The sequence below is a fragment of the Sorex fumeus genome, unplaced genomic scaffold (assembly GCF_029834395.1).
Source record: "Sorex fumeus unplaced genomic scaffold, SorFum_2.1 ptg000063l, whole genome shotgun sequence".
NCBI lineage: Eukaryota > Metazoa > Chordata > Mammalia > Eulipotyphla > Soricidae > Sorex > Sorex fumeus.
The window spans coordinates 57,015,461-57,592,176 of record NW_026606120.1 but is presented as its reverse complement, the minus strand read 5'-3'; the positions used below and the strand labels follow the sequence as shown (position 1 = coordinate 57,592,176).

Here is a 576,716-nt window from a genome sequence, read left to right as displayed (position 1 = left end):
CAGGGGTTACTCCTGGCTCATGCACCCAGGAATTATTCCTGGCGGTGCTCAGGGGACCACAAGGGATGCTGGGAGTCGAACCCAGGTCGGCAGTGTGCGAGGCAAACACCCTATCCACTGTGCTATTGCTCCAGCCCCCTCTGCTTTATTTTCTACCCCCTTCTTTCATCCCGTTCTTCTTCATTCTTCCTCCTCTTTCACCTCCTTCATTGGCTTCTCTCTAATTCTAGGACATGAGTGTGGGGGTGGGGCTGGTAGTGGTAGAGGAGGGCTTCCCTGTGGCCTAGCCCCCCCACCCCCATGCACCCAGGATCTCGGAAGGATCAGGAGTTCACCTGCAGGGCAGCTGTCAGCAGCTTGGGGGATGGATGAGAACTGAGGGGGTGGGGAGCGGGGAGGGGTTGGGATGGGAGCAGCTTCAAACGAAAAAGAAAGAGAGGGCAGACAGGGTACCTCTGCCCAGGCCTCCTCCAACCACTGCCTCCTCCCCCATCCCCGTCCTGTGTCCCATCCCTGAAGGACTCCTCAGCACACAGTCCCACTTGAGTCTGCTCTTCTTTGGACAAGCTAAAAAAGCAGGAGACAGTCTCTGCCCCCCACCCACCCTGCTGCCCACCAACACCTCACCACCAACTCAACTCCCCAGATCCCTGCTCCAGGCTCTTACTGGGACCCAGGCAACCTGCTCTGGGGTGATATCTGGGCAGATTAGCGCCCCAAAGCTGGCAGGCCTATTAGGAGGCCTTTGTAGGGGAGGGGACTGAGAGAGAGGAGGGGATTTTCCATTCTCCCTGCAACTGGATTACACGGGCAGGGGATCAGGGGACAACTGGCTGCCTAAGCCGCCTCTGCCCAGCCTCTGCTGGGCTCTTGGCCTCCCGCTCGGTCCTGCTTTGCTTGCCTTGGAGGTGTCTTTTCATAGGATCTGTCTCATCTCTCTCTGCCTCCCCGAGCTGACACCAAAGAGAGGATCAGAAGGATCAGCTGGCCACCCGTTCCATGAACCCTTCCATCTGTGAAGACCTCAGGGCCGCAGGGACAGGGACTCACGCCAGGACACACACAGAGAGCCAGGCCTCTGTCTGCCCAGCAGGAGGGCCTCACACTGCTGTTTTTGGGTGAGGTTTGGTCCCGCTTTTGGGGACCCCGACATGAGCTTTCAGGGCAGGAGCCCTGATCCCAATCTGACACTCAGGCTATAGAGAATCAAAGCCCATGGTGGAAGAAAACCAAAGTGGAAAGAAAATTCAGTTTAAAGAATGCAAAATTGAGGCTAGAGAGGTGTTATAAGGGGTAAAACAATTGCTTTCCATGAATCTGACCTGGGTTTTGTCCCTGGCACTACACAGGGCCCCCCCAGCACCACGAGGATTGATCCCTGAACTCAGAGGCAAGAGTAAGCCCAGGGAACCACCATATGTGGACCCCAAACTAAAAATTCTCCGCCCCTCTCGGAGAGCCCGGCAAGCTACCGAGAGTATTGGATATGCCAGACACAGTAACAACAAAGTCTCCAATGGAGACGTTACTGGGTCCGCTCGAGCAAAAATAATAGCACAGCGGGTAGGGCGTTCGCCTTACAAGCGGCCAACATGGCCGACCCGAGTTCGATTCCTCCGCCCCTCTCGGAGAGCCTGGCAAGCTACCGAGAGTATTTGATATGCCAGACACAGTAACAACAAAGTCTCCAATGGAGACGTTACTGGGCCCGCTCGAGCAAATCGACGATCAACGGGAGGGCCTTTACCTTTTACCTTTTAACTTAATCACTTAATCACTTAACTTCCCGTTAGTCGTCGATTTACTTGAGCGGGCGCCAGTAATGTCTCCATTTGTCCCTGTCGTGTGCTAGTGTAGCCCAATGGTATCTGTTCGCTCTGGGATCATGAAGAGCCTCAAACCGATCGTTCATGATCTTGACGAAGAAGTCTGACCATCTGGTAGGTGGGCAGCCACGTGGTCTTTTGACATCCCGTGGAATCCAGTCAGTAACAGCTCTAGTCCAGCGGTCATCTTTAAATCTCATTACGTGACCAGCCCATCTGATTTTTGACACCTTGGCAAATGAGACAGCGTCCCTGATTCTTGATCGTCGACGGATGTTGGAACTCCGGATTTTTTCTCTCATTTGAGTGAAACGTGATATTCCAAGCATAGCTCTTTCTATTCTTCTTTGGGAGACCCGAATAGTGTTCTCATCCTGTTTGTGTAGGGCCCAGGTCTCTGAGGCATATGTTAATGCAGGAAGAACAGTGGAATCAAAGAGATGTGCCCGGAGTTGGAGGTTCTTCGTCCTCTTAGCTATTTCTTCGATGTTCTTGAAGGCTTTCCAAGCCGCTCTCTTCCTCCTGCGCAGCTTGGGTGCCAGGTCATTTGTCATGTTGACTTCTCGACCTAGGTACACATAGCTGTTGCATTTGGAGATGGTCGTTCTGTTGAGAGCGAATGGGGCATCAGGAACGAGGCTGTTTCTCATAAACGTTGTCTTCATAAGATTCAGCTGTAGTCCTACCTTTCCACACTCACGGTCAAAGTCGGCCAGCATTTGTGCCGCTTGACTGATGTTTGGTGTTATTAAAACAATGTCATCAGCAAAGCGGAGGTGGTGTAATTGCCGACCATCTATCTTCACTCCCATTCCTTCCCATTCCAGTCGTCGCATGATGTTCTCGAGGGTGGCACTGAAGAGTTTCGGTGAAATGGTATCACCCTGCCGAACCCCTCTCCTGACATCAACGATCACTTCTTTGTAGAATGGTGAGATCCTGGTAGTGAATCCGCAATACAGCTCACGGAGGAGCTTGATGTATTGGGCTTGAATGCCCTGATTGGCTAGGGCTTCAGTGACCGCTTCTGTCTCAACAGAATCAAAGGCCTTCTTTAAATCAATGAACGTTAAACAGAGCGGCATCTTGAACTCCCGATTATTATTATTATCATTAATTTTAAGAAATAAAGGACGCAAAATCTAAGCCTAGGATGTGGCTCAAGTGGTAGAGTTTGTGTCTTACATGTTTGAGGCCCTGGGTTTGACCTTCCACGAAGGAAGAAAAGAAAAAAGGAAGGAAGGAAGGAAGGGAGGGAGGGAGGGAGGGAGGGAGGAAGGAAGGGAGGGAGGGAGGGAGGGAGGAAGGAAGAAAGGAAGGGAGGGAGGAAGGAAGGAAGGAAGGAAGGAAGGAAGGAAGGAAGGAAGGAAGGGAGGAAGGATGTATTTGAGACCAGAGAGATAGTACAGTGGGTAAGGAACGTGTTTTGCATGCTGGTCATCCAGGCTTGATCCCTGTCACCCCATCATCACCTATGAGACCCGCCAAGAGTGGCCCCTGAGCACAGAGCCAAATATAAGCCCTGAACACAGCTAAACCTGGTCCCCAAAACAATAAATCAATATGTCTTAAGGTGTTCCCCAACATTATCACTAACTTGCAGTGTCACCTTAGCACTCCCCTCTCTGAGCCCCGGTAATAATATCTGCAAAACAGAGATGAGAACATCTCTCAGAGGCCAGAGAGAGTACACGGGTCAAGGCACTTGCCTGGCATGCTGCAATGAACCTGCATTGTGCTAGTTTAATCCTGGTGCTGCTTATCATCCTCTAAGCACCACCAGGAGTGATCCCTAGACACAGTCAGGGTGGCTCAAAAACCGGAGCAAGAGCTAGAGAGCGAGAGTGAGAGAAAGCGAGAGAGGACAAGAGTGAGAGTGAGAGTGAGAGAGAGAGTGAGAGAGCGAGCGAGTGAGAGAGAGAGAGCACACACAAGAGATAGCAAGAGAGTGAGTGAGAGAGTGAAGAGAAATCTCTCAGAATTGTTTTGGGGGCTGGAGAGATAGCTCATGGGTCAGGGGCACATACAAAGCATGCTTGGGCACCCAAGTTCAATTCCTGGCACCATATTCCCCCTCAAGCACTACTGGGTATAACCCTGAAGGCCCCGAAAGCCCCTGGGCCCAAGGCTTTAACCATCCAGTCTAGTTGATGGAGTGTCATCGAAAGCAGGCCCGGGGTCCCCAAAGTATTACTTAGGAGACCTCCCTCTCCCCCCCTTCCACTAGAAGACAGAAACTGAAAATGAAAGAGTTTTCAGGCTGAGAGACAGTCCTGGGGTAACAGAGCTTAGCTTGCCTTGCACACAGCTGAACCTGGTTTGATCCCCAGCACTGGATATGGTCCCTCAAGCACTTTCAGGTAAGACCCCTGAGCACAGAGCCATGAGTAAGACCTCAGCACCACTGGGTATGGCCCCCAAACAGAATAACTGATTTAAACTAATCTGAATGATTTAAAATAAACAGAACAAAATTAAATTATTTAACTTACTTATTTTAAAAAAGAAATGTTTTGAATGTACTGGAAGCTATTATAAGAGTTTCACATAGAGCCCCTGATATACACAATAAATAAAGGTACAAGCAGATTCTGAGATGAGTTGATTTCCTCGGCCCAGAGCAGTGCCCATACCCTGGGCAGGGGGCTCTGCTTCACAGCCAGGTCCCCAATTCTTCCCACCCGGAGAGCAAATCCATCATCTGCAGCAACTCAGCCTCCCCCACCAGGTGTAAGGTTATTGGGGGGTCATGGCCCCACACTCTGTGTCCACTCTCTAGAAAGAGACCTAAAGTCCCCTTCTAGCCCCCTGCCTTGGCCCCACGTGGCCCCTAAAGGCCTTTTGCTGACAAAGCGGCCATCTCTGACCTTTCTTGATGGCCTATGTTCCTTCCAGCCTGAAAATTCTATGATCTTGTGACCCCTAAAAGCCCTGTCTTGCTAATGGTTTTATGATCTTCCCTACGGAATCCTCTGCTGTGCCCTCGCTCACCCCCAATCCCCTTTCAGTAGGTCCTAGTCAAAATAAACAACATTTATGACCAGAGCAGGATTCAAGGTCCGCATTGCAAACAAATGCAGAGCCCTTTGAAGGCGCCTGGGGAATCCATCACATCATGGGGTGTGATGCTCTCCAGGCCCAGGGGAGGTGTGCTGGGGAAGGGGCACAGGCGTGGGAAGCTGAGCCCCTGGGCAGTGTCCACGCTTCTCTGGGCAGGACCAAGCTTATGCTCCCTTCAAGGGAGAGCAGGTAAGGAGAAAATGATGGTGTCCTGGCTGAGGACTCTAGTCAGTAACCTTTGCTGCCCTATGTGACCTGCTTGGGCATGTCTACAGGGGAGAAGGGAACAAAATAAATGAATGAGAATGGGGTGGGATGGGGGCAGCAGTGGCGGAAGAATAATATGAAAATGGAGTGAAGGTCTTTAAACAAGTGAATGAGGTTAGAGTGCAAACCACAGAGGTCTCAGGTCCTAAGGCTGACCCGGAAGTAGTAATTGTAGTGTTCACCAGGAAGGAGATACAACAGGAACCTGGTCCAAGCACTTTAAGGAGAAAAATCAACCCAACCCTCTCTTCCCCCTCTCAGGTAGGTGAGCAGAAAAGAGAAGGAAGAAAGATAAGCCGGGTCTCTTCTGAATTTCTCAGGGAGCCCTGAAACACGGCATGCAGTGAGTGATGACCCTGAGAGAGATGTTTAAGTCCTCCATTCGAAATGAAGGACTCTGTCTCTATCCCACCACTGCAGGAGGCAGAGGCCCTGTGTCTACAGCCTCCCGGGGAGGGAATGTCCGTAGCCCACGCTGACTCTGTGTGGCCTTTTGCTTGCCACATGGATGAGGTGATTGGGCTCAGCTTCCTTCACAGATTTGTTTTCCGGGGTGATTGGGGTGGGGGGTAGGGGCTGGCTTTGTCTGGGGCCCTGTTGGTGGAGACTATTAAGGCAGGATTCCCAAAGGTCCAAATGAGTGCCTATTTCTAGGACAGGCAGCTCACGGCTTCCTTGAGCCACCTGCAGCAGCCTCTAGAACTGGAGCACAGGCCTGGGGGCTGCCGTTCTCTGACAGGGGCTGGAGGATGGGAAGACTTTCCCGAGAGGCCTGTGCTTTATATCATTTACTAAAAATACTATGTTAATTGACAGGTGGCAGGAGGAGTCGGACAGGAAATATATGCAGGGAGCAAAGGTATCTATCACTTTCATCAGGTCCCCATTTCACAGTCTTTGCATATGAGGCATATAATTAATGTTGGCCAAGCGAGAGCCAGAGAGATGGAAGGTTGGAACAAAGGTAGAAAGGAACAAAGAGTGAGAAAGCAAACGGGAAACATGGGCATGAGTTTTTCCAGGATATATATGGGTTGAAAAATTATGCTCTTTCTAAATTGAAAGGGATTTTAATGATTTTTAATGATCTCGAGCAAGGGAATTCAGAGCTTTGAGAGGCAAACATACCATTGCTACGCAGGACTGTGTGTTATAGATTGAAGGTGCTCCATAACGTGGACTTGCAGGACTGCAAGGTCCATTATTAGAAAGCTTCTAGGTCAGTGGATCTCAATTGATTGAATATAGATCCATCTAGGGTATTATTTTTTTTTGCAGGGGTGGGGTAGGGGGGCACCTAGATGTGCCAAGGGCTACTCCCAGCTTGTGCTTTGCTCATGATGGAGCTTCAGTCTCTGGTATGTGAAGCACGGGCTCCTCCTTAGAAATCTCTCCAGCCCCCTGGGGCGCCTTTGAAAAATAAGGCTCTGGGCATTTGTTTCCAGAGATTTGATCTCAATGATCTAAGGTGGAGTCCAGTTATCTGCATCTTTTTTCCCCACCCCACCCCCACAAAGCTCTCAGGTGATTCTTCTATGCAGCCAAAGATGAGAAACACAGCTCTAGGCCTACACTTCACTTCCACAAATGTGGATACTGAGGCAGACATCAGCTTCCCTAAGCTCACGCAGCAGATCCAAGTACAGAGAAGCCACTGAGGTATCCAGACTCATGGCTCAAATGAGCAAATGAAATATTTATCTCTTTTGGAGCCATCTGTGTGTGCAGAAATGGGCTAACCCAACCCCTTCCACCCCTCCCCACATTTTTATATTATTCATATCAGAGAACAGGCTGGCTGCATCCTGGGTCTGTTCCTCCTGGTTTCCCATCCTGAAGTCCTCAGGGCTCATTGAAGTCAAATTCCCAATTCATAGACCACCTACCAGTTCTGGAGTTTCCAAGAACAGGATAACAGTGGTACCTGTCCATGCATATTGTCAGTGTGTAAATGTGTAAATGTGCAAACGAGAGCACATTTACACATGCCCACTTCTGTAGGAACTGTGCAAAGGATCATCTACATGTGGGCACTTGCAGAGAGAGCATTTACCTGTGTCCTTATAAATCCCTAACTGTGGGGACAGGGATGTGGCTCAGTGCTAGAAGCACTAGACTTGTATGCTTGAAGTCTGGGTACAACTCCCCACACCACGCACCAGAAGTGTGAGTCAGGGTAGGGGGATAGCTCAAAGGGCTGGTGCACATACCTTCAGGTGGATGTTCCAGGCTTGATTCTCTCTCCCCTCGAGTGGTTCCCTGAGCACTTCTGGGGAAAGAATCCAAACACTGAGAAGGAAGTGGCCTCTGAGCCCTGCTGGGTGTGAGCCCCAAAACAAGCAAACAAAAAATCTTCATATGGTGTCCGTGTGACCGCTTATCATATTCAAAGTGAGCAATAGAAAATAAATTATCTAGCATCTACCCTTGACAGGCAGGCTTAAATGGTGGTGGGAAAATTCGAGCAAACTATAATGCCCCAAAGCAGAGAGTGTACTGGGGAGACTGTCTGCCATAAAGGCAGAGTGAGGACTGGGATGGGTGCGGGGGAGGGATAATTGGAGTACTGGAGATATTGGTGGTGAAAAATGTACACTGGTTGAGGGATGGTGTTCAATCATTGTATGACTGATACTCAAACATGGAAGCTTTGTAACTGTATCTCACGTTGATTCAATTAAAAAAAAAAGTCTTAATGTGGGTGATAAAAAGGTTCCTATCAGCATCAGTATATTCGGCAGGGTAAATGTGTGAATGGAGAAAAAATTCTGAGATGTTGTGAGACACACCCATAATTACGTACACGTATGTAAAACCGAACCCACATTTATAGACTCCATATTTACACTGGTCAGTGGAGGGATGCAGATGTCCATAGGTATGTGGCTGACTGACTGTCTACAGGTGCAGGGTGCAAGTTTCTGTGCAGAGAGGAAAGGTCTTTTGCTATTTCATATTGCCTTTCTCCAAAATGCTCACGGGGAAATATGTGTCTAGAAAAACAGTGTCTTTCATGCTTAAATATATCTCAGCATATATAAATGAAACATGATATTGTGCCGACTGAGATGCTACCCATTAACACTGTTTATCACTGATAGAATTAAATAACCCATGCAAGGCCTGGTAGCATTTCTTACAATTTTATTTAACACTGTTTTGCCCAAGCAACATTTGGCAAATGCCACGTAGACACTGCAGATGACGGCAATGAATACATGATTGATGGTACATAACACAGCACAGGAGAGGAGGTACTGAGGAGCAGCTTCCAAAAATTCCAACTGCCCCCATCTTTCTTTGTGCTCAACTTATTTTCCCTCCCTCCCCACACCTGATTAAAACCCATCCCTTCACACTTCCCTAGGAGGTCTCTGCATTTGTAGTAGAGACAGATAAAATGGAACAGGGGGGATTTGAAGAGATAACAACACTCCACATTCTGGTTCTGGAATGTCTCTGCTCCTCCCCGGTCTGTGGGAGGCAGGCCCAAGCCACAGGAGGGAAACTGAAGGAAGTATTCCTGTAGGTTCTTGCAGACCCTCTTCTAGTGGCTGAACAGAGTTACTCATTCAGTATGCGTAAAGAACACTCAAGGACTGGAGAGATGAGGCCCATGTTTGATTCTCATGGTCCCCAAAGCACTACTGAGAATGACCCCTGAGCCCAGAGCAGCATATATCTGGCAAAAAAAAAAAAATAGGAAAAAAAGAAGAAGGCAGGAAGGAAGTGAAGAAAGAAAGAAAGATAGATAGAGAGAGAGAGAGAAGAAAGAAAGAAAGAAAGAAAGAAAGAAAGAAAGAAAGAAAGAAAGAAAGAAAGAAAGGAGGACTGGAGCAATAGCACAGTGGACAGTGCATTTGCCTTGCACGAGGCCATCCTGGGTTCGATTCCCAGCATCCCATATGGTCCCCTGAGCACCGCTAGGAGCAATTCCTGAGTGCAGAGCCAGGAGTAACCCCTGTGCATTGCTGGGTGTGACGAAAGAAAGAAAGAAAGAAAGAAAGAAAGAAAGAAAGAAAGATAGATAGATAGATAGATAAAGACAGATAAAAAAGAGATAAATAAAGAAAAGAAGAAAAGGGCCAGAAAGATGGTATATTGGGTAAGGCATGCATCAATCCCTGGCATCTTATATGGTCCCCTGAACCTACCAGGAGTGTGATTCCTGAGTGCAGAGTCAGGAGTTACCATTGAGCACTTCCGGTGTGGCAAAAAATAAATAAAACAGAAAAAGAGAAAGGGGGAAGAAAGGAGGGGAAAAAGAGAAAAAGAGAGAGAGAAGAGCACTGAACTCATCAACTAGTAAGAAGAGCACTGAATTGATCAAGTCAGTAGCAAATCCTTCATAAAAGATTAATAGAGGGTCCTAAGAGATAGTACAACAGGTAACGTGCTTGCCTTGTGCACAGCCCAGCTGGGTTCAATCCAAATACACCAAATTATGCTCAAGCACAGCCAGAAATAATCTCTGAGAACAGAGCAGAGTAAGCCCTAAGCCCAAACATGCCTAGTCCAAGTCACCCCCTCTCCCCACTAAACAAAATTCATAGAAATAGTTATCTGCTTTTTAAAAAAATATATTATTAAAGAGGAAGCTATCCCCTCCCTAGAACCCAATGAGAACAGCTTTGCACACAGGGGCAGGCTGCCAGCTTTCCTTCCCAGTACGTGTGCTGCCACCAGCCTTGAGGGCGAAGTTATGAACAGCCTGAGAGCCAGGCAAGCTGGGATCTTCATCTCCAAGTCCAGACTGAAGTTTCAAAACAGGGCTGAACTTCAAAAGAGAGTTATACCACCCAAAGATGTTCCCCAACCACAATCTGGTAGGGGAATGAGACCCCACAAATTCTGGATAAGTGGCACTTGTTTTGTGTGTGTGTGTGTGTGTGTGTGTGTGTGTGTGTGTGTGTTCAGGGCTTATTCCTGGCTCTGTGCTTCAGGATCATTCCTGGTGGTGTTCAGGGGACCATAAGGGATTCCAGGGATGGAATCCAGGTCAGCCACATGCAAGGCAAGCACCTTACCTGTTGTACTATCTCTCTGGACCAGCTGGCTCTTGTTAATTTTCCTTCATCTCCCAGGAGCCAGAGCAGATAACACAAATGGAACGTTGAACCCAGATCTGTTTCTCCCAGTCTGAATTTCATTTTGGCCTGGCCTACTCCTGTCTTCTTACAGCCCAATTTTCTCTCACTGATTCCTTTCTATAGACCCGCATCTCTACTTGAAACTCTAAGGCCCACTAGAGCATGGAAGGTGTCATCTGAGCTGTGGCAGATGCCCCCTCTGCCATCAGGGAGAGCAGCCACCTGACTTGAGGAACCACTGGAGGTCAATAATACCCCAAAGGCACAAATCGTCTTCACATGGTCCGAAACTTATTTCTCCAGAGCTGGGTGTCTTGGTGTTCCTGAGTGAATACAGAAAAAAAATTAAATTTCCTTCTATTTGGATGAGAAATCAGAAGAGTAAAAAGCACCCGTCCATGAATGGGACACACACACACACACACACACACACACACACACACACACACACACTACACTCCTGTCCACGCAGACAAATCATGAATCATCTCCGTGGCTGAACACTTTAGCGTTCGGTAATATTCTCAGAGGCCCAAGGTTTTCAGGCAAATCCCAGGTCTGCGCACAAGGACACCACATAAATCCCTCCCCTTATGAAAGGCCGGTCTGAGCAGATGGGACCACTCTAAAGTAAACTGTGGAGCCCCCTGGTTCATCTCTGGAGGAGCAGCGGGGACTGGACCCACCCCACCCGAAGAGCACGCAGAGCAGCGGACAGCAGCTCCTTTGCCGCTGAGGTGCACAGTCCCTGTGATCGCTCTCGGAGGAGGGTGTCCACTTGGCCACAACCCTCCATACCCTCCTGGCCAGATATTTCAGATCCTGAAGGCAGACCAAAGGAAACCAAGTGGCGGCCACAGCCAGAAAGCAAATCGGGGCATTGAACAGAGGAGCTCGGAGGAGAGGAGAGACCGAAAGGCCTTTTACATCCAGGTTTTTTCCAGGCTAAGGATGGCATGCAACTCCACTTTCTCATAACCTGCCTCATTCACGTTTATTAAATGCAAGATGTTTGTTGGGAGAAGGAAGAGTCAGAGAGTTCAGTGCTCAGCAGCGCTGACTTCCTCCGCCCTGATGACTCTCTCACCCACCCACGTCTGCCTCAGCCTGTGTGCCGCCCCACAGTCCCTACTCCTCCCCAGGTATGTCAGGGAAATGTCAGGCAGGTGGATGGAGAGGGAGACAGACCCAGGCACCCCTGGTGAGCCCCGGGAAATGCATGGACTGTGAAATTACACCAGAGCTAGGCAACTTACCACCACACAGGAACCCTTGGGGTACTGAAATAATTAACTTGCTAATCAGCTACACCTTGCTCTTTCCTTTCTTCCTGAAAAAAAAAAAAAAACGGTTGCAAATCGTCTTCACATCAGGCTCCTATGTCAGTCACTTGGAGACAAATGATGCTTTGGAAAGAATATACTCTCTGCCTCCTTGTGGACTGAAATGGGTCAGACCAAGTTGGGCTTCCTCTTCTTCACCTTTTAGAATCAGGCTAGGGTGGGGGTGAGGGGTGGGAGGGGATGGACATGGTCACACAGAGAATGTTTCTGGCAATACAGGATTTTTTACCCCCCCCCCCCCCCCGTCCACAGCACAGGGCTTTTCCATCTCCGCTAAGCTTTCCTGCTTCTGGTCCTCTTTAGACTGCTTGCTGGCGCTAAACGGCCAAGATCCATGTGGAGAAAAGAGGATTGATTAGAATCGTAATAATAATCCCTGGCATTCGTCCGGCTTTAGCGTTTACAAAGTGTTTTCACACATTATCTCATTCGGTCAGAGGAGGTCGGAGCTGGAAAAAAAATCCGAGCAGTCATTCAGCCCAATCCCCTCACATTGGAAATGTGGAAACTGAGGCTCAGGAAGATTAAACATCCTCCCTACAGGCCACTGCTAAGGACGGTATACCCAGGTCTCCATATTCATCGTCTAGAGATCCTGTTCCACCTCAGTCCTCTGATAAAGCTTATGATCTTTGTTTCACTGAGAGTAAAAACCAAGAAACTAACAGATGCAAGAGTAGGCCAGAAGAATGAATTAAAGCAGCTCTGTAAGAAAAGGTTTGCTGGGGGAGGCAATGAGACCAAGTTCATTAACACACTTGCCTCACTGTCTCTTTGTCCCTATCATCTCCCGCTTCTCATGAGGTTTAAAGACAGGAACATTATGCAGTTTGGGATCTAAGGCTTAGTCGGCTGCAGATCTAGTCTGGGGAAGGGGGGCTTTGCTCAGACTCATCTGGTACCTACATTCCCAGGATTCACAGCTTGCCAGGCTTGCCTGTGCATCTGGGTGTCCACTCAAGACATTGGGTTTAGCAGTGAGAAGCAGACATCTTGATCCCTTCACAGATCAGATGATTTGCAAATTAATAGCTCTTTCCCCCAAGGCTCTGAGCAGGTGAAAAAAAAAAAGAGATTTCTGGTCTGGTGGGGGGTGGGGAGAGGATTGGAAAAATACAAAACAAGAAGCAGCAAACCTGACATTGGATTCTGTCGGAAAATGCCTTCCTGAAACTGGCGTGCATGCATGCGTGTGTGTGTGTGTGAGAGTGTGTGTGTGTGTGTGTGTGTGTATGCATGCGTGTATTGGACCACAGGTCCACACCAAACTCTCTGGCCGCTGGTTGCCCTGGCCTATTGGAAGCTAAGTGGTTCCTTTGTGTGTTCGTTTATTACTAAGCCCAACTCTTTTTCCCTCTAAAACTCCTTCTTCTCCCTGTTGAGCTGACCATGCCTCTGGATTTATGAAGAGAGATGTTTTAGCAGAAATCCCCCAGAGTGTCCCATCAGCCCTAAATCCCAGGCCCGCTCACCCCCCTAAGACCCCATGACACAAAGCATGCCAACACGGCTTCCTCTTGCCTATGCATTAGCCATCCATTGTGGCAACCTGACATCTCTCACACATAAAACCGTAAGAGAGAAATAAAATATCTGTCTCTGGGCGAAAATAAAGCTTTGCCTCCCTCCTGATGTATAGGATATAAAATAAAGCCGCGGCTCCAATAGTGGCTTTTCCTTATGCCAGAGTTGCCTTTGCACACCCAGAGACAATGAAGACGGATGGTTTGGGACAAGGCCCAGCCTCCTGAGGCCGCCTTCACCCTTTTTTATTATACGCTCTCCACTCCCACCCCTTCCCCATCTTTTCCTTTCTTCCTCACTTTCTCTCCTTTCTGGTTTAAATCTGCCTTTTATATGCCCTTCTCTTTCTTTCCTCTGGAACTTTGTTGCTTACTTTCTTTCTTAAACGTGACAGAGACGCTGAGAGACAGCCAAGTTATTCACCTCCTCGGACACACCCACCAGCTCTCCTTGCCCCAGCTCCCCCCACCCCACCCCCCAGACTATTCCGACCCCTGTGACTAATTTTGCTGTTACTGCTTAGGGATTTGCTTTGGTCAAAAGTACAAATATCCCCAAGGGACAATTAGAAATGTGTTTAGTGGGGGAGAGGGGAATGGATATTTTTTCTGGGGAGCAGTCCTCTCCCCCATACACATACACACATACTCCTTGCCCTCCCTAGGGTGGGTGTTTTGGGGGTCTCAGGCATTATTTAGCCTCTGAGGAAACCCACAGAGTAAAGCTGCCACCTGGAACGAGTGAGTCTTGTCCTTCACTTCTCTAGCACAAGCCTCCAAGCTTCGGGGCAGCTCAGCTACCCAGGGGTTGGACCAAGTGTCACACTCTCCCTGGCCTCCTTCCTGGTCCTGAGAACATAGAGTGCTGTGTGGGGGTGGGGGCATAAGAACCCCCTCCCCATGCTCACATAGATAGAGCTGTCCTCTCACTCCCAGGGGGCTTGCTTCCGGAGCCCAGAGGTTGACTCTGTGGGCACCCTGGGGACAGTGATTTTTCCAGTGCTTGGGGGGTGGGGGTGGGAATGGGGTGGGTGTCTCCAGAAGGTTCTTCCCCTGCTGACCCTGACTTCTTCCCTCCCATGTATATCGTTCCATCTCCCCAAGGCCAACCCATTCAAAGCTTCACCTAAGCCTGGGAGAGCCAGCTTGCAAGAGCAAACTCAGGGGACTTTGCAGGCAGGCGGTTTGGTTGGATCCAGGCACCAAATGGTCCCTTGAGAGCCAAAACCAAAACCTCACTGGCACCCCAGGACTGCAGAACACACCCTGGGTCCTAATAAAAGTGAGCGGTGATGAGAAACAGGGAGAAGAACAAGAAGTCGTCGGGGGGCCAGGGGGCTATGGGTGTTGCGGGGGGGATGGGGGAACCGGGTTTGGAAGGAGCAGTGGGTGGCTTCAGTCTCTAAGACTGAAAAAGGGCCTCAACGTCTGTGGGGGGGGGCTTTGATCACCCCTCATCTGTGATCTTCATTAATGCTGTGCAAACATGGAGGGACTGATAAGGCGGCAACTTCTATTGAATTCTACCCCCTTCCAACACACACACACACACACACACACACACACACACACACACACACAGAGGGATGGGGGTCGGCTCAGAAAAAACTGTATTGCCGTCCCAAAGGTGGAGCGTCTGGGGTCCTCCCTGCGCAATGACCACTGCCGATAGGTGGGGGTGGGGGAGAGTCAATTAGCGCAAGGATTAATTACTCCCAGGCCCGAGTCCCGTTTGTCTTCCTTACCCGGTGCGCGTGCGTTCAGACAGAGGAACACCGGCAGGCACCCAAATACACATTGTTGTCACGCCGTCTTAGACGTTTTATTTATTTGCTGGATTCCTGCCCGGAGCTCCGACTCCCTTTTCCACAGGCGCTGAGTCTCCCACCCTACCCGCTGCCTCTTTCCCTCCCGCCCCCGACCGCGCCTGTCACACGCCCATGCCCCCCGCAGCCCCCTGCAGCCCCGGCGCCGCGGATGCCCCGCGCGGTCCCACTGTTCTGCGTCTCTTCCCGCCGCTTTTTCCCCCCTTATTTATTTATTTATTTATTTATTTAACCTCCGGGTGTTTGCTCTGCGCCTCTTTTCCATTTGTTTTCCTCTGTAAAGTCTCTACCTTGGGTCCTCCAGTTTACTTTTTCTCATTCTTCCTGTTTTTTTTTTTCTTTTTAATTTCTTGTGCTTGGCGTTTCTGCCCTCTCTACCGCATCCCTCTCACCCCTGGAAACCTCCCTCTTCCTTCCCAGACCCTGCAGGCCCCTTCTGAGCTGGCCTCTGAGATCATCACGCTCGACCTCACTCCTAGCCATCATCCAGGCCGAGCCCCTCTGGTCCTCGTGGGAAGCCGCCACTGTTTACCCAGCCCGAGCGCACACCGTGAAGCCTCCACCCAGACGACTCAGCCCTTTCCTGCATGAAACCTTGGAAAAATGGACAAAGTACACAATGGAGCAAGGAGATGCCCCTCCACACCCCCCCCCACCACACACACATACTTCCCCTCATTAATTGTGCGCTGACCCAGGGATTTCTTCACATACACCCCCAAAAGGAGATAATAATACCCTTGCTCCCTCCACCCTTTATTATGCGGCTCAGGGAGATTGAGATCTAAACTGTAAAGTGCAGTGCATAAACTGGTCATTTCCAGGGGAGAGTGAGGGAGTGAGAGGAAGGTAAACGGAGGCAGGTGGAAGGACAAAGAAAAAGGAGAGATGAGGAGAGAGGTCCGGGATGGAGCTGAGAGGCACTGGTCAGTTTGAGGGTCCTTGCGCAGTCTCTGTCTGTTTGTGTGGGCTCAGACTGAGTGATCCCTGTTCGCTTCCTCTTCCAGGAACCATGAGGCTGATTGCACCCTCTTCCTGCACCCCTGGATTTTCACTCTGCCCTAAGCACTGTGTCCTTTCATGGCCTCAAGGTCCCTTTCCCTGGGTCGTTGGGCTGCACCGAAGGGTAATAAGCAAATGTGGCTGTGTCCAGGGGTAGATGCAAGTGTGGTTCCGTGGCAGGCAACTATGGCAGGCAGGGGAACACAGGCCTGTCCACCATTCCGGAAACCGAGGGACCTGAAGTGAGGCTAGGAACCCAGAAGGATGCTGGAGGAATGGGTGCAGGTGAGGGTACCATTAAACACCACACACACACACACACACACACACACACGCATGCATACACACTCTGTCCCACTACAGGTAAACTGGGAAGGCTGGCAGAGAAAAAAAAACTTTCCTCACCCCTATGTGCTCTGAAAGAGACTTCCTGGCACTTCCGTAAAAGTGCCTAGGCATGAGGTGTGGAGGATTCTGTGGTCACTGAGCAATGGATCCGCTCTGACACTGACACACCCTATCCCGAATTCACATCCCTTGGAGCCACGGGTATGGCTGTGGTGGATCTGGGATGGGGAGTGGAAATAGGCACGTCAGGATGCAGGAGGCCGAGAGCGCAGCAGGGAGGATGGCGGCTGGCAGCAGGAGGACAGAGGCAGGCAGCCTGCTCGGAGCACAGTCTGCTTTTAATGCTTTCAATGCGGAGTTGAGCCAGAGTCTTTGGAGACAGCAGATTTAGAGAGCTGGGTCCGTTTGCTCCTCAAATCTCTACGGCCAATGGTGTCTTCAAAGTTCAATGAACTGAGAATAAGTCTAAGATGCTGCTGCGGTGGAGGCATTGAATCTGAACTTAAAACCGGGAATAAGCCAAGAGGCTTGTCCGGGCTTGCGTGTGGGACATTCATCCAAGTTGTTAGCCCAATGCTGGCATCAGTTTCTGCGGATCTATTTACAAAGTCATCTGGACACTGGGACAACGGAGCTAGGGATCAGTCCAGTGCGTCCTTCAACTTTGCTGCATCGGTGGCCTATCGTCTTTAGGAAGGGACCTTAGTCCCACACGATGAACTGTTGAGGTTACTGCCCTCCCAGAGGGACAGAGCCACCTCCTTGTGCCCACCAAAAAGCACCGCTTCGGGTCTTGAGTTTAGGAAGGACTGGCAGAGGGGTCCAGCTGTCACCCCCTTGGTCCCCGATGACTGTCCCCCCACCCCCTCTGCTTTGCATGAGAAGAAGCCCAGCTGGGGTTGGGGGCGGGGTAAGCCGCTCGGGACATGGTTGACTATAGATTCCAGAAAGGGGCGGTTGGGTCAAGGGGCTAGTGCCAGGAACTGAGACAGCTGGAGGTTGAGGGGCGGTAGAGTGTGGGAACACTCTACCGGCAGCCCTCACCCACTGCCGAGAGATAGAGGAGTCTCGTCTGGAGTGGGGAGAGACGAGGACCTCAAGTCATGAGGCTCTCTTAGTGCCTCCCCAGTCTTGGAGCATCCAGTAAATATTCCTTGCCCCTGGAGGTTTTAGAACTCAGAAGCATAAAGTCAAGTAGGGGCTGAGGGGCTGGGGTCTGGGTGAAGGGTGGCATCTGCTTAATGAGCCACTGCCCTGGCTCCCATCAGAGTTCTGGAGTCCAAGTGTCCTGGAGCTGGGGAGGTGGTGAAGACCTTCAGGGGTCTTATATACTGAGGTCTGGGAAGAGCACCAAAGACCTGTCCCTCGAGCCTCGGCTTTGCTTTGGTTTCTGCTGAAAGGGGGACTCCATGGCCAGGCGCCTGCTACGTACGACCTCAGTGTTTCAAGCAGAGCACTGGAAGGCTTGGAGGCAGGAAAAAGCGGCGGGAGTCCTAAAACCCCAGTCTCAATCTCCGGGGAAGAGAAAACCAAATTCACTTTAGCGTCTGGCCGGTTCGTGGGAAGAGGGTATTCCTTCTGCAAATTGCTGGATTCCCTACCCACTCAGGTTCGCTGAAAATACATTTTGGGGTGCAACGGGGGCCCTATACGGAATGTTTGTGCTTCACACCGCAGAGTGGTGTTAAAAAAAAAATCCCTAAATATCAGTTAAACCCGGCTTCATGGCTACTCCACCCCCCTCCCCAAACAAAACAAAACAAAACAAAACAAAAATGAGGAGCCAAAGCATCTGCTTAGACTCACAATGGGGCTCTGCTGAGGGAGCCACCCCCCCTCCCGCTTCCCACGGAGATGGTGTGGCCCAAACGGAATCTGGAATTGGACGCGCGGGGCCAGAGAAGCGGAGTCGCTCTTCAAGGCTAAGCATCTCAAGACCCTGCCCCCGACCCCCAGGTCTGAGTTAACTTGCCCTAGTGAGCAGCTCTCCGGACTTTAGACTCGAGAAGGAGGGAGTTCTGGGCTTCCCTGGTCTGGGGAAACGGGTGCCAGCCCGCCGCTTGGAAAGTGTGGGGGTGAGCGGGATGGGAAGGGAAACCAGGGCCACTCCGCCCGTGGGCTGTACCTCCGAACCCACTGCAGTTCTCAGAGCAACCCCCGGACGTCCCCACTTCGCACCGCCACGACAAACACCCCCGACCGCTGGGAGGGCCCCAGGTTTCCCACCTCGGTCTTTGTTTTGTATGTAAAACATGCCTCGGGATCACAGTTTTCTCATAACTTCTCGCCCGGGTTGCAACTCCTCACCCAAAGCGTTTCCCGCCTTTTTTTTTTAACTTACCCACCCGACTCGCCCCCCAGCTCCCGAGCGGGCTCCGCGTCTCTGTTCTCCCCCGCCCCCACCAGGAAGCCGCCGGAATCAACTTTCCGAGACCGCGCAGCGGGCAACAGACACCCAGATCTACGGGCGACCCGGACCCAGTGGACTTTGAATGGACTAGAGGAGGGAGCGCAGAAGGAGGGACCCGAGGAGGGAGATTCGGCTGCCGCGCGCCCATCCGCCACTGTCTCCCCCCTCTCACCCCACCCCCACTCCCCAACACACACACACACACACACACACACACACACACACACACACAGAGCCGCGCGCAATGTGCCCGAGACAAACTTTCAGGACAAGAAAACGAGAGGAGAGGGAAAAGAAAAGCCAAATAACCGCTGAGTTGCAGCGCCAAACTGTGCACCAGTAACCGGCGGCTCCCGGCCCTGGGGTGCCCCAGGCTTCCATAAAGCTTCATCTTTTGAATGACTCCCACCACCACGCACAACTGTGCTCTCAACCAGTGCCTAGTCTCGTGTCCCTCCGAAACCCACGCCTTACCGGAGCCAGAGAGGACGCGGCACCTCGCTGCCCGCCGGCCCGCGCGGCGCCGCCGACCGAGGATGCGGCCGCCGCTGATCCTCTAAACGCGGTCTCCCCGCACTCTCCCTGGCCGGGGGATGCAGAATGGTTTACAGAGGGACCGCGAGCCGCTGATTGGTCGCAGGCCGCCGTGACGTCGGCGGGCGCTGCATTAAGGCGAAGGGGGCTTCCAGACCTCAGCCAACAGCCAGGAGCAGTGACCGAGCCGCCGGAGCTGGGGTGAGACACGCCGGGGCCGGCGAACTGGGCCAGGAGACCAGGAACCAAGGGACGCTTGTCCAGGGAGAAACAGCAACGAACCGCAGCCCGGGCGGCGGCCCGTGCCGACCTGTTCCAGCGCGCAGAACTGTAGCCGCTGCGCCAGGACGTGTTTTTCCTAAAGCTCTCCAAGCGACTCCTCCTCCCCCACCCCCCCGCCCGACTCCTCCCGCTGCAAAAGAAAAAAAAAAGAAGAAGAAGAAGAAGAAGGAAGGAAAGAGGCTAGAAAGATTTGCCACCACAACGGGAGGGGGAAAAAAAGAGGGGGGAAAAGAAAAAGAAAAGAAAAAGTCGAGCGATTGTGGGGTTGAACGCAAGCAGCCGGAGCGGGGGCCAGCGATGCGGGGCTGCGCGCCCGAACGGCCGGAGTTGTTGACCAGAGCCACGATGCACGGCCAGGCGCGGTGAGGAGCCAGCGCGCGTTCCCTCCTCGAAAGAGCCCAGGCGTCGGGAGGGCAGTCTTGAGGACACACAAGCCGCCGGGCAGGCCACGGGGCTGAGGTGATTGGGCCGGGGTGGCGGGCAGGAAGCGCGCGCACTTGGCTGAGTCCGCCGGGAGTTGTCTCTCTCTGTTCCCGACTGACACAAACACTTCTCCAAAGCGGGGGAGACCTAAGCTACTGGAGCAATCTACAAGGGCTTCCTCCGGTCCTGCCCGCGCACCCGTGAGCCCCGGCCTGCCCTCGCCCCCGCCCCCAGGCTCAGCGCGGCCGCCCCGTGCGCCCCTACCCACCCGCGCCGCGCGATGCCGACAGTTTAGGATCCAAAGCTTCTCTACTCGCTTCGTGCGCTTCCTTTCTTTATAAAAATAATAATAAATAAAGACGAAAGAGGAGGAGAAATCCCGGTGGCGGGCAGCCAGGCACGCGCTCACCCGCCCTTAGACCCCGACAAAAGCAGATGCACTTTGACTTCTGACAGCTCTACCTCAAGCCGGAGGGAACCCAGTGGCGCTTTCTCTGCAACCCGAGCTCGCCGCGGCGTCCGCGTCCTTCTCCGACTTCGTTCTTATTTATTTCCGTCCCTGTCCGCCACCTTTCTCGGTGACCTTCACTCCTCCGTGAGCTCCGAGCAGAAGAGTCTCTTTCTCGCCCGCCTGCGACTCATCCCGTTGCTCCCGGAGCTGCGGCGGCGCTGGTGTGCCCCGGAGCCCTGGGATTTCCCGGGCTGCACACTCCACGGAGGGCGCCCCCAGCCCTTCCCCCATCAGCCTCGCCTCCACCGCTCCCAGCTTCTCCCCTTTTGATTTCGTAGTGCTGGGTTTTGGCTTGCACCACGGAGTGTGTCTCCTTTTTTGAAGGGACCGGGGAGCTTGTCGTCAGTAGGCTGCAAGAGTCTTACCGTCAGCTCTACCTGCGCTTCTCTCTCCCGGCCTCACCCAACCAAACCAAAGACCATGGTGCACTGTGCCGGCTGCAAAAGGCCCATCCTGGACCGCTTCCTCTTGAATGTGCTGGACAGGGCCTGGCATGTCAAGTGCGTCCAGTGCTGTGAATGTAAATGCAACCTGACCGAGAAGTGCTTTTCCCGGGAAGGCAAACTCTACTGCAAGAACGACTTTTTCCGGTGAGTACTTCCTTTGAGCACCTCGAAGCCTCCCTAACCGCAGATCTTAACCGGCCAGCTTCGGATCAGAGGTCAGCGGAGGAGGAGGAGGTGGCGTTGTGTGCTGCCTTTGGAGAGTGCAGCCAAGTCCCACAGGCTCCCTCCTTGCAGCCAGCTGGTGAGCTTGGAGCCCTGGTCGTGGTCCTGCTTATATCCTGAAATGGTGGGTCCGGGCTGAGCTGCACGTGCCTGGGAAGAAAGCAAAATTCTATGTAAACCCACCTTGACCCAGAAGCCCCTCCAAGCTTAGCGGACACTGAGCCTTGGGCCTTGTACGCAGAGTTTTCATCTTTCCCCAGCATCAAGGGTTCTATCGATTGTACTCTTGGAGTCTGCCAGGGTTTTTGTTTTGTTTTGTTTTGCTTTGCTTTTGTTTGTTTATTTTATTTTATTTTTGAGACTAGAAGCTAAGGCTAGCTCTCTGCTTTCTCTGCCTTGGAGAGTTCTTGGCGGGAACTGTCCGGTCAGCCTGTCATGGCAGAATCAAGAATCAGCTTGGCCCTGAAGTGTAACCTGCCCGCGCCAGGGTCTTTCCTAGATCCGGATGGCCTTCAAGTTCTGAAGGCAAAATACTGCTCTGTAGTGTGTCACATGCCCCATGCTGGCAGTGTCCCTTAAAGGCCTCTTCCCTTGCTTCCCCGGTTTTCCAGGTTGGCTGAAGGTTTGGCCTCTACATCAGTGGGCAACCTGGGCTCTGAGGTGCCGGCCCACTAGAGATTCCCCCAGGCACTGCCCCCACACCCTCACCTCCGAGGTGAAATTCCGAAGAATGCCATGACCCCACTGGTGGAGGCTGGAGACTTGCCCCTGTGCCCTTCTGATGTTTAGCATTTTAATCTTAGTCTCTCTTACATTCACTATCTTGCCACCAAATCTACCCAAACATCAAAGTCAACCAAGAAGAACAAGTGCAAAAACAAATTGTAATTCCACTGTGAGGCTTTGAAATCAGCGGGTTTCCTTCCCTGGCCTTGATTTTCTTTGAGTTTGTGCCTGTGACCCACCAAACTGGGGAAAAGGGTTTGAAGTCACTTGGTCTCTGTTCAGAGGCCCGGGGCCAGTTCTGTGTCCAGACACTCCTGGATTCAAGGCTCTAATTTTGGGGATCCCCGCAGCAGAGCATTGCTGTGCAGGCAGAGTCCAGGAGCTTTCTCGGCCTTGGAGTTTTCCCGGTTCTGGCTGAAGCTGAGCTGGGGAACGGCCTAGAGCGGGATGCCAGTGGGCCCCTGGAGGCTGGGCGACTGCCACCTCTAACCCCACTGCGCCTTGCGCTGATGCCCGTCTGCCTGCCTTGGGGCTTGGACGTGGGGGCAACTCAGCTAGCTGCATCTCCAGGGGGCCTGGGGTTTGTTTGTTTACCCCAGCTTTAACCCAGAGCCTTCTGGGGAGTGTGGAGAGGCTTTCTGCGGTTCATGAGAGGAGGTTTAGGAGAGAAACATGGTGCTCCGCACTCGTTCCTGTGGAGTTCTGATCAAATTGGACTGTTTTCCGAATATATTGTGTATAACCAGCCTCCCTCTCCCTCGTGCTTTACAACGCTGCATTTTACCCCTTTAGGACCACGCTGGCCATTCCGGGAGAAGTGGGGAGCAGCTTGGGCCCCTGCCTCTCTCATTCTAACCGTGGATATCTCCTCCCTGACTTTTCAGCTGTGTCCTGTGCTCTCTTCACCTTCTTGCTATTCCTGCACAATCTCCCGTTTTATTTTTATTTTATTCATTTACTTTTTTATTTTTGTGGCTGTCTCAAACCTCCTCCCTTCTCTACTTCCTCCACATTCTCCTATCTCCCTCCATCTCGATAGCATTCTTCCTCCAGGATCTTTCTTCTGGCTTTAGCACCCCCCTGACCTCTGGTCATGCTGTCCCCCCCCTGCAGGTGTTTTGGTACCAAATGCGCCGGCTGTGCACAGGGCATCTCCCCTAGCGATCTGGTCCGGAGAGCCCGAAGCAAAGTGTTTCACCTAAACTGCTTCACCTGCATGATGTGCAACAAGCAGCTCTCCACAGGCGAGGAGCTCTACATCATCGATGAGAACAAGTTCGTCTGCAAAGAGGATTACCTAAGCAACAGCAGCGTCGCCAAAGAGAACAGCCTCCACTCGGGTAAGGGCCCGCGTCTGGGACCGTGGGGGGGAGGGGTGCAACGACCAGCGGAGGCCTTTGCTCACCTGTCCTTTGCCTGTCTCTCCCCCTCTCCCCGAAGCCACCACCGGCAGTGACCCCAGTTTGTCTCCGGACTCCCAAGACCCGTCGCAGGACGACGCCAAGGATTCGGAAAGCGCCAACGTGTCGGACAAGGAAGGGGGCAGCAACGAGAACGACGACCAGAACCTGGGAGCCAAGCGGCGGGGTCCGCGCACCACTATCAAAGCCAAACAGCTGGAGACGCTGAAGGCCGCCTTCGCCGCGACGCCCAAGCCCACGCGCCACATCCGCGAACAGCTGGCCCAGGAAACCGGCCTCAACATGCGCGTCATCCAGGTCAGGACCCGGGCGCGCCACTCTCTGCTGGCCATCTCTAGACTCACAGGGGTCCTTCCCGCAAGCGCTAAGGCTGAGCTCGGGCGCGGCTGGAGTGCGGGAGGTCAGGGACTCTGTGGAGCTGTTGCAGGGGTCTGGGGAAGTCTGGACGCATCCCTACGCGGCACCACCTTCGAGGTGCCCTCTGTTGCGATCAGAGCGCCTAGAAATCCCGACGCCTCCTCCTCTTTAAGGAGCTACGCTGGAGTTAGCGGAGGGCCGGGGTAGTAGGGGCGGGGAGTGGCGGGTTGCTCAGCGGAAGGCTGTAGCTGGGGACGCTGTCGACCTCGCAGCAAGGGTTGGCACCCTTTTTTCCTGAGCGGTCCTGTGCGGAAAGTGGAACGGTCACGGGGCCGATTGTTCCCGCTGCCTTCCGCACTCGAGACGGTCATCCTCTATATCCCCAGTCACAATTTTGTGCGTCTCTCGGTCCGGTTAAACAAGCCCCTGAGCAGAGATTGTTTTTGTCCCACGGACCCCGCCAGAGGTGGGACGTCTAGGACTGAAGGGCAGGTGGTCCCTGAGAAGGCAGCTCTGCCTCCGGCGATGCCCTGGGAATAAGGAGGGGCGGCGCCCCCAGGGGCAGCGGTGTGTGTGCGTGGGGAGGACGTGAGACCTGGTGATCAGTGCTGCACGTCTCTGATCCAAAGTCCGGGTCCGGTTCGCAGCAGGTTAGAGCGCCCCGCACTAGCTTGCAGGTGGCGCTCGGCAAAAGGACAAGCGCTCACGGACAAGGGAGATGGCAAGTCCTTGTCACTATTCGGGAGGGTGTGTAGTTAAGTCTGTTTGGCACCCGGAGGCCTCTTGTGGGTGTGCATTCGAGACTGTGGGAGTCACTCTCCTCGGAGAACCAAGTATTGTGGGAGGCAGTGCGTTCTCAGCAGCCTGGGCTGCTCAGGACCGTGAAAGGAAACGCTTGTGTCTGACGCTGGTGAGGGGAAGTTGAGCGTCTTAGTGTGGACAGCCCCGGTAAGTTCTAACTGTGACGCAGGACTCCAGCAAACGGCAGAGTAAACTCCAATGGCTTTGGGAATCGGGCCTGGCGTCTTTGGCTCATGATCCAACCTTTGGGATGCACTTGGAAGCATCTCTCTCTCTCTCTCTCTCTCTCTCTCTCTCTCTCTCTCTCTCTCTCTCTGTCTCACACACACACGTGTGTGCGGCGATTCCTGGAGGCTATGCAAAAGCTGGTGGGGTTTGCACGGCCTCACCCCTTTTCCCTCGCTGGTCTTGTGCGTTGCAGGTCTGGTTCCAGAATCGCCGGTCCAAGGAGCGCAGGATGAAGCAGCTGAGCGCGCTCGGCGCGCGGCGTCATGCCTTCTTCCGCAGCCCGCGCCGGATGCGGCCGCTGGTGGACCGCCTGGAGCCGGGCGAGCTCATTCCCAACGGACCCTTCTCCTTCTACGGAGGTGGGTGCAGCGCCCCGCGGCCGAGCGCGTCGGGTCAGGGAGGGATTCGTTGGAAGCGGGTGGCCGAGCCGGAGGCCCTCCTTGGCCTTTGCTGCCGGGCGGCGGCGGGTAGGGAGCAGTGGGTGGTGGCGCGGCACGGAGGTGGCGCGGGAGTGAGCGCCAATGCCGAATTCCCCACCGGGGATGGGTTGGGTAAGCGGCGGGGATCCTTGAGCCTCTTTCCAGCCCGCAGATCCGCAAGGGAGCCCCACCAAGGGCGAGCTTCCCACTTAACTCGCCCCAAGCCTGCCCTCCCACCCCATCCCACCCAGCGCTTCGCTCTGACCCCTCCGTGTCCCCATCGCCCTCCTCGCAGATTATCAGAGCGAATACTACGGCCCCGGGGGCAACTACGACTTCTTCCCGCAAGGACCCCCGTCCTCCCAGGCCCAGACGCCAGTGGACCTGCCCTTCGTTCCGTCGTCCGGGCCATCGGGGACCCCGCTGGGTGGCCTGGAGCACCCTCTGCCCGGCCACCACCCGTCGAGCGAAGCGCAGCGGTTCACCGACATCCTTGCTCATCCCCCCGGGGACTCGCCCAGCCCCGAGCCCAGCCTGCCCGGCCCGCTACACTCCATGTCGGCCGAGGTCTTCGGGCCCAGCCCGCCCTTCTCTTCGCTGTCAGTCAACGGCGGGGCAAGCTACGGGAACCACCTGTCCCACCCGCCTGAAATGAACGAGGCGGCCGTCTGGTAGCGGGGTCTCACCCTGTCCGCCGAGTGCGCTCTTGTACAGAAATGAACCTTTTATTTAAGAAAAAAAATATAGAAAAAAAAGAGAAAAAAACCCACTTAAAAAAGCAAGTCATCCCCCCACCCTCTACACTACCACCACCACCACCACCACCACCTCCACCACCTCCAGCCTTCCGGGACCATTTTCCATGGGGGGAGACCAGATGAGAAAAGGGGGACATGAAACAGGATCCAAATCTGCCTGGAGGTGGGACTGGGGTCCGCGCGCTGGCTGGCAAGGTGCAGAACTGGGGCTCGCAAAAGGAAACGCGGACTTCTCCTGGACCTCTTCCCACCAGGACCCGGATCCGCGGACACTTGCTGCGGGCGTGAGCGCCCCGTGGGCAAGGCGCGACAGACACCCACCCTGGCGGGTAGCTGGAGCACGGGGCCGCCCGCCACGGCGGGAGCTTCGGGGAGGGAGGCTGAGTGGCTCAGCCGAGCGCGCCCCGGGTGAAGAGCCGCGGGCTCTCCCGGGCCTGCCCGCAGTGTTTTGGCTCTGGGAAATCTCATTAATGTGGGCTCAGAGTTCAGCCGACGCAGCAACAAACTCTCATAGCTTCAGAAACGCCGACCTGCTGTGCATCAGGTGGGACTATATATATATATATTTTTGTTGTTGTCTATCTGATTTTGGTTTTGGTTTTGGTTTTGCCAAAATTGCAAAATTCTAAATGTCAAGCCCTCAATATCAACTCTTCTACCTTCACAAAGCTCGATCAACATACAGATAACACACACAGACATGCGTTGTAGGACGGTCTCCAGCCAGACCGCTCAGTAAAATGACTTGAACATCAGCTGGTAAAAGGAAAGTATTCTACCTTCACACACAAAAAAATTTAAAAAAAAAGACTATTGAACTAAAAACAGTCAACTGTTTACGTATAATGTTAAATTCAGGAGTTCAGTGTTTTACTAATATATCCTGTTTTGAAACCTCTTGTTCAAAAAACAAAATGTTTTGAGCAATCAACCAAAATTGTTCATTTTCTTTTTCTGTAGATGTTCTGACAGATTTGCAGGGCTCACAGCTCACTGTGCTAGTATGTGAAAAAGTGTTGTTTACACAAGGCAAAGAGAAAACATGATATTCAGACACTTGCCAAATAGAATAATTATAGCACAAATACTGTAAAGGTGCCTGGCACCACAACTTGAGAAAGTGTTAAAAAATAAAATTTAAAAAGTGTTACAAGGTTAAAAAAAACATCTTTGCTAATTTTTAGTCCTGTTGAACAGTCATGGAATTGTTAATATGACTTATATAGATCCACACAGGTTTTATTTTTATGTCTTTAAAATAAAAGTCCAAAATATTTAAATTTTATGGTCAAATATGCAGTCAACAGCTGCTACTTTTTTCTTTATATATTAAATTTCTCATATGTCTTTTATTGTTCTGATAAACCTAAGCTTGTGTGACCTCCAGTGCATATTAGACCATTCACTGTATGAAAGAAAACATGTTGAATCAATTTGTGCGTTTTTAATAAAAATAGAAAATCTGATGTTTAGATAACTGGTTTGTTATTTGATGTTTTAACACTAAAGTTTACCCCCTTTTGAAACCAGGAGGAAAAGAGGTAGGGCTATGCTATCTCTCTACCTGGACTTTAGCTGAACCCAGCTTGCTAAAGCCTACCAACTTCCCACCTCCCCCCACACGCCCCCACCCCTTTTTATGAACTACATGTAGATTTGCAGTATGTGGATTTAAGCGATACACCTGAAGAGATGTTTGCCACTAAATTAATAAGACTGAAATAGAAATCAAATCCATGGCTAAGAACGAGTGGCTCCCGTCTACGATTATGCATGAAATTTCATGTATTCTCTCCCTTTCTCTGCACATGCAAAACTGGACTTGTGAATGTCAGTTACCTCTAACTATATAGTTAGATATGGTGTCTTGTTCCTTTCAATTCAGTTCTCACAGATAATCCCAATTTCTAATTTGGTGGTATGAAAGATAATGTAAAATGAAGGCACAGTACAGCAAGAAATGTATTACTTTTATCCCTTTCACAGAACTGATATGAAATGGTTGTTTTGTATGGTTACATTTGCAGCCAGAAGGAAAGCCTATTTTTGCCGGCACAGGAGACATAACATGTTTCTCTTTTAAAAGATGAGTAAAAATAACCAACATAGAAGTCAAATGTTGATCAATCAATCAGATGCCAACAGGTTCTGAAAAGTACAATCCCTTCCTAGCTTTTCTTAATCGTGGAAGGAATTTAAATATTTTATCTATTAAGAAATGTGTGTGCATGTGTGTGTGTTTAATATCAGGCGGTATTAGAGTTCCAGAATTTTTTTTGTGTGTCACATAGATTTTAATCTGGATTATTTATTTCCCCATTTGTAAAATCAAGGGCTTTACATTAATGGTAAGTGATTTCCATGATGTTTTTATCTCTTGTAAAGACACAACCAACTGTATCTTTTCTGCTGAGGTGTTAAAAATAAGCAATATTCCATTGCATCCATGTCACTATGGTTTTTCCAAAGGGAATCAGAGTGGAATCGGATGGTATTCTTTCAGAAATCTAAGTATATGAAATACAGAGACTTTCCGAACTTCAGGCCTCTGCATGCACCACATTTATTTGTCTGCTTTGTATGCAATTACTGGACTGACTTGCTTTCACTCTTTTGGCGCTTTTATCTATTAAATCAGAGTCAACTTATTCGTGATAGCCACCCACCCCTGCCCCCCTTTAAAGAGATTCATTTAACTGAACGTGTGCTCATTGGGAAGCTGCATTTTCCTATCAAGGCTGCTGAATAATTTAACAGCTTTATTGTGGAACTGGGTCCTTAATAAGCGCCTTAGAGTTGGGTGCTGGGTGTGGACTCAATTCTTTTCTCACTTGAGCTGGCAGCAAAGTCCTTCCCCCTCGGTGCTGTATCCTAAACCCTAACAAATATCTGAACAGGTGGCAAAGCTTAGTCATATTGGAGGGGATGAAAAAGAGGGTCCCAGCTGAGCTCCATGGGGAGGATGCTCACCTTCAGTGTTGAGGTGTGGGAAGTGCTGATACATCCCACAGCCCTGCATGGACCTAGGAGAGTGTCCAGCGGGGGTCCTCTCCAGGGTAATTTTCTCTCTGTCTGCCCTTGGCTGCTTGGTCTCGGAGCCGGTCTTGAAATCGGCACTGCTATAGCTCTGTCCACCGGCCTCTCAGTGTCACAGCGATAGATATTGGCAGGGCCCTGGGATCTGGGACTTGATGAGATCTGGGATCTAAAAAGAGTGTCAGGTAGAAACGTGGTTTTTAGAAACTCTAGCTTCTGCTAACAGTGGGTTGATTGAGACAAAGAGGTTAGGGGTTTGTCAAGTCCTTCCTGACCACTTCAAGCAAATCCCAACTCAGCCCACTACTTTGCAACTGTGAGGCGATGTGCAGAGTATGAGCAGAGCTGTCCTTAAAGGGAGCTGCTGCTCATCTCCTCTCAGCCCCAAAGCAGTCAGATTTACATTTCCTTGAGGGAGGTAGAGTTTTTGAAATCCCTCTTCCCTTAGTCCACCCTCCATCATCAACGGATCCCAGGAAGGACTCCCTCCAGAAATTCAAAAGCAAGCTGCCAAGCTCTTTGGTGCCTTCCAGGTGGTTTCCTTGCCTCATACCTCAACACCTCATCATTGCATTTGAAATTCTAGAATTCCTTTCTTCCTCTACTCAGGGAACTCCCGCCTCAGTCAGGTCAGAAAGCAAGCAGAGAAAGGATTTGGGGGTCTTGAGAGATGTTTGATGGTCATAATTCCCGCCTTGCAAGCTCCGGGGAGCAGACAGAAAACGAGCACTGGTAAAAAGGTATCAGCATTCTCTGCTCAGCATTCATACAGCAGCAACTCTTGGCCTGGTTACTGAGAGCTGTGTTCTGACTAGCTTTACCTGCCTCTCCTTCTCTTCCTTTCCTGTACCAGAAGGAAGGTCTGCCTTCTAAGCATTATTAGTGTCTGGGAAAAGGACGAAAAAAGAACTGAGAGAGGCATTTGTTTTACATGTGGGGTAAAAGAAACATTTTCGTCATCTGAAGCCCAGCTAGAGTCGCCCTTTATTGCAGCTTTTTGCTCTAGAGGCCCCAGACCTGACTGCAATCAGAGAGTACATATCGTGTATTTGTTTCTTTTTTATTTGGTCAGTTTTGATTTTGACTTTGATTTTGGGGCCACACCCAGATGTGCTCAGAGCTTATTCCTGGCTCTGTACTCAGGGGTCACTCCTGACAGTGCTCAGGGGAACCATATATAAAGGGTGCTGGGAATCAAAACCTGGTCTGCGTATGCAAGGCAAGTGACTAACTCACTGTATTTTATCTCTTGTTCCCCTACCTTTTTCTTATTTTGGGGTCCACATCTGGTGGTGCTCAGGGCTTACTCTGTGTTCAGGGATCACTATGGTGGTACTTGGGAGGACCAAATGGGGTGGTCAACCCAAGATTAAACCAGATTAAACTTGACTGTGTGCAAGGCAAGCATCCTGTCCACTGTACTATCTCTCCAACTACACAGCCCCCCTTCACCAATTTTTTTAAAAAGCTGTTTCTTAGCCTGAATTCTCTAATGGGTGACAAGAAGCAGTTTTATTTTCATTGTCTAGATTTTGGAGGAGGGGTATTTCTTGGCTTTTCTTCCCTTTCATGGCTGAGAGGATCAAGCCATCTTTTTTTCTGCAGCCCTCCAGGAAGGGGACATGGGACAAACCACACTCAAGTTGTGGTCTTTCATTGTTCCTCAGATGAAGGAAACTAGTGAAAGTCAGGGACCCTTCACTTATCTCAGGTTCCACAGGAGATGCTATGTAGCTGAGGATTCATCAGACTGTTCAGCTGTTTGCCTGGGCTATATCCAAGCACCTCTTGTCTAGACTTTTTTTTTTGGTGGGGTTAAACCCAGCGATGCACAGGGGTTATTCCTGGCTCTGCATTCAGGAATTACCCTGGCGGTGCTCAGAGGACCATATGGGATGCTGGGAACCGAATCCGGGTTGGCCACATGCAAGGCAAACACCCTACCCGCTGTGCTATTGCTTCAGCCCCTTGTCTGGACCTTTTGAGGTAGTTTCTGTTAAAGGAGTTCTAGATCTCTGCAGATGACCTCAAATAGACATTGGAAGAATAGACCATCTCCATTATCTCTCACTGCAATTTCTGTTTACATCGGTGCCTGCCCATGCACTCACAGCCCTCCATCCCAAATCACCATCAGCAGAGAAAATCTAACTTACTCATTTTTGTATGTTTTATCTAGCACAGAGTGGGTGGGCAGAGAATGATTGGAGAGAGAAAGAGAATGAAAAGGTTTTGTATCTATCTTTCCATGTGACCATTGCAATTAAATGGACCCCATTAAGTTCTTATATTTTGAGTCGGCCCTTGTTCCTTGTGGACCTGAGTTAGTTCTTCTGCATTTGTGCACCAATTTCAAGTGTCTGAGTATGCCTCATCTTTGAAAAGCAAGGAAATCAATACTGAGGGGTGTGCAGTAATCTTCACTGCACTCCCTTTCAGACAAGGCTACTTGGAGACGCTGCCACAGAATCAACCTTTATGCACAGATACAGCTATTTCTAATTATTCCTATTAATAAAGACTCCATCAGTCCGCAGAACACTTACACATCCACCTCTCTAGTATAGAGATTTACCAATCCTGGATGCTTCCGGTTTAGAGGCTTCTGCCCCAGATAGTTAAATGCCAAACCTGCTTTTTGATCCCCAGCTGTGTCTGGCCTAAAATACACCTGCGGCTTCAGATGCTTTGCCCCCTCCTTCCTAAATCAACCATCAAGAGTCGTGGCTACAACCACACTTATTTCTCAGCAAATCTGGTACGAATCTTGAGGAGCCGCGCGCGTCATAGCACCAGCTCGGCGCCCACGGCGGGCAAGTGCCCGAGCGCGCCCCCGCGCCGCCCTACACGCCGCTCCGAGACACGCGCACGCGCACACGCGTCCCGACTGCGCCGTGCCCGAGGCCTCCTGCGCGCTTCCGCCCGCGTCCTAGCAACGCCCGCAGTGACGCGCAGGCCACGCCCCCTCCCGCGCTCCTCCCGGAAGTTGCCCGCCGGGAGCAGGACGCCCGGCTCCGCGCGGTCCCTGCTGCTGCAGCCGCTGCTGCTGCCTCGGCCGCTGCCGCTGGGCCACCGTCTCGCGGCGAGAGAGCATCTCGGCCGCGCCCGGCGCCGCACATCGCCGAGCGAGAGACCCAGTGAAGATGGCTGGGCCACAGCCCCTGGCGCTGCAGCTGGAGCAGTTGCTGAACCCGCGACCGCGCGAGGCCGATCCTGAGGCCGACCCGGAGGAGGGTGAGGCTGGAGCGGGGCGGGCACGGCCACGTGCGGAGCGCTGGGTCCGGCCTGGGCCAGACCGGCTGGGCGGCACGGGTGGGTGGGCTGGGCAGTGGGGCCTCTGGCCAACATTCCGCCGGCTCGGGGGAGATCTGGCTCCCGGGGTGAGAGCGGGGGAGGCGGGAGGCGGTGCGATGCCCCGTCCGCGCTCTTGACCACCCGGTGCTCGGGTGCGCGCGGTCCAGGGGACCCGAGCTTAGAAAGCAGGTTGGGAGTTAGTTTCCAGGGTCGCGTTAGTTTTCGGGGTGTCGCGTTAGCCACGAGAAGAGAGGAAAGTCTCACCCGCTTGTTTATTTGTTTATTTTTATAAAAAAAAAAACAAAAAAACTCGGCCTGCCCCGTAGAACTTACGTGGAGAATGAAGGAAGGAGGTTTCGTGGGGCGGTGGTGCGGGCGACTTAATGCCACGAGGCTTCCGAGCACTTGCTCAGGGGCTGATGCTTGAGACTTGCATTTCTGTAGGCTAATGTGCAAGGTCAGGGGGTGGGGGCGGGGGACGGCCAAGGAAGGACAACTGTGAAGGCTGGAACCCGTTCCTGGTGGAGGAATTTATCCAGGAAAAAAGGATCAGGAAGTGCCCAGAGGGATGGGGCAGAGTGAGGCCAGAACCGGCCGATTTGCCATGTGTGAGTGAGTTGTCACACATGGACGGGGACTCGGGCTCGTTGTATATGTTCCAAAGCATTGAGATCTTTCCAGCTCATAGATCCAGAGAGCTTTCTGCACTGGAGCATCAGGATGATGACAGCCGGCCTGGAGGGTGGGTGTGGGGAGGGGAACGGGGGCGGGGGACTTGGAACAGTGAGTTTCCTCTTCGTGGAAGTTGGGGATTTGGGAAAAAACACTCAGCTCTGTGTTGGCTGGGGTTAGCATGAAAGTTCCTTCCAACCTGGAGACTCTGATTGCTCTGCCCTGTCCCCCACAGCCACTGCTGCCAGAGTGATTGACAGATTTGATGAAGGGGAAGATGGAGCCGATGTCCCAGCAGTGGGCAGCATTAGAAAGCTGGCCTCGGCCTCCCTGTTTGACTCAGACAAAAGGTATTCTGGCAAGACCACCTCCAGGCAAGCTTGGAAGGAAGACCATTGGGACCAGACCCTGCCTGGTTCTTCTGGTAAGTAGAATTTTTTGCAGGGTACTCTCTCTAACCTACTCTTTTTTGGGTTAAAATGCACTCCCCATGACCTCTGCTGGATCTCTGCCTGTGTATCCTCACCTATTATCTTATCTTAGGCAAGATCATTGATTTGACATTAGAAAGGGCTTTAGAGGTACTTAATTTCACTTCCTAAGGAATCTAAAGCCCTTAGAGACTAAGTGGCCATACTCCCTAGGTTTAGATTAATGAGTCACCATAAAATAGAGTGAAAGAAAAGGTAGTGCATTTTGGGTATTGGAGGAGGCTATGTGTTGGAGAATGCATGGCACCTGAAAAGCATGATGGTACTGGATTTTGGATTTTTGACTCTTTTCCTTCAGTTTTCCAAATCTTTGCATTGGGCCACTCTATGATACTAGGCTGTGAAACCTATTTTGATCATAAAAATAACAGTCCTTCCCACTTCCTGGTAAAAGTTAGTGAGTTGCAGTTTTATTTTTATTTATTTATTTTTTCTTTTTGGGTCACACCCAGCGATGCTCAGGGGTTACTCCTGGCTCATGCACTCAGGAATTGCTCCTGGCGGTGCTCAGGGGACCATATGGGGTGCTGGGAATTGAACCTGTGTCGGCCATGTTGGCTGCGTGCAAGGCAAACGCCCTACCCGCTGTGCTATCGCTCCAGCCCCATGAGTTGCAGTTTTAAAGCTGCTATAGAAGGGAATGAATTTGGTGTTTACTGTGTGGTGCCATGAGTTTTGTCACCGAGAGGTCAGAGGTACCATATTGTGAATACACAGGTGATATAAATAAGTATCATTCAGGTTATGATACCTGAGATTTAGTACTGATGAAGCTGTAGGGTTTCCTGATAAACTCATTTATATGTCCTACCTAGAGACTCTTTACCAAAAAGGCCAGTCAAGACATAAATGTAATATTTATTGAGCTCTCACATGTGTCAGGCCTTGCAATAAGGTTTTTGAGTTCTAAAATACTGAGACTTACAGGTACTCAAAACTGTTGTCACCATTATCACTGTACGTGTCATCTTATTTAATCTCCCAGCAGCACTTGAAGTTATAACTATTTATACCCATTTTACAAATGAGAAAATAGAGAGACAAACTAAGTTACTTGCTCAAGATCGTGTACGAAAGAGCAGAACTCAAATCAGGCAGACTGACTTCACCATCATAATCTTAACTACTGCTTTTTAAATGAATGTTTCTTTCCTTTTTTCCCTTTTTGAAAAATCTCTTTCTTTTCCCCCCTCCCTTTTCCCTCCCTCCCTCCCTCTCTCCTTCCTTCCTTCCTTCCTTCCTTCCTCCCTCCCTCCCTCCCTCCCTCCCTCCCTTCATTTTAGGGATCAAACCCAGGGCCTCATACCTGTAAAGCAGATACTCTACCCTTGAGCTACACCCATGACTCATGGATGTTCTTAATCTGAAAGCAGTATGCATACAAGAAAAACTTCACGAGAATATTTTTGTTTGCCTCCCTCCACTCCTGTTTTTGTTTTTAGGTCACATCCTCCTGTACTTAGGATTTAGTCTTGGCTCTGGCTAAGTGATCACTGTTCTGGGACTCAGGGCACCGTCCATGGTACCAGGGATCAAACCCAGGTTGGCTGCCTGCAAGCTAGCTTTCTTTCCACTGTACTATCTCTCCAGCCTTGTGTTTAATCCCTTTTGCATTTTAATTTTTGTATGTTTATTTTTGTCAGACTTCTTTATGTTTTGACTTTATACAGTTTTTTTTAAAAAAAATTACTGAAGACCTATCACATTTTCAAAAAATCTATTGGAAAATGTTGTTGATGACTGATTTCTATTGATCTAATAATTATGCTTTTTTTCTTTATTTGATTTTGGGCCACACCTGGTGGTCCTACCAACTTACTCCTGACTCTGTGTTTTGGAATCATGCCTGACATTGCTCATGTGGTGCTGGAGATTGATCTTGTCAGCCTTGTGGACAGCAAGCCAAGTGCCCTACCCACTGTAATATCTTCTTAGCCCTAACTGTGCTTTTTTTTTTTTGGTCCATGAAACCTTTAAGTACTGTGGATAATCAGTAAAATTGTATAGGTATCTTACAATAAATACAGTCTTAACGTTCTGCTTACAGTAGGATAAAGTTCAAATTCCTTCCCTTGGAAAATAAGGCCCCTCCTGAATTGATCTCTGAATAACTCTCTAGACCCAGTCACTTATAGTTCATTGCACTCTTGTTCATTTTTGTGATGCTGGGCATTGGATCCGTTTTTTACTCTTTTCCTTCCTCCTTCTCTGATGAGTAGTTACTTATGCTTAAAGAGTAGAACAATGGGGCTTGAGTGAGAGCTCACAGGCTCAATGCATGCTTTGCACTGGGTGGCCCTGGAGTTCCAACTCCAGCACTGCATAGTCTTCCAGGCCCAGAGCTGGGAATAGCTCCTGAGCACTGTCGGGTGTGGCTCCAAAATAAAACCCCCAAAATTGAAATATAGTGTTTCCTCCTCATCAGGCCATTTTTTACTTTTCCAAGTTTGATGGTACCTTTTGTCTACACGGTATACTAGTGACATTATTGTATGCATATCTACCTTTTTACCACAGGTATTAACATTTCTTAAATGGCATTCCTTAGCATTTATCTATGCTTGGCTCATAAGTGCTTAATAAATATCTAATAAGTGAGATAAACAAATGTGATAGAGATTGTGCATGTACAGTAGGTGGATCTGAAACTATTTTTATCAGATGCTTGCTTGGAGACACTGTAATTCCCTCACTAGATGAAAACTTACTATTCTTCTAAGGCCTTGCTAAAATTCTGTTGTTCCACAGTTAACTTTTTAAAACTTTGGTTTTCTGGGGTCATAACGGGGGGTGCTCAGGGCTTTCTTCTGACTCAGTACTCAGGGATCACTCCAGGTGAGTTTCAGAGGACCACGTAGGGTGATGGGATCAAACCCAGGTCAGCCTTGTGCAGAGCAAGCGCCCTGCCTGTTGTACTGTTTCTCTAGCCCCATATTTTTTTTTTTATTATTAGTGAAACACCATGAGGTACAGTTGTAGATTTATAATTTTTTGTGCTTGGGTTTCGATTATACAATGATCAAATACCCATCCCTCCACCAGTGCCCATTTTCCACCACCATGGATAATATTCCCCCAACCCCCATCCCCCCCATCCCACCCTGCCTCTGTGGCAGGGCAATCCCTTGTGTTCTCTCTCTTCTTTTGGGTGTTGTGGTCTGCAAAAGAGGCCTTGAGTGGCAAACATGTTCAGTCCATAGTCTACTTTCGACATGCATCTCCCCTCCTGGGAGGATCCTCCAAACACCCTTTATTTGGTGCTCCCTTCTCTATCTGAGCTGCCCTTTCCCCTAGAATGCCCGGCTGGCCTCTAAGCTATGGAGTAATCCTCCTGGTGCTGATCTCAGCTATTCTTGGGTATTAATCTCATACTTTGTTACTTTATATCCCCCAGATGAATGCAATCTTTCTATGTCTATCCCTCTCTTTCTGACTCATTTCACTTAGCATGATACTTTCCATGTTGTACCACTTGTATGTAAATTTCATGACTTCATCTTTTCTAAGAGCTACATAGATTGTGTAGATGTACCATTGTGTAGATGTACCAAAGTTTCTTTAACCAGTCATCTGTTCTTGGGCACTCAGGTTTCTTCCAGTTTCTGGCTATTGTAAAGAGTGCTGCAATGAACAAACAAGTGCAGATGTCACTTCGACTATACATTTTTGCCTCTCTGGGATATATTCCCAGGAGTGGTATTGCTGGGTCAAATGTGTGCTCAATTTCTAATTTTTTGAGAATCGTCCATACTGTTTTCCAGAAGTAGCCCCATAATTTTTTTGTCTTTTTTTTTCCTTCATTTTTTGTTTCTGATTTTGTTTTTGTGCCATACTCAGCTGTGCTCATGGATCACTCCAGGTGGGTTTCAGGACCATGCGGGGTGCTGGGGATCAAACCCAGATTAGATCCAAAATAAGCACCCTACCCATTGTATTGTATCTCTAGCCCCATAAAATATTTTTGTCTTTTTTGTTTTTGTTTTTGTGTCATACTCAGCTGTGCCAGGGATCGCTCTTTGCTGGACTTGGGCAACCACATGGGGTGCTGGGAATAGAGCCCAGGCCTGCCATTTGCAAGGCAAGAGCCTTACCTGCTGTAAAATCTTTCTGGCCCCTCAACAGTTAACATTTAACTCTTCTCTGAGCTATCAAAACTTTGTGACAACATTTGAATACTTCTTTGTGTTATGGTTGCTTTTTGCTTTTTTGTTTTGTTTGGGGGCCATTCCTAGAGGTAGCCAGGGGACCTTGTAGTGCCAGGGATTGATGACTCTGGGGCTCCCACATTAAAAACATGTGCTCCTACCATTTCCTGGCCCCTGTATTGTGAGTTGGTGATCTTTCTGTTTCTTTGATTTTGGGTGACACCCAGTGGTGTTCAGGAGTTAGCATTGACTCACTCCTGGCTGGGCTTATGGGGTTATCGGATGTTGGGCATTGAACCTGGGTTGGCCAAGTGCAAGGCAAGTGCCCTATTCATTTTTCTATTTGCTTGGGCTCAATTTTGTGTGTGTGTGTGTGTGTGTGTGTGCGTGCGTGCGTGTGCGCGTGTGTTTGCGTGCGCGTGCTGCTCAGGGGGTACGCTTGGTTTAGTGCTCAGTGGTTGCTCCTAGTAGTGTTTATGGGGCCAAATGGTGCTGGGGGTTCAACTTGGGCCTCTGACCAGCAAAACATGTCTACTGGCCCTTTGATCTATCTCGCCAGTCGTGTCCCCTCATCTCCCTCCACTCTACTATGGTTTTACCTCTTTCCCACGAGAATCTTTGGGTAAAACCCCATGTTTTTGTTTATCATTGCTTTGCCTTAGTATTTTTTTTCTTTCTTTCCTTCTTCTTTTGTTTTTGGTTTTTGGGCTATACCTCGCCATGCTCAGAGGTTGCTCCTGGATCTGCACTCAGGAATTACTCCTAGCAGTGCTTAAAGGACCAAACGGGATACTGGGAATCAAACCTGGGTCGGTCGCATTCAGGGCAAAAACCCTATCCAGTGTACTAACTCTCCGACTCCCTACCCTTAGTATTTTAGAGATATTAGATACATAATAAATATCTGTTAAATTGAGAACAATGCTTAAAAAAAATTAGATACTAGACCAGAGATATAGGAGGTAAGGCACTTGCCTTATCTGTGGCCAACGTGGTTTGAATACTCTACACCACATAGGGTCTTCCCTGAGGACACTGGGAGTAAAACCTGAGCACATATCCTTCTCTTCTGTGCACCCTCCCCCCCCCCCCCCCCCCCCCGCCAGCATCTCCCTAATTAGCTGGTTCTTTCATTACAATGAAAGATATGACCTGATACATGTCTCAGGTAACATTCACTTTTCCCATCTTCCCTTACTGTCTAGACCAGGAAATATCTGATGCAGAAGGGTCTGGAGCTGAAGATTCCGAGGAGCTGGGGCTGGAGGAATCTGATGAGGATGCCAGGAGTGCCACAGAGGAGGAGGAGGAGGAAGAGGAAGAGAAAGAGGACAGCGAACTCGCCCCCAGGAAGAAGAGTGGAAAGCTTGTCGGGACAGGATCCAGCTTCAGGGCCCCACATATCAGTGACTTTGAGAAATTTACTGAGGGAATGGATGATCTTGGTAGCGATGAGGATGAGGAAGAGGAAGAGGAAGATGAAGAGGAGGAGAGCGGCATGGAAGAAGGGAATGACGATGAAGAGGTTGAGAGTGAGGAAGGCGAAGCTGATGCCAGGAACAGTGAAGATGACGGTGTGGTGATGACCTTCTCCAGCGCTCATGTGTCTGAGGAGGTGGAGAAGGGAAGAGCCGTCAGGAACCAGATAGGTTTGTATAGGATTTGCTGTTTGCTAAGTTTTTCCCCAAGTGTCTGCACAGGATCTCCTTTCGGTCCGTTTGGTTTTGGCTGTTTGCTTTCTCTGGTGTCCTTCCAATTAGCTTGTGACGAGCCCCACTTGCCTGGAAGCCTAAAGCCTCGCTTCTAGCCACTGAGCCAGCTGTTCTGCACCAAGCTCTTAGCTGCTTCTGCTCTAGTGCTTTGAGCAATTGGAAGGTTGAAGAGTATTTTTTCCTCTCTAGGCTCCAACATTCTCTCTCTCTCTCTCTCTCTCTCTCTCTCTTTCTCATCTCTCTCTTATATAGCAATTATTTGCTTGCAAGATGCTGAATTTATTTCCTGTGTGTTTCCATGACACGCAACTGATAAGACCCCATGCCACTTAGGGACTGGCATGATTTCTTTTACCTTCCCTCTGTCTCTGGCCCAGATTTCTTACAGAGGAATGAAAGTCTCTTTTCTTTCTTTCTTTCTCAGCACTGTGGGACCAGCTTTTGGAAGGAAGGATCAAGCTACAGAAAGCTCTGTTAACTACCAATCAGCTTCCTCAACCAGATGTTTTCCCTGTTTTCAAGGACAAAGGTGGCCCAGAATTTGCCAGCGCCCTAAAAAATAGTAAGAATATTTAAGCTCTATTGGGATACTTCGAATCACTGGGGTTCGTTGGTCTATGCAGGGTCTATACAGCCCTATAGAATTAAAGAAGAAATTTTATTTTAGTGATAATAGGGTGTAAAAAAGTTTTTCTAAAAGTCCCTATCAGATGAAAAGAACTGGTTGAAATGGATTTGGGGTGGGGGGTGGGGTGTCACTGGAGCCATACCTCGGGGTATTCAAAGGCCACGCCTATCTTTGTGCTCATGGCCACGCCCATGAGTGATTGGGAGACCAATAGTGGTGCCAGGAGGCTGTATTTGGTGCCCAGGAGTTGAACCAGTTTCATGGCCACAGCCATATGCGAGGCAAAGCACCTTAACCTCTGTACTGTCTCTGGCCCAGAATTGGGCTTTTGAATAATGATTATTAACTTTTTTTCACCCGTCCTCTCTACCCTTCCCTGCCCCCTTCTTTGTGAATTACTTCTTTAATGTATAGAGAATACTGTTTGAATACTGGAATAGAACAAAAGGGCAGGGGGTGGGAGAATGATGACTATACCCAGACTATAGCCATTCAGTTGTTTGTGTCATGTGCTTGAGATGGTCCCTGAAGCATCACTGGATACAGCTCTGAAGGCCCCCAAACACGCACCACCAGGCTAGCTCTTCCAGGAGGGGAGGGCCCCTGAATACCACTAGGTATGGTTCAAAATCTCCTCCCAGTGATAATTATATATAATTTTAATTTATTATTATTTGATTTTTGGGTCACTCCCAGGAATGCTCATGCATTACTCCTGGCTCTGCACTCAGAAATTACTCTTGGTGGTGCTCAGGGGACTATATAGGATGCCAGGACTTGAACCCAGGTCAATTGAACCCAGGTCAACTATCGCTCCCAGTGATATATTAAAAAAATATTTCTGCACATGTGAGAGATTCCTTTCCAACTTTATGACAATAGACCATAATGCATTGTATATGTCCCTATCTTGGTAAACAGCTTAGGAAGTTTCTTTGTTACCTTGTTCTGGCTGAATAATTTTTACTGTGCTGTGCATACTGAATCTGTACTGATCAGAACAAGTACTGGGGCTTAAATTGTCTTTAATGAAATAAGTCACTTTGTAATTTGGTCTTCTAGCAGTCAGACCATCTGGGTTTATTTTATTTTTTCTTCCCCTCTCTTTTCTTTGTCCCTCTGTTTGTTGATACTAGATGACATGAACGGTGCCACACACAAAATGGGCTGTGGTGCTTGCTCTGTTCTAGTGGGTGCTCATGGGCAGTGGGAAGGTGGGATGAGGTCTTCACATTTGACTACAGTGCTCCTTGGGGTTCGCACTCGTTGGGTTGCAGTTGTTTGTGCACTTGTCACCAGGGTGAGCACTTTTAGTCGAGGCACACAGGCTATAGCTGTGGAGCTCACTAGGGGTTGCTGCAGTTCAGTGCTCACACAAGTGCTTGCTAGAGGTCGCACTTCCTGGCCAGGGTCTCATGCATCTGTTTTGTTTTGGTGCTTGCCAGGGGTTGCACCTCTTTTGGTGGTACTCATACATACCTGACTGCGATGCAGGTGGGAAATCACTTTTATGGCCAGGATTATAGGGCACAAAGCCACCCAGGCTGCCTGGGTTTAGATTTCACTGAAGCTGTGGATGAGTTGTACGAATTAGTTGATGAGTTGAGTGAATTAATTCAACTTCACAGAAAAATCGAGATCACGTGATTATGAGAATTAATAAACAGAATCACCGTAAAGCTTTAGTGCAGTGTCTGTTGCACAGTTTATACAGCCAGGGTCAGTACTTTTTGCTAAAAGAGGCATTTGACAATGTTCAGCCTTGTGAATGATGTTCATCAGTGTAACTAATCATCATCCACACTATATTCAATGCTTACTGACTTTATCTTTTTTTTTTTTTTTTTTTGTGGCCATACCCAGCAGTTCTCAGGGTTAACTCCTGACTCTGGGCTCAGGGATCACTCCTTGTTGGACTCAGGGGACCATATGGGATGGCGGGGATCAAACCGGGGTCAGCCCCACGCAAGGCAAATGTTCATGCCCCGCTTTTTAACTTTTTATTAGTATTCTAATTTCCTATGCAATTTAACACTTCCTAGGGAAAGTGGTGGGTTGTGTTACATTCCACTGTAGCACTGTCGGCACTATCCTCCTGTTGTTCATTGATTTGCTGGAGCAGGCCTAGTAACATTGTAACACTTAAAATTTAACTTCTACCTCAGTGACTATGGAAAGATTACCAGAGATTTTCTCTTCACCCCAGCCACTTCCTTGAAGCGTCCAGCCCTCCCTTGAAGTATTTCCCCGCTGGCTTTGATGATGCTGTATGTGTGCCCTGGGTTCTCCTGCCTTGATTTCTTTTCATCTGTGTCAGTTTCATTGCATTTAGCATCCTATTCTCATACTGTGTTTAACATTCTTTTCTCCCTTGGCATTGTTTTTTGTTTATTATTTGGGGAGACCCTCTGTAGCAGTGCTGGGGCTGCCTGACTCCCCTTGGTGGTGTTTAGTTGGCTGTACAGGTGCAAGAACCTGATCTGGGTGTTGGGCGTTGGGCATGCCTCCTAAGTCCTAACTAAATGGTATACTTCCAGCTATTTTTTTGCTACAGTAAACTTCTGAGCAGCATGCTTTGTATGTCAGCACACTTACCCTCTTTTTTTTTTTTTTTTCCCTTTTTGGGTCACACCTGGCGATGATGCTCAGGGTTTACTCCTGGCTTTGCACTCAGGAATTACTCCTGGCGATGCTCAGGGAACCATATGGGGTGCTGGGAATCGAACCTGGGTTGGCCATGTGCAAGGCAAACGCCCTACCCACTGTGCTATCACTCCAGCCCCTTACACTCTGTTTTTCAGGAAATAAAATTTGGTTGTTTTTGATCTCTTTTTCACTTTGTTATCTCTGACTTTTCTTTCTTTCTTTTTTTTTTAAACAGAGCTAAGGATTAATCTTAGGACCTTACACGTATGCAAGCAGTGTGCCTTGCCATTAAGTCCCAACTCCAGTACCTGCTTTGGCGTTCTTTTCTATAGCATTAGGAAGTAGGCCTCTTATGTTAGTGATAATAATATATGAGGGAGAAAGCAAGTTACTTACAGAAATCTCAACATAGATTATTTAAAACATTTCCTTATAGACTATATTGAAACTATATAAATGTAAAGAGGACAGCATTGAACCCTATATGCCACTGTCATAAACTAGGTGATGAAACAGTGACCAGTTCAAAGTTAATCTTATTTCATCTATATTTATATTAACTCTCCCCCTATTTCTAAATTATTTTGAACAAATATTTGACAGCCTATCATTATATCTCTAACTCTTTCAGCAGATATCTCTGAAAGAAAATATTTTTTAAAAAAATTATAATACCACTGTCCCACATAAAAACATTAGCAACATTTTCTTAATGAGCATAACTGGTTTGAATGGATAAGGGAATTGAGAGAGACAGCATTTTTGTAATAATAATAATAAAAAGTAAAAACTTTTACTTTTTTTTTAGTTCTGTAGCTTTAAATGAAATGCTTTAAATGAAATGATTAAAGGAAAGCTAAACTTCAGACATAATAAGTTGACCTTTTAGTGAAATGCTTGTTATTAATGTATTTAATGGGATGCATTACAAACTGCAGTGAGCACTGTGTTTCATTACAGGTCTCAAATGCAATATCATTAAAGACCTTTAATAGAAACAATGGTTGACATTTTGATATTTCCCCAAAAAAACAAAACAAAAACCAAACTACACCCCCAAAAAACCCAAATAAGAACACAGTAAAATGTAACATAAATATTGAAATTACTTGCTTAAGAGTATATAAAACAAAGTTTTGTATTAATAATTTATAGTGTGGGGTCAGCATGATAGTACAGCATGTAGTACGTTTGCCTTGCATATTGCTGACCTGGGTTTAGTCCTCAGAACTGCATATGGACCTCTGAGTCCTACCAGGAGTGATCCCTGAGCACTGAGCTAGGAGTAAGCCCTGAGCACCTCCAGGTGTGGCCCCAAACCAAAACCAAACAAAAAATTTACAGTTCTCTCTCATCTTCCCACTTGAGTTACAGTCAACTTCCCATTTCCATGGCCTTTCCTAAGCCCCTATTTTGACTGAGTATGACAAACTTATTTTCTCTTGGCACTGTCCCCAGCAGTGTTGAGGGGTCTCAGGGCTACTCCTGGGGGCACAGATCTGACGGTTTGGCGTTCAGGGACCATAGCGTCACTTTTGGTGATGCAGATGACCAAACTCAAGGCCTTATGAGCCACACCCCCAGCCGAAGTAGAATGAAAAACACATCCTGCCTTTGGGGTGGGGGATAGGAGTGGTCACTCACTGTGGTGTTCAGGCGACCATGTGATCCTGGGGGTCGAACTCTGGGTTTGTAAAGCATGTGCTCCAGACCTTTGAACCATCTTCATTGCTTCTAGACTGAAAAAAAATTTTTTCCTTTTGTTTTGGAGGTGGGAGGAGGACAGCAGAGCACTCCTGATGGAGGTAGTAGGACTTACTAGGATTCCTTGCCCTGCACTTGTGTCATATGGGGTTACTGGGGATCGAACCCAGGTCAGCCAAGTACTGTATCTATTCTATATTTCTAGATTCAACAAAATCGAAATTAAAAAAGAAATTGGGGTTTTGAGCCACTCCCAGGGATGCTCAGGGTTTACTTCTGGCTCTGTGCTCAGGAATTACTTCTGACCATTCCGGTTGGACCATACGAGATGCTAGAGATTGAATTTGGGTTCAGTGCCCTACTCGCTGTACTGTTGCTCCCTCCCACTCCCCCCCAAGATGACATTTTTAATGCTAGTTTTACCTTAGCACTAATTGACACCTTTAAGAGTGACTTCTCAAATCTTGTATCAAGTCAAAAGCAGTTAGTCTTGATAGTGTTGATTTTTGAAATTTTATTTATTTTTAAACGAGCTGTACATTTATGTAACCCAAAATTCAAAAAGTACTGACTATACGTGGAAAAATCCCCCTTTCCATCCTCAGTCCCATATCCCATAGGCAACCAATATTATCAGCAAAATTACCTTTAATTACTTATTTGCCTTAGGTGACAAATCCATGAACATCTATTTCATTGTTCTCTCAATTAACACTTTATGAGTTCGTGGCAGAGTTCTTGCAAGTGATCTGCAGAACTCTGAAAATATTCTTAATTACTTGAGATAGGTTAAAGTACTGCTTGGGATAAAGGTACTTAGAAGTGGCTGTAAGGCTAGTAGGTTTGAGGATCTAGATCACATGAATGAGATTGGTTTGCTGATGGCTATTCATTATTAAAAATTATTTTGATTTTTATGGTACTAATTATGAAATTGTCTCCCGTTTTAAAAATAGAAGCATTAATATTTTGTTCTCGGCCATAGCCAGCAAGTGGTACTTAGGGGCTGCCCTGGGTTTGCTTCTGGGGGAACCATGCGGAGCCAGGGCCTGACCCAGGCCTTCTGTATACAGGGCGTGCTTTCAGCCCTCAGAGCAATCCCTCTGGCCCTGTCATGTCTTTTTTTTTTTTTTTTCAGGTTTATTTATTTAATTTTCCTTTTGGGTCACACCTGGTGATGCACAGGGGTTCCTCCTGGCCCTGCACTCAAGAATCATTCCTGGTGGGTGCTGGGGGTACCATATGGGATGCCGGGGATCAAGTCCTGGTCAGCCGCGTGCAAGGCAAACGCCCTCCTCGCTGTGCTATCGCTCCAGCCCCTGTCATGCTTATTTTTTAAAAATTCAGGAAATACATAAAAGCATTAAGAAGAAAATAAGGATTATTTGTAATTCTCTGCTGCAAGGAGTAACCACAGTTGTCACTTTGATGAATATCCTTTCAGACCTTTTTTTGTGCCTTAACACAAATACACACCTACCTGTTTTTAAAACAAATGTGGAATCTTACAAATGTGGACTATTTTGCAAGCTTATTTTTTCTACTTAATATATCTTTTTATGTCAGTATATTTAGATGTACATCAGCATTTTTAGTGACTACAGAATATTCCATTTTGTAGATTTACTGCAATTTATTTAACCAATCTGTGTTGATGGATGCTTGGTTTTATTCTACTTTTTTCACTTTATAAAGCATGCTTTGAGAAACATCCCTGTTCACATATACATATTTATGCAATTTGTTTAAAAGTTGCACTGTCCAATAACAATATAATGCAAGCCTTATATGTAATCTAAAAAAATTTTTAGTAACCACATTAAAACTAAAAAAAAACAACGAAATAAAAATTGGGGAGTATGAAATTTTAATGCACAAAATACAATTTTAACATGTAATCCATATTTAAAATGATATTTTTGAATTTTTATGCAAAGTTTTTGAAATTTAGAGTGTAATAGACTTGCTGCTCATCTCTTTTCCCTTTGTTTTGGCTTTTTTTGGCTTTCTGGGTCACACCCAGCGATGCTCAGGGGTTATTCTGGATCTGCACTCAGGAATCACTCCTGGTGGTGCTTGGGGGACCATATGGGATGCTGGGGATCAAATCAGTATCACATCTCAGTTCATGCAAGGCAAAAGCCCAACCCACTGCTCTAGCCACCTTTCCCCCTTTTGGATCACACCAAGAGGTGCTCTGTGGGGACTCATTTATGAGCCATGCTTGTGGGATCCTGTGCCGCAGGGGTTGAACCTGGGACCCCAGCCATCACCTTGACGGAGCTTATCTCAATTTTTAACTGTCACAGTCAGTGCTCGGTAGCCACCTATAGCTAGTGGATTTTGCACCAGACAAGAAGTCTACATTCTCTGCAAAAGTAATTGCTAGGATAGCACTGTAGTTTTCCCCCCAGACTTTTGGAATGTGCAGAGCTTGGGGAATGATATGGAATGCCAAGGATTGAACTGGGGTAAGCTGCATGTAAGACCTCTATCTGCTATACTATTTAATGCTACAGCCCAAATTCTCATCTTTAACAGTTATTTTCCTCTATTTTTGCCTCTACAGAGTGTTACTGGTCTCTTGCTTTTCCTAAACTGGGGTTTAGAAATTAAGACCATCATTTTTTGATAAATTTGAAAAATGCGTGATAACTGTTGACTTAACTTTGAAACTTATGCTATGTTTTTATCTTTTTATTAGAGAGTTCTAGTTAGGAAGATTTTTGATTCCTTTTGAGCTTGTCCAACCTGGTTAGTTAGGCAATTGTATTAAAAAACTGGATTACAGAGCAAGTACTTTTCCAAAGGAATCAAGTGGTGGAATTAGGAGGAGAGTGTCAAATTCTGATTTTGTTTTTAATTAAACAATAGTTTTGTGTTCTGATAGCTGAAGATAGTCTAAGAGCAAAGTGTTTGCTGGTTGGTTCTTTCTGAAGGTTTCAAGGGAAGCATCTTACCACATCTCTGGCTCCCCCCCCCCCCCCCCCCCCCCGACCACCACCACCACCCTTGCATGCGCCTCCGCCTGGTGTTTTTATGGGTTTCTGTATTATCTGTGATCACTGTCACTGTCCTCCCATTGTTCATCAATTTGCTCGAGCGGGCCCAGTAGCATTGTGAGACTTGTTACTGTGTTTGGCATAGTGAATACCTTATGGGTAGCTTGCCAGGCTTTGCCGTGGGGGCGAGATACTCTTGGTAGCTTGTGGGGCTCTCTGGGGTGGAGGAATCGAACCTGGGTTGGCCATGTCGGTGGTGTGAGAGGCAGACGCCCTACATGCTGTGCTATCGCTCCAGCCCTGTGATCATATTTTCTTTTTCTTTTTCTTTTTTTTTGGGTAATTGATGCAACATTGGCTTACAGGTGTGTTGACATTTATAAGTTTTAGGTTATGATGTTACTACACCACCACCAAAGTGCTAGTTACCCATATCCTTCCACCACTGAAGTGTCAGATTCTGGGGCCGGAGCCATAGTTATAGCAGATAGGGTGTTTGTCTTGTGTGTGGCCAACCTGAGTTGGATCTCTGGTATCTCATTCGGTCCCCCAAGCACCACCAGGAGTGATTCCCGAGTGCGGAGCCAGCATTAATCCCTGAGCACCTGCTGGGTGTGACCCACCCCCACCCCCCCTAAAAAAAGTCAGATTCTTTTTTTTTCTTGTTTGCTTTTGTTTTGGAGCCACACCTGGCAATGTCTGGGGGCTCTGCCCTGCTTGATTCTCAGGGGTTGCTTTTGGTAATGCTCCTAGACCATTCTGTGCTGGGGATCAGATACACAGGATTCCCGCATGCAAGCACCCTGGCCCCTTGAGTTGCCTTTCCTGAACTGGAGAGTGGGATTCTGAGGGAGTGATCCACTCAGCCTGCAAAGATGGGTCCTAGATGGGTCCCGAAGCTGTGGAAGTTTGCACATGACTGAAACCAATCTAGTCTGAAAATTTGTTTCACAATTTTGGTAATTGGTATTAGTATTATCTTCAGATCCAGAATCAATCTTTAAAAGTGATGAGTTAGGGGCTGGAGTGATAGCACAGCAGATAGGGCGTTTGCCTTGCAAGCGGCCAATCCGGGTTTGATTCCCAGCATCCCATATGGTCCCCCGAGCACCACCAGGAGTAATTCCTGAGTGCATGAGCCAGGAGTAACCCCTGTGTATCGCCAGGAGTGACCCAAAAAGAAAAAAAATAATGAGTCAGAGAAGGGAGCAACCCTAACTTGCAGTAGGCTACCAGTAGTAGCCCCATAACAGACTCACTCTCTTCACAATACTTACAGGAAATTTGTACACTTCTTTGTATCATGTAACATCTTTTTAATTAACTCACCTTTATAGGTGCCAGGCTAAAAGAAATGAAGAAGCAACTTAAATAGTGCCAGTAATTCTGCCAGCCCTTTGCTCAGTGAGTGCCTTACCCACTGTACTATCTCATCACCCCTCACAGGGTATGCTTTGCATGCCACAGCCTTAGGTATGATTCCTGATTCTTTGTACCATGTGGGTCTCCAGGCACCATCAGATATGGTACCAAAAAACAAAAAAGCTAAAAGGAGCCTCATCAAATAACTAGTATAAGTATTTGGCTTATTGAGGTATTATTAACATACAGTAAACTACTTTAAGTTCTCAGGGACTGGAGAAACAGTACAGCAGATACTTTAAAAAGGAGAAACCCTGGGGGCCAATAATACAAGGAGCAGGGGGTCTGCCTTGCACGTGGCCAACCTGGATTTGATCCCTGTCACCCCATATGGTAGCCCAAGCCTGTCAGGAGTGATCCCTGAGTATAGAACCAGGAGTAAGTCCTGAGCACTGCTGGCTTCCTCCCATACCTCCCGAAAAAATAAAAAAAAAAAACATGAAGGGAAAAAACTAAACTGACTGCTTGAAGATCTCATTTCTCTGCCTCTGTTTAAAGCAACATATCTAGAATGGTATGCAATCTCAGATCATCTCTCCCATTGTCTCATGAACCCTGTCCAGTCAAGCCAAGATCTCTCCCCAACCCTGGCCTTCTGTCACAGAGATGACAGCCCTAAAAAGGTAAAAGGTAAAGGCCCTCCTGTTGATTGTCGATTTGCTCGAGCGGGCCCAGTAACGTCTCCATTGGAGACTTTGTTGTTACTGTGTCTGACATATCGAATACTCTTGGTAGCTTGCCGGGCTCTCCGAGAGGGGCGGAGGAATCGAACTCGGGTCGGCCATGTTGGCCGCGTGTAAGGCGAACGCCCTACCCGCTGTGCTATCGCTCCAGCCCGGAGATGACAGCAAGGGACAAAATTAAATCATCCATTTTCAGTGCTCATTTTACTTAACCTGTTAGCAGTGTTTGTAAAATTTGACCTCTGTATGCACCATGAAAGCATTATCACAATTAGGAGAAGGAAGTTTTATTAGCTTCTTTGTAGTATCTTCACTGCCCTCCCCCCCCCGCCCCCGCCATCCCTAAATGCCTCTCATTGCTATGTACCGGTAGGTTAGTTTGTGTTTTCTAGAGTCTCATATAAATGGAATCATGCCTTTCATACTGTTGTGTTCCCTGACTTTTAGTGAGCATGCTGTATTAAGATTCATTGATTTTTGTTGCTGTTGTTGTTTGTTTGATTTTGTTTTTATGCAACATCTGGCGATGCTCAGGGTTTACTCCTGGTTCTGTGTTCAGGGATCACTCCTAGCCATGCTCAGGGAATCATATGGGATGCTGGGGATTGAACCCAAGTGAGCAGCATTCAGGGCAAACATCTTATTCTTTGTATTAATTGGCCTCCAGGATTTCTCCTTTTTAAAGTTACTTTGGGGGGGCTGGATCAATAGTACAGCGGGTAGGGCATTTCCCTTGCACGCGGCTGACCCAGGTTCAATCCTTGGTATCCTATACGGCCCCCCAAACACCTCCAGAAATAATTCTAAGTGCAGAGCCAGGAGCAACCCCAGAGCATTGCTGGGTGTGACACAAAAAGCCAATAAATAAATAAATAAACTTTGGAGCTCTAGGAGATAGTTGAGGACTTAGGACACATGCATTTTATGCTTTTAAGTCAGACTTGATCCCCTGCACCTCATGACTCACTGAGCCTTTCTGGATGTGGTCCTGGAGGGTCTCTGGTCCCTCCCTGTATGGCCCTGGGGGTTCTAGTACTATAGGGTTGAGCAGCACCCTAGCATTTGCCCTGGCCTGCTTGGCTGAGTATCACTGACAGTGGCTTCTGGGCCTTCTGAACACAGCCTGGGACCCCACATCCCCTCAAAGATAAAAGTTACTTTAATAAGAGAAATAGAACAGAGTTCAGAAATAGATTCATATATATATATGGGTAATTGACTTTTACAAAGGTGCAAAGTCAATTCAGTGGGAAAACAATAGCCTTTTCAACAAAATAATGCCAGAAGGTAACATAATTTATTTGTGTGTGTGTGTGTGTATATATATATATATATATATATATATATATATATATATATAAAGAACATGAACTTCTAACTCCACTTTACAAAAAAACCTCACAAAATGATTAAATATAAAACATAAAACTGGGGCTGGAGCAATAGCACAGCAGGTAGGGCGTTTGCCTTGCACATGGCCAACCTGGGTTCGATTCCCAGCATCCCATATGGTCCCCTGAGCACCACCAGGGGTAATTCCTGAGTGCAGAGCCAGGAGTAACCCCTGTGCATCACCACGTGTGACCCAAAAAGCCAAATAAATAAATAAATAAAATAAAAAACAAAACATAAAACTGAAAGTTTTAAAGAAGGCATAAAGAAAAATATTCATGAACTTGGATTCAACCAACATTTTTAGATGCGTGAAAAATATTATTTATACAATAATAAAAGAATTAATGATAGACTAAGTCAGAATTAAAATTTTTTGCACTGAAGGACCTATTGATATAATTAAAAGACCAGGTAGAGACCCTAAGAGAAAAATACTTCTCTTGTATACATCCAACAAAGAACTTGTTGGTGATGTTATTTTGGGACCACACCCGAGACTGTGCCCAGGGCTGACTCCTGGCAGCCCTGAGCACGGAGATCACTCCTAGCAGGGTTTGGGAGACCCTATGTGGTATTGAGGATCAAACCCCAGTTGGCCACCTACAAGGTAAGTGCTGCCTCCCACCCTCTCTGAACAAAGAACTTGTGTCCAGAATAATTAAAGAACACTCAGCACCCAATAAAATATTTATTTCTAAAAAGGTGGGCGCATGGACCTGGGGCAGGGCTTAGGGGACCAGAGCACATGCTTTGCATGCAGAATCCCAAGGTTTGATTACCTGCCCTGCATCGTCCTTTGAACACTGTCGGGAGCCTGGAGTAGTTAATTCCTGGACGCCACCCGGAGTGGCTCATAAAACAAAAAACAAGTGGAAGGGGAGGACAACCTGAGCACTGGCAGGGGTTATCCTGGTGACCCCTGAGCATTGCCACTGGGGTCCACAATGAACAGTGACAACAAAACGTGGCAGGGGCAGAAAGATTTGTAGAGAAACTTCTCCGACTTAGGATAACAAACACACAAAGTCGTTTTGAATGATGACAACAAGGATGCAGGGCAGTTGATACTCTCAGGCATTGCTGCCAGGGATGCGTAAGAGTATGAACACTTTGAGAAACAGGTTAGCAGCTTTCTAAACAAAACCAAATGTCTTTATCAGATAATGCAGCATTGCTACACCGGAGGAATATTTCCACTTCATAAAGACTTGTCCACGCGGGCTTATAGAAGCCATACTCACAACCACTAGAAAGTTGAAATGGCTCAGATGTCTTTTGGTAGGCAAATGGATAAGCCATAAAGCAGTGAAAAGGAACAAGCCATTGATACATGCAAAAACGTGGATAAGTCTCAAAGGGATTGTGGTAAAAGAAGCTGATCTCAAGAGATTTTTATCTTTTGATTATCCCTTGTAATTTATATCTTTTTATATTTATAAATTATCCCTTATAACTTACAATTTTTTTTGCTTCCTAAGCAGTTGCTCCCAGGGCTCCAGAGCTCCTCCTGACAGTGCTCAGGACCCCCTTGTGCAGGGATCAGACCTGGTGTTTCAGACATACCAGGCATATGCAGTGGCCTGTTGAGCTGTTTCCCTGGCCTTTAGATCATAGACTTCAAAATTCCTCTTTTTTTTTTTTTTTTTTGCTCCTTTTGGGTCACACCCAGCGATGCTCAGGAGTTATTCCTGGCTCTGCACTCAGGAATTACTCCTGGCGTTACATGAGGAACCATATGGGATGCCGGGGATCAAACTCAGGCAGGCCGCTGTGCTATCACTCTGGCCCCTAAAATTCCATTTTTAAATAAATGGCTTTCTGGAAAAGGTAAAACTAGAAGGATGGGAGAATAGGCCTGTGGCTGGTAGAGGTTAGTGGTGTGGGAAGCTTTTGATTACCAAGGGGCACTCCCGTTTTCCTCTTTGCTTCTTGTAAGTTTACATTTTCCTCTTCAGTAGCCTCATTTCCTGGCTATGTTGCCTAACTGTTTCTCCGCAGAGGCTCGCCGTAGAACCCTTCAGTTTGACTTGATTGCAAACATTTTGCTTGGGTCGAGGGAGGGGGGACAAGGAATAAATAGTTGTGTGCTCAGTCCCAGATAACTCCAGGAATATTCTTTATGGTAACACATCCATGATACAGTACTTCAGGGAGGGAGGAGTGGGCTGCATCCTCCTATCGTGTCATTTTTGCTTGAAAAATATATCTTTGGCACTAAAACCTTACCCAGAAGAGAAAAATAGATTACACAATGCTTCTAGATTTTTGATGTGGGTTAGCACTGAAAAATGAGATGTCTTTAGACTCTTTTCCCTTCTCTCTCTGATAAGTGATATAATGTGGTTTGGACACTCCAAGATTCCTGAGATTCCAGGTTCTGGTTGATGATTTACTGCAAAATTGCTTATAAATTGAAGTAGAAAATGTTTTGCAGACCTGGCAGCTTTCTGGCTCCACACCCATTTGTCACCCAGCATTTCCCTTTGTGTATAGAACAAGAATTAATTAGGCTGCACTGCAGGAAAAGTTTATGGCTATAATTTATATAGGATGAATTTCTTTTTAAAGAGACAGCATTGTTTTCTTACACCTATATACATATAAGTGTGTGTATATAGAGAGTATTTTTTTTTTCTCACTCAAGACAGTGCCTGTGATCTTTTGGCATAAACACCATTTTTCTGCTTAATGCAGGGTGTTGAGGCATAGATGCTTTTATATTGATTGCTTTCTGATTAAATTGATGCTCTCCCCCCCCTTCTTTTATTTTGCGTTTGCTTTAATTCATTGTATACCAGCGAGTAGCACTCATTTCTAGCAGGCAGCTCTTAGTTTTTGGTTTGCATTTTAGGCATCGATCAGCCTCTCTGGTTTCCAGGGCTTTGTGTTCTTTTAGTCTCTTCAAAGACTTGGGATGGTCGTTTTCTTTCCTTTTTTTTTTTTTTAAACTCCCCTCTCTTAAAGGGTCTTGTTCATTCAATTAATGTTTTCATAATCAATGCAAGTCAGAACTTGCAATTTGTTCCTGATTTGCACATTAAAGAGCTCCATTAATTAAGAATCCTGGTGTTTGGCATGTTCCAGCAGGATCTGTGCATTATTTACATGGTAAAAGTGCAAGATGCAAGTTTCTTTTTTGCAGTGGCAATTGCAGGTTTCTTTCTTTTTCTTTCTCCCTTCTCCCTTTTCTCTTGTGAATAACAGTTCACAACTCATTGAGCCCCTTAAGGATACTCTGTACCGAATTAGAACAAGGTAGCCTACTGAAAGGGAGCCACAGTGGAAGGAGAGATAGCAAATTCCTCTCTTCCTTGTAGGAAATTCCCGCCAAGGCACAGTTTATGAATTGGTATATATAGACAGATAGACCTCTGTGCTTACGCCACTTAAGTTGTTTTACAAAATACATAATACTGTTTTCAGTTGCTTTTTTCATGAAACCATTTTCCCTCAGGGTTTGGATTTTATTACCATTTCCTTTGGAGTTCTTGAAGGCAGCCAGAGATATTCTCTATCATGATAAGAAAGAGGGTGTAGAAAACAGAAGAAGCATGAACTCAGACTACTTGTTCCGTGGATCCCTCTTGGTTCCGCCCATGGCTGATGCTCACATACTCATCGTGATTTTCCTAGCAGTAGCTAATCTGTGGAAATACAGACCGCCAGGATTTTATTTTATTTTTGTTATTTTTAAATTTTTTAAAAAAATGTATAAAGTAGTTCAATATTTCATTACACTTAATAGTCAAACACCAATACCACCGCCATTACACCTTCCCACTACCATATTTTGGATGTTTCCATCCTGAACCCCAATCCGTGCCCCAAAGCAGAACCAAAATAATATATTTTGTCTTGTTTGTTATAAAAGACTGCTTACAATGTTGTTAGACGTTGATGAGCCTTGTGTGCATATATATATATATATATCTGTAAAAAAATTTTTTCCCTCTAATATTGGTTGCCTCCTATTTTGAACTCCATCAAATGTGGTGCAGTAATCTTGTAGTATTAGGTAGGGTGTGTGGTATGAAGTGTCCCGCGGCTGTGAATGCGGCCATGTGGTCCAGGAATAGGTTCACTTGTGGGTGAGGCTCAACCTGAGTATGTGGAGAGTTGAGCATGGCGGCAGTTGAGTTCTAGAGGCTTTCAGCAGCCAGGGCTGGGTCCTTTGGGGTGGGGAGGGCTCTCACCCACCCCCTTCTGGGGCGCCCTGAGTGAAACAGTCTGGTGTGGAGTCCGGTGGCATGGTTATGGTGAGTGTCATGTTATGCTCCCTTTGGGGAGAGAATAGACTGCTAGGATTTTAGAAACACAGAAGCTGCTAGGCATTTTCCAAGAGTAGAAGCGTCATCTTGTATTTATGAAACTCGCTAGGAATTTTATGGAACTTATTTTTTAAAACATACATTTCTATTACTATGTATAGGTTTTAAAAAACCCTTCACATATCTTTATATAAAACGTATTTATGGGGCTGGAGTGATAGTACAGCGGGTAGGGCGTTTGCCTTGCACGTGGTGACCCGGGTTCGATTCCCAGCATCCCATATGGTCCCCTGCGCACCGCCAGGAGTGATTGCTGAGTGAAGAGCCAGGAGTAACCCCTGTGTATCGCCGGGTGTGACCCAAAAAGAAAAAATAAGGTATTTATGAGATCTTCATGAAACAGACTACAGAGGTAGTATGGGAATTAAGGTGTTGCCTTTGCATGCAGCTGACCTAAGTTTGGTTCCTGGCACCACTTACAATCCCCTGAACATCACCAGGAGTGATTCCTGAGCACAAAGCCAGGAGTAGACCCTGAGCACTGTAGAGTGTGGTCCAACCCCTCCCCCCTCCATCTTCACATCTTCACAAAAAAACTAAAAAATGTTTGCATAAACAGTATAGATGTGTATAAAGTAAAGAAGAAAAGTTCTTTCACTTTTCCAGACTCCTGTATTTAATTTTTAGAGGAAATGATGTGGGATTTATTTTTCCAACATGTATCTATTTTCTTGCCTGATATTAATTTTTCCATTAAGGCTTTTTGGTTCTGTTGGTGCTTGGAGCTTATTCCTGACTCATTAGGGGCTCTGCAGTGTTGGGCTGACTCTATACCTCCCACATACAAAGTTTGTGCTCAGCCAGTTGAGCAATCTCTGACCCTCTGAGCAGAGTTTTAATGGGAGTACCAGAGGGAGAGGAGGTGATGGGGGCAGCATGAAGGGAAAAAACTAATTATAATGATATCTCTGAATTATTTTAAAGACAGTTGTATATCCCCCCTCAGAATTTTGTTTTGGATCCACACCTGACAGCACTCAGGCTTACTCCTGGCTCTGCACTTGGGTTTCATTCCTGGTGGACCAGGGACCAGATGTTGTGCTGGGGATTGAATCTGGGTCAGCTGCATGAAAGGCAAGCTCCCTGCCTGTTGCACTGTCTCTCTGGTTTCTCCTTTCCAATGATCATTAATGTATATTTTCTTTTATTTATAATACGTTTACAACCTATCTTAGGTAATTTTGCAGTGACCTGCTTTTAAATTATATTTGAAATAAATTTGTTATATTTGATGAATTTTACTTGAAATATGACCTGCTTTGAAAGTTTATTATACTGGGGCTGGAGCAATAGCACAGCGGGTAGGGCATTTGCCTTGCACGTGGCCGACCCGGGTTCGATTTCCAGCATCCCGTATGTTCCCCTGAGCACTGCCAGGGGTAATTCCTGAGTGCAGAGCCAGGAGTAACCCCTGAGCATCGCCGGGTGTGACCCAAAAAGCCAAAAAAAAAAAAAGTTTATTATACTTGAGCTACACTTTGTTCAATTGTGTGTGTGTGTGTGTGTGTTGGAGGGTTTGGGGGAGAAGTAAAGCACATCTGCAGTGCTCAGGGGACCCTGCAGTGCTGGCTGGGGATTAAATCTGATAGGGGTATATGCACGGCATGTGTCTTACCCCTATGCTATCTCTCTGGCCCCAAGTTATTTTTTGCTTTTTGGGTCACACTTGGAGATGCACAGGGATGCACAGAGATGCACTCCTGGCTCTGCACTCAGGGATCACTCCTGGCGATGCTCAGGGAACCATATGGGATGCTGGGAATCGAACCCGGGTCAGCTGCGTGCAAGGCAAACGCCCTACCCACTGTGCTATCTCTCCAGCCCCTGGCCCCAAGTTTGATAGTTATAAAAAGACTCCTTTTATTTCTTGGAGTGGGGGCAGTGAGCACACCTTGTTATGTTCACAGTTTACTTCTGGCTCTGGGCTCTGGGCCACTCATGGCTGTGCTCAGGGACCAGATGAAGTGCTGGGGATCGAGCTTGTGATATCAGGCCACATATACAAGGCAACTTGCCTTAACCCCTGTAGTGTCTGTCACCTCCCTCTCCCCCCCCCCCCCCACACACACCCAAATCACCGTTTTTAAGTGTTTGGAGCTATGGAGGATTGGCTAGATCTTCCCGCTGAATTTGATGACTTCTTCCCCCCACGACTCATCCCAGGTCCCTGGTATGGCCATAAAGCCTTTTATATAATATTAATTGTTTAGCTTGATATGAGTCTCATCACTGTCCTCCTGTTGTTCATCAATTTGCTTGAGTGGGCCCAGTAACGTCTCCATTGGAGACTTTGTTGTTACTGTGTTTGGCATATTGAATATATCACGGGTAGCTTGCCAGGCTTGCCAGGCTCTGCCGTGCGGGCGAGATACTCTCGGTAGCTTGCCGGGCTCTCCGAGAGGGGTGGGGGAATCGAACTCGGGTCAGCCATGTTGGCTGCGTGCAAGGCAAATGCCCTACCGCTGTTTTTCTATTTTTTGGGGGGGATAGTTTAGTAAATTTGGATAAATTGGATGGATCTAAAATGCTTGTGTTTTGACAAGTGTTCTCACTAGCTATTTATACTATTACTTTGGAAGGAAAATATTTATAGGAAGAGAAGTGGTTTGGACTGTCTTCAAGGTCCTGACATCCTGAATCTGGTACATGATGTATGCTAAATAATTATTAGCAGTGGTGAGGGTTGGGAGGAAGGCTAGGGGAATACCTAGCTTAATAATTAGAACGCACATCTGATGTTCTCAAGATTCATCAGATAAAAGAACATGATTGAAAAGAAATGGAATTTGACATTTCAAGAATTGGTGTCATTTTACTTCTATTTTGGTTTTGTTTGTTTGGGGGCCACACATAGCAATGCTCAGGGGTAAGTTACTTCTGGGTTTGCACTCAGGAATTACTCCTGGCAGTGTTTGGGATGTTGTGGATCAAATCTGAGTTGGCGGCTTGCAAGACAAATGCCCTACCTACTATACTATCTCCGGCCCTATTTTAGTATTTTCGTTATGCAAGTAAAATGCTCAAAGCCAGTATGTCCTAAAAACTATAAAAATAATTTCTTAATTGTTTCCCACTCTTGTGCTCTGAACATGCTCTGTTTCTTTACAAAAATCTCACTTAGTTCTTGCAGCAGTCTGTGAAATATGTGCTTATAACTGTGTTGTGCATATGAGAAAATCAAGTCCCCAAGAGGTTAAAGTAATGTCAAACAGGTAGTTTGAGGCAACGCTTATTTTTTTTTTTTTCTTTTTTGCCTTTTGGGTCACACCCGGCGATGCACAGGGGTTACTCCTGGCTTTGCACTCAGGAATTACTCCTGGCAGTGCTCAGGGGACCATATGGGAGGCTGGGAATTGAACCCGGGTCAGCCGCATGCAAGGACAAATGCCCTACCTGCTGTGCTATCACTCCAGCCTCTGAGGCAAAGCTTATTTGGAAGTTGATGTCTTTTATGCTTCACATCCTCTCAGCCATGCCTCTTAATCACTGTACATAGTGATACATAACTTTTACCTATTTTTTTTTAAAGAAAGTATGAAGGAATCAAGAAATGGAATAAATGTGAGAGATTAGAGGTATGAAGGCAGGAGTGATACAAATATGAAATTCTTATAAAGCAGAAGACTTAGGGTTTGAGACTTAGGGTTCCTTAGGGGTTATTTTTTTTGGGGGGGGGGTCACACCTGGCAGTGCGCAGGGGTTACTCCTGGCTCATGCACTCAGGAATTACTCCTGGTGGTGCTCGGGGGACTGTATGGGATGCTGGGAATCAAACCCGGGTCGGCCCACATGCAAGGCAAATGCCCTACTTGCTATGCTATTATTGCTCCAGCCCCTACCTTTAGTTTTCCTTAAGATTTTTTTCCCTGTATATTGGGTTTTCAGTAAGAGTTAAAAGGATCCCAGCAGATCTGGTTCCTTTCCTATAGGCAGATTCTTTTTAGGGAACTAGAGAAAGGTTTTTTTTTGTCCTATGCTAATGTAGTACATATTCATTATATAAAATTCAGAAAAATGACCAAATGAAAGCAAGGAAATAATCTTCCCTAATCCCAGCAGCTGGAGTTAAATACTTTGAATATTTTGGCATGTGGCATGTCTCTCTTCTAATCCTCCCACCCCCTGTAGTGTGTAGTTAAAACAAAAATGGAACCAAATTTTGCATTCAGTTTTGCAATCTGATTTTTTTCTACTTAACAGAGATCATGAATATTTTTCCATGTCATTAAATATTGTTCTACAGCATCATTTTTAATGACAGCATAGACTTTCTATCATATTAATAGTTTAACCAGTTCTTCATTGTTGGACATTTGAATTGCTTCTGGTTTTCCATTTTTATAAATAATGCAGTAAACAGCATTGTTATTAAATCTTTACTTATATCCATGGTTATTTTGTTACATAAAACAGATTTTTAGGGGCTAGAGTGATAGTACAGCTGGTAGGGTGTTTGCCTTGCACGTGGCTGACCCAGGTTCGATTTCCAGCATCCCATATGGTTCCCTGAGCACTGCCAGGGTAATTCCTGAGTACAGAGCCAGGAGTAACCCCTGTGTGCATCGCCGGATGGGACCCAAAAAGCCAAAAGAAACAAACAAACAGATTTTTAGACGAATAATTAATATTTTCTAAGGATATACAAAAGTTAAAGACTTTTGATCTATATTGCTAAATTGCTCTCCAGAGAAGTTATGTCAATTTATAGTCTCATTTTTAATATAAATGTTAGCTTTCCTTACTAAGCCAGTATTATAATTTTGTTTTATCTTTATCACTTGATAGTAAATATTTTCTGCTTATTATAATTTACATTTCTCAGTGTTCAATGAGGGTAAGCCTTTCACTCCTTGCTTTTTATTGGTGCTTGATATCTCTTGCGTGAATTCTATAGGAACAATTTTAAGCCAGTTCTTGGGATGGATAATCTTGTAAACCATTGTTATGACCATTTCTAATTTTTTCTGCCTTTATTTTAATACGTTTCTCCTGATGGTGTTTCATCAACAAGGAGAATTTACATCTGTCTTCAAAGATTTCTTTGTACTCTTGAATATACCTTGATTACCTCTAAAAAAGACATAAAAATAATGTTTTACAAACAAAAAGATATAATAAAAATGGGCTGAAGCAATAGCACAGCGTGTAGGGCGCTTGTCTTGCACGCTTGTCTTGCACCTGGGCTGACCCAGGTTCGATTCCTCCACCCCTCTTGGAGAGCCCGGCAAGCTACCAAGAGTATCACGCCTGCACGGCAAAGCCTGGCAAGCTATCCGTGACATGTTCGATATGCCAAAAACAGTAACAAGTCTCACAATGGAGATATTAATGGTGCCCGCTTGAGCAAATTGATGAACAATGGGAGGACAGTGCTACAGTTACAGTAATAAAAATATTTTCTTAATGCTCACCCCCCTACCTCCAAACAGTATTGAACATGGGTAAGAGCTTTCTCTTTCCCCCACTCTTATTACTTCTCATCAGAGTACCATTTTTTTTAATTGTTGTTTGTTTGTTTGTTTGTTTGTTTTTGGGCACACTCAGCAGTGCTCAGGGCTTACTCCTGACTCTTTACTCAGGAATCATTTTTGGTGGGCTAGGGAGACAATATGGGGTACCCTACTCCCTGTACTATTATTGCTCTGGTCCCAAGAGTACCATTTTGAATGATTTGATTTTTATCATTTCAGATACTTTCTGTCAAACTTAATGTTTTTTAAGTTTTGTTTCAAAAAAGCCAAGCTTTTTTTTGCAATGCTGGGGATAAAACTTAGGTATTATACAATACAAGAAATAAGCCTCATCACTGACCCTCCCAAGTTCAAACTAATTAAATTAATTAATTAATTGAGTCACTATGAGAAATACAGTTACAGAGTTGCTGATGATTGGGTTTCAGTCATATGATGTTCTAATACCTATCCCTTCACCAGTGTACATTTCCCACCACCATTGTCCCCAGTGATACATATTTTAGATTATGAGGTCATGCTTTGCTTCTTTCCATGTCTGGGCTGGTGAGATCACAGGAGATAAGGTGCTTTCCTTACATCTTTCCATGTTAGTGAAATTTTTTTTTTTTTTTTGCATTTTGGGTCAAGCCCGGCGATGCTCAGGGGTTACTCCTGGCTCTGTGCTCAGGAATTAACTCCTGGCGGTGCTCAGGGGACCATATGGGATGCTGGGAATCGAACCCAGGTCGGGTTTGCAAGGCAAGTGCCCTACCCGCTGTGCTATCGCTCCAGCCCCAGCCATGTTAGTGAATTTTTCATTCATTTCTATGTTAATTTTTTTCTTTAAAAAAAAATTTGGCGGGGGCTGCTGGAGAGATAGTACAGTGGGTAGGGTGCTTGCCTTGCACGTGGTCAACCCAGGTTCATTCCCCAACACCCTTGTGGTTTCCTGAGTACCACTAGGAATGATCCCAGAGCACAGAGCCAGGAGTAAGCCTTGAGCACTGTACCTGTGGCCTGTAAAAATGAAAAACAGTTTTTAAAAACCTGTGGGGGCTACAAAGTATAGTGGGCAGGACGCTTGCTTTGCATGCGACTGGCCTGGTTTTGATCTACAGCACCACACAATGACCGCAAGTGTCATAAGGAGTGATCCTTGGGCATAGAGACAGAAGTAAGCCCCGAGCACCGCCAGGTATGACCCCAAACCAAAACAACAAACACGCAATTTTGCACTCTTTTTAAATTTTTCCCTGAAATAGAAAGTAAGTTATAATCATTTTGCCATTTTGCCTCTGAAAATTATTGCAAATGAATCTAAAAAGTGGATGTTTCTTATGTTACACAGTCATCCGCCTTAATCAGAATATATGTCTTAATAGTCATCTAATATGTCCAGTCCAAATTCAGATTTCTTAAATTATCCCAGAGTACTTTCTGAATAGTTTATTTTAAACAGCTTCCATTTGGGTTTAACTTTCACAGCAACTGCTCAGAGAGTTATCTGGTTAAACTAAATGTAATTTAACCAATCCTCTATAAATGAGCACTTAAGGTGTTTGCAGGTTTTGCTTATTTATTAGAAGCAGTGATAAAAATAATGTTTTTGTACTTACATCTTTACCTTCTTATCTGATTTTTTGGTCAGGATTAAATTTTTTCCCCTCAGGATTTATTTGTAGCCCTTGCTCTTTAGAGTTGGAAAGTGTGTAAAACTTTGATACATTTTGCCAGATTGCTTTCTGGATACATTGTGTAATTAACTCTTATCAGTTGTTTGTGGAGAGTGTCCTTACCTCACTTTGGTGGCAACATCAAACATTTCCAGAAAACCATCACATTGTCCTTCCTTCCTTCCCTCCCTTCCTTCCTCTCTGCCTTCCTTCTTTCTTCCCGTCCCTCCCTTCCTTCTTCTGCAGTACTCAGGCTTCTCCCCGTTCTGTGCTCAGGGACCACTCCATGGCTGCTCTTGGGGGACCATATGTGGTGTAGGGATCGAATAAGGGTCAAGCACATGCAAGACAAGAACCTTGACCTCTGTATTTTCTCTCTGGCCTCAATTTTTTTTCTTCAAAGAGGTTAATTATTTCTTCTGATTTATTTGGTTACTTGAATTCTGGAGACGATTAATGTATTTCTTAACACTTATTTTTTATATTAAGCAAATAATTCTTTCTCTTGTCTTTATATTTCATCAATATGGCTTGGGCTTCCTTTGGTTTCTCTACTTGATGTTTTCTAGCGTGAGAACTAAATTTGGGCATAACTGGTGATAATCACTTAGTCTTCATGAAAATGCATTGAAATATAAGTTCTTAAATCTAGTAAATGGTTTTAAACTTGATTCGGTTCCTTCCTTAGCAGCGTGTGGTCCCTTGAGCACTGATGGGAGTGTTGGACAGAAAGAGAACTCGGCTCACAGGTAGCTTTCATCCCAGTGAGTTCAGACTCACTGTATAATATTACCACTTTCTTATTTGATTTAGTAGCAGTGATTCAGATTCTATAGAAAGAGGAATTAAAATTCTGCCAGGGAATCCTCATTTTCAGAGGAGTTTTTCCAGGTTCCTACCATATGGACTTTGAGGTTTGGACAGTTCTGCCACTTAAGTTTTATTTAAAGGCTTTTTTACTGGGGCTGGAGCTGTGGTACAGTTTGTAGGGTGCTTGCTTTGCATGCAGCTAACCCAGGTTTGATCTCTGGCATCTTACATCGTCCCTCCAGGCCTGCCAGGAATGAGCCCTCACAGCAGAGACAGGGGTAAATAAGCCCTGAGCACCTTCAGGTGTGGCTCCAAAACAGACAAAAAATTATGAAAGGATCATAATTTTATGTGAAACTGGGTTACTTGGATTGTGGTTTAAATTTTATTTTCAATGTTTTCTTATTTCAAAGTTGCATTATTATTACTATTGTTAGTTTTGGGGTCATACCCAGTCTTCTCAGGGCTTACTTCTGACTTCTGGCCCTGTGCCGAGAGAGCACTTCTGGCAGTGCTTAAGAGACCACATTGGGTACCAGGGATCAAACCCAGGTCAGCTGCATTCAGGGCAAGCACTCTACCTGCTGTACTCTCTGGCCTCTTCAAAGCTTAAGGCTTAACAATGATTTAAATTATGAAAGTAATAAGTGTTTATAAAATATTCAGATAGCTCAAAAGTATCAGATGAAAAGGAAAGTTTTCCCTTTCTCCAGGTAACTTCTAAATGACAATTTAGACTATTATTTATAAATATACTTGGTTTTTAAGTACCTTATATTCTGAGCACTTACTCCTTTCTATGAGAGGGAAAATTTTCCTTTTTAGGGAAAATGCTCTAGAGGAATGGAGGTGTCTAGGAACTGTGAAGTGGTAGGTAACTGAAGTGGATTTCAGGAAGTCCATTGATCAGTTAGATTGCTGTGTCCTATAGGGCTTTTTAAGGATTTATTGACACACTTCATCAAGGTATTTGAGAGCGTATTCAGGGAAACCTAAGAAATTCTGCAGTTCTTTTCCCTTCCTTATAAATTCATGCCTGGTCAGAAATTACAGCTTGAGTGGGATGTCCCTCCACAGAACTCAAATGCACACTATCTATCATGTTACTTAGTGTGGCAGTAATGGAAAATGTTAAGGAATTTTTTCTTTTTGTTTCTTTCTGTAAGGGGCTCACCCAACATATTTTACCGTGTGTTTCATCGCTCTCTTATTTCAACTTACACTTACTCCCCCAATTCCCACATCATTCTCTTAAGAGAAAAAAATAAGTTTCGTCCACGGAGTCCTCTTTCTTATTTGATTTAGTACATCTTGGGCTGAATGTTTCTCACAAAAAAACACTTTGCATTCAGAATTAGCCTATCAAACCCTTTCCTCCACAGCCCCTCCATAGACTGCAGGCCTTCAACTGTGGCACCCTCTGAGGTATGAAAACCCAAGTCTGCTTTTGGCTTAGACATCATGATTTTAGAATATAAGTCCCAATGCTCTGCATAAAAGCAGCTGTATCCGGTGTACTATTAAACAGAATTCTACTTTTGGTCCACAGGACCAGCCAACACTCTGGGAAAGAGCTCTGTATACTCTTCTAGTTAAAAACAACAGTCCTTATAATAGTACATGTGTTTTTCTTAATCTGGAAACACACACACACACACACCCCACATCTGTATATGTGTATACATCCACAAACATATAAACATTCTAATTGGAACCACATTGGAAATGATAGCAACTCATCCATACCGTTGGTGTTAAGGAATTTGTGACCTGTATTCCTGTTTCTTACTGGTAATGCCATTCTGCTTGGGGAATATAGAACAAGCCCAAACAGTAATACTGACAGAATTCGGAATTATGATACAGTAGAGGCTTCACGTAATTCTTTGTTGAAGAAGTTAGGGCCTAAATGTTAAGGCTTATTGTTATTCTGAGTTGATAATCTCTGCCTTGCTTTAATAATTTTTCCTCATGCCTGGGTAGCCCGCGAGTTGCACAATAATCACTCACACAGCTTTGTAATCAATGCCCAAAGTAATAGGATTCCTCTGGCCACCGGCAATTAATAAATTTGTGTCTTTTTTAAAACACTAGCAAGTCGGGCCTGAAATACGACTGACTGGCTCTCCTCATTTGCATATTTATTGCAGTGGAAAAATTCTTACCAGATGATTGATGCTGAGCCTGCCTCTTGAATTCCAAGCAGCACATTATTATGAAATGAAAAATGCCGGCCATACAGTTGATTAAAGTTGAAAACAGTGGAATCGGTGTTTTTTAAGATTGTGGGAGAATTAAAGGCATATTTTAATAGATGTTGACAAGAAGTGAACTAACAAAAGCAAAGCAAAGGATTTGCTTGAAAAGATTTAATCAAACGTCTTTCTTGGGGGATTAATTGCCGGGGATGACTAGTGCAAGTGGCAGGCTTGTGTGGATTTGAATGGAAAGTATTGTTCTCGGGCCAATATATTGTGTGTCATTTTGACCTATAGTTGAGCTCTAGTTCTAGAGTTACTTTTGAAGGAGGGGGGAAAATGCTCTTGTAATCTGTGCATTTTAGTTCAGCGTATTTATCTGAGGTAAAAGGTACACAGGAGTTTACGTATACTTCAACATCAATAATTGTGTTTTCATATTTTTTTCTTAAAGAAGAACCTGGGTATTTAAAAACTGGTAAAATATAAGCTTTCTTTTATATTGCACATTTGTTGTTCTGCTTCCCCTTCCATCTATCCCCTTGCCTGAAGTTTTGCTTGTTAGTTTATAATCTAATTAATGAACTGTGTGCTCATGTCCAAACTTATTTTCTGCCTAAGGTTTTGTTTATGTCGAACAGCCTAGATGAATCGGAGCGGGGGGTGGATAAAGCTGTTAGGTGAAAATGGCTTTTAGATTGGTGACATTTTATATAGAGAATGCTTGCATATGGGAAGCATGCGAATGAATACTTAACGTAGGATTCTGTGGATTCTAGTTCAGTCCTGGTGGCAGGATCAGTACCAGCAGTGAGCTTCAGATTTTTCTCCAAGTGAAAGATGATGTCTTTGATAATAATGTTTCTACAGAATTTTAAAAAATGTGAAAAAATATTTTGAGAGATCAAAACATATATTTTTCACCTTATTTCTGTGAGATAAGCATGCAAAAGATTATTTACATTTCATGGGTGGAGAAAATCGAGTCTCACAGAAATTAAATTGGTCCACTTGGTATAGTATGACTAGTTAGTGACAACATCAATTAGAGAAGCATTATCCAACCTGCTTACACCTGTAGATAGGCACCTGTCCTGCATACCTGGCCAAGGATGGCATTTATAGCCAAGACAGCATACCAGTGATCTTCAGCCTTTCTACACCTGTGGGCCAGTACTGGTCTGTGGACCAGTGGCTGAAGGCCACTGAATTAGAGTGGGACTCCTGACTCTACTAAAGTACTCTTCCCAGGGGATGGAGTGATAGAACAGTGGATAGGGTGCTTGCCTTGCACACAACTAACCCGTATTTAATCCCCAGCACCCCACATCCCCATCCCTCCCTTACACACACACACACACCACCACCACCACCACCAGGAAAATCTCTGAGCACAGATTCAGGAGTAAGCCCTGAGCATGGCAGAGTGTGGCTCCAAACCAAAACAAACAAACAAAAAAACCCAAGGGACTCTTTCCAGTGCCCAGATACATAGGTTAAATCTTGGTAAAATGATGAGGCATATGTCCTTCTTGATCTCCCCTGAAGGGAAAGGCTGCTGGAAATGGACCATGTAGTACAAAATAAACATATATATCCTTGACAGTCTCCATTTGTTTTGTGGCCACGTGCCAAGAGGGAGACCGAAGAAAGTATACGGGCATCTCAGCAGCTTTTCTTCACTTGTGACTCTTGACAGTAATTGGGAGGAAAATGAGAGGTGGATTAGATACTGTTGATTCCATTTCCTTTATTATTTATAGAGTCGAACAAATCGAAATCAGCTCTATGTAAATGATAGAGGGCTTTTTGGTTCTGTTTTTGCCACTGTTGGGTTTCAGCCTCCAGGGAAGAGTTCTTTCTTGTCAGCTGCTGCTGTGAGGAAATCGACTACAGGCGGCAGAGGACTGTCCGTTGTCTCTTCCAGTTTTACAGAAAATCTCATTAGAAGGAAATGTGGTCCTAAGGTTGCAAAGAAATGAAAACTGGGTCCTGTCTTCTCAGTCTTTCACCGGAAGTTGTTTGTGTGCTGGCCACTGGTTTGACTAGTTTGATAAACTTTTTTTTTTTTTTTTTTTTTTTTTTTGGTGGTGGTGGTGGTGGTTAGGAGCACAGAATTGCAGATTTCATCTCTGGTGGGTCTCTTGACACTTTGATGCATGATGGTGCTATCCCTGAATGGAGCTTAAATACTTCAGGGCTACTTTCTGACTGGGTAAAGGGGTGTATAAAATGAGAACATATGAGAGAGTATTAACAGAAAGGCACACTTTGATTTACTGATATTGGCGCTCTGCTTTCTTGTTGGATTGATATGCTGTCTAATATATCTGCAATGGATTTTTTTTAAACTGACTTGAACAAAATAGAAAGGCTTGTATAGTGGCCCTTAAAAGTAGTGGTCTCTCGTTGGATGCTTTCACATTCTTGGTTATGTTACATGTTCCAGTCAAATTATGACATTCTTGGCGGGGGGTAGAGGGGGTTAGGTGTAAGTCGCTGTAAACATTACACAGTGCTTGGCAGCTTCCTTTCTTGCATGGCTCTTGACTTCTTAGTTTCAAATCTGGACACATGATACATGATCTCTGGAAGAAGTAAGGAGGTATGGACACTTTCTTTTTATTTTGCTCTCTTAAAAAATTGTGGTAAAAAAGCCCTATAATAAAAAATGTACCATCCTAAGTGTGTATAGTTCAGTAATGCTAAATATGTTCTCATAGTTTGTGTAGCCAGTTTCCAGAACTGTTTTATCTTGCAAAGCTAGACCTCAATACTATATTAAGCAAGTCTTCTGTTTCTTCTTTTTTACCCACTGGCAGCCATATTCGGGCTCTGTGTGTGTGTGTGTGTGTGTGTGTGTGTGTGTGTGTTATGTCGTAGCTTTTGTCAACATGTCTATCCTTTTAAAGACTGAGTCAGGCTCGAGCAATAGTATAGCAGGTGGGGCGTTTGCCTTGCACGTGGTCGACCTGGATTCAATCCCACCATCCCATATGGTCCCCTCTGCACCACAAGGAATAATTCCTGAGGGCATAGCCAGGAGTAGCCCCTGAGCATCGCTGGGTGTGACTCAAAAAGCCCCCCCCCCAAAAAAAAGAGAGAAAAAAGAAAAAGATAAAGGCTGAGTCATAATTTTTTTTTATGTTTTTGTTTTTTTGTGGGTGAGCTCAAGATTGAAGGACTATAGTTTTTTTTTTTTTTTCTGTGTAATGATGGACTGAGTTAGTGAGAAGTGCTTTTTGGTAAAATGATAACAAAATGGCAACCAAATATAACATTCTAGCCATTTTTAAGTGAATAGTTCAGTATCGTTAAGTGCATTATGTAACCATCACACCTGTTTCTCTCCAGAATTTGTATTTAGTCTAACTGGAACTCCATATCCAATAAAACCTTATTTCTTCTTTTTCCCTGACTATGGTAGCCACTATTCTATTTTCTACATCGATGAATTTGACTATTTTAGGTGCCCCTATAAGTATAATCATATAATTTTTATCCTTTTGTAGCTGTCTCATTTCACTTAGCCTAATATTTTCCAAGATTTGGCCTTGCAAAATTTGAAAACTGCTTTACAAATGTGGGATTGATTTACAGTTTCATTTAGGAAAAGATGGTCTCTGTCTCTTATTTTCCAGCAGTATCTAGATTTAGCTATTTCTAGAAAAGGAGGTAAAAGCTGTAGTTTTTCTGTACTTATATGGAATTTAGATGAAACAAGATGACTCCATTGTCATGGGCTTTCTTCCAAATATTAGTGCCTTTTTATATTCTTAAGTTTCTCTATACAACAGAAACTCAGAACTTAGGATATCTGTAATTCTCAGTTCTCTTCACAGATGATCTTTTGTGGTAACCTGATATTTATAGTTAGCATTTTTGTACTTTGCTCTCCTCATTTTCCATGTGTTCACATAATTTTGCATTACCTGACTTATACATTGGGTACATTTAAACTAGGTTATTCTTCTAGCACCACCTGAGCACTTCCAGGAGTGTTCCTCTGAACACAGAGTCTGGGGTAAGCACTGAAAACTTTCGGTGTGGCACCAAACAAACAAACAAGCCAAAAAACAAAATAATTTTATCTTTGATTTTTGTTTTATTTTTGCCTTCTTTCATCTTCTTTATACTTAATCCATTTCACAAATCTGCCAGAAGACTAAGACTGCATTGTTTACTCTTCTTGAAAATAAATAACTTTTTAGCTCCTTTTTTAAAAAAAAAAAAAAAGCCTGTCTTTGCAAACTCTTGAGCTTATTCACCAACATGGCTTGGTGCATGCCTTGGGCAACCGCAAGTGAATGTCCGAGCTTGCAAAGCAGTGCAGAGAAGCGATCAAGGAAGACCTCAAAGAGAGAAGAGCAGCAGTGCTGGTAGATGCGGCTGAAGCTGGGAATAGTATTCGTAACGCCCACTTGTCCTTCACCAACTACAAGACCAAGATGACTGCCCTCCGACGTCCTGATGGATCTATCACATCTTCCAGAAGGGCAACGGAGAAGTTTATTCATGACTTCTACTCAGATCTCTTTAATAGCCACGCCCACTTGCCCACATACCAAATTCCGCAGGATGGATATGTCGTTCCCAATGTTCTCCCTTCTGAAATCCTACATGCCATCTCATAGGTAAAGAAACAAAGAGCACCTGGCTCAGACAAGGTCAGACATGAACACCTGAAGAACCTACCATCAGTACACTGGCTCGGCTCTTCACACGGTACCTGTCTGAAAGCTAGCAGGACTGTACTACTGTACAAGAAGGGAAACATCCACGACATTGGCAACTATCGCCCAATCTGCCTATTGTGTGTCATTTACAAGCTGTTCACTCGAGTCATCCTGAATAGGATTGGTAGAACACTAGATGAAGGACAAACATGTGAGCAAGCCGGGTTCCGAAAAGGATTCAGCACCATCGACCATATCCACACGATAACCAAGCTCATTGAGGTTTCTCGGGAGTTCAAGATGCCGCTCTGTCCAACGTTCATTGATTTAAAGAAGGCCTTTGATTCTGTTGAGACGGAAGTGGTCATTGAAGCCCAAACCAATCAGGGCGTTCAAACTCAATACATCAGTACCCTCCATGAGCTGTATTACGGATTCACTACCAGGATATCACCATTCTACAAAGAAGTGATCATCGATGTCAAGAGAGGAGTTCGGCAGGATGATACTATTTCACCGAAACTTTTCAGAGCCACTCTCGAGAACATCATGCGACGACTGGAATGGGAAGGAATGCGAGTGAAGATAGATGGTAGGCAACTACACCACCTCTGCTTTGCTGATGACATCATTCTTAATAACACCAAACATCAGCCAAGTGGCACAAATGCTGACCGACTTTGACCGTGAGTGTGGAAAGGTTGGATTACAGCTGAATCTCACAAAGACAATGTTCATGAGAAACAGTCTCGTTCCTGACGTTCCATTCACTCTCAACAAAACGACCATCTCCGAATGCAACAGTTATGTGTACCTAGGTCGAGAAGTCAACATGACGAATGACCTGGCACCTGAGTTGCGCAGGAGGAAGAGAGTGGCTTGGAACACATTCAAGAGCATCGAAGAAATAACTAAGAGGATGAAGAACCTCCAGCTCCAAGCACATCTCTTTGATTCCACTGTTCTTCCTGCATTAACATATGCCTCAGAGACCTGGGCCCTACGAAAACAGGATGAGAACGCTATTCGGGTCTCTCAAAAAGGAATTGAAAGAGCTATGCCTGGAGTATCATGCTTCGCTCAAATGAGAGAAGGAATCCGGAGTTCCGACCTCCGTCAACACTCAAGAATCAGGGACGCTGTCTCGTTTGCCAAGGTATCGAAAATCAGATGGGCTGGACACGTAATGAGATTCAGAGATGACCACTGGACTAGAGCCATTACCGACTGGATTCCACGGGAGGTCAAAAGATCGCGTGGCCACCTACCTACGAGATGGTCAGACTTGTTTGTCAAGACCCTGAACTATCAGTTTGAGGCTCTTTATATTCCTAGAACGAACAGATGCCATTGGACTACGCTAGCATGCAACAGGGATGAATGGAGACGTTACTGGTGCCCGCTCGAGCAAATTGATGAGTAACGGGATATCAAGTGATTTTTTAAAAAAATTTTTTTTCTGGGAATGATCTTGGGCCACAACCAGCTGTGTTCAGGGCTTACTTCTGGCAGAGATGGGACCTAGATGCATTTGCCAGGGATTGAACCCTGGTTGGTTGCTTGCAAAACAGTACCAGTTATACTATCTCTCTAACATCCTTAGAACCATATTTAACAGAAATTTATTATTTTTGTCCCTGCAGGGCCTCATACGTACAGTACAGATACTCTGCCAGTAAGCCACCTCCCATGTTTGATTTTATTTTATTTATTTTTTTTGGCTTTTTGGGTCACACCTGGCAATACTCAGGGGTTACTCCTGGCTCTGCACTCAGGAATGACTCCTGGCAGTGCATGGGGACCATATGGTTGCTGGGGATTGAACGTCGGCTGCATGCAAGGCAAACACCCTATCTGCTGTGCTACCACTCTGATCCCCAGATTCTTTTTTTTTTTTCATGAGTCTTGGCAGTAGTCTGAGGCATCTTTTTGATTTTCAGTTTACATTTCTGTATGGCAGGTTACAAACATGTAAAAAATTTCTTAGAAAAGATGGGGTGAAAGCTCTTCTCTTACTTGCAGAGGGGGTTGCTTATGTAGTCTTCCATGAAGGTTATTTGCAGGAATGCCAAGTAGTCACAGAGACATTGAGATTCTTTTGACCAAGATTGCTCTCAAGTGGGCTAACTCTTAGCACATGTTAAAAAATAGAATATTACAGTATGATCTTCATGGAGAATCTCTATAAACTCATGTGTCGGTCTCCAATTGAGGAAGCAGGTAGGGATATGAAATATTGAGGAGACAACTCAGCCAAAAAACAAATCGCTAAAACTGATGTTTGTGTGGGCTGGAGTGAGTGTGGAAATGAAAGACGATTGATGGTAGGGATTGCTGAATGCAAGGAGAAACGCGTATGAGAAGATGACAGGAGAGCCAGGGGAAACGGGCTGAGGAAAGCGTAGCCAGGGATGGACATAGCACAACTTGAACATACAGGACTGAGCAGTCAAAGCTACACAGGAAGGACACCCAAGTGTCGGTGATCTCAGGAAAACGCGTGAAGCAGGAGAGAAGAGAACATAAGACAAGGGAGAAATATTTGGTCCAGAGAAAAAGTCCTGCTTCTGACAGGGCATGCTGATAAGGGTGAAGGTCTCCACGTGCGGTCCCCACGTGCAGATCCCCTTGAAAGTGCCGAGAATGAGAACTGGAATGTTTGTTTACCGGAGACAAGTCTGAGTGCTATCAACACTTCACAAGTGATTATTGGTGTCTAATTAGCTCCTTTAGGAAGATTATGCTGGAAAAGAAATATGAGCCTCGATTCTCGGAGGACCCGTTTTTTATTGGAAAAGACCATATACTTAACCCTGGGTAGCTGCATAACGAATGCGTCCTATTGGCTGTGAGTAGAGACAGCTGAGAACATACTCCTTGTGTGTAAATTTTTAATTGACAATTCAGTGCATCTAACATTAAGCCCTTAACTTGGGTCTTGCACAGGAACTCCCCTCAGGGAGTTTTGAGAGATGAGATGGATCAGGTAGCAGCTGAAACTGAGGCCAAGGCAGGTTTGTAAAGGGGTGGGGTCCTTTGGAGTGGGGGTGCAGGAGATGTTTAAGGCTAAATTAGGAGCACCTTAGGAGAAGGTGGAGAATTAGGGAATTGATTGGTGGAGGGATAATCCAGGTCAGTGGGTAACTTGAGGAAAAGTACCCAAGAAATGAAAACAACAGCTGGCTATGATGATAGACAGGGAAGGAGTTTGTCAAACTCACTAAATTTAAGATTTCACAATTTATCATAGGTGGTTTGCTAAGCCTCTTAAACATTGTCTTGTTGCTCAGAACAGCCCTATGAAATAGGACTGTTAATATTTCAGGAACTCTATTTCAGAGAGTTTTGATTTCGTGCCTGCCCCCCACTGCAACCCACCAGCACTGCTTGGGGATAGTGAGTTACAGACATCACTTACTTTGGAGACTTAACAGATAATTGTTATTTTTCTGCTTCATTGCCAGGTCACAAGGCATTAAAAGCATTGTTGAGATCATTGGTTGATCTTCAGGAAGAGTTGCTGTTCCAGTACCCTGACACTAGGTATCTAGTAGATGGAACAAAGCCCAAAGCAGAAAGGTAAGGAGGGAGTAGATATGGTGGAGTTACTTTTCTCCCTTTGCATTTGAATTGTTCCCAGAATTTATGTGTGTCTGTTTAGGGATTAGGTTGGGAGATCTCTGGCTGCTGTTGGAGATGGAAGTGGAAGCCAGGGTGATGTCTTACAGAGCGTCTCTCTAGCTCTGTGAGATGTCTGCTCAGCTCAGGGGAGAGGGCTTGGTTTTGTGTGTTTCGCTTTGTTTTGAACTCCGACTCCAGCTACTACCATCTCTGCTGGCTGGTGGTGATGGTGGTGGTGGTGGTGGTGGAGCGGTGTCACTATGTGGTTGAGGGGACCAGGTAGTGTCAGGAATCTAATGCAGGTCTCGTGAATGCAAAGCCTGTTCTTATATCCCAGCTTGTTCTTATATCCCACATTTTTAATGTTATTGTTTAAAATTTATGAGGTACTTGTGCCCATACCATGGAATCTCTGACTCAAAAGCAGTAATTTTGAAGCACGGACTTTTTTCTTTTTTTTAGAAAACAGCAGAATGAATCTTATTCTTTTGGAAATCATTTCATTTGGTGAAGGTTCTTTCTCTTGTTTGCGCCTGTTGCACATTGCTCTCCCTTGGGAATAGTCTTTGTTCCATTCATTTCTAATGAGTCCACTAGAAGGACAAAAGGAACCCACAGGGCTGGTGCAGTAGTATAGTGGGTAGGGCATTGGCCTTGCCCTGAGTCTATCTGTGGTGATTCCTGCATCCCATATGGTCCCCCAAGCACTGCCAGCAGTGATTTCTGAGTGCAGAGCCAGATGTAAGTCCTGAGCGCCACCAGGTGTCTATCTTCTCCCTCGACCCCCCGCCCCCCAAAAAGAAAGAGGAACTCACATTTATTGAACACCTACTATGTACTGGACCCAGTAGTCCCATGCATGCAGATGAGTGTATTGTTGGAAGGGATCTCCTTTGTTTGTTGTGGTTTAGTGCTTCTGTTATCTTCTCCTTTGAGTTTTTTTACATCCAGATTCTCTTCATTTGGTTTTAATACTACTCAGTTTTTCTGAACAATTGGTTGTGAGGAGACTTATTCCTCTTACTGATTCAGAGACTAAGGTCATACAAATACGGTTATGTCTTTAATTTTTAAAGACCTTTTATAACAGTATAGGCCAGGTTCTAAATGCATTCGTAATAAAATGTTTTTACAATCTTGTTTGTTTTTATAGTTTTCTTACCTTTCAAAAAATATTTCAAAACTATGATTTGTATATTTATTTTAAAAGTTACATGAGCTTTTGTTTAACCTTATTTTTTTTTCATTTTTTATAATTTTATTTATTGAATCACCGTGAGAGCAGTTACAAAGCTTTCGGGTTTAAGTCTTGGTCATACAATGAAACACCTGTACCTTCACAAGTACCCATTCTCCACCCCCCAAAACTCCAGTATTCCCCAATCCCACACCCTCCCCCTACATATGGGGCAGATGATTTCCACATTCCTCTCCCTCTGCTTTGATTACATTCAATATTTTGACTCCAGACCCACCATTATTATTTGGGATTTTACCCCAACTCTCAGATCTGCTGAAAAGGCAACAGTAGACAATTTGTTTTCTATTGCTGGTTATGAATAACCAGCAATGATGTTGTGTGGCTGCAGTAGTGGCTATGCGATTTTGAAATTCCAAAATCTTAACAACTAAGTCTGGAGGGATTTCTGCCAAAACCTTCTGGGTTCTGAGATTTGTTCCTGAGTCTCTTGGATCATAGCCATTAAGCAGCTTGATCAGGAGCCAGAAAGGCCGTTTTTGGGTGGTGACTCGGGGTCTTGTTGGGATGGGGAGGAAAGGGCCGGCTCCACCCCCATCCTGTGTGTCTCGTCACTGTGGGCCCAAACCTGACTGTCCACTGGCGGATGGCAGCCACCAAGCCGCCAAGGGGGATCAGGCGGAGGGACTGCATCCTTTCCCCCTTGGGGTGGCCTGGCAACAGTAACCTACTGCGTGATCCAGATGCATTTCTGCCAAAAGCCGCTGAGTTTCAAGATTTGTTTCTGAGTCTCTGGGATCATGGCCATTAAGCAGCTTGATCAGGAGCCGGAGAGGCCGTTCGTGGGCGGTGACTCGAGGTCTTGTTGGGACGGGGAGGAAAAGGCTGGCTCCACCACCATCCCATGAGGCTCCAAATGTCTTGTCACTGTAGGCACAAACCTGACTGTCCAGTGGCCTCTAGAGGATGGCGGCCAGCAGGCCGCCAGGGGGAACAGGCCAAGGCATGAAACCTGTTCCCACCTGGGGTGGTCCAGCGCCAGTAACCTACTGCAGGGACTGGACGCATTTCTGCCCAAAGCCGTTGGGTTTTGAGATTTGTTTCTGAATCTCAGGGATCATGGCCGTTAAGCAGTTTGATCAGGAACCAGAGAGGCCATGCCTCCAAGTATATAACTGAGCTGGAGGTGGTTTGTGGGTGTGTCTCCCACATACCTAACTTTTGGCCATTTACTTTCTTGGTAAACTTTGCCCCAAGTTTTTGGGGTCTGGCCAAAGGCACAGCAGCAATTTTGGGGTATCTGGAAGTCGGAAGGCGCCATCAGGCTGCTGATGCACTCGCCTCATAGGTACAGATTGACCAGCTGGCAGCACCATGCCCCCTTTGTTTAACCTTATGAGCATGCTTTTTAAGCAGTTGCAGTACACACACACGCAAACACATGCGCGAATGCGCACGCGCACACACACATACACACACACAACTGTTCTCACATCTACGATGTTACATAAAATGTAGCCAGAATAGATTTCATAAGAGCTTGACTTTTTATTTAAGGAGTTTTTATTTTCTCTGGACTTAATGTTCATATTGGTTTTCTAGTGAGGAGGAGATTTCCAGTGAAGATGAACAAGTAGAAGAGAAGAAGAAGCAGAGAAGGTTCCCAGCAAAGAGGAAGCTGGAGATGGAAGATTATCCCAGCTTTATGGCAAAGCGTTTTGCTGACTTTGCAGTCTATAGAAACCGTACACTTCAGAAGTGGCACGACAAAACTAAGCTGGCTTCTGGAAAATTGGGGAAGGCAAGTGTGTGCATGGACATACTTATGTAAGACTGGTTGTGGCAACCAGAAGCAATTTTATAGCATCTAGTAGCAGAATTATAGCTCATTTGCATGGATGATGTCATGCTATATGCTCACCAGAAAAATTGGCAGAAAAATTTACTGAACTACCACTGTGGTTTATACCAACTTAATTTTTAAAATTTATTATTATTATTATCATTGTTATTATTATTATTATTTTGCTTTTTGGGTCACACCCGGCGATGCTCAGGGGTTACTCCTGGTTCTGCACTCAGGAATTACTCCTGGCGTGCTTGGGGACCATCTGGGATGCTGGGAATCAAACCCGGGTCGACCATGTGCAAGGCAAATGCCCTACCTGCTGTGCTATCCAAGTTTATATCAACTTTAACTTGATTACACAATTGTAGAAATTTTGGCCTTGTGTTTTAATATTAGAAATTCTTTGAAAAAATGGATTATAAAGCAGTTTTTAATATAAGGAGCAGAAATTACTTTATGGGTTTAGGAAAGTGATGTAACCTGCTTAAAACTCTTTTTTATTTATTTATTCTCCCAGAGAACAGCTATAGCCACTCACAAACCCAGTCTTTTAACAAAAAGTCTCTCTTGGAAGGAGCATTGTTTATCTGCTGACACAGATAGAAAAATCCTTGTAGCTGCCTTTAGTACAGACTTTCTATATTATCTGACGTTGGTTAATATTGTTGCAGGGTTTTGGTGCTTTTGAACGCTCAATCTTGACTCAGATTGATCATATTTTGATGGACAAAGAAAGATTACTGCGAAGGACACAGACCAAGCGCTCTATCTACCGAGTTCTTGGCAAACCTGATCCAGTAGCACCGCCTGTGCCAGAGAATGTGCCAGGACAGCCGGTAAGAACTCAGTGATGTGGTTATGGAAAGCATTTTCCTGAAGCTCGTTGACTTAAAAATTTGATTCCCATGGCCAGAGAGATAATGCAGGGGTGGGGTTAGGTGCTTGCCTTTTATTCCTCTGACCCCATTTGAATTCCAAGCACCATATATGGTCTCCTGAGTATCCCTTGGGGATCATTCCTGAGCACAGAGCCAGGAATAGCCCCTGAGCACTTCCCCCTCCAAGGAAAGTCCTCCCCCGCTCCAAAAAATATATGATTACCTGCTTGTAGATACTCCGTTTGGTATAAGAAGTTAGTGAAAGATCTGGGGGTGTGGCTTAGTGGTAGAGTGGCCTGCCTTGCAGATGTGAGACCCCAGGTTTAATCCATGGTGCCATTAGAGAAAACGGCAAAGCATTAAGTGAAAGAAAACAGTACATTAGGGCCTGAGAGATAGCTCAGAGGGCTTGAGCACATGCTTTGCTTATGGGAGCCTTGAGTTTGAACCCAGCACTGCTATTTCCCCTAAGCACCGAGTGGGGAGTAGCCCCTAGCACTGGGTATGCCCCCATTTCCCACCAAAAAATGCACCATGTTACTAGATTGTTAAGAAGCTTAGAGTATGTGGGAGGAAAAGGTTCTTTAAAAGTGGTGGGCTGGAGAGATAGTACAGGGATTAGGATATTTGCCTTGCAGTCTGGGTTTAGTTCCAGCGCTGCACTCTGAGATTGCACCACAACCAAAATAGATAAACAAAGGGAACTATTTTCTTTATTGAAAGAGTATAGACAGGGGTCAGAGAGCTTTACTTGAGAGAGGCCCAGGTGGAACTGGGCACTGCCTGGCACTGCCCAGTCCCAAGCACTTCTGGGAGTAGCCAGTGCCAGATGTGGGGCCCCTTCCATGCCCCCCACCCCCAAGAAAGAAACAGGAAAAATTAACCTAATATTTTATTTAAGTGCAAAAGACTTATTTTTTTTTCTTTTTGGATCTCACCCGGCGATGCACAGGGGTTATTCCTGGCTCTGCACTCAGGAATTACTCCTGGCAGTGCTCAGGGGACCATATGGGATGCTGGGAATCGAACCCAGGTCAGCTGCGTGCAAGGAAAATGCCCTACCCACTGTACTATTGCTCCAGCCCCCAAAGACTTTTTTTTTTCTCTTTAAAAGCCAGACGCACATGCTAGGGGAAAGGCAGCTCAGATAGAGGAGGGAGCGCCAAACAAAGGGTGTTGGGAGGATCCTCCCAGGATGGGAGATGCATGCTCAAAGTAGACTATAGACCGAACATGATTGCCACTCAATGCCTCTTTTGCAAACCACAGCACCCAAAAGGAGAGAGAGAACAAAAGGGAATGCTCTGCCACAGAGGCAGGGTGGGATGGGGGGGTTGGGAGGGATGGAGGGTGGGAGGGATACTGGGCTCAGTGGTGGTGGAAAATGGGCACTGGTGGAGGGATGGGATCATTGTATAATTGAAACCCAAGCACAAAAATTTCTAAGTCTACAACTGTACCTCAAGGTGTTTCACTAATAAAAATTTTTTAAAAAAAGTTAAAAAAAAAGAAAAGTAAAATTCTCCCAGTCTGCAAATTCTAGGACCTAAATTTCCCTAAATCTAATGAGTGTTCACAGTCATAACTATCTCTCAGTTATTTTTCTGTTCCCTTGACAATCTCTAGTGGCATGGGGCTAGAGGGCTAGCACAGGGGTAAGGCAAGCACCTTGGTTCGAGCCCACCACCCCATATGGTCCTCCGAGCCTTCTGGTTATGGTCCCTGGGTACAGAGCAAGGTGTAAGCGCGGAGCACTGGCAGGTGTGGTCCAAAAACAAGACAAAAAACAATATAGCATATAACACATCCACAGAAATAAAATATTTAATGAGATGGACATAGGTAATATATAAAATATTTGACTATACATAAAATCAAACTTAACCATGTCAGCTATCTTAGCTACTTTGCTCTATTGTATAGAGACCTACCCACATTTTTCCTGAGGACAAAAGGATTCTGTTGTATGGGGGTACATGCTACCTCTGGTGTATTCAGGCTCTGGATATTTATGTTGCCTCCCATTTTCAAAACAATGGCAGGAACATTACTAAGAACTTACCTTTGTGTTCTTATGTATGGAATAGATTTCTGAAGTGGAAACGCTAAAGAAGATACAGGTTAAATCATAATAGATGCTGCCAAATAGCCTCCAAAACTGGCTGCATAATTACTAATCTCACCATTTGTGTTTTCTAGTACTGAGTATGGCCCATTTTAGAGGTGGGGGGGGGGGAGGTGACAGTTTTCATTGAAATCTATTTAATTAGAATGAGGTTAAACAGGGGCTAGAGCGATAGCACAGCGAGTAGGGCATTTGCCTTGCACACGGCTCACCCGGGTTCGATTCCCAGCATCCCATATGGTCCCCTGAGCACTGCAGGGTTGATTCCTGAGTGCAGAGCCAGGAATAACCCCTGTGTGTCGCCAGGTGTGATTCTAAAAGAAAGAAAAAAAAAGAATGAGGTTAAACATATTTTCACATAATTATTGACTGTGGTTCTTTCCTATTATGCACCTGTTACGTCTGGCTCTGCGTTCAGGGATCACACTTGGTGGGCTCGGGGCACCATATGGGATGCCTCGGATCATAGACGGGTTGGACGCATGCGAGGCCAGTGGCCTACCTGCTGTACTCTTGCTCCTATTCAAGAGCTCTTCACATCTTAAGGAGAACAGTCCTTTGTCAAGGAAGCACTTGCATTACCTTGATGACTTCCCTGGGACCCCTTCTTTCTTCTCCTTGATACAGGAGGTCCTTCCTGAAGCTCCAGCCAATGCTCACCTGAAAGACCTGGATGAAGAAATCTTCGATGATGATGACTTTTATCACCAGGTATGATATTTACACTCTCGATAGAGTCAGACTTGAGCATTTCCAAACTGCTGCTGGCAGAATTCTCTGACCCGTGGATCCCTGGTGTTTAAAGGATAGAGTCAGACTGGGGGTTAGAATTCCTGTTAGTGCTTTAGTTGTGCCTCTGTTGCTTTTCTTTGGCTTGCGTTTTCTGTTTGGAAATGAAAACCAGTACAGCCAGGGCTATTCCTGTCTCTGCTCAGGAGTGACCCCCGGCAGGGCTCGGGGAACCATATCTGGTGCTGGGGATTGAACTGAGGTGAGTTGTCTGCAAGGCAAGTGCCTTCCCTCCTGTACTAGAGAGAGAGTGAATTATCTGTGAAACAGTTTCACCTTCTTTGAGTCAGGTGTTTTTTTTTCTTTCTCATTGGTTTTTGATAACTCTAATAGAAGATCTTCGTATTAATTAGTTGTTTGGTTTCTTACCCCGTTCTTATTAGGTCAGGATATGGAACTAAAAATCTGCTATCCCAGCGTTCCTGAGTTGCACTTCTGGTTCTCTTACCTGTTAAGTTTTTCCAAGTCTTTCTGTGCCTGTTCAAGTTGGTTAAGTGTGTACTGAGATTGTCTGCTTCTAGGATTATAAGCATAGTTAGTGCTTTTAAGATAAAAACAATTGGTAGAGGTTGGAATACGGTTCGGTTCTTAGAATCTCTTCACAGTTGTCCTTCATGTGTTTCCCTAATATTGTTGTCTGATAGCTTGCTGCCTTTTTTAAATGATGCTGACTACTGTTAAGGTAGACTGAACATTTGAGCAATTCTAAAGAACTAAAATAATTTTCCATAATTCCGGGTCTCTTGATAAAATCATTCTTTTTAATGAAATGTGCTTTAGGCAGTACCCTTTCTAGCTCTGGAAAGTCAGGCGCTGGAAACATGCCAATTTTTGTTGAGCTGTTCATCAGGATAAATTTTTTTCCTTTCCTTTTTTTTGGTTTTTGTTTTGGGGCCACACCTGACAGTGCACAGGACTTACTGCTGGCGGGGCTCGATTCCAGGTCAGCTGTGCATGCAAGGAGATCATCATCCCTGACCTGAAAATTTTTTTGTTGGCCACACCCGATTGTACCCAGGGCTTCCCTGCATTCAGGGATCACTCCTGGTGAGCTTGGGGGACCATATGGGTTTCCGGGGGTTGAACCTGGTTCGGCAGCAGGCAAGGCAGGTACCCTAACTGCTGTACCATCACCCTGGCCCTGGCTTCCTCCATTTTTTCATGTCACCTCTTGCAACTGCTTGTTGAAGGTTTAGCTATAACAGCTATACTGTGCGTATGAAGCATGAAGGAAGAAACTGTGAAACCAGTTTCTATGTATGTTCTGTATTGTTTTGTCAGGTTTTGCAGTTAAAAAAAGAAAGACGGGAGATGGTCCCCTGAGCTCACCTGAGTGCAGAGCCTGGTATAACTCCTGAGCAACGCTGGATGTGTGTGTGGTGGTAGTGGGGGTGGAGAGAGAGACACACAGACAGACAGACAAAGAAAGAGGGTAGGAGAGAGAGAGTAGAGAGATGGGTTGGGGAGATAGTTCAGAATGTCAGTGCATGCTTTGTATACAGGAAACCCCGTTTCTTCCTGCCACCCCATCCCCACCCCTGGGTGATGCCCAGCATTTCACAGTCCTCTAGGTATCGCTGTGGGAGTATCTCTTGCACTGCTGGGTGTGATCCAAAACCCAAAACCAAACAAAGACGTTCTGTTAATTTCTGTGTTCAATCTAGTGTCCAATACAGTGATCGCCATAAAATAATGATGAGAGGGTCTAGGAAAGAGGATTGGTGTGGCCTCAGGTGTTCCTAGTCGGAGGTCCTGATTTATTTTATTCTTTTCTTCTCTTATTATATCCATTTGTCAGGAGAGTAGGGAACTCTATTTTGTTCTAGAATGTCTAAGAATGTACCTGATATGGGATATTAATGCTGTATAATCGTGTGAGATCATGGGAGACAATAAAAAATGTTCCAGTCCTCATTAATTGAAGTGTACGTTGTTTGATGGAAAGTGCATCATAAATTAAATAGGCTTAATAAACTGAAATTACTGGAGAGAAGTTGCTTCCACGAGCAATCCTTAGTCTGAAAGAAAAAAAATTTTTTTTTTCACCTGGAGGTCTGTTTAAAAAGAAATAGCATTTACTTGATTGGCCCTTCATCCCAATTAATAATTTTAACTTCGATAAATTCTGATTTCAGAGTTATGACTAGTCACATCTTAGCTTTTCCCCTTGCTGGTTAATTGGGGTGCTGGGGTTAATCTAAATTAAAACTTAAACTAATAGAGGTCAGCAAGGCAGCTGAAACACCTGAGTGAAACAAATGGGCCTGCCAGGCACAACTTTATCTTGGCTGTTTCCCAAGAGGGAAGTGGCAGCAAATTGGAGTTGTTTCAGCCTTCTGTAAAGGTGAATGATGGGTGACACTTGTTAATGCACAGCATCTCCGGAAGCATTCCAGATTGCTTTGCTGCTGTACCAACTGCTGCCGTCCACGCACAGTCAGTAGCAACTGGACCAGTTGCCAACATCTGGCAGCACAGCGAGGAATGGGTGCAAGTGGGGCTTAGAACTGTGCAGGCTTTAATCACTTACCACTCTTTGGCAGCAGGCTACGACAGCTTATCCTAGCCTCGTACATCACAGCCCGACATCTGCCGAGCCGCGAGGCAGCTGCACATTCATTTTCTTTTCTCTTTGCCTCCGATTCCTCTTCTTCCCACTGCCCCCACCCCCCAACCCTCCGCCTCCCTTCGTTCTGCCCCCCTTCCCCCCAACTCCAATATGCTTCTTGGGAGAGATGATCTGTAAAGATTACTGCTTCATTGTGTGCGAGTAATTGTGGTGATGCCAGGCCCTTGACAGACACAACGTAGCACCTGTTCTGCTGACCTGGTTAATTTCTTCTGTTGAGTGGGATTTGCCACAGATTGGAGCTGAAGCCAATTCAATGATAAGGCTAAAGAAAATGGCTGTATGTTTTCTGTCACCTCCCAATTAAATTGGCTTCATAAAGTGCTTTCCTTTATTTGTCAGGGTAGTAAGCCTGAGCTAAGTGTTGCATTCAGAAAATACAATGTATTACAATGGTCCTGGGAGGGGTGTGTGTGTGTGTGTGTGTGTGTGTGTGTGTGTGTGTGTGTGTGTGTGTGTTTCTTTTTTAATGTGGTCATATGGAAGAGCTGTGTGCTGAATATAATACATTTTACCTTTTTAAATTTTTAAGCCATACTTGAAGCCAGATTATTTGGAACAGTGTTTTTTGTAAGGGAGAGATTATAGCCACATTAAGTTTTAATGTTTTATTGTAAGGGTTTAAAAGGCTTACTTGGTTAATTCGGGTGTCAGGAAACTTAGTAAACGCCTCCTATTTAGAAAGATGTTTAGGCTTGCTCTTTCTCTCTCTCCTTCCTGCCACCCCTCTCTCCAGAACACCCCATCTCTCAAACACAGTCTCACACTTCTTTGTTTCTTAATAGACTTTAAGGTAATAAAACATCAATGTATTGTTATTATGTGACACACACATGAGCAAGAAGTACTGAACAGGATCTGAAATAAAAAATGACCATATAATTTTTGAGCTGAAAAGAAGCTTAAAAGAAACTGAGTGCCTCTAGAGAGACACTACAATGGGCAGGGCACATTCCTTCCATGCAGCGCAGCCAACCTGGGTTCAATCCCTGGAACTTTTGTTTCTTAAATATTTTATTCTTGTGCCATGAAAATACTTCTCTATCGTGTTAGTTTTCAGTTTGTAAATAATAAAGTTCATTTTCTTAGAGTTGGAAGAAATACCATGTGGATTAGAAGGTAATTTTTTTTAGAAGACAAGTCGTTTATTGAACTCTTAACAATTCTAATGAAAAATTTGCTTTATATTACTGGTATTTTTTTTTAACCAGTTTAAAAAAATTACTGTATTACTGGTTTACCTGGAAGTTGGAATTGCTGAAAATTTGATGTATATGGGATAGTGAAGATTTTTACAAGAAAACTGTTTGCCTGCTGAGAGCATTGCAGTTTTATTCCCAACTGGAATTAATCTGCTTTTTGCTTACTTCTTGTCAAAACTCATCCCTAAAGACAATTTCAAAAAATATGAAACTTGTAAATGACTATAAAGGATGAGCTGATCAGAATGTTTTCAGTGTCTGTTTTTTGTTTGCATGATCATATATGCTACTTTTTAAAAAATGTGTATTTTGGGAGGCTGGAGAGATTATACAGTGGGTAGGGCACTGCTTTGCATAAAGCTGACTAGTTTCAATCCCATATGAGTACCCCGATCACTGCCAGGAGTGCTGAACCAGAGTAATTTCTGAGTGCAGAGCTATGAGTAACCCTTGAGCGTTGCTAGTTGTGGCCCAAAAACAAAAAGAGTAAAAATATGTGTATTTTTAATTTTATTATCGTTTAGGCAACATGGTTACAGTAATGTTAACTTGCAATTTTTCAAGGTTCTAATCTTTTAAGATATGTAGACATTGTCACCATTTATTTTGTTCATTTTAATTTTTTAATTGAATATCTGTGAGATAGACTATTACAAAGCTGTTTATAATTGGGTTTTAGTTCATGCAATGATCCAGCACCCATCCCTCCACCAGTGTACATTTCCCACTACCAATGTCCCCTGTTTCCTACCACCATCCCCCAACATCCCCATCTCCCACCCCCTGCCTCCCTCTACAGGAGGCACTTTTCTTCTTTCTCTCCTCTCCTTTTCCTTTTGTGCATTATGATTTGCAATATGGTGCTAAGAGGTCATGGTGTTTGTTCGGGGCATTCAGTATTTTTGTCGGGACAGTAGGCTGGAGTAGCTTTTGAGTTGGGTGGCCGCTTTTGGGTATGGATGTGACTTACTGAGGCTTCCAAAAGTACTGGGAGGTGGGGGGAGTAGCCTATCCCGACCCTGAGAAAGTCTGGAGATTTCAGTCACAAAATCTGCATACCTGAATTTTTAGCAGATTATATCTTGGTGAGGTCCGTCCTGAAACGGTGGAATTAGACCAGGGGTATGGTGGCAATTTTGGATTGTGGAAGCAAGCGGCTGCTGGGGGCTCTGCTTGGGTGAACCCTGGCCAGCCCACCCACCTCCGATTTACCTTGGTCTGTTTAGCCATGTGCGAGTCTGGGATTAACTGCAGCTTTTGATCTCTTTTGAGATTCATTTATGGATCTCTGAAGTAAGGCTGGTAGTAGTGTCCAGGGTGGTGCTGAGAGTTGGTTTGTGGGGGTGACTGCAGTGCTTCCAGGAGTATTGGGAAATGGGGGGAAGTAGCCCTTCTCAACTCTGAGAAAGCCTGGAGATTTCAGCCACAAAACTCAAATACCCACATTTTCAGCAGATTATATCTTGGTGAGGTCCATCCTGAGACAGTGGAGTTAGGAGGGGGGTATGGTGGCAATTTTGGATTATGGAAGCAAGCAGCTGCCAGGGGCTCTGCTTGGGCGGGCACCAGCCTAACCCACCCCCCTCTGAGTTACCCCTGTATGTTCAGCCATGTGTGGGCCCAAGATTAAGTGTGACTTTTGATCTCTTAAGAAAGACTTCTGGGTCTCTGAAATAAGGTCAATAAATGAGCTTGTATAGCTGAGCCAGAGGTGGTTTGTGGGTGTAGATACCACATACATAACTTTTGGCCATTTAAATTCTTGACCCCAATTTCTTGGGGTCTAGTCAAAGGCACAGTGGTGATTTTGGGGTATCAGGAAGCCTGAAGGCACCATTAAGATGCTGATGCACTCACCCTGCAGGTACCTGCTGGCGGCACCATACCCTTAGACGTTGTTACTGTTTAAAATTGTAATTTTGGGGACCGGAGCAATAGCACAGCGGGTAGGGCGTTTGCCTTGCACACAGCCAACCCAGGTTCGATTCCCAGCATCCCATATGGTCCCCTGAGCACCGCCAGGGTTAATTCTTGAGCGCAGAGCCAGGAGTAACCCTTGTGCATTGCCGGGTGTGACCCAAAAAGCCAAATAAATAAATAAATAAAATTTTAATTTTGTTTTGATTTTTTTTAAAAAAAGTAAGTAAGTAAAGGCCCTCCCGTTGATCATCGATTTGCTCGAGCGGGCCCAGTAACGTCTCCATTGGAGACTTTGTTGTTACTGTGTCTGACATATCGAATACATCACGGGGAGCTTGCCAGGCTCTGCCGTGCGGGCGAGATACTCTCGGTAGCTTGCCGAGCTCTCTGAGAGGGGCAGAGGAATCGAACTTGAATCGGCCATGCTGGCTGCCTGCAAGGCAAACGCCCTACCACTGTGCTATCGCTCCAGCCCTAAACATTACATTTTTTTTGAAAATAACCAAAAATTTATCTCTAATATTTTTGATATTTGAAATTGTTCTTTAAGTTCTTAAAAAACTGAGTAAGCGGAACTGGAGAGATAGTATAGTAGGAAGGGTGCTGGCCTTGCTCGTGGCTAACCCTGGTTCAGTTCCTGGCACCCCATATGGCCCACTAAGCCCTGCCAGGAATGATCCCTGAGCACAGAGCCAGAGGTAAGCCCTGAATACTGCCAAGTGTGACCCCAAAACAAAAAGCTAAGGAAAAAATTAACATTTTTTCTTTTTGGTGGTGATGTGGACTTGGGAGAAGCCACACTTGGCATGGCTCAGAGCTTACTGTTGTGAGGGGATCACATGTGATGCCAGAAATTGAACCTAGGTCAGCCACACAAGGCAAGTGCTTTACAAGTACCATTGCTCTATTCTTAAGGAAGTACTGACATTTCGTGAATACCAGTTATGTGTCAGTTCCTGAAATAAGAAGATAGGTTTTTTAGTTTTTGTTTTTCACTGGAGAGATTTCTTTGTGGGGTTTTTTTTGTTTTTTGTTTTTTTTTTTTTTTTTTTTTTGCTTTTTGGGTCACACACACCTGGTGATGCTCAGGGGTTATTCCTGGCTCTGCACTTAGGAATTACTCCTGGCTATACATATGAGATGCCGGGGATGGAACCCAGGTTGGCCACGTGCAAGGCAAATACCTTACCTGCTGAACTGTTACTCCAGCCCCTGGATTCTTGACATAGATCTATAATCCTCAGCATAGCCGCATAGTGAGATATGGATGGCATTTTTTCAGTAAACTTTATGAAGTGATTGGTTTTAATTCTTTTTATATCCCAGACCTCAGACTAGTTTCTTGTCACCTCATAAGGTATTTTGTTCAGAAAGGACTAATTGAGCTCAGGTATTGACAGATCAATACCTGGATTTCTAAGGGTTCATTAAGATTTCCTCTATTGCTTCTAGTTCTGTTTAGTTTTGATCTGCTTTATTCTGTCACTTTGAATTTAACCAGGAATGTCTAGAGGAAGACATAATAGGTTTTGCTCTTTTGATGACCACATTGATGTGTTAAATTTCTCCTTTATTTGCCACCAGGACATGTCTATAACTGACCTTGCCACACGGTGGCCTTTTGTATCCAAGACATTTGATAATGCTATAAACAAGTGTAATTACTAATCCAGTGAACTATTAAAAGTCAATAATGTTAAGAAATAGAGGAGAGGCAGGCTTTCTGACAAGATGGTTTACCTTAATTAAATCGGTGGGTGATTAATATGGACAGATCCTGGTGGGTGGCTTTCCTTGTTTGCATTTAGATCTTAGACATCTCAGACCAGCCTACTGTTAATGACAGTGCACTATTGCTGTGGTTATATTTATCTTCCCAGTGGTTCAGTTGATAACCTAATTTAAAGTTTGACTTGAAAGGCAGGAGCAAATAATACAGAAGCTAAGACACTTGCCTGGCATGCATCAGACCAGGTTCAATCCCAGGCACCCCAAATGGTGCCAGAATTGATCCCTGAGCGAAGAGCCAGGAGGAAGTCCTGAGCACAGCCAGATCTGACTCGAAAACCCAAAATAAAATAAAAATCTATAAAAACTGATGTGAACCTGCTGCCTTTACTTGGAGAACAGCTACTTGCTGTTCACAGTGGGTATTTCATTTTATTTTAAATTGCTGTATGAGATGTGGATAGTATTTTCTTAAATGTTTGATAAACTTATAAGATAAAAGTTAAAGAATGTATTATTAGTCAGTGCTAATAAAATTTTCAAGAAAAAAACAAGTCTGGTGAACTTGTTGACACACAGACCTTTATGATCATCTTTAAGAGGACATGTGTTTGGAATGTATAAATTTTAAGAGGACATGTATTTGAAATATATAAGTTTTAAGAATAAAATAGTTGAGAGAATAAAATAGCACAGAGTTGGTTGGTTAGATTTATTGAGGCATAGTAAAGATGTTTAAAAATAAACAATTTTTTAAAAAGCTACTCCAAACCAAATCCCAGTGTTGAGTTAAACCAGTTTTAATCATTATAAGATTGATTATTTTGTGAATCATGTGTAAGACCTTTATTTGAGATACAGTCTAATTTCTTTTGATTGGGGGTGGAGGGTGCATACCCAGCAGTGCTCAGGGCTTACTCCTGGCTGCACTGTGCTCAGGGATCACTCCTGGTGGGGTTCAGGGACCATATGTGGTACCAGGGATTAACTCAGGGTCAGCTGCATGCAAGGCCTTACCCATTGTGTTATCTCTTCGGTGCTAAAACAGTATTTTTGTATGAAACCAGCTAGGGCAGATATAAGAATGGGTATTAAATAATTGAAGAAACATTTTAAACACAAGCAGTACTTTGGGAATTACTATGCAGATACATGGCCAAAATTGTCTATTCTCTGTGTATTAGCCCACTGTTATTTAGCTGAGTTTTAAATATTGGATGCTAGCAGTATTTTAGCAGCGACAAATGAGATGGACTTTCTTAAAGAAGTGACGAAAACTGGGCTAGAGCAATAGCCTAGTAGTTTATAATGCCTGCCTTACAAGCATATAATCTTGAGTTCGAATGCCTGATGCCACCACATGCACAGAGCACAATCTTGGCATCTCTGGTGTCTGATCCCTGCTGCTTCAGGCCATTTCCAGTCCTATTGCAACTAGGTGTGTGTAAGAACCACAGACCCAAAAAGAAAAAAAAGAGGGAGGGGCTGGAGCGATAGCACAGCGGGTAGGGCGTTTGCCTTGCACGCGGCCAACCCGGGTTCGATTCCCAGCATCCCATGTGGTCCCTGAGCATCGCCGGGAGTAGTTACTGGGTGCGGAGCCAGGAATAACCTCTGTGCATTGCCAGGTATGGCCCAAAAAGCAAAAAACAAAACAAAACCCAAAAAAAAAAAACCCTAGAGAATTCTGGTTTTTTTAACCCATAGTGAGCAACACTGTGAAAAAAGACAGGCAAACATAGCCAGGAAGAGCAGCTCCCTCTGAGCTGAGGGAGAATGAGCGTGATCCTTGGGGGGCACCGTAGTTCAGTGTGCTGGCACTGACACCTGATGTTCAACCCTGGTGAGCATCACAGCCCCAGGTCCACATGACAGCAGCATCAAAAACAGTAAATGGAAAGAGGCAAGGAGAAGAAATGAAAAAAAATGTTTTTAATTGGGCTGGACCAGGAGTAACTCCTGAGCATTGCTGGGTATGACTGCACTCCCTACCCCCCCCCCCAAAAAAAATCATGCTGGAGAGCTAGTTCAAGGATAATGCACTTTCCTTACATGTGGCTGACCTAGGTTCGGTCCCCAGCACTGCATGTAATCCCCAAAGCCCCACTAGACATGATTCTTAAGCTCAGAGCCAGAAGTGAGCCCTGAACCCTGTGAGATGTGACCCCAGAATAGAAAAATAAAGCAAAACAAAATAAATAGGAAAATCAGGGGCTTGGGAGGTAACTCAGTGGGCTGAAGTACATGTTTTGCATGTGGATGGATTCAACCCTTGTATCACATGTCCCTCTGAGCAGGGTCAGGATAGCCTCTGAGTTCTGCTGGGTGTGGTGTAATGCCACCCCCCACCCCCACCCCCACACACAATGAAAGGGGAAATCTACCTGTTCACTAAAGTGGCATGATTGCTTGTCTTTAAATCATATTTAATGTAAAGTTTCTCTAAAGAAAATTACAGGGACAGTGATTTACTATAGAAAGGGAGATTTAAGAACCATCTTTAAACATTGTTTTCTTTGGGGTCAGAGAGATAAGTCATTTCCCTTGAGTGCAGATAACCTGGATTCAATCTCTAACACTTGTTATGGTCCCTGAACCCTCCAGAAATGAAAGACCAATAAAATGGGAGAAAATATTTGCAAGTTATATTTGGCGTGGTTAGAACATATAAAGATTTCATGGGGTTTCAAAGTAATAGTACGGTGGATAGGGCTTAACCTTGCACATGGCCAACCTGGGTTCTATCCCTGGCAACCTATATGAGCACCACCAGGAGTAATTCCTGAGTGCAGAGCCAAAAGTAGCTCCTGAGCACTGCCATGTGTGACCCCCCCCCAAAAAAAAAGAAATAAAGAACTCTTAAGATTCAGTAACAACAAATAACCTGATTTAAAATGGCACAGGATCTGAGTAAGAGATTCTCTAGAGAGAATATTTAAATGAACAGTAAGCACAGGAAAAGATCATTAGACTTTAAGGAAATGCAAAGCCAGAAACCACAATGAATACCATTTTATATCACCAGGATGCCTATAATTAGAAAAACAGATAAGTGCTGGTAAGCATATGGAAAACTTGAAACCTTATGTTTTTCTGGTAGAAATAGAAATTGGTGCAACTGCTGTGAAAATGGTTCCTCAACACATTAAGCATAGAGTTACCAAATGATCTTCGGTTTCACTGTAAGATTATGTGTCCAGGAGAAATGAAGGCATATGCTCACACCAAAACTCGTACAAAAACATGAAGAGCATTGTTCAAAAAGTAACAACCCAGATATCCCTCCATCCATTAAGGGATGGTATATATATCTATCCAATAAAATATTTAACCATAGAAGAAAATTAAGTACTGTATTTTCTAGAGGATGTTGAATCTTGAAAACATTTTGCTAAGCAAAAAAAATGTTACTCACAAGACTATATATGATTCCATTTATATAAAACATTTTGATCAGGCACATTTAGAGAGACAAAAACTAGATCAGAGGTTGTCTGCAGTTTGGGGTGTTACTGACATTCATGAAAATATTCGAAAATTGACTGTGAGGAGAGTTGGGTAACTGAATATACAAAGTCATTGAATCATGCAATAAAAAAATTGATGAATTGCACAACATACAAATTAGGTCTGAAGAAAGTTTTAAAGAAGGGAGTGACTTTGTCAGATGCTCTACTCAGACCAAGCATTGATTTTTTTTTTTAGCAATTACTGGTTACCTGGACAGAAATTCTTTTGGTCGAGTGATGGTGTGGGTTCAAGAGAGAATGGAAGGAGAGAAGTGAAAATTATGGGTGTAGATCATTCTAGAGGAAATGTGCTGTAAAAGGAACAGAGAAATGTGACGCAGCTGGAAGGGAAGATGGAGCCCTGGAAGAGGTCTTTGTTTCTTTTGAAGGTTTACTTTGTATGCTGTTTGCAGCCCAGAAACAGTCCAGCAGTGAGGCGAAAATGGATGTTGCATGCACACAGGGAGGGTTTGGTCTAGTGGAATGTTTATCCATCACAATATGTAGGCACAGTTGCCTGGAGATATTCTCATCTGAGGGCTTCTATTCTGAATTAGGAAGCCAAGAGAGGATCAGGAAGACGGCTTAAAGGGCTGGAATATGTGCTCTGTATGCACAAGTCCCAGGTTGGAACCGCAGTGGCTCCCAAATACTGTGCCGGAAGTAGCCCCTGAACTTGTCAAGTGTGTTCCCCAAAACAAAAACAAAGACAGAACAAATGAAAAGAAGTCAAGAGAGAAGCTGTAGCAGGAGTTGGAGACTGGTAAGAGGAGAAGAGATAGCAGTGTTAAGAGATAAGAGATGCTGAAGAGTGACTGGACAGGGAACTAGCAGAAATCTTAGGTAGCACTGAAGATCTGAATAAGCTTGGTTATGATTTAGAGAGAGGCTGTTTACATTGTCTTGTAACCGTGTCAGCCTCATGGAGGTACGTGCTGAAATAGCTTGGGGTTTTGCCAAAGATATGTAGGGATATAGTTGTGAAGTCTTGAAATTAAGGAGTTGAGAAAACTCATAGTTTATGGTTGGTTTGTTTTGGTGAGTTTGGCAGACTACTGTAGTGGTAACACAACACCTGATGTGAATGTTTATGAGTTAATCATAGGTGATTTTTTTATTAATTAATTATTAACTAATCATAGGTGAATTTGCCTCAGTGGGAATAGTTATCTGTTTCATTGTAAAAATATTAATGTCTTCAGGGGTTGCTGCCCCCAGATTGTCTTGGGACAATTTATACACATATACATACACACACACACACACACACACACACACACACACATATATATAAAATTACCTTCTTAAGGTCCTTGGAGTTTTGGATTTCAAGGTATCAGTTCTTTATTTATTTATTTGGGGTGGATTTTCAGTCCACATATAGCTACTTCTGACTCTGTGCTCAGTGGTCACTCCCAGTGATGCTCCAAGGACCATATGTATTTCTGGGAATTGAACCGGGATTGCCTACAGGCAGTACAAATGCTGTCAACCACTTTACTAAAAATCTCTCCAGCCAAGGATTCCCAAGGGCTTGTGACTGTGCATGACAAGATGCAAGGGAGTGAAGGATGTATACCGGGAAGGATAATCTGGTGGGCTTTTGGATTGCGTGTACTGAGTAAGGAAGGAAGTGAACATGGGAAGAATGGAGGGGTTCTGGAAAGGTGGCAGGATCAATAGGGTATTGATCTCATGGCGCTGAAAAGTTATTTGGAGTCTAAACACTAGAGGAAAAAGAAGTGCTAGATAGAGGGAGAGCTTTGTTCCGGCCAGAATTCACTCTTTATAGGACGTAACTCTAGAGTATATGTTAGTGCTACCTTCTTAGTTTCTTACTAGGGAGTCCTTGCTGGTAAAATTTGTAGTTCTGAGTGACTTCATACACACACTCTCAGTAAAAATGATATATCGCCTGGTGTCATTAAAAGAAACACTGCCAAAGAATGCCTAGAGAAAGCCAGTAATTGAGCTGGTGTCCCAAAGGATGTATAACCACTCTTCCCACCATTTTTGTAGATAGATGGGGAAGAAAAAGAAGATAGACATCAGGACGTCTGTCTGGTGACTAAGGGGCAGAATAGTGGAAATAGGATGGATTAGAAGGAATGACTTAAGTCACTTCTTGTGAAGTTGTTCCCTCCCCCCCCCCCCCACACCGCCCCATTTGAAGGGAACAGAAAGGAAAAGCACCCTGAGCACCGCCAGGTGTAGTTCCTGAGTGCATGAGCCAAGAGTAACCCCTGTGCATTGCCGGGTGTGACCCAAAAAGTGGAAAAAAAAAAAACCAAAAAAGAAGTTTCCTTGGTTTTTGAATTGCTCAGTTCTTACTGTGTTTCACATGTCAGGACCTAATACTAATAACGATTCACTTACACTTCTAGCTAATAATTAGATGTTGCAAGACATTGTTTATCATGTCTAAAGGAATATGTAGAGTCTGATGAGAACATTTTCTGTTTTGACCAATACATTTTAACTCAAATGGCCAACTCCAGTGAAATATTATGGCCTTTGAAATATTTTAGAACTTGGGCTGAGGAAACAGTGTTACTTTATTCAGCAAATGAATTTATCATCTCTGCCAGATCACCAGCTCTAACTCTGGAGAGGCGGCCTGATGAAATGCTGAGTCAGAAAGTGGAAAAACTAATCAAATCCTTAAAATCCAAGGGCAGTGAGGCAGTTAGGCTGATTTTTTTCCCACTGGTAGCCTCTAGCCAGACATTTTCTTATTTTAGTAACTAAAGATGGAATATTAGTGTTTTTTTGGGGGGGGAGGATGGGGAGTTATCTGTTTGATTGGTTCATTTTTAGACCATACCTGGCAATGCTTATGGTTTACTCCTGGCTCTGGACTCAGAAATCACACTGTTGGTGCTCAGGGGGCCAAATGGGATGCTGTGAGTTGAATCTGAGTTGACTACGTGCAAAGCAAGGCCCCCTACCTGCTGTCCTAGCTCTCTGGCCCCAATTATTAATGTTAATTTTAAGATACCTCATGTTCACATGTCTCGATCTCCCTTTATCCTTATAAATGCCATATTTGTTGTTTCAGAAGTTGGATGCTTCTCATCCTTGATTGTAAGATCTAGTTCCCAAACTCATTTGGCCTTTTGCCCCCTTTTCAGAAAGGCATTTCACTCATGCCCCTCTGAAATCCACCTTTGAGTGAATGAACATAATGTGCCTCACCCCTGTCTGCAATCAGGAGACGGTTGTTCAGTCCCTGACACTGTATGTTTCCCCATGCATGGGGTGACCCCAACCCCAGGCTCTGCTAGGCCCCAAAGAAAAGCATTGGGGGTGGGGGCATGTCATAGAATATTTGGCAGCAGTAAAAGTTTTCTGAATGTATAGCAACCAAAAATTAATTGAGAATCAACCATTTTATGAATCCGGTGTTTCTTTTTGACCGCGCCTGCTCTTCTTGCCTCATGGCAGAAGGCATTAGTACAAGGCAGAGTGCAGGGTTCTGTAGAAGTTGAGCCTAGGAGGTGAGGCTTTGAGTCAGATCATGTCCTGTCCTCAAGACACATACTGCCAGGGAAAGGAGATGGCATCAACATGAGCAATTTCAGGTTGGCATGCTTGGGTGAGGGGGTGCTAAGAAAATCTGAGGAGGGAGGAATTCCCCAGATGCACAACACTGCAGGGAGTGGAGCTGGCCTTTGACCCTGGTCTTCAGGCTGTAGGAATTTAGATAAAATGACATGGAAGGGTTCTGGACTGGAGAGGCGACCGAGGTTATGTGATCAGAGAATGTAAAGGGAATTGCTGTCAGTCATTCAGATAGAACAAATGAGAAGGGAGAAGATCACTCGCTTCCTTTTTATCCTGAGTTCATTTGGGAAAAAGTCCTACAACAAACAGGATACGTTTCAGAAATGGACTTCCATGTTTTTGTGAGTTGTCTGTGCTTTTCACATGTTCCTCTTTTCATCTTTTCGCCTCAGTTTATATCTTGTCTACTGTTAAAAATCTGTAGAAAAGAAAATTGAATTGTACCTGTTCATTGTGGGTAGCTTTGATGTTTTAGATATGGAAGGTGCTGAATTTTTTTTTTATACTGCACGTGGATTGGGGGTTACTAGATCTGATTTGTCAGCATTTCTGTTTATCAATTATGGTTTGCTCAAGTGCTTTACCTTTATTTTTGTTTTACTTTCTCTTCTCTCGTGGGCCATATCCAGTGGCATTTGGGGGCTGTTCCTCAGGTGGTGCTAGCAGGGGCCTGGGGGGGGGCAGCATGGACTTCGGGGAATTAGCTTGGCACTCCCACATTGGGCTATCTCCGAGCCCCTAAATCCCTAAATGCCTTACTTTGGGGGTTCCCAGGTCAACTTTATGAGATACAGTGATTACCACTTTAGGAATGAGGGAACTGAGTCTCAGATAAGTAACCCGTCCCCAGCTGTGCAGCTAGTAAGATGATAGTTGGGATTTTAAGCCCATGCATGTCGCACTGTATAGCTGTGGTGTTAGTTTGGAAGCTACTTGCATTCACATTGAGCTGTGTAGCACATACATCCACATAATTTAAATCCAGAAGCATCAGATCTTAGAAACTAGGACATGGAAACCTTAGACTGGAGTTTGACAAAATGATTCCATAGACAAACTATATTGAAATTAATTCAGATCCTTGCTACAAAGATGTCAAGCCAGTGAAAGGATCAACTCAGAGCATCGGCAGAAAGGGTCAGGGTCTGGTGGCTGTTTGGAAAAATCACCTCTAAGTCAGACCTTTATCTCTTCCCTTTCTTTTCCTATGAAAACTTGACATTTTTCCTTCTTGAAGTGAAAGCCAGAGGGAGGATTGGTTGGCATTATTAAAAGCAAAAGAATGAGAAGGCTTTTAAAATGTTAAAATTCATTTGGATTAAACTTTTTTTTTTTTGAACTTAAATTAGTCAGTTCTTAAGGGGCCCTAGATAGGACTCATGAGAAGGAGAATACTGTTTAGGGAAGAGATATTGCTGGTAATTATAGTGACAAAAGCAAATAGGTTGCTTAAATAATTGGTGGTGCTCTGGATTAGCATCAGTGTATTTTAATATTCTTTAAATTTAAAAGCAATGGAAAGGGGTTTATATTAAAACGTTTATATTTTTCTCTGAGAAATTTTTCTCCTCTGAATGTTCATTGAACTCCTTCAAGGGGCCAGTGTAAGTGATAGAACAGCGCCCTGTTAAGTATACTCTTTCCTCTCTCTGAAGTATGCGGGTGGCGAGCAGAGGAATAGGCCTATGAAAAATACATAATGTAAGTTTAATACAGCAAAGAGGTGTTGTTAAGGAAGGGGTGCAGGCTCGCTCTTCAAGCCCGTGTTCTCCCTTGAACACGTACCTCGCTTGCTTGTCTCTGCGTGTCCTTGCTGGCTCATTTCCACTCTGGAGAAGCCTGTGCTCTCTCTTGAACACGTTTCCCCTTCTCTCTCCTCTCACATCTTCCTAAGCAAGTTTTGTTCAATAAAATCCACCTTGTTCCCAAACAGGGGGAGGGGTGCAATATGAAAGATTTCCCTGAAGAAGTAATGATTATGGTGAGATTTAACCAGTGAATAGGGGGTGTAAGCAGGCTGCAGTTGGAGAGAAGCTCATTCCAGGCCATGCGTGTGCAAAAAGGGCTCTTGGTCGGAATGTGTCAGTGCATGGTGGGTCTGGAGCACAAAGGTGGAAGGGTGGGCTGGAGAGGTAGCTGAGGGGTCAGATGGGGGCAGTGCTTTCCTCTGTGATATTTGTATGGTAAAAATATTACTCTGACTATATTGAGAGGAAAATGCAAGAGGGGAAAAAATAAATATAGAAAATCATTTGACAAACCCAAGTGTGATCATGTCTGTTTTGTTCTTCAGGGCTTTCTCAGGGTACTCGGAGGTCTCCACATTTTGTTAGCCGACTACCCACTTTTCAGGACAAAAATGACTCAGTCCCCCTTGGAAACCTGCCCTCTTGAAATGAACAAAGAGAAAGTGCCTCCTCATTGCACCCGAGGCTAGTACTGTACCCACTCTATTGTTCAGTTCCCCCAGGGGTTGGTATTGCCCACTTGGGGAAAATGTGCCATCAGTGAATATTTATGGAATGGATAAGGTGACAGTGACCAATACTAGGGGATATGAAGTAAAGATGGGAGAAATGGATAGGTCATGAATTAGTGAATCACATATAAGACTTGGAGAGAGGGGCTGGAGTGATAGTACAGTGCGTACCAGCCTTGCATGGGGCTGACCCCGGTTTGGTCCCCAGCAGCACATATGGTCCCCCGAGCCCTGCCAGGAGTGTTCCCTGAGTACCATCGGGAGTGGCCTCCCTGGGCGCACCTCCTCTATCCCCTCCCCAACCCCCCCAAAAAAAAGACTTGGAAAGAGATTAAATATTGAGGGTAAGGGGAAAAAAAATCACAGCTATTTTTAAACCATTGAAGCCTTGCAGTCTTTCTGATTATTTAGAGCCTTGGGAGAACTAACCAAACACCACAGTCAAAACAGTTTTAGTACATGGACTTCACTCAAGGTCCAAAATAGTGTTGAATACTGGTATATAGTCCATGATCTGTGCTTGTTGACACACAAATCTGTCTGTGATAGCAGTATCTGAATAACTATATCACTGTTGTACATGAATAAATGCCTCTTGAAAAGCAGACACTTAATTTTATCAAATTAAGAAGTTCATTGGGGCTGGAGGGCTAGTAAGGCACTTGCCTTGTATGCACCCTATTTCAACTTGAATCCCCAGCACCAAGCACTGCTGGAAGTCACTCAGGAGCACAGAGCTAGGAATAATTGAATAGTTCCTGAGCACTGCAAGGAGTGGCATAAGCCCCCTATACCCCCGCCCCAATTTTGTTTCTGGTTTAGCATCATCATATGAGTTTGTCCTATTGTTAAATTCTGCCTTTGCTTGCAAATTGTAAACCTTAGTACTGGTCATCTATGAAGCTTCTTTGAGACATGTCTAAAGAGATGCTACTGCACCATCGCTTTGAAAAGATACCCAGAGCCTGTGACCTTGACCACATAGCAGCTGTGCACATGACCCCCAGGAAGGTCCTTTCTGCCATTAAGGCACCCGAGGCCATTGAGTCTGGCATTATCTGATGGTTGATCAATGACACTTACAGAGAAAGATCCAGATCAGAAGTGAGAAGTGTGAACATTAAAATTCAGAGCCCTATTTAAATGAGATGGGAAAAAGTGTGCCCGTGCATGCATAAGTCAGTGAACTACAAACCATGTGCCTCACCGTTTTTCTTCTTTGCGGTACTGGGAGATGGTGTTCCAGAGAGTAACATGGTGCAGTGAAGATAGTAACTGGTTCCAGAGAGCCCAGAGGTGCAGGGAAGTGCACATGGCTCTTGTCCATACACCATACGGAAATCCTCTCTCTGCTGTTTATATGTCAAGGAACGTTGGTGCTGCAGAAGTACTGTGACCAGGGAGGGCAGATCTGTAACCTGAGTGAATATGTTTCTTTTGGGAACAATCTTTCATTCCTCTTTGCATTATTGAAAGCATCCTAAGTTACCCAGCCACTGAGGAGCCGGATGAGGAGTGCCCTATCCCCAGGGGAATTTTTATCCCATGCTGAATTTGAACGCTGACCACAGGACTGGCAGGTTGGATACCCAGAAGTAGCACAAACCAGATTAATCCTGGTGAAAAGAGCATCCACATTCCTCCTAGCTGAGTGGTCTGTGAGCCCATTGATAAGCACTAGGAGGTTTGGGCAGTAGTAACTGGCTGACGCCATTCATCTGATGGGCTCTCTACAACCTCCATCCGTACAGATGTTCTCTGGTTCCATTTATGTGAGTCAGGTGCCTTCATTCCTAAACACCCATTCAGTACTTTCCCCTCAGCATTAGGGGGTGCAGCTCTTACTTCAGGGGCAGCCCTGTAAGCCACTCTCATGAGCCCGTGTATATTTGTACATCCGACATATCTTTCTTTCTCACTGAGTAGCCAGATGAGCCCTCTGGTGCTGTTCTCAAGCCCTGAGCGTTAGGTTGCTCTCACACGGTGCTCCATGCAGTGTCTGGCTATCGCTTGTGCCAGCACACCACACAGATTCATATGGGAATCTCCCTTTTCTTCACTCTTAGCTGGTTACTATTTACTTTTTTGTGAGGTCAGAGGGTGGACTGAGGAAGAAAAAATGTGGGAAAGCTCAAAAACAAAGTGGAGCAAAGTGGATCATTTTGAGGAGGCTCCTGGTTGTCAAAGTTGGAGGTATGTAGGGAATGGAGAGTCAGTCTAAATCATTTTTTTCTCCTCTTTTTTTTTTTTTTTTTTTGCTTTTTGGGTCACACCAGGAGTAACTCAGGAATTACTCCTGGCGGTGCTCAAGGGACCATATAGGATGCTGGGAATCGAACCTAGGTCAGCTGTGTGCAAGGCAAATGTCCTACCCGCTGTGCTATTGCTCCAGCCCCTCTCCTTTTTTTTTTTTTTTAATATATTTTTTATCTGTTGAATCACTGTGAGAACAGTAACAGAGCCTTTAGTTCAAGTCTCGGTCAGTCATACAATGATCAAACACCTGTCCCTTCACCAGTGCACATTTTCCACCACCAAGAACCCCAGTATACACCCCCCCCACCCACCCCCCGTCTGTGTGACAGATTTCCACTTTACTCTCTCTCTCTCTCTCTCTCTCTCTCTCTCTCCCTCCCTCTCCCTGTTGATCACATTCAATATTACAACAAAAGACCCACCACTGTTATTTGGAATTTTCCTCAACATTCAGATCTGCCACAAAGACTTCATTAGAAAATTTGTTTTCTAATGTTGATTATGAAGAGCATATAATGTTGTATGGCCACAATAGTGGCCACGTGAATTTGGATTTCTAATATTTTATTTATTTATTTACTTTTTGCTTTTTGGGTCACACCTGGCGATGCACAGGGGTTACTCCTGGCTCTGTACTTAGGAATCACCCCTGGCAGGGCTCAGGGACCATATGGGATGCTGGAAATCGAACCCGGGTTGGCCGCGTGCAAGGCAAATGCCCTACCTGCTGTGCTATTGCTCCAGCCCCAGATTTCTAATATTTCAGTAATAAACCTAGAGGGATTACTGCCAGAAGCCCCTGGGTTCTGAGATTGGTATGTGTGCCTCTGGGTTCATGGTCCGTCAGAAGCCGGAGGAGGCGTTTGAGGGTGGCAACCCGGAGCATTTTTTATTCCTCTTGGTGTGGAGTCATGGTGGGGAGCAGGGCCAATTCCACCCCCCATCTCATGAAGCCCCACGTGCCTCGTCAATGCAGTCACATACCTGGCTGTTCATTAGGCTCTAAAAAATGCAGGACACCATGTCGCCATAGCAGAGTGGGACAGGTGGAGGGACTGACACCCTTCCCCTCCCAGGGTAGCATAGCACCATAGTTAAATACACAGTCCAGATGTATTTCGGTTGGGCATTATCTTTTGCTCAGATTTTCCCACCACCATTCAAGCCTGATATTCAGGAAGAAATGCTGGATGATTTACTTTCCATTGCTCACTTTGCATAAGCGGCCACACAGTTCGGAAAAATTGTCCTGGTACCCACATGCCAGAGCCATGCTTGTAGAAGCTCATGGTTACCGGGATTCCATCTGGAGAAGGCGGGGAGACAGCACCTACCCCATCTGGGACCTCCCGGTGATATTGGCTCTGTTTGGGAGCTGTGGGGCCCTCCAGCTGGTTTTCTTTTTTGCTGATTTTCTTTTTTTCTCCTTACGGGAAAAAAAAAAAATTGGCACCACATCTGGTAAAATTGGATGGGGACAGATTAGTATGGCCTCTGAGCAAGGGTGACTATCAGATTCCTGAAGCATTCTGTATTTAAAAAAACAGAAAAGAAAATAAAAATCTTAATCTGAGTGGTTTCTGTAGAGTAATGGAGGTAGGCATCGTAGGTGGTATAGGGTTGGTTGAGGAGTAGTTTGGATATTGTGGAAAGGAAGCAGGAAAAATAGTTACCTACCAGGAGTGGATCATTTTATGACAATTTTATACTACAAGCATGTACAGTCATTCCTTCCCAACTATTTGAAATTATAGTACAGTGAATTTATTTTTGTATACTTCAAACATAACATATAAAAATTGCAAGTGACTCCTTTTGGGGATAATTTGAAAGACTGGAGAGATGAGAAGAAAAGAGGCTGAAGTAAAAAGCAGAACAGAGAAATATATCATTTAACTAAGAATCCTTGTGGAAGCTAGAGAGGAGGTGGAAGGCAGAGTAAGCCCCAAACCTTCCGACTCTGCCTTTGCAGCACAGTGAGAGGGCAGAGACATGTGAGGGAGCTGGCTGGCCTTGTTCCCCTGCACTGCGTGTTCTGGGTAGGGAATTGAGAGACCCAACTTGGGTGAGTTCAGTAAGTTAGATGAAGAATTGTTGCGAGTTTCTTTTCTCAACTTAAGTGACTGTGACTATGAACCTTGGAAACCTGAGAGGTGAGAATCTGTTTGTGGGTTACAAATTTGGACGCAGCAGGGGTAATGTGTAGTCTGGAAACCAAACTCTTGGGACTGGAGCCCTGCTACAGTGGGTAGGGCGCTTGCCTTGCATGTGGCTGTCCTGGGTTTAGTCTGCGGCACCCCATCTGGTCTCCCAGGCCCTACCAGGAGTGATCCCTGAAGGCAAAGCCAGGAATAAGCTCTGAGCATCACTGGTGTTTGACTCCTTTCCCTCCCTCCCACTCTCCCCGCCAAAAAAAAAAAAAATTACTTTTTTTGTGGATTTTAGTGGAGGGGAAACACTCTTTTCTTGTGCAATTGGTGATTTACATGTGACATAATAAAGTTGAACAAAAAAAAACAAACAAAAGTCTATGATCTATTTTTGTGTACAGTATGAGGTAGTGGTTCAACTTTATGTGATTTTCATGACTATGGGTTAGGTATTGGTTTTTTTAGGTACAGCAGAGGGACAATCTGATTAAAAAATGGGCAACTGGCAAGCCCAGGGTCCAATTCTGGCACTGCATTAGCACTGTGGGAGCAGCTTGACTCTGGGAGTATCTCCTTAGGACCCAAGTACTATATCATTAGGTGGGATCCAGAACAAATAGCCGCAACAAAATGACTAGACAAAGGATGCTAATGCCAGCAAAGTAGTAACAAGTACCAACAAGATTGTAGAAAAATTGGATTCTTCCAACACTGCTAGTGGGAATGTAAAGAGGTTAAGCCATTTTGGGAAACTATACTTATTAGTTAGTCGATTTGCTTGAGCAGGCCCAGTATGTCTCCATTGGAGACTTTGTTGTTACTGTGTCTGGCATATCGAATACATCACGGGGAGCTTGCCAGGCTCTGCCGTGCAGGCGAGATACTCTCGGTAGCTTGCCGGGCTCTCCGAGAGGGGCGGAGGAATCGAACTCGGGTCGGCCATGTTGGCTGCATGCAAGGCAAACGCCCTACCGCTGTGCTATCGCTCCAGCCCAGTTTGCGTGCAAGGCAAACGCCCTACCGCTGTGCTATCGCTGTGCTATCTGGATCCCACCTTATGATATAGTACTTGGGTCCTAAGGAGATACTCCCAGAGTATCGCTATCGCTAGCACAGTGGTAGGGCGTTTGCCTTGCACGCAGCCAACATGGCCAACCCGAGTTCGATTCCTCCACCCCTCTCGGAGAGCCCGGCAAGCTACCGAGAGTATCTCGCCTGCACGGCAGAGCCTGGCAAGCTCCCCATGACGTATTCGATATGCCAAACACAGTAACAACAAAGTCTCCAATGGAGACGTTACTGGGCCCGCTCGAGCAAATCAATGATCAATGGGAGGGCCTTTACTTTACTTTTATCTTATTAGTTCATTAAAATATAAACAGAGGGAGAGACTGCAGTGGTTAGGGTGCATGCCTAACTTTGTACCTAATCCAGGACTGATCTCCAGTACCACAGGAGGTCCTGATTATCACTGGGTAGCCCTGGAGCTGTCCCCACCTCCCCCGACCCTCCCGGCACTGCTGGGTATGGGCCTAGTGGCCCCTGAGTCCGGCCAGGGTCCTGGGGATCCCTCACATTGAGGACTCAAGCAGCACCCAGCCGTGGGCCTTAGCAATAAATCTCCTACTGAGGGTCAAATGTCCCTAGGCATGGTCTTTGAGTACCACTTGGGAGGCTTCATCTCCCCCCCAAACTGTAAAACTGGGGGGCCAGAGAGATAGTACAAGGGTTAAGGACTTGCTTTACATGCCCTAGGTTTGACCCCTGGTGCTGCATATGGTTCCCTGAGCATAGAACTGGGAGTAAGCCCTGAGCACCGCTGTGTGTGACACTGATCAGTTCCCCAGAGTTCCAAAAAAAGTTAAGCAGAGGGGCTTCAGAGATGGAATACCAGCCAGGGCACTTGCCTTGCATACAGCCAATCTGGTCCAATCCCTAGCATCATATGTGGTCCCCCTGAGCACTGCCAGATGTGTCCCCAAAACAACATCAAAAAACAAGAATAAGTGAAGCAGAGAAACCAATGCCCAGCAGTGCTTCTAGGTATGTATTCAAGAAAAATGAAAGCAAATATCCTGGCAAAAACGTGTGGTGACTGTACACAGGAGCCTTACTCATGTTGGCCACAAAGTTGAAATAAGCTGAATGTCCCTCATCTGATGAGTGGCTGAAATAAGCTGTATCCATATGATGAAATATTATTCAGCTGTAAAGGGAAAGGCTCACAGCTGCTATAGAATGAACGAACCCTTTTTTGGCAGGAGGGGCACTCCCAAGCAGTGCTCAGGGTGGCGGAGGCCAGCCCTGTTGGTCCTGTGCCGGTGGGCAGACAGTTCAATGCCAGGGCCCATTGTTGCATTGCTGCCTTTGGGAACAGGAGACTATCTATTGAACGGTCCTATTTGTAGAAAATATCCACGGTGGGCCTGTGTGTAGAACAGAATGATTAGTGGTTGCTTAGGGCTGTCGGGCTGCAGGACTAGGGATAAAAGATGATAGGTTTGGAATTTCCTTTATGCTGGATGAAAATGTCCTAAGATTAAGCATGGCAATGATTGTACAACTCTGAGGAGTTAAAATATATTGACTTTTATATATTTTGAGTAAGTGACTTGTACAGCAAGTCACTTTCTCAGTAAAAGGTAAAAAGGTAAAGGCCCTCCCGTTGTTCGTCGATTTGCTCGAGCGGGCCCAGTAATGTCTCCATTGGAGACTTTGTTGTTACTGTGTTTGGCATATCGAATACATCACAGGGAGCTTGCCAGGCTCTGCCATGTGGGCGAGATACTCTCGGTAGCTTGCCGGGCTCTCCAAGAGGGGCGAAGGAATCGAACTCGGGTTGGCCATGTTGGCTGCATGCAAGGCAAATGCCCTACCGCTGTGCTATCGCTCTAGCCCCACTTTCTCAGTAAAGTCACTAAAAATTACTTGCTATCTATAGCAAATAAAAATAATTGTTGAGAGGCTGGTGAGAGAGTACAGTGGGCAAGGCATTTGCCTTGCATGTGGCCAACCCGGTTTCAATCCCTGGCACCCGATATGGTCCCCTGGGCCCTCAGGAGTGACCCCTGAACAGAGAGCCCGGAGTAAACTCTAATCACTGTCGGGTGTGGCCCCCAAAACAAACTTATTGGGACCAGAACAGTAGTACATTGATTGGGTAAGGGCTAGCCTTGCGTGTTTCTGATCTGGGTTCAATCTCCAGCACGACATCTGGTCTCCCAAGTACCTGCAGGAGCTCAACTGGAAGTGACTCCAAAACCAAACAAAAATTTCTAGCATGTTGCCATATTTTATTTTGGGGAACAGAAATAAAGGACTTTATTCAACATATCCAGAGCCTTTTGTGTTTCTTTTTCTCTGTTAGAACCATAAGGTTTTCAGTGCGAGTTTGCAAGCTGGGAAGATTCTTTGAAAAGCGTTTCTGCTTTGTTCTCTGAACATTGCTAAATAAATGATAAACACTGGCAGATTCATCTCCTTGGGCACTACAGCCCTGTTCCTTCATCAGTTTCTATCATTTGTCAAGTCAACTTTTGACTTTTCAGCACTGACTGTGGCAAAGGATCCTGGCTTTCATGTGCCTACCCCCTGCTTTTTTCTCGTCATTCTTGTGTCCTTGGGCCGTTTTTGTGAAAACAAGTCAGTGTTTCTAGTATAAATAAATAAAGGCCCTCCCGTTGATCATCGATTTGCTCGAGTGGGCCCAGTAACGTCTCCATTGGAGACTTTGTTGTTACTGTGTCTGGCATATCGAATACTCTCGGTAGCTTGCTGGGGTCTCCGAGAGGGGCGGAGGAATCGAACTCGGGTCGGCCATGTTGGCTGCGTGCAAGGCAAACGCCCTACCGCTGTGCTATTTATGTCATGAACTATGGTTCCGTTTTCTTACACAGTTGTTTTATTTTTCTAGAACTGATAGTACCTGGAACTTGACTTCACTTCTTTCCCTAGTTAGACCTGTTTTCTGCCATCACATGTTTTCCTGGTGCTGTTTTGTTGAAGCCCATCTTATTGCGAAAAACGTCTGGAGAGCAAGCGGTCCTCATCTTTGCGGACGTGAATGTCACTACAGACTTCTCACACCTGGGGACTGCTTTGTGTCTGGAATTTGAGGTTGAAAGCAATGTTCCTCAGAATTTTGGAGGTATTTTTCAGCCATCTGTCCATGTGGAGGTGTCTAATCTCATTTAGATTTCCATTTCTTAATATGTAAGATGACTAATTTATCTTCAAAAGTGAGACACTCCCCGACCCCAGGTGTAAGCCTGCAAGAACACTAAGAGGGAAGGTAGAAACCAGCCTCTCTGGATGAACTGCGCTGTGAGGTCATTTTTTTTTTCTTTAAATATTTAGAATCTGAGCGATAGCACAGCGGGTAGGGCGTTCGCCTTACAAGCGGCCAACATGGCCGACCCGAGTTCGATTCCTCCGCCCCTCTCGGAGAGCCCGGCAAGCTACCGAGAGTATTCGATATGCCAGACACAGTAACAACAAAGTCTCCAATGGAGACGTTACTGGGCCCGCTCGAGCAAATCGATGATCAACGGGAGGGCCTCCAGTCCATTTAGAATCTGCTCTTTACTTCCAGTGCGTATATTTCACAATGACCGTCTGGGGAAGGAAGGGTCCTTTCTTTAGTCATCGTTCTAGTTCTTTCTAGACTCATTACTTTCTTTTGATGATTTTTTTTTTTTGTACAGCTAGTGGTGCTGGGTATTGAACTCAGCCTCTCAGTTGTCTGTTTCCCACACCCAAGTCTTTTGTTTCTATCCGAATATGTCCCGGCATTCTCATTTTTCTGTTGAAATTTTTAAGTATTTCTGTTTTGTATTCAACCAATCTTCTTCCTGCCTTCCTGCTTTTTGGGTTGCACCAGTGATGTTCAGTGGGTGAACATCTGAACATACTCCTGGCTCTCCACTCAAGAATCACACCTGAGGGTGCTTGGGGGACCATATGGGATGCCTGAGCTCAAACCTGGATCAACCGTGTGTAAGGCAAATGCTGTCCCCGCTGTCCTCTCTCTTTGGCCCTGTGGTGTTTTTGTTGTTGTTGTTGTTGTTGTTGTTGTTGTTGTTCGGCTTTTTGGGTCACATTGGCGATGCTCAGGGTCACTTCTGGTTCTGCAATCAGGAATTAACTCCTGGCAGTGCTTGGGGGACCTTATGGGATGCTGAGGATCAAACCCAGGTTGACGTGTGCAAGGCAAACACCCTACTCGCTGTACTATAGTTCCAACCCTTTGTTTAATTTCTTGTTTTTCTCTTTGCTCATCACATCTTATGAAAGTGTATATTCCTAGTTTCTCTGAGGGTGTCCACCTTCTGCCCTTCCTAAGGTTTTCTTTGTCCCTACATTGCTTTATTGACTCCCTGTTTGCTGGGGTATCATTGTCTCGGGTTTCCCTCAGATGCTGGCGACCCCAGATCGACTCCTCATGTTTAAAAGGTGCCCAAGGTACATTCTCTTGCACATCACAGCTTGCAATGTATATACTCTCTCTCTCTCTCCTCCTCTCCCTCTCTCTCCCTCTCTCTCTCTGTCTCTGTCTCTCTCTGTCTCTGTCTGTGTCTCTGTCTGTCTGTCTGTCTCTCTCTCCCCATTTCCTCCCTACCTCCTTTCACTTACATTTTTCTAAATAAAATTGCTTTGAAAAAGTGGGTGTGCTGGAGTGAGAGTACAGTGGGTAGGGTGCTTGTCGTGCACGCAGCTGGCTGCCTTGGTTTGCTTCCTGAGCACCTCTAGGAGTGACCAGTGAGCTCAGAGCCAAGACTAAGTCCTGAGCACTGCTGGGTGTGACGCCAGAACACCAATGACAGCAACAAAACCTCCTGTAAACCAACCTACTGGCTAGTCTACTCTTAAATGCCAGAACTTGGGAATCTTTCTTTGGGCAAAAGTGGGTTTCGTTTTCTCCAGAAAACACTCCAGAAACTTCTCCTGCCCAGGATGTCTTTTCTCTGGATGCTGTCATTCTGTCCCCAGGGCAGGGGGAGGAGCTGGAAGACTCCAGCGACCAGCCTTCCCCACATGCCTTCTGCCGTCTGTCCCACAATCTATGTAGTCTGGAGCTTCAGTGACTTTTTTTTTTTCCTGAAAATGAAAATTTCTTTTCTCATGGTGAGGAGAGGTGGGAGAGGTTATCACTTAACTGTATGGAATAGTGAAGAGGGACCATTCCTTTTGCCCTGGCCAGGCCCTTCTCCCCTTTTCCTGGTAACCTGTCTTGGCTGGGATTTTGTGTGTCTAATTAGCCCCGCCCTCACCTTTAATTCCCTCAGGGCGCTTGGGTAATAACTTCCTTTTCCTCCATCTCCTGGCTGTCTTTGAAAAATTTATGAAAATCTGCTCTCATTAGCTCTTCCTTTTTCTTCATTCTTGTGAGTTAATACATATATTTTATTCCCCTACTGTCTTTCAGAGGGGTGAGAAGGGAGAAGCGATATAAACTAATGTGTTCAATCTGCCATTTTTAACTGTGGCTGGCATGCATTTTTCTGGGCAGAGTATTATAAATGCTGATTAGATGCTGAGTAGTTCCGTCGGTGCTATTCCTCATGCATGTTGTTATGGGTTAAGTAGGTTTCTGTGGGTTGACCTGGAAAACTCTCACTGCATCCATGATAGTTCTCTCCTAGAAGTAGAGAAGCAATGTGAAGCTTTTCTGAATTGACACTCTAGAGGAATTATAACTGACTGGAAAAATAATTGAGGCATCTCTCTGTTTTCTGGGTCACAGATAATTAAAAATACTGTATCATCATTGTCTGTATGAAAACTTAGCAACTAGCACATTAATCTGAATTTTAATGGAAATGTTTGCTCATGAAGTTAAACTGTAAAAATTGAAAGGAGGACCAGGGAGGTAGCTTAAAGGACTAGTGTGCATGCTTTGCAGGCTGGAGGCCCTGAGCTAGTCCCCCAGTACTAAACCAGGAGTAGTGCTGCTGGGTATAGCCCCTCCCCCACTCCCTAAAAAAAATTGAAATGAGAAGTAAAATTTAAATCTTTGGTAACATTCCTAAGATTCATTTTCTGGAAATTGTTTTTACCCCTTTTTTGAGGTAGGGGACACACTTGTGGTGCTCACCAGCTATTCCCGCCTGGCAATGCTCAGGGGACCATGTGGTACCAGTGAGCCAACCCAGAGCTCCTGCATGCGAAACATGTGATCTAGCAACTTTTTGAAAGTGACTTCCTTAATTAAATTTAAACCCAGCAAAAGGAATTAATGAGGAAGCCACAACAGTTATGAGACTACTTTGGTTCTATTTTCTTGATACTTTCTCATTCCTAGCTAGTATATCGCTCCAGCTGCTGGAGTGATAGCACAGCGGTAGGGCGTTTGCCTTGCATGCAGCCAAACATGGCCGACCCGAGTTCGATTCCTCCGCCCCTCTCGGAGAGCCTGGCAAGCTACCGAGAGTATCTACCCCGCACGGTAGAGCCTGGCAAGCTACCCGTGATGTATTCGATATGCCAAAACACAGTAACAACAAAGTCTCCAATGGAGACGTTACTGGGCCCGCTTGAACAAATCGATGAACAACAGGAGGACAGTGACAGTGACACAGCTAGTATATATAACAGGATTTTCTGAAAAGTTGGACTGAAAAAATGTGATTTATCTAAATAGACCTTTAAGACCAATTTTGAATGACTAAAAATAGCTGTGCAAGGTGGCTGGGTCATAAAAATGCAAACCCAAACCCCCAGTACATAAGGAACACCTTTGTTCTTTGAGCACCTTTATTACTTTGAAAGTAAGTCATCTTAGCACCAACTTGGTGCCAGAATTGCAGAGGCCACTGCAGGTAGGATAAATGCCGGTGGTGGTACAGCTCTCATTCCCAGCCTTTCGGGAGCACCATTGGGGTTGTGGCCTTTCAGAGAATCACCCCTGATGTGTTGGGGGCCATCTCCCATGAGCGAGAGTACGTTTGAGCGGTTTCCAGTGGCTCTGAGGGCCCAAGGAATCAGTTGATTAGGAAAACCAGGAATAATTGTTGTGATTTCGTATGTACTTTAAAAAAAAAAAAAGTAAAGGCAATGAAATAAGATCTGTGCTTTTCTTTAAATTTTTTTCTTTTTCTTCTTCCTCTTTATTAAAAAAAAAGTTTCATTCTTAAATTTTCCCTCATCTACCCTCTCACCCTTGCTTTTGACAGAATATTGACTAGAAACCAGAAGCCCATTTGCGCTTAGCCTTAAGGGCAGCTGTTTACAGAGCAGCAGTGTTACATAGGTTTACTGTGTCGTATGTCTGTGTAACACTGGATTTGGATCTTGTATTTAGCTGCCAGAAGTGACTGTGATGAAGTAGGAGAGATAAACTGATAGATTGGCTGCCAGAAAGATGTTGGGAATCAATCAGATAAACAGGGTAGAGAAATAGCTTGCTGTTTTCTAGTGATAATAAACCAGTGGCCTCTGGTCCCCACATTTTTAAGCGTAATTGCTGTAACAATAATGCCCAAAATAAACAAATGAAAAAAAAAAGCATAGGAGGCTTTTTAAATTGTGATGGAGAAAGATCTTTTTTCCCCCTTTTCCGTAAAGATTCATCTTATATGGAAATGATTTTTTCTTTAATCCCCAATTCTGGGTTGTTACACATGCGAGGCATGTTCTCGACCACTGAGCTGTGTCCCCAGCCATGGAAGTGCGTTTTTTTGTTTTGTTTTGTTTTGTTTTATAAATTTGTTTTACTTCTTCCAGTGCCTACTTATACAACCGAATGAAAATCTACTTTCATAGGTATTCATTCCCTCCTTCTCTGTCTTCCCTCAGACAGTCAGCTATTAAAACTTGGTAAAATATCTCTGTTGTTAACCATGCCTTGATTACAAAAAATTACGTGTGTGTGTGTGTGTGTGTGTGTGTGTGTGTTTGTGTGTAGAAACTAGTTTGGGTGTTTGCCACGGGGGTGGGGTGGGGTGGTGTTTAGGGGCTTTTTCCAGTACTGTGCTCGAGGGTCATTTCCAGCAGTGCCTTTGGGGGGCCATGGGGTGCTGGAGATGGAACCTAAGCCTTTTTCACACAAGACTGGCTCACTGACCCTTAGCCCAGGGATGTTAACAAGTTTGAAGGTCAGGCCCTGATTATTGACAGATGATCAGTAGGAACTCATTTATGTGAGTATCTTCCCTTCGACTTCCCTCAAAAGATTTGGAGGATTTTTATCTCAGCCACCTTTTCTCTGCACATGGCACTTGCACAGGAGAAATGTGTAGGCTTATTGGAATGTAAAATTTTCCCTCCTTTTCAATCCGTTGCTTCTCTTTGGAGTCTTAAATCTGTGCAAAAGATACAGAGTTAGGGGGCTGGAGAGATAGCACAGAGGGTAGGGCATTTGCCTTGCACGTGGCCAACCCGGGTTTGATTCCCAGCATCCCATATGGTCCCCTGAGCACTGCCAGGAGTGCAGAGCCAGGAGTAATCCCTGTGCATTGCCGAGTGTGGCCCAAAAAGAAAAAAAAAGATACAGAGTTAGACTTGCATGCAAGTTACTCAGGATTAAGAGGAGAGTGGTAGTGTAACTGGAGTTTCTGTGGCATTATGTGAAGAGATACTGGTTCTCGGTTGCATTTTTCACCTACTTTCTTCAGGTTCTTAAAATTGTTATACTTGAAATTACATATAATAAAGGCTTATGCCTAAGGAAGACTGTTCCGACTGCTGGAGGCTGTGGGTCAGAAGGTAACTGGGTCCAATTTTCCCATTGGTAAGGAGCTGATGCATTTTCCCTTTCATCACACAGCCCTTCCCGCCTGACCTTTTAAAGATTCTCCATTGCTATCGATGAGATGGACAAAACTAATCATAAAAACAGTGAAGGGAATCTTGCACACTCATTGATCCATTTGAAATGAACTGCAGTACAATAAGTCTTCCAAATGGACTTCTGTTCTCAGCTATTGCTAAGCTACCTTTTTAAAGATATATAAATATGAAAGGGTTTGTGGGAATTTGGTCATGTTCTTGCCACTGGGTTATCCATTATTGATTGTAGTTTTAGAGCTGTCACTGCGCCTTTCAGAGTTCCTGCTGAGCCCTGTTTAAGTCAGTTGGTGCTGGGGAGACACTAAATAAATCAGTTGCTTTCCATTTCCCTCCTAGCTCCTTCGAGAACTCATAGAACGGAAGACCAGTTCCTTGGATCCCAACGATCAGGTCGCCATGGGAAGGTAACGTAGAGTTGGCTTTCCATTCCCGCAAGCAGCCTATGCAAGTTTCTCCCGTTGAGTTTCCTTGATTCTGCTTCCAATTATTAAAGTTCAGCAAGATAAGAAGAGCTGGAAAGACAAAGAAAGGCTAATCTGAATGGCAGTTGCATTTGCCTTACCGTAGTGCAGCTTAAAGAGAGTTTGTAAAACATCTAAACCTGTCCTTTGAAAAATGTGTTTGTTCAAACTATTCTTTGTTCTCTGGCTCCTCTTGAGACTGCATGGGTCTCTGAGCATTGGGGGGAAGCAGCTGCCCAAACGTGTGCTCCCAGCTGTCAGAACGAACCAACGCCGTTCTGCGCACAACAGGTTCCTTGCTCATAGTCAGATCTGCTGGGTGGCAATCTGCTGATTTAGACATCCACCCTTCAGTAACAGCTTCTGCACAATTAGAAACGGAACACAGCAGCATTACCCACACGTCAGGGTAGAATGTAAAGTAGTGAAGGAAGCCTCTTGTGTGTATGCTCCAGCCTGTGGTTGGAAAATAAAAAGGGCATTTAGAGTGCTACCTAATGAATAGTGTACATTTAAATAGCCACGAGCCATCAGTTGCAAAAGCACGAAAGGAAACAAAAGCGAGAAGGGCCAGAATGGGATTCTGGGCCGAGCAGCATTTTGAGAAAGCAATGAAAAATTGTCAATAAAATAATTTCATTTGAGCAAAACAGTCTTCGAGTTTTAGGGTAGAATGTTGTTGATATTTTGACTATCTCTGGAACGCTGTGGAGTGCCGTTCACTATAAATTTAATGTGATAGAGCAAATTGCATTTAAGTGGTGATTATATTGTACGTTTATCTGACTTTACAATAAAATAGATTATGGTAATTAAGATTATATTAAGATTACAGTAATTGGATTTCCCCAGATTTTTTTTTCTTCTGATGTTGAATTTCCCTTGTATAAGTCAGGTAAGATGACTAGCTGCTGCTGTTTCTCCTTCTGCACCCCTACAGTTTTCACCAGAAGATTTTGTAGAATGGTATTCTTATTTGAAAATTAACTGCTTCCAGTTTAAAAATGACTGCTGAATATGTGAATTTTGTTTGAATCCTGGTTCAAATAAAGCACCTGTAATCTGGGAACAGACTGGTGGTTACCAGAGGGGAGGAGAGCGGTGGTGAACAGATGAAATGGGTAAAGGGTGTATCAATTCTGTAGTGGTAGATGGGAACTAGACTTTTCTGATTATTATGAAATGTAAACAGAAGTCAGCCTATAATGCTGTATTCCTAAAACTTACATAATGTTATAAAACAGTGTGCCTCCAGTAATTTTTTTAAAAAAATTTAAGACAATCTGGGAAATCTTAAAGCCAATTGAATATTTGATAGTGAAGAATTGCTCTGAATCTTCTTTTTTATGCATGACAGGCATTCAGGGCATTTAGAGTTTATTGGGGAGAAGAACCCTTTTAGCAACACAGTCTAAAATATTCCAGATGAAATGAAGAACTAAGTAAAATGGCTTTGAAACTATTTCCAGTAGTAAATAATTATAAAAATTTGGCAGAATTGGGAAGAACAAGCACTTGAGTATGTACTAATATAGAGAAAATTGAACACAAAGAATTCACGCGGTCAACTTAAACAGCCACCACAGAACATGCTGCCTGACTGAAAGATGAAAAGCAAACTCAGGCAGCTCTGCTCAGTGGGGTGGATGGCCCCGCAGACCTCTAGTTTTAGTACCTGTCACAACAACTCCATAAACTGAGGAGCATTGTTAACCAATTTTGCTTTAGAATTTTTTACTGCCATTTGGTGTTTCGCCATTGCCCAAATGCTCTTCAACTTACTGGTCACTTTAGTCCCAGACTGCCTTGAGGAACATTATACATTATGTGAGTTGATCATTTCTTTCTGGAGGGGTTGTGAAAAAATTGTCAATGTCTTGTTGATACATGTAATTATTTCTGTAAGTGATGATGTGCTTATGAATAACATTGCTTATGAATTTTCCTAGGCAGTGGCTTGCAATCCAGAAGTTACGAAGCAAAATTCATAAGAAAGTCGATAGAAAAGCCAGCAAAGGAAGGAAACTTCGGTGAGTACGCTTTTAAGAATCAAAAGAGTAATTAACATTTAAGGGCCAGAGATACAGTATAGTACAGTAGGTAAAGCTCTTGCCTTGCTTATGGCCAATCCCAGTTTGATCCCCCATATCACATATGGTCCCTCAGGCACTGTTAGAGGTCATTCATAGCTGCTGAGCACAGGGCCAGGAATAGTTCCTACACACTGCCAAGTCTGACTTCAACACACACACACACACACACACACACACATACACACACACACACACACACCCCCAGCAAATAAATTTTAAATCAATAATAAAATAATATTTGTGGTTGTTTTGTTTCGTTTGCTTTTTGGGTCACACCCAGCAATGCTCAGGGGCTACTCCTGTCTCTGCACTCAGGAATTACTCCTGGCAGAGCTTGGGGGACCGTATGGGATGCCAGGGATTGAATCCGGGTTGACCACGTGCCCGACCCACTATACTATTGCTCTGGCCCAAATTTCTTGAGACTCAATTTTTCTTATTCTAAAGTGGAAATCATAGCTTTACTTTTCTACTATTGTGAATGAATAGGTCAAATAATATCTCCTTATTACTAAAAGAGGAATAATTACAAAACCAGCCAAAATAGATGAAACCGTTGTAGGTTTTTAGATTTCTGTCGAACAATTTAGAAATTGTATTGGTTTAATTTTATGATACCATAATGTAGTATCCAAAATATTGTGTTTAAATGAGGTGAAAAAATAAGGTTTTTTGAGGGAACGAATTTCTTATTGTAGGAATATCCTCACCTGTGTGATCTCTTTAATGGAGTCATAACATAAACAGACAAAAGAAGGAGTAAAAATAAGAATTAGAATCACTAAACTTTTTAATTCAGTTTCTTTATAACTCTCATTCACAGAAAGCCTCTGTGTTAAAGAACTACTTGCAATTCAGTGCATATTGCAAAAAATATCTTAATTTCATTCTATTAGGACAGTTTTAGGCAGATAGTTAATTCCATATCCTTCTTAGAACCTTCCTAAGACAAATATGGATCTACTTCATTTTCAAATATCTTCAAAGAAGCCGTTTTCATAACCACTTTAACCTGTTTTAGTATTTATTCAACAAAATTTCCAGGAGCTACCTTTTCTTTAACTTTGCAGTAGTGCAAAATAGCTTTTCATTCATTTTTTGATTTGGAGGTTCTTTGCTTTAAATATAGTTAAATTGTCATAGCACTGTAGCACTGCACTGTCCTCCCGTTGTTCATCGATTTGCTTGAGCGGGCCCAGTAACATCTCCATTGTAAGAGTTTTTGTTACTGTGTTTGGCATATCAAATACCTCACGGGGAGCCTGCCAGGCTCTGCCGTGTGGGTAAGATACTCTCAGTAGCTTGCCGGGCTCTCCGAGAGGGGCGGAGGAATCGAACTCAGGTTTGCAGGGTCGGCCGTGTGCAAGGCAAACGCCCTATCCACTGTGCTATCGCTCCAGCCCAAGTATATACATCAGTATATATTACATAGAATTTTATGTATTTAAGTGCATAAGTGATGTAATAGATAATTTTATATCCTACATCATAGAATTTTTTCAAATAAATCATTCTTGTTTTTCAAAAACTTTTGACATAGTTCACTTTTTTTCATGTTTTGAAATTTCCAAATCTTCATATGTACCCAGATTGGTTTTCATTGTAATGGTTAAGTGTGTTTTTATTGTAATGGTTGAGGACCAGATGCCTGAGTTTGAATTCCAGTCTAGACACTGAGTTAGGCAAAACCCATGCAGTCATGGTGCTAGGTTCTCCATTCCTGAAATGGAGGTGATCATCATGTGGGATTGTAGGGTCACTGTGGGGATTGAACAGGAGGCATATTGTGAGTGAGTGTTGTCATAACTGCTGTCTTGAGCACATCCCAACAGGTTCAGTCCCCGAATCCAGGCTCATTTATCTGTTTACATGCTTCATTTGGACCTGTTTATTAACTATCCCAAACCCCTACTCTGTTAACATTGGTCTATCCAGGGCCAGAGAGATGGCCCAGGGAGGGCATAAGGCACTTTGCCTCACGTATCCCCAGCACCTAGTGATGGGTGCTCAGGGTACTCCCCTGAGCATGGGCAGGAGTAAGCCTCAGGCACTGCTAGTTGTGACCCCAAAACAAAAGTAAAATTGGCCAGGCTGAAGGAGAACGTTATTCTTTAGTTCTGAGATTAGCTTTTATCTAATATTGTGCTTTTCAGATTGGAGTCTCTTGAGGGCTATAAATGTTCTCTTGAGGAGATGAGGATTTCAAATCAAGAGTCTTGGGTGCAAACTCTGGCTCAGTTTGGCTTTGTAATTTTGGTTATTATTTATTCTCCAAGTCTTACTTTCCTCATTAACTAAGCAGAGGTACTGATCCCTACTTCATCGATTTGACTTGAGGATTAAAATAACATGTAAACATTGACACATAGTACGTTTTCAAGAATCAGTTTCTTTGGTTTCTCTTGTTTTTATTGGCATTGTTCTTCAAAAGAATTAAGAGGAAAATATATTTTTCATTATCATACTGGTAAGACTTTGAACAGTATGGGACAAGTAGTTTGTGGATCTTCTTAGGACACTAATCAAGCTCGTTTGTCCTTTAAGATAACCCCTGTTTTGGTATCTAGTATAGTACTCTGTAGTTAATTCATCAGAAGACATTTTGGGATGATTATGAGGACAGTAAAATTAGCTTGCTTATCAGGTAATGAGAGATGACTGAAACTTTGAACATAACATAGATCAGGAAATCTGAGAGTTAGAGAAATAAACACTTCTTTAGTGTTGCAAATAACTTGGAGAACATAGATCTGTAGTTTATAAATCTAAATAAATTTATCAGAGTTATTATCAGGTTAAAAGGGATAAAGCCCAGAATTTTGTTTTAATAGCAACTCTTTTCTTAATTTATTAAATTAACCTTTTAAGATGTTAATTATGTGTTTGCATTAGAGATCACTGTAAATGCATAGATCTGTTTTCATAGCATTTTGATAGTGATTGAAATTCCCACACAAACCCAAATTCAGAGGCATTTTAAACTTATTCTGACAAGTGGTAAATGAGAGAGAAATTTTATTTAAACTGGGCTAAACAGTAAAATATAAGAACTGGTTTATTAAAATATATGGTATGGCCTGGAGAGATGGTACAGCAGGTGGGGCACTTGCCTTGCACATGGCAACACCCCAAATGGACCCTTGAGCACTGCCAGGAGTGATTCCTGAGTGCAGAGCACAAATTGCCCCCTGAGCATTGCCAGTTTGTAGCCCCAAAACCAATAAATAAAATTTATGGGTATAAAGTTTGGTTTGAGGCCACATCCTGAGGTGTCCCAGGGCTACTCTGGCCCTATGCTGGGGTTCATTCTTGGGGGGCCATGAGGTGCCAGTGATTGGGCCTCCCATATGCAAAGCATGCACCTAGCCTGTTAAGCTATCTCTGTCCAGAGATAAATAATTCTATTTCTTTTTTTTTTTTTTGAGGGGGTGGGGCACAACCCACTGTACTAGATGTTTTTTAAGTCGAGGGATGTGGAAAGGTAGCACAGTGACTTCCAACATTCGCCTTGCACGCTGCTGAGCCACACAGTGAGATGCTTTAGAGAGTGACATACTGGGGCTGGGGACCTAGTAGCCCAAAGGGTTGGAGGGCAGGCTTTGGTGCTAGAGCCCCAGGTTTGATACCTAGCACCCATAGTCTCCCCTCTCATCACTTCTCCTCCAAGAGAATCCCCCCCGAATAACAGACTGGTATTTACCATCATCAAAAGTTTCAAGGTAATGAGCAAGGAGGCCTGGGAAATTGCCACAAATTGAAGACTACTAAGGAGGCATAGTTAGGGGGCAACCTGGGCTCCTAGGGTAGCACCCGAGAAAGAAAAAAATCAGGAGAAAACTAGTGAGATTTGAATAAGTTTTGTTAACTGCTTAGTTATAGCATTGTACCTGTGCCTATGTCGATACTCATAATTATACTAGTTGTTAAGGAAAGTTCAGTGAAGGTACATAAATCCTCTGTACTGTTTTTGCGACTACTTAATAAGTAAAAATATCGCATAACGAAGTTTGGTTTTTGTTTTGTTTTTGCTTTTTGGGTCACACCCGGCGATGCACAGGGATCACTCCTGGCTCTGTACTCAGGAATTACTCCTAGCGTGCTTAGGGAACCATATAGGATGCTGGGAATCGAACCCGGGTTGACCGCGGCCACATGCAAGGCAAATGCCCTACCTGCTGTGCTATTGCTCCAGCCTCAAGGGTTTTTTGTTTGTTTGTTTGTTTGTTTGTTTTTTAGGTAGGGCTGGAAAGATAGTTACAAGGTTAAGGTGCTTGCCTTGCTTGCAGGTGGGACTTCAACAGTGATTCAAACCTCAGCACCGCATATGGTCCCCCTTACCACTGCCAGGTGTGGCCCTTGAGCACCCCTGGGTGTGGTCCCCCCTCCAGAAGTAATTAATTGGTTAATGTGTTTTGAATGTGTTTTGAATGTTCAGTTTTGTCATCCAGATTCATCTGATTTTCCGTGTAACCATCCATTTAGTAAATGTGGTCAGAATCAGAGAGTAATTTTATTTTTGTGTTTTGGGCTTCCCAAGCTATGTGCAGTGACCCAGGGCTCCGTCCTCTTGCTCCTGACCCACTTGTCTGATGGTTCAAAGGTCATACCCAGCAGTATCTGGTGGGTCCTATAAGGCTATGCCTGAGTGGTGAAGATTGACACCTTCGGCCCTCAAGCATGCATGGCCTGGGCTCTAGTTCTTTGAGCTATTGCTGTGCTATTTTGGTTTGGGGGCCACACTCGACGCTCAGCCGCTCCTGGCTCTGTACTCAGGAATCAATTTGGTTGTGCTCGGGGGACCATGTAGGATGCCGGGTCAGCTGCGTGAAAGGCAAGTGCCTTACCTGTTGTGCTATCTCTCCGGCCCCCATGGGCTATTTATTACTAGCAAGAGTGATGACTGACAGTTAAAAACTTCCACTGCCCGGCACTGCTAAGCAATCCAGCCCTACAGTAGTAGAGAAAGAAACTTCGTTGCTAAGCCCTCTAAATTTGAAACATATCTCTTCCACAGCTGGTTTTTGAGACCTTGAGCAAGTTATTTTATCCCTGTAATTCAATATTCTGCTCTGTGAGGAATGGAAATAAAAGTCACATCCACTAGAGTCGTTATGTAGACTAAATTAGCTTAAGCACGCACTGCTTAGGGAAGTGCCATAACTCATCCAGCCTTACAAAAGCAGCAAGACCTCAGCTGGGATTTGAGCTACTCGGTCTGATTCCAGTCCCCATGCTTCTAACTTGACGCTGTTGAGGTTGTCCGGCCAGGACCAACTGGCTAATACAGGCACCAAAATGCCATCTTCACTATATTAGCATTCTGCCCCGAAGGATTAAAGCACTGAGTTTAGGCTAGATGAGAATATTATAAATAACTTTCTAAACTTAGGCCAGGAAATGCTGGTGAGATGTGTGAAACATAGTTACCCTGCCCTTGCTGATTCTAGCTGACAAGTTTTGTCCTTTGTTTTCAGTAGGGTTGAGAAGATAACATTTCCAGAAATGTCATAGCAAAGATAAACATTACTTGTAGATACAGATGCAAATATTAGCAGATCAGGGGGCACCAGACAGGGGGTAAGGCAACTTGCTTGTTGAATGCTAGGAAACAGTTTACTAAAAAAATGTTATTCTAGCTTTTGGAATTATAATTATTAATCTTCTTTATTGTAGTTAGCTTATGTAAGGGGATTTATCATGCCTGAGAATTTAGAGTGTAAATGGATTAAACGTTGGGGCCTTTAATAATATGTCCTATGGTATTTGTCTATTTGCAACAAAAGTACACTTCCCTTTTCTTAGTATGAGGTGTTTGGTTCTAAAACATGTGTCCATCCTCAGCAGCCCCGAGATGAAAAAAAAAATTGCATTAGGACACATTACAAAATCATCTGTAATCAGTTACTTCTAAAACCCATCTTCCATCATTCATTTAATAGTTATTACATATATTATATTGAAATGTATAAGTATCTGATTGAACAGAGCCAGCTGGTTATATAGCCAGTGAAGTCAACTCTATACCCATTGACCTAAACACACCACAGAAACAGGCCCTAGTGCTGACCTGTAAGGCCCGCATAACAGGTCAGGTTTCCGGGAGTGACCCTGGGACCCTGCCTCTGAGCATTCTGGGGGAAGGTGGGCCACACCTGGTGTTGTTTGGGGATTTGTTCCGGTGGTTCTTAGGGGACCATGCACCACCCACAGTGCCAGGTATTGAACCAGGATTAGCCACATGCAAGGCAAGTGCCTTAACCCCTGTACTATCTCTTGTGCCTGTATAGTGATTGTTCTAATGGCTACATTAAAAATGCAAATGGCAACCAGAGCTAAGGCACTTGTCTTGTATGTGGTGAACCTGGGTTTGATCTCCAACACCTCATAGGGTTTACTCCTTGTTCTGCACTCAGGGATTACTTCTGGTGGTCTGGGACCATATGGGATGGCAAGAAGCGAATCCAGGTCAGCCAGTGCAAGGCAAGCACCTTACCGGCTGTACTGTCATTCAGGCCCCAGTCTGTCTGTCTGTCTGTCTGTCCTTCCTTCCTTCCTTCCTTCCTTCCTTCCTTCCTTTTCTTTTCTTTCTTATTTTTCTAAGCCTGGAGTATGTCTTGAAATTACAACCCATCTTATTTCAAACTGGGCTGGAGCAATAGCACAGCGGGTAGGGCGTTTGCCTTGCACGTGGCTAGCCCAGCCGAGCCAGGTTTGATTCTTCCACCCCTCTGGGAGAGCCTGGCAATCTACCAAGAGTATCTTGCCCGCATGGCAAAGCCTGACAAGCTACCCGTGATGTGTTCGATATGCCAAACACAGTAACAACTCTCAAAATGGAGACGTTACTGGGTCTGCTCGAGCAAATCCATGAACAACGGGAGAACAGTGCTATGTGCTTATTTCAAACTATCCACATTTTAAGCAATCAGTAGCTACATGTAAACAATAGCTGTTGTATTGGCTAGCACAACTGTGGAGTATGTGAGTATATATAGTTTATAGTCTTTGTCCAGGAAGTTAATTAAATCCTTGCTTAAACATAGTCAAGATAGTATTCACATTTTCAGATGAACAACAAAGTGTTTCAGTTTAAGGACATTACAATTCACTTATTGACAGTACTTGTCCATTACAGTGGTCCCTTCTTGCAACCAAGCTTCCGTGGCTGCCCAAAACTACAGATAATGCTGAGCACTAACTATACATGGTCATTTTTGTGGTGAAGTTTGCTTTTATAAGTTTAATACAGGGGCTGGGGTCATAGTATGGCTTTCAGGGTGCTTGCTTTGCACATGACCAACCTGGATTCCATCCCCGACACCCCATACAGCTCCCTGAGCATTGCCAGGAATAATTTCTGAGTATCAGTGATGTGGCCTAAAAACCTAAATAAATATAGGTAAAGGTAAAGGTAAAATCATTGTTCATCGATTTGCTCGAGCGGGCCCAGTAACGTCTCCATTGGAGACCTTGTTGTTACTGTGTTTGGCATATCGAATACGTCACGGGGGGCTTGCCAGGCTCTGCCGTGCGGGCAAGATACTCTCGGTAGCTTGCCGGGCTCTCCGAGAGGGGCGGAGGAATTGAACTCGGGTCAGCCATGTTGGCTGCGTGCAAAGCAAATACCCTACCGCTGTGCTAGTGGGCCAGGGAGATAGATGCAGAAGGCCCTGATTTGACCTCTCACGCTGCCTGGTCTCCTCAGTTTTGCTTGGAGTGACCCCATGAGCTCTGGTGACTAATTCCCAAAAAAGGGAAAAACAGTGAAATTTGGGAACTTGGCTGTCAGAGTTAAAGAATTAAATGATTTGGAACCCAGCGACTTTTTGGCAGAAATCCCTCCAGACTCAATTAGTAAAGTATCAGAAATTCAAAATCACACGGCCACTATTGCAGCCGAGTGACATCATATGGTCTTCATAACCAGCAATAGAAAACAAATTATTTCATGATACCTTTTCAGCAGGTTTGATTGTTGGGGAAAAACTCCAAATAATAATGGTGCACCTTTTGTTGAAATAATGAATGTAATCAAAGTAGAGAGAGAGTTAAGTGGAAATCATCTGCCTCACAGGCACGGGGAGGGGTGGGATGGGAGGTATATTGGGGTTCTTGGAGGTGGAAAATATGCTCTGGTGAAGGGATGGGTGTTTGATCATTGTATGACCGAGACTTAAACCTGAAAGCTTTGTAACTGTTCTCACAGTGATTCAATAAATAAATTTTTTTTTAAAAATTTTTGTTAGTGAGACACCATGAGGTACAGTTGTAGACTTACAAATTTTTGTGCTTGGGTTTCAATTACACAATGATCAAATACCCATCCCTCCACCAGTGCCCATTTCCCACCACCACGGATCCCAGTGTCCCTCCCACCCCCCATTTCCCCCTTGCCACCCTGCCTCTGTGGCAGGGCATTCCCCTCTGTTCTCTCTCTCCTTTTGGGTGTTGTGGTTTGCAAAAGAGGCAGTGGGTGGCAGTCATGTTTGGTCTACAGTCTACTTTCAGCATGCTTCTCCCATCCTGGGAGGATCCTCCCAACACCCTTTATTTGGTGCTCCCTTCTCTATCTGAGCTCCCTTTCCCCCTAGCATGTGTGGCTGGCCTCCAAGCCATGGGGTAAAATTCCTGGTACTAATCTCGGCCATTCTTGGGTGTTAGTCTCCTATTTTGTTACTTTATGTTCCCCAGATGAATGCAATCTTTCTATATCTATCCCTTTCTTTCTGAGTCAAATAAATAAATTATTTATTTATTTATTTATTTTTGTAGGGTAGGAGGGAAAGGAATAGAACCATACCTTCTACCCAATTATCCCTCTCAGACCTTGTTTTAATGTACCAAAGTTTAATTACCAGAACAGAAATAAATAAATTTTTTAAAAATGAATTAAACGATTTATATATGTGAAACTATAGCTATAAAACGTTATGCCTGCGAAGTATTAGTTTTATTTTTGTTTGCATGGTATTGCACCCAAGTTGAAAGAATTTGTTTGGGGCTACACTCAACAGTGCTTAGGGCTAACTCCTGAATTTTTTTTTGTGTGTGTGTGTGTGTATATGTGTCACACCTGGCGATGCACAGGGGTTACTCCTGGCTCTGCACTCAGGAATTACCCCTGGCAGTGCTTAGGGAACCATATAGGATGCTGGGAATTGAACCCAGGTCGGCCGCGTGCAAGGCAAATGCCCTACCTGCTGTGCTATTGCTCCAGCCCCTAACTCCTGATTTTTGCTCAGGGATCACGCTTGTTGATTCTCAGGGAACGGTATGGGGTGCCCGAGATTGAACCCAGGTCAGCTGAGTGCAAGGCATTCAACTGTACTATTTCTCCAGGCCCTTCCAAGTTGAAATTTTTTTATTACAATTTAAAATGTGCATATTATCATGCCAGCTCCGGAAGAAAGGGATACCTTCCTTGAATTCTGTTTTTTTGATTTGGTCTGTGAAATGTTGTGTATGCATTAAGTCTCTTTCATTAAAGATTTTAAAACTTCAAACAGAAATATCCTTTTTTTTCTATTGGTGAGTGGAGATGATGCAACATATTTCTGAAGCACCCAATCAAAGATCTGGGATCAAGCGTATATGCTCCTTTATTTAAAGATGGGTGAGGAGAGACCATAGGGAATTCTAGAAGCTGTTTCTGATTCAGAGCCAGTGCCAGGGAATGCTGGTAGTTGTGAGGCTGTGCCTTTTGTATTGGCCCTTTATCAGTGGCAGCTTAACAACAAGAAAACTGATTAAGATATATGTAGAGGAGGCCAACAGTGGTCCAGCCCTCACCGTCCTTTGCTTGGACTAATGTTTAAGGGTTATTATCTTGCTCAAGGCTGTGAGCATATCTACTCTTTGGGGGGCTGTTATATAAATAAATGGGCCTCTGGAACTACTGTCATTTACAATGTGCTGTTATCAGATCTTCTGTAGTATTAAAGAAAATGTGGAAATACAGTGGTGAGTGATGTATGCCTCTAAAGTGGCCCCTGTTCCACTGGAGCTGACTGTTCCGGTGATCAGTTCTGGAGTTTGTGAGCTCTTAGAATGTGTTCGTGTTTCCGATTAATAGTTGCTAATGTTGCTGCCTGTTTGTTTCCTGCTTTATTTAGGTTCCATGTCCTTAGCAAGCTTCTGAGCTTCATGGCACCTATTGACCATACTACAATGAATGATGACGCCAGGTGAGTAATAGATTAATTCTGTGTCTCAAATGGCCTCATGACAGCCTGATATTGACCTGCTCTACAGCCTGTCGCCCTCTCGGTTTCTTCTTATCAGTTACCCATTTGTCATTGGCATCATAGCAAGAGTCCTTGTCACGTCTCTCCCCTACCATAATTAGTGAAAAACCAAAACAGAATTTCCATGTCTCTCAGTGGTGCTTCTGGTGGGTTTTAGAGTTCGTGCTATTTTGTTTTGACTGTATGGTGAGCTACCTGCCCAGTGCGTCTGAGCTGGCCTCTGCGACAGAAAGGCCCAGATGGCGCTGCCCTTGCCCTCTGCACGGGTCAGTCTTGTGCATGTGCTGTCCTTTTGCAAAGGACTCTTTCAGAGGTCACTCTGGAGATGAGTATGTAGTTGTTTATTTGTTGTGTTTATTTGTTCAGGCAGACGTGGATTTCTTGTTGGGTTTTTTCCTTCTTTAGTATTTTAACAAAAGAAATACGTGCTCATTCTATAAAGCTGGGGGGAAAAAAAGGTGAAAATCTGTAAGAATAAAAGTATCTGTTCACCATATTACACGCACAGAGGCTATTCCTAGCTGGACGCTGAGGGTCTTTGAGGTGTAGGGATTGAGCCTGGGGCTCCCACATGTAAACACGCACTCCAGCCCTCTGAGCCAGCTCCAGAAATAACTGTTTTATTTGGGGGCTACACCCTGTGATTTCAGAGGGCTACACTTGGCTCCATGCTTGGGGATTGCGCTCTTCAGCGCTCAGGGAACCATGTGGTGCTGGAGATTGAACCTGGGCCTCCCGCATGTAAAGTAAAGCACATGCACAGGGTGCCCTATCCAGATAACCATTGTTTAACATGATCATTTCTTTGTGTTGTTACTTAGTGTTGTACCACTGTGAAGAGCTTTCCCTTCATTCACTTTATGTTCTCTTATATTGGAACGACTTCCCTATTTCACCCATTGAATTATATTTTTATTTAAGCTTGTTTCAGAAGCTTTTTCAGGCTGACTTGTGAGCTTTTGAGGTGTCGCCAGTTGTTCTCTGACTGCTTCCTTACTTCCTGACACAGGCATTCTAGAGTCATCTCATACACTCCAATGCTGGAATTTAGTCTTTCTCCAAGGAGAATTGTTTCCTTTTAGCCCATCATGTCCTTTCGAAACCAGGATCTGGATGCTGGGGTTGCTGGTTGCTCCTGAGTATCACCGTGTCTAGCCCTCTGTGCACTGGGGTGGAAAGTGTCTGCACACAAGCACGCCCACAGGCCATGACCACTCTTAACTTCTTGAAATAGTTCCTTTCGGTATTTCCTGCACGTTCTTGTTTTCCTTCTTTATATATTTAAGATTTTACTCTGTTGAGGTTTTTTTTTCGGTTGTTGTTGTTGGTTTTTTTGTTTTGTATTGTTTTTTACTTTGATTAGATTGTTTCGACAAAAGATGCACCATTATTATTTAGAGTTTACACCCCCAAATCAGACATGCTGAAAAGGCATTGCAAAATAATTTGTTTTCTACAGCTGGTTATAAGAATCAAATGATGTCGCGCGGCCGCAAAAGCCGCGGATTTTGGATTTCTGGTATTTTACTTATTAAGCCTGGAAATATTTCTGCTGAGAGTCAGATAATTATGAGATTGGTTTCTGTGGCTCTGGAGCCATGGCCGTGCCGGAGAGCCGCTCAGTAGGGCGTGAAGGATGAGCCGGGTACGCCCCCCTTCCCATGAGGTTTCAGTCGCCCTGTCACGACCGGCTCATACCTGGCTTTCCATAAAGCTACGAAGCGGCTGCCATCTTTCTTTCCAGAGTGTTGTTGTTGTTTTAACTGTCTTATATGCTATGAGCATTTTCATGTCATTGGGATTTTTCAGGGGGACCAGAGAGATCGTCCAGGTGGAGGCCTGAGTTCTCTTCCCAGCACTTATGGCTCCCCCTTGCCCGCCCCCCTCCACATCCTCCCGCTCCCCCGGGGCACTGCCAGCCCACCCGTAGCTGGGAGTGGCTCCTCAGAAAAGATAATACCGAGTTTCTTGCTAAGCTAAGTAAACTGTACTTTAAAATTCCTGGTTTTTGCTTGGGGGCAGCATCTCACAGTACGCAGGGGCAGTTCCTGGTACCACTCTGGGAGTTGCTCCAGTGCTTGGGGGACCACGTGGTGCTGGGGATCGAACCAGATATTTGCCAGGGGACGCATTTAGTCACAATATTGTGGCTCATGTAGATTTTGCTATGTTTATTCCTCAACCACATTTAGTCTTTTTATTTGATAGTATGTATTGTTTGCTACTAACTATATCAGATTTGCTCCCCTTGTCTGGAAAATATTAGATCTGCAAGTTTAGGTGAATGTGATTATTATTATTTCTGTTATTAGTATTATTTTTGCTGTGTTCAGTTCTTTGACTATAATAGAACTCATGATGGGTTTGATTGCTCTTATACTCAGCCTTTGTGACCTCATATACTCTCAACAAATGCCTGTGTATGGCTGCCTTTTCCATTGATTTATGGGTCTGCTCTGTTTTTTAAAAATTAGAGTAGAATGAAAAAAAAATTAGAGTAGAATGAGTGCATTGTATATTCTGTGTTGGAATGACATGAAAAAATTACACCAACAAGAAAGGAAAATTAGGTGCTTAAAAACTTAAGTTGAATCCATTAAGGTAACATTATTATCCCAGGCATAAAATAAAGCCTCTTTTAAATAATAGTGGCATCTTTTGAATACAGTATTAGTAGGTCATTTAGAAACAAATTTTTATAAACTCTTAGTTAAGACTTTTTTCAAATCACTTAACACTCTTGGGGCCCTCATCTTTCTAATGTTTTATTTATTCACTCATAATTCTTATTTGAGGGTTTTTACCATACCCAGTGGTGCTTCACGGCTACTCCTGGCTCTGTGCTAGGGGGTGACTCCTGACTATTTAGGGACCATCCACGACACTGGGGATCAAACTGGGACTGCTGCATGCAAGCCAAGTGCCTTAGTCCCTGCACCGTCTCTCTAGCTTCACTTATAGTTCTTGAGGGTATTTTAGACCTAAAGATGACTTTAAAGGTAAAGGCCCTCCCGTTGATCGTCGATTTGCTCGAGCGGGCCCAGTAACGTCTCCATTGGAGACTTTGTTGTTACTGTTTAAAATGATTATTATTTCGGGCTGTGTTGCCGTTGGTCTGCAGGAAAAATAAGTCCTGATAACAGGGGCACATGCAAGCAGAGACACAGCAGGCAGTCATTGGCAGTGATGATGGGGCCCAGCATCTCTTGGCCTTTCTCACTTGGTCTACTCAGCATCAGCTAGTGAGTGTGCATTCAAGGTAGAAAGAAGAGAAAAGGAGAGGTGCTAGCCATACCGGTTTCCTTTTATCATAAAAGTCAAATCTTCCCCGGAATTCCCATCAGCAAAGTTACTGTAGCTCATTGGCTGAACAGTGTCACACTGACACTTTATTGGAGTGGGTCGGGAAAGGCAGAAGTGTTGGGAATGTGTTGATTAGGTAACAACCCTTATGGTGTTCTCTGTTTAGGGGACAAAGACCAGCCCTTATGGTGTCAGCACTTTCTTCAGCTGAGCCAGCCACCTAAGGAATCTGGTGGAAGTCATACAGTACAAAAGCTGAGCGCTCATTTCTACCCACATGTACTGGTTACTTCCTGTTCCCTCAGGACCAGAAGCATGCACGAGGTCACTGAAGAATGAGGAACTTTCATGATTGTAGACTATCTGTATCAACACACACTACTTCTCACAAGCCAAATAGCTTTGGTTTTGCTCAGCTATCAATGTCATTTTTGGTGCGCACATATGAATAGATAATGTCTTTCGATGATTTTAAGTAGAGAAGGAGCAAGTATGACACCAAGGGCAGAAACCCTCAGGGAAGTTATTAGTAGATCTGACTACGTAAATGTCATGCTGCAAACAAAGTTCTGAGTGAAAAATTAGACATCAAAGACAAAGTTCTCTGCAAAAGTTCAGTGTAATGAGGGAGTAGGTGGACAGGATATGGCAGGGGCATGGGCATGGGATGGAGGGATTATGAGCACTTGAGTGTTGCCAAGGTGAAGTAACTGTGCACCAAGACCATAAATATCCACACCATTGTAAACACATTGACTGTAATTAAAAAAATTTTGAACCCTAAAAAGTAAAGACATAATCTAAAGTGTGTCATTTGGCAAGAGTTTGAAGAATAGGGCTACAGAAAAGGAAATAAATATGCAAAGAGAGCAAAAATGAAAAGTTTCAGTGTAGTACATTTTTCTTTATTACTATGTAGTAGGGCTGGAGCGATAGCACAGCGGCAGGGCATTTGCCTTGCACACAGCCAATAGGCCGACCCGAGTTCGATTCCTCCGCCCCTCTCAGAGCCCGACAAGCTACCGAGAGTATCTCGCCTGCACGGCAGAGCCTGGCAAGCTCCCCGTGACGTATTCGATATGCCAAACACAGTAACAACAAAGTCTCCAATGGAGACGTTACTGGGCCCACTCGAGCAAATCGATGATCAACGGGAGGGCCTTTACCTTTACCTTACCTTTACTTTGTAGTAATTCTATATAAAGAATTATTTTGACCACAGAGATGGTAAGACACTTGCCTTGCATGCAGCTGACCTGGGTTTTGATCCCTGGCACCCTATATAGTTCCCAAGCACCGCCGAAACTAATTCCTGAGTGCAGAGCCAGGAGTAAGCCCTGAGCTTCTCCGGATATTACCCTACCACCAACAACCCCCTCCTTCCCTCCTACCCCCCCCCCCCCCCACACACACACACACTACTGTTTTGGAAAGATCTCCAGGTTATTGTGTGAACTGGAAGAACAAACAGTGCTTGTAATATCATCCGTTTATGTTTTTTAAATAAACTTATGTGTATATATACACATTCATACATACATGTACACATATATGTATTTTTGTGTTAACAATGTTTATAAAAATTTCTCTAAAGTAATTTTTGTTTTTTTCAGGTTATGTTTGTTCTCTGTTTTTTTTTTTTTTTTTTTTGAGCCGTACCTGGCAGTGTTCATAGGCTGTCACACGTGGTTCAGTGCTTCAGGTTCCTCCCAAAAGTACACAAGGGGCCAGGTAGTGCAGGGGATCAAGGCCTGTGTATCGAATCTGTGCTAGCTCTTACCATAAGGTTTACCTGTTGGGTAAGGGAATGGATGAGAAGGGGCAAAGGGAGATTTTCTATTTCAGCCTTCTATTTCAGCTTTTAGTTTGTCCTATCTTTTGCCATGAGAATATGTTCATATTATTTGTCGTTAAAAATGAAGGAACTTCCCAGGGACTGAGGCGGTCGATCAGGGGGCATATGCCACACCTGTGCAAGGACCTGCATTCTCTGTCCAGCACCCTGGGTGTAGCCCGACCTGAGTACCACAGGCCAGCTGAGCCCCCTGAACACTTCTTGGAAGGTTCTTAAAGTTAAGAAGGAACTAAAACTGCACCAAACTCTTCATATAATTATGTTAGGGTAGAGTGGAATAAAAGACACATCTTACCTTATAGTCAATTTATCTGGACAGTGTTTGAGTTTTTCCTTTCATAATAGGTTCATATTACTTTTTGTATCAGCAGGGGCTTGCTCAGGGCTTTCTCCTGCCTCTGAGCTCAGAGGTCACTCCTTGGCAGGCTCTGGGGACTAGAGAGGATGCTGGGGATTGAACGTGTGTAAGGCAAGTGCCCTACCCGCAGTGCTGTTGCTGTATTTAAAGGAAAGCTCTAGAGCCGGGGAGATAGCTCAAAGAATGCCGGGGCTCCAGGGTCAGCCCCCGGCACTGCATGGTCTCCCAAGCACTCAGGGGACTGCCACCCGGCATTGAGAGTGGTCTGTGAGCACACTGTTGTGGCCTAAATCCAGAAGAGAAAAGAAAGAAAAATGATAGAAATAAATAAGTAAAATGAAAGAGCTTCTCTTTCTTTTACTGCTTCTGCCTTGCGGGCCATATGGGTAAAACTGACTGTTTAATACCATTTGATTCTTTTCCGCCTCAGCTTCGCCCATTAATAATGGTAAAATATACATAACATTAAATTTCCAGCTCTTTTCATTTCTTCCCGGAGGTAACTGCTCCTCTGGCTCCAGCTTTCCCTGGGTCTGGAGAGAGGCCCTTCTCTGCTCTTTATTGCATTTCACCTGGGTTCTTGGGGCCATCCCTGGCAATGCTCAGGGGCCTCTGTTCATGACACATTGTTCCGGGTTCGCTGATGGCAGTGCTGGGGGACCATGTGGTGCTAAGGGCCGAATCCCTTCTGCATGCGAAGCATGCGCGCTACCCCTTTGAACTCTCCTGGCTTCTCCTTCCTTTAATTGTGACTGGGTTCCAATTTCTCATTCCTCACATAGGTCTTAATTGGATTAATAGCCAGTTGTTGTTTTTGTGAGAGAGGGATTGAGTGTGTTACTCACCCTTGCATCTCCCATATCCTTTTGTCTTAACTAAAAAATGTCTGTACTTCAGGGCCAGCGAAAAAGTATAGCAGGTAGTGTACTTATCTTGCATGTGGCTGACCTGGGTTTGATCCGTGACACCAAATATGTCCCTCTGAGCTCTGCCAGAAGTGATCCCTGAGCACAGAGCCACGAGTAAGTCCTGAGTACTGCCTGGTGTGCCCCAAACCACCCCCCACCAAAAAAATAAAAATAAAAAATCTGTACTCAGTTAAATAGTATGGAAACTTTAACCTAACTCATTAAAGAACAGAGACGAGATTTAAAAAAAAAAATAGCCTATTTAAGTATCTATTTTTAAATGAATAATGAATTACTATATTTAAAAGTTCCTTTTAGAAACCAAAGCGATAGTACAGTGGATACTATCCTTGCCTTCCACATGGCTGACCCAGGTTCAACCCCAGGTGCCACATATGACTAGTCCCCCAAGCCCACCAAGAGTGATCCCTGAGTGCAGAGGAGTAAGCCCTGAGCACTACTGGAGATAGCCCCCAATAATCCCCTACCAAAAAAAGATAAAGGTAAACATATATCACATACAGATAGATACAAAGATAGATATAAACACACATAGATACATATATATATATATTTAAGGTAGTGGTTCACCTTCTGTGTGTTTTGTATAGTATTGTCTATTTAATATCTACTGATAAATATTATTTGGGGGTAGAGTGCAGGATTTTGTGATAAGGGGTCTCTCCTAGAGTTACTCAGGGGGACCATATGTAGTGCCAGGGATCAAAAGGGTTGGCCATATGCAAGGCAAACTCCAGAAAGTACCACTGTAGTTTCTCTGTGGTCCTGACTGATATATATACATATATATATATTTTTTTCCATTGTAGAAAATTTTCTCTCCTAGCCATCTATTTAAAAAGAAAGCACACACCTTGTTAAATGTACAGTAGCTTGGTTTAAGTTCATCGTTACCAGATTTTCCTTTGGGAACATTTCTTTCTGGATAAACGTTTTTGTTTGGTGGGTTGGTTTTTGGGCTACACCTGGCTATGCTTCGGGATCATTCCTGGTGGGCTCAGTGAGGGTGCCGGGGATTTAATCCATGCCATGCGTATGCCAGGTGCATTGGGAAGAGATGGGGAAGAGCCTTACCCTTCTGTGCTATCTCTCCAGTCCCAAACATTGGACCTTTCTGTGCCTTCAGATTGCCTTTGTTTGTGAAAATCTCTATATTGCCTCTCTAACAGATCTTTACATTGGAGTAGGAAAGTAATTTCTGTCGCAGACCTGATATTAAGAGACAAGGCAGTCTCTCTTTGCACATATATGGTGTGGTTTTATGCAAGGAAGAAGAACGCCAGAAGCCTAACAAGTGGCCACTAGTTCTGCTCAGTCCTGATGCTCTCAGCACAGATGCTCTCAGAGTCACTCTTCTTACTAAGCTGGCAAAGTACTTTGTGATACTGCAGGAAGGTTATTAGTGAGCTAAGGAGAGAGAGTTCGATGACTCATTAGTAGAGAATCCTATAAGCATATTGTGACCATTAAGAACAGGCCATTATGTCACATGGTTTACAGAATTGCTGTTAACTTTCCCAACTATTGAAGTTCCTCTCATCTAATTTCGGACAGAACTTCCTTTCCATGGCATAAATTCCCTGGAGTGCCATAAACCAAAGGGAACATGAAGTGAAAATTCAGTTGATCTCTTATGACTCTAATAAAATGAAGAATGTGAGAGTCTAGAAATAGTTGTCGGCTTTTTGCCTGTGCTATTGAAAGAGCCTCTGAAACCGCTCTTTTTATTTGTTTGGGGGCCACACTAGAGGTTCTCAGGGCTTACTCCTGGTTCTGTGTTCAGGGATCATACCTTGTGGGACTTGGGGGACCATTTGGGATGCCGGGGGTTGGACCCAGGTCAAGGGCATGCAAGGCAGGCATCCTACTTGCTATACTAACCCTTTAGCTGCTCTAGTACAGATGTAAAGATGTTAGTTCTTGGGGCTGGGGTGATAGCTTAAAGGAATAGAATGCATGCCTTGCATGCATGATGCCCCAAGTTCAATTCCCCACCACCACACTGTTCCCTGAAAACCTCTGAGTGTAGCCTTAACGATCCTCAGACACTTCCAGGTGGCCCCTTTAAAATAGCTATATAGAAAAAATAAATAAATAAAATAACTATATAGGGCTGAAGCAGTAGTAAAGCAGGTAGGGTGTTTGCTTTGCATGTGGCTGACCCAGGTTTGATCCCTAGTATCCCATATGGTCCCCTGAGCCCAGCCAGAAGTAATTGCTGAGTGCAGAGCCAGGCCCTGAGCACCACCAGGTGTGGCCCCAAAACCACAAAATAAATAAAGCAGTTAGTGGACAGGGATATGGCTTTGTGGTAGAGCACTTGCCATGCGTGTGTGAAACTCTGGGTTTGATCCTCATCACTGTCCAAAAGAAAAGGTGGGGTTGGAGGAAGAGGTTAATTCTTTCTCCATTTGTTGCTTGGTCGTAGGTCAGATGGTAAAATGCCAGTGTGACTAAAAGGAGAGCAAGTTCCAGGTAGACCTCTGATGGGGAAGGCAGAGTGTGTTTCTCAGTGCTGCCCACTGCCTCTGACTTGGGAGAAGCCTGGACATGGCTGTCAGTCTGGAGAAGGTTGAGAAATAGGCTGATTTATGCTAAAGACAGTTTGTGCTTGTCTTGCTTTTCTGCGTCAGGGGAAGTCCCAACTCTGATGCTTTCCTTTACTTCCGAGTATAGGTGATTGTATTTGCCAAAGAAGCTTTTTCTTAACACAGAATGATAGGAATATTAGCACCTTATGTAGCTCATTCCCTTGCAAAGGCCCTAAAATGTGAGGTACGGCAAGAATATCCATTTTAGCCACCCCGCGCCCCCTCTAGCCCCCCCCCCCAAAAAAAAATAACCAACCCCAAACACTTTCTCCATTCCTTTGGTAAAGCTGCTAGCATTAAAACGGACAAGGAGAGGATCTTTTAATGATAAGTACTAAGCAACAAATACATTCTTGTTTTACATCTGGAGTTTTAGAAAAGAAATGTACACATGTAATCCAGCCTTGTAAAGTGCTTTGTCAACATCACTGCCATGTTGTTCTTGAGGGGCCTGGGTATAATAGAATCTGTACAGGCAATTTATCTTCGGCGGCTTGCCATTTTTGTGTGTGGGTCTGCGCCCTAAATGTGGGCACATTCTGCTGTTCTACAGATGATATTTCTTTCCCCCTAATTGGTTACCTAGAGGTTACTCAGAGCATTTTTTTCATTTCCCTTTGCCCAGTTTATTCCTTTATTTAATAGGAGTATGCACTGAATCACAGTGTCATTTACTCCGCATTTCAGAGAATATCAGCTAACAACCCTCGAAATACCCCCCAGAGACTATTTTTCATGGGTTAAAAACTAGCAAGTGAACATGGTTAAGATACAGATTCCCCCCCCCCCCCCTTTGGCTTCTTATCTTCTGAAAAGACACAGGTTATTTTGACAGGTGAAACAAGTTCAGGTAAATATGCAACACAGATCTAATCAGCAGGAGGGAGAGCAATATTTTCACTGGTGCTGCCTCTTAAACCAGCATCATTAAAGGCTCCCATTACTCTTTTATTAGAGCCTCCCTCTCTTCCTTATCAGATTCCTGAATGAACATAACTCATGGCAGTGATTTGATCTCTTGTTAAAGAGGATTACAGCTTTGCATTAACTTGGATTGACACACTTTATAATTCGCTTATTGATACTCAGGCAGTGGCTTCATATGTTTGACCCCCTCCCCAGGCAGTGCAGAGGGGAAAGGACTCCCATATGTCATCATTAAAGATGGTGCTCGGTCCGGAGATAGGAGACACGGGGGCTCACTCCTGCGGTAAGATCAGGAAGGGCAAAGAGGGTGTTCTCAAGTTCAAACCTGAGGTTTGAGGCAGAGCGTTAAAACTAGGTTGAAAAGAAAGCATCGCTATTGCTTCTTCTATTCTTCCTGATTTGATGTTGGCCAGTCTTATACAGTTCCAGAGAATTTGCGATTCCAGATTGAAGCCTGATTTTAGACTGAATCTGATTAATTCCAGATTTCAGGAGTAAAAGATTTTAAAAAAAATGTCTTCTAGAAAGAAATTGTAGGTTTTGAATAGGTAAGTCTTCACTTAAAATAGAGCCTCTCTCTGGCTTGGAAGCTGGCAGCAAATGCTATGGGGGACAAGGAGCTCAGATAGAGAAGGGAACACCAAGTAAAGAATGTTTGGAGGACTCGCTCGGGATGCGAGATGCGTGCTGAAAGTAGTCTGTAGACCGAACACGATGGCCACTCGGTACCTCTATTGCAGACTACAATAGCCTAAAGGAAAGAGTGAGCAAAAGGGAATGCCCTGCCACGGGGGTGGGGTGGAGGGAGGGCTACTGGGATCATTGGTGGTATGGAATGGGCACTGGTGGAGGGATGGGTGTTTGATCATTGTATAACTGAAACCCAAGCAAGAAAGTTTTGTAAGTCTACAACTGTACCTCATGGTGTTTCACTTTTTAAAAAAAGGCAATAAATAAATAATAAAGACATTTAGCAGATAAACAAATAGTGCCCCCCCCTCTCTCTCTTTCTTTCTCTCTCTGTCTCTCTCTCTCTCCCTCTCTTCCCTCCTTTCCCTCCCTCCCTCTCTCCCGCCCTCCCTCCTTCCCTCCCAGGGATTAAACCTTGTCCTCATGCATATGAAGCATACACTTAGTCACTGAACCACTGGCCCTGTAGTTCTCAATTTTGCAGTCAAATTTCTGTCATTTATCTTTGTTTTGTGGGGGGACTACCCAGCAGTGCTCAGGAGCTGCTCCTGACATGGTGGTCAGAGTTCACTTGCAAGGTGCAGAGAATCAAGCCTTGCATGCACTCAGCCCCTTAAACTGTCTCTCTGGCACCCCGTCACCTCCGCCTTCTCTTCCTTCTCTTCTGGTTTCAGTGACCAGGTGTAACAGATACACTTGGTTGTGTTTGCCAGGGGTCACACACTTTAGTTGTGCTACTCACACTTGCTCCCCAGGGGTGACACTCCTTTCCCTGTGATGATTGTGAACATTCTGGATGCAGTGCTTACCGGGGCCTGTACTCCCGATCATGGTGTTCACACTTATTTTTGTTTTGTTTTGGAGCCTCACCCAGCAGTGCTCAGGGAATATTCCCAACTCTGTACTCAGGGGACCAGGAGGGGATCCTGATTGACCTCAGGCCTCCTTCAAAGCTTGTGCCCTGCCCATTGAGCTCTCTCATCTTTCCATCGTGGTTCTCCCTGGGGCTCCAACCTCCCAACTTTGCACTGGGGAGCATGCCCTGTGGTGGTGCTGGGGCTCACAGAGAGCAGAGCCGCGGGGTCTGTGCTCAGTGACCGTGGGTGCCACTGGGAGTGCAACACAAGGCTTCACATTTGCACAGCAGGTGTTTCTTGCCCTAAGCCTCCCATCATTTCTTCAAAGCTTTGTGAATCCTTCCCCTGCTTCCTTCAAAAGGGGTTTTCTCACTTTCTTTAGAATGTAAGTGTTGCTCTTGATGACTTTTTTTTAAGTTCTTGTTTTTTGCTATTATGATTTTTAGAACAGATACTACCCTTGATCTTAGGCATTTGCCTTGCGTGTGGCTGACCCAGGTTCGATTCCTCCACTCCTCTCAGAGAGCCCGGCAAGCTACCAAGTATCTCGCCTGCATGGTAGAACCCTGCAAGCTCTCCGTTGCGTGTTTGATATGCCAAAAACAGTAACAAGAAGTCTCACAATGGAGACGTTACTGGTGCCCTTTCGAGCAAATCGATGAGCAACAGGAGGACAGTGCTACAGTGCTATTTTTAGAAACGTAGTATCTTAGACCCCTTGCCCCTACCTCCCCCCCCACCCCATCTCAACTATGCTGAGTACTAAGCATGATTTGCATGCAGGAGATCTAGGCATAGTCCCCTTCTGCATGGTCCTCTGATCACTGCCGGGTATGGGCTCCAGATCTCAGTTAATTAAAGCACAATATCTTATTGATATTGTACTGATCACAACTAAATAACTCTCAAGTGGCATGCAGTAGCTAAGTGATTTTTTTGTTTGGTTTTGTTTTTTCAGTCACACCTGGCTGTGCTCAGGGCTTACTCCTAGCTCTGCTCACGATCACTCCTGGCAGGGTTCCAGGGACTATATGGAGTTCCAGGGATGGAACCTGAGTTGGCTGCATGTAAGGCTAGCACCCTACTCACTAGGTACTATCTCTCTGGCCCCTCTGGTTTAAATTTGTCATCCACACATGCAACAGGGATATTTCCCACAGTAGCACTGCTGTTTCTCAGGGCATTCATCCTTTCCTCTGGTTCCCACCCTCTTTCTGAGAGGCCGTAAAATGACATAGAATAATGACATCATATTCCATTTATTGAACATTGACTGTATCTTTGACACTGCCCTCCATGTACATTTTGATTCGGCCTTTATAAGAAACCACTGAAGTAGCTGACGCTATCTGCATTTTGGATAAGCACCGAGGTACGGAGCAGTGAAGTTAGCAGTCAGGTTAAATAACATGTGCAGCATAGAATGGCATTATGCAGCTTGGATCATGGTTTCCAACCCCTGCTTCTGCTTCCAAGAAATCAGGAAGCTTGTAGAAATATGTGGGGAAGATGTGCCAGAGGGAATCCTCTCCCTCCCAACTCCCCTTCATGCTCATATATTGAGCCTTTCTCTCAATTAAGAAAGAACTCAGGAAGTGAGGCAGGGAGGCTGTGGCAGATATGATGGGTTAAGATCATTTTTTGTTTTAGTGGTCATTCTTTTACAACAGATGCTTCCTGTATAGGAAGATTTTTTTCCCCTTCGAGCCATTCACATTTTAGTGTGAATTACTGAATTTCCAGCCTGCCTTTAATGGTTGCCTCAGTCTTTGAGCCACCTAATTAGCTTTGAAACCTGATCAATGTAGGAGTCAAGTTTGCTCTCACTGATCTATCTCTGCTCTACTAAGACAGCTGCTGTCTACTCTCCTTAGAGCCAGAGTCTTATTGTGTTTATGTATAATAAAAATAATAAATGCTTATGGCATGAAATATGGAAAGAAAATTGGCAGGAGAGCTAGTACTAGGGTTAAAGCACTTGCCTAGCATGCAGCTGACAGGGTTTGATCCCCAGTTCAATGCCCAGCTCTATATTTGCTCCCTGGAGCACTGCCAGGAGTAGTTTCTGAGCACTGCTGGCTGTGATCAGAAACCAGAAACCACCCCAGAAAAAAATTCTGGAAGAACAGTTTTCTTTGTTCCCAAGGACAAAGAAAAATTAATTTCTTGCCTGCTGTTCAGTTGAATATTGTTGTTGTTTTGTGTTTTCTTGCAGAAATTTTTGTTTTGTTTGGTGTCACACCTGATGACGCTCAGCTCAGGGGTTACTCCTGGTTCAGGAATTACTCGGGAATTAATCCTGGCAGTACTTAGGGGACCATATGAGATCCCAGGGATTGAACCAGGGTTGACTGCACATAAGGCAAGTGCACCACACAGTGTATATTCTCTCCAATACCCATATTAAAAGCATTTTAATGCCATTAAATATTTAAAGCCATTTTCATAACTTTGTAATCATGAATTATGAAATTTTTTTTTGGTGCGGTTTTTGAACCACTCCAGACTGCCCTGAGGACATATTCTTAGCTCTGTACTCAGGGATCACTCCTGATGGTGCTCAGACCATATGTGGTGCCAGGGATCAAACTGGGATCAGCTGTGTGCAAAGCAGGTGCCTTACCCACTGTGCTATTCTCTCCAACCCTCAATTATGGAATTTTTTTTCTTTAGTAAATAGTAAAGGCCCTCCCGTTGATCATCGATTTGCTTGAGCGGGCCCAGTAATGTCTCCATTGGAGACTTTGTTGTTACTGTGTCTGGCATATCGAATACTCTCGGTAGCTTGCCGGGCTCTCCGAGAGGGGCGGAGGAATCGAACTCGGGTCGGCCATGTTGGCTGCGTGCAAGGCAGACGCCCTACCCACTGTGCTATCGCTCCAGCCCACTACATGGAATTTTTTTTCTTAGAAAATATTGCTTTTTTTTTTAACTTTTCATTTTTTGAGCTATATTCAGCTGTGCTCAAGGGCTTATTCTTGGCTCTTTGTTCAGGGATCATTCCTGGTATGGCTTGGGGGACCATATGAGGTGCTTGGAATGGAACCTGGTTGGTTGTGTGCAAAGCAATTATCCTATCTGCGGTACTTTCTCTCTGCCCCACCAGGATATATTTTTAGGAGGGTAATTCCTGAGTCACAGGCACAAACTTTTGGATGAATTTTTCTGTGTGGCTTTGTATGTGGCTTTATCAGGTGCTAACCCAGGGCCTTGCATGTGTGCTCTACCACTGAGCGCCATTTGCAGCTTTGTAATGATTCTTAGACTTGATCGATTGTATTAATTTACATGCTCCCCCACCTCACCCAGTCAGACTTATATCCTTGTACTATTGCCACAAAAGTATTTACTATTTGATGTGGTGAAAGTTATTAGTTCTTATTTCTAAGTTCAGAACAAATCATACCTTATTGTGTGCTAGGCACTGGGTTAAGCAATGTTTACTTTTATTTTAATAGTAAAATAGAAAGATTATTCATTTGCATTTCTGTTTTCATCCTTTACTCGTTTTTCTTGTGGAGTTTTCATTTTTCTTTATAGTTTATACAAATTCTACATATTATTGACATGAGCCATAGTTTGTACTTTTTGTTGGTTTTTGCTTTGTTTGCAGGTTGATGTTAATGACTTTATTCATTTATTAAGTTTTACTCTCTAAATCAAATATATAGTACATTTTTGCTCGAATACTTTTCCATTACTTTAAGGCTTTGGCAGTCCCTCTTATATTTGAGGATGTTTCTCACCTATATTTTCTTATTTTTGTTGATATACTTTCTTTCATTTAATCTGCTTGGAAGTGTGTTTTAATGTATTTGTTCAGTAGCATCTATTTTTCATTTCCACAGTCTTTGAGTTCAGGCCTTTGTTTTTTATTTATTTTGCAACTAACTAAGACTCAATCTCTTGCCGTCAGGAAATTGCATTTCAGAGCTACCTGACTGTCCATTTAAAAGTTGGGTATGGGCTGGAGAGATAGCACAGCGGGTAGGGCGCTTGCCTTGCACACGGCCGACCCGGGTTCGATTCCCAGCATCCCATATGGTCCCCTGAGCACCGCCAGGAATGACTCCTGAGTGCAGAGCCAGGAGTAACCCCTGTGCATCGCCAGGTGTGACCCAGAAAGCAAAAAAAAAAAAAAAAGTTGGGTATGACATAGCCTCTTAGAGTGTCAAAGTTCCTGCTGCAACAAACACTTCTCCCGTCAAAGAGATTCTTTTCAAAAGGGAGGAACACAGATGACTTTTTCTTTTTTTTTTTTTTTGGCCCCCCCAATTTTTAATTTTTTTTTTTTTAGTTTTTATTAGTGAAACACCATGAGGTACAGTTGTAGACTTACAATTTTTTGTGCTTGGGTTTTAGTTATACAGTGATTGAGTACCCATCCCCCCACCAGTGCCCATTCTCCACCACCAATGATCCCAGTATCCCTCCCACTCCCCCCACCCCCGCCTCTGTGGCAGGGCATTCCCTTTTGTTCTCTCTCTCCTTTTGGGTGTTGTGGTTTACAAGAGAGACATTGAGTGGCAATCATGTTTGGTCTATAGTCTACTTTCAGCATGCATCTCCCATCCTGGGAGAATCCTCCCAATACCCTTTACTTGGTGCTCCCTTCTCTATCTGAGCTGCTTTTTCCCCTGGCATGTGCTTCTGGCCTCCAAGCCATGGAGTGAACCTCCTGGTACTTATCTTGCTTTTTTTTTTTTAAACTTACTTTGTATTAACTTTGTCCTAACAGCCCCCCAGCCTGCCAGTCAGTTCTATGTATCATCACCTGACTAAAGCTTCCTAAAAGGTCACTTAAGGCCTGTGCTCCTTGTCATCTACCAAGTTTTACCCTCCCCCGCTCCAGGCTTGTAGTAATTTGTCACCATTTCTCCTCATTACCTGTTTCAGTACTTATTCTTGAGGCCCTTCTAATCCCTGGACATGCTCCTTCCTTCTCTGCTCTATTACACTGAATCATCTCACACCAGCCCAGCTTCCTGTTGAAATGCCAAGGAGCTTTTCATGATTCCCGGTCCCCCACTGAGTGAGACTCTCTTCCTAGAACCCCTTTTCTTTGTTCCTCTAACAGTATTACAGCTCACAGAAGCATTTATTAAGGCTTTTTTCTTGCTAAGAATCTTCAGTGTGTAAATTATGAAAGCATTACTAACCTCATCTAGTTTGCCTCTAGTTGTGAGCCAAGACACAGCCAGTCTGGAGAGATGTACAATGAGTTAGGGCGCTTGCCTTCCCCTGGAGTGGCAGGGGCCGAACCTTCTCAGCCACAGCACTTCTCATTACCACCGTTCTGTTAGTTGATGTTAAGGCCCATTTTTACTTTGCCCAAATGCTGCAGAGAGAATGTTGAAGAGAGCACTTGCCTCTCCCTCACTCTAAGAGTGCAGACCAGCGTTTTCCTGAATGTGGCCCCTTCCCACTGTTTTCTGTGTCCCCCCTCTTACTGGTTGGCTCCCTAGTTTTGTGCCATGGCACTCCATTCATATCATTTTTGCCAGTGGCCCTCTTGGAATATTCTGGTGGCCCACAGTGGGGCGGTTCTATGACCCTGGTTGAGAAAAGCTGGTGCCAGCCATAAACTTGATGTTAAATCCTAAGTCTCTTGATGTTCATCTTGATTGTGATGGCTGTACTAAGTCTGGTTTCTCCATTAGTCACTGTGAAATGTGGTGAATACAGACCACTGGGTGGTGGCTGTTTGAGTACATTTTTTTAAAACTACATTCAGGATTTATCAGATTGAAGAAAAACACAGGTCTGGAAAAAAGATTCTGTATGTATGTCATTAACAAGGCATAATAATCTCTGCTTACCTTTTGCTACTTTAGTGTTGGTCTTAAGTGTCAAACCGGAAATTGATATTTAGGTAAAACCCTTAGTTCATTGTGCTTTGGGATGCTGCTGAGAAGCTCTTACTAACTATCCTGCAAACCCGAGGTCTTGAATGAGCCGTAACCACACCTTGTGTTTTATCCACTGTCTTCCCCTGGGGAGCAGAACACTTTATAAACATTAACTCTTTTACCCTCTGGGCACCTCCACTTAAAAGACAAGTATGACTGACTGAAGGCTCTTTCTTCTCCAGTCCCTAGGAGGGGGCTTCAGCCAACAGAGGGCAGATCCAAAGCCTGGCAGGCCCCACTGGCCCCTGGGTATTTCTGTAGGAAGCCTGCTGACCCCCTGGAGGCTGGGGCTCCCCTTTCTGCTGCTGCTGGGGGCTGGGCCTTTGTCTCATGGGGAATGTGAACTGCTGCAAAGACGAGCAATTGTTCTTCAGTGCTTTGTGCTCCTTTATAAGAAAGAAGAAATCAATACACATTTTCTCCTGCGCGCACTTGGCAGCTCTCTGCCTCCTCCTTGTCCGCCTCTCCATCCTGCGACACTGCAGAACGGACTGGCTAGCTTTCAGGGGTTCGGACTGCACACAGTAGTCAGGTATCAGAGTCGGGCCAACATGGGCAAGCCAAAGACGGGGCCTAACTGGAGCTGAGGGGCCTTCCAGTAATCTTCCCTGAGGGAGTTAGCCTGGCATGTACTGGAGGTAAAGCTTCCTTTTCCCCGCCCAAATTTCTCTCAGATTTAGAGGCAAGGTGAAAGTCCTTTGAAGGAAACTGCTAAAAAGGTAAAGGAGATTGACAGAAGAGGGCATCCTTTGCATTTTGCCAGCTAACATACTTAAACAGTCCAAACTTGAGCCCCGTCTTTCCAGTTTTTCATTGGAAAATGTGGAATACCGAAACTGTCTGTAGCCGCCTCCCCATTAAACAGTTAAATATGGGCACAGATTTTTTAAACAAACAAACGTTGCTGCCATTATTTAGCAGCTGTGGCAGCTTAGGTGGCTTCAGCCTTGCAGGGGCCAGGAGAGGTGTTGGCTTTGGTCAGAGTCCGTGGCACTGCCTAGAGTGGGTGTGCGAGTCCTCGCCTCAAACAGTCCAGCTGTCTGGCAGCCGAGACCGTTCCCAGCTTAAGAGCATGAATGAGAACTGGGAGAAGATCTGCCCCAGACAGGAGCCAGATGAAAAGGGCAAGAAGAGGAGGGAAAGTGTAGGGTCGATGTAACCCGGGAGGGAGGGCGGGCGGGGTGGGGGCTGGGGTGCCAGCAGCACCAGTCTCTCAGTGCTCAGGGCTAAAGCTCGGGAGTTGCTTCCCTCGTGTTCGTCATGGTCCTGGGCTTGTAGGGGAAATGTGTCCTGCAAACTAGTGCCAGGAGAACGATACTGCCTCACTGGAATGGGGCCAGCACGGCCAGACTCTGTACCAGTAGAAGCGCAGCCTGGGCAGCGGTCTTGATCGGGATACAAATGTAACTGAGTGTCAGTCTCACCTTCAGAGCCGCTGCAGGAAGTGATTCACGTCTAAGCAGTGAAGCATCCCCTGGCTTTTCACAGGAGCTCGGAGAGGGCTGCTGTTTGAACAAGGAGCTTCATCTTCCTGAAGCCAGCAGTCACAACACCGTAAACACAACACCGGCCAACTCTATTGCCAGGCTCGCGGTGGCCTGACGTTAATATTAAACATCTCCAGCAAGGCAGAGAGCTCTGCCGCTCAGCTCCAGAATAAAAATAAAAATCAAGAGGAAAAACCTGCTAAAAGCAGTGAGATGATTTGTCGTCTTTCCTATGTGAGGCCATTTGTCTTCTCTCGCATCAAATCTGTTATAAAACAGTCAAACTGTGAAAGTGGAAATCATCCCAGGAATATGGCATATTAACACGGCACAGGAGAGGACACAGCCCTTTTGTCTGAAGAGTGCTCCTGGCCCTCACCCCCTTTCCTGTAGGTCCGCTGGGTTTAAGTCTATCTTAGAAGAATTTAAAAGCTAGTGGTCGGGTGGTAGAAGTTTCAGGTATTTTTCCACCTTTGTTCAGGTAGACAGGATTTGTAGTGGACTTGTAGCAATAATGAGGGAGCAGGTGAGGAGAAGCCTTGGCAAATTTACCTGAAGTTCCTTGCTCTCCTCTCCTTCCTTCCTCTTTCTTCCCTTCCTTTCCTCCCGGCTTTCCAGTCCCTTTGTTTGGGCCCAGAATCTGCTGCTTGGAACGTTTATAAATCTTGAGTCTGTCTGATCTTTAGGAGACAGGCCAGAGGCCGCGTCACCATCGGTAATTTAAAGCTACGGGGCTAAAAGCGTTCACAGAGGTTTGAAGGACCTAGTTCTGACCTGACCAAAAGAGCGAATTGGAACAGACCTTCTCGAGTCTCCTTCAAGCACTGGGGAGGATGGTGATGAGAGCAGCCACACTCGGTAATTTATGGGCGCAGCCTGCTCCCAGCCGCCTAGTTACGGGGCCACAGAGAAGCGCGTGGTACACTGCCACCTTGTGGCAGATGAGAGCAGCTGCGGTTTGGTCCTCCTGAAGCATTCACCAGTGTCTGATTGGAGATCGGCTTTGTTATCCAGATTTAAGTAATTAGAAACTGATAAGGTCACTCTCGCTAACCTGATTCCATTAAGAAGTCAGTCTTGGGTAAGCGAGAAGGCCGCCGCCGCAAGCGTTCTTTGCCTTCTTCTACCCCCCCCCCCGCCCCCCCCCATGGTATTGCAATGAGATTTCAGGAGAAAGGCAGTGGTTCCCCCTTTGTTGGTGGGGGCGGCTGGGAGGAACCTAAGGAAGAATCACGCTGCAGCCTGCATTTCGTTCTTGCCCATTTTCTACTCTCGTCATTTCTCCGTGTCATTCAGCCTCAGTGAGCTGCCCCCGTGCATGGTCTGTGCTTGTGGTGGAACCACGCTGGTGAGGGGCAGATGGGGGGAGGGCTGCGGTGTTGCCTCTGGCATTGCATGGGGGGGCGGGGCCTAGGGGAACAGGGAGTAGACCCTCCTGCCGTTCCCCAGGGTACCCTGCCCGCAGAGAGAGGCTTACTGCGGTGCCATCCACCCCTTTATAAGCCTCCAGGGTACGCAGCCGCGTCCACGTGGGCGTCCAAACATATTTGATGATGATGTAGATACAGATAGATGCCGTCGTGGGGGCTTTGCCCGCGGTGCTCAGGCAGGGCTGCCCCGAGGGCTCCCGAGGGGTGCTGTGGAGTACCAGGGCGCCAAATCAGGGCTCCTGCTTGCAGAACATGCGCTCGGCCCCGTGAGCCGTATCGGGCGCTGACCAGCAGCGCGCACGCGGAGGCCTTCTCTGGCAGTGACCATTGCCGCGTGGCCACGCCACTCGCCTGACTCGAGCCAGACTCCGCTAGATGGGCGCAGCGCCGGAGCCGGACCCTTCCCTCGCCCCGACGACTCCTTGAGGCCCCGCCCGTGTAAGCGGGGCAGGACGCGTCTGGTGGGCATTGAGGAGACTCGCACCTCCGTCCCCGTGAGGCAAGAAATGAACGACGGCGAATTCATCCAGGGCACGTTACGTGGATGATTGTAATCAGGCCGGCCGCAGCACCGGGCCTGCTGCACGCTGGCAGACCTCGGACTCCTCGCGTGGAGAAGGGGATGCCCTCGGGAGGCGACACGGGGCTCTGCGGGGAGCGGCCTCTGCGGCCACAGGAACGGGGCACCCCTCGGCCGGGGCCCGAGTCGGAGCGTGACTTCCGGAGGCAGGTGGACAATGGTTTTTTTTCCCCCCCTTGGCCACTCATCCGGCAAGTTCGAATGGCCCACTCAGCTCGTGGGGCAGACGGCGCATGCGCGCAGCCCAGTGAGTGGCACTTCCGGGACGTGCTCGGCCGCGGGTCCTGCTTCAGGCCCCGATGCCCCGGAAGTGACTGCGTGCCACGGCGAGCCCTCCCCGTGCGCGCGCGCCTTGCGTCTCCTCAGAGGAACGGCAGCGTCAGGGCGCGTGCGCGCTCGCACGTGTCCCCACGCACGGGCTGTCTTTATGGAAAATGGCTGCTAATCCGTGATCATTTTTTCCCCCCCCAGAAACGGGTTTTATGAGAATATAGTAAAAATATTAAATTAGAAAATGCCTCACTAAGGGTTATAAAACCTTACTACGCTAGAGATAGGTAATTATCCCCTCTGCAGCCTAAATGACAGTTTAAAAGAAATAAAAATGTTAGTGCTCATTACTTGCTTTTGTAGGTTGCAATAAAGGGTAAGTTAAATTTTAATTCAAAAAAGAGCCCCTGCTATCGACCTCCTACCTTGGGTCCGAGTCCTGTTAATTACTCCGCAGGTCGCTCTCCTGCAGGAAACCAGCACTAATATGTTTTTCTACCCTGGACTGTCTTACTGGCCGTGAAGACCAAGCTTAGAGGGTGCGGGGCTGCCAGGGGACGGGAACTTACGCCCACTGAGATTCTTAATGTGATAGGAAGCAGGAATTAAGTATTTTTGGATTTTTCTTTTTTAACCAAAAAAAAAAAAGCCACCAAATTCATTATGCTTAGCCTTAAGGGGACCTGCAATATTAAACTCCACACTCACCCTGGAGAATCGGTGGAGACAAGGTTAACCTGAACAATTGATAGTTTAGCGTCTCTGCAGGGCTAAATCTGCCAGGAAGGAGCCTGCAGGGGCAAAGGGGCCTGGCCTTGGAAGCGAGCTGGCCCTCTGTCAGGGGGTTCTGGTGCCCCAGTGTATTCCCCTGATCCAGGTAAGGGATCTGGACATATTTGATTTTTTTTTTTTTTTTTTTTTTTTTTTTTTGCTTTTTTTGGGTCACACCCTGCGATGCACAGGAGCTACTCCTGGCTCTGCACACTCAGGAGTTACTCCTGGAGGTGCTCAGGGGACCATATGGGATGCTGGGAATCGAACCCAGGTCGGCCGTCTGGAAGGCAAACGCCCTACCCGCTGTTCTATCACTCCAGCCCTTGGACATGTTTGATTTCTTTCCATCTGTCTCCACCTTCCCCTCAGCACTGGCCCCAGATGTTGTAGCACCTGATAGGTTTGAGGGAAAGCTCAGGACAGCTTGTTCTGGGCTGTTCAGAGATTCTCAGAAGAGGAAGGCAGACACCCAGAATTGTAAGGAATCCCTTTCTAGCTCTGTCTCTTTACGGAAGTTGATCCGAGTGAGAGAGAACCTTAGTCTCCTTCACTGTGTTCTTCTCCCTGCTCCCTGCAGCCCACCCCATGGCCCCCTCCTCTCCTGTGGGGCTGAGGTGAAGGGAAGGACTGTTGGGAAGGTTGGTGCAGGATTGAGAAGCCCTGCCCGCAGGGCTCACCCTTTCCACCATTTTCTTTTTCTTTCTTTCTTTTTTTTTTTTTTTTTTTGGCGGGTGGGGAGGCGGGCAGTGCTCAGGGCTTACTTCTAGTTCTGCACTCAGGATTTACTCCTCTCGGTACTCGGGGGACTGTGTGGGATGCCAGGGATCGAACCCAAGTTTACCATATGTAAGGCAAGCATTTTACCCATTGTACTATTGCTCTGGCCCCTCCAAGTCTTCGGTTTCAACAGAATTGCTGGAGAGTCCAATGGACTTTTTAGCTGGCAGATCATTAGAACAAATTTTGGTTGATAGGTGGCTGCCTGCAATTCAGATACAAAAGAATTGAATGACATTGCTATAATAAAACTACTATTCCCAGCTACTTGTTATGTAACAAGTTTTTTCATCCTATTGTAGATACCAATTATATGTCTTCATAAATAATTATAATAATATAACCCAGAAATAATTTTAGTTACTTAAAGCCTATGGTTTCAAGATATTAAAACATTTTATTTCAACTTTGTAAATTTTAAAAAGTGCTTCAGTTTACCTACTTTTGTGATCAAGAAGTATGATTAATAAAAGACTTGCAAATATAGAACAGTTATCACAGAAATCTGTAGGGGGAAAAAAGTCCTGCAAAATAAGTTTAAAAATAAAAGATTGCTGTAAAATTTCCCAGTTTGGTGACACTTTACTTGAAGGTTGATGAGACTCAGTATGACACATAGTTTCTATTGGTAGTGTTATAGAAGGGCAGTAAGGGTTTCAAAGTTTGCATTGGCAATATTTTATCCTCTGTGGCTATTTTAATTGGTCATGAAAATTTTTTATGTATTGACTTTAAATGTGTGAGAGGGCTGTGTGGTTTTATGGAGCCCTTCGCAGGAGAGGGCTAGAGGCCACGGAGCTGCCCAGCAGATGCCCGGGATGTGGGGAGTAGGCCTGAGCTCTGCCCCAGAAAGCTTCCAGGAATGACCCTCTAAACACCCCCCAGATTACTCAAGTGTCTGCACCCCACCCTCAGGTGGGTAGTGAGTGACCAGCTCAGTGGTCCTATTGAGAGAGGCAGGATGGGAGTCTTGGTCATGGTGGAGCCAGAATCCCGGCTCTATCTTAAGAACTGGGGCTTAGGGTGGAGCTGGGGTGGGGGTGGGGGAAGAGACCAGGAGCAGCAGGCCTGGCCCACCCTGGCCCACCTGAGGAGCTGGGCATTGGGACCTGCTTTGAAGATGAACTCTTGGTGGTGCAGGCGAGGAAGCCAGACAGTTGGAATTACTGTGGGGTTTCGAGATTGGAATAATCCCTCACTCATGATTCTCTCTTTATGTGAAGTAGTTTTAAGAACCCAGACCACTCATCTTCCCAGGTTGCTTCGCCACGAACAGCTGCATATGCGTGTCAGCTTTGCCCACCTGAGTGTGAAATGATGTTCTGTCAAAACATGGGTTTCAGCACTTCCCTCTCTGCCCCTGCCACGTGAGCCCCGCTGCGGACAGTCAGCTCCACGCGGTCCCGATGCAGCGCCCAGATTGCCACGCCGAGTGGAAGCATTTGCGCAGTGGTAATGATGGGTCTGGTGCCGGCGAGCAGGGCAGGCTCCAAAAGGAGATGATTGTGAGGGGCTCAATAGCACTGCGCCTTCCGCTCCCTCTCGTCAGCCCAGGCAGCCTTAAAGTCAGACTGTCCTTTTTGTCATGGCGACTTTCCCCATAATGCCATTTAATTTGTTTGTGGCAGTGGCTAGGGAGACTCACACTGGCAGACAGGCAGGCCAGTGCATGATTGAGTGGAGCCTGGGCCAGGCCTTCCTGTCCTTTAGGTGCTGGAGCTGAGGGTTTTGGGGGCTGCCCTCCACGCCTCAGCATTGGGTCTGAAGCTGCCTTCCAGCTTTGTGCTCGCCCGCCTAGGGCCGGTGGAGGGCGGTCAGTCCGGCAGATGTGTGTGGCAGAGGAACAAAAGCCCGCATCCATTGTCCGGAGGTCTAGGAGCTGGTCTGTAGTTTGGGGCAAGGGTGCCAGAGAACTGTCACAGTAAAATTCCGATCACGTCAGAGACCTATTGTTTTCGGGTCTGTGTTTCTGTGCTGTCTGGGGTCCCTGGAGGGTTCAAGTTGGTTCACATTCTTGGCTTTTCCAGTTTCTTTACAATCTTTGTTATGCCCTTTTTTTTGGGGGGGGGGCACACCTGGCAGTGCTTAGGGCTTTCTTCTGGCTCTTTGCTCAGGGATCGAACCCAGGTCAACTGTGTGCAAGGCAAGCACCCTCCCCTCTGTCCTCTCTCTTGGGCCCCTCTTCACAATTGTGGATGTTTTAATGCGCTGGACTCGCAGTATGGCCAGTCTCTCCCTAGCCCCTGACACCCCCACCCCACCCCACCCCATCTCCACCCCCAGGAAACTTTAGAAGCTGCCATGTTTGGGTTGCAGTTTTCCTGGACCCAAAGGTTGAGTATTTGGGGTTGGGTTTGTGTTTGGGTTTATCTGTAAAGTCCGGCTCGCTGATGATGACTCAGATAACTAGTGCCCTTTGGAAGCCTGTGTTGGGGGCAGAGGCAGCTTCCTGTGGCTCCTGGAAATGAGAGTGGAAGGGCCCCTCCTTGGGGGCTGCGGGCCCCAGACCTGCCTCTCTGCATTGCTTTTCTCTCTGGGTGGGTGGTGTGTGCACGGTCCACAGAGAAGGGGTTCACCTGCCCAGAACCTGTTTCTGTAGAGTGACTCTGCTCCCATTTCCAGGCCAGTGCTCTGGCCCACCCTACTCTGAGAGGTGACACAGGCTTTGCTCGAAGCTGTAGAGGTTGGGAGTGACAGTTTAGTTAATTATTAAGGCCCCACCCTCCTGGCATGTTTTGATCTTTCTTTTCTTTTCTTCGCTTTTCTTCTCTTTTCTTTTCCTTTTCTGTTCTTCTCTCTCTCTCTCTCTCTCTCTCTCTCTCTCTCTCTCTCTCTCTCTCTCTCTCTCTCTGTGTTTAAGCCCAACTTTAGATAGAAATTAGCCAGTTGAATTAGGATTAGGTTGAGACCAGGGAGAAGGAAATGGGCTGGGGAGGTGGGTGGGAGGATGCTCAGTCCCACCGAACAGCAGCACATGGGAGAGTAATTGGAATCTTGTTGCTGGGTCATTTTCATTGTTTTTCAAGTACTGCCAAGTCCAAGAAAATGTATGAAAACTAAATTATATCCCCCTCCATCCCATGTCTGATTGAATCCTCCTCATCGCGTGGCAGTCACACACATCCTATTAAAATATTCAATCTTGTTTTCTTACTTGAAGAGCCTGTCTGGAAAGGGCAAACTTACAGAAAACTCATTCCCCAGAGACAGGATGGCCAGCCACCCCGTACTATTTACATATTTCTCTGTTTGATTGGCTTCCTCCAGCCGCCTTCTTCCTTTGTTTTGTGAATCAGGGCTGTGGGGGACTTTTTTTTTTTTTTAATTACGCAGCGTGTTTTCAGTGGGAGGAAGAGATGGGGTATTTCCCAGCTTGCTGGTTCTTTGTTAACCTTGAAACATGCACCTGTGTGTTTTGATTGTCTTCTAGGACGGAGCTGTATCGGTCTCTGTTTGGCCAGCTCAACCCTCGGGAGGAGACCCCCACAGACTGACGTTCTGCCTCGCCTACCGTGACCAGGCGGTTAGAAACCCCAGATGACCAGCACAGCCGGATTGACCCAGGAAGCCTGAGAGCAAGTGGCCTCACATCCAGTGCATCACTGCGCCTCGGGCCGCGAGAGTCCTGTGACCACCTCGAATAAAGGATCTGTCCCTGCCACATGGGGGCTTGAAGCAGAGGAGTTATTCTCGAAGCTTGGACAGGAGGACAAGCCTGCAGAGGATTTTCCCTCTTCATCTTTTTCCTCTAGCCCAATGAGCAGCCTCGTCTTACACTATAAAACTCCATGGGAGGACAGATTCCGGGCCAAGAGGCTGCTTTCTGAGGGGCTGATGTTTAGTCATTATGGTTCCAAGGAGCACGGAATCCCCCTCACCCCTCACTGCCACCAAGAAAATCCCTACAGTACTGGAGATATTTGCCTGTCTGTCACAAAATAGAAACCTCTGACTTTTTTGTTTGTTGGTTTGTTTCCTTATTTCACCCATAATGGTTTGTTTCCTTATTTCACCATAAGATCCTCTTCCATTCTCACCATTCCTAAATCACTTGATTGAGATTAGCTCTGGTGTAAATCTAGCAGGAGGAAATGATTCACTTGTTTTTCATCCAAAGGTCAAAAGCTGGAAATTAAATCCCCATAAGGGGGATTTATTGGCCTGCTGTGGTCAATATGCAATGGAGATTATCTTGCATAAGTAATGTTCGCTTGCCCGCGTGCGCGAGGGGGCGGCCATCTCCACAGCTCTCCGGTACTTCTCTCCTCGGGCCGAGGGCTGAGCGTGGAGGTGGGATGCAGGCGCCTCACTGCTGTTCTAGTTCATAACGAGGCATGGTTTTTAAAAGCGAGGTTTTGATGTGGTTTTGAGTTGTCAGAACCAAGTGACAGATTTCTGTGCCCAGGAATTCCACGTATCATTGACTTGGTGTCTGGGGACCGCCACAGTGCCTGAAGGCTGCGCTCCGAAGGCGGCAGGCCCGGATGTAATCTGCGTCGCAGTTTAGCATCAACTCCAGTGTGGCTGCTGCGCTCAGGATGGGGCAAATGCAGGGAAGAGGGTTTTCCCATCTCACATTAATTGGGCCTTGGTACGCGTGATTTGTTTTCCTTGTCTCGGTAGTTACCTCTTGGGCTCAACTGTCAGAGAAATGTTTAATTTCCAGTGTGTCTCCCGTTACCCTAAAGCTCAATCAGCAGGGATAGGAGAGTCTCCCACACACTTTCCTCAAAATGATCACCTATGGGAAGAGAAGGTGGCTGCTGTGCTAGGGGACCGGGCAGTGCCAGGGATCAAGCCTGGAACTCTGGCTCTGGCTCTGGTCCCTTGGTCCCCACATGAGCACTTTGTAAAACATAAGCTGTCCCCACCTGGCTGGAACATTCTGGGTGACACACATTGGAGCCGTGAGTAAGGAACCTTGTAGTAGGGAACTTCCTGGGAGTTTGATGCTGAGTTACTCAGGGAGAGAGGTCCTTTGTCATTGTCACTCTAGCTGATGAAGAAAAAGATTTGAACAGGTGCTTCAAAGTAGTTGGAAGTCCAGCATGTTTAATGAAAATGAATTAAAAACAGGTGAATAAGAACAGGCAGGATTTTCAGTACTGAGAGGCCTGCGTTTTAAAATTCAGAAGGCCACCCTCCTTCCAGTCAAGAATAAATTGGAAAGTATTTTAATTGACACGGATACTGCAATTCAACTGTTACTAGAAAGACAGATTAGTTGATTGATTTGCATTTTAATAAAACTAATACTTTACATTTTGGTAGCTAATGCTGATTTTTAAATGAGTTGAGAACTGTTATCAAGAGTTTCAATCCAGAGCCCTTTCTCAGTGTTGACTGAAGCATCCCTCTCTTTTGTGTGCCGTTTGCTTATTTTCTTTTGGCCCAGCTGACTACTTTACACATGACACTCACAAACCACAGACCCTGAAGACCTCAAGACAGGCAGTAAGCAAGCCACACTGGAAATTCTCAGTGACACCCGCAGCCCTAGCCCCAGCCTGGGCTTCTCCATCAGGCTCTAGAAGATAATGTTGGTGTCTTGTCCATGTTGGTTTTCTGCTAATGGTTAGTTGCACAGGTTAGTTGCACAGAAGTCGAAGGGACCAATAAAAATAACCCCTTCCGCCTAGAGATCCACTTGATTCGCAAGCAGCCACAGTTCAGCAACAGGGAAAAGAGGCCAGACTGCTGCCGGCTGAGTCGGTTTGTAAGTCCAAGTGCTGGTAAGAGTAGAGAGCACAGGGGAAGATTGTGTCGTACAGGAATCATTTAAGCTCACTGACAATTCCTCTGGGGATATGTATCCCCCCCATTATGAATACCCGGTTATTGAACAGGTAAATTGTTAGCAATTGTTTGCTGCTACAAAGAGTATTACAGAAAATAATTGCTTAAAGTTTGCTTTTGGTTTTCTAAAATTATGTTTTTTCTTGGCACATTTTTTAGAAGCAAAACCCTGGTACATGAGGGGCCAGAGTTGGTACTGGGCTAAGGCTCTTTTCTTGTCTGGTGGTTTGGACACTGCTTGATCCTTGAGCACCAGTAAGTGCCTCAGGTGTACCTCAGACACCTACCCCACCCTTCTCTGGGCCTCCCCCCAGCCCCAGTAAAAAAGGCACAAGTTTGTTAGAGCTCTGGGTGCCTATTACTGAGTCAGAGCTTAGGGACCCTGTTTCCTTGCCTCTGGCTGGGTGCTCAGTCAGGAAGGGTGTTGGGAGGCAGAGGGACTGCCCTGGAGGCTGGACCTGGTTTATTTCCTGCTCCCCAGGAAACTCCTCAACTCAGCATCCTCTTCTGGGAGGAGCTGTCCCTGGGAGCTGGGGAGGTAGGGCCGCAGGTAAGGCACTTCCCTTTACCGCTTGCTGGCCCCAGTTCCTTTCCTGGCACTGCATGTGGTCCACAGAGCTCCACCAGGAGTGACCCCTGAGTGCAGAGCCAGAAGGAAGCCAGGTGTGGCCCCAAAACAAAAAATGGTGCCACCTGGAATGTGCTGCGAGGTGCCCACTGAAAGACAAGGAGGAAGTGACAGCAGCACCTGGGGGCCCCTTCTGCCTGCTCGGACAGAGCATCTATGCCCCATCCCGCACTGGTCTTCATGCTTCTGCCTGGGGGTCTCAGGTCACTGCCTCAGCCTTCGGAACTGTGCTCGGCTCTGAGCTGTCTGTAATGTGGTTATTCTCTCCAGGCTGAGCCCGGCCCCCTCTCAAGCACTGGAGACCGTGAGGGCTGCAGCTGCATCAGCAGGTCCATGTTCCGGGGAGGAGAAAGTGACTGTGAAGGGCTGTGTCCAGGGACATTGCAGGGCTGTCCTCGGCTCACTGCAGGGAGCTCAGGAGGACACCAGTAATGGTTATTTGGTAGAGTAAGAAAACAACACAGCTGGAGCAGAGAGATAGTGCAGGGGCCAGCCAGGGTTCAATCCCCAGTACTGCATGTCTGGGCCACCAGGAGTGATCTCTCAGCACAGCCAGGCGTGGCCCAAGCTTCCTGCTCCTCAAAGCTACCAGGCTTAGTGAAAAGGATGGCGATTACTGGAGAGTGGCTGAGGGAACGGACACGGGGTCTTTCTGGCAGTGAGGTGGTGCTGGAGTTGTGGTGGCAGGCCCATGGAGTCCTGTAGACAATGGTGTAATGTTCTGACATTCTGGAATGTTGTAAACTAATGAATGATTTGGGGGGAGATGGGACTGTATGGGGTGCCAGAGATTTAATCCAGGTCAGCCGCATGCAAGGCAGGAGCCCTGCCTGCTGTACTGTCACTCCGACCCCAGTGATAAGGAATATTGAAAACACACGAACACACAAAAGTGGTGTGATTAAACCTGGAGCCCTCCCACAGGACCTAGCCAGCCCCCTGCGTGGGAATCCACATCTGTCAGATTTGCGGAGGAGAGGGGCATCAGCACAGCCTTACAGAGGAGCAGGGTGGAGGGGCGAAGGGGACACCAAGGCTGCTGGAGACGGGTGTGTGCCTGAAGGACCTGAGCACTTGTTGAGCGTGGTGGGGTTGTACAGGGCCTGGGACGGCAGCCGGGCCTGTGCAGGGCCAGGAGGGCGTCTGGGCCTGTGTGGAGCCTGGGTTGGTGGAGAGAGCCCCACACTGGCCAGGAGTGGGGGCGCCTGGATGCCCCGGGGCTTGTGCTGAGTGCATGCTGGAGGCAGGCATGAAGCCAGCTCCCCCAACCCACTCTTCTGTCTCAGAGCATTTCCACCTCATCCTCTTCCTGTCCTTTGTTCACTCTCTTTCTTCATAACATTTTAAAAATAATTTGCCATTCATTTGGTAAGTTCATTAACTAATTCTCTCTTCCGTCCAGGGGATCCATACCGCCCCGCTGATGTGTATATATTCAATTTGTCCAACAGCCCTATTGACGAGGCCCTCATTACCCACTGCTGGACGCGGGCGCCAACCACGTGCACGGACGAGCTTATCTAACTTAGGTTTCCTTGTGTAGCTATAGATTTCCTTTACAGGCTCCTGCCGCTGTTGTGCGAAGGGGGGTCTGCTAGTAGGTTCACCACCTGAGAAGTTGACTCAGTTTATTGCCCTGGCTTCTGGGCTCCCATTTAAGGTCAAGGATATTGAATTCCCTGGAAAGAATTTAATTTTTTTTAAGAAGCAAATTTTGTAGTTTTTTTTATTAAAAAAAGCCTGATTTTTTAAAAAATCATGATTTTTTTTTACAAAGTCAATTTCATATCACCCATAGGAGAGAAAAATAGGTGAGCAGTTATAATAAGAGCTCTGCCCGCCATCTCCCACCCGCCTTTCTCATCTTCTTGTCTTTTTCCTCTGTTGGCAGTCCTGGAACACAGGGCTTCACCTGAAGACTGGACGAGGTGACAGGCCCCCCGCCCACTGCACCCCAGGCCAGCAGTGCCCCCTCCACACCATCTCCCATGACCTGGGGTGCAAGGTTGCTGCATTCACCTAGGGTATCAGTCCCAGAGCCCCAGAATCTGTGTCATGTCAGTTGAGTGGCATGGAGGGAGCCAAGAGACCTAGAAACACACCTGCTGAGGGTGTCCTTGTGGGCATCCCATCCCCTCAGCCTCAGGGTCCTGTTAGCTGGTTTCCCAGGCCCTCCCCATGCCAGGGCAGATGCTTTGGAGAACAGGCAGCCTGTGTGGAACAGGCCAAAAGGACGAGATTCCATCAAGCCAGATCTTATTTATTTTTGGTTTTGGTGCTCCAGGCTTACTCCTGGCTCAGCGCTCAAGAATCACTCCTGGCTGGGCTCAGGGGACTATATGGGGTGCCAGGAATCCAATCTGGGGTGGCCACATGCAATGCAAGCGTCCACCCCCACCCCACTGTTGCTGCTGTCCTCAGCCAGATACTTCCTGACCACCTGTGTGTCTTGGCAAGGGGCTGTCTGGGCAGGTGACCCTGACACTGGGTGGGTCTTCTGTTGAGTTCAGCAGACTCTTGACCATCTTAGCAAAGCAGCTTCCCCACTGGTGCCGCCAGCCCGGCTCGGAGGAGCTTGCCTGGGATTCTGGTCCAGGTTCTCAGGCGAGAGAGTTCAGGCTGCTACTCCTTGCCCTTCCTCGAGCACCCCCCCCCCGCGCCCCCCGCAGGACCTCCAGGTGCGTGCCCTGGTGCAGGTGTCACTGATGAGGAGCAGTACTTAGCGCCAGCTCTTCACTCCCTTCACCGGCCACATGGCCAGGCCCCACCTCTCCCATGGGGCATCCTGGGATGTCTGGAAGCCTCTTCTGACCCTAGGGGGTCCCCACCGGTCAGCAGAACTCTCAGGCACCTGCCCAGCGCCCACTGTGAGGCGCCAGTCCTCCGGAGCACAGGCCTGCAGAACTGTGTCTCAACCTCCCTCCAGTTGCAGCCGACAGCAGGGTTGAGAGCAGAGTAAGTGAGAAGCCCTCGGCTGCAGGCTTCACCGCAGGGGGAGGGGCCCTCCGGTCCATGGGAACCAATGGCATCCTCCCAGGCGCCCAGGGCAAGCTGGGGAACAGCGGGACTCCACCAACTCCACTCTTGGTCCGCACAAGCTGGAGCAAGCTTGAGGCTAAGAGGGAGATGCCCGTCTCTGGCAGCCACACGCACACCCCACCCCCAGCCCCACCCCCCACCTTGCGGTGCCCCGGGAGGACCTGGGCTGGGAGCCACCCCTGGGACAGCTTCATCTGCTGACCTTGCTGCTCAAGTCCCCTGTGCTGCCCCTGCAGGCAGGTGAGGTGCTCTGGGCAGGGTTTGAAAGAGGCCTCCTGGGAAGAAGGGACAGGAAGCCCTAGTTCTCACTTACGTAATTAAACCAAGATCTTCCTTCCTGAGAGAACAAAAAGAGGCCAAGGACAGTCTAATTGAAGCCTCAGGGTTGCGTCTCACGTCTCTCAGAGTGGCCCCACCAAAAATGGGCCATGGTGTGGTTAGCGGCACCCTGGGCCTGCCGGTTAGCTGGTTCTGGCCCACCTGAGTTGCCCCAGAGGACAAGCCCTGGGTCTGGAGGGGGAGTCGGAAGCCCCTGTGGACCTGGCAGTTCAGCTCCCCCCTTTAATGACCTGCCAAGACAGGCCTCAGGGCCGGTAGATGTGTGGAATACTGTGAGGCCTTCAGCTCGGCTGGCTTCTGTGAGGTCGCTCCTTGCCAGGGAGTGATGGTGAAAGACTGGTGGCGACGCTCTATTAATCGCAGATATGCTGCTAATTAGAGCCCAGGCTCAGTTCTCTCTACCTGTTCCCACACTTGCTCCTGAGTAGAAGGACCGTCTCCTCCCTCCTTCCGCTCCCCGCCCCCAGAAGAGAATTTCAACTTTAAGACAAACAACTTCATTTACAAGTGTGTCTCTAATTAGCTGCAGAATTAGGAAAGCTGAGTTTTCCCCCATAGATCGGCTAAACCCTCGAGGGAGACTGGTGGAATAGAGAGAATCGCATTTCCAATTATTTTGTTGAATTGCTAATTTAGTTATTGTGCCTGGTGTAATTGTGATGGGTATTGGGTGTGCAATTCAATTTGTTTTAAATATTTGTGGGAAGGCTGATCAGTAATGGAGCTGACCTATTTTGTGGCCCAAATTGAGGGAAAAAAAGGGACTAAAACACAACAGCCACAAAGATATAGTTTGTTTCCATTTTTATTTTGATCTCTCTCATCCCTCTTAAGACCGTTGATGCAACAAAAGGATTAAATTAAAAGATGACAGCACTTTGATCTTCTCCCTTTGAAAGCTTAACTGTCCTTGGTAGTTTTAATATGCAGATATTTTAGGGGAGCATTTTAGATGCATTGCCGGAGTCCAGTCATTTCCGCCTCCCATAATTGCATTTCTGTGTGTTTGGCTTTTGAGTCGCGTCTGCCGCGAATAGTGCGGAATCACCCTTGCTGCCGAGCAGTTGTGCCAGCCTGAGCAGAGGGAGCCCGGCCGGTGGGGCCCTGCACTGGGAAATGGGAGCAGGAGGGGGCAACAGACACGGTGAGACCTGGGCTGTGGCGAGGGCTGGGTGTGACACGGACCCTCCTTGGAGTCCTGTGACAGCCAGGCTGGGATTTTCCTCTTCATAGTGTCCCATTGCTCAGCCAGACCCTGGCCCAGAACCACACCCAGAGCCAGGCCACTGAGTGATGGGAGTGATGGGAGTGATGGGAGGCGCTTACATGCTCATGGCGTGCTGCTCCAAGGGAGGGCTGTCACTAGGGGGTCACAGAGACAAGTGTGGATGCCAACACATCCACACATCTGGGAGGCTCATCACCCAGAGCTGCTTGGCATGCGGTGCTCACAGTGCACATCTCCTTGCTCTTGCAAGGCCCCAGCCAGGCTTGCCCAAGGTCCCAGGGCCAAGGCCGAGCTTGGTTGTTGTAGATCAGAGTGTGGAGGCCAGAGGGAATCTTTTTTTTTTTCTTTTTGGGTCACACCTGGTGATGCACAGGGCTTACTCGTGGCTCATTCACTCAGGAATCACTCCTGGCAGTGCTCGGGGGACCATATGGGATGCTGGGAATCAAACCCAGGTCGGCTGTATGCAAGGCAAATGCCCTACCTTCTGTGTTATCGCTCCAGCCCCGCAGAGGGAATCTTGAGTAAAGGCAGGAATAAAACTGGCCACAAGAAGCAGCTCTTAGCATGAACTGGATCCTAAGATGATCATTTTTATTTATTGGAATCACATAGATGCTGGGGCCCATTTCTACTCTTTGCTGCTAAATGGAAGTTCAGATTTCTTCATTCCCACATGAGCAGTCACAGGGTCCACAGGAAGGCAAACATGGGGGCGTCTTGTCAGTGATTGCTTGAGAAGCTTTGCTAGAGGCACTGGGTGGAAGTGGGCGCAGCCTGATTGGGGTGGTGGGGCAGGGGCAGTGTGTACGCAGGCGCAGGGGGTTGCCTGGGTTGTGGGGGTTCTCGCAGGGAGCAGGCACAGGAGGAGTTTGAGGAACCGGCTCTAAGACAGGCATGGTCACACCATCGCTGGCTGGTCCTTACGGTGTTGAGGCTGAAGTAGAATCTAGACCTAACATCCACCCAGCAGGAATGTGCAGGTCAGAGCTTTTTTGAACATGTACTGAGCTGTGCTTCCCTCAGCACAGCCCACTTTCCCAGCCACTTCAGCACAGATTCCTCCATGCCATTTACAGCTGCCCTGCTGCCCTCTCCACCCCTAGGCTGATCTGTTTTCTGTAGCTATGGGATGTTTCCTGGAAAAAGAGCCAGACTACATAGTCTTTGTGTCTGGTTACTTTTCCTTTTTCTTTGGTTTTTGGGCCACACCTGGTGGTGCTCCAGGCTTACTCCGGACTCTGCACCCAAGGTCACTCCTTGCGGGACTCAGGGAACCAATGGGGTCCTGGGGATCAAACCCTGGTTGGCCATATGCAAGGTAATCACCTGTTCTTGGCACAAGCGTCACCCCTGTTACAGTATATCTCAGTATTTCTTCTTACTGCTGACTAGTCACGGTCACGGTCCTCCCGTTATTCATCGATTTGCTCAAGCGGGCCCAGTAACGTCTCCATTGTGACAATTGTTACTGTATTTGGCATATCGAATAACGTCACAGGTAGCTTGCCAGGCTCTGCTGTGCGGGCCAGATACTCTCGGTAGCTTGCCGGGCTCTCCAAGAGGGGCGGAGGAATCGAACTCGGGTCGGCCATGTTGGCTGCGTGCAAGGCAAACGCCCTACCGCTGTGCTATCGCTCTAGCTGACTAGTCATGTATGGTTATGCCACAGGTGGCTTCTCTGTCAGTCTATTTGGGGGGAGGGAAGCCTGCTTCCCAGGCAGTGCTCAGGGGATCTGAGGTCCACCCTGCTGTTGCTTGGGTGGGGGATGGGAGGGCTACACGAGTTGTTGGGAATCAGACTTGATCTAATTGTTACAGGCTATTTGCCCCGCCCTGCTGAATTGCTTCCTTACAGATTTCGGGTTTCCTTGGAGCCTCCCGAGCAACGTCAGGAGGCTTGGAGGCCCCATTACAGCTTCTCTACGGATGGGTGACATACTTGGGCCCTTGGAGGCCACACCTGAGGGTGTTCCAGACACCTGCTGGTGACAGGGGTCAAAGTGGGGCCAGTTGTATTTAAGGTGTGTGCCCTAACACCAGCACACTCTCCCTCAGAGCTTCCAATTCTGGGTGAGTGGGTGCAAAGCTGACGAGGTCATCCCTGGGGCCTGTGGGACTTGTTTTCATTGCTCTCGGATAGACACCGAGGTGGAGGATTGCTGGGCTCGGGATCAATCGCACTTTTTAGGATGTGACCAAACTCGTTAAAGGCCCGCACCAGCTTCCATTGTCGCCAGCGATGAGGGAGGTGTGCAGTTCTAGATACTCCATATATGTGTCAGGAATATGCCACAGGGCTAGTATCAGGAGCAGGGGACGGGCCAGGCACCTGGATCTGGATTTCCCAAAGGCCGCATGGGCCGGGGCCACTTCTCACATGTTTATTAGCCACTCGTATACCTACTTCCTACGAAATGTCTTTTCAAAGCTTTCATTAATTTTTAATCATTTATTTTGAAGCTCCATAGTGTATAATAGTAGCACTGTAGCACTGTCCTCCCGTTGTTCATCGATTTGCTCGAGCGGGTACCAGTAATGTCTCCATTGTGAGACTTCTTGTTACTGTTTTTGGAATATCGAATATGCCACTGGAAACTTGCCAGGCTCTGCTGTGCGGGCAGGATACTCTTGGTAGCTTGTCAGGCTCTCCGAGAGGGACAGAGGAATCAAACCCGGGTTGGCCACATGCAAGTCAAATGCCCTACCCCCTGTGCTAGTTAGTGGGAACTTTTATTTACTTCTAAACTTTTATTGATAAGCAATCAGAGAGAGAGAGAAAGAGTACATCAGGAAAGGCACTTTCTTTGCACACTGCCAGCCCAGGTTCGATCCCCAACACTGAGTAAGTGCTGAGCACAGCTGGGCATGGCCCCCAAACTTATATGGATTCATATGATCTATATATTTATATGATCTATATATGTTTTACTTGTATCAATTTTATTGTTGAGCAGGTGGCTGAAATATTGCTTGACAGCATCACTGTATCTGCTTTTCACTGCACCTTCACTGGCACCAAAGTGCAGTGACCCGCCCGCACTGTCCTTGGCTCTGTGTAGGCCACTGCTTCCCCCCTCCTCATCCTCCGGCCCTACACTTGGTTACCTCAATTCTGCAGTGAAAGTTTAAGGGTTTGTCAGCATTTGACACTGTTTCCTTATTTTGTTTGCATAGAGTGAGACCATCTGGTACTTGTCCTCATCCCTGTGACTTTTTTGTTCAACGTGACTCCCTTGGACTGGGGAGGGCACGCAAAAGGCTGGGTGCCTGCTCTGCATGCAGGAGGCCCAGATCTCATCACTGGCACAGCCTGGGCCTCCATGTACCCCTCGGTGTCACCCCCAAGGAAACAAACAGAAGGCAGATAGACAGTACAGTGGGTGAGGTACGTGCATGCAGCTGACCTGGGTCCAATCTCCAGGTTCACATATGGTTCCCAGAGCAACAGACTTTTTGATTTTTTTTTCCACACCTGGCAATACTCAGGAGTTATTCCTGGCTCTGTGATCAGGGGTCATTTCTGGCAGTGCTTAGGGGAACCATATGGTATTTCAGTAATGGAACTTGGGTTGGCCACATATAAGGAAAGTGCCCTTACCCACAGTACTATCTGGCCTCTGAGCACCAGAGTGATTTCTGAGCACAGAACCAGGAGTAAACTCTGAGCACTGCAGGGTGTGGTCCCTCAACCAAACCAAAACAACAAAATGCAAAATGATACCATCTAGCTCTATTCACATTATAGCAAAAGGCAAGAATTCATCCTTTTCTACAGTGTTCATTGTGTGTGTGTATATCTCACACCTTTATTTTTCTTATAGTTACATGATAGCACAGCGGGTAGGGCGTTTGCCTTACAAGCGGCCAACATGGCCGACCCGAGTTCGATTCCTCCGCCCCTCTCGGAGAGCCCGGCAAGCTACCGAGAGTATTCGATATGCCAGACACAGTAACAACAAAGTCTCCAATGGAGACGTTACTGGGCCCGCTCAAGCAAATCGACGATCAACGGGAGGGCCTTTTACTTTTACTTTTTACTTTGTTGTTGTTATTTGGGTCACATCTACTGGCTCTGCACTCAGGAATTACTCTTGGCAGTGCTTAGGAGGTCATGCAAGGTTGAACTCAGGTTGGCTGCGTGCAACTTTACCCACTGTACTGTGGCTTCAGCCCCACTAATCATTATTTTATGAATTAATTTTTACACTATAATTATGGGTTGGAGCGATAGCACAGCGGGTAGGGCGTCTGCCTTACACGCGGCCAACATGGCCGACCCGAGTTCGATTCCTCCACCCCTCTCGGAGAGCCCGGCAAGCTACCGAGAGTATTCGATATGCAAGACACAGTAACAACAAAGTCTCCAATGGAGATGTTACTGGGCCCGCTCGAGCAAATCGACGATCAACAGGAGGGTCTTTTTTCTTTTTTTCTTTTCTATATGTTCTTTTTTTTTGCTTTTTTGGGTCACACCCAGTGATGCACAGGGGTTACTCCTGCCTCTGCACTCAGGAATTACTCCTGGCGGTGCTCAGGGAACCATATGGGATGCTGGGAATTGAACCTGGGTCAGCCGTGTGCAAGGCAAACGCCCTGCCTGCTGTGCTTCGCTGCAGCCCCTTCTTTATATGTTCTTTATATGTTTCCTTATATGTCTACTTATGTTGGCTATTGTTCTTAGTACTGCAGTGAGTCTTTGGTGTTAATATTTTGAGTTCTTGGGATAAGATGCCAACAATTGAAATCGCTAAGTCACGTGGAGTCTCTATTCTTTTTCCAAAAGTCTCCATACTGTTTTTCGTGGAGGCTGACCCCACAACATTCCTATCAGCAGTGAATGAGGGTTCCTTCCCCACACTTCTCTGCCATCACTGGTTGTTTGCAGTCTCTTTGCTGTGTGCCATTTTCCTTGGAGTGAGATGATACTTCATTATTGTTTTTTGGTTTGGTTTTGGGCCTAGTGATCAGGGCTTACTCCAGGCTCTGCACTCAGAAATCACACATGGCTGTACTTGGGGACCATATGTGGCTCTGATGATTGAACCTAGGTCAGGTGTGTGTAAGACAAGTGTCTTACCTGCTTTCCTCTCTCTCTAGCCATCATCATTTTGACATGCATTTCCCTGTTAATAAGTGACTTTTTCATATGCTCATTGACTACCCATATGGTTTCTTGAGGAAAGTTTCTGTTCATCTCTTCTCCCCATTTTCTGATGGGTTATTTTTGTGGTTGAGCTTTGTGAGTGCTTTATATATCTTGCCTACTAGCCTTTTAGCTAATGGATGGCATGCAGTTATTTTCTCTGATTCACTAGGGTGTCTTATTTTTCTTTCTTTTTGGGTCACCCCTGGTGATGCACAGGGGTTACTCTTAGTTTTGGACTCAGGAATTAGTCCTGGCAATGCTCAGGGGACCATATGGGATGCTGGGAATCGAACCCAGGTCAGCCATGTGCAAGGCAAACACCCTACCCGCTGTGCTATTGCTCCGGCCCCACTAGGGTGATTTTTTTTAATCTTAGTCTGTTTCACCTTCTTTTTTGCTCATGTTAAGTGGAATTATTTCTCGTATTTCATTATAAGAATTCTCATGTAACTTGAAAATGAACTATTTATCAGATAGGAGACGTTACTGGGCCCGCTCGAGCAAATCGACGATCAACGGGAGGGCCTTTACCTTTTACCTTTTAGGTGCTTTGCAAATATTTTCTCCCTGTCTGAGACTCATCTCTTTATTTTGGGTTTTGGGCCCCCTCCTGGCTCTATGCTTGGTGCTCACTTCTCGTGGATCTTGGGGGACCTTGTGGTCCAGGGGAGTGAGCCTTCTCCTCTGCATATAAAGCATGTCCTCCAGTCCTTTGTGCTATCTACCCAGTCCTTGTTTTATTCTTTTTTTTAATTTTTGTTTTGGTGCCATACCTGACAGTGTTCAGAGTGTATCCTGATTCTGCACCCAGAGATCACAATCCCTGGCGGGGCTCAGGAGACCACGTTGGATGCCAGGGATCAAACCAGTGTCAGCTGATGCAAGGCAAGTGTCTTGCCTCCTGTACCATCTGTACAGCATAATTTTAGTTTTCAGTGCTGCCTTTTGAATCAAACATCATTTTTATGCTCTAATACACTATTTTTGTAAAAATGGATTTTTTTTCAAGGGGGGGTGTGGAGATTTGGGCCAACACTAGTGGTGCTCTGAAGCTCCTTCCAGCTCCGTGGAGTGGGGGCCACTACAGCAGTGTTAGGGAACCATGCAGTGCCAGGGTTCAACTCTGAGACTCCCACATGCAACGCTTCTGCTCAGGCCTCTGAGCCATTTCTCGGCCCCTGAGAGTGTTTTTCTTTTTAATTTTATATGCCAAACACAGTAACAAGTGTCACAATGGAGACGTTACTGGGCCTGCTTGAGCAAACTGATGAACAATGTGAGGACAGTGACAGTGACAGTGATTTTATTTCTTTTTTTTTCTTCTTTTTGGGTCATACCCAGTGATGTACAGGAGTTACTCCTGGCTCTGCACTCAGGAATTTCTCCTGGCAGTGCTCGGGGGACCATATGGGATGCTGGGAATCAAACCCAGATCAACCACGTGCAAGGCAGATGCCCTACCCACTGTGCTATTACACCAGCCCCAAGAGTGTTTTTCCATGGGGGCCTTGCCTGGGAGTGCTGAGGACCACCAGGGACACACCTTGGAGCTGAGCAATACCAGGGGTCAAAGTCAGGACCTCTAGCTACCATTTGAGCTTTCTCCCCAGACCATTTTTTATTGTGTTTGATGGTGCCAGAATCTAAGTTAAGTATTTGTGTCTGGCATGAGGGTCTAAAGACACAACTTTTGCAGCTCACATAGCAGGTAGGGCACTTGCCTTGCATGTGGCTTACTAAGTTTGATCTCTGGCGCCACATATTGTCCCCCAAGCCTGCCAGAAGTGACCCCTGAGCACAGGGAGCCAGGAGCAAGCCCTGAGCCCTGCTGGGTATGCCCTCCCTCAAAACATTGCAATAGTAGAGCACTTGCCCGGCATGGGTAAGGCTCCGGTTCAGTCTCTAGCGCTACAAATTCAACAAAACATAGTTTTGCATGGCCAGCTGTCCTCGTACTGCTTTCATTTGGCTTTGGGAGCAACACCCAGCAATGCCTAGGGGCTACAATGCCTAGGGGCTACTCTTGGCCCTGTGCTCATGGGTGATTCCTGGTGGTATTCAGGGGACTGTGCGATGCTGGGATTGAGTCCAGACCCACCATTTCTTCCACACTAGATTGCCTTGTCTCCTTTGTCAAAAATCATTTGACCATAAATATAAGGATTTATTTCTAAGCTATTTTGTTTCATTTTATTTGCCTGCTGTTATGCCAGTGAAATTTTTGAAATGGGGTAGTTTGAGTCCTCTGAACATTTGTGTGTATATGAAGCAAAATAGTTTTTATTGAAAGAAATCTAAAGAGATTCGAAGGGGTAGAGGGAGAGATAGAGAGGGGAAAGGGAAGAGGGGAGAGAGAAAGAGGAGAGAGGAGAGGCAGGAGAGAGAGAGAAAGAGAAGTTCAAGAGAGAACATAGGGTTGAAAAAACAAGCAAGCAAACAAGTATTTGTTCAAGACCGAACATGGGCTTGAAAGAGTCCTCCAAATTTTTAATTAAAATTGTTTTGATGGTTCCGGGTCCTCAGCATTTCCATATAATTTTTGGATATGTTTATTAAAATCTGTCAAAATGCCTGCTGGGATTTTGATAGGAATTACACTGAATCAGTTCATGAACATGCAGTGTCTCACACTTCTCAACAGGTACATAATTTTTTTGTGTACTAGTCTTCAGCACTTTGTTAAATTTATTCCAAGGTATTTTCTTGTTGAATTCTATTGTCAGTGAAATGTTTTCTTTGATTTTTTGGACCTATATACCTTGCGGGTATATAGAAATGTATCTATTTTGGGGGGACTTGGGGAGGGAAGCACATGTAAACAGGGCCTGTGGTGGGGGGGCATCTCCCAGCAGAGCTGGGGGCCCATGTGGAGCTGGGGATTGGATCCAGGTCTCTCACGGGCAGAGCATGCACTCCAGTACTATAAGCCAACTCCCTGGCCCGGAAGTTTACTGATTTGGGCATATTGATCATTTGCCCTGTGACTTTACCAAATATCCTAGTGTTTTGAAATGGATTCCCCACACAGAATAATTTATCCAGTTAATGAAGACAACTTTAATAATAACTTCTTTACAATGTGCAAGACTTTAGTCCCTAGTCACTGAGCATGTTGTATTGTTTACAGTGCTGAGTAGAAGCAACAAGAGTGGACAGTCCTGCCTGGCTGCTGATCTTACAGGGAAAATGTTCCATCTTCCACCATTAAGCTTGTTGGCTGAGGTTTTCCTTTTTGGGCCACACCCAGCAGTGCTTAGGGTTCACTCCTGCCACTGTGCTCAGGAATCACTTCTGGTGGGGCTCAGGGGATCATGTGGGATGTGAGGGATTGAACTTAGGTTGACCACATGCAAGGCAAGCAGCTCACTCATTGTGCTATCACTCAGGCACCTGCTGAGGTTTTGAATTCACAGATGCCATTTATTAGGTTGAGAAAATTACTCGCCCCCCACTTCCAACTTTAAGAATTCTAATCTGGAATGGGCATTGAATTTTACTGAATGCTTTTTATTCTTCTATTGAGAAGATCATGTGATTTTCATCCTTTATTCAATGAATGCAGTGCATTATGTATTACAGGAATTGAATTGATTTAGATATTAAACTAACTGCACTCCTGGGACAAATCCAACCTGCTTTTGGTGTGTAATTTTTTATATGTTGCTGGGTTCAGTTTACTAAGGTTTGCTAGAGATTTTTGTGTATTTTCATGAGGGAAATTGGTTCTGTAGTTTTCTTGTGTTATTTTTGTTTGACATTGGTATCAGAGCTAAAGGTTATTATTGACTCTATAGAATGAATTAGCAAAAGTGCTCTCCTGTTTTCAGAAATTGGAAAGAGGCTGGTGTTTTTTCCCCAGACAGGTGCATCGTGCATCTCCAGAATGCTGGGAATGAGAATATTCTCAGAATACTCCAGTAGTTACCCAGTAAACTCATGAGAAACATCATGGTAACAAGGAAACACAGTAACAGAGAAATCTGACTGCATGATTATAATCAGTTTCTTTTAAACATCAAAAATGTTTCCACAGTGCAAGTATTAATAAAAAAAGCAACTCTCATGGAGACAGATTGGGGGGTGGGGGGGTTGGAAATTGTTGGTTGGAGATGTTGGTGGAGGAAAGTGGACACTGGTGAAGGGGTGGGTTTTGAAACATTGTACGCCCGAAACTCACTGATGAATAACTGTCATTTCAACAGGTGACTAAAATTAGAAACAGATTTTTATGTTTTAAAATGTATGCATATAGGGGCTGGAGTGATAGCACAGTGGGTAGGGCGTTTGCCTTGCACGCAGCCAACATGGCCAACACAGGTTCAATTCCCAGCACCCATATGGTCCCCTGAGCACCGCCAGGAGCAATTCCTGAGTACATGAGCCAGGAGTAACCCCTGAGCATCGCCGGGTGTGACCCAAAAAGCAAAAAAAAAAAAGTATGCATATAGTGTTATGCATACATTTTACATAACACTACATGGTATTATTAAAGTTGTATTTAATTTTCTTGCCCCCAAGTTGATGCTTTGATCATTATCTAGTGATACTTAATGCATATTTCTCCAATATTAATCTGGTTGTTTCCTCTCTAATAGTACATGTGGCTCCCGTCACTGTCACTGTCATCCCGTTAATCATCGATTACTTGAGAGGGTGCCAGTAGTGTCTCCATTTGTCCCAGCCCTAGATTTTAGCATTGTAAACTTTATGCTCTCTCTCTGAGGATGCAGCACGCCAGCTGGATGTCCTTGGGCATAATGGTGACGTGCTTGGCAGGGATGTGTAGAAGTTGGTGTCCTCGAAGAGCCCCACTAAGTAGACCTTGCATGCCTCCTGCAGTGCCATGACGGTTGAGCTCTGGGAGCGCAGGTCGGTCTTGAAGTCCTATGCGATCCCGCGCACCAACTGCTGGAACGGCAGCTGGCGGATCTTGCATAGTACCACGGTGTCGGGTTGGTAGCGGTGCGGCTTCTTCATGCCACCCATGGCTGGTGTGCTCTTGCGGGCCACCTTGGTGGCCAGCTGCTTGCAGGGCGCCTTCCCGCCCACTGGCATGCGCGCCATCTGCTTAGTACGAGCCCTCTCGTTCTTCCCAACTCAGCTGGAGAACTCGTTCAGGGTTAGGGAAATGAGATTCATTTTAGCTATTGTTGCTGGCATATTTAGTACATCACGGGTGGCTTGCCAGGCTCTGCCATGCGGCCTGGATACCCTTAGGAGCTTGTCAGGCTCTCTAGAGGGAAGATGGAGGTTTTTGGGGCAATCTCTAATCGTCCCTGCAGGTGTTCCCAGTCTACCGAATGTAAGCTCCTGGTGACCGGCCTGCTGTAACAATTTGTACACTGACAACACACACTTGCCTGCATCTCTGGGCATGTGGCTCCTATGCTTTAAAAAAAATTTGGCGGGGGGGAGGGCACAATGGGTGTTGCTTAGGGTTTACTCCTGGCTCCATACTCAGGGATCACTCCTGGCAAGGCTAGGGTATCAGAAATATGAGGTGCCAGGAATCAAGCCCAGGTCAGCTGCGTTCGAGGCCAGCACCCAACCTGCTGTGCTATCATTCTGAACCCATCTCCTATACTTTATTTTTTAATTTGCTTTGGAGCCACATCCAGCAGTGCTCAGGACTTACTCCTGGCTCTGCACTCAAGGATCACTCCTGGTGGGTTCAGGCTGGGGATTGAACATGGGTCAGGCATGTTCAAGGCAAGTATCCTCTCCATTTTATTTATTTTTTTTTGACCACAGTCAGCGGTACTCTGTGGTTACTCCCTTATACTTTTTCTTTTAAACTCTTTGTGTCTTTGAAGTGAAAGTGTTCCTTTCCCTACCCTCTCTTTTAGCTGTTGTCGCTGTGTTGTTCTGGGCCACTTGGTTGTGGTGCTCTGAGACAGCATTTACTCAGAGCCGGGAGTAAGTCCTGAGCACAGCCGGGGGTGGCCCCAAAACCAAAACAAAAAATAAAGTATGGTTTACTGTCCTAGCCACAAAGTGCCCCACTCAGAAGCAAATTTTCCTCCTCGGCTGTGCAGCAGGTCTGCAGGACGATTCCAACTGGAGAAACCCAAACCCTCTCTGCACAGCCGCCCCCCTGCCAAGACTGCAGAAGCCCCCATGGCGCAGTGAATTAGACAGCTGCAGGTGGCTGTCTGCGGGGGCCCAGACACTGCTTGTCTTTCTGTGGCTGGCTTGGCCACGTGGTAGCATGGCTTGGATGTGTTCCTCTCATGTCTAAGGTATGAAAATGCCACGTTTTGTGACCCAGTCAAGACAAAGGACCACCTTCACGAAAGGCTATGGACACTGCTGCTAAGTGTGGGCATGAAATCTCTCTCCCAGCCTTCTGACTGTGTTGGCTGTATGGGATTGTTGGAATATCCCATCCCTGTTTGTAATTCCTGGAGGTGCTGCCACTCGGCTCTGCGTAGTGATTACCCTACTCTCCAGTCACGTCAGTGGGATGCAAGATTCAGATTTCTCCACATCCTTGCCAACCTATTTTGGCTTTGTGCTCTGGAGACCATGAGTGTCAGGCATCGAACTCGGGGATCCAGCTTGCAGAGCATATGCTCCAGTCCAGCGAGCCATCTCCCCAGCCATTTTCCTTATAGGAGTCAGCATAATGGGCAAGGGGTGGTGTCTCATTGTGATTTATTATCTCTAATAATTAGTGGTGTTGAGCACCCTTTCATAACTCGTCAGATACTTATATTACCTCCTTGGGGAACTATTTTAGTCATTCTGCCCATTTAAAAATCGTATTTAGGGTTGGAGAGATAGAACAAATGGAAAGTGCTCATTTTGCACATGGCTAACCTAGGTTTTTATTTTTATTTATTTTTTTGCTTTTTGGTCCACTCCCAGCAATGCTCAGGGGTTCCTCCTGGCTCTGGCACTCAGAAATTACTCCTGGCGGTGCTCGGGGGAACCATATGGGATGCTGAGAATCGAACCTGGGTCAGCCGCCTGCAAGGCAAATGCTCTACCCACTATATTATCACCCCAGCCCCTAACCTAGGTTTGATCCCTGACATCACATATGGACCCAAGTAGAGCCGGGTTTGGCCATAAACAAAAACCCTGATTTTTTTGTTGACGAGTTGTATGAGTTCTTTATTCTACATAACATACTTATCAGATCAACAATTACTTTACCAGCTATTTTTAGGCTTTGGTGTATGTGGGGGGTCGGGGTGGGGAGTGCTCCCAAATGGTGTTCATGAGGCCAGAACTCCTTTGGGCAATTTCCAACCAGACTCAATGCCAGGGATGAGAATGAAGTGTTGTTTCAGCACTGCATGGGGATCATCCAGGGGTGTTTGGGGGACCAGGTGGTGCCAAGGATCAAATTACACGCAAAATGTGTCTTTTTTTTGGAGGAGGGCAGACATTGGTGTTGCTCAGGGCTTATTCCTGGCCTCTGTGCTCTGGGGTCACTCTTAGCAGCTTGGGGGACTATACGCAGTGCTGGGGATGGAACGAAGGGTTGACCATGTGCCAGGCAAATGCCCTCCCTGCAAATACTCTGACCCAGAAGGCATGGGCACCCCTGTACTATCTCTCTTGCCCCATTGCCATGTATTTCTAAGTTGTTTCCTTAGTGATTCATTGTAATGGACTGGAATCAGAATTAAAAGATGAAAACATAGGCTGGAGAGAGAGCACAAGTATCAAGTTTAGCATGAAGGAGGCCCTGAGTCAGGCCTGAGCACAGATCTAGGAGCTGCTGCATTACCTGCTCTGATACAAAAATGAACAAAATTTACTTAATTTCAACAAAATATAGGAACTTGTTCCTCCTATAGTTCATTTTTCTTCTACAACCTTCATACATATATGTATATACATGTATATATATATTCTATTAATCTCTCAACCAGGTATTTTTATGTAGTCTGTTATCTGTCAGCAGAGTTAAAGAGAAGACATTGCACATGTGATTTTTTTCCTGTTTGCCCATGTTATTGTTCCCAATGCCTGTTCATTTGTGTAGCTTCAAAACCCCATGTAGAACCATCTCTCAGTCTTCAGCATTTCATATGAGACAGATTTTTTAATGGCACTCTTAACAATTGGAATATTATTGACATGTGAGTTTTAGATGTGCACCTTAGTGCACTACATACATATGAAGTGCCACAGTAAGTCTGTAAGACCCATGTCACATTTTTGTCTGGGGGCCACACCCAGCAATGCTCAGGGCATTCTCCTGGCTTTGCATCAGGAATCACTCCTGGCAGGGCTCAGGAACCATATGGGATGCTGGGAATCAAACCAGAGTAAGCAAGGCAAAAGCCCTACCCACTGTTCTAAGATTCTGGTCCCAACCACAATATAATGAGAAATTTAAGATCTACTCTTAGGATCTTTGAGATACAAAATTCAGTATCAATACATACGTACATAACTATATTCTACATGTCGTACCCCCCTGAACTGTTTTTCACTGGGAGTTCGTGCCTTGGGAGTTCCTACGCCATTTCCCCTCTGCCCTCCGTTGGCAAGCTGTGTTTGGCTTTTTCTTGTTTAGATGCCACATATAAGTAAGATCATGGTTTCTATCTTTCTTCGGACTTCTTTCACTTAGCATAATGCCTCCAAAGCCAGGTGTGCTGTCATAAGAGTTCCTTTAAAAGGTTGACAATATTCCTGTGTACGTATGAAATTGCACGTTTTAATCCTTTCCCCATGGATGGAGACACTGTTTGCTTCCATATTCTGAGCCATGTAATACTGCTGGCCTGGCCCCGAGGTGAATAGTCTTTTCAAACCAGTTGTTTTTGTTCCCTTTGGACTGTAATTGCTGAATCATAGTAGTCACCTTATTTTTTTAAAAAACAAAACCTTACTCTTCCATAGGGCGGCATCAATCTTCATTCCCATTGGCAGTGCACAAGGCTTCTTTTTTCCTAAACAGCCTTGCTTGATCTTCCTTATCATTTGTACAGCAGCCTTTACAGCAGACGTGAGGGGTATCTTTTGGTTTTGATGAGCATTTCACTATTTTTTTTTTTTTTGCGTTGCACCCAGTGGTGCTCAGGTCTTACTTCTGGCTCTGTGCTCAAGGGATCACTTGTGCCAGAGATTGGCCCCAGGCCAGCTGTGTGCAAGACAAGCACTCTATCTGCTATACTATCACCCCAAGCCCCAAAGCATCTTAATGATCCATGATTTTGAAGCCCAACTGTCTGATTTTGATCCTTTACCACTTTCTGTTGTATTGGGGTAGCATCAACTATTTCGGGTTGCAGGATCCTATTCCGTGGTAGGAATAAACCTGGGTTGGCTGCACACAAACCAAGTGCCTCACCTGCTGGAACTCTCTCCCGCTCCCTTTTAAAGACAGATCGGTCCTTTATTATTGATTTGTATAAGTTCCTTATATTTCTTGAATATTGACCTCTTATCAGATATAATTCACATTCCCCCCCCCACCTTTAAGCTTAATTTTTTAAAAAATTTGAGGCCACGGGGCTGGAGTGATAGCACAGAGGGTAGGGTATTTGCCTTGCACACGGCCCGACCCGGGTTCAATTCCCAGCATCCCATATGGTCCCCCGAGCATGGCCAGGAGTAATTCCTGAGTGCATGAACCAGGAATAACCCCTAGTGCATTGCTGGGTGTGACCCAAAAAAGTAAAAAACAAACAAACAAACAAACAAAAATTTTGAGGCCACACCTAGTGGTGCTCAGGATTTGCTCCTCTGTGCTCAGGGATCACTCCTGGTGGTGCTTTGGGGACCGTATGCAGGACCACGGATCGAACCCAGCTCAGCCACACACAAGCATCCTGGACTATCTCTCTGGCCCAGAAGGCTTTAAAAATCAAAATTCCACTCCCCCTCCGCCCCCCGCTTTTGTTGCCTTTGTCTACAGTGTCTGACTGAAAATAATTGCCAAGACCAATGTCAGGGAGCTACCTGCCATTGTTTCCCTCTAAGTTCTAGTTTCAGACTTTTAAACCTTTGATTCATTTGGAGTTGGTTTTTGTGCCTGATAAACTAGTCTTTATTTTCATTATTTTGCATGTGTTGGTCCAGTTTACCCAGTACTGGTTACTGAGAAGATTCTCCTTTCCCATTGTAAGTTCTTGGCTGCTCTGCCATAGTTAATTGACCATACAGGCATGCTTGGTGACAGGGCTGCCTTCTGAGAAATGTCATTAGGCACTTTCATCGCCATGTGTGAGCGCTACAGAGAACATCACACTGCACTGTCCCCGGATGGTGCAGCCTCTTGGGAGCCTCACTGGTGATGAGGCCTGTCGGCGCGGAAATGCCGAGTGACGCAGGAGCGTCTGCGAGGTTCTCCGTTCTGTTTCTCCAATCTCTGTGTTGGACTTTATGCCAAATACTTTACTATTTTGATATTAAGTTGTAATCTTTTTTTTTTGAAACTAGAAAATGTGTCACCACAGCTTCTGTGTTTTCTCAATATTGCTTTTATTAGTTGGGTGTTTAAAAAAGCTTTTATTTTAATGTTACAATGTTATGTTTACCTTATTCCTATGAGGAAAAAAATCATTGGGATTTTGATAGGGTCACCTAGAATGTCGATCAGTTTGGGTTGTTTGGACAATTTGGCATTATTAATCCTTCCGATCCATGAGCACAGGCTGTCTGATGGTGTTTCTGTTTCTTTCACCAATGCTGCTGTTTTCACTGTGGCTATCTCTCACCTCCCTCGTTAAAGTTATTCCTAGGTATTTTACTCTCTTCAATAGTAAATGGGTTTGTTTTTAAATTTCACTTCCCGATAGCCCGTATTTGAATAGAGTGAAATGCAGCTGATTCTTCTATATCATGATGCTTTATCTTGAACTCCACTGAGTTCACTGGCTAAAAGTGGGTTGGGGGAGCTGGAGGTCTAATATGTCAGTTTAGGATACTTGCCTTGTACATAGCTGACCTGGATTTGATCCCCAAAGCCCCTGGGTATCACCCAAAAACCCCAAAAAGTGTTTTGGGGGCTTAAGAGTAGTACATAAGGCACTTGCCTTGCACAGAGCTGATCCCCCAAACACTGCTGGGTATAGGCCCATAAAACCAACACCCCCACCACTAAATGTTTTGTGTGCGTGTATGTGACCTCTAGGTGTGGCCCACAAACCAAAGCAGAAAGTCGAGGGCAGTGACCTTTGTCACCTGGGCTAGAAGGCACAAGAGAGGACTGACGTCACATGCACTTCTGTACCTCTTGCCATCCCACCACCCGCACTTTCCGGGCTCCCTGCCCTAGCTTAGGGCCTGATTTCTTGGCACGCAGGGCTGTGCTCTTTCTACCCAAGGCCATTTGCCGCCTTTATACGCAGCCTTCCCGTACATTCTCTCTAGCACATACCTTGTCTGTTGGCTCAGCATTTGGCATCTTCAGGATCTCTTGCTTCCTTAGACTCCCCTGTCCACCCGCCTGTGCTGTGCTGTCTTCGCCCAGCGTCCCTTGAATAGCTGCAAACCCCCACCTTGCTCTCTCAGCTGCAGGCCTGTCAGGCGTTGGCCAATCTGTGCACTCGGCCTCAATGTGCAGCTCTAGAGGCCCAAGTGTTACCTTCCGTGTGCACAGACCCCGAGGAGGTAGTTTTAAGGTGCAGGTTCACTACCCTGCAGGTTTGGCTTCCAGCCTTTCACACTGGAATAACAGGAAGTGGGGTCCCCAGGCACTTGCATCTGTCCCCAAGTTTATATATATATATTTTAGAAGGGTGGGGGGAGCTTGGACAACACCCAGCAGTGCTCAGTGTTTTACTCGTGGCTCTGCACTCAGGAATTACTCCTGGCAGGCTCAGGGATCAAATACCATCTCTCCAGTCCCTCACCTGTCCCCAAGGTCTTGCTCTGCAGTGGGGGAAGTAGGCGGCTGTGGGACTCGACCAGAGCCCGCCATTGCCCCTACAGTAATGTCAGTGGAAGCTGAAATGTTCCTTTGAGGGCAGGGTCTGTCCCATAAATACTCTCCTTTTCCTTGAGCACCCACAGGTGCTGGTTGTGTGGCTCAGGCCTCGGGTCAGTGCTCATCTGTCTGCTTTGGGAGGATGGAAAAGGCCTGTGGTACCTTCCCTCCCGACTAAGACTTCTGTCTTGCAGGCCTCTGGCTTCCAAAGGTTTCCACAGGATTCCTTTCTGAGTCACTAGCTTCGCTTCACGTCCCATAGAGACCGACCCGCACCATACTTCTAATTGCAGAGGCCACTTGCTGTGTCTGGGACCTTTCATGACAGAGAAGGGTGTTTTGTCCTGCACCACTGCAGAGATTGATGGAGAGACTGGAGGGCTAAAGCCAAGAGCCTTTTTTTTCCTACTCAAAATCAGCATTCAAACCCCAGAGCTGGCTCAGGAGAGTGCATGCTCTGCAGGTGGGAGGCCAGGTTTGATCCTGTGCACAGGGCCAGGAATGGCCTGAAAACAAATTCCAGTAAGGGGCTCAGTTGCTCAAAGACTCTAAAACTTCTGGGGCCCTTGTGATAGTGGGTAGGGTGTTTGCCTTGCACCTGGTGGACCAGGGTTCAATCCCTAGGATCTCATATGGTCTTCCAAGCACTGCCAGGAATAACCCCTGAGCATCACCAGGTGCAATCCAAAAGCAAATAAAACTTCTCCATCAAAGTGGCTCTTAAAATGACCCCTTAAAATTGTTTGCTAGTTGCTTACCTGAGAGCCCCCCCCCCCCAAAAAAAAATCCTGCAAGCCAACAGCTCAAAGCTCAGAACACCTGGGTGTGGTCAGCCTCTGGACAAACATCCCCATGGAACTGGCCAGGCTGGTGAGATTGGGAAATGCCAAAGCCCTCATATCTCTTTCTCTTGAGAGAGACTGTCTCAGCAAGAGAACGCAAGCCTTCCATGGGCGCAATGGTTCTCTTCTCTTTGGGGGTGCCAGGGTCACCTGTCACTGCACTGCTGCTGAAATGGGGGCAAGGCGGGGACTTGGGCATGGGCTGAAATGACAAACGGTGACTCTTCTACAAAGGTGGAGGTTTATTTCAACAAAATGTGAAAAGAATCCATCTGGCTCCTCAGGGAACGTGTCCACGGAATTGGTGAGACGAGTGGGGACTGTTTTGTGACCAATGTGGATAGTTCCAAAGAGAAACCTTCATTTAATGTGTCATAATTTGGTGCGGGGAGGGGTAGGGGGAGAGAGGTAAATGAGGGCAGTCCATTCTGCCTTGATGGCATTGCCGGGGCTGCTTTCCAGTCCTGGGCACCCGGACCTGCAGAATGCAGAATGTGGAGTGGAATAGGGCTGAAAGCAGTCATGGCTAGTGCTGCTTCCTGGGCAGAGAGTGGGGCCCCACCACTCCCGCCTTCTTCGAGGGTGCCTCCCAAGCCAGGCCTCCAACCCAGTGGTGCCCATTCGCAGTCTTGAACGGCGGCGGTCACACCAGTCCATCTGTGGCGCTTTCCTGTGTGTGAACTAGAGGGTTAAGGTTCCCAATGGTAGCTTGGACAGAAGCGGTCACACCACTGCTTCTAAAATATCTTAGCGATTTCTTCCTTGGTCACCGGTGACAAATGCAATTAGCTGCACTGTGGGAATCGGATGCTCCCCCAGCCCCAACCACCTGCCACTGTTGTTTCAGAAGAGCCAATGAGACACCCAGTATGCTTGTTCCTGGGATAAAGTGGGTGTTGAAAATAAACTCTCACGTGTGGAAGAGGCCCCTGCCACTGGCCGGCGAGGAAGCAGGGAGACAGCAGCACCATGGCGAGTTGTGGCTAATTCTCAGGTCTTGTGAGTTCCATGTCCCCGGGGATGCAGGTCCCACCGGGGAAGGCCAGTTCCTGGTGTGATGGCGTGTCAGAGCAGGGGGGAGCCCTGCCGCCTGTGTACATTCCTGGAATACAAGACCCAAAAGGGACTGGGAGGGCTGCCCTGGAGAGCGCCGAGTCCTAACAGCTCCAGGCAAGATACTGGGCCCCTGCTCCCTGTGGCCAGAGAGCTTTCCATTTGTTCTGTGAGGACGGAACCAAGCTTGCTGCTGGGATCGGGGTTTCACTCTTATCTTTGAGTTCTTGTGGAGCGCGCAGGTAGCGTGTGGTGCGATGGAGGCAGAATGGTCCCTCTCCTGTGCCTGCTGTGGGCTGGGACGAATGTGGGGGCAAAGACACAGCCAAGTGGAGGTGCTTTCATGTCCCAGGACCTGGCCCTGGGCCTCATGCCAGCCCTCCTCTGCTGCTATGGCAGCAGGCTCATGAGGCCGGAAAGCTGCTGTGTGTAGTAAGACCTCATGGTACGCATGTGTACCCGTCATTGCCTTCCCGGGGAGAGGGCCCGAGTCCCGGGGATATAAATACTGGACCTCGGAGGTGTGGCTGGAACGGGGCTCTGGGAATCAAAATTCCACTGTGATTCCAGTGCTGGGTCTCTGGCGCCTTCCGATCACAGGTTTCCAGCTTGAGCCCTTGAGGCCAGGGGCAGGTGGGTGGGACTGGGCGGGAAGGGGCAAGAAGCTCTTCCTACGTTGAAGGGGAATCCATCGTAGAAAGGATCCGGACAACTTCTGCTCGCTGAGTAGGTGAGATGTGCTGGGTCATATGGACAATGGAATCCATGGCAACTTCGGGATTGGCCTGGACCAAACTGGAGAAGAAAACAGGAGTGAAGGGCAGAGAGTGGCAGAGGCACCTTGATCAAGTTAGCTTAGGAACTGCCCAGAGCTGCTATGAGTTACTCCTAGTAGAGGAACTGAGTAAAATTTTAACCAAGTGATCAAAACGAGCATCAGGTGGGACATATGGACACAATGTCCCCAGCTGTGGCCCTTGTGACCAGGCCCTAGGGCAGCTGAGCTCAAACCAGCAATGTTCTAGCCATGTTCAATGTACTCAAACGGACCATTTTACTGTGGTTATAGAAGAGGCAGTCCCTGTTAGCAAAGACACACCAAAGTCTTGGGAGGAAAGGGCCTAATTATGTAACTTACCCATACAAGGTTCTGTAAAAGGAAGAAAAAATAAGGGAGAGAGAGAGACCAACCAGACACGTATTTGACCTCAGACTTGATCTTTGTACTACTGTTTTACTGTTTTCAGCTTGACAGCTTTTCAGTAAGGGAAATACTTGCAAATAAAAAGTTGAAGATGGGGGAGGGATCGAAACCATAGTCTAGTGGGGAGGGCATTTGCCTTGCATGTGGCCAACCCAGGTTCGATCCCCAGCATCCCATATGGTCCCCCAAGCACTGCCAGAAGTAATTCCTGAGTGCAGAGCCAGGAGTAACCCCTGAGCATTGCTGGGTGTAATGCAACAAGCCAAAATATGAAAAATAAATTGAAAAGGCCCACCTCTATTCTGTGCGGAATGCTCTAGAACACAGCTGGCACTGGGCGGGGAAGGAAGGAGGTAGTGTCCTAGGGTGCCCACACACAACTGTTCTTCTGGCTGAGTTTCTGCATTTGGAGCTAATAGCGGGGCAAATGAACTAAGAGCCCCTGGGGCCAGTAGCTGAGAAAGAATTGGGCTTCAGGGTTCTATTTTTATCTGTGGGTCAATATCCCCCCCCCCCCCACATACACACCCAGCAGTGCTCAGGGCTTCTCTTGGCTCTGCACTTAGGGATCACTCCTACTGGGCTTGGGGGACCATACGGGATGCTGAGGATGGAGCCTCGCTGCTGTCCTATCACTCTGGCCCAACAAAAGCAGTCTTAAGTAGAAGCACAAAGATTGTCAGGCAGTGTCTGAAAGTCCTCATTCCAAAGAAATGAGTTCCCACCCTGGGTCTCACCTGCGGATCTGCTTGAGGACATAGTCTCTGCTGATATATTTGATGTTTTCTTCAATTACAGAGCGGACGCCATCTTCCTCAGTCAGCTGCTTCTCCAGCCACTCTACCAGATCCTTGTTATTGTCCCAAACATAGGCCTGCAGACAGAGGACTTCCGTTCAAATACCAGGGGCTGGACATCAGGTTATTTCATAACTGGAGCAAGTACTCCCAAACCTGCTCAATGCTGGAGTGACAGTACAGTGGTTAAGTGCCTTGCACGCCGCCCACCAGGGTTATAGGTGCTCCCTGGAGCACCGCCAGGTGACCCCCCAAAACAAAAGCTGTTCATGATTCTGTTACTGTGCGTGCTGAGGTATCAGGAGGCCTAGGCCTCCCTCTCCTGGGGAGGGGCGCTGTGTAGTTCTAGCGCCATTTGGTGTTCCCACTCTCTTGTCAGACTCAAGGCTAGTTGCTGAGCTGCGAGAATGTAACCGTGTGAGAGAAATGGACCTAAGAGCCTAATTCGTGTAATGAAGAGCTAACTGGGAGGGAAAGGCGATTTAGTAGGTACTTGAAAGGGGAAACGTATGGGGCCGGAGAGAAAGTACAGAGGATAAGGTACTTGTCTTGCTTGTGGCTGACTGATTCAACCTCCCATACCAGGGAAAGTCCTCCAAGCACTGCCAGGACCCTGCTGTGTGTGTTCCTGACCCCTCCCCCCACAGTGTGTGTGCACATGCACACACACACAGAGAAACTTGCTTTCTGGGAACCCAGACGGTTCCTAGAGTGTAGCTATTCCAGCAGCTGAACTGCGCTGCCATGGAGTCTCTCTTTTGGTTCACGGAGAGGGAACGGACAGGTAGAGCCCCTGGGTTAGAAACGGAATCCCCATTTTACTTCCTATGCTAGCTTTCAAAAGGGTCAAGATATCTAAAACCTGGAAAGACTCCACAAACCACCTCTTGCCTCTCTTTTTCAAGATCATTGGGCTGAGTGTCTCCTAGGTGGTTGACTACATAATAACTCAGGAGCGTGTTAGAAACCTAATAGCCTTCTCCTTGCTCTCCTCTCCTCTCATTTTCTTTACAAATCATTTAGGAATCGTTTTGTTAATGGCTTCCGGAAAACCAAGTACCACCATTAGAGCTCATTCATATTTATGTCATTTTGTTTGGGTAATTAAACACAAAGCTCGTCATTTAAAGGTGCGCTATCCTTCTCTGTTATCACTAACGAAGTCAAAGTCAGAATGACAATGAGTTTGGCTCTGTAATTTAATAGGTGGGTGCATTAGGGACTCTCTGAGGCTTGAGATGGGGCTTGAGAAACCAGCACAGAAGTCAAGGTGCCAGGCCTGCAGCTGACGGGGGTCTGCAGTGGTGTCTGTCAGCCTTCAAGGGCAGTCATGGCACTGCGAGGCATTTCCATTTCTTTCAAAACTATGTATGTATGAACATCCCCTACCCCAAAGAGCCGGTGAGTCGGCTGTGACTATTGATTAGGTGGCGGTGGCTTCCCCGTCCCCAGTGCTTCTTCAGGCACCCTTCACAGGTGAAGGGGCAGAGCAGGGCTCTTATTCGGTGCCTCAGTCACGACTGCTGGCTCTGCTGTGAGGGAACTGTCATGTAACTGACAGCGGAGCGGTCATCTTAACTAAGCCTTGGCTCCTGCATACCCCACAGATGGAAGGCGAACCCTGATATTCCCGCCCCCCCCCCCCCCCCCGCACTGGGCTCTAGCTTGGACTTCTCCCACTCACCACCCCTTTTTGCTCAAGGACACGGGCAAGCACTGCCAGGAACGCCTTGGCTTCACTCTATGAGTGGCTGGGAACTAATCTGTGGTCACTGCGTGTTCAGAAACCCTTGACTGGTGGTGAGTTTTCTCTGACCTCCGCAGTCAGTTATGTGAGCAACACTTTAAGAAGCACATGCCCCTACTTAGGAGGGGCTTACGGGAGGAAATAAACAAAACAATGAATGCTTCTTGGGCTCAGAATGAAAAAAAAAAAGAAAGAAAGAAAAGGCTAGATTTACTCAAGAATCCCAAAGCCTTTCGTTTAGGAGAATATTTAATACTCTTATTAATCATTTTTAATCCGTTTGCTTTTAATTAAGAAACAGCATGATGCTTTCCTATCAACATATGCCAGGGAGCAGATTAATTGTGGCTTAAGATAACTCTCCTTGATTGGTGTAATGTATTAGCTAACGAGATGCCTGCTTCTAACGATGCTCAGACTGGAAAGCCAGCTACCCTCCAGAGAAAACTCCTCTGCCTTCCCTCCTGCAGTCACAGAATGTGCTAGGTGTTTAAACATTAAAGTTCCCAGACAGGATTAGAGCAGCACACTCCAAGTTTGAGCTGTTGTTCTAAAGTATCTCCTTTGAAAATACGGGCTCATTATACGAAAGATTTACTGTTCGAACTACAACTGGATGATCGCCACCAGTGCCGCCCCCCACCCCCCCAAAGTTTCGACCAACATGGTGGCAAAGGAGGAGCAGATCCTGTTGGAAGGCATGCTTAGCCAGAGTCGCAGACTGAGGCAATGAACACAACTGCTGGGATTGAGCTAACTTGCCCCACCCCAGACAAGCTGCACTGAGGAGTCTACAGTTTCTTCTTTGCCCTCTTAGCAAAGAGCTGTGAGCCATCTTTCCAGATAACCAGATCGAGCCAACCCCCATTCCCATAAAGTTATGAAAATGTGGCTGATTGTTCCCAGTGTGAATTGAAGCAAATGTGAAATGCTGGGCAACTTCATGACAGGCCTGTTGTCATACGTCTGACACTCCAATCAGAACACTTTTAATGCCAATAAATGTTCAGCACACATTCTGTGTCAGCAGATTACTATCACCCACACTACTCAGCTTCACTAGTTGTCATGTAGTAATTAGTGTATCTTATAAAATCTAAATGAGCTATTTGAAAAGTTTCGTTTCTAAGCTTCCGATGGCTGCTGAGCCCTCCTTGTTCAATGGCATGAAGGGCCAGGGCACAGCCAGAAGAATGTGAGGCCTGATGACATGCCCTATGGTAACGAGCTGGCCATCCACCTGTGAGTTGGGGGAGGGGAGCCTGCCCAGGGCCATGTGATACTCTCCCACAGGTTCAGCATCTCTCCCCTGCTGGCTGCCTCAGACCTTTCCCTTACTAGCTTGGGGACAGTGGCACTTCTGTGACCCTGGCTACAGTGCTTATAACTTACGGGGGCCTCTTTTTTTTTTTTTCTCTTTTTGGGTCCGACCTGGCAGTGCTCAGGGGTTATTCCTGGCTCTGCACTTGGGAATTACTCAGGAATTACTCCTTGCAGTGCTCAGGGGACCATATGGGGTGCCGGAGATCGAATCCAGGTTGGCTGCGTGCAAATCCCTCCTCACTGTACTATTGCTCTGGCCCATAGGGGTCTCTTTGATCACCCCTCTCATGTGGAAATCCAGAAAATAAGAATGCACTGGACATCCTAGATTGTGAATAGAGTAGAACAAGCAAAATCAAAGGACATTTCCTGAGAGTCTGCTGTGCTCCAAGAACCAAGCCCCCTCCTGCCCAGGTTGTGAAGTGACACACCTCGATCAAATTTTGTTTGGGAGCCACTCCTGAAAGTTTAGGCTCTGTGCCTTAAACTTTGTGTTGGGAGGTCACACTGGTGATGCTCCGGGTGCTAGGGATGGAACATGAGCCAGCTGTGTGCAAGGCAACCCACTGCACTAGGGCTCTGGCCCCTTGGTCAGTTTTCTTTTTCAAGGGATTACACCCAGAACTTAGGCCTGTCAAATGCTCTGACATCTTCCATCATAGATTTTTCCTCCTAACATGCTGTCCTAGAGAGGAGGAAGCAACTGGCATCCTTTGGTGTCTGCTGCACACCACGCTTTGTGCTCCATGCTTGCTTCCATTATTTAAAATCCACAGACCTAGGCCCAGAGAGATGATGGCACCCGCCTGGCCTGTGGTTGACCCAGGTTCGAATCCTAGCATCACACCCTGAGCATTGTTGGGTGTGGCCCCCAAACACACCAAAGTCTTTGGGAGCAAAGCACAGCGAGCAGGGTAACACACCTACAGTTGAATGTCTGCCCTCACCATAGCAGGGAGAGCGGTCACGTCAGGGTGCAAAGCCTGTTCCAGAAACAAAAGCAGCTGCTATGTTAAGGTCCCGTGTCCCTGGCACAAACTGAGGAGCACCCGGCATTGTTGTCCTGGACCAAGGGCTGCTGTCTCTCGTGGGTCCTGAGGTAGCTTCCTCCCGAGTTCTGGGTCAGACCTGGCTTCCGCAATGACTTCCAGCCAGGAAATAGTTCTTTCTAGGAGGAAATGGCAACGACCTATTTCTCGGACACTCTGTCGTGGGAGCAGGACGTGGAGGAGCAACCGTCTATTCCCTTCATGCTTGGAGGGAAGCTATTCCTTCCCCTCATGCCCGTGCCCACTGAGGCCACGCATGTCCATTAGTGACTAATGTGGTAGGAAGGCAGCAGGGTCTCTCCTGGCCACACACACATACACACACACACTCCATTTACCTGGCCGGCCGCTCTGAACTGGAGAACAACCTCCTATTTTACACTTGCGTGACTTTCAATGCCAACTTCCACTAGAAGCCTCCAGTAGCCACTGACAAAATTGTCTCACTCAATTATGATGCCACACACTGACCTCAGCCTGAACCAAGTGTCGCACAGGCTGCACTCCCCCACTGCACAAGTGAAATATTTATCCAAAGAAGCTTTTCAATTGTAAAGAAATGGGCAGACCGACACAGAGGTGACTCCTAGAAGCACCTGACTCACTGGCTTGCAAACTGTCGGCAGATCTGGGACAGAGCCCTGAGAACAGTGAGCAGAGAGTTTAGCCCTGCCTGGGAGAGGCAGGAGGCCTCATCTGCCATGGGGACAAGCAGCAAGTGAGTTTTCACCCCAGAGCTTCCAGGAAAAGGAACAAATACATTCCCAGCATCTATGGTTCATCTTTAATATATACATTGCCAATAAAGGTTGGTTCCCTTCTTTTTCTCAGTTAAAACCAACGGAAATAGAACCGAAAGACACAAGGTCTGTGTAGGAAGTGGAGCCTGATCACTTGTCCTCACCTCGGCAACCCCGCAGGCTGTGTGAACCCTTCCTCTCAGCTCACATCTGAAAGCAGAGCTCGGGTGCTAGTCCTGGAGGCTCTGCCTGAGTGTCTTTCCCTTCCTACCCCATCAATCCCACCTTTCACAGCCCCCAGCTGGTCTTTTTGAAGCAAACTCAGGGGCTGATGAGATGGTACAGTGCTTAGGTAGTTGCCCTGCATCCCACTGACAAAATCCCTGGCACCACAAGGTTGCCGTCAAGCAGAGCCAGTAGTTACTCCTGAGCACTGCTAGGTATGGGCTCCAAAACAAATGGTGGGGGGAAAAAAACTCAACTGCTGCTCAGTGCATTCCCAAAAGGCTCCAGGAGAATCAGCCAGGTCTGGGAAGAGCAGACCTCTGCTGCATCAGCTCTTGGGATCAGGCCATGGACCATGCTCTCACCTGGAACCTTCCTCAGAGTCTCAGTATTCAACCTAATCCCACAGCTCACTCCCACACACACAGTGCCCAGGGGAACATACTCTCCTGGGGACCGAACCCAGAGCCTGGCCTGGGCCCTGCTACTGAAGCCACCTACCTGATCCTGTCCAGAACCGCTGACTGGCTGCACTGCTTAGGCTGGTGAGGGCTGGGTGGCCAGGAGCAGGACCATGCTACTGCACAAGCTCCGGTAAGTAAAGTATTCACGGGATATGCTGAAGAATCAAGGGAGCCAAAGGAGATGCCCTCTCCACAACAACATGTGTAATGTTCATATGGGGAGAAGAAATGAAGCAGTAATGCAGGCGAGGGGCTGGACAGACAGTACTGCGGGTAGCGCACTGGCCTTACAAGTGATGACCGACCTGGGTTTAATCCCTGGCTTCCCATATGGTTCCCTGAGCACCATCAGGAATGATCCAAAGTAAAATAGTGCCAGTGAATATTTGGGTGTAAGTCCTCAGAAGCCAGGGACTCTTAGAAGCCCACCTACCTTCACCGTTCCTTCCACTTCCACAAACCAGCGCCTTAACATGGCCTGGATCTGGCCATCCGTCAGTTCGGGGTTGGCATTGTGGATTTTCTTCTTGACTAGATCTTCCAGCAGGAGCCGCCTCAACCGCCAGTAGAAGAATGTTCGTGATGTTTTCCAGTCGAGGATGTCCTATGTTCAGAAAAATGATAAGTCACTCCAACCCCAATCCTTGCTCTGGGCTCGGCTCAGAGCCAACTCTGTGGGTACCTACTCTCCAACAAGTCCTCCTCAGTGCAGGAGCTTGTGGGGAGCCCCCATGCCTGCGACAGCCCCCACGCGCCACTGAGACAGGAAGGGACGCTGTGAATTCCTAGGCTGTTTTCGAGTCAGCAAGAGATTATGAGCAGGTGGCTAGAACAGCTCATCCATCGATCAAACATGAGTTAGCCATTGCCCCAAAGGAGACCAAAGTGGCTCAGTTTCTCCTCAGTACAACAGAGTAGGCCTCTCAAGGGCTCCATGGTCACCTAAGTCCAAAATTGGTGAAAGAGGATCATGGATATAGAAAAAGGAAAAAGCTATTTATTTTCTAATAACAAAGAGCTGGAGAGACAACTCAAGAGGTTGAATGCATGCTTTGCAATGCAAGAGACTTGGACTTGACTCCCAAGCACCACTTGGATGCAGTCCCCCAACTTTTTCCCACCCCAATTAAAAAAAACTTAAAAACAATAGAAAGTGGTTTTCTGTGTAGAAGCTGTTCTAGCCCCACCCTCCTAGCTCCCTGCTGGGAGCCCACGTGCAAGAGGCGCCCACACACGCTCCCTCATGGGCCTCTGACAAGTCCAGGGAAGTGGCAGCAGCTCTACTTACGTTAATAACACCCTTCTCCTGCATGCGGCCCGGCGTGTCGTGCAAGTCAGCAAACTGCACGGCCACCTGATGGTAAATGGGAATTAGGAATTCCTCCCGCTCCTTCAACTTGTTCTCTAGCTCCTTCCGCTCAGCTGCACTTAACTCCGGGGTGCCTGCAATTAAATAAAGCTGCCCGTCACATTCAGCGGTGACCAGGAACCGCTGTGCGGAAGCTCTGGTCCCTGGAAGCTCCCTGTTAGCTGGGCCCAGCCCCCCGACTTCACTGGTCTCAGTGCTGAGCAACGGGACTCTCCTGACCTGGCTGCAGGGAGACCCCCCTCCCCAGGCAGCTCCCGTACTCTGACCAACAGCCAGGCTGCCACCCTGCCCCAAGAACAAAAACCCTCCTGGGAGATTTGGGTCAGTGGAGTGGGGGGCAAAGTGCAGAGCACCGCCTGAGCACCTCTTTCTTCTCCCAAGTCCACACCAGGCACCCGCCTGCCATGGGAGCCTGAGTGACTTCTACAGTTAACACTGCTGCATGGCTTCTGATCGCAGGTTTGGATACTATGCTCCTGAAATAAGTAGAATCCAATCAAACTTGAGCCATATCAGTGTGTCTCATGCCAGCTCAGAATGACCGGGCTTTCGTTTCAGGGCCGGCCAAAGCCAATCCCTGATCATAGTGACAAAGATATTTTCATTTGGGGGCTAAGAGTTAGAGAAGGGAGAGGGGAGAGAAAGGTAGACCCACAGTGCATCCCGAACCCCGAGCTAATGGGCACGCAGTACCCTCAGTCACCCCATTGGAGACTAGGGGTTCCTAATAATGAAGACCCACACCCCTGCCCCACAATCTTTAGTATCCCAGTGGAAGTGTTGCTACATCGTGCTGTTCTTCCTAATTACTCTGAGAATGGGACTTACAATCAATACTGAAAATTTAGCAGCCTGCCTCGAGAAGAGGAGTGAATCTAGCGGAAGGAGCAAGAGGTGACAGTTCCCGGTGTGCAGGACACCCTGAGATGCTGTTGCCAAAACTGACAAGTAAATACATGAGCACAGGTGAAGGGAAGGTTTATTTCAAGCGGGCCTGTCTGGGAATGGACCTGGCTTTTGATGCCACTGTGCATCATAAGCCATAAACAGCCTTGGGCTGCTGAGCAAGCTGTAAGTACTCTACATAAACACACGTTAATTGGACGAGACTGTAACTCCTGTATCTACTTTCATTTCATTTCATGAGACTAGGCTTCTGAGTGTCCAACACCATCCCCCACTTTAAAGGCCACTACTATCTTCAACCTGAGGTGACCACCTGTGTGTGTATCCCTGTCTACTACATGGTGCTGAGATTCCCCTGCACTATACTTTCGTTGTCCCTTTGCACTTGACACAACGCCAACAGCACTGGAACAGTCCTGTGAAAAGACGAACTGGCACTATACAGTGTTTCCTCAGGGGAAAAAAAAACTACAGAAGTTGTGAAAATACTAAAGTGAAACAAAGCATGGTGCTTTAGGATCTGTACAAAATGAATATGAAATAGAAATAAAGCCTTTAAAAGATGGCAAAAAGGAAGAAACAGGCCAGATAGTACAGTGGGTAGGGTGTTTGCCTTGCACATGGCCAACCTGGGTAGATCCCCACAACCCCCTATGGTCCCCAGAGCTTGCCAGGAGTGATCTCCAAGTGCAGAGCCAGGAGTAAGCCCTGAGCACTGCTGGGTGTGACCCCCAAACACCACCAACCAAAAAATGAACAAATGAAACTGATGGAGTGCAATTCTTTTCTGACCCCAGGTGGCTTTTCCCCCCCCTTTTCGGGTTATACTGGGCGATATTCAGCAGTTACTCCTGGCTCTGCACTCAGAAATTACTCCTGGCAGTGCTCAGGGGACCATATGGGATTCCAAGGATCAAACTCAGGTCAGCTGCGTGAAAGTCCAATGCCCTACCTGCTGCATTTCTCGGGCCCCTAAGTGGCTTTCTTTGCAAGGCTGGTAAAGAACATGATGACTAGGAGGGGAGGTGAAGACCCAGCCATTCCAGTGGGACCTGCTTGGAGAACTGATGGGAGGAAGATGACTTTTTTTCCCCCCTGAAATGAGACCATCCTTTGACTACAGGGACACTATACTTTTCTTTCTCCAGGAAAAAAGACTACTTAGGAAAATGCTTGATTCTAAGGGTTGAGACAGAAAAAAAAAAAAAAAGATGAATCAAGAGCACCCTGTCACAAAATTTTCAAATGGGTCAAAGTAAATGTATATGCTTCTGGAGACAGCAACTACATGCACAGGAATATGCAGAAATAACGCAGCAAACGGGACCAGATATTAATAGTAGGTAATCTGAGAAAATGCAGACGTCCTTGTACTGATCTTATAACTTTCCTGTGCAACTGTATCCAATGGAAAGTTTGGCTGTGTGCCAGATACTTCTGCTCTGACCCCAAGTTACTGAGTCTTTTCCAAGTTGTTGCACAAATTCATCATCTTTGGTTCTTAACAATCTGCTCTACTCTGGAAAATGAGAAAAGAGCTTTGAAATGTAAAGTGACTTGCGAAAAGAGTAGCAAAGTATACCTGGGTCTGGCTAGCTTGGAAACCTGTGTTCTCCCACATGAAGTGGTACCTAAGGCAGAGAAGCAGGTATCTCAGTAATAGGCAAGGGAGCGAAATCAGCTGAAGAGTTTGGTTCCTTTTTTTAGACAATGAAAGCAAGGCTGAGGGGGCAAGGAAGGCAGTTCAATGGGCTAAGCACATGCTGTATACACAGGAAGCTGGGGTTCAAATCCTACTACCACAAAGGTCTCCTCAGCAGAGGAGCCCCTAAGCACTGTCAGGTGTGGGCCCCCCAAACTAAAACAAAACCAACAAAAACGCATGGCTCAATCTTGGTTGCAGAGGGAGAAGGCAGTGAGAGAGCATTTTGGGAATAGAGCCATGAATTTACCTAGTTGAAAGGACAGATAAACGTGGCCTTGAATTAAAAAAGGTCTCATCTACCCAATCAAGCTATTCTAGAGCTTTGAAAGAAAGAACAAGACAAACACCTATAATGCTCTGGCCCCTGTGAGAGCAGGAAGATCATAGACCATCTCCCCAAGGCTGCCTTGTCTGATTCCTTCAGTAATGCCTCTGATCACAGTTCAAGACCTACCTCCAAAAGGCATCAAAGCAAGGAAAAGACAGATAAAGAACATGAAAGTATATTTAAATGCACATAGAAAGTCAGGGATTTGAATGCTTTGTTTGGGGGGGGGGCGGGGCAAGACAGATTAAAAAAAAAGAGTTCTCTAAATTTTATTTTCTAAAAATAAAAGGCTGCTGTTCCTAAGCCAGTTAGACCCTTGTCTAGCACTCTCGGGCCCCTCTCTCCTTGTACAGCAAAGCAGCCAGCCCTGGTAATGATTTAGGGGAGATTAACAAATATGTCAATGTCTATTTTCTGCTTAATTTAAAAGCGGCGTCTATAAAGATTTTTGACTTCTGAACCCTGTTCTCCTGAAAGAAAGAAGGTAAGAATGAGGAGGGGGATAAAGAGTGATTATCCTATCATTGATCGTTTGTCAGGAGCATTTCTTATTCACTGGACTATTGTAAAAAGCTAAGCTCTCGATCAATCCTGTAAGCTCCCTGTACAATTAAATATCTTGGAATGGCTTTCTTTCTTTTCTGGCCAGATTGCATGGCCTCGGGGTTTTTAGGAAAGCAAGTTGGTGTGTGTGTGTGTGTGTGTGTGTGTGTTTATGTGTGAGAGTGTGTTTAAGAATATGCTACAGAGAGGAAAGTCATTCTTTTCCAGACTCTCACTTTAGGAAAAGGGTTTCTTGGGAGAAGAGAAGCAGCCCATGTCTCTTACTTACTAAAATAAAAAGTCCCCCAAAAATCTTGGGAATCAATCTTAAAATGAAAACTTTTAACAGAAAGTGAAAGTACTGGGGCTGGAGCAATAGCTCAGCGGGTAGGGCGTTTGCCTTGCACGTGGCCGACCCGGGTTCGATTCCCAGCATCCCATATGGTCCCCCGAGCACCACCAGGAGTAATTCCTGAGTGAAGAGCCAGGAGTAACCCCTGTGCATTGCTTGGTGTGACCCAAAAAGCAAAAAAAACAAAAAACAAAAAACAAAAAAACAAAGGAAAGTGAAAGTACTACTAACCTGACCAAATCAGATCTAATATCATTGAGATGTAATTTGCTAGTACTGTTTAAATGCTATTTTTTGATCCTTTGAACAATCCTAAAAGATCACTACTATACAGATAAGGAAACTGAGGCACAAGAAAGTGAAGCTTGGTGCCCAAAGCACAAAGAGAAGAAACGGTGAAGCTGAGCAACTGTGGGGGGCCACATCTGGGGCGTGGCGGGCCACATCTGGGGCGGGCCATGTCTGGGGCCAGCACTTTAACCCCCTCCGCTCTCTCTCTGGCCTGAGCCAGCACTCTCTAAATGGTCAGGTAGGCCAGGGCCTGGGCATCATGAAAAGCCCCATTTCTCTGCTGTCAGGGGCAGGCTCGAGGTCAGTGTCTGAAAAAAGAGCAGATTTCAGCTCTGAATCGGTTTTGACAGAGCCCAGGTGCTGCAGGAGAGTGGAATAAAAGTCAGGTTGTTAGGGTAGAAAGTCTCTGCTCAGCCAAAGGCACCAGACTGACCTTGCATTCAAACCTCTTTCCTTTCCTGAGCTCAGGTTCTCATTTCTGTTAACAGTCCCAACCTGACAATCGGGAAAATGTTTCATGAAAGAATACTATGTTCAAGTATGTTTTTTTTTTAATTCTTAAACTTTTTTTCAGAAGGTAATATTAAGAAGCCTATGTAAATTTAAACCCAATTTTAACTTTCCTGGGTCCTTCCTTATTCTCTTAAGAAAGCAATTTGCTTTGGCTAAATACTAATTCTAAAGAAGTAGATCACCTTGAAGACTAAGCTCCTGAACAGCTCAGATATAAGAATACACACCCATTCCTCAGCCTTGAGACTGAAAAATCAGCATAAAAAAGACTAGAGTCTTATTAAGATTCGGGAATACAAACACAAGTAGCCGTTCAAAAGATCTATGTAATCACATTTTCTGTAAGAAATTTCTCCATAAAAATAGTAAGACACTAGAAAACAAAACCCTGCAAAACTATTTCTGTATCCATTAACAGGTGTGCCTTTCTTTACACAAAGGCATTCTTGAAAAACTGTGTAAATCAGATCCTGTTTTAAATGCCCAAGGGAGCTATTTAGAAGGAACCCTGCAGTGAATCCTTTGGTAAAGCAAATAATCCTTTTGTAATGGGAATAATTTCTCCCAATGTATCTAGTTTTTTTTTTAAATCCCATTTTCATATATCTGCTTTTCTTCAAAGGGGGCCATACCTATCTAAATACAACTGCATTTGCATATTGATTCTAACAGCAATCCTCTCTCAAGGGATGTTTAACCCTAAGGTTCCTTGCAATGGTGTTAGTGCTCTGTTGTTAAAGATCGTTACTCAGTCCCAGAGATTTCCAAATAGAGCCACATTACTTGCTCAACAACCCTGTCCCCTCTGACCTCCTGCAAACTTCCCAGGAAAACTTCCCAGGCTGCGTTCTTGCGGCAACCAGCCTCCCAGTCTTCACTCTTTTCTCTCTGTCCTTAAGTGGGCGAGGTGGGCGGAGAGTGCAGCTGTGTTCTGAGGCCTGCCTGCAGGTAGGAGGAGTGTGGTTCAGAGGGCCTACGCCCCTCTGGCTGGACAGAACTGGGAAGCCAGGCTTCCAGAAGAAGCAATTCCAAAATCATAATAGCGGATCCGAACAGACCAGCCTTGTCCTTTCCAGAAAAAGCTGTCACTATTGTGTCAAATCAAAGAGCTTTTGAATCAACATGAAGGCTGGGGTTTGGGCTGCAGCGATCTGAGAGGTGGGGGCAGGGGCTGGAGTGATAGCACAGCAGGTAGGGCATTTGCCTTGCACGTGGCAGACCCGGGTTTGATTCCCAGCACCCAAAATGGTCCCCTGAGCACCACCAGGAGTAATTCCTGAGTGCAGAGCCAGAAGTAACCCCTGTGCATTGCCAGGTGTAACCCCACCCCCCCCCAAAAAAAAGAGGAGGCGGCAAAGTGTCCCTAATCCCCATTTCCATGACAGAATACAAGAGCTGGGGCCACAGTGCAGGTGAGAGCACCGCATGCACAGGGATGCAGAGCAGAGGCCAAGGCTGGGCCCGGGTATGGGAACTTCCTTCTTTTCGAGTCTTAACTTTCCAGGGGAGGACCTGGCTTCCTGCCGCAGACAAGCAACATTGGCTCTTTTCAGCTGATAACATCTTGAAGATGGGACACAGGGCTGGAAAAATAAGTGCAGCTCAGATACTTGCCCTGCCAGAAATCTGCTGAGCCCCTAAATCCTTTTAACCCAAGGACGTGTCCTTCTCCGGCTGCTAACGGGGGGAACTTGTCAGGAAGGCATTCCTGAAGCATTTCCAGGAATGGTTTCCCTCACCTGCAGCCCTATGCATGGGATCTGCACCTGGGAGGCCTGCAAGAGCTGTTGGGGACCTGCTGGTGGGGGGCCAGCAGAGGTGATCGGTCGTGTCACCTCTGCCTATGTCTTAGTATCTCTCCTGTGCCTAGGGGATGCAGTGCAGACTTGCCCAGCTGTCTGACCATGGGACCATGACTGGGATGTGTATTCAAAGCAGAAGAAAGTTCCACTATTTGGTTCCTTTGTCCAGGAACTCTATACTGAGAGAGGGATGGTGGGGAACTTACAATTGCTTCACACTTAACTAGGCAGTTTTCACTCTCTCTAAATTGATTTGTCATTTCCCCCCTGAACTCAAGAGGAGGGCAAAGATCCTTGGTAAGGACCTCAGGCCAGAGGACTCATGAGGCCAGGCGACGAAGGCGTCCCGCTTGCCAGCCACTCTCCCTGCTCCTAGCTCAGATGGCAGAGAAACATAGAGACCTTAGTGGGTTGAGCTTAATTTCTGGAGGAAGGGTTTGATGATTTTTCCAAAATAACAACAGTGGCGCACATTATCCTTCTGACACCAACACCAATTGAGATCTGAGAATCCAGAGCCAGAACGGATCTTGTAATTCTGGTATTTGGAGAGAGAGAGTACAGTGGGGATGGCGCTTGTCTTGCATACATACAGTGGAGCTGGGTCCCATCCTTGGCACCCATCAGAGCAATGCCATGAGTGATCCTTGAGGTGATGCTGTCAGGTATACCACACCCTACCCCCCAAATAAAAAACCAATATGGCTATTTTGATATTTGAGCTTGATTCTCATTTCTTTCTGGGGTAATTCATCCTTTTAACTATCAAGAATCAGAATGTACTAGTCTGTGTTGTAACTGCAGACCGACCAATGAGTAATTCACCTATTTCCTACCTATATGCATGAACATGCAGTGACATATGGTCATGCTTTTTCTTCTTTTTATGGGGAGTGGGAGCCACACCCAGCTATGCTCAGGAATTACTCCTGGATCTGCACTCAGGAATCACTCCTGCGGTGCTCAGGGCCCCCTATGGGATGCTGGGGACTGAATCTGGGTTGGCGGTGTACAAGGCAAGCACCTTACCCACTGTACTATCACTCTAGCCCCCAACAAATGGTCATTCTTTTACTTTTTGTGTGTGTGTGTGGGGGGGGTGGGAAGAGAAGGGCACACTTGGTGATACTCAGGACTTATTCCTAGCTCTGTGTTCAGGAATTACTCCTGGCAGTGCTCAGAAGACCATGTGAGCTGCCAAGGATGGAACCTGGGTTAGCCACGTGCAAGGCAAACACCCTGCTTGCTGTATTACCAGTCCTAAAATAGTCATTCTTTTTGTGTGTGTATGTATGTATTTTAATACAACCCCATAAACATCCCTGAACTTAATTTTTTGGGGGGAGGGGGCGCATACCCAGTAATATTAGAGGATGGAACCCGGGTTTGAAATGTGCAAGGTAAACACCATACCACTGTACCATCTCTCTAGCCCCCAAAATTCTTTTTTGAAAGAAAAATTCTGAAAGAGATTAAGTTAGATGTTCAGAAAAACAGCTTTCTCATCACACTTAGAGAAAAAGAGTAGTTGTGTTTGTGAATAATTGGTGGCATGGACTTGTCCAAGTGCTCTCAATAGCATGCTCCCCAGAGCAGTGGCAGGTCTGGGGAGAGACTGGGGTACGTGTACGATAAGTCACTCCTGCAGGCTCTTTTTCTGGGTGCAAAGCTATTGATCAAAAAGGAAAAGAATTTTGACTACTGTACTCAGCTGAGGAAAAATCTGAGGAAATACTGAGAAAAGCAGTGAATAAGAAGAAGAGCCAGGCTCCACTGTATGCTTAATTTGTATCTTGGATGGTTTATTTTACTTTTCTCTTTGGCTCCATCTCTCAGCCTGAAAAATGAGGTCACTGTCACCCACTTCAGGAAAGAGCATTTTGGGCTTCTTTGGATAGAGGCATTGATCCACTGGGAACACAAAGGGACCTGCTCTTCAGCCTGCCTGCTCACATTCTGTTCTGGGCGGGGGGCTAGGCCCAGGGATTACTCCTGAAAGCTCTTGGAGGACTGCATGGGGTGCTTGGAGTTGAACCTGGCTTGGCTTCATGCAAGGCAAGAACTCTGCCCACTGCTCAATCTTTCTGTCCATTCTTTTTTTTTTTTTTGGGGGGGGGGGGCACACCTCTGGGTACTCTGGGTTTACTTCTTGATTTGCACTCAGGGTTACTCCTGGCTAGGATACGGGAAACATGTAGTGCGAAGGATCAAACCCAGGTCAGCTGTATGCAAGGCAAGCGCCATACCCACTGTACTATCTTTTTGGCCCTCCCTCTGCTCACATTCTCCCTGATCCAAACTGTGCCCATCTCTCTGAAAGCCTGTCAACTTCTATACATTAAGTCCACCCACTTTGTTTCTTCCGTTTCAATGGTGGACCCAAGCCACAGTGAATGCTCAGAAAGTCACATGGTCACCTACTTCTAATGATTATGAGGAAGAGGATATAATGCCAATTCCTATGTTTTGCTGTTGTTGCTGTTGTTTTGGCTTTTGGAGTCACGCCCAGTGATGATCGGGGGTTACTGCTGGCTCTGCACTGAGGGGTCACTCCTGGAGGTTCTCTGGGGACCATACGGGGTACCGGGACCAAAGCCAGGTCAGCCACGTGCAAGGCAAACACCCTACCCCTGTACTATTGCTCTGTCCCTCCCCCCCACCTTTAAAAAAAAAAAAAGCTTTGGAGCTAAAGTGCATTCATCTGATCCTCCTATTAACTGGGGTGGCAGGGGGTAGGGACAGGTTATCTGCACAGAAGCTGATGTTCAGAGAAGTTAAACGATTTACCTGCAAGCAACATAACCAAGACTTGTGCAAAGTTATTTTTATTCCAGATCCACCGCTCATGTCCTCAACCTGCCTTGGGCCAGAACTTGCTTCACACTTAGCAAACTAAGGATTCTTTTCTCCAGTGCCATTTTGGTCAAGGTTAAATAAAGACAGTTTTCTCCAACATAGATAGTAAATTGATAATGAGGTGATTTGTAACAAATGATTAACTGGCCATTGCTTGGGGATCCCAGCCCTCTACCCTTCCTATGTTTCAAAAGTTAAAAGGTGCTGGGTGAAGGTGGAAGTGATACCACTTTCCTTAAAGAGAGAGGAGCTGCAGCCCCACCCCCGCCCCATCAGTGGCTCTGCAGACAGATGTCAGAGAGGATCCCTCTTCCTACCACCCAGTTACTCTGAAGGGATGATAACAGCCAATGCGGGGTTAAAAAGAGGCAGTGAACCCCCAGTTAATGAGTAGGAATTCAGCAGGCAGTGTAAGATAAATGGAGCTCTCTCTGCTTCTGCTAGAGTCAGCATGAACTGCGGCCCTGCGGCTTGTTTGTGGCAAATGGAGTGCGCGAAATATCAAAGGGCAGTGATCCAGAAGAAGACCGACTTTGACAAATTTTAAATTGGCCAGAAAGAAAACCAGCAAAAAAAAAAAAAGGGAAAGAAAAGAAAAAGAAAAAAAAAGAAAAAAGAGAAAGAAAAAAAAAGAGAGAAAGAGAAAGAGAGATAGAGAGAAAATTATGCAACTCGTGTTCTGCAATTGTGCCACTGCTGCCTTTGTACAGAATTAGTGGTAAAAACAGCAGCAGCGCTGGCTGGATGCTGGGAGCAATTATGAGCCATCTAAGTGAGATGCTTATCAGTGGCTGAAGCTTTTAGAGCTCTCTCAATGTACAGTTGTGAGTGACTTGCTCTTGAGCCGCAGTTACTTTAATTAAAGTGTATGGGGTTGGTCAGAAGTAATTATCCTGTTTGGAGAAGAAAGAGGAGAAAAAAAACCCCACCTCAACAGTTCTGGGTGGCAATAGATTTTATAAACAACTTTACCAATTTCTTGTGCGTGTGTATATATGTGCGCGCGCGGGCGCATTTCCCATAAAAGGATTGGGCTGCTGGTGGGTTAGTGATTGGTGGTTGTTAACTAATGGCAAGAAGTGGGGCATAGACAGGGTACTTCATACCCAGGTCACAAGGCATCTGGTCACAGGATGTGCGGCCTCCTCTGTGCAGGCAGGCATAGGAATTTTGACTCAGGATGGCCGAGGAGAGAGAATCCACACATGGGTCTTTGTTAATTAAACAATTATGTTATTTAAATTAAATTATGTTATTTGTAACATAATAAGGGAGCTACCATCTATCTTACTCTTTCCACTCACTGAGATTCATTACCTTTTAAAGACATTCTCTGTTCCTACAGAAAAGCAAAACAAATCAACAGACAAAAGAATCTCAAGCAATTATCTTCACTTAGCATAGCTAAGTGGGAATGCTTTAAAAGAATCCGAGAGTCTTCCAAACTCTGGACAAAACACAGGGTTCTGATGCTTTCCGTCCTGTGTTCACATCACAAATGTCTTCCAAAACTCTGAAAACAAATGCGCACTAGAGTAATGGCTGGGTACCTCATGCACGGAGGCTCCAGGCGCACCGCTGCCCGGCCCGTTTAGAAGCCACAGTGCACAATCTTCACTTCATTTCGCTAGCTCAGATAGCCCTGGGACAAGGCCTGAGTAGGTCTCCAGCTTTTCTAGTCCATGACACACGTTCTCCCATCTCTCCAAAACAAGGCGGGCTTGCCTAGCCAGGAAAGCGGAATCAGGACATTGAAGTCTAGCATATTCTCTGCCTGTTAGCTTACCCCCAACAACTTCTACCTTATCATTCTTTACAAGGACATCCACGAGCATAGAAAGATGAGCTACTTGAGTTATACAGAAATATCAGAAGAAAAATCGACTGACTTTTGCTTTAGTAGGACCCACTTTCCCTCTTATTACACACACTATTTCATTCTACCAGGGTTCTTACCATATAGAGGACAGTAAATAAAGATTATCATGAATTTGATCAAATGCTTCAGTGCCTCCTCCCCTAGCCTATGAATGCACTCATTACAAATCAGCTGAATGGCTCATTGATTTGCCAGGAGGACAAGCAGACATACCCAATCGCTCAGCCAAGTGGATATAGACTGGGTCCACCCGACGCATGGTTTTCACCAGATCCTTTTTGCGGAATTTGATTTCTACTGTCCCTTCAGGCTCCAGAACTGATCCCCTGGATCAGAGAGAAAGAAACAAAACAGAAATAGAGGTTACTTTAAAAGGAAAGAGACAACAGAATGAGGCCAGTTACAATCTAGGGACCAGGAAATAGCTTCATTACGGTTTGGCCCACCCGTGGTTCATGGAAGCAATCCCAGGGAGAGAAGCAGGCACCAGAGATGAGTCTAAGTGAGGTATGAAGACGGTCTGGCAAAAAGCAGCTAAAATGACTTTCATTACCACACCAGTCTACTTTCACCTCAAAGGGAGAATACAGATTCTACTGGCTTCAGCTGATAAGGGTGACAGGAATTCCATTGGTTTCCAGCGTTCATGTATTTATTTAGGTTTTGGGATCCCCATTTGGGTGTGCTCTGGGGCTATCCCAACTCTGAGCTCAGGGGCAGCTCTGAGCAGTGCTGGGGTATCATGCAGTACCCATGATTAAACCTGGGCCCCCTGCATGCAAAGCATGTGCTAAGCTGGATGAACTCTCTCTCTCTCTCTCTCCCCCCCCCCCCTTTTGTCCAGCATTTATAGATAACGTTGCAGATAACAGTAGTGAAAAAACCACCTCCAGCACTGGTGTTGGTGTTGTACAAGGTCACATATGCCAGTAAGACACACAGCTACCAGTCTGCTGGTAAAATTCAGACACACCAGACCAGATCAAGCAGCAGATAAAACACTGTATACTCCCATGGAAAGGTCATAGATCTCAGTGTTACTTCTAGTGTATTCTAATGGATTAGCAGGAATCACAACACCCTAAATAACTTAAAAATTATATACTGAAAAACTTACTGTTAGTACTTTGTACATGGCTCTGTTCTAAGACCTTACATACAAAGCTTAATCCTATGCTTGAAGGTGGGTTGCCAAAGGGACACTCTGGTGGAGGGTATGGTACTGGACCACTGTCTGCATGAAATCCTATCATTTTTAATATTGTAAATCATGATGCCTAAAGTTAAAAAACCAAACACAATCCAATGCCCAGTTCATAGCCACCATGAAGTATTCCCATTTTTCCCCCTTTGTATTTTGAACCACTCCTGATTCTATGCTCAGACCACTCCTGGTGTGGCTCAAGGGACCATAGGGGATGCCAGGGATGGAACCTGGGTCAGCGGTGTACAAAGCTAGTGCCCTAACCACTCTACTCTCTCCAACCGAATGTATTTCTCATTTTATAGATGAGAAATCTAAAGTACAGGAAGTAAAGAGACTTATCCAAGTCTAATGTGAGACAGATCTATATTTAAATCAGTAATAATGTTTCAGAGTCAACAGATCTATCAAAGGGATAGATGAGGGCAATAAAAAGTTAGTCACTAATTATAAATTCTGCCTTTGTGAATTCTCAGTGAACTTCAGGCCACTCCTAAGTATGACACAGTTTTGACACAGGTGCTCTAAAAATGATTAAATGTAGAAATTAGTATGAAAAATGTTAAGGAAATTTGTTGTAAAATTTACCTACTTTGGAAAGGGTTAAAAGAAGCTTATGAAAAGAAGTTAGGGGCTGGAGCAATAACATTTGCCTTGCATGTAGCTGACCTGGGTTTGATTCATGACACCCCATATGGTCCCCTGATTCCCACTAGGAGTGATCCTTGAATGCACAAACAGCAGTTCAGCCCTAAACACTGCTGGGTGTGGCCCAAAAACAAACAAAAAAATATTCCATTTATGGGGCTAGAAAGACAGTGCAGCAGGTGGGGTGTTTGCCTTGCATATAGTCGACCTGGGTTCGATTGCTTGGAACCCCGTAAGGCCCTCCAGCACCACCAGGAGTGATCCTTGAGCAGAGTCAGACATAAGCCCTAAACATCACTGGATGTGGTCCAAAAGCAAAATAAATAAATAAATAAATTAATTAAAAAAAAAAAAGAAAGAAAGGTGCTTTGATCTATGTTATTCATTACTTCCAAGTACCTCCTCCCCAACGGAAGTTAGATTTTTTTCCTGTAGGTCTTTGAGTGCTGCAAATAACTGTGGTCCTCAAGCTCCTTGAATACCAGAGAGAGAGACACTGGACAACTGGACACTAAGGGAGAAACCTGGTACAGTGGTACAGATTTTGGGCAGCATGGGTATGCAACAGCAACCGAGCTTGCTCCACAGACAACACAGCAGTCCAGGAGAGTGAGGACTCCTCTAAATCAGACTTCTCAGAACAGCAGAAAGGAGGGAAGACTGATTGTGCAGGTTCCTGGGTCAGGGCAAATCATGGTAAAGGAAAGTGGGAACAGGAATCACACTGGGAAAGCGTGACACCAGCCCGGTTTCCTTCTTGTGCCAGCAGATGCCAATTTATGGGCAGCTTCTGATGGAATTCTCTTGGTTCTCATCCCCCACCCCCACCTTGACTCCTGGGGGAAACTGAGAGCTAGAGGGCACCTGGCAGAGGTGGGTGGGGATGGGGAAGGAGAGAAGTGCTACCTGCTTTCTCGGTCGGCGTACATCTCCATGTGCCGGGGGTTGATGGTGGGGTCGATCACCACCCAGGAGCCACCGCGCAGTTCAGCCTGTGGAGGAATGTAAACCATCACGGGCTGAGAGCACTCCCGTAGGCCGTCTACAATGTAAGCGCCAAACTTCAGCACCTGGTCGTACATGTCTGGGGAGAATAAGAAGAGTAAGGGATCATGAAATGTCCTACCCACAGCAGTGCTTCTGATAGTGTGGCTCTGGAGGTAACAGGCATGAGAAGAGCACAGCCACCTGGGGCATGCTGTCTGACCAACCCCAAGACTCAAGCTTCACCTTTAACTGCCCTGGGACTCTGGGGCATCTTCACCAGCATGAGACCAGTGCAATGCCTTCACCAGTTACGCTGCGCGAGCCCTGCAAATAGCACATCCATTTTATATCCTCCCTGAACTTCTGTGCTCAGGTCTCACCACATTAATTCACACTTGCTCTACAAACGTTGAATATTTTTCATGTCAATATGTGATCTCTCTCACTACATTAAGTTTTCTGAAGGAACTATTGAAGCTCTCTTTTTTCAATTCTTCTCAGTATACTTAGCATATGATAAGCTCTTAAAGTGTGCAGCTAATGGAAATGGGTCTTTCAAAAATTTTATCTTTGAAAACTGCACCTTTTATCACCTGCAGTGTCCTGTCCAGTGCCTAGAACATTGTGCTCAAAGACGTGTTTGCTGAATGAATGAACAAATACATAGAACACAAGAAAGAAAATGAGCTCTTTACAGGTGCGTTTTTATCAGGGTATCAATGAGAAAAGAAAAACTTTAAATGCATATGTATTTAATGACTAGAAGACACAATCCCCTAGAAAAAGGAACTCTGCAGTCTGCCCCCAAATCAGGAACAGCTTGAAGAAAAGGGGTCCCAGGTGCACAGAGATGGCCCATAGGAAGGAAGATAAGTTATTTCCCAACAATTTATCATTTCTTCCTTGACTGTGTTTCCCAGCACACTGCAGTCGAAACCTTGCTAAAATTTTAGGTTTGTGATTCCAGATGTTTAATGAGTTTTTCAGTAGAACTACAATGGATCCTTTCTAAACACCAAATAACAGGTTCGAATGAGTTCAAACTTTCCTATCAAAAAAAGGAAAAAAAAAGTGATCTCAATTTAGAATAAATCAATTGTGGAAATCCAAAGCAAAGAAGGTTTTTTTCAGGAAGGTATGAGCAAATCAAGTAGAAATTGCTTTCGTTGTAGTTATTGGCAAATTAAACTGCCACCTTCTCCAAAGTAAAAACGGCTCTCTGTACAAACCATCAGCAAGCACAGTTCATTGACAGGCACGAGCCTTTCTACTGGGTCCCTAAAGGCTACTCTGTTGACCCCAGAAATTCCAAATGTTCAGAAGCTGCCCCAAGAAAAACCTCTGATGCTATGTGGAATGTGTCTGGTCATAGGCTCTATATATATGATCAGAGAAAAGACATTTACTCCTTGGGGAGGAAAGCAAAGACCAAAAAAATTTACTGCTAATTACACAACTGCTGTATAAAGAGTGGGGAATAAAGGACTTTAAGCGCTTTACGCTAATTCTGTGGTTATGAAAATAATTGCTCAGTTCAAATTATTTTAACTAAATTAATTCTTTAGTGGATATTTCAACCAGTGCTACATAATAAAATAATTGTGCAATTAGCAGTACATTTTTCAGTGCTGCCAAGAGAACAGTCTCAGAAGTAGTAACAGAAAAGCGTGGGTCTCCACGGAGCCCAATGCTGCCATGGAGCAAGAGATGGCTCTGATGGAGGGGAAGGTCTAAAGAGCGCAGCCCCAAAGCCCTTCCCCACGAAAATGAAACGGCCCACCCTCTTCACTCCTATCTGTCTGTTAGAGGCAAATCCACAACAAAGTCTCTTTCGGTGTTGTTTTTGAGTCTGTTTCCCCCAGAGGAGGGGGTTTCTTTAAAACTGCACCTTCATTTACTAAATTAAAACAATTTTTTAAATGTCATATAGTTTGGGATGGAACTGAAACTGTTCACTCTCCACCACGGAGCCTGTTTACTTACACACACTTGTAGGTCAGTCAGGCACCAGGAAATTTCCCATGTCCAAGTTATAGGTAGGAAAACAGGTTGAGTTACAGAAGTGAGTGAGTGGCATAGATAAGACTTGGATCCAGATATTTTGGGGGCTTCAACTGAACAAATCCACACACTATGACCCTATTCTTACCTCATCATTCTTTTGCTGGGAAAGTGCATGAGATTGAGAGAATTTGCTTTGCAGCCTCTGATACGATGGCTGAGTGAAATTAAAAAAAAAAAATTCCAGGCACCTCATAAAGTGCCTCAAGTCCTACTGGAATGAGACCCGAATACAGAGCCAGGAGTAAGCCTTGAGCACCACCAGGCGTAGCTCCCCAAATCAAAATACATAAATAAGTAAAAATTAAAAACAGAAAGACTCTTGAATAAATGACTACTTCGAAATTTTTTACTAAGTATTTTTGCATGTTCAGAAACGTGAGAAATTGTACTAATGATAATAGCAAATTGGTGAGGGCTGGATCTGACTGCCTTTGGGACAGTCTTTTCAGGATAATCATTTTCAGGAATCAAGACTGAGTAGAAAAAGAAATGGCAGTTCCAATAAAGCTAACAGGTTTTGGGGGCCAGGGAGAAAGTATAGCAGATGGGGCACTCACTTTGCAGGTGACCAACCCAGGTTCAATCCCCACACAGCATTCAAGTACCCATATGTATGGTCCCACTGCAATGCCAAGAGAGTCAGGAGCAAGCCCTGAGCACCACTGGGTATAGCCCAAATACAAAGCAAGCAAGTAAAAAAAAAAAGTTGACAGGCTTGGAACACCACCCCCCCACCACCAAAAAAAAGTCCTCTATCTAACCTGAAACACTAACAAACCAAAATTCAGACACACCAAATGCAACAAAGACAATAAGCAAACTGAGCATAACCTATATGCTCAGATTAAATCCCAGCTGCCTTAACTCACATACTTAAAAAGTATGTGAAGTACAGATGGAAGCAGTCTGTAACACTGATGCATATTAGTCTGCAATCGCTTCATGTTTAAGAGTTTGGTGTTAGCACGGCGCTAAAACTTTGATGGTAGGTGTAGTGACTCCTATATACAAATAGAAGTGCTAAACTGAGCCCTTAAATTCTATAAGGTTGTAAAGTAATGACTTTTTTTTTTAATAGTGAGACATCATGAGGTACAGTTGCAGACTTACACATTTTTGTGTTTGGGTTTCAATTATACAATGATCAAATACCCATCCTTCCACCAGTGCCCATTTCCCACCACCACAGATCCCGGTATCCCTCCCACCCCCCATCCCCCCCATCCCACCCTGTCTCTGTGGCAGGGCATTCCCCTCTGTTCTCTCTCTCCTTTTGGGTGTTGTGGTTTGCAAAAGAGACATTGAGTGGCAATCGTGTTTGGTCTATAGTCTACTTTCAGCATGCTTCTCTCATCCTGGGAGGATCCTCCCAACACCTTTATTTGGTGTTCTCCTTTTTATCTGAGCTCCCTTTTCCCCTAGTATGTGTGGTTGGCCTCCAGGTCATGGAGTAAAATTCCTGGTACTAATCTGGGCCATTCTTGGGTGTTAGTTTCCTATTTTGTTACTTTATGTTCCCCAGATGAATGCAATCTTTCTATGTCTATCCCTTTCTTTCTGAGTCATTTCGCTTAACATGATACTTTCCATGTAGTACCACTTGTATGTAAATTTCATGACTTCGTCTTTTCTAACAGCTAAAGTAATGACTTCTTAAAAAGTCATTAAAAAAACAAAACAACAGAGAACAGGGCAGGGGAGGGGGTGGGCAGAGAGAAAGAGAGAGCAAGAGAATACAAGAACAGCCACAAGTAGCAATAAAGTAGGAGTCTCAAGGGTGAGACTAGGAACCTTAACGCTATATATATTGACTGTCAATCCCTGGGCCTTGAGAAATGCATCTGGGAATGAAAAATACTAGATGGGGGTCTGGTGGGGGTCAGGGGTAGGGGTGGTAGAAGCCTGGCTCTTTGTAAGCATTCTGGCAAAACACATTAGCATGAATAGTGATCACCCCGATCAGCAACTAAACTCCAACCTACCTGGGGCCTTTGTTGCTATATAACATGGGAGACTGGAGAGGGCACATGAGACTCAGGTTTGATCTCCTATAGTGCCTGATCCTTGGAGCACTACTGGGTGTGGCACCAAAACAACACTGCTGTTACACAACATGGATAAATGTACACACCAGGGAGCAGGGCGCTAGGGTATCTGAAAGTACCCAATGCTCTCAAGCTGGAACAGATCCTATTGGCTTAGGGCAAGATTATCAGTGAGGAGCTGCAGGTAAACAAGAGGCAGACATAAGCTACAGACATATAATGTCTCTCATGAGTTCATTATGGCTGGCTGGCACTAGATATTTCAACATCCAAGTAATCAGAGACTTTCAAATAGACTTTCATCCCAGTTAAAGTTTTCAATAAATGTTTTTTTTTATTGTTATTTATAACCTGTCCTAGGAAAAAATAATAAGTATAACATGAAAAGCCAACTGAGAGTGACCCCATAGCACCAGCAGTGAGGCAGCTTAATATCACTGGGATTTGCATCCTATCAAGCTATTCATGCTGAGGCTGGGACCCTGGTGCTAATTTCTAGTAAATTTCACGCTTGATGTCTCCCTGTTGTGGGTCATTGCCGGTTCGTCTAAATAAACTGCTTCCAAATGGCTCTTCCATCTAAATATTCAGCCAGTTTTTATAATTTAATTTTGCATTATGCTGAATAGCCTTCCGGCCAGATAGAGCTCATTGGGAAAAAAAGCACCAATACCATCTTGACATGCTTTTATTTATTTATTTATATTTTTACTGCTCGAATTAGACCTCCTAGGCCGACTAGTAAAGAGTTTTTTTTTCCCTCCACTAATGTCAATTTTCAGCATAGCAAGAGCTGTCTCTAATCTTTTCCTACTCATTACACACAATTTTGGAGTCATTTTACCCACAGTGCAGTCGGCTTCTAGCTGTGTGTTTGTGTGCACTGAGGGATGGCATAATTGTTTATTTTCCCTCCCTGCATAATCCCCAGCCAGTATTGAAACCAAAACTGCAAACATCTCCCCAAGGGATATGAAATGACTCTCAGCTTAGGTCCCTTTACATGAGATAATATATAGGAAACATCCTGGCCTGTATGTAAATATGAAACTCCAAGTTCTTCTCTCCCCTACTCTCACATAGATCTCTCTTTTCCCTTAAGTGTATTTGTTTTAAGTGATGAGAAAACAAATGAATGCAACAGCACCAAAACTCAAGAAGACAGAGCTGGTCCTGGCCTCTATCAGGGCAATAATTCCTTTTTCACTTTCTTCTTTTTTTACAGGGCCTCACATATGTAAGGCAAGTGTTCTACAGTGAACTATAACCCTTACTAATGATTCATTTTTCACCAGCGGTAGGGGCAGGGAGAAATGAGGGTTGTTATTTAATGGGTTTAGACTTCATCATAGTTGATGGAAAAGTTTGAGGTACATATAGGGTAAACGTTACACAACGCTGAATGAATTTAATGTCACTGAATCGTATTTACAAATGATGAAACATTATGAAAATTTACTGCAAAAATTAATTCATTTTAAAAAACAAAACAAAAAAACTCATTTCTCAGCCTTTGAAATTTCTTGTCACAAGAACCAAGAATAACCCAAAGCAGAGCAGAGGTAGGTGGATATGAAATTTCTCAGATATTAAATTCCAGGATTCTAGTAGGACTGTTTTGGGTTCTAGGCTCTAAAAATCAGCCATGGATCCTTATAAAAAGTCAGACGTGCTACAAAAAGTCAGATAGAACTACGTTCTTCTCTCAGCTGACTTTTTTTTTTTTAAACCTGAATGATTTTTAGGAAATGTACTTAACCCAAGTCTTCAATTATATAAAACACAGCCAACAATGTAGCCAACCTTAGAGGTACTTAGGATGATTATGTAAGATAATGCATGCAAAATGATTAGCACGGTTTCTGGTGAAAAGAGTTGAATGAATTTTAATTGTTGTTGTTCACATTGTTACAGGGCTAGCAGCCAACCTGGGCCTGAGCCAAAATATGTAATGACATTAAAGCTTTTCTTACATGCAGCACACCAGAAACTTTCTAAACTCTAGTTAGGATAAAACAGCCAAGCAGGTATGTTCCTACATACTGTCAGGAAGTGTGTATTTTTAATGAGCTGTGCTTCACCTCTCCCACAAGAGATAATGAAGGAATAAGATTTAGCTCTCTCCTAAATCTTATAGACAAGAATTTTTGGATAGGGCAGGAGAATAGAGCGGGTAAGGTGATTTCCCTATGCACAGCCGATCTGGATTCAACCTCCAGCACTTTGCCAGGAGAGATGCTTGAGCAGAGTCAGAAGTAAGCCCTGAACAAAGTCAGTGTGGCCCCCCAAATAAACTTGAGATCAAGTGAAATCTGAAGGTATAACTGAACTTCACATATGAAAGAGGTTTCAATTCTCCACCCATCAAAGGCCCATCTAAATACAGTATCACATTATCTGAACACAGTGATAGCCTGTATATACTTTAGTTATTATGACCTTATTATTCTGCTCAAGATATTTTTCTTTACTTAGACAATGCCTGTTTTTTGTTTTATTTTTGGATACACCTGGTAATGATTAGGCATCACTTTTGGCTCTGTGCCCAGAGATTACTCCCAGGAAACTCTGGGGACCACATTGGGTGCTGGGAATTGAACCCGTGTCAGACATGTGCAAGCAAGCTCCCTGCCTGCTCTACTATCTCTCTGGCTCTTGTTTTTGATTTATTTTTTTAATCTTCTCTGAAGCAGCTAGCAAGTTTCCTGTACACAGGAACTCAACAAAAATGTGTAGGATTGTCTTATTTATTTTGTTTTGGTTTTATTTTTGTTCTGGCGATGTTTAGGGGTTGCTCCTTGCTGCTCAGGGGAACCATATGGGATGCTGGGTATCAAACCTAGATCAGTTGCATGCCAGACAAAAGCCCTACCCACTGTACTATCTCTGCAACCCCATGGATTGACTTGTTTACTATACACTCAATATCACATGGCATTTTCACTCATTATCTTGTCAAAAAAGAATTCACCTTGATCGCTTAAAAAAGTATACAAACATTAGTTGCTGCCAGAAGTATAAAACTGGGGGCTTGAGCAATAGTACAGTGAGTAGGTCATTTGCCTTGCATGTGGCAACTGGGGATGGATCCCTGGCATCCCATATGGTCCCCCAAGCATTGGCAGGAATAATTAATTCCTGAATGCGGAGCCAGAAGTAACCCCTGGGCTTTGCCAGATATGATCCAAAAACAAAAAACAACCAAATAAGCAAAAAATTGAAAGTTCTTATTTAAAATAAAAGGTGCTCTCCTAGTTTCCAAATAAAAGCCCTGGCTTGGGAGACAGTACTGACACTTGCTTTGAACATGGCTGACCTCATTTTGATTCTCAGCATCAGATAAGCATATGGTCTCCTGGGCACTGCCAGAAGTGACCTCTGAGCACAGAGCTAGGATTCACTCATGGGCATGGACGGGTCTGATTGCCAAAGAGCCCTGACAAACAACAACAGAAATAAAAGACCACAGAGGGTTTTTTCTAGCCAGGTATGTGCAAGGTGTTGGCAGAAGCCGTATTCTCTCTACACGAAGCCAACCATCTATAAAATGGCCTTCCTTCCCTCAGTTGGACATGCTCTTGCCCCAAGCCCTATGAAGAGCTTATTCTTTCACAGTTTATGTCTTCAGCACTCAGCACTTATTCCAGCATATCAACTCCTCTCTCCTGTCCCTATGGCCCATTCTACTACTCCAGAACCCCTAATTCTCCTGCAGCGCCTGAAGTTGCACGCATTAGCACACTCAACTCCTCCATGAATGTTGTGCCTGAACACAGACCCTCCCTCCTGTGAAAGGTGAAGTGTTGTTTCCTCTGGTTTTCCCTGAGCTGTCGACAGCGGTTCTGCACTCTTAAAAGTCTTAGGAAATGGTGAAACTGGCTGCCCAATCACTCAGCAACTCTCATAGTGCATGGAGCAGAGCCTTTACAGTAATGGCCTAATATGCTGGAGACACTGGCCCAAGGTTGTTTTTGGATAAATATAACGCATCTCAAATTACTACAAAGCACAGCCTCTGGGGCAGAGTTTGTTTGCTTTCTTCTCGTGAAGGTTAATTTCGGTATCTATCCCAAACACCACAGAATGCTATGGGGGGAACATCAACAGAGTAAGCCCCCAGAATACTTCTTTTGTTAAATACTCCCTTTCATAAATCCTGATTACACCACTACTCTCATTGAAAGGGGGATATCTTACTGCTTTTAAGAAGCACTAGAATCCTTGTTCTGGCTTCCCGAAGCAATGTTAAGCTACATCTAGGAGTGATTCTAGCACAACCACCTTTCCCTGGGGCCCTCAGAGGGATTCATCATTCACCTGTGGAAGCATCTCACCTCAAGTCACCTATAGTAACTGTGTCTAATGGCTGCTGGCATTGCTGAGCTATCGTTTATGGGAATAATGAGAACAGAAGTGGGCCTGGGAGAGAGTTCTGCATGTCCAAGATCCCAGTTTGATCCCCAGCAGTGTGTGGTCCCGAGTACCATCAGGTGTTGCCTTGGTAGTGGCACTACAGGCCAGTTCTGTATATATCTGTTAAACAGACTGAATTTTCCCTTTAAGTCAAACCTCAGGAAGCACGTCAGAGGAAGCAGAATATACTCAAAGCGTAGGGTGAGGTGGCTGTTAGGACTCCCATAGAAACTACCCAGTAGAGGGGCCCAGGGCGATGGTACAAAGGCTGAAGCTGTGTTTTACGTGTGGGAGGCCCAGGTTTGATCCCAGCCCCACATAGTCCCCAGAGCACTGAGCCTGGAGTAGCCTTGGAGCATCAGCAGGTGTAACCCCAAAACTCTCCCTCAAATTAATTGTGTCCCTCCAGTCCAGCACTAAGTCGCTCACCTTTCATTCCACCAGAGAAGCCTCTCCAGTTGGCAAAGACCATCAAAGGTAGCCCTTCACGGTTGAAGTCCTTGATAGCTTGAAATGTTTTAAATGCAGAGTCTGGGAACCAAACTTGGCCAGCCTGCTGGATTATCTATGGAGGAAGTCAAAAGAGAAAGACACAATGAACAGATTGAGGGGGAATCTCACCCAGATGAACAAGGATTTACTGATTAAAAAAAAGTACTCTAAGTCAAATTAAACGAACAAAATCAAAACCCACTACACAGAGAGATCATCTTTGAAGTTAAAAAGTTTTAACAAATACTTCTCTTTTTAAATCCTGATCATCATGTCACGACTCCAGTGGAAAGGAGGGTACCTTATTGCTTTACTTGGGTAGTTTTTGGTTTTGTTTTTAGGGCACATCAAACTGTGCTCAAGGTTTATTCTTGGCTCTGTATTCAAGGATAATCTCTGGTGAATTTAGGGAACCATAGGTGGTGCCAGGGATTGAACTCTGGTCAGCTGCATGCAAGGCAAGCGTCCTACCCACTGTACTATTGCTCCAGCCCAACCTAACTGCTTTTAGTAGATGAACAAAATCTTTGTTCTGGGCTTGCCAACGCAACATTAAGCCATGACAACACCCCTCTTCAAAAGCAGAACAACTGCAATGGTATCGAAGTCTTTTCACTTCTGTGCTTGGCCCAGCTTTCATTCATCAACAGCACACTTGACATGACATGGATGCTACTGAGTAACCTGTGTCCTGATCTCCAGCATCCCCTCTTTTAAAAAATTTTTTGGACCTTGTCAAGATACAAAACAGAAGCCACCTTTTAAAAAGGATGGGTTGCAGTGTTCAGACTGGGGAAGGGAAGAAGACTTCCTTATCAGTTTCATGTGTGTGCTCAGAAAATCTTCAAGTAAAGTAGCCCTCAGCACAGTCTTAACTGCCTTTCTGAAGCCCACCTCCCTGCCAAAGTCAGCTGCTTTCTGCTTTTTCATGTCGATAAAACCACCAACTCCCTATTCAATTCTTTCAGGCAGAAGTTAGCTTGTGGTCCACTTAGAGCTGTTTTAAAAGTGAGCACAGAATGGTCTAAAATCCTTTGGAGCTGCCAGCTGCTCACCCCCTCTAAAATGGGTGGTCTGCAAAGTGGTTGGTTTATAAGGTATTCCCAGGCCCTGCAGAAGAGAGAGACAGCCCCGAGCAGTGACACACAGGGGACCTGAGGTGATCTACCTTTGCTTCAGAATCCAGGTTTGCAGGATCAGCAGGAATACTGAGCTCCACAGTTCGGGTTTCTACAGCAACTACTCCCACAGGTATTCCTCCTAACCTGATTTTAAAAAAGAACACAAAAGTCACATAAGAACCCAAAGTATGTCAACTTGGAGCAAGTCATTTCTTTTCCAGGCCCATATCAAAACAGTGGGGTCTGAGAGTGAAGAATATGACTCTTCTGGGGGTAACATGTGAGTCTATTGGGCTGACAAAAACAAAGATCATAGAACTTTGTAAATACGGTGGGAAATAACCCTCTCTACCATAAGGTAAGTCCAAATGAAGAGGAACCTCTATATTCAGACCCAATAACCTTGCATGCAGGTATGCATATTCCCAACTCTGTGGCCGCCATATAAAATTTCTCAGTTCTCTCCAGAGCCATCACATTAGTGACTTCAGTGATGATGGAAGGAAATGTTCTGAACAGCAGCCGAAGCCTGAAACCTATAGTAACTGTGTCTCATAGCTGCTGGTGTTGCTGGAACAGAGCTATAGTTTATGGAGATAATAAGAAATAGAAGCGGGCCTGGGAGATAGTTCTGCATGTCCAAGATCCCAGTTTGATCCCCAGCAGTGTGTGGTCCCGAGTACCATCAGGTGTTGCCTTGGTAGTGGCACTACAGGCCAGAGCAAGGCACATTCTTGGGCCCTGGCATTGAATCATACAGCCCAGTAGGCCAAGTGTCATGGGGAGTGGTCCCTGGACTCCCTTAATAGTGCAGGGGCCATCCACCCTCCCCTCGGCCCCAATGGGACAAAAATAGGAAAGTGGTTGAACAATTCCTTAGCAATCTCTTTCACTGAAAAATATCAAAGGGACAAGAATAAGTTGTAATAATAATTCTGGTTTACAATGGAAGTATATCTCCAACCTACTGTCACTGTTACTGTCCTCCTGTTGTTCATCGATTTGCTCAAGTGGGCCCAATAACGTCTCCATTGTGAGACTTGTTGTTACTGTTTTTGGCATATCGAATATGTCATGGGTAGCTTGCCAGGCTGTGCTGTGCGGGCAAGATACACTCAGTGGCTTGCTGGGTTCTCTGAGAGGGGCAGAGGAATAGAACCCAGGCTGGTCGGGTTGGCTGTGCCCTAGGTCGGGTAGGCAAACGCCCTACCACTGTGCTATCGCTCTAACTTACACAAATTAAAAAAATGTTCAGGAGCTCAAAGCTTCCACACTGTACTCCCTGTGGTCCCATGTTAGTCCTAATAAGGATGTCCTAAAAACACCAGAAAAGAGGGACAGAGAAGAGAGAGAGGAGAAAGGTTGGAGAGAATGGAGGAACGAGAGGAAGAGGGAGGGCAACAGAGACAGAGACAGGCAATATAAAGGGTTTGACCTTATTCTGGAAAATACGATTTAATCTTCACTTTCTCAGCCAAATTAGTTAGGGTTGGGCTGGGATGGGCTACAGTCTTGCATTCCCCATAGTATCTCCATAACAAACTTTTCCATGAAGAAAGGTCTTGGGCTGTTAGATTGGCTACTGGAAATGGAGGCCCGAGAGGGTCTGAGTGGGGACCACCCACCCCTTTGTCACTTGCCTGCATTGAATCAGAATCAAAAGCCCTCTAGACAACCAGACAACGAGCAGGAGGTACACAGGAGGGTTCAGAAATATTTCTGTTCACAATGATTAACAATCCAGCTGGAAACTTGTAATTGCAAAAGCCACCCTAAATCGGTAACTTATAACTTATATATTAGGGCCCATGTGACCTAATAAAGAACATCTTTATCCGAGTATTACAGTTATTTATTGAACTTGAAAACAGCTCAGAACAACTTCTGTTTTCTATTATACTTCATATAAATTTTATCAGGCTAGCACATGAAGATGCTACATCTTGTTTTATAGTGTGTCCCTGGACAAGGTGCCATGGAATAATAAAAGACAATTTACAGCCAATAGCACACATATTCCAAACATACATACCAAAGATGAGTTTTGGCAGCACTTACAGTAACAATCCCAGAAGAATACATTTATATTTATTTCTCGAAGTGCCACTGCTTTTGAAAGAAGGTAGCTCCATTTGTGTTTTATATACTGGTAAGCATGTGTATGTGTTTGGAGTAAGAAGCCCAGAACTCATCAGATGAAAAGAAAGGAAGAAGTCAGTGAGTGTTACAACAAACAATGGCAGAGCTAACCAAAGCCAAGCTTGACTGATCTTGGTCACAGAACAATCTCTATGATCTTGGTCACAGAAAAATCTCTATTCTTCCAGTTTTAAGTGTAACAAATTACTTTCTTGTTTCCCCATGGGAGGATCTTAAAGATCTAAACAAAGGTTTGGGATTTTGGAGGCTTAAAATCTATACGTGCATTTCGCTTAACATGATACTTTACAGGAATGCCCTGCCACAGAGGCAGGGTGGGATGAGGGGGATGGGGGGTGGGAGGGATACTGGGATCCGTGGTAGTGGGAAATGGGCACTGGTGGAGGGATGGGTGTTTGATCATTGTATAATTGAAACCCAAGCACAAAAATTTGTAAGTCTACAACTGTACCTCATGGTGTCTCACTAATAAAAATTAAAAAATTAAAAAAAAACTATACGTGTATGTGCGAATATGAGTATGTGCATGCGCGCACCTGTGTTTGTGTGTGTGTGTGTGTGTTTGTGTCTGTGTGTTTCAAAAGAAAAAATACTTAAGCAGGATGACAAATTCTCAAAATAGTTGGTTCTAGAATGACTGGAGGCCTGTATGTAATAAAGCCATAGACCCTCTGGTGAGAGGGCTCACTTTCACCAGAGTATCCCCATCCCTCCACCCAGTGAGAACTTGATTAGACCGAACAATAACTGTCATGGGGACCTGGTAGCTGTTGGTGAGGCAATGTTTGTCTGGGATCACTCTAGTCTGGACTCCCGTCCAGAGTCTTGGCGGCAGATCTCATCTGTGGGCCTGACCATCTGATGGATCCCCACCACTGGCTGTACGAGGCATGCTGACCCGCGGTAGGCAGAGAACCACAAAGCCCAGAATTATTTTCAAAGCCAGAATCTAAATCTCAACCCAACGTGGCATGTTTGAGAATCTCGAGCAGGTGCCACTTTTCACCAAGATAAGGAAAACTGATTGCCCCCGAGAGGAAGGTGAGCTCCAGATGTGGGTCCCTGGGGCAGCCCGTCTCTGCAGCGCAGAGCGAGATTAAGATCAGCGTTGGCAGGTGCTCGTTATAGGGAGCGCTACAGATTATTTCGTGCAGAGCTGGCTGTTGAGTGAAGCACTTCTTAGAGAGGGTATTAAAATTTAATAGAAACTTCAATTTCCCACTTGAAAAATACAGGTATCCAGGCAACCTATTCTAGCTTCTTTTACTCACTCCTGTTTCAGGTCAACCTTTCCTCCCCCAATTCAAATCTGATGATAAACCAATATAGTGCATTTGTGACCAAGTAATCTGGATGCCACAAAGGAAGGAACTTCTCTCAGGACACAGAGAGAGCTGGTGACTATGAGTCGCTTGTTCCTCTACTCCTGGAAAGAAACGGTCTTTTCAGTGAGGTGGGGGTAGGGTCACTGGTGGGCTATGATGATTGGAGTTGGGCTTTACAGCCCCCGAAGAGCTTTTCTTTCAGCATTATAAAAAAAGAAATGTTATCAAGCCCAGACTTCAGACTCAATGCATCAGTGGAGTCACACACTGAACAAAAACTGGGAACCAGCGCTGCAGTTATGCTGCCTTAGGCACGACTGATCCAATAAGCTACACAGTTTCCACCAAGAGAGCAGTACTGGTAGGAACCTGGACAGCCATGGCCCTTCTTCTCCTTGTTTTCGGTTGGGCAAGAAAAGAGCTTTCAAAACAAAAAAACGCTTACCTGGCTCTGCCCACTACCACGGTCTGGGCCCAGGGTTGCATGATCTCTGAGAAAGAGCCGTAGTCAAAAAATCCACTCAGCCACTGACCTTTCTGAGCTATAGAAGAAGAAAGAAAACGAAGAGTATGAAGACAGTCAATCCACTGAAAATGCATTGGCACAGACAAATCTGAGGTTGCATTTGGAGGATTATTTTGGGGTGGTAGTGGGGGGAGTTTGTTGGTTTTAACCATATTATAATAGATGGAAGCATTAGGCAGCTGAATGTTCATCCGCCTTCAGACATCACCCCCTATTTCATTTGCTAGCCTGTATGAGAAGAATCATTTATCAGCAAAAGCATCATTTATTGTTAAACGATGGGGTTCAGCTAGCAGAGAGAGCTTGCATGCTTTTAAATAAATAACTTGGCTTTTTTTTTTCAGAACAACACAAACATTTGTCAAAAGGCAGCCAAGTCATTAAAGATGTTTTCAAAATGTCTATTTCTATTTTAAGACTTAGCTTACAATTTTGCTTGATTCCCTGATTTCCTTTCAATGGAAAGTTGAAGACAAATGGTAAATATTAATGATTAGAAGAGAGCCAAGTTTGAAGAAAAGGGTCTCAGCATCTCTACTAGAAAAGCAACAAACCAGATCTACTTTACTTGAAGCACAGAAAGTATTTTCTGGGCCCAGAGTGATAGTACAGTGGGTAGGGCATTTGCCTTGCATGTGGCTGACCTGGGCTTAATGTCTAGCATCCCATATGGTCCCGAGTGCTGCTAGGAGTGATTCCTGAATGCAGAGTCAGGAGTAAGCCCTGAGCATGGCCAGATGTGGCCCCAAAACAACAATAAAACAACAACAAAAAAGTATATTCTTTCTACAAGAAGGGGCCAGGCCCAGATATTCTCTATAGAGAGTGAAAAATGTAACAGTTGAAATGCAGACACTTAATTATTATTAACTTTTTTCACACACAGAATTTCCTTCACTGGCAAGAGTGTGAAGGAAATTCTCCAACATCTAAGTTTAAGGAATAAAGCACTTCTATTCACAGGCATCCATGTTTGACCAAGGCACCACAAAAGCTTCTGCAAACAACTGTTTCCTAGCTCTGCCCTCTCAGCTCATGGTTTCTCAGGGATTCTTCTAATTTGAACATGGGCCCTCCGCCCCCTAAAAGTCCAAGTCCAAAACCAATTAAAAGTGGAGATCCGAGCAAGCTAACCTTTGCTGACTTAAACAAGATGGAGAGTGTTTTATCAAGACTAAACTTGTAATTACTGTGTTCTACATTCCCTGCCTCTATGGCCCCAGTGTAAAATGTGATCATCCGTTTCAAAATTATCTCTCTATCGTGAACTCAAAGCCGATCGTTTAGATTCTGGTCTCGTGTTGGGCGTCAGTTTGAAGAATATCACAGCACTATCTCCTTTAATAAATGACTTTAACTTTTCACCTAGAAGATATCTGCTTTAACTTATCACAGGGAATCATCTGCTTTCTTTAACGCTCCCACTAAATTAAAATCTGAAGTCACTCGATTTGGGAGCGAGTGTTAGCTACACATAGACAGCAGGATGAATTGCTAGGGAGTCGATGAAAAAATATTATCCCAAAACAGAAAACTTAGTTTATCACAATTTCATTTTATTTAGCGGATCTCATTAATAATGGCCAGGATAATACCCACCTACACAGAGAGATCAGCTCACTCCATAAAGAGGGCTCAAATTTTGATGAAGGGACCAAACCAAACTGCTTGAGTACATCAGGATTTTGAAATCTTAACTTTATTCTTACTTCAAAAACAATGATTTTGGGGCTTGAGAATTCATTTCAAACTGGAAATATATTCTTCTTTCAAAATCTTCTTGCCTTCCTTTCACTGCATGTGGTGGGTCAGGGTTAGATCCCTGGCACCCCATACAGTCCCTCTAGCACCCCTAGATCCCTCAGCAGAGTCAGGAGTAAGCCCAGAGCTGTCTCATCTGTTGACTGAAAGTGGGAAGCCACTGATCAGTATGGCTATGTGTTTTTTTGTTTTGAATTTTTAAAGTTTTATTTAGTCATTAAGTTACAAAGGTATTTAGGATTGAATTTCAGAAATATAATGCATCAACACCAGTCCCTTCACCAGTGTCCATAAGTGGGTTTCTACCCAAAAAAGCAGAACACGTTCAGTTCAGATAGAGAAGTTAGAAATCAGTTAATATGACTCTCCATATTTTTAAGGAAAACTGAGTTTTTAAAAAAAAATTCTCCCCAGTAATTCTGGATTTGAGGACTAGCTAGTACTTTACACTCATAGCTCTAAATCATAATTGTGGTACAGAAATGAGTGATATGGAGAAGATGACTATGGTGATTTTTATGTTTACATAAGAAAAACTACTTTGTATTATTAAGATTAACAAGAAGGGCTTGAGAGATAGTACAGCAATGTACAGTGGGTAGGGTGCTTGCCTTGCAAGTAGCCAATTGGGTTCAATCTTCAGCACCCCATATAATCCCCCAAGCACTGCCAGGAGTAATTCCTGAGTACAAAGCCAGGAATAAGCGCTGAGAACTGCTGAGTGTGGCCCACAAACAAACAAATAAACAAACACACACCACCACCACCAAGAAATGATTAACAAGAAAGGGCACTAAAGATGGCAGGTAAAAATTTAAATGAAAATCAAATCTATTGGAGTTAAGATTTTTATACTATCAACAGTTTTGCTTCAGACTAATCACAGCTCTTAAGAGCTGTGTGACCTTGCACAAATCACTTAACTTCTCTGAGTTGTCACACAGTACTTTCTTTGCATTAGGAGAGGTAGTAAGCCCATAAAGAACAATGTATCTGACATGCTTTATAGTCCCACATGGTTCAGAGTGGGTGCCACAAAGGTTTATTAAGAATTCCTTATGAAATTTCTTTGTTTTACGGTCAGACTCAATAGCACTCAGGGGTCTGGCTCTGCTCTCAGTAATCACCGCTGGCAGTACTGGAGATCAGACTCAGGTTGGCCACAGTGCCCTCCCTACTGTACTATCTCTCTGGCCTCCTTATGAAGGATCATAAAACCGTTATTAATGAAGGTTTATTAATAAACAAAGGTTTATTAGTAATTCTGCATGAATAGGAGCTCTCTCTCTTCTCTCAATGTAGGAGCACTGTTATTTATTCAGCTGATTGAATTGGGCATGAACTCCATAAGAAGAGCTTTCTTCAGGGACCGGAGCAATAGTACATTGGGTACAATGTTTGCTTTGCATGTGGCCCACCTGGAATTCTATCCCTGGAATCCATATGGTCCCCGAGCACTGCCAGGAGTAATTCCTAAATGCATGCAACCAGCGGGGATCATACGGGGCCTTTGTGGGCACAAATAAGCCACAAGTAACCCCTGAGCATCGTTGGTATGACCAAAAAGCCAAAAAGAGTTCTCTTTCAATAAAATCTCAATGACTAAAATTTAGTAACTCACCTTCCACATTCCATTTGTTTAGCTAGTCTGCCTTTGAAACAGTTGTATTACAAGTGGTACAATATGGAAAGTATCATGCTAAGCGAAATGAGTCAGAAAGAGAGGGATAGACATAGAAAGATTGCATTCATCTGGGGGATATAAAGTAACAAAGTATGAGATTAATACCCAAGAATAGCTGAGATCAGCACCAGGAGGATTACTCCATAACTTAGAGGCCAGCCGGGTATCCTAGAGGAAAGGGCTGTTCAGATAGAGAAGGGAGCACCAAATAAAGGATGTTTGGAGGATCCTCCCAGGAGGGGAGATGCATGTCGAAAGTAGACTATGGACTGAACATGTTTGCCACTCAATGCCTCTTTTGCAGACCACAACACCCAAAAGGAGAGAGAGAACACAGGGGATTTCCCTGCCACAGAGACAGGGGGGATGGGGGGATGGGGGTGGGAGGGATATTATCCATGGTGGTGGAAAATGGGCACTGGTGGAGGGATGGGTATCTGATCATTGTATAATTGAAACCAAAGCACAAAAAATTGTAAATTTACAACTTTAAAAAAAATAAAATAAAATAAAGGGAAAAAAAAAAAAAAAAGAAACAGTTGTATTACACACACACACACACACACACACACAAACCAAGTTCTTCCTCAATGTAAAAACAAAAAAACCAGATTAAAAAAATATTTAAAAAATCTAGCACGTGGATTTGAGCTTCACAAAATAATTTCCTGGTGAGGAAGCTTTGCTAAAGTAGTGAAATGAATTAACAAATGAGAATGTACATTTGCCCAACATGGACTTGTCTCTCTTTTAAGTTGGGAAAAATCAACCTCATGATAGAGGTCTGGTCCTTCACTTCTAAGCTTCTGTAACTTATGTTTAACAGTTTTAGTTTCTGAATCCATTAAATAAGAAATACTCTATTTAACAAAATAAACACAAGAAGAGCATGTGTGACGACTGATTTTTAAATCTCATTTCACTTATTTTTCACTTGCTCATGAAGGGTTTTCCACCTTCTTTTCTTCAGGGAACTCCCCACCCCCCCACTCCTAAGATTTCTCTCATCCCAATTTACTTAGCTCTGCTTCATTTGTCGCAGACTATTTTGTAGAAATTGGTGAGAGACTGAAAGGAAGACTGAAACCTTGAGGGTCAGGGCACAGAGAATCTTCAGACAGAACGTACTTGGGTGAGGACGACCTGCTAGCATCCAGCGGGGATCATACGGGGCCTTTGTGGGCACAAATTCGATGATTCTATCAATTGGATCCTTGGAGTTCAGGAGAGGAACGGAACTGTGAACACTCTAGAGACAGAGACAGACAGGGAGAGAGCACAGCACTCAGTGAACAACTGGCACCTCTGACAATTTAGCAACCATTATGGCCAAGATGCCAGGGTAAGGACTGAGACCCATTTGTCCTGGTCATTGGCCAGAAACATCCAATCCCATGCCTGGCCTGAGGGTCATGTACAAGTCCTCTTGGCATGTCCTGAAGCCTGGCACAAAGCTGTGCACTGACTCGGACTCTTGATTTCAGTGTCCAAGTTTTCTGGAAAAACCCCCACTGGGACAGATGGCAATCACAGAGGAGCAAAACCCAACGAGAAGGAAGCCTAACCATACCAGGATCTGAGCCCAGAGAGTGCATGAAGATTTCCATGGCTGGAACACCAGCCAAGGGGCCCAATCAATGGAATTCACAGGCACCTGAAAGGCTTTAAGGAAAAAGGAAATTGGACAGGAAATGTGTAAACTCAAAAAGAGCACAGCAGCGGCAGCGGTCTATCTGTCCGTCGCCAGCATTCAGTAGTCTGAGGTGGCTTCCTCCACCCTGGGGAGAGAGGTGGCGATGGGCAGGCAAAGGAAGGAAATGAGGGCCAGGCTGGTTGGTCTTAGTTGCAGTTTATTCCAATCCTCTCTCCATTCATTCCTGTCTCTCTCCTCTGCCTCCTCCTCTGCTTCTTCCTCCCCCATGCTACTTCATTCTCCTCCTCGATCTCCCTTCATTCTCTTTCTGGCTCTGGAATCTGGATACTGACTTCTGATCTCCCAGCCCACTCTTACAGTCTAGTTAAATCCCAAAGCATGAGGGGTTGGGGTAACAATTATACATAGGTGCGATCACAATCAATAGGGGTAGAATTCTTTCCCGCGGGGACATACGCTCCTAGGACAGATCCTCATTATCAGATCAATCCACCCTAGAGCGGATTCCCCCGGGAGTGTGTTTCTCCTCTCCTTGTCTAACAAACATATAAGAAGGCATAATAGAAATCATTTTGTATGAATACAGTAAGAAAGACCTTAAACTTATAGAATTGCCCTCCTAAGGCCATCTCGATCTCAGACTATAGTGCTCAGGTCAGACAGTCTTTCCTAACCCTAGCAGGGTCCTCGTCTCGTCGTTACTTTTGGATCATGACAGCATTTGTCTATGATCAAACTCTTAACTTATAGTTAAGAATCGTGGCACTTTGGCCTGGCCCATTTCGATGCCAGGGTAGCTCACCGCTTGCCTTGGGTCCATTTAGTCTCTAGTCGGGACCCTGCTTTTGGGGTGTTAGGAACTAAGGGCAACTGAGGCTTAAGTCGAGAAAGCAGATGCCCGGGAGTGAATAATATTCAAAGCCAATTAAATCCCAAGTTACAAAGTATAATGTTAACAGTCTTCCTGTATCTATACAAAAAGGGCATTGCTTTAAAGTAAACTAATTCAAAAGACATAAGGAGAGGAGAAAGGCATACATATAAAATCACAGATTTCTGAGGAATCTAACCTTACAAGTTAACAGAGTCTGATTAGGGGGAAAAGCTGATTAACTGGTTGGGGGGGAAAGCATAGGGAAGAATTTACAGATAAACACAATGGAATGGAAGTGCCTCAGGAGCACTGTAATAAACCTGAGTTCCTCTTGGCAAGGGGGGAAGGGCAACCAATGTTAAGCCTAAAATATTTGGAGCTATATTCCAACAAGGAAAGACAGCTCAATGGCTGGAGCACATGCTTTGCATGTGAAATGCCAGAGCTCAATCCTCAGCACTGCACGGAGTCCCCTGGGTCTTACCAGAAGTGATTCCTGAGCACAGAGCCAGGAGTAAGCCTTGAGTATTGCTGAGTGTATTCTCAAAAATAAAATCAAACATGCTTCAAGGCCAGAGTGATAGTACAGTGGGTAGGGTGCTAGTCTTGCATGTAGCTGACCTGGAACCACATATGGTCCCTTTGAGTCGAGCCAGGAGTTATCCCTGTGCACAGAGCCAGGAATAAGACCAAAGTGCTGCTGGGGTGGGACTCAAAAGCAAACAAATAGCCCCCTTCCCCAAATACACCTGCAACAAAACAAAACAAAACATGTCCCCATGAGAACTGAAGAGCTGAACATAAGCTTTGCATGCAGGAGGCCAAGGTTCAAACCCCAGCACTATCAGGAATGATCCCTAGGCAGTGAGTTGGGAATAGTCCCTGGGAATCAATGGGTGTGGTCCACTCCTCAACCGCACCCACCAAAGAAAGGAAATGCCAAGTGCAGAGGCAGTGAGTGATGGGCTCTGTCAGTGCTGGGTCGAGGGCTCACCTTAGGCATGTAAGACAGCCAGTGCAGGATCGTGAACACCCCCTCAAAGTCGTCACAGACGGTGCTGTGGGTGACGCCGTTGTTGTGCATGATCTGGATGCCCCCGAGCTGGTTATTGGAGGTATATACCTCCCGCCCAAGAACCTAGGAAGACAAGCAAGAGGAAAGATGTGCACTCGGGCAGGAAGAAAGGCAAAACACCCTTCGCGGTTCTTGTGAAAATGGCTCTTAAATCCACAAGACAGTCTCTCTAGGCTGCTGTGGAAGGGGGTGCAGAGAGGGGGCGCCATGGACCTTCATCCTGAAAAAGAAAACTGCAGACAGACTTAGCCATCACAGATACTGCTGTAATTTAAAAACCAGCAACTCACCCTCACCCTCAACCACACAGATATTAGAGGCATCCTGAGACCCTGAGTTGAAACTGCCAGGGAAGGTGAAGCCTGGCATCCTGAGACCCAGGCGACTTCAACATCCCAAGCCTAGCAAAGCTGCTGTGCCAGAGGGGATGCGTCCATTGTTTGACAATCTTTAGCTGACAAGTCACAGTTAAAGAAGTATGGTGAGGTTTGCCTTTCTCCTTCACCTTTGGTTTTGAAAGCTGTTCCTCACACATAGCACTAAGCTGGTAAAACCCTGAAGCAACATGTGAGCCTTTGATGCTCTTTGTGTGTTGGGTGCAGGGCAGTGGTTTACATCCAAGCTGTCTCTCCTCCATTCTTCTCTCCCAGGGTCTTAGGAAATTTGGGGCCCTGGTTGCCAATGGATCCCTGCAAGAGTGTAACCCTTGTGAGGTCCAAGTGCACCTGGCACTGGAAACCACCACGTTTCCTTTAAAAGAGAGGAGGGGAAATATTCTTGCACTTAGAAATTGTAGGCTTTCTTTTTCCCTTGAAGATTGGTTAATAATTTCTTCTAGGGAGGGAGGTTTTCTGACCCAGCAGATGGAAGTCGGGCGGCCTGATCACTGACTATTGCAAACTGCTGAGTGTGTAGTAATTGCCAGTCATCTGGGGGAGCCCTGGAGAGCTCTAAACAGTTGTAGCGCGCTTACTGTATTGTACCTTTCCTTTTCCCCTCCCTGCCTCCTTTCGAAAATAACTACTACACAAAATTTTTTCCTTACTAACTTTTATTTACTTCCAGTCTCTGGGGAGAAGCTAATAAATGAAAGAGCAGTGAATTCTGCCTCTTTACTCCCATTTTGCTCCTTCCTGTTAGGCATTTTAAAGTTCCTGAGCTCTGGGTCAGGCCTGCGCATCAAGACCCCCCAAAGACTGAGGAACCTGGTGACCAAAGGGATGGCCTCCATGTGACCCACCTGGCCTCAGTTCCATTTAACTTCAACCAGAATTGGTGGAAGAGACTCCATGGAAAGAAACAGGAAAAGTAAAACGAAATAAAAAATAAAAGTCAGGCAGTGCACAGAGTGGGTCTTCGTGGGTAGCTCCGAGCTGGAGGCGCCCCTGGAATGGGGCAGACCCGAGGAGAGCCCAGCTGACACGGGCCTCCCCTCCTCCGAGCAGGCGACTATAATCTCAGCCCAGGCACCGCGGCTCTTTTCTCATTCTCCTGCTGTCTCTTTCCATTTGCCCTCTCTCTGACTGATACACTGATCTCTCGGTCACTCGGCTTTCTGCTCCACTGCGTCCATATTACTAATAACACCTCCGCCACGGCCAGTTTACCTCATGAAGGCAGGAGCACATCATTACAAAATAAACTCATAACTTTGACATTCTAGCAAATACACGCCGTTTGTTATTTTTATGGCTTTAGTCTTTCTAACAGGCAGAGGGCATTACATACCTGTTTCATTTATATCTTTAAGTGTGCGCACACATGCACACGCACACATGCATCAGGAAACAAAACAGAACAAAACACCCACCCACAACAAATACCCAAGGAGTCAGCTGGTGGGGGACCTGGGCGGAGGCAGGACCCGTCACTCATGCTCTGATCTGACTCCGGTTTTATGGGCATCATAAACCCGATGGCCCACAACTGGTCCTTCTGGGACAGCATCCCTCTCTGCCAGAAGTCATTCAGTGTGATCAGCAGTATTTTTAATTATTAAAATAAAATTGGAAAGGGGGAAAAGAAATAAAAAGGAGACACTGTGTTAACCCTGAATATATGATACTCTTGATCTATGCCAGGAGCCAAGAATCCTTTGCTGCCTCAAAGAGAGCGAGCTGCGGACATCCTTGTACTCATAAACACATTTTTTTTTCCATCTATGAAATACTGTCTCTAGGATTTGATAAATGTTCAACCAGTTAGAATCTCACACCTCTCCAAAATTAGTCATCGACCAATCTTGGACAAAAGGGTGATGTAGACCAAGAACTGCTTGGCTGTTCAAATACACCTGCACCCGGCACTCTGCCTGCTCATCAAAGAAGCAAAGACACCCCCACCCCCTGCCCCTTCCCCTGCAACCAGATTCTGCCCAGAGGACCCGCCACTTGCCCTTTCATTCCATACTCCTCCAAACCAGTAAGACGTGAATTTGGAAGAAGCAAGAGCTGAATAACTTAGCATGTCCTGACTGTACAAGCAGAGACCCGGGTTCTGATGCTGTGGCATTGTTCTGAGAAGGCTACAGAGCAACATTTCTGGCTCATCTCCTCTGGGTTCCAAAAGAAACTTAGCCAGGACTTACCACAACCAAGAATATTACTTTTGGGCTGAAGAGGCATTTGCCCCAGGAAAAGGGTGCCTAAGTTTGGAAATTCAAGAAGAAAAGAAACTGTAAGACAAAGTAACAGCATCCAAAGATCTCTCTCTCTCGTCAGCCCTAGTTAGGAGGCGGGGGAGGGGGTGGGATGTACATAGAAATGAAACCTGCTTCACTAACCACAAACAAATGCTAACAATCGCAGCTACTTAACAATTGGCGATGAAGAGAAAGCAGTCCCCTTCAGTTCATCTTCAACGACTGTATGTTTGGAGCAGGCACCAGCAGAAGGAGGGCACACACAATGGCTCCTGATTTATAGGGGTTGTTGCTGACTCAAGTGGTTTTAATGATTTTAGAATACTTCACAACAAAAGCTCTGACTGAGGAAGCAGAAACTGGCCTAGGCCAAAAATCCATTCTGCCTAGCTCTGAAAGAAAGGCTCAAACTGCTACAGTCATGCAAGCCCTGACCAGCAGCTAGGAAAGCCAAGGGGAAACCTTCCCCCTAGGAAGAACCCCAATGGCAGCTTTCAATGTTGCCCTGTTAGCCTTCTCCAGAAACCACCCTGTTCAGCAATTTCATGAAGCAGGTGAGCTTCATTCATCAGTCATCAGTTTTCCAATGTGTACAAATGCACTTATAGGTAAGCCTTTTGCTGTGTTCTATTTCCCAAATTATTCTTTTCCCAGTTCCTACCTCACATTACAAACTTTCCATTCATCCTCCCAATAAGCACCAGTAATTATTTAGACCAGGGAGCTCTTTAAGCAAAGGTGACTTTCCTGAGGCCCCATTTAGCTGCAACCTTGCTTTTAGAGGAGAAGTAGTATCACAAAATACTGGGAACAAGCACCATCTTGGGGCTTCTGCTGAAGAGTGGCCAGGCCAACACAATCGACAGTGGGCTGCACCTGAAAGAGGAACTTCATCTACTCGCTCTATAAACTCTCTAAGTGTCACCCAGCTCTTCATTCAGTGCAAGCTGGTAGACCTGAGAATTAAGGGCACTGTTTAAAAGCCGGTGATTAGCAGAGACACACAGCTTTAGAAATTTTGAGATACAGAAGAAGTACAAATGAAAGCAATCATACATACATGCTAACGCCTCTGCTGCTGTTGCCGCTTATCTAGAGACACTGCAGACAGCTCAGGTTTACCATAGCTGACAGGCAATGAAAACAGTCTAATATACCGCCTGCGCTCTCTCTTAAATCCCTTTTTGGAGATCAAGATAAACACGTTCTTCCTTTCCCCAGTGCTCCAGACGCTTGACTGAAGTGGTGGAGCATTGTGAGGTTTTGTGCAAATGAAATCACCATGTAATACTGAAAGAGTGTAGTATTTACTTGTCAGGATATTTGTCAGCATGGGCACTGAGATTTCAAGTTTCATGGATGCAACTTAGCTAAATTTTTATAAAATTGCTTTTGTCCTGGTATACACATTATGGTGGGGACCCTCAGACTCATAGGCAAATATCTGCAGTCCTGTGCTGAAGATGTGAAAAATAATGATGCATATCAATAGAATAAAAAATGAAATCTACTGCTGCTCTCCCTCTTATTCAGTCTTTCCCTCTTCAAAGAATTGGAGGTGGGGCAGGGCGATCTTCTAATTAAGAAGCAAAGAGCATGAAAATCCTCCTGCATCTAACTACATCAGTGGAGTCCTTGCTGTAGTTCTCTTGCTTATTAGGATATTTCCATTCTAAAGAGGATCTGAGGAGGGACTTTGTCAACTTCTGATCTGTCACTGTCAATGGCCTTTATCCATAATGCTAGATTTTAAAATCCCTCTGAGGGGCCATGGTGACAGGTCTGCTTTGCATGTGCTGGGATCTGAGTTTGAGTTCCAGCACCACATGGCTCCCTGAGCACTGCCAGGCCCTAATAGCATGGCATCCTTGGACTGAGCATTGGACTATCTGGCCCAATTGACCAAGTATCACAGAGAGGGGCCTGAGAACCTCCTGAGTACTGCTTAAGAGGCCCTCCTCTATACATGGAGAGTATAATGCTAAGTGAAATGAGTCAGAAAGAGAGATAGAAGGACTGCACTCATTCGTGGAGTATAAAACAACATAACATGAGGCTGACACCTAAGGACAGTACATACACAGGACAGACAGATTGCTCCATAGCTGGAAGCCTGCCTCTTGAGCAAAGGGGAGAAGGCAGCTGGAATAGAGAAGGGATCACTAAGAAAAAGATGGCTGGAGGAATCGGTTGGGATGGAAGATGTGTGCAGAAAGTGGATAAAGGACCAAACATGATAACCTCTCAGGGTCTGTATTGCAAACCATAACGTCCAAAAGTATAGGGAGATTATGGGGAAAAATGTCTGCCATGGAGGCAAAGGGAGGGTGGGAAAGGGGGGGTATACTGGGGATATTGGTGGTGGGGAATGTGCACTGGTGGAGGGATGGGTGCTTTATTATTGTGTGATTGTAACCCAAACATGAGAGTCTGTAACTATCTCACGGTGATTCAATAAAATTAAAAAAAAAAAAAAGAGGCCCTCCCCACACCACCCAGGTAATAAAGCCACTTTGTGGTTAGTCAGGTTACTGATAAAGGCTTGGCTTAGACAGAAAGATAGCTATAAGTAGGGGCTGGAGCAATAGCACAGCGGGTAGGGTGTTTGCCTTGCATGTGGTCGAACCAAGTTCAATTCCCAGCATCCCATATGGTCCCCCAAGCACCGCCAGGAGTAACTCCTGAGTGCAGAGCCAGGAGTAATCCCTGAGCATTGCTGCGTGTGACCCCAAAAGCAATAGATAAATAAATAAAAAATAAAATGTGGAGGCAGGGGCATGTAGTTAGGATACCGAAGGGACTAGTATGACTAGTATGATAATGAGACCTGGAAATGATTACTCTGGACAAGGACTGAGTGGTGAAAGGAGGTAAAGTGATACACATGATACCCTTTCAGTAACAGTATTGCAAACCATAGTGCCTAAAAGGAAAATCAGAGCGGAGAGGAGAAGAGGGGAGGGTAGGAGAGGGGAGTAGTGGGGGGAGGAGAGAGAGAGAGAGAGAGAGAGAGAGAGAGAGAGAGAGAGAGAGAGAGAGAGAGAGAGAGGTGTCTGCCATAGAGGTAAGGGGTGGGGCAGTGGGGTGGGCAGGAGGAAACTGGGGACACTGGAGGCAGGAAATGTACACAGGCGAAGGAATGGGTGTTGGAAAACCTTATGACTGAAACTCAACTATAAACTTTGTAACTGTGTATCACGGTGATTTTAAAAAAATGTGGAAGCAGGAAAAAAGTGGTAAAATAGGGACAAAGGAAAGGAGGAAGGATGAGAGACAAACAGAGGAAAGAGAAAAAGATAAACCCAACAGTTCACCCACTCCGTACTGCTAGCAACCTCCTCCATGACCTAAGAGGCTACATTTTTAAAAGCTTAAAGTAATTCAATCTCCAATTAACAATTTTAAGTGGTACAGCCCATGTCACTGCGTAAATGTTTCTCCAGAAATATATACAGGGGTGAATGGAACAAAATCTCTAGGTAGACAAGACCAGATCAATGTAGTCAAAAATATTCAGGGGTTCTAAAAGACAGTCTCTTCATGCACAAACTACGAGATACAACTTCCTCTCCCAGCATTCCTCAAGTACAGCTAGAAGCAACTCCTGCTGGAAGTGGCCTCCAAGTATCTCCAAACTAAAATCATCGTCTTATCATATCCATAAATGCTAAGTTATGAAGGGATCTGTTTTGCTAATGAATACATGAAGCAATGGAACTGAATTATGAGGAAAAGAAAAGGTATTAAAAGAGCCTGAGATGCAGACCAGAAACAGCACTGAAGACCTCCATTTACTGAGTAGGTGCAATGGAGGAATGAGTTAGGTGGTAAAAGGATGACAGGATTTGCAAGTAGACTGTAGAAGGAAGATAGACTCATTTTTAATGTAAAGGGAGTATAACAGAGCCACATGACAGTTTAACTCATCACGCATGAGGGAAATGTATGAGGGAAACAGGCTTCCAAAGAGAAAACTGCCAAAAGATAATTATCTCAGCAATCCAGCAACTGTTCATTTAGCTACAAACTTGAAAGCAGTGACAATAAATTGCTTCAAATTTGAAAAAGGTTTGTTTTTGTTTTTTGGGTCACACCTGCCAGTGCTCAGGGGACCATTTGGAATTAAGGATCAAGTCTAGGGCTCCTGCATGCAAAGCAAGTACCCTAGCCAGGTAAGCTTTCTCCCCAGTCCTGGAAAAGCTTTTTGTAAAGTGTAGCTCATGAAGGTATAATTTATATACAGTAAAACTGCCCATTTGGAGGCAATTTTATAAATTCTTACAAACTTATAGTGATTATACCACCGTACTCAGGATGTAGTGTTCTCTCATTTGCTGTTCGTGGTTTTTGTTTCGGGGCCATACCTGGCAGTGCTCAGGGATCAGTCCTGGCGGGCTCGGGGAATCACTTGTGCTGGGGAACTGGCTGAGTGTATGTCCTACCCGCTGTGCTCTCGCCCGGGCCCAAATGTATCCTTTCATTGGTAATTAGTCCCCTTCTCCCACCCCTGACAACTACTGTTTCGGCAGTACAGTAATTTTCTGGACTGTCATGGAAGTGGAGCCCAAAGCAGGTAATCATCCAAGTCTCTTTCCCTTTAGTACCACACACAGAGATTCCCTCGGCTGCAGGTGCAGAAGTTCTGCCTTACTGCTGATTAGTATTCCGCTTTATGAAAGCACAACTTGTTCATCTATTTGCCTGTTGGTGGACTTTTAGGTTGCTTCTAGTGTTCTGAGATGCTAGGGATTGAACCCTGGGCATTGAGGAAAGCATTCTATCACTAAGTAACTTTAATCAGTCCTGTTTTTATTTTTGATAAAGGGGCTATATAGATATTCATGTGTAGGTTTTTGTGTGGGTATATATTTTCATTTCTTTTAAGAATATTAGCTTGATATCTTTTTTTTTTAATGTAGGAGTACTGCTATTTATTCAGTCACTGATTAGGCTGATTGAATTGGACACTAATTTGATATCTTAAAAGTGTGAAACTTTTTTTTTTTGCTTTTTGGGTCACACCCAGCTATGCACAGGGGTTACTCCTGGTACATGCACTCAGAAATTACTCCTGGCTATGCTCAGGGGACCATATGGGATGCTGGGAATCAAACCCGGGTTGGGCCGCATGCAAGGCAAACGCCCTACTCGCTGTGCTATCACTCCAGCCCCCTTAAGTGTAAAACTTTTTATTTGAAAAGAAAAGCCAAATGTTCCTATCAAATATTTATGAACAAAAGTTGCTTTGTATTCTCACCAACGCTTGCCATTTAAAATATAGTGAGCAGAGTGCTTGCCCTGTACATGGCTGACCCAAGTTCCATTCCTGGCACTCAAAATGGTACCTCAAGCATACAACCAGGAATAAACCCTGAGTACTGCAGGGTGTGGCCTAAAACTACTACTACTACTACTACTACTACTACTACTAAAAAATATTATTTTCCTGGGGCTAAAGAGACAGCACAGCAGATAAGGTACTTGCCTTGCACATGGCCAACCTGGGTTGAACTCAGTACGCCATACAGTCCCCTGAGCCCTGCCAAGAAAGATCCTTGAGTGCAAAACCAAGAATAAGTCTTGAGCACCACCAAAGATGGCCCAAATACCCCCAATTATTGTGTGTATGCATGTGCGCGCATGCACACACACACACATATGTACATCTATTTCATTATAGTTTATCTAAATTATGGATTTAATGTATTTCCCTAATGTCTGATAAGATTATTTGCATGTTTATTTACAACCTTTCATCTTTTTTGGGTTATATCTATAGAAACTACTTGTCATTTTCTGGTTAGATAAATGATGAGGATTTTTCTATTTGTGCTGGCTGTTGGGCCATATACAGCAGTGCTGGAAGATACTTCCGCCTACTTTTTTTTTTTAGGTTTTCTTTTTTTCCCCTTTTTGGATGAAACCCATGCTCAGGGGTTACTCCTGGCTCTGCACTCAGGAATTACTCCTGGTGGTGCTTGGGGGACCATATGAGATGCCAGGGATTGAACTTGGATGGGCCACATGCAAGGCAAACACCCTACTGCTGTACTATCGCTCTGGCCCCTACTTCTGTCTACATTTAAGAAATTGTTCCCTATGCCTGGGGACCATGCAGTGTTGGGAACTGAATGTGGGTTGGTTGCATGCAAGGCAAACTCCTTAATCCCTATACTATTTCTTTAACCCAGGATTATCTGTACATTTCATTCTAAATATCAGACATTTTACTTATTTTTTTAAATAGGGGCACTCCTGGTGTTGCTGGCAGAGTGGCTGGGAGGAGGAGTGATGTGGTACCAAGGATTGAACTCAAAGTCTCATACACCCTAAGTATGTGCTCTATAACTTGTCACATCCCCAGGTCCCTAAGTACCAGTCTTTAATCAAATGGTTCTTAAAAATAAGGATTGGGGATTATACTATGGTGGAACTCTATATATATGAAAGTACTCTATATATATATGAGGCCTAGGGTTTAATCTCTGAAACAGAATAAAATCCAAACCAGTTTAAAAGGTGTGAGATACATGGTTGATACTGATATGAGTGACTGGCTGCTTGTGGATACCAGTGGCTACACAAAGAGTTTATAGCGTGCCAGGGCTTGGTTTATTTAAATTAAAAAAAAAAACCTGGGGGGATGAGGTAGGCACATCTGGTATTACTCCTGGCTCTGCGCGCAGGGATCTCTCCTGGCTCTGAGGACCATGTTGGGTGCCAGGGATTGAACCTAGGTCTAGTTATGTGCAAGCTCAACCCACTGCCATATCTCTCCAGCCCATGATCCTCTTTTCAAAATGGGTTTTCAAAAGGCACCGTCATTATCATTAACAATACCACTAACGACAGGGCTTCAAGCATAAAAGACTTCAGCACCGCTTCCCTCCATCACTGATCTAGTGTTATCACCTCCTCCCCTTGCCTCCCAGGATGGATTTCTTGAGGAGTAGCATTGATTGTTCATCTCTGCATCTTTCCCTTTTGCTTCTTCTTTTGAAACTAGTGGGCAGGAATTTCATCCCCCCACCCCAATACATAAAATGCCTACTCTTATCTATTAGTTTAAACCTCAGGTTCCATGAAAGCAGGAATCAGCTTTAATATATCCACAGAATTCGAACAAAACTTTAGACAAACAGGCACACAATACTTGCATGTGAACTGCCATTATCCTTAAATCTGTATAAAAATTCAGTGTTGATTTTAATTTTCCGCGAGTTGAAACTACATGCAGAATAAATCTTTTTTTTTTTTTTTTGTTAAGTGGTTAGAAAATGTATACTGGCTTTCCCGAGTAAAGTTAATAGTTCAATTTTCCTGTTCCTCAGCTTTCCCCAGTATAGACACTGGTTTTTCTTTTAAAACTCTTTACCCAGACAAGAAGTAAGCTAGTAAAGCTATATAACAGAAAGTCATATTATATGAAAGTTGCTCTACTTAGCTGCATAAACCTGCTTTAACTATAGAGAAAAGGTGTGTTTTATCAAAAGGTCTGAAAGAAAATGAAGAAAGCCAAATCTTAATTTTATATTCCAACAGTCTTGACTTCTCACATTTGCATCTTATGCTGTTGTTTAAATTTGGGTGGGTATTTTTTTTAGTTACACTGATTTATTCATTTCTCTTAGGTGCATACTAATTTTTTAAAAAATGACACTGGTGTGAAAACTCAAATATGCAAGGCTAGTGCTCTACCACTGAGCTACATTCCTGGCTTTTTTCTTTCCCTTTTTTTTTTTTTTTGGATGGTGCCCAGGACTATAACCAGGTCCTCCATATGCATGGCAAGTGCTCTATCACTGAGCCATATATATCTCTGGTCCTATGAAAACTATAATAAAAGATATAGGACAGCAGGTAAGGAGCTTGCCTTGCATGTGGCTGAACCAGGTTTGATCCCCAGCACCCTATATGGTCCCCCAGGCACCGCCAGGAGTGATATTATGAACACAGAGCAAGAAGTAAGCCCTATGCTCAGCTGAGTGTAGCCCTCCCTACCCCTCCACTCTTCCTCGACACTCCCCCAAAAAAAGCAAGATCCAAACAAGACTCAACAGCAATAACAACAAAAAACCTTAAAGCCTGAGCATGAAAATGTGTAGTTCAATCTAAACAGTCTTAAAGCACACCCTTTCCTACGTCAACATTCCTGACTATGTACATTAGACGATTAGACAGTGAGGACAGCCACTCTGAATGGGAGGGAGCACAGTGAAATTTGGATCCACGCACAGGGGATAATCCCAAGAATGCTGAACAGCCAGGGCCCAGGTCTGTCTTTCTCCTAGAAAAGACTGGAGTCCTTGCATTTCTAATCTACTAACACATGCCGGTTCTTGCACTTTTAATTTATGAGTGTTTGGAGGGGACCTCTCTGACTTGGGAACATATTGGCTCAGTCTAATGCTTGGAGATTATTAAACTTGGAGCTATGCTCCACTATCAAGTCTACAGATCTTTTATTTAGAAGATATGGTGCTCTAAATGCACAAAGAGCTCCCTGTCACCTTCACATTAAAGCCCCTAGTGCCTGGTAAATGGAATTATATAGCTGTCATCTCCTTTCCCCAAAGTTTTAAGAGTACAATGGGCTCATTTTTTCACACTCCATCCCAGCTTCAGAACTAAGAGACCTACTTTGTATTGATTTAAGGTCTCAGAAATAAATAAACCTGCTTCACCACTGTGATTCACAACAAATTCATGATACACTATTGCATGATATATTTCAAGCTCTTGCTCTGGCTCTCTTTTTCCTCTAGTGAGTGATGGGGGAGGTGGGAGGTAGTGGGGAGCTGCAAAGCTGACAGCCTGATGGTTATTGGAGATGGCTGCTGACTGCAAATCCAAGAGCAGACACTGCTGGAGGAGGATGGGATTTTTTCTTTTTTTTTTTAAACAAGAGAGCAGAGGTGAGAAGCTAATTTACTTGGGTTTCAGGCAAGGGTTGGGGGGAAGAAGAAAGGTTAAGGGGAGAAGAGGGGGTAGAGTTGCAATGGCAAGGCTTCAAATGAACACTGATCTGCAAAGACAGAGCTATGAACAGTAGAGAGAAAGGTGAGGAAAATCCAGCATTAGGTGTTATGTGACTGACTGGAAAATGAAGAAGCTGACTACCTTGCCAATGGGAGCATGCTCATGGTCCTAAGAGAGCACTTACTTGCGTTCTGGAACAATGTTTTATTATTAGAGGTAGAAAATGCAGAGACTCACATGCTAAAAAACCTAAAAAGTAGAGGCTTAGACTCAAGAAGCAACAGAATCAAGGGAGTTGAAAGACATATTCTCTACTGCCCTATAGTTGGAAGCCTGTCTCAAGAGCTGGGGGAGAAGGCAGCTGGAATAGAGAAGGGATCACTAAGGCAATGATGTCGGAGGAAAAGTTTGAGATGGGAGATGTGTGCTGAAAGTAAATAAAGGACCAAACCTGATAACCTCTCAGTTATCTGTATTGCAAACCATAATGTCCCAAAGTAGAGAGAGAGTATGGGGGAAATTGTCTGCCATGGAGGCGGGGGGAGGGCTAGAAAGGTGGGGAGGGGGTGTACCGGAGACATTGGTGGTGGAAAATGTGCACTGCTGGAGGGATGGGTGTTTGACCATTGTATGACTGAAACTCAAACATGAAAGCTTTGTAACTATCTCATGGTGATTCAATAAAAAAAAAAAATTAAAAAAAAAAAGAAACACATTCTGGAGAGAGGGCAGAGATGTAGAGAAGGCTCAAAGACATGAAGTAACTAGAGACTTCTCACTGGTGTGCGGGAGTAATAAACTTCAGCAGTTTGCTTTGGTTTGTGTGCTCTTAGAGTTATATTTACTTCAGTCTATGTCATACTCACCAATCTGGAAAAAAGTACTACCAAATCTTGAGCCACATGAGTTTTAAACTAGTTTATACCACCCCTAATTTTCCAGTGGTGGGTCCATAGATGAGAAGCAAGAGATAATCAAGCTCCAAAAGCCTGGCGTGATATTGTGCAGCAGACTCCAAGGTTCTAGGGAGTACTTCAAAGTGGTGGTAAGTTTTAGTTCTTTTCCTTATAATTACTACTTACTTCATATTTTTAGTTTCTATCCTGGAATAGCAATTTTATCTTCATTCTTATTTGTTCCTGAGACAAATGAGGTCAGATTATGAAAGTAAGAGTACATAGAAAAGATTCCATTTAAGTGGGCTAGAGAGATAGTATAGTGGGTAGCGTGCCTGTCTTGCAAGTGGCTGACCTGGGTTCAGTCCCTGCACCTCACATGATCCCCGAGCCCACCAAGAGTGAGCCCTGATTGCAGAGCCAGGAGTAAGCCCCGGGCACAGCTGGGTGCGCCCCTCCCCCACCTCTCCTCTAAAATAACAAAAGAGAGAGAAAAAGAAAGAAAGAAACTCTATTTAATTATATTTGAGTCAGACCATTGAACTGGGAATGGCTTTGATCCTAATTTTTTTGGTTTTGGGGCCATAACCAAGTGGTACTCATGGATCTCCCTGGCAGTGCCTGGAAGACCATATGTAGTGTCAGGGATGGAACCCAGTTGGCTGCACGCAGGGCATGAACCTTCTCTATTGTACTATGTCTCTCGTTCCTGTTTTGATCATTTGGTAGAGAAATTTGTGGGACAGAGAAATAGCTCAGGGGCCTGAGCACATGTTTTGTTATGTAGGAGGCCCAGATTTGATCCTATGGATACCACATGGTCCCCTGAGCACCAGAGGGATCACTCCCAAGAGTCAGGTGTAGACAAGCACTTCCCTGAGCACCAGTGGTCAAGCATGGTCCCCTGAGCACCAGTGGGATCACTCCCAGAGTCAGATGTAGACAAGCACTTGAGAGGTGTGTATGTGAGGGGGGTGGTGGGGGAAAGGAGTGAGAAAGACAGAGATAAAGAGTCAGAGAGTTTTTTGTTGGAAATAGACTTTAGTCATATATATGGAAGAACTTTACACAGCTCAAAGGAATTGGCCAACTCTCTTACAGTTGAGATTTTCAAGCATAACTGAATGAATGCTTAAAATTTTTAAAAAATTTTTAAAAAATTTTTTGAGTAAGATCAAAATGGATTAAAGACCTCAACATCAGACCGGAATCCATAAGGTACATTGAAGACAAAGTTGGTAAAACCCTCCGTGACATTGAAGCTAATGGTATCTTCAAAGATGTCATGCCACTGGCCAAGCAAGTGAAAACAGAGATAGACAAATGGGACTATCTTAAACTAAGAAGCTTCTGCACCTCCAAAGAAACAGTGACCAAAATACAAAGACAGTCTACAGAATGGGAAAGGATATTTGCTGAATACACATCTGACAAGGGGTTGTTATCAAGGATATACAAAGTACTGGTTGAACTCCACAAGAAGAAAACATTCAACCCCATCAAAAAATGGGGCGACAAAATGAACAGAAACTTTCTCAAAGAAGAAATCCGAATGGCTAAAAGGAACATGAGAAAATACTCTACATCATTAATCATCAGGGAGATGCAGATCAAAACAACAATGAGATACCATTTCACACCACAGAGACTGGCCCACATCCAAAAGAACAAAAGCAACCGGTGTTGGCACGGATGTGGCTAGAAAGGGACTCTCCTTCACTGCTCCTGGGAATGCTGACTGGTTCAGCCCTTTCGGAAAACAGTATGGACGATTCTCAAAAAATTAAAAATTGAGCTCCCATTTGACCCAGCAATTCCACTCCTGGGAATATGTCCCAGAGAGGCAAAAAAGTATAGTCGAAGTGACATCTGCATTTGTTTGTTCATTGCAGCACTGTTTACAATAGCTAGAATCTGGAAAAAACCTGAGTGCCCAAGAACAGATGACTGGTTAAAGAAACTTTGGTACATATACACAATGGAGTACTATGCAGCTGTTAGAAAAGTGAAGTCAAGACATTCATATACAAGTGGTACACATGGAAAGTATCATGCTAAGCAAAATGAGTCAGAAAGAGAGGGACAGACATAGAAAGACTGCATTCATCTGGGGAACATAAAGTAACAAATAGGAGACTAACACCCAAGAATAGCCGAGATAAGTACCAGGAGGAATACTCCATGGATTTGAGGCCAGCTGCACACACTAGGGGAGAAGGCAGCTCAGATAGAGAAGGGAGCACCAAATAAAGGGTGGTGGGAGGATCCTCTCACAATGGGAGATACGTGATGAGAGTAGACTATAGACCGAACATGATTGCCACTCAATGTCTCTTTTGCAAACCACAGCACTCAAAAGGAGAGAACAAAAGGGAATGCCCTGTCACAGAGGTAGGGTGGGATAGGGGGGATGGGGGGTGGGAGGGATACTGGGACCAGTGGTGGTGGAGAATGGGCACTGGTGGAGGAATGGGTATGCGATCACTGTATAACTGAAACCCAAGCACAGAGATTTGTAAGTCTATAACTGTGCCTCATGGTGTTTCACTAATAAAAATTTAAGGAAAAAAAAATTTGGGGGTCGCACCCGGCAATGCACAGGGATTACTCCTGGCTCATGCACTCAGGAATTACTCCTGGCAGTATGCGGGGGACCATTTGGGATGCTGGGAATTGAACCCAGGTCAGCTAGGAAATGCCCTACCTGCTGTACTACTGCTCCACCCCTGAATGAATGTTTGACAGTGGTGTCACAGAGGAAATTCAAACAACAGTTGGATGGTTGAACTTTTGATTTTTCTTTATGTATCACACCCAGTGGTGCTAAGGGTTTACTCCTTGTTCTGCACTCAGAAATTATTCCTCATAGTGTACAAAAGACATATGGGATGCCAGGGATTAAACAATGGTTGGCTGCATGCAAGGCAAGCGCCCTTCCCACTGTACTCTCACTCCAGTCCTGGATGGTTGGAATTTTGAGGATCTTTCTCTTCCCAACTTTCTATTCCCATCTATTCACCATTACCACCATCATGATCACTGTTATCTATTTTTCTAAAATATAGTGAAGATACAAGATGGGAAGCTGGGGATGTGTCTCAGTGTAAAAACCACTTGGTTTGCAACCTCCTGACACAAATTTATCACATATGGCTCCCTGAGCTCCACTAGAAGTGATCCCTGAACACAGAACCAGGAGTAAGCCCCTGAACACTTCTGAGAGGCCCTGGGTTTGATTCCAGGGTCCAAGAAAAAAAGAAAGGGTGAGCTGTACCAGGAAGCGCTGGGGTATAGGGTTGGGGAGAAGGAAACATGGTGCCCGAGATAAGGACCACACATGCAAAGCATTTTCTACCACAGAGCCACATCCCTGGTCCAAAGTTTTAAAAAAAAAATTAAATTATACTCTACCACTCCTATACCAAATCTTACTAGTATATGTAATTTTCATGTCACTAAATTGTAATCTCACAAATATGCCAATAGCAGTATTTTTAAACCCCACTCTCAGTCTCTCTCCTTCCTGACCCAGCTATAAATCAATAACATCTTCATAGCATGATATATTACAAGAAATTAAAAAAATTTTGAGATCCTCTGGTCTTTACTGTAAGGTGAGTAAGAAGCACATTTTTACATAGAGGAAATTGAGACCTGGGTAGATTAATATTATGTAGCTAATAAATGGCAGAGACAGAAATAATGAACTTCTGTTTACTATTTAAAATTTTTATTATTATTTTGGTTTTTGGACCTCACCCTGAGATGCTCAAGGCTTACTCTTGGCAGGACTTATGTGGTGCTTGGCACTTCAACCCAGCTTAGTCATGTGCTATTATTTCTACAGCTCCTTGCTATTTTTTTTTTAATCTAAGGTTTCTACTGCTTTGTATCTGAAATATTTTTTAATTAGACCTCAGTTTTTTAAAAACAGTTGATAATAATAAAAATTAAAGGTCTTATAATTTTGAACACATTCACAATTATATTGTCAAGCATGTTAATTCCTGCACCTTTATTCAAAGCCCCCAGGTGGGTCTTGAAGCCTACTTCATCCACAAGTTCTGGTTCAATACCTGAAGGTGCTCCCAAGACAATGGCCTTTGGATCATTGTGTGCTCTCAGGGAGTCAGAGGCAATATCTGTAATGGATCTCGGAGGGTCCACTTCATGCTGTGAGATCTCAGAACCAGGCTGAGGCAGAGCACCAAGACTCAGGACCGGAGTCAAAGCCTGATCTGGTTTCCTACCAAAGCTGAGGAACGTAAAACAACAAAATAACCTTTTAAACTGAGCCCAGTTGAATTTACCCATATTTTGTAAATGGTTATGTTTGGAGGCAGGGCAAGGATTAAAAACTAAGGTGATCGGTACAATATAATCCTTTCTAAGAGGTCCTTCATCACGCGGAAGCAAGGATTTACTCAGAGAGTAGGCTAAAATGCCCTCTTTAGAAAGGAGCCTGATCCCATCTGGAACTACAGGAGGACAGGGACTGTCTATTGTGGAAATAGGTAGTTAGGGACTTTTAAAAATGCAAATTGCTTCACTGATCCTCAGAGTGATTATGGGCTATTGTATCAACAAGTCCCTGGGGACTCTTGCAGACAGATGACTGACACATATACTACCCTGTAAGGACCAAACATGGTGTCGCTCATGTTAATGGCTTTCCAAAGTAGCGTGATTGTCTTTAGAAAGCACTGAGTGGGAAAGTCAATGAAGAAACTACAACAGTGAAGGATAATACCTAACGTATTTCCTTAAGGGGGTTTTGCTTTTGAAGAATCTTATAGAGAATCTTGTGTTTATTTATTTATTCAGCCTTTTGTACCACACCCTGCAATGCTCAAGGTTTATTCCTGACTTGACATCTAGAATCACTCCTGTAAAAGGGAATGAGCCTGTGGGGGGTAGGGGATGGGGGGATGGATACTGGGAACACTGGTGGTGGAGAATGGGCACTGGTGGAGGGATGGGTACTCAATCACTGTGTGAATGAAACGTAAGTACAAAAGTTTGTAAGCCAGTAACTGTACGTAACGGTGATTCATTAAAAAAAGAAAAAAAAAAGAATCACTCCTGGCAGTGCTGGGTAGTGGGGGGTGGGGGTAGCATATGGCATGTTGGGGATCAAACCTGGGTGCACCGTACCTACTGTACTATCACTCTGGCTCCCCAAAATGTTGTGTTTATATATTGTTTCCAGGGCCTGGGAAAAGAGGAGCAGAGGAAAGAACCTAAAATGTACACTCATCAGGGAAGACAACAGTGTCAATCATTTACATGTATTAACTCAATTCTCACAAAAGTCCATTATATACTATTTTATAATAATTTGCTATTTTATATTTCCAGGTAAATCCATTTTACAGTTAACGTGACTGTGACCCAGGAAAGTGAAGTAAATTGCCTGCTATCACACACAAACAGAAGTCACTCTTTCCCCCCGGACCTGGAAGGTCCATACTGTCACACTCCTGTTCTGCTGCAGATCAGTGTGGGACTATTCCAATCACCTCAGTGCATGGAGAGGAACCATCCCCCACTTCCTGGGCTGGTGCTGGAGATGGAGCCCTGGGTCTCACTTCGGCAAGGCAAGCGTTCTGCCACTGAGCTCCAGCCCCAGCCCTATGAGCACACTACTTCGTGCTTGCCTGGAAAGTTCTCTAAGCCCCTCAGCCATCTTCCGGGCAGTAAGCTCCATACTCATTACTATTCTAACTCTTCAAGTTATCTGAAAGTGATGATGCTGCCTCACAGAGAGCCACATCATCGCCCAGAACCTTCTTAAGCATTTCTGATTCACCCTCGTTGTGTGCCACAAGTGAGTTTAAAAAATGCATAATGTAGGCCCCCCAGAGTTCATGGGAGGTACCAAGGCTGTCCCAACAGCATCAGAGACAGCTTCACACTTCATATTGCGGACCAAAAAATGTATTTAAAAACCGAGATCCAAGAAGGGAGCATACCAAATCTCAAAAGCAAGATTAGCAGAATCAGTATCCTATATGGCTGACAGCCACGGCCACACACATCATATAACTTCCTTTTCCCTCGAAAGATTCAGTGGAAATAAGGGACCTGATCTCATTAAGAGGGGGCTAAGATTATGAAAATGCTCCCCCCCCCACAAAAAAGAGTGAAAGATTTTAAAATGCTTTAAAAATTGTTTACATCACAAGAATGTCACATACTGTTATAAATTAAAAGAAACTTATACCATCTATCACACCAAGAAAGGCACATGTCTTACCTCTGTATTTGATTACTTTGCAGAGAATGAGTTATAAATGGCAAATTCTGATTTATCTGGTAACAGAGAGGTTCTCACAAGCCGATAGCAAATAGACAAGGCTAGTCTATAGTGCTGTCTTGTAAAACCTGTTGCTTCCAGCCTATCCACCATGAGATATTGTTCTAGGTCTTTTTTGTTCTTATTTTTTGTTTCATTTGGTTTTGGACCACACCTGGCAATGCTCAGGGCGTACTCCTGGTTCTGAGCTCAGGGATCACTTCTGATGGACTCAGGGGACCATATGGGGTGTCAGGGATCAAATGTAGGTCAGCTGGATGCAAAGCAAACACCCTATTCACTATACTATCTTTCCAGCCCCCTTGATGTTATTTAAAATGTGCTAAATACAAGGGAGGGGAGGAATGCTTGAATGGAGAAGGTTGGAGGATTATTAAATTTAAAAGTCAGGGGTCAAGGAGATAAGGCTCTGCAGCAGAGAGGGAGTGACCAGGGAGTGACTTCTGAGAACCATACCAGGGGTCACCCACAAATACCACTAGGTATGGTCCCCAAACAATCTAAAAGTTACCATTGGGAGAAGGTTGTTTGTTTTGGGGGTCACAGCTTAGCAGTGCTCATGGGGGTTGGTACTGGTGGACCATACTATGCCAGGGATTGAACCTGGGGCTCATGTACATGAAGCCTGTATCCAGCCCATGAGCCATCTCCTGGGCCTAAATGTTCTTGATCTTAAGTTTCATACAGTCATCCAGACTGCCTCCAATCACCAGGCCATGTATTTAATTCAAATGCCAAATCTACTTTTGCAACATTCAAGAAACCCCAGTTATTATCCCTCTAACTTGCTTTTTATTTTGGTGGTGGTGCAGGGGTGGGGGACATACCCAGGGGCTATGCTCATGGCTTAGTCATGGCTCTGTGCTTGGGGGACTGAATGCGTTGCAGGGGATTAAACAGGGGTCAGCAATATGCAAGGCAAGTACATCTCCTATTTCTACTATCTGATAGTATTATGAATATTGTCACTGTCACTGTTCCTGTCCTCCCGTGGTTCATCGATTTGCTCGAGCGGGCCCAGTAACATTGTGAGACTTGTTGTTACTGTGTTTGGCATATCGAATACGTCACGGGTAGCTTGCCAGGCTTTGCCGTGTGGGCAAGATACTCTTGGTAGCTTGCCAGGTGCTCTGAGAGGGGCGAAGGAATCGAACTTGGGCCGACTGGGTTGGCTGTGTGCAAAGCAAACGCTCTACTTTCTGTGCTATTGATCCAGCCCATGAGTATTGTACAAATAACAAGCACAAGGCAGAAATAGAAAAACTATACAAATACTGAGTTCACAAGGGGAAGAAGATAAAAACAAAAATCTGAGAAACACCTCTGGTGATAGGGGCCAGAAAGCTTTATAGTAGGTAAGGCGCTTACCTGGATTTGATCCCTAGCACCATATATGATCTCTCAAACCCTGTGAGGAGTGAGAGATCCCTGAACACAGACTCAGGATAAAGCCCATGAGCCAGTGTGGCCTTCCCCAAAGATAAAATTAAAAAAATAAAAAATGAAATAAAAAGTAGTAAACAATGGTGCCCATGAATAAAACACATTGCATGTACAGTGATAACACTAAAAATAAGGGTAAAAAGTCAAAACAAAACAATCCACCAAAACTGCTGAATTCTTATGTTTTATATTCAGGTTACTACTGCTGGCTACAAAAAGCAATCCTTTTAAAAATAAAGAGTTTGGGAAAGCAAAAGGTAGGAAGATCTAAACTAATTAAGAACAGGTTGGCTAACAACGGGCAGTGTCACGTGAACACTGAGATGGAGTGTAGCCATAAAAGCTTGGCACATCTCTACAATGTACCAAGTTGGGGATGTGTCTCTCCCCAGCTTCGTTATCTGTTAAAAAAGAACAAACAATTCACACGCGGCTACATTTATAGGTGCATGATATGTAGAGTGTCACTCCTTTCTCTTCAAATTGAACCAGGTTAAGTCAAACCAGAAAAGCGATTTGGGGAGGGAAAGAGAATAGCAGGGAGAAAGAAAGTTTTTAAAAAATCTCTGCCTCAGCAAAAGTTTTCATTAAAATTTTAGACAAATGATCCCTGTGTCCTTCTCCCTCGCTGCCTGGGGCTCCATGCTATTTCTATGCAAATAACAACCTCGTGGTTTATATCTTATTATTTCCACTGGAGCTGCAGCGACATGACCGGAGACGTGTAAGAGGTGTGTGTGTGTGTGTGTGTGTGCGTGTGTGTGTGTGTGTTAGGTGGGGGAAGGTAGAGATGGAGATGGAAAGGAGAGAAAGAGAAAGAGAGGGACAGAGGGAGAGAGATGGAGTGGGTGTTCACTCAAGTGTGAAAAAATATTGTCAGGAGTGAGCGTCAAGAACAAAAAAAAAATTGCAGGGATAACGTGTTTATTTCAGCCCTCCGCCCACCCCCCCTGACAAACCGGCACCTTTTAAAATTCATTGGGCATCAGGCGATCATGCACAATCCATCTGCTTTCACTTTATCATTTGCATTTCATGCCTCCTGGCTTTTGATGTGCTGATACTTTGATGCAGTCAGGAGACGCGCATTATCATTATTTCAATTTTCAAAGGGGTCAACGGGATCGGCACTTGCACACAGATTTTTTTTTCCCTACAACCTCTGCACAGCCCCTCCCTCCTTATTCTTCACCCCAGTGTTTAACATAAAGGATGAAGACTCAAAAAGGTGGGGGTCAAATGTGTACAGTCTAAAAGCTCGTGCATACTGCCCACATTTCCTCTCTACACAGGTACATACATATTATGAGCAAAATGGTCAAGACTTAAGGAGGCTCTATAGTGTTTCCAGACACACACAAAGACTTTCTCACACGTGGATACTCAGGAAAGCACGGAGAGAGGGGGAACTAGAAGCAAGATACAGACACAAAGGGACAGAGACTTGCACACACAGGGGAAGAGAAATGCACTCAAAGTGACCTGCAGTACACCCAGGGTACCAGGGTATGCAAGAGAGAGTGATTCCTATAGAACCATAGGAGAGCTGAAGACACACCAGCACACACAAAGACAGACCTGCAGAATGAGCTAGAGGAGGCAATCGGCGCCTTAGCTCCTGGATGGTTTCCTTTTCATTTGGGGCAGATAGGTGGTTTTTCCTTCCTTTTTTCCTTCCTTCCTTTTTTCCTTCCTTCTTTTTTTCCTCCCTCCCTCCCTCCCTAAATATTTAACAGAAGGCCACAGGTTTTATTTTCCTAAGAGATAGGACATTCATAATGAATTTGCATGCATTGGGTATCTTCCAGCAATTCTATACTGACGTGGCTCTGACATAAAGATAGTGAAGCAGTCAGAGTAGGACTAGTTAACTGCTATAACTGATCACTCCCTTCAGTTACATAAGTTCATGTCCTTCTGGAAATCAGTATTGTTTGATAAGTTCCAGCTGAAGCTTGACTGGTGTTTCCACTGCAACTGGACTGTTCCTTTAACAAGTTGCCCTTCAGGCTTGGAAGACGAATCAATTTGATCAGAGCAATTTAACCACATTTTAAGGAAAAGAAATCCCTAATGCAAGAATTTCTTTAAGACAAGAACAAAATTCAACTAGCAAATTTTTAGGCACAGAACAGAAAAGCCACAACAACACCTTTGCTCTGTAATACTCTATGTACGGCAGAGCCTGGCAAGCTCCCCGTGACGTACTCGATATGCCAAACACAGTAACAAGTCTCACAAGGCAGATGTTACTGGGCCCACTTGAGCAATGGGAGGACAGTGCTACAGTGCTACTCTATGTATAACAGAATATTAGGAAGAAAATAAGATGAATTTCAGAAATTAGCTTTTTGTCATAGAAACATTATGAGAATATATGGGTCTTTAAATTCTATCCTCAAAGATAATTTCCTTCAACATTCATCAATATCTCAAGGAGGTATAGAAGAGCAACTTTGAAAAATAAAAGTAAGACTCTAGGCAGTTTCTCCCACTCTAACAATCTCTTCTAGTAGTGCCAATGCAGAAGCAATTTCAAATAACTCAGAGCAGGACAGCCAAATTTGCCATTGTTAGCACTACCCTGACCTTCCCAGAAAAAAAGAAAAAAGGCAGATCCAAAGGATACAGAATTCCTCTAAATGCATAGAGCACACTGAGAGCAACAATTCTCCCAATTTCTGACCAACAGTAATCGGTGCAATGGAAGTCCCAACTTAAATGGGAACAATAGTCAATTGCTATCATTCCACTTTAAAGACAAAACTTGATTTTTAAAAAAGTTTCTACATGTTTAGTAAACAAAATATCCCGCAAAAACAAAATTTACCAAGAATGTTACTCCAAAAGCTCAAACAACCATGTAAGAGATAGGGGGAACAAAACCCCTGAAATTTAAATAAGGGTGCACACTTCATGCACCCAATATTAAGCACTTTTGCTTATATTTTCTTACCTCATCTTCAAAGCATCATTTATAGGTTTAAATTATTATCTCTCCTTTGACAGAAAAAGAAAGCTTTTTTTTTTGGCTTTGTTTGGGGGGAAGGGGGGGTCACACCTGGTGACGCACAGGGGTTATTCCTGGCTCTGCACTCAGGAATTACCCCTGGTGGTGCTCAGGGGACCATATGGGATGCTGGGATTGAACCTGGGTTGGCCGCATGCAAGACAAACGCCCTACCCACTGTGCTATTGCTCCAGCCCCTAGAAAAAGAAAGCTTTAGTTGTTGAGCGGTTTTAAGCCAAACAGTCCCAGATTATTATATTTTTTAGATTTTGGAGAGAAAATAGTTCCCTACAAATTCAGAGTACATTGTTCTTTGCATATTCTGGTACTCTTAATTTTCACTCTTAGAAGCAGTGATCCCACCAACTATTTCCCTCTCATTTGAAAAACTCTTAATGAGCTTGGATTGAAAAGGGCACACGCATTTCTTTTAAAGGGAAGATAAATCTTTGTATTACACACTCCCAGTAATCCAACCATGCATCCACTGACCCATTTTCCAATCAATATTTATCAAGAACTTCCTCTATGTAAAGAGGTCACTGTAAGTGGCCCGTTTTAGAGATGCAATCACATTTCTAAAAACATCAAAAATTTGGAGCTAGGGGCTGGAGCACACAGTGGGTAGGGTGTTTGCCTTGCACGTGGCCGACCCTAGTTTGATCCCCAGCATCCCATATGGTCCCCTAAGCACTGCCAGGGGTAATTCCTGAGCACAAAGCCAGGAGTTACCGCTGTGCATTGCCGGGTGTGACCCAAAAAAAAGCAAAAAAAAAAAAAAAAAAAAAATTGGAGCTGGAGCGATAGCATAGCGGGTAAGGCATTTGCTTTGCATGCGGGTGACCTGGGTTCAATTCCCAGCATCCCATATGGTCCCCTGAGCACCGCCAGGAGTAATTCCTGAGTGTAGAGCCAGGAGTAACCCCTGTGCATTGCTGGGTGTGTCCCAGAAAGCAAAAAACAAACAAATAAACAAACAAACAAAAAAGCTCCAAAAACAAAGAAAGCACAAAAATCTGACATCCCCCACACGTTTAGATATTTTAGACACAGCTAGCTGTTATAGACTAGAACTCCTCACATTCCAGAATCATAGACAACAAATGGGGAAACAGAAAAGAAACATGCAATTAATTCTATCTAGAACATAAACTTTTTGGATTAGTTTTTAAATATGGTTTCTTCACTGACCTATCCAGAGCTCAGAATGGTGCCTGGTACACAGAGGTACCAAAATTATTTGCTGAATGAAATGATTGAAAATGGTAAGCATGGCATTGGGCAGGGAAAAGGGAGGGACACAGGCAAACATGAGTTGAATGGTTCCCCCAACCAGGATCTTCAGTTAAGAAACCAGGATGCCTTCAAAACAGTTTCATGTATTTGTTCCAAACCATAAAACTTACTTTATTGAGAGCCCCAGCTCCTGTAAGAATTAAGTGAGAATTCTCAACCTGGATGGTTCTCTGTCCCAGTCGAACAAGGTAAGCCCCAATTCCAATGGCCCGGCATGTAACCTTGAAAGATAATAAATTTGACATGTTAAATATTTATGTTCCCTCACAAGCTATAAGAACTAAGTCTCAGGTATTTACATTCAAGGGGAAAAATTGCATTTATGAAGCCTTAGCAATAATAACACAATAATAATTTCCTTGTCAAAGAAATAAAGGCATGAAATCCACGCTAAGAATTCAGTTATTGGACACAAAGGATCCTTTACTTTTCTTATACATTTTGCCATTTCACAGATACCTGTGGTTTTATACTAGGAGTATGAGCAAGGAAAGCAGTAAGAGAAGAAATTCAAGTTGATAAAACTAGATACTTAAGGAAAAAAGAAGTTGGGTGGGGGGCATAGTGATAATACAGCTAGTAGGCATTTGTCTTGAATGTAGTGATTTGAGCTGAATCCCCAACATCCCATATGATCACCCAAGTCCACCAGGGGTAATTCCTGGGTGCAGAGCCAAGAGTAACACCTGCTATCACTGGGTATGGCCCAATCTGCCCACCCCCCACAAACCCAAAACCCCAAAACAAAACAATCTCAAAACCAACCCCTTCACCCTCCAAAAAGTTAAAGGCTAAAACTTGGTACTGGGAATGCTCAATTATTAACATTATCTTATCTTTCCATTACCATGCATGACTAAAATAAAATTATGGACATAATACAATTTTCAACTTGGCAGGCTACCGAATGTAACCTGCCCACACAGCAGAGTCTGGCAAACTCCCCGTGGCGTACCCAATATGCCAAATACCAATAACAATGATGGGTCTCATTCTCCTAACCCTGAAAGAGCCTTGAATATGGTACTTTTAAAATCTCAGGGCTAGGACGAAGGAGATGTTACTGGTGCCTGCCTGAGGCAATTGACGAACAACAGGGTGATCGTGATACAATTTTCAAGAAATGTTTATATTGAAACTACAAAGCACCGAAGAGAGGGAAGTACAAATCCTAGTCACACAGTTCATAAATTTCATATTCTTGCTGGGGCTGTAGCTCAGAGGTAGAGCACCTGCCTTGTATGTGTAAGGATCTGGGTTTAGTCCCTGGCATTACAAAGAAAAAAAACAAAGCACAACACACACACACACGCACACACACATATTCTGACAATATTTACCAAGCTGATAGTGATGATTTCATCATAGGCCAATGAGGATTCTCCAGCAATCATTCCAGAACCGCGAAGGTTCTCTGCTCCAAGTCCCTCTTCCTTTCCAATAATATCAGTTATCTTGTACCTAGTGAATGTAGTCATGCCAAATTAAAGACATTAAACACAAAAACAACTATTATATATTGGGGCAAGGGTTGAGTCATACTCAGCAATGCTCAGGAATCACTTCCTGTAAAGCTTGGGATACCATAAGGGATGCCGGTGATTGAACCCGGGTGGATGCAAGACAAAACAAAACAAATTACCTGCTATACTATTTCTCTGACCAGAAACAACAAAAGTTAAGGAACCATTAAAAATCTGCTCCATGCATCCTACAATCTTTATTTTATTTTCATTGAGTCTACTTTCCTTTCCTTGACACTGGCTGGGTATAGCAGGAAGAGTAAAATCTAAAAGTCAGATCAGTATAAATGGTGTTCTGTGATCAGGAAAATAGTACAGTGGATAAGGTGCTTGCCCTGCATCAGCTAACATGGATTTGATGCACAGTACCACATATGTTCCCCCAAGTACTGTCAGGATGCCTGAGCACAAAGAAAAGATTCTTGAGCACTTCTGGGTATGGCACATTCCCCCAAAATCTAAATCTGTGCTTTGAACATATAACAGTGTGAGTCTACGGGTAATAGTAATTTCTGTAAAACAGTGTGAGTCTAGGGATAATATTAATTTCTGTAAAATGGGGTTGATTAGTAGCTAATCTCTAAGTGCTGACATGACCACTAAATCATCAGGAGACAGCCAGAACCATAATTTATGCTCGATTTTTGATGTCCTATTTTCTAAAACAAATTTGTTAAAAAACTATGTCAATTTGTGTCTCCCTATAATAAGCAATAGCCATAAATCAACAATATTTGACAACTGCTACAGATGAATAAAACCCAATGCATTCTTGGCAACCTGGGTCCAACCCCAGTAACAGGTCTTGAGCAGTCCCTGACACCACTGGGTGTCACCCAAGAAAATCAAGAAAAAACAAAACAAAACAAAACAAAAAACCTAACAGGCAAAATAAGAATGTTCAGCCTAATTTCTTATGTCAAAAGTCCTATCCATGGTAGGGATAAAGGGGAAAGGTCAAAACAGTGCACTCCTACTCTTGCTTCTTTGTAAACATCAAAGGTATGGGTGAAGGCTCTTGTCTAGACAGTCCCTGGAAGATTCAGGGGGAAAGCGCGCAGCAGTGAAATGCTGGCCAGGTTCCCCAGAAAGCAACCCATGGCTCCAGGGTGAACCACTCATCTGTCTTCTGGGCAGGGGATTAGGAGTGATAGCTGATAATGGGAAATGGGAGATGGGGAATGCAACTAATAAAAGAAAGGAAAAATACAAAGATGGAAGTAGAGATGGGCATGTGTTATTTATGGGTTCATGTGTACCCAAAAGGCTTGGCATGAGGCACGGTTTTATATATGGGAACAATAAATAAATATCCCATAGTGACTCTTACACCTTCTTTTTGCCCCCTTTGCCTCCGTATTATCCTGCTACCTTCTTTACTTTCAGCCCTCATCAATTCTTTCTTTCTGCTTTTACTAATGGTCTGTGGCTTTGCTTGCTTCCCAAATTCCATTGCTTTTCTATTTTTAGCTTTTGCAAATAATTCCCCAAGTCTTCTTTTTGCTCTGTGTCTACATCCTAAATTCTAGAGTTATGTTTCAGGTAAAACTAATCTCACTTAAGGAGTTAATGAACAGCATTAATTTGGGTGGTGATGGGGTATGTGTTGTTCTTATAAGGTCCATGTGCCAAGTACACACAGATATTCAGTGGGTCCAATAAACCTTCCCTGCAGAGCAGATTTTTCTCTAAGAATAGTATATGGGGGAGGGGGTGGTACAGACAGTACAGTGGGTAAGGCGCATGCCTTGCATGTATCCTACATTGGTTTGAGTCCCAGCACCCCACATGGTACATCAAGTCTGCAAGGAATAGTTCCTAAGTGCAGGGTCAGGAGTAAGCCCTAAGTACCACTGGGTGTGGCCCCCAAACAAAAAAAAGGGGCTGGATAGATATCACAGTGGATAGGGATAGCACAGTGGGTAGGGCATTTGCCTTGCATACAGCCAGGTTCCCCAGGTTTGATTCCCAGCATCTCATATGGTCCCCAAGCACCACCAGGAGTAATTCCTGAGTGCAGAGCCAGGAGTAGCCCCTGTGCATCATCAGGTGTGACCCAAAAAGAAAAAAAAAACCCAAAACATATTGGGGGCTGGAGTCATAGTACAGTGGGTAGGGGGCTTGTCTTGCATGTGGCCAACCCATGTTCAATCCCTGGCAATACATATAGTCTCCCAGTCCCACCAGGAGTGATCTGTAAAAACAAAGCCAGGAAAAAGCCCTGAACACGCCCAGTGGGTGGTCCAAAAGCATAAAACAAACAAACAAACAAACAAACAAAAACACAGCATTTTTTTTGAGTCTGGAGAGATAGTACGTGGGTAGAACACTTGTCTTGCACATGTCCAACCTGGAACTCCATAGGGTCCTTTGAGCCCAGTCAGGAATAATCTCTGAGTGCAGAGCCAGGAGTAAGCCCTGAAAATTGCTGGGTATGCTCCCCCACACCTCCCTGCCCCGCGCCCCAAAAATAAGAATAGCATACTGGGCTGAAGAGAAACTTATTTTGCATGTGCTCAACTCCAGATTGATCTCTTGTATATGGTCCCAAGTAACACCAAATAACTTCTGAGCACAAAGCCAGAAGTAGCCCAGAGCAAAGATGATATGCCCCAAACCCAGTCCTTCATCCCCTACAAGTACCACCAAAAATAAATAAATAAAATAAACAAACAAAACCAAATACGTGTTTCTTCCTAGGTGTTTGTGATTTGTTAAGTGGCTTCTTCTACTATTGTATTATTAAAAAAAAGCGAAAAATTTCACAGTTCTGTTCATGACCTGCACCTTCTACCATTAGGACTACTATTCTTTAAAGGAGCTCAAGGTTTAACATAATTTATAATAAAAACCTTTGTATAGTGTCATACAATTAGCAAAACACATGCTTTAGCCTCTCAACAATCTAACATGACCAGAAAGATCTCCATTATTACTGCTTGGTATGTGCTCAGAGCTTTGCTAAGGACTTTAGATCTAATAGTTCACTTGATTTTCATCCTACAGGTGAGGAGGGCAAAGCTCAGAGAAGAAAATGATTTATGCTTTAACAAAAGTATATGCAAAATCAGTATCTTTCTAAAATACTGGTAATAGTTAAAAAATATAGTGGGGTGGGGGTGGGAGTGGGAATCTGTCTCGTTCAGAGTAAAAAGAAAAAAGAACTTGAATAACAAACTTGAAAGAATTTGTAAATTCCCACCATAGCCATATGATGTAATGTGGCATCCTAGGGTGCCACAGTGAACTTCCAAAGGCCCTGCAAGATATTTAAAATGTTTAAGAGGAACTCTTAATTTATGTGATTTCTGTTGAGTCCCATTTGAACCACTAGTTTTTACAGTTCATAGCTCAAGTGCTACACTTCTGGGCTGGAGAAATAGCTCAAAGGGACTTCATGGTCCCACAAGAATAGCAAAGAGTGAACACCACTGAGTGTGGCGTGCAAACAAAACACAAAATAAAAATTATTACATTCCTTTTGACAATGTCCTGTCTTTGCACAGCAGGTTTTGCAGTTTTTTTAAAAAAAAAAATTCTGCATAAAAACCAATAGAAAACAAGGGTGATAACATCGAAACTGATTTTGAGGCTCTTAGAGGTGCTCAGGAGTTACTTCTATCAGCAGCTCTCAAGGGGCCATATGCATGTAGTGCAGGAGAGGAACCTGGAGCTCCTGCATATAAAGACTGTGCTTAGCCCTTTGAGTTCTCTCTCTGGTATTAGGCAGTCCATTTGGTCCCCTGAGCCATACTAGGAGTGATCTCTGAGTGCAGAGCCAGGAATTATCGCCCCCCACAGCCCCAAAAAAGATAATTATAAATGTAAGGAAAATTGCTTTATGTTACTTATGTTAAAGTATATCATCGCGCAATGAATGATACTGGAACAATTAACATCCATGACCAGAGAACACAAACCTTGCATGAAGGAGACCCAGATTCAATTTCTGGCATCATGCAGTCAACAACAAACACTTAGACCACACCCCAAATTAAAAAAAACAAACAAAAATCCTAGATAATAATTTGTATATTAGAAAATGTTCAACTTCACTGGTAATCAAAAATACCAGCTGAAAAATAAAACCTACTATTTTTACCCTATTTTATTGTCAATAGTCAGTATTGGGTAGAGAGACAGTACAGGGGTTAAGGCTCTTGGCTTGCATGAAGCTGTCCCACGTTTGATTCCTAATACCACATATGACGCCCTGAGCACGGGACAAAAAGTAGCTCTTGAACACTGTCAGGTATTGCCCAACCCTACCCCTTGTAAGTAAAGATTCACTCAAGCATTTAAAACATTTATAAAACTTATAAAAATTTATATCTAAGAGTCTCCTTTCTTTTACCCAATGACAAATCCTTCTTCTATGTATATACCTACCTGGATTCCCCTTCATCTTCCACATGCTCACAATAGACAGAGTTGAGAGCACTGACTCTCTTATAATCTTGAGGGGTCAGGTACAGATACTTGTATCCCTGTGAAGCACAAACAGTTTTTAACTCATTATTTGCCACTGTCACAAAAGAAGCAGAGAGAGCAAAGCAGGCTCTGGGCAACTTGTTACAAAGCCAGCTTCAAATTGTCACATCACTTAAGAATTAGTGTTTAACAGAATACTAAAACAGATAGTTCTCCTTTGAAAGATGGACATGCCCATTTCTCCTGTCACTGACTATCCTTGAAACAAGATGTCTCATAGCTACAACTCCAGGTACACTAAATTTTTCTTCTTCTTCTTTTTTTTTTGTCTTTGGATCACATCTGGCAATGCTCAGGGGTTACTACTAGCTCTGCACTCAGGAATTATTCCTGGTAGGGCTTGGGGGACCATATGGGATGGCTGGAATAGAACCTGGGTCTCCGTGTGCAAGGCAAATGCCCAACCTGCTGTACTATCTCTGTAGCCTCCATTCATTTCATTTTCAGGGTTAAAGGGTGATTATCTAATCTTTAATGACACCTCTATTAAAGTTATAAATACAACATTAAACGATTAAGTGAATTACTACTTTTCACTTTCTCAAATGCACAGTATCTTCAGAATATAAATGGGCGTGGCATAGAAGAGCAAAAACTAGGATATTCAATATTAAAATCAGAAGTCTATGCAGTACTAATAATGATCAGTAACACTAAAGTTATACCTTTTGTTTTTTTAAAAAATTATACTAACAAATGAAAATGTGCAAATTCCAAATGATTTAGCAATACTATTGCCTAGCAACTATCCAAAAGCCATGAAGATGCTATTTTGTTTTTTAATTTTTTTTTCTTTTTGGGTCACGCCCGGCGATGCTCAGGGTTACTCCTGGCTTTGCACTCAGGAATCCTGGCAGTGCTCAGGGGACCATATGGGATGCTGGGAATCGAACCCGGGTTGGCTGCATGCAAGGCAAACACCCTGCCTGCTGTGGTATTGCTCCAGATCTAAATGATCACCGACAGATGAGTGGATAAAGAAACTCAATGAAATACTACTTCTGCTATTAAAAAAAAAGGATGAAATTGTATCTTCTGGGACAAAATGAATGGATCTTGAATTGATTGTACTAAATGATAAACGTAAAGAAGTGGAAGAAAATGACCCAATTACCAGGTAGTTTTACTCAAATGTGGTATATGTAGAACTAAAGCGAACGAATGGGCAAAAAGCACTAAAATGCTCTTCAAAACTCTGTGTAAAATATGGTGTTTATGGAGGGAGAAGTGGTGCAAAAGGAAGGACAAATAAATAGCAGTTTGTGTTTTTTTTGTGGTAGGATAATGGGTTTTAGACAGGACCTTTGATGGCGGGAGGGTATTAATCAAACACAAAAGAGGTGTGAAGCTAAGTTCTTGAAATTGCATATTATAAATAATTAAAAACAGATTTTAAGAATGCTAACATTTCATAATGGCCTTATTTTTATACATTTATATACACTCACATAAGCGAATTGGTGATTCAGTCAAAACACAAAGTAAGCAAACATTTAAAATACTGTGAGACTTCTGGGAATCCATCCCGAGGGTGCAAAAAAGCACAGTAGAAATGACATCTACACCTGTTTATTGCAGCACTGATCACAACAGCCAGACTCTGGAAACAACCCGAGTGCCGAGAAGAGACAACTGGTTAAAGAAACTTTGGTACATCAAAGAAGAGGGAGGAGAGGGGAGGAGAGGGCAAGCGAGAGAAAGGGAAAGAGGAAAGTAGAGAGCATGAATCTTTGTTCTCTCGTTGCCAGAGGGAAAATATCAATCATACAAGGAGGACTGTCCTTTGATAGGAGGAGAACCGTTCCTTCCAAGGACAGGAGGAGAGTCAGAGAACAGGGGCACAGTGCAGCTCTGTGGACGTCCCAAAAGCTCTCTTCTCGTTGCTTATGTTTCCCACGTGAAGTAGGAAGCAAGGGCCTCAGCTAAGAGGGAGGACGAATGAAAGAGGTTGTTAGAGGTTTGAGAAAAGAGGAGAAAGTGTGAAAATTGTCACTCAGGAGGTTGATAAGCTTGAATTTGAAGCTAGACCAGTCTACAACCGTGTTTCATCTATCAAGGCTCAGCTTTATAGAGCTGCAGGTACGGGAGCAGAGAGAGGGAAAGTTGAGCAATGTTTTCCTGAAGGCACACAGAAATGAAGAGAGAAGCAAAAAGGTGAAGGCATAGTAAAGATGGCAATTACAGTGATTAACCTACAACTGACCTTGGAATTAAACTAGATAGAAATGAAATGAGGAGGGGGAGAACAAGGAAAGAAAAAAGGAAAGATCGATAGCTGAAGGTCCTGGTGGGTTCAAGGATTACCTGATTCTGAGTACTAAAGACAGTAAGTTGGAAAGGTAACAAAAAAGAAATACTGGGGGGCGGGGGGAACGACGGAGATTGCAGGGAACAGCATGCTGAACTGGGGTGCAGGCAGGGCCCATCAGAGGAGAGAAGTCACAGATTCAAAGGCTGGACTGTGGGTCATCCATGAGGATATGGCAATCACTAAGAACAATAACAAGATTGAAGTGACAATGTGCTAACAATTAAAAACTGTAACGAAGGAGAGGGAGTGGCCAGAGCAAAGGGAACTCTGAGAGGAGGGGCAGTGCTGCAGCTCAGTCTGATGACAGGAGATGTAAACAGGGGAGGGTGAGGGTTCAGAGAGAAGGGAGATAAGCAGCAAACAGAGGCATGAGGTACAAAAAAGATATTATTTCCTCTCCAAGCTCGATGGTAAAGAAGAAAGTGGAAAATCAGTCACTGCTTTAAAGGTCTATAGGGGATGCAGTGCCTTTTAAGGACAGACAGACCGGCTTCAAGTAGAACAGGGAGGTTGGAGATTAATAAGAGAAGCCGAGAATATAAAGGATTTTGCTGATGATTGACCCTAAGTCCCAGCAGCCACAATGGAATGGTCTAAAGACATATAGTTTTGGCTTGGCATGTCTCACAATGTGTACCTACTATTCACTTAGTGTTTAAACAAAGCAACAACAATTTTATTTAGACATGGAGAAAAATTTGGTAAATAATAATTCCATTTCCCCTACCTTTCTCTTCCTCCCACCCGACATGCCAAACCATATACATATACACATCTGTACAGTATGTGTACACTTATTCTGTACTCTTTATTCTATACCTTGTAAGGATCCTCAGGATCTACCCAGGCCACATGAAACATATGACGAATTTCCTCAGCCAGTCCAATTCTTGCTCCGCTGTTGGCTGCTACATAGATACGTGGGATTCCCTCTGCCCTGGCAAGCTCAGAAGCTCTGAGAAACAGCAAATCCTCCTGGGGTCCAAAGGATCCAATTCGGTAGGTGATGTCATTGCCAATAACAATGATATCTCGGCCTTCTGGATATTCAGGACTTTTAAGGGTCATTTTCCAGGCTACCATGCCAATCTGCAAAGGCACAAGCAAAAAATGAGTATATACTTCTTGTAGGCAGGTTAATTTTTTCAGGTTAAAGTAATCAGCTTGTACCTAAATACAGTCATCATGTGAAGATACACATTGCTGCGTAGGGGAGACTAGAACAAACACTCTATCATCCTTCTCTAGACCAACAATTTCCAACTTTTATACACCTGTGCACTAGTTGGAAATCATTCCTCTAGAACAGTGTTTCTCAACCTTTCCCAACTGTGGCTCCCATCCAACCTTGTTTTCCTTGTTTCCTTCCTGTGGGCCCCAAGTTTTATTCCATTTACATGATTTTCACCAGTCCCCCCTGAAATATCCTGGGGGTGGACAGGAAACCAAATGACCCCCAGCTAAAACATTGCTCTGGATTATGTTGAGAACCACCGGTTTACTAAGCATTTTCATAGGTATCTCACTTTCTTCTTTGGGCCTCCCCAAAGGAGGAAATGATGGAAAAAAGAAAAATATAATCGGGGGCTGGAGCGATAGCACAGCGGGTAGGGCGTTTGCCTTGCACGCAGCCAACATGGCCGACCCGGGTTTGATTCCCAGCATCCCATATGGTCCCCCGAGCACCGCCAGGAGTAATTCCTGAGTGCATGAGCCAGGAGTAACCCCTGAGCATCGCCGGGTGTGACCCAAAAAGAAAAAAAATATATATATATATAAAATCAGGATGTATGTCAAAGAATGTCCTTCAATCCAGAATGAAATCTGGATTAAGAGAAATTGAATTAAATCTGAATCAAATCCAGAACTACCATTTTGTTACCTTGTCTACTGACACTATTTCCATCTTTTGTGAAATTCTTTCCAAGAAACCATCAATGCATGAGAGGAAAACAGGAGATCGTCTCCCCTGCAACTTTCATGATCCTGGGTAGTGGCTGTTTTCTCTTTCCTCTGGCCTTTGATAGGAATAATATCTGTACTCTTCATTGGCTTGCTTTAGGTTGCCTTCATTTCTACAAGAGTTTACTATAACTCAATAATGCAACTTGATGAGCATCTCGAAATACTGTTCCCCAGCACCAGAAAAAGCAGAGGATGCAAGAAACTAATCTCATGTGGCTCTATGATATATGTAAATCTTTGGTCTCTGTTCACAGCATCTGACCAGTCACACAAATAAATGATATTGACTTAAAAAGGCAAGGGTGACATGTCTCTTCCCAAACCCTCCATGGCCCTCTCCTCTTTTAATCTCCTTCTATATGAGAACAAGTCAATCCTTACACTTGCTTATTCTCTAGTTTCATTTCTTTTCTATTCACTCACACCTCAGTTACAGCTGCAGTTTTTCATGACTGCCTGTCTGTTTCCCTCAACCTGGATAAGTAATGTTTTCCATTCTTTTTTCCCTCCTGCTCTTTCTGTCTCTCCCCTGCAAACTCCCATCACTCGCCCCCAACACAAAGCCGACCAGATGAGCACTCCTGGTCCTGCCTAATGGAGCCCAGCCACATCTGCAGCCTTGGTCCTTCATCCCCAGGCTGCTGCATATCACCTCATTGGGGAGCAGGCCATCAAGAAGGGCCATTAACAGATGTAAATAGCCACATCCCTAGAAAGCCACATGCATCACCCAGACTCAACCGGGCCAGTGATCATAAGCTCTGAGTACACATTCTTCAATCCAATTGCACATCCACTGTAATCAGCCTGGTTGAAGCTTTCCACACAGCTATTTGTGATTCTCAGCATTAAGAAGGGGGAAAATAATATATATATATGTATATACATATATATGTGTATGTATAAATATCCAGATAAATGTAAGCTATTTAATACATCATACCATGGGTCCAATACAAATTAAAATGGATATAATACACAGAAAAATCCAATCACTTTTTAGATATGGTATCTGCTCATTAAGAGGAAGGGGGGGGATATTCAAAAAAATAGCAGAGAAACTTAAGAATCAAGATAATTTTGGTTATGATTTATAAGAAGCTAGCTAATACAGTACCTGAGTAGGGGAAAATAGTTTGCCTATCTCCTCATTTGGCCTCTACCCCAATGTCTCTTTTGTTTTTCAGGAAGGAAAAGCTATTTCCTCTAAATGCATTTGTAGTTAGGAAGATTAGGTTTTATATCAAATTTTATGATATATTAACCTTAGCCACCTAGGCAAGAAGCAGCTTAGAGACAAGCCCTGAAGAGTCTTCTTCGGCATTTGCATGCTAATGCAAACATTGTGTCTGTGTGGCACTGGGCAGGCAAATAATACTCTTATCTTCTGTTATTACCTGGGGATTCTGTGTCACTTGGGCAGTCAGTTCAGCAATTGGTCAGGTCATTATGCTTGCAATATTGACTTCTAATTAGGTGTCAACACTGAAGCACCAAGAACAAGCTACTCTTTATCAATGTCTTTCAAAGTGTGTTTCTCATCAACTACCCCCCCCCCCGCCCTCCACCCCCATCCTTAAAAAATACTTTTATAAGTTAAGAGCCAGAACGATGGTTCAAAGGGTTGGAACACTTGCTCTGCAGTTGGGGGGCTAAGGTTTGGTCCCTGACACTCCATGGTCCCCCCCTTAGCACTGCATGTCCAGAAGCACCCCAGCACTAGTGAGTATACCCCTTCCCTGTCTCTCCTCCACCCCAAAAATTACAGAATGGAGTACAATAATCCCAATCTTAATATGGCAAGACACCTTACTGGAAGAAATTAAGTTTTGAGTGAGTACAATGGATAAACATCTAAGAATGCATTTACTGCCCATGTTATACTTCTTTTACACAAGGGCCACTAGATGTACCTAAACAATATGGAAATAGGAACATAAATTATAACACACCATTTTGTTATAAATTCAACATGGGATCCTAAAATATAAAAACATTAGTAGAAAAAATGTGAAACCCGAAACAATGTATATCTGACTTAATACCATTATACAATATTAATTTCAAAGTGCTGATAGTTATACCACAGCTCTATAAGATGTTTACATTAAAGGAAGTAGGTGAAGGGCAGGCATGAGGGAACTATATTTTTTATATTTTTGGTTTGCTAGCCAAAACCAGTGATGCTCAGGGGTTGCCTCTGATGAGGGCTCAAGGGACTATGAGATGCCAGAGATTTAACCCAGAATGCCTACATGGAAAGTATGTGCTCAGACCTTTGGGCTGTTTCTCTAGCCTCTATATGGTATTTCCACAACAGCCCTATAAATCTAAAATTAAACTGGCTACCGAGGTCATTGTTAACATTTTGTACAAACTTATAAAATAATAGCTATTAAGATTATGCACAGCGTTTAAAAATGCACATCAGGTTGAGATATAGCTTGGGGGTAGGGCACTTGTCAATACAGGTTGGCCACATGCAAGGCAAGTCCCCTACCCACTGTACTGTCATTCCAAGCTCCATTCCAAACAGAACATATTTATAATAAAATTAGAAGCATAAATATATAAAACTTAAACATCAAGTCAACCCTCACCCCCAAAAAAACTATCAAAAACTGTCACTGAGGCTATCACTTCCTTTTTCAAAAAAATATGCTCCGTGATGATGTGGTAGAGTGTAAACATATGTATATATATAGGTTTATACAATATTAATATCTCTACCTGAGAAGTAACTGCTTCAGTGTTTTTCTGGTCTGATGGCTAAATACATATTTATACTTTTAAAGTCAATATTTGTACAATAGACAAGAACAGTGCCTATCAGCTAAATACATATTTAGGACTGTACCACATGTATTACAAACATGTACTAAAATCGAAAGCTTATATTTATACAGAGCCTTTCATCTTGAAGGGGGCTAAAGAGCTTTACAAACATATGTACACAGAAGGACGTCCGCGCTGATAGGGAGGCACCGTGTCCATTCACCCGCTCCCCTGTCTCTTGCAGCCGCCCCTGGCAGGAACACATGGTGTCACCAGATGCAGATCTGAACAGCTGCAGAGACAGGGAATGCAATGCTCTAAGTGGCGATGCACAGGGCTGGAAGGAGGCTTGCAACATGATCAGTAGTAGCCGCTCTCTTCGGTGTGCAGGCACCACGGCCATTTCCAGCTTTCTATTTTTAAATTATTCTCTACCAAACTCAACTAATCACTTGACAAAATTGAATTTGATACTGGAAATGGTTTCTGAATGCAAAATACTTTCTGATGATGAGAACTAGGTTGAAAAATGCTGCTTCCCCCTGCCCTTGTTAGATTTAACAGAGAGAGAGAGAGAGAGAGAGAGAGAGAGAGAGAGAGAGAGAGAGAGAGAAAGAGAGAAAGGGGGTCACAACATTTCAGGAGAAATGGTTCAAAATATTCTATCTAAGAATAGCTGTGTCTCAGAGGATTGGGTCATTACTTCAGAAGACAGTCATATTTCCCCCCATTTAATTAGGACACTGTAAATTTCGCAGTCAAATTACTTTCTATGGCTGGGTCTATCTATATCACACACAAAATGGAGATTTTTTTATATTAAAGATTCTGCAACACTATAAAATCAAACACAAGTATGACAATGTGATTAGGAGTGCAATATTCACTGATGTCACCTAAGTCCATGTTGCCTTGTATATTAACTGAAAAACAATAAGCACTGAGGAATCCCATCACTGAATCCTCTGGTTTTCACGTCTCTCTGCAGCCAATGTTTTGATGCAGATGAAACCTGGTAAAAGTGACACTGGAGACCTAAGAAGGGCTGTAGGGCTGAGGAAACATCAGAAAAGCAATAGGTTCCCTGGAAGGGACCTGTGAGAGTGAGCGTGTCTAATGGGTCTCAGATTACTCAGGCTCTTTGACTCTGGCAGCATCACAAACTTCTCTCCTGACCTCCATGTCCCTGAAAGACTGTCTAACCAAGTAGTCAGGCATTTGGTCTAGGACAATTATGTTTTCATTAATGTCAACATAAATAATTTTTTTAAATGCTTAAGTTCATTTTTGATTAAGGTAAAAAGGGGAGGAGGACAGAAAGAGTTACTGTGAAAAAACTAAGGTTAAAAAGAAATAAGACTCGCTTTCAATATACAAGCTCTAAGGGAGGAAATATTTCCTCGGGTGCAGTCTGGTCCAGGAATAAAACCACACAAGCAAGGGAGGAGGGACTGGGGAGGAGAAAACAAGCAGAAGAGAACAGTCTTATTTAACTGTTTTCATGTGGGTAAAATGATTTGTGCCACAGTATTTCCATAAGAAGTGGGACCATTATTTTCCTGTAGAAACACATTTGGTTTGAAAAGTATCACTGGACAGGACGTGAAAATCAAACCAAATGAATTATTCACAACCTCCGATCAGAGGTGATCATTATTTCTGATGCTCCAAACAGTGATTAGGATTCTGCCCTGAGATGTCATTTTCTCGCTGAGTAACACCAGAGATACAGAAAGGCATTATCTATCTATCCATATATGTATTTTTTCTCCTGGGAGGAACCTTGGTTTAATGTAACTATAACAGATACTAAAAACATGATAATATTAACATTTATTCTGATGGCACCCATAAATGCCATTAGTCTGACACAAAATGTCAACACTAATCATGACCCCAAATTAACACCAACATTGACATCAACATTAATTGTACTATCAGTGTGAATAGAATGTGCAAGTGTACGCATGCATGCACGCAAGCAAAGATTTCCCTTCCCCAAGCTGCTATTACCACAACGGAAAACGAGCCCGCTTAACAAAGAAATTCTGTAGGGAAAGCTAAGGGACAAAACCAAACGGAATTTTGTTCTTAAGGATGTAAGAAGCATCCATCAGCTCTAGCTATTTTGTGGGAAACAGAAAAGAAATCTTTGTCAGAGATGCCTTTCTTAGATATCACCACACTTTGGGTGCAGCTGTAATCATATGGTCCTACAAAGATTCAAATACAGGGTGGGTGGGGAATGAGACGTTGAAGCTTGATCTATTTTGCAGGCTTCAAGTTTAAAAGTTGTATTGTTCTGCCAAAGCTTCCTGTAGTTACTGCTCTACTGTTGCTAATGCCAGGAAGATGCCCATCCCTGAGGCAGCAAGAGAAAAATCCTAGAATGTTAGAGGCGAAATGGACCAAAATATCATTTGCATCATAAAGATGAGAAAACTAAGATCCAGAGAGAAGGAATCTAAGTTTGAGCTACTCTGCACACACACCACAAAATGTTACCTTTCCCTAGCTTTTTTATTGTATGAAATATTAAATATTCACTCTGAATGAACTGGATACCATACAAAGTACTATTTTGAGACATTCAAATCTCATGGAAAAAATACTGATCAAATTAACAGAAAATACTGTATTAATCTTGCAATTTTTGTTGTTTTGAGGGTATACCCTGTGAAGTGTGGGGGCTATTCCCAGCTTGGTACAGAGAGTCCCTCCCAACGCTACTCAGGAGACTGGATCTCCTGCAAAACAAAGTATGAAACCAATCCTTTCGGCTCACTTCTCATCCCCAAAATGCATATTTTTAAACTACAAGGCAACGTGCATTTCAGGGGAGGAGAAAAAAAAAAGCACAACAGTAAAACCATGCTTTCCATATTCTATTACCTGCTGGGTATCATGTTTCATTGCTGAATGTTCCATGATCGCATAAAAGAGCTGAAAACAATTTTCTTAACAGCTGAAAAACTCTTTTCATACTTGGATAATTCAAAAATGGCTGAACAAATTTACCTCAACCTTCTGAAAAGTGTTAAGGGGCCAGGGAGATAGTATAAAGGGACTTGAGCAATGTTTTGCATGGTGCAGCCCTATTTGACCCTTCCTAATACCTGGTATCCCAATCACTGATGGGAGTGAACCCCCACCCCCCACTTCCTGAATATTTAGAGTAGCCCCCAAACATTGCCAGGCATGCTAAAAAAATAGCTAAGAGGGTAAGAAAAATATATTTTTAGAACAAAAAATATTTGAAAATTTTTACAAAGATTAGTTAGAAACAATTTGAGTATTATTTTTCTCTGTATTATTTACATAAATTAAAACCACAGTAATTTTACAACTATATATATACATACACACTGCTTTAACAAATTATAGCTGCTTTATTTTTTGTTTGGGTTTGTGGTCTGGGAATCATGTGGTGCCAGGGATCAAATCTCAGTCTCCTACATGCAAAGCACATGCATTAGCCGTTTCAGCCATCTGAGAAGTAGATTATAAGATTAACTGGCTGATACAGATATAGTATAAATTGGCTTACTATACAGTCAAGAAACCTTGTCCACTAATCATATAAATGAAGGTTGATCTCTGATAATCTTGTTACACCTCATTCTCATCCTCTGGTATCATCTGTTGCATCTCAAATCTTCATTATTGCCTCTAGTTGAAGCTGTAAAGTTTCCTGACATGGAGGATGTTACTTCCTTGCTCAGCAAAACATTTAAAAAGTAAAGCTTTTAAAAATGCCGGTAAGTCCATTCTTTTGTTTAAAGGCTATCTCTAACCCTTAATTTTGAAAGGAATTTAAGAACCATCTAGGGTGATGCTTTAGTAGGCCAATGGCTATATTAGGATTTTCAAAGTCAATCAAATTGTTGGGCCTTGGTTCACTCTGAATAAAATGAGCCTAAATCAGCTAATCAATCTGATGAGAAATCTCCCACACCAGTAGCAGTCATTCAGAAGATATTCAAACAAAAATACATGTATCCCAAAAGAACTGTTAGTCATTAAAGTAATGACTTTGCAGAAAGACTAATATTTCATAATTAGCTTCAATATTTTTAAAATCAGGGGCTCAAGTTGGTTCTGAGAATCATTTCAGTCAAAGATTTGTAGCCATACATGCTCACTTAGAATGTGGATACGAAAAGTATAAAATACTGTAACCTCATGGGAAGGATGGCATACCCGGCTCATCCTTCACGCCCTACTGAGGTCACAAGTTGCCCCCCATGAGCGGCTCTCCAGCACGGTCATGGCTCCAGAGGCACAAGGATTTAATGCAGAGACCGGCAGTTTGCAGCAGAAAAGTGAATGGATTATGCGTTAATCCACGGTACCATGCCTCACCCAGAGGGAAGGGGTGTCGCTCCCTTCTGCCTCTTTCCCCCTGGGCAGCAAGATGGCGGCCGCCTTGGAGCTTTTTGGAAAGCCAGGTATGAGCCGGCGATGATGGGGCAACTGCAACCTCATGTGAAGGGGGGCATTCCCGGCTCGTCCTTCACGCTCTACCGAGTTGCCCCCCACAAGTGACTCTCCGGCATGGCCATGGCTTCAGAGCCACAGAAACCAATCTCATAATTATCTGGCTCTTGGCAGAAATCCCTCCAGACTTAATAAGTAAAATATCAGAAATCCAAAATCGCACGGCCGCAATGCGACATCATAAGGTCCTCATAACCAGCTGTAGAAAACAAATTATTTCACAATGTCTTTTCTGCAGTTCTGATTGTTGGGTATAAACTCTAAACAATAATGGTGCATCTTTTGTCGAAATAATGAATGTAATCAAAGTAGATAGTTAAGTAGAATTCATCTTCCTCACAGGCATTGGGAGGGGGTATATTGGGGTTCTCGGTAGTGAAAAATAAGTACTGGTGAAGGGAAAGGTGTTTGGTCATTGCATGACCGAGACTTAAACCTGAAAGCTTTGTAACTTTTCCCACAGTGATTCAACAAATAAATATATATAAAGAAAAGTATAAAATAATATCAAATAAAATTATTTTACCATATACGCCATAATAGGTTTTTCCTCTATACTTTAAATTGCTATCTGGTAAGACCTGAAAGGATCCAAAATTGTTTTTTTGAAACCCTTGACAAATTATGAATGTTTATATGTAATCAGCGGCATGTGGTACTTTTCTGCTGAGGGTTTCAAAGAATTTACAAACATTCTCCTATCTTTAGGGGTAGATTGATAGCAAGGACCATTAGTCTCTTTATAACTTGTACAATCAGTGCACAGACCATGGCTCTTTTCCAATCCACTTTTCTCAGGTCTATTTCAGCACTCACCTTCAGCATACTACAACACAAATATTCCTCTGTCCCAACACATATCTAAAAAGCTAACATGGACTCAATTTTCACACCCAGCATGAAAGGTAAACTGATTTCAAAAGAATGAAAAAAACCCCACAGTAATATACACCTATATTAGCTTCCCATTCCTGAAGCTATTCGGAGTTAAATTGAGTAAAACAATACCCAAAAGTCTAATGTTAAACTAAAGAAATATTTGGGTTTTGCGTGCATTAGAAATGATCAACTTTTTCCTTACTTCAGTCCACAAACCATATGCACACTTTCTTAAGTCAGTTTCAAAATGGACTTCACTAGAATCTGAGTCCAGTATAACCCAAGCACTTCCTCTGAGTATGGAAAACGTCAACCAAGTGAATTAAGACATGGGGCTATAGTGGTTTTTCTAAAATTAAGAGGAACTCTGGGTTAAGGCCCAGCCTAAGAACTGTCAAAACAGATTCACTAATTTCTTCCAATCTTTTTTACTTTATTTTAGCAAATTCTTTTCCCTACCCAATTTCTAAATGTTTTCTTTATATTCAAATAACAGATTTCAAAGAATTATAGCAACGTGTAAGCGAGGAGCACTGTGAAATCACTAAGAGTATAAGGTAAAGGTAAAGGTAAAGGCCCTCCCGTTGTTCGTCGATTTGCTCGAGCGGGCCCAGTACCGTCTCCATTGGAGACTTTGTTGTTACTGTGTCTGGCATATCGAATACGTCACGGGGAGCTTGCCAGGCTCTGCCGTGCGGGCGAGATACTCTCGGTAGCTTGCCGGGCTCTCCGAGAGGGGCGGAGGAATCGAACTCGGGTCGGCCATGTTGGCTGCATGCAAGGCAAACGCCCTACCACTGTGCTATTGCTCCAGCCCCACTAAGAGTATATACAGGGAAATTTAGCTTATCATTCTTTTTCCCCCTTTACCTTAAAATATTTCATAATAGAAAAATATCAAAGGGATACTTATGCCTTGATAGGAATGGGTATCAACACACTGCCAACAATAAAACACAGTTTTTTTCAATCATACACTATTACACTAAATCCTTACCATTCCACCACTTCACCTCAAAAATCTAAAGCAGAGCTAAAACTAAGACACTTGTTATGTGGGCAGCCAGGGTTTTTATATTTGTTTTGGGAGGCTTGTGTGTGGGGTGGGGCAGTTTGGGCCATGTTTAGGATCATTCCTGGCAGGGTTGGGGAACATGGGATTTTAGGATCAAACCTGGGTAGGCCATGTGCAAGGCAAGCACCTGACTGCTATACTGTCACTCTGGCTGGGCATATCAGTCTATAAACTTTAAGTGATGTTTTTCCTCCTGAATCATCATCTTATTTAAACTATATATCCTGAGGGCCAAAGAGATAGTACAGCAGGTAAGGCATTTGCCTTACAAGCTACTGAAAGTATCAATTTGTTGTGAGATGTTACTGGTGCCCACTTGAGCAAATCTATGAACAACAGGAGGACAGTGCTACAGTGCTACAGTTGCATATTGTGGGAATACTGAACAAAGTCTACTACACAAACTGGAAAAAAAAAAGCAAAGGGTACCCCCTGTGTTGGCTTCACCAAAAAGTGTAATTCAAGAGGCTTGTTTTAAACGTCTAGCTGTTGACAAGGAAAAACCCTGACACCTAGTGCCCATCTGAAAAAATGAAGCCTTAGAGCCAAGCCATTATAATACTTCACTCTGGTAATAAGGCTGGAAGTCATTATCAAACTGGATTCAGACTGGAGTAAACTTTTCTCTCAAAAACTTGAAGAAAATATACATTCCTTTTCAAGCAATTTTTATTTGGGGCTGGCCTGGACCATGTGGTACATGGTGAACTACTCCCAGCTTTGTGCTCAAGGTTCATTCCCAGAGGGTGCTCAGGGGACCAATTGGTGTCAATGATCAAACCAGGGTCAACAGCATTCAAGGCAAGTAGCTTAACACTTGGACTGTTGGGCCCTTAAGGGAAAAAAAAATACCCTACAAAAATTCAGTTACTAATTACCAACCACTTTGGAGTATGCATCCAAGTTATTATCACTGCCTCTAAACACTGCGTCTTCTCATTTCAGCATTTATGACAGGAATGATGTAAAGGAAAAGCAGGGATCCTGTTATTAAAAAGCCCACATTTTGAAAGGGTAAGGAAAACAGAATCCTAATTTCTATTGACTCTAAAGTTTGAATGTTGCCTTTCTATATCTTCTATCATTGTCTAATTTTGAGAATCATAATGTAGTTCACAGAGCTGTAAAATGATATAATGAAAAAATGCTAATCACTTATTTTCAGAATAAATAAGAATAAGTTTCAGGAAGGCTAGGACTTCCCTTGTCCAACCAGAAAAAGTTAAGTTGTTCTTTGTCAAGTCAGTTACAGCTGTTGGCGTGATCCTCGCCTGAGCCTTTGAATAATGGATTTAGTGTGAAAAGCAGCCGAGTCGGATTGTGAACTGTTACTCAAAATGTTCCCACCTGCAATTATAGCTTCTACCAAATGATCAAAACAGGTTAGCAGATTGGCAGGAAAATGAAAACAATTCCTTCAAAGTCGAGAAGTGGTAAAAGCAGAACTGCTGGTTCACTGCCTCTGCTCTGTATCCAGGCTCAACGGCATACATTTCTCTAGCTGTGTATTTACATACAGTGCCCATTGTGGTAGTGTCTTAGCAGCTAGCAGTGAAATCATTTTAGGCTATTCTGCGATCATATTTTCCTCAATTTCCACTTTTACTTGAAACTATTAAAAAAAATTCTGAACAACTTTCATCTTTGAAGCTGTCTGCAATGAACACACTTCATAGATTTAGTCTACATATTTTTTCTTATTCTAAATTTATATTAAACAACACCACTCACACCTGATAAGGAAAAAATATGATCACATATACCATTCATAAGCTGATATTCCTTCAGTTACTTCTGTCTTGAGAGTAAGAGAAAAGAAGAAAGGAGCTCATACCACATTAGAAAAGCACCCTTTCTCCTGTTTTTAACTTGAGCACAATGTTCAAAATGCCGGTCACATCTCTGCTGAAATAGCCAATATTCTTCCTTAAATGGCATACAACTTACCTAAAACTAAATGGAACTGAATTGTTCCAAGTCCTGGTCCCATCACCATTTTACCTATTTACTGTCCCGGAAAAAAACAGGGAAGGGAGTCTGGCCACCCATACAGTCGATGGTCTGATAAGTGCAGGTTTTCTGCTTTTGATTATGGGGAAAAGCATCTCAATTCATGGGGAAACTGCAGGAATCTCTTGTTTTACCTTTATTCCTTATACCCATGTGTTAGCTTTTAAACTGTAAAACCCCGATCCTTCAAGGCAATGCAATATCACCCACAATGATGACCTGGTAGAGTCATCACCTTTGGAGAACATCACATTATGATGATTTAATGTCTATGTAGCATCAATACATTTACATTGAGCCTTGGCTCTCAGAACATTAACAGGTCAATTTTTTACTCCTTTTTTTAATAAAACTATTTTTCAAGGCTCTGTTCAGATGCCCATTCTCTTTGGGACTGGACAGATTTGCTCCAAATCTCATCAGCATGAGCTCTTTTCCTTTCCCTCACATCATTCTTGGAGTAATATGTAGAGTGCCAGGCTCATGACAAACTTGTCTCTTTGGCTAAAGAAAATTAAACTGCAATAGCTGAAAGTCAACTTGCCCTGATAAAACTGGGCTCAGCAGGAGGAAATACATCCTACTGACACCTCGTCAGCTCTTAGGCACAGATGTCCCTCACAGTTTTGACTGCTGAAACTTCATCTTTAGATTGGTCAGTTTCTCAGTGGACATGCTCCATTGTATGTTCAAGCTATTGGTAACAGAGTTTGATACTAATACCCCAACCTCATTCCTGCCGTGCAGTGCCCTATAATCTAACTGCGGCCACTGACTGACTTCACCAGCCATCCCATTAGTCACTAACTGTTCACAAAAGAACATCAGTCTCACTCTTCCTGAGCTCAAAGACTCAGAAATAGCAAGCGAACACTCAGCCTCAATCCGAGTCAATCATTTGAAGGAAAGGAAAAAAGAACAAAGAAAACAGGTAACTACAGAACCAGGGAAAGTAGAATATTTTAAAAGTGAAAACTGACAAAAAGGAAAAAAAACAACAAGATCAGATTTCTAGATTTCAACATAAATCTAAAGCACCAGGCAAGGAAAAATGTGAAATGTGATTCCTACACAGACTCTACTGTTTGTTGTCTAGTCCTATGCAGCTGTCTAAGACAACCCTTTTCCACCTAAGATTGTTGGGTCATAAAAGGGTTAAATAAAATCTTTATTTTTTTTATTTGTGTGTGTGTGTGTGTGCGCGAGTGTGTGTGTGCGTGAGCGAGAGAGAGAGAGAGAGAGAGAGAGAGAGAGAAAGTGAGTGTGTGTGTGTGTGTGTGTGTGTGTGTGTGTGTGTGTGTGTGTGTCTCCGGGCACGTGCACGTGAGTGCGTGTGGTCTTTGGGTACAGAGTTCCGTATAATAAGACTATTTGTATTCATACTGGCAGAGTAAACACTACATGTTCATGCCCAGGCAGCTCTGTGCTTGTAATTTCAGCAAGAACAGAGCTCTGTCCCTCTGGGACTTCACTATTCCCCCAGTCTCTATTCGCTCAAACACAGAATGAGAGCAGAGAGAAAGCAGGAGAGAAAGATCATGGCAAGAGGTTTCACACAGCACTGCCGCTCGCTCTTACATGGCCCAAAATCTCATTTTGTGTTTTAATTACATTAGTTAAAAGCGTTCTTTTCTCAGCACCATGCTCACAAGAGTGCCTTCCATTCCCGAAGACTGAGCTGTTCAATGAATCAGAATTTAAGTAGCACAATGTAGCTTTTCTTTGCTGTGGAGGGTTCAATAAGTAGATGCTACACACAGTGGCACAAACCTCTGCAGCAACTTTCTGTGTGAATAAGTGTATGTCTACTCTCATCAAAATTTTATGTGTTCTTGCTCCCTAGATGCTTCCCATTGCTACCTGTCAAGACCTTAGTTGAGAAGAAGTCATTTTAGGTCTGATACTCCTTACTTGGCCCAAAGCTTGCATCCATATTAATACCAAATCATCCACTATTGTACTTATCAAATTCAGCCATATACCTTGTATATACAGAAGAATTTTTTGAAAAGGAGACTACATAAAGTAGAAAGACATGTTTATAATCTTCTATGTCTATTCAGACTACTCATTGTGAAGACTCAGGTAAAGATTACTACTAAGAAATTAGATTTATCTAGAACTCATAATTGAAGCTGAAATAAAAGCATATCTCTTTTTAATTAAAAATAGAATTAAAATCAGGAAGAGTCAATGCTGGCAATAGGGTATGGGTCAGAATATGACTTCATGTCATTATTAATACGAGAAAGAATTAAGGCTAGAAAATCTGTTCTTGGATGACTAACAGAAATGGCTTCTCTACTACTTTCTTATGTTATAATGCTTCAGTTCTGAGCCCCTTTAAGAAGAACATATATACCGTGCTCACAGTCAGTACCAAATCAAATTACCTGAGCAGGGGAAACTTACCAAAAATGTACAGAAGCATTCGCACAAGGATAAACACCAAGCAAAACAATTTAAAGGTCTTTATTATGTGTAATCTCAAATTTTCAAACAAAAGCCAGAAAATTATCTACGATGTATCTATCATCTTGCTTCAACAAGGAAATCATGACCAATCTTTTTTCATTTATACTCTCATGCTCACTTATATCCATTATTTTGAAGCAATCTTTAGACAAACCACTTCATCTAGAACCATTTTATTTTTGTTTTGGGGCCATCCCCAGCTGTGCTCAGGGGACTCAAAGTGGTGCCAGGGACTGAACCAGGTCAGCTAAGTGCAAGACCTAGCCACCATTATTATCTCTGTGACCCTCACCTACATCTAGTATATATACTTAACAGAAACACTCAATTAAAAAAAAAACTCAATCACAAATGAAAGACTGATAATAATTCTTTGATATCCAGTCAATGTAATTCCTCTATGATTCTACCAACATGCTACACAAGTCTCTTGGATCTTAACTGATAGCATTCAATGACCGCTTCCGTGAAATCTCATTATAACAGGCATAGAGATAAGAAAGGGGGTTGGATTATTCAACTACTTGCCTCATTTCCTCCCGGAAGCCTGTTCATGTGGACCAACTGGCCTTGATCATCCAGAACAAGTTCAGTGTATGTCAGCATGTCAGAAGGCAAAGGGGGTGATGGAAGGAATGCCTGCGCGGACATAGACTCCCACAGTTTGATCAGGGACTAGGAAGGAGAAAAATGACTTATCAGAGACAAGTGCATTTTAAATTGGACAAAAATAAATATTGAGATTTGGTTCATCTGTGTTTTTTCTTTTTGTTCCAAGTTTTCTGCTAAGAATCTAAGAGTTACACAAAATTCTATTTATTTTCAACTAAAACAGATTTGGAATTATTTTTCATGTGTTAAAATCAGGCACTTTTCCAAAAAAATGAAATGATTGAATGATTTTGAACTAGAGCACTAACAAAGACAACAGGCCTAACAATAGATGAGAGTAAAAAAACAAAAAAAGAAAACTAAAGTAGCATTGATCCTTCTTAAGAAAAAAAAAATCCTAAAGAAACTTGGCAATCGATGAATAATCAGGAGAGTAACATAATACTCGGTTCATTTTCAGTTAAGAAAATCCAGAAAGGCAAGAACAAAATTGTTCTGCAGAAGCATCCTCTGATATCTTTTAGAGCTACAGACCTAGATACAGGAATTAGCTTGTAGAGATATCAGACTAGCTATAAATGTGGAGATCAATTTTGTTCAAATTAAAATATATATATATACAGTATCCATGGGAAAACCATTATCATTTTCATTTTCAACATCATATAAACAAAAAAAAAATCCTCATGAAGTGGGAACTAGTTCTGTTCTTTCCTTGCTTGTCTCAAAGCACCATTTAAAGCCAACATGATTTATTCATAGTTATATGCCCCATTCACTGCATTAATGGCTATTCTATACAAAGAATTATATATGATTTTTATTTATTGCACTGACATTAGGAAACAGAACCAACACTTCACTTTTAGGCTAACAATACTAGTAATACTGAAAGAAGAGATCTATGTTTCAGGAGCTTGAACTTGTAAACAAATGGCTACATTAAGGAAATCTCTTGTATTTATAAACAATATAGAAATTATATATAGACCACCAAGGTCACATACACTACTTTATTAAAATTCAAATGTGGTAATACTGGTAGCATTAACTAGAAGACCTGGGAAAATCCTATATTCATAGAATTTTTTAAGGACAAATTCAGTATTCTTTTGATACCTTATTCTTATCTATTGCATTTTCTGCTGGTGATATACTTTTCTTGCCTTCTATTGATGGAAGAAAAATCTGCAGTATAGAGATGATTCACCGTACAGATCAAAGGAATTTATTTTCATATAGAGGATGAGATTCATAATGTCATATTTTCTCACGCTAGTTTTTATTCAGCTATAATAAATCTCCCACAAAAGAACAGATACTTTAAACTGTGTACCATGAACTCTATATCCATTTGTATAGGTTATCTATATTGATTCTCATCATATTAAGCTATGATATCAGCTAGGAACCTGGGTTATTTCAAGAATAGGAAAATGAGAACCAGACTTTCATAGTTTTTTAATATCCAAAATTTGTATGTAGGTTTAGAAAATACATACCTGAACATAATTCATCACACAGGTCATTGTAAATTAATACCACAGGCTCATGTGGCCTAAGTTTTCTCTCCTGTATTTGATGAAAGCTTCTATTTTCACCATTCCTCCTGAAAACTCATAAAGAACCACCCTACAACTGAGTTGGTAGTCACAGAAATGAGAATAGATATTTCTTGTACTTTGGGAGTATCCCTTTTAAAGCTACATTTGCTGGAATTTTAAAGGACAAATTCAGTAAAATACTGAATTTTTTTCTGAAACAAATTCAGGGAAAAAAAAATAGTGCTTTACTGAAACATGTCAGAACCTCCCACGTTAGCCATGTTTACCTGCCGAAACATCTCTGGGATATCATATATGTATGTTGTTCCTAGGGACTGCGCTTGAAACCTCTTAGATTGAAGCAGATCTTTGGTCACATATGGAGTATTGATTAACATTCCATGCAATGGTCCCTGTTTGTCTCCATATGCTTGAAACATGATCTGCAAGAAAGATAATGACAAGAAGTGAGAGAGAAAAATCGCAGCTACTTAGATTAGTCTTTTTCCACAAACATTTTTTCTGTTCTTTTTTTCCCCCCAGTGACATAAAATAGTTTTTATTTATTTATTTTTTTGCTTTTTGGGTCACACCTGGCGATGCACAGGGCTTACTCCTGGTCTGCACTCAGGAATTACCCCTGGCGGTGCTCAGGGGACCATATGGGATGCTGGGAATCGAACCCAGGTCAGCTGCATGCAAGGCAAGTGCCTTACCCGCTGTGCTATTGCTCCAGCCCCAAAATAGTTTTTAATGGAAGTAATTTACTTAAGAGAAATGCAAGGGAAGAGAAAGAGATTCAAGTTTAAGAGAAAACATGGGCTTCTCCAGAGCGGAAAAGGTGACAAACATTATTTCTTAAACACATTCTGGGTGGGTTGAGTACCTTAGATATGCCCCTTAACATGAGTTACTTGGTCCTCTCATCTCTCTATTAACTAACTCCAAAAAATGGTAAGTAACCAACAACAGCTACTCTCATTTTTGAAAGAGTGACACAAAAAAAGTGTAATTTCTCATCTTGGAGACAGAATGACAATGCTTACCTTAGAAAATGACTTTGAAATATGTCAACTACAATAAGCATCCCTAGCATTCAAGTTAGGAACAACTATGCATTAAAAAGAATTCTGTCCTTCACCATATCATCTATGCCTTAGCCAGTGTTCATATATATTATTAGCCACCAAAGGCTTTAAAGATTCTGCCAGAGTGGCTTTTATACCAGTTAAAATATCCATCTAATTTTCTAGTTCTTGTTAGTCTGAAAATACAACCTATAGTAAAAAATATTTTAAATCTATGCATGTATATATATTCCCAAATATACAATGTCTACAACTAGAAATAGGACCTGCACTTCCTAATATTGTCACATAATAAAATCACACCAGTTTTTAATCATTTTAACTCAAATACTTCTATTTGTACATATACATACTTCATACTCCATATATTTAGATAGTTTTATTTGCTTATGAATATTTATAAGGGACGCCATTATTTCTATTCAATTAATATTTATTGAGTGCCCAGAGGTTGTATGACACTAAACTAGGCATTTTATGTATGAATACATAAAACACAGATTTCCAACACAGAGAATACAAATGGAAATTGGGATGTAAGGGTATGTGTATATATGCATATATCTATTTAGGCCTAAAATATATAAGCTTAAGTCTACTATTAATGAATAGATTTGTAGCCCTGATATATAAGCACAAGACTATAATTGAGTCCATTCATAACTCTGGGTATAGTTCACATAAGTGAATCCTCAGCTCAGAACAAATGTGTGCTGACTGGTCAGCAAGGTCTAATTATGGACCAAATTTGTCTTGGGCATCTTTAAATCCCACAGAATGGAATTCCAAGAGCTCCTCCATTAGGACAAATGGTAACCATGTGAAATGTAGAGTTAATAAAGACTTAGTAAAGCCTTGGATGATGAGCAGAAAGCAATATTTTAAGGGATTCAAATTGTCAAGTGAGGCAAGAATGTTCACATGAACAACTGGGGCTCACGAGACGAATGAAATCAAATTAAGAAAAGGAGTTGCTGGAACTACGTTCTTGTCGCTTAGTGGGTTTTCACAAGTACCCATAAGTAGAGTTTGACACTCAGCTTTGTAAGCTGTGCTATGAAGTTAGGCTGGTTACAAATAAGCAATATAACTATATACACTAATAAAGTTTTCTAGGGCTGGAGAAAGCCCTCTAGGTAGTGTCATTGCTAGTGGGAATTAAAAGGTTATAATCACCTTGGCAGTTTCTTTTAAGGTTAAAAATATGCCTACTGAAACTGAAAAAAAAAAAAGAGAAGAAAATCATGTCTACTATAACTTAAGTACTTTTATAGATTTACCAATAGCAATGAAAATATATCTATTTCTATTATATACACTACTATATTATTCTTAATATATATTATATATATACTCGATACGCCAAAAACAGTAACAATGATGATCCTTATTCCCCTGACCCTGAAAGAGCCCCTGATATGTCATCGGGCTACACTAGCACGTGACAGGGATGAATGGAGATGTTACTGGGCCCGCTTGAGCAAATCAATGAACAACGGGGTGAGTGATAGTGATATATTATAAAACAGAACATACATTCTATTATTATATATTGTTATATATCTATTAATAAATGTTCATAGTAACTTTGTCCACCAACAGGCTAATGAATATAAGAATTCTGATATAGCTCTAAAACAAAACACTACCCAGCAACAACAACAAAAAAGAACATACTCCTGAGCTATGCAACTCAGAAGAATCTCAGAAACACTACACAGAGGTAGGGTGGGATAGGGGGGATGGGGGTGGGAGGGATACTGGGATCCATGGTGATGGAAAATGGGCACTGGTGGAGGGATGGGTATTTGATCATTGTATAATCGAAACCCAAGCACAAAAATTTGTAAGTCTACAACTGTACCTCATGGTTTTTCACTAATAAAAATTAAAAAAAAAACTTGCTGACAGGTAAAACTAATCTATAGTGATAGAAAGCAGATCAGTGTTTGCCTAGAGCTGGGGTTGGTGTATTTACCTACTCACACAAAAAATTTGAGACCGTTAGGATACTTTCTACCATGATTTTGATGGTGGCCACACAGGTATACATGTCCCTCAGAATTAAATGAACTGATCATTTAAAGACTATATTATATGCAAATTGTATATAAAGGTGACTTTATAAAGGTGACTTCAAAAATCTTTTGTTTGGGGGCCACACACAAAGAGGTCTCAGGGCTTACTCTTGGTTCTGTGCTCAAGGATCACTTCTGGTGGGCTCTGGGGATCATAGGATTGAACCCACGTTGGCTGTGTGCAAGGCAAACATCCTACCCTTTCTATTATTGCGCTGGCCCACTTTAAAACATATTTATGCTACACACTGGAGATTAATTCAGTTATGCAGTGGACTACCCAAATTCCTTTTCCCCACTCTAGCTGTTTGGCAACAGAGTTCATTATAGCTAATCCCACACAGACTATACAAAAAAAAAAAAAAAAAACCTCAAGGCAGTCAACCTTGCTTCTCGTGAGCAGAAAAAAAAATTAATAAAGTGCTGGGGTAAGGGACTTATAGTAATGGATAGTACTGGAAGTCTATGAATGTTAATTCCATTTTCTACTATAATGAACAGTAATTAAAAACTGGTAAAGCATATGTTTTACAAGTTCATGAAAATACGTACAAATTTTATATATCAACATTCTTTTTTCACCAGAGGCCATCAAGAGGGCTTCTCTTAGAATAAACCCCTCATTCTTTATAGTCTGCTCATTGAAACCCTGTACTTACTTTACATGACATACACTGAAGTTGTACCATAAACTATTCTCTTTCTTCTCACATAATATAAATTTCTTGAGAATAGAAGCCACTTGTTACCTTTGTATCCTCAGTGTTTGATACATATAGATGGTCAATTATATGTAGTAAATATATATATAATTTAAATATTTAGTACATATATTAAATAAACATGGTTACATATTAACTTAAATTTATATAAATAAATCACTAGGGCAGAGAAAGAGGAAAAAGGTTTGCAGAAAGAGTCCAGTAGGCATTAGGTAGGTCTGCCTGGGTTAGGGGGCTGTTCCTTTTGTTCAGTAGCTCCCTGAGGCCACAGGTTTTCAAGTTAGATCACAATTGGCAACAGCTCTTGAACTATCTCAGCTGAAGAGCCTAAGGGGGAACTTTTTCCTCTGACCTTCCCAAACTTGTAGGACCCAAGTGAAAGGAGAACTCCAGCAGGCTAAAAGTAGCTCATTTATTCTTTCAGATATAGACAGACATATACTGAACCTTTTCTGTGAGTACTAGGCCTGGTACTAACCCTATTGAAGGCATTTATGACTTTCGTGGCCCTATGTCACCACTAGCCAGCATGAGGGAAATCTAAGCTTTCTAATAAAAGAGTAGGGTGGGGGCTTTGCAGAACAAACATATTTATAAAAAGCATTCAAACCTCAAGTGGCCATCTTAGCTTTCACAACAATAGAGCTGCCTTGAAGCCATTGTAAAAGTTAATTTAAAACATCCCTGACCATGGAAAGCTTTGACTGAAAATGTCTTGTGAGGCTGTCCTAAAAAACATCAAATGCAGCAAAAATTACCGACTACTCTCTCTCTTTTTTTCCCCCCACCTTTCCTGCTCTTGTGTGAACTGTCTCTGTCTTAACTATTCATTTTGCAATGGGAAATTTCTCTGACCATCTATCATGGAATCAGAGCACAGAATGAAAGGTTGCTCTGACAACCAATCATACGCAGATTTTTAAAATTCATCTTCAGCATACTGGCAAAATATCTTTTCTTACCTCTGTTGCCAGATTTTAAAAGGACTGACTTAAAAACAAGAGACATCTAATTTCTTTTTTGCTCCTAAGGCACAGAACAGACCTTTCTGTACATTCACTGGAGCAAGTTCATCCTTTAACCAGAAGATTTCCAACTGTGGGCCAAAGACCTAATATGACCTCCCCATGTTTAAAAAGCTCTGAGCAGTGTTAAACCAAATTAAACACAGTATCATAGCAAAAAGTCAATACTCAGAAACAATGGTGGTATAAACAGATTTAAAAAGAAATTCATTGTTATCATAGAATTAATTCAACGAGCCACTTTCCATTCCCAAAATCTTAATTTTTCTACTTGAAAAGGGTTAATATTTATCACTTTGCTATTTTCTAGGTATAAAATACTCTTAGTTCTTTAAAGAAAAGACTATAAAAGACAAATGGAATTAAGGTAATGGATAACAGAGGCAGGATCAATGCTTGATAGATTGAAATTTTCCTTCTTTAAGATAGAAGTTGGGGAAGTGTTGTGGTGGCCAGAAGGCAAGTGCTGCCCGGGCGTCGGGGCTCTGCGGTCCTGTGGGCTGAGCCGGGCCAGGATGGTGTACGAGAAGTGTGAAAAGAAATCTGGTAGAGTCATCACTCCAGACACTTGGAAGGATGGTGCTAGGAATACCACAGAAAGTGGTGGAAGAAAGCTGAACGAAAAGAAAGCTTTGACTTCAAAAAAAGCAAGGTTTGATCCATATGGAAAGAACAAGTTCTCCACTTGCAGAATTTGCAAAAGTTCTGTTCACCAGCTTGGTTCTTACTACTGCCAGGGCTGTGCCTACAAGAAGGGCATCTGTGCGATGTGTGGGAAAAAACTTTTGGATACCAAAAACTACAAGCAAATATCTGTTTAGTAGTACTGATTACATTCCTGGCTTTCTGTATGATTTTCTGCTTTGAATTGTCAAAATAATTTAGATGCTCAAGTTACAAAAGAAAAAACTTTATGACAATTATGTTTTTCCAGGGCACTTGATTAGTCATCATTTTCCCTCAAAAGCATTTTATTAGACTGGAAAGAGTGGCAAATTTAACAAAAAGAAATGTTGTCAGTTCTGTATGCACTTTTTATTTAACATTATTCATATAGTTTTTGTCTTCTCTATAGCTAATGCAAAAGTCAGGATATTATTGGCATTTTGCTTTGGATTTGGCATTTAGATTTATAATTTGGCCTTACCCTTTGTTGGTTAAGTAGTCCTACGAATCAGTAGTAGCTGGATTAGTTGTAGTTTTACGGGGTATTTAAATATTTGAGACTATTATTGTCCAATTGTTTCACAGTAATTACCTTGGACCCACTGAAACACATGTTATATTAAGTGGCCTTTAAGATTTGTTCTTGAAACCAGAGTGCCAGTACCTTTCATATTGGTATCAACAAGAACACAAAGGATACCCAAATGAATGCAATGGATTTTAGAAAAACACATTATGTGTATTACGTTAAATTCAAAGTATCTTGATAACTAGGAAGACAGTGTTCTTCCATGATGATGCTTAATGAAAATTTATCACCACTCTCTGGAAAAGCTCTTTTAAACAGAACCTAAACTTTTATTTTACCTCCTCCTCTACTCCCTTTCCTCCCCATAAAGAAAGAAAGAAAAAAAAGAAGTTGGTGATAAGTTTCAACAATTTTTCTTTTCCTACTTGCCAATGAATAAAGTGATCTAACTTCAAAGACAAGGGAAGAAGAACAAATAGGACAAAGGAGGTCTAGATTCCTCAAGGAACTCAAAGGCCCTATGTGAAAAAAATTACATCTGGAGTCAGATACACGTGGCACCAGGGTCACCCAATATGTGAAAGAAGGTTGAAGGTTTTGTAAGTAATTAGAAACAGGCACACTATTTTATGAGGCAAATAAGGTGTTCAAAATCATGCGAGCATCTAATATGAGAGAGTAATGTGAAAGAGTTGACAACTTTACTAGGTGAACCAGTGGGATTTGTGAGTCTGAGTTACCCATGACAAGGGTAAGCAGCTGATGTATAGCACAAAACCCGAACTCTGAAGAGACTTGCTTGACTACCACACCTGTGCTGTTCTGGAGTCAGTCACTTCTTTGTACAGGCTGATGTCCAAGTAATAGCCAGACTCGTTTGTCAGGAAGAGGCGAATGGGAATTGCTTTTCCAGTCGGTGTCAAGCGAATGTTGATTTTCAGTTCTGCCTGGAGGACGCGTAATTTCCACAGTCGACTTCCATAGCGCATCACCATGCTCCGCACAGATTCCTCAATCTGACAGACACATCAACAAGCACAAAACTTAAACACGTTGGAAACAGGGGATGTTTCTGGTCTGTCCAACATTGGAAAGGAGGAATGGGGAAAGAGGCAGGTTTCTGGATTATGCAGTATATGTATTCTTTAAAAAAGTTAATTTCTCCTCAACCCTATTCTTGCTTAGAACAAGTCAGGAGCAATTTTATGCTTGCCATGCACTTGCATGGCCTTGAACTTCTTGTCCACAACACGCATATCCATGCAACGCCCTTCCCCTTTCCCAATTATTTTCAAACTTTATGTCAAAAATCTACAATATCTAAAATTATAAGCCAGGGGATTTAAACAAAGCCCTGAATGAGAATAAAATTTCTAGTTAAACAGCTATTAAGTAACATTTATATGCATAGTAACTATGTTTCATTGCACTTGCAGGACCTTAAATCAACACAGCAATTACCATGAGCTTTTTTTCGATACAATTTTATTAAACTTTGTAATATATTCCTCCTGGTAAATCGTACAAATTAGAGAAAGGCAATTTGTAGATGGGCCTAGAACATTCTCTAAAAACAGGCCCTAATTTTGGTCACCATTGAAAAATCAAATGGGATTTACACAGATGAGGCAGATGTTTTCTAAACTTTTCATCAAGGTGGCTTAGTGCCCCTTCCTTTCAGGGTAAAGAGAGTTATTTAAAGTCAACAACCTTAGATGTGACTTCTAATTGAAATACATAGATGAAATTTTTCTCCCAATGGCTACAGGCAGCTAAGGCATACTACTCAAAATTAATGCTTTTGTAAAGTCTTTCTAAAATGCTTCCTAAAGGACTCAGAAAAATCTCAAAATCATGTCATATGGGCCACAGTGATAGTACAGCGGGTAGGGTGTCTGCCTTAAAAGTGGCTGACCCAGTTTCAATCCCTAGCATCCCATATGTTCTCCCAAACACCACCGGGAATAATATCTGATTGCAGAGCCAGGAGTAACCCCTAAGCATTGCTGGGTTTGACCCAAAAAGAAAAAAAAAAATCAAGTCTTACAAACCCTCTCTTGTCGACAGTCAAGAGCATGTGCCACCCTTACCACTTGCTTCCACATCACAGAACTTTAGGCTGGAATGGGTTTCAGTAAATTCCTACACTAATTTTTCTTTCTTTCTTTTATTTTTTTTGGTTTTGGGTCACACCCAGTGCGATGCTCAGGGGTTACTCCTGGCTCTACACTCGGGAATTACTCCTGGCAGTGCTAGGGGGACCATATGGGATGAAGGGATCAAACCTGGTTTGGCTGCATGCAAGGCAAATGCTCTACCTGCTGTACTATCACTCTGATCCCCTGAACTTGACTGTTAACCAACCTAGTCATTCTTTCTTTTCTTGAAGAAACCAAAGCCAAAATTATCTACAAAAACTGACAATGATCTATGGCTGGAAAAGAGTGCCCTGAATGAAAGCACAGCGGCTCTTATTAAAAACCTACCAAGAGCTGAAATGGCCGGAGTGCATGTTTTGCAGGCAGGTCCAGGCTCAATCCCCAGTGCTGAATGGTTATGTGACCTATGAGCTGGGGGTGTCTCTGAGCGCCAGTAGGTATGGCCTCCATACCAAGAAAACAAATATATAAAAAAGGAGAAATACTAAGTCAAATCTAAAAATAGATGTATGTAACGAGAGAAAAATAGGAAAATTGATAAGCTAAAGATAATTATATGTAGCCAGACTGTTTTAGGTCCTTTGGTTTATCTTTGAGGTACTACTGATAGGTTAAAGAAACCCAGTGGCAGTTTGGAGTCTTGAAAAAGAGAGAAAGCAAAAAAACTAACTTCTTGGTTGTTAAATACCAAGAGTTTCAAAAGCAAAAGTTCATGGTGATAAGTGATCTTTAAAAGGAAATACTGGTGCTGGAGGGATAGTACAGTGGGTAGGGCATTTGCCTTGCACACGACCGACCGAGGTTTGATTCCCAGCATCCCATATGGTCCCCCGAGCACAGCCAGGAGTAATTCCTGAGTGCAAAACCAGGAGTAACCCCTGTGCCTCTCTGGGTGTGACCCATAAAGAAAAAAAAAATCAATCAATAAAAAAATAAAATAAAAGGAAATACTGTCTGGATAACCTTTCAATATCAATACTGCAAACAATAGTTGCCCAAAAGGAAGGAGAGGGTGAGGGATAGAAAGAGGGAGAGGGAGAGAGAAAGGGAGGGGGAGAGGAGGAGGGGTAACGGGAGGGGGAGGAAGAGGGAGGGAGGGAGAGAGCGAGAGCGAGAGCAAGAGAGAGAGAGAGAGAGAGAGAGAGAGAGAGAGAGGAAAAGTGCCTGTCATAGAGGCAGGCAGGGGGTAGGGGGTAATGGGAGGGAACCTGGGGATACTGGTGTTGGGAAATGTACACTGGTGGAGGATGGGTATTGGAAACTGTATGACGGAATTCGGATCAGGAACAGCTTTGTAAAAAATAAATAAATACAATTAAGAAAAAAAAGAATAAAGAGATATTGATACAATGAAAACACTGTCCTCCCATTGTTCATCGATTTTGCTTGAGCGGGCCCAGTAACATCTCCATTTTGAGACTTCTTGTTACTGTGTTTGGCATATTGAATACATCACCGGTAGCTTGCCAGGCTTTGCTGTGTGGGCGAGATACTCTCGGTAGCTTGCCGGGCTATCCGAGAGGGGCGGAGGAATCAAACCCGGCTCGGCAGGGCAGGCTGTGCGCAAGGCAAATGCCCTACCACTGTGCTATTGCTCCAGACCGATACAATGAAAAAGGAAAAATAAGTAAAAGGAAATACTGGTCTACTAACTATTTTCCACAGTATCAGAACAGGAAAAGGTTAGGGGGAGCAGAAGCAGAGAGTAGCCTATTGTATTACATTGGGAGAAAAGGTCAAGTACAGAATCAGCTTGTTTTCCATACATAAAATTATATAAAATGTACTTTAGAAAATAGTCTCAGGTAAGATAACATACAAAATATATGTGAAATTCCTTGTTAATCAATTCAAAACATACATAATGTATGTGAAATTCCTTATTAATCAATTCTTTTCCCATGGAAAAACACTTAAGTTTAATAGGTAGGAAGCCTTGAGGAGGTTCATTAACTCCCTAAAGCCAAAAAATTAAAGCAAAATTTAGTGCAAAGTAGCAGCAATGTTACCAAAATGGTCATTAATAGCATAATTAATTATTCTAGATGAGAAAACCTAAGGAATTACATAAGATGACTACCATGAACGACTACCATACCAAGAATACCATGTTTTATGCTATAAAATAGGTATCAATGGAGGAGGAGAAAAAGGTTTCGCTTTTATGTCAAAGTATACTTTCAATGGTGAGTTAATTTTTTTTTTAATTTATTGAATCACCGTGAGAACAGTCACAAAGCCTTTCAGTTCAAGTCTTGGTTGGTCATACAACAATGATCAAACACCTGTCCCTTCACCAGTGCACATTTTCCACCACCAAGAACCCCAGTATACCCCTCTCCCACCTGCATGTGTGGCAGATTTTTACCTCTCTCTCTCTCTCTCTCTCTCTCTCTCTGTTGATCACATTCAAGATTGCAACAAAAGACCCAACACTGTCATAATTTGTTTTCTATTACTGATTATGAAGAGCATATGATGTCAGGTGGGCACAATAGTGGCCATGTGAATTTCGATTTCTGCTATTTTAATAATAAACCTAGAGGGATTTCTGCCAGAAGCCGCTGGGTTCCGAGACTGGTATGTGTGCCTCTGGGTTCAAGGTTGGTCAGAAGCTGGAGGAGGCGTTTGAAGGTGGCAACCAGAGCATTGTCATCTCAGGGAGCAGGGCCGATTCCACCATCCCATCCCATGAAGCCCCACGTGCCTCATCAACGCAGCTCATACCTGGCTGTTCATTAGGCTCTAAAAGATGCAGGCCACCATGCTGCCACTGCAAAGGGGGACAGGCAGTGGGACAGACACCCTTCCCCTCCCAGGGTGGCATAGCACCATAGTTAAATACACAGTCCAGATGCATTTCGGTTGGGCATTATATTTTGCTCATATTTACCCACCACAATTTAAGCCTGTTATTCAGGGACAAACGCTAGATCATTTACTTTCCATCGATCACTTTGCATATCAGGAAATGTCTCATAGCCGAATAAGCGGTCGCGTGGTTTGAAAAAGAGTCCTGGTACCCACATGCCAGAGCCATGCTTGCAGAAATTCATGGTCACCGTGATTCCATCTGGAGAAGGTGGTGAGTCAAATTTTTGATACCATCTAGAAACCAGTCCTACAGGTATTCCATAAACTTTAAAGATCAAAGATTTAACCAATCAAGAGACAGTTTCCAGGGGACATGAAAGAGCAGGATAGTACAGTGGGTTAAGATGCTTGCATTGCATGCAATTGACTTGGGTTTGATTCCTGGCATCCCATATAGTTCCCTGAACACCACCAGGAATGATTCCTGAGTGCAGTGCCAGGACTTCCCCTGAGTATCACTGGGTGTGGCCAAAGAAAGGCCACCTGTTTCCAGATCCAAGTGAAAATACGTATGAATGAATGTCCCTCCTATGTGTGGGAGAGTTGGGAGAGTCACTAAAGAGAGAAGCTAAAAAACCAACTAACCTTTGATGGGTCCATGATGACTGTGGGAACAAAGTTGAGGAAGATGTGATTGCAGTCAGTGCGAACATTTGTATTGTTGAAAGCGACCTCCAGCTCATCCATTGCTTCTAGGAGCAACCGTTCCCCTTCATTTTGTAGATATTCAAAAGAAGCTTCCTAGGTAGGAAGAAAATACAGACCACGTTAATGTCTTTTGAGTCAATAAAGGCCAACTGATGAAGATCAGTGTCAGAGCACATGGTGTGCATGTGGGAGGATCTGGGTTTAATACCCACTGTAGCACTGACCTCCTATTGTTCATCGATTTGCTTGAGCGGGCCCAGTTGCGTCTCCATCGTGAGACTTATTTTTACTGTGTTTGGCATACTGAATACGTCATGGGTAGCTTGCCAGGCTTTGCCGTGCGGGCGAGATACTCTCGGTAGTTTGCCGGGCTTACCCAGCACCGAAAAATAAAATTTTAAAAATAAAAGAAGTGGTATTTATAAGGACTTCAGCAGTGCTATATCATGAATCCTAAGTGGCCTGCTACAGTCGCTAATTAATTCCCTTTGTTCCTACAATCAGCTCAACCACCACAGGCAGTAGGGGCAGACAAGTCAGGCAGTTTTCCAGTCCTTCCTCCTTTCTCCCTGTGTACCATTTCCTTCCAATATATGGACACACATGCCATCCCCAGAGCTGTAATTCTAATAGGATCACAGTTCATATGTACCAGACACAGCAGTTTAGAAAGGAAAAATTGGAGAAAAGTTATGGCTAGGGGATGAAGTGATAACTAACACCCTATGAGGTACCTCGCTACACAATCTGAAAGATTTAAAAAGTGGTCACTTTGCTTCTTTTATCATCTATCATCACCCAACTCCCCCTGTGATTTTTCTGTCAGCATTCTTTCCTCTTTATCATGTGAGTGTTGTTCATCTTGCCATTATGAAGAAAATTCAAAACCTTTTTTCAAAAAGCTTTGTATTGCAGCCAAAGCAATGGTACAGGAGTTAAGGCTTTCCATGTAACAGACCCCAATTCGATCCCCAGCACTATATATAATCCCCCAAGCATCACTAGGAGTGATCTCTGAGCGCAGAGCCAGGAGTAAGTCCTAAGCACCAGTAGGTACGACCTTAAGCAGAACAACAAAAATGATTTAAGAAAAAAAAAAGTTCTTTATTAAATGGAATATATACTCAATGGGCTGGAGCAATAACACAGCCGTAGGGTGGTTGCCTTGCATGCGGCCAACCCAGCCAACCCAGGTTCGATTCCTCTGCCCCTCTCAGAGAGCCCGGCAAGCTACCGAGAGTATCTCGCCCGGAATGGCAAAGCCTGGCAAGCTACCTGTAACAAATTTGATATGCCAAACACAGTAACAACAAGTCTCACAATGGTGATGTTACTGGGCCCACTTGAGCAAACTGATGAACGGGAGGACAGTGACAGTTATATACTCAGCAAGAAATACAACTCTCAGACTATAGGAGTGGGATAAAGAGAATGAGTATTTTATAAAACATGAATATCTGATTTTAAACCATGCCTTTTTCTTTGTCCTTTCCTTTCACAAAACTTCTCATAAAAGTACAGAACCCAGAGCTAGAGACACAGTATAGCAGTTACAGTGCTTTCCTTGCATGCAGTTAACCTAGGCTCAATCCCTGGGACGACACGGCCCCTCAAACACTGCCGGGAGCACCACCCTGAGAAAAGAGCTTAGAGTAACCCCTAGACATCACTGAGAGATCCTCCCTAAATAATTTTAAAATAAGATTTAGCACTCACCTTGGTGACCAGATCAGAATGTCTGATGATTGCGCGAACAAAGAACCTATAATCTGTCACTTCTGTGCCCACTTCGACCTTGGCTGCTCCAAGATACAGATGCATCTTGTGATTAGCACATGGAATGGCAGTGAGGTCAAAATTCCTCATTCGGTTCAACTCTAACTGGAAAGCTAGGGCAGGCTCCAAGTGACGATAGATACGATCCTCCTCAAACTGAGTACAAGAATCAGGAGGAAAAAACAAAACAAAACAATTCATCAGAGGCAGTTGCAAAATTAAACTGTGAATATGTATATAAATGAAATGTTTAAAAACAGAAACATAACTTATGATGTACGAACAAACAACAAAAATGAGATACAAGGATAGTCTATAGTTTACGAAAGATTGGGCACTAAAGCACCATACCTATGAACAGCCCAAACTTCTATCACTTAAGCTTTTACACATGATGATGCTCTTCATTAAATTCAAAGGGGCTTGCCAGGAATAGCTTACTGACTTAAAATGCCTGCTTTGTGTATAGTCGAAGTGACATCTGCACTTCTGTGTTCATTGCAACACTGTTTACAATAGCTAGAATCTGGAAAAAACCTGAGTGCCTGAGAACAAATGACTGGTTAAAGAAACTTTGATACATCTACACAATGGAGTACTATGTAGCTATTAGAAATGATGAAGTCATGAAACTTATATACAAGTGGTACTACATGGAAAGTATCATGCTAAGCGAAATGAGTCAGAAAGAGAGGGACAGACATAGAAAGATTGCCTTCATCTGGGGAACATAAAGTAGCAAAATAGGAGACCCAAGAATAGCTGGGATAAGTATCAGGAGATATACTCCATGGCTTGGAAGCCAGCTGCACACGCTAAGGGAAAAGGCAGCTAAGATAGAGAAGGGACCACCAAATAAAGGGTGTTGGGAGGATCCTTCCAGGATGGGAGATGCGTGCTGAGAGTAGACTACAGACCGAACATGATTGCCACTCAATGCCCCTTTTGCAAACCACAGCACCCAAAAGGAGAGAGAGAACAAAAGGGAATGCCCTGCCACAGAGGCAGGGTGGGATGGGGGTGATAGGGGTTCGGAGGGATACTGGGATCCGTGGTGGTGGAGAATGGGCACTGGTGAAGGGATGGGTGTTTGATCATTGTATAACTGAAACCCAAGCACAAAAATTTGTAAGTCTACAACTGTACCTCATGGTGTTTCACTAATAAAAATTAAAAAAAAAAAATGCCTGCTTTGCAAGCATAAGATTGAGAGTTTAGTTCCTGGAGGCAGCAGATGATTCTGAAAGCTCTGTTGTATGTGATCTCTGGTGCTGCAAATGATTTCATTCACACTTTAGTCAGGTAAATGTGAGCAGAAAAACTAAAAAGATGTGATCCCTAATGAACACCACTAAAAGTTGTGTAGGCACTCATTGATCCCAGAAGTATGATAATCAGAATATATTTAAAGAGCACAACCCTACGGTTTGTACATGTGTAAACACACAACAAAAAGAGTGCAACTTTTGGCAAGCACATGATGTACAATCCTGGCCAACACAACTAATTATGTAAACACCACAGTGTGTTTGTGGACACTACAACAACAAAACATCAAATGGAAAGAAGAGGAGGGTGGGCATCAACTCCCTCAGAATTCTGGTAGCATTTAAATTTGTTAATTATATTTTTGACAGACTTTGTATTACAGATTTTATATTAATATCTGCTTCATACATTCATGCTTTAGATTTACCAATGAGTCTAAAATGCTTACTGGTACGTACTCATCAATTCAGGAAGAGTACAAAACATATAGTAAATACTTGACAAATAAACATGTAATTTTATTTAAAGGAAAAAAAAAGACCAGATATTATCTACAATTAATTATAAATATTTTTTAAAAGTTGTATTAGTTAATTTACTGTATTTACTGTATGTCTTGCTGAAATTAAACTAAATCAATTGAATAAATGAGATCCAAAAAGATGCCAACAGGGTTTGAATTTTTGTATTTTAAACTGAAAAAATAAATGCACATTTTTTAAATGCTTTTTATTTTATTTTTCTATTTTTCATATTTTCTTTTTAATTTTTTAAATGCATTTATTTTTAAAAATAAATGCTATAAATATACACTTATAGCAGTCTTTCAGAATTACATCATTAGTATTGCCTTAAAGTATAGGTATGTTCTTCAAAGTTATCACTTTCACTGGGTAAGTCAATATAGTTGACTGTTTCCTAACGCAAACCCTTCAAGGGAGTCTAAGATACATACAATGCAAAGGAAAGCCCAGATTCAATTAGAGGAAGGAGAATGGTAAGAAGAACAAATGGCAAAGATAAGCCACCCTTCGGCTTTCAAGGAAAAAAAAAAAAAAAGATCTAAAACTAAAGAGAAAATATGTCCTTACCTTATCTCTTGCTCGGAATGTGAAAAATTTAGGGAATTCTCTCTGCATTAAAGAAGACGAAAAATGTGTCAGTCTTTCATAGATATGACTCTTTGGGGATAAACGCATAGTGCAGAAGCAGTCAAGCATCTAGAAGACAGTTTCCTAGAAAACATGTTCTTCACCTAAGCTTTGCCCAGGGAATAAGAATGATCCTCTGGGTAAACATCACTTTGACCCCACTTCAATTTGAGAAATCATCACATTATTACCCTAACTTCAATAGCTAACCCTTCATAGGGAAAAAAGAAAATTAGTGTTTGTCATCTCTCAAGTTAAAAAAAACTTTTTTGACATCTGGCAAATCAAACCTATACCTGGCAAATCAAACCTATACTCCCTTATGCTGCAGCCATTACAATAGTAGTCGTTGGACTGATTTCCCAAGTTTCTCCTTAAATTCTTAAAATGTAAACTAGCTAGAAAATACAGAACCCTTAGTCCATGTTCTTTCAAAATTGACTCTTAAGTCAATAAATTAAGGGTTAAAACAATAAAGTTTCCAAAGAAATAAACATAATATTACTTTGGTCACTACCATTATATATTTACACACACACACACACGTGTGTGTATATATATATATATATAATATATATATATATATATAGCAAAGAATGGGGCAAATGCAGTGAACTTGTAATTATTAGGTCTTACTGCTCTTTTGCATGGCATTACACAAGAAAGCAACCAATTTACTAGAACCCTATTAATTAACAAAGATGAATTCAATTAGCAGAGTCCATTAGTTTCTGAAATTTAACTTATTAACATCAAATACCCCTGTTTCTCGGATGGGAAGCTCTACTTGCAGAGCTGGAATCAAGTCATTACCAGTGCCTCTATAGGAGGTTTCATTAGGCCTCTTCTTCATTAGGACTGCAATATAATCACTTATTGGTATAAGGCAGAGAAACCAAGAAGGGTCGTTATTTAACCCTCCCCCCATCCCCACCCCAAATGAGCTTTAGGAAAGAGGAAATGAAACCCTTCTAGATGGCAGGTGCTCTCATGTGTTATCCCAAGTATTGTTCTCTACCACCCCTTGAGGTAGGTATTATGTCTCCATTTCACAGCTGAGAAAGCATTGTCCAAGTGCCATGCTCAGGATCACAGAGTAAGACTGTGTACTACTAGTCTAATGCAGAGCCTATGCCCTTTCATCTCCACCACTATAGTTCTCAAGACATTATTTTTTTTAACTTAAAGTCAAAATCCTTCGAGTACTTCCCTGAGACCAAAAAAGAAAATGAAAAAAAAAAACCCAAAAAACCCAGAAGCTTAAAACTACAACAGTAACATATAAAGTGAAATCAATACTTAAACTAAATTTACTGACAATTTCTTGAATACTTCCACAGGTAGGTACTGCATGTCACTCTCATTGTAACTAAAGCTTGAGCAGTTAGTAAATCTTTATTACATTTTCCTTGACATTAACTGTAAAGTTATATTTAACATGCTTTTAGAAGCTTGTGTATCAAGCCTGGAAAACCCCTTGCCCAGGATAGGATCTTTAAAAAGCTCTTTGAAGCATTGATCTTTTACTGGTGATGATTTTTGTCCCAAACAATTCTCTAATTCCCCCAAATGATAGTGAAGAACATGGGGATGACTTCAAGGTTAGGACAAAAAGGTATTGAACTGTGTTATCAGTAGATTTCATGCTTGTGGTTTTCTATCATCTAGCTTTGGTTATATTCACAAGAGGTATGGCTTTCAGAGCATTAGCTAAAAGCAATACAAGTCAGAAAAAGAAGGGTAATAAAATCCACGAAATTTTCTGAAAGAAAAGTCAAGGAGCGCAGTTATTAGAATCCTTAAAATAACACTCTTCTATTCTGCCATAACAATTAATTAGTTAATTAAAATAGTTGTTTAGTATACCACTTATTCAAATATGTAAAACTTTAAGATCAAAATAATTTTCCTTTAAAAACAATAATAATCTCAAAATGCTTTCTTTACCACTAAAGCAATTAAGAAAATTTGTAGTAACTGAAAGACATAAAAAGCAAACTATTTTAGTGGAATTACTTTTACTACAAATAACGAAAGAGCAATTCTTGGTAGAGGTGAGCAAAGACAACCAATCAGAAAAACCACTGTTATTAAGACTAGCTTATAAGATAATGCAAGTAAACTTCTAAAAACTTCTGGGTAAATCTTTGACACGACACTACTATCTTTGATTTAAACATGAACTACTCAGAATAACAGCAAAAACCATGCAATGGAACAGCAAGATGAATGAGTATGTTTTGGGAAGATGCTTAAGTCTAAAGATTTATGGTAAATCATTTTTGATATTCAAAAATCACATGAAACACACAAAACACACAGAAATCCACAAGCCAGCCTATAATTTCAGTAAATTTTTCATCTTCTCTCATCTTCACACTGTCAGTTATTCCACTAACAGTATTCATGCTTACTCCATCTCTAATGTAATTGCTTCCCAGGCATTCTACTAGTGTTATGGGCAAATATCATAATTGAATGTACACAAAGAAAAACCCTCTTAGCGTCTTGGTACCAAAAAACAAAAGAATGTAACATTTCTCAGGAAGAGATTATACCCCTGCTGTGTTCTAATCAGCCAACCATCATCAAGACAATCAAAATAATTTGCCTAAATTAGCCAATCAAGACACCCTGCAAATCAGAGAATGTGAAAACCTGCAACAGAAAACATCATAGCTGATTATGATACTAATAATCGTGTTAAAAACCTAATGAGATGAAGAAATTGGAAGCTTGCTGGTGCAATTCTCTTTTACCTCAACATGCTGAGAACTAATTATATAGACTGTAATTAAAACAAAAACTCAAACCAAACGTTCTGAAAAACTAATAATTGATCCACTAAATTGAGGTGGGGGGATAAATCCACCACTTCAAGATAAAATTGACATATCAATATATTTTTTTAGAGAAATGAACTAGTAATCATGATAACTGCTTTTGATAACTGGATCCTCCTTCAGGTTCAAATAACCCCAAACATTTCATTTTAAAGCAGGAGACATAAATCCAGTAAAATTAAAGCTACCTCTTAAGTGATTTCTAGCTAGAGTAAAATTTCTTTAATGTCATGAAATCTTATAAATAAGAAGTAAAAGAAAACTTAACAAATGCAACTGATTTAGAATTTTATCACAGTTTTTGGACATAATGCTTTTGCGAGATGGCAAAGGGCAAAAAAACACTAAAATAAATCCTTTTGTAAATAGCTTTCACTAAGTTTTGCTGAGAAATATGAAAAGCATAAAAAAGGTAGTATTTATAATCAACTGAACAGTCCCTTCTACTGTCCTTTTTTGGTATCTAAAATGTGAGTGGAATGAACAGACTTAGTACTACATAAAACCAGAGAATTAGGATTGAAGAGGTAGTACTACATAAAACCAGAGAACTAGGATTGAAGAGGTCAGGTGCTTGCCTTGAACAGGGCTGACCCGGGTTAATACCCAGGATCCAAACACCACCACGAGTCATCCCCGAGCTAAGAGCCAAGGGCATGCCCTAAGCACAGCTGGTGTGGCCCACACACACCAATAAAATAAGCCAAAGAACTGCAATCTGTAGGCATGAAGAAACGCAGATTTTTGCTTGTTGAGACTAAAATTTATTTACATGTATTTACACACACACACACACACACACACACACACACACACACACACACGTGCAATCTCCATGGAGTCCAAGGGCCAGCTCTCTGGAGGACCGTGATGATTAAACAAAGTTTTAGATATGTTTATAGGCTTCACTAGCATAGGAATAAACACCTAATAATAGACAATGCATTCTATGAACCTTTACTCCCTTGAGCCTTCATTCTTCTTGCTCTGGTTTTAAGAGCCTGAGAGCTGACAGCTGGCTGTATAACAGCACAGTTGCTTCATTCCATACCAGCCTTTGCTGCTCTTGAACTAGACTTGGTAACCTTCCTCTTCTCCTTGGCCCCTCATGTGCTCATTCTCTCTTCTATTCAATAATATCGGGATTTCACAGTGTAGAACAGGGGAGGCTGCATACATCACAGTAGATTACCAAGTAGCCAGAGAGATCAAGGGATTCATTTCTAACACTCCCAGAAAGCTTCCTCTTTTTCACACTACACTAACTATGGGGCAATCACACATCAGATGACATGACAGAGGCTAAGCATCCATGAGTTTCAGGGTACCCCCAGGAGAGGAATTATAGCAGCACAATGATAGTGAGTCCCAGATTTGTACAATTCCGGTCAAAGCTACCTAGCTGTTATAGATCCTGTCTAGAGCTCAGTAATAGCTGCCCGAGACCCCAGAGTAACCACAAGTTTTGTTGTTGTTGTTGCTGTTGTTGTTTTGGGCCATACCTGGTTACACTCAGGGCTTACTTCTGGCTCTGTGATCAGGGATCATTCCTGGTGGTGTTCATGGGATTATATGGGACACCAGGAATCAAACCTGGGTCGGCTGCATGCAAGGCAAGTGCCCTACACACTTTGCTCTCTGGCCCTATAAATTTCTTCTTCTTTTTGGTGAAACAAGATAGTTTTTACAGACAGTTACTTAAAAAGATGCAAGGGGAGAGAAAGAGAGAATTAGTGTTCAGAGAGAATCCAGGCTTCTCCAGAGTTAAAGAAGCAAAGAGATCCAGAGACAAGCAAGTGAAATACAGGTTCAAGGGAGAAAACAGGCTTGAAGAGCAAGCCCCCACAAATAATTTCTAAGGGGGCTACCATGAAAACACCCAACTTCTTTATCATCCAATTCTTCAGATCAAATTCAAACCACAACTAAGACCTTGACACACTGACCATCCTAATACAACCATTCCTATATGCAGGACATAAAAATGACAATAATGGATTTCTCATTTGACAGCACTATAAATAAGATCTGGATAGCGATTCCTGGTAAAGAGTCACTGGGTTTTACTTATACATGTCCTAATTCAACCAAACAAAAACAAACACTGTCTTCCCGTTGTTCATCAATTTGCTTGATTGAGCAGGCCCAGTAACATCTCCATTGTGAGACTTGTTGTTACTGTGTTTGGCATATTGAATACATCACAGGTAGCTTGCCAGGCTTTGCTGCATGGGCGAGATACTCTCTGTAGCTTGCCGGGCTCTCCAAGAGGGGCAGAGGAATCAAACCCGGCTTGGCGCAAGACAAATGCCCTACTGCTGTGCTATCGCTCCAGTGTGTCAGGATGGCCAAGTGGTCTAAGGCACCAGACTCAAGTTCCTACTTCCTAATTCAACCACATTCCAAAAATACTAGAAGAGCAAAGAGGAAAAAGAAAGTTTGAAGTTTAGATAAGTTCTAGGACATGACATAAAGGAGTTTTGGTACATGTATGACAAATACAAAATATAACTCACAAAAAAGCTAGTAAGAATTTACTGCTTTGGAGCTGGAGAGTTAATTCAATGGACTGAGCCCATGCAATGAATGATCTGCATGCAGCAGGCCCAGGTTCAATCCTGAGCACTATATGGTCCCCAGAGCTGGGAGTGGTACCCAAGGACCTAGAGGTATGGCCCAAAACAGAAACTTAAAGCAAAGAAACAAAAAAATATTAAATTCTTTGACATTTAAAAAAATGTTGAGGCAAAAGAAAAAAAACGTGTTGGGCTAGAAGGGTTAGTTAAGGCACATGTCTTGCATGAAGCTGACCCCTGATTTGATCCTTTGGACCACAAATGGTCCCCCTGATAACAGCCATGGGTCACTTCTGAGCACAAAGTTGGAAAGGGCAGGAGCCAATAGTATAGTGGGTAGGGCACTGGCCTTGCATGTGGCCAACCTGGGTTCGAGCCCCAGCAGCTCACATAGCCCCGTGAGCACTGCCAGGAGTGATCCCTAAATGCAGAGCCAACAGGGCTTAGCATTGCTGAATATGACCTAAAAACTAAGAAGGAAAAGAAAAAAAAAAAAAGAAACAAAGTAGGGAACAGCCTCTGAGAACTGTAAGATGTGGCGCCACATTTTTTTTTTCTTTTTTAGTGGATGGGTATATTATGGAATGTTTGTTACCAAGAACTAGTCAGTGTGTGGTGGAAATGAAGACTCCATATGAACCATCAGGGAAAAGAAAAACAACTTTACAAATTCAATATTATTCCCCCAGATAATGTGATTTTTTTTTTCATAGCAAATGAAAAAAAAAAAACCAGAAAATCACCTTAATACTTAAAGACCTAGCCCAATACTCTTCCTAAATCCAGAGTCTGGCTCTGGCATACTTAACCTCAGCTCTGATAAGCATCTACCAGCAATAGAATTTGTGGGTTCTCAAATTCTATCCCAATGTATCAATTTTATTCTGTAAGCTTCTGATTTTTCTTCCTAAAGCCCTAGGGTTCTCTCTAAGCTCCTCACACTTCTCTACCGCCTCCAGTTTCCTATCTAAAGTTATTGATTTATATGTATCAGCACTTGGCTTGATTTCATGACATCAATAACACTAGGGAGGTGCGTGGTCAACATTTCCTAAAGCGTTTTGGAAAATCTTAGCTCTTTAACTTGCAGGATAGGTCATCGGACTTCTCTATAGACTAAACCAAAAAAGTACATTGTGAGAAGAGAAACAAAGTGTCAAGTACAAGAGACTTAATAAAGAAAAGGACAATAAAAACAATCACACATAGGTCCTTGAATTTAGGAAGTCCTTTCCAGCTTCCCAAATGTTACCTCCATTACTGCAAATAAACAGGGATTGAAAACTAACATAATTATCTCAATTGCTAAAACAAAATACAATCTTACTCGGAAAATTGAGACTTCCTAATATCACCTAGAATCTTTAGTTACATTAACATTATTCTTCAAAGAAACATTTGTACTACAATTAGTCAATTTAGAGAATGACTTCTTTATTGCAAATTGGATTTTGTCATTATACTAGGTCTGATCATCTGGGTATACAGCAGTTCAGATGCCAGGCTATTCTCTTTTTAATAAAATTATTTTATCTAATAAATATTAAGGTAAAAGGGAGAACAAGCAACTCAATACTTAACTTTACTTCCTGCTCCTAGTATTAACAAAAACACCAATTTGGGCTTTGTTCAGGAACTTTAAATAATAAATGACTGTTTTTCAGAACTGAGAATTCTCAATAATAGAACCTGATTCTATCTTTGGTAAAAGCCGATATCCAAAGAGCAACTGGCAGATCTTGATTATTGATTCATTGTGTGTGCACTAGAAGAAATTACTATTTAGCTCCTGCTTATACCTTATTCATTTGGGTAAATTCATATCCTTATTCTTAACTATTTTTCAGAAATATACTGAGAATTCATTACAGGGTGAAAAAAAGAACGGCCTTTAGCTTGAATACTTGATAAAGAATGGATTATTCATCATATTTGCTAAAAGAAGAAGGACCAAATGTCAGTACAGCCTTTTTAAATAACTCACATGTATTCTATGTTTAAATAATCAGTGGCAAACAAATAGAACAGTAAATAATCTTCTATTATGATTCTTTTACTTACATGAAATCTCTGATCCACCTCATAGTTGACTTGTTTTCTGAAATCCTTTCAAACAAAAGAAAAAAAATAAAAAACAGTAGAAGCTGGCAATTAGTAATTAAGAACAAACTAAGTAAAAGTGATGAGCAAAATTTTTTAAACTAAAGAAAAACAACTGTTTCTTGGCATAAATTCTACAAGTATATGCTTAGAATCTCATTTTTAATTTTAAAAATTCTAGTGTAAGTGTAAGAAATATTAGAGACAGAAAATTCACATGAGATACCTTTTGTGCAACCAAGAAAGTAAGGCGCCGTATTCCATGCTCAACCAGAGTAGCTTTCTAGGAACAAAACAAGATCAACAGGGGAAAAAAGTGAGATCTCCATTCATTCCAAATTTTATTCCATTCAGTTTTTATAAGGTTCTGATTTGTCTAAGCACCCTCTTTAATTATATGTATCATGGCTACCTTCAAACTTAAAAACAAAAAAAATTTCAACCTGACTCCAGGGATAGTTTTATCGAACAGACTTTATATTGACCTGTACAAAACTGTAAGAGGTCTGTGGAGACAATGGATCAAATGCAGTCATCCAAATTTCCTAAGGATTGATTCTGATCAAGGTGGACTAAAAACAACTTCTGCTTATAGAAATCAAACCAGTGGCTATGTATTCGAAATGCAAAGATGAATAATGTAACAGAAGCTAATTGAAATAAGAAAGAGTGAAAAGATAAAATTTCTATAAAACAGAAAATTTAGGTCTTAACCTATTGTTTGGATCACAGGTTCCCAAAATAACTGTCATCCCATTGTTCCCTTTTTCAGAAAAAGAAATCACACTAAGTGAAGTCTCCCCCTCCTGGAAATTTACTTCTTTAAGCAACTAAACAGAAATCCCCACAACCACTTTTACCAGAGGGTACACCCAGCCCCTGATCTTTTCACTACCCTCATGGGGTGGTTTTGACCACTTCAAGAAACACTTCGAGATTTAGATTCAACCTACCTCAGATTTAGCATTCCTAGAATCTAATCTATCACTTCTTCGAAATCATTTCTCTTCTAGTTTACAGGAGAATACTTTTGTGTTTAATACTTTTAAAACAACAACCATGTTGAACAGGGGCTGGGGAGATAGTACAGCAGATAGGGCGTTTGCCTTGCACATAGCAGACCCAAGTTCGATCCCTGGCAGCTCATAGGGTTCCCTACAAGCCCTGCGAGAGTGATCCCTGAGCACAACTTGGGGTTGTGCCAAAAAATTTCTTTTTTAAACTCCAAACTTTAACAGACTTAAAGTTTAATGATTATTCTTATCTTCACTTAGCACAGACGAGCAAATTATTAGAAGCTAACAGAGAACACCACCTCAGGACAGCCCCTTATATGAATCTTGGGTCTCTGGGTCGAAGCCTTCCTCTATGCTGTACTGCTATCCAATCTCACATGAGAGATAAAAACTGATTAAAAAGTAAAAGACATGTTGTTAAAGGTTCCCAACAAAATGGGGGATATGGCAACAAAGAGAAAACCAATTCTACCAATTAGCTGAGTGACCTGAGAAAATAAAGGAGCAGGGGCAGGGATATGGCTCAAAGGGCAGAGCACATACATGCCTTGCATATGCAAGGCCCTCCTGGGTTCAATCCTCAGTTGAGAATAGGACCCCCAACACCACTGGATACAGTTCTAGTGGCCTCTGAGTGCCCCCTCTGCTCTGAAAAAGAAAAAGGAAAAATACGTAGACTTTCAAAATAACATCTAGACATTACTTTGATCACTATTGCTCATTATACTGTGAATTTATGTTCATAAGCCAGTTATTTGTTTTTGTTTTGGGGAGATATACCCAGTAGTGCTGAAAGCTACTACCAGCTCAGCTCAGTGCTCAGGGATCACACCCAGCGGTGACTGGGGAATCAAGTAGTTCTGGGAATTGAAATCAGGCTTTGTGTGTGCAAAGAATAGGTTTGCATGCAATGTACTGATCTTACCAATTCTTTTTTATTTTTTTAATCACTGGGCAACACCCAGTTTTGCTCAGGGCTTAGTCCTGGCTCTGCACTTAGGGATGACTCCTGGTGGGGCTCAAGAAACCATAGAGAATGTTGGGGACCGATCCCAGGTCAGCCACGTGCAAGGCAAGCACCCTACCCACAGTACTCACTTTCTCTGGCCCAGGCTGCCAATTCATAATTTTCCTCACCCTGTGAATTTTTAAAATCAAAACTCATTTCTTACTATGAATGAGCATATTTCTGGGTGATTTCCTCCTATTATTCCATTTCTAATTAAAATTAGTTAATTTTATGGGCCGGAGCAGTATTACAGCAGGTAGGGCACTTGCCTTGCACGCGGCCGACCTGGGTTCGATCCCAAGCATCCCATATGGTTCCCTGAGCCCCGCCAGGAGTGATCCCTGAGCACAGAGTTAGTAGTACGTCCTGAGCACACTGGGTGTGAGCCAAAAACAAACAAACAAAAAAATCAAATTAATTTTAGAACTAAAAAAAATTAGCTACTTGTATAAACAAAAGCTAACTGAAGAAACATTTTAGTAATAAACTCCAAAGTAAAATAAAATACAATTTAATTTAACCAGTTTAAAAATGGTCTGTACTGAGATCATACCCAATTGTGTAAATGACCAAGTACTGATAGTGCAGTAAGAAAAAAATGCTGCTGAAAGAAAGAACTGTAGTAGGAGTGGGGGTTCTCGGTTTCTCAGTGCCCTGGTAGAGAAACATTTCTTCTGATACCCACAAAGAATTCCACTACAGCGAAGTCCTTCAAAGACAAGCATCAATAGCTATGTTCTGGCAAGGAAAGAAAATAACTTTAATAATGCCATGATTTAAAATCAAAATTGTTATTGCTTTTAAAATTCCACAAGTGGCTGACAATAACAGCAGAGCAACAGGATTCTGATTACATTGTAATAATGCGGGTCTCACAGCAAGTCCACAGCTATTACCCAGCGATTAGGCGTCAGCACCTGGAGAAACTCCATTTACACTGACTGCTTCAATCTCCTCCACAAGAGTCATTTACAAATATATGATCCTAATTTCTATGAGAGAAAAAAGACATGCTGGGACTAGAAGATTATTTGAACAATTTGGATCAACCTATTTGATAGTTTAATGTGTGCTTTAAAAAAAAACTTTTTCTAAACTGCTAGAAGCATGATCACAAAGTGAAAAAACTAGTTATCATATCAACTTTTTTTAAAAATTGCTTTTCTTCCTTTTCTTTTTATACATTTTCCCATAAAAACACAGGCAAGAACACCAAGTTTCCCTTGATAACTAACATACTTGATACAGTTAATAATTCCTTTAAGCCTGGAATGTTGGCATAGTCTACCTTTACCTTTTTGCTTAGTTTAGACAAAGGCATTGCATTTCGCTGTCTCAATTCACTCAATAAAGATGAAAAGTAACTCCTTGATGCCAACTATTATTATAAATAGTGAAGTCAAAGAAATGGCCTCTTTAAACCAACATATGAAGGCGAAAAACACTTAGATGATTAAAAAACAACAACAGCAAAACCCTTTATTTGGGCTGGAACAATAGTATAGCAGGTAGGGCACCTGCCTTGCACACGGCTGACCCAGGTTGGATCCCTAGCATCCTATATGGTTCCCTGAGCCTGACAGGAGAAACCCCAGAACACAGAACCAGAAGCAAGCCCTGAGCATCGCTGGGTGTGACCCAAAAACAAACAAACAAACTCCCTAAAGCTCAGGTAAAAATAAGTTTAAGATGGATAAGTGCTATCTCAAAATCTGGGGAAAAACTTTTAGATTATATCATAAAGCAGCTGCAACAGTCATGCATAATATTCAGACGTTTAACTAAAGTTACACTTGTCCCTGGTCTCAGGTAAATTTATGTGCCTTCAGTCAAGGACAAGAAAGATGGTAAACTCCCTTTTGCCCCCATTTTGTTGCCCTACACCCCTATTTGTGGGGCTCAGTGATCACTCCTGGAAGTGCTCAGGCAACCATATGTGCAGCAAGGGATTGAAATGGGCTTAGCCATATGCAAGGCAAGCATCCTACTTGCTGTACTATCTTGCTGGCCCCTTGATGGGAAACTCTTAAAGAACACTTCCAAGATATGCCCTCTATTGTTGTTTCTCCTGAAGTTCGTTCCTCTTCTTCATTTTGGCCACTGAAACACTATGATTGGTTTATGTGCTTGAAACCTTCAAGAAGTAAATGCTTTGAATCGCATTAATCACAAGCTTATGTTTTTTCCTAGGTATATTATGTGATGGGCTGGAGTGATAGCACAGCGGGTAGGGCATTTGCCTTGTATGCGGCCGACCCGGGTTCAATTCCTCCATCCCTTTCCAAAAGCGCGGCAAGCTACCAAGAGTATCCCGCCTGATGGCAGAGCCTGGCAAGCTACCAGTGGTGTATTCGATATGCCAAAAACAGTAGCAACAAGTCTCACAATGGAGATGTTACTGGTGCTGGCTTGAGCAAATCTATGAACAACAGGAGGACAGTGCTACTGTGCATATTACGTGATGTGAAACCCCTGGCATCCCAAGTGGTCCCCTGAAGCCTGCTAAGAGTGATCCCTGAGCACAGAGCCAGGAGTAAGCCCCGAGCACTACCAGGTGTTAGTAAAAAATAAATAAATTAAAAAATCTTAAATTCTAGTTTTTGCTCCATCATCTACCAGCCAATGATGAAGGAAGGAGCCTTAATCTGAGTAAGGTTCGTTTTTTTTTCCGACTCATATGTACAAATGAGATTTCTAATCCCATGGGATTGCTGTAAGGTTTTTTTTTTTTTTAAAGTATATGGTAAAACATTATAAAGTTACAAAAAAGCATATGAAAATTCTTTATAAATCAATGAATGCATTATTATTTTATTATTTGTTCATTATCAGAAGAATAAGTTCTTCATAGATTCTAAATCCTGTTATTATTGGGGACAGGTTGCTAGCATAAAGGGCTGGAGTACTTACTTGGCATGTGACAGACCTAGTTTCAATCCCTAGCACTGCCTGATCACCCAAGCACAGTCAGTAGTAATTCTCAAATTCCAAGCTGGGCATAGTCCCTGAGCACTGCCAAGTATGGCCCAGACCTCGCCCCCACACAAACAGACAAAACAAGCAAAAGAACCCTACCAGTCACAAAATAAAAACAAAACCAATTTTTTACTGTTGCTTAATGAATGTATGCTGATGGATTAGAGACTCAAAAAAGAAAATAACTTTTCAGTAAGAGCTAATCAGAGAAGAGGTGAAATTTGAGGTCCTTCCTAAAATAAGCACGAGGGACTGAGGAAAGGAGGAAGTAAGAAAATATTTCAGAGTGGGAGCAACAGAACAAATGAAGTTCACAAAGCAGATGAGACAAGGCAAATTTAAGTCTTTGTCAGAAGCTGGAGTGTTAGCCTTTGTTACAAGGCTGATGCTAAGAATAAAGTAAAACAGTATTCCATAGGAAGAAAATCACTGTTGAGCCGGAGACAAACATGGCTAAGGGATGTGTGTGTGTGTGAGTGTGTTTGTGTTTGTGTGTCTGTGGGGGGGTGGGGAGTAGGGAGGTGGTAAGTAGGGTTGATTGGACCATACCCAACTGTACTCAGGACTTACTCGTGACTCTGTGCTCAGAGATTACTCCCGGTTGTGCTCAGAGGATAGACAATGTGAGGACTGAACTGGGATCTGCAATGTGCCAGACAAGCACTTTACACCCTGTACTGTCTCTCACACACCAGCATTGGGACATTCTGAACCTTTAATCTTATGGTGCTGAGAACCCATGTGGAGGGATAGAGAGAGGAGGAAGAGTGGTAGCTGACAAAAACCCTAGTGCAGTGTCTCAATAAAAATAAACAGAGAGTGGGCAGAGAGTAAGAGTAACAGGAAGGTAACGGAAAAGAAATCAAGGACTTTTAAATAACTGGGGATCATTTTTGGGTTTGGGTTTTTGTGTTGTTTTGTTTTAGCTTTTGTTTTGGGAGAGGATATTGCAAAGATCAGAAGAAACAAAGAAATAATGGAAATTAAGGATTGAAATACGAAATCTAATGTCAACACAAGATATCTAAATGACACAAAACTGAAAAAAGGTTAGAAGTCTAACTGATGGGGACTGGAGAGATAGCACAGCAGGGAAGGGCTCTTACCTTGCATGCAAGTCATCTGGGGTTCAATCCCTTGTATCCCATATGGTCCCCCACACACTGCCAGGAGTAATTCCTGAGTGCAGAGCCAGGAGTAACCCTTGAGCACTGCCAGGTATGCCCCCCCCCAAAAAAAACACCAAAATAGTATAACTGATATTTTCAAAGGAGGGGAAAGGGTGACAGAGGGAGCTGAAGGAAATTTGGCTTGAAGGTAGATGCATAGTATAAGTCACCAAAGGAAAACATTCAGGAACAGACTGGAAGTTAATACTAGAGTTCTGGAAAAATTCGGAATACAATTTTCCTTCTTTGAAACATTTTAAGTAAACTTCTAGACACAAAGACATTCGTTACATACTATTAAATCGCAATAGAATTTTACCCTTTACAGGCGATGTAAAATAAGTATGTAAAAGAAATAGCCACTAGTAATATTACGCCTTACAAGTACCAACTGAGAAAAGGATGACCATGATATTCAACCAGCTGCCAAGGGGTCATCACTAGCTTCCATGCAACTGAGGTCTTACATTTTGCTGGGTAAACTCTCTGAACATAGCTGCCAGCCTGTCATCCTCAATATCACAGTCAGTCTTGATAGCCACATTGAGGATATGAATTGGTTCATCCCTGGGGACCTGCAATCCAAGAATACAAGTTAAAGAAATGAGAGGCGTTGCTAATAAAGAGGGAGACAAAAGCTATAGTGCTTGGAAGAATATCTAAAGATGCTTGGGAAGACATTTGGATCTGCTCACCAGTAGGGACAAGCAAAGTGACAGTATTGCCCACATCTGTAACAGAGATTACACAAAGTGAAACACCTAACTTAAAGAATGTAGCAAAGATATTATCTAGGTGACTCCAAACCACCTATAAACTTAAAATACCAGTACTTATTTTTTCACTAATAGGAACAAATTCATTCGCTAGTTCTCTACAAATGATCTGAGAAAAAGTTAGTGAAAGAAGGCAACTGAATATATTCCCACATAGTGTATTTCCTAAATATTTATTGAATAATGGAAGAATCAAACCACTGGGAAATAAGATGCTGGGGCAAAAATAGAACAATCTATTTATTGGAAGACAAAAATGGGTAAGGAAATTTTAAGCAAAATGTCCATTTTTGTTTTGCTATCCAGAGCCCACCATTCCTTAAAGACTAGAATAATAACCCTACAGAAATATACAAGGCATTACTGAGTAAGAATTGAAAACAAGCCAAAGCTCATCTTTGGGAAGATGGCTTAAAGGCTGGAGAGTATGTCTCTTGAGGGAGCCTCAGACTCTATCTTCAGGACTGCCTGCTCTCTTGAGCATTTTCAGAAGTAACTCCCAAGTCAATACATACAAATAAATACCTAACATTTAGGCTGAGAAAATAGTTCAAGTGGTAGAGTACATGCCTAGCAAATGCTGGGCCCTGAGTTCCATCCTTGACACCATATAGATGAACTCCCATGCAGTACTGCTGGGTATAGCCCTGGTGGCTACTGTAAAAATAAACATCAAATATTCAATGAATGTAACTAAGGATTGTAAGACTTATTTTTTTAATATTTAATTTTACATGCTAGATCATTCATGTATCATAATGAATACAACTCAGGAATAGTTAGATGGAAGAAATGCTCAGGGTAAGGTATGGAGAAGGGGCATGGAATTCCCTGGAATATCACCCTTCCAGCAACTTCATATGCTTTGTAACCAAGAAACTCTCCAAACCCTCACAGTCAGGATTTCTTTTTCTTTTGCATCTACATGATTTACAATACTGTTAATGACGGGGTTTCATGCATACATTCCAATCCCACACCCTCCACCACTGTCTGCCTCCTTTCACCATTCTCTCAGGACACCCACCCCTACACCCCCAAATCAAACTCCCCACCCTTGCCATCTCCCTGCCATGGTAAGCTCAGTTCATAGACCAGCAGAATTATTACTTTAGGTTAAAAAATATTTTAGATTAGACTTTATATTCTACTGGTAAAAAACAACACACTTTGAGAAATCAAAGCCAAATAACAAAAAGAAGGGTAAAAAGATGAAAACTTCCCTATCATTTTTCAAACTCTGAAAGAGAGTAAACAGCACAAGTCCTGGTCTAAAAGAGCAAAGCAGCTTCCCAAAGGGGACACTATACCTTGTCTTCATCATACAGAGATGTGTGACCTGCCTCGGGGAATGTGGGGCTTTGGGGTGGAGAGTCACAGAAACAGCCCATCACTTCATCAAAGATCCTGAAAAATACCAGTGAAACACCCACCATGAAAACCCAGGTGGCAGAAAACCTAAGAGGCAGGAAACTAGTGCTGCCATCGCCAGCCCCTTCTAAAAGAATAATTCATCTCACACTGTGTGCAAGAGCCAACTGAATAGAATCACCAGTGGCTAGAGGTGACATGCAAAATTTCAGCAAGTGGCAGAAATTAGGAGGATGGATTGTTTAAACTTTAATAAACCATATATATATTTTTCTTTTTTATAAAAGAATGATCTAAAGCTTCTTTGTTTTGCCTCTTTCCCCCCACATGTAAGATATGAGCACTGCTGTCATCATCGGTCTTAAAGTAACAGAAAGAGCCTGGGACTGGAGCAGTGACAAACCAATGTAATTACCCCTCCCCCTAGGGTAATGCATCAGTATACATCAAGAGATAGATGCTGAATGCATTTAATCAAAAGATGTATCGTCTCTGGTGGGGCTCACTCTAGTGTTGTGTTTAATTTCTCCTGACATTTCACTCATCACAGAGCAGACAGCTTCTTCTGTTAGCTCCTAAGAAAAGATGCGTTTTGTTTGTTTCTTTTTTTTTCCCCCTGACCTGGCTCATAAAACAAGTAGAGGTTTGTAAAGTCTGAGTGAGTAGTGGAAATAGAAGGACACATCCCCCTTTAAGTATATATCCAGCAAGAAGCAAAGGAACTTCCTCTTCTTATCTGGTTCATGACTATTCTGGGGATCTTTATTCATTTGGCCAAAATCTGAGCCATGCTCATGGCTCTTTCTGTACAGACCTAATCCCATGGTGTCTTACCTGACAAAATCTTCGAAAGTCCGGAAAGAGACCATTCCACCCATCCGCTGGCATGGGGGAGTGAACGAATTGTCCAACAGCACGTCACTGACACTAGCAACGTGAGTCATGCCGTAGTGGTTGAGGTTGGAGGAGAAGGACATTCTAAACGATAATTCAATTGAGTTCATTAGACAAGGAGGCTGAAAGCAAGGACTGGGAAAGTAACAACAGAAAGAGAAGCTAGCAGAAAACTCATAAGAGGGGACAGGCTGCAGAACAGATTTGGGATTTTGGGTTTTCTTTCTTTTTATTTTAACCCGTTAAGGAAAGCCTATCTTTCTAGATTCACATTTACTCTTTCATTTGAATTTCCTATGCACAAAATTATACATTCAACACTCCCAATTTCTCTAAAGACAAATGTAAGGACTGTCAGGAAATTTCATGGCAGTTTAAATACAAAGATAGAGTAACATGTCTAATATATGACTAGCACAAAAGGGTTAAAAACCATCCTGCATTCTCTACTTCCCTAAAACTTTCCCTCTTTAAAAACTAAAGTAAGCCAAGTAACTTTTAACGATGCAGTACTTAAGACATTTTTCTCTAACAACTAAAATAAAGCATTCACATATAAATGCATGTGTAACAACTCTTAAGTCATTTGGAATGGTATAGTAAATCATTATCATAAAAACATTTATTCTATGGAACCAGTCTATAAAAGGAATTTTATTGAGGTATTTATTTTTTCCTTTAGCAGACTGACAACTATTCGGACTACAGCCCTCTCTTTATGATAGTTACCCCCAAATTGCAAAATTTCCTATTTATATTTAAATACTTATAGACCAATGTAAACATTATCTCCATCAAAAGACCTTTGTTCCCAGCAAGCTAAGGAGGGTAGGGCATGGATTTTAAAGTATGTGTAATCATGACATCCAGGGGCTAAATGGAGATGCTTGAAGAGAACTGGTTTATTCAATCTAAAAACACAAGGAATCTATGTATTCCTGATACACCTCACCCGTATGGTCTCATAAACACTACTGTACTTCTGAATGTCCTGTTGATCAAAACTGCCTGACAGGATGCCTCGAGAACATGTCCGACTCTTATCAGCATACTGATCTGAGGCAAGTTCAGAGCAAGGCAAAAGCACCTGAACACTGCAGAGTGGCTCAAAAACCTCCCTGAAGTGCAGTGCCTACAGTGCTGCAGGGGAGAGGGCCGAGAGCTGGATGCATACTGCACTCTATTGTTAACTGAAATTACAAAAAGCAACGGAAATTTTTGAATAGAATGGAAGTGCTGCTCACACAGACTACAGAGACTGACACTCCACGTTTTTATTCTTTCAGCAAATAATGGCTATGAAAGAGGAACTTTATCTTTTGATAGTTACTGGGAGGAGGGAGAGGGTGGGGCGGGGGTAGAAATGGGAGAGGAAATCGTGAGTCCATGAATGAAGCAAACAAATGAAACACACATCAAGAGCATCTTACACATGGTGTTCACCAGAAACTAAGGATTCAGAGTCATAGGGACTCAGAAATGCTATCCCCAGTCTCTTCTTTAAGATCAACAAATATTACTTATTAAAGGAGCAAGTTCATGAGGTATTGTATCTTGGTTCCAAATAACTCTTATGGGGAATTCCTCTGAGTAAGCTTACAAGCTCTGTTGGTGGCAAACACGAGGTTAAATATTTTTTCCACTCATCTGAATCCCATGGGAAATAGCTGCTGTTCAGCTGCCCTTGGTACATGGGTCAGGATAGCTAAAAGACAGGCAAAAATGAACCAAGCCCACTCTCCAAGGACAGACAAAAGGACCACACAATAGCTTCCTCCTTCATCTCCCTTCCAAATGGGACTCTACAACCTTTAATCGGTTTTGATTACTTAATATTTAAAGGAAGAGAGGCAAAATAAACATAAGCCTATAAATATTTCAATATGTAATTGATCATCTATGAAGAGCTCACTCCAACTTATTACTGCCTTAGTGTTTTGTGGATTCAATTTCAATCAGAATATCAGCTATCCTCTCACACTTGCCCTGAATTACCAAGCTTGGCTCAAGAGCAGGAGGAACTTCAACTAAAGTACCACTCGTGTGATATTGGCCAGGAATCCCCTTCACAGGACTATGCACATCAAAATTTAAATACACATTTTCCATGTCAATCTTATTATAGACCCAAAAGAAAACTTGACTTTCGTATCACTTTAACACTTTTATCACTTTAGAAAAATAGCAAACAATCTGACAAAACATGAAATCAGCTATTTCTACATTTGCACCCCTTTGTAAGGAGAAGCAAATTAAGGAAACTAAAACCACTATAAACAACTTGTCAGGACAGGAGGGATCTTAAAGATTTCTCCTCTAAGGCCCCAAACTAGACAAAAAACTTAGCAAAAGATATTTCCAGCCAAGCTGAACATCATGTGAAAAACTCCCCTATCACATGCATCTAGGAAGGAGCTTTTTCATATGGAAGTTTCTCAGATGGTGAGGGTTTTTTTGTTTTTTGCTTTTGTTTTTGAACAGCTGATGACATGTTTTCCAAATGAAAGGATAATTTAGCATGTGGAAAGGGGAGCTCCGGACTCCTCAGCAGAAGAAATTATTGGCTTGTCAGGTATCATGGATTTCCCATCCCCTTGATTTCACTACTCAAAGTTACTACCCCCAGAAAGGTGCTTTTAATTGGAAAAGAAACTAAACATACGGTACCTGTTTAGCGTGGGGATGTTCCCTCTGTAATTAAACAACCACAGTTAGTTACTGATTGGTTAGAGAAAGTCATAATAAAGGAACTGTCAGAGCAGACACAGACAAGTAGTGAGGAGCTCCAATTTGGCAGCTCCTGCATTTCACAGACATAATTAAGTGCTTAGGACCCTTCCACCCCCAGAGTGCCTCCAAAGAGGTCTGCCTCCTGACCTACCTCACCACAGCAGCTGTGGATGGAAAGAGTCAAATGCATTCACCACAGATTATTTTCTTATACCTCTATTACAGTAACTTATACTAGTGATAATAATAGGTTTGTGAAAATCAATTAAAACAATGATATGGTATTTATCTTAAGCTTCAACATGAAATATTTTGTGACAAAATGCTTAGAGAATCTTCTTTCCAGTTCCTGTCTTACTTAAAATGTAGTAAGGGGATCCGGAGAAGCTGCTTCCACAAGTTTTTGTACCTCAACTGCCTTTCAAGGATAAGGGTATATTTTTTTCTTCTCCAAAGGAAAAAATTCAGCAATCTAGGTTCCCAGTGACTTTTTCTGGGTTTTTTTGTTTGTTTGTTTTTGGGTCATACTCAGTGATGCTCAAGGATCACTCCTGCTGAGGCTTGGGAGACCATATTGGGTGCTGGGGATCAAACCCGGGTTGGCCATGTGCAAGCAACACTATCTCTCTGGTTCTATCTCTCAACAAAGTTGCGGGGATGGGCCATGTTCTTTCTTCCATAGACTGGAGTGGGGGCTGTGGAATTCACAGTGGTACTTGAGGAGAGACATTCTACTCTGGAAATCTAAAGGAACTAAAATTTAAACAGGAATGTAATAACAACTATGATTAGACGTATACTTTGTTCAAAATAATTATTTAAATTAAATGAGGTTAGGATAATGACTTTTTAAAAGTTGCTACACACCTCACAAGGACATGGTGGTCAGGTTAAGCCAACTCAGAACGAAAAAGACAAATACTTGATGATCTCACTCATAGGTGGTATACAAAGAAACAAAAGTGCATAAAGTCAAACAAAAAAACGATCTTTGAAAAAAAAAAAAAGGAAAGACAAGACAAAGAAAACTAACCTTGAGCTCTGATCACAGAACTGAGGTTACTGAGGGTGGGTCGGGGTGGGAATGGACTGAAGGGCCCAGTGGATGATGGTGACAGGATACTGACAACTTGGTGGTGGGCATGGTGTGGTCACATGGTGATTCTAGGGCTAAGGAGATGGTCCAGTGGGCTGGAGCACCTACTTTGCATGCAGAAGTCATGGGTTCCATCCCTAGAACCATATGGTCCTCCAAGCATTGCTGCATAAGGCCCCTCTCTCCATACCAGCATCAAGTGAGGTGTAGCCCCAATCCCCACCATATGTGGCCCCAAAATAAATATAAAAAACACATATACACCCTAAATTCCTGAAACAAATTTTAAAATATGTACAGTTGCAATAAGCTTAAAAAACCTGGGCCTCTCACAAATGAACCTTACATCCATTTGACTCATCCTGGAATGTGCCAACAGTATGAAAGACTGACCAAGGTAAGAATGGAAACTTGCCAGGAAGTCTACAGTATCCTTGGACAACTGCCACTTTTTCTTTTTTACAAACAGTAAATCTGGCAGCGCTAGAACCAGTGGTGTTTGGAGGCCACAAGGATCACACCTGGTTGTGCTGGGGAAGATATGGGGTCATGCTGCAGTGCTGGGGCTGGAACTCAGGACTCTGCATATGCTAGGCATGTGCTCTACCACGTGAGCCATCTCCCTGGCTCCACCAACTCTTTCATTATTTTTAGTGCAGAAGCAGGAAATAAGTGCCAGCAGTACCACTGCCTGGGCCCCCTGGGCTGCAGGGAGCTGTCCAGCTGTGGCAGGCTGCAGCCACAGTGTGTGAGCAGTGAAAAATGCCTATGCACTGTGGCCAGTGTAACCCTCAGGGAGTATGTGTGCAAGCATCACAAATGCAAGAGTTTGACCTCCCAGCAAGCACCACAACCAAGTATATAAGCACCACTACCAAGTGTGCAAGCACCACAACCAAGAGTGTTTCTGAACCTTGGTCATTGCAGCAACAAGAACAATGGGAGGGGATGGGAGAAAATTGATGTCAGTCATTTCAACTAAAAACAAGCAAACAAACAACAACAATACCCCCACCCCAAGCATTTTCATTGTTTAATGGGAAAAGTTCTATTTATCACCCACAATCTAGAAGTACTGTTGGGGGCTGATTGGCTGATATCTTAACCTTCTAACATTCTTTTATCTGCGATTAATCATTGTTTTCTGGCACACAGAAGACTTAACAGGCAGAACATAGTGGGTGGTGCTGATGATATGTGGGGAGGAGGAGAGAGGGAAGAAAATGATGCACTTTCCACGGCAGTGAAAGGAGCAGAATAGACTGAGCTGGCCATATAAATAAAACGCTGTGACATACCACTGCACACAAACTGTATACCTCATGTGATTTGTGAGTAGCTATACTCCTTGCATCAAACCTGTATCTCAGAGTGAATTCTTTGAACTGCAAAAGCAACCCCTAAGCACAAAATCCTGCACCCTTGCTATTGGATTCTTTGAGCCTCTCACTCAGGGGAATGGGTTTCATTTTCCAAGACATCCTTGGTTATAATGCACCTGGCCCTCATCAACAAACAAAAAGCATACATACTTCCTGGAGGGGGCAGGGGCGGGAGAGGGCAGCTAAGCAAACAAAAAAACTGCAGATGCTATTGAAAATATCAGAAACTCCTCCTTCGAAGATAGAAGGAACTGTGAAAGAAATGATCCACCTGCACAGTCTCACACTGCAAACCCCAGTTAAGAGCGAACCCTAGGACCACAGCAATCTCAGGTTTCATCCATCTACATTTCTAGAATTTAGAAAACCAGCAGAATCTCCCTCAACTCTTACACAATTTCATAAACTAATCACATGGTCTCACTGCTTTTGAAGTCAGATGCTAAGCCTTTTGGGGAGTCTTCATAGTGGATAAGGGCCAAGTTTTCAGTAGAAAAGGGCCTGAATTGAAATGAACATCACCAACAGAAAGCCAATCCTTTTCCATCAGTAATTCTCAAGCTCTCATAGGGAGCCCCCTGCTGCTTTGTTAGTGGAATTGTGTACCATCTACACAGTATGGGGTAAGAACAAAAAACTCCCAACATTTCCAGTGTTTTAAAGGAATCAATCATGAAAGAGCTAAGTTTAGAGGCAGTTTATCTTCTTTGGTAGAATAAGAATCTGTGAGGCTGTAGGACAGATCAGTGAGCAGGAAAAGAAAGATAATCTATTACCAGGTAAATACTTAGCCATGTCCATAATCATCGTTTATAAGTTTTCTTATTCTATTCAGGAACCATTAGATCAATTTAAGAATATAATCAGTATGGCATATTGCACACAATAGAAAACTATGTTCATGGTTTGTACAAAAACAAACAAGCAAGGAAGAAAATATATATGACCAAACATTCCATGATTTAGTTAAAAATAAGACAAAATCTTTTCTTTCCCTCATGGGGGAGGTGGTGTGTGTGGGGGAGGGGGGGAGTGGGTAGTCAAGCTGGGCAATCTTTGAGAAGGCAATCAACTGCATCTTCAAATACAGAAAGAGGACATAAATTCACTTCTCATAAGACACTATTTAGGCTATTCAAAGCACTTATCCTACTAAATCTCCATTCACAAAGTTTTGATAAGTATCATTTGAAGGAATCATTTCCCTTCCGGTAGATTAGCTCCATTTTACAGATTTGAAAAGAGAAAAACCAAAGGGGATACTTTCGAAGACCATAGTTCAATATGCTACATTAAACCAGACTCTAATTTTGGCATTTTATCATCTCAGTTCCTGAGGCTAGCATTCCACATCAATATAGAATAAATTTAAAGGAGGACAAGAGAAATCCTATGAATTCTGAGATTCTTGGCATTAAGTCACCTCTGATTTTATTGATCTGCCTGGCTAGAATGGCTGGAGAGTCTGCTGCAATATGAATGCAAAGTCAGAGTTGCTGCCTGCTAGCTGAACCCTCTTTATTTAAGGTACACTGACTTCTCTGGCAGTCACAAGTCCTGTGAGTCCTTCCTGCTGAATTTTATTTCCCTAGCTGGCTTGGACAGTATCTTTTATCATATATAAAATGATCTCAATTCTTTTACCTTCTTCTCCCTCTAACTTGAGGAAGAAAAAGACTATATGAAAATCATAAGGATACATGCAAACAAGCCACAGTTGCAGCAAGCTGTGACTGAGAGTCAGTCTGTGACTGAGGGTGAATCTTTTGAAATCAGGAAGCAAAGCAGAATCAGGAGAGGTCAGCTATGTAACCTACTAGTAGTCAGTAACAGCAGTACCATAGGAGAAAGAGCAATTTGACTGGCTGTGACCAGTGGTGGTCTCCTTGAGTGATTATATTTCTGCAGGAGAATCCAAATCATGAGCTGTAAAACAATCTGAAGCATGTATTTCTACTGGTATCTTCCCACCCCCCCCCCCCCCACCTCCTTGCTGTTCAGATGCCCCGATTTCACTGCAGAGCTTCAGTTTACAATGAAATGATCATGGCTTCACTCATTCACAGCCCCTCCAAAGGCCCTTTGCTCTGCTGGAAGATTTTGTTCTTTCTGAAACAAGTTCACCAACAGAGCTCCAACACATTACTGTTGCCTCCTGTATAATTAGCTACAAATCCACAGCACAAAACTACAGGGATTTACAGGTGCCCTGGATTCTGCTTTTCCTTCCCCCTGGAATCAGCTAGTCTTCCTTGACAGGATGGGACCTTGGGCTACCTTAATGATATATTGAGAGTTTTAAACTCGACTCTCCAATCTTCCAAGTGTAGAGTGCCAAAATAACACAGCAGAGACTAGAAGCTGAGCCCTGGATACATGAAAGCACTTTGGTAAGCACTTAAACCTGCTGAGAATCTTTTCCTCTGCCAGATGCTTGCATCTTATCAGCAGACTACCCTGAATGAAGAAAACACTGTAGAATTTTATTTATTCCTAGTGCATTCTGGCCTACTAACTATACTCAAGTGCTCCCACTGCTAAAGAGTGCTACAAGTTGACAGACTTTTGAGTGTCTCAGTACAATCCTGATAAAGTTGTAATCTCTGGGTTTCGAGAGATTATCAGAATTGGCAAAAATAACGAAAGGTTGCTGATTAGTCACACAGAAGATCTCTGATTTCAAAACTTCATTACCTTCATTAAAAAAGAGCCCAGGGGGCTGGAGAGATAATACAGCAGAAAAGATGCTTGCCTTGCATGCTGCTGACCTAGGTTCAATCCCTGGCACCATGAATGGTGCTTCAAGCTCTGCCAGTAGTGATCCTTGTGCATAGAACAAGGAGTAAGCCCTGAGCACTGTTGGGTACAGCCTGAACACCAAACAAACAGAAATGGTGCAGAGATTACCTACTCCAGCTGAACATTAAAGGTACCAAGGAGCCTCTATGCAGTCATGGCCCCAGTATATGTTGTTAGGGCAGAACTCATTTAACCCTACCTGGATGTAAGATATGAGGCTAGGATAGCTCAGAAGGCCAAATTCATAGGAAGCAAATAACAAAGAAGGTTCAATGAATGCAACCTGACTGAAATATTGCATGGATTTCCATATGAGATATTGCTGGAAATACACCCAATTTCAGGCATCATGTATGTACAGAAACCAAAATAAAATAACTTCCTGTGTCAATTTTGATGCTTAATATTTGAACCATAGACTATTAAGTTTTTAATAATCATTTTTTTTTTTTGGGCTTTTTGGGTCATACCCCACTATGCTTAGGGGTTACTCCTGGTTCTGGACTCAGAAATTACTACTAGTGGTACTTGGGGGAAGATATGATCAGGGATTAAACAGGTCAGCTGTGTGCAAGGCAAACAACCTACCTGCTGTACTATTGTTCTGGCCCCTACAAGTTTTTAAAAGTAACTATTTTCACTACTGTGTTTTAATTATGAAAATCATCCATGTTTTAAATTTCATACTCCTGGTCATAAATGCACAGCTATAGAATTTATAATATGCTTTATAAATCTGTATAGACAGAGCTACATTTTAGAAGATCAAATACAAAGGCTGACTGAAGATCTTATTTGTTTCCCATTTATTGTTACTTAATATGTCCAAGGCTAAGGGAAATCTTCAATGTCAAGTGATTCAATAAATTGTCAAAAATAAAGACATTCTGGGTGATACTTTTGTGTAACAAGCTATTGGATCACCAGCACAAGGGAGTGATAAACTAGGATTTCAGAATGGGACAAAATCCAAGACTAACACGCACAGCATACCTTGAGCTCTAAACTGGGGTGACAGTGGAAGAAGGGAAAAAGGAATGTCAATATAATCTGAGCTTGGAATTAATTCATACATAACATGGGTGAAACTTATTAAAAAACTGGGTTGATGAACTCTTAGGCAAGAGAAATAAGCCTTAACAGCAATAATAAGAGAAAGCTGTCTTGGTACAAACTGGCTGTCACAACTATTTCTGCACAAGAAAATGACTGAAGAAAATACACATTTTTAAAAAAAAATCTGCAAATTAGCTACAAGTCACCTTCACAAAAATCCCATCATTTCCAAAGGAAACATGTACAAATAGGAGAGACTTTAAATTTTCAGAACATGGAGGGGAGTGTGTGTGTTTGCACATGCGTGTACACACACACACACACACACACACACACACACACACACAATGATTCCACAAATAAAGTCAGGAAACTCTCTGTAGCTGCTGTTCCACTGAAGGGAATTTAAGATGGAAGAGTACAGTTATATAAATCACTTTCCTGACTGAAGCGCTAATGACTAAACTCTCTGGTGAGCAAGACCTGAGGATGCCAAATAAGTTATAACTATAGTTTCCAGCAAAAAAAAAAACAAAACAAAACTGGAAGGTTACACACCTTGACTAAATAAACCCAGCCTTGCAAGGAAGATGATGCAGAAAGTCTCAGAGATTAGAAATAAAGTGCTTGGTTAACTACTTTTCAAATAAAATTGAAGGCCTATTAGGAGAAAAAACACAGCCAAGTTATATTGAAATTCAGAGTAAATGTCAAGCAAGTTTCTGTCTAGAAAACTAGTTACCAAAGACTTATAAAATACTGTACCTAACGTCAACATAACAAATTGCATAATTAAAATTTTTAGGGTGAATGAGCTTTTCAAAGAGTAAGTCTGTATGCTTTGCAAGTGGAAGCCCCAGTTTCAATCCTCAGCATTAGAGTGACCTGGGTACCATGCCAGGAAACAGTCCCTGAGTACTTCTGGGTGTGGCCCAAAAAAAAAGGGTGGGGGGTGAGGGGTTAAGAGAGTAAATCCTGGACCAAAAAGCTAGCACAATAAGCTAAGCTTTGCATGTGGGAGGCCGAGAATTGCTCCTCCTGGTACAATATGGTCCCTGAGAAGTGCTTGAATGACTCATGATCATCAAGTTAGGAGCAGCCCCTGAGCACCACTAGATGGGGCCCCAAAATAAAACAAAAACTTGATCTGCAAGACCAGAATCTCACATGTGATGCCATAAGTTGTCATCACAACTTAGAAAAATACTCACTTCTAAAAAAGGACTGAACTGGAGAAATTTAGTCTACTTCAGAGAAATATCTAACTAGAAATGTGTTTTTGTTTTATAGTGTTATTTTCTGTGGTGCTCAGGGCTGGCTTCCAGCTGTGCTGAGGAAACAATGCAATGCCAGAGCCTAAACTCAGGTCTCCCACATGCTCTCTGTGTAAAATATATTCTAAACTTCAAATATACTCTAAAGTCAATATGAAAAGTGGGGAGGGAGTTACAGAGACAGTACAGCAGGTAAGGCACCGTGTATCTGGCCTGGGATTGATCTCTGGCATCCCATGCGGTTTCCGTAGCCCTGCCATGAGGGACACCTGACTACAGAGCCAGGAGTAAGTCATGCAGTCAAAAACAAAATAAAAATGAGGAGGAAATCTCAATAATTAAATTGAGACACATTTGATTTGTTAAATAGAATGCTGTCAAAAACTATTCTTACCCTTTTGAATGTGGCCAATAGTAAGATTTAAATTACATGTTTGGCTTATATTTCTCTTGAATAGCATTGGTCTAGTAGTAGTTAGCAATTCTCAATTGTGTATTTTGAGTTTTTTCAAAAAAGTGATCTTCTGGGAATATCATCTTTCTCAGCTTCTATGCAAAACAGTATGAAGATTCCTTAAAAAACACACGAATAGAACTCCCATATGACCCAATGAGATTTCACTTCTTGGCATCTATCCACAAAACACAAAAACATTCATTTGAAAAGATCTATGTACACATATGTTCATTTCATCAATTAGAACAATGGCCAGGACATAGAAACAACCCAAATGTTGGACATACAAATGTATAAGAAGCTGTGTTATAAATACACAATGGATTACTATGAGACTACAAGATGAAATTTTCCAATTCACTACAATGTGGATGGAACTGGAAGGTAATATTCAAAGTGAAGTTAGTCAGACAGAGGACAAATACCAGAAAATCCTACTTGTCTGTGGACTAGAGACCAAACAAAAGAGTAGATAGTACTAAATGATGATAAACCCTTGGTCTTGGTTACAAAACTCAGACTACCTAGCAGTATAGGGAGAGTACATGGCAGAAAGAAGAATGTAGACTAGGAATCACATAGGTAGGGACGGTGATGGTGGTCTAGGACACTTTGGTGGTGGTGGGGGTACAGTAATTTTAGACCTCAATACCATGGACTTTAACACTACTGTAATTATGCTACCTAAACTACAAATAAAAAGTTAAATTATAAAAGGGAAGCAAAGCAAAGTGACTTCCTGAAGCCAGGGATGAAATTCAAGGAGAAGAGCACATACCTAGTGTGAACGAGGCAAAGGTTTCATTCTTAGCATCTCATCCCCCCATACCTCCCACCACATCCTTTCAGGTATGAACCACAACAATAGTAAAATTCTTAAAAATTGGTCTCTTGGACTATTCAAATTGAATCAGAATCTTGGGAGTGAGAACCCCAACATGTGTTTTCAGAATACTTCCTAGGCAATTCAGAGAATTATTAATCTAGAGTCTATTTTCCAAAATGGACAGTATCGGTTCAAAGAGGCTCTGGAGTAATGGTGGACAGCAGAAGCCTCAGGTGCTACTGGTGTGTGCATTGGGGGGGGGGGGGGGGGGGGGCGCCGGAGGGAAGTATTCCTCACACACACCAGTATGATTTAAAAAAAGGTAGATTTCCGGGGGGGGGGGGGGGCAAAGAGTGGTTTTTGTTCTTCTAAAAAGGGGACAATTTGCCAAGTAAGTTTAAGAGTATCTGATTTAGAGATTAGTGGACATAACTGTGACCCTGAGCCTAAACAATGAGAGAGGAATAGATGCTAGTAATGTCTTGTAACATGTCTAAAGAATAACCATAAGGTTATTATGTTTGCTTATTAAAAAATAATTAAAAAGCACAAAAGTACTAGAGTTGGGGGAAAGCTGAAACTTGGTTCAAAACTAGTTAAAATTAAAAAAAAAAAAACATAAGAGTTATTTTCTAAGGTGAGCAGGTCTAATGTATAACAAAGCATCTGACCCTGGTTCCTGGGAGAAAGCTCCTATATTACTGGGATTTCTCAAGAAATAGGAATTATTCCATTACTGATGTGCTTCTGAGTTTATGCCAGAATATGAGATAACACACGACAAGGGCTGCACACCAGAAAGATGAAGCCTTTGAGTAGAAGGTAGAGGGCTCTGAGCTAGTTAGACCTCTGGAGAGGAGAAAGAGGCTAGAGACTGAGCTGAATAAGATGGCCTATGATCCAATCAAGCGTGCCTTTGTGATGAAACCCTAATTAATTAAAAACTCTGGACAATGAAACTCAAAGAAATGTCTTGGTTGTCGCATACACTAATAAGTCAGGAGAGATAACACACCCTGATTTCATGATTCACCTTAGGTGTCTCTTCATCTGGTAAGTCCTGATATTCATCCTTTGTAATAAAACTATAATATTAAATTTAGTTCTCTCCTGTTGTTTTAGTGAACTACTGAGAATGAAGGGGTCACGAGAATCCCAAAATATGTAGCTGGTGGGTCAGAAGTGGGGGTAGCCTGAAAACACCATTTGGCATCTGCATACAGAAAGGGTCCAGCAGACTTGTGAGGTCTGATCTAATTTCAGGTGATCTGTGTCAAGACTGATCTGCAGAACAATAACTGGTGTCAGAAGAAGAGCATAACTCCAAATGGTTTTAAAAAAAAGGATATAAAAAGTCTCATGAAACTATAATCAAATTGCAAAATCACAGTAACTAAGGTTATACTCCAAGACTGAATATCTCATTCTGTGACTAAATCAGAAATTATAAGTCATATTTTTAAACTAAAGGATCTTAAATGAAGGGAGGGGAAAGCATTTAAGCAATTCTAACTTTTTTCTGGTTCTCACAAAAATTATTTTTATCTTTTTCCTTTATCTCTCCTTAACTTTATGTGTAAATCCAAAAATACACACAATAAGGAGACTTCAGAAGCAACTACAATCAAGCTGGAAATCTGGTCTCTCTATAGGGGTGCCTATATTCCAGATGTTGGGAGAGATAAATAGATAAGTTTTGAAAAAATATCAGGAATAACCAAGATTCACACTTTTAATATGGACAGGTGAATAAGATTTCTCCCCAAAAGTTGTGAATTATTTCCCTCATTTTCCAGCTGACTTTCCCTTACACACTGGACAGTTTCTCAAATAAAAAAGTAGGGAAAGAAGGGCAATTCAGAAAGACAGGAGGAGCAATGAGGAGGGAAGGAAATCAGCTCTGCAACCTGACTACAAATCACTGCCCAAAGGGAAGAGGAAGCAGAAAGCAGGAAGAAAGGGAGAACGTACTGAGAATCACAAAGAGCATTAAGTATAGCATGTCGTTCTCTACAATTATTCAAGGAATGCAGGAAAGAAGACCGAGTGCTGAGCCCATGTGTACCATGAGTACTGTGCCGTTCGCTGAAGGACAACCATTCGTTTCTAGAAAATGAGATTCTGAAATCCATGGAGGCAAAAATGTGCCAAGAGATGCTTGCTAAATCAAGGATATATGCTTTTCTCTGCCAGCCATAAGGTATTTCTGAGGTGGAGGAGCAAAAGGATCTTTCGAGACAAAGAAGAGAAGGACTATTTCTGAAGATGCCTTTGCTCATCAGATGACCTCTGCTGGATCAACAGTGGCATCCAGTGGCGAAAAGTCTCAGCACAGACTTCTTTGTCTCTGGAAAGGGTTTCTATTGCTTTGGGTAAAATGGTAATTCAGAACCAACCACTCATTTCTGATGTCTATAGCTAAGGATCCCCAAAGACACAGTACTTTGTAATACAAAGTGAAGAACCAAAGGCCATAAAGAGGAAATGGACAGGGGTAGTTTAAGATTGCCTATGGTATTTATATTTCCTGTGGTATCACTAAAATGAAAGAAAATACAGGATGAACATATAATAATGTGAGGAGAATTCTTCAGGTTTTACTGTCTCAAAACACTTTTTAAAAATGAGCACCTACGATTTTCATTTTAAAATCAAAGCAATACTGAAACAAAATTTTCGTGTGTGTGTGTGTGTGTGTGTGTGTGTTCCTTAGAAGAAAGAATTAGCAAGGCTTAATTAGGTAATTTAATTTGAATTTAAGTTTACTTCTGAAGTATCACTTTTAAAAGCTATGTTTCAGGTTCTAGGAGACAACTCAAAGGGCTTGCAGTGCATGACTGGCATGCTCTGGGGCCCCAGATTTGATGCCTGGAATGGCTTGGCCTCCCTAGCACCACCAGTTATAATTCTCATGGCTCCCAGCATCCCTGGATAAGCCCTTAACACACACACACACACACACACACACACACACACACACACACACACACCAAACTGAGTTTCAACTGCGAAATTCAGGTGCTTTTATAAGGGAGATAATGAAACTGGCTTAGGTATAACTTTAATCCACAACAAAAGTAGAAAAGAAAAGCACTTCACTCAAGAGAGTTTACATTCCAATTGTTGACTTAAATCACTTTTTTAAAAAAGTGTTCTTCAGATCAAGTTTCAGCCAGTAAAATGCTAGCAATTTCCTTTTTAACTTAAAAAAAAAGAAAAAGAAAAAAAGAAAAGAAACAGTGTAGAGACCTCTCTGGCAAATATAGTGTAGAGACCTCTCTTGCAAATATGATCACAAGTTCAAATCCCTGGTGTCTTACCATCTGCATCCAGGCACTCTGTTGTCAGTAACCCCTGGCACCACAAGTGAGTCCCAATTACACCACAGTCAGGTGTGTGAGAGCCCCAGCAGGAAGCACAGCAAAAAGCAGATCTGTGAGTGCCATAACCAGAAAGCATTTCCTCTGGGGAAAGTATGTGTGAGCACAGCAGCAACCCAAAGCCAGCAGTGTAAGCACAACTAAAGGAGAGCAAACCTCAGGGAGCACTGTGGCCAACTGGGCAACCCCAGCAGTACCATAACTAAAAATGTGAGAGCACCATAGCCAAGCCAAGTGTTGCATAATCCCAGGTCATCACAATAACTAGAAGGGAAAAGGGTGTAGAAACAGAGACAAGAACTTAAAAGTTAAGATTTTTTTAAAAATTATGCTTCCTCTGAGACATAAGCAAAAATGAAGGGAGAAAACCCTCAACTTATATCTTAATTAAATCACAATTTACCTTTCCAGATCAAAGATTAAAAAAAAAAAACGTACCCAGAGACTCTCATTCATGGTTTAATTGGTTCATTTTCTGTTTTACCTTTTAAGCCTTTTTTAAAAAAGTATGCAACTGTCATATACCTTATAGTCCTCAAATCTCCTGACAGCTCTGGCTGGTTCAGGTGCACAAACCAACTCTGACTCACCTGTTTGGATGAGACGTGGGGAGCATGAACTGGAATTCCACCACACACGTGTTGTCCTTAAGTTGGCGGTGCTGTACACTGTTAAGTTCATAGGCAATATAAGCCCTTCGAACATATACCTGGTTAAAAAGTAATCCTTGGTAAATATACCTCACAATCAAATGAAGAAATAGCTAGCATGGGAAAAAAGACATTCTTGAAAAAATCGTTCCCCCACTACCCACAAAATGACATTCCCATTTGATATGAACTTGGGAAATTGTTTTAGAGGGTTTGGCAACCCTAATAACACTATGATTCACATAAAAAAAAGTTTTTAGTGTTGCTAGACCTAAACAAACATCTTCCAAAGCATCGCAATAAAAAATGGTCTACTTTAGAGACTACAGACCGAACAAGATTGCCACTCAATGCCTCTTTTGCAAACCACAACACCCAGAAGGAGAGAGAGAACAAAAGGGAATGCCCTGCCACAGAGACGGGGTGGGAAGAGAGGAATGGGGGGGTGTGAGGGATACTGGGATCACTGGTGATGGAGAATGGGCTCTGGTGGAGGGATGGGTACTCAATCACTGTATAACTGAAACCCAAGTACAAAAATTTGTAAGTCTACAACTGTACATCATGGTGTTTCACTAATAAAAATTAAAAAAATAAAATAATTTTTTTAAAATTGCTTTTGAACAACTGGGAAAACTTGCATCATATGCAAAATAAAGGGTTTGTGGGAAAACTTGCATCCAATGCAAAATAGAGGGTTTGTGGAACTTCAAGGTTCTGCAAACACTAATTGCTTTATTCACTAGAGTTGGAGTTTTAAAACTATACACAAGGGGCTGGAGTGATAGTACAGAAGGTAGGGCACTTGCCTTGCATGAGGTGAATCCTCACATCCCATATGGTCCCCTGAGACCACCATGGGGATTCCTGAGTGCAGAACCAGCAGTAACCCCTGAGCACAGCTGGGTGTGCCCAAATATCCATCCTCCCACCTCCCCCCCCAAAAAAATACCCTATACCCATGACTATAAATAACCTAGCATGCCTCTGGGTACCACCAGGTGTCCTAGAAACCTTTCATACTAACCTAAACTCTATAGAAAGATGGATGCCTAGCGAAATTGAGCATACAGAACCTCATATAACATATATCACCTCATTAGGCTTGATCATTGCAACAGAAGATAAATGCAGTGAGAAAAATGAAAGATGCTGATTCTGGGTTGCTTGAAGAGTGAAGGCAGAAGCACTACAGTACAATTAAATTATTTTGCCATGTTGGACCTTTTAGTTCTTTTTGTAATTTTGGGGCCACACTGAGCGGTGTTCAGGGTTTACTCCTGGCTCATGAATTAAATGGGGTACCAGGGACCAAACCTGGGTCAGCTGCATGCAAGGCCTTACTCTCTGTACTATCTCTCCAGATCCTATCCTGAATCTTTATCTTGTTTTATTACCCCTCCTTATTGCCTCAAATCAAGTTTAATATTTTTAGCATATTTATATCCCCCCAAACCCAGGAAAAAGCATGCAGGCATAATTTAATCTATGATTTTTCAAACACACTAACTTGATTCAAGAGTTAAACAGCAAGAGTTAAATAAGTCGATCCAACCTCACACACTTCACAGCCAATTTGCCAAGCACATAAAATGCTACATGGGATTCTATCCGCATGTGAGAAAAATAAGGAGACTTCTCATTAAATGACATGAAAGCATCATAAAATACTTAAGATACGTTTAAAAGCTGGTATTTACTGAATAGGATATACTCTACCCCAGAATACAAATAAAAAGTAATCCAAAAGAGCTGGCAATAGACTGTAGCAATGTCATATTGCATAAAACCATTTAAAACACTTCTTTTTCTCATCTTCAAAAAACATCAACTTGGCAATTTTGCAGCAGTACTCAGCACCTACAATTTTTGTGCTTAATGAGGTAGTGTGCCATAGTGGAAACAGAAAAGCCTCTGAATAAGATGACCTGAGTTGAAACGTAGACTCTTCCACTGATTATCTGTGACACTGAGAGCTTGTTTGGAGGTTCTAGCAGGGGACCACAGCTACTTGTACGCCCCTGACCAAAGAATGGCTTGTCTTTCTCTAGGTATGGCTGACTCGTCCACTGAACATGCAACTTTGAGAGGGACTCATGCAGAGTGAGATGAAGAGGCCGCCACCTGGTCCACCAGATGAGTCAAACCAACCCTGGTGATTCAAATGGGTAACAGATATCTCAGCCAATCACCCTCATATCCTGTGTGATGTGATGTTGAACAAGTGACTTAATCTTTCAGACAGTCTTATTTTGTATGGTTACTTGTGTTTGTGGGCCACACCCAGCACTGCCCAGGGCTCACTCCCGGCTCTATGCTTAGGGATCACTCCTACTGGTGCTTGGGGGATTATATATAGTACAGGGGATCTAACCCTGGTGGCTGAGTGCAAGTAAGTACCTTGCTATCTCTCCATTCCTACCTTTCACAGACTTTCTTCCTCCTTCATAAAGTAATTGTAGGGTTAAGAGAATAAAGTAAAATACAATTCTAAAAATGTTATTACAGTCTTTTCCATGCTGAAACCATTTCCCAAGTACTGCTTGACAATTCAAAATATAACTAAAATCTATTTTATTTGATTCAAATCACAAAATAGTAACCACACTATGGAGGTGTTCTGATCAGCCATATATTTTTCACTTATTGCATTACAAGAAACTCTTGGTTCATAATGAAATGGAAGCATTCAAATACCTGGAAAATTGAAACTACTGAAAATTAAAATAAAATGCTGGCAACTACTGGGGAGGGGGGGGGGGAATTGGAGCCCAGAAGCTCATGATTAGTTCAGCTGATACACCTATGTTCCCGAAGATCAACATTTATTATTTTAGAGAAAAAAAAAATCGATGCTACTGAACCAACCTTCAGGTCAAAAAACAAGGAACCAAACAGAGGAAGTAAATCAGCTAGAAACCAAGGAAAAGGTTATGTCACATGACTATGAGAACTTACCTCCAGAGCTGCCATCCTCACGACCTGGTTGCTATGATAGAAGAAGTTTGGTAGAACATCAAAAATAGATGTTTCTGATAAGATGAGTTTCTGGAAGGTACAAAGACAAGATTAAATCATTACATCCAAAATAGAACAGAGTCAATGACCAACAGCTGGCATTTGAAGCACTGAGTGAAATCTAAGAATTGTGTCTATAAATTTCACATATGAATTTACCCTTTTTGGATCTTAGTTACAACTTAGTTACAAAATGGGGGGAAATTTTCTTGGGAGGGTACACCTGTTGGTGGTCAGGGATTACCCCTGGCTTTGTGCTCAGGGATCTCTCCTGGTGGGTTTGGTGGGACTATACGGGATGCCATGAACACAGGTTGGCTGCATGCAACGGAAGTGCCCTACCCACTGTACTCAGGCCAAAAAATAGGGGAAAACTGTAACACTATCCTCACAGGGCAATTGAGAGGATTAGAAGAGTTAATATATGTAAAATTCTTAGAATAATGTATTGACTTGTGTTTATTATATGCTAATATGTATTTATGACAATTATTATTCCTTCTGACATATATTTATATTCTACTACTTAAAAATTGTCCTAGTACTCCAGGATAGTAAATCTTTGACTTGAATTCCAGTTGAAATACAATATTTAAACGGTGAACCAAACAAAATATCTTTCTCACCCATTTAGATCCCCAGAAGAAAACCTGGCAAAAAGCCTAAAAACTTTCTTCACTAGGGATAGCAATATCAATCTTATGCCAAAGTAGAAAAAAATTGGAAAGCCATTCCAAAGAAAGCAGTAGAAAAAACAGAAAGTCTTTCCTCAGAAAGTGGTGTGTTTTATGGCTTTTTTTTTCCAGAGGTGGTGAGGGTAGCACACCCTACTGTTACTCCTGGCAGGCTCAGGAGACCATAAGGGATGCTGGGAATCAAACCCAGGTCGGCTGCATGCAAGGCAAACACTTTACCCTCTGAGGTATATCTCTGTCCCCAAAATGATGCTTAAAAAGATAACAATATAGGTCCATTCAATTAATAGTAAGATTATCCAGGATACTTTCAAAAAATTAGTTTTATAAAGTTGAAAATCATTGAAATTAAAAACTTAAGTAAAGTTTTTTACTTAACTTTACCGCTAGGAGACTAACAACTACCTATTTACATATCTAATCCAAATGCCAGAAATCTACCAGTGCTTCCACTTACATTTGGCCTAAAATACTCCCTAGATAAAGCCAAAGGCTAGACTTCAATAGGACACATCAAGGCATGTCTATTTAATGCCTAGCCAAATCCAATTCTACCCATATTTTTTTTCTTTTTTCTTTTTTAAAAAAAAAGTAAAATAAAAAAATTTTAGAAACTAACATTACAATGGGTGTGGGATGTAGCTCAGTGACAGAGCAGACCTTGTGAATGTTTAAGTATGAATGTCTGGGTTTGACCTCCAGCACCAAAATTAACTGATTACTTAATTAAACTCTGTTTGGGAGTACAAGGGACAGGAATGCAGAGACAGAGAAAATGTATACCTGCAGGTTTTCGATGCAAAATTGATGTCCATACATATCAATAGCTGATAGAAAGATGGACTCTACTTGGTTATGACGAAGCTCATATGATGGCAAATGGGAAGCAATAAGAACCTAGAGTGAGCACAAAATAAGAGGCGTAAGTTTCTGGGGGAGTCATCATTCTAGGTTCCTAGTAGGCAGGTCTGATACAAAAGCAATAAATGTAAATCTGTAGTGCAGGCATCAAAGATAAACCAGAGGCCGAGTAAAACAACTTCCAGGTCCTGCAGCATATAGTCAACACCACCAAATTTTGTGTCTCAGTTGACTCTCACCATGGAGGGCCTTATGGGCAATTTCCTATGGGGTGGAGTGAGGGGAAGGAGGGAAAGCAGCTTCAGTCAAGTTCCACCAGTGCATGGGATTCACCACTGCAAAGCTGCGAGTCTTGGGGACTGCGTGACTAGCTGTTAATTGGGAATCAGGTCTGGCAGGGCACAGCTGTGGTGGCGATGGAGGCAGCAGAGCTGGCCGTGTGCAACTCTGAAACAGAAAGACTATGAAAAGCTACTGTGACAGTCGCAGGTACTCAGGACCAAAGGAGAAGGCATCAGGACATACCACCAAGGAATGGGAGTGAAAGCATGTCACAAACAAACTGGAGCACGGCAGGACCTGAATACCCTCAGCAGGTCACTGAGAGGTTCAATAACTTTGAGTAGTTCAGTGACATGGATACAATTGCAGCGAAAGCAGAAGGTCACTGAGCAGCTTCAAATGCTGCTTCCCTGTCAGTGCCCAAGCACTGAAACACAAAGGAAGTGCCAACCCACAGCTTCCCTGCTGACTCCTTTTGGAATGGAAATGAAGCCTACGGGGTGAAACTAACTGGACTTCTCTGGGGTTGTTCCGACTGCTAGAGCCTAAGAATCATTTCATTTTCTTTCTGCTTTCCACACTTGGTTTTTCTTCCTCGAAACTTAAAAGTTTTCATCTGCTTCTCAGTTCCCTTTGGGAAGTAAGAAACAGTGAGTTTACTGACTTCCCTCAGCTGCCTTTCCTCTGCATGACCCTCGTTTACTAAGAGTAGGAAAAGATGCCAAGATTTTTAAAAGGGGAACAGCTTCCCCCATACACGCATTTAAAATCAATCTTTTCCATTCTCATAAGAAAATACATACACTACATGAAAATATTTGTTCTGAGCGCCAGTAACAAACACACAGAAAAATTGTAGGATGATCACTGTAGAGTGCCTGAGAAAGATATCACCATACACAGGACTGCCTAGTCTCTGAAAACCATTCCTCCCTCCAGGTAAGCCACACATGTCCTTACCTGGCGTGCTCTAAGTGCCACTTTAGCATTTGTCGTCTTACTGAGTTGAGTTAGCTCGGTGAGGATATTCAGCAGCTCATCAGTAAGGGTAGGGTCCCGGCCACACAACTGATCCTAATTTTTAATGTGAAAAAGAACATACACATACACATTAGAAACAACTGAAGCAGATAAAGACTATAAAATGGTAAAAAGAAATAATAAATTAATGGCTAATAAGAAAATGCACTGTTAATGTTATGCTGCACCCTGTAATAAAGGGAGGAGAAAACCCAAAAGGAGACCCAAATTTAATCCCTAGGACTACCAGGAGTGAACCTGGAGAACTGAGCCAGGAGTACCCCTGAGTACTGCAAAGTGTCACCAAATATAAACAAAAAAGAGAAGTTCAAACCCCTCGCTCAGGTTCAAGCTTCCTAATGTATTTCTTTATAAATCAACACCGTAATTTTAATATGCAGAAGAAATCATCATTAAGAAATCATTAAAAGGGGTTAAGAGAATTCTGAGTAAGGAGTAAGGGACATTTCAAAGTTTTAAAACATTTAAAATCATATAGGGCTAAAGGTTTTACTCTTCCCTCACACTTTTGAAATGAAGATGAATAAAGCAAAAGATACAACTCATGCTACAATCCAGATATTCAGCATCTAGCAGGGCACAAAAGAGAAGCACAAAAACAAATTACTCATAAACATTATTAAATAAAAACCACCATCTCATATTCTGACATTCAGTATCCCAAATCATTTATCCTCTTGCTGTACCTGAAGAGTCATTCCATGATCTAAACATGGTTAGTTCCTAACTGGATTAGAAAAGGGAAAAAAAAAAATCAAGTTCCCATAAGACCATGATTTTCAGTATTGATAACTACTTTTCCTAAGCTGCTAAGATAAATTTTCTATTTTGAGAAAAAAAATTTTCTGGAATCTAGGGGAATATCAGTTTATTCTCTAAATTCATCCATTATCCATGTAATTTCATATAAGCTAAAAAAATAAAAGTGTCATTTTTTTCCAATTATTTTTTAAACAGATTTACAAACTTCTGTAATTACATTTCAGCCATACCATGATTGAGTACCACCCATCCCTCCACCAGTGCCCATTCTCCACCATCAATGTTCTTAGTATCTCTCCTGTCAACCCCCTATTCCCCCCACTCCCCCATCTCTGTGGCAGGCACATTCCCTTTTACTCTCTCTCCTTTGGGGTGTTATGGTTTGTTACGGGTACTAAGTGGTCATCATGTTCGGTCCATACTCTACTTTCAGCACCCATCTCCCATCCTGAGCAAACCCTCCAAGCATCATTTACTTAGTGGTCCCTTCTCTATCTCAGCTGCCTTTTCCCTCAGCATGTGAGGCCGGCTTCTAAGCCATGAGGCGATACTCCTGGCCCTTATCTCTATTATCCTTGGGTGTTAGTCTCCCATTATGTTAAAAAGTGTCATTTTTAATGTCAAAAATTAACAATAGCGGTCCTAAATGTTACATCATAATAAAATATAAGGATTTAAGTATAGTTTCCTCCTCTTAAGAGTTGGAAATCCTTGCCTTTATATCTTAATGAAGTTGATGAGTGGGTGGGTGGGGGGAAGGGGGATGGGAGGGCCTCCCAAGCAGGACTCAGGGGCTAAGGCCCCTTACAGAGATACTCAGTTATCCTGCTGCTCCAATGCTTGGGTGGGTAATGTGTTGCTGCTCGGGCCCAGTGATGCTGCCTCACAGTGGAGTGGGAAGTTATCCAGGGCCACAACCTAAGATATTCAAGAATTTTTAACCAACCCTTATGGTTACCAGAACATGAAAGACAATAGGATGCCAAATGGCTTCCTGCTGCTGCTAAACTCCTTTATGAAAGAATCTTCAATTCGAACTTAACTTTCCCTATCTGAGGATACTCTAGAGTCCTTTTCCATAGCAGTGTAATAAAAGTTCGGGACTTCCAGATTTGGGGGCACATGGTATTCCCTACAGCACCTTTTCTAGAGCCCCTGTTAACCTCCTACATCACAGAGCTAAATTCTTTTGGAATGCTCAACACTACTATACTTCTCAAGTATTTTAAAGCAGGAAACATTTTCTGGTTCCCCAATCTACCCACCATCCACATGTCAGCTCCAAATGTCCAGTCATAAAATACATGATGATGTGATGATGTTTAAGTTAAGGAAAGGCCATTATTATCTGTTTTTAATCCACCTAGTGCATTACTTTACTTAGTGCTCACCTGAGTGGGAAGAAAAAAAGCTACTAAAGTGAACATGGGCTGGGGCTGGACTGATAGCACAGCGGGTAGGGCGTTTGCTTTCTACGCGGCCAACCAGGGTTCTATTCCCAGCATCTCATATGGTCCCCTGAGCCCCGCCAGGAGTAATTCCTGAGTGCAGAGCCAGGAGTAACCCCTGTTTATCGCCAGGTGTGACCCAAAAACCCAAAAAAAAATTAAAAATAAAAAAATAAAGTGAACATGGGCCAGAGAGATACAGTATAGTGGGCAGGGCACTTGTCCATCATGCAGCCAAATTGCATTCAATCTCCTGCACCCCATATGGTCTCCTGAATTCTGCAAAAAGAGATCACTGAGCTCAGAGTCAGGAGTAACCCCTGAGCACAGCCAGGTGTCACCAAAACCGAAATAAAAATGCCAGAAGATGGGGCTGGAGTAATAGCACAGTGGGTAGGGTGTTGCCTTGCACGTGGCCAATCCGGGTTTGATTCCCAGCATTCCATATGGTTCCCCCAAGCCAGGGGTAATTCCTGAGTGCAAATCATCGCTGGGTATGACACAAAAAAGGAAAAAAAAAAGCCAGAAGATACAAAAATAAAGAATGAATATAAATCTAGGTTTTAATTGAGCCATAGACCAGGAGACCTGTTCAAGGGTTATACTTGGACATAAAAGAGAATAGGGAGGAGAAAAGGTGACTAACTTTTGTTTGCTGAGATTTAATGAGCAAAACAGAATTTAAGAACTTTATCAAATCATCAGAAACAATATCTTTTATAAAAAGACAGTTCTTTTATTGCTCAGGTAAGTTTTTCCTACCTGCATCCCTCTCCATCTAAAGTACCTGAGAAAACATTCTTTTTGAGTTATTTTATTAGAATGACCCACTGAGAGATCTAAATACCTGAAAAGCACCCTGTTCGCTACAAATACTCAAGGTCTCAACATTTACAAAGAAATGACCATGTCAAAATAAGGACACAGCCCAGGCCAAAAAGAGAGTACAGGGATCAGGGTGCAAACTTAACATGCATGCACCCTGCCTGGTTCACTTCTGGCACTGCATATGGTTCCCCCAAGCACTGTCAGAAGGTCACCCCAATCACAGAGCTAGGAGTAAGCCCTAAGTAATACCATTTGTGACCCAAGGCCTCTCCACTTCCCCAACTAGAACACTAGCTACCTACCAAACCTGTTAAAGGGAATCCTAAGCTACCATTTCAGAAAAGAGGAAAATGAAGTCAGCTTTTTGCCTAGATCACATTCTAACTTAAAAACCCCAAACAGGGGCTGGAGTGATAGGACAGCAGGTAAGACATCTGCCTTGCATGTGACCAACCCGGGTTCGATCCCAGGCATCCAGGAGTAGACCCTGCGCACTGCCAAGTATGACCCAAAAACACCCAAAACAAAGCAAAATACCCAAATCATTTTTAATATTAAAACAAAACTCTTTCATATTAATAATTCAATATTTATCATTCTACAATGAGAAAAATAGTATAGGGCTGTAGGATGGGGGGTGTGGGGTGGGAGCGGGGGGAGGGGAAGAAACTGTATCTGTAAAAAAGGAAGAGGAAATAAAGAACCTATGGAGATTAGAAAAATAATAGGGAGGTAATTATTTGCTCCCAATCTCCAGCTGAAAATCTTCCTGAGTGTTCCTTGCAATTAAGTACAGAAGAACCAGATCTTCTTGGATGTACGTTAATAAACACAGTAAAATAAACCACATTTTCTGTTTGTTTATTCTGACTTGGATATTTTCATTCCATTGTCATCATTAGAACTAAAGCATAAAAAATGGCAATAGAAAACCGGAGTAACAGTTTCAACTCTGCTCTCCTTGACCTAGACAGTGTTCCAAGTTCTGAAATAAATCACTGAGAATGGAAAACCTTGCTGTTCATAAGAACCAAGCATTGTAAGATGAAAACATCCAGGCCCAAAAGAGAAAAAGTAAAGTGGGTAAGGCACTTTCCTTACATGATCCCCAGCACCACATATGGTTCCTCATACCTAGCCAGAAGCGTTCTCTGAGCACAGTCAGGAGTATGTCCTGAGCAAAGCCAGGTGCGTGTCCCCACCAAAAGGTAAAAAAAAAAATTTTTTTTTAAAGATGCAAACATCAAAATAGAAAACTTATGGCTATTTGTCCAAGAAGTAGCCTTCCTTTGAGCAACTGGACAGCCCAAGAGCAGCACTGAATCTTACAACAATGCTGACATACTCATATTAATAGTAAGTATGCCAGCAGATGTGTTTGCTCAACATAAAGAGATATACTCAACAAGCCTGCAGCTAATTTTGGGTTAGATATTGGGTCACTGATAATTCAGATTGGTACCACTTCTACTTTTATTCTCTGGTGATTAAACACAAGGAATTCCCAGATTTGCAAAAAATGTATAACAATATGCTTAAATGACCACAGCCAAAATTATGCAGCTGTACCACAAAGCCCATTATAGCCCAATATGGTCTCGGCATCCTCAGAACTGAAGGCAATTAAAACCAAAAAGAATGTGACCTGATATGTAATACTCTTAAATTAATTGTTGTTCAGCCAGGTCAGTCGCTTATCCCATTAACTGCAATGGACTAGTAGTTTCTACCAGTTCAAACTGGGATTGAAACTCTATAGACACAGGCACAGGTCTAATATGAAATTGTTAATATCCTTTTACAGTAAGCTTCAATAACTGAGACATTTTAACTTTATAACCTGGACAAAATTACTTGCAGCCATATTACAAGTAGAAAGGAAGCACACTAAACAGATTTTCATCTTATTTCGGTGAGTGTGTGGGTGAGGAAGTGGAGAAGAGTTAGAGAAAAAACCCAGGGCCCTAAACTTAAAAGACACTCAACCACTGATGCTATATTCAACCTGATCAGCACTGTAAATACTACTTATCTTAATCAAATCAGAAGCTCATTAAACATGGCATTATTCAGACAGAGATTTAAACAGTGCTTATATCATGTTCACATGAGTCACACTAGAAAGAAGAGAGATATAAAGAGTGAGAGGCGGGGCCCTGAGATAGATAAGGGTAAGGCCTCAAGCCACACCAGGAATGATCCCTGAGCCCCTGAGTGCAGTCAGGAGTAAGCCCTGAGCACAGCAAGTAAGACTCTAAACCCACCCTCACCTTCTACCACCCAGTTCCCCCACCCACTAAAAGAGGGGCAAACTAGTACCAAGGTGTCTTTCAACACATGTTTTGTTATCTAGAAAGTCATGAGGTTACTGATACTGGGGCTAGGAGAGAGAGGGAGTTTGGGAGAAGCTATTCCTGACTGTTCAGGAATGACACCTGATGGTGCTGGGAGCTCAGGGGCCACAATCATACGCCGTGTGGGAATCAAACCATGGTCAGCTGCGTGCAAGGCAAGCACCTTACTTCCTGTACTTTCTCTCCAGTCGTCCATACTCTTTACTGGTAACAAATTGCTTATTTTGACTAAATTTAAGAAGTCCATCAATATCTCTCAGTAAATGTAATCAATGCTCTAAGTTCTAAAATTAAAAGAGTTTTCATTATACAAACCTTTCTATTTTTTAGACTTCGTTTTCAATATTGGCACACTGTTCCTCCACATGGAGAAAACTAATAGGACTTTAGCATTTTTAATTAATATTTTGCTTTCCAGATTAGGTACGAGACTAGAAGGAATTTGCTCAAGCATCCCCAAGGCAGGTGAACACTCAGCATCCTCCCATGGAGACAAAGGCTTGTCTTGACTGGAGCAGCCCATATTCTACACTAATTCACAGAAGCCTGATCTTCTCCATCCTTCCATCTAGATTCAAAGGTCTCAGAAATCACCATCTATGGTCAGTGAAGCACACCAGCAACATTCCTATTTCTAGAAAACAGACTGGAAGGTCAGACATATGACTATCAACCAGGAAGCCAAGGTAAGCGAAGAAAGGGGAGCCAGTAGAGAACACAAGCTGAGGTTAATGCAATGCTACCTTGTCCAGGTGTTATCTGTTAAAGACAATAAAACATGCAAAAAGAGTAAGTCAAACAACTAAAATAATGGTCCTCCTGACCAGCTTCCACCATTAACGCTGATGGCAGGGTAACGCAGGGGCAAAGTGTCTGATAATTACAAAGCAGAAGAAGGAAGCCTTGCCTTGCAGCCATACTATTCGATTAGAAAGGTAGAAAGGAGCATCGTGCTATTGTCCTTCCTGCTCCAGAAGCACTGTTCCCTGGCCCTCAGCTCAATCATATTCCTTATATCCAAGTCTCTAGTATGAAGTTCCTGAAAGTACCTGATGTTTCCAAAGGAAAGTAATGATACGAAGGCCAGCTATGTTTACTGAGTTGTGTTTTTAAGTACAAACTGTGAAGAAGCCAAAATAAATGGACAAACACATCTTCCTCATTCACATCTTCAACTGTCTTCCTCTTCCTCCTCCTTTTCTCCCTGTCCTATTCATTCAAATCCAAACACTAAGAAACAGCTCTTTTCTCCAAAGAGCCCAGTCGACTGGAAAGAAAGTTGGGGCCCTATCCATGCAGGTAAGAAGTAATCAGGACGATAAGGTGGGGAAAAAAGAACAGCAGCAAGTCAGAGTCCCATTGGCTTATGCCTGTCCTGACTGGCAAAAGCAGAAAGCAAAGCCTCAAACCAGTTCTTTGACAGGGCCCAACGCCTCTGCAGCACCCCCGTGTAATTACACACTTGAGTGACTGGACTCTGAAGAAAATTGAAGGCCTGAGCTCCGAACAGCTGCCATTTTCTCTCTCCATCACACCAGCGTGATTACTTGAGAAATGAACAGCCCCGGCTCAAAGCTACTCCAGAATTCTCAGAGGAAATATGGCTCCGTGTTCCAATAATGAGATTCTTAAGGCAAGCGTTACTTACAATCACTCCGCAAAAGGAGCGAGCCGAGCCCCTATATCTTACAAATTAGAATTTAAGAAACCCAGCGACAGTCTTGGGCGATCATTACTCTTCCGCTGCTCCAAGGATTCTGGGCTTTGGTCTATTTTTAGTACAGAAAACTGTTAAGTCCTTAAAAAGGTAATCATAATAAAATGAAAAACTCACCATAATTAGCTTTCTAAAAGGGAAAATTCTACCCAATCCTATGTCCAAAACTGAAAGATTCTTCTACTCCCTTGCATTTCCCTTTTCAGACAGAAAGTGTTACATTTATCCAAATGAGAATAAGCAATCTTTGCATTTAAATTTAAAGATAAATTAAATAGTCAGGAGGTTTCTTCCCTTTTTTTTGACTGAGATAAAAAAAGTTGTATAGATCATATCATTTCTTTACCTAGTGCTTTTATATATATGCATAATATTTGTTTGCTTTTTTCGTCCAAATGCGTCCGTGAGGTTCTCTAGCATCCAGCTTTTGGGGTAGCAAAGGTAGTGAACTCTTCCTATAATAACATATAATTTAAAATGGCTATTCTAAAAAATGTTATATATCTTTGAGTTGGCCACCTAGGCAGGTAACTGAATGAACAGCAGTAAAGATTTATGGCTTTTTCTTCTTCCAAGAAGAAATGATGGGATTGAGGTGCAAGCAATGCAAATTCCACAAAGGGACAAAAGGAACCTCTGGGAACAAAAGGTTCTCTACCCCACACAAAAGACAAACATGCAGCAGTAAAGCAATTATTCATGGGATGGGGACTCTAAGAACAGTCCTGTTATTTTCTGTATCCTCGGACTAACTCAACTAGGAAAAAAAAATCAAGACATGAAGAACCTGCAAATCAGCTCTGAAAATCTTTAACAACTCAGAATTCTACTTGCTGGTCAAATGAGCATTCACTGGTCTTAGCTCTCATTCTCACTTTTACTAATTGTATTACTGGACTATGGCTAGAAAAGCATCAATCAGTAAAAATCTAAGCCTGGATTCCAATGTAGATAAAACAGAAAAGAGCCAATAGAGATGCAGAGTACATCTGAATTTCTTTGATAGAAGCACTAGACTTCTAACTGCTGTATCTAGTTTTGAAATTTCAGACAATATATTGCTTATATTCATATAATGAAAATGTATAATGGCTATATAAATTAAAATTAACCTACTGACTTTAGTGACGATAGGAATGGAGAAGTATAGAGCATCTCTTAATCAAGAGATTAGAATGCCTGTGCCAGATTGTATGCAGAGTGCTACAACAATCCTTTCCTGGCTGGAGCAGATTCCCAGGGTCCAAGACAAAAGTAGATAAGAGAAATTTTCAGTCTACAGCCCAAGCCATACTCATCCAATAACTGCACAGATAGGAGCGCTTCCTCTGGCCACAGTCAACAGAAAAGAAACACTTTTTTAAAAGCATAATCAACCATCCTTAAAGATTCTAAGAAAGGGTACTCACAATAAGCATCGTGACCAGAAGATTCTTCTTGGTGACTTGAGCGTGAGAGAAGATATAGTTCAACACAGTGTTCATGTCACTCTTGTTCTCCTCCCGAAGGGCAAACACACACTTGTCATAGTGACCTGCAAATAACAAAGAAAAGTGATCCTCGCCCAGATAACAATGTTTATATTTACATGATGTTTGTTTTCAATATATATATTTACCAGATAGGCTGTGAAAAGGAATAGCCTTATACTTTTCTTAGGGGCCAGCGTGATAGTATAATGGATAGGGTGCTTGCCTTGCATATGGCGAACCCAGGTTCAATTCCTGGAATCCCATATGGCCCATATTATTCCAAGCACCACCAGGAGTAACTTCTGAGTGCAGAGCTAGGAGTAACTCCTGGTGTGAACCCCCTAAACAAAAAAGTATCCATAAGGAGCACTTGATGAGGCTCAAAAAACAAAAATAAACACTGTCATTTAGCTTTCTGAAATGATATTCTTAGAAGAAAAGGCTCTGTTTCTTAAAAAGAAATATCAGAACCATTAAATCTAATGATTTCTAAAGTCTACTCTAGCTTGACATTCAGGGGCTATGTTTGACTCACTGAAAACTATAACAGTTTTAGATCATAGGTAAAACCACAATAAATGTATCAATATTCATAGAAGTATGGCTGCTACCTCTGGAATCAAGTTTCCTCCCCTCTGTAAATTCATGAGTAGCTAAGCAATGCCCAGGAATTCCAAATCCAAACTAAGGCATAGGTCAAAAGAGAATCTTTCATTAAATCAAAAGGTATACAGGACTACTACAACTATGTATATTTCTCCTGGTCTTTCTGGAGTTTACCAGGGTCTGGCCAAGAGAGTTTTATTTGACAAAAGAAACATATATGAGACATCTACAACAACGTCACCAAGGGATGAGAGTTATATTCTGTGTTTCACATCCAAATTATACTTCTAGAAGAAGGGGAATTAGTGTTTGAAGAATCTCAAGGCTCAGAATCTATTTTTTTTTTCTTTTTGGGTCACTCCTGGCAATGCTCAGGGGCTACTCCTGACTCTGCTCTCAGGAATATCTCTGATGCTCAGGGAAGCATATGGGGTGCCAGGAATCAAACCTGGGTCACAATGTGCAAAACAAACACCCACCCATTGTACTATTGCTCCAGCCAAGGCTCAGAATCTTATGAAATTATGAGGATACTAAAGGATTATCACCTCAGTTCAGACTCTATGCTGAGTTGCAGACCAGAACAGTGGTATTCAAGTTGCATTAGAATGGATTCCTTGACTACCAATTACAATGGCACAGGGCAACTCTGCTTGTATCAGTTTTAAATATTAGAGACCAACTTTTTTTTCTAAATGAAAGTAAATGAACAGACATAGTGTAGGGGTTAAGGCAACTGCCTGCCCGCAGTCAGCACCAGTCTGACCTCCTGCACCACAGATCTAAGAGTAAGCCTTGAGCAATGCCAGGTAAGCCTCAAACCCTCAGTTCCTTCCCTCCCAAAATAGAAATTACAGTCTATTTTTAAAATAGCTGACAACAATACTTAAGGGACTATCGATTCCATAAAAGCCCCATATAGAACAAATCAGAATCCAATTAAAAATTGGCAGTCCTTTATAAAAGCTTAGCTTTCAAGTCACAACAAAAACCTATTTTATTTATTTTTGGCTTTGGGGGTCATACCCAGCAGTGCTCAGAGGTCACATATGACAGGGTTTAGGAGACCATTAGGGGTACTGGGGATTGAATCCATATTAGCCAAGATGCAAGGCGAGCCTCTATCCACTGTACTATTGTTTTGACTCCAAGAAACCTATTTTGGTAAGAAGAATAGCTAGGACAGAAAATTTAGCCAGAAGGAAGTGGGGAAGGTGGCAGCAATACTAAGCAGAAAAAAAATACCAATTAAAAAATTATTGTGAAATATACACAAATAAGATAAATACCATATAACTTAATAGAACTTTTTTAGTATCTTTGAAGGAACCATACGTGCTCCTCCTCAGAAACAACCAGTAGGCTAAATTTTGTGTTAATTCTTCTTTCATTTTTCTTTGTATTTAATCACAAACGTAAGTTTTATTTCTTACTGCTTTTTGGAGTGAGTTTTTGGGACAGACTTGGCAGTGTTCAGAGACTGTTAAGAGACCATATTGGTGCTACGGATTGAACCAGGGTCAGCTGCATGCAATGCAAGTGCCTTAACTCCTATACAATCTCTCTCCTTTTTCCTGCTTTTCAACTTGATAAAAATGTAAACATTTTATATGGAGCCTTCTATAAGCTGTTTTTTTCCAGTCAACATTTTATTTTTGAGATGCATCCTTTTGTTCACACATAAAACTTGGTTTCTCCATTTTTAATGTTGTATGGTAATCCTTTGAAGTAAGAGTAGACCAGCATTCAACCAGCTATTTTACTTCATATATTCATATGTTTCCTGGATTTCTTGTTTGTTTTTGCTATTATAAACAACGCAGCCACAAAACAGGCATATATAATGTTTAAAACGCATGTGTAACACTTTCTGTAGAGCATATTACTTTGAAGGGAGCCACACCTAATAATGTGGTGGTGCCAAGGACTGAGCCCAGGGCTCCTATAAGCAAAACACTATTCCAGTCCTTGAAGCCATCTCACCTGCCCTGGAGCATATTACTGATGAGTGAAATAGCTAGATCAAAGAACAACTACATAACAAAGAATATTAGATATTTGCAAACCATTTTCCAAAATGGTTATGCCAATTTATACTTCCATTTACAGAAGGAACAGAAAACGGTGTGACTTCTGTATAGCTTGAGGGCCCCACCTGAAGGTGTTTGGGAGCTATTCCTGCCCGTGCTTGGGGGACCATGCAGTGTTGGGGACTGAGCCTGGGGTTCCAGCAGAGAAAGCAAGTGCTCCAACCCTTTGAACAATCTCTGTGGTCCTGATGTGACTATTTAATGCTTGCCAATCTCACCACAGTATGGTACACATTTCTCAAAAAAAGTAATGAGACTGAGCATGATTTGTGCTGTTTCTAATGTGAGTTTTCTTTTCATAGTCTTTGGACATTTTTCTATTAAGTGCCTTTTGATTTGTAGAGTAAGTATTACAGAAATTAATCCTTTGTTGTTTGTATGTTTTGGAAATAGTGTCTCCTAAGTAGGGGCTTGTATTTCAATCTCATGGTATCTATTTTGGGGGGTGGGAGGAGGCAGCAGCGCTCAGGGGTTACTCCTAGCTCAGGAATCTCTCCTGGTAGGCTCAGTGGACTACATGGGATGCTGGGAATCGAACCCAATTTGGGCGTGTGCAAGCAAGCACCTTACTTGCTGTACTATCACTCTGGCCCCACATTATGGTATCTTACACTAGTTTTTAAGTTAGGTCAAGTTAACCTTTTCCTTTTTAGTTTGTATTCGCATGTCTTGTATGATAAAATCTTCTCTACTTGATGTCACAGGATTTTCTAAAATTTTAGTAGTTTTGCCTCCTTAGTACAAGTTAAATTCCATGATTCATCAGGAGTTTGTGTGTGGACAGTTTCATATATGGACCCAATTTTTTCACTTAGTTTTACAAATGGATAATCCACGGTTCCAGTAACATTTTTTGGAAAGTTTATTTTTTCCTCAATATCAACAATACTGGCTGTATCTGAAATAATGTATTCATATAAGTTGGATCTGAGTTATTGTGTTCCACTGACCTTTTAATCTGTGCCTATGTAAATATTACACTCTTTATTAATATAGCTCTATATTAATTTGGGAGGGGTGGTACAGCCTATTCTCTGTGGCACTCGGGGATCGATGCTCAGGGGTCATTCCAGCTGTATGCTGAAGGGTCATTCCTGACAGTGCTTTGGGGAACCTTACATGGTGTTGGTTATCAAAGCATGTCAGCGACATTCGAGAAAAGTATCTCCACCCCTGTACTATCTCTCCAGACCCTTTATATTAAGTTTTTTTTTTTTTGGATGTTTGATGGGGGGGGGGGAAGGAAAGGAGAGGTCACACCCAAGAGTGCTCAGGGATTATTCCTGGCTCTGTGCTTAGGGATCTCTCCTGGTGGTGCTTGAGGGACCATATGAGGTGCAGGGATCTAACTTAAAATAGCTACATGTAAAGCAAGCATCCTACCCATTATACTATGCCTAGCAGAATTTTCACAACATCAATGAGCATAAATTCAGGAAGAATCAACACTTTACAAATATATATGCTTATTTAAGATCATGACTTTTATTTAGATCTACTTTGGTATTACTCCAGTTTATAATTTACTCAAAAAGAGGCTTACAAGGTTGTAGTCGGATTTATCCTTTAGTGTTTTCTGTTTGGAGCTATTCGCGGTGGTGCTTGCAACCATGTGGTGCTAGGGATGAATCCAGGCCTCTTGCATTCAAAGCATGTGCTCAGTCCACTAAGCTATCTTTCTAGCCCTGGGGTTATTATTTGAAATGGCATATTTTTCTAAATTGCTTTTTCTAAATGACTATCCTACTATCAAGAAATAACCACAAGCTGTATATTGACTTTGTATCCAGCTACATTGCTATGACTTTAACAATTTTAATTAGAAACATGTGAATTCTTTGAGACTTTCAGGTGGATATCATATAATAATACTGGCAGATTTTTTTTCCTTTCTAGTTTAATTTTTTTTTCTTTTCTTTACTGTATTGGCTAGCATATGTAGTATGATACTAAATAAAAATAATAACAAGCCCTTTTCCTAATGTTAAAGAAAATGCTTCCAAATGTTCTCCCATATATGATGTATCCTATAGATATTTTTGTGAGGACACTTTATGAAATTAATGTTTAATTTCAGGAACCAGAGCAATAGTACAAGGGGTAAAGCACTCATCTTGCATGTCTGACCCAGGTTCGATCCCCAGCATCCCAGATGTCTCCCAAGAATAAATCCTGAGCATCAGCAGGTGTGATCAAAAAACAAATAAACAAAAAGTTGGATTTCATTCGTTTTTTTTTTGCTTTTTGGGTCACACCCAGAAATGCACAGGGGTTACTCCTGGCTCTGCACTCAGGAATTACTCCTGGCAGTGCTCAGGGGACCATATAAGATGCTGGGAATCAAACCCAGGTTGGCCACATTCAAAGCAAACGCTCTACCCGCTGTGCTATTGCTCCAGCCCCCTTGATTTCATTCTTAATTTACATATATTTTGTTAAATGCTTTCCTTCTACATATCCTGATAGGAGAGCCATATATTTTTCCTTTTCCTAATCTATTACTTGAGAAACTTTAATTGGTTATCAGCATTAATCAAATTTACATTAGTGGGATAAAGCCAACTTGGCAATGATGTAGTTTGGCACAATGCTGGATTTGGTTCAAAATATTTGAGGTTTTTTTTCTAGTATTGAGTAGCAGAGCCATCTTATTTTGATTTTCTCTTTTTATTTTTTTAAGGATGCAAAAGGAAACAAATTAGATAAAAGAAAATGTTAGACAATATTTCAAATTCTGTGGTGTTTAACTGCCACCTTGTGGCAAGAAGCATTATCAGCAGTACATTATCTTTAAAATCTTAGCCAGGATGTTTCACATTTAGACTTTTACGCATAGCACAGCGGGTAGGGCATTTGCCTTGCACGTGGCCGACCCGGGTTCGATTCATCCGTCCCTCTTGGAGAGCCTGGCAAGTTACTGAGAGTATCCCGCCCGCACGGCAGAGCCTGGCAAGCTCCCTGTGGCATATTCGATATGCCAAAAACAGTAACAAGTCTCACAATGGAGATGTTACTGGTGCCCGCTTAACGAAATTGATAAACAACGGGAGGACAGTGCTCCAGTGCTACAGATCATTTAGTGAAGCTCTTCAGAGAAAGCCAGGGATAAATTGCACCTAATCGATGAACTAAAAAATCAGCATATCTGAGCCTTTTCCAGAAGCCTATGAGTTCAATCTATGGATTAGATGCTGAGAGGCAAGCTCTTCAGATATACTCACTTTAAGTTTTGTCATGACTCAACCAACTCTTACTATACTAAATCCAGAAAACACCAACAGAGAATACTAATCTCTACTAGAAAGAATATGATCTCAGCCCTTTCCCAGAGCTACTCAGCTCACAATCTCATCAAGCTATGGTTTGGCAGTTCCCCAGCAGTGCTCAGGAGACTTGGGAGCACTGCTTAGTGATGCTCGACTAGCCAGGCCTGCAAGGTCACCCATATCGAGCAATGCTCAGAGGCCTCCAGGACCACATCCTGCAATGCTTGGGAGATCATGTGGTGCTGAGGAGAAGATCAAAATTGAATTGGCCACATGCAAGGGAATGCCTTAACCTCTTTACTCTCTCTCTGATCCCACAAACTTTGTTCTGTTGTTCTCTATTTGGCACTAGTGTTATGAAAGTTTCAGAGTTTTTGTTGTGATTTCTTTTCCTCATACACTGGGACCATTAGCAGTTATACATTGTGGGCCTAGCAGTGCTTAGCGACCACCAGTATTATGTCCTACGACACTCAGAGGGCCATGGTGTACTAAGGATTATCAAGGTCCCACCCATTCCAGACATGTATTGTACCATTTACGCCATATCCCCAGCTCCAATATTTTCCTTTATTAAAGAGGCAGGCAAGAGCTGGAGAGACAGATCAATGTTTTAAGCACATATTTCACATGCAGGATGCCCATGTTCCATTCCTGCTCTGCATGGTCCCCTGAGCACTGCCAGGCACGACTGCTATGGAACAAGCCAAGTGCAGCTGTGACACCTCTGACTGTGGTACCCCACCCCACCCCACCCCCACCCCCCCCAAAAAAAGAAAATGAGAGTGGTGACTGAAGAAAGAGTTGAATAGCAAGTTTCTGTGGCTGGACGGACAGATGCTGCAGTTCACATATGTTGCACAATACCACTCAATACTGAGTCCACGAGAAGAGACTTACCACTCTGAAACTGTGTCTCTACTCTCAGGTACTGCCGCAGCAGGTCCATCACTACAGCCTTCATGTGGCCTCGGATGCCACTTCGGTACCTAGGCAAGCATAAAAAGGCTCAAATAAAAAACTACAACCTGTGATACTATTCAAGAACAGACTATTAAATAATAAATCTACAGCCCAGATTTACTTGGTAAACATTCAACTGAGCTACTTTCCCTCTGAATAGTAGATGGGACAGAAGCAGCCTACAACCAACTAAACAGATTGGTTTACATATCAACTCTGAAAGAAATCTGACTATAAATAAGATTATCTTAAAGAAAAAGAAAGGGCTGGAGAGATGGAACAGTGGGTAGGGTGTTTGCCTTGCACACGGCCAACCCGGGTTCGATTCCCAGCATCCCATTATGGTCCCGAGCACCACCAGGAGTAATTCCTGAGTGCAGAGCCAGGAGTAACCCCTGTGCATCGCCAGGTGTGACCCAAAAAGAAAAAAAAAAAAGAGAGAGAGAGAGAGAGAGAGAAAGAGAGAAAGGGAGAACAAACCAAAAGCCACTTGATAGCCCAAACTGTGCTACGAATCTTTTCTTAATGTTATGTAGAATAAATTCCTCAAAATGAATAACTATCTAGAAAATGTATGAGTATATTGGGGGGGGGGTTGTTTTTATGTTTGGGGGCTATACCTGGAGGTGTTCAGGGAACCATATGAGGTGCCAGAGATTGAACCTGGGTTGGCCTGGTATGCCCCCCCCCCCAAAAAAAAAAAACAGAAACTTTAAAAAGTCTGCTGGAGCCATAGTGATAGTACAGCAAGTAAGGTATTTTCATTGCACACGGCCAACTCCAGTTTGATCCCTGGTATCCTATATGGTCCCCCAAGCATCGCCAGGAGTAAATTCTGAGTGCAGAGCCAGGAGGAACCCCTAAGATCGCCAGGTGTGACCCAAAAAGCCAAAATAAAAATAAAAAGTCTGTGCTTTCATAGTTTGACAGAGAGATACAAAATAGAAAAGAGCCATAAATATTGACTATGAGAGTTAGATCACAATTGTAAATTATTTAGAAGACAAAATATATCCTAAGACGAGACACACAAAAGAATCTCAGAACCAAGCAGCTCACTACAGAGATGCCTCCAGACTTTGCAACAGGCCACTTTCGCTGGGCTACTCCAGATGGGAGCAGGTGCTGTCCTTCTGCCTGCCCCTAGGAATCCCGGTGGTCACCATCTTCCAGAACTCAATGAGAAGCCCAGGTACTTGGGAGGGCCATGATCCAGAGATACACAAAAAAATTTCGAAACAGAGCAGGTCACTGCAGAGATCTCTCCAGACCCTAATTATTAAAATTTTAGAATTCCAGGAGTGCCACATGACATCACATTCTATTCATAAAAAGCAATACAAAATAAATTGTCTAGCATTGCCTTTCTGGCAGGTTTGACTGGGAAAATTTTAAATAATTATGGTGGGACTGGTGTCAAAATATTGAATGTAATCAAAGTAGAGTGAAAGTATTATGGAAATTGTCTGCCACAGAGGCAGGGAGGTTGGGATAGGGGGAATACTGGGAATTTTGGTGGTGGAAAACGTGCACTGGTGAAGGAAATGGTATTTGATCATTGTATGACAGAAACTCAAATATGAAAGCTTTGTAACTGTATCTCACAGTGATTCAATTAAAAAAAATTCCTAAGATTGAAGGTATTTTCTAATTTCAATGAGTCAAATCTGAATTAAATCTCTTCATGACTGCTTAGATGAAAAAAAAAAGGTACTGGGATGGACAGCTGGGAGTTTGGTGTTATATATAATACCTCTGTACCAGTTGGACAATACTCTGAGTATTCATGAAGAAGACTTCCCGTTCAGATTTCCGGTTCAATGTAGCTGCGTGGCTATCTAGAATGTTGGCAATCTAAAGTATCAGAAAGGGGGACAAAATGAAGACAAAAATCAAGAAAGTCTCCTGAAGTATTAACCTACATAAACAACATCACCACTAAGAATCTTAATTATTGCACAATACTTTCTATCCTTCACATGTTGGGAGCAACTGAAATTACCAAGTCACAGTATAGCAGCTTCTGTTAAAAAAAAAAAAAGCAAACAAGTCTGATCTCTTTTCACCATTTCCCAGAAGAACTCCTGACTGTATCACAAAAACTACCATTGTAAACAATATCCTAAAAAACAAGTACCCTTTACAGTCAAGGTTCAATCTTTACTCTCCACTGGTTCAGTTTTACTTCCTATATGTCAATTTGCTTCATATTTATAAAGGGTAAGTATGGTGTAGAGGAGGAAAACAAGTCTCTATAAAATTATAAATGTCTACTTGAAATTCACAGAAATATCTCTAATTAGGGTACAGCCTCATGAACTCTATGGAGCATGTGACCAAAGTATGCCTTTCTTATAACCACACATTTCACATATAGTACTTACATCATGAACTTGTATCATAGGGCAATTTTGTGAAAGCACAATGCTTAAAACTGTAAAGTACAGTATCTCAAGAGGAGAACCCACACAGGAAGGACTCCTACAATGTGAACTCTAGAACTTATAGTCGGAGGAAAACAACAGTAGTATCACTCTATTGATACCTGTTGGCTAGGAAACTGGCAAAGGACTGATGTGATGTTACTAGCATACTGAGCCATTTCTTTCTTGATAGACTTCTCCACGTTGGGAGGAATACGACCAGAGACACTGGTCATGATATCTTGCAACTCTAGGAGAGGCAATGAGGGATCTCTGAGGGTCTTCATCAACCGCTCCACCCAGTCTTTTACCTGAGAAGAAAATGAAGTAGGATACAGATGAAATTACAGAAATGCCCTAAATGAAATGATACATCTAAATTCATTATCACATAGTTCTTTAAAATTTCAATAAAAGCCCATAGCACTACCCTTATTCTCTAGTTTATATCATAAGGAAATGTGAAATCAATGACAGAAACAAAAAGGCCAACATTAAAAACTTCAAAATCCTACACATAAAGGGGAGCAAGTTCCAGGCAAAAGGTTTTCTTTGCCATACTCTGAAACATAATCCCTTATGCAACTTTCAGACTATGATGGAAAACAACTCCCCTATTTGTCTATCCTTTCCCCAATAAAAGTGGTTCATACCCTGTTGCTGAAGAAAGGATCTGGAAGGCAGTATCCATTCATCACATTGACCAGGTTATCCAGGACATAGTGGAACACTCGATGGAGCTTCTCGCCTCGGAGAGCTGTGCTCTGGATCCGTGGCAGACTACCTGTGTGAAGCTCAGCCTGTCAACCCCAAAGAGAGATCAAATTATCCACTACCCCTACTCAGTGTACAAGCCCACTATTTCAACGTGGAGCCATCCTTCAGGACCAAGACAGTTTGCCACCATATATGGCTACAAGGAGAAAAGTCAATGGAGAATAATCTGAGGAAAGTGAGGGATTGTAGAACACTTGCAAAGCCTAAATCCCTCAGTGATCAGCACAGCCAAGTGTGCAAACCTGGGGATTGACCCCCTCCGTGAGCACCTCAGCCACACAAATGGGCACACTCGTGATTGTAACCAAAACAACAATAAAGGGAAGGAGGAGGAGGAGAAGGGAGCAGAAATATTTTTTAAATTAAGAAAAAAAAGAAAAAATGTAAGCAAACCAAGCTATAAATTCATTTGTCCCTTCCAGTTTGCCACTAGCATATAATCTGCTCATGGAAAGCAACATCCAAAGCACTTTCCGATATACCTGCTGGACCTTGCTGGGGTTATCCAACTGCATCTTGGCTATTACACATCCTGGATCAAGAGCTGCTCCAGGCCGCTTGACATAATGAACACAGCCAGACTCTGCAGCTGTTAAGGTCATTACCATCTTCATTACCTGGAGTGAAAAATAAAATAAGAGCTTGACCTCTAGACATAAATGAAGTGATTTAAAGAGGTTTTCCTTTAGCATCTACATATGACTATCCTCAAATAGCACATAAAAACAGGAACCTCCAAAGGACCAGGAGGCAGGCAATAAGAAAAGCTTTTCGTACAAAGTTCCCCAAATTAATAACAGTTATTGACTTTCTATTTAAATTTTGTCGTTAGTTTGTGTTTTTCACTTTATACTTTGAAGTGATAAACTAATGTATCCTCCATATATACATGAATCTAGGGGTTTCCTTTTTCTCCCTAAGATCTCCAGGCCAAACTTAAGGGCCATTCTTTACTTCTTCATCTCTTATCTATCAATAAATTATAATTCAACTCCCTTACCCCCAACAGATTTCCCTATGTGACATAAACTTCCAATAATGTCACTGAAAAAAATTATCTCTAGTGCCTGAATTTCATCATATATATGACTGTCCTTTACTCCACAGCCTTTAGAATAGTCTAAACTTCGTAGTATTTCTTAAAAGATTCTTCATGATCTCAAATTATGATTATTTTAATTTTAGAGACCAGAGAGATAGTACAGAAGGTAAGGCACTTGCCTTGCATGCTGATGACCCAGATTCAATCCCTGACATACCACATGTTCCACAAGCTACCAGGATGACTCTGAATACAGAGCCACGGGAAAGCCAGTGCGAACCAAAATTAAAAAATAAAATAGGGCTGGAGCGATAGCACAGCGGGTAGGGCGTTTGCCTTGCACGTGGCCTATCCGGGTTCGATTCCCAGCATCCCATATGGTGCCCCGAGCATCGCCAGGAGTAACTCCTGAGTGCAGAGCCAGGAGTAATCCCTGTGCATCGCTGGGTGTGACCCAAAAAGCAAAAAGAAAAAAAGAATTGTTCATCTATTCCCCTGTCTCCAGGGTAGTCTAAACTTCATAGTATGTCTTAAAAAGATCTTCAATGATCTTAAATTCTGATTATTTATTTTTCATCATTGCTTATCATTTATTAAGTACAAACCGTCCTGAAATATTCTTGTTTCTGCGCCTTTACTTAGGATGTTTCTTTGACTTTTAGTGTTCTTCCCCAACCTCCTTTCCCAAGTGTTCTACTACTATCAAATATTCCCCCTTTCAGTAAGTCTTTCCTTACTACTTACCCATGTCCACCTAATTTCACTGAAATGGGTTTAATGGCTTCCTGCACTCTATGCTTGTCTTTAAATTTATATTCTCTTAACTGTTTCAGGGCTGGAGTGATAGCACAGCGGGTAGGGCATTGGCCTTGCATGTGGCCAACACGGCCGACCCGCATTCGATTCCTCTACCCGTCTCAGAGAGTCCGGCAAGCTACCCAGAGTATCTCGCCCGCACGGCAAAGCCTTGCAAGCTCCCCATGACGTATTCGATATACCAAACAAAGTAACAAGTCTCATGATGTTACTGGGCCCGCTCGAGCAAATTGATGAACAACGGGAGGACAGTGACAGTGATATCTGTTTCAAGGTTCCACTACCCCTACCATAATTTTTCCATTTAACCAGCAGTTGATACAACACCTAACTTGCAATATGTTCTGTACATACTATTATATATAATACAGTACTATTATTTTTATAACTACAAATTTATCAAAGAAAAACTGTATGCTCTGCATTTGTCTTAAAATCTTAGGGTTCCTACCTTTGATCAAACAACAATTACCCTATTTCCTTTGTTACTCTTCAGCCCGAGTCCATCCCAGCCACCCCTCTTCCTACCTTCCCTCCCATGACCTGAAAGTCCATACAAGACTCTAACCTCAATCTCCGCATAGCACTGGCCAGCAAATACATGGCCCCCATCTTCCACGATATACTGGATTAACTTCCCAGCAGAAGGTGAGCGCATCACTGAAGGGTCATTTTCCTTTTCAAACACACAGGTTTTATTGCCAATTGTAATTCGATATCTAGGAGATAATAGGAACAGCTAAGTCAATAAAGCACTAAAATTGAAAGAATGGTCAAATAATGCTCAACTTTAAATAAAACAAAGCATGATGAACTTATGCTACATGAAAAGAGATAGTCACTATATCTGTATATGCCAAACAGAGACTCAGGAACAAATCTTGGAACCCAGCCGATTTTGGCAGAAATTCCTCCAGATTTAATTGTTAAAATTTCGAATTCCAAAATTACGAGGCCACCCACAAGAATAAAAGCAACTGGTGCTGGCGCGGATGTGGCGAGAAAGGGACACTCCTTCACTGTTGGTGGGAATGCCGACTGATTCAGCCCTTTTGGAAAACAGTATGGACGATTCTCAAAAAAATTAGAAATTGAGCTCCCATTTGATCCAGCAATACCACTCCTGGGAATATATCCCACAGAGAAAAAAAGGATAGTCGAAGTGACATCTGCAATTGTTTGTTCATTGCAGGACTCTTTACAATAGCCAGAATCTGGAAAAAACCTGAGTGCCCGAGAACAGATGATTGGTTAAAGAAATTTTGGTACATTTACACAATGAAGTACTACGTAGCTGTTAGAAAAGACAAAGTCACGAAATTTACATACAAGTGGTACTACATGGAAAGTATCACGTTAAGCGAAATGACTCAGAAAGAAAGGGATAGACATAGAAAGATTGCATTCATCTGGGGAACATAAAGTAACAAAATAGGAGACTAACACCCAAGGATGGCCAAGATTAGTACCAGGAATTTTACTCCATGGCTTGGAAGCCAACCACACATGCTAAGGGAAAAGGGAGCTCAGATAGAGAAGGGAACACCAAATAAAGGTGTTGGGAGGACCTTCCCAGGATGGGAGAAGCATGCTGAAAGTAGACTATAGACCAAACATGATTGTCACCCATTGCCTCTTTTGCAAACCACAACACCCAATAAGAGAGAGAGAGAACAAAAGGGAATGCCCTGCCACAGAGGCAGGCTGGGATGGGGGGAACAGGGGTGGGAGGGATACTGGGATCAGTGGTGGTGGAAAATGGGCACTGGTGGAGGGATGGGTACTCGAACATTGTATAATTGAAACCCAAGCACAAAAATTTGTAAGTCTGTAACAGTACCTCATGATGTCTCACTAAAAAAACAAAAAAAAGAAAGAAATTCCTCTCTCTAAAATTTTGTTATCATTCCTGCCATTTCCACTGCTCTTTATATTTCATGATAAATCTTTGAGTGGAAACTGACAATGTAATTTTATATATTGTACATAGTGATACATAAAAAATAATTAACAAAACAAACAAACAAACAAACAAAACCAAAATTGTGAGGCCACTACTGCGGCCACACGACATCATGTTATTCATAACTAGCAATAGAAAACAAATTGTCTACTGCTGCCTTTGCAGCAGATCTGAGTGTTGGGGTAAAATCCCAAATAATAATGGTGGTTCTGGTGTCGAAATACTGAATGTAATCAAAGAAGAGAGAGAGTAAATGTGGAAATCATCTGCCCCACAGGTAGGGGGAGGGAGTGGGAGGGGGGATATAGTGGGGTTTTTGGTGGTGGAAAATGGCACTGGTGAAGGGACGGGTTCATTGTATGACCAAGACTTAAACCCGAAAGCTCTGTAACTGCTCTCACGGTGATTCAATAAATAAAATTATAAAAAAGGAAAAAATTATAAAAAATTTAAAAATTATAAAAAAAGTTCACATTTCTTGAACTTTAGGCAGTACTCTAAATACTTTACACTTGACTACCATAACACTGAAAGATTGGTGTTAAACATTCTAACGTTACATATGTTAAAGAAAAAACTATGGATCAGAGAGCTCATACAGGAGGGTGGCACTTGGTCTTGCAGGCAGCAAACCTTAATTCAATCCCCAACACTGCATATAGTCCCCAGAACACAACCAGAGTCCCTCATGAGGTCAGAGCCAAGAGTAGGCCCTGAACACTGCCAAGTATGGCCCAAATACTCAAAAGAAAGAAAGCACAGAAGAGCATCGAAGACTTGTTCTTCCTGTTGTTTTTCTGGTTTGGGGGCTATACCCAGCAGTAATCAACTCCTGGGCTCAGAACTCTAAAGGTCCTTGTGGCAGTGCTTAGTAGATCATATGGTGTAGTGGACTAAACCCATTGGTTCCTGCACATAATAAAAAGTGTCCCAATCTTTTTATCTATAATCCCAGTCCCTGAAAATATTACTTTTATTTACAAACATAATCTTTCAAAATTAAAAAAAGCATATATATATATATATATACACACACACACACATGTAACTTGTATATACATATAAAATTCTGCAAAAATGTCAGAAACTATTAATGGTGATTGCTGATAAAGGAACTTATTTTTCATTACTGACACAGTGGCAGAGGGAAATATTTTCATTGTAATTACATTTTGTACTCTTGAAATTTTTACCTGTATGTAGTATGTTGTTTTTTTCTTAATTTCACAAGGAAAGTTGAAAAATACCTAATCAGAGTAAGTGTAACACAATAACCAGCAAAAGGACTTTCAGCAGCCACTTACCGGTCCACTTCCTCCTTCATGTATGTAGTGTAGCTACTGCCATCGTAGGACAAAAGCAGTCCACCATCACTCAGGCGATGCACATCGACCTCCACGCAGGAGCCATTCATGATCACCACATAGGAGTTGGGGGACTGACGGGTCACCTGTGGGGAATAAAAGCCAGAAGAGGCAAGTCAGGGTGTCATCTCTATGTCGAGGCGCAGTCATCCAGACGCAAGCAAACAGGGTGACCCGAGGGGCTTCCCCTGCTCTGTTTTCTATCTCTCATCTGTATGCTGCATTTGCGAAGATAGGAATAACTGAAACACTTTCACAGAAGCATCATGCAGTTTCTCTCACACCCATCCAAAACCACGCCTCCCCACTCCCCTTCTCTTGCCCTTAGGCACACAAGCTAACAAACCTGGGGTTTAGCATACCTTAAGTACATATTTGACTCCCTCATAGATAAGTTCAACATCCACTGTATTCAGAAGTGTGTGAGCAGGAAGGACTTGACCTCTGGGAAAAACAACAGCATGAGATTTCCAAAAAGTTTAAGATTTTGCAAAAGAACCAATAGCAAGTACAACTCAAAGACTATTGATTATAATGTATCCTAGGATATCACAATGGACTGATACACAAGTTATGAGAAACAAATTGTGGAATATATTGCAGTCATTAAAAAAGAAGGATTAAGGGGAGCCAAGGCTTGTTTGTCTACTTTCCAAGCAGACGTTGAAAGTTCTATCCCTTGTACAGGCTCCATATGCACAAAGGGTGATCCAGTGGCACTGTCATTTAGGATCCCCGGCACCAAAACATCACAATTAAAGTGTTAACTTCCAGCAAGAAATGCAACTAAAATGTGTACAAGCACCACAACTTGGGAGTGCTACCTCTGATGAGAATGTGTGGAAACGTTAGACCAAGTGTGCAAGCCACAGAGAGCATCATAACCAAATGAATGCAACCCCTGATCACCACAAAAGGGAATAATTTTATTTTGTTTTGTTTTTGGGGCCACATCTGACAGTGCTCAGGGGCTGATGACTGGCTCTCTTTGGGGCTCGTGGACCACATGGGGTGCCAGACTGGCTGCATACAAGGAAGCACTGTACTGCTGGACAATTGCTCAAACTCCACATGGAACATTTTAAATGAATATAAAATCCTTTTTGTAATAATCTGAAACACTCTCAATTACACTGTTCAGTGAAAATAGGGAAAGAAATCATATCAAACACTTATGACATACTACCATTTGAGTTTTTAAAACATAAACTATGTGGGACTAGAGTGATAGTACAGCAGGTAGTACACCTGCCTTATATATGGCTCACCTGGATACAAACCCCAGCATCCCATATGGTCCCTTCCAGAAGTGATCCCAGAGTACACAGCCAGAAGTTAGCCCTGAGCATTGCCGAATGTCACTATCACTGTCACTGTCACCCCACTGTTCATCGATTTGCTCGAGTGGGCCCAGTAATGTCTCCATTGAAGACTTTGTTGTTACTGTGTTTGGCATATCTGAATACATCACGGGTAGCTTGCCAGGCTCTGCCGTGCAGGCGAGATACTCTCGGTAGCTTGCCGGGCTCTCCGAGAGGGGCAGAGGAATCGAACTCAGGTCGGCCATGTTGGCTGCGTGCAAGACAAAGGCCCTACCGCTGTGCTATCGCTCCAGCCCGCAATGCCGAATGTAATACCCAATAAAACAAAAAGTCACAGTCACGGTCACGGTCCTCCCGTTGTTCATCGATTTCCTCGAGTGGGCCCAGTAAGGTCTCCATCGTGAGACTTGTTGTTACTGTGTTTGGCATATTGAATACGTCACAGGTAGCTTGCCAGGCTTTGCCGTGTGGGCGAGATACTCTCGGTAGCTTGCCGGGCTCTCCGAGAGGGGTGGAGGAATTGAACCTGGCTCGGCCGGGCAAGCTGCGCACAAGGCAAACACCCTCATTTCTTAAAAAAAAAAAAATAAAGGGTGTGAAGGGGAAAATATTACACTTATATACTTACTGAGATTACAAAATGTCTGTAAAGCTGAAGAACAAACTGGTAAAAATGCGCCAACTATGGGGAAGAATATGGTGTGGCTAGGAATGGGGATAAAAGGGTTTTATGACATACCTTTTTTGTGTCTTTCAAAGTTTGAATTATGTGAGTATATCATCTATTTTTAAAAATAAATCAAGCCTATATATATATATATATATATATATATATATATATAATGAGAGCAATATCCAAGGTCAAGGTAAAAAGGACCAGGAGAACAGGTCAACTGTTGGAAGCTTGCCACAGTGTGTGTGGGATGAAGGACACAGGTAAAGGGGTATATCAGATAACCTTTCATTATCTGTGTATCTCTCTCTCTCTAGATAGACAGATACATATATAAAGAGGAGAAAAGTGCCTGCCACAGTGACAGGCAGTAGGTGGGGGTGGTGGGGAGGAAGCATAGGTGGTGAGCAATAGTACACTGGTGAAGGGATGAGTGTTGGAACATTATATGACTAAAACCCAATAATAAATAACTTTGCAAATGTGTATATCCACTCTGATTCAATTTAAAAAAACAGTAAGTGGAAAATAAATAAACAGAATCAAGCCTTAGTACAATCAACTCGCACTACTTCTACTGGGACTCCAACAAGGTTTTAAAACAAACTTTTATTTAGAGTCTTTACTGTTAGTAAGGGAAACATTACTGGAAAGACTTGATAATAATAGAGTGACAAGTTAATAATAACTGGCTGGCTGGGCAGAGATTTATATGTTATCTGCACTATCCTTATATCTCTATGTAAGTGTGAAATTATTTCAAATACAAGTTTTTTAAATCAAAGGCAGGAGAAACTTGTCAAGGCAATTACACACCCGGCACATTTCTGCATCAGTAGGAATACCATCCAACCCAGTTACAGACTGCATGCTGGAGAACAGAAACAGGTAAGACAGAACTGGTAGAAAGGGACCAAAGTGTATATGGAGCTGAAAGTCGCAGTGAGGGATTTAGGTCTAATACAAAAGGAAAATGAGAGCTGCTAAAGGTTTTAGTGCATGAGTGCAACATAGTGAAAGATTCTTATCATAAGACTAGAAAAAAAATGAAATCGCAGTTCAATTTAAAAAATTTTTTTTTCTTTTCTTCTTTTCAGACATCTTGAAAGGGAACTAAACTGGTATAAGTCTAACAACACAGACGGAAATAAAGACCTTGTGATTAAAGTGCTTTCGAATGTTTAGCCTCAGAGCTCATTCTGGGACTCAAAGACAGAGCTTAGGCTCCAGGACCAGTGTCAGAAATTAGCTCAGTCCCACAGAGTATTATTTAATGGCTCATGAGGTCACCTTGAATGACAGTCCCAATTATTAATTCCTGGAAGGTGCTGCCAGTAACATATAAAATATTCAGAGTTCAATGTGTAGAGAAAAATCCCAATTTTCATCCCTAAGTTATGGGGAGAGTTGATGTTTGTATAGGCAGAGTATTTACTTGTTTTAGATTCCAGTTCTCTTTTTTCCTTTTTCTTTTTAGAAAAAAAGCAATCTACTCTGTGACGTAAGCTATTTGTAGTGAGAATCCAACATAATTTGCCCTAAATTCCTTATTTTGCCCTACATATCCTCTCTAACCTGCACCCATAGTCAATAAATAACAGGTGCCAATAAGCTGCCAAGAACAGAGAGAAGAATAAAAGGATCTCTGAACTTCAGTTCCATCTGTGTGCAAAGCTTACCTTTCTAAGGAATGAAGGAAGTTAGAGATGCTGTTCCGCAGGCTCACATCGGCCACATGGAGAGCCCCACAGACAACTCCCAACATCGTGTCAGGTCGCTCTGCCTGCAAGAAGAACAAGACAATAGCAAACTGAAAACAGAGATACTGTGTGCCAGAGTTCCTCCATTTCTTTTGCTCCTCTTTTTGTTTTGGAACCACACCTAGTGGTGCTTGGCTCTATACTGGGGCTTGCTCCTGGCAGCGCTCAGTGGAGGGAGCCCAATATACTCCGGTAGTGGATATAGTGCAACAGCACCAGAGCCTTGACCATGAATATAAATACAACTGCACAATATTACAATTAAAAAACACTGATTGAAAAAGATAAATATCAGTTTGGATATCAGGCTGAAATCAGGAGGAAAAATAAAAGATCAGCTCAAAGACAATATATTTGTCAGACATACACTAAAATGAATGAAGATTCAGTTATTGAAAATCTCAAAGAAAAGTGACACATAATCAAAATTTGAACCTTCATATAATTCAAATAGACCAAATAATTGTGGCGAGACCTTGGGTAAGGGCCTGAGAGACAGCTCAAAGGCTAGTGCACACACTTCATATCCAGGAGGCCCAGGTTCGATCCCCATCATGGGACGGTCCTACAGGCACCACAGGTAGCAACCCTCAAGTGCCACAGAGGTTTAGCCCAAAGGCAAAAAACCAAAATAATCTTAGCTAATTCAGAAAAGCCTGGCTATTCTGGAGCAAGGAGTAACTTAGCTTATTTAAATGAGACTCCCTTTGAGCTGGGGAAATGACTCAAAGGACAGGCATGCATGCTTTGTATGCAGGAGTCCTAGGTTAGATCCCTAGAACCAGACAGTCTCATACCACTGGGAGCAACCTTTAAGCACCACTTCAGGAGTATTCCCTGAGCACTGTAGGGCAGGACCCCCAAAAAACCACTAAATAAGTAGAAACTCCTCTTCTTAGCATTTATTAGAGATAAAAATTTGTGACTTTGACCAAATTTAACAAATGATGAAAGACAGAGTATTTTAATTCCTGTATGTCATTTTTTCAAACATAAACCAAGAAGCAATGTTAGGACATAAAATATAAGTCTGTAACAATGGGTACAAGAATTCTTTTTTTATTTTTATTAGTAAAACACCATGAGGTACAGTTGTAGACTTACAAATTTTTGTGCTTGGGTTTCAATTATACAGTGTTCGAGTACCCATCCCTCCACCAGTGCCCATTTTCCACCACCACTGATCCCAGTATCCCTCCCACCCCTGCTCCCCCCATCCCAGCCTGCCTCTGTGGCAGGGCATTCCCGTTTGTTCTCTCTCTCCGGGTACAAGAATTCTTAGATGCTAAAATTATAATGACTCATAAATTTATCTAGTGACATGAACTGATCACAACATAAGACCATAAATATCCCAGACAAGAGCAATAATACAGGGATTAAGACACCTGACGGTTTACATCACATGGAGTCACCATCAGGTATGACCACAAAAAAAACAAAGCCAAAAAACAGTCTCAGAAACTGTTTTTACAAACGGAGAAATACACACCTGTACTTTTTCAGCTATCAGTCTGTCCAGCCAGCCAGTGTCAATTCTATTCAACTGAAAGCTTTCTGTCTCTAACAATTTGATCAGGTATTCAACTGTCGTTCGAAAATCACCCCTAATTGACAGTTCCTTCAACGCCACCACCATGTTTCTGGGAGAAGAATGGAAACAGATCTGTTTCAGCAAAAACTGTTTGAGTGTTTCACAATCATTTTAAAGAATCATTCCCATCCTTTGAAGTCTCAGGAGGGAGAAGAGACACATAGTTCCAAGAAAAAAAGAGGATGTGAGTGTAAGTGTGCTCATTCTCATCCCTTCCAGAGAGAAGAACTCACAAGAGCTCAATAAGGCTGACTGGTATTACCGTAAGAGCAGCAGCAAACCACTTATGTACAAAGTACAAACCAAATAATGTGCAAACCAACCTTAGCTTTCACTTACGAGATTTCCACCATCCCATTTCTTTATTGCTGATTAACTAGAATTAGTCCACAGTTCTTCATTCTCTAAAATCTACTAAACACTTAGATGGTCAGAGACATACTACAGGAGATAAGGCACTTGCCTTGCATTCATCTAATCTTAGTTTACTTCTGAGGACTCTTATAGTCCCCTGACAATTGCTGGAAGTAACTCCTGAGCATAGAGGAAAGGATTAACCCCTGAACACTGCTAGCTGTTACTCAAAACCTTCCCTCCCAACAAATAAATACATTCAATAAAATAATCTTAGGCATACTATTCAAACAATTCTGACAGATGCTACTACTTTAAAGGTTTCTATACAATGAGGCCACTAGATGGGTATAGTCAGTATTAGCCTAACACTATATGTATAGGCATGTGAATGTTTTGGTTTGGGGGATACACTCCCAGCAGTGCTTGGGCTGAATGTTTGAGGATGAATAGAGACAGGGATCAAACCCAGTCACTTACCTTGACCACTTGAGTCACACCCCCAATATCAGAGAGCGTTTTTTTCTTTGTTTTGAGGCCACACCTAGTAGAACTTTAGAATAAAAGTATCTTCCTAAGGTCTCATAAAGATTATGGAATCTGACATGAGATTAAAGCATAGCTGGGGGTGGGGGGTAAGTAACAGTATATCGGGTAAGGCACTCCTTGCACATGACTGACTTGGGTTTTATCCCTGGCACCCCATCTGCCTTAGCCCCAAGCCTGCCGAGAATGATCCCTGGGCAGCACAAAGCCAGAGTGTGGCCCCCAATAATAAAAATGAAACAAAAAAGCAAAGCTCAAGAGCCAGGAAAATGGTTTCAAGGCTGGAGCTTTGCATGCTGAAGCCATAGATTAGAAACCTGGCACCATGTGGTCTTTTAGAATTACCAGGTTCTGGAAGACCCCACCAGAAAAAGCAGATAGAACCATGGCTCTGATAGGAGTATATTAGATACTTATTGGATATCAGCTTTGATGTCATGGGAAATATTCTCTCTATATATATCATTGTTCCAAAAGTGGGTGATTTCCAGCAGGGGTATGGGGACATGTGCTGGAATGGTCCAGGGGGGATTGGAGTAGTAGTCCCCAAATGGGGGGATCACTTTCTATTTGTCTGCTTAAAGGCAAATTTCCAGGAGGGATGTTGAATGCTGTTTTTCATGAAAAACAGGCAATAGGCCAAATTAGTTTTGGAACCTCTGCTCTAGACTAATAAGGCCTGGCCGTATGTCCCAATAACACCCAAAGTAATCCTATTTTCAAAATACTTAGTAAATTTCATTTAATTGCTTATTTGCCTCTCTTCCTCTGGTTTTGAGATCCAAAGGAACAGAGATCCCATTTTGGCCGTCGATGTATTACTACAATCAGTACAGGATACTCATGCAGCAAATTTTTATTGAATGGAGTGTCTAAATGAATGAACAGAGGGAATAGCAAGAATAAGGGGCAGAAGAGAGGTAGAGAGAGATTGTGTTCAGGTAATGTGATGACTGAAACAGCAGGAATGAAGTCAGGAATGGCAAATTCCTTCATATAATAAACATTTAGAGAATGTTTACTATATTCAGGGGAGCAGGAAATAACAATAACTGCTTAATATGTTAGAGGTCAATCTAGTTAGCTTTATATTACAGAGAAATGTACATAGCAGATCCTGAAGGAACAAGGTTTCTGGGCCAGGTCATACCCTGTAGAAAATGCTTGGTGATCTATTTAATCAGGACTGTAACCCTTGAGACAGACCAGCCTGAGAATGTCAATGAGGCAACTGAAGGGGACTATGTGGACAAGAGAATTCATGTTTCCTCTGAAGCAGTACACAAAGCTTCAATTAATTTTTGCCAAGTGGAATTTAAGAGCCAGGTTTTATATTCCACTTCTTAAGGAAGAAATACATATATTTCTTTCAAGTTCTTGATTTTCTAAAGCTAGCAACTAAAAAAAGAATAATAATACACTAAAAGCCAATCAAAATACACTTATGGTTGAGGGTGGTCACAAAGCACCAATTTACACGATCAAATGAAAGTCTGATTCTTCACCCTGCAAGATAATGACCATGGAAGAGTTTCAAAAGGGAACTCTGGGCCCAAGTGACAGTGCAGTGGGTAAGGCACTTGCTTGTATGCAGCAGACACAGGTTCAATCCCCAGCACCCTATATAATCCTCAGAGCACCATTAGATGTGATTCCTGAGTGGAGAGCCAGGAGTAACTCTGGAGCATTGCCAGGTGTGGCTCAAAAACAAAACAAGGCAACTCTAAAGGATAGAGAGAAGCTTGCCTTGTTTTCTGGAAACCTTGGTTGAATCCCCAGCACTACATATGGTACCTCAGCACTTCCTTGGTCCACACCTGAACACAGAGCCAGGAATAGCTTCAAAGCACCACTCAATTTGGTTGCAAAACCCACAAATCAAAACAAAATAAAAAAGACAACTCTGTACCAGATAGTTTTTCCTGGTAGCATCACTTTAAGAAAAATTCCACTTATAGTTTTAAACATATGGGGAAAATTTGAGATGGTAAAACAGAGAGAGAGATGTCTCTACTTCTCAATAGATTTTTAAAAGAACATATTTTTTAAGTGCTTATTTCTGTGAAGTTTATATGCATATTTCAAAGACTAAGGATTTGGAATTAAATGCCTCGTAAAGGAAATAGACTCAGTAGAAAGGTAAGGGGATGTGCATGATAGCCCTACCAGTGACAGTACTGAAAACCACAGTGCTTCAAAAAAGGGGAAAGGTGGGAAGGAAAAAAAGAAAACTACCTGCCATAGAGGCAGGATGGAGAGCGGGAGGGAAATTGGGGATACTAGTGGAGAAAAGCAGACATTGGTGAAGAGACCGGTGTTGGATCATTGTATGCCTAAAACTTAATCATGAATAACTTTGTAATTCATGGTGATTCAATTAAAACATTTTTTTTAAAGGTAGAAAGAATTAACCCAATTTTGGATTCTGAAACATCTTAACTATCAAGCCGCCTGGAGCCTTATCTTTTAGGCATGTGAAACTGCTGCTAGCTGAATATTTAATTTACAAAATTTAATAAAATGGTAACAAATACACTTAAGAAATACAAGTAGTAGGTGTGTATAAGCACATCAATGTCTCATATAAGCAATGTGTATAGCTACTCCCTCATTCTTTTCAGATGAAAAGTAGAAGCAGTTTCATTTCATTATTTCAGATGACTATGTGACATTTATAACTATAAATCTATTGGGGAGGGTGGTTTCTGGCCCTCACCTGGACGTGCTCAGGGCTTACTCCTGGCTCGGTGATCAGAAATCACTGCTGGTAATGTTTGTGGGACTCTGGGACCATAAGCTGTGCCAGGGAGTTAACCAAGGTAAGCAGAATGCAAGACAAAAGCCTTAACCCATGTACTACCTCTCTATTTTGATGACAAATAACACTTTTTTCTATGATATTAGGATGGCAAGTTGCTCATCAAGAATTCACCTTCCTGTAACAATAATGTTCCTTCTATGGAAAATGTTGTCTTTAAAGCTACCAATTTTGTAAGTTCATCAAAAATACTTAACAACATTTTTAAAAAGACACAAACAAAAAAATCTGCCAAATAAAAAACCAGAATAGAAAACATGTTAAAGTCAACAGAGGCTGGGGAGATAGCTCAGAAAAACTGTGCACAAGTTTTGTATGCTAGAGGCCCAGGGAACCCTGGCACAAAGTACCATCAGGAGCGACCCTGAGCTCTATGCTGACAGTAGCCCTGGCGCAGCACTGAGCATGGCCCAAAGGCAAAAGTAGAACATAAAACAAAATGTAAACTGTTGTCCAATGCTATTATACTCACGAAATTGCTTCTTCTCTGTTTTCTCCCCAGGAAAAGCAGTGCCCAAATTGGGAATCTGCAAATTCATGAAGTCCCCCTGCAGCAGCAACACTGAAATAACCCCAAACGTTCTTGTTGCTGCGGAAATTCAGCTCCTGAACTGTTCCTGAGCTTGGCTTAAAACCCTGTTAAAAAATAAAGAGTATGAAAATCAAAAGTGTATTTTTAAGGAAGAGTGCGTTCAGAAATTCATTGCTTAGGCTTTGTATTAAACACACACAAAAGCAGAAATTACACACACACACACACACACACACACACACACACACACAAGGCTTGAGTCAATATCCAGTACTATAGACCCACTGAAAACTAGTAGTTACTGAAGTACAATTAACTGGCCAATGGCAAAGATCAGTTATTGGTCTGGTTGTCCTGAAATCTCTATAAATTTCCATCTCCAGAGGAAGTCACAAGATATTTCAAACTGCCCTCAAATAGGATTTCCCCCACTTTCCTCTCACAGGTTATTCCAGGAGAACCCTAGGGGAGTGGTGGCGAGGGGGGAAGGGGGAAGCCTAGTGCTCCCACATATAACGTATATGTTCCAGCCCTTTTACTTATCTGTCATCTTCTTTGTCTCCCTTGATAAAGTTCATCTTCTTGATAAAGTTCACAAAGCAAACAAGAAAGTAAGTCTTTCAAGGGGCCCAAGCAATAGTACAGTGGGTACAGCACATGGGGCATTTGCCTTGCACGCAGCCAACCCAGGTTCAATACCTGGCATCCATACAATGCCCTGAGCATCACCAGGAGTATATTCTTGAGTACATAGACAATATTAACCCTTGAGCACCACCATGTGTGGTCCCCCCCCCCCAAAAAAAAAAAGAAAAAGAAAGAGGAAAAGGGAAAGGAAAAGGAAAAGGAAAGGAAAGGGTCTTTTAACTTTTAAGTGATGGGATTACCTCATCTGGATTTTCACTAGTGATCCGAGCAGCAATAACATGGCCCCGTGGGCAAGGAACATGAGCAGAATTTTCAAAATCAATGGGTGCATCACCCCAGGGAGATACACCATACATCATACGTATATCCTTGATTCTGTATAGAGGGATCCCCATGGCAATCTGAAAGGGAAAAAAATACATCATTTTCTAGCTACATTTTTTAAAACATGAAGGCCGTTAGATTACCTATAAAAAATTTCACTATATAAGCCACCACATAAACCATATTTTACAGCCAATATTATATGATTGGGCTGGAGCGATAGCACAGCAGGTAGGGCATTTGCCTTGCAAGCGGCCAACATGGCTGACCCGAGTTCGATTCCTCCACCCCTCTCGGAGAGCACGGCAAGCTACCCAGAGTATCTCGCCCACACAGCAAAGCCTGGCAAGCTACCCGTGACGTATTCAATATGACAAACACAGTAAAAACAAGTCTCACAATGGAGATGATACTGGGCCCGCTTGAGCAAATCGATGAACAATGGGAGGACAGTGACAGTGATTATATAATTATTCAAAGAGTAACTCCAAGTTACTTGAAACACAATGTCACCATTGATGTACTATATCCAAAAAGTGTCTCATTGCAATACTAATGATTTTTGCTTCCATTATCATTTTTCCATTTCTTTACTTTTTGGTTAAAAAAAAATCAAGGAAATAATCTATGTTAATGGTTATCCTGAGGGCTGGAGCGATAGCACAGCGGGTAGGGCGTTCGCCTTACACGCGGCCAACATGGCCGACCCGAGTTCGATTCCTCCACCCCTCTCGGAGAGCCCGGCAAGCTACCGAGAGTATTCGATATGCCAGACACAGTAACAACAAAGTCTCCAATGGAGACGTTACTGGGCCCGCTCGAGCAAATGGTTATCCTGAAAGGTCAGATAGCTGGACAGTCTTACCTGTCCATATTCATCTCCTCTGCTCCCACAAATCACCAGTGGAAGTACACAATCACCTAACTCTAACCAGAGCTCCGAAAGGATTCACAGTGTGTCCAAAGAACATGTTTGAAATAATTTAAAATCTAATTTTTAGCAATTAGTGCTTTCCCTTAACATCTGTTTCTAGGATAAATGGAGAAAATATTCACGATAAATATTATAAAAGTGTAATGCCACAGTCCTACCAGAGAAATGGCCAAAAAATCTAAACCACCACTCTTATGGTGGAACTATTTCAACACTGACTAGTAAAGGGAATGGAAGACAATTACATAATTGTCAAGTGTGCTGCTATTTTAAGGTACTGGGGCTTCATCCAACCCAGGATCTCCCCACTGATGCTATAGTTTATAATAAACTGATGAAGCTTTTAGTAAACGACACTATCTTTAGTTCTCTTTTTCAAAAATATCATAGTTCACAATTAAATTGTTTAGTTAAACACAATATTCCTAGGTTTGAATGACATATGGAAAACTAACCCACATATCATAAACCACACAAGCGTGAGGTGAACATTAGCTTAGACTCAGATAGGAGGTACTTTTCTCTTATCAGACCCTGGTTAATCCAGTTTTTCTACTTCTATGACATTCCAGACTTCCCCAACCAACCCACTGAGCCAAGGTTAAGGTGACTCACCTGGAGCTGCGCTGCAGGGAGATTGACATCAGCTACCATCTCTGTACAAGGGTGCTCCACCTGTAGCCGGGGGTTCAGTTCCAGGAAGTAGAAGCTGCCATCTTGGCTATAGAGGTATTCCACAGTTCCAGCACTCACATAACCAACCATTTTGGCAAGTTTCACCGCACACTCAATGGAGAAAGATGCAAACATAAGTAATCTTGTACTGTTGGTGGCTGAGTATCTATAGATACTAACTCAGCTATCAAGTGCCATAAAACACTTTCAGTCAACTGAGAACAAATTTTTTCTGATAATTATACAATATCCTTTGATGGTTAAACTCAATAATTCAAAGTTAAGGGAAAGAGTCATTTTCATGTGACATGAAGGCAACCTCATACTATCAGCCCAAGTATAGGAAAAAACAAAACCACTGTGATACACTCATAGTTGTGCCCTAGCTTCCAGTATTCTTATCTAAAATATTAGATTTTCCAAACTCTAATATAGCTAGTGATTAAGTTTTGAGTAATGTGATACAGCATTGTTGGGTGATATGCAAAATCCATGACTCATGTTTGAAAATAAGCTTATTTTCTACCCAGATTCCCACTTTTCTTTTCTTTTTTTTATTTCTGAGTCACACCTGGCAATGCTCAGGGATTACTCCTGGCTCTGCACTCAGGAATTACTCCTGGCAGTGCTCGGGGGACCACATGGGATGTCGGGGATTGAACCTGGGTCGGCCGTGTGCAAGGCAAATGCCCTACCCGCTAACCTCCAGCCCCCAGGTTTTTCCCTTCGTATGGACAGGAGGAACATGGTCATGAAGGTACAAATCATATTCAAACAGGCAAGTGAGAACACACTAAGATTACCACAAAAAGAACCTGAATCCCAAAATGGGCAGACGGAGTAAAACTGTCCTACTAGTCACCTTAGATTATGTGGAGGAAAAAAAACAATCTTTGGCATCAAGAGAAATAGTACAAGGGATTAAGGTGCTTGCCTACATATCAATCTGGGTTCAATCATTGGAACTATGTATGGTCCCCCGAGCACTGCTAGCAGTGATCTCAGGGCATGGAGCCCGGAGTTAAGTCCTGAGAACTGCCAGGTACAACCCAAAACCTGAAAATATTAACATAATAAATTTCTCCCTTACTTGGACTGTGTCTCTTTTAGATAGCCTACACACTTACCTAAACAGAAATTATCAAATTTGGGCAGAAAGCTGTTTCAGCTGCATATCTGGCTATCCAGTTAGTGACTACATTTCCTAACATTTCCTAACAGTCCTTGCTGCTTGATAAGTGTGACTGTGTACCTGAAATTTGTCCAATGGAATGTGAGCAGAGGTTATATATGTAAATTCTAAAACATATATATTTTAGAATAGGGTTGGAGTTTGGGCTATGCCCAGCTCTGTGGTTGGGGGTTGCTCCCAAAGGTGATCAGGGTACAACGTGGTGCTGGGAATGGGAATTAATCACGGTCAGTGACATGTGCAAACCCCTATCCTGTCTGTCTAGTTCCGTGGATGATATTTTTATACACTTCGACTGTATTTTCTCTGTCTCCCTGCTACAGAACACAACATACACAAAATTTTGTGAGATAACTTTGATCAGCAAGATGATGAGAATCACCCCAGTGAAAAAGTTGACAAACTGCTTTGGGGTAAAGGCCAATTAGTAACATTTCAAGTTTTGGGAGCCATGAACTATCCCATGGTATTATCTGAAGTCACTGACCTATACCTCTGACCTCTCTGTCATATTTACTCAACATGCCAGGCCACGCAGGGATAAAGCAGCCAAAGAGTATATATTTTTAAGAATTAGTACAACTATGTGCCTGTAAAAATTTTTAAAATCAGTTGGTAGATTGGACTTGGCCTGTGACTATAGTTGTCAACTCCTGTCCTAGAAAACGGTACAGCAATAGACCTGGCTCCTCAGTACCAGTTCATCTCCAAACTATAATTAGAAAGGGAAATAAAACTTACACATACTTATATCAGTGACTTTTTTATTTTGATGGCTCTTTAGATTTTATGTTTTGTGGGGTGTTTTTTCCTTTTTCTTTTATGGTGGGAGGTGTCTGGACCATACAGGAGGTGCTACCCCTGGATCTGTGGTCAAGGATCACTTCTGGCAGTGCTCAGGGTATGCTATGCAGTTTCAGGGACTGAACCTGGGAGGGCCATATGCAAACAAAAACCTTAACCCTTGCACTCTTGGGTTAAGACTCTATCTCTATTATAGCAATCTGAGGGCTTCTTAAGGGCTGAGAAGATAGTGCAGGTTGGAGGCATAAGTCCTGTATACACAAGGATTCAAGCTCTATTCTGGCACTGCATGGCCTCCCCAAGTATCTGGCAGCTCTGCAAGCACCACTGAGCAAACACTACAATAGCTCTGTTGGCCCTTAGACTTTCTGAGTGCTAGCTTTGAACTACTGGCACAGCTGGTAAAGTAACCTCAGATGTGGCCCCCTCGCATCCAGAAGACAACCGGGAAGAAAACAAGGATATCTCAATAGATACACAAAGGAATTAAGCTTCCAACACAAACAATATAGTCTGTATGGAATTTAGAAAACAAAGACTGAAAATGTATTTCAAAATTGATGAAGAAATTCACAAATCCAGAAAAGTATGTTCAGATCCCTGAAACAACTATTTTCAAGGAAACCTTTAACATTGCTAACAGATTCTCTTCTGTACAAAAATAGAAAATAGAATATATAAACTTAAAGAGCCTAGAGCATCTTTCAAGAGAGAATGAATGGATTTTCAATAATTCACCTAAAGAATCACTGATAATCAAGCTAGAAAGTAGAACTGTCTACTTATCACCAGCATGTTTTAAAAAACCAAATAGAAATATTAAAAATAAAACATGCGCTGGAGAGATAGTGTAGTGTGACCCACACACAGCCAACCTAGGTTTGATAACTAGCACCTCAGATGGTCCTATGAGCCTCTCGCCAAAAGTATTCCTAAGCACAGAGCCAAGAGTGATACCTGCCCTGCCGGAAAAAAAAATAAAGGCCAAAATAAATAAACAAACAGGGGATTAGGGAGAAAGTTCAAGGAGCATTTGCTCTACATGCTAGAGCCTTAAGTTTGGTGGCCAACACTGCATATGTCCATTACAGCCACCAAACATGACTGGGAATAGCACTGAGCACTACCACCAGGTAAGGCCCCCAAACAACAAACAATACAAAACAAAAAATCAGAAAACATTTTTCTTTTATCCCTATTCAAAATAGTGCAGATGTTTTCCAAACCTGTTAGTTATTTTAAGAGCTTAAAATGTTTATTGGTGGGTTAGGGAGACAATATGGGGGTTAGGGTACTTACTTTGCAAAAGCCCAATCCCCATTCAATCCCCAGCACGTGACTCCCCCTAGCATCAACTGATGTTTCTTCCCTGGCAGCCCCACCAAGCACTGCCAGGGTGGCCCTGTTGGTCACACCATGCAGGGCCTGCATAGTATCACATCCTGCAATGAACCACTGGACTGGCTGATTGAAAACTGCTGGGAGCGACACCAGGGTCCCTAGGCACTGGTCAGGAGGCCCCCCAAAATAAAAAAATAAAATATTCATTGGCAACACATCCAGAACAGTAAAATTATTACTTCTCTAGGGAAAAAAAAATACAATTTTATCAATTATCAAGAATCATTTCAGGGACCAGAGTGATAGTACAGTGGGTAAGGCGTTTACCATGCATGCACTTGACCCGTGTTCAATCCCTGGTGTCCCATATGATCCCCTGAGCCTACCAGGAGTGGTCCCTGAGTGCAGAGTCAGGAGTCAGACCTGAGTACTGCCAGGTATAGACCAAAAATTAAAAGAAAAAAACAAAACAAAACAGAATCATTCCTTAAAATCCAGCTATTCTTATTAGTATATGAATTGAATGAGCAACAGTTAATTCTCTGTAAGAAAACAGTAATTGTAGCATTTTTCATATACATACCTGTTCCATGTGTTCGAATACTGCTGGAGTAGCAATAGCAGCAGGTGCCTCTTCAATAATCTTCTGATGCCTCCGCTGTACTGAGCAATCACGACCAAACAAAGAGATGGCATTGCCATACTGATCTGCTAAGATCTGCACCTCCAGATGACGTGACTGTTTGGCCAATCTCATTACAAATATAGGTGATCCAGGGACTTCAGCTTGAACCTAGAACAGAGAGGAAATAAAATTAAAACAAATTATTAAGTGACATTTGTATCTCCTGATGAGCTGCTTTAATTCCAAAAGGCAGGCAGATGCCTACAGTGTCAAGGATCATATTAATCAGGAGAAATACAAGCGCAAATAAAATATAGCTCATGCCCTCCCTCTATTTTTAGGATACCACATTCTTAATTACACAACCAAAAGTAACTGGTAAAAAGTATGAACATCCAATATTTCAAGGTAAAGAACAAAATATTTTGAAAACACACACGCATCCCAGAAGAGGGTAAAACACTGCCATCAACTCCAGTCAAATATACAGCTTGCTCCCAGGGTTGGAGAAATAATACAGCAGATAATGTGCTTGCCTTTCACACAGCTCACCTGGGATGGATCCCCAGGCACCACTATGTTCCCCCAAGTCTCATGAGAAGTGATCCTTGAGGACAACCAGGTGTGGCCCAAAAAAACAAAAATTAGGACAATATATAACTTGCTCCAGACTAGGTGCTTTTCTGGTTCACCTGACATTAAATACAGTAATTACTATAGTCAAAGGACTTCTGTTTTGAAGCATATTAATACTGGATGCAGAACATGTTCTCTTCCTTTCTCTCCCTCCTGCCCACCCCTGTTTTTGGTCCACACCTAGCAGTGCTCAGAGGACCATATGGGATGCTGGGTATTGAACCCAGATTGACCATATGCAGAACAAACACCCTACCTACTGTACTATCACTTTAGCCCCATCCTTTCTCTTCAATAAGAGGAGTGAGATGGATGACTAATTCTAATAAACCTAGATGTGGCTCTTTCTACACCAATTTTGTAGGGCTCAAAGAATCTTTGACTCTGCATTCACTATAATCTTTTATCTTTTTTAGCCCAAGAAAAATTTTAGTCATTATATCTTCAAATATTGGTCCTACTCGTTCTGCCTTCATAGATAATCAGAGTACATAACATAGATCACCTTGCTGTATCCCATGTGTCATTATGTTCTATATTTTTTATGTTCTATTGTGCTACAGAATATATCACCTTAAAACTCAGTGGCTTATTTCGGATATGAACATTTATTTGTACATGATGCTGCACTTATCTGCTAGTTCTCTGGGTCTTGGTTGGGATTTATGTGCAGTCAAAAGATTTTTGTTTTCAGTTGTGAAGTATCTTAATATTGGATATAGAACTCTATAGCAGCAACTCTTTTCTTTCAAAACTTGGTGGCTGAATGGTACTGAGAGGTCTCACTTAAATTTCTGGTGACTTAAATTGATTGCAACAGTCCATCTCTACTAATTTCATCCTTCAGTAAGCTACATTGGGCTTCTTCAACAGTCTTCCAAGAATGAGGATAAAGCAATAAAGCTTTTTCAGGCTATACAGAATCATAGGAGGCCAATCTGGTTACATTCTAATGGTCTAGGCAAGACATAAGACCAGCTAAGATCAATGGAGTGGGAAAAGCAAAGCCTGCTCTTACAGGGAGGAAAGGCAAAGTCAAAATGTAAAAGAACATATACAACAAAAGAAGTTACTGTAGCCATCTCTGCAAACACTCCACTAGTTTCACCCTCTGGTCACAATAATTCATAGAACTCTCACATGCAAGACAGATTCATTCCTCCCAAGACCCCCAAAAATCTTATCCAATAATGACATTAGACTTGATGTCCATTCTCTCATGAGTCATATCCAGAAGCAAACGATGTCATATGGGTTCAATAATAACTCAGGTACAATTTCTTTTGATCCAAAGACCTGAGACCTGGGAACTAAAAAGACAAGTGCTCTCCCAGCACCCCAATATTTAATAACAAAATGGGGAGAGGTGAATGTAAAAGATATTCCTGTTCAAAGACAGGAAGATGGGAAGTCATCACTGGTCCATATCAATTCTGAAATCCAGATGGGTATATGTTGCCAGGTTCCGAAAATCCACGGGTATGTTTTAATTCCCATATTGTTCTTGTAGTTTCCTAATCCATGACTCCTCTCTGCTCCCAGCTCTATCCTCTGAGTTCCCATTTGTTCTGAGAAATCCATTTTCAGAAATGACCATCGACTGATTTTATTTTTGATAACTTCTCTGCCATGTGTTATTGGTCAAAAATAAATCACAAGATCAACCAAAATTAAAAAGGTGGGAAAAGAAACTATTTGATTGAGGGAGCGACAAAATCCTGTTGTAAATGGGCATGTATCTAGAGATGGAATGAGTTTTCCTGGTCCTTTTATTTATTTTTGTGTGAAAGAACAAGGTCTTCATGTACTGAGAAGCAGAAGACAAGTGGGCAGGGCAGGCCAGTCAGTGAAGATGCCCTGGAAGCAGGCACTGTCTTTCTGGTCCTTCTGCCAGATCTTGGCCTTCAAGGTATGCAGTTTCTAGCTCACCATGGGTGCCAGGGTAGGGTCCAGCTGCAGCCTTGGCAAAGTTAGCCTGGGCCTTCTGGGCATTCTGCACAGCTGTGTGAGCCTTGCCCCACTTGAATCAAGTGTTCATGTTGTCATTGGTGAGGATGGAAAAGCAGTGGTCCAGGGCTTTGTCCTCCTAGGCCACCAGCCTGCACTGACAATAGTTGAGCAGCAGCAGAGTGATCTACTAGTCCAGCTGGATCTAGCCCTGGGAGCCAGGCTGTTCCTTCATCTGTAGATTCTTGAGGCAGGTGATGGCATCACGGTACTTGGCAGCTGCTTCCTGCACGTGGCCCTCATGATACAGCTGGTTCCCCTCCTGGTGGAGCTGCATCTCCTTCACCTTCTTTTCCATCATGACTCAGGAGTCCTACTGGTATGTACTGGGGTTCTCCACCTTTAGCATTCTATATTGAGAACCAGAGGTTGGGGATGCTGCTGCAGGACACTCAGGTCTGCGTGACCCAGTAACATGCCATTGTGCAATCTGGGCCATACTGCAGCAGAGCCACTGACCCTCCATCAGGTCTTTGCCCACTACAATGCTGTGAAGACTCTTGGCCACCAGTGGGTAGGAAACCATGTGCTTGATGTCACAGTGGAAGTTGAAGATCTCCCTGAAACACATGGTGCACATGATGGTCTCCCACACAGACAGTCTGAACTTCTTGCTGATGAGAAGCTCCATGGATTGGCCCTGTGCCCAGCTATCATCCAGTACGGCAGCGTCCTTTGTCAATATGCAGCCTGGTAATGGAATGTGGCCTTGGTTCCATCCTGATAGTCAGGGAGGGCTCCTTGGCCCTCCTGTATCACATGCTTTTGGATCCCATTCTGGTGGAGTCTAGTGATGACAGCCACCATCCTCCTTCCTCGCCACTCTCTCCTGGTCACTTTTACATACCATCTCTCTCATGTGCCATTCTTTATTTTTCACTTTTTTTTGTCTTTTCAAGCTTTGGTATTTTCTTCTCACCTCCAATTCAATGACTAATTGATGAACCACATTTAGTATGTTATTAAACTCATCTATTCACTTCTCAATTTTAGTTATCACACTTTCAATTTTGAAATTTCCACTTATCTCTTCTGTAGTTTCCAGTTTTCTGTCAAGATTTCTAATTCTTTCTTTAATTTCCTGGAGTTTATTAATTAATAGATTTTTAAAGTCCTTCTTGTACAGATTTATTGAGTCTGGGGTATGACCCTCCCGTTGTTCATCGATTTGCTCGAGTGGGCCCAATAACGTCTCCATTGGAGATTTTGTTGTTACTGTGTTTGGCATATCGAATACATCACGGGTGGCTTGCCAGGCTCTTCCATGCGGGCGAGATATTCTCGGTAGCTTGCCGGGTTCTCCGAGAGGGGCGGAGGAATCAAACTCGGGTCGGCCATGTTGGCTGCATGCAAGGCAAACGCCCTACCGCTGTGCTATCACTCCAGCCCCAGATTTATTAAACTTCTATAAATCTATTTTTATACTGACTTAAATTTTTTCTTAATTTTCAACCATGTAATCTGATACGCCTACTTTTTTTAATTGCTTGATACTGCCTTTGCAATATGAATAAAAATAATTTAAGGTCTTGGATATTATCTTTCTGTAAAGAATATTTATATCTTTTTCCTACACATTGCTAGGTATATTAGCAATCACATAACACCTAGTTAGAATCAAGGGCTGAATATTTTGACACTGAGATTTAGTGTCTGTGAGGACTCGATCAGTTCTAGATCACCTTTTTGAGTGGGAAGGGGTCACACCAGGCAATGCTTCGGGGTTACTTCTGGCTCTGCACTAAGGAATTATTTCTGGCAGTGCACAAGGGACCCTCTATGAGGTGCTAGGTATTGAACCTGGGTCAGCCGCATGCAAGGCAAACACTCTACACACTGTACTGTCACTCAAGCCCCAGTTCTAGTTCATTCTTCACCCATAGCACCCTCCTCATTGAACACTAAAATTTAAGTTGGCCTGATTAGTCTTTTTTTAAAATTTATATCATAAAATTTAATTGCAAAGACCAATAAAATGCCCATCACTTTTTTTTTTTATGTAGGAGAACTGCTATTTATTCAGCCACTGATTAGCTGATTGAATTGGGCATGAACTCCACCTTACATTTTTTTTCCCATTTTTTATAATTTTATTTATTGGACCACTGTGAGAGCAGTTACAAAGCTTTCGGGTTTAAGACCCAGTCATACAATGAAACACCTACACCTTCACCAGTGCCCATTCTCCACTCCAATAAACCCCAGTATACCCCCGTCCCATACTCTACCCCTACCTGTGGGGCAGATGATTTCCACAACTACCTAATTTTTGGCCGTTTACTTTCTTGGTAAACTTTGCCCCAAGTTTTGGTGTCTGTCTGGTCAAAGGCACAGCAGCAATTTAGGGTATCTGGAAGCCTGAAGGCACCATCAGGCTCTGATGCACTCGCCTCACAGGTACAGAGTGACCTGCTGGCAGCACCATATCCCCAGGCCTGATTACTCTTTTGAGAACTACTGAAAAAGGCAAGAGTGATCCTCAAAGGGCTGGAGCACATGTTCTGCATGCAAGAAACCAGGTTTGAATCCTAGCACGGTAGGTCCCCTAGGCAACACTGGGACCCTAGTCAGCTGATCAACTAGTCCTTTTTTTGGGGGAGAGGAGGACCACACTTGGCAATGCTGTGGGGCAATATGTTATGCCAGGGACTGAACCCAGGTCAGCCACATGCAAGGCAAGGTCTCTACCCCACTGTACTGTTGTGCCAGCCCCAATCAACTGCTTTTTCTTAAACTATAAGATAACTCGATGTAAAAGCAGCTCAAACATCAGATCCACACCACAAGGTAAGAGCTAGCTGAGAAACTGAGTATTTCTACCTAACACAATAATTCTTTTTCAACTACCTGAGTAAAAACTTATATTGGACATAATAAACATTTTCCCAAAGCTTATTTAATAAACAGGTGGTGGCTAGAGAGAAAGACAATTAGTTAAAGACAAAACGAAACTGTACATATGCATATTAGAACAGTATTTTATGGACATCCAAATTAAAAAGCATTAATTTCAATTATCTACCTTTGATACATGCAACAGTTCACACAAACAAAACAAAACAAAAATGTCCACTCTACCTGTCTGAAGAGGTTAGGGAAGTCGTCTGCATTATTGACTTTCCTAATTCCCTTTCCTCCTCCTCCTTCTGAGGCCTTGATCATTACCGGATAACCCACTTCTTCTGCTGCCTTCAAGAAGAAAGGAAAAGTGAAAATTGGTATTAGCAAAGAAGAAGAAAACCGGTATTTTTATCCTTTTAGAATGTTGTCACTTGGTAGGTCTTTATGTAGTAAAACAGGATGATTCTGAAGACAAAACATTATGGTAAGAAAATAATAGAACATTATAATATTAAACTAAAGAAAACTGGCACTTTCATATGTTAAAGAAATAGTGAATATAGGGCCACATATGTGATTCAGTGACAGAAAACAGCCATTCATGTAGGAGATCCTATTTAAACAAATTTAAACAAACACACACACTTCTTTAGCTCATAGTCCTATCTCATCTGAACTTCCCTTAATTCGATTCTTTTCATGCTTACAAGCAGAATGATGGATTTAATCACTGGCAATAAAAGATGAAAGGAACAATCATAAATATTGAGATCCTGTGTTCAATGCTCAGCATAAAATACTATGTTCATATATGGCATGTATGCATTCATTTGAGCACATACGTAAGTGCAAAAAAAAAATACCTCATCTAGAATATAGACCAGTGGTGATTTATAAGTGGAAGATGAACATATGTTAACTTTCACTTTTTACTGTATACATGCCTGTTATTGAAATCTTATAGTATGCAGATACTAATTTATTGCCCATCACTTTTATTTAAAAATTAAAATAAGTGTTTTAATTATTGTAAATTGATAACTTGAATATAAATTCTCACAAAATATCAAACAAATCACTCTCATGTGCCAAGAAACTTCTGTAAAATACAAAAAGACAAGATATCGAAATATTAAAATTTGCTAGAAATGAACTTTTAACACATGTTGTTTTCAATATTTATAGCACTATATAATAATACGATATAATAATCAGGTGATGATCCTGAAATTTTTTGAGAAATACATGACATTCTATAAAATTGGGAGATAACAGATGTTTCTACCCATCTATTAACCAAATTTTAACAAGAAAATTTTAAATTCTCAAAATGCTTTTTTTGGCAAACCATTTCAGTCCTTTTTAGGGGAAGTTAGTGGGGAGAACTAAACCACACCCTGCAGTGCTTGGGGCACTCACTCTGGGCACTGGGCTCAGAGGAACCATATGCAGTGCTAGAGACAGACCCCGGTAAGCTGTGTGCAAGGCAAGCACTCTTCCCCATGATACCGTTCTTCCGATTCCCAGTCTTTTAAGGCATATACTATAACGATAGCAGAAACTTGTGTCACCACAAAAAGACCATTACAAGTTTTCATTTGTGTCAGTACATGAGAAATGAGAATCTTTAGCTCATAGTCCTATCTCATCTGAACTTCCCTTAATTCGATTCTTTTCATGCTTACAAGCAGAATGATGGATTTAATCACTGGCAATAAAAGATGAAAGGAACAATCATAAATATTGAGAAGACTGAAAAATAAGAGCATTTTGTATATCTGAAAATCACCCATGACTCTAGTGATGGCCATGGGTGAGATTTAGTGTCCGGAGTCAGGAGGGCCTAAACTCAATGCCCACTTTCCATTCTGGGGAGGTGAAATCCAGGCCCATACATGCTGCCCATAACCTCTGATCTTGACCCACCTTTTCTCCTGCAGGATGCCCAGAGTCCCTGTCCAAAAGATCACTTTTGGGACATGAAATGATTGATTAGGTCAAGAGTCAGGGATATGACTCAGTGGTAAAGCACTTACTTGTCCTGCATGTATAACAACCTGTTTTTCATTCACCCAGAGAGAAAAAAAAAAAAGAAAAGAATAACCAAAACAAGTCAGAAAGAAGGTGTCTAATGGGCCAGAGAGTTAGCACAGTAGGTAAGGCACTTGTGTAGCCACAGCTGACCTGGGTTTGATCACTGGCACCACAAAAGGTCCCCTAAGCAATGCCAGGAGTGACCCCTAGGCACAGCCAGATGTGAACCCAAAACAAATTTAAACACACACACACACAAAAGTGGCCTTCAAAAACTGGTATATTCCACTTGATCACCCAAAAAGGAGAGTGGGGGAAGAATTCCTGTCATTTACTTATCTATCCTCTCTCATATTTCCTAAATAAAACTATTCTACATCACTAAAATTAATGAAAATAAAAAATAAATGAAAAATATAGCACAGGTTATTCATTAAATATACATACATATTAGAATAATTTTAATGCCATGAAGAAAGACACTTATAGTAAAACTATAATTTAATTATCTTCATAACTATAATTATGGGGATTTATTAATAAAGGTTATCATAAATAAATAAATAAAAGACTGAAAGAAAATATATGATCAAGTTAATGGGATTTATCTCCAGATGCTAGAATTATATAGGTGGTTTTAGCATCGTATTTTTTAGTTTACTAAATTTTCTGGGCTTGAGCGATAGCACAGCGGTTCGATTTCTCCATCCCTCTCAGAGAGCCCAGCAAGCTACCAAGAGTATCCCAAGTATCCCGCCCACACGACAGAGCCTGGCAAGCTCCCCGGGACGTATTCGATATGCCAAAAACAGTTACAACGAGTCTCACAATGGAGACGTTACTGGTGTCTGGTCAAGCAAATCAATGAAGAGAAGGACAGTGCGACAGTGCAGTGTTACTAAATTTTCTACTAGAAAATTTTTATAATTATATACCCGGGGGCTGGGAGGGAAAGGTTTTTTTCTTTTTTTTTTTGGGGGGGGCCACACCTGGTGCTGCTCAAGGTTTATTTCTGGCTCTGTGGTCAAGGATCACTACTGGTGGGCTGAGGGAACTATATGAAGTCCTGGAGCTTGAACCTGTGTCTACTTCTTGCAAGGCCAGAGACCCTATGCATCTCTCTGGCCTGAAAAAAGAAATTTTAATTGATAAGCAATATACACCTTGTTCTTTAGAAAGGGGTCTTATTGTTCGCAATTATAACAAACAGAATAAAAGCATTTGCAATTAAATTAGAATTATTAATTCTTATTAAGGAGATTATAGGAGATTTTACATTTTAAACTCTTCTTTTATTTATTTTTGCATTTTGGGTGACACTTGGCGATGCACAGGGGTTACTCCTGGCTCTGCACTCAGGAATTACTCCTGGTAGTGCTCAGGGGACCATATGGGATGTTGGGGATCAAAACTGGGTTGGCATGTGCAAGCAAAAGCCCTAACCACTGTACTATCATTCCAGCCCCAGTTTTTTTTTTTTTTAAATGACTTGGAGGCCAGCCACACGTGCTAGGGGAAAAGGAAGCTCAGATAGAGAAGGGAGCACCAAATAAAGGGTGTTGGGAGGATCCTCCCAGGACGGGAGAAGCATGCAGAAAGTAGACTATAGACCAAACGTGATTGCCACTCAATGCCTCTCTTGCAAACCACAGAACCCAAAAGGAGAGAGAGAGAACAAAAGGGAATGACCTGCCACAGAGGCAGGGTGGGATGGGGGGTATGGGGGGTGGGAGGGATGCTGGGACCTGTGGTGGTAGAAAATGTGCACTGGTGGAGGGATGGGTACTTGATCATTGTATAAATGAAACCCAAGCACAAAAATTTGTAAGTCTATAACTGTACCTCACGTGTTTCACTAATAAAATTAATTAAGTAAGTAAATAAATGAAATAAATACAAACAACCAAAAGCAACTGAGAACTCAGCATTCCTCCTGAATTTATACCGGTAGTGTATTTTCTGAACAAGTCTCTTTCATTGTCTATCTGCAGTGAAAACTGAGACTTCCAATTAAATTAAGAAGTGATAAGAGGGGAGCAGATAAGGTTGGAAAAAAGGGTCTCCTGGGTCTTCGCTTTTTACAGGTTAAGTCTTCTGTTGTCTTCTACATTACATTTCATCCAATCTGGTGTAATACACCACCTGGTTTATCAATGTTACAGACTTTGAGTTGTCAAGCAGCCGCAAATGCGACCACGTACTTGGATGGACAATAATTAGAGGAATGCTTTCAGTCTTTCTTGGCCCCCCTTTTTCACTCTGCCCCAAAGGAAAAAAAAGTGAGTTATGACATTGGTCAGCTTGAAAGGAAGAAGTGAGCAAGCATAGCTTAGTCTCTTCTTGTGGGATCAGCCCACTGCACAGAACATATTCTCTTTGTCAGCTTGTAGGCATTAAATAAGCTGAACAGTAAAAGTATTGTCTCCAGAGAGGGAAGTCTGTGGTTACTCAGCACCTCCACAAACCAGTGACAGAATTGTTTAACTTGGGCATTCAAATATGATTGTTGCCACAGGCTTAATTTGATTCCTATCTGCTTGGCTTCTTAGTGCTAAACAAAGACACAAGAAAAAGTATGTTACTTATAGCACAACCCCTGGTCCACTTTCCCAACAAACACTGACAGATAAAGAAGGAGAGAAGAACCAATACTTCCTTAATGCTTTTTTGACAATCTAAAAAACAATCTTTCCAAAAGCTACGCAGGTAGGTGAGAAAGATAGGGCTGGATCCTCAGCAAAACATGGTTCCCTGAGTACCCTGAGTAGTGCTGTAGGTAAGAAACTTGTCTTGACAACATACGAGCATCACCAGAGGTGACACCTGAGCACAGAGCCAGGAGTAGCCCCTGAGCACTGTCAGGTGTGTCATCAAACCAAAAATAAATGATTTTCTCACTTTATAAACATGCATCCTTATCTTACAACTCTAATGCCACATGGGTATGTATCACACATACCAAGCTCCAAATCTCTATGTTTATGACTACAATTGGTCTGTTGAAAAGCATCACTCCCTAGAGATAGTGACCTACCTTCAGGCCATCATCCACATCCTTTACATAACCTTTTTCATAAAGCTCCTGGGGAACATTTAAGATACGTTTTGAAAAATCATTTTCTTGCCAGTCCACACGGAGACCTGAAATAGACAACAGTTATTTTAAAGACTTGGAGGGGAGGTGGTGGTGAGGGGGTGGCAGAGAAACAGTACACTAAGCAGAGTGCTATACAGTCAACCAATGTTTGATCCCCTGAGCACTGCCAGGAGTGATAACTGAGCAGAGAGTCAGGAGTATGTCCGGAACACAACTGGGTTTGGCACATTACTGTCACTGTCCTCCTGTTGTTCATCGATTTGCTTGAGCAGGCCCAGTAACATCTCCATTGTGACAATTGTTACTGTGTTTGGCATATAGAATACGTGATGGGTAACTTGCCAGGCTTTGCCGGGCAGGCGAGATACTCTTGGCAGCTTGCCAAGCTCTCCGAGCAGGGCGGAGGAATTGAACTCGGGTCAGCCATGTTGGCTGCTTGCAAGGCAAATGCCCTACCCGTTGTGCTATCGCTCCAGCCCGGGTTTGGCCCATAAACCAAAAATAAATAAATAAAAAATAAAAACAGTTATGGGGGGCTGGGAGAACTGGAGAGATAATACAGGGATTCAGGTTAGCTTGCATGCAACCAATCCATGTTTGATCCCTGGTATCCTATATGGCCCCCCAAACCCTGTCAAAAGTGATCCCTGTATACAGAGCCAGGAGTAAACTCTGAGCACAACTGGGTGTAACAAAAAACCCCATAGTCAATTAAAAAAAATAAAACAAAATAAAATAAAACAAAAGCAACTACTAGAACTTATTTTTTCTGTCAATTTTCTGTTACACATTCTTAAAACTGCTCTCTTATTTGTCGAAAATTGAGGTCAGAGAGACAAAAAAACAAAGGATGTCATAAAGCCTAATCAGTCTTTGGATTGATTAGGAAACTTGTATTCTTACACTGAAAAAAGTCAGAAGAGTTCACAGGGAGAAATTTGTAAAAATGCAAGGACACACAAGAGCCTCCTCCCTCAAAAAACAAGCATGTTTTGGACTTTTCACATAAACTCAGCAGGCAAAATACATTCGATTTGTGTGTTCAGGTCTGCTTCAGGGCAGAGGTCTGAGAAATAATTCAATCTTTATGAGCCCTTGGAAATGAAAATGGTGGTTTTATTGGTCTCAGCAGAGTCATGATTCCATGTCCCTGAATGTCCCTGTACTCAAGGGGATTGCTATAGTCTCCCCATTCAAACAAGAACAAATTCAGTCTTTTATTTTAAACTATTTGACCCAGCAGCTCTAGGGAGGATATTGCAATTCCCCTAGAGAGTCAGAGTAACAAGAGCCCAAATCTGCTCAAGACAATGATGCCTCGATTTGAAAGGAATTTTAGTGTATGTCTGTTCCCAGTGCTTAGTAATTAAAAAAAGGAAGCTCATATTTCTATCAGCTATTTTTAATCCACATGGCACCCATCAAAGGCTTCCTCAAAAATAAATCATTTTTAAGACCAGAGAGATGGCATAAAGGGCTAAGCGTATGTTTTGCATGTTGCATGTTGCCTGGGCTTGATCTCCAGCATCTCTTTTCCCCTAATTACTGCTGGAAGGGACCGCAAGATGGAAGGAGTCCCCAAAACCAATACGTATGGCCTTCAAAAATAAAACAAATACATAATTTTAAGGAAAATAAGACCCACTGCATGCCAGAAGACTGACAACCAGCCTCATTTTCTAAATTAAGAGAAAATCAGAGGTTGACTAGTATTAAACAAGCAAAGCAAATCATTAACAGACTGCCACCTGCGACCAAGAACACACTAGTAGGCAAAAATTTGAGTATATGAATGTAAAGTTTTTCTTAGTAATCCAAGTTGCCTCTGAGGCAGATCAAAAGTCAAATCCCACCTAGGAAGTCTTCTGAGGAAAATGCTACACTCTTGCTCAAAGACCTGCATCTACAAGAACACGTGCTTTCTCAGAGTTTCTCCAAATTAAATTTTAAGATCACCTAAATAACAGTCTAGTATCTATGTATCTAGTATAAAATTTATATTCCTAAGACCTGACAATTTGGACTCTATTTCTAGAATCCCAATGTATTTTAAATAAACTGAAGCCCGAACCCATGTCCCCAAATACCTCACTACTGAGCACTCCCGCACTTCAAGGTATAGACAAGAAATCATTTCTTACCACTGCCACTCCAGGGAAGAGTTGGGATACCTGCAGTCTGAGCCACTATGGAAGATGCAATCTTATCCCCCAAAGCCCACATGGCTTGGCTAGGAGGACCTAAAATAAAAGAAGAAAACGCTCTAACACTTTGACCTCATATATTTTGTCCCCTACATAATTAATTTTGTCTTATTCCGCTTTATCAGGACGATCCATAAACTTCATTATGTGGACTACCGTATTTTGAGTTATCGCTATGCCCTTTATAGCATTTAATAAAGCAAGATCTTTACACCAATCTAACTCTGATTTTATTATCCTACATGATCTGAATCAACAAATAACAAAGTTGGTTTGTTTTTATTTTTAGTTTTGTGTTATCAAAGTACCCTAAACATCTCATGAGAAGAAAAAAAGAAAATTGGACAAATAATCAGGATATAAGAAATAAAAGGGAGCAAGCACCACCAAGACTGACCCCTGAATGTAGAGCCAAGAGTAACCTTTGAGTATAACTGAGTGTGACCCAAAATCCCAAACCCTCCAAACTAATAAATAAATAAAAGGGAGAAAAGGGTTTCTCTGAGCATTGATAATTCACTACTAATAACAATAGTAATACAAATAATAATATTATTCAGGCATATGGTTTAATGGGTGAATGCCTGCGTTGTAGCAGTGAGGCCATGAGTGTGATCCCCAGAACCACCTCATATCACCCAGTGAAATCTTGGTGGCACTGCCTTTGAGATCCAAAACCACAGTGTGTGATCTTAAGCACATTACAACCAAGTGTATGTGAGCCCTGCAAACAAAAGTGTTTGAGTACCACAACTAATTATGTAACTCCTGGCTATTACAATAACAAAAGGAAGAGGGTAAAAATTTATTTATTCAGTAATAGTAAGAAAAAGGGTCCAGTGGACATTAAACAGAAGGAAAACAGAATAGAGAATGGATTATAGACAAAACTGATGAAAGACAGAAACAAGTAAGTCAGAAAAGCTTACCCATGAAGGCGATACCATTCTTCAAAAGAAGTTCTGGAAGCTTGGGATTTTCAGAAGCATGACCCCAGCCAGCCCACACTGCCTACAGGGAAACAAAGACTGATCCTTAAAATCTATAGTTTAAGGCTCACAGATGTGACTTAGTGGTAGAGTACTGCATGGATGAGGCCCCCTTCAGAATTCGATCACCATGGGGTTGCCTGAGCACCACCAGCAGTGCTCAGGAGCTACCAAGCACTGCTCATATAGCCCAAAAAACAAAACCAAAAGTGTATACTTTATGAGCCAGGGAGTTGGGTCAAAGTTTTAGAGTGCATGCTTTGAATAGAAGAGATCCAGGTTCAAGCCCTGGCATTATGTGTTATATTATTGCTTTGACCCCATTCTTCAAAAATTTCTTATAATAAAACAATTAGCAGGGGCTGAAGTGGTAGTACAGAAGGTAAGGTGCTTGCCTTGCACACGTTCAATTCCCAACATTCCATATGGTTCCCCAAATCCAGCAGGAGTGATCCCTGAGCACAAAGCCAGGAGTAACCCCTGAGGTATGGCTGGGTGTGGCCCCAAAACAATGAGCAAAACCCCTGTAGAGAACACAACCCAGTTAAAACTAATATTAATAGGTACCTAGAATTAATATTAATAAGTACCTAGAATTGAATTTTTTAGGAAATTCAATTCAGATCATAAGGCCTTTTCTAGAAATACAGATTATTTTTTCAAACTGTGGTGCCACAGTGATAGTATAGAGGGTAGAGAGCTTGTTTTGCATGTGGCCAACCCAGTTTCAATTCCCTGCACCAGGTGGTGCTCCGAGCCCCACCAGAAGTGATCCCTCAATGCAGAGCCAGGAGTAAGACCTGATCACATCTGGGTGTAATCCAAAACAAACAACAACAGCAAAAAACATAAATTGAATTTCTTTGACCACCCAAATCTAGCTTTATATCTAGTGGTTATATTGTTATACAAATCTCAAGGCATTTTTCTCTTTGGGATTTAAGATACTTATCTTAAGCTTTCAAAATAATGTATTAGGGAAGAATAAACCAACTTCTACAGCACCCCATCTTGGGCTAAGAATAATCCACTGAGCACAGGATGTGACTCAGAGACAAACTGCAATACATGACCTGAGTTCAATGTCTGACACTGAAAAATTTTTTAAAGAAAAAAAGAATATACTATTTTTTTTATTCCTATTTCCAATAGGGCTGGAGCGATAGCACAGTGGGTAGGGTGTTTGCTTTGCACGCAGCTGACCCGGGTTCAATTCCTCCATCCCTCTCAGAGAGCCCGGCAAGCTACTGAGAGTATCCCGCCCACACGGCAGAGTCTGGAAAGCTCCCCTGGGCGTATTCTATATGTCAAAAACAGTAACAAGTCTCACAATGGAGACATTACTGGTGCCTGCTTGAGCAAATCGATGAACAATGGGAGGACAGTGCTACAGTACTATTTCCAATAGGAAACTTTTAATTAGTTTAGAGATGGAAAGGATAAACCACCTTTGTAATACCCTTCTAAACCTCCCATTTGTATGTTTGAGTCATTCTATCATTCTTTTTGACTTTATTCCATATAAAGGAGCTTATCCATTTTTAAGAAATACTAATTAAAATCTTAGATAAAACTTTTTATATAACTATGAATATTAAATTTTATACTCAGTCAAAATTTCTTCTCTGGATAACCCCTAGTACCTAACTGTTAAGAAGGCTATATTTGGAATTTGGACTGAAACACGCAACAGCATCTCTTACTTGTACTGGAATCCTTTTAGCAATATCAAGGATCAATTCCACATTTGCATAGTTGTTGTTGTTGGGTCCTCCAGGCACTGGTACATAGTGATCTGCCATCTTGATATATTCTGAAAACACAAGCAAGTCAACAGTGAACACATGCCTTATTCTCAGAACAAAGTCACACAAAACTATGCAAAGGATAAGTATCATGCCAGGCAATCACAGGACTTTGCAAATGAGGTGACCTCCAGGACCATTTAGTCAGAGGTTTAAATCACAGACTTTGATGTCCCTACCCTAACCTGTCAGAAGCTCCTATACCAAAACAGAAGCTCCTATACTCTCCCATCACTATGTGAGGTTTGTGGTGTTTATGGTCCCTGTATATAAAAGGATGAGGTGCCCGCACAGAGGACATGTATGATGATCTTAATACAGGAAAAAGTTCTACTCCTGAAACCCTTTAACTTGAACTACACTCAGAGAATCCTTTTCCTAGGGTTAGGAAGTCAGATAGACTTAACTAACTGAAATTTGCTAAATGGACTTACCTGGAATAGTAAAGATAGTTTGAGACCTTTAAAAGATAACTTCTTCACTTCCTTACATTTTTTTTGCTTTGTATTTCCTTTCAAATTCATTACCTGACATTTCAAATTCATTACCTGACATCTTTCTCTTTCTCGCTTCCTATCCTGGCAATAGCTAGGTGCACAAGGTCTTTTTTGGGGGGTGGGGTGTGCTCAGGGGTTACTCCTGGTTCTGCACACAGAGATTACTTCTGGAGGGCTTGATCAAACCTAGGCTGACCATGTGCAAGGGAAATGCCTTATGTCCTGTAATACTGTTACAGCCCTAAGCACACTGATTACATATTATCTCATCAACAATCCTTTACAAGACAAGCATCACTGATACCTAACTGATTAGAAAATACATAATAGGGCAGTTAAAGTTCACCTCCAATCATCCTATTTAAGGATATCTTTTTTCAATACGGGGTCACACCTAAGATTACTGGGTGGAAGTAGCGAGGATTCCAGGGCAACCACTCCTGAGTTGTGGGAGAGTGTGGGAAGAGATACATATAAATTACTGGGCTCAAACTCAGGGCCTCACCCATGAGAGACATTTTTCTATCACTGAGCCACATCCCCAAGCCACTTTCCTCTTAATTTTAAAAGTTTTTAAGACCGTCTTAAAAAAAAAAAAATCAACTCAAACTAAGCTTCCCAGGACATGGTTCCCCAAGAACCAAGTGACCTCCAAGTACCTCCAAGAATGACACATAAGTTGGAGTGGTATACTCCAGCAGTATACTCCTACTGGCAAGTAGGGCACTTTCCTTGCAGATGGCAGACCTGGGTTCAATCCCTGCCATCCCATATGAGTCAAGAGCACAGAGCTAGGAGTAAGCCCTGAGTACCACTGGAAGTGGCTCAAAAATAAGAAAATGACTCCCAAACATAGAACTAAGACCAAACATCACCAGGAGTGACCCCAAAACAAAACAATGAAAATATTGTATTTGATTATAAAAAGGAAATAACATGCTAATTATTAAATGTACTATATGGCAGGATATCATAATTTTATAGTGAACCATTCATGATCCATACCTCTGAGAAAATAAATTAATGCTAACCAATTTAATAATACACTGTGGATAAACTCTCCCTTCTTCACATATACTAGATCTCATCTTATACTTTTACCAAGTCACCAGCAAGTTTCCAGAAAACTACTGTCACAGCTTCATATATCTGCATACACTTGCTCTTCCTGCTTAGAACAACAAGCTTTTCTTTCCCTAAGTGTTTAACTAAATCTTACTCATTCTTGGTTAGGAATAACCTCTTGCAGAAAGTTTTGTTATCCTTGCCCCCAAGAGGCAACAGAGCTAAGATGTTCTATTTAGGGGGTCAGAGGAAAAATACAGCAGGTAGGACATTATCCTTGCATGCAGTCGACTGGGGTTTGATCCCCAGCATCTCATATGGTTCCCCAAGCACCATCAGGAGTAATTCCTGAGTCCAGAGCCAGAAGTAACTTCTGAATATCGAGGTGTTCAGAATATCACGGTGTTCAGCACCTCCCCTCACCCCGCAAAAAAAAAAAAAAAAGAGATGTCCTATCTAAGGAATCAGAGAGATCATACAGGAGAAACTGGCCTTGCATGCAGGTGACCCTCGCTTGATTCTTAGTACATTATATGGTCTCCCAAGCACTCCCAGGAGTAACCCCCAGACCACTGAGCCAAGAATAAGCACCTGCTGGAGTGGCCCAATCCCCACCCCCCAAATAATAAAGAAGTCCGAAGTCCTACCTCTGTTTTCTCACTCTACCTTTTCATGTGTTACAAGAGCACTTAACTCTTGAAATTATTTGCTTCCTAGAACAGGATATCATACTCACCTGTGGGTCTCCAGGTTCACTGAATAAATGAATAAAAGCACCTGGAAGAAATGGATAGGGAAGCCAAAGAGACAGTACAGAGATTGGGTGCTTGCCTTGCACTTGGCCAATCTGGGTTTAATTCCAAGTATGGTCCCTTGAGCCTGCCAGGAGTGATTCCTGAACACAGAACCATAAATAAGCTCTGATCACAGATTTCTCGGGCCACGTCCCCCCAACTCCCAACCTAGAGACACATAGAGATGGAGGGAGGAAGAAAGGGAGAGGGGAGGAGGGGGAGAGAGAGTGGGAGAGGGAGAGAAAGAGAAAGAGAAAGAGAGAGAGAGAGAGAAAATATATAGGAATAAAAAAGAAATTGGGTGAGGTAGTTTACATTCATTATAGAAATTTTATCTTCACATTGTCCTACACAGGATATGATTTATTATTCTTTTATAGATTTTAAAAAAGCAAGACTCAGTTGGGTGTGGCCCCAAAGCAAACAAATAAACAAACAACAACACAGAGCATCTAGGAGCCCTGAGTTCAATCCCCAGTACCAAATGCTCTCCTGAGAATTTACTCAGGCTTACCCCTGGCTCTACTCAGGGATCATTCCTGGCAGTGCTCAAAGTTATAGTTACGGAGTGCTGGGGACTGAATCAGAGTCTAATGTGTGCAAGGCAAGTGCTTTATCCACTGTACTAGCTCTCCAGTTCCTTTATTGATAGCTAACAGTTATAGCAGTGTTTCCCAATCAGGGACCATGCACTGTCTGTAGCACTGTCATCCCGTTTGTTCATCGATTTGCCCTTTTGATGCTAATAACTTACCTGCATTGGCTTTAAGGTCTTCAGGTGTTACCATGACAACAAATCGAATTGCACGTTCGTTTCTAAACATTTCATAAGACCATCGACGGATAGACCGCATGCATTTCACTGCTGCTATGCCATTGTTGGCAATAAGAACCTGAAATTGAGGGAAGGGAATTGGAGCAGAAAGCAGAGAAGACAATGATGAAGGGGAAAAAAGATGACTTCAGGTCTTTCTCTGAAAACTGTCCAATTTTCAAACAGGAATTTGTGTTGCTGGTTTAGGGAGTTAGGGACCAGCATGACAAAGATTATTTTTTAAGAAAACTAACATCTGCCAGCTAAAACTTACCTCTTTTTAACTTCACCTCCTTTTTTGTTTTGTTTTGCTTTGGGGCCACACCCAGCTGTGCTCAGGGCTTACTTCTGGCTCTGTGCTCAGGGTCTACTGGTGGGCTCAGGGGAACAAATGGGATGTTGGGGATTGAACCCAGGCAAGGCAAACACCCTAACTACTGTACTACTGCTCTAGCCTCTCTTTTTCTTTTGGGGAAGAGACCTCCAAGAATGGGACCTGGGAACCACTTCCAGACATTTGGGCTTGATGATTTAATGCTAGGGTCAAAAGATATGGTGATACCGAAGCCTTGAGATTCTGGGTGACCACCCAGTGATGCTTGTGGAGGTCACATGAGACAAGGTTTGCACTTGACCCCAGCACATGACAGGTATGCACCCCTGATCACTGAGCTACTTCCTGACTCCCTTCATCTGTCCTGAAATTCTGTGAACTTGTGAACTATTCTACCATACTTATTACTAAGGAACAATAAGGACAAATTTCACAACGATGATGCACATCAGAAATGAGGGAAAGCTATGTCATATGCTGTCAAACACTATTCCCTACTATAGTGAAACAAAGCACAGTGTCTAGATACGTATACAGACTCTGGCACCTACCATGACCTGTCTACAAAATGCTGAAGCTCAAATCCCTTAAAATTATAAAGAAAGCATTTGCTACATGGAGATCTAAGTTTGATCCCCAATTCCCTAGTCCTCTAAGTACCATAAAGAGCCATCCCTGAACAACATGCTGGAAATAACCTTAGAGCATTGCCTGGGTGGCACCAAAAAAAAAAAAAAAAAAAAAAAAAAAAAAAACCCTTCCCACAAAGTAAAAACCTGGTTCAGAAAAACCTGCCTTAGAAAGAATGGTCACAAGAAAAGTAAAAAACCAATAATCCTGAGACTTCTCTGCAAACAAACATTTCATCTCCTTATCTGTCTTTCAATCATCCCCCCAAGATAGCACAGGCTACCTGGCATATGATCCATCTTTTTTGTTAGACTAACAGAACACTACTGAAGCAATACATTTAGAAGTGAGAATGCAGGACCCCATTCTTAAATCTTTTAACCACTCCAAACTATTTCAACCAAGTCATCTTCTCAGCTTGGTCACGGTTTAGCCAAAAGTGACACAGAATTACTCAAAACATTTCAAAACACCTGTAGTAATCTCTTTAAGTATTTCATGTGGTAAATTTCCTCTGAACATCCAGAGCAGCTGGTGGAAGCCGGTAAGTCACTACTGTCTACCTGCGTAAGCCTTCTGTTCTGAAACTCTCTCTACTGCTATATTTCTCAATCCAATGCTCTGGTTTATTATCTCCCAACCAGCCCCACAGCCAAACAGTTTTTCATACACTCTGCTATCAGTGCAGCCCCACCTTGTAAACTACAAGAACTTTCAAAAGATTTTTATAAGTTTTTCTTTGTCTTCATAATTAGCCGGGTCTACTTTAAGAAGATAAAATTAATTAAATGGATTCCAGGCAAACAGCAAACGACAAGGCAAAAATCTTCAAGAAACTAGATATCAATTTTAAGCAAATTTAGATAAATAGGCATTAATCTCATGTACTTTTGGTTGGTTTGATATAGCACAGCGGTAGGGCGTTTGCCTTGCACACAGCCAACATGGCCGACCCGAGTTCGATTCCTCCGCCCCTCTCGGAGAGCCCAGCAAGCTACCGAGAGTATCTCGCCCGCACGGCAGAGCCTGGCAAGCTCCCCGTGACGTATTCGATATGCCAGACACAGTAACAACAAAGTCTCCAATGGAGACGTTACTGGGCCTGCTCGAGCAAATCGATGATCAACGGGAGGGCCTTTACTTTACTTTACTTTTACTTTTGAAAAAAAACAATGCAGCAAGTTATCACTTACCTTTTCAATCACTTTATTTCCTCCAAAACGGGTAACAAATTCTGCTGGAGAAGCTACAGTGAAATCTCTTTGTGAGTCTATTTTCTTTCGGTCTCGACCTTGTTTTACTAGATGCAAGCCAGACATGCTGGACCTATAAAAACAAACAAAAAAAAACATGAAAGTCTACCTTTTCCTTTTGTTCTTTCAATGCTATGAAGTGATCACTCTTGCCTGTAAGTGTGAATGAATTATCTCAGTTAGCATCCCTTTCTTTTGTCCTTTTGGCAGGGATTGCAGAGGGCAAGGTAGTACTCAGGAGGTCCACAGTTCAATACAAGGGCACAGGATGTAGTGGTGGCAGGTCTTATTTGGGCCACTGCATGCTTGCATCTTAACCCCTGTGCTATCTGCCCCTCTTTTTTTTGACATTTTATTTTCTAAAATCTAAGTAACCAATACTTACCAATTAAATGCCCTTTATAATACTTTTCACAGTTTTTCTTTCTTTGACTCAACTCTGACTGAAGACCATCTCCCGCCCCCAGCTCAGCTCTGGAAATGTGTGCTGGGAATTAAATGAGTTAATGAATATAAAGAAGATTTTTTTATATGTGTCTTAACAGACACCTATTTTAATCCATTTTCTTCTTTTCTACTTCCTGCCTGCTAACCTTGACAATGCAGTAATTTGTCTTTTCAAATTAAAAAGAATAAAAAATTTCCCACAAAGTAAAAACCTGGTTCAGACAGATCTAAATAACTGATTCTAGGGCCAGAATGATAGTACAGATAGGGTACTAGCCTTGCACTTGGCTGTGGCCAACCCAAATTCAATCCCTGGCATCCCATATGGTGCCCCAAGCACTGTCAGGAGTGATCCCTGAGCACCACCAAGTGTGACACGAAACCCAAAGTAAATAAATAATATATTATTACACCTAACTTTCAGGGCTGACAGACTGCCAAGGTTCTAGGCAACAAAAAAAAGAAATTAAATTTCTCAGAGTAAAATTCATATCAAAGCTAAGAAAAACGTTACATGCAGGGAAAATTCTGGATCCATTTTACTCATGAATGAAAAATTGCTAACCAAAGTAATCTAAATAGTAGAATATCAAAGCAAGAATAGGAAACTTATTTCTCCAAAAAGTTATCCCAGGCCAGAGCAATAGTACAGCAGGTAGGGCATTTGCCTTGCATGCAGCTGATTCAACCCTGGCATCCTATATGGTTCCAAAACTAATTTCTGAGTGCAGAGCAGAGGGTAAACATGAGCATGTCCAGGAGAAGCCCCCAAAATAAAAATAAATAACTTCTAAAAGTCAGCCCATGACCAAATCGGGTTTGCCCCAGGTACTCACAGAAAGTTGTTTCAAAATGGGAGATGTGTGCTACAAGTAGACTAAGGAGCAAACATGATGGCCTTTCAGTATCTGTATTGCAAACCGTGATGCCCAAAAGCAGAGAGTAAGAACGCAAGTGCCTGCCACAGAGGCAGGGGGTGGGATGGGGTGGGGGGTGGCAGGAGGGATACTTGGAACATCAGTGGTGGAAAATGTGCGCTGGTGGAGGGATAGGGAGTTGATCATTGTATGACTGAAACTGAATCATGAAAGCTTTGTAACTGTATCTCACAGTGATTCAATTAAAAAAAATTAAATAAAAAATAAAATACATAAATATGAAACTATGTCAGATTTCCTTGGAAGTACAAAAAAAGATAAATTAGAGGCATTAACATTACAAGAAAAAAAAGAAAAAAGATTACAAGGAAAAAAACTATCTAGAAGTGATATGATCATTTATATTTAAAAAGGGGTCTGCAGATAAAGTATGAGAAATAGGAAATCATCAAGTATTTACATGTGACAAGTCCAAAAATATTATATATAAATTATAAAATAAAAATTTTAGGTATAGGTTTTTATTTCTACATGGGGAGGAGGAGGCTTGCCAAGGAATCAAACCTCACACATGCAAAGTCAGTTCTAGCAATGGGCTATAGTGCCTGCCACTCAACATGGTTTTTTTACTAAATAACAAAATAACACACATTGCCACACTAGCCTCATAGGGACTATTACATAATTTTATATGCCCGAAGTTAAAAAAAAAATCACTTCACACAGAGATCAGTTTTCAGTGATTTAGATGTGGGGGTGGGGGGAGTGGAGGGGTTTGAAGAGGTAGTTAATATAAACCCAGAATTAATAGGAACCACACGTGTAGGAAAGAAAAGTCTATTTTTATCTTTGCAGGTAGGAGGAGAAGTTGGTGGCTGGACTATGCAGTGCCAGACTTGGAACCGAGGGCTTCCATATGTAGAGCATGTACTCCAGTCTTCTAAGCCTACTGCTGGAGCTCCAAAGTCTGACTGAAAAAAATTAAGGAGGGAACGGGTTGTAGATATTTAGTATACTGGGAACCTTCTAAGATGCAGAGCCAGGTGTAAGACCTGAGCACCACTGGGTGTGACCCAAAAACAAAAGAAAACTTAAGAGGGGAAGGTCCTGAGATTTAATCAGTGATTTATGGGGCCAGAGCAAGAATACAGTGGGTAGGGAGCTTGGCTTTGCACATAACTAACCTCGATTTGATCCCTAACACCTCCATTTGCTCCCCTGAGTACTACCAGGAGGGATCCCTGAGCACAGAGTCAAAAGTAAGCCCTGAGCACCTCCAGGTGTGGCCCCAAAACTAAAACAAAATGGATACTCAAAATATCATTTAAAATCTAAGTAAGAGTAGCACCAACAGGCCAAAGACAACACAATAGGAAAACTGATAAAACATAACTGAGTCTGTCTGTGGGGGTGGAAGGTGTCTAAAAGGAAAAAGTGTTGAGGTCCTTGGGAAGGAGAAATGGGCACACTGTGAGAGTTGTGGTGTTGGAAAGATGGGCACAGGAAACCGTAATTAACAGTATTATAAATCACAGAACTTCAATCAGTAAAAAAAAAAAAAGTGAAAAAATAATCTAAAGAAGAAGGAGGAGGGGAGGATCTATACTGGGCCAGGGAAAGAGTTCAAAGGGCTGGGATATATGCTTGGCATGCAGGATAGCCACGATTCTATCCTCAGCACAGTAGGATCCTCTAAACACTGTCAGGAACAACCCCTGAGCAAGTACCCAACCAGGAGTCAGCCCTACGCATGGCCGGGAATGGCCCCCAAACAAAACAAACTTTTGGATAAGAACCTTATCCAAAAGTGAGGCACCACATTAATATCCAGACATAAACTAGATCTCAAAATCTTCACCTCTTGCCTACCTTTTATGAGGAAGATGTGAGAATGCTGGCTTCCAAACGAGTGGAGTAACCCAAGAAAAAGACGAGATGCAAAAGAGGACCCAAATCAGAAAAACGAAATTCCCAAAATGACTGTCCAAAATTAAGCTGCTTGCAGGAGGAATACCATGCCTCCTGGAGGGGGCGTGGGGGCACGGGGAGAAATGCAACTAAAGGATTGCAAACCACACCAGCACCATGGCAGAGTGTGCAACCACAACCTCATGTGACACCTTCAACAAGCACTATTGCCAAGGGGTGTGACCACATTCACCCCTATAACATCAACAATGGAGGGAGGGGGAATTAAAAAAGGAAAAAAAAATCTGCTCTATTTCCAAACAAAACTTTATGCATTATTATGAAGAGAGGTATAAATACATGTTCGTTTTTCATATATGTAAACTTTGTTTTCTACACATAAATATAAATAAAACATGCTAATCGCATACAATATGGTCATATAAAAGTCATATAAGTCGTTTACCATATATATATTTATCATGTATTTGAGTATATAGTACATATTGATTGCTTTTTACATATTTGATTCTCAGTAGAGGTTTCACTTGATTGTCTCCCCAAAGGGTAGAAGAGTTCAAGTGAAAAGAAAAAAGGGGGGGGGAAGTTACTGTTGTAAAAGACAATTTTTTAAAAATTAAATCACCATGAGATACACAACTACAAAGTTGTTCATGATTAGGTTTCGGTCATACAATGTTGCAACACCCGTTCTACACCAGCATACATTTCCCACCACCAGTGTCCCCAGTTTCCTTTCCCCCCACCCCAGTTTTCCTCTACAGCAGGCATGTAAAAGACAAATTCTGACAACGTAGATGGCGGGTGGGGGTAGTTCTTTTCTATTGTTTATTTTTTTAACCAAGCACTGTAGCACTGTCCTCCCATTGTTCATGGATTTGCTCAAGCAGGCATCAATAACGTCTCCATTTTGAGACTTGTTGTTACTGTGTTTGGTATATCGAATATGCCATGGGGAGCTTGCCAGGCTCTGCCGTGTGGGCGGGATACTCTCAGTAGCTTGTTCGGCTCTCTGGGAGGGACAGAGGACTCGAACCCGGGTCGACCACGTGCAAGGCAAACGCCCTACGCTCTGTGCTATCACTCCAGTCCTTTTAATCAAGATCCAGTTCAATTTTCAACTTTTTGAATATTTTGTTTGCTTGCTTTTTCAAAATAAAACTCCAGACTGGGGGTGGGGGTGGGGGTGGGGGAGAATCAGAGGATAACACAGGAAATTTAATGACTACCATCAAGCAAATCACTCAAGTTTAAATCAGTTCTCTGTTGGAGAGGTTTTTAAACCCACTAAAGGATTTAAAAAGCTCCTCAGTCTTATCTTGGGGTGAGAGAACTCTGCACCCCCTTCAACTCTAGTCTGGCCACCCAAAGTCACAAACTAGACAATGGAAGCAGGTACTATTTCTGTCCCCAGAGACATATCCCAAAAAAATTCTCTGCAAAACTTTCTTCAACTGTAGTGAAAAGAGAGCCTCTAGCCTCATGTTGAAGGGAGTTTTGGAAAACAAAAAACAAAAACAGCCAAATTCACAGTTAACTGGCACAAGCTGAGTGAGATCCCTTAACACAAAAGGGTGTTTGTTTTTAACTTAGCTATAAAATCACACGAGAGGCTGACCTATCTTCAGTTTGAGTTCTGAACTTCAGAATTCTGATATCTAAAAGCTCAGAGCAAAAACGATGGTTTTTATTCATTTCCTTTTGAAAATGGCGGCAGAGATAAAAAAAGAAAATCATCACCAAAAAAAAAGTGTCCATTAGTATCAGGTTCTCCATTGCCCGAATACAGCAGCCTGAAACTTACCTTTGAAGCATGTAATAAATCATCTCCTCATATTGGTCTGTAGAACCCTCCATCTCAGGATGGCAAGAGAATGGAAGTATTTTCTTCAGATTTTGGCCACATAAGCACAAGCTCGTTCTCCTGTTGTAGCTGCTTAAAACCCAGGAGGACAAGAGATACTATGCTTTCTGATACTTCTTGGCTCTTCTTCAGTCAGACTAGAGTATTCCTAGTAGCCTCAAACTACTTTTGTGAATCCTGTCCCCAATTTCCACATTCATCCACCTTTCGTCTTTGTTCTAGTTTCCCTTGCACTCAGCTCGAGCACAGAATTAACTGATTCCCTGCGGATACTGAAAGAAGAGAGAACTATCACAGCTTGTATAACTAGAAAAGGAATCCTAGCTTCCTAGTGCGGCAATACTGGCAACAAACAGGTTTCAGCCAGGGTCACTTTCTTCTGACATGAGAGAGACGCTCCCCCAGCCTCTCCCAGCTGCCAGGAGGAGCACATGACAGTGTGGGCCTGGGGCAAGAAGAAAGTTTACTAGGACAACTCACTAAGAAAATAATTGGAATCATGAAATTCAGAGGGAGGTGGACCGCACAGTCTGAACAGGTAGTTTCTGAAATCCAATCAAAACAAATGTAATACTATCAGACTGTCAAAGGGATAAAGCAGGTCAAACAGTGAAGAAAGCACACAGGGGAAAAAAAAAAGAGCAGCCACAAATGGGTTATAGACATATGTTAGATACAACCCTCGGAAAGAAAGGGAGCTCACAGAAATATTTAGACTCAATGATCTAACTCATTCTAAGTAGGGAAGAAAAATCCAGCCTTGAAAGACTGAGGCACGTCACTTAACCACACAGAGTCAGGAAAATAGCCCAAGAGGAAGAGTACATGGCTGCCATGTGCCTGGTTCTGAGGCCTCATGTCATGTGGTCCCTTAACCACCACCAAGCACTACCAATGTAACCCTGGTAACTCTGGAGCACCAAACTGCCCGAGGCTACCTAAATGCTGCTGAGAGTGACCCCTATATTTGAAAAAGGAAGAATGGGTGACGGCTATATAGTAACACAGCTCGCTTTAGATTTCATGACATTGCTACCTTATAATGGAGAAAAAGACTAACAGAATAATAGAACCACAAGAAATAGAAACAAGGCCTCAGGAGTGGCATAACTGGGCAGGGTTATATGCAACATAATTTATGTACTATAGATAAATCACTCCAGGAGACCAGGGAGGAAAAGGACATGCATGCAGGGGGATGGAAAGATAGTACAGTGGGGAGGGTGCTTGCACTGCACAGTCACACAGTCAACCCAGGTTCAACCCCCAGCACCCCAGGAGTGATCCCTGAGTGCAGAGCAAGAACTAAGCCCTAAACACTGCTGGGTGTGGCAAAAAAAAAAAAAAAGTACATGTCTTGCAAATGGCAGTCCATGAGTTCAATCCCAGTACCACTGACATAGAGCAAGAGTGGTCCTGGTGGCTCTCTCTTGGACCTCTGGTGCAACAACAGAGTGTGTGATCTGTGGCACAACACTATCAGTTGTGTGCAAGCACCATAAATGAAAGTGTACAAACCCCAGCAAGCCCCAGCAAGCACTACTACTATAAAGAGTGTGAGCACCACAACCAGACGTGTAACCCACACCAAATGTGTGTGAACACCACAGCAACCCTAGGTGGACATGACAACCCAAATGTGCACAAATGCAACTAAAGGAGCACAACCCTAGTGAGCTCTACAGCTGACAGAGCAAGCACAGGAACCAGAGAAGTGACCCTAGCAAGCACCACAACCAAACGTGTGTGTGCCTCCTGGTAACCGTGTTAACATTAAAAAAAAAAAGGAAGAAAAAAATTTTCCTTAATAATTAAAAAATTAGTGGTGCTGGAGAGGTACTTGCCTTGCAAATGACCAACCCAGGTTCAATCCCCTACACCCCATATGGTCCCTGGAGCCCACTAGGAGTGATCCCTGAGTGTAGAGCAAGGAATAAGTCCTGAGCACCACCACATATAGCCTCCCCCAAAATAAAAAAGAAAATATATCAATAAAAATAAAAGAATTATCCTTTACATGAAAATGCTGGGCAGGAATAGTTAATAATCTGATGACAATCAGGAAAAAAAAAAAAAAACCTCTAGAACAGAAGCACACAAATGACCTGGAGCACAGATAAAGAACAAACAGAAGATGAAAGATTAAAACAAACAAACCTGGACGTTTAAGGACATTTATGTGCCCCAACATGAAAATAATCAAGCCACAACATGATCACCAGTTATATAAAAGATGGAAGTTTTCTGGTCTGTTCTAGTTTGCATCATCCTTTAACTATGGCAAAGCCAGATATTCCAGTTTACATCTTCCAGTAAGGAGCAAAGCTGATACAGGAGTCTACCTATCAGCTTTTCAAACTAACATGTCTCAAAAAATGGAGAACTAGGGCCTTTAATCAAATGTTCCCGTAACCACAGAGGTAGAAACAATTCAATTTTACATACATCTGAGTATCTCCAGGTGCTGGCAAGTCTCAAAAATAAATGAAAAAAAAAATCACTCTGCCTCCCTATAGAAATTCAACAATCAAAAAGCAAACAAAGCATTGCATATGAAGTACAGAAGATTTCCTACTCAACTGTATCTGAAAAATACCCAAAAACCTAGGTACAAGCAATAACTGAGTTCGTGCTTTCACCAAAGGAATCTATCCCAAACGACCAAACACAAGCACAGCAAAACCCAGATCCAAAAACAAAGCTACTTTCGAATCTTTTTAAGATGCGGCTCACAACCCTTCTGCAACATTAGAAGACGAGAAGTAAAAAGAAAAAAGCCACATTCATTCCTCCAAATTCAAAGCATTCCCATTTTAATCTATCACGAATAGAAAGTGTCCAAGGTAGACACATACCTGGCACAAAATCCAACTAGAAGCCCACACTGCTCCCAGCATTGTAACATGCCAGGCACCAAGGATGACGTAGCAGCTTATCCCGAAGACAGTGATGCATTAGCAGGCTTGATTGCAATGCAGTCTGAGTTACGCTGCAGTACACTGTGAGAGGCTGGGTTACGCTGGAGCCTTTCCAAGCAGAAATCTAGGCTCCAAGGATGCATCTCTGCTGATCATGAAAATCCACTGACCACAGATAAAAAGATTTAGTTGTGAACTCTAAATTCATTCCACTGATCTATATGCCTGTCCTCAGGCACTGCCACTGCCACTATGGTTTTATAGCAGATTTTCAAGTTAGGTAGTAGACGTCTCCCAACTTGGCTCTCTCTTCCCAAATCTCTTTCATCTAAAGTAAGTCATTTTGGTTTCCAAGTAAAGATCAGCAAGTCTACCCACTCTCCCCACCCCACCAAAAAAAACTACTGGGATTCTGATATGGATTATGAATTTACAGACCAAGGGGAAATTGTCATCTTGACTATATATATATAAATACATATATATACACACACACACATATATATATACACACGCACACATATATTTTTAATTTTTGACCATTTACTGTCTATCCATTTATTTGAATTTTAATTTCTTTCAACAGTGTTGTTCTACTTTGCTGCTGTTAGCAGTGGAGTGCAAGAGTCACTGGTATGCCAGGGATCAAGCCCAGGGAACTGCATCTACTCTTCCACTTGAGCCACATCCCTGGCCCCTCCTTTTTTTTCCCCTATTCAATGGTTTCTTTTTTTTACTATTTCGTGTTTTATTTTAGCTTAACATCTCTGTATGTGCATAGAATTCCCCACAACCATCACCAAAGTTCGAGTGCCTTCCCACTAATAGGAAGACACCATCTACTCCTTCCTACCACCCACCCTCTTTTCCCTCCCATGATTTTCATGGAGTCAAATAGTTTTGTTGTTCTTGGCCTTGATTATCTATATTCCACATAAAAGTGACAACAGCAGGTAAATTCTTCCACAACCTATTTCACTTAGCATAATTACCTCAGGTTCCATCATTTTGTCCAAAATGGCAGAACTTCATCTATTTTTAACAGCAGAGTGGTATTCCATCTTTTTTCAGTTATCTAATAGGCATTCAGGTTGATTTCATGTTTTGACTATTTCAAAAAATGCTATTTATGTTCTATTATCTTCCATTAACAAATTTTAAGCCTTTTTGGTAAAATTCCTAAGATTTGTTGTTTTTTTCTCTTTATGCCACTAAATAAAATGTTAATTTCGTTCTTTATTGAATATATAAAAATACAACTGACTTCTGTATGTTAATTTATTGCCTGCAGCCTGGGAAAATTCATTTAAATCTTTCTAACAAATTTATTGAGATGAACTTCACATACCAAAGGTTTCACACATTTAAAAATTTAATGATTTTAGTATAGTCACATATTGCGAACCATCATTACAATCAATTTAGAACATTTTCATTATTCTCCAAAGAAACTCTACACCCAGTAGCAGTAGCTACCTATTTTCCCCAAACTCTTCTCCAGACGTAAGCTATTGCTACTTTCTGGCATTATATTAAAAATTTGTCTATTCTGAGTATTTCATGGGCTGGAGTGATAGCACAGCAGGTAGAGTGTTTGCCTTGCATGCAGCCGACCTGGGTTCGATTCCTCCATCCTTCTCGAGAGCCCAGCAAGCTACTGAGAGCATCCCGCCAGCATGGCAGAGCCTGGCAAGCTTCCCGTGGCATATTCGATATGCCAAAAACAGTAACAAGTCTCACAACGGAGACGTTACTGGTGCCCGTTCGAGCAAATTGATGAACAATGGGAGGACAGTGCTACAGTGCAACAGTGAATTTCATTTCATCATTTCATCATCCTGTTAATCGTCGATTGCCTCGAGCAGGCCCCAGTAACGTCTCTTTCATCCTAGCCCTGAGATTATATTCACGGCTCTTTAGGAGAATGAGACCCATCATTGTTACTGGTATTTGGCATATTTGGTAGGCCACGGGGAGTTTGCCAGACTCTGCCCTGTGGGCAAGCTACATTCGGATAGCCTGCAAGTTTGTCCAAAGTAGGAATGAGGTAATAACACCCACCACCTGGCCCCCTGGCGCCGTGTAATCCCATCAGCGGCCAAGACTCAGAGACTATAAAATCCAGATCCCGGACGAGAAAAGTGCAGTCTCTGCCCCCGCGCCTGGGTGTTCCTTCCCGGAGTCCCTTGGAGGGGAGCGGGTTGAGCTTTCCTCCCCGCCCCGACCAGGGCTACGGCAGCCGAAGACCTCCGGGACCAGCCACCACCATGCTGAGACCACTCTCCGCACACATGAAGGTACTGGCAGAGGGACAATGCCACGCGGGTTCCGGGGCCGAGACCTCCAAGCCTACTCGAATTGGAGTCGAGCATCTTCCACCCAGATCCTCCAAATTCCAGTAGGCGGGGGTCACACCCACCACCTGGCCCCCTGGCGCCGTGTAATCCCATCAGCGGCCAAGATTCAGAGACTATAAAATCCAGACCCCGGACGAGAAAAGTGCAGTCTCTGCCCCCGCGCCTGGGTGTTCCTTCCCGGAGTCCCTTGGAGGGGAGCGGGTTGAGCTTTCCTCCCCGCCCCGACCAGGGCTACGGCAGCCGAAGACCTCCGGGACCAGCCACCACCATGCTGAGACCACTCTCCGCACACATGAAGGTACTGGCAGAGGGACAATGCCACGCGGGTTCCGGGGCCGAGACCTCCAAGCCTACTCAAATTGGAGTCGAGCATCTTCCACCCAGATCCTCCAAATTCCAGTAGGCGGGGGTCACACCCACCACCTGGCCCCCTGGCGCCGTGTAATCCCATCAGCGGCCAAGACTCAGAGACTATAAAATCCAGATCCCGGACGAGAAAAGTGCAACAGTGAATATTTCATAAAAATGGAACAATATAATGTGGCTTTTGGTGACTGGCTCATTCATGCTTTTTTATTTTTTTGTAGGGGAACACACCTGGCGGTACTCTGGGGATCATAGGGGTTCTGGGGATCAAACGTGGGTCAGCTGCATGCAAAGGCAAGCACCCTACTCACTGTGCTATCACTCTAGCCCCTAGCTATTTCCACTTAAAATAATATTTCCAATGTAGCATGCATGGGAACTGCATTTTTTTATGATCAGATAATATTCTGTTCAATGGACATATCCATTTTATTCAAATAGCAGCTGATAAATATTAGGCTGTTTCTACTTTGTAGATTATGAATAATGTCATTTAGATATTAAGGCAGAATTATGTAGAGAACTTAAGGAGAGATGCATTTTTATTACATGAGTATAGAATTAGGAGTGAAAGTGTTGGATCATATTTTTTTGGGTTTTGGCTTTTAGGCCATACCTATGAGTGATCATGAGCCTTTTCTAACGGCACTTGGGGGGACTATTTGATGCTAGTGATCAAATTCAGGCTCCCACAAGCAAAGCACATACTTCAGTCCTTTGATATATTAAGAGAGAGAGTGAGAGAAAGCGAGGTATTTCTAATGAGTTAAAATGTCTTCATTGGAAATTAAAATCTTTTTTGTACTGATTTATAAGGTTCTGTAAGTGGCACAGTTTAATATTCCTCTTTCATAACTCATTAAACAATTAAGAAAAAACAAACAACAACCAAGAACTCAACCTAATTGACACAGAGAACTGTATGACCAAAAGTTACAAAATTCATATTCTTTGCAAGTATTAAGAAAACTTCGGGGCCAGAGCAATAGTACAGTGGGTAGGGCTTTTGTCTTGCACACGACCAACCCACGTTTGACTCCCAGCATCCTATATGGTTCCCTGAGTACCACCAGGAGTAATTCCTGAGTGCAGAGCCAGGATCGCCATGTGACCCCCCCCAAAAAAATAAAATAAAATACTTCATCACATAGATCATGTATTAGACAAAAAACAAAAAAAATTTTTTTTTAGGGTCACGTCCAGCAGTGCTTAGGTTATTACTGGCTCTGCTATGGAGTAATCCCTGACAGTGCTCAAGGAACAATACACAGTGCCCAGGATTAAAATGAGATGAGATGCATGCAAGTCATTTCCTCTGATACTATCTTGGCCCCTGGCCTAAAGTATTAACCAACTTCAAAAAAATAAAATTATATAGTATATATGCTCTGGAATTTAATCAGTGAATTAAACTGAAAATCAATGGCAAAGATATCAAACTAATCTAAGTGAACATATTCATGTCTTTGATGAACACCCTGAGCAAGAGAAGTGGCTTAACGGCAAGGGGCATGCCTTGCATGCATGAGCTCAGGCTTTAATCCTCAGCAGCACATAGACACTGCACTGCACTGTAGCACTGTCCTCCCGTTGTTCATTGATTTGCTCAAGCAGGTAGCAGTAACGTCTCCATTGTGAGACTTGATTTTACTGTTGTTGGCATATCGAATATGCCATGGGGAGCCTGCCAGGCTCTGCCATGAGGGCAGGATACTCAGTAGCTTGCCAGGCTCTCCGAGAGGAACGGAGAAATAGAAACCGGGTCGGCCGTGTGCGAGGCAAATGCCCTACCCGCTGTGCTACCGCTCCAGCCCACACAGCACACAGATACATAACATTTAATTAATAAACACACTTTTAAATATAACAAAATCACACCCAGGGGTCCAGGGCATGACCCAAGGGCTTGCCTTATAAGCATGAGGCAAGCGCTGGTTCAATTTCAGCTCCACTCACATGCACTCAGCGTAAGTCTGGGAGGCTCTGCTGTCTGGGTCTCTTGGTGCCTCAGCAATGACTATGATCTTTAGTGCACAGCCAATTGAAAGTGAGCATCTCCAATAAGTGTGCAACCAGAGAGCACCATAACTAAAACTATGTGAGCACAGCAGCCAGGTATGTAGCATCCCAGCACACACATATGAGCACCAAAGTAATTCCTGGTGAGCAATCCCTCAGTAAGCAAATCTGCAACCACTACAAAAAGGTGTGAACCACTGCAAGTCCTGCAGCCAAGTGCGTGAGCACCACAACCAAATGCACATACAACCCCCAGTCACCATAACAACCAAGGGTAGGAAAAAAGAAATTAAAAAAGTGAAAATAAAAATATATAATATCTAAACTGAAAAATAATTTTTAAAAATGTATCAAAACAAACTGGGGGGAATATGTTGTGACAAATGGATATTTAGACACAGAAATACAGAACTCACAAAGTAAAAAACACAGTTTGTTGCTTTTTATTTTAGGCCACAAGTGGTGCTCAAAGTGGCTCTCATGCTCTGTGCTCAGTAATCACTTCTGATGATACTCAGGTGACCATATATGGTGCCAGGAATCAAATACATTTTGGCTGCATGATAGACATGCAGTACTATCCCAATGCACTATCTCTCTGGCCCCAGTGTAGACAATATTAATGGTACACTTCTGCTTGTGTGCTCACTTTACAGGTGAGGCTGACCTCCTGGATGATACACTAGGACCTTTTCAGAACCGGAAGCAGATTTCCTTCCCTTTTGTCTGGGTCTCAGCAGCCTCCATGCCAATCTTCTGCCATTTCTACAAGCCTACATTAACACCCTAGATCCCCAGACCCTCTGTTTGCCTACTTGCTCATTCTTTTTCTGGCTCCGTCAACCTTCCCCACAAAGGCACTTGGTGTTAAGAAATCTGAGAGCCTTACATCAAACCAAAGGAGAGGCAGTGTCAAGATGGCATTGAAAGGAGCCCCAAAGAGGCTGGAGTGAATAGGGTTTAGTGAATAGTGGAGTGATAGCACAGTGAATAGGGTTTTTGCCTTGCAAGCAGCCAATCCAGGTTTGATCCCCAGCATCCCTCGAGCGCTGCCAGGAATAATTCCTGAGTGCAGAGGCGGGAGTAACTCCTGAGTATTGCTCCTTGTGACCCAAAAAGCAAAAGTAACCCCGATGATGCACAGGGGTTACTCCTGGCTCTGCACTCAAGAATCACTCCTGGTGGTGCTCAGGGAACCATATGGGATGCTGGGAATCGAACCTGGGTTGGCCACGTGCAGAGCAAACGCCCTACCTGCTGTGCTATTTATTGCTCCAGCCCAAAAGCAAAACTTTTTTTAAAAAAATACATATATAGGGGCTGGAGCAATAGCACAGCGGGTAGGGCGTTTGCCTTGCACGCGGCCGACCCGGGTTCGATTCCCAGCATCCCATATGGTCCCCTGAGCACCGCCATGGGTAATTCCTGAGCACAGAACCAGGAGTGACCCCTGTGCATTGCGGGGTATGACCCAAAAAGCAAAAAAAAAAAAAAAAAAAAAAAGTATATAATTTTTTTAATATATATAAAAGGAGACCCATAATCCATTCTGGGCCTATCAAACATCACAAACCAGAAATAGAAAAGACTTGTTGGGAAAGAACCCCACAGGGAAGAGAAAGAGACTCACTCACCCTAATCCTTCAGAAAGTTCCCACAAGGGCAAACTATAAAAATTCACCCTCTGAGCACATCATGGGAAGTCACATAGAAGCCCACCAAGCTTACCAACTGAATAGCGAAATAGCAAGGAAGGTTCGCCAATATCAAGCACCTCTATAACTTCTCAGATGATGCCTTTAGAGACACCATGACAGGATGTTTAGTGAGTTCAAAGAAACAATGGTACAGGTCGTCAAAGCACAAGAAGGAATGAGAGTAGAAATGAAAAAACTACAACCAGAAGTGACAGAACTAAAGAGTATAGTAGGTGAAATAAACTAATTGGAAAGTTTAGCAGCAGAGCAAGAGCAGCTGAAGGGGGAAAAAATGGTACTCTCAAAGATGAGATGCAGAAAACTGAAGATGATAAAAATAGTCTGAAAAAGAAATAAATAGCACACCAGAGAATTATGAAATGATTTCAAGAGGAATAATGTAACAATTGTCAGAGTCTAAGAAATAGGTTGGTGAATTTGACAACAATAACAAGACACATCATAAAAATTTCCCACAAAATTAGAAATAATGGTGGTGGAAGGTGCAGTGGTGGTGGGCTTGGTGTTGGAATACTGAATGTCTGTAACTAAACTGATGACTTAGTAAAGTTATAAAATAAAATTAAAAAAAAAAAGAATTTTCCAGAGTTGAGGAGTGCAGGTACTTCAATTCCAAAGTCCAAAGAGTTCCAGAGAAAACAAACGCAAATAGAAAAAGTCCAAGACACACTGTAATCAGAATGACAAAAATAGAAGACTGAATATTAAAAGATCAAAGACTGAACTTATATACAAAGAAGCTATCAAAGATTCACAGCAGATCTATTTAGTCCAACTCTACATCCAGAAGAGAATGGTTGGATAAACTGAAAAACAAAACTATGGAAGGAATACCTCAACAAAAACTACTCTATCCAACTAGATTCAGAACTAAAGAAGTAACACAAAGCTTCTTTCATGGAAAAGAACCATAAAATAACATAAATTAAAAAAACAAAAAAAATTTAACAACAAAGCTTCTGTTATGGACAAGAAATAGCCCAGAAAGTACACAGACTTGAAACCAGTTTTACAAGTAACATTAAAGGAGTTTTTTTTTAAGATAAGATAAACTTAACAAATATGCATAACTTCCACAAAATTATGGCAATAAATTTCTTTATCTCAATAATCTCACTCAAAGTCAATGGCCTGAACCTACCAATCCAGAGCGAGAGTTGCAAGACAGATTAGAAAACTGAACCCAACCCCCAGTTTCCTACAAGAAACACACCTGATAGGCAGGGTAAACATAAAGCCAATGTCTGGAAAATAATCTTACTAGCAAACAACTCCCTTTAAAAGACTATAGTGCAGAGGGTAAGGTGTTTGCCTTGCATGTGGCTGACCACAGTTCAATCCGCAGCATCCCATATGGTCCCTTGAGCACCTCCAGGAGTAATTCCTGAGTGCAGAAACAGGAGTAATCCCTGAGCATCACTGAATGTGACCCCCTCCAAAAAAAAAAAAAAAAAGGCTAGCTGTGGTTGCCATACTTTCATCTGACAACATAAACTTTAAGTTGAAAGTGGCTATTAGGAACACTGATAGTCATTTTTTTTGGGGGGGGGTCACACCCGGAAATGCACAGGGGTTACTCCTGGCTCTGCACTCAGGAATTACACCTGGCGGTGCTCAGGGGACCAAATGGGGACCAAACGCCCTACCCGCTGTGCTATCACTCCAGCCCCAAATAGTCATTTTTTAACAAAGAATCATTACATCTAGAACCACTCACATTCACATATGCACATAATAATATGGGCCATTGAGTATTAAAAACAACTGATAGTAGACTTCAGGAAGATATTGATAGTAACATAATATTAGGAGGTGAATTTAACACTCCTCTATCAATGCTGGATAGATCAAGCAAGCAAAACTAAACCAGAAACACTGGCCCTGAGAAGAAATGGAAGAGATGGGCGTAGCAGACTTAGAAAAGAGCCCTTAATCCTCCAAAAGTTGAGTATACATTCTCTAGTGCACAAGGCATATTCTCCAAGAAAGACCACAAGCCAGTTCACAAAACATATCTCCATAAAACGAAGACAGAGGGGACCAGAACAATAATAGTATAGGGGGATAAAGGTAAAAGGTAAAGGTAAAGGCCCTCCCGTTGATCGTCGATTTGCTCGAGCGGGCCCAGTAACGTCTCCATTGGAGACTTGGTTGTTACTGTGTCTGGCATATCGAATACTCTCAGTAGCTTGCCGGGCTCTCCGAGAGGGGCGGAGGAATCGAACTCGGGTCGGCCATGTTGGCGCGTGCAAGGCAGACGCCCTACCCGCTGTGCTATCGCTCCAGCCGATATAGGGGGATAAATAAATAAAAAGCTTACTTCAAAGCCCATAGAGAGAGTGCAGTGGGTAGGGCACTTGCCTTGCTTTCAGTTCGCCTGGGTTCAATTCCCAGCACTATATGTGATTCCCCAATCTCAGCCAGGAGTGATCACTAAGCACTGAGCCAGGAGAAAGCCTTGAGCACCACTGGGTGTGGCCCAAAACAAACAAACAAAACTATGGTATCTTGAGCCAGTCAGATAGCTCAATCAGCTGGAATGCATGCTTTACATATAGGACACCCAGGCTTAATCCCTGGAACCTTGTGGTTCCCTAAGCAACACCAGGAGTGACCCCCAACTGCCAAGAGTCATCCCTGAGCACTGACAGGTGTGGCACAAAAACAAAACTGTTGGCATCTTATGCTAACCTACAGAAGGAAATCAAACAGGTAGCAGAGAATCTTGATAGGCAACCAAGCTTAAGTAATCTAAGTAAGAGTTGACAGTAAGTGAAGATATGGATAAGTAAAGATTGGAGATAGAAGCAAGAGAACTGAAGAATGATTTTGCAAGCTTCTGGCTTGGACAGAATAGCTAGAAGTAATAATTAGTAAAACATAGAAAACTGGGAATTAGGAAAATGGCTCAAAGAGCTGGAGTATATATTCTGCATATGGGAGCCCCAAGTTCAGTTCCTGGCATTACACGTATGTAATGCCCAATATGACTCCAAAACATAAAAGACGTGAAGATATGAGAAATTACAGGCAAATTTATGGACAGAGAAGGAAGGAAACAAGAGTTCAACAGACTGTGAACTTCTCATTAATAACCTAGCATAACAAATAGGTTTAGAAGTTAGGTCTGGGAGGCTGAAGAGACAGTATAGCAAATAAGGTCCTTGCCTTGCAAGCTGCTGGCCTGAGCTCAATCCTTGGCACCCATGAGCACTGCCGGGAGCCCTAAGTGCAAAGGCAGACGTAAGTAAGCTCTATGTACGCTCCAGGTGTGGCCAAAGAGGAAAAATGGGGGTGGATATATTTGGGAGCTATAGCATTCAAACAGTAGCAAAGGGAAAAGATTACATAGGAAGAAAATGCATATCAAATGAAAAGACATGACATGACGCAGGACAGACTAGAAGTTGGCAGTAACGAGAAAAAGGCTTTCTATGAAGGTCAGAAAGAGTTCTAGGCAGCATATGGTTCCCTGAGCCTCGCCAAGATTAATCCCTGAGTGCAGAGACAAGAGAAAGCCCTGAGCACAGCCAGGTGTTGCTCGAGACATAATAATAATAACAACAATAATGATTCTTTAAAAAAGAAAAAAAAAGAATGCCAGGGAGGTAGGAGGAAATATAAAAACAATTTTTTTTTTACAAAAAGAAACACCTATGTGTTTCAAGGAAAATAATCACCTGGATAGATGTATTGTCAAGGTCTAAAGAGAAAATGAAAAGCATTCTCTACATTTAGCAATACAATAGTCATTACAAGTCGTAATGAAAGCAGGTCATAGGCCTGTAAGGCAGAAGACTAGACGAGCTTGAATTATGAATGGGTGATAAGGAAGCAGGCACAGCACTTATGAAAATCTTGGCCATGAAATGAGGCAGAAAAGACAGGGCAGTAGTGCAAGGGCCAAAGGGAATGTGACCAACAAAGAGTGGTTTCACAAAAACTGGGAGCTATCAGAGCTTGTCAACAGGGCTTAATTTCATAGAAAAAAGGATACACAAAATGTAAAGAGGTTGGTCCAAGGAGGGGAGGAGCCCAAGGATTCCTCATAGTGAGGGAAAATGAGGACATAAGCACAAACACAAGTAAGTTGGAGATCAAGACTCGAAAGGAAGGATTTCTGTCTAGAGCAGAAGGGGAGAATGCTGATTTAATGACACTGGAGAAAGAATAGTTATTGTTATGGAAAACGGAAGGTCAAATTACCAGAAGAAAAAAAAAAACAAGAGAAAGAATAAGGATAATTTCAGAGCACCTGCAGTATTTGCGATAGTTTTGTGGTGAGGGATGGCTCAATAGTACAGTGTATACCTTGACATGTGTGCAGCCCTGGATTCAATCACCAGCAAATCAAGCCTTAAAAAAAAAAAAAAAAAAGTGGGGCCAGAGAGATAATACAGCAGGTAGGGTGCTTGCTTTGTGCACAGCTGACCTGGATTTGATCCCCAATATCCCATATGCTCCTACGCTCCAGGAATCACCAGGAGAGATTCCTGAATACAGAACCAGGTATAACCCCTAAGAATCGTTGGTAGGGCCTACAAACCAAATAAAGATTTTTTTTTTTCAAACCTCCCACTATTCTCTCCTCTTCTTCCCTAACTTCAGCTACGCTACGGCTCTTCCTCTCTCCGTTAAAAAAAAAAAATAGGAAAAAAAATGATGTTTTTAAGAGTGAATGGAATCTCAAGACTCAAGAGAAGAATATTCCAATAAGAAACAGAAGCAAGAGAGAGATACAGAGACTGACACAGGAAGGCAGTGAGAAGGAAAGATAACGCACAAACGGAGATAAGGGTCCAAGATGAAAATTCAGACAAGTTGCAAATCAAAGTAAGGAAAGAAGAGAAAGAACACCAAGTACATGGAGACTATAAAAGTCTGCTGTGGCCACTCTGGAAGGACTTGAACACCAAACCTGAAAGTCACTCCTTGCCACTTATTACACACTTCCGCAGCCTGTATCTTATCAACAAAGATAATATATAACACATACAATGCAATACTGATTGTTGTCAGGTACTGAAAGCAATTAGTGCAGTGCTTGACTCATAGTAAATGCTCAATGATGCAATGGTGAGGGTTGTTATTATTTTGGGTTTTACTCTGAAAAGAGAAGAAAGCCTCTATAGGTTTCTGAACAAATCTGAAACAGGAAGACTAAAATCAGATAACACAGTAAAAAGTTCATTGCAACTGATCAAGCTAGAGATAACAAACACCTGTGTAAAAACAGTGATGACAGGGAATCTAAAAGGAAAAACGAGGGGAGAATGAAGAGGTTACTGGCATTTAACTAAATTTCATATTCTGAGTAAGTCCTAATTTTTTTTTAATTAAAGTACCATGACTTGAAGTTATCCATAGCTGCATCCTAAGTATCTTTTATTGATCGTTTCCTATTACTCTTCCTACCTGGAAAACCAATTTCATGACTGTATTAGATTTTAAGGGGTGTGTGCATAAGTAGAACTTTCTCTTGTGATTACTAAATTGGGATTTAGTAAAAGGTAAGGTAAAGGTAAAGGCCCTCCCGTTGATCGTCGATTTGCTCGAGCGGGCCCAGTAACGTCTCCATTGGAGACTTTGTTGTTACTGTGTTTGGCATATCGAATACTCTCGGTAGCTTGCCGGGCTCTCCGAGAGGGGCGGAGGAATCGAACTCGGGTCGGCCATGTTGGCCGCTTGTAAGGCGAACGCCCTACCCGCTGTGCTATTGCTCCAGCCCTTTTTAAAGGTAAAGGCCCTCCCGTTGATCGTCGATTTGCTCGAGCGGGCCCAGTAACGTCTCCATTGGAGACTTTGTTGTTACTGTGTTTGGCATATCGAATACTCTCGGTAGCTTGCTGGGCTCTCCGAGAGGGGCGGAGGAATCGAACCTGGGTCGGCCATGTTGGCCGCTTGTAAGGCGAACGCCCTACCGCTGTGCTATCGCTCCTCAAAGAAAAAATACTCAGAAAAATCATCAGGTATTAAACTTTATTGCAAAAATTTCATTTTCATTTAAACCAACAGTGCTACATACATGCTAAAAACCTGAGGTTATAAGCAGGCAGTAGAATAATTCTCATATCTAACCTGAGATGGCCCCAACTTGATACTAATTTTCCAAGACCAATACCTCTCCTCATTTTCTTCACAATATTTCATTAAAATCAATCCTTAAAAGCTAAGGACATAGAGCCAGAGAGATACAACAGTGGGTAAGGAACTTGCTTTTCACACAGCAGACCTGGGGTCGATCCCCAGCATTTCCTATGGTCCCCCATGCCCACCAGGAGTGATCTGAGTTCAGAGTCAGGAATATGCCCTGAGCACTGCTGGATGTGGCCCAAAAAGAAAAATTAAAAATTAAAAAAAAGCCAAGAACATAGGAGCAGGGATAACCAACCCAGGGATTCCATTTCTGGCATTGCCAGGTGCTGCCTGGAAGCCACTGAGCTCTGGGTGTGTTTCCAGGAACTTTAGCACCTCCAGAGAATAGCCTGGGCATTTCACTCCAACCCCAACTGCAATGTGGGCCCCCTGAACACCTCTTGTAACAGAGCACATGCCTGGGTTTGACCCCTGGCACTGCAAAAAAATCTAAAAAATTAAAAAAATAAAAATGTAAAAGAGAAGGAGATGGAAGAAATAAAAATAGCACTGGTGAGATAGCTCAATGTGACATGTGACAAGTGCACTTTCCATGCAGGAGGCTGGTTTTGTCCCCAGAACCATGTGATCCCCTAAGCACCTTAATTCACAATTATTTATAAATATTAGTTGTTGGGCTAGAAAGATAGTACAATCAGTAGCGACTTGCTCTGTATGCAGCCAACCTGGGTTTAATCCCAGAATCCCATATAGACCCCAAGCACCACCAGAAATGACATTTCCTTAAGATCCATTTTCCCTCTAGCTATACTATTCCTTATAATAATCTCACTACTGACATACTTTAATTTTAAGGCAAACCATTTGTTAAACATATACTCTATGCTGGGCGGGTAGGGTGTTTGCCTTGCACGTGGCCGACCCAGCCAATCTGGGTTCAATTCCTCCGCCCCTCTCAGAGGGCCTGGGCAAGCTACCCGTGACATTAAATATGCCAAACACAGTAACAAGTCTCACAATGAAGACGTTACTGGGCCAGCTCGAACAAATCAATGAACAATCGGAGACAGTGTTAGTGTTATATGTATATAACATGTTTTATATTATATGTTTATAATATGTATATGTATATATGCATGTATACTCTATGCCACATATTGTTCTGGAAAGTGATTCTCAGTGCAGGCTTATAATTCACTCCTGCATAGTGTCAGAATAGATTCCTCGAACCTTGAAGCATATGTATAAACTGAAGTAAATCTGAGTGAAGGCTCAGGAATCTGTATTTCTCTATCCTAAGAGCTATCCTTTGCTCAGCAAAACTTGCAGCACTCTGGGGACCATATTCAGTGCCACAATTTGGACCACTGTTTCAGCCATATGCAAGGTTAGTGCCTTCAGCTCTGTGCCAACTCTCTGGCCCATGAATCTGTATTTCTTTGGAGTTCTAAAATGGGCTGGAGAGAGAGCTCAATGGGCAGAGCTAATTGTATGCAGAAGGCCTGGGTTCACTCCCTGGCACCACATGCTCCCCTGAGCATACCAGGAGCAATCCATGAGCAACCCAGAACTGGGAAGCAGATACTAAGCAATGCCGATTGTGCCCATCCCCAACTGCCAAAAAAGCTCCACAGATTGTTTTTTAAAAAATGTTTTTGGGGGCTGGAGTGATAGCACAGCGGGTAGGGCGTTTGCCTTGCACGCGGCCAACCCGGGTTCGATTCCCAGCATCCCATATGATCCCCTGAGCACCGCCAGGGGTAATTCCTGAGTGCAGAGCCAGGAGTAACCTCTGTGCATCACCAGGTGTGACCCCCTCAAAAAAAAAAAATGTAAAAAAAAAAAAATGTTTTTGTTTTGGGGCCACACCGGCTGTGTCTAGGGCTTTACTCCTGATTTTCTGCTCAGGGGACCACATGTGATATTCAGGGGACCATAGGTCGTGCTGGTCAGCTGCCTGTAAAACAAGCACCTTACCCGCCAACCTAAATACTGTTTTTAGTATGGCAAAAGACACAATGATCTTGATCTCGTTAGTCTTTTTAATTTTTTTTTTTTTTTACTGAATCACCATGGGATAGCGCATTACAAAGCTGTACATGATGGGTTTCAGTCACACAATGTTCCAACACCCATCCCTCTACCAGTGTAATTTCCCAGCTCCAATGTCCCCAGTTTTCCTCCCATCCCCCAAACCAACCCCCACCCTCTATTTTAGATCATTAGCTTCTTTTCGCTGCTGTTGTTGTATGGCGGGGGGGGGGGGGGGCAGGCATACCTGGTGGTACTCAGGGGACCACCACATGTGGTGTCAGGGTTTGAACTCGGGTCAGCCTCATGCACTACCTCTCACTAGCCTCTTTTTCTACTGCACTAATTAGATCACCCTATCTCCTGACATCCCAATAACACACTGTGACTTAATTACTTGAACATGCAGATGTTCCAGTCGGCTGCCTTTACACATGTTGCTCATGTCAACAGCACCATTATTACCCTCCCGCTATATACATACCCACCTCTGTTAGCATGTTTTTCGTTCATCCTACAAAACCTTTTTCAACCTCTGAGACATATGAGCCCTCCAATATCTCCTCAAGCATACCATAAAGGTAACTAGAGGTGCTACAAGTACTAAAAGTAAAGTTAAGCTACTGGTTTAGTGCCAAGGAGATAGTGCTCAAGGTTGAAGAATACACTTTACATGCAGAAACTCTGGGTTCAATCCCTAGAATTGGCCCCCCAAACATGGCCAGGAATGACTCCACAACACCAAGTCAGGAGTGCCCTTCACATCCACCCGCTAAAAAAAGCACCTTGGGTCAGACCAACAGTATACAGCAAGTAGGGCATTTGCCGTGCACGCAGCTGGCCTGGGTTCTGAATTCAGCACTCCATATGGTTCCCCAAGCCCAGGAGTGATCCTGACCACAGACTCAGAGTAAGTCTTGACCATCAGTACAACCCAAATGAGGAAGGAAAAAAAAAACACACACATACAAACACTTAGAACAAAGTTTGGCATGACAATAATATATCCTAAAGGTAATAGGCATTCAATGAAGTAATTCCATGAGACAATTTTTTTACCTTTCAGAAAGATCCAAAAGATCCAAAGGGGTTGCTTTGGGGTATGGGAAGGAAACTGGGGACATTGGTGCTGGGAAATTACACTGATAAAGGGATGAATGTTGGAACATTGTATGACTGAAACCCATCATAGAAAGATCTAAGGCCATGTGGAAGTTAGACTGAAGGAAAGAGGTTGAAGAACTGAAGTAGTAGTGCCACAATCCAAGTAAGAAATAAAAGCAGGTGGCCAGAGCAATAGCACAGTGAGTAGGGCACTTGCCTTGCATGTAGCCAACCCAGGTTCAATCCCTGGCACCCCAATGGTCCGTCAAGGTCAACCAGGACTAACTCCTGAGTGCAGAGTTAGGAGTAAGCCCTGAATATCACCAGATGTGGCCCAAATATGTGTGTGTGTGTGTGTGTGTGTGTGTGTGTGTGAGAGAGAGAGAGAGAGAGAGAGAGAGAGAGAGAGAGAGAGAGAGAGATCAGGGATATAGCTCAGGAGTAAGTTGTGGTACTTATGCACACCTGGGCATGTGCATCTTTTATTTCGATTCTGGGCCAGAAAACAATGAGTAAGGCACCTGCCTTGCACGCACCCTACCCGAGTTCAATTCCTGGCACCTCATATGGTTCCCCGAGCACCACCAGGTGTGATCCCTGAGTGCAGAGCCAGGAGTCAGCTATGCATAATCAGAGTGGCCCAAAAAGCAAAAAATAAAATATGTGACTCTTGGCAAGACCCAAGCTAAAGCTGTGCAAGCACTGAGGCCAGAAATGCAACCCCCTCCAGCAAATAGATGTGCAAGCACCATAGCAACTCCCAAGGAGCACTACAATGAGAATGGGTACAAGCTCACAACTACCCGAGCTAGAACCCATCCACCAGTGGGCACCACAATCCAGTGAGCTAGCACTGGAACAAGTTGTGTGGTCACTGGCAAGTACTACAAGCACATGTGAGCCCCTGGTCATCGGAACAAGTGCCACACAAAGAGATGGAAGGGCAGGGGGAGAATATTAAATTTGTTTTAATATTGAGAGGTGGAGGAGAACAAAATCTAGTATAATACCAGAAATACTTCTGATTTGGGAGACTAGGGAAACGAGAAGCCATTCGTGAAGATCAGGAAAAGAGAAGAGCACACAACTAAGAAAATGGAACTGAAGACAAGAAGCCTTGTAGGAGATTGCCAACGAAGAGGAAAGGGGGAAAAGTTAAACGTATTCTAGCACCTGTAGAGGTCAGAAAGTTAGAACAGAATGCTGGGGATGGAAAGGGAGTACAACATCCATCATTTCATTCCCAGCATTAGCTAAGTCTGTAAAATAAGCTGGGGAGACTAATGCATGCACTGGAACAGATAGCTCCTGTTTTCTGTACGGAAGGAAGAAGTGGGTGGGAGCGAGAGAGGAAACTATTGTCCTCAGCAAGAGTACCAAGTGGCAGATTTCATAATGACCTCCTCTGTCTACTCACTTTGAGACACCATGGCAACTGGGAACCTCAGAAAATCAAGGAAGGAACACTGAGAGTAGAGTTTGGGAAGCTGCTGGGGGATGGGAGAATGCTCCGTGAAGGAAAAGAAAAGCCCCAAGAAATCCAACACTTCCCAACATTGCCACAGGCCCAATCACAAACAGGGCCAAATACAAAATGAAAACCAGAACTAAAGTTTCTATTTCCCATGTTAGAGCTTGAGAGAGATGAGCAAAAAGACCAGGGAAATGAACTTCCTGGTCCTCTCAATAGCGGCTATTCTCAATACATGAATTATAATTAACAGTGCATGGATCCTGAAATCAACATTTTTCAAACCTAAACTTCCAAGTTTTAAGTCAAATATGCAAAAGATTTAGGAAGATTTATCCAGTAGGGAAAAAAACTAACTTCACAAAGGACTCCTTATAATAAATATACCAGCACAGCACATTTTACTTTTAAAGAACTTTTGTAGTTATTAAAATTTCACTTCTATCACCAGACTTGTTTTAGAGGTGTTTTTTTAGTTACTATGGCGGTCATACCCTGTGGTGGCTCCAGGGCCACTACAAGAAGTGAACAGGAAGATATGCAAGGCCGGGGGACCCACCTACAGTATCCAGATGCAAATCCTGTGATCTCCAACTTCAGCCCTATCACTACAGTTAAGTAATCACTGCAAACTCAATTTGAGACACTAAAACGAGAAACCTTCTTTCCAGATCAAATATAAGCATGTATAGCAAAAACTAAAACATTCTGTTCTTTATAACTTTTGGTCAAATCATATTCTATTGATATCTATTTTCACTGGCATTATAAGACTCATTAAAATGTCATCAGGGTCAGGGCGGCCAGAGCAATAGTAGGTAGGGCGCTTGTCTTACTGTGGCTAACCCAGGTTTGATCCCCCACTTCCCATACAGTCTCCCGAGCCTGCCAGGAATGATCCCTGTGTGCAGAGCAAGGAGTAAGCCCTGAATACCATGAGGTAAAGGCCCACCAAACAAAATAAATTTAAAATGTCATCAAAGTCAAAGAGACAGTACCTTGCAAGTACCTGCCTGATCCATCTCCTGACCATATGGGGTGCTAGGGATCAAACTTGGGTAATCTCCATATAAGGTAAAGGCGTTAACTGCTATACTATCTCTCTAGCCGCCCCCCTTGATTTTTTATACATTAAAATTTTTTATATAATAGTACACATATTTTCTCCCCTCCTTTCTCTTCCCTTTGTTGTAGCCGCAATGACCACACAGAAGCGCACACATATACACATCTTTTCACTGCAGTGCTCATCACGGATTGCATCCTTCAGTTTGGGTACTTGCACAGACCTAATTTAATTACAGCGTAGCCAGAAGCTGTCTGTGATGCTGTGGATCACAGACAGCAAAGATGCCAAGCATACTAGCCATGGCATCAGGACATGCTCAGCACCTGCTGCAGCACTGGGGATGGTTCCCGCAGTACATGACAGAAACTTAGGCCACTGAGCTTATCCCCGGGCCCCGATATATAAGTGTCTATTTCTCATCGCTGACTGAATTATCCAAAACCAGGGCAAACTGTTGCATAGGAAAGGACCAAGAAGATGAAAGGAATATTAGTAGAATGAACAGACTATCTTTGTTGACTTGTATTTTATTATTATTGTTTCTTTAGGAAAGCATTCACGGACACGGTCACAGTCCTCCCGTTGTTCATCGATTTGCTTGAGCAGGCCCAGTAACATCTCTATCATGAGTCTTGTTGTTACTGTGTTTGGCATATCGAATACATCATGGGGAGCTTGCCAGCCTCTGCCGTGAGGGTGAGATACTCTCGGTAGCTTGCTGGGCTCTCCGAGAGCGACGGAGGAATTGAACTCGCATCAGCCATGTTGGCTGCATGCAAGACAAACGCCCTACCCACTGTGCTATCGCTCCAGCCCTAGGAAAGCATTATCTTAAACTATTTTTTTTCAGTGGGAGGCAACCTGGGCACCCTAGTGGAGGGAAGACATTGTTATAAGATTGGTGTTGGAATATAGTATGTTTTAATAAAATATACTATAAATAACTTCATAAATAATTATTTTTGGCTTTTTGGGTCACACCTGGTGATGCACAGGGGTTACTCCTGGCTCTGCACTCAGGAATTACCCCTGGCGGTGCTCAGGGGACCATATGGGTTGCTGGAAATCGAACCCGGGTTGGCCACGTGCAAGGCAAACGCCCTACCCGCTGTGCTATTGCTCCAGCCCCAGTAAATCATAATTTAAAAAAATTTTAAAACCACTCCCAGATCTGAGTCAGTCTCACATCAACACCTTTGTTTCCTATGGAAGAATGAAATTTATTTACATTTATTTAAATTTATTACCTTTAATAACACATTAAAATTCACATTTAATAATATTATATTTAACGTCTCTAAATAAATGTTTAAGTCTGTGACAATAAAAAGTGACTCCAAACTCAACAGAATGGCTGTTTGCCTCCATGACAGGTATCATGCAAGAAACTTTTCAGGTTATTTCTAATTACAAAATAACCTCAAAAGTCAAGATTCTTCTGGTGAATCAAATACCTATAGGCAAACTATTTTTAAAACTCTGAATTCTTAAAATTTAAAGACATTGGTAAAGACCATAAAGGAGATAGGAATATAAGTTATATTCAAGTCCCTCCTGAGTGAACTTAATACCGATCTCATTCCAAAGCAACAACTACTATTTTACCACCCCCATCCCAGAACATCTCATCCGGATATATAAATATACACACACTCACACACAAACAGTAAGTACAGACTGTTCTCAAATAAAGATGATCAAGACATTTAGTAAGCAAAAGCTGTTGACTATTTGCTGCTTGAGCATATATTTTATGAATTTTAAAGAAAAACAAATGAAAGCCAGACCAATAATACAGCAGACAGGGCATTTGCCTTGCGAACGGCTGACTCTAGTGGAAGGAAAAAGACACTGGTTATGAGATCCTGAGCACTGCCAGGAGTAATTCCTGAGAGCAGAACCAGGAGTTACCCTGAAGATCATCAGGTGTGACTCTCCCCGCCCCCCAAAAACTTAAACTAAATTTTAAAAAAGAAAAACAAATGAAAGTTTCAAATATTGTAAGATTAATTATAGAATTAAAAATGTTTCAAGTGACCATAAGACCCAACTGTGGGTGTCTAACCTATTTCCAACTGGACTTCCACCAAGAGCATACTAGCTGACAAAACTGATCACAATCTTTAGTGTGTGGGAGATGATTCCAATTAGTTGTTTCTCAATCTTTTTCCGATTGTTTTCTTTTCTCAGTCAGTTCTCTGCCTTCTTTACTTTTCACTTCTCTCGGCAGCACCTTACTCTCTTGCCATGGATACGGACACACACACACACACACACACACACACACACACACAACCATTTACATGATTCTTCATCTGTAAAATATAATGAAGTCCCTGGCCCAGAAACACTAGTTTAGATTTATACTGCATTAAAATTTTTTCTTTTATATTTTTTCTTTTAAAATTTTTTAAAATTTTATTTTATTAAAGCACCATGACTTACAAAATTACTCATCGTTGGGTTTTAAATATACAATGTTCTGCATTTTGGGCATGCAAAACAATCTGACCTCATTAAGGAAGAAAATGTCAATATCCACACCACTAGTTCTATTATGTGTCCTAATCATATAAAAGTTATCCCCATAGTACTTGATCATTGTATAACTGAAACTCAAAATACAAAAACCTCTAAGTCTACAACTGTACCTCATGGTGTTTCACTAATAAAATTTTTTTTAAATAAATTAATTAATTTAAAAAAAGAAGATAATACAAATGAAAGGAAAAAAGTTATCCCCATATTAAAATGTCCCCATTCCATCGTTAGTGGTCATTCTTTTCAAATGTCTAATTAAATACTACTAGTTAGGTTCAGAAATGTATCAGATATTATCAATGTTTAGCAGATCTTATCTAAAAACAAAAAGTCAGAGCAGAGTCATCTACAGCTTTTTTGTTTGAGGGCCACATTTGACGGTATTCAGGGATCACTCTCAGCAGTGCACTGGGCTACTCATTTAGCACTTAAAACCAAGTCCTACAGAACAAGAGTCATTCTCAGTTTTCTCATGTATATAAATTGGACTAAATTCTCAACCTGGTTCAGTACAGTTTTAGGTATCTGAGGAGTTAGTCAATCATCATAATTAACAGATGGGGGTGAGGGGGGAAGCTCAATGGTAGAGCAGAGATCTCTCATGTGAAGCCCTGGGTTCAACTCCAGTCACTACATACACACACAAAATAACAACAAAATATAATTAACTTGTTTTACTCTCTGCTTTCAGCCTTCACAGATGTAGTTGATACTACTGCCTCTTTCAGAAGCCAGGATCCAAAAGTTCTAAGGATAACCACAAGGCACAACAGCCACTTTCAATCAGACCCAAAGGTTTCACACAAAGTCTATAGCTTGAGTGTATAAAAAGGAGCTGAATTACTTTATGACCCATTAATAATAGAAGCTGCGAGATAATAACAGTAGCAATAGCCACACTAACTTATGTTTATCTCGAGTGGATCTATAATCTCACCACAGAGGATACTTTTAAAATCACATGGATAGCTTTAAAAAAAATTGTTGTGGCTAGAGAGATAGTACAACATGTAAGGTGCTTGCCTAGCACGCGGCAGACTGGGTTCAATCCCCAGCATCTCACATGGTCCCCTAAGCACCACCAGGAGTAATTCCTGAGCATAGAGCCATGAGTACTCCTGTGCATTGCCAAGTGTGTAGCCAAAAAAGTAAAAGTGCCCCAATGCCAAGCCAGTATCAAATGAATCAGACTTTTGGGGACTGATTCATTTCTTAAGGCTTCCCGAGCAATTCTAATGTACTTAAAAACCAAGAACCACTATTTAAAATGCCGTGATCAAAGAAATTCAAAGCAAATGAACAATGGTTCCTATCTCATACATTGGCTGTTATTCACTGTCCTCCCGTTGTTCATTGATTTGCTTGAGCGAGTCCAGTAACATTGTGAGACTTGTTACTGTGTTTTGCATATCGAATACGTCACGGGTAGCTTGACAGCCTTTGCCGTGTGGGCAAGATACTCTCAGTAGCTTGCCAGGCTCTCTGAGAGGGGTGGAGGAATCAAACTCGGGTCGGCCATGTTGGCTGCGTGCAAGGCACACACCCTACCTTCTGTGCTATCGCTCCAGCCCATCATCATCAATAAGAATAATCAGTGTTACCTTTTATTTTGCTGCTGTGCAGAGGATCCATCTCAGGCATGCCAGGCAAACACTCTACCAGAGTCCATTCCCTGTCCTGTTTCCTGGCACTCTTTTTTCTTGGGCCACATCCAGCTGGCTCTCAGGGCTTACTCCTGGCTCTGGCTTTGTGCCCAGGGATCATTCCTGGTGATCCTAGGGAGCGTATTATGGAGTCCAGGACCAAATTCTAGTCAGCCTCATGCAAGACAAATGCCTTCTCTCTCCAACCCATTGACTTTTTTGAGGGGCTACACCAGTCGTGCTCAGGAATTACTCCTGGCAAGGTTCACAGGGCCACATGGGGTGTGAAGGATAGAACCCGGGTCAACTGCAAGGCAAGTACCTTACCCACTATACAATCTCTCCAGCCCATCTTAATTATACAGGGAACTATATTTCCAGAAGGAAAATAAGAGCTTGATTAATGACCCCTTATTCCTAGCAGCCATTTACTGGCTTGGCTTGAGGACTTGGCTTTCCAGACTCAGAATATAACTTTATTTGGGCTACTCCTAATTAGAGCTCCTAGGCTACTATTGATGTGGTGCTCAGGGCCACTCCCAGCAGGGGCAAGGACTGTGCAAAGTCAGGGCCCAAACCCCGAGCTCCCTCAAACAAATCATGTACTCCAGAATTAACTTATTGACATAAAAAGGCAGTTCACTACAAGATTACTACAAAGTTGCTAACCTCTGCAGAAGTCATATCAATCACCAAGAGTGTTATATTAATCCAAACAGAATAAAAACTAAAATTCCTTAACCAAAACTCATTCACCAAGTCTCACTCAAAGATCTAGAGTAAAGGGAGAACAGAAAAAATGACAAGAACATTCAGGAAAAGTATATTTGGTGTTACCCAACCCAATTCCAACTAGGTGTGGGTAGGCCTCCCTACACCAACAAGCACTTCTCAGACAATCTTTACACACAAACACAAAAATTCAACTCAATTCTGACATAATCTACCAGGGATAACTCCAGGGGCTTACGGCCCATTCTGCCAAGTGCCCCACTTCAGAGACAGTGACCAGTGTTTCTGACCAAACCATTACAGACTGGCAGTTCCCAGTTATCCCCTTTCTCAGACTTCAGGTTCCCAGTCTAACTCAGATTGCTTTCCATGCTTCTGACCCACTGGTTATAAATCAGAAGTAAATACATCTTCCTCGGGTTCAATTTATTTGCCAAAGCTGCTCTCAAAACTCAGAAAACCTGTTTGCTCACTAAATTAATTTAGCACAAAGGAACAGCCAGATGGAGGAGATACATGGGGGCAGGTAGAGGGAACAGAGACACGTGAAATCTCCATGTGTCAGCTCTTCAAAGCCTCCTCCTCTTGGGTTTTTATGGAGACTTCACGACATAGGCATGACTGGCCACAGGCAACTGAGCTCAGTTTCCAGCTTTCCTCTCATACTGGGCACAGGGGAACAGGTCCAGACGTTACAATACAAACCATCTGGGTTGGGGCTTACTCTCTCAAGCCTGTGTTCTCACTTGAACATGTTACTCTCCTTGCTTGCTTTTTTCACTCTGGAAAAGCCCATGCTCTCTCCTGCACATGGATTCCTATCTTTCTCTCCCCTCACATCCTTCTAAATAAACTTCATTCATTTAAAAACTCTCACTCTACACACATACACAAAAATTATAAGTTGGTTCCCCTGGCAGCCACCCCCCTACTTTTTTGCTTTCCACAAAGTCACCTCATTAACATATCACGACCTTGAGCACTCTCAACAAGCAATTTCAGGAATTTTGGGAATTGGTGAACAGAAACTGTGGATAAAGGCTAAATATGTTAGAGAAGGGCTGGAGAAACAGCAGGTAAGGTGTTTGCCTTGCATATGGTAGACCCGGATTCGATCACCTGGCATCCACATGGTTCCCCAAGCACCACCAGGGGAGTAATTCCTGAGTGCAGAGCGAGGAGTAAGCCCTGAGCATTGCCAGGTGTGACCCCCAAAAAATTATTTCCTGTAAATCACAATGAGCTGGAGCAATAGCACAGCGGTAGGGCATTTGCCTTGGCGCAGCCAGCCCGGCTGAGCTGGGTTCGATTCCTCCACCCCCCTCAGAGAGCCTGGCAAGCTACCGAGAGTATCTCGCCCGCACAGCAAAGCCTAGCAAGCTACTCGTGATGTATTCAATATGCCAAACACAGTAACAAGACGTCTCAAAATGGAGATGTTACTGGGCCCGCTCGAGCAAATCGATGAACAACAGGAGGACAGTGACAGTGAAATCACAATATTGCAAAAAGACACTTGCAAAATCTGTACTCCTGGCAAAATATTTTTTTTTCTCACTCATCAAAACTTTTAAGTCCCGTGACATAGGAAGAGGTGAAGCAACTTAGCTAAAATTTTCACTGCCCTTTTTATAACAAAATCATTGAATTTAATAGGACAGGTTAACGTATACAAAAAAAAAAAAAAACCATAAACCATCTCTCTCTTACCTCATGTGTAAGGCCAAACCATCCTGTAGGCTAGAGATCCCTAAATCGGAGAGAGTATCTGAGCCAACGGATGCTGGTGACAGAGAGCCCTCCTTCTCCTCTAGCAGGTCCAGCTTCACCAAGCTGCTGATCTCATCCTCTGAGTTATCCTCAGATACGGAGCCAATTATAAATCGCGAATGCTGGTTCAGCTCCAGAGATTTGGCCAAGGAGGAAGGTTCATCCATTATTCTCTCACAGTGAGCTCTCACAGCTACAGAGAAAAAGAAGACAAAGTGAGAAAAGCAGGTTTGGGATGATAACTTATATCTGTGGACAGTCACAGGACAATCACATATACCTCATATACGTACCACTGCAGACACTTGAAAGAACTTGAGAATTAGATCTCTCCAGCTATTCTGTTTCAGGACCTTAGTTTTTTGTTAGAGAGAAAAATCTAGATCATGGAGGTAAATTTAAAAATATTCCCTTCATCTCAAAGAAATCCCTCTTTAAAAGCTACGTGATTTCCATTCTCTCAATTTGGTGATATCAAGTTATGAACAATAGAGAAATTTATGTTGTGGATTGAAGTTGCTTACTGTAATTTTGCAATTCAGTACAACGTGGGAAACATAGGGTAAGAGTTTAGGGAAGGTGGTGGTGGTTTATTGGCAGTGCAGGGCTCAGGGAACCATATGTGTTACTGGGAATTGAACCTGGGTCAACTGAAGGCAAGAGCAAATGCCCTACCCATATATACACTATTTCTCCAGTCCAGGTGGCTTGGTAGTTTATTTTGGCATTTAGAGTAAACAGCACTATCCTCTGCCTCCAAACACTGTATTGTGAAAGTGTATACTATGAGCCTTAAATAAATCTGTACAAAATCTCTGAAGCAAATTTCAGAGAGGTATTTTCACATTGAAAACACCTGTCCCTGGGGAAGGAAAGGTAGTACAGCGTGTAAGTTACTTTGCCTTGTATGCAGATGACCTGCATATCCCCACCACCACATAATAGTACCTCAATCCCCACCAGAAGTAATCCCTGAGCAGAGACAGGAGTAACCCCTAAGCACAGGTCAATATCACCCCTTACTAGTCAGGATAAGATACTGTCAATTACTAGAAAACTAAAAGACCAAAATATAATTCAAAGTCCACAGCAACAAAGAAAATCAATATTAAATAAATTATTATTCTGCCATTCTAAAAATCCTATTAAAAATCTCTAAAATTTATTAGCTCAGTTAGCTTGACAACTAAGAAACTAGTAATTCCCAGTCCTAATTTTTGAGGTGCTAGGTATGGTAACATAATAATGAGTAATTTTTTATATTATAAAATATCATGATATAAAAATAAACAGCACTTTTTTTTCCTTTTTGTTTTTCCTTCAGAAAGCAATGTAGTGGGGGAGGGGCGCCTATCCAGTGATGGCTTCAGGAACCTTACTACAAACCCAGGGTTACTGCATATGAAATCAATATTCTTTATCACTACACAACAATAAAATAAAAGGTTTGGGATGGAAAGATAGCTCAAAGAGTTAAAAAACACACCTTGCCCAAGTTCTGTCCCAAACATCAGAAGTGAGTCCCTCATGCACAGCCAGGTGTGGTCCAAACCAAATATTAAAAAGTTTCTTAGATATATAGGAACCACCATTAAACATACAAAAGTTATACATGCACAAAGATTCTTAAGAAACGTGTGAATCAGGGGGCTGGAGTAATAGTATAGCAGGCAGGGCACTTGCCAAGAGTAAATCTTGAGCACCACTAGTGCAGCCAACAAACAAACAAAAAATTGTTTTTAACAACAAAAAAGTTTGGGGCTGGAGCAATAGTACAGCGGGTAGAGTGTTTGCCTTTCACGTGGTCGACCCGGGTTCGATTCCCAGCATTCCATATGGTCCCCCGAGCACCACCAGGAGAGATTCCTGAGTGCAAGAGCCAGGAGTAACCCCTGTGCATCGCCGGGTGTGACCCAAAAGGCAAAAAAAAAGTTTAAGGGGTCACAGATGTGGCTAAATCATAGAGTGCATGCTTCACATGTATCAGGCTCTAGGCGCAATCGCTAGCACTGTGCACTGTAGCACTGTCCTCCCACTGTTCATCGATTTGCTTGAGCAGGCACCAGTAACATCTTCATTGTGAGACTTGTTACTGTTTTTGGCATATCTAATACGGTCACGGGGAGCTTGCCAGGTCTGCCATGTGAGCGGGATAATCTCGGTAGCTTTCAGGGCTCTCTGAAAGGGATGGAGGTATCGAACCTGGGTCGGCCATGTGCAAGGCAAATGCCCTACCCGCTGTGCTGATGATCCAGCCCCAATTGCTAGCATCTATTGAAAAAGAAAAACAAAAGCTTTCTGGGCCAGAATAATTGCAGTTAGTAATTGCCTTGCCTTGCACATGGTCAACCCAGGTTTGATCCACAACACCATACATGGTCCCCCAAATCTGCCAAGAGTAAACCCTGAGAACAGGTGAGTATGGCCCAAAATCAAACAAAAATAAAAAAACTTTCAAAAAAGAATTCCAAATATGCCAATTCTGTAAAGAGTTCGTTTTCAGAAAGAAAACAACTTAAAGAAAACCGTTCAAGAGTAAAAAATGAGAATATGGGGAAATGGAGGAGAAAGAGGAATTTAGGAAGGACGGAAAGGAAAAGTGTCAAAAAAAAATTCTAACACCAAAATTTCAGATTGGCCTCTCTGATGAACAACCCAAAGTCAGGTGGTCAAAGTCATCGTCAATGCTTTAGAACAGTGACTGATCAGGTTTAAAAATATCGGGGCCGGGGGCTGGAGCAATAGCACAGTGGGAAGGGCGTTTGCCTTGCACGCAGCCAACATGGCCGACCCGAGTTCAATTCCCAGCATCCCATATGGTCCCCCGAGCACCGCCAGGAGTAATTCCTGAGTGCATAAACCAGGAGTAACCCCTGAGCATCGCCGGGTGTGACCCAAAAAGAAAAAAAAAAATATCGGGGCCATGGGCCAGAGAGATAGTTCAGAGGGTAGGGCATTTGTCTTGTAAATGGCTACCCAAGTTTGATCTCTGGCATTCCATATGGCCCCCTGCACACAGGCAGGAGTAATTCCTGAGTACGGAGCAGGAGGTAACCCTTGAGCATTGCAAGGTGCTGCCCCAAAGCAAGTAATAATAATAATAATGACCAGAGTAGTTAAGGCACTTGCCTTGCATGTGGCCAATTCTGGTTTAATCCCCATCACAGCATATGGTCCACTGAGCACTGTCAGAAGTGCCCCCAAAACGCCAAACAAATATATTAGATTCAAAACAAATCTGATCTCAACTTATAGAAAACAATGGCTACCTTTTTCAAGAGATGTAAAGGAAGACACTCGGGAGGAGGTTCTAGCTTACAATCTATCTGAAATTAGATGACCACACGAAACCACTCCATAGTTTTGATTCCATGGAAGAAGAAAGGATTAACAAAACATCCCTGAGCTTTAAAGGCTTTAAAACAGCAACTTCAAATGAATCTTTCCCAGCCAAAAACTTGAAAGCAGCCTTCCCCTAAAGACTTACAAAGACTAGAAACAGTTCAGTGTCAATGACTAAAGATCCTGTCTAGCAATCAATAGCTTTACTAAATGGTATTGCCAGGCACCAGCCTACAACCATCAGAAAAGAGAGGTCGGGTATGAAAAATCACTGAACAGCTATCAAGACACACTAGAGGCTGCTCCATAGCCTGTCCCATTTCCACTGACACTAGTTCTGAATTAGAGAGAAAATGTGGTGAACTGTGGTCCTATTCACTACATGTTCCCTACTCTGCAATCTCCTATATCTTCTGTGGGAGGCACCTTTTCTTTTTTGGCTACACCTAGAGATGCTGGGTGGGGAGCTTGGGGAGCAGGAGAGAGGGAAACACACACAAAAAAGGGATCGAAACCAGGACCCTGCATGTTATCTACCATATGAGCCATATCCCTGGCCCACTGAAAGGCTACTTTTAGAAGTTACAGTTAACTATTTTAGAAAATGAACATAAAAACTTAAAAATGTTATTACAGTATTAAGAAGCATTATTTGAAGAGTCAGAGATAAGGCTCAGTAGTATATGCACAAGGCTCGAGGGTCAATCCTAGCAACCACCCCCAACCTCCAACCACCCTCCCAAAAAAAAACCATCAATAGCACAGCATTATTTGCAACTAACCTCTTAAAATTCTTATTGTCTGAGCAGATATCCACCTCCAAAAAGAACTAAAGAGAGAAAAAAAGAGATTTGAAATATTTTTAGAAACCCTCATTTTAATCAATTCCTGCTTATTAAGCACAGTATAAAACTAACAATCCTCAAAGTGTTTTTCTGATAAAATCTATTAGTCTTGAAATATAGTGATCTAACTATCCATTAAAATCTGTAAATCAAAAGCATTTCACATTCACTTTTTTATAAAAGTAAATAAACAATAATCGAAGCTTACCATTTCATCATGGTATCTTATTCAATTGTACACCTCAATGAACTTATCCCAACCTATGATTTACGATGTTTCATCAAAATAGGTAGTAGTGGGAAGAGAACACTGGATTCACTACAAATCAATCTAGGGTCTAATGATGTTTCTACATGGCAATAACTACTCCAAAAGAAAGGGCACTAAGGAGAAGATACCCCTCCCACTATATAAAATCCAAAACTTCTAAGGGGTCATCATGTCTCCTAATCACTTTCCAAATCCTGCACAGCCTTCTAAGCGGAACAATTTAAATGTATCCAGGGTAGAAATTCTCAACTTTGACTATGTAAGAAACATGTGTGGTCAATTTTAAGCCCACGTCAATTCTAAACTCAATCCAGATTTACTGAATCAGAATCACTGCTAAAATCCCAGAAATCCAAATATTAAGTTCTCCAGCTGTCAGATAATGATACAATTATTGGCTTAAGAGGACAGAGCAGTAATAGTACAGTGGGTAAGGCACTTGCATTCAGCCAACCCGGGTTCAATCCCCAGCACCCAATACAGACAGTCAGGATTAACTCCAAAGTGTAGAGCCAGGAATAAGCCCTGAGCACAGCCAAGTGTAGTCAAAAAAACAAAAACATATTTAGGCTTAAAACCTACTGATTTAGGGCCAGAGTGACAGTATATCAGAAAGGGTGCTTGTTTTGCACACAGCTAACCTGGGTTCAATCTCTGGCATCCCTATGGTCCTGTGAGCACTGACAGGAATGATCTCTAAGCGCTAAGTCAGGAGTAAATCCTGAGCACCACTGGGTATGACTCAAAAATCAAATAAGCAAACAAAAAGCTACCGATCTTGGGCTGAAGCAATAGTACAGCAAGTAGAATATTTGCCTTGCACATGAAAGACCCAGGTTCAATACCCAGCACCCCACGATGGTCCCCTGAACCCTGCCAGGAATGATTCCTGAGCACAGCACCAAGAATAAGTCCTGGGCGCCACCAGATATGGCCCCCCAACAAACTTTTAGAAACTACCGGTCTTTTAGGGATAACAAAAACAAAATTCCACTGGTGCAGAGTAGAGAAGAAAACAGAAAGAATCTATTACAAAAATAGGAAAATCCAAAACTTGTAAGAATAAATACTGAACGACAATTAAGGACAGTATGGATTCCATATGTGACCTGAAGTTAGAATTTACCCAGTTGTGTAATCTGGGCTTATATTATTCCCAAATTTGTGGCAGAGAACAAAGTAAAATGAGAAGCCAGAGGATGAAAGGATGTAGGATGGTGTAATGGAGCGCGAATCAAACCTAGAAGTCAGACTTAACACTGACTTTACTAAATATCAGTAGTACACACGAGAATCCACTTAATAGCTCCAAAATTTTGTTTATAAAAATGTAAAGATCAGCTACATCCTATCAGACTGCTGTGAATAATAAAAAAAGGGTTTGATAAACTGATGCACAGATAACTTTTTTAAATGATGGGTCGTCAATCAGAAAACTAGAAAATTAGAGAGCTACAACTATTTTTAAGGCAGTTTAATATTTTCTTTTCTTCCACTACAAATAAGGTAAAGGTAAAGGCCCTCCCGTTGATCATCGATTTGCTCGAGTGGGCCCAGTAACGTCTCCATTGGAGACTTTGTTGTTACTGTGTTTGGCATATCGAATACGTCACAGTGAGCTTGCCAGGCTCTGCCGTGCGGGCGAGATACTCTCGGTAGCTTGCCAGGCTCTCCGAGAGGGGCGGAGGAATCGAACTCGGGTCGGCCATGTTGGCTGCGTGCAAGGCAAACGCCCTACCGCTGCGCTATCGCTCCAGCCACTACAAATAAAATTTCAAAATACATTTTTCAGTATTTAAGAAGATGTTAAAAGAAAGAAAAAATTCAAAATAAATTTACTAGAGTTGGGTCAGAATGAAAAAGTACAGCAGTAGGGCACTTGCCTTGCAACATAGTCAATCTGGGTCAAATCCCTGGCACCCCATACGGTCTCCCCTCTAAGCCCTGCCAGGAGTAAGCCCTGAAAACCACTGGGTGTGCTCCCTGGCCTCCCCACGAAAAAATAAAAACTTATCTCAGTCATCATACAGATATAACAGATCTGGCACCACGCCCTCCCCCAGCATGTCCATATCCCTCCACCATGATCCCACTGTATCTCCCCAATTCTATTCCTGCCTTCGCTTAACTAACAACGTCTTAATTACATAGAAAATGTTCAGTGTGCTCCATACTTTATCAGGATAAGTACTGTTACATAAATCTTTGTACCATTTATATATAGGTGATAATGTCAAGGAAATTTTGACAGTTGTCCAAAAAATTTTAAAATATATGACTAGTTCTCACTCCCTTGCCCCCTCCACTTTATTAAATCACCAGGGAATAAGAAAAATGAGTTAAGTACCTAAACAATGATTTTTTAAACTTTCAAAGGCCCAAGACACAGTCAGACATCGAATAAAAGTCTTTTGGGAAGGTTGGGTTACACCCAGTGATGCTCAGGGGTTATTCCTGGCTCTGCCGTGCGGGCGAGATACTCTCGGTAGCTTGCCAGGCTCTCCGAGAGGGGCGGAGGTAGTAATTTCTGAGTGCAGAAATTAGGGGGACCATATGGGATGCTGGGAAACTCGGGACCATATGGGATGCTGGGAATCAAATTAGGGTTAATCGCATGCAGGGCAAGCACACAACCTACCGTGCTATTGCTCCAGCTGCCAGTGGATCCCTACTTGACAAAAATGCACCCTCACACAAAATTTTACTTACATACAAATCTAGATGATCCCTAGACCCTTTCCTTTAGGTATTAAAAAGAGGACAAAGAATGGAACTGGACATCTGGAAGAGGCTCTTAAATCTCTGACCTTACCACCTCCAACACAAGGACTTTTCCCAAATTCAGTTGTGGAATATTCTACTTATACAAGTAAAAAGCCTCTTAACCCAAAGAGAGTTCAAAGGGAAGAGTATAAGCTTTGCATGCAGGAGGCCAGGCATCATTCCCAGCACCACATAGTCCTCTGAGTAGCACCAGGAGTGACCCTCCCACCCCCACCCCAGCAGAGACACATTCCCTGACCCTCCCATGGAACCATCCGGATCAACTCCCTAAGTATTACTGGAAGCTGTCCCTGGGGACCCCTGCGAACTTCAGGAAGGAAGGGAGGGAGGGAGGGAGGAAGGAAGGAAGGAAGGGAGGGAGGGAGGGAGGGAGGGAGGGAGCGAGCTTGCCTTTTCTGAAAAAATAGATAAAACTAAAAGGGGTCATGTAGCAGAGAAAGTCAAAAGGAAAAAGCCAACTATTGTATGATCTCACTCGTAAGTGATAAAGAAAGGGAAGAGACAATGAGCAACAGAAACAAACCGTTAAACTATGGCCACAGAACTGAGATTAGCAAGGAGGGTAGGAAAGGGTTGAAAGGGTCAAAAATACACTAAGATAGAGGGTAAAACTTCGGGGTAGGGGTGGTGCAGGATCCGTGGCATATGGTAACACCACTTCTTGTATAAGTGTCTGTGGATATTTATACACTCATAAATCATAGATCAAAGTCATCTCAATTTTTCTGAAAAATAAAAGTTTTTTAAAAGCCACAGGGCCAGAGAGAGTACAGGTGGGGAAGGTGATTGCTGTGCAGGTGACTGACGAGTGTTCAATCCCCAGCACCTGTGCCTCTGACCAACTGGGTATAAATCAGGGGTTCCCCAAAATCCCATCCTCAGGTTCAATTAATTTGCTAAAAAGTCTCCAAGAACTCAGAAAACCTGTTTCCTTACTTACTGGATCCCTAATTTATTCCAAAAGATATAACTCAGGAAGCGCCAGGCAGAAGAGATGAATTCACTATGGGGGAAAGGAGCAGTGCTTCCATGACCTTCCAATCACACCCAGCTCCCTAGGTCTCCCAGGTGTTCACCCATCTGGAAGCTACCCGAAGTTTACCTATAGGCTTTTTATGGAGTCTTCGTCACACAGGCACGATTGATCAGCTCATTAGCTATTGGCTGTTGAACTCAATCTCAAGCCCCTCTTCCCTCCCAGGAAATCCCTTCCTGGTCACTTTGGTTTGACTGGTAACCAGATCCTATTCTCACACTTTTCTCCCAAAGTTACGTTCATTAACGTAGTCACAGGCAACACTAAGGAAATTACAAGGATCTGGGGAGCTGTGAGCCAGGAACTGTGGATGAATAACAAATATATATTAAATATATGTGTTAGGACTAGAGTGATTGTACAATGAGTAAATGGGTAGGGTGGTGCTTGCCTTGCACATGGCCAACCAGGGTTTGATCCCCAGCATCCCTTATGGTTCTCACCAGGAGTAATTACTGAGCACCAAGCCAGGAGCAATCCCTGAGTATTATTGAGTGGGGCTCAAAACATAAATACATATACACATACATACATGTGTGTGATCTGATAAACCAAAATATGTATTTCTTGGATATCACAGTTTGTGCGACATTGTATTAATGGAATGAAAGAAGAAAACCACATGCTCATCTCCAAACAGAAATGCACTGGCAAAACTCAACACCCTTTCATGAAAAGCACATTCAAGAAACATATCTAGAAAGAAACTCATATACTGTTAGTCAAATACAAAAAGCCCACAGCAAATATTATGCTTAAAGATGAAAAACTGAGGCCAGAGCGATAGTACAGCGGGTATACCATTTGCCTTGCTATAGACAATAGGGGTTCGATCCCCAGCATCCCATATGATCTCCTGAGCACCGCCAGGAGTAATTCCTGAGTGTAAAGCCAGGTGTGACCCCTGCCTCCCTGCCAAAAAAAAAAGTAAAAAAAAAAAAGGTGAAAAACTGAGGAGACAGAGCAATAGTACAGTAGGTAGGGCTCTTGCCTTGCACACAGCCAACTCAATTTCTATTCCTGGCACCCTATATGATTTCCCAGGCCCACCAGGAGTGACCCTGAGCCGGGAACCAGATGTCAATCCTGAGCACTGACAGATGTGGCCCAAACAAACAAAAAAGGTGAAAAACAAAGTTTTTCCCCAATTGTCCATTAATACAACTTTTCTTCAATACAGTAGTGAAAATTCTAGCCACAGCAATCAAGTAAGGAAATGACAAATGAAATTCTAAAGGAAAAAATAAACATATCAGGAGCCAGGGCAATAGTATAGTGTAGGACTCATACAGCCAACCTGGGTTCCATGCTTGGCATCCCATGTGGTCCCTCAAGCTCACCAGGAATGATCCCTGAGCAGAGCCAACAACAAATCCTAAGCACTTCTGGGTATGGCCCCCAAAAAAAAATAAGTAAATAAGTAGACATCCACTAGGAGATAATATGTCTAGAAAACCCTAAATATTACATAAAAAAAGTTTTTAGAACCAGAAATTAATCCATCAATCTATCAAATAACAAAATGAGTTTTATTGCTAAACACTGAATAAGCTGAAATAAAATTACAAAAATAATTCCACTTATAAATAATATAATAATACTTAGGAATAATTTAACCAAAAAGATGAAACACTTATATATTGAAAATTACAAAATTACAGGGCTGGAGAGATAGCACAGTGGGTAGGGTGTCTGCCTTGCACGTGGTCGATCCGGGTTCGATTCCCAGCATCCCATATGGTCCCCTGAGCACCGCCAGGAGTGATTCCTGAGAGCAGAGCCAGGAGTAACCCCTGAGCATCGCCGGGTGTGACCCAAAAGGCAAAAAAAAAAAAAATTACAAAATTATAAAATGACATTGATGGGAGAAATGAAAAACATAAATGGAAACATATCCCACCAATCAGAAAACTCAATACTGTTAAAATATCAGAACTGCCAAACAAAACAGTCTACCAATTCAATGTAATTAGTCTCAAATTCCTTAAAGAAATAAGGCAATCCGTCCTAAAATTTATAGGGAATTTCAAAAAGCAAGCATAACTAGACAACTAAAGCTTTCTGATCTAAAATTTATACAGAGTTACAGGAATCGAATGTGTTATTACCTAAAACCTAAAACAAATGAAAAGAGTGCCCAGAAATAAATCCTTGCAAATATGAGCAAATGATACTTGGCAAGGTAAGTGTTAAGCTTATTTAATGGGGAAAGAATAGCCTTTTCATCAAAAGATGCTTGGAAAAAATAGATTAAAACATGCAGAAGAATGAAGCTGGACACATACCTAAGAAAGCACACACACACACACACACACACACACACACACAAATAAATTATTCAGATCAAGAATCTAAACACAAGACCTCCAACAGCACTCTTTTTTAAAAAAAAATGGGCTGGAGCGATAGCACAGCGGGTAGGGCACTTGCCTTGCACAAGGTCGACCCGGGTTCGATTCCCAGCATCCCATATGGTCCCCTGAGCATTGCCAGGAGTAATTCCTGAGTGCAGAGCCAGTAGTAATCCCCAGGTGTGACCAAAAAAGTTAAAAAAAAAAAAAAGCACAAAAGTTTCCCACTGTCATACATGGCAAAAAAAATTTTGGATATGACACCAATGGCATCACACAAAGTTGCTTATTAAAAGACACTTCTAAGAATAAAAAAGGCATGAACAGAATAGGAGAAAACAAATCATCTAATATCCAATAAGATTAATATGCAGGTTCTATAGAGGACACCTAAACGTTAACAAAATAAACCTCATTCAAAAGTGGACAAATGACTTTAATAGCTACTTTTCCAAAGACATACTAATAGCTAGTAAGCACATCAACATCATACAATCTCAAGGACAAGCAAATCAAAACCATGAGGGGAAGGAAAGACAGCACAATGGGTAAGGAAATCAGTCAACTAGATTTCCATCCCCAGCATCACCTGAGCAACACCAAGAATGATCCCGAGTGTAGAATCAGTAGAAGCCCTGGTATGGCCCCACCGCCACCAAAAAAAAAAGAACAATGAGCTGGGCTCTGGGACTGCTTCAGCACCTTCAGGAAACAGTGCTGACCACTTTGTAAGGCAGTCACTTTACACTTTTACACTTCACGTATAGTGAAATTAACTACTGAAAATATTCTTTAATTATAGAAACAAAAAGTATGATAGAGGGAAGTGGTCATTCTGGACCAGAACTAGGTACTAAAAGGAAGCAAAGTGACATACATGATACCCTCTCAGTAACAATATTGCAAACCACAGGGCCTAAAAAGGGAGGGAAAGGGAAAAGAGACAAATAGTGCCTGCCATAGAGGTAGGCTGACAGGAGGTGGGGTGGGTGGCGGGCTGGCAGGAGAGAAACTGGGGACATTGGTGGAGGGAGGTGAACACTAGTGAAGGAATTGATGTTGGAACATTGTATGCCTAAAACCCAACCATGAATAACTTTGTAATTCACGGTGATTCAATTAAAAATTTTAAATAATTTGTTTTTTAAAAAAAGGAATTAATTCCAATATACTATTCCAACAACTTAATTTTTAAAATAGGAACTACAACCAGCAGTGCCAGGAGGGAGAGGGCAGGGTCGCTTCTGGCGATGTTTGGTGGCCACCAGGCTAGACTCAGAGGTGCTGGAATGGGGGGATATGAGGTGCAGGGATCAAACTCAGGGCCTCCCATATGTCAGGCACGTGCACCATATGACTTGAGCCATATGTCTGGTCCACCATTAATTTTTTATTTATTTATTTGGTTTGGGGCCAAACCCAATTATGCTTAGGGTTCACTTTGGCTCAGGTATCAGTACTAGTAGTCCTGGGGGGCCATACGGGGTGCCAAGGAGTGAACCCAGTTTGGCTGGGTGCACAGTAAGTGCCCCTACCAGCTGTATCATCTCTCTAGTCCCCAACAATTTTTATTTTAATTTACTTTATTCTTTATTCTTTTTCAATTTGCGTGTCATCCTTGCTGGCTGGAGTGATAGCACAGCGGGTAGGGCGTCTGCCTTGCACGCAGCCAACATGGCCGACCCGAGTTCGATTCCTCCGCCCCTCTCGGAGAGCCCAGCAAGCTACTGAGAGTATTCGATATGCCAGACACAGTAACAACAAAGTCTCCAATGGAGACGTTACTGGGCCCGCTCGAGCAAATCGACCATCAACGGGAGGGCCTTTACCTTTACCTTTACCTTTTTCAATTCTTGAGCAATACACAGCAGTGCGGGGCCAGAGCAACAGTAAAGCGGTAGGGCGTTTGCCTTGCATGTGGCTGACCCGGGTTTAATCCCTGGCATTCCATATGGTGTCCCAAGCATCGCCAAGAGTGATTCTTGAGCACAGAGCCAGGAGTAGCCCCTGAGCATCACTAGGTGAGACCCAAAAAGTTAAAAAAAAAAATACACAGTAGTGCTCAGGGACTACTCCTGGCAGTGTGCTTGGTGGACTAACTACATGTGGGCCTGGGGATTTAAATCCAGGTTGGCTGTGTGCAAGGTAAGAGCCTTCTGTGCTATATCTCTAGCCCTTATGGAAAAAAAAATTTTTTTAACCACAGTTGGCAATACTTAGGGCTTACCACTGGCTCTTCACTCAGGACTCTTTTCCTGGCAGGGCCTGCAGGACCAGACAAGATGCCAGGGACTGAACCCAGGTCGGCCATGTGCAAGGCAAGCACCCTACCCACTGCACTATCATTCTGGCCCCTAAAAATTATTTTAAAAAAGGAAAACACTAGTACCAGACCTGTATTACCAGTCTGTGTGACAGGTGAAAATTTTTCCTGGTCATTGACTAAAAAGGAAATAAAATGTTACACAGTGATCTATACAGGAGCCTATTTACAGCACTTGAGAGATCAGTATCAGATAAGGGAACTCTGAAACTGGCTTTCACAATACTAATTCTTGAGCATGTACTAGTTATTGTTTGAACTATGAGTTTATTAAGTCAAATATTACGATTTCTCAAGTTTTCCTACCATTTTAAAAACAAATAAATCTTGGGTCAGGAAGATAAATCAACAGACTGAACACACATGGTTTGCATGCAAGACCCCAGGTTTGATCTAAGGCAGCCTATATGATCCCCTGAACAAAACCAGGAGCAACTAAATACCACTGAAATGGGAGCTGCCCCTGTCAAAAAAGGGAGCCCAAATACAAAATAATAATAATAATAATAATAATAATTTAAATCGTATGCTTGAAGGGTCAGAGAGGCAATACTGCAGGTAGGGTGTTTGCCTTGAATACCCTGGCACCCCACATGGTCCCACCTCAATCCTGCCAGGAGTAACTTCTGAGCACAGAGCCAGGAATAAGCCTGAGCACTACTGGGTGTGGATCAAAAAGCAAACAAACAACTCTAAGCTTGATGTAGTGTTTGGAGGGAGGTGATTTGAGTGAGCCACAAGAGCAGTGTTTAGGCATTATTCCTGACTATGCTCAGGAGTGACCCCTGGTGGTGCTCAAGGGACCATATACGGCACCTGGGATCAAACTACAGTGGGTGGGATGCAAGTCAAGTACCTTAACCCCTTTGTTATCTCTCTGACCCTAGATAAATTTCTACTCTGCACAGTAAATCTAAGCAAAACTATTACGGGGCCCTGACATAGTTCAATGGCACTGCATCTGCTTTGCAGGCAAGAGCTCTCCAGTATGACCCCCAAAAGCACAAGACAAGTGTGTCCTGCAATACAAGTATGAACACTAGGACAATTCATCTTGTGATACCATAACCAAGTGTGTGATTTCTGTAATCAAGTGTGTTCAAGCGACAAAAGTTAACTGTTTCCCTGTAACCAAATATGTTCAAGCACCAAAAGAAAACTTTCCCTGATGAGCACTACAACTAAGAGTGTGACCCCAGCCATGTAGACAGCAACAAAGGGCTTAAAAAAAAATTATAGGGGTCAGGTACTTGCCTTGCAGTCAACTGACCTAGGTTCAATCCCCAGCACCCCAAATGGTCCCCTGAGCCCTGCCAGGATCAATCCCTGAACACAAAGCCAGGAGCAAACCAAGAGTGGACCAGAGACCAAAACAAAAAGTAGAGGAGCATATATTCAATTTCGTAATTCTTGGCCTCTGGTATTTTACACATGCCTACTCTTCAATTCTCCAACAATCTTCCAACAGTAAGTGAGGAGGAAAGCAACACCAGAAGTGAAAAGTGAATTGCTACTTTGTAGCAAGCAGAGGGGCTTTGTGGTGAGTGTCTCTCAAAGGGCCTCACATATTCCACATGCCCTGAATGTGCTCACCTACAAAGCAAAAAAAAAAAAGGGGGATAGGGGGACGCTAGCAAGCAAGCACCTCACTGGTGCAGAGTCCTGCTCTATCAGAATACAACACTTTCCTTAAAAATACCTGCCAAGGGGTCAAAGAGATAGTGCTCAGGGAAAAGTGCTTGCCTTGCACCAGGCCAACAGGGGTTTGATCCCAGCCGCTGTATATGGTCCTCTGAGCCCTGTCAGGAATGATCCCTGATCACAGAGCCAGGGAGTAGGCCCTGAGCACAACCACGTGTGATCCAAAAAACAAAAGAATACCTGCTAAGGGACCAGGAAGGTGGCTCAAACGGGCTGGGGTACAAGCTTTGTATGCTGGAGCTCCAGGTTCCAACCCTGGCTCTGAATGGTCCCCTAGCACCACTGCGAAAAACCTCAGTCTCAGCAACCTCATCAAACCTCAAAGACTCCCTCCAAAAAATTCCTGTGGAACACGCAGCACAAATAACTTTTTTACCCAGACATCTAAGTCATTCCAAATCTTCTCAGGAAGTAAAAAAAAAAAAACTATGTAACCAAAGGAAGAATGCTTCTCTGCTTTAACTGGGGAAGGTGAAGAGGGGGAAACGAATGAATGAATGAATGAATGAATGGAGAAACTCAGAAAGTCAATTTCTGTGACTGAAGATTGAGTAATCTGGTTTATTCCACACAGAGGGCGATATGTACAAGAGCGCTTAAACAGGAAGGTTTTTGATTTGTTTCACTTGAACTTTAAAACAAAAATATGTGAAAATAAAATATATTTCCCCTATCTGAACAGTTAGATTGTTGTTGACTTCAGGATCACAAACCGACAGTGCTGGTTCACCTAGGCGGTCCCACGTGGTCCCATGGGGACCCAACCAGGGGCTCATGCACTCCAGCCCTTAGAGCGATCTCCCTGTCCTTATAGTATTTTTTTTTCCCTTAACATTTTGTTTTCCTTTTAGGCACAGTGATTTACACTACTGCTAAGGGCAGAGTTTCGTGCATCCAATGTTCCATCACCACACTCTCCACCAGAGTGTCCCTCCAACCTCCCACCACCACGGAAAGTTCACGGGCCAGTTTTACGGGCCAGTTCGCACAGTACTCTTAAATGCTCGGAAAACCCCCCACGAGGCCCTCGTGAGTGTCCACTTTCCCGTACCCCCAACCTAAAAACCAATGTGGTTCCCGGAGAGTCACGAAACGCCTCGGCTCGCATCCCTCTGGCCCCTCCAGGATCTCGGGGGATGGGGGGGGGGGGTACGACCCAGGGCTCGCGTCCCCCGGGCGCGGGCACCCGCTCCGTCCTTCCCGGCGCCTCCAGCAGCGGCGGCGAGCCCCGGGTGCCGAGCGGCGGGCAGGGGCAGGGGCAAGGGCCGGCTCCGCGGCTCCGGCCCCGGCAGGTCCCGGCGTCCCCCGGGATACAAAGACGCGGCGAGAGTCGCCCCACGCCCCCGGCGGCGGGAGCCACGGGACTCCTCTGCGCCCCCGCCCCACGTGGGGTGCGAGAGCCGAGCGGCCGGGAGGGCCGGGCGGGACGGGAAGGACCAGCTCCGGGCACGCAGCCCTGCCCCTTCCTAGTGGCCCGCGCCCCGCGTCTCCCAGTTCCGGGGTCCGGGCCCCTATCCCCCGCCCCCCCAACCACACACACAGACGCCGGAGCTCCGGCCCTTCACGCCTCCCCGAGAGGGGAAACTCCGGGCCTCCGAGAGCCGCGGGCGGCCGGCAGCGGCCAGCATCGCGTCCCGACGGGATGGAGCCCCGGCCGCGTGCAGGCGGAAGATGGGAGGCGGCCCCCCCCACGCCGCCGCCGCCCCCCTCGGAGCCCCGGGCGCTCGGAGGCGCGGGGCGCAGGCTCCCGGGGCGGCCCTCCCCTCACCTCAGGGTGGCGGCGGCGGTCGGGCGGCCCCGGAGCCCCGGCGCTGAGGCGGCGTGGGCGGCGGCGGCGGACGGCGGCGGCGCGGGCGATGGCTGACAGGCGCGCCGCACCAGGCCGGCCCGAGCCGTGGCCGGGGGCGGGGCTTGGCGGGCGCCGGCCCCGCCCCCGTCCCGCCCCCGCCTCCCCCCCTCAGCCCGCGAGCCCCATGAGGTGACTACGTCCGGGGTTACTCCAGGCCGTTCACCTCTGACCCGGCTTCCCGCCGCCCAGTGGTCTGGCCGGCCGCGAGGCGAGGCGCGGGCCCCGAGAGGGCCGCGAGGCAGCCAATGGGAGCCCGCCGCGGGGCGGGGCGACGTGAGGCGATGCCGATGGTCCGAGCGGCGCTCTGCCATTCGGGGCCGAGCGGCGAGAGGGCGGGCGGGTCCTGCGGCCGGTCTCGGGCGCCCCCGGCCCCGGCCGTCGCCGCCGCCTCGGCTGGCGGGTGATGGGTGCGGGCGGGCGCCCCCCTGCGGGCGGCGAGGGTAGCGGCGGGGACCGGCGCCCGGGAGCCCAGGACCGTGGGGGGACGGGGCGGTCGGGCTCCGGGGAGGCACCCGGACCCGTGGGGTGCGAGATCACACCGGCCGGAGTCCAAGGGATGCGGGGCGCGGCTGGACCCTCTTCGGGATCCAGCCTGCCCGCCTCTGGCTTGCTCCTCAGCCCCCCAAAGTAGCCCACCCACACCCCAGCAGCACTGCGAGGTGCTGGATCCCGGGGCGCCTGGGGGCGGGGGGGTGAAGGGGGCGGCTACCCGGGGAGACCCCGGTCGTGGGGCCGGCCAGTCCTGCCTTCCGGGCGCTTCTTCCCACTAAAGCTCTGGTTTTGTCGGTTATTTCAGAGGAAGACTTTCGTGGTGGCCCTGTGCTGAAAACGCACGGTATGTGGAAAGAGTTTCGGTAGACAATCAAACTTCTAGGCGGCCGAGAAACAGCTGGGGAAATGTTCCCAGTGCTCTCGAGAGATGAGGACGCAGGCGACGTGGGAATAGTGGGCGCCTTCCCGTGGATGAGGCGCGGGGTCTGATCCCCGGCACCCAAAAAAACCCCAGTGGATGAATTCCAACTCCTTGAGAGGATTTAATGTCGCATCTAGAACTCTTGTTTCTCACGGGGTTGTGGGGGGCGGGAATCATGCGGAGATATGTGGAGGACCCCAGAAGAAAATCGGTGAGTGGGGGGCAGGGGACTGGGGGTCCACGGGAAGGAAACAGGTGCACAGGCCAGCTATGTGTGGGAAAGTTTGAGAAATGCGGCCCTAGGTTCCTTACGAGTGTAAGTAAGTTAGGGTTTGGTGTGACAAAATTGGATGATCAGGGAAAGGGTGAACAGATTAAGAATACAAAAAGGAGCTCTTGGGAAGTGCATGCAGAGAGATTTAATTATTGATCAATGAGGAACTAAACTGATCGAGCAAGCCTTTATAATCCCACTCAGGGTTGTATTTTCAGGAGTTTGGCCCTGGGGGTGGGGAGGGCGGTGCAATAGGGAGGGCACTTGCCTTGCACGAACCCTACCTAGGTTTGATCCCCGTCGTCCCTTATGGTCCTCCAGCCCCACCATGATTCCAGGTGCAGAACCAGGAGTAACCCCTGAGCATTGCCAGGTGTGGTGCAAAAACAAACAAACAAACAAACAAATGGTGCAAAAACCAACCCACTTTAAATCAAAAGGGGCCAGAGAGAGAGAGAGAGCTCAAGGGACTGAATAAAGCATATGCTCGTGTTTCCCTGAGCACGTGGCAGGAGTAGCCCATGAGCCCAGTTGTGGGCTCCCAAAATGTAAAAATCAAATTTTAATGAAAAGGGAGCGAGGAGGAGATGTGGCTCAGTAATAGATTGCCTGCTTTGCATTTATGGGGCCACAGATTCTATCCCTGGCATGGTCCCACATTATTAAGTGTGATTTGTGCACATACACCATGGGGACACGTGTGAGTGCTACAACCAAGAGCACAGTCCCCAGACATCGCAACAAAGGGAACAGGGGCCAAGGTAATAGGGAAAGAGATTTGGGGACATTAGGCAGTGCCTAAGACTATCTGTGATTAGGGATCACTCCTGGCAGGATTTGGTGAACTTTATGGGGTACAAGGCAAGCACCCTACTTGCTGTAATATATCTCCTGTTCCAGGGATCAAAACCCAGCTAGAAATTTGGCAAGATGTGACTTTTACAGACCATATCTCACAATAATGGTTTTGTTTTGGTTTTTTGGTTTGGGGGCCATACCCAGCTGTTCTCAGGGCTTATTCCTGCCTTTGCACTCAGAGATCACTATTAGTGGACTGAGATCGTGGGGTACCAGGGATTGAAAACAGGTTGGGTGCATGCAAGGCAAAGAGCTTACTAGCTGTTCCATCACTTCGGCCCCTATATCACACTATAACTATCTGTCACTTGATGCATCTCTTTAGTTTAACAAAGATTTTTAAAAAATCAGAACTGGGGCTGGAGCGATAGCACAGCGGGTAGGGTGTTTACCTTGTACACGGCTGACCCAGGTTTGATTCCCAGCATCCCCTATGGTCCCCCGAGCACTTCCAGGAGTGATTCCTGAGTGAAGAGCCAGGAGTAATTCCTGTACATCGCCAGGTGTGACCCAAAAGCAATAAATAAATAAATCAGAACTTAAATATAATTGAATAAGATGTTTGACTGGAGGGGGGAATAAGAGGATGCCAGAAAGTGAATTTCAGATAATGTAAATGTGAAGAAGAATGACATTCTTGGGTTTATTGTAGGGCCTATGATTTTGCCAGGATCTGAAACACCAGGGACATCAAGAATAGGTTTCTGGGCCAGAATGGTAATACAGTGGTAGGGCATTTACCTTGCATGTGGCAACCCAGGTTCTATCACTGGTATCCCATATGATCCCCCAAGCACTGTCAGAAGTAATTCCTGAGCACAGAGCCAGGAGTAACCTCTGAGCACTGTCAGCTGTGGCCTAAAAAGGGTGGGGGAGGAAGGAAGAAGAGATGTTTTCAGGACCAGAGCAATATTACAGTAGGCAGGACGTTTGCCTTGAACATAGCCAACCTGGATTCAATCCCAGGTCTCCCATGTGGTCCACCAAGCACTTCCAAGACTAATTTCTAAGTGCAAAGCCAGGAGTAATCTCTGAGCATCATCAGGTATGGTCCCAAAATCAAAAAAGAATAGGTTTTTTTGAAAAGATTAGGGGCAAGAGAGAGAGTACATCAGGTGGATCACTCCTGGCAGTACTCTAGGGACCATATGAGAAGTGGGGACTGTACCGTGGCCGGCTACAAGCAACCATAAAATCTTACCCTTACTTCTGGTTCTGTGCTCAAGGATCACTCCTAGCAGTGCTCAGAGGGAAATATGGTTTCTGGAGATTAGGCCTGGGTCAACCACATGCAAGGCCAGCACCCTAAGTGCTGCGCTATCTCTCCAGCCCCTGTATACGCTTTTCTGTTTTAAACAAGTTTTAAAATTTTCCCCTTTTTATTTTTTAATGGTGTATAGTCTGATGTTATCAATAAAAACTGTTTTTTATGAACCTGAAATAAAATTTCTTTGTGAAAAACAAAAAGACTAGAGAGAGCTCGCGTTTAACATGCAGAACACCTGGGTTTGATCGTTGGCACTACATGTCCCCAATAGCTGCCAGGAGGAACACTCAAGCACAGAACCACAAGTAGGTCCTTGAGTGATAGCACAGCAGGTAGGGCACTTGCCTTCACGTGGCTAACCAGGGCTTGACTCTTGGTATTCTATATGGTCCCCTAAGCACAGTTCCTAAGTGCAGAGCCAAGAGTAACCACTGAGCACTGTCAGGTGTACCCCCCTCCCCCGATAAAAATGAACTGCAAGTAGCCCTTGAGTATCACTTGGTATGGCTCAAAATACAAAGGGGGGAGGGGCAAAAAAAGTCTAGACCTGGAAGGTAAGATCTGAGCCTCTCCCAAGTAACTCTCTGGACTAGGAGAAACAATATAAGGGTAAGGCACTTGCCTTGCAGCGCCTGACCAGCACTCAATCCCTAGCACCCTAAATGGTCCCCCAAACACTGCCAAGAGTGATCTCTGAGCACGGAGACAGGCGTAAGCCCTGAGCACTGCCCAAAAACCAAAACCACGAAAAACAAATATTACTCTGAAGATGCTTTGGCAAGAACTGAACATAATAAGATTGCCCCTTTTATTTTACATGGAACGTTCCTCATTTCTTTTAATAAGGACTTTGAGCCCAATTGGTTTTTTCTATGTTTTGGGGCCTTACCTGGCAGTGCTCAGGACTTACTTCTAGCTCTGTGCTCAGGGATCAGTCCTAGTGATGCTTGGGGGATCATATGGGATTCGGGGGATCAAACCCAGGGAGTCTGCATACAAAGCAAGTGCCTTGCTTCTCTTCTATCATTCTAACCCCTGAGCCCAAAATTCTTAGAGGTATTGCTCAGTCTGTGCTTGGGTACTTCCAATCCCATATTGCAAAGCCCTTCAAAAACTTATCTTTTTATGAAACTTCAGCAAACCTTAACATGTCCTATTTTTTACTCCACCTATAGGCAAGGAAAAGCCTATTGGAAGATGAGTTAGGACATACCATTTATGTGAGATCAAAAATCACATCATCATCAAATGGTAATATATTGGGCAAAGAGATGAGCAGAGAGCTGTGTCTTTAAGACAATATACCTGGAGTTTCATCAACTCCTAAGTGTTGTGGAGACTGGTACATGTCACAACCTGCCCATTTCTATCATAAGCTCTTCAGAGTTGTTCCATGAGTTCTTGCTATACAAGCCATTTTGTCTGTAAGAGGCGGAGGAGGAGAAAGAGCCACAGGGTGGAGAGAACTTACTCTACTAGACTGACAAGTAGAAAGGAAAGGCCCATTTCTAGGAGGTGAAACTAGATGTCTGTCATGGGCTAAACTGTGTTCCAAAATTCCAATTTTGGAAACTACAGTGCTAACCCTTTAGTCCCTCAGAATTGGAGTGCATTGGAAACAAGCTGTAAACAGGCAATAAAATAAGGTTATTGGAGTGTGCTCTAATTCCAAATGACATGTTGCTGTTGTTTTTGCAGTCTAGAAAATCAAAACCAAGACCACACACATGCCAGGCATGTGCTCTACCACTGAGCCACACCTTCAGCCCATGACTAGTATTTTTATGAAAGGAGAAGATTAGGACACAGAAACACATAGTGGGGAGATCATGTGAAGAAACAGAGAGAAGATGGCTTCAAGGAAACCAATGCTGCCAACGCCTGGGACTTAAAGCCACTAGAACTATGGGGCCTGAGAGATAACACAGTACAAGGCAAGGTAGAGCACTTGCCTTGCACAAAGAAAACAGAGGTTCAATCCGTGACATCTCATTTGGTCCCCCAAGCCCACCAGGAGTGATCCCTGAATGCAAAGCCAGGAGTAAGCCCTGAGCATGACCAGGTGTGACACCCCAAAACAAAACAAACAAAAGGCATTCTCAGTTTCTCTAAGATCTCGATATTCTACTAATGTCTCTCCTGTAAAATCTTATACCAATCTGGCCACCATTAATTGGGGGTGGGGGAGCTCTAAAGTAGCTCCTCAGGGTACCCAGGGGCCACTCCCAAGATCCTCTGCCAGTCAGGCCCAATGAGTCCATGAGGGGGGTCAACAATATGGCACTGCTTAAGTCCAAAGGTACTGGGAGTCTTCAGTACTACACCAATGGTGCTGGGGCCTCCAGGGCTACCCACAGCAGTGCAGGGGCTGAGTGGAGATTGAGGGGGGCTCATGTGGTGTCAGGGATACAGTTTGGTCATTGTGCATACACCACTGACCCTAAGCTTTCTCCTCAGTCCCTACATTTTAGCAATTTGGAGGGATACAGTTTGGTGCTCGGCTCTATGGCTCCGAGACAGGGCTGTATAAAATGAGAGTGCTCTATTGACTGAGCTCTGTACCCTACAAACCACTACCGCACCTGGACCGCACCTGGAATCTGCTTATCTGGCTTCACCTTTCCTCTGGGAGGCAGCTGCTTGATACACAGACAGACAGACAGATGGCGTCAAGAGCCTGGAGCCCTGACCTGAATTGGCTTTAGTCAGTCAGTAGATAAGAACAAAAAAAAAAACAAAAAACACAAAGGCCTTTTCTGAACTCTCTGTTCCTTTGCCCTGATCAACCATTCACATTTGTCCAGAGTTAAAAGCCTGAGAGCACTTCAAAATCATATAATAGGAAAATAGTAATGATGGCTGTAACCCAACACGTCACCACCCCTCTCCCTGAAAAAAAAAAAAATCCTATTCAGGGATGATTAAATTGACCACCCATGAGGGACATCTGAATCTTTCCCCATTACTGGGAGGAAGCAAGTGAATAAATGAAGTACTGGGCTAAAAAGCAACCAAAGATTCGGTTGTGAAGGTCCTCTTGGCCTTCACACACATGGCTGTGGCACTCTGGCCCTTTTGGCAAAGATATGAGACAACAGGACTCTCTTCTACTACAGATGGAGTTGACGTCTTTTTTTTTTAATGTAGGTAAAATAATGCTATTTATTCAGTCACTGATTAGGATGATTGAATTGTGCATGAACTACACCTTACTTTTTTTTTCATTTTCTTTTTTTTATAATTTTATTTATTGAATCACCGTGAGAGCAGTTACAAAGCTTTCGGGTTTAAGTCTCGGTCATACAATGAAACACTCATACCTTCACCAGTGCCCATTCTCCACCACCAAAAACCCCAGAATACCCCCGTCCCACACCCTCCCCCTGCCTGTGGGGCAGATGATTTCCACATTACTCTCTCTCTACTTTGATTACATTCAATATTTTGACACCAGACCCACCATTATTATTTGGGATTTTACCCCAACACTCAGATCTGCTGAAAAGGCAACAGTACACAATTTGTTTTCTATTGCTGGTTATGAATAACAGATGATGTTGCATGACTGCAGTAGTGACTGCGCGATTTTGGAATTCCGAAATTTTAACACTTAAATCTGGAGGGATTTCTGCCAAAACCTGCTGGCTTCTGAGATTTGTTCCTGAGTCTCTGGAATCATGGCCATTACACAGCTAGATCAGGAAAAGAAAGGCCATTCATGGGCGGCAACTCAGGGTCTTATTGGGACCGGGAGGAAAAGGCCAGCTCCACCCCCATCCCATGAGGCCCCGCATGTCTTGTCACTGAGAGCCCAAACCTGACTGCCCAATGGCCTCTGGATGATGGCGGCCACCAAGCCACCTAAAGGGAGCAGGCAAGGGAAAACACCCTTTCCCCTCTGGGGTGGCCTGGTAACAGTAATCTACTGTGGGGTCCAATGCATTTCTGCCAAAAGCCACTGGGTTCCGAGATTCGTTTCTGAGTCTCTGGGATCATGGCCGTTAAGCAGTTTGATCAGGAGCCAGAGAAGCCGTTCGTGGGCGACAACTCGGGGTCTCATTGGGGTGGGGAGGAAAGGGCCAGCTCCACCCCCATCCCGTGAGGCCCCATGTGTCTCGTAGGGCTCAAACCTGATTGACTAATGGCCTCTGGAGGATGGCAGACACTGAGCCCCCTAGGGGGTGGAGCTGACGTCTTAGCAAACAATTTGGCACTAATTATGAAAACCAAAGATACCCTGCATGGATCCCAGTTGCCATCTTCAAATTTGGACTCTGGAGAAAACTCAGCCTTAAGGATATAGCTCCTTGGGGGCTGGAGTGATAGGATAGGTGGGGCATTTGCCTTGCATGCAATCAACCCAGGTTCAATCTCTGGCACAACACCCAGAACACCCAGAAGTGATCCCTGGGTGCAGAACCAGAAGTAAGCCCTGAGAACTGCAAGGTGTGATGCCCAAATGAAACAAAACAAATCGGGCCAAGGCTCAGGGGCAGAGCGAATGCTGCAGTTTGAGGTTTTGGTTTGAACCCTGGCATCACCCCCTCCCCCCCAAAAAGTACAGTATATACCAAAGACATTTCAAAGGTGCTCCAAGAATGTTGTTTCTATATAATAGAAAACTAGAAGCAACCACTGTTGCTCATCAGTAAAATGAGGTAAGTAAATTGAGGTACATTCATTAGTAGGAAATTATAAAATAATGAGAATGAAAAAACTTTCTATACAAAACAATAAATTTTACATACATAATGTTGAGTGATAACAAACAAGCACAAAGAGAATAGTTCCTATGACATTAAGTTTAGAATAGGCAAAACTGTGGTAAATACGTGGTAGTGAAAATGTGAATCACAATTACTCCTGCAGTGGAGCAAGTAGAAGAGACCATGAAAAAAGGTGTATCTATTTTTGTATTCTACATAAGAAAAAAGTAGCACAGTAGCACTGTTCTCCCATTGTGCATTGATTTGTTCAAGCGGGCACCAGTAACGTCTCCATTGTGAGACTTGTTACTGTTTTTGGCATACTGAATTCGCCACAGGTAGCTTGCCAGGCTCTGCCATGCGGGCGAGATACTCTTGATAGCTTGCCAGGCTCTCCGAGAAGGATGGAGGAACCAAACCCGGGTGGGCTGTGTGAAAGGCAAACACTCTACCCTCTGTGCTATCGCTCCAGCCCAGTAAAAAAGCATACTCTAAAATACAAGACTAGAGGGGCTGGAGCAATAGCACAGCGAGTAGGGCATTTGTCTTGCATGCAGCCAATCTGGGTTCGATTCCCAGCATGCTATATGGTCCCCTGAGTACCGCCAGGAGTAATTCCTGAGTGCATGAGCCAGGAGTAGCCCCTGTGCATTGCCGGGTGTGACCCAAAAACCAAAAAATAAAAATAAAAAAAAAGGACAAGACTAGACTGTGTACTGGGGGAGGGATGGGTGTTTGATCATTGTGTGATTATAACTCAAACATGAAAGCTTGTAACTATATCTCATGATGATTCAATAAAATTAAATTAAATTAAAAATTTAAAAAAATACAAGATTAGGGGTCAGAGAAATGGTACATCAGGAAAAGTACTTGCTTTGCACCCAGCCGACCTGGGTTCGATCCCTAGAACCACATAGGGTACCACCAGGAATGATCCCTAAGCACAGTCAGATGTGCCCCAAAGACCAAAACGAACAAACAAAACCCACATGAGTAAGGTCATGTACATAGCTCAAAGGGAATGCTTTGCATGAGGGAGCTCTGGAGCTCTGCCAAGTATGACTCTCGAATCAAAACCAAAAAAAAAGGGGGCGGGGGAGAGAATATAATTCCATTTATATAAATTTTGGTTTTTTTATTTATTTCTATTTTTTAGCATGTTCCTTATCTGTATCAGAACTGATACAGATCCATGAATCCTGTGATGTAAAAAAAAATGTTTCATTTTTACACCTGTCTCAGTCTTTGTCCACGTGTGAAACAAATACCCACACAGGTGCTGAATTCGTTTATATAAGTTTAAAAGTAAGGTAAAGGTAAAGGTAAAGGTAAAGGCCCTCCCGTTGATCGTCGATTTGCTCGAGCGGGCCCAGTAACGTCTCCATTGGAGACTTTGTTGTTTCTGTGTCTGGCATATCGAATACTCTCGGTAGCTTGCCGGGCTCTCCGAGAGGGGCGGAGGAATCGAACTCGGGTTGGCCATGTTGGCCGCTTGTAAGGCGAACGCCCTACCGCTGTGCTATCACTCCAGCCCTTTAAAAGTGGGCAAAAATAATTTTTTTGTTTGCTATAACATTTCTTTTTATTTCCCCCAAATTTTATTTTCTGATAGCAACCGCGTTTTATAAAGTTATTCATAGTTGCATTTTAGACATAAAATGTTCTGTCACGGATCAAGCCACCAGTTCCATCTTCCCTTCACCTGTGTTCCCAGGTTCCCTCTCCAACCCTCACCCCCTGGCCTGCCATCTCAACAGGCACCATTTTACAATTTGTTTATTGACGTTTGGGTCTCATGATTTCAGTGTTGTTGAATAAGGGGTTTGAATATTTAGCTCTATCGTTCCTTATCGCCACAATGTGTATTACCCTTGCCCGCTGTTGCTTCTCATCTGTCTCTTCTCCCCCTCCCTCCACTCACTGTCTTTCCTCTCCTCCCTATATTTTGGGTGATATAGGCATCCTCTAAGGTGGGCAAAATATTTAAAACTATTTTTAGTGATACGTATATAGATAATCTGATTTTATTTAGTTTGGGTTTGGGGGCAATATCTGTGACGCTCAGAGTCTACTCCCAGCTCTGTGCTGGGGCTATGGGGGTCACACTCTGGATGATGCTTGAGTGACCCTGTGGTGCTGGGAACCCCACCTGAGCATGAAGGTGGGAACAGTAGCCAAGCACCACTGGGTGTGACCCCAAACATAAACAAAATGATTGGAAGAAGGAAAGGAGCCTGATCAGAAGAGCAACACAGAAACAGCTTCTAAGACACTGGTAATGTTTGTGGGGGTGGGGTTGGCAGGTGGGGGCGGGGAACTTGAGGGGGGTTGGAGCCATCCTGCCATCCCCAGTACTGCTGGGGCCACTCCCAGTGGTGCTTCAGGGAACATGTGGTACTGGGGATCAAACCAAGTATCTTTCTGGCCCAATTTCAAGATCTTAATTTGGGCGATGATTATATGGTTCTTACATTTCTATTGTTGGGGGTGGGACATACCCAGCAATATTCAGGGCTTATTCTGGCTCTGTGTTCAGGGAATGATTCCTGGTAGTGTTTGGAGGACTGTATGCAGTGCTGGGGATAGAATCAGGGTCAGCCCCCTGCAAGGCATGCAACTTTAACTCCTGTATTCTCTGTAGGGCCCCTCACATTACTATTATTAAAAATACATACTCATGTTCTGTATGCTTCTATATAGATAGAATGTTGTATTCAATTGACTTAAATAAACCAGAATGACTAAAAAGAAACAAAAATGAATAAAGAGTACCCTCCTTAAAAGAAAGTAACAGTGGTATCAAGGTGATTATTTTTGATTTGGGGGTCACACATGTCTGGGCTCAGGGATCACTCCTGGCTCTAAGCTCAGGGATTACTTCTGGCAGACTCAGGGGACTATTTGAGGTGCCAGGGGTCAAACCTGGGTTGGTCATGTACAAGACGAGTGCCCTGTCCTCTATACCATTTCTCCAGCCCATATGGTAATAATTTCAGGTCTTTAAAAGCATCTTGTCCAACCATAAAGAAACAGAAAGGCCAGAGAGACAGTACACTGGACTGGGCACTTGCTTGCACAAGGCTGACCCCAGTTCAATCCCCACCAATGCATATGGTCCCCCCATCACCAGTAGGAGTGGTGATGAAAACAGCATCCCTGAACACAGCAGGGTGTGGCCCCGAAATAATCTAAAAGAAATAAAAATAAGGAAATGGAAACAGACAAGCTGAATGGCCTAATCAGAGCAAAGCAGTACATTACAGAGCCACATCTAGAACTAAATGAGCCTCCTGGCTTCTTGTCAAATGCTTCTCCCAGGGGCCTGCCTTGATAAAGCCATTTAGTCTGGGCTCCCTACTGCCTTTCAGTGAGTTTTATCTCTCCTCATTGAACATCATAAAACGCCCAAGACAGCCTTCTAAATTTATTATTATTATTATTATTATTATTATTAGTTTTGAGGCCACACTCAGTGGTGCTCAGGGCTTTACTCTATACTATCTCCCCTCACCTCCTATTCATAGATTTAAAACTTTCATAGTAAGGAGATTTCAATTTTTAAAAAATATTTTAAAGGATATTTGGGGCTGGAGTGGGTAAGCCGTTTGGTTGCACATGGTGAACCCATGTAGTCAATCCTGGCACCCCACAGGGTCCCAATTGCCCTGCTATGAGTGATTCCTGAGCACAGAGCCAGGAGTAGAACCTGAGCACCACCAGGCACCAGGTGTGGAAAGAAAAAGAGAAAGAGGGGAGGGAGGAGAAGAAGGGAGGAAAGAGGAAAAGAAAAAAGGAAGGAAGGAAAGAAGGATGGAAGGAAAGAAGGACGGAAGGAGGGGAGAAAGGAAGAAAAAAAGAAAAAAGAGAAGGAGGGAGGGAAACGACAGTAGAACGGAGGGGAGAAAGGAAGAAAGAGAAAGAAAGAAAAAGGAGGGAGGGAAGGAAAGGATGGGAGAAAGGAGGGAGGGAGGAAGAAGGAAAGAAGAGGGAGGGAGGGAGGGAGGGAGGGAGGGAGGGAGGGAAGGAAGAAGGGAGGGAGAGACACTTTCCAAAATATTTCAAACACTTAGAAAACTAACCAAAATATCTGATAGTAAGAGAAAGTTGTGGGTCAATTTCTCTACTACGAGATTTTTAATTTACGTAGATAAGCAGCTCTCTTGCACCTCCCTGGCCGCACCAAAGGGCTGCTCCATCATGCAGACTTACTTTCAGGGAAGGGTCCCAGAGCCCAGCCAAGAGATTTCTTCCACTGTCTTGCATGTCTTTGGGGCAGCATGAGCTTGTCTGCCCCCTCGTGACAGAGAATGAGTACAGTAAGCCCTCAGAGCCTTTCCTCCCCCTGCGCCAAGGTGGCAGCACTGAGGCGCACAACGACAGGAAATTTCAAGGGAACCACAGCGCGGGATCTGGCTGATGCCAATGGGAGCAAAGGGACCATCTGATCAACTAAGAAAATAATAAGCAACCCCACAAAACTGGCTTTGGGGGGAGGGCTACAGAGTCACTTTATTCTGCATTACCCTGCCCTGCTAATAGAATCAGGCAACCATAACCGTGAAAAAAGGACAAAAACATTGCTGCCCAGGACCAAAAAGGATCCAGAGCACTTAAGTTCCCTTCCCTTAGTGGTTTCACTTCTCTGCTTCCTTCTAGAGAAAAACAACTTAAAAAAAATGATGGGGGCTGGAGTAGGGCGCACAGCGGGTAGGGCATTTGCCTTGCACGCAGCCAACCCGGGTTTGATTCCCAGCATCCCATATGGTCCCCTGAGCACCTCCAGGAGTAATACCTGAGTGCGTGAACCAGGAATAACCCCTGTGCTTCGCCAAGTGTGACCCAAAAAGCAAAATAATAAATAAAAATAAATAAATAAAATAAATGATGGGGGTGCTTTGTCACTTTCAAGTCTCCCTCAGCTGTCTGGGGCTTCTGCCATGCTTTGGCACCACTCTTATAAAACCGTCAGGTCCAGGTGTGGAAGGATTGCAGAGTGGGTAGGACTCTTGCCTTGCACAGGAACAAGGTTCAATCCCCGAACCCCATATGGTTCCCAGAGTCCCACGAGGAGTGATCCCTGAGCGCAGAGCCAGGAGTGAGCTCTGAGCATCACCAGGTGTGGCCCAAAACCAAACAAAACTATCAGCTCCAGCAGATACTCTGACCTCATTAGGACCTGTCAGCATCTTGCCATTGCTTCCTTGAAACCTTCTCTATGGCTTCTCTGCCATCCACCCAGGTTTCCTTGCTTTGATGTCACTTCCTTGGTGATCATTTAGTACAGCCATAGGCTTGGTCTTGTTGGCTGAAGTGGCCTCAGCCAGCAACCTCTCACCTAATCACCTTACTGACTTCTTCACAATGAGCATAATCTTTCATTATCTTCTATCTGAAACTTGATGATTGATTATTCGCCCTTTGCGTGGATTTTTATTTCCCCATTGGTCCATGAGAACATAGACCTTGTTGTTCATGGCTAGAAGAGTGCTGTGAGCAAGTACTGAGTACCCCTCCCTCCCCTCCTTATTTCTTATGACCCTTTCTTTTTTTCTTTTTCTTTTTTTTTTTTTTTTTTGCTTTTTTGGGTCACACCCGGCGATGCTCAGGGGTTACTCCTGGCTGCTCGGGGACCATATGGGATGCTGGGAATCAAACCTGGGTCGGCCATGTTGGCTGCGTGCAAGGCAAACGCCCTACTCGCTGTGCTATTGCTCCAGCCCCATGACCCTTTCTTTATGTCTGACCTGTTAATATATTTTGTTGCCCCTTGTCAGTTCATAGTCAATACCAGATGGGATGGAACCTAGGGACACCGGTGGCTGGAAGTTGACACTGTTGTTGAAACACAGTATGCCTAAAACTCAACTATGAATAACTTTGTAAATCATGGTGCCTTAATAAAAAAAGATTCCCCAGGGGCTGGAGCAATCGTACAGTGGGCAGGGTATTTGCCTTGCACACAGTTGACCGGGTTCGATTCCCAGCATCCCATATGGTCCCCTGAGCACTGCCAGGAGTGATTTCTGAGTGCATGAGCCAGGAGTAAACCCTGTGCATTGCCAGGTGTGACTCAAAAAGCAAAAAAAAAAAAAAATGCCCCTTCCCTCCATCCCGCCCCAAAATTTTTTTTAAAGAATCCATAGCAGGGAGCTGGAGTGATCATACAGCAGGCATTTACCTTGCATGCAGCCAACCCGGGTGAGCACTGCCAGGAGTGATTCCTGAGTGCAGAGCCAGGAGTAACCTCTGAGCATCATTGGGTGTGACCCAAAAAGAGAAAAAAAAAAGAGTCTGTAGCAGGGAGGAACTCTGGCTTTAGTCACCCCAACTTCTGGGTTGCCTAAGACAGCAGGAAGTCAAACAAAAGCCTTTCCCAAACTCTGGTCTTTCCCAACTCCCAACCCTTACCACAAGGCAGGGAAACCGCACAATTAAGTTCTAACAGTCTCTGCCATCCAGGCTACCCTGTAAAGACAAAGCACTAACCTGAGACCTTCGACTACTGCCAGGACCACCTGGAGATGGAAGGTCATGAAAGCCTCTTGCTGCTGAGCACTGGCCTCACACCTTGGAGAGGGCCCGGATTCCTCGCACTCAAGCATCTGTGTTTCCCTTAGATTGGAGAAATTAACCTGCTTTTCGTAAGCCCAGCTCTGCCATGTAATTCTTTTCCCGTCACAGAGCAGGAACCCACTAGCTGTGTAACTTTTCCATAGTCCACACTGTCCTTGAGTGATGCCTCTTTCTGGCCATATCCAGTTGGTATTCCTGGCCCTGTTCTTGGGGGTTACTCCCAGTCTGCTCTCAGGGGACCATGTGGTCATAGCGATCAAACCCAGGCCTCCAGCATGCAAAATATGCACTGTTTTGAGCTCTCTCTCCAGTGCCGTTAGTGGTAGCACTTTCATCATCAAGATTCCCTGGGATGCAAGGAAGAGAAGGGGCTGAAAGGCAGTTAAGAGATATGGATGAAACCATACTGGAACAGTGCTGTAAACCACAGTGACAAAAGTTACTTTTAAAAAAAGTGTCTCTCATTGAGGCAGGGGGTAGATGGGTGGGGAAGTGGGGGCCACTGGTGGAGGGAAGTGACAATGGGGAAGGGATCTCTGTTGAAACATTGTATTCCTGAAGCCCAATTATGAATAACTTTGCAATTTGTGTGAATCCATTTTTTAAAAATCTTTTCAAATCCCTGCGATGCTCATTTTTGCCAGTTTCTAGCCTGGATTAAGCAACCAGGAAACAGGGTGATTTAAATTATGAATTGACTCAGATTTCATAAACTCTCTCAAAGAACATCCTATGAATCCAGCTTCATAGTATCATTATTGATACATGTATCAGTCTCTAGAATCTTCTTACACTTAGCCAACCCTATGTTGCCTCAATATAGTAGATTTACAGAGGATGGGAAAACGGCTTTTAACATAAGTGGAAGACATATTGCTTTTCAGTTCTGCTTAGCTGTTACATTTCAATGGTTTGGGGACCACCTGGCAGTGCTCAGGGCTGGCTCCCAGCTCTGTGCTTAGGGGTCACTGCTGGTGGTGCTCTGGGATTGAACCTGGGGAGATTGAATCTGGGTCGGCTGCATACAAGGCAAGCATCTTAACCCCTGGACTATCCCTCCAATCCCCAGTTCTGCTTTTGATCTGTCTCACCATACAAAGTCTTCAGAGCATTATACTACATGTGTTACACTTAATTAAAAGGCAGTTTTAGAAAAATTTTCAATCACAGTCATGTACAGAGGTTCCAAACTTATCTGGCCTATTAACCCTCATTAAAAATATATATACAGGAGCTGGAGCAATAGCACAGTGGGTAGGGCATTTGCCTTGCATGCGGCCAACCCAGGTTCAATTCCCAGCATCCCATAAGTTCCCCCCAAGCACCATCAGAAGGGATTCCTGAGTGCAGAGCCAGAAGTAACCCCTGAGCATCGCCAGGTGTGACTCAAAAAGAAAAAAAAATATATAAAAGAAAAAATATATTTTCTTATATAAAATATAAGGGCTGGAGCGATAGCACAGCAGTAGGGCGTTTGCCTTACAAGCGGCCAACATGGCCAACCCGAGTTCGATTCCTCTGCCCCTCTTGGAGAGCTCGGCAAGCTACCGAGAGTACCTCACCCGCAGGGCAGAGCCTGGGCAAGCTACCCGTGATGTATTCGATATGCCAAACAGAGTAACAAGTCTCATGATGAAAACGTTACTGGGCCCGCTCAAGCAAATCGATGAACAACAGGAGGACCATGACCATGATAAAATACAAAATATATACTATATTAAATATATATATATTTGGGACCGGAGTGATAGTACAGCAGGTAGGACATTAACCTGGCACATGACCAAACTGGGTTCGATCTCCAGCATTCCATATGGTCCCCTGAACCCTGCCAGGAGTGATTCCTGAGCACAGAGCTAGGAATAACCTCTGAGTATCACCAGAAGTGTGACCCCCAACCCCCCCAAAAAATTAAAAACCTAAAAGAAATTAGTGACCCTCCCTAGAAATCTACCTTTTTAAAATGAACAAATAGAGGGGCCAGAGCAATAGTACAGCAGGTAAGATACAGCAGAAAGTACAGCTGGTAGAGCATTAGTCTTGCATGTGGCTCGCCCGGGTTCGATTCCTGGCATCCTATATCTAAGCTCTGCTAGGAGTAATTCCTTTTTGGGGAGGGAAAGTGGGGGTGTTTTTTGTTTGTTTGTTTGTTTGTTTGAGGGACATACCTGGTGATATTCAGGGATAATCCTGGCTCAGAGCTCAGGAAATTATTCCTGGTGGTGCTTTGAGGGATTATATGGGTTGTCAGAGATCAAATCCAGTTGGCCATGTGCAAGGCAAATAGCACAGCGGGTAGGGCGTTCGCCTTACAAGTGGCCAACACGGCCGACCCGAGTTCGATTCCTCCGCCCCTCTCGGAGAGCCCGGCAAGCTACCAAGAGTATTCGATATGCCAGACACAGTAACAACAAAGTCTCCAATGGAGACGTTACTGGGCCCGCTCGAGCAAATCGACGATCAACGGGAGGGCCTTTACCTTTACCTTACCTTTACTGTACTATCACTCTAGTCTCTGCTGGGAGTAATTCCTGAGCACAGAGCCAGGTGTAACTATTGAGCATCACCCAATCTGTCCCCAAAATAAACATAAATAAATAAACAAATTGAAAATGCTTCCATTTTCATCAGAAGTTTACTTTAAAAACTGGTTGAGGAAAACCTTGCCTAACTGCAGATAGTACTACTCATTTAATGTAATTAGCTCTTATTCACAACTTTTCAGCCAGCAGTCAGGAGACGGTGAGCCACCTGTAGTAAGGTCCCCATTCAGGAGTACAAAACTACAGAGCTGTGTCAGGACTAGCGGGTGTCTACTTGAATGACTGAGAGTAAATTCTAGAGCAGAGGGCAGTGTGGAATCCACTGTTCTAGAGATTGTTTGTCTGAAACTCTCCATTCACATAAGATGAAACTGAGATCCAGGCAAGTTAAGTGATTTTTCTCAAGGGGATGTAATAAACAGTGCTAGGATGAGAACCCAATTCTACTGATTCCTAATCCCAGTGCTCACTTGATCACTTGACTTCCCATTAATCGGCGATTTGCTCGAGCGGGCGCCAGTAACGTCTCCATTTGTCCCTGTCGTGTGCTAGTGTAGCCCAATGGCGTCTGTTTGTTCTAGAAACACGAAGAGCCTCAAACTAATCGTTCATGATCTTGATGAAGAAGTCTGACCATCTGGTAGGTGGGCGGCCACGCGGTCTTTTGACATCCCATGGAATCCAGTCGGTAACGGCTCTCGTCCAGCGGTCGTCTCTAAATCTCATTACGTGACCAGCCCATCTGATTTCTGACGTCTTGGTAAATGAGACAGCGTCCCTGATTCTTGATCGGTGACGGAGGTTGAAACTCCAGATTCTTTCTCTCATTTGAGTGAAACGTGATACTCCAAGCATAGCTCTTTCAATTCCTCTTTGGGAGACCCGTATAGCAATCTCATCCTGTTTGCATAGGGCCCAGGTCTCTGAGGCATATGTTAATGCAGGAAGAACAGTAGAATCAAAGAGATGTGCCCGGAGCCGGAGGTTCTTCATCCTCTTAGCTATTTCTTCGAGGCTCTTGAAGGCGTTCCAAGCCGCTCTCTTCCTCCTGCACAGCTCAGGTGCCAGGTCATTTGCCATGTTGACTTCTCGACCTAGGTACACATAACTGTTGCATTCAGAGGTGGTCATTTCGTTGAGAGCAAATGGAGCGTCAGGAACGAGGCTGTTTCTCATAAACGTCTTCATAAGATTCAGCTGTAGTCCTACCTTTCCACACTCATGGTCGAAGTCGGCCAGCATTTGTGCCGCTTGGCTGGTGTTTGGTGTTATTAAAACAATGTCATCAGCAAAGCGGAGGTGGTGTAGTTGCCGACCATCTATCTTCACTCCCATTCCTTCCCATTCCAGTCGTCGCATTCCCAGTGCTCACTTCAGAATAATGCACAGACTCAATTCAGTCCTCAATTCCTGGTCTGTTTTTAGAAATCACATTTCTTTTCCCATTTGTTTGGTTTTTGTTTGGGGGCCACACTCCTGCATGTGCTCAGTGGCTATTCCAGGCTAGCTGCTTCGGGGTCACTCCCAGCAGTGCTGGGGACTCATGTGGCACCAGGGATCAGATTCAGGTCTCCTGCAGGCAAAGCCTGCACACCAATCCTTTGAGCTATCTCCTGGCTCAGAAATCATGTTTTTGCATTTTGTTTTTTCATTGGGGGGGGGGGGCTGTACTTAATGGTGGCACTCAGGGGATTGGAGAGCCAGGCACAGCAATTCTCGGCCAAGGAGTATTTGGTTCAGCACTAGGGCCCAGGATGCAGTATTTTGGAGTCTTTAGGGCCATACTCAGTGATGCTCAGTGGTGGGGCTCCAGGGTCTTATTCAGCCATGCTCAGGAGGCTATGTGGGTGCTGGAGCTCAAATCCAGGTTGTTGCATGCATGCCCTGCTATCCTATGATATCTCCTTATGGAGGTGCTTAAAGGCATATCCCTGTGCAGGTGAGCATGCAGCTGCGCAGTGTACGTGTCCACCTGCAAGTATTTCTAAGGTATGTTGCTGAGTGCTTATGCCCTTTCTCCTAGAGAAATGTCTAGATGATTATAGAGTGCTTTATGTCAGCGGCAGCATGAAGCCAGGCTAGACATTCCGAGTCAATCATTAACAAGTCAATCTGATGCGCTCTCCTATCAGCCCCAGTCCTGGCTCTTCAGGAAACAGGGTTAAAATAATTAGGGTGGAGGCGGACTCTTCCAACTTGGTTCCAGGGCAGTGAGTGCCGTGGAAGACAGGCCTCCGCGGGTCTGACGGATCAGTAGCCAACTCTCTGCAAGGAACATGTGCTCCGGCTAACATGGATACCATTTTGGTTTTCAGCCTGATTATTACATCCTATGATGCCAACAAGAAAGGTAAGTGTAAGAACCTGGAAAATAATATCTAGACTAATATTCCGTCCCTAGCCTAAAAGTCCAAGGAGAATCTAGAAAGTGTTGTTGGGATCTTTTCTACCAACTAGACACACAGCCAACACCTTGCAGGTGACCTCTTAATTCTAAGCAGAGTCATGGCTGAGAAGTCTTCAGAAAAGTGATGCTTCTTGTTGTTGCTGCTGATAAGGAGTTCTATCTCTGTCTGTCTGATGGCATTCTTTCCTGGAGAGTGTTTTCCATCGCCCTTCCATGATCACCCTTTCATGATCCGGGCCAAAGCAATAGTACAGCAGGGTACTCTTGCCTCGCACACAGCTGACCCAGATTCAATTCCCGGCATCCCATATGGTCCTCCGAGCACCACTAGGAATGACTCCTGAGTCCAGAGCCAAGAGAAAGTCCTGAGCATCACTGGGTGTGACCAAAAAGCAAAAAACAAAGATCCCAAGTTCTTAACCCTTCAGATATTATTGTCTTTCAGGCTTCCCTTTTCTTTTCTTTTCTTCCAGCCTCCCCCTTTTTTTCCCTTTTCTTCCAGCCTCCACCTTTTTTTTTTCTTTAGAGGGTTTGGGAGGCACACCCAGCTGTGCTTAGAGTTTACTCAGAGTTTGCTCAGAGTACTGCACTCAGGGATCACTCCTGGTGGTACTTATGGGGAGAAGGTACCATGCCAGAGATGGAACCCGGGTCAGCTGTGTGCAAGGCAAGCGCCCTACCATTTGTACTATCCCTCCAGTCCAGTCTTCCCTTCCCAAGATGGCACATCCAGATCCATGAAGATACTCTCAGCTGGGAGAGCAAAAGGAAACGATGTTACGGGGTAGATAGCACTGCTCACTGCTTCCTGCTTTTTGCTAACTGGATTTAAAATGTAGGGGTTTTTTTTTACCCTAAATTTCCTAAATCCGGGGGCTGGAACAATAGCACAGTGGGTAGGGCGTTTGCCTTGCACGCGGCCAACCCGGGTTTGATTCCCAGGATCCCATACGGTCCCCCGAGCACCGCCAGGAGTAATTCCTGAGTGCAGAGCCAGGAGTAACCCCTTGTATCGCCGGGTGTGACCCAGAAAGCAAAAAAATAAAATAAAATAAATAAATTTCCTAAATCCTTCATCTCTAAAATCATGCAGTTACGTCCAAATAGCCTAAAGTGCAGCAGTGACAAACTTAACAGGTATTAATGATGGGTCAAAAAAGCATAAATAACTTTATGCCCAATGGTTCCATGGAAATACCTCGTTTCCAAGGTGACATTTTACAAAATGTTGATACAAGAAGGCAGGCAGAACAGAAGAGAGATGAGATAATAAACGGTGTTTGGAAGAATGGGTTGGCTAGCTCTCATTGACTAAGTTAACTTCACTGAAGCTTACTTTACCCTGTTCCCCCAGAAGTATACTCAGTTTTCTTTACACAAGCCATAAAACTGGTATACTCAGAAAACTGGTATACTCAATTTTCTTTACACTTCATATCTTCTAACCTGCATTTATTTTATTTTAATTTTGGTTTTTTGGTCACACTCGGCTATGCTCAAGCTCAAAGCTAACTCCTGGCTCTATGCTCAGGGATCACTCCTGGTAGTGCTTGGGGGATTATATGTGGTACTGGGGATCAAACTCAGGTCAGCCATGTGCAAGGAAAGTGCCCCACCTGCTGTACTATCTTTCCAACCCCTTGGATGTATGTTAGAATCTTTTGGGGCATCCGATGTCCCTATATACAAGTTTTATGAGAAGGAACTGCATTTGTTTTATCTTCTTCTCCAGCGTCCAGAATTCTAAAAAAAAAAAAAGCAAGCAGTACCTATCAAATCCTGACCTTTTTCTTCCCCTCTCCAGAACTCAGAGAGAGCAGCTGCCAAGTGGAGCAGTTACCTAGGATCTTCACAAGGGATGCAGAAAGTATAAGAGATGTGCCAGTACAAGGTAGGAATGGGGTCCTGAAAACTCTGCACCATTTCAGAGATGCTGCTCGCCTGTAAAGAAGATCTGTCCATTTCTAGCCCTGATCTCAAATATCCTGTTTTTAAAATTGGGGCAGAACTAAAAATTAGTACAACAGATAGGGCACTTACCTTGCACCCCTGAACCTGCCATGAGTGACCCCAGAGTGTAGCCAGGAGTAGACCCTTGAGCACTGCCAATGTGGCCCAAGCACACACAGAAAAAACTTTTAATTGTATTTCTCTGTCCAATCCCACCCCTCCCACATGGAAGAGACTTCATAAAAATAAAAATATATATACTGTGAGGAAGGGGGTTGGGGGAGGAGGCACACCCAGAGAAGCTCAGGAGTTACTCCTGGTTCTGCACTCGAGGATCACTCCTGGCAGGCTTCAGGGACCATATGGGATACTGGGGACAGAACCCAGGTGGGACCCATGCAAGGCAAGTGCGCTACCCACTGTGCTATTGCTCCAGCTCCTAGAAATTATTTGTTAAATGAACCGTTATCACCTAAGACAAGGGCATACATCAAAACTCTGGCAGTAATGAAAGAGTTGGCAATGGACAGCCCCCCTCCGAGAGAGCCGCAAGAATCCAGAGCATTTCCCTAGGCTTTCTTCGCTGTTGTGAAGTATTTCCAGGGGCTCCCACAACAGACAGGAGAAAGAGTGGACTCGTGAGCATAGGCTCAGCAGGAGTGGCCTGAGAAGGGAAGCAAGGCCAGTAGAGGTGTTTGCTAGGGGGTTCGGGTGGAGCAGGACACCACTCAGATTTAACATTTAACTCCCCTGACATTTCTCCTTTCAGAAACACAGGCAAACGCCGAGAGACCCACGTCCATTCCAAACTGGACAGTGGCTTCACTTCAGTGTTCCGGCTCCGCGGGCGAAGTGAGGGTGAACCTCCTCTACTCGGGGCAAAGGAAGCCGGGCAGGCATGCTCTGCGGAGCCTCAGGGTCCTCGCTGTTCCCCGCACACGCGGCCCAGATTCTCCAACTTGTCACCTCAGCCCTACCTCCAAGTTTTATATGCGATCCTTCCTGAGAGGCACAGGTAAGATGGGAAAATGGAGCCGCAGGCAGGTGCATCCTTCAAGGTGCGTAATGATGCGCGGTGCAGATGAAGACTCCAGGGAACAGGGCAGATCTGGACCAAACCTCTTGGGAGTCTCAGTTTCCTCAACACCCAGGACCCTTCTAGTCCTGACTTCGTGAGCCTCCTTTTCCCTTCATTTTTGGGAATTTTCACATTCAGCAGTGTCTGCAGGGGCACGGCTCCACTCAGCAGTGCTCAGGAATCAGACCCAGAACGAGGCAAGTGTTCTAAGTGTCCTAGCACTGAGAACACAGAGAGCTCAGAGCCACCTCTATGACCCTATGATCTTTAAGTTCACAAGTGCTATCTGATTTTTATTTACTTTCGATGCACACCATAAAATATTCAAACGTAGAGATTAATGATGAAAACTGAGTGTCCTTCCTGTTTCAATATCTCAACCTTGCAGTTCTCTATGTTTTGAGGAAACCACTCTTGCCAACTTACTGATTTTCCTTCCAGCGTTATTCCCTGATTGTGTGGATATATATTTTGAAAAGCACAAAAAAATAGAATACCATATCCACTTGTCTCTGGATTTCTTCCCCCAGTTAGCAATGTATCATGCTCCCTATTAATCGGTGCAATTTGTATCATTCCTTTTAAAAAAAAAATGATCCATGGAAAATTGTCTCATTTCTTTTAACAGCTGTGTAGGATCTCATTGTATGGCTGAACTACAATTTATTCCACCAATTCCCTATTGATGAATATTTTGGATGTTTCTGGTATTTTATAAATACAAATAATTTGTAAAGTTGTTCTGTGAACAGTGAACTTATATATTCTTCCGCTGCGTACCTTTAATTTAGCAAGAGATTAAATTTCAAGAAGGACAGTTGCATCGAATTTTGATAGGCCTTGCTTCATCACCCTCAGCAGTGGTGGCTCCATTCCACACTCTCACCCTCAACCTACGACAGTGCTGTTTCCACAGCTGCTGAGCGTGTTTGTCTTTGTTAGTTTTTGTGTCCCGGCCACATCTGGTGGTACACAGGGGCTACTTCCTCTAGTGGTAGGAGGTCATTCCCGAGCTCTTTTTGTTTGCTTTGGGTTTGGGGGCCACTCCCAATGATGCTCAGGGATTACTCCTGGCTCTGAACTCAGGAATTACTCCTGGGGGTACTCAGGGGACCATATGGGATGCCCAGGATGGAAGCCAGGTTGCCTGTGCAAGGCAAGCCCCCTACCTGCTATATTTAGCTCTGGCCCCGAGCTTTTTATTTTGTTTCGTTTTTGTTTTCAGAGCACAAGGGCTTGGGGGAACATATGTGCATTTAATCCAGGTTGGTCACAGGCAATGCAAGACAATGTATGTACCTTAACTGCTCTACTACCTCTCTCTTCTCTAATTTTACTCTCCTTTTCTTCTACCCATTTTGTTTTTCCACACCTGGCCATAGTCAGGGCTTCTCCTGGCTCTGCACTCAGGAATCACTCCTGGCGGTGCTCAGGGGACCATACAGGATGCCAGGAATTGAACCTGGGTCAGCCACATGCAAGGCAAGTGCCCTACGCACTTACTATCTCTTCAGCCCCACCCCTATTCATTCTTTCTGTCAGGTTGTTATGAGCAATAAATGGGCACTATTTGTCCTCCTCCACATAGAGACAATCTCCGAGTGCTTCTGCTGCACCATTTGAAAATAAAGTCTATTGAGATAAACTGGAGGTGCAAAAGCAGAATAATGGGGGAAAATCTCAAATTCTACATTTGGTTTTGAGTAGCAGAGATTGGGACATATGTAGACGGGTTCTTGGGCTGTGACCCAGATATACGAAAGTATGTATCTTCACATGAAATGTGCTCCCTTTAGTATACTTTATAAAGTCAATATGTGATCATTTATGGGAAAATGTAGGTGGTAATTTTTCTATTTGGGGGAGGAAGGGAAAACCCAGCAGTGCTCAGAGCTACTCCAAACTCTGTACTCAGGTGTTGCTCCCAGTGGTGTTCATGAGACCACATGTTACGGTATGAGGACTGAACCCATGATGCAATGCACATTCAGCCCACTGAGCTATGTTTCTGATCTGGAAAAAAAGTCTCAAAAACTAGAAAAGCCTCCGAGTGCGGCTGGAATGATCATGCAGGATGAAGGCATTTGCCTAGCAGTACGGTCAATCCTTGGCATTGCATAAAATCCTCTGCCACCAGGTGTGTCCCTGAGCACATCTGTGTGTGGCTCAACCCCATCTCCCCAGAAAGCAACAACCTAAAAGCCTCTGACAGGTTTGAGATCTTTTTGGTTTTTTTTTGGGGGGGGGGGCACATCTGGTGGTGCTCAGGGGTCACTCCTGGCTCTGTTCTCAGGAATTACTCCTGGAGGTGCTTGGGGAATCATATGGAATGCTGGGAATCCCTGAGCACTGCTGGGTATGGCTCACCCCCCCCCCCACCAATGCCCTACTTTAAAGTCTTAAAAAACAACATTTGAAATGAACTATTGAAATCACAAACTAAAGATGTGAAAATGCCTGTTCTGAATTTAAACTTCCACTGAGTCCCAGGATGTGCTTGGCTCCAATAGGATAGAAACAAAAAATAAGGATCTTTATAAATTCATAAGAGAAATAAATACTCTCTGAGGTTACCACACTTTGTGAGTGACATTCTTCCCCACAGAAAGATGTCCAAGAAATAGTCACCTTTCATGGAAATGTCCCCAGAATAAATGAGGACTTTGAAACTGTAAGGGTAAGAATGTTCTGCTACAGAGTTGGCCAGCAGAAAAATGTGTATCCACATGGATGTAGAAAAACATAGCATGGATACTGTTACTTTTATGGGCTTACCAGAGATCCTCTACAATAAACATACTGAAACTGCCTTCTGGATGAGAAAGATGACTCATTAGGATTTTGTCACTTATATATACTTGATATCATCTAGTTTCTATTGCTCAAATTCCATATTAATCAATAAATTAAGCATATGCTTCGAATTATGCTTTAGACTTCAAGGGAACCTTTATCATGCATTTTTCTGATGCCAGGGATTGAACCTACATTCTTTTTTTTTTTTTAATTTTTTTATTTTTTATTTATTTATTGAATCACTGTGGGAAAGGTTACAAAGCTTTCAGGTTTATGTCTCAGTCATGCAAATATCAAACACATTTCCCTTTACCAATACTTATTTTTTACCATGAAGAACCCCAATAAAACCCCACCTCCCACCCCTCCCCATCCCTGTGAGGCAGATGAATTCTAGTTAACACTCTATCTGCTTTGATTAGATTCATTGTTTCAATAAAAGATTCACCACTATTATTTAGAGTTTACCCCCCCCAAATCAGACATGCTGAAAAAGCATTGTGAAGTGATTTGCTTTCTACAGCTGGGTTCAAGAATTAAATGTTGGTTTTGGATTTCTGCTATTTTACCTATTGACCCTGGAAGTATTTCTACTGAAAGTCAGATAGTTAAGAAATTGGTTTCTGTGTTCTGGAGTCGTGGCCGTGCTGGAGAGTCGCTCGTGGGGGCAACTGGTGGCCTCGGTAGGGCGTGAAGGGCGGACTGAAACGCCCCCCTTCCCATGAGGTTTTAGTCGCCCCCACACTCCCGGCTCATACCTGCTGTCCACAAGGCTCCCATGCGGCCGCCATCTTTCTTTCCAGAGAGGAGAGGGCGAATGGGGCAACACCCTTTCCCCTCCGGCAGACTTGATGGCCTGGATCAACGCATAGTCTGTTCACTTTTCTGCTCCAAGCTGCTGGGTTCTGCATTAAGTCCTTGTGCTTCTGGGGCCGTGGCTGTGCTGGAGAGCCGCTCGCGGGGGGCGACTGGTGACCTCGGTAGGGCGTGAAGGATGGACCAGAACGCCCCCCGACCCATGAGGTTTTAGTCGCCCCCACACTCCCGGCTCATACCTGCTGTCCACAAGGCTCCCATGTGGCCGCCATCTTTCTTTCCAGAGGGAGGAGGGCGGAAGGGAGCAACACCCTTTCCCCTCTGGGCAGAAATGATTGCCTGGATTAACGCATAGTCCTTTCACTTTTCTGCTCCAAGCTGCTGGTGAACCTACATTCTTACAAATGCAAAGCAAGTGCTCTTCTGCTGAATGCATCTCATGATAAACTATGGAATCATCCCATGATGAGTAAACTTATGTCTACAACAGGGTATTAGAAGGGAAAAAATTCCTTCTGATCCTTTGGTCAGATTCATTCTGTGAAATTCTGGTGGGGGTGTTTCAGGGCATGCCCAGAGTTGCAAGGGAGTTGTTGTACTTGGGTGTCACTCTGAGGACCATGCAGTGCCAGGAATCAAACTGGGATTGGCCACATGTAAAGCAAATCCTTGTCCATTATACTATCACTCCAGTCCCATATTTTTAAAAAAATGTTTTTTGTTTTTGGTCCATACCCAAAATTTTTTGTGGTGCTCAGGGCTTACTCCTGACTCTAGGCTGAGGGATCACTCCACGTGTTGCTCAGGGGACCATATGGGATATTGGGGGTCGAACCTGGGTTGGTTGCATGCAGGGCAATAATGCCCTACCCTTGTACCATGACCCTGGTCTCCAAGTGTCACTCTGGACTTAAAATTTTGGATTTAGACTATGATATATTTATTTTTTTATTTATTTTACACCCAGAAATGCTCCGGGGTTACTCCTGGCTTTGCACTCAGGAATTACTTTTGGTGGTGCTTGGGGGACCATATGGGATGCCGGGGATTGAACCCAGGTCGACCGCATGCAAGGCAAACGCCCTACCCACTGTGCTATCACTCCGGCCCAGACTATGGTATATTTAAACTAGTGATTAGTCTCCTTGGAATTAGGACAGTGTTAAAAATATGTGGTTTTGTTTTGTTTCTTAACCACGTTCAGTGGTGTTGGGGGAGAGGGATCCACTCCACATGCAAGGAATATGCTTAATCCCTGAATTCTGCCCCCAGCCCACCAAAAAAGGATTTTTTTTCTTTTTGGATTTTTGGGTCATACACAGTGATGCGCAAGGGTTACTCCTGGCTCTGCACTCGGGAATTACTCCTAGCGGTGCTCGGGGGACTATATGGGATGCCAGGGATCAAACTCAGATCAGATGTGTGCAAGGTAAATGCCCTACCCCCTGTGCTATTACTCTGGTCCCCCAAAAAATAATTCTTAAGGTGTGATTAACCCCATTAAAACAGTGGGAGGTGGGAGAATTAATACCAAGCTAGTGTTTATTCTGATATCATCTTGGCAAGTTACTTGATTTCCCCATTGCTCAGTTTCTATTCTTACAAATGAGAAGTTTGAATGGATGATCTAATTCCTACGAGCCTAAAGCTGAGTATAAGGTGCTAGGATTATAGTACAAAGGGTAAAGGGCTTGCTTAACACACGCCCAACCTGGTTCCATCCCTAGCACCATAGGCAATCTCCTGAGCCTTGCCAGGAGTGATTCCTGAGCACAGAGCCAGGAGTGATTCCTGTGTACCACCCGGTGATCCCCAAGCCAGGAATAAAATAAATCTGATATTTAAACTTGAAACACAAACCCAACAGTATATGTAAGGTCTCTCAAACAGCACTTTCAATCAGCTAGTACTATCACAGAATATCTCTAGGGCAGATTTCGATTTAAATATAATGTACTTAATGTTCCCTACTTAAATCATTTTCTAAAAAAGCAAAGCATCAACCCTTAAATTATCCATTTCACATCTCTAGATTTTTATCTACTTCCTCGAAGTGGGGTATTCTTGCTCAAATAGCCTTAGCCCACAGAAAGCTAATATTGCCATTCCAACATCCCTGGGAACAGGGAGCTTGTTTTTACAAACATGCTGCACCTTTTCCTGCTCAGTTATTTAGCAGATGATACTGAAAAGAGATGAGCTGCCAACCTGGATGGACACTTACTTAGAAATGAGGTAGAATTGAAAAATATACTGCCAAATGAAGCCTACTCTCCAGGAGCGAGGCTCCCAGGAGGTGGGAGGACACGCCACATTGACAAGTCATTATCTCAGTGGCCAGAGGGCACAGTTCTACTTGGAGAGCAAGGGGATCTAAGATTTTCCTCTTTCCATCACACTATCACTCATGTTACAAAGCATTGTCACACCTGCTTTCTCTTTTTTGTTTGTTTCTGTTCACCATACCATGCTGTGTAATGGGGGGAGGGGGGTGGCGGCCAAGAATCACTCCACTGTTAACCTCTGATGGGTAAGGAAACCAAGATTCAGAGTAGTTCTGTGGTTTGTCCCAAGTAAGATTTGCTTATCTTCATCTCCACTCTTTCAGAAGCATGCGTATTACTATTCTAGGCAACCAATGGGCAAGATCACTTAATCACTTAACTTCCCGTTAGTCATCGATTTGCTCGAGCGGTCGCCAGTAACGTCTCCATTTGTCCCTGTCGCGTGCTAGTGTAGCCCAATGGCATCTGTTCGCTCTGGGAACATGAAGAGCCTCAAACCGATCGTTCATGATCTTGACGAAGAAGTCTGACCATCTGGTAGGTGGGCGGCCACGCGGTCTTTTGGCATCCTGTGGAATCCAGTCAGTAACAGCTCTAGTCCAGCGGTCATCTTTAAATCTCATTATGTGACCAGCCCATCTGATTTTTGACACCTTGGCAAATGAGACAGCGTCCCTGATTCTTGATAGTCAACGGATGTCGGAACTCCGGATTTTTTCTCTCATTTGAGTGAAACGTGATATTCCAAGCATAGCTCTTTCTATTCTTCTTTGGGAGACCTGAATAGTGTTCTCATCCTGTTTGCGTAGGGCCCAGGTCTCTGAGGCATATGTTAATGCAGGAAGAACAGTGGAATCAAAGAGATGTGCCCGGAGCCAGAGGTTCTTCGTTTCTTCGACGTTCTTGAAGGCGTTCCAAGCCGCTCTCTTCCTCCTGCGCAGCTTGGGTGCCAGGTCATTTGTCATGTTGACCTCTCGACCTAGGTACACATAGTTGTTGCATTCGGAGATGGTTGTTCCGTTGAGAGCGAATGGGGCATCAGGAACGAGGCTGTTTCTCATAAACACTGTCTTCGTAAGATTCAGCTGTAGTCCTACCTTTCCACACTCACGGTCAAAGTCGGTCAGCATTTGTGCCGCTTGGCTGATGTTTGGTGTTATTAAAACAATGTCATCAGCAAAGCGGAGGTGGTGTAATTGCCATCTATCTTCACTCCCATTCCTTCCCATTCCAGTCGTCGCATGATGTTCTCGAGGGTGGCACTGAAGAGTTTCGGTGAAATGGTATCACCCTGCCGCACCCCTCTCTTGACATCAACGATCACTTCTTTGTAGAATGGTGAGATCCTGGTAGTGAATCCGCAATACAGCTCACGGAGGATCTTGATGTATTGGGCTTGAATGCCCTGATTGGCTAGGGCTTCAATGACCGCTTCTGTCTCAACAGAACCAAAGGCCTTCTTTAAATCAATGAACGTTAAACAGAGCAGCATCTTGAACTCCCGAGAAACCTCAATGAGCTTGGTTATTGTGTGGATATGGTCGATGGTGCTGAATCCTTTGCAGAACCCGGCTTGCTCGCATGGTTGTCCTTCATCTAGTGTTCTGCCAATCCTATTTAGGATGACTCGGGTGAACAACTTGGGCAAGATGTTGAATATATTTAGCACAATTCCCATTTTTTTCACCTTGTATTTATTTTGGGTTTGGGGGCCATACCGGTTGATGTTCAGGGACTTCTCCTGGCTTGCTGCTAGAAGTGCTGTGATGGAACCCGGCTGCCTTCATACAGAGGATGCACTCTAGTCCTTGGAGGCATCTGCCCCTCCGTGAGCCTATTTTCTTCTAAATTCTCTTCTTCCATCACTGTCTGCCCGGTCCCTCCACCCCAGTTTCACTGGTCTTCTTCCTGCTATTCTAACTGTAACCCAGTTACAGTTCTACTAGCTGCAAAGTTGGCCCAGCTCACCACATCCTCAGGCATTGGCTTGGCTGAGCCCCATTACCTCCTGCAAGTCCTGACTGCAGTCTAAACTGTAGGCCTTAAAAAAGGGGTGGGGGGAGGCAAAGTAACAGGACAGTGGGTAGGGCTCTTGTCTTGCATACAGCCGACCCAGGTTTGATCCCTCACACCCAAGATGATCATTGCCGGTGTGGCCCCAGCCCCCAAATAAACACGGTAATAAACTGCAGACCTCTCACACACACCCTACCTGCACTTGTCTTGCTCTTTTCTTAAATTTTAACCTTGTGGAAATGCCGTAACATTTATTGGGCTTTCTGGGGGGTGGGGAGGGGGGGTCTAGTGGAAGAGTGTAAAGGATAGAACTCAAGGATTTATACATACAAGCCATGAGTTCTGCGATGAGCCACGTATCTGGCCAAAATTGACTGTTATTGTTGCCTGCTCCCCCTGCCCTGTCTCTCAGCCTTCCCTCCGGTTCCCTTGTCAGAATATATCCAACTAATATCTGCAAAGAAGCAGTTCCTGGCACATCATAAATATTTATTTTCAGGCCAGAGGGATGAAAAAGTAGGTAAGGGTGCTTGTCTTGTACTATGCAGCCCCGGCTCTGCATATGGTCCCCCGGAGCCTCTCCAACAGAGCTCCCTGAGCGCAGGGCTAGGTATTTCTGGGCATGGCCAGGTGTGACCCCAAAACTAAATCATTTAAAAATACTTGCTGAATGGCTGGAACTGAGGATGCCTAAAGCTGATGGACTTGCTTTCTTCCTTTTTTCTTCTACCAACCCCCTCTCAGAGCAATTAGCTTGCCTCTCCACTCCACTAGACTAGGCAAGCCTGCAGCAATCATTAAGGCAATTTATGACACTACACACTTTCCCTCGGACTTTGGAGCCACCTTCTTTACAGAAGGAAAATTGCCAGAGTAATACACTGCATCCTTATTTTTATTATGGCCTTAAGGACAGGCCGAGATGCTCATCTACTCCTTCACCCTGATTCCACATCAAAGGCCCCGAAGGGATTAATCCTTATCTCTTATTAGTATCTCTATCCTCATTTGTACTTGGTATGATTATGTGCCCACACCCTAAACCTCTGTACAGGTCAATGGGGTTACCACTGCAAGCTAAACAGCACTTGGGGAAAGCCAGCCTTTCCGCAGGTAAAACAAAGAGACAGGATGAGATGTTTCCCGGTATCTTTTAATAGTTCCTATTTTGTTTCCTAGCTTTTTTACCAGGGATCTCACAATGCAAGGCAGACCCAGTGACAAGAGCCTCAGCAGAGCCTTTGCTTGGCACCACTACAGCTGGGACTCCTGGGAATCCAGAAGGAGACACAGGTACTGCAGAGTTTTGGGCACTTTGAAACGAGGCACAGAGTAAATCTATAGGAAATTAATGGGAAAATGAAACATTTTGGCCCAGCACCAGTTTGGATCCTCCTAGTTGTCCCCACAGCTGAAAAAAATTAAGAGGTTTTGTTTGTTTGCTTTTCTTTGGGGGCCACACTTGGCAGTGCTCAGAGCTTATTCTAGCCAGGCTCTGAACTAAGGAATCACTCCTGGTAGAGTTCAGGATGACAGGATGGAATCTTAAAGGATGCCCGGGATTGAACCTGGGCCAATCATGTGCATAGCAATCTCTCTGATCCCTACAAAAAAATCAGTATCTCTATAAAAAAAAATTCCAGAAATATTTGTAGTTTGACACCATGAGGAGAATCCTTTCTTCCACAAGGGAACTCCATAAAAGGTAAAAGGTAAAGGCCCTCCCGTTGATCATCGATTTGCTCGAGCAGGCCCAGTAACATCTCCATTGGAGACTTTGTTGTTACTGTGTTTGGCATATCGAATACGTCACGGGGAGCTTGCCAGGCTCTGCCTTGCGGGCGAGATACTCTGGGTAGCTTGCCGGGCTCTCCGAGAGGGGCGGAGGAATCAAACTCGGGTGGGCCATGTTGGCTGCGTGCAAGGCAAACGCCCTACCGCTGTGCTATGGAACTTTGGTTATAGATGAATTCTTTTTTTGGTTGAGGTGACACCTGGAGGTACTGAGAGCTTCCTCCTTGCTCTGTGCTCAGGGATTACTCCTGAAGGTGTTCTGTAGGGCCATATATAATGCCAGGGATCAAACCTAGATCAACCATGTGCAAGGCAAGCACCTTACCCACTATACTGTCCCTCTGGCCCTACTGACAGATTCAACACAGAGCAAATCAAATTCATGCGGTAAGTAAATTCCAGTCATGGAGTATATTTAAATAATAAACAACAGCGGAAGATGGTTTGTGGTAGATTAGTGGCAAAAGAGATGCATACATTTGTACAACAAACGCATAAAAATGTATGAGCAAGCAATGATTACAGAGATGATAAACACTGTATGATGATGAAAAAACTGTAGGTTTTCATTGGCTATTTCTAGAAACCACCTCCTGAAAGGGACGAAGACCAGGATACAAGATTCTCTCTCTCTCTCTCTCTCTCTCTCTCTCTCATAATAGTTTTGTAACTGTGTATCTTACAGATTCAATAAAAAAATAAAAATAAAAGTATAAGGTAAAAAAATTAAATATAAGGAGAAGTAGGGATATTAACCATTTGCCCTTCATATAAACTGAAAAAGAATTTATGTGACCATATTTATATTTTAATTTAAAATATAAGTAAAACCTGAATACCCAAGAACAGACTGGATAAAGAAACTATGGTACATCTGCACAATGGAATATTATATAGCTGTTAGGAAAAATAAGGTTATGAAATTTGCCTATAAATGGATGGACTTGGAGAGTATCATGCTGAGTGAAATGAGTCAGAAGGAGAGGGACAGATACAGAATGACTGTATTCATTTGTGGGATATAAAAAAAAATAGTATGAAACTAATATCCAAGCAAGGCCAGGTAAAACAGACCCAGAGGACTGATCAATGGTCAGAAATTACCACAAGGGTGTGGAAGGTGGAGGGTAGTTAAGATAGAGGAGGATCTATTATGACAACATTAGTTGGAAAAGATCACTCTGGACAAGAACTAAGTGTTGAAAGTACGTAAAGTGATATACATGATAACCTTTCAGTATCTGTATTGCAAACCATAATGCCTAAAATAAGAAAGAGAGAGAGAGAGAGACAGAGAGAGGGGAAGAAAAGGAAGAAGAAAAGCACCTGCCATAAGGGCAGGTAGAGGGTGGGAGAGTGGGGGATGATGGGAGGGAACTTGGGGACACTGGTGCTGGGAAATGTACACTGGTGGAGGAATGGGTGTTGGAAATTGTATGACTGAAACCCGATCACAAACAGCTTTGTAATGCTCTACTCGTGGTGATTCAATTGAAAAAAATATTAAAAAATTAAAAATAAATTAAATGTAATTTAAATGTTTTAAGTAATTGAACAAAAAATAAATGATGTCAAGGTGGGTAGCAGGAGAGATAGTACAGCAATAGGGCACTTCCCTTGCCCAAGGCTGACCCTGTCAGATCTCTCTGGCACCCCACATGGTCCCCAAACCTGCTAGAAGTGACCCTTGAACACAGAGCCAGGAGTAAGCTCTGAACACTGCCAGGTGTGGCCCTCTCCCCCGACAAAATAACAAGATCCTTTTGACCCGGAAGTGATGCCAGTTCACCTTTGCTCCTTCTGTGGTCCTCTCCAGGTGAGAGTGTAGGGAAGGTGGTATTCTCCTATGCAGGCACGAGAGCACAGACTAAGCGAGTACTGCAGGAGAAAGTGAGCTTCCTGGGTCCCTCCCCCCAGGAGCAGTGCAAAAGTCAGTCCTACTCGATCAAGGAAAAATCCAAAATGCCAGGGCTGGGATGACTCACTGGGAAAAAGCTTAGCGGTAGATCAGGGCAGAGGCAATGATGGCCAGCCCTCCCTTGGGCATGGGGCCCTGCTACAGCCTGGCCAGAGATATTGGTGCCAGAGGGGCCAGCGCTTCCCTCTCTCACACTGGCTCTCCCCTCCACCCTCTGCTCCCCCCAACTTCTTTCTCTTTCCTTCCAGACACAGATGAGGACCTTTGGCAGAGGAAGAAATGGAGTTTCCTGGTCAAATCTCTGATTGCTGTCACTCTGCTGATCAGTGGAGCGGCCATCATGGTGTTTGTCATTTTCGAAGTCCCGTGCCCTGTAAGTTCTTGGTGGTATACTGGTTCCTTGGGTTTTGTTCTAGAAAGTCCTCCTTCTGTGCAAAAGCAGCTTGGAAGGAAAGAAACACAGACCCTGGGCTTTCCTGCACTTTCAGTTTTTGTATGTGTGCTGCCCAAGTGAGCACGGTGTCTGGAGTTTGGACAGACCCGAGGCTCACTTGAGAGGCTTTGGGAAATCTGTATGACTTCTGCAATCTCAGTTGTCTTGTCTATAAAATGATGCCATGGGGTCTGATCCCCAGCACTGCCTGGTTCCCTCAAGATCTTCTAGGAGGGAGCCCTGAGCACAGATCTGAGAGTATCCCCACCTCACCCCCAAAGCACTGCCAGATGTGGTCCCAAACCAATAAATAAGTAAATACATCAATGAAACGAGACTCAGGATATTTGCCTCACATGACTTTTCAAGACCCTAGGTGAAGGGGCAGAGTGACAGTACAGTGGGTAAGGCACTTGCTTGGCACACAAGCGACCTGGGTCTGATCCCTGACTTTCCATATGTGCTCCCAGCACCACCAGGAGTGATCCCTAAGTGCAGAGACAGGAGTAAGCCAGGAGCACTGCTGGCTGTGATACAAAAACTAAAAAGAAAGAAAAAAGAGAAAGAAAAAAAGACCCTATATAAAAAGCACAGGGGAAGACCTGGCTGAAATAAAGCCTTTTCACTGTTGAACCTGGTCACCCTCTGATGATGATAGATTCAATAGGAACTTCAATTTCCCTTTAGAAGATTTATTTTTATTGTATTTTTTTAAATGCAGGAGTACTGCTATTTACTCAGCCACTGATTAGGCTGATTGAATTGTGCATGAAATACACCTTACTTTTTTTCCCCATTTTTTATAATTTTATTTATTGAATCACCGTGAAAACAGTTACAAAGCTTTTGGGTTTAAGTCTCGGTCATACAATGAAACACCCGTCCCTTCACCAGTGCCCATTTTCCACCACCAAAAACCCCAGTATACTCCCTCCCCACACCCTCCCCCTACCTGTGAGGCAGATGATTTCCACATTACTCTGTCTCTACTTTGATACATTCAATATTTTGACACCAGACCCACCATTATTATTTGGGAGTTTACCCCAACACTCATATCTGCCGAAAAGGCAACAGTAGACAATTTGTTTTCTATTGCTGGTTATAAATAACAAATGATTTTGGGGCTAGAGCGACAGCACAATGGGTAGGGTGTTTACCTTACATGTGGCTGACCTGGGTTCGAATCCCAACATCATATATGGTCCCCTCAGCACTGCCAGGAGTAATTCCTGAGTGCATGAGCCAGGAGTAACCCCTGAGCATCGCCGGGTGTGACCCAAAAAGTAAAAAAAAAAAAAAATTGATTTTGGAATTTCGAAATTTTAACAATTAAATCTGGAGGGATTTCTGCCAAAACCTGCTGGGTTCCAAGATTTTTTCCTGAGTCTCTGAGATCATGGCCATTAAGCATCTTGATCAGGAGCCAGAGAGGCCATTTGTGGGCGGCGACTCGGGGTCTTATTGGGGTGGGGAGGAAAGGGCCGGCTCCACCCGCATCCCATGAGACCCCGTGTATCTCATCACTACAGGACAAAGCCTGACTGTTCAATGGCCTCTGGGGAATGGCAGCCATCGAACTGCCAAGGGGGAGCAGGTGGAGGGACAGTACCCTTTCCCCTCTGGGGTGGCCCTGGCAACACTAACCTACTGCGGGGTCCAGACGCATTTCTGCCAAAAGCCGCTGGGTTTTATTTCTGAGTCTCTGGGATTATGGCCATTAAGCAGCTTGATCAGGAGCCAGAGAGGCTGTTCGTGGACAGCGACTTGGGGTCTCGTTTGGACAGAAAGGAAAGGGCCGGTTCCACCCCCATCCTGTGAGGCCATGCGTGTCTCATCACTGCGGGCCCAAACCTGACTGTCCAGTGACCTCTGGAGGATGACGGCCACTGAGCCGTCAGGGAGAAGAAGCCAAGATATGAAACCTATTCCTACCTGGCATGGTCTGGCGCCAGTAACCTTCTGCAGGGACCAGACGCATTTCTGCCAAAAGTCATTGGGTTTTGAGATTTGTTTCTGAGTCTCTGGGATCGTGACTGTTAAGCAATTTGATCAGGAACCAAAGAGGCCATGCCTCCAATTATATAGCTGAGCCGGAGGTGGTTTGTGGGTTTGCCTCCCACATACCTAACTTTTGGCCATTTTCTTGGTAAACTTTGCCCCAAGTTTCTGGGGTCTGGTCAAAGGCACAGCAGCAATTTTGGGGTATCTGGAAGTTTGAAGGTGCCATGAGGCTGCTGATGCACTCGCCTCACAGGTACAGATTGACCTGCTGATGGCGCCATACCCCCAAGGAGATTTATTTTTAAATGACTTGGTCTGAGGTTTGGAAATCAAACCAAAGACACAATGGTGGGGCCAAAGAGATAGTACAGCAGATAAGGAAGTTGTCTTGCACACATCCAACCCAGGTTTGATTGCTGGCACCCTGCTAGTTCCCCAAGCCCACCAGGAATGATTCCTAAGTACAGAGCCAGGAATAATTCTTGAGCATTGCCTGGTGTGATTCCCCCCCACCAATACACCCCCCCCACCACCAAAAAAAAAAATGGCACAGCAGCCGCGAAGCTAATGCCAGTTCTTTTCTCCCTTCAGGGTCGATGTCGGCGAATCACAGGGCAATGTCAATGCCAGAGGCTGTGGAGAAGACTAAGGGAGGGAGGCCAGTCCTCGGAGGGAGCTGAAACCCAGCTCAACCCTCAGCCCGAGAAGGGAAGTATTCGCTGAATAGCTTATGTCATTGGTTTGGAGAAATGGGTCTGACAGGGGCTGGGATGGTAGTACAGCAGATAGAACTCTTGCCTTGCACAAGGCTGACCTGGGTTTGATCCCAGGCACCCCATCTGGTCTCTGAGCCCCATCAGGAGTGATCCCTGAATGCAGAGTCCAGAGTAAGCCCTGAGCACTGCTACGGTGGCCCCCAACAAAAACAAAAAATTTACTTATATATCTATTATGTTGTTTTTCAGGCCACAGTGGTGCTCAAGGGCTACTTCCAGTTCAGTGCTCAAAATCACTCCCAATTGTACTGGCAGAGTATGTAGATCTGGGGATCAAACCTGGGCTGACATGGCAAGCATGTACTCAGCCCATTGGGCTCTCTTCTAGATATGTGTTATTTTTTCTTTAATACAAGAAAGCCCCATAAAACTTTTTACACTTCAGATATCACAAAGCTGGCAGAAAGAGAACTAAAATTCAGACCTCCTTCTGATACAGATATTCTGGCTCATTTATATCACAAGTTTTTATTCAAACTTTCCCTCTACAGCCCAAGCTTCCTGCTTGAAAGAGACTTATAACTTAGTTATACTAAATAATAATAATAATATAGTAGTAGTAGTAGTAGTAGTAGTACTACTACTACTACTAATAATAAAGCACTTAGAAAGCACAGACAGAATAAAATGGGCACAGGGCGGGTGGCACGAGAATGGAGTGGTTGGTACACACAGACCCACAGCCAGGCTCTTTTCAAACATATTGAGATCGTTGGAGCCAGATTCAGGGGAAGGAGAATCTCTGGGGTAGGGTGTTGCAGTGTGCAGAGGTTATTCCTATTCTCAAGAGTGACCCTCTGCAGTGCTCAGGGGACCACATGTGGTGCCAGGGATCAAATCCAGGTCAGCTGCATGCAAGGCCTTCCCTCCTATACTATCTCTCTGGCCCTGAAGGAGAATCTTTAAGCATCTGGGACCCAAGGTAGCTAGCTGCACAGCCACTATCTTTTCCATTCATAACAAATGGGTCAAGCCATGGATGAGCGAGCTCTTTGTGAAAGTTTCCAACCACCAGTATTTCACACAGACCTGCACCTACTGGTTCTTTCTTGGTAAAAGTACTGAGAGAGAAATCACCAAGAGGAACTGGGTAGCAGAAACAAAAAGTTCCATGCTTATAATTATCTAAAGTTTTCAAGCACTGCCAGGAGTAATTCCTGAGAGCAAAGCCAGCCCTAAGCATTGCTGGGAGTGGCCCCAAAACAAAACAACAACAACAACAAAAAAATTAAATCATTACGTAGGGTTTTGTACTTAGCTGCCCTTTTTTTGTTGGTATATATGTGGACAAAACAGGTCAACTGCCTCCTTTCTTATCTTTCCTACTTCCTTTCTATCTCTAGGTGGCACAGACTGCTCCCACTTCCCCAGGTCCACAGGAAGCTGCAGAGACTACTGTCCTCAAGCAGACGTACTTATGAGAAGCACGTCTGCTCGGCCTCGCACCAGGAACCAGGATGCCACTCTGCCCTCTCCCTGGGACAAACCAAGGCGGGACATTTCAGTCCGACAGTAATGCCAGGCCAATGAAGGAGGAGTCTGGGCTTGCAGCCTCAGTTACTCAGGCCACCGAGACCAGACATGCTGCTATTTCTCAGCAATCATTGGAAATTTGGGACAAGAATCCATCCCAAGATTAGGGTGATTTTCCTCACAGAAGCTCCCTGGAGTGCCAGCAAGCCAGCGCCATAGTCAATTTCATGAGCCAATGGAAAAGCTGCTTTTAAGTTTGAAACAAACAAACACACACGGCAGGTTTCTTCTTGACTCTAAGGCTGCTTTTAAGTTTAAAACAAACACACATGGCAGGTTTCTGTCCTTTTCATTCATCGGACAAGACAAGGTTTTGTCCTTTTCATTCATCAGAAACCACTGTATTTCATTTAAGCAGAATGTGCCGGCTTCTCAGTAATTCTGTCTTCTCAGTTCTCTGGTTAAAAACATCATGTTGAACTGGAGCTGGAGTGATAGTACAGAGGGCAGGGTGTCTGCCTTGCATGTGACCAACCTGACCAATCCCCAGCATCTTATTTGGTCCCCCAAGTACCACCAGGAGTGATTCCTGAGTGCAGAGCTAGGAGTAAGTCCTGAGCATTGCTGGATGTGACCCAAAAAACAAACAAAAAACAAAAACATGTTGAACTGGGAGAATCAGTACAGTAGGTATGATGCTTGCCTTACAGGCAGCTTATCTAGGACCACCATATGGGGTGATCGCCGAGCACAGACCGAGGAGTAAGCCCTGAACATAGCTGGCTGTGACCCCAAAACAAAAACAAACAAAAGGACACGTTAAATTGTATCCCCCTTTCCATTTAAGATCAGTACAGAGGCTTGATTGGAGCCTTAGCAGAGCAGATAGGGCATTTGCCTTGCATGTGGCCAACCCGGGTTCGAGTCCCAGCATCCCATATGATCCCCTGAGCATTGCCAGGAATAATTCTGAATGCAGAGCCAGGAATAACCCCTGTGCATTGTTGGGTGTGACAAAAAAAAAGAAAAAAGATCAGTACAAAGGGGCCAGAGAGATAACACAGTGGCTAGGGCGATTACCTTGCACATGGTCAAACCGGGTTTGATCCTCAACATCCCATATGACCCCTGAGCACAAAGTCAAAATTAACCCCTGAATACTGTTGGGTGAGCAGGTGAGGCCCCAAAACAAACATGAAAATAACATCCAAAAGAGGATCTTAAAAGAGAAAAATCGGGACTGGAGTGATAGAACATAAGGTAGGGCATTTGCCTTGCACATGGCCGAGCGGGTTCAATTCCTGGCATCCAAGCACTGCCAGAAGTGATCCCTGAGTACAGAGCCAGGAATAACCCCTGATCATCGCTAGGTATGGCTCCCCCCCCTCCCAAAATAAAACAAAGCAAAAAAAAAACAAACCTGAAGCATTGAAAAAAAAAGGAAAAAAATACCTTGGGCAAATCAATATTTAATATTCAAACTGAGTTCAAAAGAGATGAAACAGATACAAAACATGATAGAGGGGCGTTTCCAAGGGATTCCTGGAGCTCCTCCAGTGAACAGCAGATTGAGACTTTATAGGGGTCACCTAACAAAAACATTGTTTTAAAAAGTTTCTTTCTGATTTATTGTCATTAATGTTTGATTGGTGGGGGAGCTTACCCTCAGCAGTGCCCAGGGTCCAGTCAGCTGCTTGCAAGGCCAGTGCCTTGTCCCCTGTCCTCAGGAAATGTTTGATTTGTGTATCTGCTGTACATACCTATAAACCAAGGAGTTGTCACAGAAACTGCCCTACCATAGTGCCTGCTTTGAGACCGTAGCAGTAGAAGACAGATCACTAGGGCAGGCATGTGGGAAAATGTTAGAGTATCTGCCACCAATTCACAGGGCTCCCAGTTTACCTACCATCTGTGACTTCCTCTGACCTGAAATGAGGTGGGGTGAGGCTGGGGGTGGGGAGGGGAGCTTGCCCTCCCAAAACTGCACTGGAGGATGATTAAAAGCATCACAGGGGGGGTGGAGTGATAGCACAGAGGTTAGGGCACTTGCCTCACACGTGGTCGACCCGGGTTCGATTCCCACCATCCCATAAGATCCCCCAAGCACCGCAGGAGTAATTCCTGAGTGCATGAGCCAGGAATAACCCCTGAGCATCGCCAGGTGTGACCCCAAAAAGCAAAAAATAAAAATTTTTTAAAAAGCGAAAAAAAAAAAAAAGCAACACAGGGAGGACAGAGAGATAGTATAGTTAGTGGGTGGGGAGCCTGCCTTACATGTGGCCAGCCAGGGTTAGATTCCTGCACCCCATATGGTCCCCCAAGCAGCACCAGGTGTGATCCCTGTGCACAGCCAGTTTTGGCCCAAGAATAAAACAAACAACAACAAAATGTGCCATGGGTGTCCTCTGGGTTCCAAAGAGTGTGTACAGGAGGAAAAACGCATGCCTTGCTTGTGGCCATGGCAGCAGCAACCCAGGTTTGAATCTCTGGTACCACATGGTCCCCTGAGCATAACCAGGGGTGACTCCTGAGCAGAGATAGATATAGCCCCTGAGCACTGTCGCATATGGCACAAATACGCCTTCCTGAAAAAAAAAATCTATTGGGGCCAGAGAACTCAGTGAGCTGGAGCACATCCTTTGCGAGCAGACCCTCAGTTTTGATCCCTGAGCACAGGCTCCTGTGTTTGACAGTGCAACTGAGGATGAAAGTGCGGGGGGAGAGCGACAGGCTCCCTGGGGAAATTCCTGAAGCCTCTCAGGACTCCTGCCCACCACTCACCACTGACTTCCCTACCAGCTCTAAAGATACCAATAACCCTGGCCTGAAAGGAAGATGATGTTGGTTTTTCCGTTTGTGGGGAGGGTTGGGGCAGGGACAGAGAATTCATTTTTTTAGTGAAGTAAAATGATTTTATAAGAGAAAATAGGGAGACAAACACATCTCAGATAGAGAAATGTGCTAGAAAATGGATTTTTGAGGACAAGATAACCACCATCATCTCAGCTGCTATCCCCAGAGTAAGCTCCTTTCTCCACGTTCACCAATGTCTGTTGGCCTTTAGGTGGCAATCATTCACTTGGGCTTACCACCCTGAGTACTGCCAGGAGTGATTTCCGAGCACCAAGTCAGGAACAGTCTCTGAGCATAGTCAGGGATGGCGCACACCCCTCCAAATAAAATTTAAAAGGCATCCCCACAGAAGCTCTTGCTCTGGGAGGGATTCTTCTGTTTGCCCCATGTGGCTGGCATCAGCTACTGCAGAGTGCCCTTCAATCCAGAAATTCAAGATTTCCCAGGAGATAAAACCTGTAGACTCCCAAATTAGCAAGAGTCTAATTTAGGTGACATGTATACTGACTCTAGAATTCACCCATGAAACAAATTGTTTATTTGTTCAATGTCCCCAGCAAAGCCAGGTTCTACAGAGGATTTTTCCAGATGGCCTAATCAGCTAATCATTTTTATGTTTGTTAGTTAGTTTGTTTGTTTGTTTGGGGGTCAGACCCAGCAGGGCTCAGTGCTAACTCCTGCTTCTGCAGTTAGGGATCACGCCTGGCGGAGCTTGGGGGACCATATGGGATGCTGGGGATTGAACCTGGGTTGGTCTTGTGCAAGGCAAACATCCTACCCTCTGTACTATCGCTCCAGTCCCAACAATTTTAAATATTGTGCCATTTCCTTTTTTGAGGGTCAGAGGTAGCACACTCAATTGGGCTACTCCCAGAATAGAGCTCTGTGCGTGGGAATTGCTCCGAAGCGTGCATAGGAGAACCACGTGGTGCTAGAATCAAACAAGCCTCCTGCATACAAAGCATGTGCTCAGCCATTTGTGCAGCTCCCTGGTCCAAAGGGTTAGGAGCTATTCATACTTATAATAAGAACTGAGAAATCCTTCTTGCTCTCTATTTTTAAAAACTTTTTGCCCTGGACCAGTGAGTTATGGCCCCTCTTACCCCCATTTGTTTGCCCATAAACACTCTGTAAAAACTCTATTTCCTTAGTTCACACAATGGCTCACATGCTGCCTTGAGCTGTAACTTTTTTTTTTTTTGTAGTGGAGGGCGTTCACAAGCAGTGGTTAAGTGCTCAAGGGCCACTTCCACTGATCCTCGGCCAGCTGGGCTGGCAGTTCAGAGCAATGAGGGTGTGGTACTGTTCTGGCCCTGCAGGGGCCACTAGCACTGCCCAGTGGCCTCCAGGGCTGTATCTGGGGATGCTCAGGAGGTCATGTGCTGCCAAGGATTGAACCTGAGTCTGACATGAATCTTAACGTCTGTACCACTGGGGATAAGGGCTAAGACAGAATGGGCAGAAAACAGGAACCTGAAATACAGAAAACAGGCACTGCTGTGAAAACACGGAGGCAAGGGTCCTGTGACGGCTGATCTCTGTTTCCCCCTAAGAAATAATCCCTTTAGAGCAGCTAGTTAGGCACATGATTAAAGAAAGGTATTTTCCTCCCCTTCAAGATTCTTGAATTACAGCCATAAATATTGAATGTGATCACAGCCCTGCCATGTGAACTCCTCAGCCCAGTTTTACAGACTCACAACAAATCTCAGATACCACACAAGCCAAGCCACTGAAGTTCATGGGTCCATCAGTTTTCCAGCTGAAAACTCTGTGGAGCTCTTTTGGGGGGGGGGAGCAAGTCCCCACCTTGCCAAAGCTCTAGCACCTGCCACCATGCCAGGGGCCCAACACCACTGCTTCACGACTCATCTCTGCAGAAACCCCAAACTAATGAAAATTCCAGGCACACCAGTATTCAGGCTGAGAACTCCCAAGGGTGTTTTTCAGAAGACCCTACCTCACTTTACACTTCAGGAAGCCCTGGCAGCCACATCCACCTCCCACAGCCGCCTTCATGTAAATGCATCAGCCCAGTGCTGCAGATTCTGGAGTTCCTGGAGCACACGGCTACATATGCAGCCACAGGACGCCTCCAACTTCCAAAATACCAGCAGTCCAGTAACAGCACAGAAAACTGATGGGAAAGTAGCATGGATGCTAACTAAGCTCAAAAAAACAGTAACGCAGAAGGCTCAACTATCAACAAGCAGCTCAGTAAATCCTCAATCAAGGACTTAATGACCCCCATGGTGGTGAGATATAACAATCTTCACAAATTTTCTTCTACTGAAGTATTTTTCGATAATTCCATTCGCCACTTAGGTGTTACAAGCAATATAAAAGAAATTATTGTATGCCAGATAAAGGGGGCACGGTTGGGGGTGGGGTGGGAAACTGGGGACAATGATAGAGGGAAGGTCACACTGGTGGTGGAATTGGTGTTGGAACATTGAGCACCCATAACAACTATATTATAAACAACTTTGTAAACCACAGTGTTTAAATCAAATGAAAAAAATATATAAACATATATCGAACATGAAGGACTGTAGGGGCGCTCAGTTCACGAGGCTATTAGTCCCCTGAACCTACATTTTTTCACTCATTTCTGTTTCATTTTCTTAATCCTCACTAGCATCCCAGCTTTGACCCTGTTCACCAGGGCTTGTCCCCTGCACTGTACTACCTCTCTAGTCCCAGTGAATTATAACCTTTTATATTTCTTTGCTAAGTTATTTTTTCCCCTGGGGGTGAGGGGTGGGCATTGCCAGTGGGCTCTGTGCTCAGGGATTCACTGATGGTGGTGCTCAGGGGACCGTATGGGGCTCTAACATCACACATCAGCCACATGCAAGAAAAGCACTTTACCTGCTGCCTCAAAGCCTTTTTTGTTTTTGTTTTTTAACCTAACTAGCCCATGATGGAGACGTTACTGGGCCCGCTCGAGCAAATCGATGAACAACGGGAGGACCGTGACCGTGAACCTAACTAGCCATCCTTCATGTCCCTTGGGCTGTTAACAAAGTTTCGTGAATTTTCGCCACCTAGTGGCTAAAGTTGCTAACTTCATCTTGTGAAAAGCAGTCCGCCTAAAATAAGCGAAATTAAATCAAACATAAAGATTGCCACCAATGGTGGAAAGTTATAAAAGCCAAACTTTGTCCTGTGGAAAGCTATATTTTCTAAAATTTAACATAGAATGTGGAGAACATGTTTAGCAGGACAGTGTCTTCCCAGAATAAGATGATGCTGAAAAAACCCTTGATGGTTTTATACACATCACACCTGCCTCCCATTATACCAAGAAAGAATAAACAGTACCAGCTAGGGGCTGGAGAGGTAGCACAGGGGTTAAAAAGCTTCTCTTTCATGCAGCCGACGTCTGGCTCCATTCCCTGTACCGCATATTACCCCTCAGCACTACCAAAAGTGACTCCTTGGGACCAGAGAGATAGAACAATGGGTAAAGGCCATTTGCCTTGCACGTATCTGACCTGGGTTTGATCCCCAACACCCCATATGGTTCCCAAGTCTGTCAGGAATGATTCCTGAGTACAGAGCCAGAAGTAAGACCAGAGCACAACCGGGTGTGGCCCAAAAAATCAAAAAGAAAAAAAATGATTCCAATGCACAGAATCAGAATTAAGCCCTAAGCAACACCAAGCATATCTCAAATTCCAAACCAAGCAAAAAAAAAAAAAAACAATTCAGGCAACTGGGTAGAGTCCTTCTTTCCCCCTAAGGGCAAACATTCAAACAGACATCAAATTAGAATATCTTTATATTGAATAGTCTGGTATGTAAGTACTATGCATGGGTTTGGCTCACTATTTTTCTACAATACATTTTCTTGGATATGACCTTGCCTAAGATAAATTCCTACAAACAGAATTTGGGGGCAGTAGGAAACATACATCTTCAACTTCGCTAACTGCATTTGGCTCTTCTAAGTGATTGTCCCAGACTTATTTCTATCAGCAGGAGAGTTTCTATCATTCCACATCCTCCCAAACTTGGAAATTTCAGGTTCAAGTTTTTGTTTGTGTATCTGCTTGTGTTTCGGCAGTGCTGGTCATGGAACTCAATTCCAAAGCAAGGCAATTGCTCTACCACTGAGTCACATGCCTGGCCCTTCAGACTTCAATTTTTTCCAGTCTCATGGCTTATATAAGCAGTTGGAGTAGCTGCCGTTGTTGGTTTTGTGCATGTTTTCCTGCTTCACAGTGAGGTTGAACATCTTTCTATATAGTTATTTACCATCAGGGTTTCGTTTGTTTGCTTATAATCTCTCCCTTTTTGGTTTTTTTCATTCTGGGTTGTATCAGTGAATTGTAGAAGCCTTATAATCCTGGCTATATTCCTGGATCCATATCCTTTGTGAAATACGTTACCATTGAAAGTATATTTTTAAAATGTTCCTCAGCATGCAGATTTACATATAAATACACAACTGTCAGGCTTTGAAGTTCCAGGAATCCAATTTGACTCCAAGAATTTGTTTTCATTTTGCCTTCTAAAAAGCCATTGACATTTATGCCTAAAAGCTCCACAAAATTGAATGTGTTCCTTAGCTGCCTTGTGGACACATACATAACAAAATAAAGCAGTCAAGCTGTCAACCTTATTCAATTCTTTATGACAGGAAGAAAGGGAAAAAAACCTTCTCTCCAAAAATAAGACAGATACTTCCCTCCTAGTATCTGTCATTGTCTTATTGTGAAATTAAACTAGCTAAGTAATGCACAGGCTCAGTTGCAGAATGACTTATTTAGAATTTATTTTCCTGAGCGTTGGTAATGACTGCAGAGTGTTGAGAAAAATTGCAAGAGGCAGCAGCACCTTATTTCTCAGGAAAGAGCACTAGCACTCCCAAGCAAACCATCAGGCACGTGCTTGTATTTATTTGTATTTACTGCCCCACACTTGTAGTTACCTTAGATCAGGGCAGACAACTCTGATAGCACCTTCAGTGAGCAGAGCACCTGGCTCGCCTGCTCTCTGCAGAGGCCACTGCACAGGGACCCTGTGATCCAGCCAGCCCCCTCCAGAAAGGAAAGGAACTGATTGGCCAGTCTTTGCTTTCCAAAGAATCTTTTCAATCCAACAAGCTCATTCTTCTTGGGAGGATTTTCTGTTTGGTTCTTGTTTTGTACCACACCAGGGGTTACTCCTAGTTCTGCTCTCAGGAATTATTCCTGGTGGTGCTCAGGGAACCATATGGATGCTTGGGATGGAAATGGGTCATCTGCATGCAAGACAAACGCCCAATCTCCTGTATTATCTTACACCAGAACCTGGAGGATTCTTTTAAAGTTTTTTTTTTTCAAATGGTGGTGATAAAAACAATGATAATCTGAGTCCTGTAGGTGAGAGTAGAAGTTCTAGGGCCAGAAGATGTCTCCATGCGCTGGAGTGCATACTTCACATGTAGATTTGATTTCAGGTTTGATCCCAGGTATCACATGGTGTTCCCAGTACCACTGGAGATGACTCCTGAGGATTGAGCTGTAGGAGCCCTGAGCACCGCTGAGTATGACTCCAAAACAAAACACATAAGCAAACAAATAGAAACAGGAGTTCCGTTTTGGGCTAGTTTAACATGAGAAAAGAAGTAAATTATGGAAGAAAAGAAGTAGATGAGGGAACAACTGTAACAGCCTGTATCCTCACAACTGCCTTTGTCTTTCTCCCCACACCAGCTTCATTTTAATCTTAATCTGTGGCCACAGCAACCTTCAAACTGCAAACTTGATGCATTCCACACGGGAACCGCCCCCATGCTGACCTGGGGTGTACAACTCCTCCTTGACTAGTCTGGAATAGCCCATCTCTTGAGTGTGTTTCCTTTTTCCTCCCTTTAAGTAAAATTTCTTTACTAAAAAAAAGAAAAAAGGAAAAAAAAGAAAAAATGAACAACCAAATGGAAAAAAAAGTGCAAATTTGATTGTTTCTCTTCTGCTAAAAACTATTCAGTGACCTTCCCACTGCAGAAGATCAAACCCCAGTCGACCCAAAGGAAACTTTTCTAACCAGTCTCTCTCCCCATACCTCTGGACTCCAGGCCTCTGCCCTACCCCCCCTACCCCCCCCACTCCCCCGGACTAGTTTCCTTCTTTCCCCTCTCCTGCCTTGAGCACTAGTCCCACTGTCTCAGCCCTCTTTCCCCTTGCATCACCACTCCCTGCCTGATTCCCTCTCATCTTTCATTGCTTCAATATCCGTATTCTTAGAGAGCCTTCTCTGGCCTCCCAACACCATCCCTATTAAGTCTTGTTAGAGTACAACTGTCCTCATGCTTTGCATCTGTTTGTCATTATGTATTTCTGTGGCATTTGACTGTACCCACCTGTCAGAGATAAGCTACACCAAGGACAGGAACTGTCTGTTTTACTGACCTTGTATCCCTTACTTAGTCCCAACATTGCAAGGACAGTAAGTTCTTAAAGTTGCTGTCACTAGATTCTTGGAAACTGATGTTAAGATAAAACAAACTTTCAGATAAAACATTATTTTCATGTAGAAAATAATGGTACTCTAGACTACTTGAAACAAACTTGATTTAACTTTCAGGGCTGGAGTGGGTAGGGCACTTGGACATGGATGATCCGGGTTCAATCCCCAGCATCCTATATGGACGGCTGAGCCCCACCAAGAGTGATTCCTGAGTATAGAGATAGGAATAATCACTGAGCAACACTGGATGTAACCCCAAAACCAAACCGAACAATCGAAAAAGAATTAACTTTCTGAGACATATTTCTCATTACAGAAACATCACAAAGACCCCAAACACATCTGCTATTAAACAATAATGAGTATTCATTCATTCCTTTCCCAAGCTTACTCTAGTTCAGGAGTAACCCCTGAGTACTGCTGGGTATGGGCCAAAAACAAACAAAAAAGGTTTAAGAAGTTTGCCCAGTTCCCAGAGCTAGTAAGCAGCAGAGCAGGATTTCAGCAAAAGTGGCTTTTTATGTGTTTGTTTGTTTTTACTAAGGGGGACCACACCCAGCAGTGCTCAGGGCTTATTCCTGCTTCTCTGCTGTGGGTCATTCCTGGCAGTTTTGGGGGACCATATACATTGCCAGGAGGGTATAGAGCAGAAGCTGATCTTGTGTAGGCAAACTAGTGTCTCTAGGCTTTGCTATATTTTTATTTTTGTTTTTGAGCCACATCTGACAGTGGCGAGGGGCTACTCCTATCTTTGTACTCTGGGACTCCTCCCGGCATTACTTGGGGACCATCTGGTGCCAGGCATCAGACTTGGGTTTCCTGCATGCAAACATGTGCCCAGCTCATTGAGCTACCTCTCTGCCCCGTCCCCTTCTTGAGATCTTGAACCCCGATATATTAAGCCACATCGATTGATATCTTTCATTGATATTTCTCTTGAGTGGTGGATCTATTTATCTTTATATTGGGAGGTTTAGGCCTTTGTGATATGAACTGCAAACATTGTTCTATTTTCTGTTTACATTTTTACATTGCTCAACATGTTAATTTGCTCTAGAAAAATTGAGTTTCTTGTAGTTACATTTTAACTGCTGCTTTTTCTTTCTTTCTTTCTTTCTTTCTTTCTTTCTTTCTTTCTTTCTCTCTCTCTCTTTCTTTGTTTTTGTGGGGAGGGTGGAGGAGGTTTGGCTCACACCTGGTGGTGCTCAGGGATGGACATCTGGCTCTGTGCTCATGATTCATTCCTGCCAGTGTTTGAAGGACCACAAATAGTGCTGGGGGTCAGAGTGGGGTTGGTTGCATGTAAGGCAAATAGCCCCTGTATTGTCTCCCCCAGTTTTTATGCTTTGATTTTATGCTTTCAGTACTTAGAATCACTGATTTCCCTTCTCCATGCCAAGAAAATACTTTTTCTCAGAAAATACATTTTCTGTTTTAATATCTTTTTTTCTACTTTTTAAGTACTTCATCTGTTAAGAGTTCATCCTGCTGTAAGGTCCAGATTGATATTTTTCCTCAAATAGTTATCCAACTGTCCACATCAATTTGGAAAAGCTCACCTTTACTGCCTACTCAATTTCCATATCTATTTTGATTTACTTTTGAATCTCCCTTTTTTTGGATGGGTGGGCACACCCAGCTGTGCTCACAGGAACATGTCTTGCCATGATTGAAGCTGGGATTTCTGCATGCAAAGTATCTCTCTAGCCTTTTGAACCATCTCCCAGCCTTCTTCTGGACTTTCTCTCTGTTTCATTTGCAAGTATAATTTGAACTTTATGTTTTACTGCCAATGACACTTTTTAACCAGTATCTTTGACTTTTCTGTAGTATTTGACACTCTTTTTATCTGGGGGTGGGGGGAAGGAGGGTTACACCCAGCTGTGCTTAGGGTTTTCTCCTGGCTCTATATTCAGGGATCACTTGAAGACCAGGGATTACCACATGCAAGGCAAACCCCCTCCCCCCCCCCCCCGTGCTATGGCTCTGGCACAGTATTTGGCACTTGCTAAAGGCAGACTCGAGCGGGCCTGGAGCGACAGCACAGCGGTAGGGCGTTCGCCTTACAAGCGGCCAACATGGCCGACCCGAGTTCGATTCCTCTGCCCCTCTCGGAGAGCCCGGCAAGCTACTGAGAGTATTCGATATGTCAGACACAGTAACAACAAAGTCTCCAATGGAGACGTTACTGGGCCCGCTCGAGCAAATCGACGATCAACGGGAGGGCCTTTACCTTTACCTTACAGGCAGACAGGGAAGGGGATCCTCGCAATATATTTTGGGGGAAAAAGTTAAAACTTCAGAAGAGATTTCCGAGATCTAAAATAGCCCAAAGACATGAAGACCATATCCCTTTGACACAAACAAATCCTGAGACCTTCGGAGAAGAGGAACTGAGGCACCACTCAGATGCAGAAATACAAGGACCCACCCAGAGAAGGATGGACGCCTCAGAAAAGAAGAATCTACAGAAGAATCCATTAATTTATGAGAAGACCATCCCCAGAGCAGGGCTTTCCTGTGGCAATGCCCACATTAATTCACATATGCAAAACTCCAGAAAAAGAAGTGGATAAAAGCTCCTTTCGAAGGGCTGGAGCAACAGTATAGCAGGTAGGGTGTTTGCCTTGCATATATGGTCCCCCGAGCACCGCCAAGACTAATTCCTGCATGCATGAGCCAGGAGTAGCCCCTGAGCATCCCTGGGTGTGACCCAAAAAGCAAAAAAAAAAAAAAAAAAAGGCTCCTTTCAAAAGCCAAAGCCACTCAAAGCCTATGTTCTCAAATATGTGCCCCCTTCGCTCCCCACCCCACCCCACTCTTCTCCTTCCCCCCTTCCCCTCACATCTTTCTAAATAAGTTTCAATAAAAACTTTCTTGCTGGGCTGGAGCAGTATTACAGTGGGTAAGGCTTCTGCCTTGCATGCGGCCGACCCAGGTTCAAACACTGGCATCCCATATGGTCCCCTGAGCATTGCCAGGAGTAATTCCTGGGTGCAGAACCAGGAATAACCCTTTTTGGTGTGACTCAAAAAGCCAAAACAAAGAACAACAAGCAAAAAACCTTCTTGTTTCACCATTTGCTTCCTGCTGAAATTCTTTTCTATGAGGGAAAGACAGCAGATTCAAAATGCCAATGATGAGGTGAGGATCTAGGCCAGGCTTTTAACCAAGATCTGGTGGTTAAGGTGGGCTGGACAGAGAGGTGGAAACATTCTTTTTGAGTCTAGCTCCCATGCTCCCCATTTTACTGAGTGACCAGCAACAGCACTCTTGACTAATTCCCCTTCTTTGATGTACTATCATTGCTACATTGCTTCATTTTGTAAGTACTCTAAATGTTTAGGAACTAAAAATCAGAGTTACTATACTAAGAATAATAAAGTGAATATTATCAGAAGTCGCCCTAGGAAAAATCAGAACATGCTGGCTTTCCCTGACATGGCTTCAAAAATATTTTCACTGGGGCCAGAGCGATAGTATTGGGGATAGGGCACTTGCCTTGTTTGCAGCCAATCCGAGTTTGGTCTCCAACACCACATATGATCCCCTCACCCCATCAGACACAGAGCCAGGAGTAAGCCCTGGGCACTGCCATTTTTGCTTTGTTTTGTTTGGGGGTCACATCTGGCAGTGTTCAAGGATCATTCCTGGTTCAGAGCTAAGGGATCACTCTTGGAGGGGCTCAGGGGACTCTAGGTAGTACTAGGGATTGAACCTCGGTCAGCCACATGCAAACAAATGCTCTGTTTGCTGTACTATCTCTCTAGACCCCAGATATTTTTATTTTAATTGCATGGGCCCTCCCGTTGATCATCGATTTGCTCGAGCGGGCCCAGTAACGTCTCCATTGGAGACTTTGTTGTTACTGTGTCTGGCATATCGAATACTCTCGGTAGCTTGCCGGGCTCTCCGAGAAGGGCGGAGGAATCGAACTCGGGTCGGCCATGTTGGCTGCGTGCAAGGCAGACGCCCTACCCGCTGTGCTATCGCTCCAGCCCTGCATGGGAAATATAATATTATCAAATGCTTAGGGAGTAAAGAAAAGTTTTCAGTTTTTAGGTTTTGGGCCACACCCAGTGGTGTTTAGGGCTTACTCCTGGCTCTATACTCAAGAGTTACTCATGGTGGTGCTGGAGAGAGCTTATGGGATGCTGGGGATTGAACCTGGCTCAGTCACATGCAAGTCAAGTGCTCTATCCATTGAACTCTTCAGCCCCCCTGGAATAATTTTTTAAAAATCCCCTTCCTGTGCACAGAGTCAGGAGTAAGCCCTGAGCACCGCTGGGTATGGCCCCCAAACAAACAAAATCCCCCTTTGGGCAGAGAGACAGTACCCTGGCTATACAGATAGTACAACACTAAGAATCTACTCAATTCATCTACTGATTTTTTATTAAGGAATTGGTTAGTTTTAAAACTCAAGCATTCAGTGACATCAGGTTGATATTTCTATGATATAAGAGGCTATAATGTAGTGATTATGCTACATCCGTTGGCCAAGACTCTTGGCTACAACTTTTTCTGACCTCCCTCTTCCAAGTTGAGGGTATGCTTTGGAAATGCTCAATCCAGCCTGTATTTCCCAAAGTCACTTTACATCTCTCTGCTGGGCTCCACCACCGGCTTCCATCCTTCAAGCATCAGTTTCTGATCAGTAAAATGGGAATAATGATACCTCCCTGAAAGGATTCTGAAGCACAGCAACGAGAGTCTGTACACTAGGAGCCTGGATCAACAAGAGTACTGCATCATCTGCAAGAGCGTGTTTGCATTAGCCAGTACATGATTATCTAGTACAGGGTTGCAGAGAAAACTGTTGTCCTTGGCATGACTATATACTCTAGAAAATTAATAAAATGAGCAGACAAATACTAAAAAAAAAAAGTGTTTGGCTGTGTAAAAATAACCAATTACAGTTGTTTATGTAAACAGCTTAACATTTAAGGCCTAATTATCATGCAGCACAGTGACAATTACACATGTCATTAAATATGCATCAGATTACCCTGGTAAGTTTCATTTGATGATAATACTAACATACTCACTCTGTCCTCTAAGGAATAGTCTCATGGCTGCACCAGGATCGTTAATGTCTAAGTCTGTTGACTATTTACATGAATTAAATGGGAGAGCTCCTGAGTTTGTTCTGCCTGTGAGGTTTAAAACTGGATTATCCACTCTGGGTTGAAACTATGCATTCTTGAGTTATGACATAATGGACACTCTCCTTAGTGATGGAGTGTGAGGAAGATGCTGGAAAAAATTTCTTTTAACTGCTTGGCATTCTGAAAACCTAGAGAGTTAAATATATCATTCTCAATAATGAAAAAAAAGTCTAGGGTGAACACTAGTCACCTATGCTCAGGGGACTCAAATCATATTCATGGCTGCCACATACATATTCTTGCATATGCTGCATGCAAAGTCTTGCCCCAGGCAAGACAAACACTTTTAACTTCTGTGCTCTCTGGCCCAAATTACAATAACTTCTCAACAACTCCAGGATCATTCTAGAGAACACTTTTATAACGACAATTGTGAGACAAGCAATACTACAGCAGGTAGGTCTTGCAAGCAGCCAACTCAGGTTCAATCCCCAGCATCTCCTATGGTCTACTGAGTCCTGTCAGGAGTAAGCCCTGAGCACAGAGCCAAGAGTAAGCCCTGAGCACTGCTGGTTGTGACTCAAAAACCAAAAATAAATTAAAATTACAATTGTAATGTATTGAATCCCACTATGGACTGAGATCATTCATACATAATCACATCTTTATAAAACTTTTGCAAATTACATATTAAAAGTTTTGGGGTTTTGTTGTTTTTTTTTGGGTTTTTTGTTGTTGTTGTTTTTCTTTTTTTGGGTCACACCCGGCGATGCTCAGAGGTTACTCCTGGTTCTGAACTCAGGAATTACTCCTGGCGGTGCTCAGGGAACCACATGGGATGCTGGCAAGGCAAACGCCCTACCCGCTGTGCTATCACTCCAGCCCCAAAAGTTTTGGTTTTAATATGAGAGAAAAAAAGATTCAAAAAGGATCATATGTTGACTAAATTTTTGAAGGGAGAAAGGGTTGAAAACCGGATTCAAAATTAGGAAATAGGAATTAGGGAAACAGTTAAAGTGCTTGCTTTGCATGCAAATCCAGATCAAACCCAGGTATGACCCCAGGCACCACATATGGTTCCCTGAGTACCACCAGTACTGATTCCTCAGCACAGAGCCAGGAATAAGCCCCAGCACCATCAGGCCTGGCTCCAAAACAAAAACAAAGGGTTTTTTTTTAAAAAAAAAAGAAGAAAAAGAAAAGTAAAAGCAAGGACTTTTAATATTTCCTCAACTGAATTCTTTGTTTTCTGGCTTTTGAGTCATGCCCACCCATGCTCAGGGTTTACTCCTGGCTTTGTGCTCAGAAATCATTCCTGGCAGTGCTCATGGGACCATTTACAGTGCCAGGAATTGAATCGAACCCAGGTCCTCTGTGTGCAAAGCACGCACCTGAAGACAAATTCTTTTTTCCTTTGCTTTCAATTGTATTAAACAGTGGCAGGTTCCTAACAAATCATCTTTCAAATATTTATTAGGAACTTACTGATTGCAAAAGAGGACAAATTACATGTCATCAAATGGCACACAGAACCTCAGGAGACTTTTGATAGCCAAAGGTGGAGGACTAATAAATCAAGATTTAAAGTATGCAGTTAGGTTGCATGGCAGGCACTTAAATTTTTTTTTTTTTTTTTTTTTTTTTTTTGTTAAATGAAGGTCAGGCAGCAACAATGCATCACCGATTCACCTAATTCTTTGGATTGAACCCGGTGACTTACAAGATAGCTATCCTCTACTTTGTGTGACCAAGAAATCAGAGGCACCAGAAAGATCATTCTAGGAGCTGGCACATGCTGTGCATGTGGGTGGCCTGGGTTCAACTGCAAGCATTGTGTGGTGCCCAAGCATCTCTGGAAGAGATCTTGAAAGCTGAGGAGGAAGTATCCCCTCAGCTCTATCAGATGCGACTCCAAAACAAAAACAAAAGAAGTCAAAGAAGTGCTGGGTAGATGGTTCAAAGGGCTGGACCATATACTTTGCATATGGGAGCTCCAGGCTCAAACCCCAGCACCATGTATGGTCCCCTGAACACCACTGAAGGTTACTCCTGAGTACCGAGCCAGAAACAGTCTCTGAGCATCACTGCATGTGGCCCCAAACCTGCCCTCTCCAAAAGAGTGCATCTCAGTCTGCTCCAGGGCTAAGATCTCTAACTTACCCTGACAGGGTTTATGTATGGGCTTTAAAAACTTTTTATTTTTGGGTTTTGGGCTACACCTGGAGATGCCCAGAGGTAACTTATGGACTGCACTAAGGGATTACTCCTGGCAGTGCTCGGGGGACTATATGGAATGTCGGGGATTGAACCTGGGTCAGCCGCATGCAAGGCAAATGCCCTACCCGCTGTACTATAACTCTGGTCCCTATGTATAGTCTTTTGCTTTCAAATATTATTTTTGTTTTTTGTTTTTGGTCGACACCTGGCAATGCTCAGGGCTTACTCTTAGTTCTATGCTCAAGGATCACTACTGGCAAGGCTCTGGGGACCATAAGTGGTGCTGGAGATAGAACCCGGATTGGGCACTTATAAGGCAAATGTCCTACCTGCTGTATGATCACTGCGGCCCTAATTAGACTTTATTTACATTCTCTTTTCCCTTCTTGTTGTGATGAAGGGCTACACACCCCTGATTGTGGTGCCTGTGTGTGTTTGGGGGGGGGGGAAGGGCATCGCACATATGGCTGTGGTGCAGGAAAAACCAAGCTCAGCAAACAGGGGAACTTGCTGGGAGGGAACTGGGGTCGCTTGTCTGCCCAGTAGACACTCTGCTCCTGTGTAATCCCTTGCCCTATTGACATCCATGTGTAAACCAATGACCTACCAACACTACAGGGAAAAGTACAGTTTATGGGAGATAACACCTATAAAATACTTTGGCATATAAGTGTTAGAAATGGTAGAGAATGCTTTCCACAGAGGAAGCTGGTCACAGTTTGGTAGTCCAAGAGGAACTCTTAGAATTTTTTGGACTGAGTCAGTCAGTCCAAAAAAAAAATTCCTGGTTTTAGGTCAACATCAATGTTCTCAGTTAAGAGTTAAAGGATGTGAATGAGATTGACCTACATCCAAAAGGCGGGAACATGGGAGCTGGTGCAAGAGCACAGAGGGTCGGGCACTTGTCCATATGGTCCCTTGAGCCCCACCAGGAGTGATTCCTGTGCAGCTCAGGGTGTGATCCAAAACAAACAAAAAAAAATCAAAAAAGCCTAATAGATAGTACAAGCACGTGTTTTGCATAGGGTCATTTTGGCAGTAAATCAATCAACCCAGGTTCAATTCCCAGCATCCCATAAGGTACCCCAAGCACCGCCAGGAGTAACCCCTGTGCATCTCCGGGTGTGACCCAAAAAGCAAAAAAAAAAAAAATCTAAAGGGGGAAAAAATACCCCAAAAACCTCTTCCTTGTTGGCAGGAATATAAACTGGTTCAGCCTCTAGGAGAAACAGTATGGTGATTTCTCAAGAGTAAAAGGAGATCTGCTATATGATCTGGCAAATCCATTCTCAGATATTGACCCAACCTAATTAGAGAAGGTGTATGCACACCTACCCTCATTGCATCATCATTTACAACAATAAAGATGTGTTGGATATCCACAATGGAATACTACCAAGCTAAAGGAAAAGATGAAATCTTTCCTTTTGCTCCAGCATGAATGAAACAGGGAAGGAATCACACTTAGTGAAATTTGTCATGAGAAGTATAAACAGTCAGTGACCTCACATGTGGTATATTGGGGCAGGGTGATAGCTCAGGGAGTCAGAGTTCATGCTTTGCACACAGGAGCCCTTGATTCTTGGCACCACATGTCCCCAAGCTACTACTGGGTGTGGCTCAAAACCAAACAGAGAAAAAAGCAATAAGGAAATCGGGAATGGTCACTAAAAACAACCTCCCCCCCAAAACCAGTTTCCTGAAATGGGCAATACCGCCCCATCTTCTAGGGCAATGGAACTCGCCAAGGGATGGTAGTTGTCTCTGGTGCAATTGGGAGAAGGTGCTATCTATCCACTTAAAAAAGGTGGAAATGTTGGGGCTGAATAAATTGCATGAAGGGTAGGGAGCTTGCCCTGTATGTGATTGACCTGGCTTGGATCCCAGAACCAGATGTGGTCCCCCAGCACCTAGTGGTGGCAATGATCAGGCAATGATCCCTGAATGCAGAGTCAGGTGTAACAAGCACAGCTGGGCATGGTTTCCCATCCCTTAATATAAAAAAAAAAAGGTAAATTTTCAGGGAGCACAGATGCTGAGTAATTTTTCTTTTGAAAAGAAGTAGACCAATAGGCTAAATTTGTTTGGGAATTTCTCTCTGCCTTTGACAGAACCAGGGAACTGTGTGTTGGATGGGATGGGGGGGGGGGGGGGGCGGTTAGCTGAAAGGCTGCTCTGAACTGTGGCTCAAGGATACTGGAACTTTGCTGGTGGAAGTGGTATGGCAACACTGAACCTCTAAATTAAGTAAACCTTTACACTCTTATAAAACCAGCTGCCTCAATAAAAAAGAAATTAAAAAAAAATAAAAACTGACAGACCTGAAAGACAGGTCAACAGGCTACATGTACACATACACTCTGCAGTCAGGAGGCCTGGGTTTCATCGGACCCTACATGCGCCTCTGTACCATTGGGTGTGGGCCAGAAGCCAACAATCAAATAAGTAAAAAGTAAAAATATTAACAAACTGGGGCTACAGCAACAGTACAATGGGGAGCCTGTTTGCCTTGATCCACATTTGACACCTGGCACCCCAGATGGTCCCCCAAACACCGTCAAGGGTGTTCCCTGAGTGCAGAGCCAGGAGTGAGCCCTGAGCACCAGTAGGTATGGCTCAAGAACCAAAATAAATAAAAATGTAACAGGATAAAACAATTGGAGAAAAAAAACCTGAAAAGGTACAAAGTAAATTTGACTGATCTTGGGTATGATTAACATAAATTTTCTTCAAGTGGACAAAAGGTGAAAAAGGACATGCTTAGTGAGGGAAGCAACAAGGCACTTAAGCATCTCTGCTAGGAGGTTAAATACGAGGTAGAAGAGAAGCACATGAGAGGACCAGTTAACCCAGACCTGGCAGGCTCACAAGAGATCTTCCTGAGGGAGACATGACTACGTCGAATCAGAAGTACCGTGGCAGGGCTGAAGAGACCCCACTGGGCTGAGCAAATGTTTTGCATGCCCGAATGCTGGGTTTGATCCTCAGCTCTTCATGAACGCCTGAGTACGACTAACTCTGACCCCCAAGCACAGAGATGAGGGTGTCCCCTGAGTATCACTAGGTGTGGCCCAAATAACAAACAAACAGGACCCCAAAAAAGGACCTTGGGAAAGGAGGTTCTGATGCATGGAGAGAAATGAAGGAACTGCTATTTGGCTGCAAAAAACAATGGGGCAACAAGGGCGGGAACAACTGTATAGTACACAGCCAACCTAGGTTCAATCCACAGTACCCTGAGCCCTCCAAGGGTGATCCCTGAGCACAAAGCCAGGAAAAGCACTGAACACAGCTGGGTGTGGACAAAAAAACAAACAAAAAAAGGTGGGGCCATGATAATAAAGAAATAGGAAGACACTGTATTCTGGAAGGCCTTCTACAAAGAATGACCATATAATTTATTGTATAAATCAAAACACTTATGAGTAAAACAAGAATGTGATGACGTTACTAGTTTTTTGGACATTAACAGGTGAAATCAAGTTCTGTCCTCGGCAAGTCACACTCAAGATCACCCCTGCTTGGAGGTGGCATTCAGATCTCGGCCCTCCAGTTAATGCATAGATTGCAAAGCTTCTCTCTTTACCTTATACATTTTGCCTGAGTGACTTCATCCATACCTTTGCCTTTACTTGTTCATTTCACAAACATTCCTCCAGGATGCACTTCTGGGCACTGAGGTTATAAAGAAGAAAATATACAGTATCTGTCCTCAAACTCGGTCTAAAGGAGAAATCTATTCAAATACTCAAAAAATAAAGCAAAACAATAGCAACAGTGAACAATTAGAATAGTTCCACAGTTGTAGCACTGGTCCCTTCTGGAGCGCCAAACTCATAATTGTTATTTCCACTCAGATTGCAAACTCCAAACAAAACTCTTTCTTGTTACTGTTTTTTGGACCATACCACCACTAACAGTGCTCAGGGGGTGTTCCTGGCTCTGTACTTAAGAATGGTCATTCAGCTGGTCATTCAGCTCAGAGGACTACATGTAGTGCTGGGGATTTGAACCAGGCTGTACATACACAAAGCCAGAATCCTTTATACTACCTCTCAGCCACTAACATTTTTATATTTCTTCTCTCATCTTCTCTACCTTCAGTTGGTCTTTCACTTTCCCTTTCAATGGTCTCATAAGTGACTATCCACACATTGCTGAAGGCAAAACCCCAGAAAAACACTATCCTTCCTCTTAATATGCATTGTTTTAATTCTCCACATCTTATGAAGGGAGAGTCAAGGGGGTTTGGGCCACACCCAGCAGTGCTTGGGAGCTACTCAAGTCAGGTGCTTGGGAGACCATATGGCACTAGGGATCAAACCCAGGTTTCCTGCAGGCAAAACAGGAGTCGAACCTGGAACCCCTACACACAAATCATGTTCATCGGTCTGTTGAGCTATTTACTCACTCCTAAAAGTCAATTGTAATGTCTCTCACATCTATTTTCCACACAATTGTCAGTGATCCTTCTAAAACAAATGGGACCAGAGAGATAGTACAAGGGTTAAGGCACTTGCCTTGCAGTGCCACAGAAGGTCTCCCAAGTACTGCCAGGAGTGACCCCTGAGCATTGCTGGGTATAGTCCCCAAACAAACAAAAAATCCCAAATGTGATTACAAATATGATTGAATGGTTAGATTTCTGCATATAATCTGTTCATTAGAAGCCTTATCTATCCCATCTGAAAAATCATCCTCACCTCACTGGCATACCTTTGTACTGATTTTTCCCATCAAATTTGCCACATTACTGAATATTATCTATTCACTGTTCTGTGATCCACTGTGTATATTCCCACATGTTAATCTCCTCTATAATAATCAAAAACTGTTCTGTTCTGTTCACTGTTGAAGTTTCTTCATACTGAACAGTGTTAGCTTATTAAGTATTGTTGAGCTTTTCAGAATACATCAAGTATTTCAGGATAATCTAAATTGTTGTGCAGGAAAGCTATTACAGGAGGTAAGGTGCTTGCCTCCTATGCAGCCAACCCCATCTTGAACCTGGTATCACAAAAGGTCCCCTGAGCATCAGGGGTCATTCCTGAGCATAAAGCCAAGAATTTGAGCACTGGAGGGTCTGGCCAATCTCCTACGCATATCCCATAAATAAAATTTTTTAAATAAATAAAATAAATTTACTGGCATGATGCAAAGGAAGTATTTGTATTCCAATGTTAACTCGTTTACATGGTGGGAACTGGGTTTCACATTCTTGCTTGTGTGAGTTTTTTTTTTCCCCAAAAATGAACTTAGTAGTAATCAAATATTAGTTTTTTTTAAAAAAGGGGGGAGGGCAGAGATAGAGAACAGGGGATAACTCTTTTGCCTTGCACGCAGCAGATCCCAGCTCCATCATCCCTCGGGAGCACTGCCAGGAATGATCCCTGAGTGCAGTCTGGAGGAAAACCCTGAGCACAGGGGTATGACAACCCTGCTCCCCAAAGTAAGACAAAAAAGAGAAACCACAGAAGCAAACAGTGCAAATAATTTATAAATATTTAGAAATTTAGAAGTGGGGCAAATTTATGAAAGACCCTTGAAAACTGCTGAACCATGTAACGATTAAGATAAACTAGTCTGTGTCCTTTTCCCCACTTCAACTCCTGCAAGTTCTTTAAAAGGCAGAGAGTCCACACGTCTTCACCGAGCACACTGGGATAATAACAGTGTCTGCCTCTTAAGGTTGTTTTTGAAGATGAAATGAGACCGTGTGGGTAACCTGCTATGTACAATGCCTGGCATGCATTAAGCACCGGGACAATTGGCAGCTATTATAATAATTAGTAGCAGTAAGAAGAGGAGTTGGGACATACCTAGCCCTCAAGATTGACATCAGAGTGGACCACCACATTCTCTCATCATTGCGTCCCACTCTGGGCCTCAGAAGCCCAAAGAGGGGATGGTTCTTGGCCAGGAAGACAACAACTTCGATGCTGGTCCAGAAGCCTCGGGATGGAACGGACCCTGCTGCGGACCCCTGTCACCACTCAGTCTGCTCCGTCCGCGAGCAGCTCTGGCCAGACCCCAGTCCCAAAGGCTGCTCGTCCAGCCCCCTGGACGCCTCAAAATCCCCTTCCCTCGCGGCCACGGGGCCGGGTGGGAGTGTGACACGCACAATCGCGGCGCGCACTCGCGGGGGGGGGGGGCCAGAGGCCAGGTGTGACTTAAGAGCCCGGCGGCGGCCAGCTCTGCGGCATCTTCTGCGGCCTCGGGGAGCGGGGGCCGGGCAGCGGGGGTGGCGAGGGGCCTCGGCCGGGACCCGCGAGGAGAGGGGCGGAGGCGCCGTGCGCGTGGCCGGTGCGTGCGCGCGCCCGCGACGCTCGGGAGCGAGCACGCCGTGTCGGGGGCGTGCGCGGCGGGCGGCGCCGGGGCGCGGAGGCGGGGGACGTGGCGAGGTGAGACTCGCGGGGACGCGGGACTGGGGGCGGCCTGGCGCGAGCCCCTTCGGGGGTTCTCGGGGGAGGCGGGGGCCGTGGGGAGGGTGGCCCAGGGCAGGGGCGGGCGGGCCGCGCGGCGGGAGGGAGCCGGGGCGGCGCCGGCCACGCCGCGCCGTGGGGGAGGGCGGTGCTGCGGGGCCCGGAGGGACCCCCCCACACCGCCCCGGGCGGCCCCTCTGTGGCCCGGCCCCGGGTCGCCTGTCTGCAATGGGGAGCGTAATTGCCTTTAATAACAGCCACCGCGCGCGTCCTGCCCCGAGAAGGTCTGTCCCTTGGAGTTTTCCAGTAGGCCTGCAGAGTCAAAAATTTCCGCTCCGTGTTTGAGCTCAGGCTGACTTTCAGTTGACTTGCCCAAGATCACACTGCCAACCAAGTTGGAGATTTGCACCAAAATACCTGCCGCCTGTGCCCTGGGCCCCAGTCGGAACGGTGGCCCTAAAAGTACTTTCTAGCCTCCTTTCCCGCAACCTTCTTTGCGTTTGTCAAATTATTCGTTTGGAGCCAGCGCCTGACTTCTTGCAGATGTTAAGAGTCACGAGTATGAACTTGTGCAAAGGGAGAAGAGGAAGAGGCCTGAGGGATAGTAAAGGGGTTAAGGCTCTTGCCTTGCACGTGGTGAACCTAGATTCCATTTCCCTAAGCACCCCATATGGTCGTCTGAGCCCATCAGAGGTGATCCCTGAGCACAGAGTCCGGAGTAAGCCCTGAACATCATTACTGGGTGCAGTCCAGATAGAAAGTATGTCTACTGAGGTTAAAGTGTATCAGTTGTGTTTCTTTTGGTGTTGTGTTCCAGAGAGAAGTAATTATCAAACCATACCTCAAAGCCCTTCCTTTCAGAACTTCCTGGCATTTAAAAAAAGAAGACTGTGAGAATTCAGATAATTCACAAATACTGTATCACAGGTACCTGGTGTACAGAAAGCAGTCAGTAAATGTTGGACATAAAAAAATTTATTTAAGGCACAATACCCCATGCTAAACTCGCTTCTGTTGTTGTTGTTGTTGTTGTTTTTGCTTTTTGGGCCACACCTGGAGATGCACAGGGGTTACTCCTGGCTCTGCACTCAGGAGTTACTCCTGGCGTTGCTCAGGGGACCATATGGGATGCTGGGAATTGAATCTAGGCAAACGCCCTACCGGCTGTGCTATCTCTCCAGCCCCTAAACTCGCTTTTCTTCAAAGAAATGATTCGAAGATTATCTTTGGTTTGGAGGGTGGTTATTTTTGGGGGGATAGGGTGTGGGCCATAGACTCCCATGCTTATGGGTTACTTCTGGCTCTGCACTCAGAATTTACTCCTGGCAGTACTCTGGGTACCTTATGGGATGCCAGGATCAAACTTGGGTCGACCAAATGCCCAACCTGCCATCGCTGTGGCCTCAAGAAATTATTTTTCTCAATTTTTTATCCTGCCTGCTAAGTGGTGTCCAGGGACTTCTGGCTTGGGGGCTCTGTGCTTAGTCACTTCCTGCAGTGCTCTGATGACCATGCCATGCTAGGGATCCAACCTGGGGCTCTGCCATGCAATGTATGTGCTATAGCCCAGAGATCTGCAACCCCTGCTCTAAGGACCAGTGCCAGTCAGCATCTATGGGAAGGTTGAAAACCACTAATCTACTACTTTGGTTCTAACTGCCAATATCTGAACCTGCATGCAGAATGAATGTTGGTCTGCAGGTATGAAAGGTTTAGGAACACTGCCCTAGTGTTTTGAGTTGTTCCCAGACCAGGAGGAATGCTTTTGTTTGTTTGTTTGTTTGTTTTGGTTTTTGCGCAACACCCAGGTCTTACTACTGGCTCTGTGCTCAGGGATCAGTCCTGGCAGGGGGTGATCTTATGGAATGTTGGGGATCAAACACCCTATATGGTTGGCTATGTACAAGGCGAAACATCTTTCCTGCTGTACTATCCCTCTGGCCTCAGGAATGCTCTTGGAGGGGTTCAGGGATTGAATCCTGGGTTGGCCTTGTACAAGGGAAAGCCCTGTCTCTCACACCCCCCCCCCCCCCACCACCCCCCGGAAGTACTTTTTGTCTGAGTAAAATGATTTCATTTCTGCTTTCAGGCTCATTTACCCATTTCACATACCTGTAATATTCAAAGAGTAAATTTGTGAACACAGATATGTTGTAATCAGAATTCCTTGGTTTAAAAGTCACAAACGTGTGTATCAAGGTTTTATTGAAAAACTAAAGAAGTGAGAAAAGTACTAACAATTGGGCCATGCTTGTGGAGGGAGGTCTCAATAGTCAGAGCCCCATGGACAAACAATTCTTCCTCCTCATCCTCTTTCTCTTCTTTTCCTTCTTCTCTGTTTGCTGTGTCGGTAGTGGGTGGGGGATTGGATTGGCAATCCCACTAGATCTTTATGAACTGCAGGAGGGGCCGTTTCCCAAAAGAAGGAGGGCTAAGAGAAGCATGGTTGGGCAGACAAAACTAATGATTGTTGAAGACCCAGGGAGTGACCAAGGCCTCATATGCGCAAGGCCTCATATTCACTGCAGAGCCACATCCCAGCTCTCCAGAGATTGCTTATGAGAGGTATAGAGTATCTATAGAGGGTTTCCATAAACCATGCACCCTAGTACGTAATTTATGTGGACTGTAGTATTTAGTCCTTATACTTTTGGGACAACATAAGCATCTAGAGGTAAAATAATTTGTTTAGTGTTACAAAGTTAGGTGTGACACAAGAACAAAAGCAACCGGTGCTGGCGCGGATGTGGCGAGAAAGGGACCCTCCTTCACTGCTGGTGGGAATGCCGGCTGGTCCAACCCTTTTGGAAAACAGTATGGACGATTCTCAAAAAATTAGAATTTGATCTCCCATTTGATCCAGCTATAGCACTCCTGGGAATATATCTCAGAGAGGCAAAAAGGTATAGTCGAAGTGACATCTGCAATTGTTTGTTCATTGCAGCACTCTTTACAATAGCCAGAATCTGGAAAAAACCTGAGTGCCCGAAAACAGATGACTGGTTAAAGAAACTTTGGTACATTTACACAATGGAGTACTATGTAGCTGTTAGAAAAGATGAAGTTATGAAATTTACATACAAGTGGTACTACATGGAAAGTATCATGTTAAGCGAAATGAGTCAGAAAGAGCGGGATAGACACAGAAAGATTGCATTCATCTGGGGAACATAAAGCAACAAAACGTGAGACTAACACCCAGGAATGGCTGAGATTAGTACCAGGAATTTTGCTCCATGACTTGAAGGCCAGCCACACGTGCTAGGTGAAAAGGAAGCTCAGATAGAGAAGAGAGCACCAAATAAAGGGTGTTGTGAGGACCCTCCCAGGGTGGGAGAAGCATGCTAAAAGTAGTCTATAGACCAAACATGATTGCCACTCAATGCCTCTCTTGCAAAACACAGTACCCAAAAGAAGAGAGAGAGAACAAGGGGGAATGCCCTGCCACAGAGGGAAGGTGGGACGGGGGGATGGGGGGTGGGAGGGATGCTGGGACCCGTGGTGGTAGAGGATGGGCACTGGTGGAGGGATGGGTACTTGATCATTGTATAACTGAAACCCAAGCACAAAAATTTGTAAGTCTATAACTGTACCTCATGGTGTTTCACTAATAAAAAAATTTTAAAAAATAAAACAAAGTTAGGTGTGACAAAGTTGAGTGGGTTTCCTTATCTTCTCATCTTCTTGTTCCTTTGAATTTTTTCTCATCTTTGTGCCACTTTTTGTTTGTTCCTAGGGAGGGTCCGCCAGTTTTGCTGTATGTGTTGGTCGTTCCTTGAAGGATCTCTGCGTTAAGGATTAAAGCAGCAGTTTTTGCTGAAAATGGACCGTTTAAGCTCCTTTAGCAGTAAGTACTGAAACCAAATCCAAGGTGAAATAGTAATAGCAAAAGAAGAAGTTGAGCACAGAAGAAAAATATGCTTACTTGGAGTTAAATACGGCTCTGTGAATCTAAAGAAATTGGATTATCAATTCAGATCAAAGTAAAGAAATAGGAATAGCAATTCAGAACAAAGTTCTTACTCACTGACTGTCCACTGAACACATGAAAAAATATGTTATCCTGGTTTTATAGGAAAACTTAAGTTTGGGTGGGCAAGGCGTGGTATGATTAACCTATAATTAGGCTTTAAAATGCAGTTCTTTAAAATTGTTTTCTCCTATTTTGGGGCTTCACCCAGTCATACTCAGGGATTATTTCTGGCTTTATGTTCAGGGATCACTCCTGGCAGCCAGCCAGGTGCAAGGTAAGTGTCTTGTTTGTTGTACTCTCTCCTGTACTATAATTTCTTGTTTTATTTATTTATTGGTTTTTGGACCACACCAGGTGGTGCTCAGGCGTTACTCCTGGCTCTGTACTCAGGGATCACTCCTGGTGGGGGACCATATGGGATGCAGGAGATCGAACCTGTGCCAGCTGCATGCCAGGCAAGCGCCCTCCCTGCTGTACTATTACCCTGGCCTCAATTTATTACTTTTTTAAATTTGTTTTTTATTTATTTGCTTTTTGGGTCTCACCCAGCAATGCTCAGGTGTTACTCCTGGCTTTGCACTCAGGAATTACTCCTGGCAGTGCTTGGGGGACCATATGGGATGGCGGAGATTGAACCTGGGTCGGCCGCATACAAGGCAAACGCCCTACCCGCTGTGCTATCGCTCCGGCCCCAATTTATTATTTTTAAAAGAACAGCATTCCTATCCCCTTTGATGACTTTTACGGACCCCCTCCCCTTCCCTTCCTTGTTGATGGTATTGCAGTCACATGGGCTGCCCACACTGTGTCGTGGTGCTTGCCTGCAGCTGCCCATGAAGTTGTGCCACTTGCTGTGGGTCACGCTCCTTCAGCTGTAGTTTTAGCTGAGGCTCATGTGAATGTCATGGTGCTCACCAAGGGTTCCTCTAGGGCCCACACCTGTCTGCCAGAAGTTGCTCTTGGTTGCTCTCTTTGGGCATGGCATTTGATTATTTATTTATTTATTTATTTTTGCAAAGTTGTGGGGCTTGCCAGGGGTTATACCCCTATTTTTAGTGCTCGTACACCCCTGGATGCGGTATGGTTGAAAATTGTCGGTGACAATGGGGATTGCAGACAGCAGAACTGCCAGGATCATGCTGAGCACATATGTGACATTGATGGGTTGAGCCCGTGACCATACACTTGCAGACAGGCTCTTCAAAACCCCTGCACCCAGAAGCTCCAGCAGATCAGTTCTTCGGAACCAAGAGCATTTTATATGCCTTGGTGAAAAGTAGTGCCAGGGCCGGGATAGAGAAATGCCATCTTTTGGGTGCATTTGGGGACCACTTTTTGTTAAGTTTGGAAACTTCTAATCAAATCAACGCAATGCTTACATATGTGTATTCCCATGTCTCTACGTTGTTGTTTATTTTTGGGGCGTACCAGGCAATTTTCAGGGGTTACTCCTGGCTCTGCATGCAAGAATTACGCCTGGTGGTGCTGGAGAAACCATATGGGATACTGGGCAGCTAACCCAGTTTGGATGCGTGCAAGGCGAGCTCCTTACCCATTGTACTATCTCTTCAGCCCGTCTTTTTTTTTTTTTCCTTACAAAAGCATGGCCTCTCATTGATACTTCAATTTATCTTGACAGACTTTGTTAATGCGCTACACTTCTTTTCGCATGTCCTTTTCTCAGTGAGAACCCTGAGCATTCACTCTTTTGCTTAGCCTATTTTGGCTTTGGTTATGGTTTGGCTTAGGGACTGCTCCTGGCTCAGTGCTCAGCTATTGCTCCTGGGGTACTCAAGGGACTGGGGATTGTTGAACCTGAGCTTCTACATGCAAAGCGCCCTGTCTGGCACATTGAGCTGTCTCCTCAGCCTTGCTGAGCCGTTTGATTTATCTTTTTTCTCTAAAGGGGTTTTTGAGCCATACTTAGTTGGGTTCAAGAACTACTCCTGGTTCAGTGCTCAGTGACAGTGCTTGGGGGTCCCTAACCAGTGCCAGGGATTGAACCCAGGGTGGTTGCGTGCAGGGCAAGGGTTCTGCCTAATTGTACTATTTCTCTGACCCTTTGCTGAGTATTTTAATACACCCAAAATATCTTGGAATGGCTTCACAGATGCCAGTATGTCAACAATCTGGATGTCATTCTTCCTTGCATCACCCTAATCTGAACATACATTGTTAAATAATTTACTTGATACTTTTTCCACCTGTCCCCTAAAATGTGAAATACCATTTCATTCTGCTTTCGGTTTTCCCACCTAATATTTATTGATTTTATTTTGTAAATTGTAGAACATAAAATGCTTCCAAAGAAGTATCTGGAGAATTACCACTCCTCTTGTGCTTTTTGTTTTTTTGTTGTTGTTGTTGTTGTTGTTGTTGTTATTTTTTGGACCATACCTGGCACTTGGCATTGCTCTGGGCTTACATCTGGCTCTGTGTTCAGGGGTCACTCCTGGTTCAGCTTGGGAGACCAAGTGGGCTGCTGGCGATTGAATCCAGGTTAGCTGGATATGAGGCAAGTACCCTACCTGCTGTACTATCTCTCCAGCCCTCCTCCCCCAAAAATTGTTTTAAGCTTTTGAATTTTTTGTTAATTTGATGGATTAGAATTTATATCTCAGTACAGATTTCTCTTCATTGTGAGTAAAACTGAATGCCTTTTATTTGTTAAGGGCCAGTTTTACCTCTTTTTGCTAATTATCTCTTTGTCTTTTGCAATAGGATTTTTGGTTTCATTTTACTCCCTATATATATTTTTTTAGCATTGGGGTCACACTTGGCTGTGTTTGGGGTTCATAGGAGCTGTTCTCAGTATGGTTCAGTGCTTGACCACTCCAGGCCTAGGTCCTTAGGGAACCATGAAATTTGGCCCTTTGAGCCGTCTCAGCACCCCTCGATTAATTTTAGATTATTTCATTATAGATTAGAAAGATTCGCTCTTTATCTATGATATGTCTACAGACCTTCTCTTCTGGATCATCTTCCTTTTCACTTTGCTTATAGTATATTTTGCCAAGAAAGAAGTTTTTTTGTTTGTGGTTTTGGGACCATACCTGGCTCAGCGCTTGGGGGTTCGCTCTAGCAGTGCTTTGAGGGGCCATGCGGTGCTGGGGTCATTCCGAGACCTCCCACAGGTAAACCCTGTGCTCCAGTCATCTGAGCTGTCATTCCTGGCCTAAGAAGTTTTTTGATTTGCTTTGATCATACAAATATATTAAGCTTTTACCACCTCTAAATTGGAATGACTGTTACAAATAATGATGGCTCTGGAAATGGGACTCAGCAGGAAAGTGCATGCCTGAGACCTGGGGTACACGTGCAGCATGTCAAAAACAAAAAGTCTGGCTTGTTCTCTCAAGCCCATGTGTGCGTTCTCTTGCACGCGCTCTCTTTCTCTTTCTCACACTGTCTGTCTGTCTGTCTCTCTCTCTCTTTTGCTCTCTTTGTCTCCTGTGTCCCTGTCTTTCTGTCTGTCTCTCTTGCTCTCTCTATCTCTTGTGTCTTCCTGTCTCTCTCTGTCTTTTTTTTTCTCTCTCTCCCTCCCTTCCTCTCACATTTCTCTAAATTCATTTCAGTAAGAACTATTTTGCTTCACCCCCAGCAAAGCTAAATAAAATTAAAAGTTTACGGCTGCAGAGATAGTACAGTAGGCAGAGTGCTTGGCTTGGCATGTGCCTGGCCTGGGTTTGCTCCCCAGCACCATGTTCCCGAAGCCCCACCAGGTGTGATCCCTGAGCAAAGAGCCAGGAGTAAGCTCTGAGCACAGTCAGGTGTGACCTTCCAAAAAAATAAAGATAGGGGAAATCATCTTTAAAAAATAATAATAAAAGTTTATGGCTGGAGAGATAGTACAGCAGGCAGGGCACTTGGCTTGCACACAGCCTTCCCTGGTTCAGTCCCCAGTGTCCCATATGGTCCCACAAAATTGGCTGGGAGTGGTTTCTGAGTGCAGAACAAGCAGTAAGCCCTGAGCAGTGCCTCTGTGTCCCCAAAACAACAACAACAACAATAATAATAAAGTCCAAAATCAATTCTTTGTTCTTATATCACAATAAAATTTTAAACTGCTTTATGAATGACAGTTTGACTATATTTACAAAAACCTCAAAAAAACGGCCAACAATCTTCTTTACACACAACAGTTTTAGAAGAGATCTATCCTAAGGAACAAAATGTACAAAGAAGGAGCTGTAGCAATAGTTCAAAGGATAAAGCGCTTGCCTTGCATGTGGCCAACCTGAATTTGATCCCTGGCTTCCCATATAGTCCCCCATGCACCGCCAAGAGTAATTTCTGGGTGCAGAGCCAGGAGTAACCTCTGAACATTGCTGGGAGTGGCCACTGCCCCTGTCCCCAGGGTGGGGGGGACGGTTGATCCAAGATTCTTTGAAATAGTGAATAATCAAATATTGGCACTAGACAAAAATGTACACCAGTGGAGAAATGGTTAGTTGTTCCCAGACTCATGAGACCCATTGATTTCTGTTTAAAGCCCCCTGCTTCTTTTTGTAATGAAATAACATACAGCATATGACATCTACACCCATGATTTCAAAGAAAATTAATGCTTAGCTGTGACATTAAGAATAAATAAAAAGCAATAATGAAATAATGTAATTTATAATAATATATATCTCAGTGTGTTTAATATGATTATAGTAGAAGACATAATGACATAAGGAGTCAGATGTTTGCATTCATATGTTGAATCATTGTGCATCTTACAGCTCTGAGTGCAGAATGATTCAGGTGTGTTATATTGATGACTCAGAAATACCACAAGCTTGAATAACTCCTACTAAAGTTCCAAACACAACAAGGTAGCATATACTGGAAGTCCAGGTAATTGTCTTCCTGGAAAATTTGGTGCCTATTAAAACAATAAAATGTTTTGCTGTAGGCACTGAAGCTGTAGTTCTGTGGTAGAGCAAACACTTATCTCACACGTATCAAGTCCTGGGTTTGATTCCTGTTTCCCCACCAAAAAAATGTTTTGGGTTTTTTGTTTGTTTGGCCTTAGAGGTGATATAGAATTGGGTTCTAAGAATGTGATTATGAACAGATTTTTCATTTACTTGAATGCCTGGTAGGACACCCACCAGTGCTCAAGGGTTACTTCTAGCTCTGCGCTCAGGGATCATGCCTGGCAGGCTCAGGGACGTAAGGGACGCAGGGACTCCATCCCAGGTCAGGCCTCTAGTTGTTGTTTATGCAGGGAATGAATGTATGGTGGGTATCTTGGTCCTGGGCCCCACCCAGAAAATTATAACCCTCCCTAGTCATGGTAGCAACAGAAAAGGCACCTCAGATTTTCAAAATGCCTTCCTAGGGGGCAGCTGGAATAGTTAGGTAATTATTACAGTATTTTATTATGTATTCATTAAAAGAATAATGAACATCTTTATATATTATCATTAAAGATAGCCAAGTGGAAAAAAGAGGCTACAGAATATCATGTATCCCATTTGACAACCTGAACATCGAAATAAAGAATGATTTAAAACTGGAGTCTAGAAGGATAGGACAGAGGGTAGAGCGCTTGCCTTGCATGCAGCTGACCTGGATGTGATCCCCAGCATCATTTATGGTCCTTGAGCTCTGCCAGGAGTGATCTCTGAGCTTTGCCAGGAACGGCTCAAAAACAAAACGAAAAAACTAAAAAAAAGAATAACTTAAAGTTTTTACTTTTCTTGTTTAAAAATTTCCTTTAATTTTTTTGGTGACGAAAGGTGGTTTTTACTGAAACTTATTTTGAAAGATATGAGGGGAGAGAGAGGGAGAAGCACATGTTTGAGAGAGCAAAGGGTTCTCCAGAGCGGAAATAAGCAAGCAAAGACACATGGAGACAAACAAGCAAGACACATATTCAGAGAAGAACATGGGCTTGAAGAGCATGGGCTAGAAGAGACCCTTGTTTACAAATTGCTTTTAATTATTCCTGATGTAAGGATTTAGTAACTCTGGTAAAGTGATGATCTGTCGAGCAGTTAAGGAGGAAAAAGCTTAAATTGTTAGAATGTGAGAAAGATGGTAATTTGCTACACTTCATCTTGTAGCATGTAATATAAAGCATTTTATTGTTCTTCCAAGTCAAAATTGAAACAGAAGTGAGGCAGTTGTTACATGTATTTATTTGGGAGGGGCACACCCATTGGCTTTAAACCCGGTTGGTGACAGACAAGGGAAATGCACAAACCCCTGTATCATCTCTCAGGCCCTTAAGTTTGATCCTGTTGCCAGAAGGATCCCATTTCTTTTAGTCTTCATTTAGAAACAAATAAAGGAGTAATATGGCTCAAAGTGCAGAGAGATGCCTTGTAGAGTGTTTATTGAGCTTCAGGAGAATGCTTGTACCCCAGTGGGGAGAAATCCTGCTCCAGGCCAGAGAAATTTACATCCTCCTTGGCCTTTGATTCCTCATACCCCTGGGCGAAGTCACAGAACTCTAGAGCAGCTCTGCTAGGGTTCCCCAACTCTCAAAAATTAGAGGCAACTGAGGACACATATAACTACTATTTTTGGGGGAGGGGGGTCTCACCCAGCGATGCACAGGGGTTACTCCTGGCTCTGCACTCAGGAATTACCCCTGGCAGTGCTCAGGGGACCATATGGAATGCTGGAAATCGAACCCGGGTCGGCCGTGTGCAAGGCAAATGCCCTACCCACTGTGCTATTGCTCCAGCCACATAACTACATTTTTATGACTTCAGAGAGTTTGGATTATACTCTGGCTGTCTTGTAGAGGCAATGCTGGCCTTGGACTAGAAGAAGGTCTAGGTTGTGTGTGGTTCCATAGGAAGAGAAGAGGAACTTTGCCTGGGTTTAAATGCCAACTCAGGCAGGAAGTTGTATGTTCCAGAACATATGTATATTCCCTCCCCCCACACCCCCTCCCCGCCAAGGGGGATGACAAAAACTGGCAGTATACTCAGGGATTACTCCTGGTGATGCCTCGGAGAACATATGGCATGCTGGGGATTGAATCCACATTGGCCACATCTAAGGCAAACACCCTTCCCTCTGTGCTATCTCTTGGACCCCATCCAGAACAAATTTACTGGAAATTTTCCCATTCTAATCAAGCCTTTATTATGAAAATTTCAAACTTAGAGGAAAGTTGAAAAGTCTAGTGATTGCTTGTTGCCCATTACCTAGATTCAGTAACCATTAACATTTTGTCAAGTTTGCTTTTCTATAACTGCCTGTATATTGCATAGGTTTTCCATCCATTTTTCCACTCCCCTGAATATGGTATATATTGGTATATGGTGGGTCAAAACAATATGCTAGATTGCAGAGGATATGAAAATTACTATTAGGAAACTTACAACTAGTCCTTGTGTTTGTAATTATCTCTTTTAAGTAGACGGGGACCCTGTTTCAAGAGGGTTTGAAGAGATAGTAGAGCAGTTAGGACACTTGCCTTTCACACGTCTGACCCCAGTTCAATCTGCAGCACCCCATGTGTTTCCCCAAGCCCCACCAGGAGTGATCTCTGAGCACAGTCAGTAGTAAGCCCTAAGCACCACCGGGTGTGACCCAAAAACACACACAAAAAGAAAAACTACTGGGGGCTGGAGTGATAGCAAAGCGGGTAGGGCCTTTGCCTTGCACGCGGCCAGCCCGGGTTCGATTCCCAGCATCCCATATGGTCCCCTGAGCGAGCACCGCCAGGAGTAATACCTGAGTGCATGAACCAGAAGTAACCCCTGTGCATTGTTGTGTGTGACCCAAAAAGCAAAAAAAACCCTACTTGTTTAAAGAGTCCAGAAGTTAGCCCAGGAGGCACGACCATGCTAGCATTTCTGAGACCCTGAATTTATTTTATTTTTATTTTTATTTATTGTAATATCCGGTGATGTTCAGGGGTTACTGCTGGCTCTACATTCAAGAATTACCCCTGGCAGTGCTTGGGGGACCATATGGGATGCCAGGATGGAACCTGGGTTGGCCACATGCAAGGCACACCCTACCAGCTGTACTATCGCTCATTTCCCAGAGACCTTGCATTTATTCGATCCCCTGCATCGTGCATTCCAAGGTGTTCTAGTGACGCCCAAGCAACACGGTATAGAGCCATTAGAGGCGCCTTCCACTGGCCCAGCAAGCCTGGGAGGGGCCCTGGTTCTTCTTTGCCCCATAGCGTGGGTGGGTGTGGCCGCACGAAGGGAGAAAAGAAAAAGCCTTTGGAAATAGTGAGTATCCCAAAGGAATACAGCTGCCCTAAATTAAAAAGCAATGTAATTTTTGTTTACTTGGAATGAGCTCATCTGGCCTCCACAGTTTTCAGCCCAGCTCACAGCTCACTGGTGTGGTCATTGGCAGATTTTCTGCCTTCTTGCAGTTGAGATAATGACTTGTTTTGAAGCTGCTATATTTTTCTTTTTGTTCCAGATGATCCCTCTGATAAGCCACCCTGCCGAGGCTGCTCCTCCTACCTCATGGAGCCTTATATCAAGTGCGCTGAATGTGGGCCACCTCCTTTTTTCCTCTGCTTGCAGGTAAGTCACACGGGAGAGGCCTGCCTCTCCTTGCCCGAGTAGTCAATTCAGAGATGACTATCAGAAGGTGGCCTTTAGAAGGACCATACTTCATTAAGTCGGCTTCTGCAGACAGCCTCCCATTACCTGTTTTACTAGTGAGAAGTGGAGGAGCAAAGCAAATGGATGGGACAGACTGCTGAATATTGCACATCACTGTGTCAGCCTCACGTTTAACACCGCTGGAAGATTCTTGCCAGTAGAGTTAGAGTTTGGGGAATGTGGGAAACAGAAGCGGGGTTTGCTTTCTTTTGATAGCACCTATGGGGTGGCTTATGGTCTCCGTGAGGAGTGAACTTTGGGCAGGTGGAAATAAGGGACAAAAATCATTTTGCGGGAGATGATGGTAATAAGTGCCAACACTATGCCAAGCACTCCTTTGAGAACTTACATGAACCAACCATCCCTAAATCCTATGAAGAATGATTATTACCTGCATTTTATAGAAGCAGCTCAGACAGAGAGGTGAGGATATTTGCCTGACTTCACACAGATGCCATGTTATAGGATCCCGCATGCTGTTATAAGAAGTGTCCTGATTTTAGAGAAGTCAAAATGTAAAAATGGCAGATAGGAGTTGTCATGTATCTTGTTTATCATCATGAAGTCCATCCTCATTTTAGAGTTGGAAAATATGAAATTATATGTGTTTTAGAATAGGGGATGGATGGAGCCAGGATCCATTCTAATTAAGGCAGACTGATTGCAGGGCCCAGGCTCTTAGGAATGGAAAAATTGCTGTCTAGTGAAAAGCCTTTTAGATTTTTGTTCTCTGTGAGGGCTGCTAAAAAGCTGTGATCATGAATATACCAGCCTATGTCAACTACATGATGAAACAAAGTCTCAACATATTCCTACTATTTGAAAAACATTCATTGGACCTTTCACTAATGACACCTCTTCCCCCACCCCAAAGGAAAACATACAGACAGACACACACACACACACACACAAACACACACACACACACCTGCCCCCCAAGCCAGCAAGAAGAGGCCGAGTGGTAAATAATGAATAATGAATAAATGAATGAATGAAGACACATCCCAAGAGTAAAATGTCTCCAAATTATTTTCTGTCCTTTAAGAAAGCAGTGCAAAAAAACTTTTGGGTGACTTAATTTTCTTTTCTTTTGCAGTGTTTCACTCGAGGATTTGAGTACAAGAAACATCAAAGTGACCACACTTATGAAATAATGGTAATGATGAAGTTTTTCCGAGGGAAATTCCCTTCATTTCCTGACTGCACTAGAAATTAGTTTTTTCCTCTTCACCTCCAGATAGCTCTTTCCTCCTCCTCTGGTTTCATCGATCATTACCCAATCCCTCTTATAGGATCTCGATGCACCAGTGTTCTGGAGCCCCCAGGGCTACCGCCAGCAGTACTCAGCGTGGCCTGGGGTGCTGAGGAGCAAACGCAGGGCCTTGTATATGAGCATGTGCTCTGCTCCTTTTAACTGTCTCCTGAACTGAACCTGCTAAGGGTTCTGGGGTTTTACAGATCTGCTGAAACATTCAAGTTCAAAAATCTTTTTGTATTTTCTTACTTTGGACAAACTGGCAGGCTACTGAATGTAACCTGCCCACACGGCAGAGTCTGGCAAACTCCCTGTGGCGTACCCAGTATACCAAATACCAGTAACAATGATGGGTCTCATTCTCCTAACCCTGAAAGAGCTTTGAATATGGCACTTTTTAAAAAATCTCAGGGCTAGGACGAAGGAGACGTTACTGGGGCCTGTTCAAGGCAATCGACAAACAACAGGTCGTGATCGTGATCGTGATTTTCCAATTTTTGTTTCGAATTTAGAAAATGTTTAACGAAGGTGTTTTATTCTATGTTTGGACAGAAGGATAAAGGGAACTACCTTTTTGTTTTGATTTTTGGACCACATCTAGTAGGGGTCAGGACTTACTCCTGGCCTTTGTACTCAGGGTGATGTTCATAGACCTTCTGGGGTGCTGGAGATCGCCTTGACCCTCTTCACTATCTCTCCAGCCCAAGAGGTCTGCTCTTTAGATTCATTGACAGCAGATAAGGCCAGAGAGATGGGTTAGTGGGCAGAGTGCTTGCCTTACATGTGGTTTTTGACTTAATTTGCTGAATTCTAGTCCCAGCATTTTATATGGTTCCCTGAGCCCTTCCGAGATCAGAAGGGGAAGGGAGGGCTGGCTGGAGCAATAGCACAGCGGGTAGGGCGTCTACCTTGCACGCAGCCAACATAGCCGACCCGAGTTCGATTCCTCCGCCCCTCTTGGAGAGCCCGGCAAGCTACCGAGAGTATTCGATATGCCAGACACAGTAACAACAAAGTCTCCAATGGAGACGTTACTGGGCCCGCTCGAGCAAATCGACGATCAACGGGAGGGCCCTGAGCCCTGCCAGGAATGATCCCCGAGCACAGCCGCATGTGACAAATACCCCCGTAACATCCTCCACTCCCTCCCTCCCACCAAAAAAGAAGGAAGAAGAAAACCCCCCAAAAGGGACAGTATAGTAAATGTGGTGGTGGTGGTTTGTGTTCTGAGGCTAACCTGGGATGCTGCCAGCTAAGTGCTTAAGTGCTCAGAGGGTTATTTTGGCAGTGTCAAGATTCAAGCCTAGGCCTCCTGCATGCAAAAATGCACCAATCTGCAGTGCTCTCTCTCTGGTCTCAGTTTTTGGTATTTTCATGTTGTTTATGGGGTGCTGGTGAAATTTATATATGGCATTCCATCCCTCTACCTTTGGGGAAATTAGTTGCCCTCTGAGAATTTAGTTATAAAATGAGTGTACTCCCCCTCCCTTCCCCCACCCCTTGATTTTTGGGCCAGAACTGGCAATGGGCTTACTCCTGAATGCACTCAGGAATCACTCTTGGCAGGGCCCAAGGGATCATATGAGGTGCTGGGGATTGAACCCAGGTTGACCATGTGCAGGGCAAACATCCTATCCGCTGGATTCTGTCTCCAGTCCTCTAGAAAATCACTTCGTAAAGACAGACTAGTTTTATAGGCCAGAATGAGATAGGTTATAATTTGATTGGTGTATTACCTCCTTTAAAGAGGGAATGAGGGGGGTTGGAGAAATAGAACAGTGGGTAAGGCGCTGGCCTTGCACACAGCTGACCCAGGTTCAAGCCCCAGCATCCCATATGGTCCCGAGTGCTGCCACAAGTGATTCCCGAGTGAGAGCCAAGAGTAACTGTGAGTATCACTGGGTGTGACCCCAAAACTAAAAAAAAGTAAACAGAGAGAAAGAAGAAATGAACTCAAGAGTTATTCTATAGATCCTAGTCTGCTTGGGGCAGGGGGCAGGAGAGGTGGTCGGCCATGTGTAAGGCAAAACACCCAGCCTGCTGTGCTTTCAGGCCCCACTACTGTTCTTTTTAAGGTCATGGTTTAGTCTTTTCTAGGATGTTACAAAGTTGGAATCTTAACAATGTGCAACCATTTCAAATTGATCCCTTTCACTTAATAGTGTGTATTTCAGTTTCCTTCCTGTATTTTCATGGCTTGATAGCTTATTTATTTTTAGCATTGAACAGTATTTTAGTGTCTAGATGTGCCAGTTTACCATTCATCTACTGAAGAACATCTTTGTTGCTTGCGAATTTTGGCAGTCATGAATAAAGCTTCTCTTCACATCCATGTATGGGTTTTGTGTGGACATATATTTATAGCCCCTTTGGGTAAATACCACGGAATATGATTACTAAATAACATGGTAAGAACACGGTGGTTTTTGGGTTGGGGGGTAGCACTATGGCAATGCTGAGGGCCAGGCCATACCCAGCAGCGCTTTGGAGCTCACGTGGTGTGGGGGGTCGCATGCAGGACCCTGTGCATGCTGGCATGCGCTCCAGCCCTTTTAGCTCTCTCCCTGGCCAAGAGCACATTTCGTTCTAGAAGAAGCTGCCAATCCATCTTTCAAAGTGGTTGTACAGGCCAGACCAATAATACAGTGGACCGATCATACCAATAGTAAGATGCTTGCCTTTCACACACTGACCTGAGTTTGGTCCCCAGCACCCCTTGTGGTCCCCTGAGTCCTGTCAGCTTTGATCCCTGAGCATTGCCAGGTATGACCCCAAAACAAAAGCAAAACCAGAAACACCCATAGTGGTTATCCAATGAATGAAGGCAGTTGTTGTCCTACTGCCCTATATCCTTGCTGGCTTTTTTTGGTTAGCATTCTGGATTTCAGGGGCTGGATCCATAGCACAGTGGGTAGGGCGTTTGCCTTGCATGTGGCCGACTTGAGTTTGATTCCCAGCATCCCATATGGTCCCCCCGAGCACCACCAGGAGTAACTCCTGAGTGCAGAGCCAGGAGTAACCCCTATGCAATGCTGGGTGTGATCCAAAAAGAAAAAAAAAAGAAGAATAGCATTCTGGATTTCAGCCATTCTAATAGGTGTGTAGTGAGAGCACCTTGTTTAATGAACTAATTTTGGCTTTTGGGGCCATACCCGGTGATGCTCAGGGGTTACTTCTTGCTCTGCACCCAGGAATTACTTCTGACAGGTGACCATATGGGATGCCAGGGATTGAATCCTGGTCGGCTGTGTGCAGGGCAAATGCCCTATCTGCTATACTATTGCTCCAGCCCAGAGAATGCCTTGGTTTAATTGTCTTTTTCTAATGACATGTAACTGTAATGTCTTTTTACTTGAATAACTTTTTCCTGTAATTGCAAAATAAATAAAGGGATGATAGTGATCAAAGGAACTATAATCTGAAGTTCATTTCACTAAAAGACTCAAGTTTTTAGGAAGCCGGGTTTCACAAATTCACATGAAAGTGACTGGAACCACAACAGTTTTTCATGTGAAACTATGACAATAATTCCTAATAGTTTTGTGTAGGTGGGAAAGATCAACAACTGTCCAACGTAAGAAAACTGACCATGAGCTTACTCTGGCTGTTCTGGGACTCAGTGTCTTTTGCTGAAAGGTGAAGGCACAAGTTTTCACTCAGGTCCATGTAATTCTTTTGATTACATCATTCCTTATTCACTTTTCAGCACCCTTACAAGCAGGTTTAGCCTTCTGTTCTTTATTTGAGAGTGCTTTGGGAGACTAGTAATCACCCCCTTATTTTTAAAGCTTACCTATTTCTTTTTTTTTTTCCTTTTTGGGTCACACCCGGCGATGCAGAGGGGTTACTCCTGGCTCTGCACTCGGGAATCACTCCTGGCGGTGCTCAGGATGCTGCAAACGCCCTACCCGCTGCGCTATCACTCCAGCCCCTTAGCTTACCTATTTCCAGTGATTTTTTTTTTTTTTATGTAGGAATACTGCTGTTTATTCAGCCACTGATTAGCTGATTGATTTGGGCATGAACTCCACTCCAGTGAATTTTTCTGCAGGAACGATGACCACATTTTAGCTTTCTACACATGAAACTACTAAAACTTGAATTCCCCCCCCCCCCCATATGAAACCTCAGAAAACTTTAAATGATTTATGTTACTTTGTCATCTCACAGTTCTATATTTTGGGGAGTTACTCATGCAGTGGTGGGTGGTGCATTAATCAAGACTTCTGAGTTCTGTGTCTATTTTTGTCTTGTAATTCTTAGAACCTTGAATAAGTCAAAGGCACCTCTTTCTACCACACCCTATACCAGTGATTCTGAACTTTAGTACATCAGGATCACCTAGGAACTTGCTTAAAAATACAAATTTCTGGGCCAGGGAGACAGCACAAAGGACTAAGCACATGGCTTCAGTGAGAAAAACCTGGTCCAGTTCTGGCAGGTTCCATCAGGAATGACCCCAGAGCACTGATCCAGGGATAGCTCCTGAGTACTACTGGGTGTAAACCCCCCCCCCCCCGCCCCCAACCGAATCTCTAGATAGATTTCTAGGCCTTGTTATTAGAACTTCTGATAAAAGTTGGTGAAAGTCAGCATTCTAAAATATAGTTGTAAAAATAGCATACTCCCCAATTGTGTGTGAGCTGTCATTTTTATATGTATTTATGGCATTAGCCATATTGGGAGATAATTATGAATCTAATATGGATAAAGGATGAAGTTTCTCTTTTGGCTCACATAGTACTTCAGTGCTAGGCATCATCATGCACATACTCAGACAAAAAACTTACCATTTTTTTAAAATTATAGGGCTGGAGAGATAGTACAAGAGGTAGGGTACTTACCTTGCATGTGTTCATCCCATTTGTGTATATGTATCCCTCATGCCCCATATAGTCCCCCATGCCCTGCCAGGACTGATTCTTGAGTACAGAGCCAGAAATAGCACCTGAGTACTACTGGGTGTGACCCCCAAATAAATCTATAGATAGATTTTTAGGCCTTGTTCTTAGAGCTTCTGAAAGTCCTGAGCACTGCTGAGTATGGCCCAGAAACAAAAATCTAAAAATTTTATGTTCTTCCATCAGTGCTGGGAGAGCAAGCTCTGGGGTCCTCTCCAGCAGTGCCTGGAGGGCATGCTCTGGCATCTTGCCCAGCAGTTCCTTTCCTTGCCAGGGATTGAACTCCAGGCATCACATAGTGCTAGGCGTGTACTCTCTTCCTTGACATATCCCAGCCCCAGAAGTGTTTTGTTTATCTCTAGCGTGATTTCATAAACCGTCAGAATTTTGTATATATGTATCATTAGTCAGGCACATAATTTCTGAATGCCTGTACAAATTGAAGACATCTCGTGTCACTAATTTTTTTAAACTTAACGGAAAGTTCAAGCATATGCTTAAGGAGAAAGAATTATGTTTCAGTTATCTGTTGCTACCTGACAGCAAGTGCAAACCTCGGGACTTAAAAATAACTGATTCATTATCTCTCACAGTTCTGTGCGTCAGAAATTCAGGCTGGGCGTGGTGAAGGGGGGCTAGGATTCGCAGTGTGCTGACGCGGGAAGGCCAGCCTTTGTCAAGATGTAGCAAGAGCTGTCTTTCTCAACGTTTCTGTGTCTCTCCCCACACCTCTCCCCCCACCTCCTTGCCATGGCCCAGATCTATACTATTTCCCTGCTCCCCTTGGATCTTCTGGGGCCCAGAGGGGCTAAGATGGCCCCTGGTTGAGAGGTACTGGCATCCTCATGGGAGGCTTGCTCTTCTCCAGCTCCCACAGTGCTTCTGGTGGGAAGGCTACAGGTGTGACCTGGTGGCTGAAGGCTCCCAGAAGGGGGAGTGGTCAGACCTTCCTTATTAGGCAGGTCACAGGCCCAGCCCAGGGTAAATGGGAAGGAGCTACAGTTGGACGCCCAGAGAGCCACCTTTGTGGCTGCTACCATGAGTGATATAATACTGCTGACACTAATTCTAGACGTTGGTAACTGATAAAATTACTGACTTGGGGCCTGTCTTGTTTCATCTCATCCTCTTCAGATTATTTTGAAGTCAGTTCCCCACACATTTTATTATCCCACATACAAATAATTTTATGAGGTAAACCCGACCAACCTGGATTCAATTCCTCTGCCCCTCTCAGAGAGCCCGGCAAGCTACCGAGAGTATCTCGCCCGCACGGCAGAGCCTGGCAAGCTCCCCGTGACGTATTCGATATGCCAAACACAGTAACAACAAAGTCTCACAATGGAGACGTTACTGGGCCCGCTCGAGCAAATCGATGAACAACAGGAGGACAGTGACAGAGACAGTGAATTGTAAAATTTTAAAGGCATTCTAGTCACTTCACATTTTCTCATTTCTGAAGACTTTTCCTCCATTACCCCTGAAAACAGTTTATGATCTTACCCTGTAGATCAGTTTCGTATCAAGGCATCAAACCCAGGACCTCACACATGTGATGCTTATATTGGGAACTACGTCCCCAGTCCTCTTTCTGCTTTGCTTCACTGAGCGTGGTTTTGAGATTTATTCATGGTGTTGCGTCTAGTCAGTTGTTCGTTTTTGTTATAATATTTCATTATGTAGCTGTAATAAAGCTTCTGCATTGTGTGGATGGACTCCTGGGCTTTGTCTAGTTTTTAGGTGTGAACGAAGCTTCCAGGGGACATTTTTATCTAGCTTTCTCTGGACATGTTTTTTGTTTGGTTTGGGTTTTTTTGGTCCACAGCTGGTGGTGTTCAGGGGTACTCCTGGCTTTGCACTCAGGTGGTATTCCAGGGATTATATGGGATGTTGGGATTGAATCCAGGTTGGCCATATACAAAATAAATGTCCTACCCACTGTATTATACCTCTGGCCCCTCTAGACATACGTGTATTTTTCTTAGATAAATTTCTATTCTATTTGGAGTAGAATTGCTGGGTTATAGAATAAATGATTATTTAATTTTTGGATGGGGGAGACAAGGCTCAAAGGGGCACTTGGGGCTGGACAGTCCAGTCTTCAGACCCAGTGATGGTACATCACTGAACTCAGAGGAGACTGTGCCACATACGGAATCAAAGTCAGGCCTCTACATGCCAGGCACATATTTCAGACCTCTGAACTATTTCTCTAGCCCTTACTTCCTTGTCTACTAATTTGGGGGCCCACACCTGCCTGTGCTCACAGTTTACTCCTGGCTCAGGGCTTACTCCCGGCTCTGCTTTCAGGGCTTCTGGCAGGGTTCAGGCAACCATATGGGATACTGGTGAATGGGCCCTGGTTGGGCGCATTCAAGGCGAGCGCCTCACCTTCGCTATAATCTCTCCAGCCCAACTTAGCTCTGTTTCCTGAATGGTTCTATCATTTTGCTCCTCTACCAGAAATAGATGAGAGTTCTCATTTTTCCACATGCTTGCTAACATTTGATGTTGTTAGTTCCTTCATTTTAGCTATTCAGATGGGTATTGATTATGTAGTGATATCAAATTTTTTCATTGATTTATCCTTGGTTTACAATACAATGAAATTTCAAGAGGTTAGAATCACTCTTCATAAGACTCACCGTACCCATCATCAAGGTCCCAGTACCATCCCACCACCTTAAAAATCCCCTCCCAATCCCCGCAATCATATATATATATATATATATATATATATTTTTTTTTTTTTTTTTTTTTTTTTACTTTCCTAGTTCTAATGTGATACAAGTCAGGCCCATAGATCCAGTGGGTTGTCTATTCTAGTTTCTAGTCTCTGGATTTTTCCTCTCCTCACCACATTGTTTGTCTCATTTTTTCCATTTAATTCAGAAAAATACCTTTGCTATTTGTCTTATAGATACTAATATGGTCTGGATTTTGCTGATCATTGCAATCCTCTCCTGTGTTCCCCTGTAAAATTAGTAGTTATAATTCAGTGGCTCTATTAGATTCAGTTCTGATCACAATCTAGTTCTATGAATTAGTCTGGGATTCTAAAATACTTGTCTTTATTCTCTCAGCCTTTTCAATTTATGAGTTTAAGAAGATACATTGTTATCTGTATTGTTACCAAGTGTGTTTATGGAAGGCAAGATAGGGCCAGAGAGATTATTTAAAGAACTCGGGTTCTTTAAATAATACATACAAAATACATGGGGCTGGAGCGATAGCACAATGGGTAGGGCGTTTGCCTTGGATGCAGCCAACATGGCGGACCCGAGTTCGATTCCTCCGCCCCCTCGGAGAGCCCGGCAAGCTACCGAGAGTATCTCGCCCACACGGCAGAGCCTGGCAAGCTCCCCGTGATGTATTCGATATGCCAGACACAGTAACAACAAAGTCAACAATGGAGACATTACTGGGCCCGCTCGAGCAAATCGATGAGCAACGGGAGGACAGTTACAGTGACAGTGACAAAATACATACAAAAGGGCCCTTGGTTCGACCCCTGGCTCTGAAGCCCTGCAAAATAGAGCCCTGGTGACCCCAGCACTGTTGAACCCGAGCAGTGCACAGCTGAGCAAGTGCTGTAGGAGGAACCCGATCCCTGAGCACCCCTCTCCTATCCATACTCTCCTTGAGAAAGACAAGAGAAAATTCCAATTCTTTTCCTGTACTTACTAATTTTGAAAATATGAGTTGGAACCCTAGCATCCTGTTGATATTTCAAATGTTTTCATTCTCTTACAGCTTTTTCTTCTCAGTTTTGCTCAGAATGTACCTTTTTTGCTTAGTGGGAACTCTGTAAATTGGTCTCTGCATCCTTTTGTCACGATCCTTAGAGTTCCGAGGGCTTTTCCGCTGTACAGCAGATGCTCTGGTCTCATCCTGTGCATGTTCTGACCCAAATCTGGAATCATCTTTTTCTTCATGAATCTCCAGTTTTTTCCTCTTCTTTCTTTATTTTCTAGAGTGGGCCATACCCAACATGCGGGGGGCTACTCTTAACTCTGTGCTTTGATATTTGCTGCCAGAGTTGTTCAGGGGACCATGTGGTATTGGGGATTAAACTCAGGTCAGCTCCATGCATGCAGTGCAAACACCTTTACCCCTGTACTATCTCTCCAACCCAGATCCTTTGGTTCTTACCCTTTTTACAATAAAATGCATTAGGAGTCTATTAAAACTTGAATTTCAAATACAAGGTTAAAATTTTGGATTTTTTTTTTTTTGGTCACACCTGGTCACTCTTCCGGGGTTACTCCTGGCTCTGTACCCAGAAATTACTCCTGGTGGTGCTCAAGGGACCATATGGGATGCTGAGGATTGAACCCAGGTCAGGCACATACAAGGAAAATGCCCTACCGGCTGTACAATCACTCCGGCCCAGGCAAAAAGGTTTTTATAAAACCTCATAAATTTATGTATCTTTTTTCCAAACCCAGAGTCTCACTGCCCAATAATGCCAACTCAGTTGCCTGTTTTTTCCCAAATCACATCTATATGTAATAAACTCAGTAACTGTATCAACAGTACTGAAAACAACTTGAAAAATTTTGGCACTTTTACTTCTGGATTTTTCTGAGGTAGAGTAGGGTTGGTCATATCTGGAGATGTCCCAAAGTGATACTTGTGGGAACATGTGATACTGGGACTCAAAACCAGAGCTCACACATAAAAATCAGTTGCTCTGTCTATGAGCAGCATTCCCATCTACTTCCTTTTACTATTAAAAATATTTTTTTTCTGGAAATACAGGCAAATTACTATGTTTTTAAAGTCACTTTGGACTTTTTCCCCCCTGTGATTATGCCTTGAGATTATTTATGTTTGTGTTTGTTTTATTTAACTTTTGACTGTTGCGATCTTGGAATTTGTTTTGTTTTGTTTTGTTTCTTTCTGAGCTGGGGACTGTCCACACTGGGCAGTGCTGAGGGGCTACTTCTGGCTTTGGTGTTACTCCTGGCAGTGTTTGCAGGACCATGTGGTGTTAGGATCAAAACCTGGTCTCCTTACATCAAAGCATGTGCTCTAGCCCACTGAGCTATCTCTCCATTCCCTCGTGATTTAAAAAATTAGTAATTAAAAAAAATAATCAGTCAACAGTTATGTACAGTAGTGGTTTTCAAAGTTGGATCTATAAGGAATATTCAGAGAGGTCTGGTTTTGCACTTCATTTCCTTCGTCCCCCTCCCCCCATACCAACTTATTCTAATACTGATTTATTTTTTCCATCTAAAAAGGCTGAGGAGGGCCAGAGAAATAGTATAGCGAGTAAGGCGTTTGCCTTGCCTGCAGCCAACCCAGGTTCGATTCTCAGCATCTCATGTTATCTCTCCAGCATCACCAGGACTAATTTCTGAGTGCAGAGCCAGGAGTAATCCCTGAGCATTGCTGGGTATGACCCAAAAAAGCAATGAAGAAATAAATGGCTGAGGATGTGACTTTGCAGTAGAGAAATTACTTAAAAAAAAAAAAAGAATAGAATGGGAACATGCTATAATATTTTTCTAACCTTTGTGGTCACTGAAAGTTTAAGATTTTTTTCATGAGTTATATGGCATTTATAGGATATGATCCTTTTTCCACAACTAGCTAATTGTGGAAATAGGGATTGGGGGAGGTAGAAAACTATTTCAGGTACTTCTCAGTTCCATGGGAATGACAATCATTCGACACGATAGCTGGGGGGTGCTGGTTTCCATTGCTGTAATGTCTGTTCTTAGGCACAACTTTTTTTTCTCATTAGACCTCGGATTTTCCTGTTCTTGACCCCTGCTGGACTGCTCAAGAAGAGATGGCCCTTTTAGAAGCTGTGATGGACTGTGGCTTTGGAAATTGGTAAGAGCCCTGTGGTCGGGATTCTCCTGTTCTGCTGTGCTCAGAGGGTAAGCAGCAGTTGCAGTAGAGTCCGGGGAACGGTAATGGGGAGGCGGATGGAGCTTTCCTGTTGCTCAGTGGCTTCAGGGACAAGCCTTGTACATCTTAGCACCTCACTGTCCAAGTCTCCCGAGACTTGGGTATCTAGTCCCACACAGAACCAGTTTGCATGCATCACTAGAGGCCAGTGATTTTTTTCCTTTCTGAAGTGTGGGTGAGTTTAGACTTCTCAGGCAGTCACTGTTCTTTTATGATTTTATGAAATTTTCATTTAAAAATCTTTTTTTCTCTCTTTCTTTTTTTTTTTTTTTTTATTTGGTCTACACTTGACAATGCTCAGGAGCTCCTTCTGGCTTTGCACTCAGGAGCCATTCCTGGTGGTGTTCAAGGAACCATACAGAATGCCGGGGATTGAACCCCGAGTAGTCTGTGTATAAGGCAAATGCCCTACCCACTGTACTGTCGCCCTGGCCCCCTGGTTTGATGACATTTTCTTGACATTAGACGTCCTGATTATGTAAAGGAGCCTGATTTTCAGCAGATAACCATAGCGGCCTGAGATCCAAGTGTGTCAGCCTTTTTCTTCTAGAGTCTGATTTTAGTATGCAGGTACCCGCCTTTGGGACAAAGCCTGCCAGGATTAAACAGACGCTTTGTTCCTGTCCAGGGAGACTTCCCTTAATAAGAGTACCACTGTTCTCAGTTTTACCTCTTGGGAGTCTTTTTCATGCTGATAGTTTCGGTTTTTTGAACCAAATAGAGGGAGCTATTATTAAATACGTTTTGTGTATGACCATTATGACACTTAGGGAGTTCAGAGTGACTTTGCATGCTCGTGTGTCTGACTGGTGAAGATCTCTTACAGCATCCTTCCATGGCAGTTCCCTGGGCCCATTCAACCCTTTCTCCTCTCCCTCCTCCTCAGTAGCGTTGATCATGCAGTCAGAGGCTGAGGGTTTGTTTCCATTGGACCCTGTCTGTTCCCTTGCTCACGCATGAGTGAGATCGTCTGTTATTTGTCTTTTTCCTTCCGATTTTTTTCCCCCTCAGCATGACATCTATTCAGTTCCATCCGTGTTGTATAAGGAGGCAAGACTATTTTCTTACAGCCAAATAGTGGTTCATTATGTTGATATACCACATCTTATTTATGCACTCATCTGGCCATTGAGCAGTTGGCTTGTTTCCAGATCTTGATTTCAATGTACTGAGTTTTCCCTTTTTGGGGGGGCAGGGGGATAGGCAGTTGAGCCACACCTGGCTCTGCTCAGAGCTTACCCTGGCTCTGCACTCAGGGATCATTTCTGGTGGATTCCGGAGACTGTGTGGAGTTCTGGTGATTGAACCTGGGTCAGCCACTCTTCAAGGCTAGCATCACACCCACTGTACTATCTCTCTAGCCACCACCCCTCCTTTTCCATGTCTTATAAAACTAGAGCATTGTTTGCTTTTTTATTTTTTTGGTTTTGGGGCTCACTTCTAGCTCAGGGCTTACTTCTAGCTCATTGCTCAGGGATCACTCCAGGTAGGGCTTGGGGAACCAAGTATGTGGGGTGCTAGGGATTGAACCCGGGTCAGCCGCGTGTAAGGCGAGTGCCCTACCCACTGTGCTGTCACTCCAGCCCTGAAACTAGAGCATTTTAAAGATTAGTGGGACAAGTCAAGGGTTGTGGGAGAGCGCTTGAGAGCGCACTTGATAGAATCTCATCTCTGCCTCTCTCATCTCGATGAGGTGTCGGGATCTTGAGGATAAATTCTGCCTTTTTCTCTTATATACTTTGTGTTTTGCTTGTTTGTGCTTTGTGTTCTTCAGTCAGATTCTTAAGTGTCTTTGGGCCTCCTATTTTCATGTCTGAAAGTGAGAGTAAATACCACATGGCTTACATTTAATTTAATGACACTGTAAATGTTTCTAGCTTAGTGCTTGGCCCATCTTAGGAGCTCTAGGTTAAAAAAACATGTTCAAGTGAGGTATTTGGTAAACTATGAAACAATATGCAAATATAACCCTATACCTAAATATATTTTGAAGGTTCTGAAATAGCTGTTTGTCTGTAGCCTTTCTCTCCCTGGGACTGACTTATCCTTACACAGATTTGATTTTTTTTTAACTGATTTTCCTTTCTTTGGCGGTGAAAGGAAAGGATATTTTAGTTATTGTCGGCACATCTTGACATGGCAGCATTCGGAACTTTAGGTATTCTGTAATTTGTCTCCTTGCTCTGCTGCTATCCCTGTGATGTCAGTTTGGAGGTATCAGATTCTAGACATTGTAGGGGTAGAAACGAAAAATACGGGACGGCAGATCATGTTTTGATCATGAGGAATAAATGAAGCCCTGCTTCCTGTTGCCTTTTCCTCACAATCTCCTAGGCAAGATGTGGCTAATCAGATGTGTACCAAGACCAAGGAGGAGTGTGAGAAGCACTATATGAAGCATTTCATCAATAACCCTCTGTTCGCGTCTACCCTGCTCAACTTGAAGCAAGCAGAGGAGGCAAAAACTGCTGACACCGCCATCCCGTTCCAGTGTAAGCCCCTCCCTGTGCTGGTGGGAGGGAGGCTCTTATCCTCAGGCTCTTAGGACACTGGCAGATAAACAGTGATTTCAGCTAAAGAGCTTGTAGATGATGGGAGGAGTTGGTGTGGCAATTCTTGATAGGCAGGCAGGCCTTCATGGGGCAAGGAGGGGATGTGTCCCTGAGGTCACTGAGTGCTCTGTGCTGGATGTCAGGGCACCTGGAGCCAGTGTGTGGGTCCACCCATTCTAAGGCTCTTGAAAATAGCAGTTCACTTTAATTTTTGTTTCTCTGAGTTGAGATGTTTAAAATGAATGAATGTTTCCATGCTATTTTGAGTACATGCTAATTTACGAAGGTAAATATTAATTACGCAGAAGAATCCAGTGTTTTGTTCATTATTATTAATCATTTCAGTTTTAAGCCCAGGAAACAGTATGCTCCTTTTGTTCACTTGGTTATAATAGTGGGAAGGGGGAGAGATAGCTTAATTGGCTGTGTGTTTTGCCTGTGGGAAGCCCAGATTCTTTGATCCTAGTACTGCATGAGCACCACTGAGTGTGGTGTGTTCATATTCCCCATCCCCCCAAAAAAATTAAAAAATTACAGAGCCAGAGACAAAACTTACAGGACAGTGGGAAGGGCACTTAAGTGCCTTGCATGTGGCCCATGTGGATGTGCAATTAAATGCTGTACTCCTGAGCTATGCCCCTACCCATGTAGCGTTGATTCCCGCTACCCCATACAGTCCCTGGAGTACCACCGGGAGTGAGCCCTCCCCACCACTGAGTGTGGCTCAAAAACAAAATCTTACGTGGCTGAAGGACCTGTGGGCCTTCTAGTAGAACATAACCAAGGGACCAGGAATACGTTCCATAGGTAGAGTATATGCTTTGGGTTTATAAGGTCCAGGGTTCAGTTCCTTCACGGAACACCAGCAAACCAAAAAGGATCCAGCTGTGATGAATTATGAATGGACCTCTTTCCTGACTAAGCCCCCAAGCACGAGTCATGACATGGAGGAAGAGTTCTTTGTGCTCTCCAGTTTTGTAGCTGACTAACCCAGAGCCTGATGAAACTCCTACTTGGATGTTAGTTCTTTGTTTTCAAACACATTCCATCATTTTTATTTCCCTCATATCAATCCAGTGGGATAACAGAGCAGGTACTTTGTTTTACTCACAAGGAAACTGAGATTCCAGAAAGTTAAGTAATGTGTGCAAGACCATGATCTGTACTCTGAGCTAACTTGCAATTCCAGTGTTTAATGTGATTTTCATTTTTGACCTTTCTGTTGAATGAGATTTGCAAACTGAGATTGGTCCTATAGGGTAAGGGAGCTGAATATGGAACAAGTATTTAATGTCCTAAGTAGCACTGTAGCACTGTCCTCCCGTTGTTCATCGATTTGCTCGAGCGGGTCCAGTTCTGTAGTAGCAAAAGAAAATGTGTGTTGTGGCTAGAAAATTAGTATAGTGGTAAGGCACTTGCCTTGCAGGCAGTAAACTCAGGTTCTACGTAGGGTCCCCTGAAGCACACCAGAAGTGATCCCTGAGCACAGAGCTAGGAGTAAGCACTGAGCACTGCAAGGTATGAACCCCCAAACAAAATCAAAAATCAGATTTGGTTTTTCTTATGCTAGGAAATCAAAAATATGAGGGAATTTTCATGTGTTTCCATAAGAATTCCCTCAATCTTAACTTCCTTTTTTAAGAAATTACTGTTTGGGGGGGGTCAGGGAGGTAATACAGGAGTTGTAGCACTTGCTGGCATGCTGCTGACCTCATTTTGACCCCAGCGCCACCAGGAGTGAACCCCGAGTACCACCAGGTGTGGTCCCAACCCATCCCCCTTCAAAGAAAAAATAGAAATCACTCTGTTTTCATAATACTTTATCTTCTTACGTTTTCGTTTATAAAGGTATGTTGGGGGATGGGATGTGACTCTGTGGTGGAGCGTGTGTCTTTCACACGTGACCCATGGCAGAAGGAAAAAAATCTGAACTTCATTTATTCTGTCAGACCCCATCTTCTCCAGACAAAAATATTCCAGGATGTGAGAACTATTTCTGTCATGCCTTTTCATGCTACTCTTTTATGAAGTAACTAAGAAAAATTCTAAATTCTTACAGCTACAGATGACCCTCCCCGACCTGCCTTTGACTCTCTGCTCTCCCGGGACATGGCGGGGTACATGCCGGCCCGAGCAGACTTTGTGGAGGTAGGAGAAAGTCGCTTTTTGTCTCAGATGAGGCTCGTGTCTCTTACCCAGAAGTTCTACACCACTCAAAAGAGTTTTTTTTTTTTTTAGAAGTACTGCAGTTTGTTGGCCTGAAGGCCGCGAAATGTTCTTCCATTTTGACCTTTTCTTGGTTGTGAGCATTTTCACATGTGGACACAGTAAAAGTACTACAGCCCAAGAACTCATTAGTTTGGTTTCACTGATTGGTGTTGGCTCCCACTTCCTTGCTAAGTGTGGGATTTCTGAGTCTGGTTCTTAACAATATATTGACTTTATTCAGTCAGATATTAAATATTTTAGGTTTTCATGCTGCCATGTTTCTACTGCAGCTAAACTTTGCCATTGTAGTGCAAACACAGCATGACCAGTAAGTAACAAATGAGTATGCCTGTGTTTCAATAAAGCTTTATTTACAAAAACAGCAAGTGCGGGCCAGAGAGAGAGAACTCAGTGGGCTAGGCACTGGCTTTGCATGCAGAAGGCCCTGGTTCTTTTACTAGCTCTGTAGTACTTCTCCTCATCCCCCACAGTATCCTCAGGAGCAGCCGCAGAGCACAGATCCAGGAGTAGCCTTTAAGCACCATCAGGTGTGGCCCCCAAACAAAACAAAAACAGGAAGTGGATATATATATATATATCATGATAAAGGTAAAGGCCCTCCCGTTGATCGTCGATTTGCTCGAGCGGGCCCAGTAACGTCTCCATTGGAGACTGTTGTTACTGTGTTTGGCATATCGAATACGTCACGGGGAGCTTGCCAGGCTCTGCCGTGCGGGCGAGATACTCTCGGTAACTTGCCGGGCTCTCCGAGAGGGGCGGATACCTTCGTGTTCCTCCTTCAGTCATGGAGTTAAACATCATGTAAATACAACAGAACTTTTCTCAATTTACCATCTGACCCATAACTGCAATGTTCCTGGGTTTTACTTGAATGTTTGGCAAACTGTACTGTTGCTGCTCACATACCAGGTCAGCATTTTGCTAATAATATTATTATTGACTAAATGATGCCTTCTAAAGTAGTAAAAAGGTAAATTAATGCAGTCAGTTTTCTCACCTAAAATCTTTCAGACCTAGTGAGTCAGATTTTTCTTACATTTAATGAATAGACTCATTCTAATGTTAAAACAATAGATTTTTTTTTTTACTTTGTTCCTGAACTGTTCACATGTTTTGCTGTCACTCCTACCTAAAACCCTCTCAGATGGTCCCTGTGACTTCTTACTACTTTGGGCAGTGTCCTGGCCTTATGCACCATTCAGTATTTTTAAACAAGTGTTTGCGTTTTCTGTTTGCGTCAAACTCATGGCTGCTATAAGGCATTACTCACAGCTGATGGGTTTGGGGTGGGAATTCTCTTCCTCAAACAGGAATTTGACAATTATGCAGAATGGGACCTGAGAGACATTGATTTTGTTGAAGATGACTCGGACATTTTACATGGTAATGTTTCATTTCAGCAAATGTTTTTCTTGAGTGCAAATATATGATGACACTGTTGGGTGCTGGAAATACAAGGGTGAGTAAAGGAATCTCCTTGCCTTAATGAGGCTGAAAATCTAGTAGTTAAGTTGCCGAACTTACTCATGTTGGCGTCTTAAAACTGTAACCTCACGTGGGTAATAATGTGGGGGTCTTTAAAAAAATCTTCAAAAACTTGTAAAATTAATTTCTTGGGGCTGGGGAGATAAGTCAAAGGGTTAGTGCACGTGCTCTGCATGATGGAGGCCCACATTCGATCCATGGTTTCTTATGTCCCCGAGCACTGCTAGGAGTGTCCCCTGAGCAATGTGCTGGGAGTAGCCGCCCTGGGTGTGGTGCATAAAACAAAAGTGGGGGCTGGAGCAATAGTAGACTGGGTAAGACTCCTGCCTTGCATGCAGTTGACCCAGATTCAATTCCCAGCACCCCATATGGTTCCCCCGATCCCCGCCAAGAGTGATCTCTGTGTGCAGAGCCAGAAATAGACCCTGAGAACCACCAGGTGTGGCCATATAACAACAACAACAACAGAAAAGCCAAAGAAATCTCTTGGGAGTCAAAGAGAGAACCTCAGCAGACTGAGTGCATACTTTGCATCCCCACGTCCATCCTTCCCCCTTACCCTTCCTCTCCACCCCATAACTTTTGCTCCCACTTAATTAAAAAAGAATCACAAGTGGGCCAGAAGAAGTGTAAATTCTATTTCACAAAGAATGAAGGACAAAATTAAATACAAACAATTAACTATTGTGGGGGTCTTTAAAAAATCTTCAAAAACTTGTAAAATTAATTTCTTGGAGCTGGGGAGATAGGACAAAGGATTAGTGCACATGCTTTGCATGATGGAGGGCCATGTTCGATCCACGGTGCCACTTAGTCCCCGAACAGGAATGTCCCCCCATACCTCTTTTTTCCTTTTGGTTTTTCTGCCATGGTCAGTGGTGCTCAGGACTTGCTCCAGATGGGCTCAGGGGACCATATATGGTGCCAGGGATTGAACCCAAGTGGGCTAAAGGCAAGGCAAGTGCCCTACCCACTGCACTATTGCTCCAGTCCTCTAGGAGATACTGGTGTGATCCCTGATGCTGTATGATCCCTGAGCACTGCCAGGAGCAGCCTCCAAGCCCAGAGCTGGAAGTAGGCCCTTTGAGCATCGTCAGTTGCCTCCCCAAACCGAAAAATTTCCTTTACGATTTATTATCAAGTTAATGTTTGATTTCTATAACTATTTTATACATCAAGGGTTATATAAACATTTCTCTATGTAAGGGGTCACAGGCAAAAAAGCTATTACAAGCCTTGGGTTAATGAGCCTAACAAAAAAGATCAGTGAAGATGACTTGTGATGATGCTGAGACTGTTGCTCTTATAATGGTTATTGGAAATATTCCATCCTGGTACTGTGATCTTTCTTTTGTCCAAGTTAATGGGTGACGTCACCCTCAGTGACTCTTTAGAAGGAATGGAGTCTTAGACTTGGGAACTTACATAAGCAGTCACTGGAGCCAGAAGACAGCTTACTGGACTACAGGGGCACAGGGCTCCCAGCGCTGTCCATGGGGCACAGCTGGGAGTGACCCCTGAGCACGGCCGGTGTGGTCCCCAAACAAGCAGAAAATAGCAACTCTGACACTAAATGTTTATTATAATGTGTTACCCCAAATTTCCCATAGCAGAACAGAAGAATGGAAGTGTATATAAGAATTTCATAGAACCAGCTTGGGAACTGCCTGCTTTCTCAGAACTGTTGAATTTTTAGCAATTTAGATCTCATCTAAGAGTCAGCACTCTATGAACTTACTTCCGCTCTTTGTTTAAACTTAAGTGGCTCATGCTCAGGTCTTTTACAAGAAGATGGCTAGACCTTTGTGGAATCTCTTCCACCCCACCCCCTTTTTTTCATTATCAGGTAGCTACATATGTCAGTAATTCCCAATCTTCTCTTTCATTTCTACCCAGAATTGAATATGATGCAATAGATAAATAATTCTCCCTTGCAGTCTGTAATCTCCAAACAGAATCTTAACTCCCAATCTCAGGGAAGACCGGCAAGTGAAACCTTTAGGTGATTTCAGAAATATGATCCATATGAGTTTGTGAATAGAGAAGGACTGACTTTTATGTTACATTAATTAGTACTGTGTCACTAGTAGGGGCATTTGAGTCTTTCCATAGAAGACTGGCTAGGTGTTTGTTATCAGATTTCGGACCCAGAAAGAGGCTTATAGGAGTTTGGCCTTCAGAATGTTTTTTCTCTGATATTTCTTAGGCAGTTTCCTTTGCAAAATTTTATTCCTCCTCTTTTCTCCCACACAACGTTGAGGAAAGTCAAAGTGACGCAGATTGAACTAAAAGAGGAAAGATGAGAGCAAACTACTTTAGCTCTCACTCAGCCCTTTGTGCTTGTTCCGTCTTCCATGTCAATCTCTTCTCTACAGCATGGCAACTCATGTTACCATCTTTTCTCCCGCATGTTGTTCCCTTGAAGGAGTGTGCAGTATTCAGGATCTCTCCTCGATCACACCAGCTCTCATTAAAGTGCTCTTGTTTGGGGGCTTGAGTTTTTCTTACCGAGAATGCAAAAAGAACAGCTTTATAAGTAACCTTTTTGGCGGGCTGGGAGGGAGGAGGAATTTGGACCACACCCAGCAGTGCTCAGGGCTAACTTCTCCTGGCTCTGTGTTCAGGGATCACTCCTGACTGTGTTTGGGGGATCATAAGGGTACTGGGGGTCAAACCCAGGGCAGGGACATGCAAGGCAAGTGCCCTGCCAGGTGTACTATCTCTCTGGCCCCCAAAGGTTTTTATTATTGTTATTTTGGTTTGAATTTTGGGCCACACCAGAGGTGCTCAGGGCTTACTTTTAACTCTACTCAGGGATCACTTCTAATGAGCTCAGGGAACTATATGGGGTACAAGGGATCAAACCTGGGCCAGCCTCATATAAGGCAAGTGCCTTATCTGCTATACTATCACAGTGGTCCCTCCACATATCCTCTTAGATACTATTCCTAAATACAGTACTTTTCAAAGTACTGTAGTAATGGCTTGACCAAGAAGGTAAATTTCTGAATCACTTCTACAGACCCTAATTCAAGGGATTCCTTTTTGGTTTTGCTTTTGGGTCATATTTGGCTGTGCTCAGGGCTTACTCCTGGCTCTGTGCTCAGGGAATCACTCTTGGCAGTGTTCAGGGAACTGCATGTGGTACCATGGTGTTCTTTCATAAGCCTCAAAATACTAACAATACTTAATTGTTAGTATTTGATTTTGTTCTTCATTCTTTGTAAAGTAGAATTTGCATTTCTTCTAGTACACCTGTGATCCTTTTTATAATTAAGTGGGAGCAAAAGGGAAAATCAGAAACATTTATGAGATATAGTACAACAGATAAGGCGCTGCATTTGTCACTTGCCTTGCATGTGACCAACCCAGGTTTGATCTCCAGTACCCCATATGGTCCCCCAATCCCCACTAGGAGTATTTCCTGAGTACAGTCAGGAGTAACCCCCAAGCATTGTCAGGTGTAACCCCCCAAAAAATTTTTAAGACACTTGTAAGCTTTATGTAAATTAGTATTTCAGACCTATAACATATGATAGTTATTTGTGCTCTTTCTGCAGTTTTTACTTGATTCTAATTCATTTGAAGTAGATCCAGAGCAACAGTTACTGGTTTATAAGATGCATGTAATAATCCCTGTCTCCTCCTTCCTTCCCTGTCTGGTAGCAAGCTATAAAATGTTTAACTGGTCCCTTGTAAAAAGTGAGAACACTTCAAAGAGCTTTGGCAGCCCTAAGAGATCAAGGGACGTCTGACTTCCTGATGCCACCCAGGGATGCCTGTGTATGGCTAAGCTCTTGTAGTCTGACCCATGGTTCCGGGGCCCAGTGCTCTTAAGCACAGGGTACCTGAGCAGAGGGGCCTGGATCCCACAGAGACCCAGGAGGAAGGAGGATGGGCTTTCTAAGCACACAGACTGCCCTGCTGGACACATAGCCTCAGCATTGCTTCTTAGTCACTGTGTGTTCTTCTTGGGCAAGTCCTTGGAATTTGGATCATGGTTGCTTCTGTCCCCTGTCAGTAAAGAAGGGGCCTTCCTGATTAGTCAGAGAGTACGAATGTGTCCACGAGAGACGGCACATAATTCTGATTGGTGTTATTACCATTCCATTATTCCATTATGCCATTACACTCCTAATTCCACTGAACATTAACCACATTCTTTTCATGTGCCTTCATTTATGACTGCTGGGAGGAAGCACACTGTGTGTTGGCCGGGTTTGGTGTTCCAGACCAAGACATCAAGATCAGCTGATGTCACCAACCCTGGCTCCTCACCGAAAGGCGTACTTTGATTCATGGAGTTTGTCTAATAAAATGGGTCTGACTGGTCTAGTATAGAGCTCTGGGACACAATGGAAGAATAATTGCATTCCAGTCATACCAGAAGGCTTAGCTCTTGTGCTCTAGAAAAGGGTGCTGTTGGTGAAGCAGTGCCTGTGGAAGAAAATAAGGAAAAGACACTTGCTCCTATTTTATTAAACTAAGCAGAAAGAGGTGCCAAAGGCTCCTAACTTGGTTCTCTTCTGTGCCATGGTATGTTTACACACAATTCCACAATGACATACGGGACCTCAGTACAGACAAGTGACTTAATTCCCTTGACCTGAGGGACTTTGGGCCTCCCTTGTCCAGATTTTTACAGGTTCTGCAACTCTGATGCAGCACCGATGCACCACTGTCTTCTAATCCAGGCAAGCAAGGAATTGTGAGCTTCTTTCCATGTAGTGAGTTTGTGTTTTATCTTTAGTGTTGCACATCTGAACAGTTTTTTCTCCCTTTGTTTTATTTCTATTACTTTTTCCTTTGTTGTCATGATGTGGGGAGCAATCTCACACACTCTCTCTCTCTCTCTCTCTCTCTCTCTCTCTCTCTCTCTCTCTCTCTTTCTTTCTCCATTTTCTAGAAATTGCATACTAGGTTGTGGTATGTTGGAGCTAAGTGATTGCACACTTTTATTTTTGTTTTTTTTTTTTAGCTACACTTGTCTGTGCTCAGGATTCACTCCTGATAGGACTCAGGGACCATCTGATGTGCTGGGGTCCAAACATGGGTCAATCACATGCATGCCAAGGGCCCCATTCACTCTACTGTCCCTCCAGCCCCTCATTATACACTTTTAGTGGTGGTGGCACTCAGGATTACAGACAGCCATGCCAGGAGAGTCAAACTTGATACACAGAGCAGTGTCAGGGTGGAGTGTGCAGCCTTACATCTGCAGGGCAGACACTATCTGAGTACCTTCGCCACCCCACTACTATATATATAGGACCTAACACTTAACATTGTTGGCCAGGTACTTAGTTTTGTTTGGGGGCCCCACCTGACTGTGTTCAGGGCTTACTCATGACATTTTTTTTTTTTAAGAGGGGTCGGTCACACCTTTTGAGACCATGGAGGCCACCAGGGACTCACCTGGTTTTGCTCACAAGGCCTTGCGATACCGGAGATGAAGCTCAGGGCCTTGTTCATGCCAAATACATGTTCCACCACTTGAACCATCCCCCCAGCCTCCCGGAACCCTTCTAGACTCTTCAGGGATAAGCGCGTGTCCCACCCTCACAAAGCTTTCTGAGTGAGAAACTATCCTCATTATAGAGGGAGTGGAAGCATCGAGTACTCTGCCTGAGGGGATATGACCTCAAGGTGACATGAGACATGACCCTGACTGCTGGCTCCTGAGTCTCTGCTCTCTTCACTGTCTTTACAACCTCATACTTTTGCTTCTGGTTTTTGTTTGCTTATTTTTTTTAACTAGTGAGACACCATGAGGTACAATTGTGGACTTACAAATTTTGTGCTTGGGTTTCAATTACACAACGATCAAACACCCATCCCTCCACCAGTGCCCTTTCTCACCACCATGGATCCCAGTATCCCATCTCCCCCCCCATCCCACCCTGCCTCTGTGGCAGGGCATTCCCCTCTGTTCTCTCTCTCTCTCTCTCTCTCTCTCTCTCTCTCTCTCTCTTTTTTTTATTAGTGAAACACCATGAGATGTGGGTGTTCTCTCTTTTGTTTGCTTTTGTTGCCAGGACTATACGTTAGCTATCATTGAGCTACATCCCTGGTCCCCTGCTGTTTTATTTTGGTGGTGGTGGGAGGTGCTTACATTTTATGCTGTTTTCTTCTGTAATTTTTCTTTTTTTAAAATTTTTATGTTTTTGGGGCTGGAGCAATAGCACAGCGGTTAGGGCATTTATTTGCCTTGCACGCAGCTGACCCGGGTTTAATTTCCAGCATCCCATATGGTCCCCCAAGCACCGCCAAGATTCCTGAGTGCAGAGCCAGGAGTAACTCCTGAGCATCGCCAGGTGTGACCCAAAAAGCAAAAAAAAAAAAAAAAAATGTTCTTTTTTAACTTTTGCACTGTGTTTGACAGTATTGAACCCACAAAAATTCCACCACCAGATCCTCCACCAGCCTCTCTACCATGTCCAAGGCTTGTCTCTGCTTGCACACAGGCACGTAAACACACACACACACACACACACACACACACACACAGAGGAGTCACAGAGTCATTTTCTTAACCTAAGAAGTGGAAACAACCTTTCTCATTTCACATTTAGGGAATTTCACAGAAATGTTAACTTGCCTAAAGCTTCCAGTTAGCTCACTTGGTTGATCTTTTCTTCACAAAACTAAATGGTATAAATCTTGGCCAAAATCTTGGGAAGAAATGATAGCTTTGCTTCTGGGAAATACCTGAGTCACACAAGTATTTCTGCTTGTGTGGCCGCAGCAGGATTTTGATCGGTTTCCCTGCAGTGAAGAGTTGGTATTCTTGCCAAGCAAGCAGTAAGTGCCTTCTGTCAGGAAAACAGAAACATGTTGCCAGCTATTTTGAACAATGTTAGAAATACATTGCAGTGGGAAGGATCTGCCTCTGACTTCTGCCCACTTCTGAAAATATTTTAAGGGGAACCATTGGGAACGTGGTAATCCGTCTCCAGTGTCACCACCTGGAATCCTTTCCTCTCCCAAAGTTGAGTTTCAAGGGCTGAGTGAATGGTTAGGTTATGGTTGTTGTTGTGTGTGTGTGTGTGTGTGTGTGTCTGTCTGTCTGACAGAACCTTGTGTGTGTGTGTGTCTGACAGAACCTCGTGTGTGTGTGTGTGTGTGTGTGTGTGTCTAACAGAACCTCTAGTCGTTTTAAGTAGAATGGAAACTCACTCCGGCAGTGTTTGCCTTCACATTTCTCTTCTGCCTGATGTCCTCTGGTCCTCCTGGTCTTCTTGCTTGGAGACTGTATAATCAGCAGCAGTTCTCTGAGTGCCCCTTTTTAAAAAAGAAAGAGACTCGGACTCGACTTTTCTTTTCCCCTGTAGAACTCTGGCTCTTATATTTGCTTCAGGGTGCGCCTTCCCTTCCCACTGTTTTCCAGGCCAGTTGTACAAGTCTGAATGACTGAAATGATTAGAGAGTGTGACCTGCAGTATTTATTCATAGTTTGTTTTTGGTAACACTTTCTTGTTAGTGTTTTTATGCTTTAATTAAACCATCCCCACACAAATATCAGGAAACAGCATGATAAGTTAGTGTTTTGGAGCAGTTGGAGAAATATTTTGTCAAAATTGGCAGTAATTTTTGCTTGATCTTTAAGGATTTCCTTTCCTGTTGAACTCTTATTGGATGGGTAAGTGAAAGAGGGTGTGTAAAGAGCATGGGGCTTGATAAGTCTTTGGTGTATTTTAGCTATTAGCCATTGAATTTGCTTCTCTTTCTATCTTGAACTGTTGGCTTCCTAATTGTATTTCTCAAAAGAAATTGTAGCGGCTGAAGAGATAGTACAGTGTGTAGGGCCTTGCACATGGCTGACCTCAGTTCATTTCTGGCACTGCATTTGATCTCCCAAGCACCACCAGAAGTGATCACTGAGCACAGAACCAGGAATAAGCCCTGAGTACTGCCAGGTGTGGCCCCAAAACAAAGAGTTCATGTCTTTCGGTTATACTGGATGTTAGTGGTCCACTCCTTCCTCTCTCTGCCTTCTGTGATGATCACATAGGCATGCAGTGCTCATTTCCATCAGCAGAGTATTAAGCAGTTTTATTGCAGAACAGTGGTGGGCTGTGTGCATTTACATGGATCAACTAATGCAAGTAGTGTTGAGGTAAATTGGAACAATGTTATTCACATTTCTGAACTTGGGGTGGAGAGAGATAGTACAACGGTTAGGACACTTGCTGTGCATGATGCTCATCGCAGACCCAACCTGGCACCACATATGGTCCTCTGAGCACCACCAGCTGGCCCAGCCCCTGCCCCTCCTCCCTCACACACAATAATGGTCACATCTTTTAACTTATTAGAAATTAACCCCCCAAAATTTATTCGAGGGGACTCAGGGCTGGCTCAGTGGTACCTGCATTGTAAGTTTGAGGCCTTTAGTTGAATACCTGGCACCACCCCATGTACACTGAGGTTGGAACTTGTTCCCCTGGGGTTCTGCTTTGAGGTCCATGAGGCCACACTGAAGTGTGTGAGCCCCAGCACACTGCCATCAAGTATGTGTGCAAGCATTGCAGCCTAGTGTAAAAGCAACACAACCATGTGTTTGCAACACTTGTTCATCATAACAACAGAAAAAGTAGGAAGGGGAATTCTAAAGGTAATTCATGGTGGGAGACAGAAGATAATATAACAGACTGGATGGAGCATGAGCTTTGTATCCAGGAGACCTTGGTTCAATTCCCGGCACCACATGGTCTCCTGAGCACTTGCTGTCAGGAGCAAGCCCTGAACACAGAGACAAGAGTAGTTCCTGAACACTATTGGGTATAGAACCAAAAATACAATCATTGTCACTCATGGTGGTTAATTTTTTTTTTCTTTTTCTTATTTTTGTTTTATCCAGCAGTGCTCAGAGGCTTGTTGCTCTTGTTGCTTGTTGCTCCAGGCTTGTTATTTCTGGCAGTTCTCGGGGGACAGTGCAGTGCCAGGGATCAAACCTGGGTCTTCTGTACACAAAGCATGTGGACTGCCCTGCCAGCCCAGTACTTAAACTTTTAAAAGTGTTATATTCACTTGCCCTTTAAGATCATCTAGCTAAAATATAGGTTATGTATATTTCAGCCCCAAGGTGGAAAAGTTTTGTAGGTCATTTTCCAGGATTTGTACAGAATTAGTACTTTTGCTGTTTGCCTAGTATTTTGTTTTATGTATCAGTTTATTTATTGTATTTTGGGCCATACCTGGCAGTGCTCAGGGCTTATTCCTGATTCTGAGCTTAAGGATCTCTCCGGATGGGATCAGGGAACATATGTAGTGCCAGGGATCAAACCTGGGTTGGCCACGTGCAAGGCAAGTGCCCTTTTTACTGTACTACTGCTCTGATCCCTCACCCAGCATTTTACTTTAGAATTTTAAAAAATTTGTTATTATATGATGTGATTTACCAAGTTGTTCATAATACAATTGTTTCAGGTATTAAATGTTCCAACACCAGTCCCACCACCAGTGTTATTTTCCCTCCAATAACGTCCCAAGTTTCCCACCTACCACCCCAGGCTGCTCCCCTTGTAGGCACAAACAAATTTACTTCGTATTGTTTGTCATAACACAAATACAAATTATCGAAACTTAGATTAATAAGAGTCACTTTGTGATAATAGATCTCACAGTGGTGTTCCTAAAGTCATTGTCTGGGGATCTCCTGGTCTAGTTCGTGCTAGTCGAGCCTTGTTACTGTTTAGTGGTCTTGGTGGTCTTCAGTGCAACTTTTCCATCAGCTTTGCTGTGGTCCTACTGGGCTGACAGTACCATGAAATTTGGGATGCGAATGCAGCCATACGGTACAGAAGCTATAGATCTGAAAGTTTGGTGGCTTGGCAGTTTGATGAGGTTCAGTTGTGGAGCTGGGCTGTTTCTGTGTTGGAGGGTGTTGGGAATGGCTATGGGGGGCTGTGTCTTCCGACTGAAAGGGAAATCTGCCCGCCCCCATTTCGAGAGGGCCCCAGAGTCCTCAGCCCAGACCAGTCTACCTGGGAAGTCAGCGGCATCAATTCTTTTAGAGATTAGTTGTGGAGCTGGGCCATTTCTCTGCTGACAAGACAGTAGGTGTGGGTGGCGACCGCTCGCTTTCCTGATTGGGGAGATAGCCCGCCCCCATTCCAAGAAGACCCCAGAGTTTTCAGCCTATAGACTGGTCCCCCCCTAAGAAGATTGAGCGATCACCATTCTTTTTAAGATTAGTTTCTCAAAATGCCATTTCTAATGCCCAGCATTTTTAAATTTGGGTATTTCTTTCTTCTCATCTTAGATATCTTAAAGACAGATAGCAATTGAGATGCATAGTGATGAGTTAGAGTGGAGCATCTAGAATTTATTTCTATATCATTCCAAGGCTACCATATTGACAATGCAGTGGGATTATACATTGTTCAACTCTTGCTGCTCACATGAAAGTGACTTCTACAGGTGGGGGGGTGGGAGATTGGGCCATCCCTGGTGGTGTTCGGGGGTTATTTCTGGCTCTGTTCTCAGGGGTGACCTCTCTCTCTCTCTCTCTCTCTCTCTCTCTCTCTCTCTCTCTCTCTCTCTCTCTTTCTCTCTCTCTCTCTCCTTCCTCCTCCTCCTCCTCCTCTCTGGACCATACCTGCAGTGCTTGAGGTTAGGGCTCAGGATTTGCCCCGGCACTACACTTGGGGACCATGTCATTCGTTGCCTGGAATCCAGTTCTAACCCCCACCCTGCACCCACCCCCCTACCCCCAGCCATGGTTCTTTGCCATGTCTTTACTGTGAGACTGTAACCAGGAAAGGATCAGGACATGGACAGCCAAGCACGCGCAGCTTGGGAATTTCTTAGACTAATTGAAACTTACCACTACCAGATACCAAACTGTTCCCTAGATGGTTGTTAGCTGCTGCCCCCCGCCCCCCACAAGCTGATTTCTCCTAAGGTATCAATGGGAGAAATGTCTGTGCCACCCTCTATTCACATCAGTCTTGTCTTGACATTGTCTACTAAGCTTACTCTTGTACAGTTACGATCACAGTTCACTTTAATGGCTACCTTAGCAGATGTATTAATTACAGAGTTCAGACTGCTGACTGAATTGTCCTTTGAAAGTCAGTAATCCTGACAGCTGAAAGAGATAGAAGAAAAGGGTAAAAAATATTGTCTGCAGGATGAGGGGTACATATATAGGAAAAGAACTTCACTGTAACTTGCTGATATGAAACTGAGTATTCTGAGATTTTATATCCAGAAATACAAATTTGTGGGGCTAGAGAGATAGGGCGCTTGCCTTGCATGTGTCCAACCCAAGCTCAATCCTGAACAGTCTATATGGTTCCCCAAGCCCTACAGGAGTGATCCCTGAGCACAGAGCTAGGAGTAAGCTCTGAGCACAGCGGGTTTGACCCCAAAACCAAACAAAAAAACAAATTTTCTGGACCTACGTGAGTATGGAATAAGGTTCAAAATTTAGAACAGTTTGGGTGAAAGTTATTTTTCTTCTGGTTTTATTCATATTTGCTGTTCTACTTATTCATCTGATTCTGTTTGCTTGTAGCTCTGAAGATGGCTGTAGTAGATATCTATCATTCCCGGTTAAAGGAGAGACAGAGGCGGAAAAAGTAAGTATAGAAAACCATTCTGCTTTCTTTCAGTTTTGGATTTTTGACCACATATAGTTCATAAGAACATTCTGCTTGTGGCATATCTTGTGCTCTTGTGGAAGATACTTACCCTCCTTGGATTCCATTTTTCCATCTAGTGGGAATTATATGTCCACTTTGTGTATGTGAGGTTCTCGGAATTGAATCCAGAACCTTATACTTGCAAAATAGGCACTCTACCAATGGGCTGTGATCCCCCAGTCTCACTTTTGAGGGTTGGAGTGGTGCTCAGGACCTATTACTAGCTCTGCTCAGGGTTCTCCTCTGGTGATACCCATGGAACCATATACAGTGTCAGGGATCAAACTGGGGTTGGCCGCGTGTAAGGCAAGCACTTTCGCTCCTGTACTCTCTCTCTGTGCCCCGTGCCACATTTTTTTAAGAATTGAGATTCTGTGGTTCATATCATCTCACATTTTCTGTAACAAGTGTTTCATCTAAAATAATTTCTTAAAAATTCCAAACAAATATATACTGAGATGGATCTCAGACCCTGGCAAAGACTGTATCAGTTCAGAGAAGGGTATACACTTAGATTATGAGGGGTGCAAAGGGGACATTTTTCCAGTTTGAGACTGCTCTCTCGAGAATAAAAAGAAGGGACTGGAAGTTGATATTAGAGGTTTTGGTTTGGTTTGTTTGTTTTTTGACCCACATCCAGCTGTGTTCACGGTTTATTCCTGGTTCTGTGCTCAGAGATCACTCCGGCCAAAGTAGGGGACCAGATGTGGTGCCAGGGACTGAAACCAGATCAGCTGCGTGCAAGGCCACACCCTACCCACTGTACTATTTCTCCACCCCCAGAACTTATACTTTGTGTTGCCTTTTCATTAAGTATGTGCGATTTTTTTTTTCAAATGGCTTCAAAGCGTATTATGAATGTGTAGTTGTAAGTGTTGAATGTGTGATTATGCTGCCCTTTTATCGTTAACAGATTTCTCTTAAACTGCAGGTCTCAATTTTATCATTTTCCTAAACTGAATAGATTAATTTCTATGACATAGGAACACATTCCCTTCTGTTTCATCTTAAGCAGCCGACATGTGTTTTTTTAGTATTTGTGTGTTCTCATCAACTTATTCATTCACCCAGCAAATTCTGAGAGCTGTGCACAAGGAGAACAAAATGTGTGGTGCTTGACAGCTGAAAATTAGGTTCGTGACTTGCGCGCCCGCCACAGTTTGTGGGTGGTGACTTCTTCAGACCAGTATTTCCCCTCAAAGTGCCTCCGATATCTAATAAAAACTGCTGTGGAGGGACTAGCGAGAGAGTACAGCAGGTGGGGTGCTCATCTTGCACATAGCCAACTGAGGTTTGATCCTCAGCCACACTATATAGTCACCTGAGTCGGCAAGGACTGATCCCTGAGTGCAGAGCCAGAAGTAAGCCTGGAACACCGCCAGGTGTGGCCCAGAAACAAACAAAAGAATAACTTGCCTGTGAGACCAGAGATGTGTCTTGAGTGGCAAAGCAGATGGCAAGGCTCCGGGCCTGGTAAAGCAGCTTGTGGAAGACATTACGAAATACGAAGCTAATTGTAATAAACAGATAACTGTGATTTTTTTTTCTAGAATTATTCGAGACCATGGATTGATCAACCTTAGAAAGTTTCAGTGTAAGTATCAGCTATATTCTTTGTACTTAAATTTTTCTTCCAGCATTTTTTAATCATTTTGATTTATTGGTTTTCTTTTGCTTACAACACTCCATGTTTTGGGAATATAGTTTTACACTTTCACTGAATAGTTTTTGACAGTCATTATTGCTGTAGTTCGTAAGCCAAATTCATTTTAATGTCACCTGGCTAACATTTAAAATTCTGATGCTAGGGGCTGGAGCAACAGCATAGAGGGTAGGGCATTTGCCTTCCACTCAGCCAACCCGGGTTCGATTCCCAACGTCCCCTATGGTCCCCTGAGCACCGCCAGGAGTAATTCCTGAGTGCAGAGCCAGGAGTAACCCCTGTGCGTCACCGGGTGTGACCCAAAAAGCAAATAAATAAATAAAATAAAGTTCTGATCCTGGGGTGTTAACTGATTAAATCATTATCTCTGGGGATAGAGTTGAAATATCTACATTTGAATTTATTTTTTGGGTTTTTTTTGGGGGGGGTGTTATTTGGGACCATACCTGGCTATGCTCAGGGGTCATTCCTGGCAGTGCTCAGGGGACCATAGGTGGCGCTGGGGATGGAACCCAGGTCTTCTACCTGCAGAGCAAGTGTCACCCCTGTACTTTGTCTCTGACCCCTTTTCATGTATTTATTTTTTTATTTACTTACTTACTTTTGAGCTTGGGGCCACATCTAGTTGTGCTCAGGGACTACTCCCAGTGTGTTGCTTAGGAATCACTTTATTGGTTTTTTTAGGTTACCATGCTGGAGCGATAGCACAGCGGGTAGGGCGTTTGCCTTGCAAGCGGCCAACATGGCCGACCCGAGTTCGATTCCTCCGCCCCCCTCGGAGAGCCCGGCAAGCTGCTGAGAGTATCTCGCCCTCACGGCAAAGCCTGGCAAGCCACCCATGACGTATTCGATATGCCAAACACAGTAACACTTGTCACAATGGAGAAGTTACTGGGCCCGCTCAATCAAATCGATGAACAACAGGAGGACAGTGACAGTGACAGGTTACCATATGGTCCGGGTCATGGCTAGAACCTGAGCCTTCTGTGTGGAATGCAGGTGCTACAGCCCTTTGAGCTCCCTTCCTGGGCCTGTTTTGGTTTTGGTTTTTTTTAAAGACTTCCAGATGGGCCACAGAGGTGACTCAGTGGGCTGATTACATGGTGGGGACACTGCTGGGCAGTGCCTCTGCGCATCCCCACCGGGTATCCTGAAAAGAAAAAACAAGGAGGCTTCAGGTGCAGAGAGATGGTGGTTAAGGAACTTTTCAAACATGCTGTTGCCCCAGGTTCAAGCCCCAGGGTTGCACATGGTTCCCCAAATACCACCAGGAATGACACCTGAGCACATAACCAGGAGTAGCCCCTGAGCATTGCCGGGTGTGACACAGTCCCCCTCACCTCTGCAGAAGAGTCAGGGAAATCCTGATATGTGAAGAGAGTCGAGAGCATTAATAGATACTTAATGTTTCCTGAGAATGTCTTTAAAAATTATATGAATAATAAAATTATTATTGGCACCAATTAGAACTAGCAACATACAGCTTAGTAAATCCTAAAACAAAATCTTAGCCATCCAATGGTAAACTCTTAACAGTTTTCATATTTAAAAAATTGATTTTTGGGGCTGGAGCAATAGCACAAAGGGTAGGGCGTTTGCCTTGCACGCGGCCAACCCGGGTTCGATTCCCAGCATCCCATATGGTTCCCTGAGCACCGCCAGGAGTAATTCCTGAGTGCAGAGCCAGGAGTAACCCCTGTGCAATGCCAGGTGTGACCCAAAAAGAAAAAAAAAATGATTTTTAGGGGCTAGAGTGATAGCACAGCAGGAAGGGCGTTTGCCTTGCATGCGGCCAACCCAGGTTCTATTCCCAGCATCCCATATGGTCCCCAAGCACTGCCAGGAGAAATTCCTGAGTGCAGAACCAGGAGTAACCCCTGTGCGTGGCCGGGTGTGACCCAAAAAGCAAAAAACATAAAAAATTGATTTTTAAACTTACTGAGTTGGAGCTTTGTTATCTAATCAGTTTTTATTCTAGAGTTCAATCAACAGTTGTGGCTTTCATTTACATTAAAAATTAAAAGCACTGTAGCACTGTCCTCTCTTTGTTCATCGATTTGTTCGAGCGGGCACTAGTAACATCTCCATTGTGAGACTTGTTACTGTTTTTGGCATATTAAATATACCACAGGGAGCTTGCCAGGCTCTGCCATGTGGGCAGGATACTCTCAGTAGCTTGCCGGGCTCTCTGAGAGGGACCGAGGAATCGAACCCGGGTCAGTCACATGCAAGGCAAATGCCCTACCCGCTGTGCTATCGCTCCATCCCTCTCGGAGAGCCTGGCAAGCTTAGAAGAGTATCCTGCTCGAGCCTGGCAGACCCTGGCAAGCTCCCCGTGGCATATTCGATATGCCAAAAACAGAAACAAGTCTCATAGTAGAGACGTTACTGGTGCCTGCTCAAGCAAACAGATAAACAACAGGAGGACAGTGCAACAGTACTGAAAAATAAAAAGCAAAAAAAAAAAAATTATGTGAATAATAGTGGATCATTAGAACACCTAGAATCATTTGTTAAGCATGATATAAACTTCATTATGAAATTTCACAAATATCTTTTTTTTTTCCTTTTTTGGTTCACACTCAGTGATGCTCAGGGGTTACTCCTGACTCTGCACTCAGAAATTACTCCTGGCCATGTTCAGGGGACCATATGGGATTCTGGGAATCAAACCCGGGTCAACCGCGTGCAAGGCAAACGCCCTACCCGCTGTACTATTGCTCCAGCTCCCAAAATTTTACAGATATCTTTATAGAAAAATTAGAAATTTATTTCTTATGGTAACGGGCAAATTAAATGACATTTAACATTATGTGATGTTGATAATAAACTTCTGAATTTTCAATGAATGCTAACTTTAAAATCTTATATATTGGAATTGTCTAGACTAGACAAAATCTTGTTCTTCTTCTACTTCTAACTATAATGTAGTACAGCAGGTAATGCTTTTGCTTGCATGCAGCCAGCCCAGGTTCTATTCCTAGCACTCCATGTGGTTTTCCAATCTTTACCAGAAGTGATCCCTGAGCACAAAGCCAGGAGTAAGTTTTGGGTGTGGTCCCAAAATAAAGCAAATACGTAGCTGGAGTGATAGTACAGCAGGTAGGGAGTTTGCCTGGGTTTGATTCCCAGCACCCCAATATAGTCCCCTAGCGATAGCACAGCAGTAAGGCGTTTGCCTTGCACGCAGCCAACATGGCGGACCCGAGTTCGATTCCTCCACCCCTCTCGGAGAGCCCGGCAAGCTACCGAGAGTATCTCGCCCGCACGGCAGAGCCTGGCAAGCTCCCCTGACGTTTTCGATATGCCAAACACAGTAACGACAAAGTCTCCAATGGAAACATTACTGGGCCCGCTCGAGCAAATCGACGAACAACGGGAGGGCCTTTACCTTTACCTTTACCTTTACGCCCCACCAGGAGTGATCCTGAGCATTACCAGGTATGGCCTAAAAACCACAAAAACAAAACAATCAAAAAAGTAGATTTCCATTAGCAAACAAGAATGATCTTTGAAGGACAGGGAGATGGCTCACAGGGCTAGAGCATGTGCTTCGCGCGCGGAAGCTACAGGTTTGATCCCTGGCACCACATGGTCCCCCGAGCTGTGAGCATAGCAACAGCCACTTGCTCCACCAGCTTGAACCCTGCTCCCCTCACCCCCCCCAAAAAAAAACTGAAACATCTCATAATAACTAATATTTGTAAAAATGTTTGTGATAGTACGTTGTCAAAATACTCTTTTTTTTTTTTTTTGGAGTGGAAGGGGTTTGGTCCACACCCAGTGGTCCTCAGAAGCTGACCCCCAGCTGTGCTCAGGGGAACCAAGGTGATGCAGGGGAATCAGTCAGGGTTGGCCTCATGCAGGACCACGTGTCTTAGCCCTGTGCTATCTCCCAACCCCATAACTGTCTTGTGAAAATACCTAATGGTTATTGTTCATGTCCTCGGTTTTTATTTTTATTTATTTTATTTATTTATTTATTTATTTATTTTTTGCTTTTTGGGTCACACCCGGCGATGCTCAGGAGTTACTTCTGGCTCATGCACTCAGGAATTGTTCCTGGCGGTGCTCAGGGGACCATATGGGGTGCTGGGAATCGAACCTATGTTGGTCATGTTGGCTGCGTGCAAGGCAGATCCCTACCTGCTCTGCTATCACTCCAGTCCCTTTATTTTTATTTTAAGGTTTTATTTTGGACTGCTTGGGACCACACTTGGCAATGCTCTGGGCTTACTCCTGGCTCTGTGCCCAAGGATCAGTCCTTGAAGGGCTGGAGGATCAAATGGGGGTTGGCGGTGTGCAAGATGAAATGCTTCACCCCTGTACTGTCTCACCACCCCTGTATGTGCCTTGTTTATCAACTCATATAGGGTTTTTATTGTTTGTGTATTTGTTGGTTTTGGTTTTGGTTCACATCCAGCGATGTTCAGGGATTACTCCTGTCAGTGCTCTGGAATTCATATGGGATGCTGGGGATCAAACCCTTGCATGCAAGGAAAGCGCCCTACCCATGGTACTGTCATTTCAGCTCCCTCATCTAGGTTTGACACTGTGCCATTCCAGGGCTCGTGTTATCCAGTAACAGAAATTAATGCCTTTTTATATAGTTGTGATCGTAAGAGTGTCCTATATTTTTTGGACTTTTCATTACACATGTTCAAGTTACTGTGGAATTTTGAGGATGTCTTTTTTTTTTTAAGTAACAAAATTTTATTTAAAGGTGAGAAGAAAAGGCAACATACTCAATAGAAAATGAAGAATTCTCCAGAGGGAGAAAGCCCATGAAATAAAATAAGTTAAAAAAAGGAACAATAAGTCCAGTGGGGGATGTGAGCGATTCTGAGATGGAATGCTGAGGACATCACTTTTTAATAGAGAATATGTTATGTTTATATGTGTATGATATGTTTAGACTATCTTTTATTATTAGATCTTAACATACTTTTTATTTCTTTAATAATAAGTGTGTAATGAAGTTGTTTGTGACTAAAGCTCTGTCTATACTTAGGATTTGGGGGTGTTTGGTCTCCCGTTTATCCATAGTGATAAATTCTTCTATTATTCCTCTTTTAAGGTTTTGTTTGTTTTTTATCTTTATTGTGAAAATAATCTTTGGCTGATCATCAAGCCGGTTCCTGGAATTTATTTATTTATTTACTTTGAGGTGTTAGGGATTGAACCCAGGGCCTTATGCAGGGGAAGTGTTTGTTTTACCTCTGAGCTATGTCCCAAGCCAGCCTCTGGAATTTGTGGACAAGAATGTTTCCTGCGAGGGAATAGGTTAACTTAGAAGGAAGACAATTTAAATAACTGTCCTTAAGCAAAAGCTTATATCGTTGAGTAGACCAAACTAGCTTGGTTCCTATAGATTATACATTGGAATGACTGGGGCTGGAGAAATAGTGCAGTGATTAGGGCACTTTCCTTGGGTGTGACGGACCTGAGTTTTATCCCTGACACCACATTTGGTCCCCCGAGCACCCCCCAAGAGTAATCCCTAAGAACCAAGCATAAGCCCAAAGCGTCACTGGGTGTGATCCTCCCACCCCCACAAACAAAGATGGAAATGACTAAGGAACAGCATCCCAAGAGTTCCCAGTCCCTCCACTCTCTGTCATTATTGGTAGGTGTCACGCCCCATCTTTCTCATTGATGCCTCTTTTTATTATATATTTGGTAAATAGTGATGCTCAAGATTGCTGATGCTTACTGTCCCAGCTTAGGTAACCACTGACCTTTTTGATAGTTGCCAAATACAGTATCGTTTGCAGTAAATTAAATTGTGGTACTTAATACAGCTTAGACCTGTATAAATGATCCATATGGAGAATGAACAAATGAAGGTTCCATGCAAGAATGTGTAAATAGGGGAAAGAGTTTGGGGCAGAAATCACATACTTGTTTCCGGATAGTAGACCGCTTCAAATCGTGTTTGCGTTTCTCTTGGTTTTTTTTTTTTTTTTTTTTTTTTTTTTTGTATAAATTAATGCCGAGATCTGTCCCAACCTTGTTCTGAGGATGCAGGATCTTCATTAACTGGCTTTCCTGTCACTGGCCAGTTCCTGCTCCTATGTAGGATTAGAGACCTTGAGGTGTGAGGTCACCGGGGTGCTCAGAGGACAGATGAGCCCCATGATAACAGCAGCCCTATGTGATAGTTACCGTGATGCTGTTATCATTATGATTAGTGTTTTGCAATTCGTCGCTTTCCTGTTTGCTTCCTGTCATGGGTAAGTTAGTCATGTGAGGTTAGGAATAATGTCCTTCCATTTCACTTACCAAAAAAAAAAGAAATTCAGGAAACTAGGGATCCTTATGTCCTCTGTAACGTAGTTGTTCTTTACTTTCTCTGCAGTAATGGAACGGCGGTATCCCAAAGAGGTTCAAGAACTTTATGAAACTATGAGGCGATTTGCAAGGATTGTGGGTCCAGTGGAACATGACAAATTCATTGAAAGCCATGCATGTAGGTGGTTTTTGAGTCTTAAGCAAGTACTTATATTTGTGTTTTTATATAAAAGTTTTGTAAATAAATATATATATATATTTTTTAAAAATCTCTGTGATTCCCCTTTATTCCCATGAGATAAATTTGGATCATTAGGGGTTGAGAGTAGAATGTCTTTTTTAGTTCCCAGTTAAATAGTAATTTATCAGGCCCTTCACCTCCACCTTTTATTTATTTTTCAGTTTTGGAGCCATACCCAGCAGTGCTCTGGGGATATTCGCAGCTCTGTGCTCATGAGACCATATGATTCCAGGAATCAAATCCTGCATGACAAGTCCCTTAAAAACCCGTGCTGTCTCTCTGTTCCAGCCAGCCCACTTTTTATTTGGAGCTTTCAAATATATTCAGAAGTATTGTTGACTATATATAACCCATCTGGTTTCATCTTCACGCATCCAGTTCCTTCCTGACTTTACCTGTTTTTGTTTTTTTGTTATTGTTTTTAAGTCTTGTGTGGCTGTGCATAGGGTTCACTTCTGGCTTTGTGTTTAGGGATCACTCCTGGCGGGGCTCTCGGGGGTTCTTATGGATTCACATGTGGTGCTGGGAATTAGACCAGGGTTGGCCATGTGTAAGGCAAATGCCTTGCTCTCTGGCCTTACCTATACTGTTTTGAGGCAAATTCTAGCTATGTTTTTTTTTAATAAACATTTAAGCATTTATCCTAATTTTTAAAATGAGCGGGCCCAGTAACGTCTCCATTGGAGACTTTGTTGTTACTGTGTCTGGCATATCGAATACTCTCGGTAGCTTGCCGGGCTCTCCGAGAGGGGCGGAGGAATCGAACTCGGGTTGGCCATGTTGGCCGCTTGTAAGGCCAACGCCCTACCCGCTGTGCTATTGCTCCAGCCCCGACCCCGAGTTCGATTCCTCCGCCCCTCTCGGAGAGCCCGGCAAGCTACCGAGAGTAGTCAATATGCCAGACACAGTAACAACAAAGTCTCCAATGGAGACGTTACTGGGCCCGCTCGAGCAAATCGACGATCAACGGGAGGGCCTTTACCTTTACCTTTACCTTTAAAATGAGAACAGAAATGAGAAAGTACTCATGAGAGTACTTTGATCACTCTTTTTCTTTTGTTTTGTTTTCTGCCTTCCAGAGTACTTTACCCAGTTATCATTTGATTTTTTTTTTCACCTGAAAAAATGAAGTTATTCAGTCAGGAAGATGTAGACTTTAAAACACTGGACTGGTAGGCAAAGATATACCAGAAATGTGCCTTCCATCCCGAGAGGCATAGTTGTCTCCCAGATTTTGTTCCAAGGAGTTCCAGTCCCATGGCCCTTGTCTTGCTCATCATGCAGATAGTTCTTACATGACATCACATGCTGTCGGGTTGGTCTTCTTTGTGTGGATCATGCTGGGTGGCTGAGCCTTTATTTCCAGTCCCAGTTTCATTCCAATCTGAATTTATGTCTTCCCTGATTTATGTGTTACTCCGAAGAACTACGCCCCATTGATGATTGCCCAAGTTCTGCTTTCATCCTGTTTCAGGTCACTGACTTGGGGCTGAGTGAGCAGAGCGTTTGCCTCTCATGCAGCCAACCTGGGCTCAATTCCTGGTACACTGTATGGTCTCCGCGCACTACCAGAAGTGATCCCCCGTGAGTGCAGAGCCAGGAGTAAGCCCTGAGCACCACCAAAATAAACAAAAAAATCAAGTCACCAACTTGAATGTGTATTTCCTGATAACCCCAGCAATGCAGCCTGCTCTGTGTTCTCAGAAAAAGTAGAAGTCTTGGGCTTAGAGAAAACATTGCTTTTTTGTTTTCGTAGGAGAAAAGCTATAAAGTGGCTACCCAGGACTTGTCCACAGAGCCTTTGACTCTCCCTGGCCAGAAGTCCACATCCAGCAGTACCAGAGACAGACTTGCTAAAAGAATTTAGTAGGATAGATCTTGTAATAAGGACAAGCAGACAAGGAAACATAATTGTTCAAATAATTATATTTCTGGGGCCAGAGCAATAGTACAGCAGGCAGGATTCTTGTCTTACATGCAGCTGACCTGGGTTCAATTTCTGCACCCCATATGGTCCCCTGAGCACCGCTGGGTATGGTTTCCAAACCTATATGTATATATTTTATATATTTACAAAACTTATATGCATATATATGTATATATATATTTTAAGGGGCCAGAGCATATAAACAGATGTAGGGTGCTTGACTTGCACACAGCTGATCTGAATCAATCCCCTGGCACCCCATATGATCCCCCAAGTCCCACTAGGAGTAATCCCTGAGCATTGCCAGGACAGCCAAAAGTAAGCCCTGAGCATTGCTGGTTATGGTTCCCCCCCTCAAAAAAAAAAAAACTGTTAGGCCACAGAGATGGTACAGGGATTAAGGTGCTTGCCTTGCATGCAGCCTATTCTGATTTTATCCCCAGCCCCACGGGGTCCCTTGAGCACTACCAGGAGTGACTGGTGATGCTGCCTGAACCTCCTGCCCAAGTAAATGATCCATAAAATTTTAAGTTGCATTTGTTGCTCCTGTAGGGAAGTGGTTTCAGCCTGTTCACTGAGAGACAGTGCCAGCTGCTTTCTCCAGCTGCACATGGCGGTGGGAAAGCAGATTCTGGAGTAGGTTCCTCTCAACTCCGGGCTCAGATTGTCAGACGCCTGCAACAAAGAGGGCTTCTCCCTAGTGGGATTGCCCAGTCTTTGCTATAAAAGCAGAATTACCGAATAGCAAGTGTTCATTGATGTTGATTTTTTTTTTCTTTGTGCTTCTTTCGGGGGAACTAGTGGAATTTGAACTCCGAAGAGAAATCAAGAGACTCCAGGAATACCGGACCGCGGGCATCACCAATTTCTGCAGTACGTATGTGAAGACTGCGCACGCTGGGTGGGCAAGATACAAAGAGACGTATCCATGAGTGCTGGGGGCGTCTTCAAAAGGGCTTTCCTTCTTCAGAAAGGAAAGCTCGCACTCCTCCTAGTAAAGATGCCTCCGTTCTGGGGCTGGAGAGAGAGTCTAGCAGGCAGGGTGCTTGCCTTGCATGTGGCCTAGCACCCCATACGGTTCCCTGAGCACAGAGCCAGGAATAAGCCCTGAGCACTGCCAGGTGTGGACCTCTCCAAAAACTTTTAAAAAATTTAAAAAAAGAAAGATAAGGAAAGAGATGCCTCTATTCTTTGTAAATTTTTTTGTGAAACAGGAAGTGAAATAAAATCCATGACAGAAAGCAGGTGCTGGTTTGGGTTTCATCTGAGCCCGTGGTCTCTAAAGGATTTTTCCAGTCTAGTTTTCAGCCTTGATCATCTGAAAGTGCTCTCCTCCTGCCCCCCGTGTGTTGATGTGTGGCGCCCTTGCTGCCACAGTGCTGGCCCTCCTGGTCCTTGCTGCGGAGAGTCCTGCTATGATGGGGGCACTCCCGACCATTCTGGTTGTAGTGCTGAGGGTCACACACTTCACTTGTGGGGCTCAGATGTGCTCCCCATGGATTTGCACTCCTGGCCACGGGGCTCACATGTCTTGTCTTTTTCTTTTTTGACTTTGTTTAAACACCGTGGATTACCAAGTTGTACCTAATTCACTCGTTTCAGGCATTCATTGTTCTCACACCACGCCCACCACCAGAGTGACATTCTCTTACTTTTGTCCCCGTTTTCCCAATACCCCACCCCACCCCAAGTCTGCCCCCTTCAAGGGCACACAATAATTTATCTTATATTGCTTGTTACAACCGAATGGCTAGAGGAATCATCAAAAATACTTAATAGGGGCTGGAGCGATAATACAGCAGGTAGGGAATTTGCCTTGTATGCGGCCTATTCGGGTTTGATCCGTCATCACATATGGTCCCCTGAGCACCACCAGGAATAATAATCCCTGAGTGCAGACCCAGGAGTAACCCCTGAGCTTCACCAAGTATGGCCGCCCCCCCCCCCCAAAAAAAAAAAAACAAAAACAAAACTTCAAAATTTGTGAAAATTGTTCTGTCTCACTGATGTTTGACTAAGCTATTGGTTGGTAGCTGAGGCTTCTGTTACTGTTTTCAGTCATTGAAGTAAGTTAGCTTCTATGTTACTTTCTTGTCTAATTTGGTGGGCTCCTACTGGGCTGTCAGTATTGTGGAATTTAGAGGTGTGCATGGGTAGAACTGGGCTGATGAGTTGGCTGCAGTGGCAACTGTGGGATTCAAGTGAGGCTGCTGGGGCTTCTGGAGCTGTGAATGTAATGGGGGGTTGGGGGAGGTCCCTAACCCAATGCCAAAAAGACCCCAGTATTCTCAGCCTGAAAACTGGTCTACCTGGAATTTTCATGGCTTGGTGTCTCAGCAAAGATTAGTACTTGTGTTTTCATTTTGTCTATTTGGGGGGCCGTGCCTAGCAGTGCTCGGGTTCAGCCACAGCCCGGTACAGTGCTCAGGGGAACCATCCAGTGCTGCTGGGAATTGGACTCCAGGCTTCATAGAGTGCTCTGCCACTGAGCTGTGGCCCTGACCCTTGGCACATTTTTTCAGATGCAGTGCTGACTGGGGCGTTGAACCCAGTGTGTTTGCTAACATGCACCTGGCTGGGATGTGGCCAGAAATGGCTTCCGCATCAGAGACCACTGGCAGGACCCCGCAGTCAAGGCAGCAGTGCTGAGGCTTGGATTGTGGCCTTGTACTTGCAAGGCAGTGCTTTCGTCATGGAACCTGTTCCTTGCCACCCCCCACCCCTGGCCCCATTGATATTTCTATATTTTGTTTGTTCGGAGTCACTCCTGGCTGTGCTTAAAGCTGATTATTCCTGGCTCTGCATTCAGGGATCACTCCTGGTGAGGCTCGGGGCTATCTGAGGTGCCAGGGATTGAAGCTGGGTCAGCAGCATGTAGGGCAAGCACCTTACCTGCTGTAATAGTGCTCCTGCCCTTAACATTTCGTGATGCATAGGCTGATGAGTCTCAAGAGCTAGGCTTCAGCCAGCTCTACGTGGTTGTGTCTGGGTTACTTGAAGTAGCGATAAAAGAGTAACAGCAGCCAGGTCTGAAAGCACTTGACAACATACCAGCCCACGGTGAGCATTTCACATGGGTTATTCAGTTGCTTCCCTAGCAGCCTTACAAGGATGGCCTTACTCTTTCCATTTAAAGAAGGAACTAAGGCTAAAAGTGACCAAGAGGAGCTGTGGCAGAATCAGGCCATAAGGAAGGGAAGCGTGTTTTACACAAGCGCTGGCTTGTGGTTTAGTTAGACTTGGACTCCTTGGGGTTGAATTCTGACTCCCCTGTTTACCAGCTCTGTGGTTCTGTTTCAGTTTCAAATTTCCAACTCTCAAAGCATTAGGTCTGAAGATTCAATTAGAGATAGCGCATGAAGACACAGCACAATACCTGGCACACAGCAACCCGCCGTTGGCAGTCTCTGTGGCTGTGTTGTTGGTGTTGGCGTGGCCTCCAGCATTCCCTCCTTCCTCTGGTTGAAAGCTGCCACCCCCTGCCCACAGGAAGTAGCTGTGCCTCGGACAGCCCCCAGGGTGTGGCCTCAACCTAGAATAATGGCGCTTTATTGTCACGGCGAGGCTCGTTTTGCAGAGTCCTCTGTGTGCAGCCCTCATCTGTCAGTAAGGTAAAAGCGGGACTGCTGTGGCTGAAGTGTGGGTGTCCAGGCCGTGGGAGACACCCAGGGCCATCAGTATGCAGCAGTGGCCCGTTCTCTACAGAAACCCCTGACGTCATGTCATGGTTTCCCCAGGCTTGGTAGAACGATTTGAAACCAACCGGTGTAGTGTTTTGGATCCTGTGCCCTTTTAGCATGTGGAGAATGGCAGGCGACTTTTGTGTATCATGGTGCATCTGAATCCCCTTGATATACCTGGTTTGGATCCCCTCATAATGGTTCAGTGCCTCTGGGAAAGTGTGTGTGTGGGGGGGGGAAGGGCATAGTACTGGTCAGTGAGGACTTAAGTTTTATTTGTAATTCGAACTGGTGTTTAAGAAAGAGTGTGTGTCTGTTGTACTCCATGACTTTGTAAAAAAAAAAAATAGGTAAAGAGGGGTAAAATAAACAGGAAGTGTGGTGGTGTTAAAAACGTGTGACTTAGAGGCAGGAATAAACTCAGTAGCTGAGCACTTGCCTTTCATGTGTCCCTGAGTCCAGTCCCCAGCACTGCCTGATAAAAGTATTTTGGCAGACGGTGTTTGGATTTTTTTTTTTTTTAAGAAACAAAAACTTTTGTTTGGATTTTTCATTAAGAAACAAAAACTTCGTAAAGGAAGAAAGAAAGAAAATATTTCTCCTATTTTCTTAAGAGGGTGTTTTATGCCGGAGTGATAGTATGGTAGGTAGGACACTTGTCTTACACACGGCTGATCTGGGATCCCGGCATCCCATATGTTCCCCCAAGCACATCCAGGAGTGATTCCTGAGCACAGAGCCAGGAGTAACCTCTGAGCAAGATGGGTTTTGGGCCACACCCAGCAGTGCTTGGGGGTGTTCAGCGGACCCTATACAGCACCAGGGATTGAACCAGGGTAGGCTGCATGTAAGGCAAATACCATAACCTTTGTACTAGTTCTCCAGCTCATGAGAGGTGTTTCGCCTTGGGGCCTGTCTCCTTCATTGTAGAATGGTCATCACGGCTGCAGTGTCGCAGATGGCCTTTCTGTTAACCCAGCTCCATGTCACTGCCGTCTTCATGTTTTACACCTCCCCTCCCCGCCAGGTGCCAGGACTTATGATCATCTGAAGAAGACGCGTGAGGAGGAGCGTCTCAAGCGCACCATGCTCTCCGAGGTCCTTCAGTACATCCAGGACAGCAGCGCCTGTCAGCAGTGGCTGCGCCGCCAAGCCGACATGTGGGTGACTTGTCCCGGGGCCAACCTCCTCGCACTTGCTTTGGCCAGTGTCTGTGGTCTCGGACATTTCCACCGAGAGCCCGCCTGGACAGCTGGGTTAACAGCGGGCTGAGTATCCATCCAGAAGAATCCAGAGCATTTGTGCAGTCTAAATCAGAAACAGTGCCATAACTAAGCCGTTTTGGAGAAACCTAGCTATCCCCCTAGAATTCCGTTTTACAAATTTTGATCTTATTTTTTAACAATTCGTGAATTCCTTAAAAAAAAGAAAGAGGGGGCTGGAGCAGTAGCAAAGCGGGTAGGGCGTTTGCCTTGCACTGGCCGACCCGGGTTTGATTCCCAGCATCCCATAGGGTCCCCTGAGCACCGCCAGGAGTGATTCCTGAGTGCAGAGCCAGGAGTAACCCCTGTGCATCGCTGGGTGTGACCCAAAAAGAAGAAAAAAAAAAAGGAAAGGAAAATGTGCTAATCATCACTTACATCACTTACTATCAAAGAAATACAAACTAAAGCTGCAATGAGGGCACCTCACTCTTGTGCGGCAGTCTGCATTTCAAAGGCACAAACCAGTGAGTATTGTCTGGTGGTAGAGAAAAAGGAACCCTTAGACCATTTGGTGGAAAAGCTGGCTGGTCCGGCCTCTCTGGAAATCAGGAGATGATAATAGATTCACCATAGGCCCAGCAGTTCCACTCCAGGCTGTGTTACCTGAAAAATATAAAAACATTCAAGGGCTAGGAACAGAGCTCAGCAGTAAAGAACCCTCCTTGTGCGTGAGGCTCTGGGTTTGATCTCCAGCATCACAAAACAAAGCAGTCCCCCCGCCCCCCCCCCCCCCACCACCACTACCAGAGACATGAATTTCTGTGTTGATTGCAGTGCTGCTTACAGTAGCACTGGAAAAAAAAAACAACAGTGTGCCAACAATTAATAACTGGGAAAAGAAGTTTCGGTGTGCAAATGTTTATGCATAATAGATGTTCCTCGACTATGAGAAGATGGACTGTGTCACTTTGAGTGACCTGGCCAGTATCATGCTAAGTGAAATCAGTCGGAAGGAGAAAGAAGATAGATCTCACTCATGGGCTATCAGTCAAGAGAACTGTCAAAACAGCCTTTTGGTTCAGATTATAGAACTGAGAGTTCCAGAATCAGGAGGCATTGGGGGGCAATTAGATGGTGGTAGGGGGATTTTGGGCACCTTGGTGTTGGGTATGATCTGACAGCTTAACTTTAGAAGAGGTGTAAAAGCACTCCTCAAACATACCATAATGCAAGCCAATGGTGGCCTCGATATAGAAGAAAGGAAATTATGATAGGTTGGGGTGGGGGTTGGAAGGGAGATTAGCTGCCATCTCTTACCCACGTCTTCTCTTTCCCTCTATCTTTTGGCAGGAATTCTCTGGAGAATCATATTCCTCGCCTTTCCCCATGAATAATTCATGCGTCATTCCAGGCCAAAAGCCCTTTTTAGCAAATCTCAGCACAACCCTTACCCCCAAAACTGTTTCCTTTCCTGCTTGGGACAGGGAGGCACCCTCTATAACAGAGCAGTCTCTCAGTGTACCACTGGCAAGCACCTCTCGGACAGGTGGTACACAGTTGTACCCAGGTTTTTAGAAATTGCCTTTTTCAGTATGACATTTAAAGTTTTCTGTTTTGTTGTTGTAGTGATTCCGGTCTGAATCCTTCCCTTCCGATGACTTCTAATTCAGGTAATTGTTCTTTCATTCTAGGAAATGTGTGGTAGTAATGTCCCCACCCACCCCACCCCACCCCCCTTTGTGGGAACAGAATGTAACTAAATGTTAGCCTGATCCATGAACTTCAGCAAGTTTTCAGAGAGACCATGGCCACACCAGGACTGTCTTCAGGGCTAGAGTACAGAGGAAGAGGAAGAAAGAATTCTAGGTGTTTTCTTATTTTACCAATGTATATAAGAAACTTTTTCTAAAACTTTGCATTTACCACAGATTTTTTTTTTCATTGTTGGGGCACTGCCAGTAGTTCTTAGTGGACCATATGGAGTGCCAGGGATCAAACCTTGGTCTGCCACGTATAAGGCAAACACCATAACTACTGTAATACTCTCTGCCCTAATAGTGGTGTTTCTTTGTCTGTTCTCTTGGTTATCACTCATTTTGCCCCCTGTGCTAGATCAGCTGCTTCCCCTTATTAGAACATAAGGATCACCCCAGTGAGGCAAAACTCTTACCCTTCTGCAGTTTTACCATTCCTTGGATATTTGGCACAGCTGACTTTATGATCCCATTTCAGAATTGCTCAGTATACTCAGTCCTGGACACAGGTCAGGAGGAGCCACTTTAAGGATATTGCCTTGTTTCAACTTCCTTCCTTCCCTCCTTCCTTCCTTCCTTCCTTCCTTCCTTCCTTCCTTCCTTCCTTCCTTCCTTCCCTCCCTCCCTCCCTCCTTCCTTCCTTCCTTCCTTCCTCTGTCCCCCTCCTCCCCTCTCCCCCTCTCCCCCTCTCTTCTCTCTCCTCTCTCCTCTCTCCATGTACTCTCTCCATCTCCTCCTCTCTCCTCTCTTCTCTCGGTTTACTCCTGGCTCTGCATTCAGAAATTACTTTTGGTGTAATTTCTTTTGGTGGGCACAGGGGACCATGTGGGATATAGAGGATCAACCCCAGAGTGGCCACATGCAAGGCAGATGCCCTACCTGCTGTTCATCGCTCCAGCCCCCCAAGTCATTTCTTAATACATGAAGGGGGAAAGAGAGCCTCTTAGTAAGGAAAGTTAAATGCAAGTTTATCGGTTACATTTCTTGTAACCTCTGCCCCAATCTAAATACCAGAATATAGATACCATTGGCTCACTGAAAGAAGTAGACTTAGAGCTGGAGTAATAGTACAGTGGATGGGGGGTGTGAGGGGGGCACTTGTCTTAAACACAATTGACTCAGGTTTGATTCCCCTAGCACCCCAATATGGTCCTTCAAGTCTCCCAGTAGTGATCCCTGGGTGCAGAGCCAAGAGTCAGCCCTGAGCACTGCAGGGTATAACCCACCCCTACCAAAAATAAATAAATAAATAAATAAATAAAAATGAGTGAAGGGACGCGACTGTGTGACTTTGGAATATGTGTTTTCTGTGCCACCAACACCGAACTGGTGTTTTATTAGCCTTTTCCATTCGAGTTGAAGAGGTCGCGTAGTCCCTCTCATGTTCTTGAGTTGCTCCTAAGGCAGTGAGTGCCAAGTAGAAAGCCAACATCCGGATGTAATCTTGCCACTGGCATTTCATTGAGGCCCCAAGTGATGTGGGCCCCTTACTGGGCCTGTTGGCTGTGGAGAAGCCCTTCCCAGCTTGTTGATACTCCACGATCGCCTGCTTCTTCGCCAGGGCACCCTGAAGAAGTGCCTCTGCTTTCTTCCCTTCCCCCCCCCCCAAAAAACCAGCCACCTTCATCAAATATAAAATATCATTTCTCCTACATTTTCTTCTGCTTCGTTCAGTCCCAACACGTAAACATTAACCCGAATGTATATTCAGAACAAAAACAAAACCAATTTTAAACATCCAAATATCCCGTCCTTGCACTGACCTCGTTCTAAGTTTCTTATGCTTGAAAAATCACCTTGGCCCCTGCTTGTGTGTGGTTCCTTCAGGTAAACAGGGTGACTTTGGAAGGAGCAGGTATTCCTTCATATGATAAATGGGAAGGGCCTTCTTTCACTGGCATAACAGTCTGCCTTTGATCTGAAGGCAAGTGGCACCTGTTAATTACTGGCTCTGCAGTGTAGTGCTGGCAGAGTGTGGGGGTTCAGGAATGTCTCTCCTGCAGAGCTGCTATTTCCATCCCTCTACTTCGCAACTGGATGGCATCTCAGCTTTAGGTTTTAGAATCTCCTACTTGGTTAAGAAGAAATAGGTGGGGATGAGGGGGAGGGTGGGGAGGGATAGTACAGCCGGGAAGGCATTTGCCTTGCCTGCAGCCAACCCAGGTTTGATCTCGGGCATCCCATATGGTCCCCTGAGTATCACCAGTAGTGATCCCTGCATACAGAGCCAGGAGTAAGCCTTGAGCATCACCAAGTGTGCCCCACCCCCCAAAAATAGAATTAGGTGGGACTGGAGAGATAGGATAGCAGGTGAGGTACTTGCTTGCATGCAGCCAACCCAGGTGATATTGGGCACCCTATACAGTCCCCCAAGTACTGCCAGGTTTGATCCCTGAGTGCAGCTAGGTGTAACTCCCCCCTACCCCCACCCCACCTCCCAAAAGAGAAGAAGTAGGTTAGAACCGCTGTGTAAGCGGTCGTACCTGATGTTAAGGTTGGAGTGATCATGTGTGTACTTTTAACAGAATGAAGAGCACGTGAGCAGCCATTTTTGTGTTCAGATAAGCCTTGGGGTATCCGTGTTGCTGGCTAAACTGAGGCACAGGGCGATGGTGGACAGCACCCGCCTTGTCGCAGCAGTCCTCACCTGGTGGGGGTGGCTGCAGGGGCAGTACTTTGTCTTCACCCCGAGCCCTCGGCTCTGCTCTGAGCTCTCTACCGTCTGTTTGTCTGTCCACAGGTCGACGAAGTGCGCCGCCTCTGAACCTCACTGGCCTTCCTGGCACAGAGAAGCTGAATGACAAAGAAAAGGAGGTAACAAAAAGAAGGGGCGTTCAGAGAAAGAGGGTGGGGCTGACTCTGCAGTGATTCACAAGTTTCAGGATCAAACCCACTTTGCTTTGCTCACCAAACATACACAGCTCACGGCCCACTCTGCCCTGGAGTGTAAGAGCCAAGGCGAGGGTTGGCAGGTCTCAGAGACGCCTCTCTCTGTCCCGGCCACCACCTTTGAGAGAACAATACAGGAGAAAACCTCAGTAAGAGCGACTCAGTTATTGGGCATTCACCAGGTGCCAGATACAGCTCTTTAGATTAATGAAACGTTTTGTTTTGTTTTCTACACGTAAAGAACTTTATTGAGGTTTGGGGGCCGCACCCAGCTGTACTCAGGCCTTCCTGCCTCCGCTCACTCCTAGCTGTGCTCAGGGGCCAGATACTGTTCCAGGGATCGAACCCAAGTCAGCCATATACTTGGCAAGCTCTTTCTTAATCCCTGTCCTATCTCTCTGGCTAGTGAAATGTGGTTTTAATATAAAGATGAATCCTCTTAGAATGGTCACTTTGGGAAGTTCTACACTTATTCCAACAATACACAACGTACACCTGCATGTAAAAAGATTTTTGGAATTATCTCCAAGGCTCACTTACAAGCGAGCAAAATTAGCCGGGGAACAGGAGAAAAGTGGACGTTGTATTGAAGCCTTGCCAATGAGGCTCTCGGGTGAGTCCCAATTCAAGCATGAAATTGCTGCGCTTTCAGGCAGTTTTGTCCCTGGCCACAAGCTAGTGACCTTCGACTTCTCGTTGCTGGATACTGATGTGGAGGAGTCCAGCCAGCTCAGTTTCCAGCAGCCGTTGGGGGTGGGGGTTGTGCTTCTTTTCGCAAGATCCCAGAGCAGGAAATGCAGTCACAGAGGCAGGGACTACATCCCGGTGCCAACACTAACGACACCGTGATTCACACTCGGGGAGCCACATTTCTGCACACACCCCCGCTCGTGCCCCGTGGCTCCCCTGACGGGCTCCCAAGGAATGTGCTGGGCCTCTCCCCAGGCTGCTCCTCGAGACACATGCTTTGTATTACTCCTCGACAAGCCCCGGTGAGCCGCCCAGCACGTGCTGGCAGCAGCATCCCCTCCCTCCACCTCCCCGCTTTCTCTCCTTTCTGTCTTCGGGGGCAGTGTTCTGTCCAGAGCAGAGACCAAATGGAATGTGGCCCAGCCACCCCGCAGCTTCTATAAATAGTTGGGGGTTGATGTCACGTTGGCATTTTATTTTGGCACTACCTGTTGGAGTCAGTTATGAGAATGATGGATGTTAATGTGTCTGAAATTTTTTGTGTCTTGCAGCTCTGTCAGATGGTGAGGTTGGTCCCAGGAGCCTACTTAGAATATAAATCTGCTCTCTTGAATGAGTGTAGCAAGCAAGGAGGCTTGAGACTGGCCCAAGCGAGAGCACTCATTAAGATAGATGTGAACAAGACCCGGAAAATCTATGACTTCCTCATCCGAGAAGGCTACATCACTAAAGCCTGAGGCCCGAAAGGCCTGGCATCAGAAGCCCAAGTTCAGCGCAGCAGGCCACGGTCCAACACGGGGCCTTTCGGGAGAGCTGTTTCGAGCTGAATTCTCATCTCATTCTGAAAAGAGGGGCAAAGGACAAAGGAAGCCTCCGGTTGTATTGATGTCTCCTTTCTTCTCCAGCCTGCTTTAACACACTCCCGTTGCTGGCATTGTGCTGCAGAGTTCTGTTCTAGATAAGCTATTATTAAATGTGAGTGGGCATTCATTCCCAACACCTCTTGTAACTAAAGCAAGAACCCTGGTACCTCCCATCTCAGTGTCGGCAGAAATAGATCTGAACCTCAGGACTTAGTCCCAGGAGCCCAGCTCAGATGCTGGGACTTAGAAGGTTGGTTTTGGGCTCGCTCTGCCTTCAGACATCACAGAGGGGTTTAAGAAATAGAGAGAAAGGTTTATAGAGCACGAGAAAGCTTTCTCTTTCCCCTCCCTCCCCCCACCCTCTCCCCCAAACCAACAACTTGGTTACAAGCAAAGGAGAGGAGAATCTTCCCGAGATGGTCTGGTCCAAAGCGGCGTCTCTAACTTTTAATGTGTGCTTTATACTTTCACAGTCTGATTGTCTCAGCTGCAATAGACTTTTGAGGAGGTGGCGGCACCGGATGTAAAATGTCTCTTATTTTTAGAATTAATGGATTAAAATGTTTTGCTATTTGTGGTGTCGAATATTCTGGTAACAGAAGCACACGCAGGGCGTTAGGGGCCGCCCTGTCACGCTCCGCTGTCTCTGCCACCATGTGTGTCCCGGGCTCACCCCGCTCTTCCCCTGGGCTTCCCAGGATGCCATGCTCTGAGGATGGAGATGAGGCATCTAGCCTTGGCTTTGCTTGGGTTGAGGCCTGCACCCTCATTTCTCAAAGGTGAAAGGCCAGCCTGCCATAAAAGCTGCCTTTGAAACAGAAGCAAAGCAGTTTCATGTGCGGGGCTCACCAGATAGGAAGGTGAGTAACCCCACCACATCTGAAACCAGGCCCTCAAACCTGACCGCAGAAGAAGCCAAACTCAGAGTCAGGGCCAACTGGTTTCTATTCGAAGCAGAACTCATGTATAGAAATAACTTCAGAATCTGTACAGATTGCATCGTGGCTGGCTAATTGTTTAATCCCTTCAGCATTCAAAACACCTAATTAAAATATTACGTTTTGTTGGAATTACCCACTTGAAAGACTTTTTTTTTTTAATAGAGGTCTTCCATATGCTATTGTTATTTCCCTCCTCGCCTTCTCCTTGTCACAGTTTTTCAGTTTTGGTGCTCTCACATTCTGCCACCGGGCTCTGGGGGAGGAGCATAGTTGAGCACACATATGCGCGTGTGCACGCAGAGCCCTTCACACGTGCACTGAGGGGCCAAAGCTCACTCTGGCTCCGTGGCTGTGGCTCCTGCAGGGAGGTCACAGTCTGGGCTGCAGCGCTTGCACATCTTTAATTGCAGTCTTCGCCGGGGTCAAACAGCCGTAGACCTGGTGCCCACACATTGTTGGCTGAGTACCAGAGATCATACTCTATTAGGCGCTGCGGACTTTCAGACATCCAAGCTGGGACTATACTTGAGGCATGAGGGTGGTACCAAGAATCAAACTCACAGCCTTAAACTTACATACGGAGCAGATGCTTTTCATATTTGAGGTTTTTAGGTTTTATTGGGAGGCCACATCCAGTAGTGCTCAGGGCTCACTTTTGGTTCTGCACTCGGGAATTAGGGATCCCTCGGCGCAGCTCAGTGGACTGGGGACCATATGTCGTGCTGGTGTTCAGCCACATGCAAGGCGAGTAAGTGTCTTTGCTGCTGTATCTCTCCACCGGGCAGGAAGGTGTTTACTACCAAGCCATCCTCCATCCCCTATTTAAACAGTGACTGATGTAAAGATATCTGAAAGTTGTTGATGGAACTTCATTTAGGGGTGACAAGTGGAGAAGAATCTCAGGATCTGAAGGAATTAGAATAACATCTTCAGTCTTTAAGGATAATTTGTAAAAATGGTTTAAATGTATAAATGTATCTCTTTGCATAAATGTATCTCTTAGAAAAAGCATTCCACCACACTCGTGACCCTCAGTTGGGTTATAAAGGGATAGCCTCATGCATGAAAGATAATTGCTGTTCTACAGTTTTGCGATGCCTTAGACACAGTCAGGTGATGTCCATTGTAGATTGAAGATTCCTTAATCTTGATTAAGGAAGACTTCCTGGGAGAGGAGCTTTTGAGGCAATAATAAGATAGAGAGGAGGGAGAGAAAATGGCAGATGGACGTGGGTGACTGTTCCAGACAGAGTGGGTGGAGGATGCTGTGGAGGCAGCAGTGGGAGGAAGGGGAATGGTGCGGAGAATTCACTGGCTAGAACACAAGGGCAGCTGTGGTTGCTGGGAGTGGGAGGATGGGAGGACAGTCTGATAGAAACCTGGGAACCAGTTGAACCCTGAAAAACATGGGGAATCAGATTCCATGAGGAAAATAGGGATAGAAAAATGAGGCTCTAATTTCAAATAACTGGATTTTAGAAGTAGAACTAATACTGGTTTTGGTAAACCTCACTTTACAAAATTTAAGATCACTCTTTAGTAGGGAACAGAGAGATAGATGAGCATGCTTTGTATGCAGAAGGCCTGGCTTCAATGCCCAACATCACATGGGCGCTGAACACTGCTGGGAGTGACCTGGCTAAACTGGGTAGAGTCTAGCCAGGGGTAAACTGGCTAGAGGTTTCATCTAGCTCAGATCATGTCAGAAGTAGGATCATTTACTCTGAAATGCAATGGCATCAATAATAGCCTTTTATTGTGAAGAATATTTGTTGCAGGACTGGAGCAATAGTACAGCAGGTAGGGCATTTGCCTTGAACTTGGCTAACCTGGGTTTGATCCTGGCAGCACATATGGTCCCCCGAGCCCATCCGGAGTGATCCTTGAGTGCAGAGCCTCGAGTAAGCCCTGAGCACCACTGGTTGTGGCCCAATAATAATTCATGTTGCGATTTAACATTAAGGCTTTCGGTTGGAATTTTATGTGTATCCTCAGCCAGAGGTGGGAAATACAGAAGAAATTTCTCTCAATATCATGACCCTTTTCCATACTCCAGAACCTAGACTGTCTTTCATGAGAGCAACTTACTAGTTTTCAATTTTTTGTTGGTTTGTTTTTGGGCCTTAATCTCCTAGCTCTGCACTCAGGGAGCACTTCTGGAGGACTCAAGGAGTGCCAGAGATTGAACCCAGATCAGCCACTTATGAGGCGAATGTCTTACCCTATACTATCTCTCTAGCCCTCTGAGTCCCAAATTTATCCTTTTGTTATTGACAAACCCTTCCTTTTTTGTGGGGTAGTGGTGCAGTACTAGGAATTGAACCCCAGGAATTGGCTCTGCACTCAAGAATTATTTTTTGTTTGGGGATCACACCCAGCAGCAGAATCCTGCTTGGGGTTGCTTCTGACAGTGCTCAGGGCACCATGAGTTTCCAGGGATTGAATACAGGCCTCACACATGCACTTTACTGTTTTTTACTTTTTAAAAATCTGATATGGATTGGGGGCTGGAACACGTGCTTTGCATGCAGGAACTCTGGGTTCAATCCTGAGACCACATGGTTGCCTGAGTCTCACCAGTGCAACTACAGGTATGGTGCCGAACAAACAAGTCTGAACTCGATGAATTAACCAGTCTTTGCAGAGAATTAAGATTCCCAGGTTCACGTAATAAAATAATCAGTTTAGAATGTAGAAATGAGGTAAAACAGCATTCATGAATAATAAACTCCAGTTGGTAAGTCATTTTAACTTTACAAAATACATAAACATGTAATAAGAGAACTAAGATCTCCAGTGTGAAGATTCAGGGATCCAGGACTGGGGAGACGGCTCATAGGGCTGGAGTACAGGCTGTACATGCAGAAACCCCAAGTCTTTTTGTGGGGAGGGGATCACACCTGAGGGTGCTCCTGGCTCTGCACTCAGGAAACATTCCTGGTTCTCCTTGGGGAACCATATGGGATGCTGGGGATCAAACCTGGGACGGCTGTGTGCAAGGCAAACATCCTACCCACTGTACTCTCACTCTAACCCCAGGAACCCCAAGTTCTTTCTATACCTGGTACCGTATGGTCCAAACACTGCTGGGTATAGCCAAAATATAATAATAATAATAATATATATATATATATCAGGAACCCAAACCCCACAGAGAATTCATATTTACTCCAAAACACTTTTCCACCGATCTCTAGGCAAGAGCTGTATTACTGTATTCAAAACAGTATTTTGTAACCTCATCCCTTCCACTTTTAAGAATACCGTCTAAATATGCAGTGCCATTACTAATGGCACAGAACATCTTTCCCACAACTGATATGTATCTGACCTCTCATTTGTTCCATTTTCTAAAAATTATTTTTTGTTTGGGGATCACACCCAGCAGCAGAATCCTGCTTGGGGTTGCTTCTGACACTGCTCAGGGCACCATTTGTTTCCAGGGATTGAATACAGACCTCCTGCATGCAAAGCATGTGCATAACCCATTGAGTGCCCTCTCCAGCTCCCAACTTGTAAAACTGCAAGTTTGATCTAGAGATACAGATCTAGAGGCCGGAGCAATAGTACAGAGGGTAGGACACTTTCCTTGCATACAGCTGATCCAGGTTCAGTTCCTGGCATCCCATATGGTCCTCTGAGCAGCGCCAGGAGTAACCCCTGAGCATCAGGGAGTGCGCCCCCCTCCGCCCCCCCCCCAAAAAAAAAGTGGTGGAAACTTATCCTTTCTGATGTACTGCTGCTGAAAAAAAAAAAAGATCCCTTTTCTGGGGCTGGAGCGATGGTACAGCAAGTAAGATTATTGCCTTGTTTGCAGCCAGTCAACCCGGGCTAAGTTCCATGAGCACCACCAGGAGTTACCACAGAGCCAGGATTAAATTCTGAGAACCTTTAGTTGTAGCCCCCAAACAGAAACAATTTCTCTTAAAGGAGTCGGGGCAGCCTGGATGGGGGCAGTTGAAGGGCTCCCACTAGAAGCTGTGAGTTTGGGAGTGAGAACAAGGATGCAGAGCAGTCAGCTAGAACATTCCGGAGATGAAGCAGCCTGTCTCATGTGGTGTGTGGGGTGAGGGTGGGGGTTGGGGCAAGGAAGGGAATCGTTTCTGAGCTCTACAAAGCCAGTTTTGATGTCTAATATAGTTTTTCTGTTCAGTTTGCTGCATTGGCTTCCATCGAGACGAGCTGAACTGAATGTAACCACTCTCCTTACAAATCAGAAGAAAGGTATTTCAGGAAAGGAGAATGCCTAGCACCTGATGCCAGAACTGCGCTGGATTCAATCCCCGAACCACATGCAGTTCCCCAAGCACCTTGAGCACAGAGCCAGAAGTATCCCCTTGAACACTCTTGTATGTGGACCCAAAACAAACCAAAAAATTGCTTCATAGCCTGGATGTAGCAGTTTAAGATGTCTGCCTCACAGGTATGGGGCCTTGGGGACAATCTCTGGCAGCCTTCACACCAAAATTCCTGTGTCACTATGAGTTGCTCATTATGTATGATGTACTAGCCACTGTTAACAGTACAAATAAGGAAGTTGAGATAAGCATACAAACAATGACTGTTGAAAGGTTTAAAATGCAAAATGGAGCTACCAAAAAAATGTAGCAGATACTGCCCCGAGTGTCATTGTAACCCATCTCATTGCTTTGGCATAACTTCTGGCTAATATTTGCCAGCCTTGAGGCCAAAGAAATAATACAGCACTCATGACTGACCCAGATTTGATCCCCGACACCCTGTATGGTCCCCTGAGGCCTGCCAGAAGCAATCCAAATTCCCTGGCTCCTGCAGCACCAAGAGCAAGCCCTGAACCAGGTGTGACCCCAAACAAACAGAAAAATTAAAACATTTGCCAGCCAAACGTGTATTGTTTCTTCCAGGGCTGAGTATTTAAGTGCTTATTTTTCATCACTGGTTGGATTTCTGTGCATCAAAGTAATCTATTGGTTGAATTAATCTCTAACCAAACCAACACCCTTGTCCAACTTACTCTGGTCTTCCTCAGGGCTTCTAGGACAGAAAGCATCCAGGAAGCTTGAGAATTAACCTGTCTTGATTCAGAGTTATGTTGAACAGAAGTAGTAGCATAGGGACGCCTGCTTCCTTAAAGAAAAACACGGACCAGAGTGATAGCACAGTGGGTAGGGCACTTGCCTTGCACATGGCCAAGTTGGGTTTGACCCCTGGTTTGATCCCCAGCATTCCATATGTGCACCACCAGGAGCAGTTTCTGAGTGCAGAGCCAGGAGTATCTCCTGAGCATTTCTGGGTATGATCCATCCAAAACACACAAAAAAATAAATGAAAATCAACTTTGTGTGTGTGTGTGTGTGTGTGTGTGTGTGTGTGTGTGTGTGTGTTTTGTTTGGGTGCTCAGGGCTTACTCCTGGCCCTGCACTTGAGGATCACTTTTGGCAGGGTTCAAGGAACAATATTGGGTGCCTGTAAATCAAACTCAGTTGTCCATGTGCAAGGCAAAATGCCCACCTGCTGTACTTGTGCTCCAGCCCTGAATCAATACTTTCTTAAAGTAAAAGTGCTAGAACACTGCAGAGGAACAATACAGTGGGTAGGGTGACTGACCGAATTCAACCCCTGACGTCCCATTTAGTCCCCCAAGCACTGCCAGGAGTAAGCTAGGTGTGACCCAAAAATTAAAAAACTAGAATCTCGTTGTTGTTGTTGTTGTTGTTATTGTTTCAGGAAGACCGCAAGCTGAAGTGCTCAGGGTTTACTCCTGGTTGGAATCACTCCTGGTGGGGCTTGGGAAGCCATATGTGGTGTCAGGGATTGAGCCCAGGTTGACTATGTAAGGCAAGCACCTTACCCACTATGCTATCTTTCCAGCCTAAAACAAAATTAATGGAGGGTACCAAAAGCAAATTAAATTAATAAGGATCAAGGAAAAGAGCACAGGGGTCAGAGCGATGGTACAGTGGGGAGGGCGTTGGCCTTGCATGAGGCCCATCCGGTGTCAATCCACAGCATCCCATATGGTTCCCTGAGCACCACTAGGAGTAATTCCTGAGTGCAGAGCCAGGAGTAACCCTGAGCATCACTGGGTGTGACCCAAAAAGTCAAAAAAAGAAAAAGAAAACAAGGGAGAGAGAACATTGGGAGGGCATTGATGTCCCCCCACTAAAATAAAACAACTAAACTAAAATAAATGGAACTTGCTGTGTGGAACTTTGTTTTGCTAAGCTGGGGACCAGGAGCTCATCCATGCATGAAAGACAAGTGTCTACTCCTGGCTTACATTCTTGATCTCCCATTATAAAAAATATTTTGATGGAACTGGAACAAGTACAGTGGGTAGGACATTTGCCTTGCATGGCTGACCCAGGTTCCGTCCTCTGCATCCCTTATGGTCTCGAGCCTGCCAGAAGAGAATCCTGAGTGAAGAGGCAGGAGTACCCCTGAGTACCACCATTTGTGGCCCAAAATCAAAAATATATTTTGAGATGAAATTGAATATTTTCATTTCAGCTTCCAATTGACAGCATTATCTATTATCTAGAAGGGTGATTTTTGTGATGCTTTTATAGTTTTCTTATAAAAATATTATTGGGAAGGAGTGAAAAGTTCAGAAATGCCATGTTCCAAGTCCCTGGGACTGAAGTAGGCGAGCTAGTTGGAACTTTCCTCAGGGAAGGAGGGTGGAAGTTGGGTTCTCCCCACGCTCCAAGGGGAATTAGTGATTTGCTTTCGAGAAGAGCAACAGACTAACGCACAGTAACCCCCTTAGGAGCCTCTTTTAATTTAATTAAAATTTGGTGTGTGTGGTGGGGAGAGAGGGGTAGGAATTGTTAAAGTCACACCTGGCAATGCTCAGGACTTGTTCCTGGCTCTGTACTTAGAGATCACCTTGGTGAGGCTCTGGGGATCCTATAGGACTTTGGAGATGGAACCTGGGTCAGCCAGGTACAATACTAATGGCCTGACCACTGTATTCTCTCCAGCCGCAGGAGCCTGCGTGTGTGTGTGTTGTACAGTTTTTGGGTGGTGCTCAGGGCTGATTCCTGGCTCTGTGCTCATGGATCACTTCTGGCGGGCTTCAGGGACCATATGGGAGGCTGGGGATAAACCCCTAGTCAGCTATGTGCAAGGCAAGGCCCCCTGAGAAGCTTCTTTTTTATTTTTATTTTTTAAGCTGAACATAAAACGTCATTCCTGGGAGACAGGGGAGAAAAGTCCTGATTTTGTACCTGGGGGAAAACATACAAATATATTTTTATGGAAAAACATTTATTTAAGCTCTAGCCACATGTGTAACAGCAACGTCAACCTGACCCTTGGCACCCTGACTCAACCAGACTTTTGCCAAGGCCATTTCTGTAGTCAACAGGTCAAACATTCAACTGGGTTGAATGACCCTGGGTTTGATTCCCAGTACCGCAAAGAAAAAAAAATGGGTGAGGGGTCTGATATGGAGCGTATTTCCGTTTCAGAATCAGGACACCTGTCAGAATCACGTCAGCATGCGTTTAACTTCATGATGCAAAAAGCAAAATGCTCTTGAGAGTAAAATCTCCCAGAAGTGCCTCCGCCCCCAGCCACTGCAGAAAAGAAGGCGTGCGTAGGAGAGCGGGGTGGCTGGATAGACGTCATTGCATCTTCCAGATCCCAGCTGTGACCTGGCTCAGAGTTTTACAGTTAAAAATAACTGGCTGGGAGTTGGGGGGGAAAGTAAACTGTTGCGTCTCCATGGAAACTGGGAGAGGCAAAAAGGCAAGCCATGGATTTCCAGCAGATGTGGCAAGATGGGGGAGATCTAGGGACTGGGAGCTTCCAGATCCTCTGGTGAAAGAAGACATTGCTGACTAGCATCCAGAACAGAGCGGGGCTTGTTCTGGGCTCTGGAGACCCTGCACCCTGCTGTCCACACAACCATGTGCATTTCTCAGGTGAAGAATCCTTTGATGTTTTCCATTTCCTATGCAGGTTGGCTACTATTTAGCAAAGCAGAGACCAAAGAAGAAACACAGCAGGTCAGATGGATGCTGTCTTCTAAGCACTCCCCACCTTCCACTTTCATAGACAGTCAGAGGCTTCACCTAAATCTCACTTTGGAGGTCAGAGGAGGCTCCCAAGTGATCCTCACAGGGGCCCGGGATCCACTCTCCGTGATCTTCAGCGTGGTGCTTGTGGTTGAATGCTGGGATCTGAAGACTCGATCTTTGTGGTGCCAGGATTACCTGGGTCACCCCAAGTGCTGCTCAGGGAGCCCCCAGGCTGCACCCAGTGGTGTTCAGTAGAACACATGTGGTGTTGGGGATTGAACCCAAGCTGGCTGCAAGTGCTTCAACCCTGTGCTGTCTCTCCGACCCCCAAGCCTGGCAATTTATAACTAAAGGGGCATTCTGCGGGCTCTTTCCTTTCAGCAACACTCACGCCCCTCATTAGGACTAGGTTTTTCTCAGGTTTTGTCAGAGGTTATGCACAGTGGTATATCACACGGCAGAGTCTGGCAAACTCCCCGTGGCGTACCCAATATGCCAAATACCAGTAACAATGATGGGTCTCATTCTCCTAACTCTGAAAGAGCCTTAAATATGGCACTTTTTAAAAAATCTCAGGGCTAGGACGAAGGAGACATTACTGGGGCCTGCTCGAGGCAATCGACGAATAACAGGATGGTCGTTGAACCTTCATGCACAGTGGTAGGAATTATGTAGGATAGTTGGTAATAATACTCTACCATTTTGCATATTATTACTACTTAGGTGTTGTGAAAGGCCCTGGGGCTATTTTATTTATTCTTTTTCTAAAGTCTTAAAAACAATGTTTCCCTCAAGAAACATAATATAATCTGCATTTAGTCCTATACTAAGTTCCTCCCCACATGGCACATGGGGAGTTCCTTTTCCTTTCTCTTCTACTTTCCAATAAACTGCTATACTTTCATGGGGCCAGAGTAATGGTACAGTAGGTAAGGTGTTTGCCTTGCACGTGGCAGAATCTGAGTTGGATTCCAGCTAGTTGGTCCTCTAAGCATGGCCAGGAATAGTTCCTGAATGCAAAGCCTGGAGTGACCCCTGGGCATCACCATCTGTGGCCCCAAAATAAAAACAATTCCAGTTGTAAATTATTTAAACCCCTCTCTTTCCCCCTTTAAAATGAGTTCACAAGGCCAAGACTGAGGAAAAAGTAGAAATTGTCTGTATCACTGGCCTTATAGTACCAAATGCTCTCTATGTACCTCCCAGGTGAATTGGAAAGATACTTGCTTTGCTCTTCCACTGTTTAAGAGCACAACCTCAGGCAAGTTCCTCCATCCCTGGTGTCTGAAGTTTGGTGAATAATACCTGCCTGAAATAGCCCAGAGTGCCAAGCACATGCTTTATCTGAGGAGCCTGGGTTCAATTCTTGTCTCCACCTAAAGAGCACCAGCAGGTGTGGCCCCAAAAGCAAAATAGTGGCCTGGTGAGACAATGCAAGGGTTAAGGCACTGGCTAACCCTTGTTTGAAACCCCAAGCTCGGCCAAGAGTGACCCCTGAGCACAGAGCCTAAAGTACGCCCTGAGCAATGGCAGGTGTAACCAAATCAATCACATCCCACCCCTGAAAAAAATATGTATATCTGGGCAGATAGTTCACAGGGCTAAGACACTCACCTTTTATGCAGCTCACCCTTGTTTATTCTGGGCACTGCATATGGTCCCCAGAGTACCACCAGGAGTGTAGGAGTGATTACCGAGCACAGAGCAGGAGCAGCCTGTGGGTACTGTCAGGTGTGGCCCAACATCCCCCACTCCTAAATTCTAACCTGACTCGGATGAAGATGAAATAGGATAAGGCCTGTAACACAGAGCCGGCCACCTGCCTTCCCTCCCTGCCCTTTGAAAGCTTTGCTATTTCTGTTCACTCCAGCCTGGAGTGAACAAGAACATGGTCTTGTACTATACAATTCGCACTAGTCTTAGTCTCCCGGAGGCTCAGAACACACGTGAACGCAGGCACGTTATGTCTGTTGGAATCCTCAACACATGTCCTATTTTCATAGCCTCAGGGTTGAATTAATTAAGGGCAGAAATTTTCAGACAGATAAATAATAAATGACCTAGTTATACTAGACATGTGTGATGTGCTCCTTATATAATGCCGAGCTCAAGACACGTGAAGTCGGGTTACAAAACGGTGTGCAAAACTAGGATGGCAACTTTTAGGAGAAGTAAAACTCACGCACAGAAACCAGGAAGCAAAGTGGTGGATGAGTTTTGTTGAAGAGTAAACTTATGGGTAATGCCTTGTCTAAGGTTTTTGTTGGTTTGGGCAGAGAGGGTATTATGGGGCAGAGAGGTATTATTGCCAATAATGGAAGTCCTGGTACCTCAATAACAATAGTAAAACTAATAGGATAAAAACTATAGCACAGGGGCCGGAGCAATGGCATAGCGGATAGGGCGTTTGCCTTGCACGCAGCCGACCTGGGTTCGATCCCCGGCATCCCATATGTTCCCCCAAGCACCGCCACTGAGTGTAGAGCCAGGAATAATCCCTGAGCATCACTGAGTGTGACCCAAAAAGAAAAAAAAAAACCAAAAAACTATAGCACAGCGGGTAGGGTGTTTGCCTTGCACGCGGTCAACCCAGGTTCGATTCCCAGCATCCCATATGGTCCCCTGAGCACCGCCAGGGCTAAATCCTGAGTGCAGAGCCAGGAGTAACCCCTGTGCATCGCCGGGTGTGACCCAAAAACCAAAAAAAAAAAAAAGAGAGAGGGTATTATTGGGCAGAGAAGGACAGAGAAGTATTATTGCCAATAATGGAAGTCCTGGTATCTCAATAACAATGGTAAAACAAATAGGATAAAAACTATAGCACAGCAGGTAGGGCATTTGACTTGAACGCAGCCAACATGGCCGACCCGAGTTCAATTCCTCCGCCCCTCTCAAAGAGCCCGGCAAGCTACCGAGAGTATCGCGCCCGCACGGCAAAGCCTGGCAAGCTCCCCGTGATGTATTCAATATGCCAAACACAGTAACAAGTCTCACAATGTTACTGGGCCCGCTCGAGCAAATCGATGAACAATGGGAGGACTGTGACCGTGACCGAATTTTGCATTTAACAAGATTGATATAAACCATGTTAGGGTGCTACCTAGAAAATTGTACAAGACTTAAGCAACCTCCATTAGTAGGGGCCAGAGAGATAGTATGGAGGTTAAAGTGCTTGCCTTGTATCTGACACCAGTTCAATCCCCAACACTGCATGTGGTCCCCTAAGCACCATCAGGACTAAGTCCCTAGCACTGCCAAGAACAAACAAAAAAGAAAACTGTTCAATAGATGAAATGTGTTTGGGGGCTTTTCGTTCCTTTTATTCATTTTTTTCCGTGAGGGTACAGGGAGGGGCACACCCAGTAGTACTCAGGGCTTATTCCTGGCACCATGCTCAGGGAATGCTAGAGGGGCTCAGAGGACCATATGGGATGCTGAGGACTAGACTCAGGTCAGCTGCCCACAAGGTCTAAATAGGACATCTAAACAGGAGTCACTGTCCAAGGAATAGAGAATATTTTTGGAAAGGCAGACATCAGAAGTGGAGTCGAGTAGAAGATTCCACCCTCTCCATTCTGTCTACTGAGAGCAGACCTTGCTCTGCACAAAATCTGTGCAGCTCTAAGGCACCCCTTTGTGCGATGCTGTCAGGAACCCCCACATCTTCCCTGGCATCAACGAGTCAGACTTGGGAACAGACAGCCTCTAAGACACTTCTCCATCTAAAATAGTCGACAATCTATAAAAGCACCTATTTATAGTCTAGAAACGTGCTGTCTAATAAGGAAGCTGCTATCTTCTGTGGCTATTTACATTTAAATTAATTAAAATACAAAATTCAGTTCCCTAGTCACACTGCTACATTCCAAACGCTCAGAAGACTCAAGAGCAGGGTTGGGGTTCAGCTGTAGAGTGTTAGCCTTGTGCATGTGAGGTTCTGGGTTTGATCCCCAGCACAGCAAGAGGAAAGAGGTAGTGGTGGTGGCGGGGGGCGGCGGAGAAACATGAAACTTTGGTTGCAGTTTTGGATAGTGCCGATATAGACCATTTCCCATCTGGAAAAGAATACCTTTAAGTGTGTTTTGTTTTGTTTTGTTTTGGGGCTGCACCTGGTGATGCTCAGTGGCTAGGTATTCCATTCAGGGTTGCTCCAGGGGTGCTTGGTGGACCATGTGATACACCCCAGCGAAGCACAGGAGTTACTCCTGGTTCATGCACTCAGGAATTACTACTGGCAGTGCTCAGGGGACCATATGGGATGCTGGGAATCAAACCTGGGTCGGCTGTGTGCAAGGCAAATGCCCTACCCGCTATGCTATTGCTCCAGCCCCCACCCCAGTCTTTTGAGGCATCTCTCTGCACCCCCTGACCCCACCCCCATTTTTCAACAGAGGTGTTTCCAAGCCTACATTTTTAAGTTCTATTAGTGTATAAAAACTTCCCTACCCACAGTCAGATATGTGTGAGTCACTGAGTGGTCTTATTGACTTAAGCTCTTCCCTCTACTCCCCTTAATCTGTTGTTTGTGTGTGTGTGTGGGGGGGGGGGGGGGGAATTTGGGGCTTGGGTACACCTGGAAATGCTCAGGGGTTATTCCTGGCTCTGAACTCAGGGGTCGTTTGTGATTCTGTGCTCAGAAATTACTCCTGGCATGCTCCGGGGACCATAGGTGTACGCGTGCAAGAAGGTAAGCACCATCCGCTGTACTATTTCTCTAGCCCCTCCCCTTGTTCTCTGGGTCTTTCCCCTCTGCAGATTCTATTTTCGCCCTCCTCTCTCCTGTTCACCAGGATGTGTTTCTGCGATTCTTCGTGGATGCCGAGTGCCCATCAGCCATGAAAAAAAACCCTGCTCCTTGCTTATTCCTGGGTCACTCCCTCAAGCTGCTTCTGCAAACCTCTCTGTACATAACTAACAAGCTGGAATCTAAGGAGGAATGCATCTATTTGTGCTGCTGAGTCACTGAATCGACTGAAGGAAGCCGTGTGGGGGAGAAACAAGTGAGCGGCAATCTTTTCTCCTGCAGATTTTGCTATTTTGGTATTGGCATGTCAAAAATAAGTCACTAGCTGAATCAATGGCGGAGCGATTCGTGCTGTGATATCTTTACCAAACAAGCGTTTTTATTGTCTCATCCTGCCCAGTTCTCTTTCCCAGGAAGGTTAATTTCCCCATAATTTCGTAGTTGAATCCCTGTTACCGAAGGTCAGAAATAAACAAAGATCTCCATTCCTCTTTCAGCCCTCTTTCAGCTCTCCTAAGATTATCTCCAAAAAGCCTTTGATGTTTTATTTATGTCTGGGAAGCAAACGGAACTTTTAGATATCCCGGACCCACAGAATGACTTTGATTTGGTCAGAAATTAGGAAGAGCACAAAAAAGTCTCAAAGTTTTCGAAGGAAAATGCCAGCGATATAAGTTCAAAGCTTTTAAATTATTTTTAGAACTTCCTTGACCTATCCCTCTCCCCCAAACCTATGATTCCTGTTTGAC

General features: G+C 43.8%; 6 protein-coding genes, 2 non-coding genes and 2 pseudogenes across 15 annotated transcripts; 6 read left to right on the top strand and 4 right to left on the bottom strand.

Moving 5' to 3' along the window:
- Window positions 1-20,861: 20,861 nt before the first annotated feature.
- On the top strand, window positions 20,862-25,814 carry LHX1 (LIM homeobox 1). The gene is made up of 5 exons (XM_056127833.1): window positions 20,862-21,035; window positions 22,953-23,179; window positions 23,280-23,557; window positions 24,840-25,005; window positions 25,361-25,814. Exons 1-5 carry the CDS (start codon window positions 20,866-20,868, stop codon window positions 25,738-25,740), a joined length of 1,221 nt encoding a protein of 406 aa, XP_055983808.1. The 5' UTR covers window positions 20,862-20,865; the 3' UTR covers window positions 25,741-25,814.
- A 6,070-nt stretch (window positions 25,815-31,884) lies between these two features.
- On the top strand, window positions 31,885-150,938 carry AATF (apoptosis antagonizing transcription factor). Its single transcript, XM_056127228.1, has 12 exons — window positions 31,885-32,093; window positions 33,061-33,249; window positions 38,667-39,110; window positions 39,598-39,735; window positions 73,256-73,370; window positions 76,213-76,411; window positions 77,131-77,295; window positions 80,090-80,173; window positions 111,811-111,878; window positions 113,885-113,965; window positions 124,141-124,212; window positions 150,440-150,938. The coding sequence occupies exons 1-12, from the start codon at window positions 32,003-32,005 to the stop codon at window positions 150,501-150,503; spliced, it is 1,710 nt and encodes a 569-aa protein (XP_055983203.1). The 5' UTR covers window positions 31,885-32,002; the 3' UTR covers window positions 150,504-150,938.
- On the bottom strand, window positions 122,793-122,912 carry LOC130036338 (uncharacterized; annotated as a pseudogene).
- Window positions 150,939-176,145: 25,207 nt separating the features above from the next.
- On the bottom strand, window positions 176,146-498,153 carry ACACA (acetyl-CoA carboxylase alpha). Of its 8 annotated transcripts, XM_056128109.1 has the most exons (57): window positions 497,927-498,153; window positions 495,694-495,782; window positions 424,213-424,259; window positions 420,029-420,281; window positions 387,076-387,208; window positions 384,859-384,997; window positions 381,647-381,756; window positions 379,884-379,965; window positions 378,892-378,990; window positions 376,688-376,794; window positions 371,857-371,967; window positions 366,094-366,303; window positions 362,114-362,284; window positions 360,480-360,641; window positions 359,533-359,696; window positions 355,241-355,391; window positions 353,668-353,771; window positions 350,356-350,437; window positions 349,934-350,079; window positions 347,235-347,385; window positions 345,291-345,425; window positions 344,685-344,831; window positions 344,154-344,342; window positions 343,362-343,462; window positions 341,546-341,634; window positions 334,621-334,745; window positions 326,022-326,135; window positions 324,702-324,815; window positions 323,164-323,253; window positions 320,146-320,264; window positions 307,223-307,246; window positions 304,496-304,639; window positions 303,601-303,697; window positions 301,982-302,089; window positions 295,571-295,627; window positions 295,306-295,350; window positions 287,766-287,807; window positions 285,346-285,561; window positions 283,567-283,722; window positions 278,761-278,964; window positions 272,128-272,283; window positions 270,213-270,359; window positions 254,828-255,097; window positions 251,596-251,693; window positions 247,024-247,144; window positions 245,794-245,904; window positions 221,022-221,165; window positions 218,628-218,748; window positions 213,974-214,070; window positions 210,091-210,187; window positions 208,860-208,995; window positions 199,828-200,005; window positions 197,283-197,395; window positions 185,814-185,968; window positions 184,959-185,129; window positions 178,918-179,054; window positions 176,146-177,771 (listed from the first exon to the last, which is right to left on the bottom strand). In XM_056128109.1, the coding sequence occupies exons 2-57, from the start codon at window positions 495,723-495,725 to the stop codon at window positions 177,648-177,650; spliced, it is 7,146 nt and encodes a 2,381-aa protein (XP_055984084.1). In that variant the 5' UTR covers window positions 495,726-495,782; window positions 497,927-498,153; the 3' UTR covers window positions 176,146-177,647. The 8 variants fall into 8 exon arrangements, with proteins under 8 accessions (XP_055984084.1, XP_055984083.1, XP_055984091.1 ...); XM_056128108.1 differs by lacking the exon at window positions 495,694-495,782; XM_056128116.1 differs by lacking the exons at window positions 495,694-495,782; window positions 497,927-498,153 and adding an exon at window positions 436,510-436,586.
- LOC130036131 (cysteine-rich PDZ-binding protein-like) lies at window positions 277,257-277,702 on the top strand. Its single transcript, XM_056128117.1, has one exon. The coding sequence runs from the start codon at window positions 277,269-277,271 to the stop codon at window positions 277,572-277,574; it is 306 nt and encodes a 101-aa protein (XP_055984092.1). The 5' UTR covers window positions 277,257-277,268; the 3' UTR covers window positions 277,575-277,702.
- On the bottom strand, window positions 368,742-369,585 carry LOC130036130 (AH receptor-interacting protein-like; annotated as a pseudogene).
- On the top strand, window positions 373,393-373,518 carry LOC130036385 (small nucleolar RNA ACA64). The gene has a single exon (XR_008794415.1). It is a non-coding gene; the product is annotated as a small nucleolar RNA ACA64 (small nucleolar RNA).
- On the bottom strand, window positions 445,765-445,892 carry LOC130036359 (small nucleolar RNA SNORA40). Its single transcript, XR_008794393.1, has one exon. It is a non-coding gene; the product is annotated as a small nucleolar RNA SNORA40 (small nucleolar RNA).
- CUNH17orf78 (chromosome unknown C17orf78 homolog) lies at window positions 456,020-473,947 on the top strand. Its single transcript, XM_056127751.1, has 5 exons — window positions 456,020-456,077; window positions 457,939-458,025; window positions 458,854-459,099; window positions 471,036-471,160; window positions 473,816-473,947. Exons 1-5 carry the CDS (start codon window positions 456,020-456,022, stop codon window positions 473,945-473,947), a joined length of 648 nt encoding a protein of 215 aa, XP_055983726.1.
- Window positions 498,154-498,466: 313 nt separating the features above from the next.
- Window positions 498,467-562,852, top strand: TADA2A (transcriptional adaptor 2A). The gene is made up of 16 exons (XM_056126987.1): window positions 498,467-498,508; window positions 502,266-502,376; window positions 510,897-511,003; window positions 512,181-512,240; window positions 522,993-523,084; window positions 525,497-525,654; window positions 527,774-527,862; window positions 529,254-529,326; window positions 540,950-541,013; window positions 542,627-542,670; window positions 549,098-549,208; window positions 552,000-552,071; window positions 555,906-556,038; window positions 557,710-557,753; window positions 560,578-560,651; window positions 561,968-562,852. The coding sequence occupies exons 2-16, from the start codon at window positions 502,352-502,354 to the stop codon at window positions 562,151-562,153; spliced, it is 1,332 nt and encodes a 443-aa protein (XP_055982962.1). The 5' UTR covers window positions 498,467-498,508; window positions 502,266-502,351; the 3' UTR covers window positions 562,154-562,852.
- The last annotated feature ends 13,864 nt before the right edge of the window (window positions 562,853-576,716 follow it).

What these genes read in the sequence shown, in the direction of transcription:
- LHX1 (XM_056127833.1), top strand. Translation starts at nt 20,866, where the DNA reads ATGGTGCACTGTGCCGGCTGCAAAAGGCCCATCCTGGACCGCTTCCTC. An exon ending in TGCAAGAACGACTTTTTCCG is followed by an intron (nt 21,036 to 22,952) that starts GTGAGTACTTCC and finishes CCCCCCCTGCAG; the next exon opens with GTGTTTTGGTACCAAATGCG. An exon ending in TCAACATGCGCGTCATCCAG is followed by an intron (nt 23,558 to 24,839) that starts GTCAGGACCCGG and finishes TGTGCGTTGCAG; the next exon opens with GTCTGGTTCCAGAATCGCCG.
- AATF (XM_056127228.1), top strand. Translation starts at nt 32,003, where the DNA reads ATGGCTGGGCCACAGCCCCTGGCGCTGCAGCTGGAGCAGTTGCTGAAC. An exon ending in AGCCGTCAGGAACCAGATAG is followed by an intron (nt 39,111 to 39,597) that starts GTTTGTATAGGA and finishes TTTCTTTCTCAG; the next exon opens with CACTGTGGGACCAGCTTTTG. An exon ending in CTTCTGGAAAATTGGGGAAG is followed by an intron (nt 76,412 to 77,130) that starts GCAAGTGTGTGC and finishes ATATTGTTGCAG; the next exon opens with GGTTTTGGTGCTTTTGAACG.
- LOC130036131 (XM_056128117.1), top strand. Translation starts at nt 277,269, where the DNA reads ATGGTGTACGAGAAGTGTGAAAAGAAATCTGGTAGAGTCATCACTCCA.
- CUNH17orf78 (XM_056127751.1), top strand. Translation starts at nt 456,020, where the DNA reads ATGGATACCATTTTGGTTTTCAGCCTGATTATTACATCCTATGATGCC. An exon ending in CTATGATGCCAACAAGAAAG is followed by an intron (nt 456,078 to 457,938) that starts GTAAGTGTAAGA and finishes TCCCCTCTCCAG; the next exon opens with AACTCAGAGAGAGCAGCTGC. An exon ending in ATCCTTCCTGAGAGGCACAG is followed by an intron (nt 459,100 to 471,035) that starts GTAAGATGGGAA and finishes CTTTCCTTCCAG; the next exon opens with ACACAGATGAGGACCTTTGG.
- ACACA (XM_056128108.1), bottom strand. Translation starts at nt 497,964, where the DNA reads ATGTGGTGGTCCACTCTGATGTCAATCTTGAGGGCTAG. An exon ending in CATTCCGAGCAAGAGATAAG is followed by an intron (nt 285,562 to 287,765) that starts GTAAGGACATAT and finishes TCTTGTACTCAG; the next exon opens with TTTGAGGAGGATCGTATCTA. An exon ending in AAGTGGAAGGAACGGTGAAG is followed by an intron (nt 179,055 to 184,958) that starts GTAGGTGGGCTT and finishes CTCTGTCTGCAG; the next exon opens with GCCTATGTTTGGGACAATAA.
- TADA2A (XM_056126987.1), top strand. Translation starts at nt 502,352, where the DNA reads ATGGACCGTTTAAGCTCCTTTAGCA. An exon ending in ACCACACTTATGAAATAATG is followed by an intron (nt 512,241 to 522,992) that starts GTAATGATGAAG and finishes TTTTCTCATTAG; the next exon opens with ACCTCGGATTTTCCTGTTCT. An exon ending in GAGAGACAGAGGCGGAAAAA is followed by an intron (nt 541,014 to 542,626) that starts GTAAGTATAGAA and finishes TTTTTTTTCTAG; the next exon opens with AATTATTCGAGACCATGGAT.